Here is a 576,716-nt window from a genome sequence, read left to right as displayed (position 1 = left end):
AAAGTGACATCCTGGGCTTGGTCCCCAGCCCCCACCTCTGGGCAGAGAGGGGGGAAGAGACTGAGACTTATTCTGTGGAGCACCTGCCATGCCCCTGAGTTGTCCACAACGCCCCACAGAACACTGCAGTTGGATCGTGGACTCTGTCGAGGCTCGGGGTGGTCACCAAGCAGCCTGAGGTCACCGCCCAGAGCGTCAGGAAGCCAGATTCACATCTGGACTCGGCGGGAGCCGCCTGCCTCCTGGGCTCTAGAAGCATCTTCCCAACTTCTAACTCATTTTTCTTCTTCCAGAAGACAGAACTGGCAGCACCCACACAGCCCACTGTTCTCAGAGCCCTGGCCCACGGGCCGGGTAGTGGGAGCACATCTTAGCTGACGGCCGGCAGCCCCCAGTGCCAGGCGAGACCTGTTGGGAGGCAGTGCCAGGTGGGGGGAGGCAGGAGGGAGGATCGGGCTGGAGAGCTACCCCCCCACCCCTGTCCCCGCCGATGTCCAGAATGCCTGAATTTGCTGTGCCAAAATTAGGCGAAGGACATTTATGCCTTATTACCAAGCCGCACAGCAACAACTATGCAAATGATTAAATACGCATCAGATTAACTTCACTGACAGTTCGACTTAATTACAACACTAAAAGTCTAAATACATATATTCTGTTTTTATAGGTTCTTGCCTGTTGAGTATGGTCATTTGCTCAAAATAAATTGAGGGAATACTGTTTATATATGCTGGTTTCAAAGCCAGTAGAGAGACGCTGATGTTTATGCAAGATGTGATTATAAAATAATGACTGTGTTTTTTCAGCAAACAGACTAGGACTCCAAAGACATTCCACTGGAAAGCTCCATCCTATTCCAGTGAAGCTGCCATTGCTCAAGTACCTTGTGGCATCTCTTTTGGAATTGCCTTCAGAGTCCATTTGTGTGGGCCACATGGAAAAAAAAATAAACCGCTCCGTCCCACCTCGTTACCGACCAAAAAATCCTATTACCCATCTCCATTACTCACCTCATTCACTGGGATTGGCTTCAAATGTTTTTCAGTCGCTTCTAAATATCAGATCAACCCTGAAACGACAAGAACTAACAGCCTTTGAACGACATTTCCAAGAATGCTGAGCAGGCTCTGAGAACAATTCCAAGACAGTCGAGATCCAGGCAGGGCTGGTGGGTGAGTCCGGTGTTGGGCTGAGCCTGGAAGGACGGGGAGAACGCTCCACAGAAAGTGACAGTGCGAGCTCTGTACAACGCACCGGGTCCGTAGCCCACCTAGCCCTTTGGAGTCTCGCAGCAGTGTTTTTATCCGATTATAGATGAGGAATTCAAAGCCCAGAGGGAAATCATGCGTTCCAGTCACACGTAACAGAGCTGGAACCTGAATTCAAGGCCCTGTGTGCTGCACGCACAGTGCCCACCTTCTCCGATGTCCCCCGGGGGGGCGGGGTGTCTCAGGAGGCTGCAGCCAGTGAGTAGAGGAGTCAGGAAGGGAGGCCAAGAGCATAGGCTGGGTTGGATTCCGGGAGGCCTTTGGTGCCGGGTTAAGGAGTGTGGCAGAGGCTGAACGCTGTAGCTCCTGGCCACAGACCAGTGGGGGGGAGGTGGGCAGCATGGCACCCACAGCATGGCCGGCTCTTTCTGGACCTGGACACCGAGGACAGGTTCTGGGAGGTCCCCACATGGTGAATCCTGCAGGCTGCCTCATTAAACACCTGCCTCCCCCGGCCTTCCCCTGCCTTCCTGGATTTGTGGGCTCGATCCCCTGCAACCATCGAGCTGCCCACGGCCCCGGTGTGCCCAGTGGCTCCCCCGAGAGGCACGGAAAGTGGCAGCGATGCATGCGCCTCACCTGGGAACAGTGATGGATTCTGCAAAGAGTGACCAGATTCCTGTAAGTTGAGACCTTAAAGAACCTAGATGGTTCACGACTGCCAGGACTACTACAGAACCTCCCGTTGTGGGAAGAAGCCTTTGACAGTGATGCTTTCCCTTCAGCTTTCTTTTGCAACTCCAGATTTTCATAACCGGAGTGGAGGCACCTGGTGGGCCCTTTCCCTGGAGCCCCCCGGACTCCTCCCAGTGCTCCCTGGACCGGAGGCTGAGAAGGAGGAGGGGAGCACTTTAGTTCCAGGAAGTGCCTGTCTCCTGGAAGCAGGTGAATTCTTCCCATATTTGGTCCTTTGGAATAAGGATCTTGAAAGCCCAGGGCTTGTATCTTCTAATTTAGCAATGAGGAACCGAAAACATGGAAGGCAACAATTTACATCACAGGCTCTGCCTTCTCACTCCTGGTTCCCCCCACCTGACCAGGCCACCTCCCTGTCCCCTCACTTCCTCACCTGCTTCATTGCCTCACCCCTCCCCTCCCTGACCCCTTCCCTCCCTCAGTCCCTCGTCCCTCCCTCACCCCTTCGCAGCCTACACCTTGCTCCCTCTGAATCCCTAAACCTTGGGGGCCTCCAAACCGCTACTTCTCCACCCCATCTGCAACCAGCTGCTTCTAATAGAGGCTGGGTTTGGAGAAAGCAAACCCAGGCCAATTTCCTGTGGATTCTGGGTGTGATCATTTCTACTACAATAGAAAACTCCGTTCAAAACTGACTTGAGCAGTAAGGGAATAATACATTAGAAGATGCAACTTAAAGTCCAGGAGTGGTTCAAGCTTCAGAAGTGGTTTGATCAGGGCTGTCTCCACGCCTCTGTGATCTGCTTAGCTCTGCCCTTCTTGGTGGTTTGGCTTCATTTCAGCCTGAGTTCCCCAGTGGTGGCAAAACAGCTGCAGTTGTTCCAGGCCTCACATCCGCGTACCACGCCACGGAGAGTGTGAGGGCGAGCTCTCACTGCCCTCTCCCAAATATGTAAGACATGAGTCCTGCACTTCACTCTGATTCAGCCGGCCCGAGACAGTCACTGTGGCCAGGAGAAGGTTGAGCACCGATTGGCTTAGAACTGAGTTCCTTCACATCCCTGAGCAAATAAATCACAGAGGCAAGGGGGATGGGACTACACTGACCGGGTTATGGAGCTGGGAAAGGGGTTAATCCCACCAAAGCAGCATGGCTGTCCCAGTGTGGGAAAGGCCTAGAAGGGGGCTGGGAGGCCACCACATTGGCCACCTATACAGTGAGCTGGTCTTTGGTCTTAGATGCAATCTAAGCCACGGGGCATCCTAGTAAGAGCATAGGCTTTCGGTCCTTACTGACCCTATTTGGATTCTAGGTCTGCCACTCTCAGGTTAAGGAAGCTTTAAGAATTTACTTAATCTCAATGAGCCTCAGTTTCCCCCAGCTGTAAAATGGGCATCATTCTATCTGTCTTTCCGAGAAGTTATATGTGCAGAAGAGTCTGCGTGATGTCTGGATGTGCAAGTAACTGCTCGGTGGTAATGATAATTGGGATATGAGAATTTTTAAGCCACAGAGCTCAGAAGTGGGCTCTGTCCATCCCCTTCCCAGCCCACCACTGCCCCCTGCTAGGAGGAAAAGCCCTTTGGGTTGCATTTGAGCCAGAGGCCAATACAAAAGCCTCAGATGACCCACTGAGCCTCTTTTCCACTTTTCAGGTCACTGGTGAGTCAGGGCCCACGGAAATGTGGCTGATCCCCTGATCTGCCCCCGGGACATCCTAGGAGAGGTTGTTCTGGGTGACACACTCAGAACTGGCAGGCACAAGTCCTTGAAAAGCTCCCTGTTTGCTTCTAACGTACCAAGAAAGATTATGGCCGGGTGCGGTGGCTCACGCCTGTAATCCTAGCTCTCTGGGAGGCCGAGGCGGGCAGATTGCTCGAGGTCAGGAGTTCGAAACCAGCCTGAGCAAGAGCGAGACCCCGTCTCTACTATAAATAGAAAGAAACTAATTGGCCAACTAATATATATAGAAAAAATTAGCCAGGCATGGTGGCGCATGCCTGTAGTCCCAGCTACTTGGGAGGCTGAGACAGAAGGATCGCTTGAGCCCAGGAGTTTGAGGTTGCTGTGAGCTAGGCTGACGCCACGGCACTCACTCTAGCCTGGGCAACAAAGTGAGACTCTGTCTCAAAAAAAAGAAAAAAAAAAAAAAAAAAAAAAAAGAAAGATTATGGGAAGAAATAAAGGATCAGTCTTAACTCTGAACATCGGTGTGGGCTTCAGGGCTGGCACATGGGCTTTGGGGTCAGACAGCACTGGTTCCAGTCCTGGTGTTGGCACTTAGGACCCATGTGGTTTGCCCCTCTGAGGATCGATGTCCTCCTTTGTGATAAGAAAATAACAACTGGACTCCTTTCATGGGTTCGTTATGAGGATCGAGTGCAATAAAACATGTGAGGAACCAAGAACTGGGTCAGGAATTAAAAGGTGATTGATAAATGTTACTGCTATTATGATCAAATGCCAGCAAAAATATCTGTATCTCAAGACTCTCTCCTCATTATACCTCTAAAGTTGTATGATCTTTTGATTATATCTGGGATTCACTAAGGTGTACAAGATGCTCATGTTATCATCTCAGTTTAAATTTCGTTAACATGTATTCATTCAACCAATATTTACTGGGTACTTACCAAGTGCCGGGGACTCTGCCAGGAGCTGAAAACACAATGGGCTGACGTGTATGGCCATGCAGGCTGGGTTGTGCACTGCACAATTCCAGGTGCCCAGTCCTATCCTAACCTATGTAAATGCTCCCTCATGCCATGGAATTGTGCAGTGCACAACCTGTGTGGCCATACAAGGTGTTCTACCTGCTCTCCACTCAAATCATCCCACCATTCTATAATTGAAAACTCAAAGGCAAAGGAGGGCTGAAACAGGGTCCAAACCACGTAGAACCTCATTGGCTGGGTTAAAGATTTGGATTTTTATCCTTGAAGCAATGGGAAACCATTGGAAGATTTTTTAAAGGAGAGCAACATAATCAGATTTGCATTTAAAAATCTCCCCTGTCTGCTGTGCAGAGAATGGATTGTAGGGGCGAGTGTAGAAGCAGGGAGTCCTCCATGAAGCTTTCATGGGAGAAAAATGATCATAGCTTGGACTAGGACGGCAGGTGTCATCCAAAAATTCCCCAGGATGGCTGAATAGTAGAAAGGGAGAGCTTTATTGGTGATATCAGTTTGCAAACTAGGAAAGGATGGTCTCCAGTGTGGACCAAAGAACTCTCCCTTTGAAGAGGGAAAGGGCAGCTTCGGATTGATGCCTCACAGGGTCCATACTGCACAGTAGAGTCATACATATTCAGCAGGTTTGGGAGAAAAGCTATACATATTGATGAGGGAGGTCAAGCACATGCATAATAGGTAAACATATATATAACATACATCCCATGTTCACTTTGGGGCAGGTTTTACCATTAAAGTGAGGTGCAATTTGACATGTTATGCCAAAAGGTGAACTATCAGACACAAGGACAATTTGTGTGCAGTCTCTATAAGCTGCTTGAACCTGGCTTGAGGTCTACCTGTTGCTTTGTAAGGCCCGTCCTCTGTCCAATCTGAGTTTAGTGTTCCGGGTTGCAAATCAGAGTTAGGAAGGATCTGACGCTTTACCTGATAGCTCCTATTTTTAGGTAGTTTAACACGAGTATGGTTTTTCTTGTACCTAGGAATTTAGGAAGTTGCCCTGCCATCAACCCTCAGCCCATAGCCGTAGCCTTAGGGTCTGTCTTAGTTGATAAAGGGGCGTCTATTTTGGCCTCTCAGATCATGCAGGAAAAACAGAAAATAAGGACAAATTAATTCAAGAGTTCACAAGGGCTGGGGTGGGGAGAGGAAGGACTAGATGGAGGCTGGGCACTTCTTCTGAGAGAGGGAGCCTGGGAGGAAGACCACGCTTGCTCCAGAATTCCTCCTAACGCAATCTCCCGTGAAGGCCTTTGCCATATGCCTTATGTTTCCGGGCCTTTGGGCGTTTAGGGTAGCTGTTGAAGCTGAGCTCTCCTGGGTGAGCAGGGAAGTGGGGCTGGGGGAAGAGGCTCAGGGACAGAAGCCCGGCTCAGCAGCCCTGGCTCAGAACGATGTTATGGCCTCAGCGAGGTCTGGGCCATCCCTTTGTCATGAGCTGCTCTGGAGGCCTCAACACAGAGCTGCAATGCTCACCCGTAGGTGACAGCAAACCCAGAGCATGAATTCCCCACAGGAAATCGTCTTTACAGAAACCTGCCCGAGGCCCTGGAAACATGAGTCAACCCCAGGCACCAAAATTCTGGGCCGCCTGCAGAGGCCTCGGAAGTCTACCTGTCGGAAAGCCTGTTATTAGACTTCTAAACTGCCATAATCCAACCCACAGAGGCACACCCTACCTGTATGCAAATCTCCTTTCCACCCTTGACGTGGAAGCCATTAGTCACCGACGTCTCCCCAGCTTCCAAACCCAGTTCTGCCCCAGGGAAAATACCCAGGGTGGAGTTGGTGCCTCTGAGGGCAAAGGTCTCACGAAGGTCAGCTGTGTCCCGCTTCTCCACCACAGGGGTCCACTTGACAATGGACCACTGCCCTGGACCCAGGCAAACAGGCCACCTCCTCCTGGAGGGTGGCTGGACCTATGAGCACCTTTCTCTCCAAAGCTCAGCTGCAGAGGTGCAGACTCAGGCCTCGGAGCTGGGCTCCACGGTGGAGGATCTGCAGGGTGCCTGATAACCCAACAGGTGCTATTTACGAAATGACCTGAGCTTTGCCACCTCTGCATTTAAAAAGCCCCAACAGGTCAGAGCCAAGCTTTACCAACAACTTCGATCTTTCAGAAGGAGCGACAGTAAGACGTAGGCTTTCCATCGAAAGAGTCCAAAGCATGTTGTCTTTCACTGTGTGCTATTCCTCTTTTCATTCATTCATTCAGAAAATGTGAATGGAGCATTTTGTGCTGAATTCTGGGAAGAATTCAGACAAGAGGGGGGGCCTGGAGTTTGCATTCTGTTATGTTGGAATCCATCGGCCTCTCTCTGCCCCAGGTCTGATAGCTTCCACTTGCTGTCCAGATGTGTCCCTATCACTGTCCCCAACCTTAAGAGAAGGTGCATTTAAAAAAAAAAAAAACAACCAGTACACCCCTCAAGTGTAAAGACAGCTGCTCAGCAGGAACACGGGCTACTCCTAAATATTCAGCCAACACAGAAAACAGCCATGAGCACAAGCCCCTGTGGATAGGATCTAGAATAGATTATTCAGGCGAGGCCTTGCCAATACCTAGAGAAGTAGTAGCAACAAAAATAGCCAACATTTGAACTTTGCATAGACTCTCACTCATTCAATCCTCATAACTGCCTTTTGAAATAGGTATGGTGGTATTTTTGTTGATATATTCATACATATTTATGGGATACACGCCCCCTAGAATGTTAGGACCAAGCATTGGGCATGCTGTCATCAGTGACTGGGCTGCACCGTGGCGAGGCTGTGCCCGCTGAGCCTGCAGAGGCAGGAGGGGGAGCAGGTGCACCGCAGGTCTCTATCTTGCCAGTTGGGGGTCTCCCTGGAAGGGGAGAGGAACTGCGTAGAAGCTTTGAGGAGATGATTTTCAGGAAACAAAAGCTGTCACCACTCAGCAGAAGGAGGCATTTGCTGGCAGGTAGGACCTGGCGGGACCTGGTAGGGACGCTGGTTTTGTGGTCTCCTGTCCCGGTCCTAGACACTCTGGAGCCTGGGCTTAAATCCCATAAGACCCTTGGCTGAGTCAGCCCCAAAGGGCTGCCCAGCCTGCAGGCCATTTCCAGTGACTGCATCGCTCAGAAGCGGCATCACAAATGAAATCTGTGCGCTGGGACAGAAGTCATCTCGGTTGGTTCGGCTGGCGCCGTCACCCCTGACCCCTGTGAACGCCTGGGAGTCTCTATTAAATCCACCCCAAAGCCTCAGCTAAAAGATAGCCACGTCACTGCCACTGACATATTAGCAGGAATTAGTTTCTTGGATCCCGGGCCAAAGACCAAGAGGCAGGTAGTATTTTTTTTTTCCCAAGGAGGAAAGGATGAGGAACCACCCATGACACGGAGGGGCATTGAGGGGCTCTGCAAAGGCGGGTGGCATTCGTGTCCTGTTGCTGCCATAACAAATGACCACAAACTTTGGGGCTTAAAGCAGCACCTGTTTATTTGCTCACAGTTCTAGAGGTGAGAAGTCTGGCATAGCACGTGGCTCAGCTTAAGGTCTCCCGGGCCTAAATCAAGGTATCCACGGGCCTGGGCTCTTATCCGGAGGCTGCGGGGGAGAATTCTCCTCTGAGATCATTCAGGGTGTTGGCAGAATCCAGTTCTTTGCTGATATCAGCCAGGAGCCCCTCTCGGCTCTTAAAGCCCCCTTTACTGTAACCCCCACCTCCAAACAGCAAGAGTGGGTCAAGTTCTTCTCACGCTTCGAGTGTCTCTGACTTCTCTCTGCTGCCCCAGCCAGGGAAAGTTCTCTGTTTTAAAAGACCCCTGTGATTGGAATGGGCCCGCCTGATAATAGGCTCCCTGACCTTAATAACTCTTGCCGTTTCTTTTGCCGTGTAATGTAACATCTTCACATACGTGACACTAGGGGCAAAGGTCGAAGGGGGCTCAATCCCGAGCTTCTGGGGGAGAAGGCCCTCGGTGGGGAAGGGACGGGGGTCCGAACAGAGCCCACCTGCCTCTCAGCGAGCCCAGGGCCCTCCCTGCTCGGTGCCAGTGCACACCGGAGCCAGGTGGCGGGGAAGTCATGTGCCAAGCACATGCGGGTCCCTTTCCTCAGCATGACATTACTCAAATATATTCATATTCCCACCTTAAATGATGTATGTGGCAGAAATGTATGAACTTGTCCACACGTGGGCTTACACAATGGAGCCACCATTGGAAAATATAAAGTGTATTAGTGTGTTTTCATGCAAGCTTCCATTTTTTAAAAAAAAAATTGTATAGCATTAGTTGACCTATAGCTCTAATTCTATGTTTGGGCCAAAAAAAGGACCACAAAAACTAAGGATAGAGAAAAGGTGGTAATGGATCACAGAGCTATTCTCTACCTAACCGACACATAGGCACACATGCACTTACACATACATACACACTGGGTGCCTATGGTGCACTAATCCTGCACTAGAATAGACGCCGTGATTACCATCACGAGCCGCACCAGCCTAGGGATATAACAGTCCCCCTGTAACAGTGACAAAACCAGTATTCCCTCATTCACGCAGTCACGTGTGCACCCCACTGCCAGGAGTCCCTGTCTCTGCTTCTGAGGAGCCAGCTCACAGTGACACGGGAAAGTGGACCCCAAAACTGCGGTCTGGCTTGAAGGCCAAGAGGGTTCTTGGCTTCACGCAGGAAAGAATTCAAGTGCAACCTTAAGTTGGAAACAAAAGCAAAATTTATTAAACAAACAAGCAGCAGGCAGGCTACCCCACAGACAGAGCAGCCCCTGGGCATTGCTGGCGGACTCTATTCCTGGCCATGTCTTGATTATATGCTAAATAAGGGGCGGATCATTCATGGATTTTTCCGGGAAAGGGGCAGAGAGTTCCAGGAATGGGGGCACGGGGGTTCCTCCCGTTTTTGTACTATATAAGGTAACTTCCAGGGGTTGACGTGTGATTGTAAACTGTCACTGGAAGTTTCTTTTAGCATGCTGGTACACTATAAGCAGGGTATAACGAGCGACAAGGACAAGTAGAGGTCATTTTTTGTCGCCATTTTGGTTGTAACTGGTCTGAACCAGTTTCTTCACTGCATCCTGTTTTCATCAGAGACTTGAGGAAGACTGTCATAAGTGATGGAGGCATGTGACTCCACCTCATGGAACGTGTCGGTCAGGGACAGTCCTGGCTGCACGTAACGGGACACCCAAATTTAAAACGCTTAATGCACGAAGACATTAAATTATCTCACAGAACAAGAAGCCCAGACAGGTGGTCCGAGGGTGGCTCAGTGACGTCACCAGACCCTGGCTTCCCCCAGCATCTTCTTCTGTTATCATCAGCCTGCCTACGCCGGGTCCCCCATTGTGACAAGAAGGCAGTGGCAGCTCCGAACATTGCATCCTCACCCAGCAGCATTCCAGGCAGACAGGAGTGATGCGGGGGCCTTGTTTTCTCGTGGCTTCCTTTTCAGGTGCCAGGCAGTTTCAGAGCTCCCGTCAAGCCCAGAAAATTGGGAGTGACTGCTGCACCCACAACCCCGCATTTCCACGGCCTCCTTTGTCCCCGTGCAAGGAGGCTCAGAGCCGAGACTCGATAAGCCCAACTCAGTTGCCGAGGAGGCTCAGCGTCCTCTTTCCTGCCCGTTCTTGGCGGCCACACCCACGCCCTGGCCTCCCCTATTCCTTCTTCCGTGATCCCTTCCTGCCACCTCTCTATGTGGCGCCCCCCCAGAGTCAAATAATGTCATGCAGTGGGTCCCAGTCCCAGAGGCAGGAGTCAAAGTGGCCCTGTCAAACCAAGTTTTTATTAACTATGGAAGGAATGTTTGTGATTCCTTTATTAACATTTATACATTCATCTTGTGTAAATGCCAGGCACTGTGCTTGGGGACAGACAGGCACAACCCTGTCTTCTCGAAGCTCACGATCCAGCGGGGAGATGGACAGCAGCAGGACCACCCAGACAGCACGTCATCGCGCCTTGCGGTAGGTGCGCGGAAGGAGGAACAGGTGCTGTGGGTGCTGAGAGCCTCTCACCAGGTCTGGAGGCCGGGGTAGGCTGGGGGGGGGAAGGGGAGGCCAGAATAGAAGGGGGTGGGGTTAGCCAGGCCAATGGGGACGGGCCAGGCAGTGGTGAGCTGCAGCCGGCTGGTACCAGCTTTTGAGAGCTGACTGTGCACGTGGCATTGCAACTCTGCCGTCAGCGTCTCCACGTTAGCAGCTTGACATACTCGCTAATGGGACTATTTACACTGCAGAAATTGGCCGCCGCTACTAATCAGGGCTCTTTTCCCCTGGAGAGGCAGCAGCATTTACCAGCCTGCTACTGGGCAGAGGGCTGACTTCTGAGCACGTGCAAACGGTGGGTACCCACAGTCATTATCCAAAGTCCTTTTTCCACGGGGGTCTGCAGGCTCGTGCAGACAAGGGACGGGTTTTCACCTGTCCGATGCATCACTGAACAACAGTTTCAAATCTCTCCCCATTTAGGGCTGCGGGGCTGGGTGCGTTAAGCTCTGACGAGAAAGCGTGAGCCAGCATTTAATCCTGACAGGTGTGACGATGGCCACAACCCACCAGAAGGGGTGCTTTTAACCCACAGGGCACGCTGGGTCTCCCCAGCATTCACAGCTCTCCTCCAAGTGCAACCGCACAGTCTTTCCAAGCCTGCCCTTGGTTATTGTCCTCTGTAGACCATCGGCTCAAAGTAAAGCAAATCAAATTCCTTCCTTACTTGACCCCCCATCCCTTCCAGAACACTCTCTTCCCCAGATCCTTCCTTCCTTTGTGACTAGCTCGCACCTTCTCAGAAAGCAGGTGTCTCGTGTCTCCAGCTGGGTGTATCGCATCCTCTAAAATTCCCTTTATAACCTACCTCATCCAGGAAGCCTTCCCTGATTACCCCTCCTGCACCTGGATGTCCCCGTTATTTGGTGTCCCTTAGCAAATGTGCTTTTCACTTGCCACCTGTGGGGTTGTTGGCTTTGTAATCATTCTCAGGCTAATTCACGGGTGTGCAACCAGACTTTCCAATAGAGTATAAAGTCCTTAAGATCAGAGAGAACAAATAAGTACTACTACTATTATTATCATTTGGAACTCCATAAGAGGCCCAAGTGAGGTTGGGCACTTGGAGACATGGTCTAATTGCTGAGTCAGTTACCCTGAAGGTGTACCAATGGGTTCTAGAAAGGAGGAGTGGTGGAAGGTGGTTTTTGACCTCCCTGTCCAGAGCAAGACAAGATTTAGACCCTGGGGGTGCAGTTAGTTGTTAAACCAGAGTCAAGCCTGGGCCTCCTGGGCCCTCCACTGACCAACCGTGAGCACGTTCTTCCTGTCTTTCTCTCTCTGACCCTCACTTTTCTTCTCCCCTAAATGAGGACGGCAAAGCCAGCTCGGGGGGTGCCACGTGCAGCTCGAGCCTCACCCGGGACCCAGCCTGGGCCCCTGGCAGAGGGGTCGGCGGCTCTGGCTCCTGGACTCCCCCGTGCTGCAGGAATCGTCTGAGCTTTGTTTCCCCAACACCTAGGCCAGGCTCTGCACACGGTAGGTGAGTTTAGCATCTGTTGAGTGCAGAGACCCATCGTGGTGTGTCCAGCTGTCCTGGAGCAGCTGTGTGTTTTCACATGAAGGGTGCGGCTTTTCCAGCAGCTTTTCCCCACCTCCCTTCCTGCGCCGCAGTAGCGAATTCATCTGGGTCCCATTATCCATCCCCCCGCGTGGGCTGCCTCCCCGCTGCCTGCCGAGCAGCAGCTCCGGGTGTCCCCAGCTGGATGCCCCCTCCCCCCTCCCCCGCCCAGCCTGACCCCTGCACGCTTCCTGGCTGTGACAGCTGCTCTTTCAAGTCTATGCAAATTCTCTGACCCAACTTGTCCCTGCTCTCCAATCTCAGTCTTGCGGTTCCTGGGTCACCCTGTGGTTTGCTGAAGGTCAAGCCTGGACGGCTGTAGATTTTTCTCAAGTGGAATCTGAATAGGGCCTGAGAGGGGTGCAGGGGAGGGTGCTGGGTGGTCGGTCCCGCCCAGAGCTCCAGCTCCCTCCTCCAATAACCCCCCACCCCATACACACCACGGAGGCCCCAGTGTTGCAGGCCCCTCTGCTTTTATTGCTTAAACTTCGACTCCGCTATTTGTCAGCCAGCATCTTGGTGAGAGAGGCAATCTGAGGTCCTAGCGCCTTTCCAGGAGGGGTCGGGGTGGCCCCAACACTTTTGAGTTTCCCCAGAAGGGAAAAGGAAGCCATCAGCGGAGGTGGGCCCTTGCCTCACATACTGCACGACGATGACATCCTTGGCAGCCGCTGCCAGCTCTGTCCACCCTGGGGAGATGACCGCCAGCAGCTCCTCAGCCAGGAGCCTGCATGGCAACCCCCAGCCCATGACCTTGGGATACCCCATGGATCTGGCTCCCCTCCCAGAGAGGCAGCAGCTGCACCCTGCACCCCTCAACAGCCTTCTCCAGGGACAGAAGCCAAGATGCCAATCCCAGGCTCTGTCCAGGCTGCTGTGTGTCACTTCCTACCTCTCCTTTTCTCTCCCTTTGCTCCTTCCTTCCCTCCCCACTCTGTCTCTGGCTCATGGAGCCAAGGCTGCACTCCAGCCATCATTCAGAATTGTGACCAGATGACCATGAAACTGAGTTGAACTCCGCTCAGTCATGACATCACCCTCATTCTGAAAAACCTCTTCCTTGGCTCAGCTGACGAGTTACATCCACTTTAGGGTTTGGCTCCAAAGCCACTGGTCTTACTTGCTCCATATTACCTAAAAAGAGCTACTTATGCTCTGCAAACCTCCCCAGCCTCTGAGGTCAACAGCAGCACATGTAGCGGCCATTCCAACGTCCTGCAGCCCGTGATGCTTTTGGCTCCTCCACCCCTTCTGCGGAAATCCCTGCAACCACTAACCAAGTACTTTTCAAATCCCCTTTAAATACGTTCAAAACTCAGAAAGCAGCAGCGAAGCTCAGCTGCTCTCAGGGCATGTCAGGAGGAAAGGAGCAGGGACCCACCCCCGGCCACTTCCGTCTCTCCCTCTCTCCCACCCTCGCCCTCCCACAAAACCCAGTTTGCTGCCAGGAGCTGCTGGTCACAGTGTGCGTGAAAAGTTCCCTATGCTCAGGTTCCTAGAGGGTGAGGTTTGAGCCTTGCCTTTGGGATGGGGGCCAGCGAGGCCGCACTAACAATACATAACAATAGAATAAAACAGTGGTGCTGTAGCTCAGAATTGTGACAGCTGTGCCCCAGATCCCTCCCCAGCTCCTCAGTCACAGTCACCTGGCCACTCTGTGACATGCTCTAGTGTCTTGGCTGCGCAGGTGTCTGGCGCCAAGGCTGCTGCTGCTCCCGATGGCTCAGTGGCTGAGGCTGCCTTCTGCTCCTCACAGTGGCCAGGTAGCTTCCAGGTCACTGCAGCTCCCAGCACGCTCACAGCCCCGTCTCTGGTCTGAGCAGTGCTGGCATCCTGTTCCCCTCCAACTGCCCCACGGGGACCAGCTCTGGCCCTAGCGACACTGTCCTTTTTCTCTCCCAGACTCCTCTCTGACACGGGTCCAGGTAACTTGCGTTTGAGGGCACGGGGTAAAGGGGAGGGTGACCCAAGCTGCACACATTTAAATTATTTCCAGAATTTCCACACCCACCCCTGGAGATGATCTCCTACTGTCTTTGCATCAAGCACATGCATTTGTACCTCTCTTCTCTTAGAAAAGTGACTCTCAAAGGTGGCCTGTCTCGCAGGAGCACCTGGAGGTGTCTCCAACCGTTCTGCACACACAGAGATTCAGATGCCTGCACTCTGCATAGTCGCAGTCGCACGGCTCGCTACTTTCTGCGCCGACCTGGCTCTTGGTACCCAGAGCCTCCTCTGCAACGCGGGGGCTGGGAGCCTGGGCACTACATTTCCCCGAATCTAAACCGGCAGCTTCCTGGTTTAGATCCCCCAGTGAGAGGCATTCACTGGGAATTGGAAGGCAGGTCATATTTTTCCTCCAGCAGCGCTGGGCGGACACACTGGCTTTGGCAGACACGGGGTTTTGCAGCTCTTGCCGAATGCAGGTTCGGCTGCCCACGGCCCCAGCATCAAACAGGAGAGATGAGCGTTGGTGCAGGAAAGATGGTTTATGCAAGTGCCGGCAGCTCGAGGAGATGGTGGATTATTATTGTCTGAAAGGTCGTCTCCTCTTTCTCTGCTTACTGGGCAACTTACAAAGGAGAGGGTGCAGGGGGCTGGTGACAGAGAGCAGGCTTTGTGTAAGTCATCACAACCTGCTCGGTGGTGGACTCTTCACCTGCTTGTCCTCAAGGTCATCTTCTAGCCTTGTGCCTGGCAGCCGTGTGAGCAGGCAGCAGGTTAATTCTAAACTTTTAAGACAGAACAAGCCCAAAGCACACTGGCAGCAAAACACCTTCCCTTTAGCTAGCCTAGCGATACAGTCCCAACCGCCCATGGGGTGTGGCTTATGCAGCCCCCGCTGAATTTTCCCCCGTGAATGACCTGCCTTGGTGCTGCAGGCAGCTCTAGTGGTTGGTGGTGGTTTCCTGGGGTGGTAGCATTCCGATGTCCTGAAATCTTGCAGGGAAACTTAGAGCCGCCACCAGCCTTTTCTTCTCTTCCTTGAGCTCTTTCAGCAGCCCAGCAAGCCCGCAGTTCCTTTATTGCCTCCCTTTCTACATCAAATGGAGTCTGTTTTCCTGACTGATACCCATATCTACTGTCCATTCACCTCCTCTCTCTTAGGAATGGAATCCTGATTTTTAGAAGGGCAGTCATTTTGTCAGCTAAAATATCCAGATGTTACCATCTTCACTGATAAACCATAAACAAAAGCCTACTGTGCATTTGGGGAAAGCATTTGGGTTTTCTGACACTGATATTGCTCCTTCTTCCTCATTTCTGCCTCTGCATTCCTATTTTCTACTTCCTGGCTGAAATCGGACCTAGTGGCTAGAGGTTCAGCAGCCACATTGTGGCCATGAGGAAAAGGCCAAGGAAATTACAGAGACTTCAGCCCTGAAATCCTTAAACCCCTGGACCAGTACTAGGCATTGCCTCTTCTAAACTTCTTGTTTTGTGGAGGAAAAAAATCATCCCTCTTTAAATGATTTTAGTTACTGTTTAGTTATGTTTTCTGTTACTTTTTAACAGTCTTACTTTTTTTCAGTGTAGGTGTCCGTCTGTTTCACCTCTTTGGAGATCACTGTCATATGGACCGCATTAATGCAGTTGTGTTTAGACATGAAACTGATTGCAAACCTCGTCTGTATGGAGAATTCTTCCCATAGGCTCTGTGGCCTCTCCAGGCTGTATGTGAAAATAGTCTATCCAGCTGTTTCCACAGCTCCCAGACATGTCCAGGCATGGCTACATGGTGTAGACATCTTAGACCAGCCTTCCAGCATCAAAATATGCATGGAATTTATCTAGAATCTCTTAATCAAACAAACTCAACCCTGAAAATAGAACTTGTCTCTTTCATCTCTATAAGGCCTCATAGTCACAACAATCTGTTATATATAAACTGGGGTCACAAATTCATTCAAATAGACAAAAAAAAAAAAAAAAAAAGATACCTTCCAGGTTTCACCATAGAACAGAACTGGCCTACTTTGGAAAAAGTTGTAATTAACACATGTCTTTGAGACTATACTACAGTAGGAGTAACAGTGAGTGTGGAAGACTGTATCTGTCTCTGTAAGACAGTGGTGAGAGGTGTTTTTGTGTATTAAGAGGAACTCATCCTTTGTCTTAAAATAAAGAATTTGATTGCTCCAGAACATGAAAGAGGATGGCAAAGGACAAAACCTGTATGGATACAGGAAGTAGTAGAAGGTTTGTGGAAAAAGAATTTTATTTGCCTTGAATTATAATACCTACAAATAATTGAGCCTCAGGGAAAAAAAAAAAAGCAATGAAATGTATTAAGATTTTGCCAAAGCTGGCTAAGGTTTTATGGATTTATTCATAAGATTATTTTAAAAGAAACTTTGGAAGCATTTAATGTTGAAAATGATATTAATGCAAAAGTCAGAATTTTGTTTTCTTTCTGCTAATATGATAAATTGGTCTTGGAGTAGTCAGTCTGCTCTTAACAAGTGGTAGCAAAATATTTTCTCTACCTATATAGTAGAGGTTCCATATTTCAGAATGACTTTCTGTGCTTTGTGCTAATTTCATCGTGCTTTTGATTGTTTGTAACAAAGTCAACTACGAAAATTTCTTATATTTAAAAAATCTAAGCCTCTTTAAAATGGTTGCTCGAGGGGTCTCAAGACCACCTTCAAGTTTGCTAGAAGGACTCACAAAACCTAATGGCTGGTTATAATCACAGTTAAGGTTTATTACAGAAAAAACACAGAGAGGAAGAGCATTAGGAAAAAGACATGCATTGAACAGAGAGCCCTGAGAGGTCAGGCACAGGCTGCTGAGTCCTGCCCCACCTGGAGTTGCATAGCACATGCTTTCTCTCTGGCGATGAATTGCAGGGACATGGGTGAGGAGTTTCTGCCTCAGAAAGCCCATTTGAGTTTCATCATTGCTGTAGGTGTGCAGAACAAAATTGTTGATCACTTCCATAAAGAATCTCCCAGGGACCACATTCCCAGGGATTAGCCAAGGATCCATCCTGGTTTGAGTTTCCTGTGGAGACACGCAAAGAGAGAGCAACCAGACCTGCTGTACCAACTCTTTCCTCACAAGACCATTACACTTTTCTTTGTTATTTAAAATATTAAAATATAGTATTGTCATTTTGATTAATAGGTAGGTAGTCTACCTAAAGCCATTTCTTGTTCTTTTTACACCCATGATTCTTCTTAATCAAGTGACCAAATCTCCTCTGATAATTCACCGGATTTTGCCTTCCCAAGATCACTTCCTAAATTCAAATTAATAATAATAACATTTTCAGGGTTTCTTTTACTTCTACAATGATCACTGAGATTTTCCAAAGAAAATGGCCAAGTTTTATTTTCACCTTACAAAACGAAGGATGCTAAAATGATTATCATATATTCTCCATAGGAAAACTATATGTGAAGTGTTGTTAAATCAGAGAAGGAACTTCCTCTAGTTTATTTTTGTTCAGGTAAATATAAATATGCTTTAGAGATCTGTGTACAGTACAAGAAGGTTCTAGAGACTTGTGAATGTTCTCACGAGAAGTATTGATCCAACCCCTATGAAATAGTTACATATTATAACCTAATAGATTTCACTCTCCTCCATTCTTATCAGTGATTTTTGATTTTCTTTCCCAATTGTCTGGAGGTTTTCACATAAACTACAGGCTCAAAATTGGGTCTTCAACAAAGCACAGTCTCAGAACCTCGGTAGAAAGGACTAAACCAGATGGTCTTTAAACTATTACGACTTCAAGGAGTAGACTTGTGGATGTCATTTAGACAACTTTAAGAGTGAGGATTTCTAGGACTATTTTGTTCCAGAAACAGATGACTTTGTGAAAAGCAGCTGCCAACAAGGATCCAGCAGAACAAAAATGCATCGTATAGGACCAAGTGAACAGACGAAGATAATCTAATGATGGTTATTTGTTCTCATTTTAACGTTCGATGTTCTGTCTTATTATAGATATGTGTGGAAGCTCTTCCTTCTCTTGATCTGTTGCTACCCATCATTAGTAGTCTATGCTTTTGTAAACCGAAATAAAATATTCTTTAAATGATACCTTGTTTTCACTGACACCTCAAAATTTAGGAACAAATAAAACATACTGAGTCTCTATACTTTTAATGGCAATGTAGTTATTTTGTAAATACCATAAGAATTTGCCTTCCTTTTTAAAACCAGGATAGAATTGGACAATTCGTGCAACCAAAAATGTATTGGAGTGCCACATTTGAGAATAAATCTTATTTTGTCAGGTCTGATGATCTCACTGTTAAGAAACGAGAGTTGTACTTCACATACGGAATCAATGCCCACAGCCCGGCTAGGAAATTGGTCTGGTACCTGTTCTATGGCTTTCAGAAAGGTCACTTCTTGGCAGTCTGGGAACTTCAGCAGATTTGGGGGACCTCAAGAAGAAAGAAACTCACTATTTTATAGATGTAGCAAGCAAAATTGGTGGAGATAATTTTCTTGGGTCTTGTTTCCTAACTTCAGTATAGAAGAGTAAGTAAGAGGAGTAGAAAATACCAGGATAATAGAGGTTCTTGACAATGCAATTCCTTACACAATCCTCAGACCAAAGTTAATTTTCCAACAATAACAATGCTTCCCATCACGTGGCTCTTGTTTGTTGGCTGCTACAATTATGTAGGTTAATTAACACGTTTGCTATATGCATGTAAATGAATCAGGACAAAACACAGTGTAAGAGCAATACTTGGAAATTATTTATGATCACAAGGAAAGGCTATTTGGAAAGATTATGCAAGACTTGGAAGTAGGCAAAGAGGGATTATTACATGTCCTTTTAGTGCTCATCGCTGCCGACCAGACCTGCTGGAAATGATCTGATGCTCTAGGAATGTGTCCCTTTGATTTGCTGTTTACTGTTTAATTAGGATATTTTATAAGTCCATAAAGATAGTTTTTAACTTAGAGAAAACTGAGAGTGATACAAAAGACTTTTGTCTGATAGTAACGTAAATGAATTTTGTTCAGTGAAGATATGAGTGTTTCTGTCTGGAAGAAAGTATGACCCCAAAGTTTACAGTGTTAACTGATTTTTGTATCTAAATTAGCAGTCACATTCAAGCATTCTTTCTTTCAGTGACTATGCATAGTTGGCTCTCTCCAATCAGTCTACCATCTTGCTGGTTCCATTAATGATAGAAACAAAAACCTGAGCACACAGATTGAAGAAACATCAAAGTTGAGATACTTTTCTAATGTTCCTTTTAAAATGTTAATCTTCTGACTCTGCATGAAACAAAGACAATATGATATTAACTGTCGGCTGTAGCCTAGAACATCCCCCAACACCATTCAATGAACCCAAATAGAATGTCTTGAGACTATGGAAATATTGGCACAAAACCAAATAATTTATGTTTCTGGAAAGTAATGCATTTATAATTTTATTTTTTTAAAAAAAAACATGGCTGGCTTATTTTGCTAGTAATGTAAATGTGGGATGCAAATAGTAGCTCACAAATTATATCATTAAAAGTTGAGGCCGGGCACGGTGGCTCACGCCTGTAATCCTAGCACTCTGGGAGGCCGAGGCAGGAGGATCACTCAAGGTCAGGAGTTTGAGACCAGCCTGAGCAAGAGTGAGACCCCGTCTCTACTAGAAATAGAAAGATATTAATTGGCCAAATAAAAAATATATAGAAAAAATTAGCTGGGCATGGTGGTGCATGCCTGTAGTCCCAGCTACTCGGGAGGCTGAGGCAGGAGGATGGCTTGAGCCCAGGAGTTTGAGGTTGCTGTGAGCTAGGCTGATGCCATGGCATTCTAGCCCAGGCAACAGAGTGAGACTCTGTCTCAAAAAAAAGAAGAAAAAAAGAAAAAAAGTTGAAAGTGTGGGCCAGGTACTGTGGCCTGTAATCCTAGCACTTTGGGAGGCTAAGGTGGGGCAGGGGAGGAGGGGCGGATCACTTGAGGCAAAGAGTTCAAGATTAGCCTGAGCAAGAGTGAGACCCCGTCTCTACAAAAGTAGAAAAATTAGCCAGGCATGGTGGCGCACACCTGTAGACCCAGCTACTCAGGAGGCTGAGGCAAGAGGATGCTTGAGCCCAGGAATTTGAGGTTGCTGTGAGCTATGGTGATGCCACTGCCCCTCCAGCCTGGGTGACAGAGTGAGACCCTATCTCAAAAACAAAAACCAAACATACAAAAAACATGTTGAAAGTGCTAAACACTTAAATATTTTATCAGAATGACAGTCCTATTCTGGTAAAGCTCATAGTCCAAATAAAAAAGTTTGCAATCATCAGTGGGGAGAAAAGTTTAAGATCATTAATCAATTTTATATAAAACAGCATTTGAAATCATCAAAACATTTGGAAAAAAGTTTATCAATGACTATCAAAAAAGCAATAAACATTTTGAAAGTATTATTAGACTTTGTGATATTATGAAGTGGTTAGTTACAAATAAATGAGTATTTTAAGATATGAAATATTCATAAACTTCAAAAAACAATAATTTTAATATGGGTATATTATTATAATATAGATTTATGGCCTTGCTTGTTACAAAACATTTGTGTACTAGAGTATGAAAATTACTTTTTGAAAAACTCATACATCAAGGCAATAAAATGTCAACCATTATTGACAAAGACTCAACTGTTTTACATTAAAGTGTTGCTAATAATTTACTTAAACATAAGAAATTTAAGACTTTGAAGGTAGTTTAATGGATTTTGTTTATCATATGGAACTGGAAATAGTAACATCTGAAATAACATAGCTAAGTTTATCAAGGCTTGAGAAAAGTAATTTTTCACTGAGAAATAGTTACATGAAAATCTCTTTGAATTTTTTACAGAGAAAACCAGTGTAATCCCATGAATAAAATATAAGGTTTCAACACATATTTTAGAAAAATTTCTAGATGTTTTAATTTGATACCATCTAAGTCATTGTAAAGACTTTTTAATTTATTTTTTATTTTTTTATTTTATTGTAAAGATTGTAAAGAAAGTCATCTTTCTTTGAAAGATTCAATGAGAAATGTAAATCAAATAAATCACTGGAAATCTTTCCTCTATAAACTTTATATTTATTAAATACTTACATTCTCCAAATAAAATCTTAGCGTTTAAATAATATATTAGAAGCACTTAGAATTTAAATAACAAAAACTGGACGAATATTCAGACCTCAAGAGCCAGGCTGCAACATAAAGAGCTACACAAGAAGGTTGGAAATTGTGTCAAGGCTGGGACATTTATTTTAACAGAAAATATAAAGTGGCAGTAGTTGAACATTTTGCAAATAAAATTTGTTTTTAGAGATTCAGCTTTAATAAATGCTATTCATCAATTCTTTCTTTAGCTTTATGAGGAAGAACAGTTTGTGTGATGGTTTCTCTGAGGCCAATTATGTATGGTATCCGAGCCTCTCAGACTGAATATGGAAAGCATGCCAGAGAAGCAGAAGATGCTGCAGAGACAAACGCATCATCCAGCCCCCTTCTCATTCCTTCTCTGCTCTGGCCTCTGGCCTCTGTGGTCCATCAGGGCTCATCAATGGCCTCCTGGAAGTTCAGCCTGCTAATCGGCTTTGGTTAGTTGGAGCATCAGGGAAAGATTGTGGAGAGAGAGGAAGATAAGGCCAAAGTGACCCTGCCAGGCTCCCACCCTGCTGGTAGCTGACCCCTCTTCCCCATTCCTCCGACAAAGGGCTTGGGGCTGCCCTGTGCACACAGCTTTCTCTCCAACTAGTACGGCTCTGTCCCCTGCCCCTCAGGCCTAGCCGTAGTAATGTCTCCCTACACTGACTAGCCCTGAGGTACTGCACTGTCCTTTGTCGTTTTTTTTTTTTTTTTTTTGGAAGCCCTGCCCACCTCTGAGTAAAGAGTCCCTTTATTAAAATCTCTTCAAATTCCTCAATTCGAATGTTCTGTCTGTTTCCTGCCTGGACCCTGACTGATTTGCATGTCATTTGAAACAACAAAAAAAGAGTATATTTTTTTCCAAGAAGAAACCGATTAGATTATTTTTAGAAGGAAGGAAGGAAGGAAGGAAGGAAGGAAGGAAGGAAGGAAGGAAGGAAGGAAGGAAGGAAGGAAGGAAGGAAGGAAGGAAGGAAGGAAGGAAATGTGTGTCTTGCTTGATAACAAAAAAAATGCAAAATATAATCAATGTTTATGTTCTTTTAATTTACTGAATCCTAAAACATGGCTAAATAATATTTGGGTTTGAAGGTGAACAACCTTAGTAAACTTAGGCCAATTAAGTATGACATTCCAATAAATAATTTGTATAACTTCGTCCATAATATAGATTAGAATATTAAAAAGTCACAAACAGTATTACAAGGGTTAAAAACCATTCTAATATGTTGCTGTTAGACCAGCAGGAATTGGGAAAGGATTTGGTGCCATGAACAATATCAATGATGTTAAGAGAAATTTTCTACCTACTGAAACCAAAAGCAACCTAATGACTAGTAACTTACAAGAGAATTCTTTGGAAGAGTTTGTTGCAGTTCAATATGTCAAAAAAAATAATTAGATAAGTTTATCATTTGGCTACCGACAGCCGTGGAAAATAAGAAAAAAAAAAGGAAGATCAGACCAACGATTTCTAAAACTCCACAAATGATTTGGAAATTATTGATTGGTTTGATGATTGATTTGCAGCACAACTTCTATAACTTTTACATTATTTATGGTATAGTTTATTTGAGAATAAAAGACAATATGTTTTAAAAATTGGGGTTTATACATTGATTTATATTTTAATTTGTTACCGTACAAGTGGTTGTATATTTTTAATAGTGGCTGTGCCATATATTATAACAGTGGGTTCCTCTGATATGAATTATGATCAATAAATGGTAGAAACCAAGTTAACTGATGGAGAATTTAAGTAAAAATAACGCAATCCAGCTTTTTTTTTTTTTTTTTTTTTTAAACAAAGCCATATTCCAGTTTCTTTGTCATTGTCTGGAGCTGAGTCATAACCACAGAATTTTTCATAAAACTTGGAAAACGGTCAAGGGAACGGGAACAATGATTTTTTTCCCCAGGATATTGTCTTCCCCAGGCATAGGCCAGGAGAGATACAAGCTGATTCCACATCTTGCAGCTGGGAGTGAAAACAGACCCTGACTTCACACCCATAGTGTGGGCCACTGCTATAAGACCACAGGCCTTAGGGACTGCAGGAGGGGGACCAAGGGGGCACTCTTGGCCTGCTCCCTTGTCCCCAGGAAAGAAAATGGCCCCCAGATGGTAACAGTTCCCTTGCCTCCTCCCGAGAGACCCAGGCCACAACTTGGAAGGTCCAGGCTCTTCCTAAGCAGTTCCCTCTCTACAGAAGCAGGGTGTGTGCAAGGCTGGAGGGAGGGTGTCACCCAGCCATGGGGATGTGGCCCCACTCCATGTAGACAGGAGTCTCCCTCCAGCTGTCAGGGCTCTGGCTGCAGCCCAGCCGGACTCTCAGGGACAACCCCGAGATCCTGGAGCGAGACCAACCTGGGAACTGGTTCCCACACCCTTGCTGGATTCAGACGCACCGGGGACATGGCCGCAGCAGTTGCACACGAGCCTCAGCCAGACCTGTCAGGTCCGATGAGGTTCCAGGGAGGGCTGGGGGGCTCCCGCCACGCACAGCACAGGGAGGGCCGGGCAGGAAGGGCAGCGCCTGGGCTGCGCGGACGCTGCCCGCCGGCCCAGCTGTGCCAACCGTAGGCCGAGGCTCGGGGGAGGCTGCCAGCAAGGCTGGTCTCAGGATGTGCCTTCTCGCACGTGGGCTCTTGGACCACAGATTCTCTTCCTGCTGGGAATCGGGGATGGGACTTTGAGAGGAAGGAGTGTTTACCACGGCCGGGACCCTGCAGAGCTTTCATTCATGCCTTCGGCCCTCTCTCCAGCCCCTGAAACCCACCCAGGGAGGCAGGAGAGATGGTTGATGCATTCATGGCTTAGAATCACACACACACACACACACACACACACACTCACTCACACACACAGACACGTCAGTCATACTCCAGCGTTGAAAATGTCGCTAACAAATTTCTTAATGTGGCTGTGATGGCGACATTCTCGCACGCTAGGGAGGGGTTCTCCAGGGGGAGAGACAGCCGGAGAGGGTGAGAGGATGGGGCAGATGGTTATAATCCTCCCGCGACTCTCCGGAGCACACAGGGAAATCTGTCAGCCATTTAGGAACCACAGTGTCAGGCTGTGGCCGCCCCCGGAGGAGGCTCAGAGACAGTTCACACTGCAGCAGCTGAAGCCGGCGGTTTGGAGACGCATCTCAGCTAAGCCAGCTGTCGGCGCCCAGCCCGGTGTCAAGCCACCTCCACAGAGGGTGGGACCAGGCCGCCTGGGCTTCTCGTCCCGGGTTGCTAACTCCAACGTCACCTGTGGAAGTAAAGGCAGGCCTGGGCAGAAGAGCAGGGCTGCCCCTTGGAGGTGAGGGCAGGGGGGGCCTGGGCGTGATTCCCCCCTCTGGGGAGGGGCGGGTGGGGACAAGACAGGCAAGCCACCTCCGTGCCTGAGTGATGATCACGGAAAGGAACGTGGGTCCCTTGCCTGGCGGGAGGAAAGGACAGGCCAGGAGCAGAGAAAAGCAATCGCCTTCCCCAGCCGTGTCCTCCCTGGCCAGGAAGGCTGGCCTGTCTCCTGGTGGCTGTGACAAGTCATCTGCATGTTCTCCCTGGGACCTCAGCACCCTTTCCTACAATGTAAGTCACCACCTTAGTGGTGGCCACAATTTCTTTCCACTGTACCACGAAACCACCGATTTATGGTTCTCTCCTCTGCCTGGTCTAACCCCGCTCTGCCCATTCACTTACTCAACACGTTTACCGAGCAACTGCTAAGTACCAGACCCAGGGCTAAGCCTGGAAAGCTCGTGAAGTCAGACACAATTCAGTCTGAATTCCCAACTGCAGTTTGGCCACTTACTAGTGGTATGGCTTCGGGCGTTGTCTAGTCTCCCCGAGCCTCAGATTTCTTGAAAGGGGGGGAAATGCAGACCTCAGAATGCAGCTGTGAGAGTTAAATGAGATAATACTTACGAGATGCTTAGCACTGTGGACCCCAGCTCTCTAACTCTTCTTTCTCGGTTCTCTTTCCCTCCTCAAGGGTCGAGCCCTTGCTTTGCGCTTCCCTAAGCACCCAGCACCTAGTGAGCACTCCTCAGAGGTCGGACGGGAGACGTTGCCTGGTGATGAGTTGGAGGCAGGAACATCACGCGCCTTGTGCTGGGGGTGTCTCCTGTGCCTCCCAGCCCTGGTTAAGAGGTTTACAGCTGCAGATGTCTACGGAGACCCTGTTACTGTTTCATTTTGTGCTTTTTTTTTTCTCCCTTTTGTTAGCAACAGAACAAACCAAGACCTGAGGGAGTGGCAACTTATCAACAGAAAAGCCAAGCAGCCGGGTAGGGACCAGGCCAGGAGAGCTGCCTCAAAGCATGAACATGCATGGGGAACGGGTGTGCTGGGGCCAAGGCCTTGCCACTCTCCGAGGTCCAAGCCTGCCTCCTGCGAAGTCGCGCAGTTCATCCCTGCACCAGCTACTCTGTAGGGTTGTTGGCAGGAATGGGGGCTTCGTATAGGTGCCGTGAAAATGATTTCTTTCGAAATGATCTGTGCTAGGTCCTACACCACAGCCCTCCAGGATTTAAAGGTTGATGACTCCAAACGGACACTAATACCCGTGAGCAGACACTGACGGCTCAGCAAATCTGCTCCAGCTCTGGATGCTTGGGAGAGTGACGATCTGTTGACAAAGAACCAGCCGGCTCTTTTCGGCCAGACTCTTGTCGGCGGTTCACCCTGGGGGTGCCTGGGTGGGTGGGGGCTGCTCAGGCCATTGCCCGTGTGCGAGGCAGCTTGTGCAAGCGCATATTTGCGAAGAAAATCATTTTCCTTCAACAAAAATCTGGCCAGGGCAGGAGATGCACAACCCTGGGCCTGGGGTTTTCCAAGCCCTGCCAGACTTTTGGCTCTTACCCAGTGTGCTTCTGCACCAAAGTCTCACCAAGGGAAACCTTCTGATTCACCCACTCCCAGGCCCGACAGCTCTCGATCGTGACTCCTCAGCCAAGCCCCGAGCTCAGCCCGTCCTTCCACCTCTTGCCCCTGTTTAGGGCTGTTTGGCCTCCTCAGCGGTCCCACGTCACGCCCAGCGCCACAAGGCCTCACAGAGAATCGGGCAGCCCCACAGCTCCTGTGTGGGAAGAATCTAGAGAAACTGGATTCCACCGGTCTTCACATATTTTCAGTAGTTTTGTAAAAGAAAATGAAAACCAAAAGTAGCACTTTTTATAAAGTCCCTAAACGAGCACAGTGACGCTACTCTGATGGATCCCCAAACTGAAAGTTCAGAATTAGGGGTTACAACGCACACACCTGACACACAGCCCACACCCTCACCAACTTCCAAACCGGCCTGGGCTCACTCCCATCACAGGCACCCGTGCAGAAGGTGTATTTTACTGAGCTCATAAAGGGTCAAGCTCAGGGCATGGTATGTGGAGCCCAAGAGGGAAGGTTAGAGCCCTCTCGCCTAGGATCCAACCTCGCAGAAGGCCAGGGACATGTGCAGAGGCGCCGACACGGGATGACACCAGAAGAAGAGGGAGTGGTTCTTGGGGATGCTGAAGAAAGACACCCAGTGCGTCTCCAGCCTCTCACAACCTGTGGCTCTCACCACTCTCCCGGTCATGGCCAAGCGCAGGACTTAGTGGGTAGGAGCTGCGTTTCAAAGAAGCAGCGTCTTCAGGCCTCATATCTGAGGACTCCCTTCTGATCAGGAACTTCTAGGTCTTCCTTCTTTATCCAGAGCATTGTGTACATGCATGTGTGTGAGTGTGTGAATGTGCATGTGTGTGAGAGTGCATGTGTGTGAGTGTGCATTTGGTGTGCATGTGTCTGAGTGTGCATGTGTGTGACTAGACATGTGTGAGTTTGCAAGTGTATGAATGTGCACATGTCTGAGCATGCATGTGTCTGAGCATACATGTGAGCATGCATGTGTCTGAGCAGGCATGTGTCTGAGTGTCCATGTGTCTGAATGTGCACGTGTGAGTGTACAAGTGTGTCTGAGCATGTGTGTGAACATGCCTGTGTCTGAGCGTGCATGTGTGTGAGTGTGCATGTCTGAGTGTGCAGGTGTCTGAGCACACGTGTGTAAGCGTGCACGTGTCTGCATGTGCATGTGTCTGAGCGTGCATGTGTGCGCACGCACACACTGATGGGGCTACAGAGAGAGAACTGAGGTTGAGATTTTAACAAGGCCTCATCTGGACGGCAGGACGTAACTTTCATTCTCTATGTTGTGCCAGTCGTCCAGCTGTAATCGATTGTGACACTCACACTAGATTCGGCTTTTTCCCAGGTCTGGGGGTGCAGCCATCACTGGGTCATGCCCCTGGACGTGGGACCCTCTGCTCAGGCAAGCAGCCCCTTCTCAGCCTAGGATTCCATCCCTAACTCCAACAAGCAGATGCCACATCGCCAGCAGTGTGGCTCACCTGGCAGCTCCTCGAGGCTGCACCCTTCCAGGGGACTTTTCTTTCTCCTTTTTGATCTTGCTGACGCTGACAGGAAATCCCCAACTCCGCTGTGGGACCTTGATGTGCGTAATGGAATCAGGCAGAGGGAGACACTAGCATATGCTGAGAGCCTTTTCCACCGGCTTGGGCTCAGGGCTAAGGGAAGCTTGAGCTTGGATGTTTAATGAGGGCAAATCTGCAAACCCCGGGAAATAAAAACTGAAAGATGTAAATCTTGTAATTGTCTTACAAGCCCTCTGGAGGGGCAGACAGTGACTAAGACAGGACTCTGCCATGGGATGACGATTAGGGCTTGGCAGGCAGAGGTGTGGTTTATAGCTGGTCCTGAAGGAAGCTAAATGTTCCAATCTGGGTTTTGTTTTTTTTTTTTCTATCACTGGTTTTGTCAGTTTTCTTGCTCCCGCCCCCGCCCCAAAGCCTGTCAGCTGAGTCAGGCAGAGGATGCTGAGGACTTCTGGAAGTAGGCTGCTTCCCTCCCTCTTGCAGATCTCCACTTGGGAGGACTGGGCTGGTCCTCGCTGTGCCCTAACCGGTCACACGGAGGGACACAGCTTTCTTTTGGCCTCTGCAGGCCTCTGTTCCCTCAACTGAAGTGGGGCCCCTTTCCCCTCGCCCCAGCTCAGCCGTGTGGCCCGAGTGAAGTTGGCCTGTTCTTCCCTTTAACTGTGGGTCTGTCCCTCTACCCTGGCCTCCAGCAATGGGGCCAAGGGCAGGGCCCGCTTCAGGAGGCCAGGGGGTCCCACCGAGGCAGCGAGGCTCGAGCAGAGCCTGCCCTTGGTGTGATGCCCCGTTTTTTCTGGAACCGACCTGACTTTATCTAGCCGGGGGACTTGGACCTGGGACCTTAGCTGCCCTGAGCTTTACTTGTTTCATCTGTAAAATGGAAGTTGTGTGGATTAAAGGAAGTGCCCCCCATACATTGCTTAGCGTAGTGCTTCGTACACAGCGAGTGCTCGATTCCTATCGACTACCACCACTGTTCTTCCTCCGACTCCATCTCAGGCCCGGGCTCTTTGCTGCAAACTAGGCCAGCCTCTGGATTCTTCAGCATCTCCTTGGCCTAGGACCCTGCCACCTTTGTTAGGATGATGTGACTCACCCCCAGCAAGGGAAACTTTTCCTCCAATGAACAGCTACCAGGCATGGCAGTAATCGTTTTGTATACTTAATTCCAGTTCTTTTAGCACTCTTACAGGCAAGGTATTATTTTCTTTGTGTTAATAGAAAGAGACTGGGTATCAGAGAGTAACTGAATTGCCCTAGTCCACACACTTAGAAAGTGCTGGAGCCAGGCTTTGAGTCAGGTGGGGCTGGTGTCCGGGATGTACGGAACTCGTGGCCCGGCCCTCTGAGACCACGTGTACGGACAGCGCCCGACGTGGGCTAAGAGTGTGGGATGGGGCCTCTGGGCTTTGGTGGACACAGCAGGCCAAACGCACGATCCTGGTCACATCAACACCACATCGGCTCCAGGCAATGGAGCCGACCTGCAGGCCGGGGGGCTCCTGGGAACACTGTGGGAAGAAATAAGGACCTGATCAGAGACATCCGGCTACAGACTCACTGAGAGATGATGGAATCTCACTGAAGTGGAATTTTAAATTTAGACAAGAACTGGAAATAAAGTGTGTCTTATTGCTATCTAGAAAGGATTTGCCATGCAAATTAATGATGTAAACAAGATTTCCCACAAGAATCTTTAATCCATGTAATCCCATTCAATTCAACAGACATTGCAAAAGCATAAGATTAACCTAGAGATGAAAATTATTTCCATCAAGTTATTAAAGCAGGATATCAAAGGGCTGATACCACCTCAACTTTTGTCAGCCTGGTTGGAACTATTATGTGAGCATTAAAATAAGAAGACTTCTCCCCTTCTAGAGACTTCTCCCCTCATCTAGAAATGAGATGTACATTTGGTTCAAGTGCATCTTTCTCTCAGTCCAAGTTAATGCACCTTCTCTGCAGGCCACATGTAGGAAAGTTATGTTTTCCATTTCTCTGGGGGTCCCAGAGCATTTTTGCAATGAGCATGTACCAGAAAAATGTGAAAAGATGGTACAGAAGGATTTGGGGTTAAGATCAAACAGAGGGTACATGAGATGGTACCCGAGGGAGGGAACTGGACCGTGGCCTTGGCATTGCACCGGCTTTCCTGCAGAGACAGGAGAGGCGGAACGAGGGTGAAGACGTTATGCAGGAAATGGCAACAAGCAAGGGGTAGATTTGGCAAGGGGTAAGAAAGGCAGATAGAGGCAAAAGCTATCACTCTGAAGCGTCCACTTTGGAAGGTGACTGAGAGGCTGTGAACCCTCTGTGGCAGGATGCTGGGGCCATGGGAGGCTGGGAACCAGTGGGTGCTCTTGGTGGTTACCTCCCCTGGCTTCTGAGCCCCGGTCAGCCTGGCCCCCCCAAGCCCCCACTCTCAAAAACCAACATCCCTTCTCGAGAGCTCACTCAAACCCAACTCCGCTGACTCAGCAGGCCCGGGAAGCACCGAGAAACCTCTGGGGGAAATCCAAGGCCCAGATCGTCTTATTCTGAGAACCTCCCACCACCGGAAGGAAGAACAGGTCACGAAACTCAGCATTTTCCAGCCCACCATTCGCCACTCCTGTCCACTGCGGTGCCACCGGCCAGGGGTTGGCGGGTCTGCAGCTATTTTTACCCTTAGATTTCCGGAATTGCCGGTCCTGGTTACATGACACCACAGTCAACTCAACTCCATCCGTGGTAATCACAAGAAATCCAAGCCACAATGTGCAGCTGCGCACGGCCACACTTACCCTTGTCCCGGACGTCAGAGCCCCAACTACAGAGTCAAGTGCCAAGGCCCACGCTGGCCTTGGAAGCGTGGAAGCACCCCCCGTGAGGAAGCACCCCCCGAGGGATTTCCAAGGCTCAGACGGGATGCTCGTTGCAGCCTACAGCCACTGCCTGTCGGGGGACACCGAAGTTCAGGGTTTGTGTTTCGATCCTTCCCGGGGCCTCTAAGTTGGATGTTCCTGTGGTTTGTGGTGGACTCGGTCCAGAATAGTATTTTACAGTCACAAAGAGCTACTTTGTTGAAGGCTGCCTTGCCGACCTTGTTTCAGCGGTTACCGACTCAACAATGATTTCTTTCCTCTTCTAGACCTCTCACCTGTGGACCTCCAGGCCCACTCACCTTTCATTTTCCACCTTCCATCTGCCTTTCCGTCTACAGGCTTCTTTCAGAGGTTCCAGATGCTGGTGTATTTTGAGAAGGAAATACTTCCTCCTCGTGTGGATAGATAAATAATGTTAACACCAGAGAACATTTTAATCCTGGATGGAAATTTCTACTGCCTAGAATATATGTGATAGAATCCCGAGACCTGTGAGGCCCCACCTGAGGCTTTTCCAGGCTGCTCTCAGGAGGGCGTCCGGGCGTAATGAGAATGATCACCGTGTGCTCTTCTGCAATGGCGGCCAAGGGCCTTGGGTTTCTCCAGGGCGACAGCTAGAAGAAAACTCAAAGAATACTTGTTTCTAATTGTTCGTCACAGGCAGTTATTATTGTTGGGATGAGGAGAGTCCTGCCTGCAGGCCAGAGCCTGGCCCTGTTTCAGGCCATCGTTTTCTTGGAGAGGAGGCCTCACGTGGAACGTTTCTGCCTAAAGCGACGAAAACACTGTGAACTGAGAGCCACTGTATATCCAAGCCACCATTTTTCTTTTGCTTTTATTGACAAATGTTCTTTAAGCCCCAAAACACCATTAAATCACAAGACCTTTTCCCATTGGATTTCCCTCAGAAAATTAACTTGGATCAAGATGGATTCAGTGTGAGACAAACTCTAAACCTGCCGCACTCTGGGGGCTCGGATGCTGGCCTCCAGCCCCTCCCCCGAAGCCCAGCTCTGGGGGCCGTTCACGGGGGACTTGCAGCAGCAGCCATTTGCCGTGCCAGTCACCGAGCTGTGACCCAGTGACTGCAGCTACCGGGGCGGGCCCACCAGCCAGGCCCAGGACTCGGAAGGCCAGGGTGGGGTGGCAGCGGGGTAAACTGAGGTGGGAGGAAGCCCCAGAGAAAAGAAAGCTGCAAAAATAAAAGACCTGATAGGCCCACGGTTTCATCATGTCATATTCAAATATAAGACCGGGGCCCCAAATAGCCGCTCACTTTCTGCCTTTTCTCTTTGTGCTGGCTCCAAGAAACACGAAGCGAGCAGGAGCTGAACAAAACGCCTCATTCATGAGAGCCGGGCGGATGCAAGCGGGTTCATGACTTGATAATCCCCGACAGCCCTGGTTAAATCACGGCGCTGCAGGTGTGAAGGCTGCTGGGCCTGGGGCTGTGACTTGGGCACGCAGCGTCAGTCCTGGCAGGAGGACTGGCATGCTGTCCCTTGATTTTTCTGCAAGGCAGGATGGGGCAGCTTCCCAAGTCAACGAAGGAACAGCCTGGCCAGGGAACAGCCATGGTTCAGAACGAATGCTTAAGGCAGAAGTCTCTTTTTATGGCAGAAAGTCACAAGTTTTTTTCTCTTTGTTTGATGTGTATATAAATGCTTGGTTTCTTTAATAAAATTGAGCCCCAGATACCCCAAAACTGGTAAAGTGGGGAGAACCTTCTGGCTCTTGAAGCCCTCAAGATTTACCTTCCTCGTAGGGGACAGTCCTAACCTCTGTTTTCTGCACACCAACTTCAACTCCTTGGCACGGGAGCGCAACCTGCTATCCTCCCAGTGCCACCACGCAGGAGGGTCCTGGTCTGGCTGGGAGGAGCCTCTCCAATAGCGGGAGGACGGCCTGTCACCCAGCACCTCCGCAGGCCCCTGGTGGCTGTCCCTCCTCTCCATCCTGCAGGATCCCTGCTCATTTTTATTAGAGAAGTTAGTGCACCTTGGGGCATGTTTGTCTGACAAAAGACCAGGTTTGGGGGTGGGGATTAGCTGCCACCATTGTAGTGTAATTTTAAGAGTGTCTTTAGGAAAGTGTGAGGTCAAAAAGGCTCTCCCATACTGCCTTTTTTGTCACTGATTCCCTCAGTTAAGGATTTTGTTAGTTTTGGTTGGTATCTTGAAAAATTGCAAATAGCACTGAAAATCATAACCCATGATGCTGTTCCTAATGTCACAAGGGGACACATGGGAAAGAACCCAGCTCCTGCCCCCAGTGGCTCCACCAGCAAACTATTGACTGGCAGGGCACAGTCACTAAAGAGAACTGACATATGGGGCAGCTTCCGACAACCTCTCTGATCCTCCGTTTCTTTGTCTGTATAACGGGGATGATGGTAACAAAAACAGTTCCTAACTCCACAGAATGGTTAGGAAAATACAATGAAGCCTGGAAATCTGGCATGAGCACCTCAAAATTATGCAAGTCAAGTGGAAACTTCCTATGGCACCATTTTCCAGAAGACAGCATCCAGGGAGGGCAACGCTGTTAGACCCCTCCAGGTGGTTTTATTTACTAACCTCACAGAGCGGAGCATGTGTTCCCCAGGGATGGAGGCATGGCACGTGCCCTAAGTAGGTGGCTCTGTGAGACCTTAGTCACTTGTTACAGAGAGGAAATAATGGCTGCTACGTCTCTTGGTATACAAGTTGAGCTTGTATCTATGGGAACATCAGGTTTTTCAACGTCAATAGAAACATTTAAGCCTTTACTCTATGAAAATACCTACTTAATAACTAATTAACTCTTTCACCTGGTCAACCTAGATAGTGCCAGTATTTTGAGGAATCAGGAACAAAAAACACAGAAGTCATTCAAAACAATCCAAACCATTGAAATTCAACCACTGTGTTAACACACTTTGCAAGCAGACTGAAGAAAAATGTAAAACTGAAGCTGCTTCTAATGGCTTTAACTAAACAAAATAAACCAAGAGGGGAAAATAAAATTATTTCTCCCAACTGGAGTTTTTACAAGGCTAGAAAAATCAAATGCTTTCCTTAAACTCTACAGAGCAAACAAAACCCTTCTAAAGTCCATGAGAAATGGCAGGTATTTAGGTGATTAAGTTTGAATGGACATATAAGAAATGTTTCTGGAAAACTGCACAGCAACTGGCCAGGACACACTTACTCGGCAGAAGCATCAGGATTTGGCAGCATCAGAAATGAAAGCCTTGAGCTACAAACTTTAAACCCAGGACTTGGAAACTGAATCCATTCTTAACTCTCTCCTACCCTTATCTCCTAATAGAATAAAACTCTAATGTCTTCAGAAAGCTGTCATTTTTGGGAAATAACAGGCAAAGTATTCGAAATCATTAGCATATTTACCTGGGCCTTCCTCCTCTGTTTTTCTAATTGGCTTCTCTGTGTGCTAGTCTGCTTGTGCTGTCATAACAAAATGCCATGGACTGAGTGGCTTAAACAACTGAAATTAATTTTCTCAGGATTCTGGAGGCTAGCAGTTCAAGATCAAGGTGTTGGCAGGTCTGGTTTCTCCTGAGGCCTCTCTCTTCGGCTTGCAGGTGGCCGTCCTCTTGCTGTGTCTCTGAGTGGTTGTCCTTATACTCCCAGACACCCCTGGTGTCTGTCTGTGTGAACAAATTTCCTCTTCTTATAAGGACAGCAGGAAGATGGGAGTAGGGTCCACCCTAATAGCCTCATTTTAACTTAAGCACCTCTTTAAAGACCCTATCTCCAAATATAGTCACATTTCAAGGTACTGGGAGTTAGGACTTCAACACAGGAATGGGCAGTGGGGGGGGGAGGAGGAGAACATGATTATCCTATAACCCCCTACTCTTAATCTCTCTATACTTTTACACTGAGGAGATTCTACTGTGGGCTCTGTTGCCAGTATTCTTGTCTAATCTACCTGCTTTGGTTTCTGACTCTGTACCTTTTTGCCTTTCTGACTTTCTGTCCTCAGTTCCTCTGTGTGTGTCCTCTGTGTATGTCTATTCCACTCTCACTCCTCTTACCTACCTCGTTCTTCCAGTCTTTCTTCAACTATCTATTAAGTAATTTCAATGTGCCTATTAGGAGTGATGGCAACAGAAAAATGTTGTCCCTTCCCCCAAGAAACTTTCATTCTAGAAGTTGAGAGATCTGACCTCCAATAACCATAACATAAAGGTAGCTTGTGATCAACACCACAAGAGACTAGAGCAGAGATTGGTAAACTACAGCCTGCCAAATCTGGCCCACTACCTGCTTTTATAAATAAAGTTTTATCTAAACACAGCCACGCCCATTTGTGTATGCATTATTTATGGCTGCTTTTGCAGAGTTGTTAATTGCAACAAAGACCACATGGCCTGCAAGGCCAAAGGTATTTACTATCTGGCCCTTGACAGAAAAAGTTTGCTGACTCCTGGACTAAAGTAAAATTTTATAGGAGATGAGACATAGGAAGAAGCCCATGACTGACTGTTGCATTTGGGGCTTTGTCACTGAGGAAGTGTAATTTAAGCTAGCTTTGAAAGATTAATAAGAGTTCGAGAGGTGGAGGTGGGAATGGGACTCTAAGCAACATGAACAGCATGAAGAAAGGTGTGAAACCATAGAAATTCAAGGTAAATTTGGGGCCTAAGTAAAAATCAGAGCCTAGACCTCCGTCAGAGGACTATGGAGTGTTTTGGAGCACGGGTTGACATATAATTAGCCCATTTTGTGTGAGAGGCCCTGCACTTAATGCACAGATGAATTAGACCCAAATCCTTCCACCAAGGAGCTCATAACACTAATAATGGAAAGAAGACAAGTGCAAACAATTATAGTACAGGGTAGAATAACGTCTCTATAGGGGAAACCTAAACCAGGACAGTGATCGAAGAGGGGTTTCAGAAAGTGGAAATTGATGATTGGGTTGAGGATGGATTATTAGTGATGATGATAATGATTAAGAGTCACTGAGCTGTGGTATGAGTCAGGTTCTCTGCTAAGCGCTTGACACACCACGTCTCACTGAATCTCATAAAAACCCTGCAAGGAGATTATTCCTATTATTCCCAATTAACTGTTGAGGTAACTTTGCTCAGTTGACTAATATTATTCCCATCCAACTGATGAGGTAACTCAGACTGAACTGGGATTTGAACCCGAGTTAGATCCTCCCATCCATTCTCTTCACCACTATGGGGAGAGGGGCAGCAGGGGGAGACCTATTAAAAGAATTTTGCAAAAGTCTATCAGTTGGAGAGAAGTGAACAGCAGGATTTAGGATTTGTGGTTTATGGTGTTTGAATAGGTTCCAATTTTTGGAAAAAAAAAATGTGAAATTTTGCAAACATGGTGCCTCAGCACTTGGTTCTGATGTGTGAACCGTGAAGGCATCGATTCCCTGCTGCTCCTTTGGATGCGACGCGCATCTCTGTGTTTTCAAGAGGGAGCTGAGGAGAGGTGCTGTTCCCGACAGCGTGTGCTTATACCATAATATTTTGCTCTTTACATTTAAAAGCACCACAAAGTTAGTGTTATTACTTGAGCTCACCGAGGCTGAGGATTACCAGCATTTCAGATGATGGGGAGGAGACGTCTGGAAGAAGCCCCTCTGGCCCTCCCACCATGCCCCCACTGGGTGCTGACAGGGTCCCTAGAGATGCCCGAGCTAAAATCTATGGCAGAGCAGGGGCCTTGGTGTACGAGGACATGCCCCCTGGGCAGTGCCTCCAGCTGGTGGTAAAGTGGAGGCTGTGCCGTCCGATGACCAGCAGGGAGGCAGCGGGGCCTCCTGGCTACACTGGGGTCCTGAGGAGAAATGTCAGAAGCTACCGCCTAGGGCACGAGGGAAGACAGAGTGGATTCAATGTGGGAACTCAGTAGCTCTTCGGTAACCCCCCCTTCCACTCCCTGGGATTCCCCCCATACCACTAGGGCCTAAATGACAAGCTGCAATTACAGTAAAGTGCTAAAGTTACAAGTTTGTTCTAAACACTCTTCAACAAAGAATAGTCAGTGAAAAGGAACCCCAGGCAGTTATAAACCTTTTCTGCTGTGTCGAAGCCATAAGGTTTCCATCCAAGAATGTGTTGTCTGTTTGAGGCTGGCCTTTATTCTTTCAGACGGGTGCCAGTGGCATGCATCTCAAATGAGCAGTTGTCTGTGGCCCCAGAGTCTGTGGCTGAGGCATATCTAATCGGGTTAAGCAGCCGTTCATCCCAGCTGTCAGCTCGCTAGAAATCAGAACATTAGCTGCAACCACACACAACTCAAATAGAAGGTTGGTTCTCAGAGGCCTGAATCTCCAGCTCCCCCGACCTTGCTGCGGTGGCCCCTGGTTTTCTCTTTTCCTACGTGACTATATACAATAGTAGCAAAGCTATTTTAGGGATTAAAAGAGCTAATTGCAGATTTCCATCATGGCCAGCCACTCTGAACACAGGTTTGGAGAGCACGTTGGTGGTCTTTGCCTCAGGGGATGGTTTTGGCTTATTTGCTCTGTGAAGTCGCTTGTCCACACGCTGGGTCCACAAAGCTGTTAATTGGGGGCTCTTCCATGTGGCCCACTGGTTCTGGGCATGAGGAATTTGGTGGAATTTAGTGTGAAAAGGCATGTGATAGTTTCTTGGCCCTAGAAGCATGGCTACAAAGGGCTTTAAAACTCATCTACTCTGCCTACTTTACTAGATAGGTGGAGAAACCAGGCTCAGAAAGAGTCTCATAGCTAGTCGGGGCAGAGATGGGAACAGGTGCTGCATTTCCTGTCTTTCTAGTGCTCTCTCTTTTGAGTTGTCTGCACTAGATCATGTTGCTTAAAAGCATAGTGGAGGCAGTAAAACAAGGCCCAAATCTCAGTCTAAATCCAGGCCCACACATGTGCAGTGGTCTGACCCTAGCTAAATTATTTAACCTGGCTGAGCTGTAGTCGCTCCATCTATAAAATGGGGCCTATCAGGTTGGCCAATTAAGTAACCAAGATCATGACTTGAAACTCACAGAACAATGCCTAGCATTTAGTCAATGGCCCCTTGATAGTAGTTGGTGTAAGTCTTAGTTCATTTGGGCTACCATAACAAAATACCATAAGCTGAGTGGCTTATAAGCAACAGAAGTTTATTGCTCACAGTTCTGGAGGCTGCGAAGTCCAAAATCAAGGCACCAGCAGATCCAGTGTGTCTGGTGAGGGCCCACTTCCCGGTTCAGAGTCAGCATCTTCTCTCTGTGTCCTCACATGGTCTAAGGGGAGAAGGAGCTCTCTGGGTCCCCTCTTTTATAAAAAAGCACTAATACTATTAGTGAGGACCCTGCCTTCATGTCCTAAGCACCTCCCAAAGGCCCTACCTCCTAACACCATCACCTTTGGGGTCAGGATTTCAACATAATGAATGCTGGGGTGACACACAAACATTCAGTCCACTGCAGTGTCTCTGTCACTGTTGTAATGATATGTGGCTCCCATTGCTGAGAGCTAGTCTCCAGATTCTCCTTCTAGGAGGGGACGCACTGGAAGTTGATTTTCATGCAGTTATTCCCTCCAGCTACCTGAGTACTTCCTGTCTTTTCTGAGAGGCGATCCTTACAGGGCCAGTGGGACCCAATCCTGGGAAGTCTGGGGACAGAGAGGGATCAGAGAAATTCAGGAGAAAAAATGTGTGTTATTTTCCCCCAAGAGATTAAATAGCCTCCTCCAATGAAAACAGGGCCTTTGAATTGCGGTCCTCCTTTTGCGGGACGATGTGCTCATCCACTGCTCAGTGTCGTGGCCTCTCCAGAGGAAGCAGTTTGTGTGTCTCCACCACCAGCCCTGGAGGACATGCTGCATGGAGCGGCCCACAATGGCCAGGTAGGGCCACCCTCCCCCAGGGGAGAGTGCTGTTTTCATGAGAGAGGAAAAGGACAGGCTCCTGCCTTGCTCACTGCCATCCCAGGTCAGGAGGGGACATCTGGAATTAATTTCAGAAGAGAGTGAATTTCCAGGTTTGGGACAATGGTAGATACCTTGCAGGAGAAGTGGGTCTTTGGTGGGGATATTCCCTTGGAGAGATAAATTTGACTACAAATAGAGAAGGAGCCGTGAAGAGGGGAAAGAAACAAAGCCAGCACTTGGGCGATGAGCTTGACCTGGGGGAACCAAGAGATGCGCCTGAGGAAGGGGCTGCACGCACAGGGCTCCCCGGGCTCTCGGGCAAAGGCCAGGCGAGGGCTCCGCTGTGGCCCCCTGCACAGAGAGCATCTGCTCAGCTCTGGAAAGCCTCAGAAAGCTCTACCTGGTTTGTGCTCCTTGGTTTTTTTCCAATCACCGTGTGGAACTGCCAACATTTTCCACATTAAGAACAAATCAAAAGAGATTTTTCACTAAGCGTGAGTTAGTGGACAGGAATGAGAGCAAATCAAATTCATGCAAAAATAGAGGAAATTAATTTTTAAAAAGCCCAACCAAACACCCTGTAATTTTCAGTGATTTCCTTTCAGGGAAACTGTGACCACTGTCACTATAAACAAAGCAGAGAATAAATAAATAAAAAGGGAAAGAAGGTTGTGTTTTTTCTCCCTGCCTCCCTGACGGATGGTTTATAGAGGCCTCGGGATAAAAGTCAGCCTCTAATCGTTCCCAGATGGCGCCTGCCTCTGCCCCTGCTTCAGTGTTTCCCCACGCGCCTCTGCCCTGGTCTGCCAGACGCACTGCCGGTGACGGGAGCCGGACCGTCGCCCCCTCGGCTGTGGCCACAGCCAGATGCAAAGGGGCAGCAGAAGGCTGGGGCTGTCGGCAGGAAGGACAGACAGCCACCACAGACCCGTCATCACCATGGAAATGAGCTGCCTGAGCCAGCACCCTCTCTCCTTTTGGAGCAAGGCTGGGCTCCTGGTGGCCTGGCTCTGACTCTAGCCCTGCGGACCACCAAGGAGCTGTGTGCCTCCTTCCTCTTGGGGTCACCTTCCTCCACCATGCTCACTGCTGTGCTCCGGGCCTCCCCCCCGAGTCCCACCTCGGAGGAGGGGACCTGGCTGCGTGGAAGTCCTCACCCAACTCACAAACGCTGCCCTTCCGATGCACCACTCATATTGGGGCACTTTGACTGATTATTATAAACAAGCCAAACCCTTTCTGAAATGAGGCAAGGTATTCATCATGATCAAAGTCACTGTTTCACATCATCTTTGCTCCTGTGCAGTTGGGACTGGGCGTCCACTGTCCCATCTGCTGGAAGTCTCCTCACCCTGTGTTGCCACCTCCAGCACCTCTGCTGCTTGTCTGCTCCCATGAACCTCAGGAGGCCACACTGCGGAGCATGTGACGGCAAGGTGACCACTTGGGAAGCGTCTTCCGTCTCCTTAACTCCTACCCCACCCCACATCCCAAGAATGAAGCCCGAAATGTCACATCAGTGAGTCACCTCTTGACCTCTTGACAACTGGGATTTAGTAGAAATGGCGACACACAGTCAGATTTCTGTTTCTCCCACCTTGGTGTCTCTATTGATTATTGTAGGAATTCATGTGTGTTTACCAGACTAGATGATCTTTTTGTACATGAGAAGACATATGCCTTTTTCTATGAAGAACTTGAAAATAACATTTTAGCTGCTGAATATCTCTTGCAAAACAAATATCATGATGAGTTGGGGTAAATGAATCAGAAACAGATGGATAAAGTTTCTCTGAAATACACAGAATTTCAACCCCGAGGGAAGGGGCAGGGGTGAAAAACATTTGGGGTTTCCACTAGCCCAGAATACAAGGAAAGGGGCTTGAGCCATTTGACTGAGCCAACCAGCTCATCTGGGAGCATCCAGTCCAGCATCAGCAGAGACGTCTGTGCAGTCTCCAAGAGGCATGGTTATCAAGAACACGGAGCTGCTATCAAATTTCTAAAACATGGCTTCTGAAAGTAAGCTGTTCTAATTTACAGTATACCTTCCCTGAACCACTCCCCTGGAGCACTCTCCTGGAGCATTTCCATGGAAGATGGAAATTATTTTGGAGATAACCAGTTGCTGGGTTTGGCATCCATTCTGCACCAGTTAGATGTGTGCACAGAGGCCCTGATTGGTGGGGTGGGAGTGTGCTGGGCGGTGGGGGCGGACACATCAGTGGTTTCAGCAAGAATGTGAAAATACTATATTTTGTGACAAAGTTGCTCCAGGGTAGGCAGATTGCTCACAAATCAGTTACAGATTTCCCTGAAATATGTAGGGACTTCCACACAGAAGAAAGGGAGCTTGGAGCCCAAATGCACTTGGAGTTTTGTTAAGCTCAAAAGATGGGGATGGAGTTGGAGACAGCGACCGGTCCCAGCAATGGTCCCTGGGCCAGTCCTCTGCTTGCCACACACCTGGGCCTGTGCTAGCTGCACACCTGTAAGGTGGCTTTACTTCCCTTTTCTCAAGGGGAGTTGCTGCCTCCGTGGCTCTCCATTCTGCCCTATAGTGTTAGTCTATCTTCCAAAACTGACCTGAGTCTGTGACTACCATGCAGCTATTTTCATTGTTGAAAGGAGGAGCCTGTCCACACCAGTAGAGTTTATAAAAAAAGAATAAAAAAAAAAAAAAAAGGAGGAGCCTGCTTTCCAGTTGGGACATGGTATTTTGAAAACGAAGCCAAAGGGGAAAATGATTGGGGATCACTAAGAATCTGGCCTAAATTTAATGATCCGTGGAATGTCTTTAGATACTCCACCACAGGCCCAACTGTGGTCCTTCCTAGAAAGTCAAGAGCATTATTTATTCAACTAATTCATACTTAATACTTCTAAAATAGGACTCTTTCTTTCCATTACTGCCTTAGTATTCTCATCTCTGCTAGGGCCAGGGGCATCTACTCAAGCTGGAAATCTCAGATTCCTCCTGGACCACTCCCTCTTGCTCATTCCTTAGATGCAGTCCATCAGGAAGTCCTAGAAGTATAAGTCCAAGGCCCCAAATATGTCTTGAATTCACATGCTGCCACTGTCCCCTTCTGGCACCAGAAGATTCTGGCTCGACAGCCTTCGTCACCTCCCAGGTGGTTTACCATCTCTACTGGCTGCTCTTCCTGCCTTTCCACCAATCCATCCTCCACACAGCTGCTCCAGTCACCATCTCTTTTCTCAAAATGTAATTCAGATCATGTCATTTCCCTGCACAAAAATGTCTACGGCTTTCCATTGCAGTTAGAACTAAACCCAAACTTCTCACTGTGACCTTCAGGAGCTTGCATGATCCAGATCCAACCCCTGCTTCCCTCAACTCTTGCCCCAGCCCCTCTCTGCGCCCTGCCAGTCTTCCCTGGGATCCAGCTACCTTCCCTCCTCCCAGACACCTGTGCCCACCTCAAGCCCTTCACACAAGCACATCACCAAAATCTTCCCTTTCAGCTCTTTATACCACTGGTTCCTTCTCATTCTTTGAGTCTCAGCTTGAAGGTCTCCTCCTATTTGTTCACAGATCATAATCATAATCTCAAAGCACCAGGATCTTAATGTGAATCAGCCAGGTTTTCTGGCTGCAGATTTTAATTTCTGTTCAGTCTTTGGCATTTGTTAGTATGAAGACGTGCATTTGTGTGCATGTGTGCACGCACACAACACACACATTAACACGCATTCACCTGCCCCTGGCAAGGAGTGTACTGGTGAGGAGGGAGATGGTGGCAGCAGAGCTGGGGAGCCCATAAACAAATTCCCACAATGAAAAAAACAGCTGTAACTTGGATCCTCTCATCCCAGGAAACCCTGCCATGAGGGTCCTGTGAGCAGGGGCCTCATTCCTGGCATTGAAAGATAAAGACCCTAGGATGGCTGCTGGGCCAGTGGGGAGTGAGTTGGTAAGGGTGAGCCTTCCATTGTAATGCAGGGGAGGAGAAGGGACAGGACAGTGATGTCTAGTTTTGAGAGACTCTCTGGAGCATGAAAGGGGAGACAGTAGGAGGAAGGTCTGATTTAGGATAGACAGGGAAGGGGTGCCTCTTAGGGCATTGGATTCTCTCTTCTATAACCTATCCCCATTACAAAACAACACATGCTCTCTTGGAAACTTTTAAACACTACAGAAAATTAAGGTCTAGGGGTAATGAATCTCCAAGACAGTTTTTATCCAAAGACAACTATTGCTATTATTTCAATACATTTATTTCTGCCTTTTCTCTATGCAATATTTTTTTTAGTGTTACACAACAGCCATCACACTGTACATACAACTTTCTGTCCTGCTTTTTCCATTTAACCTTGTAACCTAAGCATTTTTAGGTTATTTCCTAGTCACTGAGAATATCATTATTAAAAGCATGTACATACTGAAGATTCCATTTATCCTTCCTCTATGAAAGGGAATTTGCTTTATCTTGAATGGTTAATCATTATACGTAGAGAAGATTAACATTTTTTTGCATGAAAGATTTAGGACTTTCTCAGGATAGATTAGATGGATTCTTTAAGTAGGGCTAGTCATTATAATCTGTGACTTCAGGTTAAATTTATTTAGTTTACCATAGTAACCATTTTCCTATTTCTTTACTTTCTCTCTTCATTTCCTTGGGTTTCTCCTTAGATTCTTGATAAACTTTCAAATGTTTGCAGGTCTCACCAATGTGTCAGTGTGTGATAGAGACTGATAGCAAAACCACTTCTTCTGTTCTTCTGGTGCATACTAGATCTATTTCCCAGCTTCCTTTGCAGTAGGATTTGTCATGTGACTGAATTTTAGCCAATGGAATGTGAGAGGAAGTGAGGTATCCACTTCCGGGCTTGACCATGAAGTCTTGCACCTATGATCCCTCATAGTTTTCTCCTTCCTTCAACTGGATGCACAATGCCCTAGAGGAGGAAAGAGCCATGAGATAGAGGGAGGCTGGATCCCTGAAAAACATGGAAAAGAATCACCCTACCTTCCTGAACAGTTGTCTAGAACTATTATGTGAGAAATAAGTTTGTATTGTGTTGAGACATTCTACTTTGGAACTATTCTACTTTGGAACTATTTGTTACAACAGTTTAACTCACACTCACAAATACAGGATGCAAATAAAGCTCCACTAACATTTGTCCCCAATTTTGATGGCTCTGAGCCCCTACTGGTATGAGTGCAGGACCTTGTCTTCCTCACCCAGGTATTTCTGAAGGTCCTAGGCACAGAAGCAGTTCTGCTCATCTTCATCTAACTGCCTCACCAAGGAATCCTGTTGCCTTCTCCTAGGTGAGTAAAGCGCAGTTGTTTTTGACTTCCCAGGATGCTGCTTGGGAGTATACAGAGTCAGAGACACGCTTTGGGTTCCTCAGGAATAGGCACTATCAGAGGCTTCACCAGGCCAAAGAGTTTAAGAACCACTCCTGAGCTGTCCCCTGGGAGGGGTTCTCTGAACCCATAGGCTGCTGGAAGGAGCTGGGGAGATCTGAATGGTATTGCCCAGGGCAAAGGCAAGGATAACCAAACCACAGTCCTTCTGAAGTCTTCTTCCCAAGAGGCAGGGTGGTGGGTAGCCAGAGACAACAGGCAGAGGGGGCAGATGGAGCAGAGGTGAGGCAGCACAACCTGCAGATTCCCAGAAGCTCCACAGTAGAGTCTATGGCCTTGCTTATGGGATCTGAGGGGTCTCCCAAGGGTGCTAAATCTGTTTAAACATGTGCTACAAAATTATAAACTGCAACTTCCTGAGCTGCCTAATTTGAAAGCCCATATCAGTGACTTGGTAATAAAAAATATTTCTTATTCCATGATGATGAAAGCTTCCTGAGTTCCAATGTTTCCACTAAGGAGCCTCTTGTTCTGTGATGGTCCCCTTTGTTCAGTTTCATACTCTGTCTCTGTCAAAAACAGAGGTACAGGGTAGATATCAAATCCCAGATCCTGTGGCTCAGCTAGTTGAGGGCAAGTTTCTCATCTCTCTGTGCCTTAGTTTTCTCTTCTGAAAGATAGGGACAAAAGTGGGAGCTGTCGTGGAGGTATCAGGAGGATTGAATGAATAAAAGCATGAAAAATCATATAACTGCCATATACTCAGCTATAGGCTGACTATCCCTTATCCAAAATGCTTGGGACCAGAAGTAATTTAGATTTCAGATTTTTTAAATTTTGAAATGTCTGCAATAAATTCTTGAGCATCCCAAATCTGAAAATCTGAAATACAAAATGCTCCAAGAAGATTTCTTTTTTGCATCATGTCAGTGCTCAAAAAGTTTCAGATTTTGGAGCATTTCAGACTTTGGATTTTCAGATTTAGGATGCTCAATCTGTATTATTACATGAAACTGCTTTCTATGGCTGAATTCTAACTTAGACACAGACTATGATCTTAAATTTACCAGATACTTGAACCAAGTAAAATAGCTATCCAATTTGGAAAGTACGCTTATGTTTTATTTTTGTTCCAGTTCAGGTTTTTATTTTCATTTTTAAAATTTTGCACAGGTCCAGTTATTTTTTCAAAGTAGGTTTGCTGGGTGTTTGGAAAATCTTTGGTTCAGTCAGTGACAAAATCTGAAAAATAGCATTTGGGTTTGGTTTGGCTTTTGGTTGAAGAGTGCAGCTTGGGCTGGTTTGGGATTCAGTTCAAAGCCTGACCATGAGATTTTGATTCTTTTTCTCTGTTTCTCACTGGGGTGTGCAAGGCAGGGAGAACAGCAGCAGCCTAGATGTCAGCAGCAAATACTGTAAGTTGCTGGGCCTTAGGCTCTATATCAAAAAGTTACTTGAAAACTATGGCTGCAAGCATCTTGAAATGTAATAGTATTAGAGGTCTCAGAACCACATGCTTTACCATGTAGGACCACGGGTAGAGCTAGTTTTTGTTGTCGCTGTTTCACTTTGTTTTTTGTGTGTGTTGATTTTTATAAGCAGCATAAGAGCTTTACCCAAAAGAAGTTCACAGACACTCAGAAGAGCCTGCAGTAGAACCAGATTTCAACCTGAAAGTTCAGCAGATATCCGTTCTAAATTCATGTCCATTGATGAATTTTAATGTCCTGCCTCACACTATTTCAAAACCACTGAATCTGTAGAAAATGTTGGATTCACCCACTACAATATTACTTTTAGATATATTTTCCCAACTGCTTTGACTTAGAGAGGTGAAGTGAAATTTCAAGTCATCTGATGACATGAGGGCACCAGACCTACCTGTGGGACTTCTGATGTCTGGTGTCCTGCTCTAACCTCCAGAATTTCCTCATCTTTAAGAGAGTGGATACATTACTTAATGGCATCCCATAATTCCCTGGTAAATCCATGGTGATCCATCACTCAAGTGAATAGGGTGTTTTCTCACTTTCCTTTTTGGCATCTCAAACGCTAAACAGAGATTTAAGTCCATAACACTGAAGAGCAACTTGTAAATAAATGTGCTGTGATTTTATTTACATCTCTTTTCCAGGCCCAATTATTTACTTTTGAGATCCCACTCTCTCCAGGCCTCTCCAGAAAATTAGCACAGATGGAGGCTCCATTAACGATAAGAATCCACATTTCTCTGACTTTTACCTCCATGTGCTTAAGAAGGAGGTAAGAGTGTTTCTGGGAGTTGTCCCCATAGACACAGCCCATGGGTAAGCAGGTCATCTTTTGTTGTTTGGGACTGCCAAAGACCCCACCACTGTGCTGCTTCCAGATTTTATTAGTGAAACACTTCTGTTGCCCTTCAGCCTTCTATCTCCTTAGATACTAGAAAGGAATCTATGGACATTTCATAGGTGACAAACCAGAACGACAGATTTTAAGCCCATACTCTATTCCACACTGCAGCTACTCTCTGACCCAACGTGTGTTTTTGTAACTGGCTCAAGTTGGCCCCATCTAGCTGCCTCATCCCTGGGGGGTGTTCTTCTAGGGGCTGCATTTCCGCAGTCACAAGTGCTTCTGGTGACCCTTCCCATGGGCTTCCTAGACACACTCAGATGAGTCCAAATTCCCACTTAGGCCTTCTCTGTCTGACTGAAGGTAAACAGTGCCTGTGGATAAATGAAAATATCATGTATTTAGAGCCTGAGCTATCAGTTTATGAGATGAACTTAAATCAGTCACGTTAAATAAATGAGCAAACACATTGTAAACTATAGAGTGCTCTGAAGATAACAGACTGATTTGCCAAAAATCAGTTTGCCACATAATATGCTTGCTGTGTCTCCCATTTCACTATAGACCTCTATAGACCACTATAGACCCCTGGGGAGGGTCCAGGGGATGCAGGGCCCATTCCTGCCTTTGATCAGGCTGAATTACCCTGACCAAAATCGTGTCTCTATTAACTACTTATAGACAATAACTCATACTGCACAAAATGGTTTCCAAAGCCTTTGAAGGTTTTTCCTTGTTTTCAGTTCGAATTTTGCTAAGGCTTTCTAAAGCCAGGCCCTGAAGCTGGCTTATGGGAGAGGGGCTCCAGAGACCCTGTCTTTCAGAGCAACAGTGATGTCCTCCCCTGCCCCCAACCTTGCCCCATAATTGCCCCAAGCCCTGCACATCACCTCTCTCACTGACACATAACCTGCCAGTTTGGGATGCAATTGTCATTTATGGCAAGTTGTTCAGGGGTAAGACTAGATTGTCTGCAAATACAGCCAAGAAAAATTCTTCCCATTCCTTATGGGTATCAAGAGTTCTATTCCCTCTCCTTGGAATCTGGGCTGACTTTCTAGAAAGTGATATTCTGGAACTTCTGAGCCCAGGCTTTAAGTGGCCTAGAAGCTTCAGCTATCTTGGAGCTCTGAGCTACCCAATTTAAGTCGGACTACCCGCTAGAGATAAAGGTCTCACCAGCTCTCTTCTATTCCAGCCATAGCAGCTGAAGGGCCAGGCATGTGACTCTTTTTGATTTATTCAGCCTCAGTCCAGCCTTTAGACTGTAGAATCCATGAGCAAATAAATGGTTCCTGCTTTAAGCCACTAAATTATGGGGTAGCTTGTTATGCAGCAACAGATAACTGATATACTATCTATAGCAGGTTGATTACTCTGGCAGTTTGCATATGATCAACTTGAAACTTACTGGGAAGATATAAGATTTGCATAAGAAATTCAGGAGCCTTCTGGGAGAAACTACAATAACACTCTAACCTCTCCTAGAGATTTCAAGATGTGAACATTAGTCATGACGAATCCAAAGCCCAGGCTGTGGTCCTGGGACATGAAAGGGCAGTAAGTCGCCTAAAATAAAACCAGTAGAATGGCGTGATCAGAGCTCAGGATCCATATTATATGGCCACAGTGCTTCCTGTACTAAGGCAGTAGCCGCAGGCAGAGGGGCTAATTCCCTGCATAGCTAGTTTCTGTTGAAAACAGCCAGGTCGACATATTGGAGTTTCCCTGACATATAAGGAAGGGGAGATGAAGGGAGGGACAGGGTTGATAGACTCAATATGCTGGGGCCTCAAGCATTGCCCTCTGAGATAATACTGGAGGTTATATTTTGATTCCTAAGCTGTAAATTCAGACAACCCAGCTGCATTACTATTAAAATTTTCAGTTTAATTTTCTTTTTAAAAAGTAGGTATTTCAGAAAATAAATAAATAAAAAGTAGATATTCCATCTTGAGGAGGAAAAAATTGTTGAAAGATTAAACAGCAACAGAGTTTTAAAGAAATAGCCTCTGTTCACAAACAGCATCACTCTTCCTTTCCTAATACCTACTGTGTATAACAGAACACAACGAAATAATTTTGAGCATATGAGGAAAATTGTTCATAATATCCCCATACCTAGTGTTTGAAAATAAGCCTTTGTTCTCACTGAATATATAAATCATTAAAATATTTATTTTCTTAAAAAACAAAGCATCCAAAAGAAAATTGATTTTGTTTTTTTCTGGTGGTCCTCCCCCTCCCCCCCCAAAAAAATCAACAAATCAGAACACAACTCCACCTCATTGAACTGGAACTCCAAATGTGTGCTTAAGGGAGACAGGACTGACAGCCCAGGGACTTGAAGGTCCCATTAGCAGTCGTCCACACCCATTACCCTGTCTCTCTGGATTTCCTTTTATGTCACTGTTCCAACACTCTTTGCAAAAAGAACCGACAGATGGATTCTGAAATTTGCATGCAGATCCTTCTTGATAGCAAAAATGCTTCAAGATGTGGCTGGGAGGGCTGGGTGGTTGACTTCTGGGGCTTTGAAAGGCCCTTCCTGGTCTCAGCCTCATCTCTCACAGTGGAGGGGTACCTACAGTTGGTCCTCCCAACAGCAGTGACCCCTCACCTCCTCTCAGTCAGGGATTTCCAGAAGGAACCATGTAACCTGGGAGGCTAACTTTCTCTAGAGCATTTGAAGGTCAAGGCCCAGAGAAGCAGGGATGGGCAACGAGGGGCTGTAGAAGGCAGAATGTGTGACCACTGGATTTGTGAATCCTGTTCAGGGACTCCTGTCATGGCTGGAGTTCATCCAATGAGTAAGGAGGGGCATGGGTCAAGGAGGGTAATTTATCCACTGGGTAATTCTGCCATGTCACAGTTACAAGATGGGATGAGGTCAGCCTGCAGTCACCTCATTTCCCTGCCTATAAATCTCAGGCCTTTTCCTTTAGCTTTTCCCCTAGAAACGTTTGTATAGCACAGATTTTCTTAACCTGAGGTTAAGATTTCAGAGGTTCCCAGAATTTGGATGAGATAATAAGAACATCTTTATTTTCACTCATCTTAAGTTGAAATTTAGCATTCCTTTCAAATAGAGTCCTTATCAATGGCAGAATCATATATATCTTCATATTAGATGCATACATCAGGAAATATTTTTGAGTTTTATCACTACTTCAGCATTTTGATAGTCATTAGACTCCCCCCACTAAAGCCTGTTATTTAAGGTCTTAAAGAAGTGCAGATAAAGCTTTATCATACACCTCACACCTATTAGGATGGCTACTATCAAAAAAAAAAAAAAGAAAGAAAATAACATATGTTGGCAAAGTCGTAGAGAAACTGAAATCCTTATGCACTCTTGGCAGGAACATAAAATGGTGCAGCCTGTGGAAAGGATTGTGGAGTTTCCTCACAACATAAAAATCGAATTACCATGGGACCCAGCAATTCCACTTCTAGGTCTGTACCCGAAAGTACTGAATGCATGATATCCAAGAGATATGTAGAGATCCATGTCCATAGTAGCATCCCAAAGCATTCACAGTAGCCAAAAGGTGGAAGCAACACAGTGTCCATCAATGTGTTCGGGATAGGAATGTCGCTTGAAAATCTGTGCCAATCAAGAACTGTGCCCTACCCTTAGTCCTGCTGAAGAGGAAGGCCTCAGTTACTTCTTTAGCATTTAAATTAAGGGGTGAGGTAGGCTGCGTGTTGTGGCTGAAAAAGTCTTTGTAGGAGAAAAACTGGGCTTCAAATCTGAGCTCTGCCAGTTAGAGCTCTGTGACTTTGGGCAAACTACCTGCCCTATGTCATCATTTCCTCATCTGTAAAATAGAGATAGCAGTATCTACCTCATAAAATATATGAATCACCTGGTCCTCAACAGGGGCGCAACATAATTTAGTTTCAAAACAGGAAAACCAAGTTCTTTTCTGTGTGTGCACACGCTCTTTTCGGTGCCATCATGGCTGGGTATCAATTTTCGCCTCAGCTCCTCCACCTCGTCCCTGTCCGAGTGAGGGATCCAGCAGAGAGGCTCAGGTGAATGAGCTGGAACGTCCCTTTCCGTCTCCCTCAGTCTGTGTTTGGGGTCCTCCATCCTCTGGCGGCCTCTTCTCAGGGGTAAGCCATCTGACGACAAACCTGAACCGGCTGACAACAGCCACAGCAGGAAATTCCCAGAGATGAAGCCAGGCCGCCCTGTTAGGTGCCCTAGAAAGGCCTCACCTGCGGCTTTCACCAGCACACAAGATCGTCAGCCAGGCGCGGAGCGTCGCATTCCGAACCACCGCCAGAACAGCGGGATACAGAGAAGCACCAGTCAACGCGGAGGCCTCGGATCGCCCGCTCCCATTGCGCATGCTCACGAGCACGCACCACGCCTGGACGTGAGCATGCGCAGGAAGCTCGCATAGGGAACGCAGGCGAGCACGCAGGATGGACGCCCGCAAGCACGCGCATGAGCGTGCCGGGGTGTGCGTGAGCACGCATGAGGCGCGCACGAAGCCCGCAGGTGGGCCTGTGTCCAGCAGACTTACCTTGGACCCTCACAGCCCTGAGCGGCTTGGCCAGCATACGGCAGCCAGAGGAATAGTCAGGGCCCTAGAAGAGGCAGGAGGGGTCGGCCAGGCCACGGAGGAAGGTCAAGATTGGGCAGCACCAGGTGAGTGGGGGGATACAGCAGCCTGAGCGGGTCTTGAGCCGGCTCCCTGCTGCCTGGGGCAGTAATTGGGTCAGGCCTGTGGAAATGGGAGATAGATTTGAACACTGAAGGACACGAAAGCAAATTAAACAGCCAGTTCCCCTTCTCTCAGGTCCTGCATTTGTTTGGTTTCAGGTTGCCTCTTCGTTCTCTTTTTTACAACTTCCAAACTCACACTCCCAGCTTTTGTCATTGCCCATGGATTGGGGCAGGCTCCTTCTTGAACTGTACCCTGAAATGAATGTTCTGATCCTGGTCCTGACCGCAGGAAAGAACAGCCAGCTCCTCCACTGTTCCCTCACTGACTGCCCTGGGCCTTCTGTTGGGAGCCCTCGTCTCCAGAAGGTGGGGAATGTCCCCTGCGTGCCAGCGCCTGTGTGGGAGCATGCAGCTGGCCAGTCCAGGCTGCGGGAGACTCAGGTTCTTGGGGCCTCCTGTCCCTTTTAGGCTAACGATGGGCTGTGGTCAGGCATATTGGATTTGCCTCATATAGTGAACTAGCGTTATTACTACAAAATAAAAGAGTAGTAATGCGCTACATTTGTGCTTGGGAGGTCCTTAATATTATCAAAATGTAATTCTCACCCCCTTATGAGGTTATTGTCCCCATAATATTCTTCCCATTTTATATATGAGAAAATTGAGGCACAGAAAAGCAACTTGCCTAGGTGGCTAAATTCTTTTTTTATTTTATTTTATTTTTACCTGTTCAAGTTCTTGAGTATAAGTGCCTTTGTGGTTAAATTGGGATGGGGATAACAGAACAACCACTGCAAAAATGACACATAGACAGTATCTGGTCCAAAAGTGAGGGCATTCAGGTTCATCTGAAAGCATCCCAGACTAGAGAAGGCCAGGCCCCCAGGGCTGCCAGCAACCAGGTTTCTAAACAGGGAGTAAGATAAAGAAACCTGAGATGTTGTGGTTGGTGTGGAGACCAAGGACCACATGAGAGACAAAGCTGGGGGGAGAGGGCATTGGTCAGGGGAATTCCTTAGTGGCCTGACACAGGTATCACCGTGTCTGCTCCAGTTAACCATAGTAGAGTTCTGGCAAATCCTGCAGGTCCTTAACCCTGTGATGCTCAGTGTCCCCATCTCCTGCCTCCTGTGTCTTTAGCCAGAGAGGAGGCTTTAATTCAGCCCTTTTGGACAGAGTGATACCCCCAACTGAGGAGCCACCACTAGCACTTTTTAGGCCGGCCAAAGGATGCCCAATGCCATGTCATTCTTGAGATTGTCCTACAAAATCAAGAATTGTCCAGTGCCTTACCCAACTGTCAAATGACTAGCTGGACAGCTCTGGAGGTGAAAAACCTGATTTTATCATCTTATGCTAGAAAACAGTACAAATTAATTTTTGCGTGGTTTTAGAGTATGTTGAATTTCACAGGAATGCAACCGGTATGTAAATTGAGATTATACTTCAGTATTCATTATATAGGAAAAATTTGTCTCTGATAGCGATGCCACTGATAGTTTTTCAATCCCAGTATGACTCACCTCATCACTGTACATTGGTGATATAGCTGGCACAGGGAGTTCATTCGGAGGTGTAGTGCTGTGCTTCAGTAGGACTTATCATAAATTGCTTTCTTTTTATTAAGATGTTGACTCTTAAAAATATTAGCATAACTATGTTATATTACCTTTTACTTTCACTTCAGGATAATAAGGGACTATCATGATATATAATGGAAAAGAGGTGTTGAGTTTGAGAAGGTTGAGAATCACTGCTCTGAGCAAATGGCAGTTTCCTTTTGTTCCTAAGAATCTTGGGATTTCAGGGTTGGAACAAACCTTGAAGGTCATCCGGTCCTGCCCATACTTCTTCCAGTGCTCAAATCCATGCAGTTGGAGTGAGGCCTGAGGGCCTTCACACACTGTTTCCTTCCTTCTGTGATATGACCCTTTTGAGGTTCCAGGATGGGTGACAGTGGGAAATGAGCCTGGAGGACCAAGGACTCAGACTCAGTGAGATTTACAGGGTTGTGGCAGAAGGCTGTTGTAGATGTTGGGGTCCAGGAACCAGTCAAGGTGTCGTTCACTTAAAGATCTTGGCACCAGCCCAGTGGAGAACCTGGACCTGCATTCTTCTGCTCTTAGAGACTCAGTCTGTGTCAAGGACCCCAGAAATGCCACGCTGGCAAACAGTGTCTGAATGCTCTGTGGCATCTGATTCTCACGAAGCACTGCACTGGGTGGAAATAAGTAAACAGGTGGGCTGGGATTGTTAGGAAACTAGAGGGCAACTAAGTAAAGGTGTCTCCTCTTGCCAGTTTATTCCAGCGTCAAGAGACTTGTTCAGACTGGAGTTCAGAGACTCCATATTCTAGGATAAAGGCCTATCAGAAGGGCTGACTCAGTGCTTCTGCTGACTCAGTGTCCCAAAGCTGCCTCAGCAGGAGAGAGACCTGAAGGGCAGGATGCTGGGATAAACCACATTGCAACCACACTCTAGTCTCCCCTCATCCTTCCTCTCCACTGCCCCCGCTCCCCCATAAATTTACCACTTGGTTGTCCCTTCCTGTGCCCTGTTCCCTTTCCACTCGGGGCTGGACAGCTATACTCCACCTACTTCCCTCCCACCCCCTGGGCTGACACAGAGCCCTCTGTCTTCCTGTGGAATGCAGTAGCAATTCTGAGCATGGTGCTGGACAAGAAGTCCAGCTCCCCCTATAAACTTTTTATAGCTTAGGAAAATAAACATGTGGTTTAAGGTCTTTGCATAGGCAGTGCTTGCTGAGTTTGAGCTTGCTTTACAGAACTACGAAAGAAAATATTGGTGGAGCTAATAAATTTCTGAGCCAGCCAAGGGACAGTAGTCCAGAAATCTTGGGGAGGTTTTGATGGTTTAGCAGATAAAAAGAGGAATCATCTATGTGGCTGTCATCTTGCTGCTCTCCCGCTCAGAATCTGCCTGCCTGGGTGATGCAGACAGGCTCCCTTGCTTCCTGGGACAAGGAACCAGCCAAGGGAGAGGGGATCACAGAGTTTCCCAGCTGTGAGGGCCCTTGGCAATGGTTTTACAGATGAGGAAGCAGGGACCAGAGAGAGCATGTGATCTGCTGGGTCACACAGCTCATAACAGCTTGGGACCAGTGTACTTGTCATTTAGGCAACTGTCCAAGCATCTGGTATGTGCTGGCCACAGGGTGGGGAGGAGGCAGGGAGACCACGTGCTGCATATGTACAAGGAGCTGGGCAGGTGGGGTTCAGGGGTCATTGCTGAGGTTCACTTCCTGGGTTTGTGGAAGAGCAGAGACCCTGAGAGAAGGGAGAGTGAGTATGAGGTTTCCAGTTGAATCACTGGGTAGTAAGTATAAAAATAACAATCATTATTGCTGTTGTTACCATTTATTAAGCATTTACTTTGCCAGGACCTGCTGTCACCTCACTGAATCCTTTGAGCCCCGAGAGGCCCATATTATAGTCTTCAATTTACAGCTAAGAAAAACCACAGCTCCATGGGTCGAGTCATCTGCCCATGATCACCCAGCTGGTAAATGCAGAACTGTCCTCACTCAGGCTGCCTGGCCCGAAGCTCTGACACCTGCTCAAACAGCTGGCAGGCGCAGGTTATGGGACAGCAGACAAGGAGATGGGATTAGGCTGGGCTGAGTTTGAGGATCCTGTGGGACAGCCAGGCCAAGATACAGGTCTGGGCTAGAGATGGGCATCAGAGTGGGGTATGTGTATTGGGGTCACCTGCTAAAGGAAAATGTGGAAGCCAGGGAAACACCATGTGTAGAGAGAGTGCAGGAAGGCCAGGTGGAAACCTGGGGTAATTAGTGGTTCCAGACAGGCAGAAGGCACCTGGGGCTTGGAAGGTGGCTCTGGCCTTGCTTGCTGGGGAGAGGAGGTCACACCACAGAAGGATGTTCCTGACTTGCTGCAGCTCCCCAGTGAGAAAAAGGCAGTCCCAAGACACAGAGGACATGCAGGTTCCTCTCCTACTGTGCCTTCTAGGTGTGCCCATTCTCTCCAGGCCGTCCAGCAGTATCTGAATCTTACAGTCCTAAAACTGGGCATTCCCTGTGAACCTAGCATTTCTTCTTCTAGGAATTTATTCTGAGGACATAATCAAGGGTGTGTATGAAGACATTCATCACAGCATTGCTTCTGTTTGTGAAAAGTCACAAATCATATACCTGTCCCACAGTAAGGGATGGGTTACATAATGAAATACATGCAGACGGTAACATCAAATTCAAATAGAATAATATTTATGGCCAACATTTTTGACATGTTAAATTTTAACTGGTAGGCTACAAACTATGGATAGCTTGAGATAGTTTTTTGTAAAGAAAAGAGTGGATATATGTACATATTTCATGAAAAAACACTGAGTGCATGTGACAGGTGGTTTAGTAGGAGTCCCTTTGGATGGAGGGATTATGTGTCCCCCCCCCCTTTTTTCAGATACTGCAAGGTTGGTTTGTTTTTTACATGGAGCATATATTATTTTTGTAATTTGAAAAAAGTTCCTTATGCAGGGATTCATCAGGAATAACATTAGCAAATGCTTGCCTGGTGCTTATTTTATGCCAGGCTCTGTTCTGAGTGCTTTACATGGATTAAGTGATTTAACGCTCATGAGAATTCAGGTGAGGGAACCATGGCTCAGGAAGGTTGGGCAGGTTCACAGAGTTGGTGTGTGGCAGAGTGGGAACCTAAAGCCAAGCCATCTGCTGACAGGTCCATGTTCTTAACCACTGCATAGCACTGTTCCTCTCCAGTGGAAAAAGGAATCCCCATGGCCAAGAAGAACATGGGAGAAATGCACATAATTTTGTCCGACTGCTGGTAGCAGGGATTGCCTTGATACACCTTGATCCCCTGAGTGCCCCATGAGAGCAGTGTTCAGTGAGTGAATGAGGGAATTTGAGTGACAGGCACCTCTCTTTCCCCAGAATCTGAAAAGACATTCCAGGATGCTGTTTGCTGGATTTGAACAGGACTATGATGGGACTCAAGGAACATTCCACCCTACCAGGAGAGTGAGTGACCTGACTTCTTCACTTTCTCTGGGAGATGGCTCTCTGCTGAGGAACTTGCCTGTCTTCCAGCTCCCTGGGAGATTGGAGGATAGCCCAGGGTATCATGGCTCTGAACCCACCAGGGGGATTCACCAGCTGTGGTAGATTATTGCCTTGGTGGCATTCAATGGGCCACATCTCACAGAATTCACACTTTTGTGTGGTGCTTCCGACATTGACTTTGGGGTTGGCCATGTGGCTTTATTTGGACAATGGGACATTAGCAAGCATGGTGCAAGCAGAGGTTTGATAAGTGCTTGCACACTAGGCTTGTCTTCTCAGAACAGTTCCACTTGGAACCCAGCCACCATGCTGTCAGGAGGTCCAGGCTAGACCACTGAATAATGCAGGGACATGGGGGAGAGGCTCTGGAGGCTAAGAGACCAGCTGCTGAATGAGCCCCGTCAAACCACCCAGCTGAGGCCAGTCATTCCACAGATTCGTGAGAAATGATAAATCATGTTGTTGTAAGCCACTGAGCCATGGGTGGTTTGTTTTGCAGGTACAGGTAAGTGAACACTCTTGGAAACTAATCCATACACTTATCCACTTATCCATAGTGTCCAACCCTGTCCTAGGCACTATGGGATTATTATGTAAGGATTCTGATTAGGAAATGTGAATCTGGAGAGATAAGACTACCACATGCAGTAAGTCTGAAGAGGGATTACAGGCTAACCTCTGCATAATAAAGAAAGAGTTGATTTCCCCAACCCAGCCCTCAACATTACACCTCACAGCAAAGCTGTCAGAGCTGATATATTTGGTAAACGAGTGGAGTAGTTGGATATATTGATCTTTTGCTTCACTACAACAATCATCTTTTGGGTACCTCAGGATCACTGCTGTGTCAAATGCAGTTCATATGGCAGGACAACATTCCCTGTGTGCTTAAAAGGGAACCATTTGCATGGACCCTCAGATCAAAGAGCATAGGTGAGATGAGGAATTGAGTGCTCTGCTCAGCTGATGGAGGGACCGTGGCACATCATTGCTCTTTAGGGGATGGGAGGGGGACTTGCTTTGGCTGGAACTGGGACTGGCTGCCCAAAACTTTGTGAGTATACAGCTGTTCCACGAAGACCCACAGCCTAGAACATTGGAGCTAGAGAGACTCAGTGCTCATCTGGTGTGATGTCTTCACTGTAAAAAGGAGGAAACTGAGGCCCAGAAGTGGGAAAGGCTATTGGGAGGACACACACCAGCTTTGGTGCCAGCCAGAGCTCTGTTGGGGTCTCCAGGGCCTCTTAGCCCCCAGCTCCCGTACTCTTTCCCTTCCTTCTCCCACCTCCTACCAGGGCTTGCTTTTGTAGCCAAGCCAGGGGACCGAGAAGGTCCACCCAGTTAAAGCAGTTAAAGCAAGACTGCACACATCAGCCTCTGCTTCAGACAGTACGGGGAGCTGCGAAAGTGTTCAGAGATGCAAACCCACTAAAAGCATGTAAAGGCATCCTGAGGGGATGACCTTGCAGAAAACAGGCCGACAGCCTATTATTTCACTTTCCTTCTTAGTTTGATTTTAATCTGGGTTTTGCTTCCGGGGTGGCTGTACCTCATGTCGCACAGTTGAAGGCATGCTAGTTGTGCTTGAACTCCTACATGTTCCTGAATACTTCCCTCGTGGGGGTGGCAGGACACCCAGCCTCCTGTCCACAGGGCCTTGTGGAACTGGCCACCTCCTTTCATTGTTTCTCACTGGGGCCAAATGAGGAGAACCAGCACTATGGGAAAATTTCGTGAATCAGAGATACATCTGGAATATGCCGGGGATCCTGAGGGGTTGTTCAGGCCAAGGCGTCACCATTTCTCCAGTGGGGGAAGATGCAGGTGTGGAGGGGCAAAGGGGTTTCCTTGCAGCCCGGGGCAGGTGGGCTGGATGCCAGGGGACGACTCTGGGGCGCTGCTCCTGGCTGGAGGACGGGGTGAGTCAGGCCCCGCAGTGCTTTCCCCACATGGTTTCAGTTCCCAGGTCAGGATCTTGGCACCTGGATTGAAAGCCTGGTCCAGGCTGGTGTGGAAACCCTGAACTGTTGCGCCATCTCACTAGGGTTGGGCGTGGCTGGGAGGCAGTAGGCTGCCAGTAAGTGATTTACAGCATGTTCCTCGTGTTTCCCATGTTCTTCATGTCATGTCGGAGCCCAGTCTCCAGTAATGGGATATGCAGAGTGTAGCTCCCTGCCTCCCATAGAGCCCAAGCGGGAAAGCTGTGTAGTGTCAAGGCTCAACTTTGATTTTCAGTGTGACTGTGGTGGGACCCAGAACTGTCACAGTGACCACCTCCCTAGTCTTCCCACTTCACCCCTTCCATCCTCCCTCCCTCCCCTTCACACTTTAGACTCCGAGAGCCAGCTCCCAGCTGCACACTGCTCTGCGCCCTAGGCTGCGGGAGGGCTTGGATCTCTGGAAGCACTGATAGGAACCTCAGAGCAACCACCCCAGCCCTGATCCACATCATGCAGACGGTCAGATGGATCCTGTACTGCTGTCTTTCTCAGAACCTGTCCCACTGGTGGGGATGTAAAATGATGCAGCCCTGTGGAAAAACGTCTGGCCATCTGTCATAAAGAATGCTGTATAGAATTACTGTGTGACCCAGCAATTCTCCTCCTAGGCATGTGCCCAAGAGAATTGAAAGCAGGGACTCAGGTCTATCAACACATGAATGGATAGACAAAGTGTGGCACCTACATACAATGCCATGTTATTCAGCAGTAAAAGGGAGTGAAATTCTGATGCGTGCTACAACAGGGATGAAGTTCAGAAATATGTTAAGTAAAAGAAGCCAGACACTAAAGGTCACATATTGTGCAATTCTACTTGCATGAAACATCCAGAATAGGTAAGTCCATAGAGACAGAAAGCAGATCGGCGGCTGCCAGGGGCTGGGAAAAGAGGAAATGGGGAGAGACTGCCTCATGGGGATGGGGTTTCCTTTTGTGGGTGATGTAAATGTTCTGGAACTACATAGACGTAGTAGATGCACATCATGAACGTACTAAATGCTACTGAATTGTGTACTTTTAAATGGTTATTATGAATTTCATCTCTAAGAAAATTTTTTTATTTAAAAACCTTTCCGCCCACCTATACATCTCGTAGCACGTATGTACATATATCATCCATAACGCCAGCTGCTCACCCAGGACTCCAGATTCATGACCTGACGTGCTTGGTGAGGTTGTTGAGGCAGGAATTTGGGGGTTGGGCTGCAGGGGACCTAGGCTGGGGGTGGCTCAGGGGCCACTCTTAGCCCTCGAGTACACCTAGAGGCCCCCAGCCCAGGCACAGCACCTCGGACCTTCAGTCTTCTCTTTCCATGTCCCCATGCACATGCTCATGATGGGCTGCATCTTGTGGGAGGAGTTAATGATATAATAGTGGCAGCTGAGAACTGGGGAGACCAAGATGGCTTTGAGATGCATTCCTTGTGATTGACTGGGGACTCGTGAGGTCCAGACCTTCAGCCTGGGCTTCCACGCTCAATAGTGGGACCCCATTAACTCCCCAGCCTCACTCCCACCCCTCCTGGAGGACACGCTGCTCCTCTGCCACTCTCGCAGCCTCTGGGATTATTACTTCTCCACACCCTAACACCGCATTGTCTATGAAGATTCCAACCCCCAGTTCTCCCTCCCTCGCCCTGACGTAACTGTCTGAGCCTCTTCCGTGGCGTTTAGTCTACCCATATGTGGATGTAGGGCAGTGATATGAAACTTCATCATTTTGGTAGTTAATATCAGCCTTACTTTTCATTTGCTCTGTGAGGAGTTAAAATGTATTTGATGCATTTATTTTATCTTTTGTGCTTGGTCAGTATTTAATGGGTAACAGTTGCTGTTAAATGCAGATTGGCTGCACATGGTTCTGTCAAATCTGACACCATGGGTTCATCTTGGCTTTGTCACGAGTGAGTTGACCTGGGCCTGCCCCTGAACTGATGGTGGCAGAGTCATTACCAGGAAGCAGGTAGGGCAGGAGGCTCAGTGGGGTTGGGATGTGGACAGTGGGGGATGTCAGAGTTACCCCAGTCTTATCACAGGGTAAGCCCTACCCAGCAGGGCTCCTGGTCTTTCCAGGCCAGCCCCCCAAACAAACCAGCCAGTCCCTGAACCACCCCCCTTCAAAATTACTATTTTCCAGGACAGCTGAGAGCAGAGGGCTCTGTCCTGGCCCTTCCTGGGCTGCTGTAGAAGGCCCCCACATTTCCTTCTTCAGATTCCTATCTATGCCTCCTGACTTTAGACTTTGGGTTTGGAGAAATAAGGCCCCCTGTGAAAACTAACAGGGAGGAAGGCGGGGCCTGGCAGAGGGGGCACATCCAGAGCTAGAATGAGTCAGGCCCCCCAACCCCCTCCTGGTGTCTTCTGTGCTGCAGAGGTTTTGAAATTCCTTTTCCATTTAGAAGGAAAGCCCTGTGGCTTTCATGTGAAAATCCTGCTGGTGATTCTCTGCCCCTCCTGGCTCTGATGTGGGTGGGTGATGGGAAGCAGGGGAGGGAGGACAGGCAGGCAGAACAGGGATGTCAGGAGGGGCTGCTTCCTGCGGAGAGGATGGTGGAGGGTGCTGAGTGACAAGGAGATGGGCAGGCTCCAGGGGAGCAGGCTGAGAACAAAGCAAGTGAACGCCCACACTGAGAAGTGTTCGGAAGAACAGGGGAGGCACAAGTACGTAGAAGGATACCAATCCTCCCCCTCGCCACCCTCCTTTGCCCCCAGACACCGTGTTCTGGGCTGGGCTGCCCTCTCACATATGGGCCTAATTCAGGTGGAGTGAAATCTTGCATTGCTCTGGGTAAAAATTATTGCTTCGGATAATGAAATCTTTGTCATTGGAAACTCTAAAAGAAAAAAAAAGGCCTTCAAGCCATGACTTATGGGCAGTGTGGTGATGGAAATGAATTCATCATCCCATTTTCCCGCATTGGAGCGGGAGGACAAGGTTGATTCATAACTGGGCCGCGTGTGGCTGGTCCCCTCGGGCAGGGTGGCGGCCGGGCCTGCTGAGGAGCTGGTGGGAAGCTCAGGACGGTGGGGCTGCAGGGAGCGGAGCCATCAGCATCTTGCTGGCATGCTCTGGCCCCAAGTTTTCCTTAGGGGTTGCCTGAGCTGTCAAAACATTTCAGGGCTGTGCAGAGTCTATGCCTCCATAGAGAAAAACCCATAATAGCAGTGTGAAACGAGCTTTATTTTTTCTTTAAATCCTAAACCTTCACACCCATATAAAAATCTGCCAGACAAAGCAATTTGACCTGCATAGGCCAGCGCCATGGCCATGAATCTCTCTAGCTGGGGCACTTTGCATCTGGGAAGCACAACTGGCATGCCTGATCTTCTGGCCTCCCTGCAGGGTAGGGAGAGGGCACAAGCCGCTGGGTCCTTTGATAGAAGAAGAGTTTAGCCAAGGCCCGGTGATCCTGAGCATGTCCCACTAGAAGCAGGGGCCTCGGGTCCCCAGGTCCAGGTCTGGGCCTCATCCTTAGGTCTCCAAGCGGTGTGTCCGACTCTGAGCCTAGCCTTCCTTCCGTTTCATGACAAGGGTTTGGCCATCTGGAACCAGGGCCCTGACATTTTTATAGGGTAGAAATATTTTTGTTTCCCTTAAACCCCAAGGTTGGCTTGCATGGGAGGTGGCAGAGGGGCTGAGAGGAGTTCCAGGGAGGGTCGGGGTGAAGGGCGCGCAGAGTCTGGTCAGCCCTTCGGAGACCCACCTGGGGGGCAGCGGGGTCTGTCTCAGTTCCTGTTGGGCCACAACTAAAGTCTTCACGGGGGAATAGAGCAGAAAAGTGGTCCCTGAGGTGGTTGTGGCTGCAGAGAAAGGACATTGGGATGGGCAGGAGATGGCTTTTGCTGGTGTTCAGGCTCCAGATGGTTGTAGGCAAGCTGGTGGAGGCGCTGGGAGGGATCTGGGGCAGACACAGCCCACTCTCGTGTGTAGGGCAGGGGGAGGACAATAAATGATAAATGAGCAGACGAGTGACGAAATTTCAGGTAAAGGCCACAGGGGAGGACCTGGGGGCTGCTTTGGATTGGGAAGTCAGGGAGGCTCTGTGAGGAGATGCCCTGTGAACTGTCCCAAAGACAAGATGGAGCCTGCTGTGTTGAAATCCAGGGAAGAGGATTCCAGAGCAGGGGCAAAGTCCTAGAGGTGGGAGCGGTAGACACACTTTACCAACACCAGCAGCTGAGTATCTTCCCGAAACCAACATGGCAGATTCCTGACCCTGCTGGAAGTCAGCCCAGGTGTGACTTGGAGCTCCACTAGCCCCACACCCGGAGCCCTGCACCCAGCCCGATGCCCTTCTCTTTTTTTGGCTCAGGCTGTGTGGGAAGAGGAACAGTCATAGACCATGGAGACAGATGTGCGATTTGAATCCTGACTGCCTGTTACTAGCTGTGGGCTCTGAGCAAGTCACTCAGCCACTGAGACCCTCAGTTTCTCTATCTGTCAATTGGGAGGATGATTCCCTCTCAGGCTTGCTTTGTGAATTAGAAGTGACACTGCTCCTGGCACCCAGGATGGCTGACTTTGTTTTATGGCTAGGGGCTCCTCCCAACCCTCCTAGCCCTGCCTGGTTTCTCATTCTTGTCTCTCTCCACCCTGAATCCTTGGTCAGTTATCTGGACCCACCGGTTATCTGCGCAACCAAGCAAGAGCTGCTCGGGAATTCCTCCTGTTGTAGTGGCTGAAGGGACGCAGCTGGCTTTCAAGAGCCAGGTCTGCCTCCCCATCATAGCTGCGTGGGGCTCCCTGCCCCCAAGGGTGCAGGTGGGGGTTGGTGGGAAGGCGGTGCCTCTCGGACACAAAAATCCAGGTTCTAGGGCTTGGGCAGATGCTTGTCTTTGGCCATCCCGGTGGCCATTGAGCAACCAGATCTCATTTGGTCTAACACTGGGGCTAGGGGACAGGTAAAGAAAACTTGCCATAGAGACAAAAGAGAAGCTGACAGCTGACAGAGGGCTGGGAGAGGGCTCTCATGGTGCACGTGAAGCTTGGTACAGATGAAATGTCAAACCCATTATCTTGTCTGATCCTGAGCCCCCACTGCTGCTTGGGGGTCCCTCTCCTGGGACAGCGCGAGAATCTAGGAGTTTGTGGGGCAGAAACGGGCAGGCACACCTTCTGCTCCTCTTGGGCATGGCTCAAAGAAGGAGGCCTTCACACGGGAGTCAGCTGGACCTCTGCCCCGGCCCAGGGTGACCAGCTCGGTCCAGGTTTAGCATTGAAGGTTCTGCATCCTCAGAACCCAGTCAGTTATGGGCAAACTGGGATGGTGGGTTACCGTGCTCTCACCTTGCATCACTCAGACACACCAGGTGGCCCTTTCTCCTGGAGGTCCTGCTGCCTCCCTGGGGGGCTTCCTGTCTTACTCCCAGGAGAACTCCATGGGCTCCTTCTGGGGGGGCTCCTCCCTCCCTCCCTCTGTCCTGCCACCCCACTGCATGTGCGAGATCCCATTAAGCCGCTCCGGCTTCTGGAAGGCAAAGGCCAGGAAGTGGATCATCTCCAAGCAGCCTTTACCCCTAGCGTGCACCACAAGCCTCCCCAGGGATGCAGGAGCACAGAGGCTTCCCACCCAGAGCAGAAAGGGGGAATGCAGCATGAATTCACATTGTAATGAATTATCCTGTCCTATAAATCACTTCAAATGGCTCAGATATAGGGGGGCTGGTGTAAGTTCGTGTTGCCACAAGAAGGCTTTTCCTGGGACGTTTGGGAGTCCAGCTCTTTGAACCCAGGACTTAGCGAAGGCTTATTAGCTGTATCCCTGGGACCTCAGCCTCCTTTGTCGGCATTGTCACCTATGAATGGCACTTCCTCCCTCCAGAGAGGCTTCCACTCCTTGCCAGCTTTCCAGATAGGTTTCCACTGCGTGTATGCAGTGCTTTAAATTTTCTGAAAAATCAGGACCAGGAGCCTCAGACATCTGTGTTTGCTGCTGATTACAGAAATAGTCTACAATTTTAGACAGTTCTGGGCAAGTGCAAAAGCCAGCCTAGAGAAAATGATGCTTATTAGCAGGGCAAAACCTCCGCTGGGAGAATGCACAGGCAGGAAAGTGACCGTAATTGGGCAGGGCCAGGCCAGAGCTTGCCTTTTTTACTTCAGAAAGAGCTAAGGAAGGAAAAAAAAAGATAGGGGGATGTTTAACCCATTAGAACAAATAGCTTTTGAGCACTTTATACCCCTTGTTCACCTGTAACCCCTGAGTGAACTCATTCTGCTTCATTCTTCATTGTTGCAGGAAAGGAAGCTCTAAAGCCTCTACTTGCCAATAGCCTGTTTCGGGTGACTGTCCTTAGAGGGACTACAGCTGCATTTCTTTTAAAGATAGTGTGTGGTTTCTTTAAGAACAGTCTATAATTGAGAGTTTTGATAAATTCTATTTATTTCACTTTGATAAATTCCATTTATTAGTTCACATGAAGTAGGCCCGTACGAATTGCCATCCAGGTCAGCCCCAGGCCAGGCCCAAGGCCTGAGTAAGGAGGAGCATGGCTGGCAGCTGTGGGGACATCACCCGCAAGAGGCGAGGGACGTTGCTGAACATCTGTAGCTTCCTGGCTCACGGCCTCCCTTATGTCCCAGAGCAATGACAGCTCCTCCACGAGCTCCCCAGCAGGCGAATTTGCTCCACGCTGTCCCACTGGGCAGGTCTGCCTTCCAGCTGCCCCAGCAGAACCCTTCCTCTCAGACTCGGGGTCCAGGTCCTGGGTCTGCTCTCCTGGGCGGGCGCCCTTCCCCGCTTTGGCTCAGCTCCCTCCCCCACAGCCTCCATGCCCCACATTCAGGCTTCCTTTTCCCTTCTCTGCTTCCTCTTAATCACAGCTACCTTTCTCTGTGCTTTCTCTGAGTTAAACAAATGTCACTTTGGGGAGGCTGGCCTGATCTCTGGTGACAGGAAATTCACTCACTGCAAATGTTGTTCACCTAGAACTTCCAGGCATGTGGGAGGATTGCATTTCCCTGCCTTCAGAGCCAGCTTGGCTGTGTGACATGAATGCCAGGTGAACCACAGTGGCATGTGTCACTTCCTGGTGGAAGCATTAAGGGCAGTATGATTTCCCCATGCATGAGGTTTCCCTCTGCTGTGGTGACCACCGCTGTACCCTGACCACTGCTCCCTCTGGCTTCTCTGAGGGAGCTGCTGGCTCCCAGGAGGACATAGTCTCCAAAACTCACTTATGACTCGCCCAAGAGAATAATGAAGGAGAAAGACCATGCAGAGGGCTGACACAGAGGTCTCAGCGGGCAGTGGACAGTGGCAGCTTCTCCCAGATCCCGAAACCAAGGCCTAATCAAGAAACAACCCATCCGAGGATAGGTGCCCTCCAGGGGCGCTGCAGGTGTCTGCTAATGTCTCTCTATTCCCCTTTCAGGACTGGAGTGTCATTCTGTCCCGTGCGCCCTTTGTGCGTTGGCGGGTAACTTGTCACAGGCATCCAGGCCAGAGCAAACCACATATCCAATGCAGACCTGGTGGGGAGACAATTGTGCATTGCCTGGAGGTCTGGGACCCCCATCTGAGGTCTGCAGGGGCTCACGGATTGTCTCCCTCAGGGAAAAGGGACTTGACTTTTTCATGAGGAAAAGAGAATGAATCAAATATTATGTGAGCAGAAGGGCACACTGTGGCAGATGTTAGTATTATTCAATCACAAATATTTCCCAGTCTCCTGAGCACCTCGGAGTTCTCTTCCTTTCTGGAGTATAAACCTGTGTCAATGGAACGCGAAGGAAGGTGATGTGGGTTGCTTCTGGGCAGTGCGCAATTTGCCGTTCTGTCCCTCTGCGGTGATGACAGGCGCTGTTCTAGATGGTGGCCGCCCCATCAGCCCATGTCCAGTGTGATGATGACTTAGTTCCCAGCCAATTGAAAGACATGCTTCATGAGCAAGAAATCAGCCTTTTGTTAATCGTTCTAAACCACTGAGATTCTGGTTACTAGATCATAATCTAGTTCATTCTTACTGATACTCTCTAACACACACACTCATTCCTTCTTTCAACAAATGTTGACTTATTGTGTGCTGTCCTGAGCCCCAAGGATGCAGAAATTAATAAGGTGCCTTTAAGGAGTTTACCGTTTGGTGAGGGAGACAGGCCAGCCAATAGACGGCAACATTTTCTTTACCTTTCCATCCCACATGCATCCGTGATAGATACTAGCACTCTGGCACTTCTCTGACTGTTCTAATGGTCTCTGCACATCACCCTGCCACAGCCCCACAAATACTGAAAGCTCTTAGAGTACAGGATGGATGGATGGGGTGGATGTATGTATGGATGGATGAGTGGATGAGTGGATGGGTGGGTAAGTGCATGGATGGATAAGTGGATGGATGGGGGGAAGGAAGGAATCATGTAGATTGCTCTGATTGAAGAGGTGCCTTCTCAGGGCCCATCCTCCACTCTTTCTCCACACCATATCAAGAAGCTCCATAGCAATAGGGACAGTCATGTAATTCTGGTTCTCAAGTATTAGCAAGGTTGATATTATTGATTCTAGAAATTTACCCTAGTAATAACAATACATGTTTCTCTCCCTTATTCATTTCAGAAACTTTTATTAAGACCCTTCTATTGCCACCCTGCCTTTGATGGGCCAGGTATGATTCTTGAGTAGATGGAACACATTTTTGGCCTCTGAACATCTTTCTTCAAAAGCCCACCCAAACTCCTGTTCCCCACATTTCACTTTTCTATTTTACACTGCCATTGATGTGTTAGGAATTTGGGGCAGTTCCAAGGGAGCTTTGAACCTGCCTTCTTTTCATAGTTACCTATAATGGGGAGAGTAAATGTTTCAGCTTGAACTAGCATATCAGCATGCACTTTTCAATGTTTCGTTTGCTTCTGAACACAATTTGAGGCAGTTTACTATGAGAGTATGTTCCGTAGTAGATGTTACAGTAGGGATAAAAGGTTGAAAGCTCCTTGGGACAGCCTGATGGGGTAATTTCTGGAAGGGATGGTTCTAGGCTAAGTTGTGAGGTCAAAGACATGGTCTTCATCTCTGTTTTCAATATCCTTTTTGCACCTATACCTCCCTGGGCCAGCCTGGGCACTGGAAAGAACTGGTGGTCAGGAGGTCTGAGTTCATCCAGGATCCTCCAGTAACTAGCTGGGTATGTCATTTCATGTTCTTCAGCCTTGGCCTTCTTGTCTGTAAGAGTCCAGGGTCATACTCAATGCCCTCTTATGTTCTGGCCAGGTCTAGCACTCTAAAGTTTTGTGATTCACATACATGAGTTACATTTTAATTTCAAATGTTATTTATGATTGAAGTGGTAATACAATTATATGGTTCAAAACTCATAATAATGTGAAAAGATACACATTAAGAAGTCTTGTCTTACTCAAGGGGGAGGGGGGCATGGGCAATATATGTAACCTTAACACTTGTACCCCCATAATATGCTAAAATAAAAAAAAAGGGAAAAAATAAAAAAAGAAGTCTTGTCTTGCTCCCTCCCCGTGCATCTCATTCCCCCACTTCCCCATCAAGAACTGTGAAGGGTTTTTTTCCCTACTTGCAAGCTAACAAGTAAGCCGCCACTGTTTCATGGATATAGGCAGAAGACATATGGCAATTAGGTAGGAGACAAAGGACTTCACTTCTCCTTTGACACAGCAGGCAGCATGAGTTTGATACTCACGTCAGTACCCTGTGTCCCAAGTTCCACTGGGGCCATGTGGACTGGCCCAGGTGGATGTCACACATGCAGCAGGTTTGCATCATAACTCAGGGATCCCAAGCTTGGGAAACTCGATCTTTTATATCAGGCTGAGAACAAACCTGCCCAGTCTTTGCCCTGGGAGAAGACATTATTTTACTTTAACCAGACAGCAAACAAAACTGTTTTTTGCTCTGGAGGGGAGACACTATATCTTCTAAGGCTGTTTCTGTACAAACATTCTTGAAAAGATAGACTACAGCAAGTGCTGTCAGGGCCTCTGCTCAGCAGGCATGCAGAAGATTGCCTCCCAACACCTCATGCCTCACCTTCTAGGGAACGGCTCTGATTAGCTTCTTGGTATCCTTCTTGGGTTTCTGTACACAACTATTAGCAAATACTTCTTCTAATGTTACCCTGTTAGTTACATAAAAGCAGAACACTACATGGTTATACACTTTGCCTGTTTTACTTAAAGAGGCAAGTTTTTCTCATTCTTTTTCTCTGCTGCAGAGTGTCCCTTGTATGGATATACCATAGTGTTTTAGCCGGTCCCCTGTAACTGGACATTTTTTGCTATTTCAAATAATGCTGTAATAAATATTCTTGAACATGTGCCATTAGGACAAAGAGGGATTGGTTACTGGGCCAAATGGTAATCGAATTTCTAATTTAGTTAGATACTGCTCAATTGTTCTACATATAAGGGTTATGCTATTTTGTGCTTTCACTAGTTTTACCAGTTTTATCAGTGAAGAGTCAGTGTAATCCTCTTGAGAACAGTGAACAAACAGGAAGCAGACAGGAAGCAAAATAGGAAAGAGGGAGTCAAGTCTGCTTCCTCCAACCTTGCAGGCTCCTTGTAGCGCCCCCTATTGGCAGAGCCTAAGGGCGGCAGCTGACAAAGCAGAGTTCCTGCCCCCGCAGGGCAAGGCTGATGAGAGAAGGCTGGGTTTGGAGCTGGGACACAAGAAAAATAACTGACACCCTTTCAAGGTGTGTGGTCAAACATTTGGATTTTTGCCAACCTGATAGATAAGAAATGGTATCTCAATGGGGTTTTGACATGCTATTTTATTGCTTTTTTTTTAAAAAAAAAGTTTAAAATCTAAAATTTAAATTAATTTTTTTTTGAGACGATGTTTTGCTGGCACCCAGGTTGGCATGCAGTGGCATCATACTAGCCCACCACAGCCTCGAACTCCTGGGCTCAAGTGACCCCCCCACCTCAGCCTCCTGAGTGGCTGGGACTACAGGCGAGTGCCACCACACCTGGCTCTCATTTTTCTTATTATGCATGAGATTGACCATTTCTTTATACGTTTTAGAGGCAAGTTATAAACATTTTGTATTAACTCATAGTTCATATCCTTTGGCCATTTTTCATTGGGTTGTTGGTTTTTTTCAGCAACATCTCAGTGCAAATAAGCAGAAGTTAGCTGAATAATTACCCTGCTGAGATTACGTTTGTGTTTAAAGAGCGAGCAGAACTCAGCGGAATGAAGTTCTATTGGGAGAATTTCAGATGTGGCGATGCCCAGTTTGGGAGATTATTAGACCACCAAGTGACCTTCACAACACACCCTCTTAGCTCAAGCCTATATTCCTCGTGTAGCTCAGGCCCTGGTCTTGGACGACACCCAGGCCTGCCTCCCCCTGGCGTGGCCTCTGGCCGCCCCTGCCCTGGCTTGGATGGTTATTTGCACACCTGTGGTCTCCTTGGTGAGTCCTTCAGGAGACATGCTGGATCCTTACTTGTGCCTGAAATACAGGTGGTCTCTGCCAATGCCACTTCCCCAACTGACTCATCCAAGGTGGGAAATTCTGTCACAGGGCAGTTTTTTCAAAACCTGGAAAGTACTGGAGAGTTTTACACAAGTTCAGGGCATGTGGCATTGGATTTAAAACACACTTTCCAAAAGGGGAACAGAAATCTGCATAAAATGGTTAAATCATATAACATGCTGGGAAACCCCTCTCTTCCTCTCAGCTGAGAACCAGGAAGGAAGCAGAAAAGTTCTGGAACCTCCCAGAGGTCTGTGCACCAGAGATCGTGTGATTTATTTCTCAGGCCTCCATTTCACAGCCCACTAGCTCTTCTGTAGACAGGTCTACAAAGGAAGAGAGATGTTTGGCTTTCAGTAATAATTGCTGTGACTTATTGAGTGCTGGCTATAGAGTGGTAGCTGCCTTTCATGTTTTATTTCTAGTGTATACAGCAGTGCAGTTATCCCCAGTGTATAGGTGAGAAACAGAGACCCAAGGGATCAGGTACACACGTGTGGTGGGCTGGGAGCTGGGTTTATTTACTGGGATGAAGGCTGAGGAGTTGGAGAGTATCACCCAAGGTCCACATGGGGTTGTGTTGGTGACCTCAGCAGGGCTAAAGAGGGTTCAAGGGAGGAAGAAACTGTGTGGAGCCTAAGGCAGCCTGAGGGGACTTCTGGAAGGAGGTGAGGCTGGAGCTGGGCCTGGGAGGCTGAGGAGCATCAGGGCAGTGGGGAGAGAAGGGGAGGGAAGCAGCATTCCAGGTGGGTGAGCTGACCCCAGTGCTGACACACAGCCACAGCCTCAGGCCAGGGTCAGGGCGGACCTGAGGCCTGCTGGAGCACCCCTCTGACCACCAGGGCCTCGTGGCACCCTCACAGCCTCTGTGGCCAGCCCCACAAGCATTTGGGGTCTTCACCTCCTGCTATAGCTCTGGGCCTAGAGTTAGTTTTTGTTTGTGAGAGTTGTTTGATTTTTTGGTTGCAGAAGTAACACATATTTCTTGCACAAATATAGAAAACACAGAAAATCATGAAGAAGACAACGAGAAAATAACTTATCAACCCATCCCCCAGAGATTCCACTTGTTCGTTTCTGGTCGGGAGACTTACCTGGCCCGTCTGCTGAGCACTTGCAGGCGGAGGCTCCACAGTCAGCCCTCACGACAACTCCATGCAGAAGGAAGGGCCTTCTGTCCCAGGTCACAGGCGCATAGTCAAGGCTTTGAGAGAGTAAGTTGAGTCGCCCAAGTTCTCTCAGTCATGTTGTTATGCTATTTAGGGTTTTGTATGTATATTTCTTATGTATGGCCCTTGGTCATATCTTGCTTTCTCATTTGACAGTATAAGATGCCTGTTTTCCTATATCATAACATATTCTCCTACAATACAATTTTAATGACAACATTTGGAGGCATAATGATTTATTAACCTGTTTCTTATCATTGTCTCCAACTTTTTTCTCAAACAAGCCAAGCTGCCACAGCACGCACTGTTTAAGCCCAAGCCCTGTGCACATCCAGCAATATTTCTTGATAGCAAACCTGCAGTTTAGGAATTGTTGGTTCAAAGGGTGGGCACAATTCGAAGGCTTTTGATCCAAACCGCCTACCAGGAGTTTATAACAATAAACTCTTCCACCTGCCATGGGAACAGCTGTCTGTCTACATCCTCACTGATGTTGGATTTGTCGTTTCGAAACATCTTAACTGGTTTGATAGGTGAAAAATGGTGACTCATTTGAATTTGCACTTCTTTCATTCTGAGTAAGGCTAGATGTTTCCCTTAGGCTCTTTGGGAGTCAATATCCCAAAGATCTGTGGTCCCCACTTAGAATCTCCCTTTGGGTCTCTGTGTTTTCTATTTGAAATGCAAAAGTGGTGCCATCCTAGGCCCCTTCTGGGGTCAGCAGGAGACTCCGAGGCCCCCACCTCTAGGTCCCCCCCAAGGAAACTCCCTAATTAGGCTCTACATAAAACCACCAAAGTGTTCTTTGCTTTGTCCCCTTAAAGATTTTTTTCTTTACTACAAGAAGAAACAAACTCATTGTTTTGGGGGAATGGATTTATCCACAAATTTTACTAGGTATATAAAGCATCCCTTACATACTGTCTATAGAGAGGAAAAAGGAAAGAGAAAAAGGAAAACATTCTCACCCCCCAAAACTGTAAAGAGATTCTCAAGCAAGGACAGATCTAGTGGGGACCGGCCTGGAAACAGGACCCCTTCTTTCCCAAGGCAGCCACTTGGGATTTCCTCCTCTTCCTCCTCCTCAGGAACTGGGATGCAGCTTGCAAGGTAAAAGTGGAAATTGAGTTAGAGAAGACATAGAAAGGCCAACTTAATTATACGGGAATCCAGACTATAGAAAATGCTAAACTCTGCCTCCCTGCAGTCCAGATGTGGACAGCTGCAGAAATGACTATCCCAGGGGTCCTGGCTCCATGTTTCAGGCTCCTGCCCTTGGCATTATCTAGTGAAAAGCCAGTCACAGGTTTGCACTGCAGAGCTGGCCCTGATGGTGAATTCTTAAGTGGTGCTAATGTTCCCCAGCTGGGGCGACAGTCTGGTGGCATGTGAGGGACGGGTTTCCCCCGACCTTGCCTTCTCTCTGGAGTGCATGGTGCATGTTTGGAAGCTTCCACATGGGCATGACTCACGTTCAGCCCCTGACCCTGGCCAGGGATGAATCTCCTCTCTCTGCCCCATCCCTAGCGCTGCTGTGGAAGCAACACAGACATCTGCCGGTTACTTTTAGCAAAGTATGTTGGCAAGTGCTCAGTGGACAGTAGTATACAAGTAGTTAAGAACCAGCTACATTGTTTACTGTGCAGGAGGCCTTTGGCAAGGTGTTTAAGCACTTAATACCTCACTTTGCTCACTTGTAAAATATGGATAATAAAGGTTCCCCAATCACATGGAGGGCGGCCTTCTCAGTTCATGGTGGTCTCATTCCTCCAGTTTGCTCAGGTCAAAACCTTGCTGCTCTTCCCGGCCCTTTTCTCATCTCCTTATCCAATCTATCAGCAAATCTTATCAGCTTTGCCTAAAAATATCAACGTATATCCAGGATCTGACCGTTTCTTACCATCTCTACTGCTTCCTCTCTGGTCCAAGCCACCATCATCTCTTGCCTGCACCATTTTATTAGCTTCTTAATAAGTTCCCCACTTCTCCCCTTGGCCTGGAGGCTGTCCTCCACATAGCAACCAGCACGATCCTTGTTAAAACATGATGTGGACTCTGGTATCACTTGTGCTTGGGGAAGTTATCTGCCATGTCGTCATGACACCCGAGTAGCCAGTCTGTGGAGAGGGCTGTGTGGTGAGAACTGAGCCTCCTGCCGACACCCATGTGAGTGAACAAGGGAGGGAGGGAGGGAATCAAGAGCCCGAGAAGACAGCACTAAGAGCCCAGATGTTAGAGTTGAAAGCCCTGGCAGAAGTAGGTCTGATTGCTAAGCAGGGTACTTTTAACATTTTCCCCACTGGACTTCGGAATAGCTATGGGTGAATGACTCCTTTGTACTTCTCATTTCCCTCCTTTTTTGGATAGGAATGCCTGTAGCAGTCATCTTATCCATGTTCCGACATCATGTGTTGGGGAAGGGAGGGGTAGCTTGTCTAATTTGGAGGTCCTGAAATCAAAAGTAATTTTATTCAAGGAGCTTGTCTGAGGAACTACATTCGAGAACCCTCGTATACCTAGATCTTATTTAGATGATGAGATTCTGGACTTTGGTCTGATGCTTTAAAGGGATGAGACTTTTGAGAAACTTAGGAGCGGGTGAGTGTATTTTGCATGTGGGAGGGATGTGAATTTTGAGGGCCCAGAGGGCAGATTGTGATAGTCTGCCTCAAAGATGCCCCCCACTCAGAGATGGAAGTGCCTGCAAGGTTACACTTGCCCCTGAGTGTGATCTGCAGTACCCCTGATTGCAGTACTGGGGTGCAGAAGGCTGCAGAGTTTGTACATGGCATACATTTTTGGTACCATTCATACTCCAGAGCTCCCCAAGGGGGTCAGACTAAGACTGGGCATCAGGTGAACCTGTTTCTTTGCCAAGCTCCTTCCCTTGTCCCAGCCTGCTGTCTTCACTCCCCAAATTAAACACTGGCACACGGAATCCTTAACCCAGGTTCTGCTTCTAAGAAACTCGACCTAAAACACCTAATAATCACAAAGTGGTACACATTTAAGACATGTTCACTTCATAATGGAGTTTTGGGACATTTTGTGAAATCATCATGGATACCAGGAATAAGAAGAATGAAACAGCCTTGAAATCCAAGTTCAGGGATTCGTGATTGAGGTAACTGTTAGGTTTTGTTTTTTCTGTTACACTTCAGGAGCAGAGTAGAGGTAATTGTACTCTAGTTCACAGTGCACGGTCCTCACTGATCTGAGCAAGCCCTTTGCTCATTCTATTTTATTCCATTTCCCTTCTCTCTGACTCACATTCTCATTTATCTAAATTAATACTCTAATGTGTTAGATGAATATCCTTAAATTTATTTGTATCCTTATAAAATATTTGATGTTTTGTGTACCTATGTTTATAACTGGCATAAATGGAAATATGCCATAATTTTGTTCTGTTTTACATTTTTTTTTTAGTCACCACTATGTTTTGAGAAATATCCATGCAATTGTGTGTGCATTTGGCTTATTGCTTCATATTGTTGCATAATAGTAACTCTTTATGGTAACTTAATTTTAACATAAACGGGTTTGTCAGTATGACCCTTAATAATTTGCACTCACATGTCTTGTTAAAGGACTTCTTCCCTGCTCAGAGCTAATGGAGGCATCTTTCCCCACTGTCTTCTAACATGTAAACTTTTCATTTTCACTGGTTTGCAATCACCCTGAATTTGTTTTTTTTTTTTTTAATGTAGGGTGTGAGGTAAGGATCTAATTTTATTTTTGTCCCACATAGATAACAAATTGTCTTAGTTATATTGATTAGTTCATCCTGCAGTGCCTGTTTGGTTCTGAGTTGCTTCTGGGCTCATTATTCTCTTCCACTGGTCTCTTTGTCTCTCCTCGTGTCAATACCGCACTATCTTAATTTTTGTGGCTTTATTAAAAGTTGATAGGACAAGTCCTTCCATCTAGTTCTTCTTCTTCATGTTACTGTTGACCTTTCGTTCTTCCATATAAATTTTAGAATCAGCATATTGAATTATCCTCCCCCCAACTACGGTATACACACATCTAATGAGATTTTGCTTGCAACTGCACTGGCGCTGTATTTCAGCTTTGAAGAATATTGACATCTTTAGGCTCTAGAGTCTTCCTATCCAAGTACTTGATCAGTTTAATTAGGTCTTCTTTGTAACAGTTAATACATGTTTATAACTTTATTTATAGAGGGCTTTCAAATCTTTGGTAGATTGAGTTCTAGATATATTTTTTGTTGCTATTATAAATGCAACTTTTTACTACATTGTCTTGCTAATTTTTTCTGGAGTACAGGAAGGGAATCAGCTTGTATATCACTTTTAAAATCTGTTAATTATAATAATTTATCTCAGGATTACTTTGGGGTTTCTATGTGGGAAGCCAAATCATCCGCAAATAATGATCTTTTTGTTTCTTTCCAATCCCAATGTTTCATTTCTTTGTTTGTTTGTTTGTCCAGTGGAGGTGGCTGGGGCAGCATTGAGCAGGAGTGGTGAGAGTGATATTCCCGTGTTTTTGTGATCACAAGGGAGGGCTTCTGGGGTTTCCAAATACGGCATTTGCTGCAGGTTCTTTATAGATGTTCTTTATCAGATTCCAGAAAAGTCCTTCTATTCCTGGTTTGCAAAGAGCTTTTATTTTCTCATTATGAAATTTTGTGTTTTACCTAATGCTTTATAAGGAATTCATTGCTTTCAGAAGCAATGAGATGATCATAAGAGTTTTCTTCCTTTATTCTGTTAATGTAATTGTATAGCTAAAAGCTTCTAACTTGGTCAGGATGTATTATGGCTTAAAATTTATTTCTAATAAAATATTTATTTGCTAATCTTTTGTGCAGAATGTTCAAGCATTGTCCTGTAATGTTCCCTTCTTGTACTATCCTATCTGGCTTTGGTATCTTAGTCTGCTCAGTAATTAGAGAGGGAGAGTAAATTCCTCTTATTCTATCCTTGGTGTGTATTGGAATGATCAATTCTGTAAGTAATTTATAGAACTCACTGTAAAGCCTTCTGGACAGATGTTTTCTTTTTACAGCTATTTTAAACTAGCAATTTGGTTTCTTTAATAGTTACAGGATTACCCAGATTCTTCATTTCTGCTTGAGTCACTTTAGGCAAGTTGTATTTTTCTAAGAATTAATCTATTTCATTTCATCTAACTTTTTTTTTAGCATATTATGGGGGTACAAGTGTTAAGGTTACATATATTGCCCATGCCCCACCTACCCCCTCGAGTCAGAGCTTCAAGCGTGACCATCCCCCAAACGTTGCACATCTTACTCGTTTGGTTGTATATACCCATCCCCTCCTCCCCCCTCCCACCTGCCCGACACCCGATAAATGTAACTCCTATATGTCCACTGAGGTGTTGATCCGTTAATACCGATTTGCTGGTGAGTACATGTGGTGCTTGTTTTTCTATTCTTGAGATACTTCACTTAGTAGAATGGGTTCCAGCTCTATCCAGGAAACTGTAAGAGGTGCTATATCACCATTGTTTCTTAAAGCTGAGTAGTATTCCATGGTATACATAATATACCACATTTTATTAATCCACTCATGAATTGATGGACACTTGGGTTGTTTCCACAACTTTGCAATTGTGAATTGTGCTACTATAAACATTTGAGTGCAGGTGTCTTTTTCATAAAGTGACTTTTGATCTTTTGGGTAGATGCCCAGTAGTGGAATTGCTGGATCAAATGGTAGATAGATCCACTTGTATCACTTTAAGGTATCTCCATATTGCTTTCCACAGAGGTTGAACTAGTTTGCAGTCCCACCAGCAGTGTAGGAGTGTTCCTATCTCTCCGCATCCACACCAACATTTATTGTTTGGGTACATTTCATCTAACTTTTTAAATTTTCTGACATAAAGTTGTTCATAATATTTTCTTATTATCTGTTTCATCTTTATAATATACATAGGTTATGTTCCAATTTTCATTCCTAACATTGGGTGCTTTAGTGACCTCACTTATTTTCTTGAAGAATCTCACCAGAGGTTTGTCTTTTCAAAGAACCAGCTTTTGACTTTGTTCATTCTGTTGTCTATTTTCTATTTCATTAATTTCTGCCTTAAGTTTTATTTCCTTCCCTCTACTTTCTGTGGGTTTATTATGTTCTTTTTCTGACTTCTTAAGTTGGATGGCTGTCTCTCTTATTTCCATCCTGTCTTAGTGCCTGATGGAGGCGCTGACATCAAGCCCGAGCGTCTCTCTGTCCCCACCTTAGCCGCGGCCCCGCGCTCTGATGCGGTGTGTGCCCACCTTGCACTTACCTTTTCCCGAGAGATGAACACGGAGGATTCTCTTAATTCTCCATGACCAGAGTAATACCACATAAACCTTTTTGTGCATGCCTCTTACCAAACTGCGAAAACATTATTGCTTAAGCTTGGGGAAACACATACTTAGTTTTCTTTAAATGCTGCCAGATTTCTTTGCATGTGGGTGTGCCAGTCTATACCCTCCCCAGGGGTTCCCGTCTCCTGACACCCTAGTGCTGGGACGTGTAAACAATGTCCGGCTAGCCTTCAGGTGGCATCAGAATGCCTTCCCTACACCGGCCGAGCTGGTATCAGGGGAGACGGTCTGATCCCGAGACTCGCCACGCGACTGGCTGCAAACCCACATCAGACAGCGCAGGGGACAGAGTCTGCTGCGCCAGTTACAGTTTTGAGCCCCAGGGGTGTAGCCACATGTGTGTCTTTGTGGAGGGCCCGAGGCTCTGCCCGTGGGAGGAGAGGCCTTGCTGTCAGGGCCCGAGAGGTCGCTGCAGCCCCAGGCTCTTTTCTCTCATCTGGCGCCACCCAGGATGTTGGGAAGGGCTCCCTCGCCTTTCCACAGGCCCGCTGCACGTCCCTGCCGCCAAACGTGGCCACTTTCATCCCTCCCCTCCCCCAGGCTCCCTCCAAGTTCCCAGTGTCACCGACTGCTCGGCACATGCCCAGATGCCCGCTGGAGGCCACCTGGGGCCCAGCTTGAGCAGCGCAGCCGCGCGATGACAGGGCTGCCCCAGGGCAGCTTCCTGGAAGAGGTTTTAAAGACAGAGCCCAATCCCAAGCCTGTCTCTTGTGATCTTAATTTGTGGCTTTGCCTGATGGGACTCGCTTCCCTCTGCATCTTCCTCTGGCTGTTTATTTGGGTAAAGGATACTCTGCTCCCTTTCATGTCTGAGCGGTTTCCTCCGCTGTGAGGTCTTCTGCTCGCCCGGGCTCTGCAGGGAGGGCTGGGTTCTTCCCCTGAGACGGGCGCCCGGGGCTGGGGGGTCGGACAGACCCTGTCTTGGGGCTGTCCCCTGGGGGGCCATCTCTGCCCATGGGCAGTCCCCGAAGATCTGACTGAAACTCTCAGCAGATTTCCTCGGACTTGGGCTAATAAGATTTCTCGTTTAAAAGGAACTTTCCATTGTTTGTTTTAAAAGTGAAATGAGCATTTTTCCAACCGCAGAAGCAATGCTGAAGGAGCCTGTAATTTCTAGGATCCAAGACTGGAACTTCAAATCAAGAAGAAGTGGGTGGGGGCGCTTTCCAATTAAACTCGGTCTCTTTCTTCCTCCCCTCAGGCTTTCTCTCCTCTTCAGTCTTCATCCAGGGGAGTCAGCAGGACTCTTAGTTTTTTTTCTTCCCCCCAAACTCTAATGAGCTAATTCCTCCATTCTCTTCTCACCAGTCAAGAGGTGCACGTAGCTTATCAGGCGGAGGGACTGAGTTGAATCTAAAGTGGAAAAGGAAGTTCCGGTGCCATGCGGTTCATTGTGCCCCTACTGTGCGCCACTCAGTAACTGCTGAGCAGGGACGCGGCCCAGCAGGGAAGACAGGCAGTTGGGTGAGCAAATAAGCACAACATGGGGGACGAGAGTGGGAGCAATTGATGGAAAAGAACAGAGGGACCGCAGATGGGCCTGATTAACTGTCATTTAGTGCTTTTGTTTGTCTTTCTTTTTCTTTTCTCTTCCCAGAGGAAAACAGTGGGTGCACAGGTGAGAAAGACATAACCCCTGTTTTCATAACCGCCATGTATTTGGGGGATCCATTCACAACTCTGGATCAAGGCAGGCAGGCCAAGTGCAAAGCAAGCACCACGACGGTGGACAGCGTGATGTCACAGGAACCCGAGAGAGGGAGAGACACGGGGAGACTGGGGGGGAGAAGGGTTTCCGAGGAGACTACCAGAACCCTTCCTCCCCCAGGGGAGGAAGGTGCCTGCGCTGGGCAGACACATGGCTCAGGCCTGGGAGGTTGGGGCAGAGCACGAGAGCGCGCGGGGCGAGGTGGCCACCAGTCACTGCTCAGAAGAGCTCAGAGCTGACCTGGCCCGAGCACTCAAGCTCGTTACCAGTCCTCATTCTACCTTCCAGAGTTTGCAGCACTTGGCTGGAAACTTTATGAGAACTGGCTTATTCTCTGGTGTCTTGGCACTTTCCCTTCATGTCCTGATTGGAACCAGGGAGGCTGTAAGTGCAAACGTTTTTGTACCTTAGAGTAAATTATATCTGCGTTCCTGGAGAAGGCCGTGGTGAAAGTGTCTCTTGTTTCCAGTGGCCCCACTCTCCGCCTCAGGAGACCCAAATTCCAAGCCGGCGCTACTATAAAGTTGATGAATGCATGCCAGGCCCTAATCCAATATGCAATCGCCCTTCTTTTCTCCTCTCCTTTCTGCAGGGAAAGGAAGCCGGATTTTTTAATAAGGTAATAGCACCTCTTTTATATTTTCCTTTCATAAATTATAAAGAATTGAAAGCAGAATAAGGCAGCAGTTTGGCATAATGGAAAGATTACTGAACTGGGTGGGAGTGTAAATTGGTACAAGTACTTTTGGAGAGCAAATTGGCAATATCTAGTAAAGCTGAAGCCCAGCAATTCGTCTTCCAGGCAAATGCCCTAGAGCAGCGGTCCCCAACCTTTTTTGGCACCAGGGACCGGTTTCATGGAAGACAATTTTTCCACAGACTGATGGTCGGGGAGTGGGGCGTTGTGGGTTGGGGGGAGGTGGCGAGGGGCTCAGAAGGTGATACACGGCCTGTTTCCTAACCGGCCATGGACCGGTACTGGGCCACAGTCCGGGAGTTGGGGACCCACAGCCCTAGAGAACCTCTGGGCCACATGTTAGGAGACATTGCAGAGATATCCACATGCTGAAGAAAATGAGTCCAACAATAGGAAAATGGGAACATTGTGTCCCCTAAATACTATTGCAACATTATTTGTAACATTGAAGAAAAAAACCAACTTAAATGTCCACCAATAAAGAGATAAATAAATTGTGGTATCTGAGTAGTTAAACCAATGAACCAGCCTTGCATTTACCAACATGGTTCGGTCTCAAGAACATAATAATAGCAAGTTGCAGAAGTACTTGAGGAGTATAATGCTGTTTATGTCAATGATTAAAACGTATACAATGGTTCTCTGTACTTTTTATAGATACATACATATATTGTAAAAGTATAAAAACACATGAGAATGATAAATACCCAGTTCAGGATGGCGGTAACCTCTGGGGAGAAGGGGAGGGGAACGGAATTGGGGGAGGGCACACAGGACCCTTCAACTGTGTCATAATGTTTTATTTAGAAACAAAAATTAAAGACAAGTTTTGTAAAATGTAAAAATTCAACAGAGCTGGGAGGTGGCGTATTACTATGCTGTTCTAGATGCAGGGTGTCTCTTGTACCCCAGCTCTGCCACCATTCACCATGTGACTTTGGGTCTCAGTTTTCTCATCTGTAGTGTTAACAGGTTGGGACCAGATCATCCAGCGTCCCTTTCGTGGCTCCAAGATTCAGCGGGAAGCTTTGGGGGTGATGATGCCATGAGCTTCCTGAGCAAGTGTCCATCGAGGCCGAGGAAAGGGAAGTGAGCGTAGAGTGCCTCCCCCGGGAAGGAGGCCTGGCTGGCTTCATCTAGGTCTGTTCGCGTCCTTAACTCGGGGCCAGGGTTGCCCAGAGCACCCAGGGCAGCAGCCCCGCCACCCGGGCGGCTCACTGCTCGCTGTCCCAGCGCCTGGGAGCAGGGCAGCGTGCAGCTCGTGGTCACCAAGGAGCGTGGAACCGGGTGCCTGGCGTTCACAGGTCCAGGCCCGAATCCTCTTAGCTGGCTGTGTGACCGTGGGAAATCCCGTCACCCTTCTGACTGCCACATCAGTGAAAAAGCAAGTATGGCCCTCCTCGTTCCCCCCGAGGAGGGGGGTTGTGGCAGTGGAACAGGACAGTGCCTGTGAGAGTGCTATAGGACGGAAGGCACTGCTATTTCTGTCCTCTCCTAAGTCCTCAAATCCAGTTCTGCTTCCATAAACAGTTTTTCTCACCCGGCTCGGACAAGGGTTCTGTGTGCTCCGTACCCACTCCTCTCCTCTGCCCCTAAACCACACTGACTTTTGGAACAGAAAGACTGTCCCCAGCCACATATAAGTTTGTGGATTCAGTCGTTCAATACATATTTGCTGGATGCTGGTACTGTGCTAGGTATTGGGGACACAAGGTTCCTGCTCTCATAGAATCTGTTTTCTGGTGAGGGGAGGGAGAAAATAACCAGGTAAAGTAGCAAGATAATGTTAGAATGGTATAAAGAAGGTAAAATAGCGTGACGTGGCAGAGACTGGTGAAGGGGGGATCTGTGAGGTCAGGGCAGCCTCCCCGGGGAGGTGACACGGAGCTGAGATGTGAATGACAGGAGAGAGACCGCCATGCTCTCTCTGTAGGGGGTAAGCGTGACAGTGAGGAGTCAGTAGGAAGACGACTCTAGGACACATTCAGACATAAAAGGAGACAGTATAGTGAATCTCAAAGTACTCATCTCCCATTTCAACAATTATTGACACTTTTCCAGTCTTTCATCTATTCTCCTCTACTTTTTTTTTCCTGAAGCATTTTAAAAACAGATCTCATATGTATTAGTTTTCTATTAGCATTGTAACAATTTACCAGAATCTTGGTGGCTTAAAACAACACAAATTTATTATTTTAGAGGTGTTGGCAGGTCTGCGGCCCTTTTTGGAGGCTGTTAGGAAAAGCTGTTTCCTCGCCTTCTCTGGCTTCTAGCGGTTGCCCACTCTCTTTGGGGCACGGCTTCCTTCCCTGCGGCTTCTGTGGTTAGACCGGCCCACCTGGACAATCCAGGCTCGTCTCTCCATCTGAAGGCCCTTAATTTAATCATGTCTGCAAAGTCCCTTTTGCCACGTAAAGTAATATTTACAGGTTCCAGGGATTAGAATGTAGATATATGTAGGAGCCATCATCCTGCCTACCGCTTTAGACGTCACTTAATTTCACCCTAAATAATTCAGTGTTCATCTCTAACTGTTAAGGTGTATCTCCATACCGTTGCTGTACCTTAAATTAAAAGTAACTCTTTAGTGTTAGCAATAACTAGTCCATGTTCAAAGTTTCCTGATTTATTACAGTCTTCTTGTAGTTGGTTTGTTCAAATCAAGATCCAAGCAAGGTCCACACGCTATATTTGGTGGTTATATCTCCCAAGTTGTTTTAATTCTTTAAAAACTCCCTTATCCAACATCCTCTACCTTTTTTAATGCCATTGATTTGTTGGAGAAATTAGGTTATTTGACCTGAAGGAGGTTTTATACTTTTTATTTGGTTGGGTTGCCCCCCATGGCACTGTTTGGTTGTTTCCTCTGTCAGCTGGATTCCCTATGCACTGTAGTTAGATCTGCAGGCTCAGTTAGGATCAGATTCAAGTTTGTTTGTCAGTACCTCGTAGGGAGAACATCACACTATGAAACACACGATGTGCAGCTGCCCCACCCTGAATGATGCTAAAATTGATTGGTGGGTTCATGTTCTGCCAGCCTGACCCTTCCATAATGAAGTTCCCAATCAACCTTTCATCTGATGGTTTTGGCAACCTTTGATGATTGTTGCTTGATACATTGTTTTATTGGGAGTTCCAAAATTTTTATACTTCTGTAATTCTTTTTGCATTTATTATCTGGAATTCTTGTACAATGAAACACTTTTCCTGAATAACAATTTGGTTACCCCCAAAATACAGTTCCTATAGGAAAGGTAGGATAAATTCCTCTTGATATTTGAAAGGTGGCTTACTTAGTAACCTACAAAAAGGTCACATGAATTTTCATATTAGAATTGTTTGGAGCCCATGGTTTTATATACACATTTGATGTGTTTCAGCCTTTTTGATATTGAAATTATCCTATTGTAGGCCAAGAGTAGCCCCTTCAAGTAGACTCCTACGTCTTATTTTAATGAGAAGACCTCATTAAAATTGGTCTTTGATAGTGGCCTTGCTTTCTGGTACAAGACATCCCAGGCTCATCTCATACATTTTTTACACTAGGCCCAGAGTCAATCATTTTTCCAAGAATCTTTGGTTTCTTTTGATAGTAAAGGACATGTAGATATCAGGATTTAGGAACTTACTGCTACTGGGTTGTCAGCTTCTAAGGTTTTTCAATGGATAGAGCTAGGAAATATGTTATTTTTAAGAGAAAAAATAATTCATATTGATTTTCCAATGTGAATTTAAGAGTACAATAAGACTCCTGAATGCAATTTAAGATTTATTTGTGGTTCTTTCTGTCCTGATAATATATGTATCTTACCAGAGATGTATAATGAAAATACAGTGTTTCAAAGTAACCCGAAGTAATTCTTTTCTCTGTGTGGCTGTATCACCAACTTGATACAAAGTTAAGACTATTTCTCTCCATTTGTTTGAATCACTGTGAAATATTCATTTATACGTGGAATCGTATGTCCCCATGGCAGTTACTACTACTGGGAACGTCCCTCGTCCATTGTCCGTTTCGGCGTTCCTCACCTACCTCCCGCTTTGGCAGGCAAGCTCCGTAAGAGGAGGGCTCCCTCTGTTGCCTTCTCGCCTTATCCCGGGGACCTGGGACAATTCCTGACACATCACACACCTGCACAAGGTCCCACAGTGTGGAAGCTGCTTTCCCACGCGTCCTCCCAACAGTGAGAAGTAGGCATCACTGTCCGCCATCAACGGAGGATAATTACTCATGCAGGCTTTTCCATGTAGTAACAAGTGGAACCTCTACTGAGGTGGGGTTGAAGGATAAGGTCCTGGACCTGCAGTGATTCTACTTTTGGATTAATTCCACTCCTGAGTAAAGAAACAGAGGCCCTAACCCCCTATGTTCCTGGTAAAAGAAGCCATAGTATAGGGAGAACTTTTCAACAAATGCAGGAAGCAAGGCAGGCCTGGGCCACCCAGCCACCCCACTCCCATGCCCTCAAGCTATAGTCAGAATCCGTCCTGCCTTTAACTTGCAACAAGACAAAGGACTTGTCCAGAAGAGGTTCCGTGGTGGAAGGAGCACGATGGGGAGTTAGGTACCGGCTGTGTGCCCCAGGCAAGACAAATAATCTTCGTGAACCTGTTTCCTCATTTGTAAAAGGGGCTGGCAGTCTCTGCCCCCAATTACTACTCAGGTTGCTGGGGGATGACCCGAGGCAGGAGATGAGAAAGCTGCTTGTGCCTGTGAAAGATTCACTGGACAGAGGCGTACTGTCCCTCCTGCCACTCTTTTCTAGTGGCATCGTATTAGAAGTGCGCTCCCCTCTGCCAAAGGCTTTCAAAGAAGTTGGCCAGGAATATGCTTACCCAGGAGGCAGGCAAAATACTTTTTTGGAGGAAATCATCACATGAAGAACAAAAAACAACCCCAAACTGGGGAGTGCAGGGGATATCTGGCTTTTAGCAATTACTTCCTATGGAAGGAAAAAATAATTAAATCTTCAGAATAAACAACAGAGTTAGAGATCTGCTGATGGAAACTGAATGTAGCATAATAATGGACCCCACTCACGGCCCGTGCTGTGTCGTTTGCATTACTGGCGCTACCCCGCATCCTGCAAAGTAGGAATTCCTGCCTCCACGCTGAAGTTCACAGAGGTCAAATGACATGCCCAAGAGTACATGGCTGACCACAACGAGAATCAGAATCCAGAGCCCATGTTGTTCTAACTCCTTCATGTGGTCTCCAAGTCCAGAGAGCTTCAGCAGACTCTGTTAGGTAGTAAGGGAGAGAGAATCACAGTAAACCTGCATTCATAGCAGTCAGCCTACATGGAGTAGGGCGTGACTCGACTTGGTTAAGGAAACACTCAGAACCTGCATCCTCGCTGTGTCGTTGCGTGTGGCCCAGTGGGTGGCACGCAGAGAGCTCGGTGAACAAAAGAGGAAAGCGGATTTCACAGGGTCCTGGGTGATCCGCAGGAAAATGGAGTGGCCGCCGTGTGTGCAGACGCCTTAACAGCTACCGGAGCTGGTGCTGGGGCCAGCGGCCATACGCGGCTTCATGGCCTCGAGGCCAGAAAGCAGTTCCTGGTTCCAGAGAAAAGGGAAGAAGCGCTGAACAAGTCAACTGAAAGCCACATGGATCCCCTCCAGGAGGTGCAGTCACCAAGGCTGCCATTTTGCCTGGTCCTCCGTTCCAGGACCAGTAAAAATGCTAACGCTCCTCCTGGTTCCATCACATTTGATTTCACAAGCGCTGGATCAGCAGGAACGGGGAGTCCTGTTCCAGGTTTGGTTTCAGCACCAATTTATGACATGCCTGAAGGCAAACCTACATCGCAAGGCCTCAGTTTTCTTGGCGGTAACTGGACAGAGATGCCAAGATCACTACCGAGCACTTTCTGAGCCTCTCAGGAAAAGGTTTAGAACTTTGGCTGTGCTCTATTATTTATTTGCCATCCAAGAGGAGAGCGATCTGCTGCAGTTACTGTTTTCAGTCTCTGATGCTGCCCCTCCTACACTGTGCTGAGCCCCACTTCTGTCTGGGAGAAGCCCGAGGGACCTCCAGTTCACTCCATGCTTCAATCTGTGTGATCTGAGACCCCTCTTCACTTGAGATTTTCATCTGTAACGTAAGAGTAAGAATGTCAGTCTCATAGGATTGTTGTAAAGATTAAATGAGAGATATAGGTATGTATGTGTTTATATCAGATATATACAATATTAAGTACTTTTAGACAGGTTTTTTTCTTTCCATTACAGAAAATTCTGTCCTATTTTCTGATTTCCCTTCCCATTCTATCTTCAGAACGCAGATGACTGGAGGCAGGTGAAACTTGGAACTTCTAGTTCGGAAATCTTAACCTTGAAACCACAGCAGGGAGAACTGTTTTCCTCTGGTTTGAGAGAAAGTGAAATAGAATGATGACTGCAAGTCGATGGAGTTTAATTATTACAAACAATTATATATTTATTGTATATAAATACTTCTGTTACTTTTATTTTGCCCTAGAGGGGAATAAACACTTAGTTTTCTTTCCCTTCTTTTCCTGATTGGAATTTTTGCCCATTGACTTCCCTATTTCTCTCTTGTAAAGCGTATCTCAGGTGATGAAACGTTGGAGCAGAATGAACAACTTGAGGAAATTCAGGGCTTCAGCGGAAAGCAACAAGCTGTTGCTAGGGAGGGCCGGAGAGCGTGTTTTTGTTTAACATCCTGATTCCTGCCCCGTCGAGTCCAATGGCATGTTATTTCCACTGGGTGGGAGCCAACGCCGAGCTCCTCCCTGTTGTGTCCAACCTTGAACATTTCTCTGCGATTATGTTTCATCCAGGGATTAGCAAAATGCAGAGGGGGAAAACCTGAGAAGGTGTTTGGCACGGGGCTGCCTGCTGCGTTAGCACACTCTGTCGCCTTCTCGGCTAATTGGGGAACAGCGACAAACAGAAGGGGCTCAGAAGCTCACAGGAGCTCTTCGTCTTAGGTTACTGTAAATGGTTTATTTATTGAGTGGCAAGCTTTTTTGTTTGTTTGTTTATTTTTTATAATCCCGGAGGAGACTCCAAACAGACAAGCAGTTCTCACTGCCTCACCCTGTCCTCGCTGTTTCTTACCTATCAGAAAATCCGAGAGCAGTGAGTGGGAAGCTAAGGATTCTCCTTTTCAGACTTGCCAAGTGTCACCAAGGTGAAGAACTCTGTCAGGCGCAACTTCTGAGTGACTGTCACCTCTTCACACCAGACCTGGCCTCCCTCCTGCCGCTGCTTGTCTTGAGCACACAGCACTTAGTGGAGGAGACTTCAGGAGAACAAACATGCCAGGAAGGAAGGGAAAGGAGGCTGCCTGGAGAAGGGCAGTCAGTCCTCTCTGGGCCCAGGAGCCTCGTGCGGCAGCCTCCGCGCAAACTTGCAGAACTCTAACCTTTTACAATCCTTCTGTGAGGCCAGGCGGGAAGCAACACTTTAGCAGGTACTGAGCTGCCACCACGTTACAGCAGAACTAGGAGCTCCCAGGTCAAGTTTCTTATTAGAATTCCGGGACTGTTGGTCCCTGCATTTACATGGTATGTGTGAGGTCACCGGCTGCTGCTGTAAAAACTGGTGGAAGGCTCTAGTCCTGGGAAAAAACCCAACAACCCTGAGATGTCGAGAAGACAGCAGGAGAAGGGGAAATAGACTCACAGTGCAAGTGACAGGCCTGAGGTTGGGATATGTAGCTAGAGACTGAAGTGTGATCATGGAAATAGAAGTTCTAAGGCAGGACTGGTGGGGAGACCCAGACTTAACAAGAAATAAGTAATTAAAGTGAGCATGAAACCCCATGAAGCCATAGTCTGGAATGAAGTCTCTGAGGGCGGGTAGGGTGCAGCATGCTGCTGGGATTATCTGGCTCAGGTGGTTCCAACACTGCTCAGGAGATAAGGAGACCAAGTGGATGGGGTCAGGCTCCATTTGGACCTTGTAGCCCCACCCCCACTTCCATCACATGGCCACAGATTGCTCCCTCCTTTGGAGGAAACTATTTTTAAAGGAACATCATTAGCCCAAAGGGGATCATCTGAGCATGGAATATTGGAAATGGTTCTGCACTTGGTATCAGAAGACCCAGTTTCTAGTCCTGATACTGCCATCTACTAGCCCTTGAAAACAACTTAGAGCAGGGTCCCCAACCTATGGTGAGTTGCATAATTATTTCATTATATATTACAATGTAATAATAGAAATAAAATGCATAATAAATGCCATGCACTTTTGAATAATTCTAAAACCATCCCCTACTCCCTGGTCCATGGAAAAATTGTCTTCCATGAAAACGGTCCCTGGTGCCAAAAAGGTTGGAGACCACTGTCATAGAGCCTCTAGTTTCCTCATGGAGAAAGTGCATGAGTTGGGCATATTATATAAAATAATACAAGAGAAAGGGCTTTAGAATTATAAAGACATTTAGTCATTTAGATTTAGAATCAGGAAAATAAAAGCTATTAATAGTGTGTTGGTAGATCAATTGCAAATCTGTCCACTTCACCACTCTTCCCTGTCTCTACACCCTTTGCAACATCACTTTGCAGTTCCTCTCAGAAAGAGGCAGAGCCTACTGTCCCACCCCTGGAACCTGGCAGGGCTTATTGTTTGTTTCAGCCAGTAGAATATGGCAGGAGTGACATTGTACCACCTCTGAGTCTAGGGCTCAAGAGACCCTGTGTGCTTCCCTCTCTCATGGAGTCCTGCCACCTCTGTGTGAACAACCGGGGCTGGAGAGCGAGACCACGTGGAGAAGAGCTCAGTGTCCTAAACCGGACACAGCCACGTGACCACAAAAAGATGATGGCGTCCAGCCAGGACCAGCAGACCCCAGAGGCAGATGCGTGAGTAAATCAGCCGAGACTAGGAGACCTCTGGACTCATCAGCAATAATAAGTGTTTGTTGGCTTAAGCTATTGAATTCTGGACGTTTGTTAGGTGGCAACAGCTTTGTGGAGGATTAGACTTTGTGGAGGATTTTGCCCAAAATTAATCAAATAATCAGACGTAATCGTTAAGGAAAAAGTATCTTTGGGGTCCGGTGGCTGTGTCTGGCTTAGGACAGCCATGGCCAAGACAGCTGAGCTCTTCTCCATGTGGCCGCGCTCTCCAGCCCCGGGTGGTTCACACGGTGGTGTCAGGACTACTCCGTGAGAGAAGGAAGCACACCGGGTCTCCTGAGCCCTAGACACGGAGGCCAAGGTGATACGGCCGCCAGTCCTGAGGCTCTGCCCTGGGCCACACTCGGGCAGGAGGATGGGACGGCACATCACATGGTGTCTTGCTCTTAGGTGGACTCGGGGTTCAGAATAACATGATATTAATGTTTGAGAGTTAGTCTCTGAAAGGAAAATCAACGTTTATTTGAAGCTTATAAAAACATAATTTATTGTAATAATGAGTGAATTCTTTCTGTGGAATTTGTAAAACTAATATACAGCATCGTAAATGTAATAATTTGAAGTCAGAGTCCCCATTCTTGATTTATAGATTTGCCAAATTAACATGCCAAATTAACATCCTTCTATCGAAGATAAAGAAACTTTCAGGAGTGGATTCAAATGCTGGGTGTCATCTCCAGTGTAGCCTCAGCTGCGAGACGTGCTGGGACTTCACGGAGGCTGATGGTCGACAGATGTATGGTGCGGGAGTCACACAGCAGAAGGGAGTGTAGGGCTGTCTCCACGGAAGATGGCACTGTCCAGAGTGTGTGGTTGGCAGGGCTCTGGCTGGGACGTCCTTCACAAGTCTGAGCTGCTGAGTGGGGCCTAGAGGGGGTCACTACAGAGTCGCAGGAGACTGGCTCCTGGAGACCTCCCCCACCAAGCTGAAGCTGGATCTCAGCCAGAGGTTAGAGGAGGAGGAAACGAGAGAGTATCCTGGAAGGGGTGGAGGGGAGAGACAGGACGAGTCCTTCCATCACTCTAGTGGACTGGAAAAGACCCCTGGGAAGCCAGTGAAGAAATATAGACTCCCCTGGCACTGGGGAGAATGGGGGTCATGCCAGGCGTGGCCGGGACCTGGGCATGGACTGGGCTCAGACTGTAGGTAGATGGCTCTGAGGTCCTTTGGAGGCCTGCAGCAATCATGGATGACCAGTGAAGAGAATTTCAGCCATCAAATCATTCAGTACAAATGGTGGCCATCATTGGGTGATTAATAGCAGCTGGACATCTCACCAAGAACTTGTGGAAGTAGGTGGAGTACCATTGGGTCCAGGCTAAGGAAACAGAATCCTTCCCCCAAAAGATCTAGAGCCATCAGGACAGGGGAAGAATGGGTGTGGAGGGAGCGGTGGCTGAGCAGGGACTACCTTTGGGGGCAGTGAGGGTGAGTGCCTCCAGTTCTGCGCCCTTCGCAGAAGGTTGTGAGTGGATCTTAGGGGCCAAGGCTTCTTCCTGCTCTAAACTTTAGTGATTCCATGATTTTATGGCAGATTTAAGAACAGCTAGGCCACGCTTTGTGCTCCACGTTCCTCCAGTATGAAACCAAACCAGTGCCGCATTTGGAAGGAACACGTGGCGCTCTCTGCAGGTCCAGGGTCCGTGGGCTTCTGTCTGGATGGAACTTGTTCCTACTAAAGCTATGGCTGATCCTGGAACAAAGGTTCCACCCTTGCTGTCTAAGATGAAAGAACTTACTCTGTAGCACTTTTTCCATAGAGGCAATGTCCTCATTTATAGCCACTGCTGACCCAGCCAGCATTTGGCTGCAGAACCCTGCCCTTTTGTTGCGCCATGTCCTCATTCCTCCAGGGCCAGTCCCGGGTTTCTGTAAGCGCACACTGTGACAAACACAAACAAGAAAAATCGGTCCTGTCAGGGCAGAAGAATTGCAAGTATCACGTCTAGTAGAGAAATTAGAAAACAATGCTCCCCTTCGAATGGACCTTTCTCTTGGCTGACACAACTCTTGTGCCAGGACACGGGCTTGTGCAAGTGAGGCCCAAACTAGAAGTTTGGCCCCACATGTTGTCACCCTGGCCTGGTCCCTTAGTGCAGAGCAGTCTTCAGAACCCTGCCCTGTCCCATCTGCTGCTACTTAGAACCAGACAGCCTCACACCATGTTCTTGCAGGGCCTGTGCCCCTTACGACAGGGCAAGTAGGATTCAAAGCCAGCAGTGAGGAGGTGAGAGTCCCAAACTTCTTGTCACTTGCTAATTAAGGGACCAAGGGGACTCAGGTGAGCTGGAGGAAGCCCCTGTCTTTCTCCAACAGCTGAAACAAGGTGGTTCTTTTCTATGAAACAAATGTGGGTAATAAACAGAAAAAGGCCAGTGAGAAGATCAAGTTCTATAAAAAACACATGCAAACAGCAGCCCCTTCCCTGACGTAGGCTCACAGAGATGTCAAACCAAGTGTGTGAGACGTGTCCCGTGTGGGGATGTATGTGGCCCTCCGAGCTTCAGGGCAAGGCCCAGCCGGTGCAAACCGCACTCAGGATGAGTTTCATTTCCCTTCTGGTGTCTTTCTGGAGCGTGCTGGCCATGGCGACTCTGCTGTTGCTTGGGTCTCAGCACTGGTGACATCACCACTTAATAAGGGAATCATTCAGTTTTCTCATTAAGATTCTATAGGAATTTTTTTCTACAGCAATAGCCTTGCCAAAACAATGTTAAAAATAGACCTGGTAATACTTTTCACATTCGTAGGCAGTCGTGAATGTTTAACAGCATATATGTCCAGCAGATGCACATAACTTTACAATTAGGCACTGAATTTTACACAGTAATATAGCATACATGTATTTGTCAAAAGGATTTTTAAAAAACCAAGCCTTGGGGTTAGTTCACTTAGGGGAAGAAAAATCTGTTAGCTACTTCATTTTCTTATAAGAAAATGTTTATTGCATAGAAGATTTGGGGGTAAATGCATATGTGAAGTAATATTTTTCAATAGTGATTAAATATGGATATTTTGACTCACTTCAGCTCACATGGTAAATTCTCCAAATTCAAGGGCCTGAATTCTGGCTCCCAAAGTGTAGAATTATTTCAGAGACAGGCAGCAGCCTATGCTTGTCTGGGCCTGCTTGGGCAGGGGACACAGACGGGCCAGGGCAGGCCAAGCAGGGAGGTGGTGAGGGTTGAGGCCCTGGCTGAGCCTGACAGCCTGGGATCTTTCAGCAAGAGAAACTCTACTGGTCACTGGCCTGCAGGTAATAGGATGCTACCTTGTAAGAGGTAAGGAAGTCAAATGTTATAATTAAAAAATGTAAGTTCCACACATTAGTAACTTTTTGTGGGTAGTGTCCTTAGTGAGTTCCAAGTATATCACTGGCTTCCAAAAAGCTGACCTAGATGGCAGCTGCAGCATCTTGTCACAGGTGGGCCTACCTGACCTTTTGGAAGTACGTAAGCCGCGCTTCCATGCATTTGGAGGTGGTAGGCATGAACGCTTCCTGAGCTCCTGGCTCGACTTTTTGTTAACAGCTGAAACTGATCGACAGAAGGCAAAGAATTGATGGCTTTATAAATATAGCTCTTAAATGTAACCATCATCACTTTCTGATTAGCCTTGGTAGAACTTTTTAACCTCTAGCAGTACATCTACAAATGGAAGTTTCTTGCTTGGGGGGCAATCACAGAAATGGAAATTAACCTCCTTCTTCCCCTGGCCCTAAAAATTATTTTGAGTCAAGAGCTTCATGTAGACACAGCTTAAATGAGTCATTAAGAATTTTATTGGTTAAAGTAGGCATATTTTTTTCCTAGTAGACATAATGACATAACAGCAATAAAAATGTAATATTCAAGTAATTGCTGTAATGTAATTACAGTTTGGTCATAAAGTAAGATTAGAAGTCTGGGATGGCTGTTTTGTGGGTGTGCATTTTAACGTCTGAACGCCTGTCCCGTCTCCCCGGAGTGCCAGAGCAGCTCATCACAGAGCCAGGTGGCCTGGAGCCCGGCTGAGCCGGCATTATCAAGGCGTCCTGTCTTCCCAGTCTGCCGTCTCTGGACACTGGTGTCCTGCCTGCCTCTGAAACCTGTTACAGTAGCTGAAGACAGTGTTTCTGGTCTTACGTAGACAACAAAAGGGGGGAATAAGGAAGGCCAGGGTCCTCCCTGGGGAAAGGACCAGTTCAGGTGCCACGCTGGAACAGCTGCCTCTTTGCCCACACGGCGCTGTAGCTCTCCATCTCCCTCCAGCTGAAGGGGGGGGGGCTCTGCTCCGGCACCTCTCCCGTGTGCTGCAGTGTCAGCCTGTTCTGGCTTTTGGAGGGAAGAACAATTTCTGGATTGAGTCTGAACAAAAGGAGCAGCTGTCTTAGGCATTTGACCAAAATATATTTTACCAAAGGATTTGTAATCATTGGAGATAATCTTTGAACTATTATAAATGAAATTCTCTTTGTGCTTCTTATTTAAGGACATGGCCTGCAGAGAGAGAAAATTCAAGCAGAAGTACTTGACCATTTGTGAACTCAAACAATAAAAACATTGTAATTAACAATATTTACGATAAACAAATAATTGAAAGAACATAAGGTTTTCTTTTTTTCTATTTTACTTTTTTTCCTTTGTGGTCAGTAAGTAATTGGTAGGGAGATAACTTGAGACTACATAAATATCCACTCCTTATCAGTCTTTGTCTCCCATTGATGATCTTTTAATGCCATGATTCCTTCTATATTAGTTACTTGGCATTCTACAGCAAAGAAGAGCTTTCACTTTCTTCTCCATTTACTTATTTATATTATATGGACTCACTGATATTTATTTTATTCCAGGGGTTACACAACCCAATACTGTTGCTTATTTGGATGCTCAAATTGTCCCAGATTTGGATGCTTTTCAAGCTTCCAGTTTTGACATGTCCTATGGTTCTTTGAGCAATTCCTTATTTTCTTGTGCAATATGATGTTCTAGGCTCATTTTTCTGGGCATTTTTTTTCCTGCCCTGACCCTGGAATTAGCCATTTCCCCAAGGAGCCCTGAGTGCCAGGGGAGAATGATATTTAGAAACTAAGATCTGGGTACTAGGAGTGAAAGGCCATCACTTTTTAAACATGTAAAATTTATTTCCACTGTGATTGGTCGGCTTTGGGAGAATTTACGGTGCTTATAAGGAGCTGAGCTTGTGCCAGAGGTGAAGGCTGCGTTTGGATCCTGAAAGAGGAGAAAACTGGCTCTTCCTGTGAAATAATACAGACAAGTCATGCAGTGCCAATTACTGTCTCAGCTAATTGATGAGATCCTTAGGCTTTTCTCCCTCTAAGCCAACACTGGTGTCTAAACCTCTTTCAAAAGTACGTCATCACTCCTAATTAATATCTCTTCATGTCTGTTAACTCATGGTTCATCAGCAGTGTAGACTATTTCACAAACTTAACTTCTTGCCAGTATCTGTGACTTTAAACATCTCTTGTCTCTGAATCCGCTCTTTTACAGATGCAAGTCACACACTGCAAAGGCCTGTCATAAATACAGGCAGCCACCTGTGGTTTGTTTGTGCCTCATCATTCCTTGTTGTATGTCACCTTAGTAAACAATGCGTAGAGTCTCATTTTAACCCTCGAGTCTGTGGTTTGTTTTCCACAATGGTGACTGCTGAGCTGAAGCAGCGGCAGCTGAGACACCGGCCACACTGAGCCAGGGTGGTGGCAACAGCGGCTGGAGGAAGCCTGGATGCACGGGGTTTCCTTTCTTTCACTCCTTTGAGTAGAGTCCAGGGAAAGCAGAGGTTGGGATTTGACTGATGCAGATTGTTGGCATATACTCTCTTGCTGCTTGAGAAATGCTATTTTTTTCCTTAAACTTCTTTCTCATTAATCTTGTGTTAACTTGGTCTAACGCTATTAGTTGGGTAGGCTGCTTCTGTACCAGTTAGCATATATTTCCATAGTGTTGAGTGGGGCAGGGGAAGGAAGAAGAATCTCTGAACTGTTGACCTTGAGGGACTTGTGTGAAGGCGCGTCTGACGTGAGTGTAGTGATACAACTGGCTGAAAAAGCTCTCGTAAATGGTAAGCTGTGGTTGGCTCTGATGATTTATGCTAAGCAGAACAAACTATGATGGAAACATAAGATATTTCTAATCTTACACTTTATTCACTCAAAACACATGAAACTCAATCTTCTTACTTAAAAAACAGCTATTTAGAGCACTGAGAATCCGTAGAGGAAATCAGGTATTTACTATCCTTATGTTCGCCCACATCATATGTGCCAAGGCTAGGAGCTGAACATGTTTGGATATTCTCAACTGAAAGGTACTGTGTGATACCTCAATTTAAAAACTATCCCTACTGTTACATTAAGGGACTTTCTAATAACCAGTTGAAAGAAGAATGTCAGAGAAATAGCTTCGATAGCCAAATTGTTTCATTATTCAAGTATCGATAGGGTGTTTGCCTACCCAGAAAATGCAGAATTGAACCAAGGAAACTTATTTTGAGAGCAGGTCTTACACCGCCTATGACACCTATGACAAGGAAGTAAACAGGAAGTGCTGAATTGGCTTGGTTTACTCCTACAGGCTCAGAGAGAAATAAAATCAGTGTTTACCAAGTGGAAAAGCACAAAGTTGGTACAGAGAGAAATGTTATTTTCAGGGTTCTAAAAAGGTATTACAAATAACACGAAGTTTCAAACACATAATTAAAAACTATTTTTAAAAAGTTTTGATTAGGTTCCCTTCAAAACTAGACATTTTAGGCTGAAATAAATTACTTAAAGTTTTGACTTCCATATATGCTGGTTTTTCTGTAATCTATACTCTATGAATACTCCCCTTAAATAACAGATTTCAAGAGTAAAGAGTATGTCTTAAAGTCAGCTAGCAGAAGTTCAATGCTCCCACTTAATAGATGGGAATCCAAGGTCCCAAAGTTAATGCAATTATCAAAGGCCACACAGCTTGCTAGGGACAGGGAGAATTCAGGATCCAAGTTATTCATCAGGAAAGAGTTATGAACAGACTGAATTTCTTAGTGCCATATCCACAGAGGATGCCTGGTGGTGATGGAACCAGATGCTCTGTTGGTGTAGTCCTGACCAGAAGCCAAGACTGGCCCTTGGGTCCAAACTGAGTACACTACCCTCCCTCCGTGTCTCTGGACAGGATCCTTTCTTTTTTTGGTGTCAACAGCCTCACCTGAAAATAAGGTGATCTGCAGTTCTTACACTGTGAATCTGAGGAAAGGACTGAAAAAGGTGGCACAGTCTAGGAAAACAAAGAATAAACTAATGGAAATGAAGGTAGATTATTTTAGGCAAGAGTAATTCATAATATTTAAAAACTTAGTAGGGTTATCTGAGGTCAATTAAACTTTAATAACCCAGATTTTAGAACAGTATCAACACTCAAACAAGGAACAGTCCAAGAGAAGAATGGGCAAAGTACATTATTAGGCAATTCAAAAAGGAACATGTACCTATGGGCCAAAAAACACACAAAAATGTTCAACTTCAATGATATTCAAAAATACAAATAAATACAATCATTATTTTTAATCTTTTCCATTTTAATTCACTTTCCTTTATTAAACTGGAAAAGATTTAAAAGGATGGTAATATCTAGTATCAGTGAAGGCACAAGGAAATTGATTTTCAAACATTGCTAATGAGACTGCAAATTGGTAAAATCTAAAATCTAGCCATTTGGATATGTGTTAAGTTTTTAAAATGGAGAATACCTATGATGCAGTAAATTCCAACTCTGAAAATTCTCTCAAAGAAAATAAGCAGAGATTTACACAACCAATGTAGTGAATTCAAGGTAGGCACATATTCTTTGCTGTCCCTCTTACCAAGAGGTACACAGTCTATTCCCTTCCCTTTTAATCTGGGCTGCCCTTCCGACCAGCTCTGACTGCAATATACAGCAGAAGTGATGTTGTAGGACTTCTGACCCAAGCCTGGAAAGGACTGGCAGTTTCTGTTTCCTCTCTCTTGGAAGGCAGTTGCCTTTTAAGTCCAGCTACTATGAGACTACCATGCCGTGAGGAAGCCACAGCTTGTCACATGCAAAAGGAAGGGTCACGTGGGGCACCAGTGCAGCAAATCTACGAGTGATGCCTCTTTGACCCATCTGGTCCAGCTTGGGTGCTGGCTGAACGCAGCTGCCTCACTTCCAGATGATGTCGCGTGAAGCAGAACTATCTAGTCAAGGCCCATCTGAATTCCTGATTCCATCAGAATCATGAGAAGTAATAAATCACGTTATCTTAAGCCACTACGTTTGGGGGCGGTTATACAGCAAAAGACAACTGAAACACAAATAGGCAGGACCCCCCATGAGGCAAGGATCCTCACCAGCTGAGGAGGTGTTTGTTATGTAACATATTCACAGGTTCTGGAGATTTGGATCTGGGCAGAAGGAAGCTGTAAACACTAGCAATGAGCACTGGCCAGCTACAGAAATGATGACAGTAGCGGTCATGAGTATTTCTTCCTTACTTTAATATGAATACAGCTTACCTGTTTTTGTATTAAATAATTCATTTTCTTCATTTTGCTCCCTCACTCCCTCATTATCTAATACAAGATGTATTAATATTAATAGCAGTTAGCCATGTATCTCAGTATTTAAGTTACAGGATATTAAAGGGGGGAGTGTAAATCAGAGAAGAGAGGGAGAAACATCACTCCCAAATGGATGTGTCATATGGGACTGAATATCCCTTTTCTAAAAAAAAAACCTTTTTATTTTAGAATAGTTTTACATTTACAGAAAAATTGTGAAGATAGTCCAAAGTTCCCACACACCCAACACCCACTTTCCCCTATTATCAATATTTTACATTATGATGCATTTGTCACAATTAATGAAGCAATATTGATATATTATTAACTAAAGCCCATACTTTATTCACATTTCCTTAGTTTTTACCTGATGTCCCTGTTCTGTTCCAGACTCACATCCAGGACACCACATTTATGTCGGCTCACGTCTCCTTAGGCTCCTCTTGGCTATGATAGTTTCTCAGGCTTTCCTTAACAGCTTTGAGACGTATGGTCAGCTGTTTTCCAGAATGTCCCTCAACTGAGATTTGTCTTATGGTTTTCTCAAGATTAGACTAGAGTTATGGGTTTTGGAGAGGAAGACCCCAAAAGTATAGTCATTTTGGAAGACAGGGTTAGCATGCATCATATTAGCTGGAAGCATTTTGCTATTGTCTTTATTTGGAGGTTAAATACGGTTAAAAGATGTATGCACGGGTGCCTTGTTGACAAAGGGAGGGTAGACTGTGGTTGTTGCTCATGTGCCAACTTTGTGAAACTGAAACAGTATTTCCACACCCCCCTTCCCTATATAGTTGAGTTAGACTTGGCCAAAAAGAGAAATTTATGCATATTTGGAAGGTGGAAGTGAAGCAGTTATTAATTTTTGAGGTTCATGCAATTACAGACAAGGCACAGATGTACTGACAGGTTCTAGCTGGTCCGCACTTTCTTCCACTCTAGAGTTCTGATGGAAGATCCTGTTGACCAACTGTGGCCTCAAACTCACTGCCAGGCACTTGGTGGGGAGCCCACAGAGGTGGGAGTTGTACAGAAGCATGGCTTCCTACACGCCTTCCCATGAGCTGTCACTTGGCAGCCACTTTTGGCACCTGGTTGTTCTTTGCTTCTCACATTGGATGGGTTGGTGACTTTTCCTCTGGCCCTCCAACTTTCTTCCTAGGCTTTCACTTTGCCAGCTCTTCCCACAACTGTGTAAGTTCTGATCCCTATAATCCTTGTCCCCTAATGCAGTGGTTCTGATTCTGTGACTGAGTCCTGACTGATACATCAAGCTATGAGAGACTAATCCCTGAATTGGGAATAACTGTAAAAGCTGGACAAAATACAAAAACAACTGTGTAATAGTTTCCTATGCTGCATAAAAAATTACCAAAAATTTAGCAGCTTAAAAAATACACATTTATTATCTTACAATTCTTTTTTTTTTGAGACAGAGTCTCACTTTGTTGCCCAGGCTAGAGTGAGTGCTGTGGCATCAGCCTAGCTCACAGCAACCTCAAACTCCTGGGCTCAAGCAATCCTATGCCTCAGCCTCCTGAGTAGCTGGTACTACAGGCATGCGCCACCATGCCTGGCTAATTTTTTGTATATATATTTTTAGTTGGCCAATTCATTTCTTTCTATTTTTCGTGGAGACAGGGTCTCGCTCAGGCTGGTTTCGAACTCTTGACCTTGAGCAATCCTCCCACCTCGGCCTCCCAGAGTGCTAGGATTACAGGTGTGAGCCACTGCGCCTGGCCTGTCTTACAATTCTATAGGTCAGAAGTCAAGTATGAGTCTCACTGGACTAAAATCAAGATGTTGTCAGGCTATGTTCCCTTCTAGAAGTGGTAGGGAAGAACCTGTTTTCTAATCATTTGGGTTGTTGGGAGAACTCAGTTCCTGTGGCTGTAGTGCCAAGGTCCCCATTTTCTTGCTGGCTCTAAACTTAGGGACATTTAGGAGGCCACCACATTCCTTGGCTTGTGGCCCCTTACTCCATCTTCAAAGCTAGAATGTCAAGTCCTTTTCATGTTGCATTTCCCTTACCTATTCTTCTGCTTCCATCTTCTGCTTTTAAGAGTCCATGCGATTAGATTGGGCCAATCTGGATAATCTAGGATAATCTCCCTATGATTAGCAACCTTAATTCCATTTGCAGCCTTTTTCCTTTTCGATATGTTATGTAATATATTCACAGGTTCTGGAGATTTGGATATGGATATCTTGGGGGGGGGGCATGAATTAAGTGAAGTTATTAGAAAAAAGCCAAGGTAGCCAGGATTTTAGAGAACAAGATACTGGAGAAATGGAAAGTTCTCTTTTTCTCAGGTCATGTGCCACTTAACTGTGAGAGGAAGAGAGGCCAAGCACTCTGGGGCCAGCGGTAGTATCACTGGGCTGGGAGGCGGAGGTTGGAGTTAGGGGCTGGCAAGGTAGTGAGGGACCAAGATCGCAGAGAGAAGGAAACTGCAGAAAAGTAAGCCTATAATTCTGCATGCAATTTCCTCGTGAAGTATATGTCAACTCCAAAGGTGCACATGTATGGGATGAGAGCAACAGCTAAAAGACTAAAAAGCTGATCAGAAATTTCATCAATCCTGTCAGGCAGGGGAGTCAGAGGTTGGATTTCAGGGCTTACCAGGGTTGAAGGGGTCTGGTAAACACCAAAGGCTCTCAGCCAAGACCCTAGGGATACTTTCTAGGAATAAAGGCAAAGCAGAAATAGATCAACTTTGATCTATCCCTGATATACCTGTGAGAAAATTCAATCCTCTCTGGAAGAAATCATCATCCAGAGCTTCTATATTTTTTTCACATACAATGCCTGGCATTCAACAACAAACTCTAGGCAAAGCTGGAAACAGAACTAAGTGACTGAAAAGTGAGAGGAAAAAAACCCAAATAACAGAAATATATCCTCGCACAACTCAGATATTGGGGTAATCAAGAAGGGACTGGAACTGGAATTATTTTTTAAAAGAAATGACAATTATATAATTGAAATAAAAAAAACTAAAATTAAAAATTCAGTAGATGGGCTTAACAGAATTTAAAAGAGAAGCTCAATAAAGATAGTTCAGTCAGAAAATATCCAGATTGAAGCAGAGAGAAAAAGATGAGAAATACAGAAAAGAGTACAGGAGACATATTGTATATGGTGAAAAAGGCTTGACATACATGCAATTAAAGTCCTAAATGACATGAAGGAATATTTGAAGAAAAGTGGCTAAGATTTTTCTTAAAGAAAATTGACAAAAGATATCCAGCTACACATTCAAGAGGGTCTACAAACTCTGAGAAAGATAAACACAAAGAAAACTACATGTAGGCATGTCATACTACAACCGTTGAAAAATAAAATAAAAAAACCCTCAGAAGCAGCCAAAGAAAAGCAGACATATTACCTTCACTGGGGCAACAATAAGGCTGACAACCAAAATGATAGTGGCCAAAAGACAAAGGAAATAATGTGATATGTGCAAAAAATAATGCATAGTCTATAATAATGACAAAACTTTGAGAAAACAAAACTATCCCAAAATAGGTATGATTAAGTTAAAAATGAATCATCCATAGTGTGAAATAATTAGTTATTAAAAAAAGTCATGAGGAAGTGTTACTACAAGCTACATAGAAATAGTATTCTATAAATATATTGTTTGTGTATGTGTGTATTAAAATGTCGATTATGTTTAGTCTCTATGTTAAAGGACTGTGGCTAATTCTAATAATCTTTGTGCTTTTCTAAGTCTTTTAAAATTTTTTGTTTGCAATGAATGTATATTTTTAAGTAATTAGTTAAAAATGGTTATAAACAATAAGTTAAAGAGTTAAAATGACAAAAATAAGTTAAATCCAAGAAATAACAAATTAGCATGTTAAAGAGTTTTGATAAGGACAAGATTATAGATTTACATCAATGATTCTATTAGCTGTAAATAGTCTAAACAGCTCCATTAAAAGGCAGAGACTGTAACTGGGTGAAAAATCAAGACCCAACTTTAGGCTGTCAATGAGAATGACACTTTAAATATTAAAAAATAGATAAGTCAAAAGTAAGGGATGAAAAATATGTATAATACAAATGCTAATCAAAACAAAGATAGTGTAAATATATTAATATCAGACCAAGTAGACTTCAGAACATGACATAATGCCAGGGATAAAGAGGGAAATTACATAATGTTAAAGGGGACACTTGATCAAGAAGACATGCCATTCCTAAATTTTGCAACTAAGAACAGAACTTCCAAATATACTAAGCAAAAACTAATAAAACTTAAAAGAGAAATAGATCCACAATTTTAGCTAAAGACTTTAACTCTCTTTTCTCAGTAATTGATTGAAAAAAAGTAGAAAATCAGTTGTGAGAGACTACGAGAGACTAATCCTCCTAACTATATATAAGAACTGACCAACTTGACCTCATTGACATTTACAGAATGCTACATACAACAAGAACATAATACACATTTTCAAGTGCACATGTACATATTCTGGGCCATAAACAAACATTAACAGACCAAAAAGAACTGTAATCATACAAAGTATGTTCTCTATCATAAAATTAAACTAATATTTAATAACAAGATATCTAAGATATATTATCAAATATTTGGAAATAATAAATACATTTCTAAATAAGCCATTGGTCAAAGAGAAAATCAGAAAGGAAAGAAGAAAATATTCTGAATTGAATGAAAATGAAAACAAAACACATCAAATTTGTGGGATACAGCTAAAGCAGTGTTTAGAAGGAAAATGATAGCATTAAGATGCTTATAGAAAAGGAGGCCTCAAATCAAAGAAAAAATAAAAAAGAAGAGTGAATTAAACCTAAGGCAAGCAGAAAGAAGAAAATAATAAAGACAAAAGAAGATTGCTGCAACTGAAAACAGTAAAAACAATAAAGAAAAATTAATGAAACTAAAAGATGATTCTTTGAAAAATCAAGACAATTGATTAAACTCTATTTAGACTGAGGAAAAAAAGAAACAAATTGCTAATCTCAGGAATTAAAAAAAAGAGTATTATTGGCGATCCTAGAGACATTTAAAAGAGTATAAGGGAATTTCATGAACAACATTATGCCAATAAATTTGTTAACTTAGATGAAAGGTAAATAACTCAAAAGACATAAACTACCAAAGTGCTCTCAAGAACTAATGCTGTTCATAGCTAAAAACTTTTCTACAAAGAAAACTTCAGGCCCTGACAGCTTTACTGATGAATTCTACTGAATTTTTAAGAAAAAAATACTAATTCTACAGAAACTCTTCCAGAACATAGAAAAGAGTGAGTGAGTCCAAATTCATTTTATTGAAGCTACTATTACCTGACATAAAAAACAGAAAAAACACATGACAAAGAAAACTCTAGATCAGTATTTTTCATGAGTACGGATGCAAAATACTTAACAACATATTAGCAAATCAAATCTATCAAAATGTAAGGAGGCTAATACATTGTGACCAAATGGCATTTACCCCAGTAGAGGAAGATTGGTTCAACATTCCAAAATCAATCAATGTAATTTACCACTGAAAAGAAAAACTGTGTCTCCAAGGATTGTGATAAAATTCAACATCCATAAAAACACTCAACAAACAAGGAATAGAAGGGAACTTTCTCAATGTGATAAAGAGCATCTAAGAAAATCTTACAGCTAATTTAATGGTGAAAGATTGATTGCCTTTCCCCATAAAATGAGGAAAAAGGTGAGGATGTCTATTCTCACCACTCCTATTCAATTGTAACTGAAAACAGTAAAAATAATAAAGAAGAATTAATGAAACCAAAGGCTGATTCTTTGAAAAATCCATACAATTGATAAACTCTATCTAGTGTACTAGAGAGCCTAGTCAATGCAATAAGGCAAGAAGAAAAAATAAAAACCACACAGATTAGAAAGAAAAAATAAAACTGTCTTTATTTGCAAATAACATGATCATTTATGTAGAAAATCCCAAAGAATGTACAAACAGAAAAAAAAGCTCACTAAACAATCTCCTATAGCTAATAGGTGATTTCAGCACAGTTTTAACATAAAAGGTTAATAATATACAAAAATCAATTTTATTTCTATATATTAGGAACAGATATTTGGAAATTCAAGATTTAAAAAAATCTTTCTTATAGCATCAACCATGAAATATCCATGTATGGATCTAACAAAACATGTACTAGATTTATATTCTGAAAACTATAAAACATTGATGATAAAAATGAGAAAATACTTAAATAAAAAGAGAAGTTTACTATGTTCAGTGATTAGAAGGGTTAATGTAGCTCAGGTGTCAGTTCTTTCCATATTGAGCTATGGATTCAAAGCAATCCCAATCGAAATCTCAGAAAGTGTTTTCTAGAAATATGGCAAAGCAAAGAATCTAGATATATAAAACAATTTTGAAAAAGAAGAGCTGAGAGCCTCATAAGAACTGATTTCATGACTTAGTATAAAGTAAGTAATCAAGTAAAAAAAAAAAAAAGAGAAGCCCCAGACTTGGGTAAAAGATTCAAAAAACACATTTCTGATAATGGCTCTGTATCTAAAAAATATAAAGAACTCTTATATTGTAATATGAAGACAACCATTTTTTTAAAAGTGGACAAAAGATTTTAACAAATACTTCAACAAAGAAAAGATACAGATAGAAAACAAAAACATGGAACTTTGCTTAATATCATTAGTCATCAGGGAAATGCAAAGTAAAACCATAACCAGATACCACTATGCACCTGTTAGAATGGCCAAAATTATAACAAAACAAAACAAACAACATACCCAGTGCTGGTGAAGATATGGAGTAACTAGAAATCTCATATTTCTGGCGAAAGTGCCAAATGGTTCAGCTACTTTGGAAAACACTTTGGTAGTTTCTTATAAAACTAAATATTCACTTAGCATTTGAGTCAGTAATCCCACTCCTAGGTATTTACCCAATACAAATGAACACATGAGTCCACACACAGATCTGTCCATTCATGTTCATAGCAACTTTATTCTTAAAAACAAGGAACTGGAAACAACGCAAATGTCCATTGAACAGTAAATGGATAAATGAATTGTACTGCGTCCAGATAATGGAATGTTACTTAGCAATAAAAGACAATGAACTACTGATACATAAAACAAGGTGGATGAATCTCAAAAGCATTATGCTAAGTAAAGAAGGCAGACAACAAAAACCTTGAAATTTAACTTAATATGGAATTACTCAGCTTAATATGCCATTCTGGAACAGGTAAAACTATAGGGACAGAAATCAGATCAATGGTTGCCAAAGGTTAGTGATGGAGTGGGGGATCAATTACAAAGAAAATGAGAGAACTTTTGTGGGTTCTTGTATTATAATTGTGGTGGTGATTACACAACTGTGTTCATTTGTCAAAAGTTATTATATTACCCTGTACATCTAAAAAGGGTTTATTACTATATGTAAACTATATTAGATTAAACTGACTGAAAAAAGTATATTCTATGTGCCCTGTTGAAAACAATTCCATAACATGAAATTATAAACAAATGCATTAAAATAAAAAAAATTGCTAACCTGGAGTTGTGATAAAAAGAAAATTTGAACAAGTAGTGTTTCACTAAACAAATATCTGAAAATAAAGATTGATATAATATTATTGAAACCCTAACTACATCATAACTAATTCCTGCTTGTGGTGGCCAAATTTCGTATTCTGTTGAAGATGCATTGTGATTCAGGGAGTGTTAAAATGTAAAAACATTTTTAAAAAAGCTATACTGAAAAACACAGTTGAAGAAGTTCAGAGGACTTTGGAAAGTCAAGAGAAAGCTAATGTTGAGGTATGCAGTAAGATGACAAGCCAGGACAGGGTGAGAAGGTACAGTTAACGGCTGGAGAAGAACCAGGGAATGTAATAATGTGGGTACAGTGTTGAAGAATTTGCAGAATTAAGTACCGATCAGTCATTTGTTCAGTTAGTAAATACTGACTGTAGACATACTATGTGCCAGGCCGTATTCTAAATGCTGGGATACAGCGTTAGGGAAAATAGACCATAATCCTTAATAGCAGAGTCTACATTCTAAGGGAGGAGACAATAACAAAACAGATGTCTATGCAATGAAATGCTAGACGATAGTAAGTGTGAGAGTGAAAAGAGAAGGCAGGGAAGGGGACATGATTGTGCTAAGGCAAGGGCTGGGGTCTCAATATTTCACAGGGAGGTTAGAGAAGGCCTTAGTGAGAAAGTGACATTTGATCTAAGACTTGAAGAAGGTGAGCGAGCCATGAGGATAGTTTTTAAAGGTGGATGCTTTTTAAATACTAAGTACTGGTGTACTCTGCTAATATCTGTATACTTTGTTCAGACTCATGTATCTTCCACAATCATGATATAAAAAGGTACCATTAATGTGATAACTGGTTATGACAGTTTATAAAATTGATTTATAGAATAAATATAATCTTCATTTCAACTGAACAAGAAAATATTGAAATCCAACTGAAAGAAAACCACACACCTCAATTTATTTTTAACTACTCCTCCTCCTCCTCTCTCAAACCTGCCCCTCTTTCAGATTTCATTATATGTGATTCTGGGAAAGCTGAATGGCACCGTGTTTAGTATTAATAAATTTTTTAGTATCATTAGCTGGGAAAGGGGGTTAGAAAAAGCAGGAGGAAATAGCCTCTCCATATGAAAACAATAATCACATAATATTTATTGTCTGGGATTGAAGTGTTTCAAATATGCAAAGCAATAAAATGTCAGGAAAAGCAAAACTTCCTAATATTAAAAATATCATAAATTTTTTCCAAACTAAGACATATGAAAAAAGTTCAAGTGGTACTTTATGTCAAGGGGAAAAAATATCCTTAAATCTATGTTAAAGCGTCTGAAACCTTCACAGGGTACAAGCCACTCACCATTGAAGAACTGAGGAGCAATGGCATTACCATATGAGTACAGAAAGCAATGCTCACCTCTTTTTCTCAAGCTCGAGAATCACTTTTTAACATAAATTCACTAATCCACATATTCTATAACTTAGCTTTTGCTATCTTTTAAATTAAAAACATATATAATGTCAAAAAGTAAACAGGGTTTCAATGTCACTTTTACATGAATTTACATTTTACAAATCATAGTAGCATATATGTAAAAGAGTGACACCTATATGGGCAAAACATGGTTTATTTAATCTATAAATAATTTAATCTATGAACTCCTTTCTATAATTCCATAGTTTCCCTCAGGTCCTTGACCCACTGGAAACTGTAGACTGTTGACTGCTTGGCTTTCATGGGTGCTAGAAAGATTCTTCTGAATTAATACATAGATATAAAGAAAACAGACATTTTAATTTCAAACTATTCTTTGGTGATAAGCTATTGCCTCCCGCTCACAAGATTTCATTATATTTAGTCTAAATAGATCTTCATATTTGCTTTACGTTCAGTGGACATGTTATTCCATTACCTTTAGGGAAATCTCATCCTAAAAGGCTGTCTTTACAGTAAACCAGTGGGAAAACTAGGCTTTCCAACATGGACCATATACAAAAATAGTCTTACTAGTCTATAATTCTTTCCAAAGGCTGTACAGGTTCAGATGGGACACAAAGGCTCATAGGTCTTGAACGGTGCAAATGTGATTGAGGTTATCTTTTTAATTTTTTTAGGCAGATGCAGTGGCACCAGCCTAGCTCAATGCAACCTCAGACTCCTGGGCTCAAGTGTTTTTCCTACCTCAGCCTCCTGAGTAGTTACTCCTCCTCCTCCTCTCTCAAACCTGCCCCTCTTTCAGATTTCATTATATGTGATTCTGGGAAAGCTGAATGGCACCGTTTAGTATTAATAAATTTTTTAGTATCATTAGGATTACTGGTGTGTGCTATCTTGCCCAGCTAATTTTTCTATTTTTTGTAGAGATAGGGTCTTGCTCTTGCTAAGGCTGGTCTTGAACTCCTGACCTCAAGCGATCCTCCCACCTCGGCCTTCCAGAGTACTAGGATTACAGGCATGAGCCACTGGGTCTGGCTGCAGTTACCTCTTTATGAGATCCTTCACCCCTTCAGTCAAGACTGGAGTCAAAGTGACCTACTCACAAAGGCCACAAGAAACCTGATTCATGGGTGCTTTGAATTGCTTTCTCTGAGACACTGTATTTGTCTTTAAGAAAAAAAAAGCTGTGATCATCTATACTTCATGAGATTTGTAGACAGATAAGTGAAATAAGCAGTGATAAGGGATTAAACAGACTTTTCAAAAAAGGATTCTGAGCTCATGTTTAAATGAGTAATTTCTATCAGGCAATGGAATGTTTATTGAATATCTAATATGTGCATGTGGGAATGACAAAGAGGTGTTAATTCAAGATTTGCCCTCAAGAAATTCTTAGTGTGGTACAGTCTAAAGGCACATGGAGAGTTGATTAGGGACACTAAATAGAAAGCAGAGAACAGGGGCTTAAAGAGGAAACAGGGTGCACTGTGTGCCCAGCTGGGCAGGAAACTTCTTAAGAAAAAGCTAGGGAAGGAGACCCCCATGAAAACCTAGAAAAGAGGCAGATTGATTTTTTCTACTGTTCACAGAAACACATGCCAATGTATGCATCATAGCAGAAGGGCTCCCAGGGGACCTCACTTTTCCCCACATGGGCCATAAAGGCAAAGTTCAGCTGTAGTCGCTTATCCTCACAGGAACAGGGCAAGACAGCCACTCTTGTAAGGAGCTGCCACAAGGTAGTTTCTCATCTGCTCCCTGGCTGTGGTGAGGCATTGGGCTTTCCTCCTCAACAGCCTTTTGGGTATGGACACAAGCTACAGAACTGCCTGGCTGTGTTCTCCGTGACACAGTGACCCTGTGGCTGGGTATCTTCCTGTGGAATTAGGAACATGGAAAGTTAACACCATGCCATTTGGGCTTATGGTCTTACAGACCAAACCTGTGGAAGTGTGACAAGCCTTCAGCTGTGGTAGTAGCTGCTGCTCAGGGACTGCGTGACTGACAGCACATGGAGGTCAGGGAGGGGTGAGGAGAAGTGGCCAGTGCGCTGGCAGTTGAACTAACTTCTCCCAAGTGAAGTGGTTGGAAGAAGCAAATGAAAACCATTCCGAAAAGAAAGTTGCGGTACCACAGGCACTGCTATTCGAGATCTTAAAGTATATAAATCAGAGAGTGACTTGTCCTGAGGCAGAACAGACCTAAGATTGAATTAAAGCTGCTAAGTACTGGCTAGAATGGGAATTTATCATTTTTAATTCAAATAGTGCTCAATAACTTTCTTTCCACTTCCTATTTTTCTCTGTATATACTTCCCCCCAATTGCACACACAAACACGCTGGGCTGGGAAAAACTAGGACTACTGCATCAGTCAATGAGCAAACACTTAAAAGGGTCATCTGCATAAAGTTTCAGAGCATTGTCATATGTATTTCTGTATCTGCCACTGCAAACACACATAAACAAGATGGAGATTATTTTATAAAATGGACAAATACCTTGTGTGAAAGCATAAAATAGTATAGTCTCCGTCATTACAGCATTTTGGGGAATCTATCTTCAGAAATTAGAGGCTTTGTACACATAAATCTTTGAGGAAGTTTTTCTCTTAATTTGTATAGGGACTCTTAGTATGTTTATTGATCATATGTATTTATCTTAAAGTTTAAGACATTATTGAAAACTTGCCAGAATTCTGTATAATTATATTCTATTATATATCATATGATATTCTATTATATACATAATACTTGGCATCAGAGAAGGAATGTTATGTTAAAAAGATGTTTTCTTTTTTTTTTTTTTTTTGATATGGAGTCTCGCTCTGTCACCTGGGCTAGAGTGCCGTGGCATTAGCCTAGCTCACAGCAACCTCAAACTCCTGAGCTCAAGTGGTCCTTCTGCCTCAGCCTCCCGAGTAGCTGGGACTACAGTGCACATGCCACCACACCCAGCTAATTTTTCTATTTTTAGTAGAGACAGGGTCTCTCTTGCTCAGCCTGGGCTCAAACTCCTGACCTCAAATGATCCTCCCACCTCAGCCTTCTAGAGTGCTAGGATTACAGGTATGAGCCACCATGCCCAGCCAAAATGACATTTTCTTGTAATCAAGTTTTTTTGGTATTGAGTAGTGCTTCCAGGTTCAAGGTCAGGCGGAAATTCTCTTTAATACACTATCAGAAATCTTTAGTATAGTCCATGCCGTGTAACAGTGGTTAACAGCATAAGACCACAGTGCTGGGTACAAATTCCAGCTCCATCTTGAGTAACTGCATACGGCACTTAACCTGCTGTTACTCAGTCTTCTCTCTCCTGCCTGTGGGCAACAGGGAGAATAACAGTGCAGATCTCATAGTGGGGTTGTCAGCATTAAATGAGATAAATCTCAGAAGTGCTTAGCACACTGTGTGCTATAATTATTAAACTTATTAAAATGCTGACACACTATATCATCATTTTTTATAGCAAGTAGAATGTTATCTGGTATAAATAAAACTATATTTTGATCACCTTGATCCTTGCTTTTTCCTTTATCTTTTTCTATTTTTACTTTCCTTTGAAAAAAATGAGAATATTGAATATTGGGTGGTGATGAGTAGAAAAGAGATCACGAATATAATACTCTATTCAGAATTACAGTGGGTCCCAACAATGAAATATTGTATGTGGGGTTCTTGTGACTTTGTAGGAATTGATTGTTTTAAAATATGTTTCGATTGCCAGAATTTCCATGGGTTATGACAGCTTGAGTATTTAATATTTTGTTCTAGAAAACAAATGTAAGTCTCTTTAAGTACTGTGGTATCACTATCCTACACACAACACTTGAGACTTACTTTAAGAGATATAACTTTTTAATATTTGAGTTTTCAAAGGCATCTGGCCCTTATTTAACCATCACATTTACATCCAATTCCTGCAGGCATAGTTTTGTTGTTTGAGCTTGGCTTGATGCCCTCTGCAGAAGGTCTTCGCTTTAATGAACACAGCTCCACTAACACTGCTCGAGCCCCTGCTCCCCGCCAACCGCACCACTGTACAACAACAGCACAAGAAGTTTCATCTTGGATTTCAAATAAGAAGATAAATTTAAGAAAATACATTCCTGGAGAATTAGCTTTATATGGGGGCCACCGCGCTATGACACATTCAACTTGATACCCTTGGATTATTCACAGACGTGTTTATGTACTATGAAATGTTCAGCCAGAGCATACAGGAAGCTGTAAAATATTTTATGAGATGTATACATGGTTGATGGTAGAATTTTAAATGCAACCTGGGAAGGTTCTATCCAAATTCCCGGGGGACAAATGAGAGAATATGTTCTCTGTAGTGATTCAGTTTTACACAGGGGATTATATGAACTAGAAAGTAGTGCCTGATTTGGGACTATATTTAAAAAAATCATACAACTAAACTTTATAATTTCTAGACAAGTTAAACTTGTTTTCTTTCAGACCAAGAATCACCAGTTATGTTTGTCTTCCACATGGTAAAAGCACTAAACGTGGGTTGTTTATTGTTTTATAAAAACAAAGAACAAAAAGTAGTAAATGAAGGTTCTCCTCAGATACAAGTATTATATATGCCATTTAAAAAATATTTGTGCTTCTGATAGTTTTCAAATAAAAACTCTTTGTTCTAAAATTGGAACATTATTTTTCAATCACAACTATTACAATATGTGAAGGCAGGAAGGCTAACAACATATCTCAAAAATGCCATGTTTAGAAAAAAACACTTCCAAATTTAGGTGAATGGGAAATATTTCTATTTTCTTTACCCTTACTTAAATCTAGGGAACAGTATCAATTTCCCATGAGAGAGGCTATTTATTTATTTGTTGGTTTATTTATTTCAAATTCAATCTCAAAAAAATAAGGCACAAAATATAGAAAACTAGTTTTGTACATCCCATTTGGTTTAGAGTTGAGCCTGATATATAAGAGAACACAGATTGTTTAATTAATACCACAGGACTTTTGACGATTTTAATATGTAACACCCATTAGGATGTGTCCATAGTTAGTAACATTTTTTTTTTTTTTTTTTGAGACAGAGTCTCACTTTGTTGTCCAGGCTAGAGTGAGTGCCGTGGCGTCAGCCTAGCTCACAGCAACCTCAAACTCCTGGGCTCGAGCGATCCTACTGCCTCGGCCTCCCGAGTAGCTGGGACTACAGGCATGCGCCACCATGCCCGGCTAATTTTTTATATACATATCAGTTGGCCAATTAATTTCTTTCTATTTATAGTAGAGACGGGGTCTCGCTCTTGCTCAGGCTGGTTTTGAACTCCTGACCTTGAGCAATCCGCCCGCCTCGGCCTCCCAGAGAGCTAGGATTACAGGCGTGAGCCACCGCGCCCGGCCAGTTAGTAACATTTTAAAAAATAAATTTACATTATTTTCTAAGATACATGCCCCCCACCCCCCAAATAAACCCTAGTGTGTCTTTGGTAATATTTTTATGCAAACCCAGTGTGGTGGAGAACACTATATAATATCAGGCTGAAAATTAGGTACCATGAATTCTTATCTCTGTTCTGTCACTACCATTACTAAGTGATCTTGGGACAGTCACTTTCCCTCTGTAGGCCATGTTTTATTCATCTGTAAAATGAGTAGCTGTTCTCAATGATTTCTAAGACTGTCTTTTGCTCTAACATCATGATTCTACGTAACATTTTAATCTTGAGAGAACTGTTTGCTGAAGTCACATTTTCTGAAACTTTCCTCCTATAAATTTTTTCTTTTTTCTATACTCTACTGCTTAAGGAAATTTTATTTCACTTCAAATTTAGTGTTGTGGAAAGAGTCAGAGAAAGAACCTGAAAAGGAAAGAGAGAAAGTACAGAAGAAGTACAGAGAAAGTACAGAAAAGGAAAAGAAAAAGAATAAAAAATATTAATATTGAGCAATTATGGGGACATCTCGGCTGGTTCAAGACAGACATAAAGACCTTGTTTTGGTCTAAATTCAGCTCTCTGGCTTATGATGAAAAGTGAAAGGTTATTATGTGAACTTACTGGGCAAAACCAGATTTTATAAATAATTACCTGTCAGACTGTTCAAGATAGACAAACATATGCCAGACCAACAAAAACATAGACCTGTCATATTTCTGAGAGAAATGTACATTGATTCTTCCTTCTCTGGGACTATAAGGAGATCAGGTAGAATAAAATGAAGGGGAAAAACTAAACTCTGTATTTTATGCCTTGTGCATAATTTGAAATGTATAATGTGGGAGAGAAGGAATTTTGATGTGAAAAATTAGCTCCTGAAAATTTCATACCATCTATAAGCCTGGTAGATCAAAACCAAATACAATAAATGGTATTGTTTTAAAAGTTAGGATGTTTACTGCAAGCTTATAATTTTCCATGATTAGGGATGCCAAGGAAAATAAGAATGATGATAAAAAGAAAAGTTTAATCATATATTGCAACAAGCATAGATGGAACATAAAAACCCTTTGGCAATTTTTCATTATTACATATCTGCAATTTTTTTTGTTTTTGACATGTAATTTTTTCCCAAAAGGATTACCATAGAACAGGTAAATGATAGTTAACAAATGTGAATAACATGGCATAATCATATTAATTGAGACTCACAATGATTTGGTCACAAGAAAAAAAAAATCATGTTTCTCCTTTCTGTTTTTATTAATTCTTTACAAAGTCTGTTTTAAGTATGTATAAAAACCATGATAAAAGTAAAATTATACAAAACTCCCACAGAATTAAAGAAATAACTTCCTTACTTCCTTTTTTGTAATTCAAGTTTAATCAGGAACTGTATAACTACATATGCTACTTTTTGGTTTGTTCCCAAGAGTTATAGTTTTTCCTTTACTGGAGAAAGTGTAGATGCCAGAGGGTAGTTCAGCTGCGACCAGCAAGAAACTGCCCCAGCCCACATTTCCAGGCGAGGTGTGGTAGTGCTTGCTTTGTAGCGAGGAAGCAAATCACTCTGCCTCCCCTCTACTGACTCTGATTACTTTGCTTCTAAATGGGGATGGCATGTGTAGGCGTGGAGGGCCTGGGGACTGGAGGAACAGGAAAAAGAGGGCAATGAAGATGGAGGAAGAGGTTCTATGTGAAGAAAACACACATCCTAGGCAGATGGCAGGAGGTTGGGAAGAAGGCACTGAAAATGACACATGGACCGTAAGTGGGGTGACGGGAAGAAGAAATGGGAACAGGTGATTCATTAGGTTGGCTAGATCTTTGATTAGTGTAAGTTTATAAAATGAATAGTTGTTTCTAAAATACACATAGATACAGTCAACAAATGTTGGGAAGTAAAGATGATATAATGGAAGGAGAAAACTGTCTCGTTTCCTTTATTCCAAACCTGGATTATAAAATGTACCAAATAAAACATAGACTAAACACTGGTGTGTGGTGGGAGAGGGCACTGCTTTTAAGATATGTGAGCTGAGGGTAGTAAATCTACTCCAAATTAAAATTTCAAAATTGTGTGATCTGCATTCTTGTCCACCTACACACTATCCCAAACATCCTGCCATTAATTAGCTAAATGGCCCATCTAGTAAACAAGACTAATCGTTGAGGGGGCTGAAAAAGAGCAGGAGTCAGCCAGTTGAAGTTGATAGTCACAACAAATCAGCCCACTCCCAAGGATACAGAAAAAGTAAACTTGAATTTTATTTTGTTCAAGGAGGGAAAAAGAAATCACCTTCATCCTTTCCTATTGCAGGCACAAGGGCACAGTGACATCAGCAGGCTAGAAAAGCCATCCCATTCCTGCGGTAGGCGCTCTGTCAAAGAAAAGGAAATCTGCAATGAATTATCACATCAAGTTAAACAAGGAAAGGAGGCAAAAAACATGCAGAGCTTTCTTCCTGTTTTGTAGACTGCTGGCTACAATAGAATAGAATGCTTAATCTGAACATTTTTGGTGGCAAAACTATAGCAACCATTCTTTCTATTAAAAGTCAGTGTGGTTAACAAGTGGTTAGTGATTCTATTTTGGGGACGTGGGAGATATGCAAAGTAAGACATCCCATTTTGTTAATTGATTGGGCTTGGTTAGGCCAAAGAGATGTATTGAGTCTGTTTGTCTTTTATAAACATATGTTCTCTATTCGACATGCTCAGGAATCACTTCTAACTAAGTATCTTAATAGTCTATAAATTACTGACTCATTACAGCCTTCCCAGGCCTAATTTACAGTCTGAGTGAAAAGCTATGGGAACAGACACTCATAGAAGCCTTTCTTCCTCCCTAAAATATGATGATCTCAAAGGAGTTCTATACATTATAGATAAGTACCCAAAATGCAAATCTTACATAATTTTTATACATACACATACATGCAGATGTATATATGGTTATGTATAGTGGGATAAAATATTCCCATAAAAGAAAATAGGGAAATGAATTCTAATTGCAATAATATAATACATTCCAGTAAAGAAAGCAAAACTGCATGCTTTTCATTCCAAGGGATGTATTTTTGGAAGACCTGGATGACACGGAGCCTCTGTAACTTGCCCTGAATCTCATTTTAAGACCCAGTGTGGAGCAGAACTAAAATTCAGGACTTAGGAATAAAATTCCCCTTTCACCCTTTCACTGGTATATTTTTCATTATTTAAACTAGTAAGTCACATTCAGAGAATTCATAACCCTCAATTAGATGGAATTTTTCTATAATCTGTTTTCAGAAAAGTGAAGAAAATGATAAAATCTCATATTAGGGATTTTTGCCCCCCTTAAGCGAATAACTTTGGAGCTGTTCTGGAGTCTGTATACTTTCAGTCCAATAAATCTACTTTGAATGGTCATACTATAGGAAATACAGAATAACATTTTATCATCAAGATAATGCTATGGAGGTGGTGAAGAGTCTTAATTATAAAAAATGATTAAACTACATTTATAATTATACTAAAAACAGAAAGTACACCCAACCTTTTTAGAAAGACTTCCATCAACATGAGGTGAAGCAAATATGGTTTCCTGGATAACCTTCTGTTAATTATAAAATGTAATTAACTTGAAAACCGTCTCTCTTGCTTACAGAGGATTTACTGTGGTTGCCAGGCTTGGGAGCTCTGGCTGAACTTTTATCAGTTGGTTACGGTGCTACACAGGTCACTCTGTCTCAGTGTAACAAGGATGAGAAAACAGTGGCACATTCCAAGTTGCATTCCTCAGCGCTTTCTCTGTGAGCTCTTCTTTACCATGGGACTTTCTGTGCTGTAAAACACTTCTGGATGGAAGCAAACTTTCTATCAAGGACTAGAAAGTTCCTACCGTACCTCCTAAGGTCCTGCACCGAACAGCATTAAATGGGTTCCTTAGAGAGCCACAAATACCTTGAGGAAAGGGCGTCTTCCCACAGCCACAGGCAGGGGCTCCTCAGGCCCTGAAACAGCCCCTACCATCACGGATGCCTCAGAGAGGCTTACGCCAAAATAATACTCTCAGCTTCTTGACCATGATATTTTCAGTTTTACAACCACAGCAATAACTTTTAAGGTAACAGTTAAAGCCCAGGCATGGTTTTGCATGGAGATAAGTGGACCTGGGAGTAAAGCTGCATTCCTCCTAAAGGTAAATGGTTCAAATGAGCCTTGCTTGCTTGAGAAAGCAGGTTTTGGCTCAGAGGGAGACTGAGTCTTGGCTGAGCCCACCTGAGAAATAATCAGTTTACCTTTCCAGGATGGGCTATATGAAATAGTTCTCATTAGTACTGAAAAGCCACTTTTCAAAGATCAATTCACCTTTACAGATGCTTTATCACTGTTTTTTACAATTAAAAGATTACAGGCTTATTTAATAACATAGATCTTCAAGAAAACCAAAGTTTAGAGCTGACCCAGATTTCTGTAATGAGTTCTTTCTATTCTAATTCTAAAATAAAGAAGGAACAAACAAGCATGTGTAATTAAGAGCAAGCTCAGCAAACCAATCCCCCAGGGTCTTCCATCCTGAGTCACAGCTTTTTCCTTTTGATGTACAAAGGCTGTGTGTTGTCTACGTAAGGCAATTACGGGAACATCCCAGATTCAGCATCCTTTTCAGAGTAAGCAACTTTACAGGAAGATGGATGAAGACAACTCATTTTTGTGTCAACTGAGAATCTCTCTCTACTTGTGTTGCAAATGTTGAAACTAAATTTAAACATCACTTGCTGTGAGGGCTGTCCAGAGGCCACATTATCAAGAAACACTTTGTCTCCCACTCACTCTCTTCTGTCAGACCCTATGAATGATTCCCACTTCCGTATCTTCACAGATACTCCTAGTCAGTCAAATGTAGACTTGGATCAGAAACAGCTGGGACCTCCACCCACTATCAAAAATTATTAATTATTAACACTAATAGACCTCCCCAACAAACTGGCTCCTACATGCCTATATACCACTTAAGCTTTATTTCTGATTTAATAAAGTTCTGCTCTTAGCTGCTAGTTGTTCCTTTGTGAATTTGCTGAAAAGCTCAGATAGTGTAGCATCTCTCAAAGTTAGCAGCAAAGACTTAATGTTTTTAAAGACCAATTGTAGTTCCTATTTTGCGGGGGGAGGTGGGACGTTGTTTTGTGTTTTTAAATGGAGGAGCCCTTTTTTTATTTTTGGAGATAGGGTCTCTGTTGCCCAGGCTGGAGTGCAGTGTTGTCATCATAGCTCCCTAAGCTCAAACTCCTGGGCTTAAGAGATCCTCTTGCTGGAGGCTTGCAAGTAGCTGGGACTACAGGCATATGCCATCATGCCTGGCTAATTTTTCTATTTGTTTGTAGAGATGAGGTCTCACTCTGTTTTTCAGGCTGGTCCTCGAACTTCTGGCCTCAAACAATTCTGCCTCAGCTTCCCAAACTGCTAGAATTACAGGCATGAGCTACCATACCCAATTTTTGACATTCATTCATTCATTCAGCTTCAAATTTTGACCTATATCAGAATGTCAATCTACCTAGATATGGAGATGCAAATTCTACTTACTGTAGTGGGCATTAGTAGCGAAATTAATTCATAAGTGTGTATGCTAAAAAATAAGAAGTATACTCTGAAGTATTGTACCAGGCTGATCTAGTTTAATTTTGAAGTAAAATTTTAATTCACCCTTTAAGTGATGTTTAGCAAGAACTGAGTTTGTTAGTACTTGGAGAATATATGTGTCTATAATAATCTGGGTGGAATATATTATGCCAGATTGGGGGGGGGGTTGGCTTTATTTTGTTTGATGTAAGACAATGTAGTATAATGAAAAGAATATGGGCCCTGGGTTTTAAATCCTAAATCTACCACTCACTAGTCCTGTCACTTTAAAAGGAGAATGAGACCATTTTTTACTAGTTGTGGTAAGGCTCAAATTAGATACAGACATGAAAGTATTTCACAAACCATAAAACCATGTATCTCAGCACTTTTAAATCTTTGCCCTCCCTACTTTGAGAAATATACAAATCTCATTGCCTTTCTAAAATGTTAGTTGAAATTAAACACTGTGATTAAAAACAAACAAAAAGGCTGCTTTGTTTTCTCTCTCCTTTCCTCTCTTGAGAATGACCTCTCAGTGCATTTTACTTGTGGTAATTAAAATGTTAACGTTAAATCAGAAGCCTGGTGAAAGCAGGCACTGTCTCACTCATCCTTGTGGCCTTTGTACCACCAAGCACACAGTGGTTCACGAAGTAAGAACTCAATAAAGACTTGCTAAAAATCAAATTAAGCAAATTTGTAGGAATTCAGACAATAGAACCAAGATCCTCATTCGTAGGCCTTTGAGAAATGAAGTATTTGTAAGGGAATTTGGGACCTACTACAATGGAATTCTTATGCTATTTTATTTAAAGTTTGAGAAAGCAGGAAAGAATCAGTAAAGGTAATACAGAGAATGAAATATAAATTTAAACTGGGGGGTAGGGATGGTTTGTATCTATAGTTAACACTTTATTGATTATATATACACAATAGTATTTTTTATTTCACAATATTATGGGGATACAGAATACAGAGATGGACCTTGAATGTAAACCATCTTCAGTTTGGAGGCTTTCTCAACTCGTGCTTATTTTCCAAACTAACTTTAAGACTAGTGTATGCTATAGAACACTGTGCATCCAAATCATCTGAGGGAGCTTTAAAAATAGACACTGTGGCTCCAGTTCTTCAAAGTCAATTGGTCTGAGTGAAGCTTAGCCTTTGGAACGTTTTAGAAATATCCCAGGTGATTCAGATGCATAGTGAAGGCTGAGAATGGTGGTAGAATGGATGAATACACCATTAATAGGACCCAGTAATGGTTTTGTCAACAAATGGACCACTTTCAGAATCTGTCATGATTATGCAGGAAACAGTATTTCTTAATGGAAATCCTAATGTTGGCACTCAATGCATTTAACATGGAAGATACCAAAATTGACATTTTCAGACTATGGCTTTTACCCAGACAGCACACAGGTTACCTGTACCTCTAGCATTTCTCACTTTCAAGCCATCTGTAGACTAGGCATTGTTTTTTTCTTCCCACATGCTGAGCTGCCACGGTTAAAAAGCAAGGCCTGTTTGACTGCCACAACATGTTTAACACCACAATGAAAGAGGAACTTGGAGACTAAGCCTGCTAAACCAAGCTGAACAAACCCTTTGCTAATATCTAAAATCAGGGAACAATAAAACTTTGGAATTGGAAAATATCTTTTTAAATTCCTCTAGCCCAATTCTTAATTTAACAGATGAAAAAAACTAATGTCCAGGGAGAGTGACCAATCCATGGTTATGTGGGGAGAGCCAAGGATTCCCGACTCAGTCTAGGGCTCTTTATGATGGTTCTGATTTTGTCCAAAGCTATGTGTTTAGCTTCTCTGGCTTTAATGGGGAAAACAGATGTAGGGAAAGAAATTGTTTTTCCAGATTAAGAGCCCTTGGGAGCAGAACAACAGCGAGGGGACTGGTGGTAGTAGAGGTAGGGATGACTTAATGATGTCCAAAACAGTACAGCTGAGTAGTTAGAAGTCAGGCCATTATGAGCTTTTGGCTTTACTTCTGGCTCTTCTGCTATATGACTAGCTCTCCCTCAGAGAATCGTTTAATTTCCCTGAGTGCCCAAAATAATAATTTTGATAAATGGACAAAATATCAAAATAATTAAGATAATCCTGGCTGAGAAATTCTGTAGCAAATGTATGCATGTTTAGGCCCTTCAAGGGGGTGACACACACCATGTGTTTTTGTTAGTCTTACTAAGGCTGTGGTCAGTGTCTGATTGAGGGTTGAACAAATAATGTGGCCTGCCTGGATGTGTTTGGAGTTGGCCAATTTGGGCTAAGTCCAGTAGTAAAAGGGACAATAAAAAGATGTGGAACATTCATTCACCCCTCTCCCAAACTACCATTAACCCCTAATTTAGTGTGGGGCAGATTCTCAGCATTTTGGATGATTTGTGGACCACAAGAACTTCCCTGGTTACCAAGAGCCTGGGGGTTCCCTAAATGCTCTTCTCTGCTCCACAGGGATGAAGAGGGCACCGAGGGCAGAGGTTCTACAGCCACTGGTGAGTCTTTGCTGGAGGAAAAGGTAGGAAGGCAGTGGAGTAAACCCAAAGCAACAGCTTTCACCAGCCATTACTTATCAAGTTAACTCAAATGCCTGGTTTACTGGAATTGGAATACTCAGTTGAGCTGGGCCTGGGAAGGTAGGTACATTTCTGAATTTCACATATAAATGCTGTTTCACAAGTCAACTAAATTAGCCCCCGGCCTTTGGCCCACCCCACTTCCAAGCTTCATAATTTCGTTGTGCTTGTAGCTGGCTTTTTCTACCTCTCTTCTGGTAGAATTGGAGACTACCCCAAGTTGTCTCAAGTTCTACTGCCCCCATATGCCTGAATTCAGCCCTGCCTTCTGTGGGGTCATTAGATTCACAGTCCAAGCCCTCCACTGGTCCCTCCATTTGCCTAAGGAGATGACTGTGCCCTGAACGACATATTGTTTTGTTTTAATACTATAAATCTTTGAAGCTCTGGAGCTTCATATCAAAGCTATGCAAGAGCTTTTTAAAAGATAAAATGTGCCCTTTTCTTTGTTGCCCTTGTGTCTGCGTGTGGGCAAGAGATTTAATTATAATGAATAAAGCTGAATGGTGGTCTAAGACTCTTAAAATCAAAGTGGGAATCGTGGCTGAATTTCATTAGCAAACATAAATACAAATAGGCACATCTTGTTTGCACCACTGCCATGTGACTTTTCCCCTTTTGATAATTTCACTTTAACTCCGATATTTCAGAGAATCTAAATTGAACCATATGATGTATAGCATTGTAACATGCAAAACTCTTCATTAAACATTTTCCTATTTGTATACTTCCCCCATGTTATAAATATCTTGTGAAACTCCTGAAGGGCAGTTTGTCAGACAGCAGAGCCTTGATTTAAGAGCAGTGGAGGGAGGCCTGCCCCTTTAAATATGAGGTCTTCTCTGGCTGGCAAAATGAGAAAAAAAGATACAGTATTAACTCTCTTACTCTATTGCAAGTAAACTAGACCCTTTAAATCTTGAGGAACTGTCATTTTATTTATGATTTTCTCTAGCTCTGTTAAGATTCTTCTTATTTTATTAAAAAATGCTAACATTGGGCTTTTATAAATTCTTGGGATGTTATCAAGTTGTTTTGACATTCTGAATACAAAAACCTCTCAAATTTAGTTATTAAAAATTACTATTTCTAATTGCCCAAATCATTTCAAAATATATGAAAGATGTGTTAAGATTTTTTATTGTTACTAAGTGAAATAATTAAGTGGCTGATACCAACATTATATTTTAGGAAAAAGAGTTTTTCATAAATGTTATCTTTAGAAATTTTATAAGAGACTGTATAAATTGTTCTTTCCATGATAATGTGTATACTTAAGTACATCTATTATTAATAATAATTTAATGCCAATAATATTAAACTTTTATTCAACCTCTTTGTATTATAAACAATCAAAACACAGATGTCTGAAATTATTCCAAGCTGTAAACACATATAATAAGTATATATGTAAAAAGTGCCAAATTGGGAAGTTAGTAACCCGAATAATAATTTGTGAAGGGGTGTCAGCTCTAACAACAGCTAATTCTCATTTTACTTGTTTGACCTGTTGCCTTGCTGTTCTGTTTATCTGTATATGTCCAGGGTTCAACCAAATGCTCATCAAGTAAGTTAGATGCTTAATAAAATGCTCAGCAAATAAGTTAGATGCTTAACAAATAATCATCTAATTAATTAATGAATTTGACTGTGGGTAGCTTAGTTTCCTCTGGACAATAATGAAAAATGGTAACGTGTTCACCATGAGAGTAGGGGCTAGGATAGTCTTAGTTCCTAAAAATTGGGTTTAGACCACACACCTACCATTTCGCAAGATAACCATCAACAGCAGTTAAGAAAAATAAACTAGTGACCTTGATAACCCAATGATTAGCAAAGTTGCAAAGCAGTTATTCTGATACTAGGTCTCAGTTCTCTCTGGAGCTGTTCTGGGCTTCTCCTTATTGATTACCAGACAGGAGAGGAAACTTAGGAATCAAGCCAACTGCATGCATTGTTTGTCAGAAAAAGATTATCCAAGTCATCTAAAGCAAGACTGTCAAATTATTTTGTTGAGTCTAAACATTTTAGGTTCTAATACTGTTACTGAAAATTATGATTAACAGTAAATTTATAGTAGATAATATAATTTTCTTTTTTGAATCTGGGTTTTGTGGTCATGTTACTCAATTGTGTTTTCGAGGTCTTAGATAATACCGATACAAGATAAAAATAAAAAGAAAATACTGCTTCAATGGCCTTTGACACATTAAAAAAAACACAACACAAGGAATAAAACATGGATAGCAATAGCTATTTGCCAATGACTGACACCAATTTGGACAGTAAATAAATTATAATTATAGATCTTAAGAATTCTTTAAAGACAAAGAATAGCAAAAATTATGACATGGGAACAATCAGGAGATAGTTGATAATAAGATCAATCACATTTGGTAGCCACCTGAGAAGGTGTATTTCTATACGTGATCTTAGCTAAAAGGCCAACAAGTGATAGAGAAGGTATACTTCTGAATGAACCTACTGTCGTTCATTTATTTATTCATTCCACAAATACAAAGTACAAGGTGCAGTGGATGCAGCAGGATCACAGAATGCGGTTCTTGTCCTCTGGTGAACAGACTGATGGGAAAGATACATATTGAATGAGAAATGACAAAAGTGACGGGAGCTACAAATGAGAATAGTGTGTAATGGGCCATGTAAGAGGGCAGTAGAGGTAGATGGTGATCAAGGAGGCTTCTTGAAGTAACACAGCAGAGACCTGAGTTGGGAATGGGAAGGGAATGAACAGGAGGATAGAAAAGTACTCTAGGCATGACCAAGAGGAGAGACATTTTGACTTCTCTTGTTCCCAAATGATAATAGGCTAGTCAATAAATATTAAATCCAAGATACCAGCCCAGACTATCTATCACTGAAGGGTTTATTAATATTCAGGTAAGAAATACTCATGTTACATAAGCATTCATCCAATTCTTTTGTATCACTGCTTTAGGGCCTGATATAAACTATTTATATTAAATTAGAACACTCTGTTGGCATTTATTTCCAAACAGAACTGTTGTGGACTGACAATGGAGGGCATAACTCTTCATGCCTTTGCATCTTTTTCTGTAGAGTTTGGTGTTCTTGAGGCACTACGCACATACTCCATTACCTTGTACATATTATACACTTATATTTCTGTAGCAGAGTTGTGTTAATGGAATTTGCCATTTATAATAATATGCCTTAGCCATTCTGAAAATTTATCTCCAAAATATCATAAATAACCAAAGTGTCTATTCTGGTGCGAAAGATTAATTTGAACCAAGTTACCATTTTAAATGCTAAATCTCCTGAGGTATGGAACCTTCCCAAATCAGATATATTATTTATGCAGTAGGCTGAGTGCTCATTTTATTGGGTATTGCTCTTACTCATTCTAAAAAGTGGGCTTTTGGGGTCATAGTGAAAAGGACCCTGCACTGGCCAAATCATCTTTATCACACTGTTGTCCAAGTCAGTTGCTTTCTGATCAGTCATACTGTCTCTCAAAAATAGTGAAAAGGTTTAGGTTTAGCACATCAAAAAGAAATGTTCTTAGTTCCACTTTTAACAAAAGTTATTACAATTAAAAATACTTGTAAAAGATTTTAAATGTCAACACCAAATTAACAAAATAGATCATCAGAAGGCCTATGAAAAATTCAGACCCAATTTTAGACTAGAGAATTAAGAAGTCAGTTGAAATTCTTGTTCCAAACTGGTTGACTAAAGTTGTGATCAGAGTCATCCTTATGAAAGGATGTGGCTATTATATTTCTATAACTCTTACCATGATTTCTTGAGGACTGGCTAAATGAATTCTACCTTTATGTATTCTATTCATGTAGCACTCAAATGAAATGTAAATAGGTATTCTATAAAATATATCCTCAAGATGTATAATCTCTATACTTTAATTAATTCAATGAATCATTTCAACCAGGTTTCAGGAGAAAAGAAAGAATGCTACTTTGCAAATGGACCCTTACTGTGTCTCACCAGTCCATTTGTTGGTGGCATGGATTGGGTAGGCTGGTCCCGCCCACTCTCGGGACCCAACTGGCCTCTTTGCATGCAGCCAGCCTCTTGTTCATCAGAGCAGTGGGAGGTGAGAGGAGGTAAGCTAATGCACAACTAGCTGCCAGGAGAAAAGATGGGAGAAAAAAAGCTAAAGAAATATAGTATTTCAATCAAAGTCTAAAATTTGTAAAAGTGGTTTTGGTCTCCATATAGTAAAAATATTTATCTAAGAAACTCCTACTCGGGTGTGAACATCCTACTTCTAGTGGGATTTTGTTTGGCAAAGGGCTGTGAAAGAGTGGAAGCTAATACAGAACATGTCTATAAACAAATTTATTTAGTTAGTACAGATTGACACATTCACTAGAGGGTTTTAGTAATTATATGTGTAAAACTATTTCCTACAGTGGTTTCCTTTTGTGATTTTGCTAATTTTTTCAATCTAGGCCATTTTCATGCATTGACTGTTATAAGCCATTTAGCCAACCAAGCTGAAATGAACATATGGAGACTCTATGCCTTCTTTCCAATTCTTCATGTAAACATAATTATATGGTGATATTAAAGAGTCAAAATTTTAATGAGAAAGTCAGGTACGATTGTCATACCTTAAAATATGATGTTGTAAACTAACTTTGGATAAGAGAAATTTGGGAGTTTGGCTATGATAATGTACATGAAAGTATCTGGTAAAAGGCAAGGCCTGTATAAATGTAAGATGTTTGTATCTATATCCAATATTTATTTTTAAGTCAATTATAACAACATATGATAAATGCATATGCTTGGAGAATTTTAATTTTTAACAAATGTATGTTCATTGAAATGTATAACTTCAACTCTGGAAACATTTTGAATATAATTCTCTAATAATACATATTTCTATTTGGAAGTGCTACTATCGTTAATTATATTAATTAATAACTTTTACCCTTTAAACATTATTTTGGTCATTATTATAGCTCCCATAATGTTTTACATTAAATGCTTAGTAAATATTTGGTGAGTAAGTAAACACTATTCAAGTTTGGGTAGTCCCTGCTGTGGTTTGAATATAGTTTGTCCCCAGCAAAACTCATGGTAAGGACTGGTCCTCAATTGTGGCAGTGTTGTGAGGTGGGGCCTAGTGGAGGTGTTTTAAGGACACCCACATGAGAACTGTATTTCTGGTAGTCACTGACTAAGAAAATATGTAATGATCAAAGCCTTCAATAATGTGTTTAAATGAATTTTATTAATCACAACAGTATCTATATGCCATGGAAAAACATCAAGACATATCAGTTATTTCCCCTATAGACAGTGCTTAATGTGCCACTCACTGGGTCTGGGGATAGCCCATTCTAACTGTAAGGCTTTTGGGTAACTCAGGTTCACAGGTATGGAAATTCTTCTCTGGCTTACATTTGTTTATTCATTTGCCCATTCATTCATTCACAGGTATTTATTAAGTGCCTCTGACATGGCGTGCACTGTTCTAAGTGCTGGGGATGTATCCTGAATACATAAAATCTTACTTTCTAGTGGGGTGAGATAGTTAATCAATCAATAACTACATACATATATACATACGCACACACGCAATGACAGTGGTGGGTAAATGCTATGAAGGCAAATAAGACAGGGTGAGGGGACAGAAAGAGATGGGGTTGGGGTGCTACTTCCCTGATAAGGTGATATTTAGAGACCTGAATAATCTAAGGGAGGGAACCATGCAGACACCAAAGTACAGATGGTCTATGAACGTTAACAGTAGAGTGTGGCTGCATAACTGAAATCATATGTAAAGGCAAACCTTGGTAGGATGATGGGAACACTGTGAACGTCCTGTCTTCCTTCCAGCATTTTTCTGTGTTATGTTCTCTGTAAAAGGCTCTGAGGAACCAGTGAAACAGTCATGGTTCTTATTATCTAGGGGTCTTGCTTTGGGCCAGGGGATAAGAAGAGTGAGAAGGTTACTTAGACATGTGTGTGTATGCACACATACATGTGCATGCATACACATTCATGCACACATAATGCCTTCAAAGACAAGCTTTTCAAGAATGATCACAGCCCTGCTTAGTCCCATGTGAATGACAGGGACATAGTTTCAAACCAAAAAAGTAAGATTAACTGATATTCAGTGGTCTGTGTTAATGCTCTCATGGACAAGGGCTGAGTGTAAATTGTAACAACATATATTTGAAAGTAAGAAATAAATCATCTCCCAACCAATTTTCCCATTTTCCTTTTTAATCTCTAAATATCACTCAAGCAGTTAAATTATCTTTCATCAGAGATGATTAGCTTTAAGTGATATATTTCCCTCACGAAGTCCTTTAAATCCACCAGTGCCACATAGTACATGAACGTCTACATGCCAAGAGGGAAAAAGTATAACAATCTCATCAGTAATGTGAAGTCACCTAAGAGTAAGAGATGCTATATATATATATATATATATATATATATATATATATATGTATCTATATATGTATGTATATATCTGGGGCACTTATCTGCAATCCTGACTTAGATACAGCAGCATACAAACAAACCTTTATGAAGATCTCAAAATACATCATATATTGTATGACCAACCACTCCTTTAATTTTGAGGTCTTATGAAGAGCTCATTTAGCCATAGCAACTAATATGAACCCTTTCAACAAGAAACACTGAGGTTTTAGTAACTGCTGAGAATGCTAGGCCATGGGTAAAGTCTCCTCTAAAGTAGCCTGGATTTAGAAATAAATGTGAAAGTTCTGCTTCCTCTACATAAATAGGTTAAGTGGTATCAAACCTGTCAGGATATGAGATCATGAAGCCAGTGAGTGCTGCCCAATTGCGTTGGGATTATTTTTTTCCATATAAGGAAATGAATGGAAAGAGAGTAAAAGAGACATTAGGAACTATAAATCATTCAAAGGCCTTTCATGCTGTCATATGCCTATTTTAAAATATATATATATACAATAAATACTTAGATGATATATAAAGATAAGAAAAATTATTTTTTAAAATACCAATGATGTAAGAGCAGTTTGATGATCTGTCCTTTGACACAAGAGGAACATGATTTCAGACAGGCCTGTTTATCCATTCTCCTGTGAGATAGGAGGGATCATTTCTCACATTACTATACATCAGCACAAGGTTACGGTGGTACCTAGGAATACATGCTTACATCAGAATGAATTAATCATATTGAGTGTTCAATGATGTCACTTGTTTTGGTAGAGACAGAGATATTACTCAATGAAAAAAACCCATGTCTACTAACTTTTGAAAAGAAACATATTGTTAAGTGGAAGGGAATTGTTACCTGGGCATGTTGTATCTACCCAAATGACAAGTGGATTAGGTAAAAAAGTAATTGATGTTACTAGAAATTTTAGAAATATTAAAAAATGAAAGCCTAGTTTCAGGACAGATACAGTTTGGTATGCTAACAAAATACCTTCTTGTTGGCAGCAAATTATTATAAATTGTTTTTATATTAGTGCTGTGATATATATCAAGAAGCATTAGAAATTCTAAAATGGGTAAAATGGGTCAAATACATCTACACAAAAACGGACAGACCAAAAAAATGGTGCTCTTCAATCTCACAAAAGACATCCATGAAAAAAACCCACAGCTAACATAAGTCTTAATGATGGAAGTCTGAAGACTTTGCCCATATGATTAGGGATAAAGCAAAGATATCCACTTTTACTGCTCCTATTTCACCATTAATTTCAGTGAAATAAGGCAAGAAAACAGAAATAAAAGGCATACAGGAAAATGCTGACATAAAGCCACCTCTATTCAGAGACAATACAAGTATCTATGTAGAGAACACCAAAGACTTACTAGAACTAATGACTTTAGCAAGGTTGCAGGATTGCGGGATACAAGGGCAACTTTAGAAAAAGAGGCTATTTCTGTATTCTAGTAATGAATATGAAATTGAAATTAAGAAATTAAAAAGGCATGAAAAAGAATTAGGGGAACTCTTAACAAAATATGTGCAAGACCTGTACAATGAAAACTATATAAAACATTGTTGGGAAAAAATTTAAAAGATCAAAAGGAGAGATACACTCTACTAATGGATCAGAAGACAACATTGTGAAGAGACTTTCCATAAACTTAGTTATAAAGTCAGTGCATTTCTTTCCTAAATCTCACCAGGCTTTTCTGTAGAATAGTGACAAGCTGATTCTACATGAAAACTCAAAGAACCTTCAACAGCCAAAGAAATCTTAAAAAAAGAATGAAGTTGGAAGGATATACACTACCTGATTTACAAATTTAGAATAAAGTGAAAGTAATCAAGTCAGTGTGGCATTGGCATACAGATAGGGATGCAGATCACTGGAACAGATGAGAGAGCCAAAAGAGACCTACATGTATACAGTATATTTACTTTCAGCAAAGATGCCAAGATAATTCAATAGGGAAAGGATAGTCTTCTCAACAAATGATAGTGGGACAACTGAACAGCTATATGCAAAAAAAATGAACCTTGATCCTTACCTCATATCATATACAGATATTAACTAGAATCATAAACCCAAACATAAGAAACTATAAAACTTCTAGAAGATAAGAGAAAATCTTTGTGACCTTACAATAAGCAAAATTTCTTAGCTAACACTTATACATAAATAAAAACTGATAAATTGGACTACTTCAAAATTACAAACTCAAGAGAAATGAAAATATGCTCACATAAAGATTTATAGGTGAATGTTTACATATTTTATGTAAATTTTATTCATAATTAACTAAAACTGTAAATAACCCAAATATCCATTACACAGATAAACAAAGTGTGGTACCCACAGAATGGAACACTCTTCAGTAATAAAAAAGGAATGAATTATTGATACATGCAGCAACATGGCTAAATTTCAAATGCATCATGCTAAATGAAAAAAGTCAGACTCAAAGTGGTACATATGACATTTTAGAAATGGGAAAATCATAGGGTCAAAAATCAGATCATTCTGATACCAACATGATATAAAAAAAAATCAGATCAGTGGTTAACAGGACTGGGGGTGGCAGGGGGACAGGAACTGACAATAATGGATTATCAGCGCACTTTTTGCAGCAGAAATGTTCTGTATCTTAATTGTGATGGTGGTTATGTAGCTATATACATTTGTGAAAACATCAAACTGTAACTCTAAAAGAATTTTATTGTTATATAAATTAAAACTCAGTAAAATATGCTCAATATGGAACAGACTACAAAACAAACCAAGAGTGCTTTTAGAAGGGAAGGAGCTGAGAAAAGGAAGGAAGACTGGGCAGACGTATCTAATGCAGGGGGAATGAGGAGAAGAGAACACGGGAGGCCCTTTGTGAACATTTTTGTCTTTTACCAATTGAAATTTTTTTTTTTTTAAGATTAAAGAACAACTCTCCACATCAAGAATGAAATTTTTAGCCTTACAGTTTCTTTGACTTTCTTGGCTTTTTCTGTGTTTCAACTGGAAAACACATAAATGTGACTTTCTTCTTGGTAATTGATATTAAGGATCAGATTGATCCCCTGGGCATAAATTAGGACAGTGCTCTGGGAAGTGGACCCTGGGCACCACAATGAAAGGATAATATTTTGTTTTTTGTATTTTATTTTGGGACTGTGCTAACTGCTATATCTTTTCCAATTGTTGATACAGTTATTTTGCTAGGCATAAAATGTCAGTCTCTTTCATGTAGAAAGGTTTTTCTTTTTTTGCATTTCTGTAAATGACCTGAGACTGTAAGTCTGGTGACAATCAAAGTGTCTGCACATTAAAGGGAATCAGCCATGATTGGTTATAACAACTCAGATTAGCCGTTACATAAATATTTACTACAAGGAACGAGAGCTGTGAAAATAATACTTACACTCGTATTTACATATACCTATTGCCACCTGACTCACTCTATAGTTCTCATGCCTGGTTGAAAACTAATTTTTAAATCAAAATTTTAAAAGTTATGGAAAGATTTTTAAATTCCCTCTGACTTTTCTTTTTATGGTTTTATTTTCCAGTGGTGAGATGTCTACCTAAGCTACTACAGAACACTGTTAGAGACCTATGGGTTCTACTATTTTTTTTCTACCATTCGTTAAATAAATATTTTCATCTAGTGTTGACAGTTATTTGTGTCTATAAATTTTATCTTTATAACTAGACTTCTAGAGGTCTCTTTTTGATCTACCACAGTGACATTTCTCAGCACTGGCTAGCTATACATTTGAACCACTTGGGGAGCTTTTAAATATCCTAAGGTCCAGACTGCACCCCAGGCCAATTTACTTCTGGAGGAAGGGACCAGGCATCCATTGCTATGTTCAGCCAGGGTGAAGAACCACAAATCTGGAGGAGATGGGAGGAAACCAAACCTTCATTTGTCTTTCAAGTCCATTCTCGCTTTTAATTCCCTATTGTCTTTATCCCTTATAAGAAAAATATTACAGTAATATTCTGTGTATATTTGTTGTGTGGATCTCTGCAACTGGCCAACTGGCCTTTTCTATAAGGGGTTGGTTTCTTGTGAGCTAGCTTATAAGTGAGTCTTTTCTGTTAGAGACTGATAGATACAAAAGAAGCCCAAACTTCTAACTCTAGAGATATTTTCCTTGATTTATCTTCATCATTTAGTTTCAATTGGCATCAATCACCATAAATTTTATGTGCATATTTGCACAAAGTTTATGGTTGACAAGGTATGTCTACAAGCATTATCTCATGTGAACCTCACTATAACTCTGGAAAGCAGGTGGGATTGCTATGCCCATTTTAGATGAGAAATGGTGGCTCAGGGAGGCTAATGACTTTTCTAAATCTCACAGCTCAGTGACAGAGTCAGGACTTGAAACCAGAACATCTAACATCCAACCAATTATACTTGCAGTATTTCTTCCCACTCAACATTCATTTGAAGGAAAACAGAGGTGAATGAGAGATGACCTTCTTTTTAAAGGCATTTTAGTCTAAATAACTAAACTACTAAAACAAATGTAACCTTGTAATGTTAATTTCAACTCAAATATGACATTAGAGGCTCAATTCAGAGCTAAAGCACTGAGTACCACACGGGAGCAGTTTAATTTAATTTAATGAAGTGCGTAGATATTATAGTTTGTGGTCAATAAATGTTTGCTGAATGAATAAATGTACAAAATCCTACTTTTGGTGCAACATATGACTGTTTCATAGAGCACAGCTATAGAGATAAGCACTCCAAATGAATACTAATTTGGATCTGCCTATAATTGTAAGGACCTGGAGAAAGAATAAGAAAAGTAATTCAGCATTAAGGCTGAATTAGTCTTGGGGAAATAGAAGGATGGACTGATGGACAGTAAGACACACAGACATAGTCCTCTCTTCTCTCTGTCTGGAAGAATAATCTCAGGAAGTAACTAAATATGTGCAGGGGAAAATATTAACCAAAAACAGCTCACAAGACCTATGTATTAAATTAAAATCACTGGGCAGGAAAAATAAAGGATAGCTATTCCAGCAGTTCAACCAGATGTACAGCCTAAGTACAACTGTAGAGACTACATATTTATACCTTTGTGAAAGCTAACTCATAGTGTTGGTGATGTATTTAGTGGAGGAGAAGACAGTTAGTATGTATTTGCAATAATGCTCCCAACACACCTGGCCTGAGGACCACCACTGGTTCACATTGGAGGAATGCATAGATACCACTTCCTCTTCAGACATTCAAGTCTGAGAAGTTGAAGAGTGAATATGAGGCCAAGAAGTGGTTAGAGATGATGACTAAAATCTGTGAAATAAAATGCTAGTTAATGGTAGGACAACTTCCAAGAAACAGAAGCAGTAATTTAAAGAAGTTGCTAATATAATAATGTACTAAGGTTCAGATTAAATTTTAACAGATGATTTATGGAAGCCTAAGGGGCAATTTCACTATTGAAAAATAAAAACTTAAATAAAAATAAACAGAAAACTGACTCACAGTCTCCTCCTTCCCCTCCTTTTTTCCTGCTTCCTTTCAGTTTCTTTAGACTCTCAGAGATTCCCTGGTGAGGCTTTAAAGGGACACACACTTCTTTACATATATTAGGCAGGTCAAATCCAGATGTATGTTTTTTGAATTAAGATGGCTTATTTAAAGCAATAAGAAGCTGCCACAGAATGGCCAAAATTATAGATATTAGAGATGGAAAAGACTTATTAGATCATCAAGTCTGTCCCTCAGGGCCTGTGCAGGAGAAGCAATCGAAATAAAACGATCCACTCCGACTGTTCTCTGTGGTTAGCAAGACAAAAGCACTCTCAAATAGAAACAAGTCTTGGAAGTTTATGCCTCAAATACTGAACTTTCATTTTTCAATGATTTTGCTCTTTTCTGGTTTGAATCTGGGGAAGTTGGGCTTATTTTGTTTTGGTTTTATATACATCTGTCTATAAATGTACCTTCTGTGAAGAAATATATATAGGTGCTGTGAAGCCACACTTACAGCTTTCAGGTACCTCAGTTATAGTCACATTAATACTCCTAAGCTACTGATTCCTCTGGGTACGGATTCAGATTATGTTCCAAGATTTGCTAGTGTTGGAACCACAACCATAGACCAAGTCCTCTCTTTTTTGAGAGCTCAAGATCTAATGATACAGCCGTGACCTCTGACATACGGTGTACGTGGACACTGAATTTAGTTCATGTGATGGAATTCTAGTTATAAGCATCAAGGACTTGGGGATTTTTCTATGTGTAGGAAGAGAACAGCCTTCCTCATAGGAATGGTTTCAGTAATTTGGAATATCTACTCATGGTACTTTTTGGATATATTTTTTTGAAAATGTTTGTATATAAAATTTACCTAAATACAGGGCCAGAATAAAGCCACACCAATATATCTAAGGAATAGAAAGAGTTTTCCAAACTGGCTGAGATGAGCAGAAAGTGGGTATAGAAGAGATTCTCTTCTACTGGTAAACAGGGAAGTCTTGGAGGGACACTGATGTAACTTACAGCAATTAGCACACTTATGTTTGTATCCCCTGCAATTATGGCTGACAGCACAGATAGACTAATTAGGCAATTATAAGGAAATAAATCCTTATATCACATTGATCTAACAAAATACTCATTCTCCAAAACTTGTGCTGCATATAGTGGAATTAGCAATGAGGAAAAGTATGATTTCTTTATCAGAGACATCACTGACTGGGCCTTGGTCTCCTTGAAGGAACCTGTGAAAATGTTCCCCAAATAGCCTTTTGAATTTCCATACAAATGCAGACTTCTTATTGCCTTCTAGTTCCTTAAAATAAAAGTGCGATAGAATAATTTTTTTTTTTTTTTTTTTTTGAGACAGAGTCTCGCTTAATTGCCCAGGCTAGAGTGAGTGCCGTGGCGTCAGCCTTGCTCACAGCAACCTCAAACTCCTGGGCTCAAGCAATCCTCCTGCCTCAGCCTCCCCAGTAGCTGGGACTACAGGCATGCGCCACCATGCCCGGCTAATTTTTTCTATATATATCAGATGGCCAATTAATTTCTTTCTATTTTTATAGTAGAGACGGGGTCTCACTCTTGCTCAGGGTGGTTTCGAACTCCTGACCTCGAGCGATCCGCCCGCCTCAGCCTCCCAAAGTGCTGGGATTACAGGCGTGAGCCACCGCGCCCGGCTAATAGAATAATTTTTAAAAAGAATTCCACATGTCTTAGTGTGACCTTATAGTAAAATTACATAAAAATTTTAGGTTTTGAAATAATAGAGTATCTTTTAAAATTGATTTGCTTAATGAAATGTGGTATCTGGAGTTATTTGTATAAAAAGCTGGTTATCAAACCCTTGGTCAAGATTTTAAACTCCTATTGAACACTGTTTCTATGAGAAAATCCAAAATTGACTTATGTCATCTAGACTTGTCAGGTCTTTTCCAGGAATTTAACCTGCCAACAACACAAAGACTGACTCCTTACTTAAAGAAGATGGGCCCCAATAGCATTTTCTACAAATGGGTATCAAAATAAAATGGAAAATCCATCATCCTTAGACATTAAAAGACTAATTCATGGCAATAATACCATATCTTCTATTTTCTAGCCTTGGGGAAACTCAAAAGACTTATATTTTAGTGAGGAGGGAAGGGGCTCAGAATCAACTATTTTAAAAGTATTTAAGCCAAAACTAGGCAAATGGGCACCTGAGGAAAAGTAATTATTGGTGGCACTAGACAAATTCTCCACTATAGTCACCTTTTCCATTTTGCTTTCTGTCACCTTTCAACTAATTTCACTCTTCTATTTTCCCCTAATTATATGCATTATGCTTGGCTGAGACATGCTCAGCTTCATTAACTATACCGAAAGCCATGCCACAGAACTGTGAACATATATTATAATACAGCACCTACCCCTAAAAAGATTTAGAAGTTACTTAACCTCCTCCACTTCTAAGGCTATTGAAGGACTTCATCCTTAGAAGATTAAGTGGGAACATTTTCTTCTCCCATGCTTTTACTTCCTTTCCCTACCCTCTTCCCAACTCCCCACAAAAGAAACAACATTCATGAACATTAGAAGATAATGAAAATATCTTAAAAATGTATGCTATATTGACTCATTCTTCTAATTTGGAGAACAGATTATATTCATAGAAGAATAGCTCTGGTAAATTCCGTCTTTTTTTTTTTTAACCTTTTAGTGTTTTATTAAACAAAAAATACTGTCAGCACACAAATGGTCTTGTTCTCCCACAAAACAAGTAATTTGCATAGAACAAATGCTACTTCTTATATATTTGTTCTTGTTTTGTGAGCTGACCTTGGGACAAGGGCAAAGGGAAGGTATACTTAAAGTGTTAGCTCACTAGGCAGAAATTTGGTTTCTATACTTTGCCTTTTAGGTTCCATTCCACCGCCTGGTTCAAAACAATTCTAAACTTAGAGTTTTATAAAGATATCTTGAACATTTCCAAGTAATGTCCTATTGGCTACAGAAAGTATTTTACCTAATGACTTCCTTGGTCTTCCAAAGATTAAAGAGAAATAAGTTTTTGTTTTTGGTGATAATAATAAAGGCTAATGTATTGTGTTTACTCTGTGCCAGGCACTGTTCTAAGCACTTAAATTGTATTAACTCATTTAGTACTGAGGACTGAACTTTGACCTTTTTCCTCTTGCCAAAATTCCTTTCTAAGAGGTCTGGTAAGTCATGCCTACAAAGGATAACATCTCACTGAACAGGTTTTTATTAACCCAGTATAATGTGTTTTACTTTCCAAACTGATTCGAGTAGAACATCACGTGACAGATAGAAGACGCCCTTATTTTAGCTCAAGCATCCTAGCTGACCCCTTATCTTAACTCAAGCATTCCTTTCAGTTGGCTCCAGGTCTTTAGACGAAGCTTAACTCTTTCAACCAACTGCCAACTAAAGAATCCTTAAAACCCACCTATAATTTGTAAGCTCTTACTTTGAGATATCTTGCTTTTTCAGGCTGAACCAATGTATACCTTCCATGTATTGATTTATGGTTTTACCTGTAATTCCCGACTCCACGAATGTATAAAACCAAACTGTAACCCAGCTGCCTTGGGCGTACTTTCTCAAGACCTCTTGAGACCATGTTCACAGACCCAGACTGTGTTCTGGGTCACAGTCACGCACATTCGGCTCAGCATAAACTTCGTTAAATTATTTTAACAGAGTTTGAGTTTTTCCATTGAGAGTTCTTATATAATAAACAAGTCTATGAGGTGGGTGCTATCAGTAAGGTTATATAACTTGCCTTGGAGTCATTAATATCCCCAGGAACCTTTAAAATCATCATAGGAAATATGCATTCAAATAATACACATGCATGTGTAGGAAGGGAAACAATGCTTCTTCCTTTTACCCTTTTAGGTTCTGTGGCTGGTCTAAGAATTAAATCAACATAAGACAGATTAATAGGAGAAAAAAATTTAATTTTACACATATGCATGAATGTTTCACAAAAATGAGACTCAAAGAAGTGGCCAAATGACTGAGACTGATATGCCATCCTGAACTGCAGAAAGGAATAGGGGTTTAGAGGCTTCTGGTGAGGGAAGGAGGAGGCAAATTACTGGAAGGTGAGGGGAGAAAATGTGTGGTAAATAAAGGTTGTCTTATTATTCAGTTAGCCTCTTAGGTGATAAATGTTGTCTGGCAGCAGTTCTCTTCCTAGTACAGATACCTTTATGAATGGAAATTTCCTTTATAAATGTAAATTTCTTTTACAAAAGAGAAAATTTATATTTTATTTTAGAAATATGATGGGGAGGTAAAGACTTTTTCCTGCATCAGCTGGAAATTGCCTTTAGCTCAAAATAATCAATATGCCAAAGTAGAATATTTTGAACCCTTTCACATGTAATAAATATATGCTGAGAGCTTACTCTATGCCTAATTTTGGGCTCTGCACTGGAGATAGAAGAATGAACAAGACACAGATATCACTGCCATGGTATTCAATGATTTAAACAACTGAATAGTTATTCCATGCTTGGGGCTTGAAAATGCACATAGAACAAATTATAAAATTTACTCCCACAAGCAGGGGAATAAAAATGAATGCAGGAATTCACTTTTTTGTTTTGATTTTTTTGTTTTGATAACAGGCAAGAGAAAATGGGCTGAAATCAACTTTCCTAAAGCAAAATAAACTATCCCATCATGCCTCTGTGGACTTTTTTTTTCTCCGTTGCTGTCCGTCCCAACTTGTCCTATGTGGACTCTTCCAATAACCCCCCTAACTAGTCTCCCCGCTTCTCTTCTGGCCTGGAGGACACTTTACTCGTAACAGTCAGAGTGATCCTTCACTATCTACTTTGAAAAGAAGCTATCGGTCAATTAGAACAAACAAATACTGAACAGTAGATACTGTGAGTTATTCTGCTCATTTGTGGAACTTGGTTCTAGACAGTTTAGTGGGGACATGTCATTGAATAGCCTCCCTCTGCTGAATTTCCTCCTTTCTCCCATTCAATACTTCCACATGCCAGAATTCTCCTTTCTTTTCTTTATGCCTCTTACAAACCCAGCTCCATTCAGCTTTTGTGCTCAGTGGGCACCAACTTACATTCCAGTCTCTGCTCATGACCACAAATACATTAAAGTAAAAATGTCAGCATTTAAATATATCTAAAATGTGATTTAAAAAATATTATTCCTATGAAAGATAAAGATAAATTTATTTCCATTTAGATAATTCTTTTAAACTAAAGATTTTCTAACAGAATCTGGAAATATGATAGCTGTCTTCAAATACTCGAAGGTCTAGCTTATGAAATAGGATTAGTTCAATTACCTAAGTTCTAAGAAACCACCCCCAGAGATAAAATACAGTATTTTCCTTTTTAAGATAAAACAAAGAAGAAGCATAAGCACGCATCCTTGATGTTTCTACATGTTAGAATGAAATCAACCACTGAGTTCATTCTTCACTCTTCAGTTGTGCAACCTGAAATTCTTGTGTTATCAAAGAACAGTCAGATCCTATTGAGAAACTCATGTTTTCTGATTTCAAAGCTTTTTGCATCACATAGAATTGTATATAAACATGTTACACTTTCTAGAGAGGGTCATATAACACCACACACTTAACACTGACCCCCTCCTCCTGAAGTGCTTTGCTGTGGAGCAGGGAGGTGCTGATGGGCTTGAGTGTCATCTCTTGGGCTGGCCAGTTACTTCTATGGAAGCAGCAGTTTTTCATCTCCTAGGCTTTATGGCCCACACTGTAACAGATAAGGGGGAGCAGTCATCCTGGCTCTAGTGTACTCAGAAAAATGAATGCAAGCTAATGCAAAATAGAATCAGAAGCACAGTTTTCCTTATTTTGCTCTCCTCATGAGATTGTCATCTTTATTCATATTAATAATATTCATATTATTCATAATATTATTCATAATATTCATCTATATTCATATCTTTCCATTACTTCAACTGTGCAGCCACAGGTACTGACTGGAAATGTACTGTATTAGACCCTTGGTCAATTCCAGTTTCTCAAATATTGCAGGGAATCAAGAGTTATATATAAGTAAAGGCTACTGTGACAGAGATAGTGTGTGGATGATTTTGTGAGCACATGTATACAATACAGATACATTAATTTATCTCACACACATACCCATAATATATATGTTCATATTATTTTTTTGTTTTGGTTCAAGGACAGCCTTTAGGTCCCCCTACCCTGATCAGGCACATTTTTGACTACTTTTTAAGAGGCAGTCAAAGATTCATACTACCATTATCCTTGCTTAATAACAAGACTGAACAGCTACATATTGTCTGCCACCATTCCTACTCAAGCTGATTGTCTTTTAATAGTTTCAATGAAAGTTATGCAAGGAAATAATATTCTATAATCTCCATTCTCCAGGGAAGAATATGACAGCTCCCAGAGGAGAATGAGCCTTTGCTGAATCTGCTACTTTTTGAGTAAAACAGGAAGTCTGGTCTTCTTTTATTGTACCTTTTTCATTTTTGAAAATCTGCCCAAATAGTTCCAAGTAGAGTTGAAGCAAAGTTATTAATGTCAAGAAGCCAAGATCTTTCTCTATGGTTTGTTGAATAAGAAAGGAAGAAAACTGTACTCAGTTGTCCTTTGTTTCTCCTGCTAGAGCCAAAGAAGTAGAAAGAAGAGAGAATGAATAAGGGAAAGGGATGATGTTTATTTTTTAACAAAATCACAATGTTCTGCACTTAGCTCCGGCAGTCAAAAGTAGCCATTGCATCTTTAAGACAGATAGTCTCCTCCCTCAGAGACGACACACTAATTACTGTGCTTCTGCCAGAGGGAACTCACACATGCAAACCATTATGTAAAATATAATTTCTTTTTCTTTAAGAATACTCAAGATCATTAGACATGGTTTCTTCAATGCTAGAAAATCAGGCCAAAAATGAAAGTAAACAGTTTCAAGCAACATAATTCTCTCGTGCATTTATGGAAATACAGTAAAAGTGCCCTAAAATGTGGTTTGACATTTTATGCTGTACTGTTTTTCTATTTTCCCAATTCTCTAACATTTGCCCTCTTGTCCTATATCATTTCAGTTTCACTATACTTCAAATACTCACATAGCAATAGCCACAGCTATTACCAAATAGTTGGGCTTTGAGAGAGCTAATGAACAACAGGAAGCAGCCCAGAAGCTTGTTGTAAATTAAACAAACTCCTTATAAATTAAACATGGTAACATATGAACACAAATGTAGGGCATGACAACATGACATAACTTTTAAAAACAGCAATTAAATGTACAGCATTGCTTTCCCTAATGATGTGCTATGCTAATTTAAGGCTAAGGTGATGATTCCATTGATTTAACAGTTTAACATGGAACTCATAAATGAGAATAAAATATGTAATAAAGAAATCATGGAGACTTTAGCATTCATGAGTATAGAATTAGGTATGTTATAATATGGTAGAAAGATATACATTTCAATTCAATCAATTTTCTATATCATAAACTAACCCAAAATATTTAGGCTGAACAGTAAGTAGTCTTTTTAGACTCAAAGAAATACATTTCTTTATTAAAAATTCAGATTATCAATAGGCTATTAACTGGTAAATTTTCTTTTTCATTTTTATTGTCTATTTTTGCTTCTTCCACTGTTTACCTTTTTAATCTTTTTATGCAGATGTTCTGAAAATACAAAAGAAATGTAAGGTATCACTTACAATACCCTTATATAATATAAAGCACCACAATGGACACACAAGTTTTTTCTTAGTAAGAGGACAAAAGCAGAAGAAAAACACATCCTCCCAGCTCATATGGAGCTTCTTTCTTTGTGAAAGAAAGGGATGTTCTACTTGGGAGAGCAGCCTCACTGGATAGGATCTGACTGCTACAAGCTTTTGCATTCACTGGTTTACTCTGCTCTAGGGGAAAAAGTCTGTATTAATTGGGTTCATTTTAACCTCCATGTTTAGCTCAATGTTAACTGGCTTTGTTTTAGAAAAAAGCACTCTTTGATTATTCAGATAAATAGATAATCTAGCTCTTCTATAATCATTTTACTATTGCTGTCATTATGCAGCATTATTAACAGGTTTTCTTTAAAAGCTCTTTTTCATTCCAGAGGCCAGTTTTTATTTTCAAGTCTATTTTCCTACCTAGGACTACATAAAAATATCTTTAGAGAATAGCCACTTCTGTATAGGACAAATACATGACAGTTGGTATCCTTTGGTAAGCAAGATATCTAAATAGGCAATTGGCAGTAACCTCTTGATCATATTGGTAGAAACCATATACATTTTTGCCTTGGTGGCAACAGATTAAACCTGATGTTACTGAGGTAACAAGTACAAAGCAGGAAAGAAGTAGTGACTTCATTCATTGTTCCCTGCTCCTGTCACATTTAACTTCTTGGTCTCAGAACATATAATGCTCTCTCTCCCTCAGGCCTGTATACTTTATTCTGGTGCTGATGAGTCTGCTTTGCCTGGATTTTTTTTTTTTTTTTTTTTTGCTTGGCTAACTAGTCCTTCAAGTTTCAGCTTAGATGACACTTCCTCCAGGAAACCTTCCCTGATCATTAAGACAAAGTTAGGCCTCACCTAAGCACACCAAGTCTATAGCACCTGTTAACCCTACAGTAGCACTTACTATACTATATTGCAGTTGCCCATGCACATGCCTGTCAGCTCCTTGAGAGTAGGGAATATGGCCTGTTCAGAAAACTGGCTCTGGCACCAGACAGCTGGCCATGTAGTCAGATGCCAATACATATTCATTGAACAAACAAATTTGTAACATGCTGATAATGACATAATGCTAATAATGGCTAAATTTACTAAGTGCTTGTTATACACCAAGCATTATTCTAAGCCCTTTATATTTAATCTTCATAACCCTACAAGGCAGGTACCATTACCACCCCTATTTTATAGATGAAGAAGCTGAGACACAGAATCTTCTGTATCTTTTTTAGTTGCTCTGTTGTGGCAGTGGCTTGTCAACTTAGATGAATTTAGTTTACTACGAACAAAGGTGAATTGAAGAGTAACTGCCAGTTGGTACAGATTAAAAAATCATTAGGTTGAATCACCTAAAACTACTGACATTCAGTTGGTTTTGCCTCAAATATATGACAATTTCATATGGTTCAACCTCACATACCAAGCTTAGCTATAACTTGGTTTCGACCCCTCTACTCTATCTGTATATCTACCCACAACTGGAAAACATAGTACACTCCTACATATTGTCATGCTAGAGAGTGACAGGCATTGCCTTATATCTATGGCTGTCTGAGACCTAACAATATGTTTGCCATATATAACCCTTCTCAGAACAATGATATTGGTTATAATACATTCTGCTTGGGTAGACCAAGTCAAAAAAGGTAAAATCAGTAATAACATGTTTTTCCATAGTTTTAACTCATAGAGGATGACATAAAGCCAAAGGTAAAAGAGAAAAAAGAATTTGGAGTTGAAAACAATTTAAATTTGCCAATTCCCAGCACTTCTGGAATATTGCCAAGGTTAATTTGCACTGGGCCTTTCAGAGTCTGCATTACTCTAACCTGATGTAGCCTAAAAAACAGACTTGATATAAAGAGGTAAAAAGAGTCCACCTAACTCAACACAACTGACAGTCTGTTCTCAAGTTGCCTAGCCTTGAACAAGAATGTCTTATTTGTTTCACTCCAGAAGAGGGTGATACTGTGTCTCTTAGTGAAAGGTATTTGTGATGAAAATAACTTATAGACTAATTCAAAGCCATGTAAGGCAAATGCTCACAGAAGGAAATAGAACTTGTTTTTAAGGTGGAAACATTTTTAGAGTATGCTGAAGATTTTTATTTCAAAATCTCCAAATTCAACAATTCTCCAGCCTCTGTAAACTTTCAGATGGAAAGCTCCAATATTTAGAGTAAATAATGTCTAAGCTTCCCCTTCATAGCAAGTTTTCTTTTTCTCCCCTGTCATAAGAGTGTTATATCCTGGCAAGTGAAATACAGAACCCCTTTGTAGTAAAGCTATCATACTATACCACTCAGAATGTGTTGCTAATGAGGTTATTGCTTAATAGAACCACAGAAGGACATTGAAAAAAGAAAATACCCTGACAAATGTGTTGACCAAAGGATGCCAACAACTCTCCTAGGGTCCTGTCCGAAATTCAAGGATTTAAAAAAGTAAAAATGAACATTAGTGTATGTGAAAAATCATGACATTGAAACATAAGTCCATTTATCTTTTAACTATTTTGCTAGTTCTCTTCCAAAATCTTGCTGGTTGTTAAAACACTGCTGTGTAAATATAAATGTTCTGCTTTATAACTTCACTCATTTCTTGTCCTTACAATATAATAATGTCACTGTTTGTTATATCACACTTATTCTTAAAGTAATAGGGCTTGATCTGAAGGACTTTAAATAGCACCCTGAGGAAGGGCTTCTGCGGGAAAATGAGCCTGGGGAATCAAATACAGAACGGGGAGTTCAGAAAAGGACTATGAAGGACTTCTATAATTCTAAGAGTCCTAAAAGAGTTTATATACCATGACGCCCACTGAGATAAGCAGAGCTCTTAGTAAGCATTCTTCATAAACATCTGCTAAGTGGGTCGTCTCAAGGCTGTCTACTGATAAGGTCATGGGGAATTTATTACTAGAATTTCAGTGAAGCCATTGAAATTCCTACATTGGGAATACAGATGCAAATAACTTAACACATTTCATTAACATGTATCCTTTGCCCTAATGAATAAATGTCCACTTCTGCATCTCTTCACAATCAACTGCTTTATGCACTCAACTATCTTGAGTCATTAGGATGACCTAAATGAGAGCACATAGGAGTCTATAATGTCACCACTCTCACAGATAAAACACAACATACACTGTAATTAGAATCACAGACTGTAGGGGCTGGAATGAGCCTTAGAAGTAATTTAGTTCAACCTTCTCATTGTACAGCTGAGCTTGAGTGACTTTTCCAAATGTAATTCAGCCAGTTAATGGCTGGACTGGGAGTAGAATGAGGTCTCCTGACTCCATTTCTGCTGCTTTTGCCATTACAACAGGATTCAGTCATGACATACTACTTAAACAAGGTCAATAAACCCAGGCACTATCAAGACTTAATGGGAAGGGATTCCATTAACAAGAGGCATTAACAGAAAACTCCCTGTGACTAATTCCTAAAAAAATCAAGTTGAGGGCTAACTTGGTACTCTATCCACTAGCATAAAGAGGCAAAGGGAATTCTAAGAACGAGGATCCAGTTCTAAAAGAAACTAATACATGAAAAAAAAAAAGTGCCTACAATAAGATTTATAGGTATATACTCAATGTAGAAAATTCTATGTGGGCAATAGTTTATTTCTTTATCTCATCTATTGTACCTACATAATCAGAGTAAAGAATTTCTGTAATAAATAGTAATTTTTTTTTTTGCCAATGATAATAGTACATTTAAAAAAAAGCACTAGATTGGAATCAAGAGACCTGGTTCTATTCTGGGCTCTGCTACTAATTCATTGAGATACTCTAACTTTCTGATTCACAGTTTTCTAATCTATAAACCAGAAGGGTTGATTTTTAAAAGTTTGCTGAGAAAAGCCCTGCAAGTTCCCTAAAGTTGTCCTAGGAGGAGTTTTGTCAACTCCTAGGAGAAGCATGAGGGGAGGCCAAGCTTGCAAATTCTGAGTTTTCCACCCCAACCTCAACTGGGCAGATCTGCTTTGATCTGAGTTTGATATTAAGCTCATATGTAAGATTCTTGTTTGAAGAACAAATTATGTGGCTAAAGTTTCAAAACCACTGAAAAGTTGAAAGTACTATAATATTCCTTCTAACTCTGATGTTCACTACTCAGCTTAAGAGCCGTGCACGGACATTGCATCAAGGATTAGGCCAACGCTCCTAAAGACAGCGTTCTCCATGCCTTGGCCCCCACTTCTCCAGGCATTCCTCACCATGTACTTTATGATTTAATAATTTCAAAATATTGGAAATGCAGGGCTATACACCTCCTTGGAACTACTTTTGCTCACATTCCCTCTGCATTTCCCTCCCTCTCTGCTTGGCTAAATCTTCTTATTCTTCAAAATTCAGCTCAGGCAATCCTTACTCTGCAAAGCCTTCTCTGAACCCCAGAATCGGGTGAAGTACTCTTGACTTGCTCTTATTACAGCCTGTGAAGGATTATCACAGTAATTACACATTATAAAGAAATAATATAATTTGCATTGTCTCTTTCATCTGGGCTATAATTGTCGTAGGAGCAAGGCCTTTCTATTTTATATTTGTTAAAATATTTATATCTAAAAGTTCAATAAAGACTTATTGAAGGAAGACATTAAAACATTAGAAAATACCTTGAACTTGACCAAAATTCTGAAATTTCAAAAATTCTGAAAAAGCCCCTGATGATACACAGCTCAGCTCTTTGAAAGCTTATTATCTTATGTGAACACTTTAATTCTGAGCTAAATTAAGAAATGAGTCTCAACAAGATTTGACTATATATGATATCTGGGTTATTATGAAGCAAAAGGAGGGTTTAGCCAAAGACTACAAGGCTCCAACTAAAAACTGTAATAAAAAGTCCCCTCAAAGAAGAAACTGACAAATTATTAATTAAAAACAAACCAAAATAACATAGTTAACCAAAGGAATAGTCCATGTATATTTGTAGAATATATATATGTATCTATACATATTCACCCAATCATTCACTGATTATTTACCAACTCTTCTGCGTGGTGGGAATGCAGCTGTGAGCAAAACCGGCAAAGTTCATGCCCTCACACAAAATATGACAGTGGGAGAAATATTCAAGAAACAAACACACAGTATGGTGGGGGGTGGGGAGGAACAAGTGGTTTAGGGAAAAAGATATGTTAGAAAAGGCAATAGGGAATCCTGGAGAGGGGGTGGAGTTGCTATTTTATGTAAGGGGTCAGGAAGTCCTATCTCTGTAGGCAACATCTAATCAGAGAGACCTACAGTATTCCTAAATGAGGGATGGGGGATGGACACATTTGAAGCTCTGACTCGAGGGGGGTGGGGGGAGCAAAGGTGATATACATAACCGTAACATTTGTACTCCCATAATATGCTGAAAAAAAATTGAAATCAATAAAAGATGTCATGATAAAAAAAATAAAAAAATAAAATAAATGAGGGATTAAGCCTTAAAGATACAGTGTATGACAAAAGAGCAATCTAGGTGGAGAGAACTGCAAGTGGAAAAACCCTGAGGTAGAAGCCTAAGTGGAGTATTTGAGGCGCAGGACAGAGGCCAGTGTGGCACAGCAGAGTAAGTAAGAGGGTGGGTGGGGACAAATGAGTTAAGAGAGGCTGTCAGGGCAAGATCATGTAAGGCCCTAGAGGTAGAGAACTGGGGTACATCATACATATCAAGTAGAATGTTCTATGGTCTTCTAAGGAGCTCTGCTGTAAAAGGGCAGTACCAGTAATAGTCACCTGAACTGTCAAGGAGAGGACTCAGGATGGGGGAGACCTAAGTCTGCTAATATACAGAGAGAAGGAAGAGAGCAGAGTGGGGAGCTTGCAGTGAGGGAGGGGAGTTCAGGAGCCCTGCTTAAAAAAGAAATGAGTACCTCTTCCTCAGAAACAGGTCTAAGAGAGAAAAATGGAATTTAAACAGAACTTTTGAATTGAAGAAGAAAATAATTTAGAAAGCCTACATTGGCCTTGGATTTTTTTTTTTTTTAAGCAAAGCAAATTGCTTGCCCTAGAGTCATACGGACAAAATTGGGGGCTTGGGAAGAGTGAACAACTTTTGTATGGCTCTTATTGGGATGCTAATAAACAAACCTCCCAAATTTCCTTACCTCCCCATTCCCTCACTTAAACGGGAGATGGCACAAAAAGTTTGCACGAATCATGTTTTATTGTTTAATTGGGAAAGAAGAAGAAGAAAAGATTAAAAATGACAAAGGGAAGCTGGGTACCATAGCATGCGCCTGTAGTCCCAGCTACTCAGAAGGCTAAAGTGGGAGGATGGCTGGAGCTCAGTAGTTGGAGGCCAGACTAGGCAACACAGCAAGATTCTGATTCTTTTTTTTTTTTTGAGACAGAGTCTCACTTTGTTGCCCAGGCTAGAGTGAGTGCCGTGGCATCAGCCTAGCTCACAGCAACCTCAAACTCTTGGGCTCAAGAGATCCTTCTACCTCAGCCTCCTGAGTAGCTAGGACTACAGGCATGCGCTACCATGCCCGGCTAATTTTATATATATATATATCTTAGTTGGCCAATTAATTTCTTTCTATTTATAGTAGAGATGGGGTCTTACTCTTGCTCAAGCTGGTTTCGAACTCCTGACCTCGAGCAATCTGCCCGTCTCGGCCTCTCAGAGTGCTAGGATTACAGGCATGAGCCACCGCGCTCGGCCCTGATTCTTAAAAAAAACAAAAAATGATGAAAATAGAGGCTCTAGTATGTGTCAAATGAGGTTTGGTCTTTTTTTGCACAGCTGATGTGACGACAACTTTTCTGGTCCAGGGGTAGCACTCTAAGACCTGGAACTGTTTGCATTTACTTATGTCCCTAGGGAAAGCTGTGACTACCCATATTTATTATTCCCCACAGCCTTCAATGGGCACCTGAGTGGAAGTTCCAAATTATTCTTCAGCGGGTAAAACACTAGCTTGTAATATACGGCAAGTCTAAAGAAGTGACTGTAACCAGTAGAAGCACAAATTATTACCAAGGGTTGTTCTTAAGTCAGAGGAACAGCACATTTAGCTAAGACATACTCCACAGTTATAAAGAATATCCAAACCCTGGTTACTCTCAGATATTGTGAAAAGGGAAGTGAAAGAAAGCATCATTGTCCTTTAATTGCACATATTAAAATGGTAACAATTAGAAAAGTATTCTATTTCTCAAATGAGTGGATTAAAAACAGCACTGTGATTACTGAAATTTGGGCCATGAATAATTAAATCTTCAAAGAACTTTTTAGATAGTTGCTTATAAAGGAAAACACAACTTTTATTTTGAATAAAATTCATGTCACAATAAAGGGTTATCAAATACTCTTTAATTCAGATGCTTTTAAATTGCATATCTTCTGTTATTCTGTTGGTATAATTCATGAACATCTAAGGAAGATTCGACTGGTCAGAATTCTAACCTCCTTTGCTATCTCTTTGTAGCAAGCTTTTGCTTTTTGTTAAGTGTAATGAGCAACCCCACCCCCAATACTGATTTACAATCACAGCCTGCATAACAGTCGCATATAATCATATTACAATCACAGTCCATAACAAACAGCCATGACGCACAGTAGAATCTCATTGGTTCACACCCCTGCAAAAACCACAACCCCTCAACTTTCAATAAAGCAAAGGCCTCTTTACCTAAGTGCACATTAGCTGCTGGCTTAGGCAGGCCTCATGACATGGCTACCTCCCCAGCAGGCAGGCGCACCACAGCAAGGCACTCATTAAACTATTGAGTTTCATTCCAGTAACCGTTCAAATACATTCTTCATTGTACCATAAAGTATGTTTGTTTGCTGCTGGAACTTTGATTTTCCTCCTCCCTCTCTCTTTCCACACCCTTCCCCCCATCCCCACCTTCCAACCCCTATTTTGGTATTTTTTCCCATGCTAACACACTCACAAAAATTCAGTAATTCTCAATGGGTCTCTTGGTCATTAGTGCAAATTAGTGAGGTTTTACTGAATATGGTCAGATTTGATTTGCCAAGTTCTTTTCCCGTTAAGGTTTTAAACCCATGTGTATTTCAAGGGAAATCTAATTTGTAGGTTTCGGATTCATTTACACTCAACTCACAAACGTGGTTCTGTGAGTGCCTCCATAGCTAGTGCACAAGAAGCCACAGGAGCTGGTTTCCCTTCCTTTTAACAAGTTCTTGTTAGAATGTTTGCTTTGAAGTAGGTATTTGGACCATGCTGGAAGCAAACAGAACTAAACCCCAGGAAAATGTAAAGTAAGATTTAAAAACCAAGTTCAAAACAGTTTTTCTTGCCCCAATAATTATACTTTTTAAAGAAAAATCTCTAAGGTTGGAACCATCCATTTTAGCCTTTTAAGGATGATGTCATTATCCACCTGCCTGGATGAAGCTGCTTCTCATAATGCTTCTGTCTAGCAGGGTGACAAGGCAATCGACTGTGAATAGATGGCTTTCTCCCCTTAGACCCTGTCCTGTTCAGTTCATCATGCTGTGGGCTCTGCTCAGCTGCTGGGCCACCCATGTGGCTCCACCATTCCCTCTAGGACTCTATTGCTGGATTCCTCAAGGTGCTATTTCTGCCCATGGGTGTTCCCATACCTGTCAACTCCTGCCCATCTCTCCCTCTTTGGAGCTCCTTAGCTCTGCCTGTGTTCTTAGACTTCATCACAGCAACCACTTCCCAATGTTTGCCCCACTCTCCTGATAGGATAGATTCCTTGTCACCTCATCTTGGATTCTCAATCCAATATCTTTTTGGCTGAAGTCACAACTGCAGACTCATTGCTTCAGTCCTTAAACCCTGTATTTTTGCTTCCAGGCTAGGCTTCTATGCTGACAATTTCCTCAGTTTCTATACCATCTCAGAGGGTGGACCCATTGCTGATCCTGGCTCCTCTTTGTCATTCTAGATTGTTCTGAAGAAAAGTGTCAAATCTCACTGATGTTTCTATTTCCCATTTCCACAGTGTGTGACCAGTAGCAGTAGAATCTGAGTGCTGATGAAACTTTGTGCTAGCATGGATGTCATGAGCTGTGCAGAATATCTCTAGCAGTGCCAGCTCTGTGTCCAAACATCAAGAGTAGGCAATTCTCAGCATGGAGAATAGGTAGGTTTGTCTCTTTTTTTCCCTTCTAGAGTACCTCCCTGGAAAGACAAATATTAATAGCATTCACGCCCCAAGGGCTATGGCAAAAGCAAAAAAACCCTTCTTTCCCAGCTGTCTTCGGCACAAACAACTCCTTCCAGTGCCCAGGAGTTCACTTCAAGGGAATTTGGAGAAAAATGGCCATGCACGCTGCTACATGCTGGGTGACTCACTGAGGCAGTGGTGAATTCTGAGCAGTGAACCAAGAGCTGAGACATAAACCACTTGGAGTCACTAAGACCCAGTGGATTCAGACAAACTTTACATTGCAACTCCTCTGAGAGATTTATAACTAATTTAGGGACTAGCAGAACAGAGATACTGGCAAATACTCCTAATATGCTCAGATGATTTCAATGTATCTGTCTACCTACTTAAATGCAAATAAATATAAATGAATTCTATCTTCCTAAATGCAAAGAAACAGAAACAAATTATGCATATTCATGAATGAGAACGCCCTTTTCTAACCTGCCCGAAACCCTTGCTCTAAGACTTTTGGAGAGCCCGGTGCCACACTCCTCTGGAAGATATATCATAATCTCATAACTGCTAGTTAGTAAATACCTAAAAAGTACTTTCTGACTGCTAGGGATAAACTTTCTTTCATTTTCACTCATTCACTCATCAATCTTTAATGAGGTGTCAACCTTGTGTCAGGACAACATGAGGTTTTCTCCATTGGATGAGAATGGATTTCTAGGGAGAATTAGTGGAAATGAGAAGCAACATCTCATCTCCATTTCCCTGCTCCCAAATTTACATGACAAAGGTAGAAAGCAAATTATACAAGCAAGTATGTATGAAGTATCCAAATACCTAGAACCAGTCTTTTTCCAGTCACTTGTCAATTTTCTTTTTTAAGAAATTTCAACATTTCTCTTCATTAGTCCACTTCTCAACTCTGTCCTTTTTAGTGATTTGACTTCAATCTGGCAAATAATAATGCTTTTAACAACTAGCTTAAGTTGAAAATATCTTCTATTGATGGAACAGTGTCCCTTTCCTCACAATATAGCTCTTGCAATAGAACATTATAAGATTTAAATGGTAATCAAAAGAGTTTCATCAGAATAGTATACTTAAGATTTGTGTATTTCACTGCATGAAAATTTTCTTAAAAGAAAAAATATAGAAATTTAGTTAATAACATGCATGCTTACATACTAATGTCTGCATCAGTGTAAATACATTTAAAAAGATGGGGAAATATATATCTCAATAAAGCTGGAAAAGAATGTAAAAAATTTGATAAATTTTTTGGTCTATTTCTATAGATTAAAAAAAATTGGATCGTATCCTATGTAAAATAACATAGCTTTCTTTACTCATGATAATATGCTGAATATTTCCCCATGCCATTAAACATACTAAAAATGTTATTTTAATGACTACATAATATTCCAGTGCAGAGTTGTATCATGAATTATTCACCTGTTTCTTTATGGGTAAGTAGATTTCCAAATTTTCACAAATATTAAGTGTACTGCAGTGAACACCTTTACATGTTGTTCACTCCCACTTACTTCTTAAGGATGGTTGAAGGGTATGAACGATTACATGAGTTTACCTGTCTAAATCTGTATTTATATATTTTCTAATTGGCCCTGAGATTGCATTTCTTATGCAAACTTCTGCAGCATCACACATCATGTTTGTCAGTTTGATGCAGACAACAGTTTATCATTGTTTTTACAGAATTTCATTATCAGTGAAGTCTGACATTCATACTCATGTGAACTGTCTATTTTTGTTCTTTGCTGGTTTTGTACTGGGCTATTGGTGTTTTTTCTTATTGATTTACAAAGGTTCTTTGAATAAGCTTGATATAATTTCTACCTTGGAACTTGATCTTATTTGTAAATCCATGCAATATGTTTAAAGAGAACTGAATATAAAATTTATGACAGGCTATTTTCTTTTTACTAGGTCAGGCATTAAAGCTGTTATGACACCCAACTAAAAAAATTCTTGCAGCACTAAGTGTTAGCTAATCTGGGCAGAACATTGACCCCCGGCTGCTCTTTTCCAGGTATTTTGCTTTAAAGTCTATATGTACTTCTAAATACATTCTAAACACTTCACGTGCTGTTGTAAACAATTGGATGTGATTCTCAACAATGATAAGTAATACTACAGTAGTGTTGCAACAAGGTTTTATTTGAAATTGTTTTATAAAAAGTGGTGCATCACTTATTTTGACATTGTTTTGAAGCAAAGTTGATTTAAAAGCATTTGTGGCCAGATTAAATTCATCCAATGTGATACTCATGATAAGATATATGTATTTTTACCTTTTAGTGGAATCTAAACTCTTTTCAAAATAAGGTGCCATTTGTTAGCACGATTTCCATTTCCTATCATAAACTGTAAGATAGGTTTTCCTTGTTGACATTTTATTTGGGCTTATGCTCATCCAGAATACTGAGGACTTTTTTTTTTTTAAACTAATGAGAGTTTTGATAGATAGAACATCATGCTGAAGACACGGTGTATGTGTATGACTCCCTTGGTTAAAAATGTTTTAGTCCATTGGTGAGACTAGAGAAACTGGAACACTTGTGCATTGCTGGTAGGAATGTAAAATGGTACACCTGCTGTGGAAAATAATTTGGTGGTTCTTCAAAAAGTTAAACATAAAATGACCATATGATCCAGCAATTCTACTTCTACATATATAACCAAAAGAATTGAAAACAGGAACTCAAATAGATACTTGTGTGCCAAAATTCATAGCAGCATTATTCACAACAGCTAAAAGATGGAAACAACCCAAATGTCAATCAACAGTCAAATGGATACACAAAATGTGGTATATACAAACAACAGATTATTCAACCTTAAAAGGGAATAAAATTTTGATACTAATACATGTTACAACATGGATAAACCTTGACAATATTATGCTAAGTGATATAAGCCAGACACAAAAGGCCACATATTGTATAATTCCATTTATATGACATAGCTAGAATAGACAAATTCATGGAGACAGAGAGTCCAATAGAGGTTAACTGCCATGTATTCCCCAAAATAAGACCTACCCATAAAATAAGCCCTAGCAGGATTTCTAAGCATTTGCACAATATAAGCCCCACCCCGAAAGTAAGACCTAGTGATGGGCGTGGCTATGCAGCGTATCTGCACAACCCATGCATTTCGTTGTGGAGCGGTAAAGAAGAGGAGCAGCCCTTCTCATTTGCCCCATGAGAGCTCTATTGCTCGACATGAGAGATTGGGGCCAATGGTTCTAAAGAAAATAGAGTCCAAGAAATTCAGGATGGAATTCGGGGTTTGGAGAGTTACGATGATGTTCCAGAAGAAGATGACTTAACTATATTTTAATAAATGTAGACTGTTGTACTGTACTTAAAAAAAATAACACATCCCCTGAAAATAAGCCCTAGGGTGTCTTCTTGAGGAAAAACAAATATAAGATCCTGTCTTATTTTTGGAGAAACACAGTAGTAACTGGGATGAGGGGGGAATGGGTAGCTATTACTTAATGGATACAGGCATTCTGTTTGAGATAAAGAAAATGTTATGAAAATGGACAGTAGTGATGGTTATACAACATTGTGAATGTACTTAATGCCACTGAATTGTATATGTAAAAATGGTTACACTGGTAAATTTTATGTTATGTATATTTTACCACAATAAAAGAAAATATTCAGTCCAGGAAAAAAAAAAGGTTGATGGAGGATGGACAGACTTATGGCAAAACAAGTAAAATGTTAACTGTGGATATAGGTGGTGGTATATGAGTGTTCACTATAAACTTATATCAACTTCCTATGTTATAAAGTGTCCATAATAAAATATTGGGAATATTCACTTCTATTTGTTTTATACATTTGTTGATACTATGTTTATTATTTATCTGATTGATTTTGGAAGGCCATGAAAATTTTTTTTTTCTTCTTAACCTAAAAAGGAGAATAGTGACTACAAGCCATCTGGAATGAAGAGTATGTCTGGAGTGAAATGAAATATCTAGAGGTTCTGCTATGGACTGAATTATATCCTTCCAAAATTTATATATTGAAACCCTGACCCCCAATGTGACTGTATTTGAAGATAGAGCTCTAAGGAGATAGTTAATGTTAAATGAGGACAAAGACTAGGGTCCTACTTTGATAGGATTGGTGGCCTTATAAGAAGAGGAAGAGAGAGCTCTTTCTCTCTCCACACACATGCACCGAGGAAAGGCCACTGAGGAGACAGTGAGAAGGTGGGCCATCTACAAGCCAGAAAGAGGGCTGTCACAAGGAAATGAATCAGCCAACACCGTGGTCTTGGCCTTCTCAGCCTCTAGAGCTGTGAGAAAATAAATTTCTGTTGTTTAAACCACCCAGTCTACAGTATTTTGTTATGGCAGCCCTAGCTGACTAAGATAAAGTCTGGAATTTAAACATTTATGGATATTTAGATACTGTGTATGAAATAATACATAGAGGAAAGAAGATCTGGGTCAGTACATGCAGAATTAGAATGATGAAATTTTAGCAACCATATTCTCAAAATTCTCATTTTATAGATGAGGAAATTTGTCTGAGATCCTTCAGAGAGATTAGTGGCAGAGCCAAAGACTTAAGCCCATGCCTCTTGACTTCTGCTCTTTTCACCACACCATACAGCTCCATTAAATCAAACATCTTGAGCCAAGTGCTCATAGTCAAAATTTTAACTTCTTTCCTTCTACTAAAATCTTTTAGAAATTTAGCTCCATTTTTTCTGAGTCTGTACTTTTCTCTCAACTCTCCCCTTCCCCCAATTAATTTATCCACACAGTATAAAAACTAAACAGAAGTCTTCTGAACAAATAGAAAATGTGTGTAAGTATACAAAATGGTAAATACAAACACAAAAACTAAACTTAAATTTGGACAAATTTGACTCAAATATTCACTCACAGCAGAGGCCTGTGTACTCAACGATAGCAAATGTGCTACAGAAGACATCTTACTTTCTAACAGTTGCCTATAATATATAAAAGCATTCTAGAAAAATAAACATTTGTTTTCCAAATTAATCATTTATAGTCTAATTTAGCAAAATGTTACATCTTTATTACATTTAAAATGTCCACTTTGATAAAACATAAACCAAGAAAACCAAGTTAATAAATATGTGTGCTTTAAAGGGCAATAAAATACTTTCATAACATTTAAAAATAATATAAAATTAAAGATTGAACAATGTAATAATTGAACATTATTTTATTTTTAAAATTTCTTCTAGAACTTTCTATTTCACTTTTCCACTAGCTAAACTTGGAACATATGAAGATAAATACTTTTAATGATGTTGCTATAATGGAAATGTGCCAATGATAACCAGAAATGGTAGTAACTATTATTACCACTAAGTACTTGAAAATTTTTAACATTTCTTTAAATTTCTTCCTCAATTTACATTCACTATAAATAGTCACTGAATTGCATCACAGGAAAGTCCATTCTATAATTTTCTTTTTCGTATTTAAGTTAGGAGTAGTTTGAATCCACAAGTATAGTGTGATAATAAAGTAATATGATATGTGATTGATTTGTCACCACTTAGTCTTTTCAAAGAATGTGTTGTAAGCACTGAAGATAATCAGTAAAGAGAGATTTCAAAAATATTTTGAACAGTAGCAGTACTGTTTGGAATTGCAAAGATAGTCAAGGATATTGTGTTTTGAGAGACATTGTCTCTGAGAAATAATATTCTGGCTGTATTTGAAAATAAAACAAACAAGAACAACAAAAGTGGCCTAGTTGCTTTCTAGTTTCAACTGTCTTTTTAACATGGCTAAAACAATGTTTGTATTGTCTGGGGTCGTGATGCAGACTGATGGAATAACTGCAGTAAAGGGAATGAGATTTTACTTTTTAGGCATTCGCCCAGGACAGAACCACATATTAGTGGGAAAGATTGGAGAATTGGAGAACAAAGCATCTATTTCAAAACCAAATCATTATGTTACTGTTTTAATAGGCTGTATAATATAAAATGAAATTCATCCTTTTTATTCAAATAAGTGAGAAACATGTGGAGACATGCCTGGGGACTAACAACATCGCAACTTCTCATTCTGTACCTTTTTCTGTAACACAGCCTAAAAAAAAATGTAGGAGAGTGTGGCTGGAGGTCCAGCTGTTTACATGCTGTGAGGTCAATTATTTCAAAAATAGACAGGAAACAAGGTTTGAAAGATATATGTGCAAATAATGTGGTTTAATGGAATTCATAAACCTTGAATTCAAGTTCCAGCTCTACCACTATATGACCTTAGAAAAATTAACTTTCATGAATTTCAGCTTCCTTATCTGCAAAATCATCACCATCACCACCACCACCATCATCATTGTTAACAGTTAGAGTGCTTAAGACATTCCAGGTACTGTTCTAAGCACTTTACATATTTTAATTCACTTAATCCTTAAAAACCCCATGAGAAGGTACTATTAGTCACATTTTCTACATAAAGAAACTAAGTCATCAAGAAGTTAAATAACTTGCCCGAAGACAATAACAGTAGTAAGAGTTGTTGTGAGATCAAACACAAAATCAACAAAATGACTGGTAATAGAAGGGATCTTTGAGATAATCTAATCTAATCTCTAACTGTAAATAAGAGGCATCTAAAGAGTCACAAAAGAGTTGGTTAACTGCAGGCATTGAACCAGGTCTTCTAGTTCTTATTCCCATGGCCTTTTAAAAACAACTCTTTCTATTTTGCGTTTCTCTAAGTAATTTTCATATACTATTTTACTTATATGTATCAAATTTTTCTAGGGTAGAAAAGTGGGAAAAGAGTTACAATTCTCCCTTTTAAAAGAACAGATTAGAAAACTCAGGATACCGTGAAGTCAGTGTATATATACTATAGCTGGACAGAGGGTCAAGGTCAACTGCATGACAGTGACATTGATGATACAATGAGGATGGCTATAATACCACCTCATTTATTACATCCAGATTCTCTTTAGGGCACTGTGCCAAAGCATCTTATGCATATCATCTTATTTAATGCTGAATCTACCTTTGAGTATATGACTTAAAATGTTGTTAGTCTCAAAATCAGAGAATAGCTAAGCCTGAGGTTTATCAAATGCAGACTTTCTGGAGTCAAGATTGCAAATCCCAGTCCTGTTGACTCAGCCCAAGGTCCTAGCGTAAAGAATATACTGAAGGCCAAGCAGATTAGTGCCGGCCTTGGGCTAGACATCGAGTATAGAGGCTTTCTCTCTATAGTGAGGACATACACTTGGTACTTTTTGAAAGAGCTGGGGTTAACCTTAACTCTTTAAGCAGAATTTCAGGTTCATTTGCCAAAATGGATTTTTAAAAACAATGGCTGAACTGTCCGACAGTCCATTAGTCATCCTACAGAAATCTAATGTTAGAAAATGTTCATGTAAAATTTAGCAGGGAAAAAAAATCCCTGAACTCTGTTCAGCAGTTCTTGGCTGTGATCCTTTACTCAATAGAATTTTCCTCTTTTAAAATCACCAGTTACTATATATAATATATTAATAGATAGCTTAATCTTTAGCATTCGTTCTTACGGAGAGGAGATGACTTTTCATTGTGTTTTCACTGACAATGTGATGTACTGGGACATATTTTGAGCAAAATCATAAAACCCTATTGTAAAGGCCATTCCTCAATTTTTAGCTCCCTCATCCCAGGAACTCTAGTTTCCAATCCTACCACCAATCAGTTAAAAAATAATCACTGGACTACTTGTGTAGTCACTGTGCTGGGAGCTAAGGATGCAACAGTGAGCAAAGGTGACCAGGCCCTGCTCTCATGGAGCCTCAAGTCCAGCTTATTTTCCCTATTTCCCACTTAAAGACATCTTCACTACGCTTTTCTCTCTCTGGTTCTCCCAAACTCTCTCTTCACTGAGTCCTCATCCTGGCAACTCTTTATAAAAGAGTTTAGATTTAAATTTTTAAGTCACTAAATCATGTTGCATTTTACAATTATATAAGACATTCAAGAAAATTTAAGATCTCAGAATCATTCCACTCAAAAAAATCTTGAAACCAAACAAGTTATAATTACAGAACACACTTGCTTACCTAATTTTGAGAAGTAAGTGACTAAGAACTTGTATCTTATGATTTTTTTTAAGGCCTATCTTTAACTCAAAGTCCAAATTCTCTTATCCTAAAGACTATGTCCTGCTTGAGCTGTTGTGGTAACCCACTTCCAAGATCGTCCCTGATAACTTTTGCCTACTGGCATTCATGCCCTTATGTAGTTCCTTCCTATACTGAATATAATATTGGTGAAAGTAACAGTATGTGACATTTAGGGCTAGATCACAGAAGGCACTGTGGTTCCCACCTTGCTCTACTGGATTACTTGCTCTGGGGTAAGCCAGCTGCTATCAAATAAGAACCCTTCATCGGTCCTGTAGAGAACTGAGGCCTCTAGCCAATGGCCAGCACTAATCTGTCAGCCATAGAAGTGGATTGTCCAGACTCTGTGAACACCTGGATGACATATGACTGCAACCTCATGGGAAACTCCAAAATAGAACTGCCCAGCCAAGCTCCCAAATTCCTGACCCACAGAAATAATGAGATAGTTAAGTGATCTGTTGTGTGATCTTAGTATTGGCTGTATTAAGACACTAAGTTCTGGGGTTATTTGTTATAGATATAATAGATACCATACAATAGAAATGAATACACCTGCCAATGTTGAGGGTATGTAACAGCTTACCATGATTCTTTTATAAACCAACATCATTCCTGTCAGTTATTTATAGACTATATTGCTACTAATGATCATAATTGGCCCAGAGGCCAACAGTCAAATCATTTTTTTCTAATTTATATTTGGTTGTTATAGGCATTATTGTTTTGGGAGGTAATATTTTTCAAGTTGATCATATATACAACATGGCTGTCTCCTTTTGTGAGATGTTAACGCCACAGGCTTGCAAATTCCTAAAATATTAGTAATGCATGTTTATCTATATTTTCCCCAATGTTAAGTTACAAAAAAGGAAAAAAAAGAAAACTTGCTTCGTTACTCTCTGAAGATAAGTTTTGTTGTCATTGCTCGAACTACGGTGAAGTAAAGAACTGTTGGAGGGCCAAACAACAGGGAAACTTCGAAAGAGCAGCAAGAAACAAATCTCTCTGCAGGAATCCATTTCAGTGGCTTTCCAAAAGAAGGAAATCTTAACAATTCCTCATGTGTCCAAAGAACTTAATTTCAACCAGTGCAAATTGTGGCAAGATTTTTAGAAAGATCATTTTTAAAGGCTAGGCACTGGGCACTGGATCTTAATTCTAAACAGAAAAGAAACACTATACATGAATTCATGGAACTTGCCTGTCTGCCAAAAGTTTGCTATTTCACACTGGTATTATGAGGAAAGTATTTAAGAAGACTGCCAACTATGTAATTTTGCCTCCTAAATTAGACTCATTCCATGGTAAAGGAAGGTTACCTTTACAGCCCAGAAAGTCTTCACTGCAAGCCAGTTCTGTGCCCAGGACCATGCAAAGGGCTGTGGAAAGGCAGGTTTATACAACTCTTGATATATCAGACACTCAATATACCAAAATATCTGAGTGAAAGTTAAAAAAAAAATCAAGATATTTGGTTTGTAGAACTACCCATTGGCTCAGCCTTACTCTGAGCTAATATTTTCTTTAAAATTTTTAAAAATAGGTAATGCTTGAAATTGGTTTAAAAACTACAAACTACAGCAAAGGATAACATTAAAAAATGTCCAGAGAATTCTATGTGTATACGAGCATGCTTATATACATATATACATAGATACAGACATCTACCTGTAGATATCCTCAATTGCCCTTCTTAATATAAATAATGACACAATATACCTTTCTATTTCTCTATACCTAAGTTTTTTGTTTTGGTTACCAACATATTTTGGAGATTTTTTTTTTCTATCTTTATCATATGCTAAATTTGCTACCTATTTTTGGATATATTTCTGATCTTTCTAGGCTGCTGAATTAATCTATTTATGTACCAACATCAAACTCTGAATAACTATACCTTTGTAACATGTTTTGATACTTGGTTTAGCTAATTAATAACCCTCCCCCTAATTATACTTTTTGAGAATTTTCCTAGCTCTTCTTGTATATTTCATCTTCCATATGAACTTTTGGATCACCTGTTTAGTCCCTAGCCCCCCACCTCTAATTTTGATTTTGAAAAATTGGGATCAGAAGTGATGCATCTTTAAGCTCACACAATCCTATAAAATAGGTACTCAGATTAAGTCTTAACCAGATGGCATACTAATATATAAAAATTATCTTAAATTTTACATTTATCTATAATTTTACTATTTATGAAGACTGTTCACTTTGATTATCTCCTTTTGTCTTCTTTACCACTTTGGCACTAAGTAGGGCATATTTTTTGATTCCCACATTATACCTGGAGAGAGGCTCATGGACTTGACTTCAAGGCCTGGAGAAAAGAACTTTGACACTTGGCCTAGGCCCATGGCTCTTCCCACCATATCAAGGGCAGAGAGCACTATGAGTCTCCAAGAAACATTTTAAAAACAGGGAATCCTACCATTTTAGAAATGTTGGCAGGCTATCAAAATTTCAAATTTTTAATGAAGTTTAAAACATAATAACACTGGCATGAATACAGTGAAATCTGAACTCTCACAAACTGCTATTGGGAAAGTAAGCTGGAATAGCCCTTTTAGAAAGCATTTGTGCAATACATACCAAAGGTCTTAAAATGTTTCAGAGGAAAAAGAAAACTGTGCTACTGGGATTTCCAGACTGCAGCCTACACTTCCCTCTGCTCATGAACTCATATCCTTTAGCTCCGCCGGGCCTGTTTCCTCACTGTCTTCTGAGTCCTGTAATCATACCGATCTTTCTGCCTGTCTGCAGAACCTCCCTTACCCTGCCTGCTCCTCCTTCCCTCCTTTCCCCCTAGGTGCCTCCCCCAGATGAATCTGAAGGCTGGCAAGGCCTCACTGAAACCCCACCTCCCACATTTCCGGACTGTTCTCATTAGCTTCTGATTCTTACATGTTATGCCTCCCCCTTCCCAGTCTCTACTGCATATCCATCTGGCGGAGAAAACTGTTTATGTCTTATAGTTTGTATTTCAAAATTAATAAGTACTGTTCTCATTTTCCAACCAAACTTAAATAATAAAATTGAAACTTTTTCAAACACTGCATATCACCTCACTCACTTCTTTTCTAAAAATTAACCACAAAACATCCAAAATGATAAAACATTCACTGAGATAGTTTTCTTTGAATAATATACCTTGATCTATAATGACCAGAAAATATTCTCTATAGAAATTAGTTTAAAGATTGTTTGTAAATCTTTTCCTTCAAAACTAGGTAAATACTTTCATTTTCTTATTCAAATTTCTCTCTCTCTCTCTCTCTCACTCACTCTGTTGCCCAGGCTAGAGTGCCATGGCATCAGCCTAGCTCACGGCAACCTCAGATTCCTGGGCTCAAGCAATCTTCCTGCCTTAGCCTCCCCAGCAGCTGAGACTACAGGCGCATGTCACCATGCCTGGCTAATTTTTTCTCTATTTAATAGAGGCGGGTCTTGCTCTTACTCAGGCTGGTCTTGAACTCCTGAGCTCAAGCAATCCTCCCACCTCAGCCTGCCAGAGTGCTAGGATTACAGGCATGAGCTACCATGCCTGGCCACCCACGTTCTTTTAAATTAAAAAAAAAAGTTAACTTACTTTATAAGTGAAATAGCCAAACTTAGATATAATTGTTGTTATAGTTTTTGGTGAGTTTTGCTTTATTAAAAGAAAAAAACTACTGTTAACATTATTGGTAAGCTTTTGCTAAGATTATTACTCAAGCCAAATAATTATTGGTAGCACAATTCAAAATTGATGTCATTTTCCTTGAAAGACCTTGTTTTACTCTTTTTTTTTTTTTTTGAGACAGGGTCTCACTTTATCGCTGGGCTAGAATGCAGTGGGGTCATCATAGCTCACTGTAAACTCAAACTCCTGGGTTCAAGCGATCCTTTTGCACTACGCACAGCTAATTTTTATATTTTTTGTAGAGATGGGGTCTTGCTATGTTACTCAGGCTGGCCTCAAACAATCCTCCCATCTTGGCCTCCGAAAGTGCTAGGATTACAGGCATAAGCTACTATGCCCAGCCTGGTTTACTCTTTGAGAATCTTCTGTTGTTCTAACTCTTTTAGTGCATCTTATATCTTCTCAAAATTAAACGTAATCACTTTAACTTTTTAGTCAGCATCCCCACATGTTTGACAGTGGTTGCAAGGTCAGATTTGATATCTATTTCATTAAGATGTTCTTTCTTTAGGCACATCCAGAAAATATCATAAATAACCTTCAAATTGTTCCAAAGAATGTCATCGTTATTGGCAGTATTGTAACCACAAATCCTAGTAGCAAATTCAAAACACTATTCAGTGCTTATGGCATAAAAAATACTTCTGGAATTTATGTCAAAATTCTGGCATGTATACCTTTTCTTTTGTCAGCAGTGTTAATACTATTATGATGGTCTTGATGTTGAGATGCTTTTAAATTATTTAAATAAAGCTGAAATTTTAATTTTTTCTTTTTTCCTACGTCTGATAATGCAGAAAAGAAATTTTAATTTTTAAAAAATTTAATAGAATTTAATTTTTATAAAAAATAAAGGCATTCATAATTATAATGTTTAATGACCATCTAGTTGTCAATAAAAAGAATGACTATTACACTTCATGCACTTCACATCTAGATCTACATATATACAAATTTAGGAGTAATATGAATTGTTGCTGTTTTTCAGCTACCATGTACAACCGTTGTGGACACTATTAATTTGGAACCTTGAATCAGAACATGAAGAAACACACAAAAAATGGTTGCTTGGCATCACTGGGAAATAATATGTCCTTATGCTGAAACTCACTGCATTCATGCCAAGAGTAAGGCTTTTAAGAGTTAATTTGCCTTTTCTCTTATATAAAAGTATGTGCAGCTCGAATACTCCCCTCACTCTTACCTAAGCAGTGACTTGCTGAGACACTGGGAGCAGCACAATCCATAGACCTTCAGGGCATTCAGCAGCAGTTGCCTTTGGTGGGGCAGGGTTGGCAGAATATAATATACAATTTGCCATTTTATCTATTTTTAAGTGTACAGTTCAGTAGCATTAATTACATTAACGATAATGTACAACCATCACCACTACCTACTTTCCAAAACTTTATCACACCAAAGAGAAACTCTGTACCCGTTAAGCAATAATTGCTCCTGCTAACTTCTACTGTACTTTCTGTCTGTATGAATTTGCTTATTCTAGATATTTCACATAAGAGGGGTCATATGGTATTTGTCCTTTTGTATCTGGCTTATTTCACCTAACATACTTTCAAGATTCATCCATGTTGTAGCATGCATCAGAACTTTGTTCCTTTTTATGGCTAAATAATATTCTATTGTATATATAAGCCACATTTCATTTTCCCATTAATTAGCAGTTGCCTCTTGAATCAGGACATAGCTTAAGGGATGTAGAGAAGTGGGACCTGAGTTTATGATAGGAGCTACCCTGTAACTGTGAGGCCTAGGGCAGGAGTCCTTCTTGCCTGGGTCTAAGAACAGTATGGCTACCCCACAAAAATCAGGGATGGAGAGTCTTGACTACTTGATTAGCTATTGTTTCCCTTCACCTCTGAATTCCTAAAGTGCCCATAATCAGTGAGGTGAAGTTTAACTTTTATCTACAGAATGAGTTTCTGTTGCCCTCCCTGCAATTAAATTTAAGGTCCCTTTTTTGTTTCCAGCTGTTGATAGTTTATAGAGAAGGCAATGAACACTAGTTCTGACTGTGCTAGGTGAGAAATTTCAGTAGATGTTCAATTTTTCTTCTCCATTGTCTCACATGGCACCGACCATACACCAGGAATTCAAGGTTATTGCTGACTGATTGGAAAATGCCTTCTTCTTAATAAAATGTGTGAATTGCTCATGACCCTCATTCTTGTTCATCAGGGGAACTGATTTCCCTGGCCCATGAGAACAAGCCAACAAAGCTTACTCCTCAGGAAATGATAAAGGCCTTGGAGAACTGGGTTTCCTAATTATAGGTGGGAGAGGGGATTTGTTCCCTTTTTCTTTCCAAGTCTTATCTCTATCTGCCTATGGAGCAGATTCACTAACCTTGCAGCTGAAAGTCGACATCAGGACACATTCCTTTGCACTATTTTTTCTTTGTTATAATCCTAAGAATTCTTCTATTTTTCCCAAGGAAAGGGAAATAGTACCCTTTGTGGATGCCTGCTTTTCTTTGGCATTAAAAAAAAGAATTCTCCTCTAGTGGGAAACATGTGAAGCCCCATCTTCAACCTTTGGTTGTACAGCTTTTTTATTTAGCCATATAGCACAAAATATTGTATGTTGGGAATTTATTTCTTAATGGGATGAGAGAAAAGCACCTCACTAAGAATGCAAACTACAGTCTGTGTGAGAACCTGACATATTTCAAGGCAGTATGTGAGGTTGTTATCCAAGAGGAGAACAGATCTTCCAAATTTGAAAGCAAGATGTATAGACTCTTTTTCTAATTGATGGCCATACACAAAAATGTATCATAAAAATGTGTCTGGAACTGTACAGGTGAATATCACTAACAAAGGTCCTCATACCAGAAAAATCAGGTGTGTCTATGAGAACACACAATCATTTAATAGATAGATGTGTCTTAACATCCAAATCATTCTGCTATTTGGGGTTCTTCAAATCTTGTTTTCCACGTGGTTATTTCTGGTATCTAAAAATTTTCAGACAAAAGCTTCCTGAATGGATAGTGACAAGTCAGTGCCACTCTCACCACACTGTACTGTAGTTTCATGTTTATAATTGTGATTTTTAATAACAAATGCTTATCAGATATCAACGTTAGTACTCACTAAACGTTTTCTGTTTAATAGCTCATAAAATAGCCATTCAAGTAAAATCTTACTTTGTCAAGTTCTATTACAAAGAATAATATTCTACTACAAGGCTACTTCCAGAGCCCTATAGTTGGATATTGCTCCCGTGAACCCTGAATATTTTTTTAAAATTGCTATCAAGAACAATTATATAAATAAGATGGGTTTCTGTGAGAAAAATAACCATGAAGATTGGATGCTTTATACATATTACCTAACTTCCTAAATACCACTTTGCAAAATGATTAGAGTCTCCTCGGTGATGTTAAAAGAGAATCCTTGGAGGCTTACAACTGACAGCAAAGTTCCTTCTTTGGAGTTTGGTTCCTCAGTGCTGAATGAGGTACCAAGTACAAAAGGTCAATCACTTAAACAAGTGTTTGTTGGAGTTAGTTATGGTTCCAGAATGACATTAAGAGTTAAACGTCATACTTTCCCCAGTATGCTTAAGATTCTTCAATCTATTTGATATATAACTACCCACTGAACATATTCATTTTAAAACAAATATTGCTCATGAGACAGTGAGGGCATTACTTTGCCTTAGATTCCTGAGGAATTAATTATTAGTGCTGGATAATTAATAACGAAGCGACCATATCATTTCTTTTTTGCTGCCCTGAATTTATCTATAAACTGATTAATCATAGGTAGTGCAGTATCCATTTACATAGGATACACTGAGGTTGGGGGACCCAAAACTGATCAAGGAAATTAAAATTAGACTCTGTCCACTGGAAGACTATTCTCTCTCCAGACTGCCATTCTGTCCACCCATCCATCCATTCATCCATCTTTTATGTTGAGCTCCAAATAAACAAAAAGTATTATCCTTTGCTGAGGGAGGTACCAAGATGATTAAACCACAGTCCCTTGCTCCGTCTGAGGATAGGTCCAATGCCAGGTGTGGATTGGACCAGAAAATACAATGTATCCTAGAAGAAGCAGGCCAAAGATTGTGGCTGGTTTCAAAAGGAGAAAACAGTTTCAAAACAGAGAAAGTCAAGGAAATAAGAAAGAGGAGGGATCTGGACTCTTCCTGCCATGCCCTGCATCACCAGCAACTCCCTGGGTCCAGATATATCCAAGTCTGAAGAAGATTCCTTCTCTATACCATTACCGCTAAAAGAAGTATGGGCACTAAGAAGCTGTCTTGAGAGTAAAGTAGAGACAGTTATAACATTCTTCCAACCAAGTACATGAGAAACACTGCTACCAAAATTAGAAAGGGCCTCAGAGAGTTTGTTCATACAACATTATAATATTTTTCTTTCCACTGAGGAGAAATAAAGAAAACTTTCAATTTAGGTTTGAAGAAAAGTGTATAACTATTGGATGCTGGAAAAACCCAGAGACAGGTTTCACAATTAAATTCTGAGGCGATTTTTGGAAACAATGTAAGTTCTCCTTTGTCTTGAATACTTAAAGTCCTGTTGTAATAGACTAAGAGAATGAACTAAAGATCATACTAGTCACCAACTTAAAGTATTATTGCTAAATAATTTTGTTGAATTATAGTCTCTCACCTAGATGTTTAAAATCTTAAATTTTCACAGGTGTATAACATATATTTTAGGAGAGGATGATGACTCTACATACTAGCAGAAGTTAAGGAATCAGTGAAAGTAGGAGTAGGAACTATTTTTGGATAAGGATCCTTCCCTAATTCTTAAGTTGGAAATTAAAATTAAAGCCAGTTCACAATGCACTACATCTTTCATTTTTCTCTTTCAATCTAAAGCTTCCAACTTTGGTTAAGATCGCCTTTCTGGAAAGCTTTTGGCAGTCACTTTTTGGAATCCACAAATTCTGTAGTTTTGTCTGTTTTTACCTTACCCTTTCTACCTCTAAACTTCACTCACCATTATGTGGTCAGTCATGCCACTGCCACCAGAATTAAAATGGTCCTCAGCACGGGCCTGTCTGCCCACATAAGGGCAAACGTGTGGGGCAGGAAGGGAATCCAGTGTTCATAGACCTCAAGATACTCTGAAAGTTTTGGCATGAAGAGCACATTATCATTCATTTCATATACCTGAAAGTGGACACAGAAACATTAGCATATTTTTTTGAAAGCTATAAAGACCATCAGTGGGTCTGGGTCTCCATCCCATGCTCAGATGTCAGGTTGGGCCTCCCTTTGTGATTCTTGAAAGGGCACTATTGGCAAACCAGCACTATAATCTATATTTTTGAATTCTACTAGGATGACAATGATTTTAAAAGAAATACTCTGAATTTTTAAAAACATGTTGTATAGGTTAAGTACAGTGCTAGAAGCTTATACTGGTATTCTTACTAACACTGACTAAAAATTTCTAATTTTAACAAATGATAAAACTGAAGTTCAGGCAAGTTGTCTGACTCAAAAGCTCTTGAAAAACATCAGAGATAGGAGAAGGTTAGTTAAGTAGTGATCATGAAACAGTATTAGTGAAATTTTTGGTTCATTTAGGACAATTAAGACTATATTTGAGAATATATATATACATACATATATATGCAAACATATATACATATACAGTATATATATACCATATCTATTTGAAATATATATACGGATATGCATTTTATAAATATTATATATGCATTTTAAAAATAAAAGTGACAGAATGGAAATACAGTGCTTATATCTCTGGTGCTGGTTTTCTAATAACAGCTTCTCTGAAAACCATGCTGCTTCTCTGAAAACCATGTCAGCACCATGAGTAAACCATATAAATATTAAATACGATTGACACTCCTGAGACAGCTTTCACCTTGGTAGAACACAGTGAATTCCACATACATTTTCAGGAGTATAAATGAGGCCTCGTGAGTCTTTTAGAATAAATACCTCTGGGCTTAGAGGGACCACAGCCAAGCAGCCTAGAAGTTCTATCCTTCGCTTACAAGTCTGTGAACTATGATACTGAGAACTATGTAATCCAAGTATTTTAAATGCTTCCACAGCATTTCAAGTACAATCGTGAAAATTTAAAAATACTCCTTTATCACATAATACATAAAAAGAGCAGTTCTTTGCAAAGCTTGCTTAAATGAGATAGCTGAGTATCTAAAACCTACTTTAAAAATTATACCAGTAATGCCATGTTCTATCAGCACAATATTGGCTTCCTTATTAGTAAATTCACTTTAAATAAATTCACTGGGGGTAACCTAGTGGTACAGCTGGTAACCTGTGACATCAAATTAAATGGCATATACCATGACCAACGAATCTCTAGAAAATTCGTTTAAAATGATGTATTATGTTGTCAAATACTCTTAAGAGTTAGCTCTTTAGAATCTCTCTTTAGAAACACAAAACCCCTAGAAACCACTCCCACAAATAGCCAACTTTACAATAATTGCCAAGCCACCTGCTTTTCTCTCTAGGAAACATCATAAACTCCCAAGTTAGTAAAGCTATGTAAAGCCTTCAAAATCCCTATCTTTCTTACAAAGTTTACTTATTTTGTTTTAGAGACTTTATTTCCCCTTTTCTAAGAATTGAAAAGAAGTCCCCACATCAGATTTAGTTCAACGCTCAGACTTATTTGCAAAAGAAAGACTCATAACATAAGTGAATGCCAAAGAACACTTCTTTATCACTTTAGTCTCGACTTGGCACAGTGTCTCAGATGGTATTCATTTGGAATAAAGAGATCGATGACATAACTTGTCCAATCCTCCTCCATAAGTGGCTTTACTAGAAGTGGGTAAGGGCAGAAAAATATAAATTATCTGTCTGTAGGCAGCCAAAAACATACCAACTCATCTTGGAATAATTTAACCAATAAGATGATTTAGAGGACAGTTCAGTGGCACCATTTTTGGAAGGCAAGAGCTTAGCAGAAGGAACATAAATCAAAGGTGACTGGCAGGTAAAGGATATATGCAGCAATCAGCCAAACCATGTGCATACTGGCACAAATTCAATAAGATCATTTATAAAATTTTTAAGGCAGAAGTACACAAAAGGGGGTCTGGTGCTAACTAAATCCACAGATAGCTTACATGCCACTGAAATAAACACTTCCAGATGGGAGTGTACAAAAACCTTTCACAGAAAGAAATGTTTTCTTTCATAAATCTGAAGGAGGGACTCTTAGCAGGGAATGGCAAAAGTCTGAAATTGAGACTGAGCTTCTTACAGACTGGAAGTGCTTGTTGAGCTGAAATGATTGTATGGGTAATGATGCACTACAAAGCAAAGAAGCATCACTCCAATCAAGAAGACTGGATTTCTGTTAAACTGAGGAAAACATGCTAACTTATCATTGTATAAATCCTATAAAATCTGGTTTCTGAGTTAATGTTGCTCTCATTACTTTCCCTACAGTTTCTTTTTGAGAGCAAAGATCTGGAGGAGCAGTGGTAGAGATAATGAGTTCACACAGAGATAGAGGCTGCTAATCAAAGTTAAAAAAAATGATGCTTTGGAACTAAAAGCTATTGGAGGCATGACGATAAAAACTTTTTAAAGTCTGGTTCGACTGTAGTCATCTTTCAGGAATGCATGGCCAAATTCATCAATGACTTAGTCAATTTGTTCATCAAAACAGCACAATAATATGTGGGACTTTCCGGTTATACATACACACACACACACACACACACACACACACACACACACACACACACACACACACACTTCTAGAAATTCAAACAGAATGTTAGAATGTCATTTTTATTTTTTAAGTTCAGATGATCTATGCTTTAATCTCCCTCCACTCCCAACCAGGAAATTCCCTTGAAATTATTTCCTTGTTAATCTTTAAGCTTCATGGAAGTTCTCTGTTAAGCACCTGAGCACTGAATTTAGTCTTGAGAACATTTTTAATTGTTTGTTCTATGCATTGGGCCAAATTATAAAACTTGTCATCTTGTATTCTTCTCTTATTCAGGGTCTTATCCTTTTTATTCTATATGTCAAATATCTCTTGAATACATTTTTATCTTATCTGTTCCATTGCCATTGCCTGAGAAGAGGCTCCTGTAGCTTCTTACCTGCAACATTGCAGTGGTCTCACTGTCTATTATAGTTTCCCACTCTAGTCTCTTCCCTACACAGTCATCTGTGTTATTTTTCTACAATACACAGCTGATCATATTAACTCCTTGATCAAAAGAATTAAAATAGATCCTTGATGACATCAGTTGTTTAAAAAGAAATTTTCCAAAATCTTACTGAGGATCCCAATATATATCAGAGATAAAAAATTATCTGTATTATTTAGATAAAACATTATAGTGGAATATGTATACAATATTAATAATCTGGGGTTTCTGCAGTTCCATAACTGTTGGCCTATATCACAAAGTCTAGGTAAAGTGGCTTAGAATTAAAAGTCCTTCTCAAAATGGCATCACCCTCTCAAAATGAGGCACCCACTGAGGCTTCCTCCCCCCTCAGTGTACTCCAGACCCAGTCCCTCACCTCTGCCTGAGCAGGCATGCTGCTCTTTTCTTTTTTTTTTAAATTTTATTCCTGCTCTTCTTCTTGCCTGTATTATCTTTTCAAAATTTTTACTGATTCACTCACCTTTATCTTATAAACTCAGTTCAAATGTTAATGACCCTACAAAATTTCCTTGACTTTCTCAAGCAGATTTTGCATTCCTTTCTCTGTACCTGAGGCATTTGGTCTGCCTTTCCGTTACACCACCAATTACATGGCACTGCTTATACACGCACCTCCTTTGCTATGTTGGAATACGTGGTTACTTATCTCCATATACCGTACTCCCATCCCAACATATTTCTAACACAATGTTTGACAAAAGTCTATTGAATTAATAAATGGAGATATTAGGATCTCAAGACACATAGGTATATTAATATTGGTCCGTCCACTTCTAAACCATGTGTAGTTCAATTGATTGAGTATGGATTCTGGAAATGCACTGTTATTGCCACATGAGGATCAACCCCTATATTGTCTTCTTTAGATAGCAGCTTCACAGGAAAGCACCATGTAAAGCCCAAGCTAGCTTTCTTTTTTCTCCTTCTCTTCTTTTTTTTTTTTTTTGAACACTAAAAGCCTACTTGGATGAGAAATGTTTATTAACTATAACCTATTTACTTATTAGGATTTTACCTAAGTAGTCCTGAATACAGAAATGGGTGTTTTGGGTTAGACCAAGAATGTACAATGAGATCAGAGCCAGAAATGTAGTCTCTAATGTCTCTACTAGAAACTGTAAAATCTGCACAAGTATTTGAATTGGAATTGACAGGAACCTGTAGACCAGGTTCTGAACTTCTGGAGCCAGAGAGTTAACTCAAATATTCCCTCCCTGGTATTTCCAACAGGGGCACAGCAGCTCAGCTGTCACCTTGAATGCACCTGGGCAAATTCAGAGCCTGACACTGGGCTCCATCCACTTGACCTGTGCCAACTAATCAGCCAAAATATTTCCAGATCTGGAGCACACACTCTACATATTGGGCAAATGCCCAGAACTGCAAGTACACTCTAATCAGGTGGGAGAACCTATCCAGGTGCCAGGGCAAGAATTAACATCTGACTGACATATGGGCTATGAATTTTCTCTTCTCACAGCTTGGGGTCATGCAGAGGCAGTATGTAGGGGTGGAATATTTGATCTGTGCATACATAGCCTGGGGGATTTGGTTTAAATCAAATCATAATTAAAACACCAGTCAGGAGAACAAGGGATAATTATTTTTTTCTGCACATTTTTCCTACCTTACATACAGCCTTAAATATATGTTTGGTACAATAAGACTATCGATTTCATTTTTGTGAAGTGTAAATTTCTCATTTAAAACAATCCACTTATTATGTTGTGGGATTAACTTTGCAATTACATCAGTAAATTAAATGACAGTTCAGTGACTACATTTGTCGACTAAAGTATGCAACACTCAGAAATTGCAAAAAAGTAAATCACCTCCACCTCAACAGGCTCTCATCATGGGTATTTGCAGGGGATTTTTGTCATGCTATTAATATATAAACAGTATACAAATGTTTCACTTAAACAAAACACACTTATGAATGTTAGATGTTTCTGGCAATGGTAAATAAAATATTTTATTTCATTTAAAAATATTTTAATGAAACTGACATATTATTTTCTAATATTGACCTAATTTAGATAAATATATTAATTAAAAAAATTTAAACAGTATTTTTCCAAGGTCAACATCAGCAGTTTAATTTAATGAATGAATTAAATGCCTAACTGAATATTTACAATCTTCTTGTTTATTCATAGACTGAAAAGAAGTTTCTGGTCACTTTTAGAGCATAATTTTTAAATTTAGAAATAGCTTAACTTAGTTTTGTTCCTCACAACTGATCCTTTTGCTGCTTTCATGAAATTATGGGTTAAAAGAATCCTGTGTTTTATTTATTTTTTTTAAAAGAGGAGATATTTTCCTTTTGGGAATCACTCAAAAGATTTTTCCATTCCATTTCCATTCCCCCAGAAGATTGCAGAGACTCAGAAAATGTAGTAACACATACAAATCTCAAGATTTAGTCCTTTTAGAATGTTCTGCTGAAAAAATTTCTCTTTGGTGTAAATTACCCCTCTTTCTTTGCACCCATGTCCCCAGCATACAGTATGCCTTTTATAACTAAAAGAGATTCATTAATTTCTTGAACTACTTCCAATTGAAAAAGACTTTGAAAGACACAAAGTTGGAGGAAAACACAGGGCTGATTAGGGCTATCATCTTTCATTGCTACTTTAACCATGCCCCCCATTAGAGAAGATTGATTTTCCTTTTCTCAAACTATGTTCCTGAAAATTCTAGGATTCTTTGGAATATTTCTAGGGACCTCATAGACATTTGGCTTGAATGTCCATTATAATTTTTGTGCTATTCAAAATAAAGGTTCTGTCATTCATTGTTTTATATTTGAACTTCTTACAAATGCTTTGTTGGTCAGGAAGTTGTGTTTTGGAATTTAGATTTATTTTGTTTTTGATATTTAAAGCAGCCTAAATACTCTATATGAAATTGTACAAGTAAGTACATCACCTTAGGATATGTCCTATGCTAAACTAAATTTGAGGTCTTTCTTAATATAAAAGTAAAGGCAGGAAAAAGCAAACCATGTTCGACTATTCACTGTACAACGTAGAGATATACACTAGGTGTTAATAATACCAGGATTTTGCAAACTAGAACTGCATAATTCCTTATAAACAAATTCGCTGGCTGCCCCACGGTAAGATATTGCTACATACAGTTTAAATGAGGTAAGATTCTCTTCTCTCCTCATTCTGCTGGGCTGATTAAAAAAAATTAACTAAATAGTTTTACAATTTAACACCATTGTACCAACTTCACTTGGCAAAAGAGAATCAAGATATTACGCTTACAATAGCAGAAAATGTATTGGTAATGAAGTTCTCCAAATTTGGATTCAACTGGAAAACAAAATAAATTTAATCCTGAGACTTTAACAAATATTTGTCAGAGAAGGGGCGTTAGGTAATTGAGATTTTCTTTGTGACATCGAGTAGCTAAACACTGCTTTAAGATTCATTAAAAATATTTTCCAGAAAACCATCAAGAATTATGCTGGATAAGAAACCCTTATATTGATTTCCTCTAAACACTTACCAGTTTAGAAATGTAAGCACTTGTTAGAAATTGTTAGTGAAACAACTTTTAAACAAAGAATTCTTACTATTTCTCTTTTGAGCCAAGTCTATTGCAGGCCTCTGTAGAACACTATTAAAAACTACTATATTTTGAATCAAACTTTGCTTAATGATGTGTAACTAAAATAAAATATGGAAATACAGTAGAGATTGATGGATATGATATTCCAACTGTTATCCATAACTTTGATTTCAAAACACCCTCACTATTCTTACTGAATGAGACTTTAAGAGTTGATCTTCCTTATATGACACAGATTTAATACCTCCTGGAATACTTATCTTCTACACAATGTAGTTTAGGAAATGCTATCTCATGTTTTCAGGATATGACCAAGAATACAGGCCAATCTACAATGAGAAAGTTTAATGAGTAGGATTCGTTGAAGCCTATGGTATCAGTGAACCACAGAGTGTTTAGCTCCTTTTCACAGAAAGGGCTCTGGTCCTTACTATGTGACTTTCAGCCCCCATCCTATTTTAAAATTCAAAGTAATTAAATTAAAATTTTCATGTTTTTCTAGAGAACACTCACTTCTAGGTTATTCTTGTATGACAAATATGCCATGTTAACTTTTTTTCCTGAGAATCAGTGGCCTATGGTTTTAAACAAGTACTTAGCCCCAGTCTATAATGATAGATTTAGTACTCCCAAAATAAGTATTGAGAAAATTTTTACTTTCCATAAAAATACAAATAATTTAAGAATTCTATCCAATTTCTACTTAGTATTTACATTATTTTATAACATTCAATTGTGCACGTTGAACACATAAAATACAGACAAATCTAATGTGCTAATGACAAATATTATTTACAAATGTGAAATTCTAGATCAAAATAATCAATCTGCCATGCCATTGTTGTTTTTAAAAATTTAATGTTAGGAATTCTTAAGGGAAATTTTATATTTTCGATCCCTATTAGTCTATTATGAATATCCCTAAATAACTAATGACATGAGAACATCCCCAGCATCCCCTAATAAATACATATACATCAAAGTAAGTGACCATAGGGAAGGGCATTAATCTCAGAGTCAGGAGGCTGGATTCTAGGGTTAGCTCTGTCATGCATTTGCAAGGTGTCTTTGGATACATCACAAAGCTTCTCTGAGGCCAAGACTAACTGGCTCTCTCAAGTCCTAGCCAGCTATAAAATGCTAGGATTGTGTCTCAGTTTTAAGAAAGCTAAGTAGAGACTGAAGAGACTTGCTTCTAGAGACTTACGGTATTATTTAGGTTAATGACCATGCTTTATACAAGCAATTTTATTGTCTCACTATTCTAGTTCAATAGAAAGCTACCCGATAACATCCAAGCTCAGGAGGTTAACATAATTTTCTACTGTGAATATCAGGAGAAACTAAAATAGATTTAGGCATTACACATGGGATCATGTCATCCCACTCAGTGAATACAGTTTCCTTTCTCTGTCTTTTAAAATTACAGACCTGGTTTTATTGGCAGCTCTTTACAGCACTTCCCATCAAGAGCTAGGCTTGAGCTTCAGAGTAGGTAACCATGGGCACAACACCCACTGTTTATAAACAGCGAGGATCTACATAAACATGTCTTGACCACCTTCCATATGACAAAAGAGTATACTGGGTTACCCTTCAGGGTATTTTCTTTAGGAGAAAAAAACAAATGTTCTAATCATAAAATTTTTAAATACTTTTGAGATACACTTGCAATAATTTAATAGATGATAAATAAAACAATTCCAAAAAATAAGAACAGGATAGTTATTCATTTAATTAACTAGAATATTTTGATATTTAGTTCTAACACTGTATAAGCTCTCACATTACATGTTAGATAAAAAGTAGAATTATAGTTACATGCAAACAGATAAATAATTTTAAAACATTAAATATAGATACATATAACTAATCTCAGGTTATAAAATGATTTTTTTAAAATCATAGGACAATGAAAATATTACAGAGGGTAAAATCAGTGGTTCTAACTACAGAAAATCTTGTATATTAAAAAAAAAAAATCAATGAACTGAGCATGGTGGCAAATGAATCCCAGCAACTTGGGAGGCTGAGGCAGGAGAGTTGTTTGAGCCCAGGACTCAGAGGCTGCAGTGAGCTATGATTGTGTCACTGTATTCTAGTCTGGTGAGAGAGCAAGTCCCGTCTCAAAAAAAAAAAGAAAGAAAAAAGAAAAAAAGAAAAGAAAAATCAAATTATAAAAAAAATTAAAAGATAAATGAAGAACTGAGAAAAATAAATGCAATAAACCTGACAAAAAATTTTATTGTTCAGAATTGATAAATGGCACTAAAAATTTTTAATTAGAAAAATTTCTTCATGTAAGTTAGTAGATTCATACAAATAATCTACTGTCCTATGGAAAAATGACAAAGACATGATCAAAATTCAAAGAAATATAAATTATCAGTAAAAATGTTCAATGTCATGAGTTATCAAATACAAATTAAAGCAAAATGTAATCACTCATAAGCTGTATGTGAACTTGGGAAGACTAGTTTAAGTCTGTTAATTTTTTCCACCTATAAAATGAGAAAGATAATAGTTTGTATTTCTTAAGGTTGTTATGAGAATTAAGTGAGTTAATAACAATGTATTGCATAATATATAAGTGCTTAATAAATATTAGCTGCCAAAAATTGCTATTTTATTTTTGCTTATAACAATGACAAAAATAAAAATTATGACACTCAATGCTGACTAGAGTTTATACTCTCATATACCACTTATATGATCATAAATCGGTTCAAGCTTTCCAGAAATTTTTCTGGTAAGATTATCAAGAAAATGAAAAGAACCAATGCTTTGATTCATGAATTTCACTTCTGGTAATCTATCCTAAGGAAACAACCAGATAGATGGATAAAGATTTACATATAAGAATCCCTAAATAACCAACCATATGGGAATGGTAAAGTGAATAAGGTACATTCAGATGCATAATGTATACTATATGAGCTATTAAAAATCATGTTTGTAAGGAATACATGATATGCCATAAAATGATAAGTAAACAATATTAGAATCATAATTTTAGTTAAATTATTATTATGTCTATATACAGAAAAAGGACAGGACAAAAAGACAGTGATATATTAACAGTAGTTATCTCTAGGATATAAGTTTTATGTTATTCTTTACTTTTCTACATTCTCTTAGTTTTCTAACATATTAGCACTTCTTTTATAATCAGTAAATGAAGAAACTTTAAAAATTGAGGAAAATGGAACCAGTCACTTTTTAATCAATTTTGATATATTCATTAATCTCTGAAATCTTTTTTTAAATAATATACACAGATATATACATTCATCTACACTGTAATTGAAGAAGCTTTATAAACCTGAGGCCATTCATTTTTTCTTTAGATTTCTGTTCCACAGAGCTGGTATGTAAAATCCAGCTAGTACACAAAAATTTGGTGGTAACTATGTACACTAAGCTACTGAGACTTTATTTTTTATGATAAAAAAATTAATGTTCTTTAACCATTATTAAACCAAAAAATAAAAATGGGCCAGGTGCGGTGGCTCACACCTTTAATCCTAGCACTCTGGAGGCTGAGGCAGGAGGACAGCTTGAGCTTAGGAGGTCTAGACCAGCAAGAGCAAGACTGGTCTCTGCTAAAAATAGAACAAAAAAATAGCCAAGTGTGGTGGTGTGCGCCTGTAGTCCCAGCTACTTGGGAGGGTGAGCGAGGGGGATCACTCGAGCCTAGGAGTCTGAGGTTGCATGAGCTATGATGATACCACTGCACTCTAGCGGAGGCAACAAAGCAAGACTCTGTCTCAAAAATAAATAAATACAAATAAATAAAAATGAACATTTATTCTCAGGAACAATAATCTTTAAATGGTATTTAAATTTTAATTGTATCTGTAAATAAATCACATTATTTAAATTTTTAGTGTTTTCTAGGATTAATGTGTATACACATGCAGGCATGTGCATTTGTGTGTGGTTGGGTGGAATGGTTTCTTCTTACTCTGTATTCTTTTTTTTTTTTTTTTTTTTTTTTGAGACAGAGTCTCGCTTTGTTGCCCAGGCTAGAGTGAGTGCCGTGGCGTCAGCCTAGCTCACAGCAACCTCAAACTTCTGGGCTCGAGCAATCCTTCTGCCTCAGCCTCCCGGGTAGCTGGGACTACAGGCATGTGCCACCATGCCCGGCTAATTTTTTTTTTTTTTTTTATATATATCAGTTGGCCAATTAATTTCTTTCTATTTATAGTAGAGACGGGGTCTTGCTCTTGCTCAGGCTGGTTTTGAACTCCTGACCTTGAGCAATCCGCCCGCCTCGGCCTCCCAAGAGCTAGGATTACAGGCGTGAGCCACAGCGCCCGGCCTTTACTCTGTATTCTTATCTGATATCTCTTAGAAAATGTACTGTAGCTATTACTGCTACTACTACTTCTATTATTATTAATATAATTTATTAAGAGCTTACTACATGTCAAGTTCATAGTACTTCTTAAGTCCTATCATGAGGTATGTTCTATTACTCACTTTACAGATGAGGAAACTGAGCCATAAAGAGGTAAAGAAACTTGCAGTAAGGCTACTTAGCTAATAGGTGGGGTGGCAGAGCTGGGATCTGAACCCTGTTTATTTAGCTCCAGGATCAAAGTTCTTAATCACCACATGACATCAACTACTATGAATAAAAGCACAATAAAAGATGGCAAGCATCTAAATTACTTATAAGATTCTAGGTTGCATAAGCACTTTAAAACACTACAGATCATATTAATAGAATCTGAAATGATTTTTAGAATTACTTAGGAAAAATAAACAAGCAAAAAAGTAAAACTACATTCTTTAAAGTTGCTTTAAAGCGTGTATACAGAAAATCAGGCATATAAGGGTGGGGACAGTTGCAAAAGTATATATTTCAGGAGAAAAATTTTTTTTTTTTTTTTTTATTTTTTTATTTTTTTTTGAGACAGAGTCTCGCTTTGTTGCCCAGGCTAGAGTGAGTGCCGTGGCGTCAGCCTAGCTCACAGCAACCTCAAACTCCTGGGCTCGAGTGATCCTTCTGCCTCAGCCTCCCAGGTAGCTGGGACTACAGGCATGCGCCACCATGCCCGGCTAATTTTTTATATATATATCAGTTGGCCAATTAATTTCTTTCTATTTATAGTAGAGACGGGGTCTCGCTCTTGCTCAGGCTGGTTTTGAACTCCTGACCTTGAGCAATCCGCCCGCCTCGGCCTCCCAAGAGCTAGGATTACAGGCGTGAGCCACAGCGCCCGGCCTAGGAGAAAAATTTTGAAGCTAAGGGTTGGAAGGCAAAGATTTTAGCCTTGGTGCAATCTAATCTAATCTAATCAATAGCATAAATTCAGGAAAATAACTTAAATCTTCTAGGTATGATACCTTTTCTGATTTTCTGAATAGGACTGAAAATAACCAAGAACATAGAAAAAGACAGAAATCATCAATTAAAACCAATATGACAAAGACAGCAGTGTTATAAATGGTTGAGTAGGAATGGATGGTTTCTAAATGTCTCCACTATACTTGTAAATGCACTGTTCCCTGGTGAGTGGCAAGTGACTGATGGGGGACTGTCATCCTACCCTTTACTCCCTACCCCAGCAGCTAGTACTGCCCAAAGCATTGCTTGTACTTTTTTCCTTCTCCTCCACTTAACATGGCTTTAATAATTCCTTTCTTCTATCATTTAAGTAATTTCCAAGGTAAAGAACTCACTTATAATTCTTCATATAATGAACTATATTCCTGAAATCGATCATGTTGTAATTTGGTATAAAATTATTTTATAAGTCATATATATATATATAATAGAAGACAGTATGATTTTTGAGTATATTATCTGATGTATGGTGGAATTAAGTTTCCATGTAACTATTGCTCATTATTCAGATTCTCCAAATAAATTTCAAATTATTGGAAACTGGATATATACACATAGCTATAGATATTCTAAATTAGATATTACATTTAAATATACATTAAATACTAGATTCAGAATGACGTGCTGCAAAGACAAAATCTCTATGTTACACAAATAGAAACTAGTTGCTCATTGGCATTTTAATTCACAAAGGAAATTTTACTTTGAGGGTAAGTCAGCTCAGTCTTTCTGTATGAAAATTTAGGTCTCAACCTATGGTTACTATAGAGGCAGCCCACCTGCTTCCTATCCTGTTATGAGCTGTAGCTCAAAGCCTAGTTAACAAACTGTCCTCACTGCAGCTTAAGTACCCTCTCAAGTCCTCAGAGTAAATCTTAGGGAGCTGAACACCAGCATCCCCCAACATCAAGGGGTGTCTATTATACCATGAGCTCCTCCCTTTAGCAGCTGGAGGTATGTGGGAGCCAGGGCAGGGTGGACACATTATTGACATCCACAGTCTGCAAGTATATCCCATTTTAAAGAGAGTTTTTAATTTTAAAGGCAGATTTATGTATTATAATATATATCATGAAACTGTTAATGATATCAATAGAGTAGGTATATTCAGTCCGGTCGACTGGGCAAATTCTTACTGCTGAAGGTAATGGAGCAGACTTTTTTAGGTGAGGCCTTCCTCACAGTGGAAGGCCTTCCTCAGGATAGGCCTTCCTCACAGGCCTATCCTGACAGTGATAAAACCTCAGGTGCCCAGTGGGGTGGGGTTCTTTACCATTTGCTGTTGATTTTGTTTGACTGCTCTACTAGTGGCTAAATGAGCCTTCTAGGTCATGACTTACCTGTTTTATTTTCCAGATCTATTTAAATTAAGCATTTTATAATTGTATCATTAGTTTTTAAAAGCACATTGGTTATATGTTTATTAGGTAAAAATTAGCTTAAGTTATATCTGACCTATATTAAAGTACCTCATTTTTTTTTCAGACATGGTCTTGTTCTGTTGCCTAGGCTGGAGTGCAGTGGTGCAATTACAGCTCATAGCAACCTTGAACTCCTAGGCTCAAGAAATCCTTCTGCCTCAGCCTCTTGAGTAGCTGGGGACTACAGGTGTGTGCCACCATGCCCCACTAATTTTTCAATTTTTTTGTAGAGACAGGGTCTTGCTATGTTGCCCAAGCTGTTTTCAAACTTTTGGCCTCAAGTGATCCTCTTGCCTTGACCTCCCAAAGTGCTGGGCTTACAGGTGTGAGCCACCATGCATGGCCTGAAGTACAGTCACTACAGCCTTTGACTATAATAGCAATAATATTAATACATGAGTACTAGGTCAGACACACAAGGAAAAAAATATATATATATACTCATACATATATATGCATATTAAATAATGTCATCAACCAAGATGGTTCTCAAGTGATCTGTCCAATATAGTTACAAAACAAAAAATTTGAAGAATGAAGTAGCTACCACTTCCTTTTGAGGAAATAATGCAGACTTTATGACTAGGAGGTTTTCCTCTTTTTCTTTTAGATATATTTTCCTTTATGTAATTTTTATTCATTACTTTTAGTTACCATTTTAGGTTACTTCTCAAAAATTATTTCCCTTTGCTAACCTTTAATTCCTTCTAGATTATTATTAGGCACTGCCTCCTTTTTCCTCTCCACTCTATTGCCTCAATCTATTAGTCATTATTTGGCTCTTATCTATGGATTTGATATTTTTAAGCCTTCATTATACGCTGGTTCTTTCAATTTCAGTTGATTTTTAAATTCTTCCAATCATCTCATATTTTCCTAATTCATAATTTTTCTTATTCTTCTTCCTTTTGGCCCATCATTTAAAATAACTTTGCCTAATGTGTAAAAGATATTTAATTTCATTCTTTCTTATACATTAATATAAGGATACACAGCTTTAATCAGCAGCATTAAAATCATGTTCTTATAATATACAAGACAAATTTTAAATATTAAACAAAAGTGAAAATTGTCACTACTACAAAAAGCTTCTGAAGACATTGGTAAAGCATGTTCTTGCTGTCACATTGAGAATCTATATAATTATAATAACTAGTAAGAATAAAGAATGGAAAGAAAGCATTTTCTTTAAACACAAGTAAAAAAGGTGATGATATATCTTAGAAGAAATCACTATTTCTATGAACAAATAATACAGTAAAATCTACTCTTAGGTAAAAATGTATACTATGTTATATTTATTATTTATTTACTCATTTATTTATGTATCATATCATATATATTGTGCATTAATATGTTAAAATAAAAGTGAATATTAAAAAAAAGAAAATTTTACTATTCCTCAGCTATATAAATCAAGGCTTACTTTCCAAATATCAAACCAGTTGCTTATAAACAAGGAGGACTTGAGAAACTTCTAGTAACATAAAAATTTATGTTTAAACTACAAAATACTGTGGAAAGTCTCAAGAACAGGGTAGATCAAGCAGAAGAAAGAATCTCAGAGCTTGAAGATAACACCCTCCAATTAAATAAATCAGTCACAGAAATACAGCAGAGAAACAAGAGAAAAGACCAAAGCCTACAAGAGCTGTGGGATTATGTGAAAAAACCTAACGTGAGGGTCATAGGTTTAGCCGAAGGGGAGGAAGACAACACTCAAGGGCTGGACAAGCTTTTTGAAGATATAATAGAGGAAAATTTCCCAGGCCTTGCTCAAAATCTCGATATACAAGTTCAAGAAGCTCAGAGGACCCCTGGGAGATTCAATACAAACAGGAAGACGTCACGTCATGCAGTCATCAGACTGACCAAAGTATCAACTAAAGAGGCCCTTCTAAGAGCTGTAAGACAAAAGAAGCAAGTGACATACAAGGGAAAGCCAATTCGAATAACATCAGACTTCTCTAATGAGACTTTACAAGCAAGGAGAGACTGGGGCCCCATTCTCACTCTTTTGAAACAAAACAATGCCCAGCCTAGAATATTATTCCCTGCAAAACTAAGCTTCATATATGAAGGAGAAAAATTTATGTTTAAAGGGCCACAAGATGAGCAATTATTTAAAACATAAACACACACACACACACACACACACACACACACACACACACACACACACTTTCTTTAGGTTGCTAAAATATCAAGATTTTAGTTCCTCATTAAAAACAAAACAAAACCCTGATTATAAGCTTTCAGATCATTTGAAGATGTGAAAGACTGTCTGCATTTCAGCCCAGTTCAAAGCCAGTGAAGAAATCATTTCTTCTTCTTCCAACTCAAAGTATGTTTAGGAAAGGGACATCAGATAGAAGTGGTAATGCCAATCTAACCAGTTTTAAAATACAAAGTGCTTCTAGCAATATCTGGATACATATAATTTGACAAAAACATTTTATAAACCTAAGCTTTGAAAAATAGAAAATAAAAGCCCCAACAAAAAAGCTTAATTTGTAATTGAAAAAATAATATTTTGTAGGGGAAAAAAGCGTCCTTCCAAAAAGAGACAAAAATGACTTTTATTTCCCAAGAGAATTATGCCACTTTTATACAACAAAATTACAGTCACCACAAATTGCTTTCAACAATTCCATTGCTTCTTCATTTGACCACTTGAAAATCAAAATTTTTTCAGATTATAAATATAACTTTTTATAACTCTGTTATTACGTACTGTGAATGGGGAAAGCGGGCCAATCCTGCGGCCATAGCGTCGCACGGCCTCTCTGATGTGGCAGGGCTGGATGGCATCGCCGTGAGCCTCAACACCACAGGCCGCAGTGCTCTGTGACAGAAAAACACATAAATTGTTACTAAATCAAAAACACACAACAGAACTACAGTGTATAAAATATGAAAATAAACCTTTATAAAATGGACCATTTTTTCCCTTAGGATGCACATCACTGCTGCCATATACTACATCCAAAAAAAAGTTCCATTAACAAATCAAAGATGACTTTTACATGACCCCTTCCTAGCAGACCTACCAAATGTGATTTTTATGCCCACAATATTTCACCTAAGCCTGCATGTCAAGATACAGGAGAATACAGCCACTTACGTGCTTATAAAAAGTGTCATGGGAGCTTGTTGAAAGAACCACAGGAAGTTATTTTTAAAAAAAAAATTTTAACATTTATTATTATAAATGCTTCTTGGGCATATTTTTGAAATAACTTAAGGGTCATCAACTTAAAATAAAAAATGTAAAATTGCTATATATTTATTTATCATAGTGGAAAAATCTTAAAAGATCATTTCAACTTGGTTCCTAATTTTCTAGATGTCTTTAGGACAAAACAAACAAAACTTTCTATTTTAATTTGTAAAATGCAGGTTTGAAAGCACAAAAAGACATAAGAAAGATTATTTGAAATGAAAGCATGAATGCTACCTTAAAAATGACAGATGTGTGTGTATGCATATATGTATGTAACATGATTTTTCAAAAATAATTAAAATGCCTCAATGGTTCATTTATAACCCTTGACTTCCCAACTACCTTGGGTCCAGATCTCAATCCTATTGTTACCAGCTCTGTCAAGTTTCATAATATCTAGGCCTGTTTCCTCACCTGTAAATTGGTATAACAATTACAACTGGTTTATAGGATTGTTGTGAAAATTAAATGAGTTGCAATATATAAACCACTTAGTGCCCAATACATGTTACCTCTTAATATTATCAGGTTATTATTTAAATAAAGTATTAAAAATGGAACCTCCATGTTCTTGAAATGGTAAGCTAATTTACTACAAAGCACAGTAGGTATCAGATGTCAGGTCATCACCCTTAAAGAATCAAGATAAAGAAATATTCAACTTGAGTATTACTATAACTATCGTTTAGAAGTCATTTGTAGCCTATAATTAATATTATTTGTTTTTCTGATAATTACTACAATTTTTACTCTCATAATTCTTTGTAAGGAATATAACTCTATGAATAGCATCCTCTACTGATAGCAATTTGACAAAATCATATCAAAATGAAAAAGTACAACCTCAACTCAGTAGTTTCACCTGTAAAAATTCATCCTACAAATATATTACATAGATACAAAATAATACATACACACAAAGGTATTTATTACAGCACTAATTGGATTGATGAACTAAGAGTTCGTCAGTGAAGGACTGGTTAATATATTATGATATATCCATCCAAGAAATGAAACCACAGGAACCACTGGAAAGAACGAAGCAGTTCCCTACAGACCCTGTGGAACTCTCTCTACAATATATTTTGTGAAAAAAAATACAAGGTATCCAACTGGGTGGTATATGTTACCACTTGTTGAAAAAAAGGCAGACCGAACATTATAGGGTACACCAAAAATCAGTTACCAGTGCTTATCTTTTGGTGGGTATATGGGTGGCAGGAGGACAGTGCTTAGAGGGAGAATTATTATTCATTGTTTATCCTTCTCTACTTTTAAAATATACTTTTTAAAGCACCTGTATGCTTTTCTTATTACTAACTAGTAAAATAATTTAAAAGTGTCCACAAACCAGTGTCTGCTAATTATCCAAGTTGAACCTGAAATATGACCCAAAATATAAAACAATATATATATCTTGACTATTTTTTATTATTTTAACAAGATTTGAAATAAGTCAAATAAAACTTTACTTTAGGTATATTTCTCAATTTCATTCCAACAATACTCTAAATAATATATCTTCATTACATATAATAACATGGATTAAGTTATTTTAATCCTCACTTGGCACTGATATAAAAGTAGACAGATTTCTTTGAGTGCTTTATCAATTCTCATTACAAATTCTTTGTTTCAGTTGTAATATATTAGAATAAATGCAATTGGCAGGTCCCCAGATGTGAGTAAAGACTCTTCTGTGAGTCAATTCTGCTCCACAATATGAATATGACCAATATATGCTCATTCGCTTGCCAGTATAACAGGTATTTGTGAAGTAGGTTGAGGGCACGCTATACTTTGGTGAAAATGCATGCAAATACTTAGCTGGATTTGGAATCTAAATAGAGTAAGTCTTCCAGAAGAAACTCAACTGGAAATACAGACAGAGATATATCAAGAGGGGTCACTAACCTGTATACTAAGTGGAGTAAGAAGTTCCTGTGTGTTCCTCTATGGCATCTCCTAAATTTACTCCTTCTTCTTTGCAAACTGTATTTATTTTTGATTCCTTTTCTCTATGGCCAATATAAATAATATCTTTCCTCTACATTCCCAAATAAATTTGGTTTTGGTATGGAACATTTTGGTCAAAATCTCTCAGAATCTCTGCCATGGCAATCAAATAGGATTTGGGAACACTGAACCAGGAGCCTGCTATAGTAAATAAATCTTCATGTTCTTTCAAAATTCACATATTGAAATCCTAACCCATAAGGTGATGGTATTAGGATGTGGGGGCCTTTGGAGAGGTGATTAAGTCATGAGGGTGGAGCTCTCATGAGTGGTATTAGTGCCCTAATAAAAGAGCTCAGAGAAAGACCCCTCAACCCTTTCACCATGCAAGGCCAGAGTGAAAAGATGACTATGAACCAGGGAGGGGGTCTTCACCAGATACTGAATTTGCCAGTACCTTGATCTTCAACTTCCCAGCCTCCAGAACTGTGAGAAATACATTCCTATTGTTTATAAGCCATCAAGTTTATAGTGTTTTGTTACAGCAGTTCAAATAGACTAAGACAGAAGCATACCAGAAACTACTTTGTGACTGGTATTTGTAAGATATGGAGACAAGACAGCCTGTTCAAATCACGCTATTTTTGCCAAAAGGGTGATGTTAACTTATATAAAAATAAAAATACTCTATTTAATTAACAATGTCATTAGATTTTCCATTTTGCCAATTTCAGGTTCATCTGCTACAATTTAGCAACTGCTAACATTAGCATAATGAAGTTACCAAATACACTTTTACATTTTCTTGATTTGCCCATTGAGTTCTTTGGAAGGCAGCCTTTAAATCTGAAATGGTATATTCCTAGTATTATTTTCACCTCAACAAATATCTTCACATGCCCTTCATCTGTCCACATCCAGTCCTTTACCTAGGTGCTCATAATCTGTTCAAATTAAAATTTTATCTCAAGTTTAGAATTTTGAATTAAGCAATGACTCTAGAATTTAAATAATATTCTTCAAAATTCTTTTGGAACAATTAGCATTAAATTTAAATGTTTATTCTCTGATATTAAGAATATTGTATTTGCTATAATCACATATGATGAGTGTTAGATTTATATATGTATTCATCCATCTTTCCCATCCTGATTATACCCACATTTCAGGATATTCTTTAAATTTTCAAAAACTAAACCTACATATTTGACAAAATCCTGAGTACTGCTCTCTGTATAAGGTTTGCAGAAATCTCTGGGGGGCCAAATTCTATATTTCCTTAAATAAAGTGTTAGCTGTTTGGTAAAGTTCTTATCTGTATGTCAGGTCCTATTCCTCTTGACTGCATTCATATTCCATTCTTGTATTCTTCCATTTCCTCTTTATTTATGTCTTTTCAGCCAGAAATTGATGCTGGGTACTGGAAGTTGAAGTATCATATGGAATTCTACACATTTTCTGGATTTGACTATTGCCTCCCTGCTTGTCTTTGCTGGTTTATACAGAACAGAATCTCTTAGCAGTTTGAACTCTCAACTGTGGTCAAGGAAGTTATATTAAAACTTGCGTTGCCCTTGGATCTCTTACAAATATTAGTACCTGTTCTCTTTTCTTCCCAGCTGAAAACTTCTTGGCAAGGTAAAGTGTCCCATCTGTCTCAGCCTTCTCCTTTACCAGAGTCAATATTTAAGAAGGACCTAGAATCTCAGGTCTGCCTTCTTATTCTTTCCACATCTATAATATTAGGTGGACTAGATTTTTTGCTAAAATTGAAGTCTTAGGAGTAATGCGTATCTCAGACTAGAGCAAATGAAAAGTTAGTACTACTATTACTATTATAATATTCCTGTCACTCACTGACCATAAGGCTGATATATAAGCTGTGCAAGGAAGTATCCTCTTTTGCCTTATTATTGTATTTTTAGTCTTTCCAGAGCCTCACCCTTACAGAAAATTTCTTTTCAGATGAAGGCAGGCCATTCATTGGCCAAAGGTTTTAGTATATACTATACCTATTTTTTTTTTCATTTCAAAGCTTAATTGAGGTGGTAATTAATTGTTAAAATTGTAGTTCTCTATAACTAGGAAAAGCTTCTCTTCAAGGAAATTAAAACTAGAAGAGTTATTTAAGGAGAGGACAATAGAGAATCACTATACTCAAGGATGTATACATTATTAAGTTTGGATGGGACGTAAGAAATCATCCACTCTAAACTATTGCAACTCCTACTTATTCTAGAGATGAGAGAGTGAAGATAAGAGATATGCTCAAGGTTATAACAACAGTATTACAGCTATGGCTATACATCAAATCTCTTGGCTTCTAGTAGACATAGCTGGTATGTATTAAGTAGTAGAAACTTTATTGTTTTATGTAGAATGTATTGTACCATGATACCACCATAGATTAAGTTTTCAGTGAGTAAAACATCAAAATATATTGAGTATGAATACAGAAAGATGTGCATGAATAAGCAGAAAAATAATTAATGTCTTTGAAGTGGGGCATTATTAATTTTGATGTCACTAATTCCAAATTTAGGAGAAATCAGACATGGACTGGGCTAATACTTACTCAGGAAACTTTTGCTGTAAAATAAATTTAATGGTTTTCAACAAGATCAGGAGAAAAATGTTTAAATGTTCAAGAATTTCCAAAAATTTATAAAGAATTATTTGATGTATATATAATCACTAGGTTAATTACAATGCCTTCTCACATACTTTGTACAGAAAATCCACTGAAGAGGTCTTTTGGGTAACATTTTATTACCATAGTTGGTAACAATGTTACTGAATGAGCTAAAATTCTTTAAAACTACTTTACAATAGAAAAATTCCTTGTAGTTTAGACTTACCCTTAATAAATAAGCAGTGAGCTCTGCTGTTTTGTAAATGAAAGGGGAAACCAGAAATGAGATTGAAATTTAAATTTGCTTACTATGAACTATAAGATTATATCTTGGCATGATTCTACTACTTGTAATGGTAAATAGTTGTTATTGTACCAAGAGAGTTTTAGATAAAAGTAGAAGCTTTGAAGAAATAATAATAAAACCAAGCACACAAAAGCACTGGAGGCTGATCAAAAGCAGGCAGAAACTGGGAGTGTCTACTTTTAGAAGAAGGGAATGGTAGTAGATTGAGTTTCCTGTTTTTCCCATTTTACTAAGGGCAGGATCCAGTTAAGTCTAGAAGATAGCTAAAATACAACCTCAGAGGCTTGACAAACTAGAAGCCAAGTTTGGGGAAATCACAGAAGGTGTAAAGTGAGAAAGGAAATTCCAAAAAGGACAAAATGAAAGAGGGTGAGCCATCCATTTCATCTTAATGGATGTTATGGTCAAACTACTGAAAATCAAAAATAAAGATACAATTCTAAAGCATCTGGAGAAAACAATATATGACATACAAGGAAAAATAATACAACTACTAACTCAATAAAACAATAATATAAATCTACTGATGAAAAACAATGGAATGAATTATACTACTGAAAAATAAAACTTTCAACTCAGACTTTTATATCCAGTGAAATATCTTCTCAGAATGAAGGAAAAGTAAAGACACTTTCAGAAATATGAAAACTAAGATAATAACCTGCATACAACAAATATTAAACAAAATTCAGCAGAACACACACAAAAAAATGATACCAGAAGAAAACTCCAGTCATTAAAAAAAAATAAAGAATGATGGGAATAGTAAATATTAAACTCTATCTTTTCTTTTAGTTTCATTAAAATACATTTGATTATTTAAGGCAAAATTATAGTATTGTGGTTTATAACATATATAGATGTAATAGGTATGACAATTATAGCCTATAGGATAGAAGTAAAGTAGATGGACTTATACATAAATTCAAGAGTCTTACATTTTCTGTGACTGAAGTAATATAATAATAACTCCAAGTACACTGAAAAATTATGGATGTATGTTGTAATCCTTAGCATAACCACCAGAAAGAAGGATATAAAAAGATATTACAAACAAATCAATAAATTAAAATAAATTTCTAAAAAAGCATAGTTAACCCAAAAGAAGACAGGAAACAGAAATAAAGAAAAAATAAAGGGAATAGGCAGAAAACAAATAGCAAAATAGTCAACTTACATCCAATGACGTGAATAAATACTTTAAATGTCACAGAATTATAGACAATCGTTAAAAGATACAGGCAGAGGCCGGGCACAGTGGCTCAGGCCTGTAATCCTCATACTCTGGGAGGCCGAGGATTGGATCACTTAAGGTCAGGAGTTCGAGACCAGCCTGAGCAAGAGTGAGACCCTGTCTCTACTAAAAATAGAAAAATTAGTCAGGTGTGGGGACACATGCCTGTAGTCTCAGCTACTCAGGAGGCTGAGTTAGGAGGACTGCTTGAGCTCAGGAGTTTGAGGTTGCAGTGAGCTAGGCTAACTCTAGCCCAGGAGACAGAATGAGACTCTGTCTCAAAAAAAAAATAAAAAAAGATACAGGCAGAAAAAAAGGATAAAGAAGCAAGACCCAACTATTTGCTGCCGATAAGAGATGCACTTTTAATATATTAGATTTACCTTTCAATACAGGCAGACCTCCTTTTATTGTGCTTTGATTTATCATGCTTTACGGATATAGTATTTTGTTTTTAGAAATTGAAGGCTTCTGGCGAACCTGGTTGAACCAGTCTATTGGCGCATTTTTCCAATAGCGTGTGTCCCACTTTGTGTCTCTGTGTCACATTTTGGTAATTCTTGCAATATTTCAAGTTATTTCATTATTATTTTATCTGTTATGGTGATTTGTGATCAGTGATCTTTGATGTTACTATTGTAATTGTTTGCTGTGTTCATATAAGACAGCAAACTTAATCAATAAATGTGTGTTCTGATTACTCCACCAACTGGCTGTTTACCACCCTTCCCCACTCCCATCTCTCTCCCTCTCCTTAGGCCCCCCTATTCCCCGAGACACAACAGTATTGAAATTAGGACAATTAATAACCCTATAATAGCTCCTAAGTATTCAAGTCAAAGTGAAAGTCACACATCCTTCACTTTCAATCAAAGCTACAAATGATTAAGCATTAATGAGGGAGCATGTCAAAAGCTGAGATAGGTCAAAAGCTAGGTCTCTTACACCAGTTAGCCAAATTGTGAATGTAAAGGAACATTTCTCGAAGAAAATTAAAAGCACTACTCCAGTGAACACATGAATGAAAAGAAGGTGAAGCAGTCTTACTGCTGATACGGAGAAAGTTTGAGTGGTCTGGACAGAAGAAACCAACCACAACATTCCCTTAAGCCAAAGCCTTATGCAGAGCAAAGCTCTAACTCTCTTCAATTCTATGAAGGCCAAGAGAGGTAAGGAAGCTGCAGAAGAAAAGTTGGAAGCTACCAGATGTTGGTTCATAAGGTTTAAGAAAAGTTGCCGTCTCTACAAGTAGCCGTCTCCACAACATGAAAGTGCAAGTGAAGGAGCAAGAGTTCATGTAGAAGCTGCAGCAAGTTATCCAGAAGGTCTTGCTAAGATAAATGAAGGTGGCTACACTAGACAACAGATTTTCAAAGTAGGTGAGACAGTCTTCTATTACAAGAAGATGCCATCTAGGACTTTTGTATCTAGGAAAGAGAAGTCAGTGTCTGGCTTCAAAGTTCCAAAGGACAGGCTGACTTTCTTGTTAGTGGCTAATACAGCTAGTGACTTTAGGTTGTAGTCAGTGCTCACTTACCATTCTGAAAATCCTAGGGAACTTAAGACATATGCTAAATTTACTTTGCTTGTGTTCTAAAAATAGAGCTTGAGTTCTATAAATAAATAAGAGCACATTTGTTCATAGAACGTTTTACTAAATATTTTAAGCCCACTGTTGAGATCTACTACTCAGAAAAAAAGATTTCTTTCAAAATATTACTGCTCATTGACAATGCACCTGGTCACCCAAGAACTCTGATGGAGATGTACAAGGAGATAAATGTTTTCATGCCTACTATCACAACATCTATTTTGTAGCCTAAGGATGAAGCAAGTAATTTCAACTTTCAAATCTTATTATTAAGATATACATCTTATAAAGCTATAGCTGCCATAGACAATGATTCCTCTGATGGATCTACGCAAAGTAAACTAAAAAGCTTCTGGAAAGAATTCACCATTCTAGATGCCATTAAGAACATTTTGATTCATGAGATATGGTCAAAATATCAACATTACCAGACATTTGAAAGAAGCTGATTCCAACTCTCGTGGATGACTTTGAGAGGTTTAAGACTTCAGTGTAGGCAGTAACTGCAGATGTGGTGAAAACAGTAAAAGAACTAGAATTAGAAGTAGAGCCTGAAGATATGACTGAATTGCTGCAATCTCATGATCAAACTTGAATTGATGAGGAGTTGCTTCTTATGGATAAGCAAATGAAATGGTTTCTTAAGTGGAATCTACTCCAGGTAAAGATGCTGCGGACACTATTGAAAGGACTAGAAAGAATGTTGATATTCCATAAACTTAGTTGATAAAGCAGCAGAAGAGTTTGAAAAAACTGACTCCAATTTTGATAGTAGTTCTGCTAAGCGTAAAATGCTGTCAAACAACATCCCATGCTACAGAGAAATCTTTCATGAAAGGGTCAACCAAACTTCACTGTTGTCTTATTTTTTAAAAATTGCCACAGCCACCCCTTGATTAGTCAGCAGTTGTCAACATCGAGGCAAGAACCTCCAACAACAAAGTGATTAGACAGCTCAGTTGACTGTTAGCATTTCTAGCAATAAAGTATTTTTGACTTAAGGTATGTACATTGATTTTGTAGACATAATGCCATTGTACACTTATTGATGACAGTGTAGTGTAAACATAATGGTTATATGTACTGGGAAATAAAAAAATTCATGTACCTTGCTTTACTGTGATATTGACCACTTTTATGTGGTTGTGTGGATCTGAACCTGCAATGTCTCTGAGCTATGCCTGTATGAAGATACAAATATGTTGAAAAAAATGGATAGAAAAACATATACCAGGTAAACAGTAATTGCAGTAAGGCAGAGATAACTATGTTAGTCAGTTAAAGAGACTTCGGGACAAACATTATTTTCAATAAGAGAGGTTTTATAGAGATAGAGAGACATGGAATGTGAGACTTAGTAATGCTAAAGTATTCATATTCCAAACTGATTTACGCATTCAACACAATCCCTTTCAAAATCCCACCAGGTTTTTCTTTTTCCTTTTTCTTCGGTAGTAACTAACAAGCAGATTGTAAAATTTATATGGAAATGTGAAAAACACAGCATATCCATATTAAGCTTGAAAAATAACAAAGTTTAGAGACTTATATTACCTGCCTTCAGACCTAGAATAAAGGCTACAGTAATCAAAACGGGTGATACTAGCAAAATAACTAATAAATAAATTGACAAAGCACAATTGAAATTCCAGATATAAATCCATATTGGTATATTGTCACTTGATTTTCAATAAATCTATCAAAGCAATGGTGCTTTTCTTCCACTGGATGGGATAAAACAGAGTCTTTTCAACAAACAGCTCTGTAATAACTCTATATCCATAAGAAATTGAATTTGGCTTCAACTCAGACAAGATACAAAAGTTAATATGACTAGATTAAGAGAACTAAATGTAAAAACTAAAGCTATGAGGCTTCCAAAAGAAAATACAGGGGAATATCATCATGACCTGAGAGTAACCAAAGCTTTCTTAGATAGGACATAGAAAGGCAATACACATTTTTAAAAAATTGGATAAATTAAGACTTTATCAGAAATTCAAAATTTCTGCTCATCAAAGGATACCACTATGACAATAAATAGGTAAGTACAGACTGAGAGAAAATATACGAAAAACATGTATTTGACAAAAGACTTTTATCCAAGATACATAAAGAACTCTTGCAAATTGATAATAAAAGCCAATTGCCTCTCCCTCCAAAGAATTGGGTGAAGTACTTGAGGAGATACTTCTCTGAGGAAGATATATACAAATGATCAATCGGTACATAAAAACCATTAGTCATCAAGGAAATGCACACTCAGACTGTAAGTTACCAGTAAACATTAATCAGAATGGCTAAAAGTAAAAACATGGACAACATCAAATGCCAATGAGGATGTGGAGCAACTGGAACTCTTACAGATTGTTGGTGGAAGTATAAAATGGTACAACCTTTTTGGAAACAAAGTCTTGCAGATTCTTTAAAAACCTAACACATATTTAACTCTAAGACCCAGAAAATTCATTCCTGGCTATCTACCTAAGAAAAATGGAAGTATTTCTTCTTAAAGATTTATACAAGAATATTCATAGCAAGTTTATTCATAATACTTTAAAAACTGGTAACAGCCTACATATTTACTACCATGAGAATGAATGGACTGATATAGTCATATAATGGAATATAAGTTAGCAATAAAGAAGAATAAATTATACTTATAAAGAGGAAGATAATTATACTGAAAAAATATAAATTTCAAAAACCTCCCAAATGAATGAAATTTCACACAAAAGAGTAGATACTATATTCTTCTTATATGAACTTCTAAAACAGAAAAAACTATCTATGATGAAAAAATCAGAACACTGGCTGCGTAAGGATGTGTCAGGAATTGACTGGGAGGAAGCATGAATTCTGAGCTGAGGATAGTGTTCCATATCTTGATGGCATTTTAGAAAAAACAGGTTTATACATTTGTCAAAATTCATCAAATGGTACACTTAAGGGTCAAGTGGTTCACCGTGTGTACACTTTACCTTTAAGAAACCCCATAAATTATGCATAATGTAGAGTCTAGGCATGAAATTTACTGATGTCTAAAACATACTTTGCAGTATATAAAAAAAATAAGATGAACCGATAGATGAAGGGATGATTAGATGAACAGATACAGTAAATGTTTATATAGTAAATATTTAGTATCAATAAACACCGTGAAAATATAATAAAATGTTAATTGTAGAATCTAGGTGGTAGAGATAGGGTGTTTACTCTATAATTCTTTTAATTTCCGTGTGCTTAAAATTGCTTATAATAAAATGTTAGGGAAAAAAGTCAATATCTTGCTTTATCCAGAAGAAAGCTGTTAAAAAGGTATAAGCAGAAGCCATTAAGTATGGCTGAATGTAAATTAGCTGCTTCTAAAAATATGACTGAGAAAAACAGAGCACATTTTTCAGAACTTTGAAAAGAACTCAAAGAGATCCTCTTAACTCTGCACCAGAAAAATAATTATCACTGATCTTCTTTCTTTTCCTTTGCTTGGTTTTAGCTGAGTCTTGTGTAGCACTGCCATTCTCTAGGGATCCTGATGCAGTTTTCCGAGTGCTCTGACTCAGGTGATGGAGCTGTCGGTGTAGGAGGAGGTGCGTGCTCAGGAGAGTCTGGGGCAGGACTTCATGCAAGACCCCTGCCCAAAGAGGTATGGCTTTGAAATAAAATGACCAGGCCTTCTACTGACATTAGATTTTCTTTAGTGTCTCATGAATTTAATGCTATTTGCAGCTTACAAATGTAAAATTTATTCTTATTTAGTTCATAGAAACGATACCCTCATCTTGCTCCATGGGTCTAAATATGTTAAATTTTAATCTGTGTACTCATTTAGACAAATCAGAATTTGTCTTATACAGCTTCTAAAACTTCTGATTTTTTCAGATACAGACATTTCTACTTGGAATTTCTGCTAGCATTTCAAATTTACATGTCTCAAAAGGAACCCCTACACTTTCTCCCCAAACCAGATGCCTTTCAGACATTATTTGTGTCAATGGAGACCAGCATTTTCCTAGTAATTCAAACTCAATGGCTTAGAATAAATGTAGATTCCTCTAGACATTCCCCATATTTCTTTCCTCTTTCCTTCCCTCCCTCCCTCCCTTTGCCATCACTGCAAGTCTGTTCTTTCTTTCATGTGGAAACACTTGAGATATTTGAAGATTTTTATTTCATAGCCTCTTCTTTTCTATGGTTGAATACCCCAAGTTCCTTCAACCACTTATTATGAGACATATTTTTAGGTTCACACACCTGCTTCACGCACCTGCTCCTCTACCCCATTGCTCTCCTTTAGAGATGCTCCACTGTGTCAATGTCCATCCTATAGGATGGTGCCTAAACACTAAATTTAAAAAAATCCCTTATCAGTCATGTCACAATATTGGCTCCTAAGTAATTTATAGGCAAATAAAAAGCTTTTTCATGTATGGCAATATTTATCTACATGTTCCTCATCCTATCCACCATTCTAATCATACTATCTATTGGCCCTTAAGTCTCTAGAATGTATTCAAAAAAGTGTCTGGGCACAGTGGTTCATGCCTGTCATCAAAACAACTCAGGAGACTGAGGCAGGAGGATCACTTGAGCCCAGGAATTTGAGGGTGAAGTACATTATGACTGCACCTATGAATAGCTACTGCATTCCAGCCTTGGCGATATAGTGAGACCCCCATCTCTTAAAGAAACAACATTACGTTAGACTTTGCAAAATGCCTTGCTGAAATTCAGACACTAGTTTCAACAGTATTTCCTCGATCTGTTTACCTAGAAACACTATCAAACAAGAGGGAATGAAGTTAATCTGGTATGACTTTTTTTCTGAAAAAACAACACAGCTCCTAGAGATCATTGCTTCATATATATAAACAATGTTAGGAAAAAAATCGACAAGAGAAGGAAATCAAGGGCATCCAAATGGGGACAGAAGAGGTCAAACTATCGTTCTTTGCTGACAATATGATCTTATATCTAGAAAACCCTAAAGATTCTGCCATGATACTACTGGAGTGGATAAATAAGTTCACCAGTCTCAGGTTACAAAATCAATGTACAGAAATCAGTAGCATTCCTATACGCCAACAACAGTCAAACTGAGAACCAAATCAAAGACTCAATACCCTTTCCAATAGCAATAAAGAAAGTAAAATACCTAGGAATACATGTAACCAAGGAGGTAAAAGACCTCTACAGGGAGAACCATGAAACATTAAGGAAGAAAATAGCAGAGGACGTAAATAGGTGGAAAACCATATCATGCTCATGGGTCAGCAGAATCAACATCGTTAAAATACTACCCGATCTAAACTACTAAAATACTGCCCGATCCATAGTACCCGAAGTGATCTACAGATTCAATGCAATCCCTATTAATACCAACATCATTTTTCAAGGATTTAGAAAAAATAATTCTATGCTTTGCATAGAACCAGAGAAGACCCCATTTAGCAAAAACAATCACGTAAAAAGAACAAACTGGGAGGCATTAATTTACCAGACTTCAAGCTATATTACAAGGCTATAGCAATTAAAACAGCATGGTACTAGCACAAGAACAGAGACATAGACCAATGGAACAGAACTAAGAACCCAGATATAAAATCATCCTCATATAGCCATCTAATCTTTGACAAAGCAAAAAAAAAAAAAAAAAAAAAATGCACTGGGGAAAAGAATCTTTATCCAATAAATGGTGCCGGGAAAACTGAATAGCCACATGTAGAATACTGAAACAGGATCCACACCTTTCACCTCTCACAGAAATCAACTCATGGTGAATAACAGACAAATACCTAAGGCGTGAAGCTATAAGAATTCTAGAAGAAAATGTTGGAAAAACTCTTATAGACATTAGCCTAGGCAAAGAATTTATGAACAAGACCCCAAAGGTAATCACAGCAACAATAAAAATAAATAAGTGGGACCTGATCAAATTAAAAAGCTTCTGCACAACCAAGGAAAATACTGCAAGAGCAAACAGACAACCTACAGAATGGGAAAAATATCTGCATGTTACATATCCAATAAAGGGCTAATAACTAGAATCTATATTAGAACTCAGGAAAATCAGCAAGAAAAAAAATCAAACTCTATCAAAAAGTCGGCAAAGGACATGAACAAAACATTTTCAAAAGAAGATAGACTAATGGCCAACAAACATATGAAAAAATGCTCAACATCTGTAATCATCAGGGAAATACAAATCAAAACCACAATGAGATATCACTTATCTCCAGTGAGAATGGCCTTTATCAAAAAGTTCCAAAACAATAAATGTTGGCATGGTTGTGGAGAGATAGGAACACTCATACAGTGCTGGTAGGACTGCAAACTAGTGCAACCTCTGTGGAAAGAAGTATGGAGATACCTCAAAGAGATACAAATAGAACTACCATTTGATCCAGCAATCCCACAACTAGGCATTTATCCAAAAGAACAAAAGACATTCTATAATAAAGGCATCTGCACTGAAATGTTTGTAGCAGCAAAATTCACAATTGCAAAGATGTGGAAACAACCCAAGTGCCCATCAATGGTGTTCTACTCAGCCACAAAAAACAATGGTGAAATAGCACTTCTTATATTATCCTGGATAGAGCTGGAGCTCATTCTACTAAGTGAACTATCATAAGAATGGGAAAACAAACACCACATGTATGGTGGTGCTTGCATCACCATCAAATTGGTATCAACTGATCAACACTTAAGTGCACCTCTAGCACATACAGTCATCGGTTGTTGGGCAGATAGGAGTGGGGATGGGGGATGGGTCTATACATACCTAGTGGGTGTGGTGCATACTATCTGGGGACATGCTTGAAGCTCTGAGTTGGGTAGGGCAAAGGCTATATATGTAACCTAACATTTGTACCCCTGTAATATGCTGAAATGAAAAAAAAAAAAATTTAGAAAATTAACTTGAATTAATATTAAACTTCCTAATCTAGTATGGGGAATCCAAGATTAACTAGCTCAGCTCCTCATTATGGTTAGTGCTCAAGAATGATACTCCTTAAAATACAATGCATTGTATATCAACCCCATGCCTTGAGTTTCCAAATTCACTGTACATAGTAGTACCACCACTTGGATCTTCTTAAAAACATCCTTTTGAATTAATCACCCTTCAGTGAAGAAATCTTTAATTGTTCCTTAATAACTCCAGCAGTCTAATACCCTATACAATCTGAGCCTGAATTTTCTTTCCTTTCTTTTTTATTTCTTTGTGACAAGGCCTTCCTCTGTTGCCCAGGCTAGAGTGCAGTTGGTGTCATCAGAGCTCACTGCAACCTCAAACTCCCGCACTCAAGCCTCCTGAGTAGCTGGGATGACAGGTGCACGTGCCACCATGCCTGGATAATGTTTCTATGTGTTGTAGAGACAGGGTCTTACTCTGTTGCTTAAGCTGGTCTCAAACTCCTCGCCTCAAGTGATACTCCTGCCTCAGCTTCCCAAAGCTGAGCCTTAATTTTCTAATTGAACTTCCTACTATTCCACCTCAATGAATCTTTTGCTTGAACATTTTAAACACAGTTGGGCTTTTCCCCCTGTACAATGGTACTTATGCTGCCTCTGAGTCCTAGAGTATTCTCCCCTCTTCTACCTTCTCATCAAAGTCCTATCTTATTTAACATTCAGCCGCTCAGATTTCTGAAGTCTTTGACTATAATTAGAGATGTTTTTATTTGTTTGTTTGTTTTACTTCTGTACTTTCTGTCTGGGTCACTCATCTGGAAATCAGTATCTTCTTCTTAAATTGTTTGTTCTTTTATTTGCTTATATGCTTTACAAAATGTTTTTTCTCCCTAAACATACAATTCCCTTCTGGACCCAGTTTGGTACAGTACTTGAGGTACAGGCCCTCAATGTTGGTTGCTGATTTTGTCAGGTGTTAAAGGGCAGGAAGGAAGACTTCCTTCATTCTCTCCGAATGTTCATTTTGACTACCAGGCACAGGGGAGGTGGGGTGTATGCCAGGCAGGAAAAAGCTAGGGTTTATACTCATATATTTTTTCAGGACGCTCTCTGACACTCATGTTCCCACCTCCCAGAGAGCACAAGAAATCCAGCACACATGGGACATTTCTCTCAACTGCTGGGTAGCTGGGAACAGCGGCTGTGGTTGCTAAGCAGTTGCCCAGGGCAGCTTGGCCACCCTTGAGAACCAAGAAAGGGGAGGAAATAAAGAGTTTTCCTAGCCATGAAAGCAATCACTTGAACGTTAAAAGAAAACTAGTCTTGTTATGTTCACAGTAAATTTCCTCAATTAGAAATGTTACAACAAATTTGTCTGATGTTAATGGAAAGCATACTTATACATATATTCATAAAGTGAACACGCATCAAAGACCTTTTAAAGAGTATTCTTTGACATCATAATTTGGGTTTGTAACATAAAGAAAACAAATAGTGTTTAATCAACTAAGTAAGCTTTAGGGACTTTTAAAGTATGCTGACTGATAATGATGTATTTCTTTTCTAAGAAAAAAATGGATTTTTAATGGGCATAAACATTTTAATCCCTACTTGGATATCAAGTCAATCAAATTCTCCAAGGGGCATAATAAGAAAATATAAAATTGACTTTTGGTTTTTAATAAGATGCTATATAAGTTATATATCTTAATACATTTTCTAAGTATCCTAGAGCAGAGATACTTAAACCCAGGGTCCACAGGGTTCACAGATCCTCTAGATCCACAGAATGGCTTCAGAGGGTCTCTGAACAACCTGCAATTATATGCAAAATTTGTGAATATGTTTATGGAGAAAGGATTTATAGGTTTTAACAGATTCTCAAAGAGGTCTGTGACCTAAAAAAGATTACAACTACTTCTTAAAGAATATTTGAGTCACAGTCCTCAGCTATAGATACTAACAAGAGTAGATATTTGTAATTAAGGTACAGATACAAAACAGGCTTAGTCATTTTCAGGTTGTATATTTCACCCAGCTTGATCCAAAATTCACTTCACAATTATGCATGTAGATATTAACCTTCTTGCTGTCTTTTCTATGGTTATTAGGTTGAATTATGTGAAATTGCTATTTTTATTAATAAAAAAGGTCAAATATTGGCAAATACATTCAACATATTGTAATACATTTCTAGTTTTTAGGCACATGCTGCTTATAGAGAATACTGTGTATACTAAAAGTGGTGCACAGTTATTATACAAAGCCTTAAAATTGGCAAGAAGACTTTATAGTCCCTTAGGTAGGATCCCAGCAACAGAAACCAGATTTGAAAAGGATATTATTTTCACATAGTAGGGCCAATCTAAAAACTGAAGATAAATGGAGCCAACCTTTTTTAAATCATGTTTACAGACAAATCAATAATTGAAATAGAAAGTTATCAATAAATGCCAGGAATTATTATTATAACAATAATAATTACCCTCCAATCTTTTGAGGTACAATGAAATAAATAACTTTTCCAACATTATTCAATTACTTAAACTAGTTGGTCATCTCCTATGTAAATAAGAAGTCCTCTATAACTATCCCTTTCAATGAAGGGCTAGGAAAGCTAAGTGAGGCAAGAAAAAGGTGGGGAAAAAAAATCACTGTATTAAATGGATTGTCAGGGCCTTGCACATAGTAAGTGCTCAATAAATAGTTGTTTGAATATTGAATGCTTTTTGAGTAAAAGTTATACAGTTCTGTATAATTTTTTTTAAAAAAAACTACTAATATAAATGCCAGATGTGACAAAATCCACAGATATGTTACAGACTTTTTTGTGATACTTACCTCAGCAGAGTTGTGATACTGAATGAAGGTTGCTGAAATCGCATGGCTGAAGGGGTCCCCTGCCTTGGTTACCATGTCCTGCCTCACAAGAAGAGCCAGATCCACTAACTAGAAGATTAGAGCAATGAAATAAAGTCACACAGCTGAAAGTAACCATGAATACCACTGAAGCAATACATTTTTTCATTTGATTGTTTGTTTTGAGACAGTGTCACGCTCTGTTGTCTAGGTTAGAATGCAGTGACGTCATCATAGCTCACTGCAACCTCAAACACCTGGGCTCAGGCGGACCCTCTGCCTCAGCCTCCCGAGAAGCTGGGACTACAGGTATGCACCACCACACCCAGCTAAGTTTTGTAGTTTTTAAAGAGATGAGGTCTCACTCTGTTGTTCAGGCTGGTCTCGACCTCCTGCCTGAAGCTATCCCCCTGCCTTGGCCTCTCAAAGCGCTGAGATTACAGGTGCAAGCCACGATGCCCAGCTTTAAGCAATACATTGTGAATGTGATTGATAATACTTTTTGACTAAAAATGTATATTGTGGACATGAGCATACACTTTCATTGACTGGTGAATGGACCTATCTGAATACAATTGATATTATTCTGAACTTCTAGGGGAGTAGCCCTCAAAATTTATTTAATAATCACTAGTACAGATTTCTAGGACCCAAGCCCAGAAATTCTAATTTATTAGGTCTGCTCTAAGAGTGTAGTCTAGGACTATGGCCTCCAACCCCTGGTCGGTGGTCCATTAGGGACTGGGCTGCAGAACTCTGCCCCTCCCATGCAAAAATTGTCTTCTATGAAACATAGGAAAGGCGGGGACACACAGTAGGTGGCAAGTGAAGCTTCATCTGTATTTATAGCTGCTACCCATCACTCACATCACTGCCTGAGCTCCGCCTCCACTCCCCACCCCACCCCTGGGGAAAAACTGTTTTCCATGAAACCAGTCTCTGGTTCCAAAAAAGTTGGGGACCGCTGGTCTAGGAATATGCATTTTAAACAAGAACCAAGGAGATGCTGATGATTGTGGTCTAAAGATCACAATCTTTGCGAAACACAATCTTTGAGAAACTCTGTTAGAGGGCAGTGATTCCAGACTCAGAATTTGGCAAGCATTCAGATCATCTCACATACCTAGGAAGGTTTTTTTCAAAGCTCAAAAATAATCTCTAAACAAGGCAGATGTGGACTTTGCATTCAATGCCAAGAAAGAGTATGCAGCAATTCTATTTCTGGTTAGGATAAAGCTACAAGAAAAAGTCTTTTTTATCCTAACACCTGCCAGAGCTGAGGATGCAAAGAAATATAATTGAACTAAATTCTAGAAAATGATAGAATTGTCACAGGAGAGAACTCATATCTATCATTCCTGGTAGAGCAGCAGATAGAAGAACTGATCACGGACAGAGATAAGGAAAAACCAGCCATGTGTGGCCTTATGTGACAGATTAGAATTCTTACCTGTGCCACAGTTTCATATGCTAAATATGCCAGAATTTCCATAGCGACAACATTGGGTTTTATCTCCATACTGCTGCAGTCCAACCAGTCTCGAAATTTGGAAGCTTTTTTAGCTAGCCATTAAAAATATAAGTGTAGAAAATTTAATTTTTATAGTCTATTAATATTGTACATTACAATCAAAAAATGAAAAATATGATTAGTCAGAATTACACACAAAAAATAATGTCTATAAAATGCAATGTTTTTGAACTTTATTAATGTCATGATATTCTGGCCCACAGCTCCAAGAAATCCAAGTTTTAACCCTTAGGTACAAAGCAACACAATGGTTGTTTTCGAGAAATCCCTCATGCATTTGGGTCTTTTATTTTGTAACTATGCTATATGACATAGTATATCAAACCACTTAAGGTTTAACACATCTCACATTATTCCAGAATAAGTTACCACTGGCCATAGTTTATGTTATAACAATAGTTGGAAGATGTACTTGCTTGATGTAACCTTAATTTACTCTCATGGAAAGAAAATCCTGCAAGAAGTAACCTGTGATGAAAAAAGGACCAAACAGAAACTGCATTTTTAATACTTTCCAAAATGTGTCTATTATTAGAATAGGCTCAAAGCTGTGAATTTCAAATTAATTGATATCTGGCCTGATCTAAGCATGTGATTACATTTCCTGATTACAAAGATGTCTAGATTCTTAAGCCCGACTCTCAAAATTGTCCAGACTGATTCCAACCTGCCTTTATAACACTTTTCTATTAAACCATCACTTGGCCTTGAGTATAATCTTCTGTGTTCATTCCTGCTCTCCTCCTTCCATGGAATGCTCTCCCATCACTCTTCTTCCATCATATGAATCCTTACCTTCAGGCCATAGTTATACTTTCCCCACTATAACCATTTATTGAACACTTACATCATCAGATAGCCTTTCATGACTGCTTAAAATTTCTCCTCATGTCTCTGCATACCTAACAGTACCAAGAATATACAGAACCAAGCACATATGGAACCTTTGGTTAAATATCTTTAAACTGCCACAGTGTTAAGCAGAGTCTAATTTGATATAGGGCCTTCATTAGACATTATTAATTTAACTAGTAACCTGCAGGGAAAAGATTGATAGTAAAGATTTTATCAAATCTATAAGATTATCTTTTTTTAATAAAAATCCACTGATTATTCTTTTGATTAATCTGGTCCCAGAGGACTATAAAACACTTAACGATAACTCAAAGCATGATGTTTTGATCCTTCTAGATAGAATCTTCATGGATTCCACATACACAAGAGTTTTCTTTTAAATAAATCACTGAAGACATTAAGTCCTGCTATCAAAGCACATATCCAAAGCTGTCAAATGTGGCAGAATTATGATAATCCCCCTTAGAGCTATCTCCCCAAAGTAACTAATCTTCCAAATACTATCTGACATGCAACATTCCATCTAAATAGTAAGCTGCAATAGCTCACAAACACTTGTTTAACATCTGTGGAATATTTCTGAAGTTAAAGTTAATGGGCAGCAATTTGGCAAGATCAATAAAATGTACCTTATTCACTTCTCTTGACAGACCGTTAGGACAGAAACAGGTATTTTGTGATTATGCACCGAACAATTTATTTTAAAAGTGAGGGGATGGATCATTATTAGTATTCAGTCAGATCTACCCACATAAACAACAGATTTAGTAGCTTCATCACGAGATTATAAATACTGAGAATGAAGGGACAAGGACCATGCATCCACCATTGTATACCCAGAACCTCAAATAGTGCCTGGTATTAACAGACCCACAAGAAATATCTCCAGAATAAATGACTGAATGAATGGATGAAAGAAAAAAATATTTCTTTAATAAAAAGGTAGGGTCCAAACTTTCCTATGCATCAAAAAAGATGCACAGAAGTTCCAAAAATCACTTGGGTTATTGTTATTCCACTAACAGGTGAAGGTTCTCTGGGCTAATGCCCTCCTTGTCACCTAGAGAAGGACTGCTTCAGAGACTGACCCCTCCCCAGTGTACTGTTGGTTCCAGCAAAAGAGGCATAGATACCCCTAGTTATGACAGTTTTCACGAAGAGGTGAGGTGCCTCAGAATGAATGAGTTCCTTCCCTTTGCCCCTCTTCCCAGCATATCAGCAAAAAGGGTATTCTGGAAATTGATTAGCAATGTAAACAGAATCCTAAACAATAACCAAAAGTTCCCAGGATTATCAGCTTTCTGAAACTACCTGGGTTTTCAGCGTGTGCTAGACTTAAAATAACTTTACATAATAATTTCATATGGAAATTTAAGATTAGTTACTTTAACACACTTTTTATTCTTATCAATGATCACCAACAAAATTTAAATTTCTTACAATATTCCATTCTCTCATTCCTGCATACTATTTCACTTCTACCCCATCCCTCTCACCAGTCTTTCTATACCTGATCCTTCCTTCAGGGTTCTCTGTAATGCTCATTCCACTCTGAAGAAATTCCTCTGCAACTTTAACCTCTTCAAAAATCACTGCTTTTTGTATTAAATGAAAATAGCTTTCCTTGGAGAGCATGGTTTTTCTTGGAACCTTCCACAGTAAGGAAACCTTACTCCCTTCCTTCTACTCATATTTATGAGCAGCTACTATTTGCCAGCCTGTTCGTTTTGCCAGATAGCAGAGGACCTGTCGGCAGTATCTTCATTCACTTAGTTGCTCCCACAGGAAAAACACAAAACAACAAGTAGCAGACTTCTACCAACTGATAGCAGACTTCTACCAACAGAGTTGGAATTGTGTTTTAACAAATAACTATAAGCCTGTAATTTCCTACCCCACTAAACAATCATTTACGTATGGGGGCAAAATAAAGCCATTTTAAGACAAAAATGAGTGCTTTAAGCCCTTACAGAGTCTCATGAAAAACAAGATTAGGCCAAGAAGGAAAGTTTAAATACTTATCAATTTAAAAAATTTTAAGTCAGGGATGCACAACAAAAACTAAAGATAACAACTGAAATAATACATATAGAATATAGGAATATATAAACTAGTAGAGGAAAAAATGAAATGAAGAAACCCAATCAATCTAATAAAACATAGAAACTGGGAAAAAGCAAATAAAAAAGCAAAGTAAATTTGCTTTTTCACAAGCCTATACAAACCCAAATGTATCAGTAATTAAATACATATAAATTGAACTCATCAATTAAAATACACAGAGCCTTTGTGATTGATTAAAAAGAAAATCTAGATATTAGTTGTTTATAAAAACCAAATATAAAATAAAAAATTGACAATAAAAGATCAGAAACTAATTTACCAATTATAAATTTTAATTATAAGATTATAATCAAAGAAAGTTCTGTGAGTCAATATTAATATCAGATTTAAAAAGATGTTAAAGGAAATGACTATCTGACTTATATAAATATAAAAACAAAAGATTAATGAGTCATATCAGTGTGCTGATATTACAGCTTACCCTTAGCCTATAAAGTTATAGACTCATTATTTTAAAATATACCGGTAATCCCAGTGACTGATGAGATCAAATATTTAAGAAGACACTTAAGAAGACCACAATTCCTATATCCTGATAATTTATTATAAGGAGAAGAATAAAAAGAATCTAACATTCTGACCACTGCAAGAATGATTTCTGAATTTGTTGACCCACTTGGATTAAAGAATTCTCAACTATAGTATTCTGTCATATAAAACAGATTCTTCCACCAAGATTCCATAATAAAGTACTCATGGGCACCATATAAACAAATATTTTAAAATGACCAAATCCTTCCCTTCTACAGAAAAAAAATCAAGCATAATATATTGTTTATACTATAATTATTTTATATAGAAAGGGGAAATACCAATTTTTAACCTACTACAGTTTATTATTGAATTAAAAACAAAAAATAAGTAAGTAAAAATCAGATTTTCAAACAAAAAGCATGAGACTTTAAGCCTATTATTAATAGTTTTAGTGTAAAATAATACTTCTGTTCCTTTAAGTGAGTTAAATTTAAAATATGATTTTAAAAATAGTTAAACTGTACTAAATGTTCTTTATAAACTGGAGATTTATACTTATAAAGACTTGAATGCCATTTTTAAACCTAAAAATTATAATACAAAAACCTCTCATTTGCTGAAATTGCCATGATCTGAAGTGCCATTTACTTAATGCTTCACAGATGTATGATGCCAAGTTGTTAGTCAGATTGGAAAGTCTATTTAGTTACAAAGAAAATCTTGCAAAACATATTTTCCTATATTTTACTGACATTTACATGGGACACTACTTGAAATGTGTCATTTATTTGCACTTTGTAATATATAAAGAAGCTCTCACTTTCTTTTTCCAAATCAAATATGCTGTTATTGTGATCACATAACAGCTTTTCATTTAAAGACACCATTGTTTCTATAATCCCTCAGACCAGGGTCATGTGCTACTTCGTCATATTTTTAACTGGACTTTTCATCACACTTTCTCTTTGACCTTTACCCCAAGAACCTTAGTCATCACTGATCTGTTGCTGTAAGGATATTTTGCTACATGATCCAGCTCATTAGCATGAGTCTTTATGTACTTTTAATAAGCTGGTATGCAGTGATGTAAAAGTACTAATTTTACCACTAGGTTATTAGTGTTATGAGAACTTGTACTAATGAATTTGGCTCATATTGAATGCATGCCACAGCAGGAGGTTAGACAAAAATGGAAGAGACTACTGATATGTTCTTTTGTGGTAATATGAGCATGCATAAAGGAAAAGTTTGGTATTTATAATTAATATTGGGAGATTTTGAATGTCATGACTGTACTACTAGAGTCCTTTATGAGTCAAATACAATAAGAAATACTAGTGTAAATATGACTAGGAAACTGTAAAAGAAATTCAAATGGGAATATTAAGAAAAATGGAATTTTTCTGACTAAAAGTAATATGAACATGACACTCTGTATTAGTAACACCCTTTAAAACTTACTGAACACTATTAATTGCAAAACAGTTGAATGTGGTAAAATCTTTTATAGGCTCCTGCACAATGCAGGTTGTTTCCATAACAGTTATAACTATGCAAATTATTAAATCCACCAATTGCTAAGAAACAGATTGTGTCATACTCTAGTACATCTATAATACACAATCTCTTATACGTATAATTAAATAAAATTAAATGCTTACTTACAGAAACTTAATTGTCGACTTTCACAGAATTCTGCATATTGAGCTGAATCCATAATTCGAGTTTGTCTTTCAGCTCTCTAAGAAATAAAGACAAAGACACAAAGTTATTTAAAGCAAGTAGACTATTATATACGTTTTCACAGCTTTAATTTAGAATTGAAATACTTTTTTCCTTTCCTTACTATAGAACTGCAGTCCCCACCCCTAGGCTATGGCCCGATACCCGTCCACAGCCTGTTAAGAACTGGGCCACGCATCACCATGCATGGAAAAATTGTCTTCTGTGAAACCGGTCCCTGGTGCCAAAAAACTGGGCACCGCTGCTCTAGAACAGTTTAGTAATACCATATAGCCCATGATACATAAAATTATGACCAGTAATAGTAGTTATGAAGTTTGTTTCTTTTGGAAATAAAGTTCAAAATGTTCTTTTTTGCTCCTTTGTTATTGAAACTACAACTAAGGAACCTCACTTCTTATATTGTGTACTTCAACATTTTCTTACTCGTACCACCTTTTCAAAGGAAAAGAAAATGGTGAAATGGTGAAGGAATAATAAACCAAACAAAAACTGTTATTAAACTGTTGTTAACTATTATTGCCCACATGCTTTAAAGTTGTGATTTTTTTTAATGTTAAAGCGGGAGTCAGCAAATGGAATCCATATATTTCCCCTCAGTTAGAATATGGGGCCAGATGTAACAAACCCATATTTCAGATTACAAAGAAAATAAAGAAAAAGGTAAACACAACACAGATCCTTTAATCTGAGTCCACGTATGATTCACAGTGTGGTGCAGTTTCATTCGTGGGGTTTTTGATTTAGTACAGCAGATGTTTGCTGCTTCACTGTCCCACAAGAGGTAGAATGATTATAATTCACTCATAGTTTGGTGGGAAAGAATATGACCGCTTCCGCTTCCTTGGTAAGGGAAGCATTTTGAAATGAGACAGGCTGGTACTTCTTGGAATGGGTTTCTGGCAAGTAAACAAAAAAATTCCCTGAGATTTTAAATTTTTTTCTGCTTTGGAAGGACTTTCAGCAAGTTATCTTTATCACGGTTGTTGGAACATATAAGTATCACTTCTTCAAATATCTGTGGATGTTTCTGTATTTTTAAAACTGAAATTATTCTTTTTTGTTTGATTTGGGTGAGTGGTCAATTCCAATGATAGATCAGTTGATGGAATGAATGGTGTACTTACTATAGCTCAAGACAGAAAAAACAGATGGGGCAGTGAGAGTTAAGGTAAAATTTACTAACTACTGTGGTTCCTTCTAAGACTACTCGTTTTCCCCCTCCTTATCTTTCTCCCCCCTTCTTTCTTTCCCTTCTCCTCTCCCTTCTTTTCTTATCCCCCCACACACATAGTCACAAATGTACATATGTGTAGAAACAAAGACAGACTTCTATTCCTTATTTACCCTCTAGTTTCAAGTATCCTTTTTGAGCATAAACAAGCAAATATTTTATATATATATGTAAATTATATACACGTAAAGATAAAATATTTATACATACATGTGTATATATAAAGAAAAAAATACACATGTATGTACATATATGTATGTGCATATGTATCCTCTTGTACATGTATTAGAAACATCATGTTTCCTTAAGGGTATTATTAAGTGGATTTTTATTTACTCGGAAGTATTTTTTGATATATAAATGCATGTCTTAGTTTTGGTCCTCTTTTTAATGTATCTGACATATGACTCAAATGTTTGCTGATGAAAAATAGGAAGCAAGGAAAGGAGAATTTATTTATGTGTTTTGAACATCACAAATAAGTCACTAATGTATTTATTGAAAAAACCCTCTAAGATTGATAATACTGTATCATTCATATGTATCTATGTACGCATGTCTGTTTGTATATATATCTATTTGTGTCTGACTATAGCAGGAACCTCAGGTTTGAATTTCTAGCTCCTAGAAAAATATCTGACATGGCCCAGTGTGATGGCTCACGCCTGGAATCCTAATACTCTGGGAGGCTGAGGTGGCAGGATCACTTGAGGTCAGGTGTTAGAAAAACATCTGACATATAGTAAAGAAGCAATAAACATTCACTGAATGAACAAATGCTACCATTTTATTTTTTGAAATGAAATATAATGCATCCAGGCCTTGATTATCTAATCATTCCTACGTATCTTTTCTGCTATTCTCTAACTATGTAGCTTCATCCACCCAATACATAGTTAGACAGAAAGGACTTAGGTAACTGTGGAAAAAGAAAAGTTCTTAAAGGGATTGTTGGACAATGGAGATTTGGCTTCTGTATATATGCTTAGATAGTTGATGTATCTGCAGTAAGTGTTTCTAGAAGTGAGAGTTAGGAAAACTTATTCTCAGAGATTAAGGTTGCCAGAGTTGCCAGCTACAATTGTGAGGTGTTTAGCTAGCTGGCAGATTCTTAACTGCAAAGCCTATCAATTTTACTAACATTTCGAAGATACTCATAAACATCTGAAAGACTAAATTATTACAGCTAGCTTTATTCCTTTCAGACACCCCCTCCAGTACCTATTCTCTTTTCTTCATTAAGCATCTTAGGTTTTTTTTTTTTTTTTTTTTTCAGGATATTATGACGGTACAAACATTTTGGTTACATTTCATGTCTTTGCCTTACCCAATTCCTCCAGCATCTTGCAGTAACCTTTGATCTCAGGAAGCTGGCCCTAGGGCACGCACAGGAAACCATTTACTGAGTGCCCAGCACACAGGAGACACTCTGTGGAAAGCAGTTAACTCCACAGCAAAGGTTTATAGGTAATACGAAATCATGGTGTATTAGAGCTAGAGAGTAGCTTGAAGTTTATCTTGTTCAAATCTCTTCATTTTAAAGATAAGGAAATGGAGGCTCAAAGACAAGTGATTTGCCAAAGGTGACTATTTTGGAACTGAAGCCCAGGACTACCAATTCCTGAGTCAGACTATTTTCATTATAAAAAGCTGTCTCCAACCTCTAGTAATACTTTACTCCAATGTTTTCCTTTGAGATCCTCTATATTCCATAAATTGTCTTCCTAAAACTTATCATGTAGCCACTACAATTAACATGCCCAAACTATTCATAAGAAAAAGAAATTAATGCAGCCCTGAGTCAGCAAAGAAGGCACAATCTGGGAATAATCTAATACAGAGTGTACAAACTGTAGTGTGTCTGGAGAGTGAAAACATGTCACCGGTATGCAGAGATGCTCATTCCATTCAATCTCTGGATGCTGGGCAAGGCAGAGGCAGCAGAACCCCTAGGCTGGTATTTGGCTATAAGCTGCCTTGCTCATTTACCTTGGAAGGCCATAAAAATATTATCATTTCCTGTGTGTGCCATGACATGAAAAATGTTGGGAAGCACTTGTAGCAATAATGCTAATGTCCCTGACTATTACACGACACAGTACATACATGCCATTCATAGCATGGTCAAGGAAGCTCACGAAATCAGAGATTCTTTGAGCTATGTACACTGACTTACTTGAATTTGAGAATGGATGAGGATGATTCAGATATGCATATCATCTAATTTTTGTTTATTCCTCTCTCTTTCCCCTGAATTGTTTCAAAAAACCAAAAGAAAGAGATAAATTTTGGCCATATGATCCAAATCACTCATCATTTGATTATTACATTCTCTCCTGCCCTTACACTATCATCTTAAATACTAAGAAAGGCAGTAATATCTAACTTTCACGGACAATGTATTCTTTTAAGATAGGAACCATGCTTCACTTCTAAAATCTCAGTATTGAGCCAATGCTTTGCTTAGATTTACCTGGACCCCAATAAGCACTGGCTGGCTAGCTGAATGGATGGAAAAATGTATGGATGGATTGAGGCAAAAGAAATCATTTAAGTCCTTGTTGGCTACCTGATCTAAGACCAGAAACTGTAACAACTGTAATCAAATTTTACGAATCTCAGAGAGAGTAGGTAGTTTTTAGGCCAAAAACCCATTCCAAAATCAAGACAACTGGCTAAATGTTAAATAAGTTTGGCTCTTATTTTCTGTGCTGTCCTAATTCCACTTTCCCCTCTGCCTCTATTCAGATCACCCATTCCAGTGCATATTAAAGTCTACATTAGTAGTCCTTTTCTATTTCTGGTACTACAAGAAATCTCTGGAAAAAGACGAAAGGGGAAATAAATTATCAGCCTAGTAAAACAACAGAATCAGAATGATAATGCCTACTCTTCACATAGAGCAGCACAATAACCTTTATGATAAAGGTTTAAATAGCTGAATTTTACAACTGAGGACACTGTGATTTAGAGAAGTGAAAGAAAAATTAAAGAAGCAAAGCTAGAAGTAAAACTTAGGTCCTAAATACCTACTCTAAGATATGTAAGGTTTCTAAGAAAAGAGTTACTGATCACATTAATGGCAATGATGGTTGTATTTGCAATAGGCTCTAGCTTCTTTTGAACCAAATATTAGAATGTAAACTTAATTTTAAAAGAGGCACCTAAAGTCAGGTCCATGCAAAAAACTTCCATGGGAACGTTTACACCAGCATCACCTATAATCACTCAGACTGGGAACAACTGAGACAGCCTTCAGGAGGTTATTGGGAAAACAATGTTTGGCTCATCCATACAACGCAGTATTATTCTGTGATTTAAAGGAGTCAGTTATTAAGCCATAAAAAAGACATGAAGAGAACTTAAATATATATTGATTAGGGAAATGTTAGTCTGAAAAAGCTACAGAACATACGATTTAAACTATATGACATTCTGGAAAAGGCAAAACTATAGACAGTACAAATATCAACAGTTGCCAAGGTTTCTGGAGAAAGAGAGAAGAGATTTGTAAGTGAAGAACATGAGATTTTTGGGGCAGTGAAAGTATACTGTATGGCTGTGGTCGCCAAACCCCTGTGGGCTGCCGCCCGTTACTGGTCTGTGGTCTGTTAAGGAATGGGCTGCACATCACCACCTGATCCACACCCCCCCACAACACCCCACCCCCCTCTCTCCACAGTCTGTGGAAAAATTATCTTCCATGAAATTGGTCCCTGGTGCCAAAAACGATGAGGACTGCTGTTGTATGATAGTATAATGGTAAACATAATATTGAATATTTCAAAACTTATAGAAATGTACAACAGAAAAGAGTCAACCTTAATTTAAATGATTAATTTCAGATAATAATGTATCAATATTTGTTCATTAATTTTAGCAAGTGTATCCCAGTAATGTAAGATGTTAATAATAGTGGAAATTATGAGGTGGGGGACAGAGGACAGAATAATAAGGGAACTTTGTGTATTATATGCTCCATTTTATGTCATTCCCAAACTCTTCTAGATAAAAATATATATTAATTAAAAATAATAATCTAGCAATAAATAAATTTAAAAAAATAAAAGAAGCACCTTAAAGGAGAGTTAAAAAATTCATCTGACCATAACATATTGTCATGAAACTGGAATAAAAAAAGACATCATATAGTTATAACACTGAAAACACAAACCTCTGAAATAAAAGTCACTGAATAATCATAGCTGATTTATCATAGCTCTTATTCATACTGAACATTCTCAAATTACACAATGCTCTCCTGATCTCAGACTGCCACATGAATATAAGGTCATTTTTGGATTAGTCATGTTCTTATATCTGCAAGTCCAGTTCATCTTCTGCTTAATATGTCAATTCCACCCACTCCTTGGTTTCTCTAGGTGTCAACAACAGTGTTCTGGAACATTCATAAAAATCTGCAACATACTCAGAGGCTTTTCTGAAATTAAACCTTACTATATTATAATATAGCAAAGTATTATAGGAACAAACATGGAAAAATTACTTTTGAAAGAATTATTCCTAAAATTTTCCAAAAATACAATATTTTAAAATTTAACTGGAATAGCTTTTCTAAAAGGTAAAAGAGAATAGTTATATTATTAGTCACTCATCTCACTACCAAGAAGGTGTAACTTTTTCTGGTTATTGTAAAACAAGGAGAGAAGGCAGACTTCCATGCCAGATAAACTCATTTTCTGGATCCTACCTAAATGAAAACAGGAAAGCAAATATCTCTTCAGACCTAGTACCTAGTACAATTTGTTTGTTGTTGAGTATGTTGAACAGGATCTCAATATATACTTGTTGATTTGAATTCCCAGTGAAAAATTTGACTTCAATTAACATGAAGTTGCTGTCTTCGAAAAATACTTTTAGCGAGGACAATCACAACTTGCCCTTGCACATACCATTTTGATGTATAAGGCTGGATTACTTATGCAGCCTGCAGTTCCATCTAAATTCTCCATATGCTTTCACTGAAGCACATTTAAAGGTTATAAAAGATATGTGGTAGCATATCTCTTGGCAGCTTCTCAAGACACGTAAGATTTATCTTTCTTCAGTGAGACAGAATCATGGAATGAAACTTTCAAACCAAGATGAAAGCTTATCTGCTCTTACTCCTACCTCAATTTTTTTTAAAATCTTATTTTGATTACTCTTAGAAGTCTTACAATTGAAATGCACAATCCTTTCTGCATGGAAAAGGCAAAATGTCGATGGTAATCTACCAACCACCTTATGTTAGGAATTGCTTGTTGAACCTGAAAACTTCGACAACATGTGAATTACGGGATGTTTATGTATGTATGATGTAGTCCATTTGCAGAAAGATACTAACAAATCAGTAAACCCCATAGAACATTGAAGAAACTTAGAAACTAAATCCCCAACTCACTATAGGAGGAAAGGCTGAGGTCCAGAAAGGTTTAAGGGTCCTGGATAGCTGCAGAGGCAACCCGGAACCCCAGTGAGTGCTTGTTCTACTTGCTGGGTCAGTTTGTAATTTAGTACACTCACCTGCCCCAAACTCAAAAGAGCCTCCCTCAAAATGCATGGTAGATGACTACTACTTTTTCACTCCACTGCAGCAAAATGCATCATTTTGGCCCTAGAGTACTGCAACAGGTTCCTGGCAGGTTCCTTCCAAATATCCTTCCTCCCTCAACCTATCCTGGGTACGACTACTTTAAATAGAAACAGAGAGAAAAGGCCCTGGCTCATAGCAAGACCTCACCATAGTAGGCCCTTCTCTGCCCTCACACCACTTTCATTCCTCTGCCTCATAAACTTAAACAAATGGCCCTCAGCTGATCACTGCCTCAAATTCAAGCTCAAATGCCTTCTCTCCAAATGCATCCGTAATTTGGGCCATTCTACCTAGGCACACAGTGTTCACACTAAAGCTGAACTTACTCTTGTTTTTAGCTGGGTCACCCTTAACCACACTTGCCATGTAGTGCTGCCTCCTGGCTCCTCCTCCATTATTGTGCTGGCCAACCCCTTCCCTATGCCCATGGCATTTAAATCATTCCCTTTCTTCGAGGCCTAGCACAGGTCCCACCTCCTTTAGGAAATTTTTCCTGAAGATCCCATTTTACACTGATTTCTTCCTTCTGAAAAAATATCTGTTCTTCTAAACAGTATTATATCCCTCTCTACATATGCTACTTTTGTCATTCCTCAAAGATTATAGCTGCAGGAAAGTATTACTGACTGAAAATATCAAGTTGAAACTAAAATGTAAGTACTTTAATCCCATTTATGTCTGAACATGCACACACATATATAAATGCGTGCACATGCAAACACAGGAAGTACATGTTATACTTTTGATAGTATTTTATCTCTCGGACTGGGATTATAGGTAACTTTTACCTTTCAGTCACACATTTCAATAATGATTTAATTTTTTACAGTGTATTAAAAAGTTAAAAAACTTTCCTCTTTGAGCCAATTTTGCTTGATTTACATACAGAAGTTATTAACTGTCCACACACAAAAATAATCAAAGCAGTTACCCAAGAGGCAGAAAATCACAGAGAAAGAGCACAGCATACAGCAGAGGCTTGAATATATATTTTCAGCAAAAGAAAAAAGAGTGAGTGAGATACACACACACACAAGAATGTCACTGCAACTTTTTAAAATTTATTTATTTTTTAATTTTTCCCCCTTCTTTACTCTGAAGGAAGTTACTGCAATTTTTAGGGAACCAATTCAGAATCCTGACTGATATGGTCTTGAAACCAAAAGTTCACTTAAATTTGATCCAGAATTTTCACTGAATTATAGAATTGATGACAAATAGAGTATATTTTCTATTTCGCAGCCTTAATAAAAGGTTTCTATTGGTGATAATTTGTTCCCCCAAAATGGCTTTTATAATATACTAATTGTATTATATGTGTTCAAGGTATTAAAGAATATATTAATCATATGAAGAAGTTTCCTAAAACACAGCTGCAGAACCTAGAAATTCAGGAGATTTAAAAGAAATTTTGTGCTGAAAGTGGGTAATTTGCAGCAAGTACAAAGCATCAGTGATTGAGAAATATACAAAAGAATACTTGTGATGCTAGTTCACAGTAGAGTTGTTTCAAATTATTGGATTTATTTATTTATTGGTCTATAACCTATGAATCTAAATATATTAATGTGAATATAAGAGTTTTTGCCTTTTCTATATATTTTAAGCTATCAACAAAGGGCATGAATTTGTTATATAATAAAAATAGTTATTAAAATCAAAATAATACATTTAAAGATGATTTTAATGTTCACTTAAAATTTATTAATCTAAATTTCTTAAGCTAATAATGGGAAAAAACTATACATAATAAAATATTTCCTGCCCTGGGATAAAATGTGTGCTAAGAAAAGTATCATTTTTTTTCAACAACCTAGTACCGTATAACCTAATTCCATGTTAAGTTGTAAATCCACATGTTTAGTGTTAGTACTAATTTTTACTAATGGTTTCCTGAAGTTGTAAATATGCTCTGGAGTAACTTAGTTGGCAAATAATATAAAATGCTATGTGAATTTCTGCCCAAACCAATTCTTTGAAGTAAGAGAAGATTGACTTCTTTTTTGTTTTCCTGATTGAGGCTGCTGTAAGCCCTTTATTTGTGTGGTTTTTATTTGAATGTACTAGGTTAATATATATAAGATCTTTAGGTATTATATAACGTTTCTAAAAATTCTAGGAAGTTTATGCAATATCTAGATCAGCTGACATGGCTTTACAGCATAGCAAACATCCAAGGGTACAGTTGAATATTTGGTCATTTCAGGTAAAACTTTAGAATACTGCCTGAAAAATATGTATAAAAAGCCATTATTGCACAAAAGTTAGTTCATACTTTCTTTTTAACCTTAAGTTAGAACAGTAGATCTTTCCATCTTGGTTTAGGCAAGATCACATTCTCATGCACACTCAATGGAACCTGGCTTTACTTATATAAACTGAAAGTCTGGCATCTTTAACACAAAATGTTGTGAAGAGGGAAGCCTGTCAGTGCAGCATGGCTCTCACCATTCTCCTGGAGCTGTGCTTGGAATCCCCCTTTGTTGCTACTATGTGATAAATATTGTTTTTTTCAGTAAAAATTTTTAACATGTGAAAATAAAAATGCTTATCATAGATTAACTACTTATCAATTTATTCCCTCTAAGCAAGTTCCATCACCTCTACCTTTAAAAAATGTATCTGAAATAAACCACTTTTATCACCTTGCACCTTCACTGCTACTACTCTGGCCTAAGCCATCATCATCATCTCTCCTTTGGATTATTGCAATAATCTCCTAGTGAGTCTTCCTGCTTCTACTCTTCCTCCTCTCCTATCCCTACCCCTGCCAGTCTATTTGTACACATCAGCTAATGTGATCTTTTAAAAGATGAAAGTTGGGTCATACTATTTATTAATATGTTCAAAACCCTCTAACAGTTTCTGATTACATGTAGAATAAACGCCAAAGTCCTCAGAATGGCCTGTAAGTTAAGTCCCTAAACAGCGTGGCTCCGTTACCTCTCCGATCTCATCTTCTACCATTCTTCTTCTCATTCCACTTCAGCTGCATTGGGCCTTTCCTGTTGCTTCTCAAACACATTCTATCTCAGGGCCTTTTCATTTGCTATACTCCTGTCCAAAATATCTTACTCCACATTTATCTTACCCCACATTACTATCTGTTTTGCTCCCTCACTTCTTTCAGGTCTCTGTTCAAAGGTCACCTTATCAAAGAAGATATCTATGATCACTTTAATATAAAACAGCAACTCTCTCATGTCACTCTTCTTTGTAGTTCTTACCACTACCTGCTATAATATTATATATTTATTTGCTTATTGTCTATTTCTCTTCAATTAAAATGGAGACTCCTTAATGACAAAGACTATGTCTATTTTATTCACTGTTAAATCCCCAAAGCCTCCATAGAGTAGGTATTTCATAAATACTGGTTGAATGAACCCCATGTATGAGTTCTGTAGATATATTTTTCTATATTACATATATAAAAATGTTAGTACCTCTAAAACAGGGTTTCTTATCCTTGGCATTACTGATATTTTGGGCTGAATAATTCTTTGTTATGGGGGCTGTCCTGTGTACTGCAGGATGATTAGCAATATCCCTCTATCTACTAGATGCCCATAGCATCTGCCCACCACCCTGTGGATTGTGAAAACCAAAGATGTCTTTAAACACTGCTGAACATCCCGTGGGGAGCAAAATCATTCCCAGTTGACAGCCACTAGTTTAAGGGAAGGGGAATAACATTGCTTAGCTTACTAGTATGTGTCAGGTGTCATGTTTGGCCCTTCACATTACCTCAAATACTTTCAATAATCTCAATTCGCAGATTTGATTACTATTTTTAAAATTAAGCAGCTATGGCTCAGATACATTAGGTAAGTTGTCCAAGGTTGCTAAGAAAGTAAAGTGTGCTTTAATCTGAAATGAAGTCTGTCTTACTCCAAAGCTTATGTTCTTTTTACTATACAAGGGGTTTTGCTATGTGTGTATATGCTGGGGGGGGGATGGTTGTACGTGGACATTTAAAGAGTATGTGTGTGCACGTGTGTGTGTGTATAGTGTGTGTGTATATATATGTAATGTAAAAGAGATAGAATCCTCACAAATGAAACTGCTAAAAGCAGAGACACTTTGATAGAGGTAAGAGAAGGAATTAGAGCCCTCCATTTTCCTTCTCCTCTGCAAGGTATTTCTCAATGAAACATCAAAAATTGCAGGACAGAATTTGAAAACTACTGTACTATCCTACATGGCCAGCCCTTCAAGGAACAAGCACTATGTCTCTGGTTTCAAAAGAGCAGCTATTTCACATGTAAGACTCACAGGATGACCAGGATACTGAAGGAACAAGTAATCCCCACATATCAGACAGAGTAATCTCATAAAAATGTAAATCATGTTGTATCATTTCTATCAAAACACTCCTTGGTTCAGACATCATGGTCTGTTGCAAAAATGACAGGTTTATGTACAGAGCTCATAAGAAAGAGTGCTCCTAAAACACAAACCAGAAAAAATGTTGCTACATTTAACTTCCCTGAGCCAATACAACAGGACCTCCCCTCACCCCTCATCAGAATCTTACATCGTATCTGAATGCTACACTATTGCTGCCAGAAATGTTAAAGAGTAGCACAGATAACTGGCTCAATGATATATTAAGACAATTAGTTTATAGCTTTTATTATCTATAATTTGTTGATAGCTTCACTCTCTCAGTTTATTAAAATATTTACAACTTGACTCTTTCTATAGTAAACCTTAAGGATTCTAAGAAGATATCTAAATAAAATGGTTAAATTATTCAGTTAGAAATTTTCAACCAAAGGAAAATATTGCTGTAAATAAACTCTAAAAAAATGGGGATAAAAAATATGCTTAACAGTAAATCTGAGTCACACATACTTCATAAATTTAAAAAGACGAAACTATAAAAAATGAATAATGAAGTCTATTACATTATGCTCCAGTAAAGAAATGAAATCACCAGTATAGGAAAATTCTCAGAGAAATACAGAGAAAAAATAGGCTTTTACCACTGGACAGCATTTGAGTTAAGATTAGAAACAAACCAAACCAAATTAAATTGTTTATTCCCCTAAAGAGAACACTCTTAATCATTTTAAAGATAAAGTTTCTTTTCTTGTAATTGGCTGAGTTGTTTTCATGAGTCAGAAATGAGCAAGTTCACCAATAGAAATCTGCCACAGAGACTGATCTAGCTGGAAGCATGAGTTAACACAAAACAAAAGGAAGAAAATTATTTCCTCAGAATGCCAAGATTTAGTCACTAAAAAAAAAAAAAAGAAAATGGTAGTCTTCACTAAATACGACTATTGTGAGAATATAACAGTAATCACAGAAATCAAAATTCCTTTTGTTTCAAGTGTAATAAATGTAAATTCCTAAATAGGAAAAATTAGAAATGTCTATACATTCAGAAAATTAATGTCTATTTTCAATTCTTATCTTAAAAGTCTACTTAATTTTTTTTTTTAAATCTCACTTTGTTGCCCAGGCTAGAGTGAGTGCCGTGGCATCAGCCTAGCTCACAGCAACCTCAATCTCCTGGGCTCAAGCGATCCTACTGCCTCAGCCTCCCGAGTAGCTGGGACTACAGGCATGTGCCACCATGCCCAGCTAATTTTTTGTATATATATATTTAGTTGGTCAATTAATTTCTTTCTATTTTTAGTAGAGATGGGGTCTTGCTCAGGCTGGTTTCGAACTCCTGACCTCAAGCAATCCGCCCGCCTCGGCCTCCCAGAGTGCTAGGATTACAGGCGTGAGCCACCACACCTGGCCAAAAAGTCTACTTAATTTTTTAAAAATTTAAAAAAGAACCAGAAATTATCTTTAAAATACATAGGTGTAAAATCTTTAAATGATAAAGTCTTGTGGGGAGTTATCTCCTAAAGAAGCCCTAGCTATACTTAGATTCAGTATTGGTATTTCAAGTAGCCTGAACTTAGTGGTTGCCCCTTGGGCTTCAAAGAATGCAGAATAGCAAAATCCCCTGCAATCATAAATGAAAAACCTGTAATTATGGTTATTTAACAAAATGGTTTCTGTTAAGATATTTGATGATGAAATTCCCATTCTCTTAGATGTCAGTGCCCAAATTTTATTCAGCCTTTACTCATGAGTAAATATATTATAACTGTTATTTGATTAAATGTCAGTGGTCATTAGGCCCAGTTCTTAAGTAAGAAGGTTTAAAGAAGGCATGCCACAGAGGGTGTGTAATAGATTACAAAGAAAGATGATGAAAGGAGGATTGTTTTAGTAATTTGGCAATGTAAGGCAGTGTTTCACCTTAAATAAAGTAACCACAAAAGCTTAAAGAAGCAAAAGACTACTTTGGCAGCAAGAGGAAGGGAACATTAGAGGTGGTAAAATGGGTAAAGTCAAGTGAAGAGAATCATAGCAGAGAACAGCAACATTCTTAAGTTTTATCTGTATTGCCTTACATGTGTATCCTCTCAACAACTGTCAGGTAGGAAGATCAGCTATTATGATCATGCTCATTTTATAGATAAGAAACTAAAGCTCTCTGGTTCTCTAGCTTTAAAATTTTTTTTTTTTTACTTTGGAATAACTTTAGATTTACAGAAAAACTAGTACAGAGTTCCTGTATACTCTTCACCCGGCCTTGCTACCCCACATCATCATATTGATCTTATAAGCTAAGCAGGGTCAGGTCTGTTTGGTACTTGAATGAGAGTTTCTGTGATTTTTCATTAAGGTAAAGCACACTGCCAGAAAGAGTTAAGATTTCTATTCTAAAACCAGTGCTCTTTCTACTAAAATGCCAACTTTTATAACAAAACTCCTTTTTCTCAGATATAAAATTTTCTATCTGATCAAGTAAAGTTATCCAGAGTTCACTTGACATTAATACTATATGTTACAACTCTAGAAATTTATAAGCTTCACAATAATCTAAAAAATTCTATCTGAAATGCTGTTTAGTGGCCCTGATAATAAATTGACTTTATTTATAGAATTGAAAACCCTCACATTTGGCTATGTGCAGGCTTGATATGATTCTAGAAATGTATTATAAAATGAATATGCTGTTTAATAAAATATAAGTGGACAAATGTCATGGAATTATCTTACATAGTATCTATTGAAGATATAGGCTACTCTTTTGGAGTCATTTACTGGGGGATAGCAGTCAATGTTACATTAAATATTTTCCAATAACTTCATCTTATATATGCTGTCAATTCTTTGGTTCTGATTCTAGTCACTATGAAGGGCAGATTATTTCTAAACTGAATTCCACTTTATGTATATCCATAAGACTTTTGCCACATTGTATATTTTAATAAAGATTTTGTCAATGACAGCTCACCATTTCTTAAACATCCATATGTCATCACAAATCCTTCCCAACAGTCTTAAGATGTAGGTCCAGATAAGGAATCTGAGATTCAGAAACATTAAGTAACTTGTCTAGGTCAGTATCACACCTTGGATAAGGGATGGAACTGTGATTTGAATACCTAGGTCTGTCTGACCTAAAGCCCATGTTCTGGTCATAATAACAAGCAGCCTAAAGAGCACATCAGAAAGAAGACAGGCATATCACAAACAGCTTGGTAAAAGATAAAAAATGTTGTCATTCTATAACAAAGATATTATAATCTTCTGTGATGACTCATATCCTTGATTAGGAAAATGATGCCAAGGGAATAAATACATTGACTAAACATTCTGAGAATATGTATAGCACTTGTGTGTGTATGTTAGTTTGTAGGTTTTAAATGGGAACACATTGTTGTGACATAAGCATGGTCTCATCTGTCTGGAAGGGTCATCCTCTTCCACTGAATAAGAAGCAACAAGAAAGAGCCACATGGGAGGAGCAGGGTGAGAGTGGAAGTGGGGGGAGAGGAGAATTTAGCCAGTCATATGATGAACCATGATGAACGCTGGGGCAACAGGTTTTATTACTACACTGCCCAATGTTGCAGGTGGATTAAAAACAAAATACGCACACAACACTGAAATAAGTAACAGAAATCTCCACAATGAAAATATGATCTTTCCAAAATAACAAATTAAAATTATTCATAGCACAAGAGCAATCCTCTTAGAATTCTTTTATATTGGTTTCTTCCTGGTATATTTATAAAATGATAAACTACAATTTGGTTTATACACAACTTTTAAGTAATACTCCTGTTCTACAACATACTCATATAGTTAAATGAGCATGCCCTGTTACTTTGCATATTCTACTTTGCATAGTGTTCTTTAAAACAGGAGGTAGAAAAACACACAGCCCAGATGGTACTTACTTTCTATAGCTTAGTATTTTAATTTCTCAAGTAGCAGGATGAATATTTTGATTAACAAAAAAAAAAACTAAAATCAAATCCTTTTCCCTATTTTATTCCTGAATTTAAGACACAGGAAACATACTACTAATAAACACTAAATGATTTCTCTAACCTTATGATGATATGTTTTGATTGTCTTCAAATTAGTGTGAGTCTCAGGCTGAAATACATTAAGATATTAACAAACTTGTTCTATAGTTATGACTATTCTTTGAAAATAATAGCCCCTGACAAAATATTCCTTCAATATAAAAAGACTTACTTTGTCAATTATCTGGAAAAGAATCTGGAAAAAGTCAATGTCCTAGGTAGAAGGTTAAGGAGAACTTTGGAACTAACAGTAAGAGACCACACAAAACCTTGTGTCAGAGGACTAGGATGAGCCATTTCTACAGCATCCTTGACACATTAAAAGATGATGAGTTCACATGGACAGCTAAGAATTATCTGCTCTTATAATGTGTCACAAAAAGCTTGTTTCACAACTTATGAACTTATGAGTTAATTTCACTGGCACAAATTAGAAATAGATTGCATCAAAGAACCTGGATTTCTACAAGCATCAGGCAAAACAGAATCCAATCATTGCCAAACAGGTTAGAACTATCAGATTCCTTCCATTTATCAGACTGTTAACTAGAACAATTTTTATATCAGACCAGGTCTACTTTAAGAAACTAATTACTTTCTAGAAGTATATTCTTATCAACCCAGGGGACTCATTCCCAGGTTTTATTAGTTAAGATTATTTTTGGCTACATACAATTGAACCCAAAATTATAGATGCTTAGGCAAGATAGAAGTTTACTGTTTCTCACATAAGGGAATTCTGGAGATAAGTATTCAGGCTTGACATAAACACTCATTGAAGTCATCAGGGCCTCAGTCTCCAGCATCTGCTCTGACGTTTCTTAATCCAGTATGGCTTCAAAAGCTCTAGCCACCACAACTGAATAAAACACACAAATGCTGGAAGGAAAGAAGAGGGTGTAGCCCTTCTCTTTAAAGAAAATTAGAGTAAGCCCTGACTTCATGTAGTTGACAGGTTCTTGGAACTGTAGTATTAACTATAGTATTAAGTGAAATAACATATAACAAAAATATTTTTTTCCTTGCATCAATGTTATAATGAAACAATGTTGAAGGAAAGGAAGTTATTGAGGACCTGCCATATGACGATGTTAGGTGAGGACTTAGTGTACTAGGAAGTACCACAGAATATTTATGCTTATATTTTATTAGTCACAACTCAGTTGTACAACCAAATTGAGCTGCAAGGTAAAAAAGAGAAATGTGGTATTTTATCAGGATGGCAAAATACCCAACTACAAATCAGAGTCTTGTGGTATAGGAAGGACAGCATAGATATTGAATGGAAGTAGCTAGCTGTCTCTACCATGGTGGTATATGATTGAGGTATAAAATTCATTACATTTATGTGATCCATCATACTGACTTCCAGAACTCATTTGTTAGTAGTGATAGGAGCCTCTAATGAGTTTAAGAATGAGGATCCTCTTCTGTCACATAACTTACAAACATTTTCTTAAATGTAATTTATTTTTATGTATTTTTAAATTTCATGGAGTACATTCAGGGGATAAGGAGAAGGCAACATTAAATCAAACAAATAACCATTAGTATTGTCCTAACTCTAAAAAAGATTAAGAAGTACTAGTCTAGGAAGAAATAGATTTAGTCACATTTAATCTATTTATACCTTAGGGTTAACATAACAACAACTCAAGGAAGACAAGTGATATGAAAAAGGGGTTGACAAATGATTCACTCCAATGGTTAAATGCCTTGCCATTTTGCATAAATGCCAGTTGGTGGGATGGATCATTGCTCTTAACCTATTATATTCTAACCCTTTACTAGAAGCCTAGATATAACTAATGAAAAGCCATCAATCTGAAACTTCATCAAAGAGAGCAAAGATGACTGAAGTAGACTGGGACGTAAGGGGTGAAGTAATCCCAAGAACAAGGAACTTGAAAGTAACAGAGAATATCTTCAGAGCTGGATGTAAATAAATGCAGGATGGATTTTAATGAAAAGGCCATAATACATGAAAAATATTGCTTTACTTTTTAATGAGAAACTTAAAATTATAAAAACCCCAAAAATTACATACTTCTCAAGATGTTCTGCATTTTTGTGGTTATATTTTGATGAGAAAGACACAAACAAAAAGCCACCCCATTAAGAACTTGTTCTTGTGGAAAAAAAAAAAAAAAACAAAAAAAAAAAAACAAAAAGCCACCCCACATGGGGGGGGCCTGTAGCCTTGGGGCCACATGTGGCCTTCTGGATCCATGAGTGTGGCCTTTTGACTGAATCCAAATTTTACAGAAGGTATCTTTTTAATAAAGGGATTTGTTCTGTGAAGTTTGGATTCAGTCGAGGGCTGCACTTCGGGCTCTGGAGAGCCACATGTGGCCTTGAGGCTGCAGGTTCCCCACCCCTTTGAGAGACATTTTATACCATCAGAGAAAGATTAGAGTGAGTGAGGAGAATGCTGACCTGGGAATCAGAAGAACTGGACTCTGGGGTCTTGGTTTTACCTCTAACACATGATGGGAATTTCTAGGTTAAGTCACTTCATCTCTCTGTGATTGAGTTCTCTCTTCTTTAATACAGCTCTGACATTCCATGGTTCTGTGTATACCTTCTATCTCAGGCAAGTCCTAAAATCTTTAGAAATATTTAATAGCCATGGGTTCTAAGATTTAAGAGATCAGATAACCTGTTCAAGTCTACACTGGGAAATACTCTCAGACTATTTGCAATGACTCTTTATATAGAAATATCACTGAAAGAAGCCATAAGGTTCCTAACTTCTGAGATATTTCAACTGTAAATGTGTTAGAACCACTTCACATGTAGTAATGATACAGCTATTTTTCCATGTATTCTACAGCATCAACTTTGTACTAGTCTCCTCTCTTTCCTATCATCCTACACAGAAGGATTTTTCCCCCAATTTAAGGAATTCAGAGGCATAATAGGTAGAGGGAAAACAAAAAAGAATCCAGATACTTTTTATCAGGGCAATGAAAAGATAGAAAAATCACTACCATTATGGCCTCAAATAGCTTCTCCTAAAGATGCTCCCAGGGGTGGGGAACCTGTGGCCTTCTAAGTCCTTAAGTGTGGCCTTTTGACTAAATACAAATTTTAAAGAACAAATCCTTTTATTAAAAGGAGTGCAGCAGAGAAAGAGAAAGCTTTTCTTTCCTCCTTTGGTGCTCAAAAAAGAACAAATTTGAAATCAGAAGGCCACAGGTTCTCCACCTCTCAAACCACTATGTGATTCATATAAAGGCTAAATGTCTTTTTAAAATAAATAAAACAATACATGTTGAAAGCCATTATCAAACAGTTGTTTCTCAGAGATGTATACCTAAGAGATTAAAATATTCAAATGCATGTCAATGTTCTTTGAAAATAAGTATGAAAAATAACTTTAAATGGATGTTTGAGTCCCATAAGCATGGCTGAGCTTTAGAAAGGAGAAACCACAATCAAATAATATCAGTTATTTCTAAATCATCATAGCCTCACAGTTTTTTGTTGACTTGTTAGGTAAAGACAGACATTCTGCAGTACAAGAAAAGTCTTTGCTATAATGATTTTAAGGAAATAATAGCGAGGCTTCAAAACTGTATGTTAAATCCAATGGACACATTTTGAACTTCCTTTAAGAAAGTTAATGTCTGTTTTCTAACAGCTAACCAAAGCAATAGGTACTATCAGTAGGTAGGGAATGTGAACATACCTTTACATATTCCTTGAGAGATGCATATCCTATCCCATTAACTGAAGAAAAAGAAAAAAAACCCTGTCATGTCCTTATTAAAAAGAAATCAGGTTTGGTATGCTTGTGACACTTCAAAGAACATATTATGTGGGAAAACAAAATAAACATTTAACCTGGCAAATGAAAATGGATTTGGGGTTTCAACATACTTGGCAGACAGGTAGAATTTAATTCAAGTCAAGTATTCAGAGAAACTAATATAGTATTTAAATATTTGCTTAAGTAATATAGTATTTAAAATAACATATTTGAAGAAACTTTTTATAGAAATGTTTTAGTTTTAGTGAGGATATTTTTTTAAGAGAAAGAGTTTGACTGGAAGCACATTTTACTTTCTTTGTTATTCTGTGAACGTTAGTGGGATTTTATATTTACTCTTTCATTAGCTATTTTCCTTTAAGTCTAAGATAACTGTATAGTATCCCCTGTAGTTTTTTTTTTTTTAAGAAAATTAGATTTAGATTATGAAAATCATTTTTGAAATAAAACACTAAAAGTCTCAAGATCAACCTACTATACACACGTGCATGTAATAAATGTTGAGTGGATGAATCGTATGGATGGTCTGGTGTAGTAAGCAGGTAAGGCACTGTCTGTCTACTCTTGCTTCCATCTCTGCAAGGTTATCCACAAGCCTTCATGTTAGAGAGGCACAACATAACCCTGCCTTCTAGCCACATTGCCAGATCCAGGCATGGACCCTCACACAAACCGGGTCAATCAGAGGCCATTTCCTGAGGTTTGAGATTACTAATCCAATGAGTTGGGCCTGTCTCTTTCAAGGAGATGAAGCCAACTTGGGAACTACTGGAGGCACATCACCCTCAGGTAAAAAACATAGCTCAACAGGAAGAGAAAAATTAAACCTATGTAGAGAGAAGCAGAAATCAGAAACAGTGAATAAAAATTTTATTTCATTGGTGTCTGTGTCATAATTCCTGAGGTCCAGTTGTATTCCAATCTTTAGGTTGATCAGAAGATAAACACTTACAACATGAGAAATTTTCTATGTATAGAGTTAACTATTTTTCTAAATAATATAGCAAATAGAATATGAGTGAATACATTTTTAGCTTCTTTGTGATCCCCAGTCTGCATGAATCCACAATCTCTGTACAGTCTGTAAACCAATCACAGAAAGACAGTGGTAACTCCCATTGAAATACAACTCCCATGACAACTTTGCTTCAGCATTCTGAGAAAACTGACCTCTTTCCCATATGTGAACAACACTTTTTTTTACAAGTGGCACATTTAATTAATATACATCTTTTAATTACCATCAGGACATTGCCAGAAACATTAACATAAATTATATAAAGGCCTAAAGATCACTGCAAAGTCCTTTACTCAGTGGGACATATGATCTTCCTAAATAACCTCATAAGAAATAAGGGAGAAGTGCCAAGTTTTACTCAAAATTAATTTTTGATGCAAGTTTTCTATTTCCAGAAAAAAGCTTGATGAAAGAGTTTTTAGGGATGACAAGCAGTTCTGTCTCACTGAAAATTTGTGATCGCATAAAAATTTACATTTAAAACTAAAATACAGAATCCAATTCATAAAAATGTTTTATCTTTTAAGTTGGGTACAGATACAACATCCTACAAATGTATCTTCCCATAGAAACACTTTAGTAAATGGTAGTTAGGTTCCCAAGTAATCTACAAATATCTCTTTAACTCATATATACTTGGACTATACAAAAGGCCATAATTAATCAATTACAAAAATTCTGTCCTCTTTCCACCGGACCAGTATTTGGCAAAATTCTGAAAACATAAAATTGGTCTTTGACATCTGCTCACTTTATTTCTGAAATCTTCTCAACTTCCCAACATCTCTCCAGAATTTTTCTCTTTCCCACAAATACAGCACATCACTTAATATTTCCTACTCCTCATATTTCTCTAAAGTTCAAAACTACTTTATCTCTACTCCTTGCCAACCAAAAATTTTTAAAGAAAGTCCTTCTCAGCGAATGATTAAGAGGTAAGCAATCTGATTCACACTAATATGTAAATAACTGAGTGTCCTTGGCCCCTGATTTGTTTTTAAAAATTTTGAAAGAAGACACAGTAATCTCTTATCAACTATGGTTTTAAAAATTGTGGACTTAAGATAATGAGGTTTTACATTTGTAAAACAAATATGATACATTCATTATCTTTCAAAATGTGATTCTGTTCAGAAATTAACTGACATGGCTGAAAGAAAAACAGCAAAAAGAAAGGAAAATATCTTTATCATACTTGAAATTAGGGAGGCTAGTCACCATATACAGCAAAACTCAAGGAATTTATTCCAGATAAAGGCCAGAATGGAAGAAGTATAAAACTTTCCCACTATTTTCTTTTTCCAAATAAGGCATGATGCACCCATGAGATTCCCTTCCTAACACTTTTCATTTTGTAACTGAGCCTTGGCAAGTTACCTAATCTCTGTGCTTCAGTGTCCTCGTCTATAAAGTTAGCATAGTGACAGAAACTACCCCATGAGTAAACTGTGAAGAAAAGAATACATTGGATAATACATATATTAGGGTTTAGAATAGCAGTATCTGGCATGTAGTAAGTGCTACACACGACTCTGTTAGCACTACCACTATTATGAGGATACTGCAACAAATTGCACTTTACTTGGTATAGGAGGATAGCTTTGCTATGGTCAATTAAAATGATATAATCAATAGTAGAATCTTTGTAATACTTTGAATTGAGATGTAAAATGAATATAAACATCCTTTATACCACCCAAAGGTTCAGAGGTTATCTCCAAAGTAATTAATGGTATTCTAGAACTTAAAGACAACTGAATGTTTGCTGAACTTTTCTGTTCTACAATGACCATTAGACACTATAATACATATGTTATTTGAAAAAATAAACACAATTTATATATTTCTTCAAGGTAAAGGTGATAAGAAAGTAAGTGCTTTCCAAATGATGAAATACCTATGATCTCCAGATGTTGGGAAATATTTTCTTTATTATTAATTTGTTTATAGAATATATATTAACTGAGCATCTACTATAGTTACATTCTGTTCTGGGCACTGGAGATATTGCAGTCAACAAAATAAACAAAGCTTTTGCCTCCTGGAGCTTACATTCTATTAGGGAAGATAGACAAAAAAACAAACATATAAAAGATCAAGGATAGTAAGTACCATGAACCATAATATAGCGGAGTAAGGAGACAGAAGAGTAGTATATGGGAAGTACAGTATTCCTTTTGTCATAGTCTGCTAGGGCTGCCATAATAAAATACCATAGAATGGGTGGCTTAAACAATAAAAATATATTTCTAACAGTTCTGGAGGCTGGAAGTTCAAGATCAGGGTATAAAAATACAGGTTATTAGTAACCATAACAAGAGCAATTTCTGTAGCATGCTGAGGATGAAAGCATGATTCAAGTGTGTTCTGAAGAGACTGGGAGGAGAGCAAATGCAACTTCTTTTGAAGAAGTTTTATTCTGAAGGAGAGTAGAAAAACGTAGCTGGAAGCTTTTCTGTTTGTTTTAAGACAAGAGAAATTACAGCATTGTTTTGTGGTGATAATGTGTATCAGTACTACTGTAGGAGCTTGTAGAGTACTCTTCCGATTGCTTCTTTTTTCTCAGTGAAACAAGATGAGGTGAACCTCTAGAACCAGTGAACCAGGAAAAGGGAAGATGTGCAAGACATTTAAGGAGAGAGAAAAAGGTTTAAATAATCATTAAGTACAGTGGGAAAATGGATATTTTTGAAAAAATAAATTTCAAATGTTCTAGAATAGCTAGGCAGTACTAAGGGGACTATTTGAGGTTCTTGCTTATAAATTTGAAGACTGGTCAGCTTGCTTGTGTTTTCTCCAGCCATGTTCTGCTAATGGGAAATAGGTATAATATAGCCATGAAACAGGCAAAGAATGAGATGTAACCAGGATTGGGGTTTTACTAGGGCAGGCATGAGTGTGAGTTCTCAAATATTTACTGAAGAGAGTCTGTGATCAAAATAAGTGTACCATTTTCAACAATATGGATGGAACTGAAGAACATTATATTATATGAAATAAGCCAAGCACAGACAAATCTCATACATTCTCACTCATATGTGGGAGCTAAATTTTAAAATCAACTGATCTCATGGAGACAGAAAGTAGAATGGTGGTTACCAGAGGCTAGGAAGGGTAGCAGGGAAGGGGCAATAAAGTGGTAATGGTTAATGGGCACAAAAATATATTCAGATACAATGAACAATATTTTGCAGCATAAGAAAGTGATATAATCAACAATAAGTTAGGGTATACTTTAAAATAACTGAAAGAGTGGAACTGAAATGTTTCTAACACAAAGAAATATTAAATGCCTGAGATAATGGATATCCCAAGTACCCTGAGTTGATTAATTCACATTATTAATTCACACTGTATGCCTGTAACACAATATCACATATACCCTATAATGATATATGACTATTATGTACTTATATTAAATTTAAAAATAAATTATAAAAAGAAGTCTGGAGACTAACAATAAAAAGGCACTGAATATTATTAATAATGATGATCTAACAGACACATAAAAATCGACCTACTTTGTCCACAGAACATTTACAAAAAGCCACCACATAATAGGTCATCAAGAAAATTCTAACAAATTCCTCACACTAAAAATAACACATCTAACCATCTGACTATTATGCAATAAAACTAAAATACCTAATAAAGGAAGAAACAAACAAAACACCTAGCTACTTAGAAAATATATATCTACATATTTTAAATATTATAAATAAATTAGGCCAAAGGGGAAATTACAGAATATTTACAAAATATTTAAATAATAGAAAAGTTACATATACTGTTACATACATATAATCTATGGGCTACATCAAAAGCTATATTAAGAGGAAAGTTTATAACTTTAATATCTCCATTGTTAAACAGAAATTTTGCTATTAAAAAAAGCAATGACTATATTTGATGTTTTTTAAGTCTTTGTCAAGTAGGATAATACCTAGAAATTCAGTTTCTAGATGAAAGAACATAAAACTTTTTTCTTGTTTTTTAAATGTAATTGATAGATATTGTTATGTATTTCCAGAAAGCTGTATCAACTTACACCACTAATACATGAGATCGTCTATTTCTCCATAACCAAGCAAATGTTGGATTAATTCTTGGTACAATTTAAACAAAATACATTTTCTAGCTTAAATAAAGAATGATTTCTTGATTTTGTTTCTGGGGTAGGCATGGAATCATAAACTTCCATATTATTAAAATGTATCAAATGACTTATACATTTTCTTATATATGTCTCTTGCCTCAGAAAACTCACAATTCTTTGAATAACACATGATGGCCTATGGTCATTGTATGTCAAAGTACCCAAGTTCCAAACAAATAGATGAAATGATTTATAATATCATGAAATACTAATAGAAAAGTCTTTAAGAAGATTTGATGAGTTTGAGATAACTGATATCCCAAAGAAATAAAACTCAGGCTACCAAGATTACGTATCACTCTTTGGTTAGATTGCACATATAAATGAGATCAGGTAATATTTTTTTCTTTCTGTGTCTGGGTTCTTTCACTTCGCATAATGTCCTCAATTTCATTCATGTTGTCAGAAATGGAAGATCTCTCTTTTTAGGGCTGAATAATCTACGTAGACTCTCTGTCTATATTTATTATATATACACACACCCACTTATCTCTATCTATCTATATACATAGATATATCTCACAATTTCTTTATCCATTAATCTGTCGACTGACACTTAGGTCACTTAGGTTGTTTCCATATCTTAGCTATTATGAATTAGGCTACAATCAATGTAGGAATACAAATACCTTTTGAAGTAATGATTTCATTTCTTTTGAGTATATACTCAGAAGAAACATTGCTGGATCTTATCATAGTTCTACGTTTATTTTGCTTTGTTTTGTTCTGAGACAAGGTCTTGCTCTGTCTGCCAGGCTATACTGCCTCAGCCTCCCAAGTATTAATAGCTGGGACTATAGGCATGTACCACAACACCTGGCTATTGTTTTCTATTTTTTGTAGAGACGGGTCTCACTCTTGCTCAGGCTGGAACTGAACTCTTGGCCTCAAGCGATTCTCCCACCTTAGCCTCCCAAAAGTGCTAGGATTACAGGTGTTAGCCACTGCACCCAGCCCACAGTTCTACTTTTAATTTTTTGAGGAATCTCCATACTCATATTGTTTCCCATAATGGCTTGGCACATTTTCCCACCAACACAGTACCAGAGTTTCCATTTCTCCACACCTTCACTTACATTTGTTATCTCTTATCTTTCTGGTAACAGCCATCTTAAAAATAAGTATGAGGTGATATCTCACTGTGGTTTGATCTGTATTTCCCTGATCATTAGTAATGTTGATCAGCTTTTCATATATCTGTTAGCCATTTTTATGTCTTCTTTGGAAAATGTCTATTCAGGTCCTTTGTCCATTTTTTAATTAGGTTTTTTGTTTTATTTTTGAGTTGTGTGAGTTACTTTTTTATTTCAGATATTAACCCTTTATCAGATGTATGGCTTGCAAATACTTTCTCCCAATCTATAGGTTGCCTATTCATTTTGTAGACTGTTTCCTTTGCTGTGCAGAAGCTTTTTCATTTAATATAGTCCCACTTGTTTATCCTTGCTTTTGTTGCCTCAACTTTTGGTGTGGTATCTAAAAAATCATTGCTAATGTCAAGGGCTTTTTCCTGTTTTCTTCTGGGAGTTTTATGGTTTCAGTTTTACATCTGTCTTTAACCCAGTCTGAGTTGATTTTTGGGTATGGTGTAACATAAAGATTCAATTTCACTTTTTGTATTTGGATATCCGCTTTTCTCAACACCATTTATTGAAGAGACTATTCTTTCCTTATTGTGTATTTTTGGCTCCTTTGTTGTCATTAGTTGACAAATTTGGGGCAGTGCAAATCAATACTGAAGCACTGTGTTAGAGAATATATATAGCAAGCCACTACTATAATATGAACAGGAAGTTACTCAAGCAATGAAAACCTTTAGCAATTGGAAACCATCCATAAAAGATCTGCTAAAGAACTCAAGATCTGCAAAAAATGATGTTGGTATTTTAATAGGGACTGCATTGAATCTATAGATCATTTTGGGTAGTACAGATACCAACATCATTTTTTTACAGATCTAGAAAAAATAATTCTATGCTTTGTATCGAACCAGAGAAGACCCTGTATAGCAAAAACAATCTTAAGCAAAAAGAACACATTGACAGGCATCAATTTACCAGACTTCAAGCTATATTACAAGGCTATAGTAACTAAAATAGCATGGTACTGGAACAAGAACAGAGACATAGACCAATGGAGCAAAACTGAGAACCCAAAGATAAAACCATCCTAATATAGCCATCTCATCTTTGACAAAGTAGAGAAAAACATACACTGGGGAAAAGAATCCTTATTCAATAGATAGTGCTGGGAAAACTGGATAGCCACATGTCACATAGAAGAACGAAACAGGATCCGCACCTTTCACCTCTCACAAAAATCAACTCATGGTGGATAACACACGTAAACCTAAGGCGTGAAACTATAAGAATTCTAGAAGAAAATGTTGAAAAAACTCTTATAGACATTGGCCTAGGCAAAGAATTTATGAACAAGACCCCAAAGGCAGTCACAGCAACAATAAAAATAAATAAATGGGACCTGATCCAATTAAAAAGCTTCTGCACAGCCAAGGAAACTGTCATGAGAGCAAACAGACAACCTACAGAATAGGAGAAAATATTCACATGCTACGCATTCAATAAAGGGCTGATAACTAGAATCTATATAGAACTCAGGAAAATCAGTAAGAAAAAAATCAAACAACCCTATCAAAAAGTGGGCAAAGGACATGAACAGAAACTTTTCCAAAGAAAATAGACTAATGGCCAACAAACATATGAAAAAATGCTCAACATCTCTAATCATCAGAGAAATACAAATCAAAACCACGATGGGATATCACTTATCTCCAGTGAGAATGGCCTTTATCAAAAAGTCCCAAAACAATAAATGTTGGCATGGTGTGGAGAGACAGGAACACTCATACACTGTTGGTGGGACTGCAAACTAGTACACCTCTGTGGAAAGTAATATGGAGCTACCTCTAAGAACTACATGTAGAACTACCATTTGATCCAGCAATCCCATTACTGGGCATCTACCCAAAAGAACAAAAGACACTCTATAAAAAAGAGAATGTTTTAGCAGCACAATTCACAACTGCAAAATGGGGAAAGAACCCAAGTGTCCATCAATATATAAGCAGATTAATAAAATGTGGTATATGTATATCATGGAGTTCCACTCAGTCACAAAAAACAATGGTGATCTAGCACCTCTTGTATTATCCTGGATAGAACTGGAGCCCATTGTACTAAGTGAAGTATCACAAGAATGGAAAAATAAACACCACATGTACTCACCATCAAATTGGTATTAACTGACTTAATTGATCAACACTTAAGGGCACATATAGTAGTAACATTCATTGGGTATTGGGCAGGTGGGAGGGGGGAAGAGGGAATGGGTATATTCACACCCAATGGGTGCAGTGCGTACCATCTGGGGATAGACATGCTTGAAGCGCTGAGTCGGGTAGGACAAAGGCAATATATGTAACCTAAACATTTGTACCCCCGTAATATGCTGACATAAAAAAAAGGTTTGCTAAAGAAATCCTGATACAAAAAGGTCCTAAAGGTATATAACTAAACATAATATCCTTTTGTAATCTTCTGTGAGTCAAAAGAAATGACTGATTTTATATAACTGAAAATCGCATTCTTTAAGCAAAATAGAAAAATACATAATAGTCACATGTACCAGTTATAAAATTAAACCTATTTTATTAACTTTATATGGACAAAAATATTTACTGAAAGTTTATAATATTTGAGGCACTATACTAACTACAGAAGATATGAAAGTAAATAAAATTAGTCCATGCCCTCAGGGAGCTTATTTAACAAGTTAAACTAAGCAAACACAACTAGTCATACCATAATCTATTACATACTAAAATATCTGATCTGAGATATTGCCAGATGGAGAAGGTTCAGGGAAAGGAAGCAAAACAAATACTTATTTAGGAAACTCCAAGTCCTAGGGAATACCATAAGTAATGTAAGTGTGTGGGTGTACGTGCATGTTTTGGGAGGGAATATGCGATAAGGGGGGGTAGGAATGGTGGGAGATAAAGATGGAATGGATGGTTAGGCAAGATTATAAAAGATACATTAATATCATGCTAAGGAATTAAGTCTATTCTGTAGAAAATGCAGTCATGAAAAGCTAAAGCATGGTAGGACCTGACTTGCTTTTTGGACTGATGCTATGAAAAGTTCCAAACAAACAAGTTAACACAATGGATTACACTATCTCCTAAATATTATGGCTCAATCCAAATTTCTTAATTCTAAATGAGAAATACAATGATCTAGAAATAAGTCTAATTACATTAAACAGCTTGATTTGCATAATTTACCATAAAGTAGCAGCAACAAAAGAACTAAACTGAAGGTAGTTCCTCAGCATGGATACAAATAAAGGAATAGGGGAAATTACCTATACCAAATAAGCAATGATCTGTTAATTCCACTAAATGAACTGAAGCATTAAAAAAAAACTTGACACAGAATACACTTATTTTTATATTCAGAAATACTAACTTGTTGAGATTAAACCAATAAAGATAAATAAAAGCCAGACTATGTAACAACAATCTGCCCACCTACTGTGGGGAATGCGGTTAAATGAGAAAGAATAGGGAAATATAATCCACAAAATATTCAAGGCAAAAATATTTTGGTTATTACAACAACCACAATTTGAGAACTATAAACATTAAATGTAAATTAGTGGTAAATCTGTGGTGTTCTTAAATTCAATGATATTTTAAAACTCTTCTTTGCCAAGGTGTTTTATAAACACGTTGGTAGACTTAATCTCTAAGAAAACCCTTGAAAAGTATCTTTTAAAAGAGAAGGATTTAATTTTAAAAAGAATAAACTGAAATTATTTGAGATAGAAAATATTGATTAATTCTATAAAAAACTTAATTGAACGGTATAATCAGCATGTGGTAGTCAAATATCCATTTATGCAAGACTAAACACATCAGACCAGCAAAGCTGGCATACACATGCATTCCCTCTGGCGGACATGACTGTTTACAGTTTGCAGTGCTGATGTGTATCTTTACTTTAAAAATGACTCTGTTTTACCTTCTTGATGTGGGAAAGGTGGAAGTGAATAGCAATCATTGTTGCTATGTTTTACTACCAATTCCTGGTTTAAAATATTCTTTCCCCATGACAACAGATAGTTGTGAGTATCAGATCATATATTCTGATTTGGATTAGGGAAAACAGGATTACTATGAGTTTGGTTTCAATGCTGCCACCATATATTTTGTTCCCTAGCAGACTATGGGAAGGGACAGGGAAAAGAAACTTTTAAAATTTCACTCAAAAACTAATAGTAAAAAATTCTAAATAGGTCTGAGGTTAGAAGACAAATGTTATTGGTACTAAAATTTTTATCATAAAGATAGCAGTCATCTGATTCATCTGGCTATAAAATTTTTCTATAACAAAGCAATAATCACAACATTATTGCAATATTTATCCAGAAATGGTAGAGAAAAATTAAATAACAAAAAACAAAACAAACATGAACACCTCTAGTTTCACATCTATACAAGGGGTGTTCTAATCAAAGCAGAAGTCTGACTCTATCCTCAGTTAGAGCTCATAGTTCACATGTTTAAGAAAAGCCTAAAAGGATCCTTTGAGAATCACCTGTCAAATATGATGTGTTCAGCTAGAGAATAATAGACCTAGGTAAGAATTAGGGAATATTTCATTTTTACATAATCTGTAATTTACTATTCATATCATTAACTGAAAAATGCCTTCTCCAGAAGACATCTTTCCCAAGTTTAAACAAGCATTTATGGCAACAAATACATAGTTCTTTGCCATTATATAATAAAAGGACAGCTAACAGCTATGGATAAAATGTAACTTGATAGAGTCTATAAAGTCACAAATGGAAATCGGTTTCAGAGTTACATATTACAACTATTTGGGGTTCTTCTAAAGTTCTGTAGTTCTGTAGATCCCCAACCCCTGGGCTAGACTGGTCCCGATCCACAGCCTATTAGGGACTAGGTTGCAGAGCTCCACCACTATCCCCCAGCCCCCTGTCTGTGGAAAAATTGTCTTCCATGAAACTGGTCCTTGGTGCCAAAAAGATTGGGGACCACTGTGTAGTTTGTAGGCCAGAAAAACATACTCTAAATTACATTTATTCTGGTCTGTGTAGCTAGATTTACTAAAGGTTTCTTATAGGTATTTGTACTAATATTCCCTAAAGAATTTCATAAAATATTTTTAAATTATTTGAATAAAAATTATCTTTAATAAACAGACACAGTAATATATTCTCCTGATGAATCTCTTCCAGAAACTGATGCTGACATATTACATTGTTTCATGTTTTAAAATGAGCCTTAGTTCTATTCTATTTTGCAAACTACATTGAAGCTAATTCAATGGCCCTGCCTGAGGTTAGTCATGGAAATCTCTTAAAGAAATAATAAACTTAATTTCAAATAAAAATAACAAATGAAATAGAAAATACATGGCTCAATCACACAACCAACAGTGCACTATGAAGGTTCAAAATTAAAAACCAAATATGTTAATAATAAGAAGAATGGCAACCGTTTATTGAGCATGTATTCCCTTTACTCAAATACTTATCTTTTGCTTTGCAAGTTATTACCACAGGATTCCGAGGATACAAGTGTTTTTTATAGTCATAGCCTCCAGACCTAGCACAGTGACTAACTTAAAAAAGAATGTCAATAATGCTAAATGAACTGAAAGAGTGGAAGGAAGGTTGGTTTGCCTGACTCCAAAGAAAATGATTTGCACTCACTCTACCATACTGTCTCTTAGGGAAAACTTCCTACTAGAGATCTGAGCATAGAGCCGAGGTTATAACACATCACTCTGTGTATCCATACTGTGATAATGTTAAAGTCATTTACACTTAAGGGCCTTCCTTGGCTGTCCTTCAAGCACCTATTCCTTCCTAAAGCTCCAGGAATCCATGCTTTTGCAGGAGTCTGACTACATCCTCAGCTTTAGGGATGAAGCATATGACTCAGAATAAGCCAGTCAGGACATTTCATCCTACCAGCTATTGTTGCTGGCAGGGGTTTGGGGAGAGATCTGTGATCAAAGCCTTTTTAAGAGTAAATCTTGGGACAAAGGCATTCTCTCTCTGTTGGGAGCTGGAACTTCTATAGCCATCTGTGCTCCTGTGTGAGAAGTCACACTGAAGATTTGGCCAACAAAAACAGAAAAGGACAGGGGAAAGAGAATTATAGGGAATTATAGCTGAAAATCCAAAGCACGTTAAAGCACGTTAACTTCAGTATCAAGCCCTGCTTGAAGCCAAATCTACCTCTGGTCTTTGATATTTGAACTAATATATTTCCTTGATTGTTTAATTCAATATGTACTGGTTTTTTGTTAACTGCAATCAAAAGCATCATGCAAAAATATTAACTATTTTCAACTTTTATACAGAGTCTGAAGAGAATCTATATAACACTGTACAGGGTTATATTCTCTTACCCTTCATTTCTATAACATCATACCTATATATTATCCAAGTTGGAATAGCAGCTTTCTGAAATATTTGAGAATTTAAACTCAAATGAACTATAGTTACAGAAAACATCTGAAGGACTAAAACTCAACATCTACTTCATTGATATTTGAGATAATTATTTATTTATTGAAAGCATCCAATAAATGCTATAGCATTTGTACAAAAATACCCATGAAGTTGGAATCTTCCTGATATAATCATGTCTCAAATAAAATGTAAAAGAAATGTTATTACCTTCAGTATGACAACTCAGATATCCTTTTTTATTCTAAATGCATACTGTATTCCCTACCTCTTTACACTGTCTTGCATCTAGATACAAGGGATCATTAAAAAGAGAAACACACATTAGAAGCAACTGCTTACTTAGCCAGTCATATAACTTCATAGCTTCTAAAATTTAATGACTGTTTTACTAGTTTCTACCTGCTAGTATTTCAACACTACAACAGGGGCCTTCCTTGACTTCCTGAGAAGATAATCAATGATGCATCACTTTCCATGCCATGTATTAGAATAAAAATATGAATATTAGAATAAAAATATGAATTATTTATGTATATTGCTTGAAACTTTGAGGAGACCACCTAAACAACTTCAATTCTTCCTTCATCTGTTTAGTCTTAACTACAAGCATCTAAAGAGCCTATTTAATTTGCCTCATAAAGCATATCCTTCAGTACCAAATATAAACTAAATGCTTCTGATGGGAAAAAAACAGAATAAAATGAAAAGGGAAAACGTAGAATAAAGGAAATCAAATGATTAAGAGAAATGCAACAGAAATGATAAATGTTAAATCAAAACAGCATAAATTTATAAAATTCAATTGAATTCACTTGAATCCCACATCAGCCACTATTAGCAATGTTGATATATTTCCTTCTAGTCTTAATTTCTTTGTGCGTGGGAATATATATATTCTCTTATGATTGGGTAAATAGGATTTTCTCACCCCATTTCCACTCTTATAAAAAACAGTGCAATGAACAGCCTTATGTGTAAGAACATGCATGTGATCAAAATTTCTGATTATATCTTAAAGAGAAATTACCAAATGTGAGTCCACTAGGTTGAAGTATATTCATGTTTTTAATGCTTCTAATCTATGTTTCTACCAACAGTTAATATGTGCCCAATCTCACCCTACTCTTGACCATCTTATGGGCAAAAATAGCATTATTTCATTACCAGTAAGCAGATATTCTGTATGTTTGTCATTTTTATTTCTTCTTATTTTTCATATCTTTTGCCAAATTTTCTACTGGAATGTTATTTTTATTGATTTTACAAGATCTATGTAAATAAATAATAGGTAGTTTGTAATCTTCATAATATTTTTATGTGTTTGCCTCTTAATTTTTATTTTCCTTGAAACACAGATACAATTTTTATACAATCAAATTTATTATAATAGTTACTTTCCTTGTAATTTTTTCCCCTAAACTAGACTATTTTTAAAACTATAATGTTGCCTGTTTATTTGAGTGAGATATTCTTTATCATAATATGGGGGTACTTTTCTATTTCTAGTTTACGGAGAATTCCTAAATTCTCAATATATTGTCTGAATATACTTTCAGAATATTTTAATAGATTCTGTTTCCTCCCTTGAAAAATTCACCATGTATAATAGTATACAAAAGCCTCTGTACAGTCCTCAAAGAAACCTCTTAAAAATTTTAACCTAATATGTAACAAAATCATTTGAAAAGAGAACATGTTAACATCTTAAGGAGCAGTATTTCTCAAAAAGCTTATTTGAAAACCAAAAGCCTAGAAAGTCCTTCCCTATCTACAAATTAATATTAATCTGTTTATTTCTATTTTTAAACAGTTAACTTTTTTATACCAATTCTTTAATATTCACTGGGATATATTTTGATGTAAGTATAACATTAAGAGCTATGATCATGTTTTTCCTTCCAAATAGTTACCCAGCTATGTTGGCATCTTTCTCCCATTGAACTCTAATACCAATATTGTGACTAAATTCTTCTCTACTCTTAATTGTGTCATTTATCCTCTTCATTGGTATGTATACTGGGTTTTACACCAGTATCACACACACTATTTTGACTATGGTAATTTCATGGAATGTTATAATATGTGATAATATAAATTGAACTCTGTCCTCTACTCTCTTAAATGAAAATTTCTTGGCTATACTAATCTTTTTATAATTTTAGGTGAAATCTAATATCATTTTATAAGGTTTCTTTTAAAAAAATCTTACTGAGATGTTTGTTGTAATTACATTAATCCAATACATATTCAGTCTATGTATCCAAGAACATAGTGTTTCTTCATTTATATACTCCTCAGGTACATTAGTAAATATTATTTACATATTTATTATCTTATACTTCTTATTAATACAAAGTTTATCTTCAAATAAATTTTTATTATTTTGATTGAGATTATCTTTCTCCACAATTTTACTTATTGACTATTTACTAAATTATAGAGGAAGCTGCTAATTTTTATCAGTATCTGCTTGAATGAATGAAGACTTTTATTAGCTTTAATAGTTTCTGAATTGATTCTCCAGGATTACCTAAATTAAAAAATTATGTTATCTGTATATAATGATAATTTTTGTCTCCTGCAAATAGCTATGCTTTTTATTGCACTGGCTAGTGCTCCCTAACTCTGGCAAATAAAAGTGGTAACAAAGGGCATTCTATTAACAGAATTTAAGGGAACTTAGTATTTTTAAAACTATAATGATGCCTGTTCATTTGAGTGAGATATTCTTTATCATAATGTGGGAGTACTTTTCTATTTCTAGTTTATTGAGAATTTCTAAAACATCTAGGAAATGAATTTTGTCAAATGTCTTTTTATCACCTATTAAAACTATCATATGGTTATATTCCTTTGACCTAGTTATTTGGTATATAACACTAATATGTTTTCTAATACTGAAGCATATTTGAATTCCTGAAAAAAATCCTACACAGTTGTGGTACATTCTTTATTATATATACTGCCAAATTAAAATTGCTAATATTTTAAGATTTATGCATCTATATTCATAAGTGACATTATGATACTTTTCTTCCTTTTGAGCTCTGTCTAAAGTTATGCTAGCTTTTTAAAATTTAAGGAGAAGTTCTCCTTTTGTTCTATGTTCTGAGATGGTTTGGATAGCAATTAGTTGATAATTAATTGTTTTATGAATGTTTAAAAGAGCTCTCCCATAAACAGATTTGGACTCAGAAACTTTTGAGGACATAATCCTTTTAAAACTTCTAGCATTTCTTCCAAAGTTATTGATTTATCCAAGGTAAGTACTTCCTGTTGAGTAAAATTAATCATTTATGTTTTCTTAGAAAACCATCCATTCCATCAAGATTGACAAATATAGTAGAACAAAATTATAAGAGAATAGATTTCTCTAGGCTATGGCTATATCTTAACTCACTGCTAATTTTTAATATCTATCTTTTCTTTTGTTTTCCTTATTTAGACCTGTTACAGATTCATTCTACCATTTTGATCTTATTTTTTGTAAAGAATTTTTAAGTTGACAAATTCAATTATTTTTCTCTTATTTCTGTCTTTATCTTTATATTTTCATTTTTCCTGTTTTCTCTTTCTATGGTAAAATTTCTAATTTTTAGCTGAATGTTTATTTTCATTTTTTCCAATTTAATAAAAAGTTTAAAAGCTAAAAAGTTGCTTCTCTTTTTAAAAAAAGCTTTGTCCATACTTGTTGAATTTTACATGAACTCTTCTTAGTCCTGTTATTATCCAAATAGTCTGTGATAGTAGTTTCTAATTTATTTGTTTTTGGTTCACTAGTTGCATCTATGATTTTTTTTTTTTTTCCTTTTTAATTTTGAGTCAGGGTTTTGTTTGTTTATCTTCTGTTACTACTTTCTAGGTTGGTTTGTTTTCCACTCTGGTAAGGCAATATGTCCTACAGATTTTTGCATTTTTGGAATTTGTTGACTGTGAGTGTGTGTATGTGAAAGAGACAGAGAGAGACCAACAGACAGACAGACATACTCCTCATGAACAGATGAATAATGGTGTTCTGTAATAGTTTTCAATTAAAAACTTACCTATTGGGTACAATGTACACTATTCTCATGACAGGTATACTGAAAGCCCTGACTTCAGCATTATACAATTCATCTATGTAACAAGAACACTTGCTCCCCTAATATTTTGAAATGAAAATTATTTTAAAAATCTTAAAAAAATAATGAAACATTTTCATTGATGATATGCAAAGCCAATACATAAAATCGAATAAGTGCTGGTTGAAGAGGTATTGAGGTAGGATGGAGGCTAGAGTCGCACCAAACCTATCCCACCTTCCCTAAAGAGCTCCATGGTATCCTTAGAGTTACCTAGATAAGATTTTAAAACTGCTGCTCATTTATAAAATGTTATATATGCATCTAGTAGATAAACTTAGATATTTATTAAAATATTTTCTCCCCTAAATCAATCTATTTAGGATTGAGAATGGTATACTCTAGTCTCCACAATAAATGCATTTCTATGACCTCTCCCTGCACTACCAGAAGCTTTTGTTATTATGTTTCAATCCTCTGGAATTTGATGATTAACTTTTTGTATCTACTATATCTTCATTATAGGCAGTATCTTTTAGTCACACAATTAATGCCTTTATTCTATTTTAAAGCTTTTCTCCTTAAATTCTTTCCTCTGAAAGTAATATTGTTAACCACTAGCATTTGGATTTGTGTCATATGCCTCTGATTGTTTTTACTTTTAGCTTTTAAAAAAATCTAGTAAAATTACATTTCTATTCCTATATAGTATATGTATCTATGGGCATAGTGTATGTATGTATGTAAATGCACATGTAAATGCATATGTTATGCATATGTAGATGTGTATGCAAATTTAAATGCATATACATATTTATATATGTATAAACTATATACATCTTTCTAGTATATAATTCTATCTTCATTTCTTAATCTCATATACATTGAAACTTTTAACTTTTTTCTGAGTTTCTGTTTTTAACTCAATCTTTTAGACTTTTTTGGTATTTATAAATGTTTGTCTTACTACAATTAGCCTTTTTTCTTTTATGTTAAATCTTATTTAAGATATTTTTGAACTCCTAGTTTTATAGGCATTTTATTTTCCTTTCCTTTATAATTAAAAAAAAATCATGATGGGTAGAAACGGGGATAGTAGAAAGGTAATTCAAAAATAAAAGAAGGACAACCTGTATAGCCAACCACCTCACTACTTCTTCAATGAGTCTTCTAGTCCACTTACATCCAAAAACTATCCCTGGGACTCAAAACCTGTAGGGATCATAACCACGTTACACTTGAGGCACAACTGAATGCCATACCTGATTTCTCTTACTATTCAGCCTTTATGAGAAACTCTGTGTGTTAAAATCTATGGCTAGTTCAAGTTAAGTAAATTCAGATGGCTAGCAGGGATCTTATCCAATTTAAAGTTAATTAAAAAAATTTTTAAGCTGCCTTAAATTTTATGTATGCCATTCTGCTTTCTCTCTAGATTCCAGTATTACGCCTTTGACTTAAAAGCCCAAGATAAACAGTCACTAGGGATTGTCTGCACCTCAATCTGTATGAAAGCTGCTCTCTTCGGGAAGCTCGAATCCTTGGTTTCTTGTTTATCGATTTGAGGATTAGTCTGAAGGTAGAGTTCCTCCAACTTTTTAAGCATCCATTGTTTACATCCTCTTGCAAACTTAGAGCTTATTAGACTGAATAATTTACTTTATTAATGATAAACATGAGCTTCTCAGATTCCTCTGCAAGCAGAGCTGTGGTCTTAGGCAGAGCTCTTCGGTGAATGACCACAATTCCTCCCTGTTAAGAAAACCCAAAGCTATTTGCAGCTTGTAGTGACCAAGTATTGGCCTTTGGTTGACACAAACCATGATTTGTTAATTAGAATTTAAAAACTTAGAATGAAAAGAACACCATTGACACTAAAACACTCATTTTGGGATGGAGGTAAATGAGGATGAAGGGTCCCTTAAGGGGAGTTGTATTTTTATGTATTATTGTTCTTATCATTTCCTTGTTTCTCATTTCCAGTCCCTCAAATACACTAAAATAACTCTAAACACTATTTAATCTCTATCTGATAATTTAGAGGGATCTGGAGAGGTCATGATCATGGATCTCTACTATAGGTATACCCACGTGTTAGAATCTGGTGCTGGAGAAAAATAAATAGGGTAGGTATTAGTTAACTGTCATTATGATAGATTAGCAAGACAAAATAGATGTAAAAATTCAAACATTTTTCATATTTCAAAATTACATAATACTTATTAGTAGTGAAGTAAATTATGAGTGAAACATAAAGCGAAGCACGCATACATCAGCTAAAAAAAGGAATTACTGTCTGTTTTTTGTATGTTTGCTCTATGTTATGAGCTAAGATCCCAAGTGAATTTTTATGTGTATAAAGAAAGAAAGAAAACTAAAATTAAGCTTTGTTGGTAGGTCCATACTATTTTCATGCATTCTAGGGGAGAAGGTAGTAAACAAAGTTTTTGCAACCATAAGTGATGCTTAAAGGAAAATTAAATCACAGAATGATGCCAGGACTGATTATTCCACTGCACTTTAAAAGCAAGAGATTGCAGTCTGTGAGTCCAAAGTGGTTTCATATGGAATGCCCCAGTTGTGGTTTACTCTTGAAACTATAACCTGTGAAATTAGAAGCAGGCAAGGCCTATTCTCTTAACGGTTCCACTTTCTACTGTCCGTAGTTATGTCTATAAGTTCAGCATTTTTTATTCAGTTAAACTCTGTTTTCTGGATACACAGAATATCAAAACTATTCTTTGTTATCTTGGTTAGATAAAGTTTTAGTTATGACATAAAATTTAAAGAAGCTTCCAATATCAGATTTATTATATAGATGAAGCTTTCATTGCAACTACTTTTTATCAACTACCAATATCTTATTATCCTGGTTACTACTATGTAATGTATAACTATAGGGAAGAGGTATAGACTGCATAAGTGCACAAGCATTTTTTACAGTGCATTTCCAGATATTTTATTGACTTTAGTACCTTACTGACTCATCGTTTTTCCAGGCCTGCAGTAGCCTGCTATTATGAGCTTAGTGTTAAAAATGCTCCATTTCTTCTCTTCTCCTTGATTGTGGAATGCCCTTCCAGGCAACAGGTTTGGTTAGCTGAGTTTTCCCATAAAAATTAAAAGGTTACTTGTTCAATTGTACTAATGTTTTATGTACAGTCCTTCCTTAATGAACCTTTCTTAATGCCCATTTTTATAATATAAAAATATTTTTAAAATAAAGCATAAACAGCATTTGCTCTCTGTATAATGCAACATAAGTGAAACCATGCCACTAAACAATCATATCCTGTTTAGGCCATAATGACATCAGAAATATATGTTTATCATCTGCTTTGGACAACTTGGCATGTTTTTGGCCCAAAGCAAAATTGAACTAAAACCATTTGCAGTTGCCCCCAAACCAAGATAACCACACATTTCTAAGGTAATTGATACCTAAAAGAACATTGCATTTAGATCACAGTTCATGATCTAAGCATACTAAATCTTTAAAGAAGGTTGTTAAAGTTAATAAAGCATGTATGTCTATTGGACTTTCTCCAAAATTTAACATGAAATAATTATATTTTTAGCATGCATAGAGACTATGATAGAGTAGACACTTAGTACAATCTTTTGGAATTCTGGAATTACCTCTCTTCCCCAATTTAAAGAGTAAAACGAACTATAAGAATATTGTCCTGGAGGCACTCAAATGAAATAAATCATTACTTTTATTTTTTCCTAAAGTATCCAAAGAAACAATATTTTTATGTATAGATAGCTAAGGTAAATAGAAGACATATAATTTTCATATTCATTGTTAAAACATATCCAGGAAATCCAAATGCATATCACTAACTTTGTGTTACTGTGATATAAAGCGTGTAATTGCCCTGGATACTACCTTAGCTATAAGTTCAACCATACAGCCTGCAACTATAGCCTGAAAAAAAACTCTTCATGCTATATACCAACACAAAAGCAGTAAGAATTAACTTTGTCTACAAAGATAACTAGATGATTTGGAACAAAAAAGTAAATATTTAATTGTAAATTAGCTTTTATAGAATAAAATAAAACCAGTATATGTCCTATCCAGAGTAGGCAAACTTAGCCATTTTCAAAGGAGGAAACAGAGAAACAGAAAACTGAAACCGTTTCCAAAAGTCAACCTAAAGACAGTTGACTCCCTCTCCAGGGGTTACTCCTCTGCACATTGCTGCCGTCAGACATAAAACCACTGATTTAGGAATTTCGGACAACATTTAAAGAATACAAAAATAAAACCAAATAGCATAGGCACTGCAATGGTTGTTCTATCTCTGTAAAAGTGGAAGAATGTACAATACCTCCATTCTTTCTTGTTTAACTTCATCAATTTCGTCATCTTCAAACATTGCCAAAAGTTCTCCTGTCTGGTCAATAGAGTTAAGAAAGTCCTGAGCAAACTTTTGTCTTTTGTTTGAATTACTGCTGCCACTCAATTTGTCTTCATGAAGATAAGGGAAGGAAAAAAGAAATGTTGTCAATAGGTTTCCATCAGCTCTAATTATTACACATATTAAATACTGCATATGAAATTCAGAACTGGAATTCTCTCAAAGTAATCTTTAGAAGAATTCTTGCACCCAGAATAAAAGTGTTAAGTCATGCAGAATTAAATCATTTATTCATATCACAAATTAGACTGAGAGAATAGAAGCAAATTATCAATTACCAAAATAAGTGTGAAAAGGCTGATTGAAATCATTTTTATAACAAGGAGGTATGGGCCAGGTAGGAGCACATGCCTGTGCTCCTACCACTTCAGGACACTGAGGTGGGAGGATCACTTGAGGCCAGGAGCCTGAGACCAACCTAAGCAAAATAGCAAGACCCTTTACAAAAAATAGAAAAATTCACCAGGCATGGTGGTGCATGCCTGTAGTCCTAGCTACTTGGGAGGCTGAGGAGGGAGGATCACTTAAGCCTGGGAGTTTAAGGTTGCAGTAAGCTATTGCTATGATGATGCCACTATACTCTAGAGCCCAGGCAACCAGGTAACAAGGTGACACCCTATCTAAAAAAACGAAAGGAGAGGGGAGGGGAGGGGAGGGGAGGGGAGGGGAGGGGAGAGGAGAGGAGAGGAGAGGAGAGGGGAGGGGAGGGGAGGGGAGGGGAGGGGAGGGAAAAGAAAAGAAAAGGTGTACTTTCATATTTGAAAAAAGAATACTGTTATATAGTATTTATAATAGTATTCTATTATGAAATGAAATGACAACAGAAAAAAAAAACGATGAGTAAGGATAGAGTAGGCAAATACAAGCAAAGAAAGCAGAACTGGTAACAATGTTAGAAAATATAGTTCAAGACCAAAAGCACTAAGTAAGGGTAAAATATTATCTAATAAAAGGAAGATTAATAGCCCAAAACTGTTATGCACCAATGATAAAAAAAAAAAAACGAATAACACAAAGGAAAACTTCAAAAGCACAATCATTGTGAGATATCTGAATGTATTTATTTCAAAATTTGACAACTTAAAAGTACGGCTATAGAAAAGAGTTTTAAAAATGTATCTATGAGCACTTTAATACCAACATAGTAAGAATCTATACTGCTCTCTTAGGTTCACAGATCATTTTTCTTCATTTCTGTCATTTTATTTTAAAATTTTCTTTTAAAAAGTTTTTATAAATATCTATAAATATAATTAAAAGGCATTAAAATGATATGCTATATACTGATTTCTGCTTGATTGCCTGTCCCCCATCTTCTTTCCTTTTATGTTGTCAGCCAACCTCCAACTCAAGGTGTAACTCATATTAACCACCTAATATGTATCATTCATATATTTCTCCATGCTTCTATATCCATATAAATACATTCATTTATAAAGATGTTTTGTTCATTTTTACTTTTAGAATAGGGTTCTTCTTATGATATTCTTTCTTGTTTTTCTTTGTAATTCACGTTTCTTAGTCTATGAGAGCTAAAAATTCCTCAATAGCCCTGATTCCTTTAGAAGAGCATATTTTACTCTATGTATTTACCACAGTTTTTCAACCCCTATTGATGAGAACACAATTTGTTTCAGGTTTTTGCCACCAGGGGAAATGCTGCAATAAACATTCCTTCATATGGTATTCCATATAGGTGGCTTTAATTTTATGGCATAGATTAACAAGAATGGAACTATTGAGTTAAAAGGTACAAACATTTTAAATTTTAATAGATGCTGAAAGATTATTTTTCAAAGCATTAACTCTTCATATTTCCAATAGCAATGAGGATTGCCTTTTCTCTCCATGGGAAAAGGTTGAATATAAAGTTTTATCATTATGATTGAAATATTTAATTTCCCCAGTTACCAATGAACTTAAACATTTTTCTCATGTTTGTCAGCTACTTGAATAATACCTTCTATTAATTGCTTATTTGTATCTTTTGCCCATCTTTAACTGGGTTGTCCTTTTTTTTTTCTTGCCAACTTAAAGGGCTTCTTTTTATCCTGTTGTCACCTGAGTTAAAAATGTTTATCCTAGCTTTCACTTGCGTATTGATTTTAGAGCATTATTTGCCATAAGAAAATTTAAAATTTTTACATTACCAAATAAGTTCATCTTTTCTAAGTTTTGTTTGACATGACTTCTTTCCACTCCCAGAGATTGTAAATGTAATGTTCCAAATTTGTTCAGATTTTTTTTTTGTTCTGTTTCATCTTCAATCCATTTGGAATTTATTTTGTATATGGTAAAGTTTGCAGTTGTACAATACCTCTGATTAAATAATACAATCTTTTCCCACTGAACTGAACTTTTGTCATACCTTAAATTCTCAAATATCTCAGATTCTATTCTTGGATTTTTTGGTTTGTTTCATTGATCTGTATGTCTAATCTTCTATGACACCACAGGCTAAACATATTCTTATTTTTTAATTAATATTTCATATTTTTCCTAGCTGCATGTGGACATTTATTCCTCCAAAGAAATGTTAGGATATTTTTACAAAATTCCAGAAAAACCCTACTAGAATTATGTCTAAAGCTGTATTGATTTATTATTTTTTATCAAATTGATATATTTGTGATATTACCTTTTGTCTGAAGGCATGATATGTCTTCCCATTTGGTCACATCATATTTAATGTCCTTCAATTAGATTTTCCTTTCTTGTTATATTTATTCCTGATTTTATTAGTTTTAGTAGCTAAAGTTAATATATTTCCCCCCATTTCCATGCCCAGAACTGCTCTTACTGAGTTTTATGCATGTTTGTACAAAGTATTTTGCTTTTAACTATTTTTTCATACTCATTTTAATTTCTGTATTATTCAGAAGTATATTTCTTAATTTCCAAGTAGTTAGTATTTGAATGTTTTATTATTTATTTAAAATTTTATTGAACTAAAATTGGTAAATTGGATCCTACCAGGTATCCTTATTTTAATTTATAAAGGTTTACTTTGTGGCTAACTTCACATTTAATTTTTGTAAAACTTCTGTGGACACATTGAAAAAAATGTTTAGAACCTCTACTCCAGGAAAATAAAGTCCTAAATATCTTGCTATTTTGCTAATTTATTGTTTAAGTGCTTATAGGTCTACTATGATAAAAAAAAAACAAACTGTACCTTCTGCAATTATATAATACTCTTCTTCATCCCTATTTGAGGCTTTTAATATTAAATTCTACCTTGAATGATGTTAATATTGCCACTTCTGCTTTTTTTGTATTTGTATATGCATTTATCTAATATTTATTTGTTCATCCCATTATTTACAATATGTTTAAGTTTTATTTTTGTTGTTTATAATCTGTCTTTTTTTTTTTTTTTTTTTTTGAGACAGGGTCTTACTCTATTGCTCAGACTAGAGTGCCGTGGTGTCAGCCTGGCTCATGGCAACCTTAAACTCACTCAAGGTCATAAACATTTGCTCCTCTATTTCTTTCTAAGAATTTTATAGTTTGAGCTCTCCCATTTAGGTTTATGATCCATATAGAGTTAACTTTTGTGTATTGTGTTATGAAGGGGCCAAAATTCTTTCTTTTGTATGTGGATATCTAATTGTCCCAGCACCACCTGTTGAAATTGTATTCTGTCCCTACTGAATTGTTTTGAAACCCTTGTCAAAATCATTTAACCCTAAATATGAAGGCTTAATTTCTAAACTCTCAACTCCATTCTATTCCATTGACCAATACGTCTATCATCATGCCAGTACTACTTTGTCTTAATTAGTGGCCTTATAGTAAGTTTATTGTTTTTGTTTTTTTTTTTAATTTTTACAGACAGGGTCTTGCTCAGTCTATAATAAGTTTTGAAATAAATAAGCATGAATCCTCCAATTTTGTTCTTTGTCAAAATTGTTTTGTCTAATCCAGATCCTTTATGACCTAGAATATGAGTAATTTTCCATGCCAGAATCTAGCATTTCCATATGAATGGTAAATCAGCCTGCTCATTTCTACAAAAAAGCAGGTGGAATCTTTAGATCAAGTGGGGGAATACTATCATCTTAAAAATATTAACTGTTCCAAACTATGAACACAGGAAGTCTTTCCATTTCCATCTAGAACTTCTTTCCTTCAAAAATACTTTGTAGTTTTCAGTGTATAAGTCTTGCAGTCTTTGTTTGATTTTATTCCAAAATGTTTTATTCTTTTTGATGTTATTATAAATGGAATTGTTTTCTTAATTTAATTTTTGGATTGTTCATTGCTAGTGGATAGAAATACATTTGATTTTTGTATATCTCTCTTGCATCCTGCAAACATGCTGAACTCATCTATTAGTTGAATAGTTTTTTGTAGATCTCAGAATTTTTTATATATAAGCTCTGGCCAGGAGCAGTGGCTCACGCCTGTAATCCTAGCACTCTGGGAGGCCAAGGCAGGAGGATTGCTTGAGGTCAGGAGTTTGAGATTAGCCTGAGCCCTGAGTAAGAGTGAGACTCTGTCTCTACTTAAAAAAAAAAAAAAAAAGAAAGAAAAAAAAATTAGCCAGGTGTGGTGCTGCCCACCTATAATCCCAGTTACTCCAGAGGTTGAGGCAGGAGGATCACTTGAACCCAGGAGTTTGAGGTTGTGTGCTAGGCTGATGCCATGGCACTCTAGCTCAGGCAACAGAGCAAGACTCTGTCTCCAAAAAAAAAAAAATAAAATAAAAAGAATTTTTTATATACAAGATCATATTATCTGCAGAGTTCATTTTACTTCTCCTTTCTAATCTGGATGCCCTTTGTTTCTTTTTCTGCCTAAGAACCCTGGCAAAAACCACCAGTACAATGCTGCATATAAATTATATAAGTGGATTCCTTGTCTTATTCCTAATCTTGAAGGGGTGGGTATTGGAAAGCAACCAATCTTTCACCATTAGGTATGTTAGCTGCGAGGTTTTCACAGATATCTGTCTTACTTCAGTCTGTTATAATAAACACACTACAGATTGAGTGTTTAAACAACAAACATTTATTTTTCACAGTTCTGTAGGCTAGGGAGTCTAAGATCAAGGTGCCAGCAGACCCACTGTCTGGTGAAGGCCTGCTTCCTGGTTTGCAGATAACTATGTTCTTGTTGTATATTCTTGACTAATGGAGAGCAGAGATAGAGGAAGCAAGCTTTCTTGTGTCTCTTCTTAAAAGGGCCCTAATCCCATTCATAAGGGCTCCACCCTTATGACCTAATTACCTCCCCGAAGTCCCACCTCCAAATACCATCACATTGGGAATTAGGCTTCAACATATGAATTTTTGGGGACACAAACATTCATTCCATGCAATGGCTTTTATCAGCTTAAGGCATTTCCCTTCTCTTCCTAGTTCACTGAATGTTTCTCTCAAGAAATACTTTGGGGTATTTCTTATATTTTTTCCTACATTTATTGAGATGATCGTGTAGTTTTTGTACTTTATTCTGTTAATTTGATGCATTACATAAATAGTTTTGTAAGTTTAAACTAACCATCCATTCCTAGGATAAATTCCATTTGGTCACAGTTTATAATTCTTTTTACATATTGCTGGATTTGTTTTACTAGTATTGCATCTATATTAAAAAAGATAATAGTCTGTAGTTTTCTAGTGGTATCTTTACCTCGTTTTCCTATCAGGTTAATACTGTCCTTATAGAATAAGTTGGAAAAGAAGTGGTATTTTCTTCTTTAAAAATTTGGCAGAATTCAACAGTGAAGTTAACCTGTGACTAGGTTTTTCTTTGTGGGAATTTCTTAAACCTATGAATTTAAACTTTTTACTTGCTATTGCTTTATTCAGATTTTCTATTTCTTCTTGATTCAGTTTCGGTATTCTGTGTCTTTATAATAGAACAAGCATGTAATTATAGAGTTTGTTATATTAATCATATAATTTACCATTTCTGGTTAATTTCATTTCTTTCTATAATTTGAGTTATCATCATGTATCACTTTGTAACTCCAATACAGCCTTATTACCACTCACCTAATTTGTGTTGTTACTGTTAAATGCATTACAATTCTAAATGATACAGACCCAACATTACACTTTTATATATATGTACTGTTTTATACAGTTGTTTTTAAATCAGTTAAAAGAAAGACAAAGAAATATTCATTTATACTGTCTTTCATATTTATGTAACTAATTATATATATAGGTGTGTGCATTCAAATTATTGTCTAGTAAAACTTGCTTTTTGCCTGAAAAACTTCCTCTACTATTTCTTATATAGGTCTGATAGCAAGGAATTTTCCCCATTTTTGCTTATCTGGGAATATCTTTATTTTACCTTCATTTTTAAAGATAGTTTTGCTGGACACAAGATTCTTGGTGAACAGTTTTTTTTCTTTCAGCACTTTGAATATGTCATCCCACTGCCTTCTGACCTTTATTGTTGATGAGAAGTCAGTTGTTAATATTCTTGGGGCTCCCTTGTATGTGATGAGGTGTTTTAATCTCGTGGCTTTCATGGTTTTCCTTTGTCTTTCAATAATTTTACCACAGTGTGACTTAGTGTAGATTTCTTTGTGTTTAACCTAACTGGAGGATTTAGATCCTGACTGAGATGCTGGCATATGTAGACTAATAATTTTCATCAAATTTGGTAAGTTTCAAGTAATTATTTCTTTGAATATTTTTTCTGCTCCCTTTTTCTTTCTTTTGATCCTCTCATATGTATGTTGACACACTCAATGGTGCTCCATATTTCTCTGAAGCTATGTTAATTTTTCTTCATTTATTTTTCACTTTGTTCTTTAGATTGCATAATCTTTAATGATATCTTCAAGTTCACTGATTCTTTCTTCTGCCAGTTCAAACTACTGTTGAGCTCCTCCTTCTGAATTTTTAAATTTCAGTCTTTGTATATTTGAATTCCATAATTTCTGTTTGTTTCTTTTTTATAAATTTTCTATTTATTGATATTGTTTATTTTGTGAGATACTGTTATACCTTCCTTTTAATTTTTAAACATGGTTTTCTGTAGTTATCTGAATATATTTATAATAGCTGCTTTGAAGTTTTTATCTGCTAAGTCCAACATCTGGGCCCCCTAAAGACAGTTTTTATTGTCTACTTTTTTTTTCCTTTTTATGGATCACACTTACGTGTTACTTGGTGTATCTAGTATTTTGTTATTGTTCTTGAAAATTGATATTTTAGATAATAAATTGTAGCCACTCCAGCTAATTCCCTCTCCTTTCTGGGACTTATTTGGTTAGTGACTTGGCAGGACTAGTACAATAAAGTTTTTTCCCTTACAGTGTGCAGCCTTACATATATGCAAGCAGCTTCCTCCCTAACCAGGGATGACTGTGGTTTTTAGTCAGGCTGTCTTTGTTACTTTCCCAGATTTCTTCATTTAAGTTTCTAGCTCCTCTGACTCTTTTGGTATCACAAACAGCCACTAGCCTCCACTAATTGCTAGCTGTTTGTACTCACTGCTTTTATGTTTTGTTTTTTCGGGTGTTTGTTTTTTGTTTTGTTTTTTGAGACAGGCTCTCATTCTGTTGCCCTGACTACAGTGCAGTGCTGTCATCATAGCTCACTGCAACCTCAGACTCCTAGCCTCTTCTTACCTTGGCTTCATAAGAAGCTGGGACTACAAGTGCATGCCACCACACCTGGCTGATTTTTCTTTTCTTTTCTTTTTTTTCTTTCTCTTTCCCTCTCTTCCTCCCTTCCTTCCTTTCTTTCTTTCTTTCTTTTTTTTTGGTAGAGATAGGGTCTCACTATATAGCTCAGGCTGGTCTCAAACTCATGGCCTCAAGAAATCCTCCTGCCTCAGCCTCACCAGTAGCTGGGAGTACAGGTGCGTGCCACCAGGCCTGGCTAAGTTTTTCTATTTTTAGTAGCGACAGGGTCTTGCTCTTGCTCAGACTGGCCTCGAACTTTTGACCTCAAGCGATCCTCCTGCCTTGGCCTCCCATAGTGCTAGGATTACAGGGGTGAGCTACTGCTCCCAGCCTTGGAAAATAGTTTTGCAGATTAATTTAAATGTCTCTTTTTATGGAGCATAAAGAATATAGATTTACAACAAAATAGACCTGGATTCCAGTCAACCCAGTTCTCTGCTTTCTCTATGTGACTCTGAGAGTCAGTTTTCTCATTTATGAGAGAAATACTACTTAATATGTGGAGTTCTTATGAGAATTCAATACAATATATGAAAAGAACTTGATACATGTCTGCCACTGAACAATTGATAGCCGTTAGTGGTAAGACGAATAATCAGTTGTGCTAACACCATAATATTAGTTTGATGCTCTCCCATTTTTTTCAGATTTTTCCTATTTACTTCATTTATATGTTCTACTTCTGTGTGTCTTATAAAAAGCACACTAAAACTTTCAAAAACAAGTTGATATAAATTATAAGGTAAAATACTTAGGTAAAGAACACCTAATCCTGAGGTGGTACTTCTGGAATGACTGTATGAGGAACATGGCAGACTCTTTTCCCAGTAAAACACATTGAACTAGTGAAAGTTTTAAAAAAAATAATCATTTAAAGTTTCTAGAAATTGTCCTAAGCACATACAGCAAGTGGAAAAACATGTATTTAAGAATATCTATTAAATTTTGTTAAGAACAGTGAGTCTATTGCATTCAAACCATGACCTGCTCCCATGATCCCTCTCCACCCCTCCTACTCTGCCACCTTAGCCCAGTATGACAGAAGCTCCATTCTGTGAGTCTAGCTGAGAACACTGGGCTCCTGCTCCTCCAGCTCTCAGTTCTGGGCAACAATTTTACCCTAAGAGGGACAAGAAGTTGGTCTGTCTCATCTTCTCTAGCTCCATTTTGCAGAAGCTCTTTTCTAGGCAGGCACAGGTGAGATGTTTGTGGCTCCCTTCTTTTATTAATTCTCTACCTCTACTCACAGGGTGAAAGCTCTACCTCAGACATGACAGGCTGAGAATACTGGCCCTGATTTTCACCACCTTAGCTCACTCATAGGGAGGGAAGCTCCACACAAGAATGGACAAACCTAGAAGACTAGGGACTACTGTCCCTTCCCAGCTCCCCACACTTGGATCCAGGGGAGTCTTTCTAGGAGAAGTTGACTGCTGCTCCAATAGCCAGCTCCAATACACAATTCAGCTCAGAGAGGCAGGCCTTAAGAATAGAGAGCTCTGTAGCTTTCCTAAAAAGACTGACTACTTAGAGCATGTGGAAGTTCATACCTAAGGGCACTGTAAAATAAAATAACAATGGAGATCCTAGTGGGGAACAATTAAGGGGAGGCTCCCTATTAGAAGTAAGCAAAGCAGTGGGTCAGCTAGCCAGAAGTTAAACAGAGGAAACAAGGGAAAGAGCTAAGAAGAGCATTCCTGCCATAAGCCAGGTTGATGCCCTGAGACTGGTGTCTCAAAAAATAAAAAAATTATTTTGAAAAAAAAAAAAAACACAAAAAAAACTGTTTTCCAGAAAATAAATTCTAGGAGAACTGCAGAAATAACAAATATGTAATATTATATAATACATTAAATCAGAAATATACATTTTCTTTTGGCAAGATTATTTCACTTGATTTATTAATAGTAAATGAAACTAACTAGTTCTCTTTCAAAGTTTATTGATTCTAGTTTTCTGGAATTTTCCTTAATCAAATAGAGTTTATTTAGTTTCTTAATTTATCAATGTATTGATTAGCAATGGATGCCACTACACAATGACTATGATCAATACAAAACATGAGTTATTTTTAAAAACACAACATATTTATTTCGATTCAATAAGTATTATTTAGTACTTATTTTTAGCTTAGTTGTTTGATTTTGCTATATTAATATTTTCTAAATATTCTAAAATGGAGAATTGAGTTGATAGATCAGGTGAGAAAAATTTTCAATTCTGTGTTATGCTTTTCATTAAACAGTGCAGAAACAAAACGCCAGAATGAGGTGACTTAACATCATAAAAAACATATACATATCAGATACCTTTTGTAAGTTAACAAAAACTCATGTGTCAACTTCAAAGGCTTATAATAGTTCTCGCTCCCTAAATCCACTACAGAAAAATTATGCTTGCTAAAACCGATTATATTATGAATCAAAACAATTTCCTTACTCTCATGATAGTCTGATATAAGTCAATAAACATCATTAAAATAAAGAACTGAAATACCAGATTCCTATCAAGTTACATACATATAAAATCACAAGATTAAATTACCAAATAAATATTAATATGTATTTGGATAATTTCCAAACCATATTGTTTTTCAAAAGTACATATATTCTATTCCAATGGGCATATCTACATTGACACTGCATAGATGTGTCACCCATCATATGTATCCTAAGCTATTGTTTTTAGTTTAGTGTTTTGTTTTGGTTACCTTCTAGAAGATCATCCTCATCTATGCCTTTGACAATCTTTGATTTGTAGTCTCGGATAAACATGTATTTTAGCAATCTTCTAAGTTTTTTCTATTAAAAATACAAAATAAGTAAATAAGAAAATATATACACATATTCATTTTACTTATAAAAGACTACTTTGATAATTAACTTTAATAAACTTGTACCCCAGGATCACTGGGTAAAATGTAGTAATCCTTAGCATAAAAGTATGAAATAAAAATGCAGTCATCATATTAAATACAAGAGCTAAAACACGAGTATTTTTTAAAGTGCTTTTTCATTTTCAAGTATCCAGATGCTCCAGAATCACAATACAGTCAATACAGTCATGCATCGTTTAATGATGGGGATATATTCTGAGCAATGCATCATTAGGCAATTTGTCATTGTGCAAACATCATAGAGTATACTTACACAAACCTAGAAGGTACAGCCTACTACACACATGCCTAGGCTATATGGTATAGCATACTGCTCCTAGGCTATAAACCTGTACAGCATGATACTGACCTGAATACTGTAGGCAACTGTAACACAACAATATTTGTGCATCAAAACATATCGAAATATAGAAAAGGTACAGCAAAATGCAGTATAAAAAGATAAAAAATGGTATACCTAGGGCACTTACCATGAATGCAACTTGCAGGACTCAGAGTTGCTCTGGGGTAGTTAGTGAGTGGTGAGTGAATGTGAATGCCTAGGACATTACTGTATACTACTATATACTTTATAAACATTGTACACTAAGGCTACATTAAATTTATAAAAAAACTATTTCTTTAAGAATAAATTTACCTTAGTTTACTATAATTTTTAATAAACTTTTAAGTTTTTAAAAATCTTTTCAACTTTTTTGCAATAATACTTAGCTTAAAACACAAACAACTTGTACAGCTACACAAAAATATTTTCTTTCTTTATCTCCTTATTTTATAAACATTTTTTATTTTTAAATGTTTTTAAAACTTTTTTGTTAAAAACTACGACACAAACACACACATTAGCCTAGGCCTACACAGGGTCAGGACCATCAATATTTCTGCCTTTGACTTTTATATCTTGTCTCACTGGAAGGTCTTCAGGGGCAATAATATACATGGAAGTGTCACCTCCTATGATAACAATGCCTTTTTTAGAATATCTCCTGAAGGATCTGCCTGAGGCTATTTTACCGTTAACTTATTTTTTTGTTGTTGTTAATAATTAGAAAGAGTACACTCTCAAATAACAATAAAAATATGGTACAGATACATACATCAGTAATATAATCATTTATTATTTTTATCGAGTATCATGAACTGTACATAATTATATGTATTAGACTTTTATATGAGTGGAAGCACAGTATTTGTTTATACCAGCATCAACACAAATATGTGAGTAACGATTGTACTACATCATTATAATGGCTAGGACATCACTAGGCGATGGAAATTTTTCAGCTCTGTTGTAATCTGGACCTAAGTGTTGTTATGCAGTACGTAACTGTAATTGCTGTTTTGTCTTATAAAAAGTTTAAAATTTTTTTTTGAGATTGTGATAAATATCACACTTCCCATACCAAGAGTTTGTAACAACTGCTTTAAAAAGCCAAGCAATATCCTTTTTATTCTCTGACAATCTTTTCTTTTTATTAGAAGAGTTGGTTTATGTGTTACATTTATGGAAAACATCTATAATCTGAGAAACATATTTTTAAGAAATTCAAAGCTGATGAATGATAGTTAGGTCTCAGTGATGGTCTTTAAATTTATTAGACCACAAAACTGCTTAACTTTAAATGTGACTGATAATACTTTTTTGCTTGTTATGTGCATATACTTAGAATGCATTATCACTGGTTCCAGGTTTAAGATTTCTAATAATAGGGCCGGGCGTGGTGGTTCACACCTGTAATCCTGGCACTCTCAGAGGACGAGATGGGCGGATTGCTCAAGGTCAGGAGTTCGAAACCAGCCTGAGCAAGAGCAAGACTAAATAGAAAGAAATTAATTGGCCAACTAATATATATAGAAAAAATTAACCGGGCATAGTGGCGCATGCCTATAGTCCCAGCTACTCAGGAGGCTGAGGCAGTAGGATTGCTTGAGCCCAGGAGTTTGAGGTTGCTGTGAGCTAGGCTGACGCCATGGCACTCACTCTAGCCTGCGCAACAAAGCGAGACTCTGTCTCAAAAAAAAAAAAAAAAAAAAAAAAAGAGATTTCTAATAATAGCTGAAGCATTGCATTTTACAAAGCTCTTTACATGCGTATCATTTGATGTTTTCAATAGCCCTGAGACTATAAATATAATCACCTCCTTTTTACATGTAGGGAAACTGAGGTAAAAAATAGTCTTACCACTAAGGTTTAGCAGGGCCAGAAGTAGAATATAACGTTTGAACTTCAGTTTTTTCATTTGCAAAGAAAAGTAATATCTACCTTGCCTGCCTGTTGTGTGGAATTAAAAAAAGATTGAGTGGAGCAGCTTAGTGCAATACATAAAATGTAATCAGCAGTCAACTGCTTGATTATAAACTGGAATTATTAAGAGAAAAAAATACATCTCTATATAGATTTTTTGCTACCATCCTTTCCTCTCTGCTCTGATTTCATTCTGTACTTTAATTTCATTTTGCCTCATAACTTACCTATGTAAGCTACTTTAAATTTTTTGGAACATGCCATCATATAAATGAAATTATCATTTTGAAGAGAAAGATGAGAAAATTGGAAACTATCATATCACAGCTATGTTCTTGGTTGGTAAAAAGATTCTGGTTAAGAGTCTGTCTGGACAGTAGAAGAATACTGTTAAATGGTATATGTTCCTGAAGTTTTAATATGATTTAAAATTTTGATTTCCCCAAAGGGCAGGCAAAAGTGTCAGTGTGAGCCATTTTATGTGCTAACCTCTTTACTTCTGTCAGTGAAAAGAAATTGACAAGATAGTCTGTAAAGTACTAAGGTTAACCCTGTAGTTCCCCAGCTGGCTTCAAAACGCATCTTTGTACAAGGTCCTCACTACTGCCAAGAGCATTTCAAAGCTCCTTCCTCACAGCAGCACTGCTGTATAGTACTTGATGCCTAGTTCTCCTTAGTCCTCCAAGCATGCTGAAGTCACCAAATTCTATAAATTCTTACTCTTCATTATCTCTCTGAATTCTTTCATCCTATTCATTTCCAGAGCTACCATACTAACCATAATTTGCCCTAATTACTGAACCAGAATCCTGGTTATTTTCTTTGCATTTGTTCCCTTCTACATTATGATTGTGTGTGCCTCACCCTAGGCAGAAACCTCCATTTGAGCAAACTCTACAGCTTCTCCATCTGATCACACACCTCTGAAATTCTGAGTGTCTTAAAACACTTCTTCAAATAAATCATACAGATTTCCTAAATCAGACCATAAGCTTATTGATAGTAAAGACATTTCATTTCTCTTCCTTTTTATATTCTTCATATAAAATGTTACAGAATATTTTCAACTAGCTACTCATGGAAAATAATTATGACAAAATTGGACACACAACTAACTATCAGCTTAAATATTTTAATACCAGAGTTCAAAGAGTAAGAAAGAAAGATCTTCATAAAAAATAGAAATGGTATATATTTATGCTATTAGAAAATACATCTTGATTGGTTTGCTTTTTTCCATAAGCTAGTGTCACAGAGTAAACTTTGTATTTCAGGTTTAAAAGATTACTCTATGAAAGTCTATAATCCTGATAATATTAATCTATAAAATGAGAAGAAAAATAAATAGGCTATTCAGTTTTATATCTCATTTATGACAACAAAGCACAGAGTCAATATTTAGTGAATACTTATAGCAATGAAAACATCTAAATAGACATTTAAGGACAAGTGAGGATTACATGTTAGCACAGTTTTACATAAGTGCCTTTGCCCATGCAAAAATAAATACCGATTCTCTTGTAGTAAACCCATTTGTTGTGTAAACTATGGAGACTAAAACATTATTTCAATAGTTTCCAGTTTGAAAGCAATGTAACAAGGATATATAGTTTCCACATATAAGTTCAATTAAGCACATGGCCTGGCATTGTAATACAATGAAATTGTTCTATATTACCTTATCTTTGCGCATCAAAAAGAGAAGATCTTCAGCAGAGATTACCCTTGCTCCCCGAAGCTGAGAAATTTCAGCAGCTTGCTGTAACTAACAATGAAGGAAATATAAGAATTTTTCTCAATAATATAAATTTAGTAGAGTAATGATGTCTCCAGAGTGATAAATATACTAAGAGTTAAAAACCTTTGGGAATAATCCAGCAATCACATTACTACTTTTAAAAGCAAAATATCTTATGTTTTAAGATATAAAAATGCAATTAAATTAACTTAAGAGCCCACCCGTAACTGATACAATAAACAGAAATCCTTGATTTCTTGCAAAAGAAAAATCATGCACAGCTTCCAGAAATGCACTAATGCACCTGAAAATAATTTTATGAAATTTTACCCTTCATACTCATATGAGCAATGGTTTCACTCAGTATCACCAGTTGAATAAATATATTATTAATCTGAGCTCCCATGCTGTTATGATTTGAAATAGGCCCATTCAGAACTTTAAAAGATCAACAAAAACAGTAGCTGTTTTTAATATCCAAAGGAAAAAAAATACTTTTCATTTTGGCAAGTCTTCAGTGGGTGAAGGATTCAGTCCATAAATCATAATGCTAGACTGCATTAATTTCTTTCCGTACTATTAATAATCACATGCACACAAAAAGTTGACTGTGTCTGGAATGCACAACACAAAACATACTGCATGAAAAGTTAGATTCCCCCTGAAATGTTCATCTGGGCCCTTATATCTACAAAGTTGAGAATTTCAGAAGTCTGAGAAATACAATCTTACTTGAAAATGACCTGGAAAATCAAAGAATGTGAAAAATGATAGTTCTATTTTTTTGGCACAGGCAAACTCAGTTTCTTATTTTGATTAGTTGGAAAGAACATAAAATACATCCATCTGAAAAAAATAAAGATGCTGGAGAAAACACTACAAAATGTGCCTATAACTTCTTCCAAATTTGATCAAACCATGCTGATTGCACAAACCAATTCTATCCAATATGAAATATTATAAAAATATTTACATATAAAAGCTGTTCCTGAATATATGCTTCTTTGAAAAGAATAAATCTAACACATGTTCTTGAGAACTAATCTTTAAAAAATGACACACTGTTATCTTAACAATTATATGAAATCATGTCGTTCATTTGTGCTAAAGAAATTCTGCTTGAATGTTTAAGTGATTTTGCTAAATAAGCTTCAAACCTTTTCTAAATACACAAACTACAAAATAGACTATAAACTCCCTATGTGTCAGCTTTACCACTGAATTTCCTGGATACTGGTGGTTGGTATATAAACATTATCCTACCTAAATATAGAAATTTAAATTTAACTGTGAACCATTTAAAAAGAATTCTTGGGGGGTGAGGGGAGAAGGTTTTTAAAAAGATGATGTATCTACCCAGAAAGAAACTAACAGTTTTCAGCAGACATGAACATGTTTTTCTAAAAATCTGAAGAGTGTCAGGAAATATATGTACACATGCTTTTTCACATAAAAACATTTCTATCACAATCTAAAATACATGCAAATGGTGTGGAGAACATGGGCTCTACATATCTATTCGTCTGGATACATATAGAAAACAAGGAGATGGCACAGTTAAGTAACTTTATTCTCTTAAATAAAGAATGATGATGATTTGAAAACTGAAAAACACTATACAGATATAATTAATTTTACTCATGTTAAGAAAGGATCAAGAGAAACACATATCCCTAAATAGGTTTACCAATTAATCAATCATTTATCCACATCACATATACATAATCTGTATTTGCAACACTCTCCAAAATGTCAGTTTATAAACACATTAAGCTGGAAAAAATGGAAATGGAAAATAAAGACAGAGAAAAGTTTGTCATTTTGAAAAAACAAGTACATTATTATTATAAGGATCTGGAATTTACGTTCTGGTTATGTTTGTCATATTTAGCAGGAAAAGTTTATCTTAGGTTTTCATCTACTTGATTTGCTACTTTTCTAATATAGTCTAATATAGATACTAATATAGTATCATTCCTAGTACTAGCATTGTTAGCACTCTCTAGCACACCTTGGTCTCTGCACAGTTGGTATGTCTCTGGGACTGAAAGTATCACTATGTTATCACCAAGGCCTGCCTATCCCTAATGTATCCCAAGCTCCAAAATTACCTCTCTCAAATTCTTACTTCCTTATCTTTGCCAAAGGAGAAGAGCAATTTCATTAGCTAATTAAAGTAATTCATACTCAAGTATGTACAGTCATTTCACATCCTGCATATACTGTAGTTTTGATCCTTGTTTGGTTGAAAAATACCTTCTTATATGTAAGTGTACCTGTGCAGTTCAAGCCCGTGTTAAGGGTTTACTGTGTTACCTGTTGGTTTACTTTTCCTAAAAATTTTTGTCTATGCTCACCTGAAAAAGTAACGAATTTCCTCTTTAACAACACAAACTTAAAAAACAGATTAGCAGTTTAGCAGTCCACTTCCATGGGGTGATGAGCTAAAGACTGGTGCATTTAATGTGAAAACTAATACTAGAACCAGGAAACCAATATAATAAACGTCCTAAAACCTTCAGTGTTAATGGCAACTCAGTTATAGCATTTCTATTTTTTCTGATTAATATTATTTCTGTTCTTCAAAGTAAACTAAATATTATATTTGTAACAACTGTTTAATAGTAAAAAATTTTCCTCTAACATGTTAACATTCATCACTTTTGCATTATATTTTATGAAACTTTGGATTTCGAGCATGAAAAGGTACACTATTACATGTCATCTCAAATGTCACATATTTGACCGTACAAATACATCTCTTATTTTCTCATTGCTATCAATGACACTAACATTCAAATTCATTTTTTTCTTCTTATTATATTTTTACTAACTTCTGTTGATTTTGGTGTTTGTTTTAATCTTAGGGTTTTGAATGTGCTCTCTACTTTCACAGTATTTATCCTAATTCAGCTATTTCGGGATTTTTACCCTTCTAAGTTTCAATGTCTCCAAATTGTCATGAGTTCTAGATTTAAATGCTAAAATGATCTCCCCTCATATATAATGTCCAAATTCTTGTTCCAAGAACTGTAACAATCCCTATTATCTAACTTCAATATGGTCTTTAAAGTCCAACTGATTCACAGATTTTCCCTATACTTTCATTCTTATTACATTTCTTGTTTTCTCTCATATAATTCTACATTTAATTTCCAATAATTTTGGTTCCTCTTGCCTTTGTATGTGTATGATGATTAATTTTATGTGCCCACTTGACTGGGCCATGGTGTGTCTAGACATTTGGTCATACATTATTCTGTGTATGTCTGTGAGGGTGTTTCTGGATGAGGTTAATATTAGACTGAGTAAAGCAGATTGTTCCCCTCTACTGTGGGCAGGGCCTCATCCTGTCCACTTGAGGACCTGAATAGATGAGAATAGAACAAAAAAGGCTGAATAAGAGAGAACAACTTTTGCTTACATGGATAACTGGGGACATTGGTCTTTTCTAACTTTTGGTCTTAGACAGAAACATCAGCTCTTCTTGTGTCTTGAGGCTGATTTTCAGACTGGAACTGCATATCTACATATTTGCTTGCTTGGGTCTCCAGCTTATCAAGTGAAAATCTTGGAACTTCTCAGCCTCTATAATTGTGTGTATAATTTCCTTATAATACATCTCTTACACACACACCCACACACACATCTCTGCAGAATAACACAGTACTATATTCAAATTATGAGAGCATAATTTGACATAACATAGTACTATATTCTAACATAGTACTATATTCAAATTATGAGAAATTCTCGATTCCTTATAGGATGCAGCGCTTCACTCTTTAAAATATAGTCTTCAAAACAATTTTCTCAAAGAAATAATATCTATGATTATTTTCACCCAACAGTGTTTATCAGCTAACCCAGCCATGGAACTTAAACACTCGGTTTACAATATCTTAATTGTACCTGTTATCAAGTTTCTTCTTCTGCCTCAACTAGTTTCCTAACACCTCTGCCTCTCAACTTCCTTTTGAATAATATACTTCTAGGTCCAAGACCACTGATCCCAAATGGATAGTTTATAAATATTTGTTAAATGTTGGCAATCCATTTTCTCCTCCACCGTTTTGTTTTCCCATCTATAATATAAAATGAATTGAGCTAGATGAAGTCTATTATGCCTGTATTTTGCAAAGGCCCATATAAATTCAGCACAAGATTTCTTTAAAGTTCCAAAAGGCTTTAAATGTACAACAGAATTAAGGTGACGATTCTACAAGTATTAAGATATTAAAAGTGTTTTAACAACATTTCTATTGCAGCTCTTTCCTTTGGGTTTTGTCCAAATACTGGATTTTTCCTTTTTGAGGACAAATAGTAAATAGTAAAAGGCAGGAGTTGTGATCATGATGAGGCAGAATCTTAGGTGAGGTTGTTACCTAGCTTAAAATTATTAATTTTTCTGTTTTTCTATCCATAAGTCTATCTATCACACATACACTATTTATCAGGCCAGCTAGGTTAGGCTATGAAAGGACAGCTCTGCTTGCAACCATACTTTCCAGCCACAGATAACCTCAAAGGTGCTGTCTAAATCCTCCATGTTATGACTGAAAGAACCTGGAGTTATGAAACTCCAGTTCTAGTTTTATCACTAAGTAATTACATAACCTTTGATAAATCAAATAACTTTCTAGATCTGTTTATATTTCAGTTTTACTTGAAATGGGTAATCAGTGACTTCAATAACTAGTAGGAGAATTAATAATTTTAGTAGTAATAATAGCTACCATATATAGAGTCCCTAATTTGTACCAGGCACTGTGGCTATGTGTCTTATAAATATTTAATTTCAATTTACATAAGTTAAAATGTACATATTAAAAATCAAATAATACTGTTTTATAATGATAGATAGGAATATCTTACTCTGATTCTTCCCAATTGTTGTCCTGCTTCCAGTGGCAACCACTTTCAATTTTTAAGCTTCTTTTCCTGTTATTTACCTCCATAATTGAAATAAGCTTACAATGCTTATTTTCTTTATTGTTCAACTTTTAAGATTATCCACTGATTTCTTATTATGAGAGGTTAAAAAGATGTAATATTCTTAGACACCCCAAATTTAACCATTTCCTTCCTTCCCTCTTGACCTTTGCCCATGAAATATAATTTTTTGTTAAATTAATGTCCAGTGTTTATATTATGACAACGTAAACATTGTTAACAGCCAGACCACTATGATCAAATGTCTCTTCTTGTTTTTCCTTGTAGTTAATAACTACCTTTGTTCAGTTTTCTGCTTTTGTGAACCTAATACTTTCATGCCAAACTCTTTTGAAAGATTTGAAATGTATCAGAATTCATTTCAGTCTTGCAGTGTTTTCTAGTTTGTTTGATGAGACTTCTGGAGTCCTCTAGAATCCTTTCTACTCTTCTGTTTTGGATCCTTATTTTCTTGACCCCATTTCTTGTTCTTTTTAAATTTACTTCCTTATTTTGGCAGAAATTTTCTCTGAAATTTTTCTTCTTAGTTGTGAGCACAGTTATAATAGCTGCCTTAAAATCCTTGTCTATTAATTTCAATATCTCTGCCATTTTGGAGTTAGTCTCCATTGACTATTTTTTCCTTGGGTTGGGGTCATGTTTTCTTGGGATTTTATCTGAAATACTGTGAATAATACATTGCAGGAACTCTGGATTATGTTATATTCTTTTTAAGAATATTGATTTTTTTAAAAAAGCAGACAATTAGATAGAATAAATTCAAACTGCAGCATCTCTCTTCCCTGTGGTAGGTTACAGCTGAAATATGCCTCTGATAGTTTTCTAAGAAAGGGTGTATGGGAAATCAATTTTTTAAAATCCTGTATGTCTGAAAATATATTTATACCACATTCATATTTAATTGATAATCTGCCCAAGTATAGAATTCTGGATTAAATAGCACTTTCTCTCAAAATTTTAAAGTTTTTGCTACACAGTCTTCTAGTTTAAAATGTTGCTGTTAAGAAGTCAGTGGTATTATGCTTCCTACGTGTTTACATGACTTTCTCCCACTCTAAGAAACTTTGTTCTCTTTCTACTTCAAATTCTGAAATTCCCTGATGCTGTGCCTTGATGAGCATCTTTCTTCAAATATTTTGCTGGGTACTCAGAGGGATACTTCAACCTGTATATTTTTGTCCTTCATATCCAGAAAATTTTCTTGGATTACTTTGAAAGTATCTTTCTTTCTGTTTTCTGGGTTCTTTCTGGAATATCTATTAATTGAATATTGATGGACTTGTGCCTAGAATCTCTAATACTAGAGATCTTTTTATTTAACCTCTCCAGAGAGTAAGCTTATACTATTTTGCCAGAATGGTGAAGGACTAGTTGACTGCCTATATGGTTTGGATAGGGTATTGGTATAAAATTACACCTTTACTTTCTACCAGTCTTCCTGTTTTTAGTTCATATAACACTTCTTTCTTCAGAGAGACCTTCAATCCTTAGCTTTTCCATGTTCCAAGGTTTCATTTTTCTCACATCTGTTAAGCCTTTCTATCCACTTTAAGCTTCCAAAAATGTGTGAATCCTCTCGTCTGCCATTTTCTTTGTCTTTGTAGGTTTATGACTTTAACATTATTTAGCTGTTATTGAGTGGATTTTGAGAGGTTTGGGAGATAAGCATGTATACCACCCATGTTTAACAAGATGCTGACACTTTTTTTTTTAATGCTAATGTTTATTAAATATACTATCCTATGCTTCGTATCTTCAGTATATTATCCCTTATGACAAAGCAACGAGAAATGGCCCAGGCATACAAAACTGGTACTAAGTAATACATGCTTAATGTGAAACCATTCATGTTTCTCTCTTAATTTCTCATTCAGAATAGAGGAAAAAGCAATCTCTAAATCAAGCCTTACATTGCATGGATAAATATATCCATACAAACCTTTATTTGTCTTTCAAAACAGTTTCATTGTTGGCAAATAACAACCGCACAGTTAAGGAAATAATCAACAGAGCAAACAGACAACCTACAGAATGGGAGAAAGCATTTGCAATCTACATATCCAATAAAGGGTTAATGTCCAGAATCCACAAAGAACTAAAATAAATCAGCAAGAAATAAACAACACCATTATAAAGTGGGCAAAAGACATGAAGTGAAGATTTTCAAAACAAGATAGACAAATGGCCAACAAACATATGAAAAAATGCTCAGCATCACTAATTGTCAAGAAAATGCAAATTAAAACCACAATGAGATACCACCTTACTCCTGTTAGACTGGCTTTTATTAAAAAGTCCAAAAAACAATAGATGCTGGTGCAGATGCAGAAAGAAAGGAATGCTTTATACCCTGTTGGTGGGACTGCAAATCAGTATAACTTCTATGGAAAACAACAGAGATTTCTCAAAGAACGAAAAGTAGACCTACCATTCAATCCAGCAATCCCACTTACTGAGTATCTACCCACAGGAAAAGAAGCCATTTTATCAAAAAGACACCTGGACTTCAATGTTTACTGCAGCACAATTCACAACTGCAAAGATGTGGAATTAACCCAAGTGCCCATCAGTTCATGAGTGGATTAACAAAATGTAGTATATGTATACCACTGAGTACTATTCAGCCATAAAAAAGGATGAATGAATGCTTTTTGCAGCCATTTGGAAGGAATTAGAGACCATTATCCTAAGCGAAGTATCTTAAGAATGAAAAAAAAGCACCACATGTACTCTCTAATAAATTGGAATTAACTGATGGGCACACAGGTGCACAGTGGGAAGTAAAGGTCACTGGAAATCAAGCAGGGGGGAAGGGTAAAAACCCACCTAATGGGTACAATGAACATTATTCAGATGATAGGTACATTTATAGCCCTGACTCAAGCCATTTAACAAAACTCTTTGTTCCCCCTTAATACTCTGAAATTTAAAAAAAATTCCAGAACCATAAAATATTTTGGTAGGCTACAAAACATATCCACATTAAAAATGCCTCTTCTTTGCCTGCTTATTTCTTGGCACATATGCTCCCTCCTCCACATTCCCTTCTGTTCACATTTCTAAAAAGGCATCTACCAAAAGAGTTATAGCTATTACTTGTTTCTTCAGAGGACAAAAATCTAACAGATAAAAGACTAAGTTCATTACTTTTTTCCATAGCTCTTCCTAATTGTTCATAGACAGCCTGATTTCATTTCACCCTTGAATGTTTAGGAATAAATACAGGTCTTATGGTAAATCTTCATGGCTAAATAAGGGGACTAACATCACTGAATTACACCAGATTACACACAGACCAATGTAATGATGAGAAAAGTTACCAAATGGAAAAAATTAAGTAATGCTAAAGAATAATTATGGGGAGTGAGGAAAACTGATTTCTAATTTTATGTCTATTACTATTTTGCTCTGGCAAAAGCAACTTTATACTTTTTTGTTGTTGAGAAAATATGGGGAGAAAGTGCCAATTTTAGAATTGTAGCCTCTGATGCTATGTCTAAGAACCTGATGCATACAGAGGGCAAGGATATGCTATGAAACTCAAAGTGTGGCCTCCTCTGTCAGCACAATGTATCTTGAAGAGTGCTCCAGTGCATTTACATTATTATTCCCATCTTATGGTCTAACTCAGCAGATTATCTCCACACTATTACGCTATAAAAATGTATTTCATGAGTAGTTTTAAGAAGCATTAAAAATGAATACTTTAAAAAAGTTTCCAAAACCATTTTGGCTTTTTTTCTCTCATATTTTTAAACGCCTATGATTTGATGTTTAAGTGAGATAATGTCATGCAGCATATAATAAGCCCTGCACAGATGTTATTTACATTTATTTAGAAAAGAGGAATTAAATTTGAGGGTACTCTTAAAAAAAGTTTATAACTTTTAATACTCACAAAGATTGAAGGCCCTTATCAGATTATTATTTAATATTAGTATCTTATTTTACCATAAGCAAATTTAGGATATAAATTTGTGTGGATAAATGTAAGTAACATTTGTACATTTGTGTGGTAGTTTTTTCCTTAATTATATACATCTTTGCATATAATTGTATATACACAATTATATATACAATATACACATATATAATATACACAATATAGGCACATAATATATGCAATATAATTGTGTATACACACACACATAACACACATGTGTGTAGCACTAAAAGATATAAAGTAACTCTCATCTAAACTTAAAGGGAAAAATTATGTGGGCTTCTTTTGATAGAGAACTAATTACTTCTCTAATAATTTCTCAAAGAAAATCACCTCAATATGAAATACAATGTACACATTAGTGTTCATACAGTTTTGTATCTATACTTTTTAACTGAATAGCTGATTTTTCTGGTCCTCAGTTTCTTCAAGTGAAAACTAAAGAGAGGTGAATACCAAATGAGCTCCAAAGTTTCTTTTGGCTTCTACTTTCTGATTCTAGTATTTAACTCTAGGTATAGTTTAGTTTTGGTTCCATAATTACATTACATTAATAAGAGAAGAAATAAGGAAGAATGGGAGGACTGCTTGAGGCCAGGAGTTGAGGGTGCAGTGAGCTATGATCACATCACTGTACTCCAGCCTGTGTGACAGAGTGAGACCCTGTCTTTTAAACAAACAAACAAACAAACAGACAAACAAACAAACAAAAACCTGGGAGAATCACAAGAAGGAATGGTAAAACTTGATGAGGTACAGATAGGAGTCAATATTAAAAGAGAAACCCACTTAATCATACCAGTGGAAATAGCAACCAACCCAATTAACTGTATGAGTATGGAGGAAAGTATGAGGTTGGGCTCTTAGCATTAATGATTTATTTTACCATAATGTTTACCATGATATACAAATCAGCAGGTGATATAGTTAATCACTTCAGTATCCTACCCAATTGCTCCAGATACATTTGAAAGCCAAAAACAGTTGCAAAATGGGATTATGGCAAGGCAATTACTAATACATAAAAGAGACTGGTTTCTATCCCTTTGTAATCTGCCCTATGCTTTTATCATATGATGAACACAGAAAATTTGTATATATTTTCCCCTCAGTACGTCAGAGAAAGTAGCCCTTATTCAAATTTTGTATCCAAAGATAGCTTGCATAGGAAAACCAATATAAGTTGTATACAGTATTTATCAAATTAGAAGTAGCATATGTAAAACTGAATGTAAAACGGTTTCCTAGACTCAGATGTCACTTCCATATTCCATTACCATGTTATTAAAAAAGGCTCAAGAAGATGATATAATACAGATCTTATTACACTTACATGTCATTGTAAACATCAAATAACGTGCTGCAGACAAATGGAGAACTGTAAAGCACCATACAAGCATAAGCTATTGCTTAGGAATGGCTCATTCATGGCTAGGGAGAATGTGAAATAGCAATGTACTCAGGAAAGGAAAAGAGATTCTCCTGATAATATGATAGGCCGAGAAAATGTTTTAGATCTAGTTACTAAAACCAAAATAAGGATATTCTTATGAAATTTATTCATATCAGGATAGAATGGTATAGTTGGTCAACAACATTCTGAGAAAGAAGACAACATAGGAAAAGAAGTACCCCATAGCCTTCAAAAAGATAAGTGAGATGTCACTGCCTCTCTGAGGTCTTCTCTAACTCAAAGCACAGACCTAACCACTCCCTTTGAATTGTGCTACATGGGTACCTTGTACAACTTCAGACAGCTTACCATTTACCACTTTATTTTGTAAAAATCTCTTTACAAGAAGAAGGCTTCCCTTCCAGGATGCAAACTCTCCATTAATGTGTGTTAGAATCAAGTAAAATGGTAATTAAGCAATTTGGCAAAAGCCACTGAAGACAATAAGTTATATGACAGATGTAGAGGAACAAGCACAGGAACTAGAGTAGGAAGGCGAAGGATTGCTAGATTCCACCCTGGGCTCTGTGTTAATGTGGTCAGTAACTAAATGTAATGTAGACTATACTAACTCACCAAAACAAACAAACAAGCATGTCTAGGAGTAGTATCAGCTATCTTGTAGGGATGTTAAAAAAGAACAAGTCGGCCGGGCGCGGTGGCTCACGCCTGTAATCCTAGCTCTCTGGGAGGCCGAGGCGGGCGGATTGCTCGAGGTCAGGAGTTCGAAACCAGCCTGAGCAAGAGCGAGACCCCATCTCTACTATAAATAGAAAGAAACTAATTGGCCAACTAATATATATAGAAAAAATTAGCCGGGCATGGTGGCGCATGCCTGTAGTCCCAGCTACTTGGGAGGCTGAGACAGAAGGATCGCTTGAGCCCAGGAGTTTGAGGTTGCTGTGAGCTAGGCTGACGCCACGGCACTCACTCTAGCCTGGGCAACAAAGTGAGACTCTGTCTCAAAAAAAAGAAAAAAAAAAAAAAAAAAAAAAAAAAGAACAAGTGAGGAAGAAAAATAATAAACAGAGAAAAGATAATGTCTAGAACATAATAGTGGCCCAACACATATTAATCTTTTATTTCCTCCTCTTGATTTTCAGAGTAGTGATATCATAATGCTAAAAGAGAAGTCATAAAAGGGTAAATCTTCAAACTATATATTGTTAAAGAGGCTAAAGTGAAACAGGTAAGCATGGAGGTTAAAAAAATATTATTTTAAATTGAACGCTGGTCCCTAGTTTATTCATTCAAAATATATATTTATTGAGCACTTAGTGTAGGCCTGTTGCATAGCAGGGAACTGGAAAGTGTGCTAAGCAGAAGCAAAGCAAAGCAAGCAAACACACAATGTGGTCCAGTAATTAAAATGGTAATTTCAGATTCTAAGGTTTAATTTAATAAAGGTAGCACTAATAATGAGAGTAACAAGACCATAAACTACAATTTGTTGAATATGACATGAAATGTGACATACTTTACATATTTTTATAAAATTGTTAGTTCTACTAATCCTTACAAAAGCCTTATAAGTTAGGTGATACTAGTATTTTATAGAGTTTTACAAGATTAGGAAACATTTTAGATAAGGAAACAGGATCTCAGAGCATTTAAATGACAAAAATGGGATTTCAATAAGTCTATCTCCACTATATCCCCTAGCCAGAAGAGAGCTTTTTCCATTTTCCTCATGAAACTAATTAGTTTCCTCATGTAAGCTAATAATTAAATATGTAAAATTCAGTAATGATCAATCAACATACATCATGTTATAGGCCTTGGATAGAATTAGCAGTTTAACATGGTTTTTATGGAGTTTTAAAAGTTTCTGATAAATTTCTGTAAAGAGTCTTGTATAAAAATGTTTTGTTTTTTGGTATAGGGGAAGAATTTTTCATATGGTCCATAACAGATTTACTCTTAAAACACATAGCAATTCTTTTAGAAATCCTTTAGAAGTTTTAACATGCTACTAAGACCTTCATTAAATTCAAAGTTTTCTGTTGATATATCAGACCTGACAATAGCCATATGATCTCATGCTAGGTAACTGACATCGCTTAACTTCAATCTCCGCATTTTTAATATAGATGTAATGATACCAGTACCTTTGGGTTGTGTATGGACCATTTTAAATCACATATACACAGTATCTGGCACAGTTCTGATACCAGACTCTCAAGAAATATTCATTCCAATTGTATTCTCACCATTTTCTGTCCAAAAAGCTGTATGTAGAGTTACTGTGAAAAGTGCTAGCACTTTACCTCTTTACTAGGTAAGAGTGGAGGTGAAAAGGAGGAATTTTTACCAACTGACTAGATGCCAGTGCAATATATGCACAGACTCTGGAGTCTCCCCTGCCTCCATCAATATTTATGCCATGTATCTGTTTCATTTGTTTAGTTAATGCATTGCTACAGTCACAGGTATGAATCAGAAGTGAAAAATTGTCTAAAACTGTATTTACTTTCTTGATATTGACATAAAGGTAAATAATTATTATAGACTGACAAATAACATAGATAGAAAACTCACTTTATATTTTAATTTGCTTCTCTTAAGTACTGAAAGCTATATATAGCAAACAAGTAATTAAGAAATGAAAAATAAGATAAGAAAATTGGAGGATTCATACAGGTATAATACACTAAAACATAAGTTCTGAAAGAAAAAGAGAAAAAAAAGAAGAGAAGAAATTATTTAAGAACTAATTCAAGAAAATTTCCCAGAAATAAAGAATATAACATTGCAAACTAAATTTACTAATTTCTAGGCACAGTGGATTAAAAAAGGCCATCCCAAGTCAGATTCACTTATTCATTCACAGATATTTGTTGAAAATAAGGCACAATTCTCAATGGCAGGGGCATAATATTGAACAAAATAAAGTACAGGTTGTCATGGAGCTTATATTTTAGTGGTCAGGAGACAAACAATAAACAAATTAACATATCATAATAATTCCTAAGCCAAAATAAGAAGAGTAAGCAGGACAAGGCACACTAGAGCGGGGTTTATGGGTTATTTTACACAGGGTAATCAGGGCAGCACTCACTAACATTCCATGCAGAAGGAATAAAAAGTGCAAAGCTTCTGAGGCAAGACCTTGCTTGAACATACTAGAGAAAAGGGAAGGAGGCTAAGATGATCATTACAGTATATCCAGAGAAGGGAGAGTGGCTGGTGATGGGATCAGAAAAGTAGCCTAAGGTGAGGTGGGGGGCGGGGGAAGCGTCTCATGTAAAGCATTCTAGACACAGCATCCTGAAATTTCAGAATTGTTAGGACAAACAGTAATACTAAAAACTTACAGACATAAGGGAAAAAAACAGGTCAAACAGGTCACCTCTAAAACAATTAGAACATTATCTCGACAATGCTGAACACCAGAAAACAATGGCAAAATGCCTTCAAAATCCCAAGGTAAAAGAATTTCTAACTTAGAAGTTTTCACATACAGCCAAACTCTCAAAAATCTGTGAGGTAATGAAAGGTAGTTTATATAAAAATTCACCACTTATGGACTCTTTCTTAGGAAGCTGAAAATATGTTTCAGCAAAATAAGGGAAGAAAACAAGAAAGATGACTTTTCATTGGTTTCCTACTCCCTTGTAGGAAGTAAGGTAGAACATAAGGGGTTCAAAAAGGAATAAGGAGTCTGTGAGACATGATGGTAGAACTCAGAACAGATGTGCAGCAAGCTTAAAGAGCAACTTTTGAAGCAAGCAGATAGAAGAATCTGGGAGAAATATTCCCATAAAAGATGATATTGTGGGAAATACTTGTTTTATTTATATTCACAATGGATTCACACTGAGATGTGGGTATGAATCACTGGTACACAGAAAACTAAACAAAGGAGTAAGATAATTATTATAAAGACAACACAACAAAAGTTATAAGAAAATGCGAATATGGTACAGTATACGACTCAGCTGTGAATTCAGGTGATTTCAGATTCAAACCAATGACCAGTAAACTAGCTAAAAATTACGATGTAACTGTATTAGAAAGCTTGGGTAGGAGTGGCTGTCGTGAAGGATGGGTGATGAATGGAAGGAGAAAAGGAAGGATAAAGGAATAAAAAGGAAAGAAGAGACAGTGTGAAAATAAAAGAATAGAATGAGAATATAGAAATAGATGAGAATTTAAGATAGAATAAAAGAGATAGTTTATTTCAGTGAGAAAACAAGGAATGATTTAAGCAATGGTTTGGCAAACCATAGGTAAAACTGAAGAGAAAAAGGTAAGATTTCATTTTATACCATACATAAAAATAAATTCCAGAGAATTATAGTAAAATTGAAATGTAAAATACAAAATGACAAAAATCATGAAAAAGATCTACGGAACTATGTATACAAGCAAAGGTTGAAGGAGACATTCTTATCCATGGCTAGAAGTCCACAAAGAAAATGTAGACACTATTATATCTTATCTCCAAAGATGCCTCCCAATGGATTCATGCCCTTAGACAGTTGTCTTCCCCATGGAATCTGGGCTGGCCTGTGACCCGCTCTAACTAATAGAATGTGGGAGAGGTGATGTTCCAGGATTTACCTGCCTAGGCAATAAACAGTTGCTGCAGCTTCCACTTCTATGTTTTTGGGAGCCTGGTGCCATGATGTAAGAAGATCATACTGGACAAACCATGTAGAGAAAACAGATGGGGAGAGACCCTGAGTCTACAAAGGGAAGAAGAGAAGGCCAGCTGTCCTAAGAATCCTGGTTAACATTCCAGATGACTTAGTTCTAGGTATCATCTGACTACAACCATTGAGAGATCTCAAGCAAGATAAGCAGAATCCCCAGCTGAGCCAAGTGATTTAACTATAAGAAATACTACAATGATTTTTGTTGTTAATCCCACTATGTTTTGAGGTAGTTTATTACACAGCAAAAAACAAAATAGTAAAAATTGTCTGAGAAGATCTAGGATAATCTAACTATTAGGGAGACATCCTTATTGAAAGCTGGAAACTAAAAAAGGAAAATATACAAATACATGATTATATAACATTGTAATAAACTTTGGTGGCATAATTGAAAAAAATCTACAATGCAAATTTAAAAGATGTAGTAACTATATATATTAAACATAAAATTTAGAAATTTATAAGAAAATAATCCAATAGAAAAATGGACAAACATAGGAATAGGTGATTCACAGAAGAGTAAATTCAAATGTCAGCCAAATTGAAGATGCTCAAAGTTACTAGTAGTCAGAGTAAATGACACAGTAAATTAAGTAAATGAGACAGTTAAAGTAAATAAGGATTTCAGGCAAAATTTAAAAAGAAGTACAACTTCTATTGCTAGCAGAGGTGTAAGAAAACATCATTTGCAGAATGAGAATTGTTATAACATTTTGGAAAAACAACCTGAAAGTTTATTAAGACAAATAAATAAACATGATGCAAACAAAGTGCTTTACCAATAGAGGAAAGATAGATACATTACGGTACACCTACATCATGGCATAGTCTACATTTACTTATATTCTAAAAATGAAATATAGCTTCATTAGCGGACTTCAAGAGATTTCTATGAAGTACTGTTTGGCAAGAAAAGCACTCAAGTGCTTATCAATCCAAGAGTGGATTAATAAAATATGGTGTATGTATACAATGGAATACTGCTCAGTTATAAAAAACAACAGTGATCTAACACCTCTTATATTTTCCTGGATAGAGCTTGAGCCCATCCTCTGAAGTCAGGTATCACAAGAATGGAAGAATAGGCACCACATGTACTCGCCATCCAACTGGCACGGACTGATCGACACTAAGGTGCTCACACAGTAATAATATTCTTTGGGGGTGGTGGGTTAGGGGTGAGTAAACTCACAACTAATGGACATGGTGAGAGTAGTGGGGGGGGAAGGCATGTCTCAAATCATGGTTGGGATGTAATTTCCTGGAAGGATGGAAGGGAAGGGAAGGAAGGGGAAGGAGATGGGGAAGGGGCTGGGGCAGGGGAAGGGAAGGGAAGGAAAGGAAGGTGTAATATAATCCCATTTATTATAAAGCAAATAATAATGGTGAAAACCCCTATATATGTTGTTATTTCTACACATCTATCTACTATCTATCTATCTATACACTAAAATATGGGGAAATATATCAAAAGATAACTAGAAGAGTATAACATGAGTTTAGTTATACATGAGGACAGGTAAAGAGAAAAATATCCCTTTTGAAAAAGCATTTATAGTATGAGCACAGTGACACATTCAGTTAAAATTATTTGTATGTCTGTGCATTGAGACAAAACAAAGTTAGATCATTATCTCATTCCTTCTCTACACTTAAATAAATTATAACTGTGTAATTTTAAATGTAACAAATTAATCTTAAAATAATACACGTGACTATTAATCTGATCTCAAGAACTTTCTAACCACAACACCATTAGAAAAAATAAAGGGAAAAAAAAATCAGTGAATTGGATTATATTTATAATGAAAACCTCTGGTATAAGAAAATAAACCTAATTAAAAGGTAGAAGTTGGAAAAATATTTTTAAAGTGAGTTCATAAAAAGTTGCTACCCTAATTAATAAAAAGCCCATGGAGCCGGGGGCTGTGGCTCAGGCCTGTAATCCTAGCTCTTGGGAGGCCGAGGCGGGCGGATTGCTCAAGGTCAGGAGTTCAAAACCAGCCTGAGCAAGAGCGAGACCCCGTCTCTACTATAAATAGAAAGAAATTAATTGGCCAACTGATATATATATAAAAAATTAGCCGGGCATGGTGGCGCATGCCTGTAGTCCCAGCTACTCGGGAGGCTGAGGCAGAAGGATCACTCAAGCCCAGGAGTTTGAGGTTGCTGTGAGCTAGGCTGACGCCACGGCACTCACTCTAGCCTGGACAACAAAGCGAGACTCTGTCTCAAAAAAAAAAAAAAAAAAAAAAGCCCATGGAAATTGAAAAACAATAATAACAACGTTAAAAGACTAAAGAAAAAATGGACAAAAGATATGAATAAAAAATTCACAAAAGAACATAAGTGACTAATGTGATCAAAAATACAAAATAAAACAAATGTAAATTATCACTTTATACCTCTTAAATTAAGAAAATTTTAAAACAATAATACTGTTGGGAGGATAGAATTCAGAGGGCAAGCTCATTCACTGCTAGAGAGATACAATCTTTCAAAGGAAAATTTCAAATTGTGTACCAAAGAATTTAATACCCTATTACTCCATAATGTGATTTCTAGGCACCTATCTTGGAAAATAATCAGATATTGATAACAATTTACAATCATGGATATAATTTTACATATGTGTAAAACAGTGAAACACTGGAAAGACATAAACTTTCACTAATAGGAGATAGATAATTTACAGTGGAATTTTACACTGCTATTAATAAAAGGTTTTTAAGTCTATTTGATAACAGGAGAGATTTCTAATAATAAGTTATTAAATTTAAATAATATGCTATAATTTGTATATACAGTAATAATGTAAATTTTATACAAGTAAAATATCATTTACTGAAAAAGAGAAGAAAATTCATAAAAATACTAAGGAATATTATATGATGGTGAAATCATAGGTGATTTTATTTTATTTTTTATCCCTTTCTGTAATTTTCAAATTTCCTACAATTAACTTTTATTACTTTTAAACTAATACAGTTAATGCTTTTAAAACTGTCTTTTCAAATTTAGAGGGTAAGTGTTTAATCAGATAAATATTTTGTCAGTGAGGAATTTAAATGAAGTTCATGGACTTTCTGAAATTGTATGTAAAATGTGTAGATGGGAAGGAATTCAGAGTTTCATTAGAGTCTCAAAGATATCTATGACAAACCAATGAAAGATAAAATTAAAAAGATTAAAAATTCCCTGATAAAATATTCAGTTATTTTACAAAACTACTCAAGTAGTTTTACTTATAGTGTAAACAATCTAAAATTTCTCTCCTTCAGCCTGATATAGAAAACTTCTAGATGGCTTGTTCAGAGAGTACTCAAATTAATTCTTCAAGGCCCTCTAAAAGTCTTAAGTACTTTCTTCTTTGTACAGGTTTAAAAAACATATAAGACAGGTCACAAAATCAAAATGAAAGACAAGAGTTGTATGTTAAACACCCATGAATAATTCATTATGCCTAATGATTACAGTAGCTAGTCATATTAAGAGACTGTATTTTTTTCACATTTTTCATAGGAATCAGAAATTAATATTTTACCAGATAAAAATTGTCAAAATTTAATCATTTCCATTTCATTATACCTAGAAACATTGAATAATGTCAGTTAGGTAACTGAGTCCACTTTTGGTTTTAAAATATTACATATATGGATAGCTAGCTATCACATATGTGTATATAAAATAATCATCTGGTTGTAATTTTCTGTGAGGCACCGGGATTTCTTTACACTAAATCTGTAATTATTTTTTATAACACTAGGAGAAACCTTTTCTCAACATAAGCAAGATAAGTGAATATAACACAGAAGGTACACATACACAATTTGAAGGAAATGAGTTTTAAAAGGTTTAAAGGCCTGTTACTCTGGGTTTTAAAACTATTAATAAAACATTTGATAAGGACTAAGTTGGCAATTTGTTAAATTACACTTCACTGGGTATACATATTGCATGGTACTGATTTTTAAATAACTGAATAGTTATTAAAATCTTGGTTTATTTTCAAAGTAGCATCTAACATAGATTTAACCATTAGATATGTAAAGGGAAAAATATGTTTCTGTTTTTTAAAGTGTATTTTTTAATAAACATGAATATTTCCCAAGAACATTGATTTGAAAGGGCCATTTCACTTTCTTTTAGTACAGAGAGAAAGGATTACATTTAAACTTTGGAAGGGCATACACAGAAATAAACAAGTCAGCTGAACATAATTTCCTCTTTACTGCTTCTTAAAAGTTATGAAATAAAACCTATTATTTAATTACACTGGATCAAGAAACAGGAAGAAAAAGATGCATTTAGGTCACAATATTCCTGAAAAAATAAATTGCTATACTTGCTCTAGGAAGAATGTGTTTTAATATGTGGATGGGCATTGTTCAAACATTTTAAATCTATTTTACTAAAGTGTGAAAGGCTTTAAACAAAAATCAACAATAAAATAGCAAAATGCCAAAAATTAAAGGAAGGAATTTTAAAAACTGTTGTATTTCTGAACTATTTAAGAATTTAGGTTTTACTCTGAAATCTGTTTCCATCAGCTTACTTAAAAAAACAAAACTATGAACTATATGCACAGCAAAAAAAATTTTATTAGGCAAGTAGGATTTATCTTTACTATGCTTAAATAAAATGTACAAGATGTTCCAAATTAGTACAACTATTATGAAAACAAGAATAAAGGCTTTTATTAAGCCAGTCTGTTGCATAAAAAAAAAAGAAAAAAAAAAAGAATAAAGGCTTTTAGCTTTTTAAACTGGCAACAAGATTTTGCAGTTGGTCAGAGTCTATCAGGGCACTAAAGGGATAAACAGTGATCAGACAGAGTCACTGCCCATAAATGGTCTGCAGCAGGGGTTGGCAAACTTTTTGTATAAAGGGTGAAATAATAAGTATTATTACTTTTGCTGGCCATACACTGTTGCAGCTATTCAACTCTGTCATTGTAGCATGAAATCAGCCATAGACAATACAAAGATGAATGAAAATGACTATGTTCTGACAAAACTCTATTTACAAAAATAAACAAAGGGCCAGATTTGGACCACAGGCCATAGTTCCTGACCCCCGGTCTACTGCATCGTGGGAAAAATATGAAAACTCCATAGTGTCAGAAAAAAACTCCTATGCTATAAAATTAAAAAAACCCAAAAAAGAAATACTCAAAAATGAACATGAACTTCAATTTTAACAATGCAATCCATATTTGTACATGCAGATAAAGAACAGTCAGAAGAACACAGAACTTATGATTAGGTATATTAGTTATTTGAAAGTTTTCATACAACCTTATAAACTTATTATTTATTATTAAAATAGCATTCTGAACTTTTGACAATTTACTTGCAAATTATATACTTAGAAAGTCCTATTTTCTCCTAATGCATTTATCCTTACCAACACATATTAGAAGTTCCTCCAAATAAAAACACTCTGTCAAATAGAAATTCACACTCTTGAATGACACACTAAATATTATGTTTCTACTATATTCTTATTTGCTCTCAAATAATAAACTAGATGACACTGATTACCAATAATCTTACTGAATAAAAAAGAAGCCCACAAACTTTAACATGTATAATTAATTAAATATGTCGACAATAAGGAAATCCAGACTACAAACCCACAATGAGTCAGAAGTTTTTTAACTTGTTACTTTTAAATTAATTATTCTCCCTCTCCTTCTATTGAGAGACATTTTTTTCCCCTCTTTTAAATGCGTGGTCAAGAAATTGGACCTCAAGGTCTCGATGTGCAATTTATTTCTTCTATTTCAAAATTTTAGCAAACAAATCTTACCAGAGAACCGGTGGCTATTTTGTGTCTTACAGAAGCAAGACTACATCAAGCTTTTGCTTTCAATTTGTTTTCACTCATTTATTTATTCAACAAATATTTACTGAGTGCCTACTATACACCAGGCATCGTGCTAGGAGGTAGGGTGCTATAGTGATAAAAACAGCCATGGTCCTTGCCTTCAAGGAGTTTCCATTATGATGGATAATAAATAAATAAATGAAAGATTTATAAGATATAATAAACGATACAAAGAAAAAAGTCTGTTGAAGTAGATCTTAGGGGAGGGAGACACCTACATTAGTTAGACAAGGGTGTCAAAAATACCTAAGTGTGTGACATCTTAGTTGAGACTTGAAACCTACGGATTTAGGGCTCTGGTCATTCAAAGGGCACTCACTGGTGTGGAGAGAGTGGTGGTGAGTAGCATACCATGCAGAGGGAAAAATATGTGCAAAGACTTCTGGATAGCAAAAAAAGTTGGCCTATGTGAGAAACTGAGAGATGATGGTTAGAAAGAAATAATGAACAAATGAGGACAAGAAAAGGGCAGTAGCCAAGTGATGCAGGACAGTGTTGGCCATATGTTTACAAACCTTAAAAATTAATGAACAGTAAATGGCCATCTTTCCAAATCATAAAAATCGCTCATGAAATGGAAATATCCAGGAGGAGCAGAAAATGTAAAGAGAAAACATGCCCTTATTTTTATCCTCCACCTTTTAATTTTATCTAAACATATCCTCCTCACTAGTCACAAGTCATAAACCTAGGTAAAATTAAGTGTCTCCTACTAATAGGACATTGTAAAGACATCTGTATTTTCTCAGGACTCAGTAACTTGGTCTTCCCGGGCTCCGGTTTCCTCATTTGAAATACAAGATAATAATAACTCCTCCTCCTTAGGGTTATGAGATGATTATGACTTATCCTACAAGTATATAAAGATACTGTGGTATGCAGGCCTATGCATCTGGGTAAGAGAAGCTAACAATAAACATGCAGCACATCTTCCAGAGATGTCCACTGTGTTACAGAATAATCAAAATATTATTTTTATGTTAAAAATATACACAGATATATTATGGAACAGAACATTAAATTTTATTAAGAAAGAATGCTTCAAAAAAAGGCAACCTTGTTTAAGCTCCGTTCAGTCTAATACCTCCTGATAGTGGTAAGTGTATGCAAAGTGCCTAGAATAAGGTAGGGCTCCTTACTGTATGTGTCTGCAATAGGGCAGACACTCATATGGTATTATAAGGGAAAACTAGCTTTTAGTGCTTAAGAAACTACTAACAGCTAGGTGCCATACCTATAATTTTAATTCTTTATTTTTATTAAGGAATTATCCCTTTCTTAACATTTTGTTCAAAAAAGGATTTTACAAAGGCACTGTGTCCTCCTTTTCCTAAATATTTAAAGCATTATAGTATGCAGTCCATTCAGCTCATGTAAAAAGAATCTTTTCTGTCTCACTAGTTATTTGTACTATCACATAAAAAGTATGCTTTTCGGGGAGATTTACATCTTAAGAACAAACGAACACAAAAAAACTAAAAAGAAAAACAAAAAACCAAGGCAGATCACAAAGAGGGTACAAAATCTTTAACTCAATTAATCCCTATTTAATTTTATTTTGTTCTCAATGAAAATGAAAGCAACAAAAAATACAGAAATAACTGATTTTAATGTCAGTTCTTTTTTTTTTTTCATTTTTTTTTTATTTTGGCATATTATGGGGGTACAGATTTTAAGGTTTCAATAAATGCCAATTTCCCCCCTCCCCCCAAAAGTCTGAGTCTCCATGACTACATGACACGTTAATGTCAGTTCTTTTAATGTAGCCCTTCTTCTTCTTAGGCAAAATTTCCACAGGGAACAATAATTAGACATATGTGCAAGCTAAAAATCCCTTTCTGACATGAATTCTGAACATTTGCTTTAATCTAGATGCAGACACTATATTAGATGCTATTTAGAGTCACAAATAAAAGAAGAATAAGTGTGGATGGAAAAACGGAAAGAAAATCTTTGCCTGCCTTCAAGTCTATCCCAGTGTGGGAGATCATACACACATAACAAAGGCTGATAAAAACAGAGAAATTCATAAATAGAATCTTATTATAGCTATGCACAATTACTACTTGATAAAATCACATTAATCCAGCTTTTACTCACTTATAAATTGTTTGGGATATGTTAGACATTGAAATTTAGCTTTTACTCACCGAAGAGAATTGACTTACTAAGTATATTGGAGCTACAAACAATTCAGGGCTTTTAAGAACTATTTAATGCTTTTCTAAAACTAAGAAACTCAAAAATATGTAACTTATAAGAAGAATTTAGTAATTTCAGATATGTAAGTCAAGTAAGAGACATTTTTTTCCTATAATTTTATTTGTAACAGAGTGGGCTGAGTAAATTCATTTAAATTGAGCTGCTATAGTTACTGCTCACTCGTCTAACCATGTAAAATGATAATACTAATAAAATAGCAGCAGTAGTAGTGGGGCAGTGTTAGTGTTAATGGTAGGGTCCATTCACAGACCTCTTAGCCCCTGTCCAAATCTCTATCATCTCCTACTCAACCGCTAGGCACTATTCGCTGCTGGGCCAAAAGTTCCCCAAATAAGTCCTGATAATATACCTTTGAACCTATCAGGCTGTAATAATCTTCCCAGTTTCATCTAGCTAACTCTTACTCAACCTTAAAAACTCAACTCTGGCTTCATATCCTCTGGGAAACCTTTCCTACTCCCCAGGTTCTCAAAATTCTTACAGCTCTACTGAACAAACGACAGCACTGTACCATAACGTGGATTTTCTTTTCTATCTCCACCACTTACCTATAAATTACTTGAGTTCGGGAATCACCTCTTATCTTATTATATATCCCTAGCAGCTAGTATCCCTAGCATTAGACACTCAATATATGGTTTACTGAATTAATGAATGTATCAGGTACTACATTAGGAATTTAAATATGGCAAAACAAATTCTTTAAAATTTTACTGATCAAAGTCTAACAGTTATTAGGTAATTGAGTTAAGAATAAATCCAGGCCTGCTGGGTTTCAGGCCAGGTGACCTCATGCTCTCAATTGAAAGGATTATCTCACATTCTTAGGTTCTTAGTTCTTAAATCATAGATTCTTGGATGGGATCTCTTCTAGTTTGAGAATAGAGCCACTGCCCTCTGGTCAACTAAAGAATCATTTTAAAGCATGCAAACTGAGACTTCAGTTTAAAAAAAATAAAATTACTTTAGTATTTCAAATTGCCAGTGAAAGACTTCTCAAAGCCTTAATAATCAAATTAATAGTTTGATATTGCTACGGTAGCAGTTCTCAATTTCACATTGTGGATTATGTCATGAGAGAGAAAAAAAGAATGTATGTACCACCAGTTCATTCTATACTTACCATGCCACTGAAAAGAAACCTCATCATTACTTATGGGAAGAATGGCATCTGAGAAAATACTTTAGAAATGTTACAAGTAAATTATTAATATTAATCCATGCCATAAAACAGACTACACATACTGTCATATCATAAACCTTAGAATTTCAAGAATCAGCTGGCAGACCACCCAGAGAATCCTAGGAGACCATCATGGTCTGTGGGGACCACCCTTAGAGAATTACTATTATAAGAAATAAAACTGCTTCCTCCTCAGTAACTTAGGAATGTGATCTTTTTGTTGGGGGAACAGTATCCATTAAGCCAAAAACATCAAAATATTAGGACCTCTAAATTCTTCTGGAAAACTATCATAATCCAAAACTACCTTGTTTATGGAATGTAGTCATGAAGTTGTATTAAGGCAGTGAATTTCTAGTATGTATGAGTATATATATGTATATGATAACATACAAACACAAATCTTATTTAAATTTGTTTCATTTCTTTAACAGTGAAACTAACAGTTCTTCTGTAAATAGAGCCTGCTATTTTTCTTCTTAAATATTTTACCTTAAATATACAATTTTCTCAAACATATCTAAAATATAAACAAAGTAAAACCAGTGTTATTTAAAGCAGTTTGTCTAAATAATTATATTATTATATCTATAATGTTGTTATTCCTGAAAGCATTTTGTAACTGCTTTCTCAATCAGTTTATGAGCCACAGAAGAAAGCAATCTTGATACTTTACAGTAAGAGCTCAAATATATACCGGTTAGTGGCTATGTGCCAGAAAAAGAAACATGCAACAGTAGTGAGAAAAACCTTAGAGAAGAACAACGAAGGGGAACTATCTCTACCTAGATTATTAAAATATACTACAAAGCTTCTGTAACTAAAAAAGTATAGTACTGGCATATAAATACCCAGAGTAGCACAACAAAAGAGATAGCTCAGACAGAAATGGATCCAAGTATCTGAAAATTTAGTATATAATTTTTTTAAAACGGCATTTCATATCACTGAGAGAAAGGTAGGAGAGTATTAAGTCCCACTTAATAAATGCCCAAATACCAAATATTGGGAATACCAAAATTTTGGAAACCACCTAAATGCCCATATAATAGAAATTGGCTGAATAAAGTAAGTATCATACAGTTACACAGTGTAGCACTACGCAGCTATGGAAAAAAATGAAGAATATCTCTATGAATTGATCTGGAGTAATTTTCAGGATATACTGCTAAATGTAAAAAAGGGGCAAAAAGCATATAAAGAATATTATCTTTATGAAGATATCTATATATACATATGTACATACACAAACAGGCATATGTATACATGTGTATCCATATGTATACATACACATAGGTGTGTGTGTACATATATGTGTGTATATACAAATATGTAAAGAAAAGAATGGGACTTTCCTGAGAATACTTTTTAATTGGTTTTTATTTTCTTTGGGTAAATACATAGGAGACAGAATTGCAAGGTCCTATAATAAGAGTATGTTCATAAGAAAATGCAAAACTTGTTTCCAAAGTGTTAGTACCATTTTACATTCCCATCAGCAGTTTATCTTCAACAATAATAGAAATTTTCAGCTTTTTTATTTTTCATCTTTGTAATGGATATACAGCAGTATCACACTGTGTTGGTAACTTGCTTTTCCTTGATGACAAATCATGTTAGCATCATCTTTGCATGTGCTTATTGGTCATTCACATATCTTCGTTTGTGAAGCGTTTTTCCAAGTTGTCCACTCATTTTTCATTAGACTATTTGTCATGTTATTACTGACTGATAAGGGTATTTTATATATCTTAAATGCAAATCCTTTGTCAGATGTATGTATTACAAATATTTTCCATCTGTAATTTGTCTTTTCATTTTCTTAACAGTATCTTTCAAAGAGTGGAAGTTTTTAATATTGAAGTTCAACTTATCATATTTTCCTTTTATTGTTCTTGCTTTCTATGTTCTACTTAAGAAAACTTTGTCTACACTGAAGTCATGAAGGTTTTCTCCTCCATTTTTTTCTAGAAGTTTTATAATTTTACCTATGTTAATTTTTGTATATGGCATGAAGTTTGGTTAAGATTCACTGTTTTTCTACATGCATGTCTGGTTGTTTCAGCACCATTTGCTACAAATACTATCCTTTCTCCATGAAATTACCTACCTGTCAATTTATGGAAATTCAATTGAATATCTATGTATGGCTCTATACCTGCATTACTTATTCTGTTCCAATGATATAAATATGTCTATCCTTATGTCAGTAACACACTGCTTTGATTACTGTAGCTTTACAGAGGATTTTCAAACAAATTAAGTTATCTAACTGTTCTTTCTCAAAAGTGTTTTGACTATTCTAAGTCCTTTGCATTTCCATATACATTCTAGAATCAGTTTGTCAATGTCTATCAAATAGCCTGCTAGGCTTTTAACAGATGTTGCAATGAATCTATACGTCAATTTTGGGGGAAAGGATGCCTAATAATACTGAGTCTTCTAATCCATGAAAAATTACTCCTCTCAATATATTGAGGTCTTCTTTAACTTCATTTAGCAATGTTTTGTAGTTTTTAGTGTACCAGTCTTACATACATTTTGTTAAATTTATCCCTAGGTACCTCATGTTTTTGATACTAAATTCCAATTTCATTGCTAACATATAAAAATATGACTGGTTTTTGTAAACTGACATTGTATCCTTGACCATGCTAAATCTGCTTATTCTAGAAACTTTTTTGTGAATTCTGTAGGATTTTCTATGTATATGATTATGTTGTCTGCAAATAAGGTCAATTTTACTCTCATCTTTTTATTTGCTATGCCTTTTTCCCCCTTATTGCAACACCTTGGGCGTCCAATACAAGGTGGTCAAGACACTTGGTGAAAGGGGCATCCTTGCCTTGCTCTCATTCATAAGGGAAAAGTATTCAGTCTTGAACTTTACTAAGTAGGTTTATTTTGGTAGCAGTCCTAGTACAGCAATCTTCAATCACTTTTTATGTATTAGACAACTGAACAAGTAAGTAAATATGTTGATATTGTTGGTAAACAAGTTCTTACTATGAAAGAAAGGAGACTAAAATATGAAATAAGAGAGCAAGAATTGGACTGTGGGAAAAAGTGATGGGGAAGCAGAAACTGGAGATGGCCCACATAAATAACTCTTTTGAGGAGTTTGGCTATAAAGGGTGGTAGCCAGAGAAAGAACGTAAAAAAATAACAAAAAAGGAGTTTTCTGATGAGAAATGAGAATATTTTTATGCTGATAAGAATATTTTTAATATCTATTTTTAATATTTTGAGGAACCTCCATAATGGCTATACTAATCTACATTCCTATTAACAGTGTAAGAGGGTTGCATTTTTCTATATCCTAACCATCAGTTAGTATCTTTTGTCTTTTTGATAACAGCCATTCTAACAGGTGTGAGGTGATAATTTCATTTTGGTTTCAGTTTGCATTTCTCTGATGATTCATGATATTGGGCATTTTTTCATATACTTGTCAGCCATTTATATGTCTTCTTTTGAGAAAAATGCTTATTGAGATCCTTTGCCTAGTTTTTTTGTTTTGTTTTTTTTCTTTCTTTGAGATAGAGTCTCACACTCTGTTGCCCAGGCTAGAGATCAGGGGCATCATCATAGCTCACTGCAACCTCAAACTCCTGGGCTCAAGTGATCCTCCTGTCTCAGCCTCCAGAATAGCTGGTACTACAAGTGTGTGATACTACACCTGGTTAATTTTTTCTGTTTTTGGTAGAGAGGAGGGTCTCGCTTTTGCTCAGGCTGGTCTCAAACTCCTGAGCTTAAGCGATCCTCCCACCTTGGCCTCCCAGAGTGCTAGGATTACAGACATGAGCCACCACACCCAGCCCTTTGCCTATTTTTTAAATTGGGTTATTGTTTTCTTACTACTGAGTTGTGTGAGTTACTTATATATTTTAGATATTAACCCCTTACTAGATGTATGGTTTGCAAATATTTTTTCCAATTCTATAGGTTGTCTCTTCACTATGTTGATTGTTTCCTTGCCTGTGCAGAGGCTTTTTAGTTTGATATAATCCTATTTGTATATTTTTGCTTTTGTTGCTTGTGCTTTTGGGTTCATATCCAAAAAAATCATTGCCCAGACCAATGTCATGGAGCTTTCCCCCCTGTTTTTTTCTAGTAGTTTTACAGTTTCAGGCCTCATATTTAAGTCTTTAATCTACTTAGAGTTGATTTTTGAGTATGGTAGAGACAGCAGTCTAATTTCATTCCTCTATATGTGAATATCCAGTTGTCCCATTGTCATTTAAAACAGAACTACCATATGACCCATCAACTCCGCTACTGAGTATATATTCAAAGAAAATGAAATCATTATGTTGAAGAGATCTGCACTTCTATGTTCATTGCAGCATTATTCACAATAGCCAAGATATGGACCTAAGAGTCCATCAATGGATAAATGGATAAGGAAAACATGAGATACATACATATACACACACACACACACACAGGAATACTATTCAGCATTAAACAAGAAAGAAATCCTGTCACTTGTGGCAACATAGATGAACAGGGAGGATATTATGCTAAGTGAAATAAGAAGATAAATACTGCATGATCTCAATTATATGTGGAATCTAAAAAAGTTGAATTCACTGAAGTAGAGAAAAAAATGGTGGTTACCAAGAGCTGGGGGTGTAGGGGAGTTAGAGATACATTTGTCCAAGGATATAAAATTTCAGTTAGATATGAATGAGTTTAAGAGTTGTATTGTATAACATGTTGACTACAGTTAATAACAATGTATTATATTCTTGAAAACTGCTAAGAGATTTTAAGTGTTCTTGCCACAAAAAAATAAGCACATAAAGCAATTCATATGTTAATTAGCTTGATTTAGCTATTTCACATTATATATTTCCTAACAACATGCTATACATGATTATATGATTTTTATTAGTCAATTAAAAAAAATTTTTTTTAAATCTGCTTAAAAAGAAATGAGAGGAAAAGAAAGACGCCAACAGTTCAGCCACTGATTTGCCCCCAAACCTGAGCCTTCTGGTGTCAGATCTCATTCATGGAGATCCTTAAGATAAACTTCATTATTCAGAGATGCTTCAAGGAGGCCTCCGTTCCACATAATCAGTCGTATTGAAACAGCACAAGATCCACTCATTCACAGGGGTGACAATAGGAAGTTACGTCTACATGTGACACCATCTAACAGTTATTTTTCTTTTCTAGAATTCAGACTTTTACCTTTGTAAAACGAAGGGTATGAATCTTCCAGGACCTTTTTTATTTTTCTAAGCCCTCATATTATATGAATCTATAATGACGTTTCATGACTTGCCTGCCACTATCTTTGCTGCCCACTGGCAACCAGACCCAAACCTAACAAAGCTGCACCAACCCAAAGTGTAAGACAACTGTAAGTAAGGACAGGGACATGGTGAAAGCAGTCTTTACCTGAGTATACACAAGCAGTTTCATTGTTCAGGGGTCAATTTGAACAAAAAAGCAAAAAGAAAAACAAACAGGCAAAAAAATCTTCACTATCTCCCTCCTGATTGAATTGTTTCTATATAATCCTAATTCTTATAAAATAAAAACAACATTGATGATATACACTTAAAATAGCCCCTTACAATTAAAATAAAGGTCAATTTGCATGAGAATAGTTATATAATATGGAAAATACATATATTAATCCATCAATAAAATAAGAACCAAAAGAATAACCACAATAAGACTAATTGAGAGTAAAAAAATATTTGGCACTCCCTTTTTAAGCAGGAGAACCTTCTAGTGAAAATGAAATCATATAAGAAACCCAACTCAAACAAGATGAAAACAGAGCTCCTTTGATTCAAGTACTACAGGTAAAAGCAGCCTAGGGTTCCACCCACTGGGCCATCATCTCCTCAGTCACATCTCCTGAAGAAACACTACTGCAGATTATCTAGGCAAGTAATAGATTAAGAAACCAGATCCTTGAAAGGTACCTTGCCAGTTAGTCCACAAACATGGCTTAGCAAATACTATACCAACCTGCCTTTTCTGCAGAGTGTGTGTGTGTGCGTGTATGTGTGTGTAAAGGAGATACTTTCATTTGAAATATCTATAATACACATCCATAAAATCATCTGGGATCATGGACAATTTCCCAAGAATCCTTTGCATAACACAACACAAAATGATCCAAGAAGTTAATACGGAAGCATGAAAAGGCAGAGGGAAAAAAAACTCATAGTTTAGTTTTCCATTAAGAAAACTTTCATTTGGGGAAGGGGGAGGAAGGAGGCACAATCATCATTTGAACCTATGAATTAAATAAACTTACAAAAATATTTTTGTTCTCCACTCCAGGATATAGTAGAAAAAAGACCATGCCACATATTCTTGCTATTGATTTTGTTTTTAAACCTCATGGAAGATAGTTTCTTATTTTGCATTTTTGATAATACAGGTCCAATGAGTTAAGGCATTATAAATTTCAAAGCTACTTTCTCACTTGTATATTGATGCTAACTTTACATATTGGCTTATTATTCTCAAACATTTTTTTCCTTGAAAAAAAGAATAACCTAATAAAGAATGGGGAAGAGATGATCCAGAATAAGAGAGAAGTGCTGGTGTCCTTGTGTGAATGAGAGGTTATGGGATTTAAAGCACAAGTGGAGAGGTTGGTTTTAGACTGGAGAATGGACAGTTAAACCACAGTATCAGGGGGGAAGGCATGTATGGGCATGCACAGAAGAGCAAATGTAGCAGAAACACGTGGAAGATCTATTCTATTTACTTAGACTTTCTCAGCCATGTAGGAAGTACAGTTTTAAGTCGAGAATGAGGATGGAAAACAAGTTGCAAAAATGTAAAGAAAAAGAAAAATGTATAACATATCCTCTGGGACAGTGGTCCCCAACCTTTTTGGCACCAGGAACCGGTTTCACGGAAGACAATTTTTCCACAGGAGGGGACAGGAGATGGGGGAGGCAGCAGCAGAACTCTGTGACTGGGGTGTTAGGGACCACAATTCTAGGACACTGGGAGAGTGAAAGAAATAAAGAAAAAAATTATACATCTTGATCACAAGGCAGTGTTAATAACTCACTTAAAACTTGGTCAGGAATTTCATGTGAGACCTGTCAGCAGGATTGTATGTTTTTCTCTAGCAACATTCAGCTGCATGGGTGGAGGATAAGAGCTGGGGAAGAGCAGAATTTAACTAGCATTGGGGTTTACCTGGTGCACAAGACAAACTGAAAGAGGCCAGGGTGGTATATATGCAAGGGCATCATTATAATTATTGACCATGAAATTTAACATCAAGGGAAGGACAATGGAAGGTGGTGATTGGAGAGTACAATACTTTAAATTGAAGTTAAATAGGGGATGTAATGATTGTAAACAATAAGGTCTAGGGTACAATCATGGAATTAATGGATGAAATAAGCTGGAGGACAATATCACTGGAGGAGAGGAAATGAAAAACTGAAAGCCCAGATACTGTAAGGATCATGTACGTGGCTAATGAATTGATCAAGAATTATAAATGGAGTATGATGGACAGAAGAACAATGAGCCAGACAATAAAATCTTTTGAGAAATCTGAAGGAATGACATAGGTATTTGGTGGTATTATCTGACGAAATGATATATTTAATTATAACAAGGAGATGAACAAAAATATCTTTCAAGGAGAGTCAGTGGTAGAAGATTTAAAACATCTTTTCTGAAATGGGGTAACTAATGGGGTGGGAAAAATATGCCATTAGGTAGTTATGAGTTTTAAAAAGCATATTTAAAATGAGATTGCTATGATTTGTTTTTATTATGATATTTAATTCATTCTAAAATTTACATTGATATTAAAGAAGGACATGAGATTTTTGTTTATCAGAAGGTGACAAAAGCCTAAGAAAGATTGCTGTTCATACCCAGTTTCACTGAAAGGTTTTCTAGGAATGTGCTGAATATAATTTTCAAATTATGGCATGACTACCTTCCAATAGCTTTGCAAAAAATCCAATCATACAAATGGTAGAATTTTGTACAGAATGCATTTCTCAGTGGACGATGATTGTCAATATAATTAGACACCTTTGACTCAGACACTCTTATTTAACCAAATTTAAAGAAATAGCAAAACAAAACCTCTACATAAACACAGTTCTTAGAAAATGCCCCATTATTACTAACAGACATTACCTTAGTCCTACCGTCATGAGAAATCCATAGACTATACCTTACCCCAAACTCCTGAGTTATGTACTGGACACTACACCAGAGGCTGAGAATGCAAAGATGACGAAAATGTGGTACTTCCCCTTAGCTAAGTCATAGTTTAATGGGCAAGACAGACTAGGAAAGGAGGGGTGAGGAAAAAAGTATGAAAGGACATAAGGACATTCTGGATAGAAAAAATAAGCAAGGCAGTGGGAATAAAAAGGTATATGTAATGTAATGAATAAGAGAAGAAAGAGAGAGAGGAAGAGAGGGAAAGAAAAGGATGAGGGGGGAGAGAGATAACTTCCTAGTTTTTAGTTTCATTAACTGGGTGGAAGGCAGTATCCCCACATGAGAAATAAAACATCTGCAGGCAAACAGGAACTTCAGGGATGAGCTAAGCAGTCCAGCTTCAGATGCATATCTTGAGGTACCATGAGTAAGACTAAGGAGACAGATTTAGACCCATCCTAATACAGATGATGTTAAAAAATGTGAGCAGGGAATAGAAAATGGCATCCCTTCCTTCAAATCCACCCCATGAATATGGTCTATTTGACTTGTATAAAATTACTGCAATTTTCAAGTATTTCATAAGATTTAAATATCAGGAGATTTCATATAAAAATCCAGACTTCCAACTTATCTTGAAAATAATACTTAAAAAAAAATGATAATACTAGGTCTTCATGGCAACAATCCACTGTAGCTGGGTAGCAGTTTTTAGAACAATCCCTACTATTCAATGGTTTTACATTCCCTTGGTCCAAAACGTATTTTAGTTGCCTGACTGGAATCTATATGCATTTTAATTTACTTGATAACCTGAGTTTACCTGAGTGACAACTGCTGAAGCTAGTCTGTGTCAGTGGTTTAAATTTAAGTCTACCATGCCTCAAATTTTGTGACCTGGAACACATAAGTAGTTAATTATCTCTTTCCCTCAGTTTCTTCATCTATAAAATGGGGTAGTAACTATCTCAGGATTATGGTGTGAATTAAATGAGTTAATTTTTGTAAGATGCCTAAAACATTATCACATAGTAAGCACTCAAAAAATGTTAGTTGCTCCACTAGTATGTAAGCTCTGTGAGGGTGAGAATTTTTGTTTTTAATGAAATATCCCAAACACCTGGAACAGTGCTTGGCATATAAGTAGGTGCTCCATAAATATTTGGTGAGTGAATGGGTAAATAAATGAATAGTAATTATTGTTTTGATATTAAAATAATCAACTCTTCTTACATAAAATTTGGACACTAAGAGATATATACATAGCTTAGAATCCCCCAATCTATGTGCATTACAAAAAAAATCTATTTTTCTTTATAATCTTACAACATATCTATACCAAATGTATGGGTTTTCCTTTACATGAAAAGCAATTTGCCAACTCTCTGGACATCAGGTGGATGTCCAATGATCCTATTTAATTCTGATGCTAACTGCCTGGGTTTAGCTCAATCCACAAGACTGCCCACTCACTTCATATAACAATTACAAACACAAGGCTGTAAACTGTACTTCTAACCAACTGGCTATAAATGGGAGGTTCCTACATCTCCTTCCTTGGGTTTGATAATTTGCTAGAATGATACACAAAACTCAGGGCAATGTTTACTTACATTTAGGGGTTTATTATAAAGCATATAACTCTAGAAGAGCCAAATGGAGAAGATGCATAGGTCAAGGTATGGGAGAGAGGGGTACAGAGCTTCCAAGCTCTCTGTGGGTGTACAGCCCTACTACCACCTGCAAGTGCCCACCAACTAGGAAGCTCTCCAAACCCTGTTTAGGGTTCTTGTGAAGTAGATATGACTGATTAAATCATTGGCCATTGGTTATTAGGTCGATCTCCAACTTTTCTCCACTCCCCAGAAGCACGGGGAGGTGGTGTAGGTGGGCCTGGCAGTTCCAACACTCTGATCACATGACTGGCTCCCCTGGCAGCAGCCCTCAACCTCTAAGAGTCAGCTCATTATCATAAATTCAGGTATGGCTGAAACGGGGTTACTATGAACAACGAAAGATTCTCCTCTCAACCCCAATACTCAAGAAACTGCAAAGATTTTAGAAGCTCTGTCCTATAAACCAGGAATCAAGTCCAAATATGTACTGATTATTATATCACCATATTGCAGCATTATTTAGTATTTTAGAGATCAAATATTTCATTCTTTTGGGGAAAATTGTATTATAATTCAAACTACAGGTTATTTTTGATGCAGTTTGCTATCCACACATTTCTTGAGAAGGTACTGATAAATATTTTCTGGTCCACTGTCTTAGAATCTAGCAGTTCAACAATCAACTCTATTATCTTTAGATTTTAGGGCTCACTAAAAAAAAAGGCCATGAAGAAGAGCCTGCCATTCTCTCATACCTATCTCTGATTGCAATAACTGCATAAGAATTTATACTGCAAAAATCTTGCTGTTTATTTTACCCAGTTAGTTTTATTTTGTTAATTAGGCTTTATAATACAAAGTGAAACTGGAAAGATAAAAAGTTTCACAACATTCTTTTTCATGTCATTTTCAATGGCCTTAACATTTCCTAATAACTAAAAACAAACAACAGGACTTGAGGAATGATAAGAGTGAGGACCTTAATAAATACTCTCCCAAAAAGAAAAAATATATATAAACTGGCAAAATTATTGAGAACAACCATTTCAGAACTCTGGAAAATAATCAAAGGCATACAACAAATTGAAAAGCAGTTATCCAAAGAAAATGACTGAATCAAGGTAAGAAGAGCCGAGTATGTGGTATATCAATTCAGGCTGTAGCCATCCTCCCCCCAAACCCCCCACTACAGTCTGCCAAGCAGTACTAAGGCATGGTATAGCAGTAGCTGTGCTGCTGCTAGAGGAAGACTAGTTTTTACTAGTTTTAAAGGAAGACTATCCGATTTGGAGCTCTGTAGAAAAGCCCTATACCCAAGGGCGTTGTCAAAAACAATAGCATAGCAATTGGTAGCAAGTAATCAGGCATACCAGCATTGTAGCTGTCCAGGGTTTAAGTGTGGCAAGGAAAAGACCAACCAAAAATTTAAAATGAAAACCTGCAGAAGACACTGGATGAGGTCCAGGACATGCTACTCCAAAATATGGCACTTTAGCATTTCAGAAGACAGCAATGCAGCGGGGTATAAGAAACACCACCCCAAAATATGGCACCTTGTAAATCGAGAAAATAGTAGAGACACAAAGGCCACTCTCGTTTTCTCCTCAGCCCTCTTCCCTGAGGCAGGCCATAAAACTAAGGAAGGCCACTTTCTGATCTTTTCCCTCCCTTCTTTCCTGAAGACCTTCACGTAACAGGTGTCCTGCCCTATACCTCGAAGGAAAGACTGAAGACACAGAAATGCCAAGAAGAATCTGAACAAATAAGCCTTGCTAAGTTGCCCCAGTTTATTATCTTAGGGCATACCTTTTTGTCCTCCAATCATACCTCTGTACAACTGTACAGGAAAACACACAGATTTCCCTGTTTCTTTGCATCTTTGTTTCTGAAGGCTCCTGTATCACATAAAATTTATATTAAATAAATCTGTATGCTTTTCTTTTATTAATCTCTCTTTTGTTATAGGAGTCTCGGCCATGAATCTTGTGATGAATGAGAAATCTTTTCTCCCCTACAAACAGCAGCAGAAAGGAATCTTTGACCTTTACCTACCTCTCTCTCTTAAAGCAGGCCATGAAAGAATTCCCTGGCCTTCCTCTGAAATAAGTCATAATGATATGGAAAATGTCGGGCACCAGGATGTGGCCGCTTGCTGCCTCCCCTTCGCTCCGCATCTCCGCAGGCCAGTGCTGTGCGTGGCCAGTTGGAGGGCACGCTACTGCGCCGGGCCAGAGGCAGAGAGCCGCCCCGGGCCGCCTGCCACTGGGGCCCTTATGCCAGAATGCCCCCAGGCCCGAGAGCCGCTGCCTGTTTCTGGCCACACTGCTTGCGTGATCCTGATTGGGTAATTTTTGAATCCCACTATTTTTGATTAGATGTTAAAGCTTGTTGTTGATTGGATGTTAAAGCTTGATGTTGATTGGACGCTTTTTGAGCCCTACCAAGGGTATAAAAGCAGGAGGAGAACAAGGAAGAGGAACACAAGGGGCAGAAGGGTTAGAAGATCAGAAGACAGGAAGAGAGCTGTAATAGGTGTGCTGAACCTGCTGTAGAAGAATAAAGACTGTTCTCTGACTCTCTGTGTGCCGCTGGGTTCTTTCCCCAGTCAAGAGCTGTAACACTAGCTGTACACATTGCCACAACAATAAGACCCTCATGTGTCCTATACCAAGAGGAAAAGAATGTCACACAAGGACACAGAGAAGAATCCGTACAAACAGTTCCTCCAGTTTATTACCATGAGATCATATCTCCCTTTGTCTAATCATATTTAATACTTCTGCACAACTGTCTGCTTTTTATGCTAAGTAATTCAACTTAGCATAAAAATCACTGTCCTATTTCTTTGGGTCTTAATTTCTCAAGGTTTCCGTGTCACGTAAAATTTATATTAAATAAATTTGTATGTTTTCCTCTTATTAATCTATCTTTTATTTTAGGTGCCTCAGCCATGAACCTTGTAATAAATGAGGAAAAGATAAATCTTTTCTGCCCCTACACAGCCATAGGGGTTTTGAAAAGTTCCAACATATTTCTGAGGATCTGGAAGGCTCACACATGCACAGGGTTGTATGCATGCTTAGGAAAGACTGGAAAGGAGCACAGTTACCTTCTTATCCATAGTGGAGATCTTGTGTTTCCCAAACTGACTATGATGAAGTGAAAGGAAAGGCAGACTTGTAAACTGCCTGATCTTTGCACACGTGCCCTAACAAAAATATAGATCTCTCAGTAAAGGTGGAAGCCTGATTGGTTCACAGTCTTTAAAGAAAACTTCCAATCACTGGATGACCACTAAATTTGCTGATCCAGGGCAATCATTAAGAAGCCAAGTTAAATTATAAAGAGAACTTTTAAAACTTCAGTGGTTATGTATAGAAGTAAAGATAGATTTTATGGGATTAGTCAAGTCACTAAGTAAACAAAAACACTAGAAACAATAACAATCCAAGAGGTGGCAGAGATTTTTAGAGTTGCTACAATATATTATCTAAAAGGTCCAGTTTTTTAAACAAAAAAATTATTAGATATGCAAAGAAAGAAGAAAGTATGGCCCACATGAAATGAGTAGGGGATAGGAGGTAGAAGCAATCAATAGAAAATGTCTCTAAGAGGGCTCAGATGTTGGACTTAGCAAAAACTGTAAATAAGCTATTATAAACATAAAATTGAAGGATGTATTTAAATGTATTTTATAAAGCTGTAAAATAAATACTATCCTCTTTCCAAAATCTAAAGCATGTATTGATTTAAGAGATATCTTAAGTAAACACAGAAATTGACCCTAAAAATAAAGCTATTGTTTAATATTTAAATTATTAAATAGGAATGCCTGAAAAATGTTACTTCGCATTTTCACATCAGGAGCAAAAACAATAAATTTAAATGACCTCCTCTGACAATCTTTTTTCTATTTAAAATCATTCTTACTATAGACCCAATCTTTCATCAATTCTTACGAGAGAACAGATACTTATACCATATTTTATGCTTCAAAGACGTTTCTATTAGTCTTTCATATACTTTCTAGGCATATGTAAAACAACATTAAATTAAATGGAGCAAAGTTTCCAGGAATGTTCACTTAGAAAAATCAAGAATTGTTTTTTTTAAATGGAGCATAAAAGGTACTGTGATGACACAAACACTAACCTTCTAAAGTGGAGCATGACAAAGTAAAATGCTAAACTAAGCTTTAAACTTCTACCTTGAGGAGGGTTGAGTGTGAAAGTATGGCAGTATTTTATTTTGCTGCTCAGTATAACTTGCTAGTTTTTTCAATAGTCATATGTCTCTTATTTGATAGGGGCAGGGGGGAAAGAATGCCTGAATAACTGGTAACCAAATATTTTACAGAGCCTAGAATACAAAGTTTAATTACTGGATCTGTGAACAGAGACAGTTACTTCTTAAAGCTGGGCTCCTGAAAGACCACCACCCTTGCAGAGAAACTGCTAGGAAAGCCACAGTGCGGTAAAAATCAAACAAAAAGAAATGTGGCTTTAACTAATCAGTAGGATCAAAAAATGAAGAAAAAGAAAAATTTAGGAAAAGGAATTGCTGAAGTAAATAAACATAATAAAGGCAGTTCTAGACAGAACTGACACCAAAGTGATGGTTACTACCTGAAAATGTTTCACTTGAATACTGCCTGAAATATCACTGTATTTTAGTTATGCATATAAAATAATGCCAATTAGAGAGTGATATCTAAATTTAAAGTATATTTATAGAAATGCAAATGAGTATGAGAAAATTATGGGGTGCTTATTTTTTAACTTTAATGTGTATTAGTGGATTATTTTGACAGAAAGTAGATTTGGTTGTAAACTCTTTGTTATTGGAAAGAGAAAGACAATAAGACTTAAAACAAGATGAATGCCTACATTAAATTAAAATAATCCAGGTAAGGAGAGCAGAGCCTCCAGACAATAAAACAAAACCTCATGCCAAGCCATCATGGCTAGAAATTATGCACATTTTCAGCAGTTTAGTAACTGATTTCTTACACTTAAGGTTTTGCACTTTAGCTTCTTCATTGGGAAAATTGTAACAACCATAATTTAACTCTTAACTCTTTTATTTATTCCCTCAGCAAATACATACCAAATGCCTTTTTTATCCTAACGAATACATACCTTTTATATTCCAACGAAGCTATGCACAAGCTTGCTGAAAGGATTAGAATAATGGATGCACAGTACTTACTAAAGTGTCTGACATAAAGTACTATTATGTTCTCCACAGTGATTTTCAATGTGAGGAGTGAATCCTCTTGACAGGCCTTATCAGAAGTACCTGTGGGGCTCTTTTAAACTTCACACATTGATTTTCTCTTCTTTTACGGTTCTAACTCTTCCTGCTAGAAAGAGGGAGTAAGTCATTGAGAAACACTACGCTATACTATGTATGACTTCAGCTCCCTTTCTAGTTTCATTGCCCTTCCCCCCACATTTTTAGCTCTAGCCGAATTCATTATTCATTATTTACTAATCTTTGAAGTTGCCCATATAAACATATTCACACTCATCTGTTCCTATTAGCTTTGAATTTTTGCCCTCTCTACTCATCCATCTTTCCACCTGATATTTTATTTATCCTTCAAGATTCACCCAGAAATTCAAAGTGCCTTATAGGGCTGTTCTTGATACTTTAAACAGATCTGATCTCTCCTTGGGCCGAATATTGATATGGTTTTAATGTTGTGCCTTTCCAAATCTCATGTTGAATTCTGATCCCCAGTGTAGGACATGGAGCCTGGTGAGAAATGTTTAGGTCCTGTGGGTGTATCCCTCATGAATGGCTTGTTGCCCTCCCCATAATGAGTTCTCCCTTTATTAGTTCACAGGAGAGCTGGTTGTTTAAAGGAGCCTGGCCCCTCCTCCTCTCTCTCTCTTGCTTCTGCTTTTACCATGTGACAAGCCTGCTCCCCTTCACCTTCCACCTTAATTGGAAGTGCCCTTAAGCACTCACCAGAAGCAGATGCTGGTACAATGTTTCTTGTATAGCTTGCAGAACCACGAGCCAAATAAACTTCTTGTCTTTATAAATTACCCAGTCTCAGGTACTCCTCTGTAACAATGCAAAAAAGACTAACACAAATATCCAATAAGCACTTTATATATCTTTTTCATGGTATTTATATTTATGATATAGATATGAGATAGGAAGAAACAGGAGGATAGCATCTATCTCACTTATCTTTGCTTTCCTTTTCTCCATCATTTTAGACTACAGTACTTTCTCTATACTATGGAATCAATTTTTGATATACACTATTGGAATATACCCTATTTAGAAATTAGGGATTGTTTATGCTTTTAAAAACAGAATTTCTTACAATGTAGACACATAATTTTGATTATTTTAAGCTTCTGCAATGTTATATGTATAATTCTAAAAATCCAATTACATATGACTATACAAATCAATAACAAACTAATACTTTATGTGATATTCATGTCTAAAACCATTCTAGCCATGATATCTTTGAAAAACGCATCCATTGTTCTGAGCTATAAAGTCAGAGTTACATTGGAAAATCAAAAGTGGTGTATAGCCCGCTTTTTATCTACAAGGTATATTGTTGGCAAGGACACAAATTCAAAATGAAAGGGGTTCAATTGGGTGATAATGTGGTATATGAACAGTTATAATATTAAAGTGCTATTTGATACCCAAATTTTCTTAAACAGTTTGGACAGTATCCAAAATCAATTCACTTCTAAATATTATACACAGTAAAGAAACTTTTACATGAACATACATTTTATCTAGCATTTACAGTGGAGTTTGATATGGCAAAGGATATAGATACCTCTTTTAGGCTAATTGTTTAAATCCAGGCCATGATAAACTCAAAGTTGTTGTAGAGCTTTTGGGAAAAGTTAAACCATACATCCTAGAAAGTAACTTTCAAAGTACTAACTAATTAAAGTAACACAAATAACATTGCAAAAAATGAAAATTATGAATCTACATTGTAATAATTTCTATTTTAAAGGCATAAATCCAGAGCATGATAGTAAACATTACAAAGTAATTCCTAGACAAATTCCTCAGCAGTAATATGAGATACCAGCAAACTCTACAGCCAATACACATTAAATGGAGCCTCAAAGAACATCAAACTTTTCAGGAGTATATTTTGTAGCTTTTACCTGTGATTCCTAATGTACTTTATGATGCCTAGAGCACAGCAGAGAATCAATAAATACTGCAGAGAATATGTCAGTATTCTCACATACTCTCACAGAGCTGCAGCCCTGGGGGTTGGGAGTTGGGGATACAGCTCTAGATGGGTATGAGTCATTTGTGACAAGAATGTCTTGATTTGGGTTAGGCAGGAGAATGTAGATTCGCAGCAATAGTGGTTAAAAAGCAAGAAAATTTGGGGGGGGGGCATATTGCTGAAGGCATGGGTAGTGTACTGCATTTTTCCATATTTCAACTGGAACTTTCTTAGCAGATAAGTGAGTGTGATGTCATGATTCTCAAAGTCAGTGAACCTTTCCTTGTATTGTCTAATTAACAGGTCTGTAACAGCTGTATATTCTTCAAACAGTTCACATGTATCATCCTGCTCATCAGTGACCTTTGCTAACTGGAGAAAATGTTCTCTGGCATTTCCTTTTGAAGAAGTGTTTTGAAAACGATAGCTTTTTTCAAAATGCTTGGATTTTTTGCCACATGTCATATATAGACTTAGTTTCACCTTGCAAAGAAATATTCAAGTTTTGATTTGACATGGTATCACACAGAAATGCTGCATTCTTATAGAAATCTTCTTTCAATAATTCACATTGCTGATTCTGTTCTTCATAAAATTTATCTGTTCATACAGAGATAAAATTGTGGCTAAAACTTGTCCCTGTAATAGCCAACACACTTTAGATGATGGCAAACGCACTTTAGAAAGGCAAAATCAACACAGAATACCTCATCCTTCAACACTAGCATCTTATGAAACTGACTATGCCTGTGTTGCATTTGCACAAATGCAGTTATCAATACTTATAATATGTTGCAAAGTGTCATTTAAAATAGTAGCGTTAGCACAGAGATTTTGCTCATGCAAAATACAAAGAAAAGAAATGAGAGCATCTGGTTCTGTTAATACTTTTCTTTATCTGTGCAATAAATCCTTCATGTTTTCCTGTCATGAAATGTGCACTGTCTATACATACACTCACTAAATTTACCAAATTCAGTCCAACTTCATGACATTTATCTTGAAAACTGTTGAAGATATCTATTCCCCATGTCCTGTTCACAGAGTGCCCAAAGCGAGTAACTCTCTGTAACAAAGAAAATCGTCTGTTATAATGCCAATGAAGTATAAAACCTGCTCCGAGTCAGTTGTACCACTTGATTCATCCAAAGCAATTGAATAATATATATATCTTCCTTTTGAGATATTGCATGAAGTTGTTCTGTTAAGTTGAAGGCTAATTCATGCTGCCCATCAGTTATGGTTCTTCTAGAAAGAGGCAGTTGTTTGTACTTTGAAACGTTATCAGGCTCTAAGCATCCTACAAATTCAACAATGCAATCTTTCACAATTTCTACGTCACTGAATGGCTTGCCTTTTTTCCCCACATATATATGCTACTTTTTAAGTTGCTTCAGTGGCATTATCTCCAGGTCTTATCACTGCTTGAAAGAACTATCTTTGCTTTTGCTTTTCATCTTTTAATTTCTGCATTACAACCTTTCACACATCTCCCTCTAATTTAAAATATTTGTGGTCCTTATGAGTGTTATAATGCTGATGACCATTGTATTTCTTTAATGCTGATATTGCAGTAACACAAAGCAAGCAAATCATCTTATCTTTAAGATGGAAATAAGGTAATACTGGAATTCTTGATCCTCATTAAAAAATCTGTTTTCTTCCTTCAGCATGCCCTTGGTCTTTTTTGACACGATGGCTATTAAGCAGACATAATTCGAAAATACTGTAGAGCTGTGCAACTAACTATTCACAAATTCCACTTCAAACAGAAACACAGTGCACCATTGTCTAAAGTGAATAACAGACCAGCGCACTTGACCCCCATAAACTCTCGCCAACAAACTTTGTGTTGTGCAGTAGTAGCATCAATCAGGTGGGGGAAGTTAGAACTAAATCATAAGCATAGCAGCCATTAATTTATCCCTTATGGCTAACTAATGTTCTAATTGTGCTGGTCAATCTGGGAAGATTATTTCATTGAAACTTACTTTACTCTTTGGTATTTACAATATGTCCATTTAAAAATAAAAATATAAAAGATGAAAAAAAATGTATTAATAAAAATAAAAGGATTTGTTCCATAAAATCTGGATTCAGTCAAAAGGCAGCACTTAAGGACCTAGAAGGCCACAGGTTCCCCACCCCTGCTTTAAGAGGATTTACCCTACAATGTCCCCACTTCAGATCTAGGAAGTAGCAGGCCTGAGACTGAGCAGGGACTTGTGAGGTTCTGGTGACGCAGGCTCTGAGTGGGCCTGCCCCCTCATCCTGTGGATTTTACTGTCCATGGGCTTCATCTCAATTCTGCTGAGGAAAACCCCGAATGCTTTTTATTTTCTTTGGTTGGTCATTGCTTTTTCTTCATTACTCACCCCGATGACTGCCCCAGGTTCCCTTCCTTGTTTTATTCTCTTTTAGTTTTTGATCCTTCCAGGAACTAATCCTACCTATCTAACCGTCCTGTTTTTCTGATGTTTTGGATTGTGGTTTTCTCCAACCAGTTCTTCTATCGATCTGATTTTGTTTAATTTCTGTCTTTTAGGAATTTCTTACGGTTTTTCCCACTAACTCCATTCTTTATTTCCCAGGGTTCCTTTTCATTCTTTTTTTTCTAAAATATGCATTTTTTAAAATTTCAGCATATTATAGGGGTACAAAATGTTAAGGTTACATTTATTGCCCATGTTAACCCTGCCCCCTCCTGTATGCCCGACACCCGATAAATGTTATTTCTATATGTCCACTTAAGTGTTGATGCATTAATACCAATTTGCTGGTGAGTACATGTGGTGCTTGTTTTTCCATTCCTGAGATACATCACTTAGTAGAATGGGTTCCAGCCATTTTTAAAATTTGACTAAGTTTTAGGCAAAAAGAAAATTAGAGGTGTAAGCGTTTGTCATTTTAATTAATCTTTCTTTACTTTTGTGTTCACTGGATTTTTCTAATGATGTGGCATTTAATTACATAAATAAAAAATGTGTTAACATCTACCATACCACCAAAGCACTTGGCCCTTGAGAAATATGGATGTTTATTAATTTATTCTATGAAAAATTCTTAAACACGTACTATAAGCAAAATCCTACGCTAGGTACTATAGAGAATGACTTCTACCTCAGTGGAGAGGGTATAATCCACAATGGATATGATTTATTTGGAAATTAATATACTAATAATGAAGATGTAATGTTTTATGATGTCTTACATTGATTCAGAGAAGAAGAAATTACTTCTCAGAATCACGGAAATCTTTATGGAGGAAATAATTTTTATGCTGGTATTAGAAGTGGTGGTGTCTGATCACGTCAAGACTAGAAAGAGGACTGCGACTGTGGAAGATACAGTTAAGAGAACAATTCAAGAACACTGAGTAGTTCATTTTGAGGAGAATATAGCATACATGAAAGAGAACAAAGGGAGATAACAATAAAAAAGCAACCAGACCACACTGAATAGAAATTGAGAGCCATTTAGTTTTCAGCTGGTGTTTTTAGGTGATAACCTAACATCAGTACATAGAATAGTTTGAGGCAGAGTGACTACTTCTGGGGGGGCCCTTCTAGGAGATTGGGCATCTAGACCCTCAGGGCCTGACAATAGGTTGGATTTTATTCTGAGCTGATGGTAAGGACTCTTTAATGTTACTCAGTTGGCTATAACTTAATCATTTTGACAGGAAAATGCTAATAATTAAAATTATCAATTTCATCTTTAACACATTTGGTCATGTATGCTGAATATAGCCTTGTATAACTCTTCTTTAAAAATACAAAATCACTTTGGTGCAAAGAGTCTTTGACTTTGCTGGCCAGTGTAGTTGGGAAGAACTTGTTTATATCACAGAATCTGTTTTTTTCCCCTTTCTTACAGCATACACTTTATGATATCAGACACAGTAACAGGAAAAACATCTCCATCTGGTAATCATTACCTGTAGGATGTATAGCTTGTATGTGTCTTCTGTAAGTTAACTTTTAATGTTAAACAAAGGAAGCTGATTAAAACCAGCTGTAAAACCTTTGCATAGTTCATATTTTATACAGTTAGTATTAGGTTACCATTCACATGACTGCGTGTCTGAGGTTTAAAAAAAGAGTAAATCTCTTTCTTTTATTAAAATTAGTGTAATCTTGATTTTATAGTTAACACAACTTTAATTGTTTCCCTGGTTGGCAGGAAAATTTAATGCAATTGACATCACTATGTATGTAGCTATACACCTTGGAGAAATAATGGGCCATTTACTGACTATATGTGCCACTATTAATATATTTTGGATGCAGTCAAAATAAAAACAGTAGGTAGGTGAAAATATAATTTTCTAATTTAAAATTATGAGGTTAGTAAATGTAGAAACTTGCCAGCTAAACATGTAACAGGCTATTAAATATATTACATGAACTAATTATATAGATATTGAAAATTACGTCTAGTAATACCCCTTTGACACATGGCATTTATTATAATCCTTGATACATACATAGTAATTTTAGATCATTATTATTTATGATAAGAAATGACTCAGAATTTTATATCAAGAAGACTTTACTTTTTCTTTCCTTAATTGAATTTAGAAGAACTGTGGGACTTGGAAGAATAAAGAATTCATCCTGGGTAGTGTTTTGCATTCTGTTGATACATTGTGTATGTTAAATAATAATTTCTTCTGCCTAGAACTTGCAGTTGTTATATAAATAGCAATTTTGCTATCAGAAAGGAGGACATGAATTTCTAACAACATGTACTTGTGAAAGATCTATAACAATGGCTTTGAGGATTTGCTATCATGAAATAGAATTTCATGACGAGAAAACACACCAGATAATATAGTGACTCAGGCAAAACAATCTAAGCATTTCTCTTCCAAAAAAATATTTAGAAATTCAGTGGTTGTTTTGCAAATAATTAATACTGTTTTGTTGGAAATGTTCTAGTCTAGAGAAACCTAAGTATTGCTTACAAAAACTATGTAGGTAGACAAACCAAGGACATTTCTGATCGTCCAACTATGCAGTAATAACAAGTATGGTCATATCTGCTATTAGGGCCACTGTTTGTAAAGGTGCTTTTCTCAGGCCTTGGTTAAGTATCAAGCTTTAGGAAGATATTCTAAAATGTATAAGCATATAAATGGAAAGTAACAGATAGCAAACAAATAATTTTCAAAATATTGTAATTGTACCTTTCATTTCTGCAAATATTGGCATATTCCTCTTTTAAAAGACACGGGATATGTTACTTACAGGCTGAAAAAACACTGAACCATGTCAGCATCTGACAATTGACAAGTTGTCTTTCCTTAAGTGGGAGATTTAAAGAGTATTTTACTTTAATCATAGTACTTGTGTTGCAGTATTATGTCAATTTAAACTGTGTCGATTTAAGGCATGTTAATTTTAAACAAAAATAAATAATTTAGAGTACCTTGCACACACTAGGAACTCAGTTATGTGCTTATTAAATTACTTATTGTACAAAGAAAACTTAATTATATTTAACACTTTTTCTTAGTTTCTTTTTATATGTCTGTATAACATATATAAATATACATATTTATATATATAAAATTATATATAATATATATAATCCACATATATATTATATATATAATATATATATATAATCCACACATATATATATACATAAACACATATATAATATATATATATAATCCACAAATAATGTGGATTTTAATTGCTCAATTCAAGGAGTTTTGACAATTCTACACTCCCACGTAACCACCATGCTAAACAAGGAATAATATTTCTATTACTTTAGAAAGTCTCTTTTCTAGTCGCACCTTCCCATTGCTTCCAGGTGGTTTCTGTCACCTTAGTTTAACCTGACTGTTATTAAATTTCACATAAATGGGATTACATAGAGTATACCCTTTTGTGTCTAGCTTCCTTGGTTTTGTCAGTTTTTTTTTATTATATATATTCTAGTGGGTGTATAGTATTAGTGCACTGTGATTTTTATTTCCATTTCCCTAATGTAAATGATACTGAGCACTTCTCAAAATCCTTTGTACTTCTGTAGTATCAGTTGTTATGTCTCATTTTACATCCCTGATTTTAAGTCTTCTCTTTTGTTCTTAGTCTAAAGATTTGTTAATTTGTTTATCTTTTCAAAAAACCATCTTGTCATTTCATTGATCTCTTTTCTTATTGTCTATTTCATTTATTTCTGCATAAGCTTTATTTTTGCCTTCCTTCTACCAATTTAGGTTTAGATTTTTGTTGTTTTTATAGTTACTTGAGGTGTATTGTTAGGGTGTTTATGCGACATCTTTCTTTTTTGTTTATGTTGATGTTTATTACTATAAACTTCCCTCTTAAAACTGCTTTTGCTGTATCCCACGGATATTGGTATGATGTGTTTCCATTCCCTGTCGCAAAACTTTTAAATTTCTCTTTCAACTTCATTAACCCATTGGTTATTCAGGAGCATGGTGTTTAATTTTCACGTATTTGTGAAATTTCCCAAGTTTCTGGCTGATTTTTATTTTTATATAATTGTAATCAGAAAACATACTTGATATTATCTTTCTCTTAAACTTAAGACTTGTTTTATGGCCTAACACATGATCTATCCCAAAAAATGTTCCTTGCGCAGCTGAGAACAACGTGTATTCTGAAGCTATTGGACAGAATGTTCTTGTAATATCTGTCGAGTCCATTTGGCCTATGACAAAGTTTCTTTGCTGATTTTCTGTCTAGATGATCTGTCTAGGGGTGTTGAAGTCCCCTACTATTATTGCATTGCACTCTATTTTCCTTTTTAGATCTAGTAATATTGTATTTTAGTGCTCTCGTATTGGGTGTGCATATATTTACAACTGTTATATTCTCATTTAATTAATCTTGTTATCATTATATAATGATGTTTTTTGTCTCTTTTCACAGTTTTAGACTTAAATTCTATTTTATCTAATATAAGTATGCCTACTCTTGTTCACTTTTGGTTTCTGTTTGCATGGAGCATGTATTTCTACCCTGTCATTATCCAGTCTGTGTTTTTAATGGTAAGGTGAGTCTCTTACAGGCAGTAATTAGTTGGATCTTATTTTTTAATCCATTTAGCCATTCTATCTTTTATTTGGAGACTATATTTACATTAAAAGTTATTATATTGATAAGTAAGGCCTTACTCCTGCTGAACTGATTTACAGTTATTTGGTAGATGCTTTGTTCCTTCCTCTCTTGTTTTTTACCTCCATGGTTTGGTGGTTTTCTGCATTGTTAACCTTTGTTTCCTTTCTCTTTCTTGTTTGTATAACTGCTGTAATTTCTTTGTGGTTAGCATAGAGCTAACATAAAAAGTCATATAAACTATTAGTTTATAGTTAAAATAACTATAGTTAAAATAAACTATTTTAAGCTAATAACAATTAAACCTGGGTCCCATAAAAATACTCTAGACTTTTCCCTCCTCCCCACAATTTGTATTTTTGCTGCTTTAATTCATATCTTAATCTATTGGTTGTTGTTTGGTTTTTTTGTTTGTTTTTCCAACACTTTGAATACATCATCCCATTATCTACTGGCCAGCAAAGTTTCGGCAGTGGTTCATGCCTATAATCCTAGTGCTTTGGGAGGCTGAGGCAGGAGGATCGCTTGAGGCCAGGAGTTTGAGACCAGCCTAAGCAACATAATGAGACCTCATCTCTACAAAAAAAATACAAAAATTAGCTGGATGTGGTGGCACTTGTCTGTAGTCCCAGATACTTGGGGGCTGAGGCAAGAGGATCACTTGAGCCTAGGAGTCTGAGGTTGCAGTGAGCTATAAAGACACCAATATACTCTAGCACACCAGCAACAGAGTGAGACCCTGTCTCAAAGCAAACCAAGGAACCAAGAAACAAACAAAAAACTGAACAAATTTATTACAGTATGGTAAGGCAGAATAAAATTAAATGGCAATGAGGGCAACAGCCTTTTTCCTCATCCATCCACTCATCAAATCATTATTCAGCACCTACTATATGTCAGATTCTAAGACAGTAAGACTTTGCTTTTTGCTTTTGTGCTCTCAGTCTTTGAGGATTTGCAAAGTTAGCCTAGCCTAACTTAAACCTGCTCAGAACAGTTGTGTTACCATACGTGACTAGAAGCTGCAGCTCAATGCCACTGCCAACATCACAAGTGAGTACTGTATCACTATTTATTGCTAGGCCAGAAAAAGATTAAAATTTAATATTCAAAGTATGGTTTCTACTGAATGCATACCATTTTTACAACATTATAAAGTTTAAAAATCATAAGTCAAACCATTATAAGTTGAGGATTCTCTGTAATGGAAAGCTACCCAGTTCATTTTATGAACCATGATAACCTTAAAAATTAAAATCTGGTAAAGATAGTAACTAGGGAGACAAATTGTAAAAATACTAAATAATACATCAACAGAATCCAGCAGCATATCCAAAGTATTATATGCTAAGATCAATAATTCCAAGAATGCAAGAAAATTTCACTATCAGAAAACCTACCAATTTAAAACAAAAATGATTAGAGGGGAAAACAGAATCCTATATCATATATCAAGAATCACATATTTATGATAATGAAATAGATATAATGAAATCCAGCAGTCTTTCTTAATAAATACTATAAGTTATTTCAAAATAAAAGCAAACTACTTAAATGTAATGACTAATTAATATAAACTATGGTAAACACCATTCTAAATGCAGAGGCAGTAAAGCTATTTCTAGTTAAACCATAATAGTTCAAATGGATAACAAAAATGTAAATAACGTCTAATAGAAAAAGTGAATGATGGCTATAAACAGGTTATTCAAACAGCAACAACTTGCAGTGGTTGAATATATGTGAAAAGTCCTTGTCCTCACTAGTAGTTAGTGAAATGCAAATCAAGGTAGGAGTGAGCCATTGCCATAAATCATCAGATAGGCAAAACACAAGGTGGACATAACTCTTAAGGACAAATATTACTGATCTAAAGAAAAACTGTTAAGAGCTATTTAGTAATATATATGTATTAACATGTACTCTTTGTTCAGGAGTTCCACTCTGAGGAAGCTGGCACAAAAAGATACATGTTACAAGAATAATTGCTGTGGCATTGTTTGTTTAAATTAGCATAAAACTGGAAGAGAAGTCAATGTCTATCAACAAAGAAATATTTGAACAAATTCTGGTGAATACACATCCTGAAATAGTATAAAGCAATGAAAAAAAGAATTAGAGATTAACATGGTAGTAAGTATGCAAGGTATGCACCAGAAAAGTTAATGACATTTAAGTAATATGATCCCAAGTTTGTAAAATAATGACAAAAGACCACCATATAGTTATAACTTTCTGTGTATATTTATGGAGAAGGGTATGGAAAGTTACATCCTAGGTTAATATGAAAAGAAAAGAAGAGACGAGGGTGTTGTGTAAGAAAAAAAAAAACTGTGTACACAAAAGCTGTACACAAATCTATTTAAAATTATAAATATGTATGTATGCACATGTGGATAAGGGGAAGTGCAAAAGGATGGTCATGAAAATGTTGATAATGACTATCTCAGAATGGATATCCATTCAAATTCAGATTTTTCCTTCCTTCCTTAGTTTTGCACACATTAAAATGAGCATGTTGTATTTATATAAATGAAAAAGAAGTTATTTTCATTGCATATAAAACAAAATAAAGATAGGTGCCAGAGGAGTTCATAAGACTAAGAGATCATTGTGTAACAATCTCAGAGGAGAAAAAATTTACTACATATTTAAGTTTAAAACTTGATAGGCTAATACAGACTAAATAAAATTTAATTATTTTAATTTCAGGTTTTCAGTGACAGAACTCTATTTTTCCACAAGGTTTACTTTTAAAAAAATATTTCTAGCTCATGCATTTGTCTGGATTTATGTAGCTCCCACATATCAATATCTAGGAGTGCTGATCATCTGGAAACTGTCTTGCTTTCACTCATAAGCTGCAACATGGGTAAACTTTCAACAATGAAGTAAAAAAGGTAAGAATTTGACCAACTAAACACACAAATTCCTGTTTATTATATATTAATAATACTTGAAAATCATAATAAACTCAAAACATTTTCAGGATTGTTGTTTTGAATAAGAATAGCTTTAGAAGTCTCTTTCATGAATGGATGGATTATGTAGTAGTAGCTATGGCTGCAAACCAATTGCTTTTTCCACTTTTATTTTGATTTCTCTATAAATGTAAGGGAAAATAAGAATACATAATAGTATTCCATTACTAGATTAAATAAAGAAATCGGTTTCTACCACTGATATAGAAATCTGCCTTGATAAGAAGGAAAGAGTGAAAAGAAATGGCAGGAAAAATTCTCCCCTCATACAGCATAATATTTCAAGTGCCAGTGGTCACACCAATCACTGAAACACATTAGAGCCAACAGCACTGATGGAAAAATATCAGTAAAGACAGATGTGGAACAAGAAGAAGGAAATACCATAACTAGACTGGCAACTGGAACTAGGCCACCATCAACACTCGTCATTTCTCCAACGGCACATGCATCTAAACAAGAATGGAGCTCCTACACGAGGCACTAAAGTTATGTGGTGAAACACTGCTTTGGTCAGAGAAAAGCTTTCAAAATTGTCTTATTATATAGAACATTATATCTGACAACTGATATTTAGAAAATGACAAATTGAAAATATATTACTGAAGCACACATGCAAATTTTACTTGTAAACATACGCACACGTGTAAGAAAACAAAAAATTTTTTGCTAACTTTAAAAACATGTTGTGGATTGGTCAAATATCATTAATATAATTTTAATATATATGGTAATTAGTATGTTTTAACAGTATCAGTGTTATTTAATACAAATTATATAAAACGATAAAGTAAAACTTTCACTTTAGAAAGTCATATTTAAATAGACTTTCGGCTGCGTCAAGGGCAATGAAATTAGTTTAGCCACAATATATAATTAGGTAAATTACGTAAACATGAATATCTAACATGATGATCTAACATATGAATCCTGAATCACCAACTGACTGATTTGATTTATCCACTAATATTTAATTAGTGCTTGTGCGCCCTGCACTACTATAGGAGACAGGATCTGGCTCTGTTGTCCAAGCTGGAGTGCAGTGGCACAATCATGGCTCATTATAAACTCGAACCCCTGGGCCAGTCTACTGAGTAGTTAGGACTACAGGTATGTGTCCTCACATTCAGCTAACTTTTCTTATTTTTTTGTTTTAGAGATTGGGTGGGGAGTAGTTTCACTATATTGCTCAGGCTGGTCTCAAACTCCTAAGCATCAACAGATCCTCCTACCTCGGCCTCCTAAAGTGATGGGATTATAGGCATAAGCCACCGTGCCCAGCCTTAAAACAGATTTATACTGTAGAGAAGTGGGTAAATACACACAGGGAAAATAATTTAATATTTAATAAATATTAAAAATTTATGTGTGGTATTGAAAGAATAAAAAGAACATAGAAAAACTGATTATATTCCTTGATGTTCTGCCACAAGAATTAATTACAGAGACTAGCCACCTCAACCTAAAAAAAGTTTTCAGGTATAGTTAATATCTTTATAAAATAAAATAACAATTCTACAAAAGTATCTCAATGCATACTTGAATTAAGGAATAAAACTGATTTGAAAGAAACAAAAGATTGAAAAAGCCTTAAATGCCAACTTGTCATCTTAATTTTAAACCTGAGTTCTTCAAAAAATTAAGAGTCCACTGTGTTTTTCCCTCAGCTTTGTATTGGGAACAGGAAAATCAAGAGGGCAAGAAAGAAGAAAGAATCTTAATAAAAGTTCATGGACATCAGAGATGTCTCTCAATGTCTCCGCTCCCCTTCTTCCTCTCTCTGTTGCTTTCTGTGCTTCCTCCTCCAATAGGAGGAACAACAAGGCAGAACATAAGCAAAGCAGGGACTTGCCCTGCAGATATCAAACATTATTATGATGTTGCAGATATGAAAAGGCTGCAGAATTATTCTAGGAATAAACTAGAAATTAATAAGTTTGCAAATGATAAAGCTGTCAAATTCACATGGGGGACAGGATGAATCAGTCTGGGATTGGAACAAATGACACTACGTCATACCATTCCAAAATATAAGGCACAGGAGTTTTAAAGTATTAAATTAAATGTATAAAAGTGCTAAATGTAGCATAGGAAAATACAGGAAAATATTTCTATATTACTGGAGTAGGTATGTGTATTCCTAAGCAAGACATGACATACAAAAGCAAGAATGAAAAAGACTGACAAAACTGACTACACAATTTTTTGGTGAAATGTATAACACTTTTTGTCTTCGTTTCATTAATTCCTTCCTATTTTTATTCATTTGATCTCTTATTTTCTGGGTCTGTACTCAAACATCAAACTGTACATCAAACATGCCTTTTCCTTTTTATACCAACAATGCCTTATTAATTTAATACTACATTCTTTGTCTCAGCAAAATGGAATTTCAGGTGAAAAGACTGATTTTGATTTTAAGAAACTAAGACTTCCCCAATCCCCAACCTTTTTGGCACTAGGGACCAGTTTCATGGAAGACAACTTTTCCATGGACTGGAAGAGAGGGGCAGTGTGGGGAATAGGCATGGTTTCAGGATAATTCAAGCATATTACATTTATTGTGCACTTTATTTCTATTATTATTACATTGTAATATATAATGAAATAATTATATAAACCTCTCTGCTAATGATAGTCTATATTTGCAGCTGCTCCCCAGCACTAGCATCACCACCTCAGCTCCATCTTAGATCATCAGGCATTAGAGTATCATTAGGAGCACAACCTAGATTCCTCGCATGAGCAGTTTACAGTAGGGTTCACACTCCTATGAGAATCCTATGCCGTGACTGATCTGACCGGAGGCGGAGCTCAGGCGGAGATGCCAGTGATGGGGAGTGGCTGTAAATACAGATGAAGCTTCGCTGCTCAGCCTCTGCTGTATGGCCCAGTTCCACTGACCAGTAGTGGTTTAAGGCTGCAGGAGTTGGAGACCACAGTCTTATGGGATGTGAACTCCTTGAAGTTTTGTTTTTTTAGAGAGAAACAAGGAAAGAAGGAAGGTTTCAACTCTCATTGTACCCCTAGTGTCTAATATAATATATAAGACATTTAGCAGGACTCAGTATAGTTGAGTCAAATGAATGACTTAAAATCAGGTTTTGTTTTTTGAGAATATCTAAATTATAAAATCAAGTAATAGCTTAATCATTTTGTAGGAGAATACTAGCCTACCTTACACTATAGGAGTATTAGGAAAAGCAAATCCTACTATATTAAATAATGTTAATGTAAAGTTAAATAATATTAATATACTGAATCATATGCTTAAAAATGGTTAAATGGGCAAATTTTATGTCATGTATACTTTTATCACACACACAAAAACCCATATAGCAATAATCATCAGAACAGCTAAAATAAAAAAGGAAGGCAACACCAAATGATGGCAAGGATATGGAGTAACTAGAAGCCTTATCAAACACCAAAGTCAAACTTTCTGTCCTCATTTCAGTCAACCTCTCAAAGAACTGAAACCCCTTCTTCATTTGACTGCCAGGATATCACACTCTCCTAGTGTCCTCTATCCTTTGGTCAGTCTTCCTTTCTTCAATCTGTGAATTCTCGATATGTTAAGGGCCACTCTCTGGCCAACTTTTGTCTTTTTCTTTTTTCCCTTCTTTTTTTCTTCCTAAATGATCTCATATTATTACTTTAAATATCATTTATATATCAGTGATTTCCAAATTTATATCTTTAGCACAAACCTCTCTTATGAATTCAAGTCATATGCTCAATTGCCTACTCAACTTCTCCACTTAGATATCTTATAAGCATCTTTAACAAGATTAACATCAAATGTTATTTAACACAAAATGACCATTCATCTAGCTGCTCAGATCAAAATTCTAAAGGGTATCTTTGATTTCTTCCTAACCTAATCCAATTTCTTCTTTATCTAATCTGTTAGTAAGTTCTTTTGGTGCCAACTTCAAAATAAAGCCAAACTGGATAACTTACCACCACTATCAATGCACAAGTGCAAGCTACCATGAACCGCTAGAGACAGAAGCCTCACAGTCTTTCTACACCGAAACTCTTACAGCCTAATCACCACAAAGTAGCCAGAATGATTTTTTTTTAAAGTCTTAATTCAGTGGTCCCCAATCTTTCTGACACCAGGGACCAGTTTCATAGAAGACAATTTTTCCACAGATGGGGGATGAAGGGGTAGGGTGTCATGGGTAGGTAGGATGGTGTGGTGTGGGGTTCAGGTGGTGATGGGAGGCCCATTTCCTAACAGGCCACGGACTGGTACTGGGCTGCAGCCCAGGGGTTGGGGACTGCAGTCTTAAATCATGCAGGAATGAAGGATGGGGATGGGGAGGGGCAGGTCTGGGGATCTGTTGCACAACAATGTCCATGTGGTTGAAAATATTTCATTATATACTTGAAAATTGTTGGGAGGGTGAAAAAAAGAATCAATTATTTACCTCACATGGACAGAGATCCTTTTGAAACTAATATGCTTTTGCTTCAGGGTCAAATAAATTCTCTAGGAAAAGATGGGGGGTAAAGTACCTGAAATCAGAGCACAATTAACTCTCCTATTTAAATACTTTCACATCTTCCTATCAGACTTAGAACAAAATCCAACTCCCTAACATAATCTGCCTATCAATGTAAAGCAAACTTTAATTTCTCTCCTATACAAAGAGAGAGAGAGAGAGAGAGAGAGAGAGAGAGAGAGAGAGAGAGAGAGAGAGAGAGAGAGAGAGAGAGAGAGAGAGACTGAGACTTACATAATTTGGCCCCTATCTACCTGATATTAGTTATTCACTTACTTATTGTCTTTCTTGCATACCAAAATATAAGTTCCATAAGGGCAACTTTGTTTTATATGCCATTATATCCCCAATGACTAAAACAATGCTCGGCACATTTATCAAGTCTTTGAAGAACAAATAAATGATGGAACCCCTGCATGGCTAACAAATCACCATCCAATGTAACTCCACCTCTTGTATATACAGTATAATTGAGGAAACAAGATTTTACTTATAAAGATTTTAAAAATTATATACTATTTTTAACAGGATTCTACCTTAAGAGTAGCAATAAAAAATTGCAGTAGTTGCAGAATATTTTACTCTTGGGTCTGATAAAACATTAAACCAGGAACTAGTCTAAAATAACTTCCTATATGGCAATTTCAGCTAATTTTTGCACCTGGAACAGAGAAAAAAGCCAAATCAACTTTTATTTAGTTAAATGTAAGTGTGTTTCTAAATGAAATAACCAATTTGAATAAAATGGAAGCCCATCAACTTGCAAATAAGGAAAGTACAACATCTATGCCTTTTAATTAAGTGCCCTGGGAAAAAAGGTGATCTGAAAGTTATTCTGTCCTGCCTTTCAACATGAAGACTTAAATGTCTAATTAAATATTCTGAAGAATACAGAATACACAGAGAAACAAAGTATTTGTATAAATTATTTACTACTGTTTTAATTTCTGTTCAACATAAATGTATGTGATATTCCCAAATTACAAGTTTCAACCCATTTCAAGCCAAAGAACAACTATATACTTCACAGTTATTATTTATTATACCTTTTTGTTATATCTGGCAAGTTCCTTTCAGATCTTTTATGATTCTTGGATGAACTTGATTCTGAAAAAATTTATTTAGAAATTAAAGATATCAGGTTGGGCATGATGGTACACACCTATAATAATCCTAGTACTTTGGGAGGCTGAGGCGTGAGGACTGCTTGAGGCCAGGAGTTCAAGACTGGCCTGAGCAAGCGTGAGATACCATCTCTACAAAAAACAGAAAAATCTATCTTAAATATTGTTTATCAAATAGCATATAATTAATAAATATTTGATGGATAGATCCAAAGAAGAATGATAATTTTTACTTGTGCGGGTAAAGATATTACATGAATTATAAAACAATAGCTTATGAGGTAGAAATGAAAACACAGATATACTAAAAGCATCATAACTTCTATTAAAAATAGATATAATTCAATTATGATTATCTCCTATATTTAAAATGTTTGATCTTTAGGTATGAGAAATCCATACTCCACTAAAATAGACACATCTGGACAAACACTCTGAAGTTTGCAGAGATTCTATTATAACTTATTTGAAATTTAGTCTTTGTCACTGACTTTGTAAATGTAAACATAAATGTTTAATCTCAGTTAAAAATTTTCATCTAATATTATCACTCCCCACTTTGATGAAAGATACAAAAAATGAAATAAATAGATTTCATTACATGTACTGGCCACCTGTATTTCTCATGTAACAATTGCTTATTGCACAAATACATTTTTTCCAAATTACATATACACTTTCACTTAATTGCATACAATCTGATACTAAGCTAGGCCTTTAAACTTTATTACAAAATATATTGGGCCATTTAAATCTTCTTAGGAACTCACAGGAAATGGTAAATATACATCACAAAGTTTCCCATTTCAAAAATTAGAAACAACTCAATCATGCTTCATTCTTGGCCAAGCAGTAATATCAAATCTTTACTGCTTGCAAGACTAGATATGATGTTGTCATGTCTATGGATCCAGGGACCAAGCTCACTTAAACTAAATCATCCATTTGGACTTGTGATTTGGAAGTAGTTGTGTACATACAGAGCACTGGAATTTTAAGAGTCTTGGTTTTAAAAACTCCCTCAAGTTCCTTCCACCTCTAAAACTCTATGCTTGAGTTTTGCTGTATTCAAAATGGCCTTAGCAACTGGTTCGTAATAATGCCATATAAGTAACTTGAAAAATTACACATCAATTGTGTTGAAAATAATAGTTACTGATCTATGAATAAGTACACTGCTAAAAATATGTTGAATGCAAATCTATTTCCATAATTATTAATAACTAAAATTCAATATTTAAGATATCAGGAATAGTGAACACTAGGTGTCAGTGTAAGAAATGGAAAAATATTTTTAAAAACCTGTTGTTTCTAATCAGGTGTATAACAAAAAAAATCAAAAGCAGCTGTGACCACATTTACTTATAATTGCATAATTCAGTTAACAAGCCAATCTTTCTTTCAAACAAAAATTCCTGTTCCAAAAGCATCAAGACCTTAAAATCAGATTAAGCTGGTTATTATAAGTTACAAGTATTTTGTAACCTGGACTACACAAGCACAGTAAATTTTGACTTTTAAGATTATATATTTTGAGGAAAATTATACTTTTAAGAATACACATTTTGAAGGCTTAGTGTGGGTGGCTCACACCTATAATCCTAACACTTTGGGAGGCTTGAACTCAGGAGTTTGAGAGAATCGCTTGAACTCAGGAATCTGAGAGTTTGAGAGAATCGCTTGAACTCAGGAGTTTGAGATCAGCCTGAACAAAAGTGAGACCCTGTCTCTATTAAGAAAAAAAAAATTTTTTTAAATATATATTTTGAAGAATAGTGTTAAACTCAGGTATAAGTCTAGAAGTATTATGCTACATGATTTTAGCTGGTGAAAAAGAACTATTTTTCAAAATAATAATACTAGATGATTAAGAAAGGATATTGAATTTGATGCTTTTCCCTGAACACATGTCTTTCACATAAAATTTCAAGTTAAGAAATTTCAAGTATTAAAAGTTAAGAAGTTTAAAGGGTCAACTCACAACAAAAGAGCAAATGAACTCGGGAAGTATAATTGCCTCTCCTCAAATTTTGATATACTTACAGATTATTTCTAAAATATATTTAATAAATGCTAATACTAATACTAAAAATATCATCTAATAACTTTACCAATATTTCAGATAAACATGTTTCTCTATAGACTTTTCAGGGTAAAGACTATTAAAACATGGGTTTTATAAGGGTTATTATTAGCAATAATAATAAAAGTAAAAGTTAACATCAAAATGCTGTCTCCTATTTTACAAAGTACCTTCATAGTGTTACCTAATTTAGGTCTAATAATAATAATTTAGTAAATATATACTCATTTTAGCACAGTGGCCATTTTGGGGGCTTGAACTCAGTCTTCCAGATACCAAACTCTCTCTCACCTACCTATTTATCCATCTCTCTGTTCCACTTCTCTCAAACTCCACCTCACTATGTACTTATGAAATTTTTCCAAGTGTTTTTCAAGCACGTTAGAAAACTTTTTCACACAATAATCTGAAAACCCTCATGTTTGAAAAAGGAATAAACTAAACACAGTAGTCATCACTAAAACAGAAAATCTTGGGACTCAAAAATCATTTAAGAGAACATTCAAGGGTTTGCTGGATAAAAATAAACGCTTTTAGTCAACACAGTATTCTTATTTCAGTGATAGGTAAGTTCTATTCCCATTACAGTCATAAAATGAGAAGGCAGAAAATTTATGGAAAGCTTCCCAAGCCTCTAGAATTCAATCGAATTAACAAATTTAGATAGTTTTGTGCCTGCAGGTTTCTTCTCAGGGACATGACAAAGGACTGGGAACTGAAAAGGAAGGAACAAAGAAACATACATACAATAAATCATCTGAACTGATATCTAAGAATTTTAAGCTATCTAAGAATATTGGGAATGAAAAGTAGAAGCAGAAGAAACAGAGATAAAATTGTATATGGTATGACATTCTAAAATAGAAAAGTGGCCCCAGAAATATACATAGCAAATGAATCTTCAAGCTCTCTTTCTGACTCTCTAGTGTCTTCACTCTTGACACTTTGTTACTCCAAATGTATGGACTTATGAGCCAAATTTTTGCTGTTGTTAATTTAATCATGTTTCCATTGGCAAACAGTATGGATCAGTGTTAGGTCATTTACATATGTTATCTTATATAATGCCTATGAGGTAGGTAAATTCCAAGAGATGAGTAAACAGAGACTCAGAGAGATTAAGGAATATACTCAAGATTACATAACTAGAGTGAGTTATAAAGCCAAGACCCAAACACAGTGATGTTTGTCTCCAAAAACCTTCTACTTTCTGAGTATTTCCCAACTTATGGCTCATGAATCCTTGTGGATTTTGCAAAAGTAACCAGGGGAGTCACATTTAGAACAATGATTAGCAAATGAGAAGTCAAAGTTAGTACATAAAAAGATATTAACAACTCAGTATCTCTATGAGTTTTTCACTCAGATAACGACTAATAGCTGTCATGGTGGATTTGACTGTTACATGGTTTTGAATTCATTTATTCTTATGATACAGCATTTAATTTATACCTATGCTGAACTATTGTTTACAAATAGTAAATATAAGGAGCTGAAGCTAAAACAAAAAATATACAAAAATTATATCGATTCTACAAATTTGATAATATCTTTCTTCACCAGAGTAAAGTGCATTCATTTGAAGGAAAGTGGAATATAATACATCAAGATAGGCACTTCAAAAATCATATGAATAGAAAATATAGTACCAAGTATACACAATTTAACTTTTTGTTTATCCATATGAGAAAGATTTTACAGCAAAGGGCTTGCCAAGGGTAGCCAGCAATATTTTCCTTTCTTTAGTCTACCTTAAAACAAAATATATTTCTAAGCATTAAGAGTAAGAACTCTGACCAGGCATGGTGATTCATGCCTACACTCTGCACTTTGGGAGGCTAAGGTGGGAGAATCACTTGAGGCCAGGAATTGGAGACCAGCCTGGGCAGCATAGTGAGACCACATCTCTACAAAAAGTAAAAAATTAGCTGGGCATGGTAGTACATGTTTGTAAACCTAGCTACTCAAGAGGCTGAGGTGAGAGGATAACTGGAGCCCAGGTTACAGTGAGCTATGAGCACACCACTGCTCTCCAGCCTGGGTGACAAAGACCTGTCCTAAAAAAAAAAAAAAACCAAGAATTCTAAAAACAGAATCAATTTTTGTATCATGCTAGTAAAATTACATTGCAATCTACATGGTACATTTTTGTTCTTCTCTCTCACAATTAGGACTCAGTTTTTCCCTTCCCAGGTTTCCTAGGTCTCCTCTTGGGTGATGTCACCCCTTTCTTCAGTTGTAACCAGTCCTCTTTCCAGGCAAATATAGCATCTTCCTGAAACTCCACTCTCAAGTATTCTAAACCCTTCCTAGCTGTGTCTCTCATCAGAGCTTCAAACTCATGTGTCTAAAGCCATCATTTCTCCCCCAAACCTGTCCTTCTCCCTGACCTTTCTATTTCAATTCACAAAACTCTCATTCCTTTCCTTTCTCTCCCTTATGTTATCTCTATCTCTCTGGCCATGAAATCCTGTATACTGCAAGTTCCACACTGTTGTTTTTTGAAATCTAGGATCTTTATCCCTTAGTTCAAAAACTGTCATCATTCAACCAGTAACATCTTATGCCTAAATACTGCAATATCTCACTTATAACTGACACCTCCAGAAGTAGTATCTTGAATCTTTCACTATTTTATATAAAATAGCCAGGTTATGGTGGCGCATGTCTGTAGTCCCAGCTACTAGGGAGGCTGGGGCAGTAGGATTACTTGAGCCCAGGAGATTGAGGTTGCTGTGAGCTGGGCTGACGCCATGGCACTCACTCTAGCCTGGGCAACAAAGCAAGACTCTGTCTCAAAAAAAAAAAAAAAAATAGCCAGGTTATTTTATCTACTTTCCTTACTATGCCACTCTCTAAAATTTTCAATTGCCCCCAGCTGTCTATAGAATTACGTACAAACTACTCTGTTTGAAATTCAATGACCTTGAAAAAATCTGATCCCAAGCTTCTTTTTCATCCCCTTTCTCCAGTATACATTTAAGAAACACTGCTCATACTCCAATTAGAAAGCCCTATAGCTTGATCAAAGGTGATTTCCTATAAACCAATAGCAAATGGGGTACTGCATCATTCACTAGCAAATGACTACATCATTCAAATCTATTCTGAAATCGGAACATAGGTTTAGTTTTTAATGGTTACTAAGCAGTTTATTATCTGAACAAAAAGACTTAGTTAAAACAAAGAAGCAATTGGTTTTGAAACTCAAGGGTAAATAAAAGGATAATTTATTAATTATCATTCCCTCTTTTGGAGAATAGCCTTTAGGTCTTTAAAATGTTATGAGATAAATAACTTCCCTTGTCTTATAAGAAACTTTCACTTCCCAACTAGCATAAAAAGACAACAAATTAGTTAGATATGTTAGAACTAGGAAACTACATTCCAGTTCTCTCTTTATTTCTACAAGAGAGACATTTGTAAATATCACTAAATGATTTGATTTTTATGAAAATGCAGTCGCTTTATTTTATGTCCAAGATGATAGGACATATCAAGGTTATTTAGAAAAAGAGTGTTAATACTTTTGCTTTTAAGTGGAAAAACAAAAAATATTTTAAAAATTGAGTTCCTAGTAAACATAAGGCACCCATAGAAATCTTACGCTTATCAATGAAATAAAATGTTTGCATATTTAGAAAAAAGAACAATATTCAGTTTTTTTAAAGCCTGACATAGACAAAATAATCAAAAAGGATAAAGCTGAAATATTTATGATGGGAGTAAAAGTTAACTAATGAAAAAATCATTACTCTTTTTATTATATGTGGACATTTTTTAGGGATATTATCATCATCAAATCTTATATTAATTGAGTCTAGTGACCTTCTTAATAAAAAGTTTTCAAGGAGAAACTTCAGTCTTCACAGAAAAAGACTCAACTAAATTTTCCTTCTTGAAGCCTATTATTAAAGCAAGCAGTAATTACTGATTTCTAGAAAAGTCCACAATATTTTAAAATACCCTTTTCAGGTACGTTTAAATCCCTTTTTTATACATTTAATTACCTTTGTCCAGTGGTCTATCAAATAATGCTTATTTTAATGTTATGAAATTATCCTTAATCCATCATGGGATTAGAGAAAAAAAGAAATTATCCTTAAATTATGTTTTGCTAGCCATTGAAACTATTGAGATCCTTTCTCATGTTGAAGAATGTTACTCTTTCTCTTTACAAACTTAATGTATGATAACCACTTATCATAAACTTGAAATTGAATTTGTATTTTCTAAACCAAAAGAAGATTCTGCTTACCTTTCTTGGGGCTTCTCTTTTTTCAACCACTTTGTTTTCAACACCATTCTTCACTAACCCTTGGCAAAATATAAATCATATTCTGAAAACAATACTCTTTTCACTTCAAAGAACCAAAGAATACTTTAGAATTAGAAAGGACCTTAAAAATACACAGTAAATTTAGTAAGATAAATACTCATAAATCAACCATCATATTTTCATACTAGAGACTCTCCAAACTCTCTAGAGAAGAAATGGTTTGAATTCCACATCTACAACTTATAAGCTGTGTGACTGTGGGCAAGTTGCTTATTCTTTCTGTTCTTCAGTTTCCAAACCTATTAAATGAACAGAATATCTTCTAACTCTCTAGGTTTACTGGAAATATTAAGTAAAATGTTTCTGATAAGAGACGCCATTCTGTCAAAGTATACATAGAAACACAAATGGAAGTTTTAAAAATAAGATATTTTTATTTCCTTAAGATATTTGCTAAATTAAGGAATCTTCATCTACACTTTTGGGGGGGAGGAGTTTTTGGTCTTTTAAGAAATATATGCCATACTATATATAACAATTTCCATATTAATGAAAAAACAATTAAACTTTATTATTGAGAAACATCTTTCTAGGTGTGTTACACTATCTTTACTTTCTAAAAACTACCCTGCATGTACCAACTTTTTCTAAGTGTTTCAAGCCTTAGTGGTTGGGACTGTCAATTAACACACTATGCTGTATTTAACAGGGTGATGGTCTCTTCAATTAGTAGATTTAGGAGGCTTTCAACATTTTAATATATACTTTCTGGAACATACTCTGCATATTTTACATGTAAACCAACTGCATAACCTATAACTTTGTATATTTTTGGTTTTTTAGCAATTATTTTATCTTGGCTCTTATACTGTCACAACTTCTTGCTGCTTCTTATCAGTATCTGCCTTAGTAACTAATTGCCTTGGTCCTCTCCATTTTATTCCTCTACTCTACTGCAAAGAAGAAAAACAGATAAATAGAAGTTTTAGATTAGATACATTCTGAATAATGAGCATGGTTCTTAGAGTATTTATTCTGATGTTTATTACATAGTGCCAGATACTTAGCTTGATTAGAAGCACAAAGTCAATAAAATTTTACTAATAAATATAACTTTAAAAATTAGTCTTAAAACAATCTTAAGCCTTTTCTAATTGACAGATTTATTTAATAGGCCTTATTTTCCTTCCCATTCATTTAAAAAATTTGAAGCCAATTTTATTCTCTGTGCTTCAAGTAGAAATAATACCTTTTGAATTTCAAATTATATATATCCCCTACAATTTCATAACAACTTACTCTAGAGAAGTATCTAAGGATAGTTAATACAATTTTTTGGAAACTAAGAATGTGATTTATAAATTCACTCAGAGATGTGAGAATGATTAGAAACATTTGAAATTATCAGCACAGATTGCTCCCTAACACAAAAATAATACCCCTAATAAAACATACGATGAACATGAGGAGTTCATGTCAGAATCTAAAGGGATAAAATATGTATTTTATAAAATAATTATATGTTCTTAAAATATACAAGAATGCTCGAAAAATAAGTAAAAGCCTCTAATTGTATTTATATAACAAATATGGTAAATTAAAAGTAGGCTAAAAATTTATACGTAAAAAGCTATATAGAAATAATTTTTTGGGCCGGGCGTGGTGGCTCACACCTGTAATCCTAGCACTTTGGGAGGCCGAGGCGGGCGGATTGCTCAAGGTCAGGAGTTCGAAACCAGCCTGAGCGAGACCCCGTCTCTACCAAAAATAGAAATAAATTAATTGACCAACTAAAAATATATATACAAAAAATTAGCCGGCCATGGTGGCGCATGCCTGTAGTCCCAGCTACTCGGGAGGCTGAGACAGTAGGATTGCTGAGCCCCGGAGATTGAGGTTGCTGTGAGCCAGGCTGACGCCACAGCACTCACTCTAGCCTGGGCAACAAAGTGAGACTCTGTCTCAAAAAAAAAAAAAAGAAGAAGAGAAATAATTTTTTAATAACCTGGAAAAATGGCCTAGATATATAATGAAATAATATAAGCATACTCTTTAGCAGACTGCCTCACACATAGCAGATATTTACTAACTTTTATATTCTTCTTTTCTGTATAATCTCCACGCTAATCAAGAGTAACAGCCAGCACCGCGGAAAGAAGATATAGAGTTATTGATAAATAAAAGACTTCCAAAGATCTTAAAAAAGGAATTGGAGGAGTTCAAGATAATCTATTAGTTCAGATACATAAGAGAACACAAAACTTGATAAAGGAGAATACAGTACTTAGAAAACATCTGCCAAATTAAACAGCACAAGACATAAGAACAAAGAGGGAAGGAGGATTCAATGCATGCTAATTCAAATGGGAGAGTAAATAATTACTCTTCACACATATCAGTTTATTACTTTTCGTAATTCAAGAGTATGAATACTCTCAAGAAAAATCTTGACAATAGAGTCACATATGGAAACATAGTTCACCAGACTGAACAGCTTACTAGTTACCTGGTAAAGTTATGTAGTGAAAATCCAGTATGATTTTTAAATGGAATGTTAGCTAATTATATTCTATGTGCAAAATGAAGAAACTTGTCTAATATTTAACTCTGAATGGATAGAAAAATGAAAGTAGCCATACAGCCATCAGAAATCATTACAGCTTTTGAACTTCATTAGAAATTTGATATTATCAAAAGGGTATTATCAATAGCACAGTATAAACTCAAACAATTTCTAGTTGGCACAAATCACCAATCTCAATAAAGTGATCCAATTCAATCTCGAGAGTAGGAGTTTTACAAAAGGTCTACATCTCTGGTAAATCTGAAATACTTGGAACCTAAGTATTAGACATTTATGAGAAGTTTTAGCCAGAACTGAAACTTTCAGCACAGATAAAAAATACAAGCATTAGACAGGATCTAAATAGCTAGCACAGCTTAGCTTACTTAAGTCAGGGGATAAGATTCCAGCAGTCCAGCAGGAAAATCAAATGAAGAACCCTTTAAAAAGCCTAATGCATGAAAAAAGACACACATGAAAAGGTGAGAAGATGATCTTTTATATCTATGGTAAGAAAACCAAGTAACATAAGATACTACTTATAATTTACTGGAACTGTAAGCAATTTATACTCTGAGATTCTCTGACATTGAAGTAAAGACTGTTTCTCAAATGAATCAACTGTGAGATATACTGCAGCAGGAAAAAAAGGAGATATTAAGAATGGTGGGGGAAAGGACTGGAAATTCCTTCCCAGTTGATCCTCTGGGTCATGCCTTTAGCAAAATATCCATGGCAACTGGTGGGGAAAATGTAGCTAAAGAGGCATTTTGCTTACGCTATGCTCACTTCTTGTCATAGATTAAAAACTAAATTATCAGTCAACGGCTATACCAACTATTTTTTTAAAAGATGAGACAATTGTACTTTTTGATGCATGAGATGATAACATATAAGAGAAAATTATACTAAGTAAAAAATATTAACAGCAATCAAAAACAAGTCTTATATAGAAAAAGTTGGTAAATTTTCCCCAGTACATTCATAAGAAAAGAAAGTTCTATGTAAAAATGAAGAAAAGTGATCAGATTTTACTGACATACAATGTTCTATTTTGAACTACTCTGTATCTATGTGCATGTGTGTTTGTTTTCGCCAACGCAGGTGTGTTTTCAGTCTGTTTACGCGAAATATCTGGTACTTCATTTACTCCACAGTAAGAACAGACAGAAAGGCCAAGAATTTTTTCCCAGATGGTATTTGTGGACTCCTTTATTCCATTTGTGTAAACATAGAGTGTGTTCCAGTTTGCTGAGTTATATATACATGTTTTGACTTAGTACAAAATCTGAATGTTTAGTTAGCTAGAAGACTATTTCCATCCTATGCTTCATTAGGTCTCCATGGTATCTCTGCTTGCTTTATTTTATGCAATCACAAATTATATTAGTTTATCCTATTTTGATAACCCTTACAATTGAAGTTCTACATAGGAAACTTCATTACTATTTAAAAAATAACCATAAACCATGACTTAGGTGGTATAAGTGATAGCTTCACAGAACTGATGATAAGGATGGAATAGTGTTTTGGATGAGCTACTTCTAACAGGGAGATTAATTGCCAAATTAAAAAGCATTGGAAGAATGAAGAAGGAGGAGTGAATTCAGGGCATGCTAATCCAAATGGGAGATTAAGCAATAACTCTTCACACATATCAATTTATTCTTTATTACTCTTCATAATTAAGGAGTTTTAGAATAACCCTGAGAAATTGGTTCTGATGTGAAAACACAGTATAACCAATTGAACAGCTTACTAGTAGTCTGGTAGATTCATATAGTGAAAATCTAATATGATTTTAAAATGGAATGGGAACTGCAATCTATTTAAAATATAGAGATTCTTCTGATACTTAACTCTGAATAAACAGAAACTGAAAATAACTATATATAGCCACCAGAAATCACGATAGTTTTGAACTTGGTATTATTGATAGCATCATGACAACTCAATCACACAATTTCCATTGGCACAAATCTCTATATCAATGTGATATGGCTCAACCTAGAGAGTGGGGGAGAAGGAATCTTATGATATGAAAAGGTATGTATCTCTCTGGTAAATGAGACATTCTTAGGAATTTTTCAATCCATTTTTCATATAAATCATGCCATTACATAGCCCTGTTATTAATAACCATAGTAACCATTTACTACTAATCTTATTGTAACTTAGAGAACTGATATTATGTCCCAGGAATTTCCTTAAGTCCTTTATATATATATTAAATCTAACCTTTATGACTTTATAATCACTGTAAAAACTAAATATTAGCATTGCAACTTTGCACAATAAGGAAAGACATTTGAAGTCTCTGTCTAGTGACAATATCTAATTTGTATTGCACTGAGTCATATAAAAGGGAGGGAGATGGGGAAATGGCCAGTCTATGGAGCAGTCAGAACACACACATTTGCTGATTTAGTTTATCGTTTTTATGGGTGCCGTTCTTGGCATCCTAGAACAATTACCATAGCAACATCAAAGATCACTGATTACAGATCATCATAGCAGATACAATAATAATGAAAAAGTTTGAAATATTGTGAAAATTACCAAAGTGTGATACAGAGACACAAAGTGAGCACATGCTGTTGGAAAAATGGTACCAAAAGGCTAGCTTGATGCAGGGTTGCCACAAACCTTCAATTTGTAAAAATAAATGCAAAATCTGGGAAGCACAATAAAATTAAGTGCAATTAAATGGGGTAAGCTTGCACAAGAAACAGGCTAACTGTGATCCAAAATCCAAAAACATAAAAGAGTGTTACATTTGACTACCTTAAAATAAAAATACTTGCATGGCAAACAAAACCCACAAAAACAAACTTAGGGATAACTGATACAACTGACACACTGAAAGAACATATTTGCAACATACATCACAGACAAATGACTAATATTCCTAATATATGTAGAACATAAGTCCAAAAACCCAACAGAATAATGGGAAGAGGACCTGAAAGTGTTTCTAATGGCAAACACTGTAACAAACTCAGCAAGAAAAGGAAATAATGATAGTTTTGGATAATGATGCCTAGAATAATATTTACATATCTATTTGTCCATAAGATATACTACATTTATTTGTTTAGAAAACTAACTAAATAAATAGAAACAAAGGTTTTTCCTTTAAGAAGAATTGTAATTAATAAACGCAAAAGGAAAGAAGGAAACAGAAAAAATCGCCACTAGGCAAATACCACAATAATAATTGTCTCAGATAAGATTCACTGATGAATGGTAAAATTAATAGGCAAAATTTTTTGGGAAAGAGAATATTTGCATAGTCAGAAAACATCCTCAAGGTACTTACTAACCATGAAATTAAAAAATAGTAACTTTATAGTAGAGAAACTCAGCACACACCACCTTAAATAAGCTATCAAGTTTAATATCAGAAATAGACATATCATGAACCCCTGGATAATGATAATGTGATGCACTAAGATGGACCAATCATTTCTGTGGTAATCTTGCCAAAAACACGTAACCTCATTCTAATCCTAACAAAACATCAGACCAATAAAAATATAAGATCATTCTACAAATTAACTGTCTAGTACTTTTCAAAATTGTTCAGGTCGTAAAAGTAAAGGAAATACTGAAGAACTATTGTAGATAGAAGGAGACAACACAGACATGACAACTAAACCAACATCATATCCTAGATTAGGCCCTGGAACAGAAAAGGTATATTAGTGGGAAAACTGATGAAATTCAAATAAGGTCGGTAGTTTAGTTAATAGTATTGTACCAATATTATTTCGTGGTTTTGATAACTATACTATGGTTATGTAAGATACTAACATTAGGGGAAGCTGAAGGGTATCTGGGAATTCTCTGTACTGTGTGTAAAATTTCTTTGTAAGTCTAAAATTTAAAATAAAAAATTTTTTGGTAATTTTTGGAAAAACTAGAGTAATATAAAAAAGATGAGTTGTTTGCCAAGGGCCAGGGGCTGTGGTAAGAAGACTGACTGCACAGGGGAACAACAGTCTGTTTTCAATGGTGAAAATTTTCTATATCATGTTGTTAGTTACATGACAATACTCTGTTCCTAAAACTCATAATTATGCAAACTGGGAAATTTCACTGTATGTAAATTATATTTCAGTAATGCTGACAAAAAAAAATTCCAGATATAAATAAGTTTTTTTAAAGCGTTGGGTTGCAATCCCAATAAAAGCAGAATGTAGAGAAGACATCGAATAAAATTATAAATGCTCTTACCAGATTAATTAACTGAGTGTGTACCACATCTTCTACCAAAACTGCTGTTTCATGAAGAGGCCTCCTAGCATCACCTAAGGAAAACCTGCAAAAAAATTTTTACACACATCAATAATAAGGACCATAAAACTAAGAAAGGCATAAAGTAAAAGATACTTGACTCTTTGTACTCGGATGTCGAGTGTGACGGTTAGCAAAAATTATAGAGATTACTCTTTGACTGTATCAACAATTTGAAATATTAAAAAAAATCCAAATAAATAAGTTTGTATGAAAAGAAATGCCAGTATTTTATTCTACTGCCGCGCTTTGTAAAATCTGGGGTATTTAAAAAATTAAATCCCGCCGGGCGCGGTGGCTCACGCCTGTAATCCTAGCACTCTGGGAGGCCGAGGCGGGTGGATTGCTCAAGGTCGGGAGTTCGAAACCAGCCTGAGCGAGACCCCGTCTCTACTAAAAATAGAAAGAACTTAATTGACCAACTAAAAGTATATATGCAAAAAATTAGCCCGGGCATGGTGGTGCATGCCTGTAGTCCCAGCTACTTGGGAGGCTGAAGCAGAAGGATTGCTTGAGCCCAGGAGTTTGAGGTTGCTGTGAACTAGGCTGACGCCATGGCACTCACTCTAGCCTGGGCGACAAAAGTGAGACTCTGTCTCAAAAAAAAAAAAAAAAAAAATTAAATCCCAAGTAGAATAAAGGAATCGAGAAAAAAAGCAAGCAAGTGCAAAGGGTTAAAATAAGAATCAGCTTGATAAAGAAAATATAAATTGTTCCAAATAGATGTACAATTTTTTGTAGACAAAGAAAATATAATTTTTCCTACAAAAACTGCAAAACTTCCATAGAAAAGTGGAGTGTTATATTTCTTGAATTTCATTGTATTTTTAAAGGGTATTTACTGTTTCAAAATGCAAAATAATAACAATCACTTGATAACACTGCAACCAGCAAATCATGTAACCACATCCAAATTACCAATACAAGAGCATAGTAACAGCTATATATAAAGTTATAAAAGCATGTAATGTGATAGACAGTGTAAATTAGTTAAGAAAAATTTATGTAAATGCTACCAATTATGATTCCCAATTAGATAAAAGCAAGAATGGATCACAAAATTGGTCTTCAAAGTCCTCTTCTAAACTTTCATATGGTAGACTAGATGTGTGGAGAATCCACCCCTCCTTCAAGTAAAGAACACTTGAAAATGTACAATAATATTTTTAAAATATATATTTAAAATATGCTTTATCTAACAGTAGAGAAGACAAAACAGAAGTCAGACAAGACGAAAAAACACAGTGCCATGGGTAAGAGAGCACTGGACCAAAAATTTATTCTGAAAGCATCTACTTATTCATAATCACCTACAGCCTGTATAGAACTAGCATAGTATTCAAGTTACAGGAAAGAATGTGAAGACCCCAAGCAAGGTAGGAAGTCTATCTGAAGAACTCAATATAAAGTTGAGAAATCTAACATCTGGTGATGGTGATACCTTTAGTGTGTGTATTAGGAAAATATCTATTCCACAGAACGGACTTTGCGACCTCACCCAAGGCTTTGAATAGAAAAGAAAAAAAAATTCCCTAAGAATTTTTAACCATAAACTCACTTCCATAATGTCAGAATACTTGCTACCCATATAGCCTTTAAAAAAAAAGCCAAAAATTAATTTAATGTGATTTATATTGATAGTACCACAGGTACCTGGCAGAAACAAATGCAAATCATCTCTTGAAGAACATATTTAAAACAAAGCCCTGAAAGAATATCTATGAATAACATATCCAGGACCATAAATTCAAAATCAAAATTCACAACATATACTAGGAGTCTAGTCATCATGAGTAAGAGTGAGCATGACCAACAAGCTGCAGAATCAGACCCACAAAACCTACCCATATCAGAAAAATTAAACAGCTATATATTAATTATGTGATTCATGTTTTTAAAAGGAGAAATGAAAGGTATATATAAGAACAAAAAACTAGCTAATTGGTTAACCATATTTGAAAAAGAACTAAACAAATACAAATGGAAAAATATGATAATAGCATTTAAAAAGTTAGTGAGATGTCCTCAATATGATAAAGACCATAGAAGAAAAACCGACAGTTAACATCATACTCAATGCTGAAAGTTTGAAAGCTTTTCCCATAAAATCAGCATTAAAACAAGGATGCTCATTTTCATCACTTCTATTCAACATGGTACTATAAGTTCTAGCCAGAGCAGTTAAGCAAGAAAAAGAAATAAAACACATCTAAATTGGGAAGGAAGAAACAAAATTGTCTCTGTTTACAGATGACATGACCTTATATGTAGAAAATCCCAAAATATCCACAAAAAATTTTGTTAGAGTTGATTAAAAAATTCAGCAAAGTTGAAGGATACAAAATCAACATTCAAAATCATTTGTATTACTATACACTAGCAATGTGCAATCTGAAAAGGAAATTAAGAAAATATCATGAAAAAGAATAGAATACTTAGTAATAAATTAACAAAGGAGGTAAAAGACTTATACACTGAGAACTATAAAAGACTGCTGAAAGAAATTAAAGAAAACCTATGTCAATAAAAAGGAAATATAAGTAGATGAACAGACATCTGTTCACAACTTGGAATAATCAATACTATTAAGATGACAATGCTATGTAAAGTTATACACAGATTCAATGTAAAACCCTATCAAAATATCAAATGGCATTTTTTGAAGAAACAGAAAAACATACATGGATATCCAAGGGACCCTGCCTGAATGACCACAAACAATCTCAAAAATATGAACAAAGTTGGAGTCGTCACTTCCTGATTCAAATTTACTACAAAGCTACATTAATTAAAACAAAGTGGTACTGGCATAAAGATAGACATTATAGACAAATAGACTAGAATAGGGTGCCCACAAATAAACCCTGCCATAGATGGTAAATTAATTTTTAACAAGGGTTCCAAGATCACCCAATACGAAAAGGACAATCTTCAATAAGTGGTTCTAAGGAAACTAGATATCCACATGCAAAAGAATGGAGTTGGATTCTTACCTTATTTCATATATAACAATTACTGTAAAATGGATCAAAGACCTAAATTTAAGAGCTAAACCTATAAAACTCTCAGAGGAAAATAGAAAGGAAAATTTTTATGACCTTGGATTTTTGGAATGGTTTCTTAAGGCAAAAGCACTGGCACCCAAAGAAAAAAATATATAAATTGGACTTTATTAAAATAAAAACCTCTTGTCATTTAAGGACACTATTAAGAGTATAAAGACAACTTACAGAAATGGAGAAAAATTTGCAAATCACTTATTAGATTAATATTCAGAATAAATGGGCAAGACTTGACTAGATATTTCTCTAAAAAAGATATCCAAATGGACAACAGCACACAAAATGATGTTCAATATCATCAGGCATTAGGGAAATTGATCAAAACCACAATGAGGTGCCACTTCACACTGTGAAAGATGGCAAGTATGAAAAAAAAAACAACACAGAAAAATAGTAAGTGTAGGCTAACTGTAGAGAAATTGGAAACCTTGTGCATTGCTGGTGGGAATGTAAAATGGTACAGCCACTGTGGAAAACAATTGGGTGGGTCCTGAAAATGTTAAACACAGAACTAGTATTTGACCCAGCAATTCTACTCCTATGTGTAGTATACCCAAAAGAACTAAAAACAAAGACTCAAACAGATATTTGTACACCAATGTTCATAACAACATTATTCATAATAGCCAAAACTGAAGCGCCCATCAGTAGATGAACGGATAAACAAAATGTTGTATATACTTATGATGGAATGTTATTCAACCATACAAAGGAAAGAGGTTCTGATACATGCTACTACACGAATGACCCTTGAAAATAACTATGCTAAGTGAAATAATCCAGATACTAAGGGACAAATATTGAATGATTTCATTTATCTGAGGCAAATTCATAGAGATGGAAAGTAGGGCAGAGGATGCTAAGGGAATGGAGAGTTATCGCTTAATGGGTACAGACTTTCTGTTTGGGATGATAAAAACTTACAGAAATGGATAATGGCAATGATTGAAAACACTGTGAATAGGTTTAATGTCACTGCATTTTACACTTAAAATGGTCTGGGTGTGGTGGCTCACAACTGAAAATCCTAGCACATTGGGAGACCAAGGTAAGAGGATCGCTTGAGGAAGAAGAAGAAGAAAGAAAAATTAGCAGGGTGTAGTGGTATGGGCCTGTAATCCTAGCTACCTGAGAGACTGAGGTGAGAGGATCACTTAAGCCCAGTAGTTTAAGGTTCCAGTGAACTACGATGATGCAACTGTATTCTAACCTAGGCAACAGAGTGAGACCTTGCTAAAAAAAAAAAGTTAAAATGATATATGTCATGTTGTGTTTATTTTACCATAATAAAAGAAGAATAAAAACTTAATGAATTTAAGACCAGAGGAGATATAGCTTAAAAGATAATTAGTGTTCAGGCCATAGATCTGAGAAAATTAGCTTAACACACTGTGGATAATAAGAGAATATCATTATTAATGTGATGCCAAAAACTTGTATACTGTAGTAGAATGGATAAATTTCTAGAAAAATATAAATGACCAAAACCAACTCCAGAAGAAACAGAAAACCTGATTAGTCCTATAAATTTTAAAGAGATTGAATTAGCACTTAAAAAGCAATTCACTTCACTTGTAGTGTTCTACACCAAAATTGCAAAGAATAAGTCATTCTAACATTCTAACTTTACACAAATTATTCAGAGAACAGAAAAAAAGATGTTTCTAAACTCATTTTTTGAAGTGAGTATAACATTTGTACCAAAACCAAAAAGGACTGTAAAAGAAAAGGAAACTTACAGATAAATTTTAGTCATGTATATGAACAAAAACATAAATAAAGCAATTAGCAAACTGAATACTGCAATGTATTAAAAAGAAAAGATGGCCAAGCATGGTGGCTCACAGGTAATCTCAGCACTTTGGGAGGCTGAGGCAGAAGGATTACTTGAGCTCAGGAGTTCAACACCAGACTAAGCAAAAGTGAGACCCTGTCTCTACTAAAATTAGAAAAAATTAGCCTAGTGTGGTGGTGTGGGCCTGTAGTCCTAGGTACTCAGGACGCTGAGGAAGGAGGATTATCTGAGCACAGGAGTTTGAGGCTGCAGTGAGCTATGATGATGTCACTGCCCTCTAGCCAGGGAGACAGACTGGAATGAAAGAAAGAAAAGAAAAGAAAAGAAAAGAAAGAAAGAAAAGAAAGAAAAGAAAGAAAAGAAAGAAAAAGAAAGAAAGAAAGAAAGAAAGAAAGAAAGAAAGAAAGAAAGAAAGAAAGAAAGAAAGAAAGACAGAAAGACAGAAAGACAGAAAGACAGAAAGACAGAAAGACAGAAAGACAGAAAGAAAGAAAGAAAGAAAGAAAGAAAGAAAGAAAGAAAGAAAGAAAGAAAGAAAGAAAGAAAGACAGAAAGACAGAAAGAAAGAAAGACAGAAAGAAAGAAAGACAGAAAGACAGAAAGACAGAAAGACAGACAGACAGACAGACAGACAGACAGAAAGAAAGAAAGAAAGAAAGAAAGAAAGAAAGAAAGAAAGAAAGAAAGAAAGAAAGAAAGAAAGAAAGAAAAGAAAAGAAAGAAAGAAAGAAAACAATATATAGTGAGAAAATTAAGTTAATCCCAGCATCACTAATTTTACATGTCAACTTGACTTGGCCATGGAGTTTCTAGATATTTGGTTAAGCATTATTCTGAGTGTATCTGTGAGGTGTTTTTGGATGAAGTTAACATTTTAATTCGCAGACTGAGTAAAACATTCTGGCCTCCCCTATGTAGATGGGCCTTATCCAATCTATCGAAGGCCTGAATAGAGCTAAAATCAGAATGAGGGAGAATTTACTCTCTTTCTGAACCTGCACCTATGCCTTCATGGAGAATTGACAAAGGAAGAGAAGACTAGGAGCTGTTTTACAGATGATTCTACACAATATGCAGGCATCACCTAACAGTGGACAATTTTAGGACTACCCCCGATTCCCTTCTGGGACATCCTTAAGAACAATAGAAAAGGAAGTTCCTCCTAGTGGGCAGAATTTCAAGCAATGCACCTGGATTCTTCATTTTGTTTAGGAGAAACTGTCAGACATGTGTTTATATACCAATTCATGGGCTGTAGCCAGAGTTTTGGCTGAATGGTCAGGAACTTGGGAGAAACACTATTTGAACAGTGATGACAATGAAATTTGGGGAAGAGCTTTGAGTGAGCAAAATAATGTGAAGATATCTGTGTCCCACATAAATGCTCAGAATGCTCACTGAAGGGTGATCTGAGCAGAGGAGGATTTTAATAATCAAGGGGCTAAGATCACTCTGTGGATAACAGTCCGTCTCTTTCCCCAGCCACATCTATCATTGCTCAGTGGGCTCATGAACAAAGTGGCCATGATGGCAGAGATGGAAGTTATGCATGTGCTCAGTGACATCTGCTTCTGCTCACCAAGGCCAACCTGGCTATAACCACTGCTGAGTGCCCAATCTGCCAACAGAGACAAACACTGAGACCTTGATATAGCACCATTTCCTGGTGTGGTCAGTCAGTCAGCTACCTGGTGGCAAGTTGATTACATCGGACCACCTGGAAATCATGGAAAGGGCAGTGTTTTGTTCTTACTAGAACAGAAACTTATTTTGGATACAGATTTGCCTTACGTGCACACAACATTTCTGCCAAAACTACCATCTCTGGATTTCCAGAATGCCTATCTCCATTCCACCATCACACTATTCCATACAGCATTGCTTCTGATTGAGGAACTCACCTCACTGCAAAATAAGTACAGCCATGGGCCAATACTCATGAAGTGCACCGGTACCACATTCCCTACCATCCTGGAGCAGTTGGATTGACAGAATGGTAATGGCCTTTTGAAAACTTAGTTACAGCACCAAGTAGGTGGCAATGCCAGACATGGCTAGGGAAAAGTTCACAAGGCTGTATATGTTCTGTATCAGTTTCCGATATATGGTACTGTTTCTCCCACAGCCAGAATTCAAGGGTTTGGGAATTGAGAGGTGAAAATGGGAGTGGCACCGCTCATTATCATCACTAGTGACCCACTTGCAAAATTTCTACTTCTTTTCCCACGATCTTATGCTTTGGTGGCTAGAGGTCTTAGTTCCAAAGGAAGGAATGCTCCCACCAGAAACACAATGATGAAATAGAAGTTAAGACTGCGGCCTGGCCACTTTGAATTTCTCATGCTTCTTAACAAAGAAGGGAGCTACTGATTGACCCCAACTACCAAGAGGAAATTGGACTGCTATTCCACAAAAGAGGTAAGGAAGAGTAAGTTTGGATTACAGGAGATCCCTTGGGGTTGTTGGTCCCCAAACCCTGGGCTGTGAACAGGTACCAGTCTGTGGCCTGTTAGGAACTGGGCCGCACAGCAGGAGGTGAGGGGCAGGAGAGTGAGAACAGCTTCATCTGTATTTACAGTTGCTCCCCATGTAGTGCTCACATCACTGCATAAGCTCCGCCCCCGTCAGAGCAGCAGTGGCATTAGATTCTCATAGGAGTGCGAACCCTATTTAAACTGTGCGTGCAAGGAATCTAAGTTGCTCACTCCTTATGACAATCTATATAGAATTACTAGGGGGGAGAGAGAGAGAATATCTAATACTTGGTGATCTGAGGTAGAGCTGAGGTGGTAATGTTAGAGCGAGGAGTAGCTGCAAATATAGATTATCATTAGCAGAGAGGTTTGACTGCACAATAAATGTAATGTGCTAGAATCATCCTGAAACCATCATCCCTGCCCCTCCACCCAAGTCTATGGAAAAACTGTCTTCCATGAAACAGATCCCTGGTGCCAAAAAGGTTGGGGACCACTGCCTTAGGGCTAGGGTGTCTCTTAGTATTACCATAACCTGTGATTAAGGTCAACAGAAAAATACAACAACCCAATCCAATTAGAACCACTAATATTCCATATCCTTTAGGAATCAAGGTTTGGGTCAACTCACCAGGTAAAGAATCATATGAACAGTTGAGGTGCTTGATGAAGGCAAAGGGAATACAGAATGGGTAGTGGAACAAGGTAATTATAAATACCAGCTATGCCATGTGGTCAGTTACACAAACAAGGACAATAATTATCATGAGTAGTTTTTCCTTATTTTCTTATCAATATGTCTGCACATGATGTATGTGTATGTTTGTGTGTTGGGGAAATATCTTATTCCCCTATCATGAATAAGGGAATAAGAGCACCATAGGGTGCTCAGATATTTGGCTAAGCATTATTTTGAGTGTGACTATGATGGGGTATCCAGTTGAGATTGACATTTCAATCTTTGAATCAGTCGACTATTTAAAACAGAGTGCCCACCCCAATGTGGGTGGGCCTCATCCAACCCACTGAAGGCCTGACCAGAATAAAAGGCTGAGTAAGGTGCAATTTGGGTCTTTTCCTGACTTGAACTCAGTATTGGACTCAGAGTGGAAGCTATACCATCAGCTCTCCTACTTCTCAGGCCTTTGGTCTGGGACTGGAAATGTACCATAAGCTCCCTTGGGTTGATCTTGGGACTTCTCAGCCTCCATAATCATATGAGTCAATTCCTCCAAATAAATCTCTTATACATATATGTGTATATCATATATATACATATCTCCTATTGGTTCTATTTTTCTGGAGTACACTGACTAATACAGCCAGGAAAGCAAGAGCTCAATATTGAATAAATCTATTAATATGATTACACTACTTTAAAATACAAAAAGAGAAAAAATATATGATTTCAGTAGATGCAAGAAAATATTTCAACAAAACCCAATAACCCCTCATAACAAAACCTTTAGCAAGCTAGGACTAAAAGGAACTAACTTTAATCTGATAAAGGGAATCTACCAAAATCCTACAGGAAACAACACATTCAGAAGTATTCAAATCCTTTGAAATCCAGACCAATATGAGGATGTCTAATATCACCATTTTTACTTGATGTGATACTTAAGATTATAGTTGGAACAATAAAACAAAAAAATCCTAAAACCATATAAGCATTGGAAAAGAAAAAATGAAATAATCCTTAAAGATTATCTCAGTATCTATACAGAACACCAAACATAATCAAGAGACAATTTATTTGAATTAATAAAAGAAGTTAGCAAGTTTTCTGGCCATAAGATCAATCTACAAAATCATCAACAAAAAGGCAGAAACACAATTACAAAAAAATACACTAAATTGGTTTTAAACTCCATATGAAAGAGTAAAGAGCCAGGAATAGTTAAGACACTTTTTAAGTACAAGATGGGAGAATATTGTCTACAAGATTTATTATAAAGCTACAATCATTAAGATAGTAATTACAAGTGCAAGTACAGATGAATAATCAACAGAACAGAAAGAGAACAAAAAATTCACAATAAAAAGTAACCTCCACAAAGGCAACAATCTTCTGTTGTGTTTACTGACATATTTATAACTTAATTCTTTGGACTGCCTAAATGATGTTTTCCTTCTATTATTATAAGTTACTTCAAATTTCACTGTAGGAAAAGTATAAAGTTATCAAAGTTAAATAATTGGCTCAAAGCTAAAAATACAATTAAATTCACATCTCCATTAAAAAATATTTTTGGAATAGTTTGTGGCATGGGGTTTTTTATTTTGGTTTTAAAGAGAGGATTCTTGCACTGTTACCAAGTTTAGAGTGCAGTATCTGGATCACCGCTCACTGAAGCTTTGAACTCTTGGGCTCCAGTGATCCTCCTGTTTCAGCCTGCGAAGTAGCCTCGGAGATGGGTTCTTGCCATGTTGCCCAGGTTGGTCTCAAACTCCCGGCCTCCAGCAAGCCTCCCAATGGCCTCCCAAAACACCCGGATTACAAACGTGGGCCATGGCACCCAGCCAGAATACTTCTCTTATCAATAAAATAAACAAATAATTATTAAGTTTTTTTTGTTGTTGTTGTTTCTCAAAATTAATTTTTTTATTTAACAAATAAGTTATAATAGCTAGTTATAATATCCTAATAGTACAGTAATATGCATGAATCATTCAGTGGCTTCATAGAATTACTTCTTTTCCTTCTCAACACCATGTTTGGATGTGGGGCTTTACTTCTTATTGGGAACATGTTTTAATGTCTGATGCTTTCTTCTAAAAAAAACTCTGCAACTTCTTTATATATCATAACTTCAGCTTCAGTTTTAACAAGGTGAATTCTACACCTGTTCTGGTTTGGATTTTTAGTTCTCTTTCCCATCTCTTTTTAGGATCAGGAACTCTTATCTTCCATAACGTTTCACTCCTTGAACTACTGAGTTCAGTAGTGAATGAGTCTGGTAGGATCATGAGATTGAACATTGGGCACAGAGGTGGAAGTGTGGTGATATACTTTAGGGTTTGTGACCTTGAGCAAATTATATAGCTACTTTAAAGCTCAGTTTGATTATTTGTAAAATGAGAATAATAATGATATTTATTCATAGGATAGTTTGAGAAATCTAATGTGCTAATTCATAGAATGCATTTATTCCAACACATAGAAACCACCACAAATATTAAACTCTGCTGTTATATTTAGTGTGATTGGCAAATGTGTATGGGTGGGAGTGAAGAGGGGTGGTTTCTTAATTTATACTTTAGTGCTTCTCAAATATCAATAATATATAGGTTTCTGTTTAAAATTTTTAGGTGAATTATAACATACATGCATAATAGTGGATCACATTTGGATTTTTATCACAAGCTTTTATGAAAAAGCTTTTGCTACTAAAAGCAGTTTTCATTAGCATATATATGTAAAGTAAGTACCTAAAACCAACTATAAAAACATATAGTCAGGTATGTAATTTGATGAGTATATTTTAAAATTTGTTGGTACTTAACTTTTCTCCCAGTTTTTCTCACATTACTTCTATACCACCCACTCATACACATAGAAAGCTGGATATTGTTCTGGTGGTTTTTGAAGAATAGAAACAAAAACCACTGTACCTATAGCCATAATCACTTCCTTTTTACTCTCTGACGTACATGATATTTGTTAGCCACTTAAAGAGAAGTAATTAATACTTGGAAAATTGTTTTGATTTTTTCCTTCCTTAAAGACCTACCTCACAATTCACACTGAAGTCTTGCCTGACTTGTCCTGGTTCCCAATCAATAGAATCGGATACCCAATTCCTTCACATACTGCCTAGATGCCTGTAACACCACCAGTACTGCTAGAGTAGCCTCCACTAAAGGGCTTTCAGGAAACTTTCTGAAAAGGCTGCCCCTCTCCTGGTCTCCTGCAGTAGTTTCATTGTTATAACATACAACCCTCCATTTTAGAAAAGGCTGTGACTCTGACAGCCATGATTACAACAAGTAGTACATCCAGAACGATCCTGCTGGATTCTGATTGTGGCAGAGCCACTTATACTCTATCTTCCCATCCAAACAAGATTGATTGTATTCAATCCCAGGATCAAATGCCTCAGTGAGCACTCAGGGCAACTAACTCTGCAATCCCCTTATTAAGTGCATAATGAAAGTATGAAATAAATAATAATACTTATTATAGTTTCAAAAAGCCTAGAGAACTTACTATTAACTCTTTCAATATTTTCATGTGTTACATATATGCCCGGTACAATCTAAAATTAAGGGAGATCCTTTAATACCCATCTATTAAAGAAGAAAAACTATGCAGAGAAAGTGCCAAAATATTAATAAAATAAAGTAGTTACAGAGACATTCTTAAAACAAGTTTTTAAAAATACATATAAGAATATCTTTAGTCACTGTGTTCTCAAAAAACAATAAAACCCAATTTCACTAATTTCTAACATTGGTTTTATAAAAGAATTGTTAAAAAAATTTTAAAAGAAGGAGCTGAATATTCACAGTCTTACTCTATGTTGATCGTCTATCTGACATCTTTGGTTAGTAATCTAAGCTAAAATCTTTCCCAAATACAGTGTTATTCTTTTAATCTCTGTAAATTCTAAAGCACAGTGGCTCATGCTTATAATCCCAGCTACTGGGGAAGCTGAGGCAGGAGATTACTTGAGGCCAGGAGTTTGAGACCAGCCTGGACAACACAGTGAAACCCTGTCTCTAAAAAAATTAAGGAAAAGAAAAGCCCAGCATGGTAGAACAGCATGGTAGAACACTCCTATAGTCTTAGCTACTCAGGAGGCTGAGGTGGGAGGATCACTTGAGTCCAGGAGTTCAAGGCTGCAGTGAGCTACAATTGTGACACCACACTCCAGCCTGGGCAAAAGAATGAGACCTTATATCTTAAAAATAAATGAATAAATACAGTTTAAAATAAATAAATACGTAAATAAATTTTATTTTATTTATTTATTTATTTATTTATTTAGACAGAGTCTTGGATTTATTGATTGATTTATTGATTGATTGATTGAGACAGAGTCTTGCTTTGTTGCCCAGGCTAGAGTGAGTGACGTGGCGTTAGCCTAGCTCACAGCAACCTCAAACTCCTGGGCTCAAGCAATCCTGCTGCCTCAGCCTCCCAAGTAGCTGGGACTACAGGCATGCACCACTATGCCTGGCTGATTTTTTCTATATATATGCCTGGCTAATTATATATATATATATTAGTTGGCCAATTAATTTCTATTTATAGTAGAGACAGAGTCTTGCTCTTGCTCAGCTGGTTTTGAACTCCTAACCTTGAGCAATCCTCCCACCTCGGCCTCCAGAGTGCTAGGATTACAGACATGAGCCACCGCGCCGGGCCAGTAAATAAATTTTAAAGCGCTATTTCATTTGCCAAAATCTTTTGCTAACCACCAGACCCTATGTAAAGGCATGTATCTGATAATGTATCCATAGACAAATCCTCCTCGTAACATCCACTCATTCCCAAATATGAAAAGCAATCAACTTCAAACTCTTTTAATGGCATAAACTATAAGGGAAAAAATACTTTTTGAGTAAGCACATGCAATATATATATATATTTATTTATTTATTTTCAAGTTATACAAATACATATTAGTACAAAAGCATGGCATAAAATAAACACAACAGAGAAATATCAAAGGAGATAAAAAATAAAACAAACAGTATTTTTAAGTAAGTATTTTATTTATTGACATGAGAAAATATTTTTGATCTCACTAAAATACACATGTACACAGTTATTAGCATCACCAACCATCCTCACCTGCCTAGGACGGAGGAGTTTCCCAATTATTCTCCACCAAATAAATTAGCCTAATTAGTACTAAAAGGTCATGACATAATTTTCACAAAACAAGACAAACCAGAAAACAGTTTCTTTTTTAAAAGAATAAATAAATAATGAATAAAACATGTTCACTTGCTTTCAAAAAATTATCCTTATTATACATGGGGAATTTATCCATTTACCTGAAGATGCTTTTCCACACCCTGAAGTTGAGGATGAAGTTCATGGGAGTCAGTGGATAAGGAGTTAAGTGTCCAGCTGACATGTCATTGTCATCACTGCCCCCAATTAGGGGAACAAACAGCACCCAGCTGAAAGACCTGCCAGAGATGTGAGCCCAGCAAAACAGATACAGTTCACATGGCCAGTATCCAACTTAGAAGATTACAATAATGCAGCCAGAAATCACACTATATTCAGGCTATCAGCTACAAGGAAGGGAAAGTCAGTTACAATGAAAAAAAAAATAATAAATTCTGGAAGTTAGATGACCTGGTTCTCGTTCCCATTCTGCAACTAAGTGGTACTGTAATGCAGCAGTCCCCAACCTTTTTGGCACCAGGGACCAGTTTTGTGGAAGACGATTTTTCCACAGATGGGTGGGGTGGAGGGGATGATTCAAGCCCGTTACATTTATTGTGTACTTTATTTCTATTATTATTACATTGTAATATATAATGGAATAATTATATAACTTACCATAATGCAGAATCAGTGGGAGCCTTAGGTCATTTTCCTGCAACTAGACAGTCCCATCTGGGGGTGATGGGAGACAGAAACTGATCTGACAGGGGGCGGAGCTCAGGTGGTGATGCAAGTGATGGGGAGCGGCTGTAAATACAGATGAAGCTTCGCTCACTGGACTTCCACTCACCTCCTGCTGTGCAGCCCAGTTCCTAATAGCCCATGGACCAGTACCAGCCCATGACCGGTACCAGTCCGAGGCCTGGGGGTTAGGGAGCACAGCTGTAATGGGCAGGTAACTTCTCTTTGCACCTCAGTTTCCCAACATTAAAAGGAGGGGACTTGATTAGATGATTTTAAAGATGCTTTTTCAGATATTTAACTGGGGCTTATAAAAGCAGCTTATAAACCTTAACCTTTTGCACTTGCTTGCTTTTTTCTCGATTCCTTTATTCTACTCAGGATTTAATTTTTTAAATACCCCAGATTTTACAAAGCGCAGCAGTAGAATAAAAAACTGGAGTTTCTTTTCATACAAACTTATTTATTTGGATTTTTTTTATATTTCATATTATTGATACATTCAAAGAGCAATTTTAATCTCTATAATTTTTCATGGTGTGATATTTTTGAAACATTCACCCACATGAAGACCTGGTTTACATTCGCATGTTTCGCAAATATAAATCGTCTCTCTTCTTCCTCCTTTGATTTTTCTGTTAGAACAAAAAACACAATCTTTGTGTTTTTTGTTAGGGTGAGGTGTGATTATATGGAGCTTTCCATCTAAACGATGCTCTAAGTTACTGGATAATAATCTACCTCTGGAAGTTAGTGTACCATCTCTGCATTTACATTTTACTTGTCCTTTCATGCTAATGAAAACAGAAAAGATACTGGAAAAATAGACAAAAATCCCCCTTCCCCTAGCGGTGAAACTACGTGTCGAGTGTGGCTCGACATACGAGCTGCTACCGATGCTAACTGTGTCGAGTCACACTCGACATCCGAGTGCAAAGGATTAAATCCTAAAGACTCTGTCTTCAAGAATGAGGTAACACTATTATACGAAAATTATGTCTTACTGACTAAACTGAGGAAAAATCATGAAATTAAGAGAGAGAAACAAATTTATATCTAATAACCGGTGGAGCTTCCACTGATAGTAAACCACCAGGGACACACTCCACACCACTGCCCCCAGGCCATTTCCCTCAAATTGTTACATGTCCTCCTGCGGAGAAAGGTAGATTTCAGAGATTCCAAACCCCATAGTGGGAAAAACTGAAGAAGGGATGATGGTCTGTAAGCAAAGACTGTCATATAACACCTTAGAGACCCTGCTCACATCTTGCTGCCCCGACCAAGGGGCCATCATCTGTTTTTGGAGATGACCGTGCCCTGGGCTGGCTGCTCAAATCATTAGAATCCCAACACCTAGTAGTCCTAAACCAGCTCTGGAAGCCACAACAGACAGCCTAGGGCTGGTCAGTAATATGGAATGAAATAAATGAATAAAAACAATTAGAGGAAGGAAATAAGCCTACAATTTATCCCTGGTCTCACAGGTGAAAGTAATTTCCAAAAACCATTCTATTGTCCCTTGAATTTTTGTTTAAAAGGCCAGAGATATTATCACAGGATTTTATATTATTCTTTTTCAGTATATTTAACAGGTCTATCTTTGAATCTAAAATACCTATTTTCAATTTTTTGAGCCCTGATTAAGAACACAGGGAAAGGACTGAATGAGTTTTAATTAAAGAGATTCTAAAAAAGAATCAAAGGGGTAAGTTTGATAATCTGTAACAGGAAGTCTGTTGGGCCAGTCACCCAGAACACAAAGCCCACAAGCAGATTCTCTCACAAAGCATCCAGAAATCCATAAAGAAAAGACAAAGAGACATTTCCTATACTGCTATGTGAGCATCTTCCTGCATGCTGAGTGGATTTCAATATTTAACCACTGGTTACAAACTCTAATATGGATAAATTATTCTGGATGCTGTGGTTAAGTAATTGCTGTGGTCTTGGGAGCTAGTTACTTTTTTTTGTTAGCTATGGTTTTTTTTTTTAACATTTTCCTACCTCAAATAATTGACATTACTTTGGAATGGACACTGTGTGACTACTGCTTAGTGTAAGAAGGCCCTGGGTGACTTGCTGTCCCCAAAAGGAATTCTCCTTTTTCCCTTCAAAGCACTTATTTGATTATACTCTTATAGGCTAGGTATTACTATAATACCCAAGAATTTCTCCTAAGTGGAATTCAAGTGAATAGCAGGCTATAACCCCAACACATAGTCTAGTCAGCTAACCTGGCACCAGACAGTACATGCAAACACAGACATTATACTGTTTATGTCATTCTTACCCAACATTTGGTGAGACTCTTTTGCCCACTGTCCAAGACAGGGGAAAAGTGCAGAAGTTTGGCCATGATCGGTTATTTAAGGCAATCAGAGAGTTATAAACACATGCAAATTGTCCTTCCTCTTAAATTTTTAATAGCTCTAAACTTTACAACTCTGCAACTTTATCTACCTGTTTTCAAAGGAAGAAATGAATTCAATTAATGGCTCCAAAAAAGCAAAAGTGATAGGTAAATCAAAATATCAAATAAACATCTAAGACAAGAGATTTCTCAGCAGTGATAATTTTTCTCATGGCTTGCTTGATTTCAACATCCATTTCCCCACTTTCCTTATCATTATACTTATCAATACGTATTATTCAATCAATCAATGTTTACTGAGTATCTAGTATGTGTCGGGCACTGTTCTAGTTGGTCAGAATACATCAGTGAACAAAACAGAAAGAAAAAAAATGAGTTGACTTTTAAATGAGGAAAGGATACAATAAATAATATACCTAATCAATTACTAAAAAAAATTGTACATTAAAAAGATGATATAGACAAAAAAGAAATGTAGAACAGAATCAGGAGATGAGAAGTATGGGACTGGAGGCAGTGTGAAATAGTAAAACATGTATTTATTAACTTTTTATGTGTGAAAAGAAATAGCTTTTAAGAAATGGGAAAGAAAAATATAAATTAGAAAATTTTATAAAAATTAAGGCTCATCCAGGAAAGCCCGTCCAGAATTATTAAAGAACAAAGCATAATATACATCTGAGGAAGTTTACAAACACTGCAAAATAATCTTTTATGTAAAATTCTTCTAACAATTCATAGGGCATTTTTCCTCCTACATCTTATATTCCTAAGAAGCAAATATGCGCATTTTCAAACCCTAATGAATAGCTGCATAAAGTAAATGATTATAAACACTCCCTATTTGAGGAACAGGTAAGATAATGAATGAGAAGTATCTCAATCACTGAATATAGGTCAAAGAAGAACCTAAAAGATTACTTAGTCTTTTCATCTTGTTTTAAACAAATAGAAAGTAAAGGTCACAGATTTTTTTTTTTTTTGAGACAGAGTCTTGCTTTGTTGCCCAGGCTAGAGTGAGTACCATGGTGTCAGCCTAGCTCACAGCAACCTCAAACTCCTAAGCTCAAGCAATCCTACTGCCTCAGCCTCCCGAATAGCTGGAACTACAGGCATGCGCCATCATGCCCGGCTAATTTTTTGTATATATATTTTTAGTTGGTCAACTAATTTCTTTCTATTTTTAGTAGAGACAGGGTCTCTCTCAGGCTGGTTTCGAACTCCTGACCTTGAGCAATCCACCCGCCTCAGACTCCCAGAGTGCTAGGATTACAGGCGTGAGCCACTGCACTGGCCCCACCAAGGTCACAGATGTTAAATAACCATCACAAAGTTCACAAATCTAGTTAAAGGCAAAAGCTATGACTGACTTTGAACTCATCCAGAAGTGTTTGTGTGATATGCTAAATGCCCTAAAACTGTAACAAACTAGACAAATTAACCTTGAATGATCATTTACCAAAGATTGAGATTAACAAATTAATATAAAGGTGCCTGGTTCAATTGCTTTGTAAAGTTAAATAATTCTTAAGCCTTTTAGAGGGAAAAGGAGTAACTTCAAGAAAGTTATTTTAATCCTTTAGGCCCCCAAAACATTTGTAGCTCTAGAGCTTTACTATGTGATTTTTGCTGAAATTCAGTGAAAAACTTTCTATCACATTGGAAATAGATATACTGTAATCACAATAATGCACTCATAGAGAACTTTTCCCATTTATTATTTTTTACTTTACTGCTTCTGATCAACTTTTTTAAAATTTCAAAATATTAATATTAAAGGGGTACAAGTGTTTTTGTTACATGGGTGAACTGTATAATGCTGAAGTCAGGGATTTTACTGTGACTGCCACCAGAATAGTGTTCATTGTACCTGGCAGGTAAGTTTTTGCCCCTGCCACTCCCACTCTCTCTCTTTCTGAGTTACCAATGTCTTTAATACCTCTTTATACCTGGGTGTACCCATCATTTAGCTCCCACTTATTAGTGAGAACATGTGGTACTTGTTTTTCCATTCCTAAGATATTTCATTTAGGATAATGGTCTCCAGTACCATCCAAGTTGCTGCAAATGACATCATTTCATTCCTTTTCATGGTATACCACATTTCTTTATCTGCTCCATCAACCGACAGACATTAGGTTGTTTCCATGTCTTTCCAACTGTGAACTGTGCTATGATAAACATTCAAGTACAGGTGTCTTTTTCATAAACTGACTTCTTTTCCTTTGGGTAGATGCCCAGTATTGGGACTGCTGGATCAAATGGTAGGTTTACTTTTATTTCTTTGAGGAATCTCCATACTGTTTTCCACAGACGCTGTACTAATTTGCACTCCCACCGAGAGTGTGTAAGTTCCCTTTTCACGGCATACACACTAGCATCTGTTGTTTTTTGACTTTTCAATACGGCTATTCTGATAGGGGTAAGGTGATTTCTCACTGTGGTTTTAATTTGCATTTCCTTGATTAGTGATGTTGAGTGTTATGTATTTATTGGCCATTTGTCTAGCTTCTTTTGGAAAAAAATCTATTCCTGTCTTTTGCTCACTTTTTGATGGAGTTGTTTTTGTCTTGCTGATTTGTTTGAGCTCTTTATAGATTCTGGATAATGGTCCTTTTGTCAGATGTATAGTTTGCAAATATTTTCTCTCATTCTGTAGGTTGTCTATTTATTCTGTTGATTACTTCCTTTGCTGTGTGGAAATATTTAATTAAATCCCATTCATTTATTTTTGTTGTTGCTATATTTGCCTTTGGGATCTTAGCCATAAATTCTTTGCCTAGGCTGATGTCTAGAAGGGTTTTTCTTTTTCCTATGTTGTTTCCTAGAATTTTTATGGTTTCATGACTTATATTTAAGTCTTTAATCCATCTTAAATTAATTTTTGTATATGGTGAGAGATAGGGATCCTGTTTCATTCTTCTACACATGGCTATCCAATTTTCCCAGCACCATTTATTGAAGAGGCTGTCCTTTTCTCAGTGTACATTTTTGTCTGCTTTGTTGAAAATCAATTGGTCATAGCTATATGGTTTTATTTCTGGGTTCTCTATTCTGTTCCATTGGTCTATGTCTTGACTTTTATAACATTACCATGCTGTTTTGCTTACTACAGCCTTACAGTATAATTTTAAGTTAGGTAATATGATACCTCCTGATTTATTCTTTTTGCTTAAGATTGCTTTGGCTATTTGAGCTTTTTTTTGGTTGCACATGAATTCATTTATTACTTAAAACAAACTGTAAAGCATGCAAAAAGGTTATTTTCACCCGTTTTACATGAATTGGGAATCAGAGAGATTCAAGACAGTTAAGAGATTTCCCCGTGGCATCAGCAATAGTACGTAATAGAATTACATGGTATGAAATAGCCACAGAGACAGGAGAATTTTTCATTATCAGATCTTTAGAAAATTATCCAAACAAAATGGATATAAATGTGGCATACTGTACCAGCACTTTCCATATTGACAGTGTCCATAAAAAAAGTATTCTGTAGTTTTTATAGACTTTGAGAAATGACTTATATTTTATTTTTCTCCATATTTGTAATACATGTTACCACCATATTAGACCCTCTTGAGAGTTTCTGCAAAAAATAACCTTTTGATTTTCAATGTATTTACTGTGTATGTAATCATTTTTCTAAGCCTACTTTATTATACAGTATTGAAAATCAATTTAAGAAATACATGACTTAAGCAAATAGCTTACAGAGTTTGGTGATAAGATTCCAAATAAGCTGTAGCCTAAGATGTTAGAACTTTAAAGCCAAGTGCTTCAGTTTTAAACAAGGAGATGATGATGATCATGAAAACAGCAAACATTTGGAGCTTTTTAAAAATTCATTTACTTGTTCAACAGATATTTATTGTGGGTCTAGGCAGTGAATTTTACACTAGCTGAGAATTTTTTAAGTCCCCACAAACTAAGGAAATGGTTGATTTTTCTGCAGCCATGGTAATAAGCAGCCAATAAAATCAACTCTAAAGGCCTTCAATGGATTCCCCAACAATGTCAGTTCCTCACTGCCCAAAGTCAATCTAGAACAGGCTCATTCCAGTAAACAAATCTCTGAGTGCCAAACAATCAACAGTCTCATCTGAATAACCTCTCTTTCACAGATGATGTCAACCTCCAGAACACCAATCCATGAACTCCATGCTTCCTGAAAACGCTACAGAAGATCAGAAGTCTTCCCTACTGAGAAACTATGTTTGACCAGCATGTATCTCTCCTTTATGATAAGAAGCAATAAATACATTTTTCAGATACTGAATGATGGTCTCATTTTTTGACAGTGACAGTGTTTGAGAAGTCTTCTCTCATAAATCTGTCAGCCTAACCTCCCCTCCTTTTTTTCCCCTCTTAAATGTTTATTTTGAAAGATTTCTAACTAATAGAAAAATTAAAATAACACTACAATGAACACCTATAAATCCTTTACCTAGAATCACCAATTGTTAACATTTTGGCACATTTGTTCTCCTCTCAAAAATTTATACCCACATACACTTACATCTTTAAATAGCAAAATATATTAAGTGCTTTACATGTGCCAGGAATACCTACATGTATTCTTGTTAGGTAGATAGTGAGGGGTTCCAGGTGTCCTAGGGATAAAAGTGGGTGCTGTTGCTTTGGTGCAATTGCCCCACCTGGGAATAAGACCTCCTTCTTGGTCCTGCCCCACCTTAATCTCCCAAGCGACTGCCATACCTGGGGAGGAGGGAATACACCACAAATTTGCCAAACATAACTTAGCATGCCACTTGCAAAAGAATACAGACGACCCTCTAGCCCACGGGCCATGCAGCACAGGTACCACAGATTCCAGAAATTGACCTAGAACAACCTGCAAGCCTAGTAATGCAACTCCCAACTGTCTAATCAAAGTGGTTCCATGGTGACCTCTGAACCACAAGGGAGGTCCCAATTTGGGCACTATAAAATAAGATGCAGACTATAACTAGTCCTTTTTTTGCGTCCTTCCTTTTGCTCTCCCTTTGCTGCAACAGTGGGTCTGGTTGTCATCTGTGGTGGATGTATCATGCTCTGTAAATGTATATCCTGTTCTTGCCCTATAATCCTATCTTTCTCTCCTCAACAGACCTCATTTTTGTGCTTACCTTACTTTGGTACATCTGGTCATTCTTTGGCCATGAGAGCACTAAGAACCAACATTTCAGACTAAAACCTGACATGGTGTCACTTAAACCTCTTAAAGACCCTACAGCCTACTACCATTATGCCTGTCTCTCTGCCTCTTGAACAGATATTCCTTACAGTAAGTGAAATTCTTTTTTTAAAATTAACTTCCACACACTAGGCTTAGTTTCATCCCCTGGAACTACATGAAATAACAAATCCTTCTTTTACATGACAGGTCTTTAAAACTATGAAGAAAGCTTACTTTTACAAGTTTGATTTTGTTTTGTTTTTGCTAAATAGCATCTGTTTTTAAAATAGCTTCACTGAGCTACACCATTTACATACCATAAAATTCAACTAAAGTTTACAATTCAATAATTTGTAGTAAATTTACAGGGTTATACAACCATCACCACAAACTAGTTTTAGAACATTTCCATCATTTTGAAACAATGCCTCATGCCCATTTACAGTTAGTACCCTTTCCCATCCCAGGCTAAGGCAATCACTAATCTACTTGAAGAAGCCATGCAGTACCTCTAGTCTTCTTCAAGGTTAAAGATTCCCCCTTCTTATCATTTAGGTCTAAATGTAAATGGCATTTTGTTAGAAAGACTTTCCCAACTACCACCACTTTCAATCCTCACTTAAATCAAAATAGTTCAGCAATTATTTGGTTTATGGATTGAGGTCCTATCCAAGTAAATTTTCATTTAAAAAAAAAAAGTTCCAAAACTTTTAATAAACAAAGGAATAAAATCCTCTAATCTACATGTTAAAAAAAAAGTCTGAATATTAAGCCCTGACGCAGAGATGTCCTTGAAACAACAGATCCACTAGTCAATACTTTGTGGGCTGGGAAGAATTCAACCAGCTTTCAAGATGCCTTTGTCTGAAATATAACTCTCCATCTCATCCATAAGAACACCATGAGAAATGAATTTTGACCATGTTGAAATTTTACTCTACTGTCATGGCATTACCTTACCAAAAGGGAAATTATTTTGCTCTAATGTGAATTGTGAACTCATGCAGGTTCCTAATAACTACAGAATCCAGAATTTTTCTTGCAGTTTCTGTCAAACTCACCAGAGTATAATGATTAGAATCTCCTTTCTCCCACCATTTTTTAAAATGAAGCAAACTCATGCCAAAATTATAACTTAATTATACTCCTTTAAATGCCATTCTAGGAAAACCACCTGGCAATAATACCACTATTGTACATAATCTCTCTCCTAATGGAGTTGTATTGGCAGGATTTAATTTGTTACCTAAAACAATGGTTTTAGTCTGATAGGCTACAATAATGAGTAAATAAAACTATAAATTTTAAAATATAAAAAATAGTGTAAAGTTATATTATCAATTAAGAAACTTGAAAACTGTGTAAATATTTGTGACTGCCAATAGAAAAATACATAACATATTCCAGTTGTACTACATAATACATTCCATTGGCTCTTTCACAAAGTGCTTTGCTTTTAATCAGGAAGTGTACATGAACACTGCCCCACTACAACATGTAAACTGGACAATAATCAGTCACTTCTGTTCTGAGAAAATTAAGAAAAAGTTATCTCTAGTCTCAACAATACTGTATTCCTCAAATAAAAATGGAATTTAGTATACCTAGAAGAACTGTATTTTCAGTTTGTCCTATGGAACATTGGTATAAAACTGATGACGTAAGAAAGATGTTAAGATATAATTATATATAACTATTCTACTGAGAATAAACATACAGCATATGATGAATAATGTTTTGATTTTACTGTTTTTGTTTTTTTTAGACAGTCTGACTCTGTCACCCCAGCTGGAGTACAGGGGAATCATCATAGCTTACTTCAACCTCAAACTCCTGGGGGCTTCAAGCAATCCTCCTGCCTCAGCCTCCTGAGTAGCTGGGACTACAGGCGCATACCACTGTACCCAGCTACGTTTTCTATTTTTAGTAGAGATGGGGTCTCGCTCTTGCTCAGGCTGGTCTCAAACTCCTGAGCTCAAGCAATCCTCTTGCCTCAGCTTCCCAGAGGTGCTAGGGTAATAGGCGTAAGCCACCGTGCTGGCCTTGGTTTTACTTCAGATCATAGTCTACAACTTAAAGGTTTGGCATGTATAAATAGTAACTTTTTGTAAATGTTTATATACACTATCACCAAAACTCATATATTAATCTTTAAATTGTATTGTAAAAAGCTTAATTGGCAATTCTAGAAGCTTATGCTGAATATAAGAAGTCTTCTAAGTATACTAAAAATACCAATAAAAACATACATCTACGTATCTTTCAACTACAAACCTGTATACAATTAAGTACCTTCATAAGTACTACTAGCTCTGTAGTAGTAAATAAAACTATAATTAATATCAATAAAATAGTAGTTAGGAAAGCTTAGAACCAACACCAAATTCTACAACTTTCACTCCTTTGTTTATTATTTTAAAAGAAAAAGGATTTTAAATCTGGCTTTTGTCTTTGGTTCTAGTCATGCACTCTTTGTTCCTGACATATCAAATGACCTATAGATAGCCAACCACACAACAGGTTTTGTATTTTCTCACCTTTGTACATGATGTTTTGTCTGTCAAACAAGCCATTTTCCCCTCTTCAGAGACATGATCTCATTCTGTCATGTTAGTGTAGTGACACAATCATAGCTCACTGCAGCCTCCAACTCCTGGGCTCAAGTGATCCTCCTGTCCCAGCATCCCAAGTAGCTGGGACTATAGGCATGCTCTGCCACATCCAGCTAATTTTTTTTTTTTTTTTTGTAAAGAAGGGGTTTCCCTTTGTGGTCCAGGCTGGTCTCAAACTCCTAGCCTCAAGCGATCCTCCTGCTCTGGTTTCCCAAAGTGCTGGGATTACAGGCATGAGCCACTATGCTCAGCCAGCCTGTTTCTTTCTTCACTCATCCAGTACCTTCAAAACTTAGTTCAATCCTGAGCTGTGCTGCTTGCAACTGCCACTACCACTGAGCCCTGGCCACCCCTGGCTCCCAAAAAAGAAAAGAAAAGAAAAGAAAAAACTTAATTCAAGAGGTACATTGAGAAATGTTCCCTAATCCTCAGTTTAACACATCAACTGCCATGTGAGTTGTATTTAACTCACACCAGTTTTGAGCCCGGGCCTCATGAAACATATGTAACTCACACATCTCTTCACCTGGAAAGCCATGAAAACTATTTTTCAAGTTGCGTATAACTCACACACAGAAAACAATAAAAAATAACAAATTTTTCATTATTTGAAAGGATTGCTTTGTTTTCAAAGTTTTTATTCTATTTTCGTAAAAAAAAACACCATGGCCCCAAGGAAAAAAAATTTTTTTTTTCTAGTGTGGTTGTCAATCTGTTAATTTAGATGCTCCTCTGTAGCATACTGCATTGATGGCCCTAACTAACACTTCACTTCATACCATACCCATTCCCATTGCCAAGCAACTTTAGTTTTACACTATAACTCTGAGCTCAGTCATATTTTATTCTTTGGCCAATGGAATGTTAGCAAGCAGAGGCTAAGAAGCACTTAAGCTTTTTAACCTGTGCTCTTGCACTCTGCAACTGCCCTGAAAATATGCCCAGGCTAATCTGCTGAAAGATTAGAGACACATGAAGTAGAGCTGAGTCATCCCAATTGAATCATTCTAGATTAGCTAACAGTCAGCTGACCCTCAGATGACAGAGCCCAGCCAAGATGGGTAGAGCTGCCTAATTTACTATCCTAGACACATAATCATATATGCTGATGTTGTACTACTGAGGTTTTATGGTTTTTTGTTGTGCAGAACATTATTGTGGCTATAAATAACAGATCCACCCTCCTAGATGCTTCCATAGCACTCTGTTCACACCCTCATTATAGTATATATTACATCATACTTTTACATTAAGTAATTTGTCTCTGTTTTCCCCTAGATTTTAGAGGTGAGAGCATGTCTTATTTATTAAATAAATTTGTATTCTCAGTATCTAACATAATGCCAGTTGCATATAGGCACCGAATCAATGTATGTTTGTGGAAGGAAGAAAGGATGAGAGGGAAGGCAGAGAGATCAATTCATCTCCAATCTGATTCCACTGTGATCTCAGCTCATAAGTAGTCTTTCCCGTGGTGTGCAAATTCAGTGGGCACACAAACTAGATACTGGTAGGGCAGATTAAAACCTTAGGCATAAAGGTAGCTGCCTGTTAGCTGAGAAAAAATAATCTACAATTCACACGACTTGTGAACATAATGTTAATGAGAAAGAGGCAATAATGGTAACATTCTGGGCCACAAATACAGGGTAGGATTAGTTATGCAATAGAAGGTTAACCAGGGCAGAGAATCTAAGGGTATATACTTAGAAATCTTAACATTTTCATATGTAGAGGTAATAGGGAGAACTTTAAAGATACAAAAAAGAGAGGGCCCTCATTTCTCCTGTAATTCCATACACATTTCCCATGCCTTATTACTTCTGGACCTTTGTTTCTCCCTAGAAAGCTTTACTACCCCCTCAACAGGCAAGCACCTTTCATTACCTGTTTAGTACCATCATATCTGTCTAAGATCTTAGTCAAATATCTTCCTCTTTCATGAAATCTTCTATAACCTCTATCACAAGAAGAACTAATTATATTCTCAGAAATTTATAGAAGGATATTTATAGCATAAGATTGCTACATTAGTGCTGAGTGATGGTAGAGACATTTACTTTTTCATCTTTATATTCCTGTGGCCAGCACATAGTGGGAATTCAATAAATGTTTACTGAATGAAATAGTAACATAAAAAAAATATATTCAAAATTTCATTAAACTTGGTATGCATTTGGGGACAGATAAAAATTATTCAAAAAGGCACCACACTAAATATAGATTTTTTTAAAGGCAGTAGACATAATAAAAGAAAAGAAACCAATGAATCTGAAAGGATATAAGACTTAGAATCAGTATAATAATAATAGTGAAGATGAAAATAACAGCAGATGATACTTACAGTACATTCTGAGTTTACTAGACACTACTGAACTAATTTAAATGTCAAAACTCTACAAATTAGGATCTATTGCTATTTCCTTTTCTAGTACTGAAGACGGTAACCACATTACCCAAGGTCACATATTTAATGAGTGGCAGAATGGGATGCCAACTGCCACCAGTCCAACTGTAAACTCAAAAAATCAAACCCTTGACTACTCTTTCATAGAAATATTATCTTTCATAGAAACTGAAAAGACTCCAAATGTAATTTATTTCAATTTCTCCCACAATAAAAAATAAAATGAAGTTAAAAGACTATACAAGCATATATCCAACTATGTTGGCTGCAGTAAGGTGTTGATGACACTTTGATACAATTACAAATGACTTGAGGGCTAAGTGTGAAACTTGCAAAAATGCAAACCAATGTGTAAAGGATGTAACAGTTGAGTTTACAAGATTAAGAGGAAAACTTTTATATCAGCACCCAGAAAAGGAATCTACTAAAAGGGTAGAAAAAAATCTTCCAAGTTAAATGCAAATAATTGGCTTCCTTTCTATTCATTCAAATAGCTGGGTTTACAACATGAAACTTACCTTACTTTTGAATCTTGAGAATTGTAAATGTTAAAACTATACACCTGAGAAAATCCACGATGTCTTTATGCGTAAATCACACAGAAATTTCTGGGGCTCTGAGACCAAGTTCAGAAATCATTTTACTAAACAATGCAAAAATTTCCCAAAACTAAAATTTGGTAAAAGTAAACTGCAGAAATACTAGAACAATAAGCATACGGTTAATCTCAACAGACTAGATGTATTATAATACAGATATTAAACACATATATTAAAATTGATGCTTGAGAACCTGATGATTAAGTATGTAACTATTATTTATATTCAGAGTAAAATTTTCCTTGCAGCATAAAGACACCAATATCATTCATATACCATATACAGAGGGTCTAAAAAAGAGAGAAAAATTTCAAAGAATTCTCAGTCCTAGGGCTTCCCTAAATCCAGGATCTCTAATAACCTCAAGTTACTACAGGAGTAAGAATGAAAACTTCTTTTATTATGAACAAATTTCCTATCTCACACACCTTGGAGAATCTCCCCGTAGCCTTTACAGAAAGAATGCTTTCAGGCAGTCCTGAGAGAGAAAAGGGGAAGTGTGATGCTCTATGCCCTGGTTCCCAGGTTCCCAGCGGTTTCCAGGATTCCAACAAGTTTAAACAATTTAACTTCTTGAATATTGGTAAGGAACTTGAATATTAGATATATAATCTGGGTTCTCTCAGCTGCAGGAGTTCCCCCTCTCCCTACATTCCAAAGATATAAAAAAGCTATGAAATTATGTTTAGGTGACTGTCCAAGTATATCTTTCACAGGTGGGTGACTTAAAATAATATTTAACATTTCAAATTAAATTATTCATAATGCTCTATTTCATTCTTCACTAAATTTACAGAGCTCATTTCTACTTATAGATGTGTTCTTTAAAACTCTAACTGAAGAAAGTTAAGTGAAAGAGGTTTCATTTTTAAAAATGAAAGAGAAAAATAAAGAATGAGGAAATTGTATTTTCTACATACATAAGCTTTAAATTTATAAGAGAAAATGCAAAATTAGGCCAGGTCAGTGGCTCACACGTATAATCCCAGCACTTTGGGAGGCATAGGTGGGAGGATTGCCTGAGGTCAAGAGTTCAAGAACAGCCTGAACAAGAGAAAGACCCTGTTTCTACAGAGTGGCTCACAACTGTAATCCCAGCTACTCAAGGAGGCTAAGGCAGGAGGATGGCTTGAACCCAGGAGTTTGACATTGCATTGAGCCATGATGACAACACGGCACTCTAGCGGAGGCGACAGAGTGAGACTCTATCTCAAAAAAAAAAAAAAAAAAAGCAAACCTAATCTGTTTACTGTAACTGTATTTTCACATATGTCATCTTTATTATGCTGTTGAAATCCAACAGCCTACAATAATTCCAGACATGGGGTGGGGGTTCAGGAAGGGGACTGCAAAGGGAGTAGAAAGTAATAAGGATGTCTGTAACACTTTTAGTACTTAAGAATAACTCATAACAGAAAAATATTGTTTCAATTTAGTATAATAACTTCAATGTTCTTAAAGTCACACATATTTTATATAGTTAAAGCCCTTTTACACTTTCTCTCTAAAATACCTGACAATTTCATAACACCTTTGGAATAAGAAAAAAGGTTATAAAATATTGATGTTTAAAATGTCTTATTAATCTATCTGCTTAGAAAACAAAACAATGAACTTTGAAAGGATGCTAAATCCACAGTCATTAATTTTATTTTGTTAACTAACTTTATCCTAATGACTTGATAACAAAATTAAGCCCTAAAACTAAATCACCACAGAGATCATTAAAACAGCAGAGATAGAAGAGAGTTGGGGCCAGGCGCAGGGGCTCACATCTTTAATCCTAGCACTCTGAGAGGCCAAGGCAGGTGGATCGTTTGAGTTCAAGAGTTTGAGACCAGCCTGAACCAGAGCAAGATCCTGTCGCTATTAAAAATAGAAAGAAATTAGCTGGACAACTAAAAATATATAGAAAAAATTAGCCGGGCATGGTGGTGCATGCCTGTAGTCCCAGCTACTTGGGAGGCTGAGGCAGGAGCATTGCTTGGGCCCAGGAATTTGAGGTTGCTGTGAGCTAGACTGATGCCACAGCACTCTACCCCAGTCAACAGAGTAAGACACAGAAGAGAGTTGCTTCTACCCCTAATTATTTTGTTTCTAATTTCTCTAAAACAGAAACAAATTGGGAGTATTGAAGAGGGTTCACATTAAAAGATATTTGCTTAACCCTACTTTCTTTCGTGAGTTTCCTGATTAAAAATGTCCACCACATACATACATATACATCTTCATTTACATATAAATTTAATTCACGTTAACAATATTCATTGAGCATCACCAAGATGCAAGTTCTCTCCTAAAGGCTGAGGAATACATACATAAACAACATCAAGTCCTTGTGAACGCCACAAATAGTATATAGCACATTGGTAAATTAGCATATAAATAAATATTCTACTCTTCAGTCTAACATAACATTGTACTATTACAAAAAAAAGGTATAACATTTTAAAGATGTGAATTTTAAATTGTAAAGTTGTATAACTTTTAAGTGCAATTGTAAAATTGTACTACTACAATTACAAAATAAGATATTATCTACTTTTTCTTTTTTTTTAATGTGGGAGGTAGCCTAACAAATTGGGGAAAAAAACCATTGGTATAATTCATGTGTCAGTAAACATTTTCCAGAAATGATCAGATAATAAAATAAACATTTTCACCTTTGTGGACCATAAGATCTCTGTTGCAACTATACAACTGCCACTGTAGCACCAAAGCACTATTGATAATCCATAAATGAATGAATGAGCATGGCTGTGTTCCAGTAAAACTTTATTAATGTCACTGAAATTTGAATTTTACCTAAGTGTTACATCTTATGAAATACTATTCTTCTTTTGATTTTTTTTCCCAACCATTTAAAAATCTAAAAACCATTCTTGGTTGAATGGGCTGTACAAAAAGAGTGAGCTATGTGGATTTGGCCCTCCAGCCATAGTTTGCCAACCCCTGGCAGGGCTGAGGAACCTGTGGCCTTCAGGCTACATGGGGCCTTCTAGGTTCTTAAGTGTGGCCTTTTGGCTTAATCCAAATTTTACAGAACAAATTATTTTATTAAAAAGGGAGCAACAGAGAAAAATGAAGCTTTTCTGCCTCCTTTGATGCTTATAAAAGAATAATTGTGAAATCAGAAAGCTGCAGGTTCCTCACACTTTTTGGCAGAGGAAAACATGTTAGAATAATCAAAAACTTATTCAAAGAAGAAATATTTGAGGTAGTGCTTGAGTTGACCTAAGGATGATGACAACTCATTTATTATAGCTACTATCCAGTTAGTATATGCAAGAAAATTGTTTCACTCTGAAAAAAACCCACTAGTTCATCAAAATATGTAGAAAACAAGCAATTAAGCTTCAAGTTCCTTTTAAGTTATACTGTACAGCTTACCAATTTTTGAAATATTATATATTCATGTTTAAAATAATTAAAAACAATTATTATAGGTTGAATTGAGTCCCTCCAAAAGATATATAAAAGTCTTAACCCTCCAGTACCTCACCATATAAACTAATTTGGAAATAAAGTCTTTACATAGATAATGAATTTAAAACAAGGTCATGGCCGGGCGCGGTGGCTCACGCCTGTAATCCTAGCTCTTGGGAGGCCGAGGCGGGCGGATTGCTCAAGGTCAGGAGTTCAAAACCAGCCTGAGCAAGAGTGAGACCCCGTCTCTACTATAAATAGAAAGAAATTAATTGGCCAACTGATATATATATAAAAAAAAATTAGCCGGGCATGGTGGCGCATGCCTGTAGTCCCAGCTACTCGGGAGGCTGAGGCAGAAGGATCGCTCGAGCCCAGGAGTTTGAGGTTGCTGTGAGCTAGGCTGACGCCACGGCACTCACTCTAGCCTGGACAACAAAGCGAGAATCTGTCTCAAAAAAAAAAAAAAAACAAAAAAAACAAGGTCATTAGGGTAGGCTCTAATCCAATAGGACTGGTATCCTTATAAAAAAGGGAAATTGGACAGGCATGGTGGCTCACACCTGTAATTCTCGCACTCTGGGAGGCCAAGGCTGGAGGACTGCTTGAGATGAGGAGTTCAAGACTAGCCTGAGCAAGAATGAGACCCCGTCTCTACTAAATATAGAAAAAATAACCCAGGTGTAGTGGTGTGTGCCTGTAGTCCCAGCTACTCGGAGACTGAGACAGGAGGATTGCTTGAGCCCAGGAGTTTGAGGTTGCTGTGAGCTAGAGTGCCCAGGCAACAGAGACTTTGTGTTAAAAAAAAAAAAAAAAGGATGGGAAGAAATTTGCACAGAGAGACAGACACATACAGAGGCGAGACAATATGTACACACATAGGGAGAAGACAGTAATGTGATTGGGGCAATTCATCTAAAAGCCAAGAAACACTAAGGATTGCTGGCAAACATTAAGAGCTAGAAGAGACAAGGAAGGATTTTCCCTATAACCTTCACAGAACATGGCTCTTGATTTTTGATGTCTAGTTGCCTAAACTGTAGACAATAAGTTTCTGTTATTTTAAGCTACCCAGTTTTTGGTACTTTGTTACAGAAGCCCTAGGAAACTAATACACAAATATATCAAAGTATCAGAAATATTTTTCACTTTGTAAGTCTGTCACTATAGTACTCAAAAAACATTTGTCCTCATTTAATGAACAAATGAAATATTAAGTCCAAAATAAACTGAACCATGCATTAAAAGTAACTGTCATATTAAAATTAAATTGACTTTCTATCTATGATATGAGTAAATCATATATAAACAAGTAAATCAATCCTTGTCTTTTTTCTACCTTAGCTGAAACCAAATGTTCTTTGGCTTGCTGGATGGCTAATAACAGGCAGAAGAAAAGACATGTTTTATCTATCTTGTTGCCTCCGGGTGTCAGGTGAAAATGTCCTGAATGAAGTACATGAGTTGCCTCAACTAGCGGGCCCTGGTTTCCTCAATGTTTGTATAGTATCTAGTGTGTTCCTGAGTACTCCACCTAACGACCACTACAACTACCTTCTTTACAAATGGAGGGAACATAAGCAACTAGAAAACCCATTTAGATCCATGTCAATTTTTTTCTTTTTCATGATGAAGCTTTGCATTAAAGAATAAAAGAAACCATATTTTTCTTAAAGCAAGTAAGAACATACTTAACCCAAATTTTTTTCTCACAATAGTTATGCTTTAACATTTTCATTAAAAGGTTTGTTAATGGTTTAAATGATAGCATAGCCTCACATCATTAAAGACGAAAAACGAGCAATTGGGTCATCGACACTCAGTAAAATACAAAGTCAGCAACACCAAGGCTACCAAAGAGTTGGTAGATTGCCTTTTTTTGTTATTTTAAAAGAATGCATGAATCATATATTTAACTTAGATTAAAACAATGCAGGATCTTGTAAAACTAATAAGAAAAACTCAAATTATAAGATATCTGTTACCTTTAGTTTGTGTATTGAGAGAACATGTCTGAAAATGTGAGTTTACTAAGAATGTTAAAGAGAACGTACTCAATTTGAGTTTCTTTACATTTATCTAGAATAAGGTGATTGATTTAAGCCATATTTAGCTGTTACAACTTCCTTAGATTGTTTTTCCTTCTCAGGCCTCCAATCTATACAAACACTTTATCTGGAATCTTTTTTCAATCTTTTTTCCCCAAAGTACTATTTTCTATAATGTGTAGAACTAAAACAAAGTAGTAAGTTCTAAATCAAGCCATTAACTGTACTCCCAAGACTATAATGACCTATAATGTTCTAAGATAAGAAAAACTGGTTTGGGCAAAATCACTTAGGGCTGGAGAAATGTATAAAAAGATCCTTTTAGTAGTAAATTGGTAGAAGCATACTAAGTACAAATTTGGAGATACAGATTCCACAAATTTTTAAAGCAGAAGTTGAGATTTCTACAATCAATTAAACTTATACATGGTTTTAACAATATTATCATAAGATGTACTAACAGGGTATCCCAACCAGAGACTCGACATCACAAACACAACAAAAATCAATACTCATCACTGACTGGCATAGCATGACCCATAACCCCAAATATCCATTCTCATGACCAACACCATACAAGCCCTAGGGAAAAACTACACAATTCTGAAAACAAAAGGCAATGACATCAGAATGCCAAGAAGGTTTGCAGGGTGTGTTCCTACCAACAAGGGAAATGCACACTGCTCTGGAGAGTAGGGAGGATTAAGTGGTAGAAATGCTTAGGTTCTCAAATCTTCCTCTCAAGACAGCATGGATGCAAAAGATTCTTACATTACAAAGTCCCATTTTCAAACAGTGCCAACTATCCATTCTCTTGCTTCTCTTCCTGTTTTGATTTGTGGTATCATGGCTACTTATAATGACATATGGTACCTGGCACTCCATTTCCATTCTTGTCCTGTGTCCTACAAATTTTGGAGGTGGGCTTCAGCAAAACTTGGATCAGATTATGGATCAAGGAAAATCTCATTTCTAGCATAGGTTTTTTGTTTTGTTTTGTTTTTTAGTAACTGAAAATGATAATGTGTGCTTGGAAATTTTGGGTTGAAAACATTAAGAATCACTGACCCTAAACAAAAAAGAACATCTTTCGTGTTTAAAATGATTTCCAGTAAAACAAAGTCCAAAGCTGTATTACTGTTTACATTAAAAGTTTCCTTTTTCAGTTTATTTGTATTTCATCTATTTTTAAAACATGTTTTCAAAAAGGAGATCCGCATAGAATGTTGCCTAAATTTTCAAAGATATCCAAATATGATCTCAAAATATGAACTGACAAGCTTCTGTATGTCTCTGAACTCAGATTTGTGCGTTTCATTGTCACCTTGATGCACCAATTTAAATTTCAAGGCAGCTTATCAAGCACATTAACTGAAAACTTGCAGTAAACTCAGAAGTGTGCAAGCAGTGAATATCCATTGGGGAAAAAAATCCTGATTTACAGGGTGGCCCATTTAATAATATGGCTGTGTACAGGGCCTCTTTTAAATGGGCCACCCTGTATGAAGCTTAAGTCCAAGATAAAAAATGTCCTCCCTTGAGAATTTTTAAAAACCAAAAACACTGTAGGTTTAGTGGTTTATTTTTAAGGTTTTAGATGGTTTCTTTGGACTCCTTTAGAACTGAAAAGAGATGGATACACATTTTAAAAATGAAATGTTACAACCACACATCTGTAATGAGAACCAGTGCCAGTGGATATTTTTAAAGCAAATTAAAACGGTCAATTTTTTTAAAAACTTAGGCAAACAGCTGTTATACACACAGCGCACAGTAACTACTTTTCAGCAAAAGTTCAGAAGGAATTTCCTAATGAAGATTTACAGGATGTTCTAGGATTGATAATTAAAGGTTCCCCCCAAAAGATATGAATGATAGCATCAGAGATGTAAGAGGCTTAGGGTATTGAACATGCCTGTTCTCTAAAGGAGGGGCCTGGAATTTAGAATAACAGATAATAGTTATCACAAAGGGAAATTAAGATGAAATAGGCATGGAGCAAAACATTATTGTATATCTTTTCCTACTGACTTCAAAGCATTTTTGTAAGATTTCATACTGATTTCTAATGTTTAAACACCTCTGTAATTTAGTTTCTTCTTTAAAAAGGAAGGAGATTATGAGATCAGGGAAAAGATTTGCCTAAAAAAATTACAATGATAAAAGAAATTATGCACTCCAAAAATTCTGACTCCCATTCCTTACCTGATTTGAATAATGTTGTTTTCCTTAAAAAAATTATTTTTATTTAATAATAATAAAAATAATAACAAATATAAACACTGTCATCATACTCTCTGTGCCAAGTACTCTTCCTGGGCACTTACATCATTAAGTAATTTAATTCCCACAACAATACTATGAGGTAAGTACTGTTACTTACAGATAATACTTACAGATAATACTACAGATAATACTATGAGGTAAGTACAGTCACTTACAGATAAAGGAAAATGAAGCACTAAGAGATTAAGTAATTTGCCCAAGGCCACAAATACAGTTAAATTGCCTGCTGTGATTCAAACTAAAACTCAGATTCCAGAATCCTCAGTGTTCTCAAGTATGTAGTGATAATATTGCTGGGGGGGATTGGGGTTTTTTGTTGTTGTTGTTTTTGAGTCAGGGTCTTGCTCTGTCTCCCAGCAAGAGTGCAGTGGCATCCTCACAGCTAAATACAACCTTGAACTCCTAGACTGGAGTGATCTCCTGCCTCAGCTCCCCAAGTAGCTAGGACTACAGGAGTGTGTCACCATGCCCAGCTAATACTTCTATTTTTTATTTAGACAGAGTCTTGCTCTTGGCTCAGGTTGGTCTCAAACTCCCAGTCTCAAGCAATCCTGGCATCCCAAAGTCCTAGGATTGATTACAGGTGTGAGCCACCACGGCCACCCATTTTCTTTTTTTCTTAATCTAGCTAGGGAGTTATCAAGTTTTTGATGTTCTCAAATTTTTTATCTCACTGATTACTACACTTGTCTTTTTTATTACTTTTTACTTACTTTGGTTCAATGTGCACATTTTTCATCTTCTTAAGGTAGAGGAAATACTGATTTACAACCTTTTTCTAATACAAGTATTTGGAGCTATAAATTGCCCGGTAAGCCCTACTTTACATTCATTTTAAAAATTGATACATTGTGTTTATCATCATGATGTAGATTTTTAAATTTCTTCTTTCTGCTTTGTCAACTTTGCTTTGAGTATTTTGAAGCTCTCTTATTATGTTTACACATATTTAGCATTATTGTTTCTTCTTGATGAACTGACCCTTTTATCATTATACTCCTCTTTATCTCTAATAATATTTCTTATCCTGAAGTCTACTCTGTTAGCTATTAACATAGTAGCCATACCAGCTTGTCCAATTCTTGCAACTGGGCTTTGTATGCCTAAGGAAATCAAATGAGTTTTCTTAATGAAAAAGTCACAAGAAATATTTCAAAAGCTGAAACAAACTGTCATAGAAAATACAATCATTCACAAGAGTCCAGTCTATAGAAATAAAAGATGGTTGTTTTCTATTAAAAGATTCTTTGTGACATTTCACTATATGTTTATGACAAATTTATAAATTCACTGACTAGTAAGCAAAAGTTAAAAAAAGGAAAAGACAAACATTTCCTATGCATGCATAATAACTTGAATGTGGGCATTGGAGCTGCATTATCAATTTTCACAGTAAAAAAAATATTAATAGGGCTCACTTAAATTACCCTCTACTCAGACATAGTATTACACTGGACAAAGCCCTTCAAATTAATTCTCTTTGCATTGTTATAAAAATTGCTATGTTAAAGACAACATCTACTGACGTATACTCTAAACAGGATTTCTGGTGGATAAGGAAGTTTTAGTTTGACAAACTGGGCAATGGTGTTCAATGATGAAAAAGGCTTACTATGGGATACTTAAGATACTTGATTCCAGAATCAAGTCCTTGCTCAGCAAATTTTTAGTTATGTGGCCTTGCATTTCAAATTCTTGGTTTCCTTGTGTAGACATTTAAGCAATAATTTCATCTTTACAATAAGGAGAATTGAACTACTAAAGAACATTTATTGAAAGCTTACCATGTCCTAGACTAGTATGGACCAAATTTTAGCCACGTGATTACCATCTTCACAAGTTGTGTTGATTTTTTTATACTATTTAGGTTGTTATTATTTTCTGTAAGTCAATATATGTTTTTATTTTGATAAATTTATTTTTCTTTTTATTATATTTTTTATTTTTTAAAACTAGTCAAGTGCAGTAGTGAGAAGGGGGAAAAAGCAGAACAGGGAGCTTGATCTATAACTGAACAATCAATTGAGATAACTCACTACCTTTGAACCATAAGTTAATTTTATTAGGTTGGTGCAAAAGTAATTGTGGTTTTAGCATTGTTGATATTTGCTGTTTAATATTGGAATACATTCTTAAATAAATGTGGTTATGTTATACATCATTTTAATGCAGATTTCTCACTTTATGCTTTTTGGCTAATGACTTACTACTTTCTGTTTATTTTATGTTTATTTTAGACTATGGAAATGATGTTAGACAAAAAACAAATTCAAGTGATTTTTCTTATGAGTTCAAAATGGGTTGTAAAGCAGCAGAGACAACTCACAATATCAACAATGCATTTGACCCAGGAACTGCTAATGAATATGAAGTACAGTAATGGTTCAAGAAGTTTTGCAAAGGAGATGAGAGCCTCAAAGATGAGGAGTGTGCAAAGAGGCTGGCCATCAGAAGTTAACAATCAACAACTGAGAGCAATCATTGAAGCTGATCCTCTTACAACTGCATAAGAAGTTGCCCGAGAACTCAGGGTCGATCATTCTACAGTTGTTCAGCATTTGAAGCAAATTGGAAAGGTGAAAAAGCTCAATAAATGGGTGCCTCATGAGCTGACCAAAAATCAAAAAAATCATCCTTTTGAAATGTCATCTTCTTTTTTTGTACACAACTAACCATTTCTAGATCAAATTGTAATGTGTGAGGCAAAGCGCATTTTCTATGACAACCTGTGACAACCAGCTCAATGGCTGGACCAAGAACAAGCTCCAAAGACAACTTGCAACAAAAAAAGGTAATGGTTACCATTTGGTGGTCTGCTGCCAGTCTGATCCACTACAGCTTTCTGAATCCTAGCGAAACCAATGCATCTGAGAAGTATGCTCAGCAAATCAATGAGATGCATCAAAAACTGAAATGCCTACAGCTGGCATTGGTCAACAGAAAGGGCCCAATCCTCCACAACAATGTTGGACCCATGTTGCATAACCAATGCTTCAAAAGTTGAATGAATTGGGCTATGAAGTTTTGTTTCATCCGCCATATTCACCTGACCTCTCGCCAAGCGACTATCACTTCTTTAAGCATCTTGAAAACTTTTTGCAGGGAAAATGCTTCCACAACCAGCAGGATGCACAAAGTGCTTTCTAAGAGTTTGTAGAATCATAAAGCACAGATTTTTACCCTACAGGAATAAACAAACTTATTTCTTGTTGGCAAGAAGGTGTTGATTGTAATAGTTCCTATTTTGACTAATAAAGATGTGTTTGAGCCTAGTTATAATGATTTAATAAAATTCATGTTCCAAAACCGCAATTACTTTTGTGCTAACCTAAGTAGAAGAAACTTTCTTACACTTAACAAGTACAATGCACACTATCTGGGCAATCAGCATAAGTAACAACTGCCTCAAACTGTACGAGAAAGCAATACATGTAACCTAAACATTTGTACTCCCATAATATTCTGAAATAAATTCTGAATGGGATCAGGAAGGGATGGCATGGATCACAGGGAATAAATGAGAAATAAATGGAAAGGAGTCAAGACAAAAAAAGACAGTGTTAAGAATGGAGTAACAGTTGGTAAAAGATATCTACTTGTGAAGTAGCCCAAGACAAGTAAATGAATTGATCAGAGAGCATCCTAAAGATTTTTTTTTTAATTTTATTGAGATATAATTAACATACCATAAAATTCACCCATTTAAAGTGTACAGTTCAGTGGATTTTAGTATATTCACAACTTGTAGGGAGGAGTGGATGGGTATATACAAACATAATGAGTGAGATGTGCAACACTTGGGGGATGGTCACGCTTGAAGCTCTGACTCAAGGGGGGAGTGGGGAAGGGCAATATATGTAACCATAACATTTGTAACCTCATAATATGCTGAAATTAAAAAAAAAGAAAAAGAAAAAAAAAGTTGTGAAACCATCACCATAATCTAATTTTAAACATTTCGTTGATCCAAACAAAACCCCCTATCCGTTAGCAGTTATTCCCCACTCTCACCCCCTGTACCAACCAGGTAATCACCAATCAACTTTCTGTCTCTAAAGAGTTGCATATTCTGGATATTTTGCAATGGAATTATACAATATGTGGGCTTTGTATCTTGTCTCTTTCACTTAGCATAATGTTTTCAAGGTTCATCCAAGTTGTGACATGTCATCAGTGTATGTCATTCTTTTTTATATTCTACTATATGAATATATAATGTTTTATTTATAGTAAAATTCAGCTGATGGACCTTTGGATTGTTTTCTACTTTTTGGTTATTATGAAAAATGCTGCTAGGAACATTTGTGTACAAGTTTATTTCTGTCCTTTTTGTGGCCTAGTTCTGTAGTTGCTGGGATGGTGGGCCCATGTGCCTGTACTTCCTACAGAATTATTTCATCTTTAGTAATTTGAGAGTATCTCTATCATTTTAATTTGAAAAAGCCTCAGTAGTGGAAATATATTTATATGAAAAAAAAGAAAGTTTAAAAAAAAACAAACAGTTGTAAGTACCATGAGAGAACAGTGGACTAAGAATCAAGAATCTGAGGTGTCTTCTCAAAACTGCTGCTATTGTATTAAATAAAAGTAAAAATAAAGATGTAGAGATAAATCTCTGAATTTAACTTTTAATTTGGTAAGAAAGAATTGCAGGCCAAGAGCGGTAGCTCACGCCTATAAGCCCAGCACTTTGGGAAGCCAAGGCAGAAAGATCACCTGAAGCCAGGAGTTCAAGATTAGCCCAGGCAAAAGGGCATCTCTACCCCACAACAAAAAATTAGCTGGGCATGGTGGAGCACGCCTGTAAGCAGTCCTAGCTACTCAGGAGGCTGGGGCATGAGGATCCCTTGAGCCCAAGAGCTGGAAGCTATACTGAGCTATGATCATGCCACTGTTCTCTAGCCTAGGCCAAAGCGAGACCTTGTGTGTTAATAAATAAAAAGAAAGAATTGCAATTCTGGGCATACATGCAGACTAGGCAGTCTTCAGTATATCTGAAGAACAAGGAAAATGTTAGAAATTTTATAAAAAAGAGAAATGTTACACACTACTTTTCAAGAAAGTTAACTGGTAGAGTTGCAGCAAGTTGTCTTCAGCAGCTACAGATAAAACTGGTCTCAGATTACAACAGGCAGTTTCACCAGTCAGGCTTGCAGAGAAAAACATTCTTGGAGCAATGTTTTTTACTCTGAGTGCTTTTTCCCCATGCTCCCTGGACTCTGATTTAGTTGAGTATGACAAGAATGACCCAAATCATATGATCAAGTTTTATACTATCATCTCCACTATCCTGATGAGGTCACTCTGCCTACAAAGACCTCAGTTTCCTCATCTGAAAATGAGGGATCTTGGACTAACCTATAATGAAGTTCGCTTTACGTTTTAAAGTATTATAATTTAAAGTTAATGCCTCACCCTTCCAGGTATAGTGAAATAAGGCAACAGAGAGAAAAATTTTATGAGTTTCTTTCCTTAATATTCTATGTGATTCATGCATGATTCACAAAGTACAATAAACCTTGCAGACTATAAAGAATTAGGAATCTATTCTTTGTCTAATAACATATCTTATCTAGGATTCAACATAACTTAATATATTCCTAAGCCTGTATGTAACCACTATACCTGAAATATACATGGGTTTCTAATAACACGGTCAAAATAAAAACACACAGATTAATATCCTACATGTCAGTTCTGATAAAAGAAACCTTTAAAGTCAAATTGTTATATATAAGCTAAAACCACAAATAGTTCTTTAAATTTCAGAGCTTTCTTGTTTTTTCAAAAAGTTAACTTTGAAAGTAAGAAACAATCTAGGTATTTCAGTCATAAAACTAAACTGGAATAAATGAATAGGAAACTCAAATAACCACTATATGCTGGTCACATAAATTAGTCACCACAAATATGTATGAAAATAAAATACCTTTCTAATAATTATAGTGAGTTTCAACTGCAGTGAAATATAAAATGTTATTTCTTAAGCACAGGGTGTGATAACATTTCTGCTTATTATGATACTACATGAGGGAACCAACATGCTTATCCTATAGTTTCTTTATTAATATTTTATTTACTTTACCCTCCTACTGATTCTAATTTTATTTTTAAGTAATAATATATTTCATTTGTCAAAAAATATTAACACAAAGCACTTTGAGTCACCTCATATGATATTTATCAATAGTTTTTTGAGAGGGAGATGGTATATATTATCTTTTTCAGATGTGGTAATTAAAGATCAGAGAAGTAAAAGGGACTAGGCCAAGATAACTTGCCTAATGAGAGTTAAAATAAGAACACTGCTCTATTGATTACTATTTTTCAGGTGCTTTCCATTAATAAATGAATAACAATATTTATTAAATGCCTAAGCCTTAGTTTTCTCATTGATAACAAACTAATCACCCACCCTGCCTATCTTACAGGACTTGTATAAAAAGTTCAAACTGCTTTGTAACTTGCTGACGGCTCTACAAAAATAAACTTCCACTATTAGGACAAGTACTCACCATTTGAGGACAAACAACACTGAATTTAAAAATTACATTTTTTAGCTAATGGAAAGCTAATGGAAAAACAAAAAATTAAGTTAAAAAAGACCAAAAATTACATTTTACCCCCCAAAAGTATTTATTTCTCAAAACATTATATTTTAGAAGAGTTAAGTCAATTTACTTCCCACCTAAAATACCTGCCACAGCTGACGCAGATGTTATCTAAAATATTCCTCTGAAAATTCATTTTGGTACTTACAGTTAAGAGCAATATTGAAAAATGAAACTTTCAATGACACAAAAAAAATAACATAGAATTTAATGCCTTCTAAATGACACAGTAACTTTTCTCTATGACAGAGCTGGAAAAAGAAAGACTGCTGGTAGCAAAGCCCCTTAACTTCAGAAAGAAAATACAGGAGGACCATGTAAAAAGCACCAGGAATGGAAGTCAGGGAATTAATGCTAGCAGCTAACACAATCAATCCCAGAATCTAAGTTTGTCTCTTTCAAATCACATTGGAGGTGGGACAAAACAGGGGTTCTGTCTGATGTAGCAATTCAGGTACACAGAGACTCAAAATATCAACAGGGTAGCTCCTGAGATCACCCTGAGAGTTGACATCCAGCCTAAGAATGGAGCTGGGGGAACGGAGACAAGAACAAGTATGGAAGCTGACGAAGGATGTTTTATGGGCCAGGCCTGGAGGCGACCTGGATCACTTCTACCCACATTCCACAGACTAGAATTCAAGCACATGGTCCAATCTAAAATCAGAGGAGTCTGGGAAACTATGTTGGGTGCTAAGGAAGAAAATAAAAAGGTTTAGTGGGCACACGGCTTTGTTTCTACCGCATCATTTTAATAGAAAAAAAAGACAATAAAATTTAGCATCCATTCCATATATTTTAAAAAGCCTTCTTTTACCCAATAAATCATCAGAAACATACAGCTAACAGTATTTAACAGTGAACCATAGCAACATTTCCATTAAAATCAGAACAAGACACAGATGCCTGCTATTACCACTACTATTAGCCATCATAACGAGAGGTTCTAATTAACAAAATATGACTTATAAAAAATAAGTGAGACAAAACTGTCAATTTATAATTGTCATGTGATAAATTATTCTACTTTAAGGAAGAAAGAATTGATAAGTATCACTAATGAAAAGAACTTAAGATGAGGAAATATGCCAGATACATAAATAACCAAAAACTATAGCTTTTTTATTTATCATCAATGAACAATTAAAAAGTATACAGAAAAAAAAACTCATCCACAATAGCAACTAGCAACTTTCCAAGAAATGTATAAGCACTACATGAAGAAAATTTACTAAACAAAAAACACCATACTTTTATATACAAAGATTCATTATTATAAAGATACTTATCACAAAGTTAATGCATAAATTTAATACAATCTCATCAGACATAAATATAGACTTTAAAACTAATCTGGAGGCGTAAATGCATAAAACTAGCAAAGAAACTGAAAAAGAATTATGAGTAATATACCATCTTATAAGATATCAAAATAAATTATATCTAAGAGAGTATAATATTGAGGAACAGACACATGCTCTGTAGTAAACCATCACAGCATTAAGGACGTCTACTTTGTAGCACTTATAAAAAGTAACAATTTTACATGATGTATACAGCATCCACTTATGGCTATCTCCCCTGTTAGGGTATTCCTAACTTTATAACATACTGCCCAATACATGCTAGGTGTTCAAGACATTTTTGCTCAATAAATGAACAAATGAATGAAACAAAATAGAATATAACAACAAAACCATATATTCTACATAAGCATGATACATGGCATCTCAAATCAATAAGTAAAGAATAGATTATTCAATTAGTGGTATTAAAAAATGACTAGCAATTTGGGGGAGGAAGTTAGCCCTCTATTTTGTACCATATATAAAAATATCATCAGATTAATGGAAGGCCTACATTTCAATGTAAGAATATGGAAAAAGAAGAAAATCTAATATTATTAATGCTTTACTTTTAACTATTATAACCTAGCTCATCATAAAAAATATTATTCCCAAAAAGCAATGTGAATAAGAAGTACTGGTAAATTACAGCTTAAACATTATTTCATTGTAATTACAGTTACCAAGACATTTCAGGCTGGTTGGAAAAATGTTGGGTTTACAGTCCCCCCTTATTCATAGGGGATCCATTTCAAGCCCCCAGAGGATGCCTGAAACCACGGACAGTACACCAAATCCTACATATACTATGTTATTTTCCTATAAATATATACCTATGATAAAGTTTAATGTATAAATTAGCCATGAGAGATTAACAACTAATAAAAACAGAATAGTGATACAAATAGAACAGTGCACAACTAATGAATTGTTTATCTCTGAAATTTTCCATTTATTTAATAGTATTTTCAGACTGCAGTTTATCAGGAATATTCAAAACTATGGAAAGCAAAGCCAAAAATAAGGGGGAACTACTGTATTTTCTTGCCCCAGGTATTGGCAATTACAAATCTTCTCTAAAATTGTATCTCTGCATTCTCTGGAAGCACTCCAAACTAAGGGGATGGAAGTTTTGCTTCTTCAGGCTATTTGCAAACTTCTGCTCAAACACAACACATAAAACAGTTCTACAGAGAATAATATGGCCTTTTTCAGTTCTATCTTCCCTTTCAAAATTGCTGCAAACGATTTTAAACCTACATTTAAACATTTTCCCTATTGCATGACAGTCACCCTAGTCCAAAGCCCAGCCAACAAAATAAATGACAGAATAGAACAGAAAATCTCTTTTTGCTGTCTTATATTTTTCTTTGACCACTGGACCTTTACAGAGACCAATGCATTTTTCATATTATATTATCAAAAATAAAGTATGTTAAATTTGCATTATAACTTTTAGTAATTATTCTACAAAAGACTTAGGAGATTATCATTTCATCATTTTTACTGGTGACTATTCATAGAGAAAAAATATACCCAAATATGCCAGTGCATTATGCTTTAGAAGAACACAATAGAAAACAATGCATTTGAATTTATGAAAGTAAATTTTGTTAAGTGATTTTTATAGAAATATTTTTTACTTTTTGCAAAATGATTCATCACTGGTTCCCTAGAGAAGTGTTGATCTAGAAATTAATAGAACTACAACAATAACAGAAATGATCTATTTCTATAGCATGTATATGAGGTGGTACTATTATTATCATCACTTCCTTTACAAAAAAAGAAAACTTGAGATTCACAGAGATCACATGATTTATGCAAGAACACAAAGGTAGTGTTTGAATCTAGATCTAAGTATACATCCTGAGCTCTTAACCAGTACAAATATTGCCTCCCATGAATAGAATAATAAAGGGGTAAAGAAGGAGAGTAATCTTTTAAAAGCAAGCATACACACATACACACACACACACACACACACACAATTAACAGTTATAACCTTGACCTGCTTTCTTTCTGCCCAATTCTATTTAATTACTGAGCCTTGTCAGGACACACTAAAAATGAGGTGGCATTATCAAAGTTCTCAACTTGAGGAATACCTCATTCCACACAAAGTTTGTTTTTGCTTTTTGTTTGAGACAGGCTCTTGCTCTGTTGTCCACACTAGAGTGCAGTGCCATCATCATAGCTCACTGCAACCTCAAACTTCTGGGCTCAAGCAATCCTTCTGCCTCAGCCTCTCAAGTAGCTAGGACTATAGGCACGTGCTACCAGATCTAGCCAATTTTTAAAATCTTTCATAGAGATGGGGGTCTTGCTTTGTTGCTCAAGCTGGTCTTTAACTCCTGTCCTCAAATGATCCTCCTGCCTTGGCCTCCTAAAGTGCTAGGATTACAGGCATGAGCCACCATGCCCAGCCAAAGTTCATTTCTAATACTCCAAACCACTTGTTCAGATCTCCAACCAAGATATTTAGTTTCTTGCAGCCCTATCTTTGGAAAAGTATTTTGAAATATGAATCAATCAAGTCCTTTCATTCCCCAGTAGAAATGTTCTTTCAATATTTAGGGAATGGGAGGGGATAGCCAAGCAAACCTGAACTTCTGATTATCTTTCATATTTGAATCATTTTAGGTCAGGAAATAAACTGTATTAGATACTTAGTTAAAATGCTGAAGCAGATCCATTCCTGCTTGATGAGAAGACAACAAATCCTTTGCCATTCCCCGAAAATATTAAAGCTTGACAAAACTGTCAAATACAACCATTTCAGCACTCAGAAAATCAATCCTAGGCTTACAACAAACTGAGAAGTGGTTATTTATGAAAACCACTGAACTTCGTCGGGTAAGAACAGCACAGTTTGTAGAGGTTTTCTCTGGAACTTCTGACAATCTCCCAGATGTGTATACAAGGTAGTTCAACCAGGACAAGGAAGGACGTGATAACTGAAAATTTTGCTGCTGCTGCCAAAGAGAGAATCACTGTAATTAAAGTGCTGTCAGTTAAAGTGGTGAGATTAGTAGCTCATGAATAGGAAAGGCCAATACCTCTGCCAGACTAAAGTAGTAGCGGTTTTTAGGAAAACAAAAGATTAGCAGTGCAATGGACTGAATATTTGCAACCCCCCACCCTCAAAATTCATATGCTGAATTCCAAACCCCCGATGTGATGGTATTAGTAGATGGGGCCTTTGGGAGGTAATTTCATAAATGGGATTAGTGCCTGTCTTAGTCAGTTTCATGTTTCTATAACAGAATCCCTGAGACTGAGTAATTTATAAAGAACAGAGATTTATTTCTTACAGTTCCAGTGACTGGGAAGTCGAAGGTTAAGAGGCTGGAATCTAGCAAGGGCTTACTTGCTGCATCATCCTAACACACAAGGCAGAAGGGCACCAGAGTGTGAGATAGCAAGGGGGGACCAAATTCCCTTTTATAACAAGGCCACTCTTCTGATAACTAACCCACTCCCATGATAACAATATTAATCCATTCACAAGGGCAGAGCCTTCATAAACTAATCACTCCTTATTAGGCCCAATCTCCCAATATGGTTGCACTGGGAATTAAGTTTCCAACAAAATTTTGGGGGACACATTCAAACCTTTTCTCAGTTTTTGTTTATCTTGTAATGTCTTTGTTTCTCTTTCATTTTTTTTTTAAAAGGGCTTTACTCTATACAGATTAGTTGAATTTTTTTTCTTTTATTACTTTGAACACATTCCATTGCTTCTTGTCTTCATTGTTATTTTTATTTTTTTTGTAATGAGAAGTCAGCTGTTAATATTATTGTGGTTCCCTGGTATGGGATGAGTCATTTTATTTTGAACTTTTTAAAGTTTAATAAATTGCCTAAGTTCACCAAATTAATAAGTGGTTGAGCAAAGAATCTAATCAAGGCAGTCTAAGTCGAGCTCCAGAAACTCAGCACTTAACCACTACCTTAGATTGCTGAGATATTTAAAATACTTTGTCGTGGTTTTAGAAAAAGAAAAGAAATCTGAAGTTAAACAATGAATGATAAAAGCTGAAGTGACTAATTCATTACACTGAACCTAGGTGTTCAATTCTTTTAAAAATTTTGATCTGCATTTTGCTCATTGTTCCTTCTTTCCTTCCTCCATTCATTCCTCTAATATTAATTGCACATCTAGTACATGCTAGACCCAAGGGAGAATAAGAAAATATAAAATCTCTGAACACAAAGGGCTTAGACTTTAGTGAGGCCATAAATGTAGAAAAAGATTAATATATTGTGTAACTACTACTGTAGGAGGTATATACATAAAGAAAGGGTGGACAGGGATGGACCAGGCAGATACATTTCCAGACATCTCCAGCAGCACAGGCAAGAACCAGATCATCCGGTATGGTTGTCGTGCATGGTGTTATAGGAGGAAATGGCTGGAAGGTGAGGAAAAAATTCTGAGCAAGGAAATGTCCTGATCTCTTTGTCGCTTAGGTAGTGGTATAGAAGATATATGAATTAGGGCAATGGAGGTAGAAGGCACATCTTAGGGCTAGGGACAGGAAAAGGCGAAGATGGCAAAGGAATTCGATTCTATTATAATAATACTAACAATGAAAGATTAAGACAATGGAAGTAAGGGGAAAAGAAAGGAAGATGAAACAAATTGTGTTAGCTTGCAGTTAAATAATTATACTATTTTAGTAAAGAAATCTATCATTATAGAAAAAATTAAGCAATAATCACATGCTTTCTGCCATATATTTTTATCATGTACCCATAGTTTATATAAAGTAAGACATTACTGCTGGTAGCAACCAAATGAATTACAGGCACAAGTTTAAATTATCTATAAAAGGCTGAATCTACACATGTAACATCTATGTCTACCTAGAGAAATAAAAATCACAAAACCATATATTTTTACATTTTTAAGTTTTTCAGATGAGACAAGTTTTAAATAGAGGTTATAGGAAATTGCTTCATTTTTACAAATATATACCATATTCTATTATAAACGTATCTGTATACATTCATTTAATCCTCCCCAAACCCATATATGGTCAATACTACTAACCATATTTTACATATAAGAAAATCAAAACTCTGAGAGGTTAAACAATGTGCCAAAGCTAACCAGACAGTATAATTAGTTCTGTTATAACACCTATTTTGAAAATGTAATTTTTTTCCAACCCAACTGATATATTAGAGAATGTGAGCATAATTCAAATTTCATATTTACTTATGAGTGATTTCATCCACAAGAAACATGAGGTGAATGCAGAAAACTGAACCAACTGAACTCAGTCATATAGGAATATACAAAAAGTACACACCTCAAACATCTACCATGTATCTCAGTTCACCTCAGTTCGCATGTGAGTTGTCACTGACACTCATTCATTCATATCCGGTATTATAACTTTCCTTCTGATTTTGATTTCAAATAACCCTCTTTCTATCACTCTAAAACTTACAAGTTACAACCCTTTCCACTTTCGCAAAGGAATTCAGACCTTATTCCATATAAAGTGCCAATTGTACTGCATTTATGATCTTTTCTGAGTGTCACTGACAAGTTTTTGAGTATTGTGCCATAATCTCATTTTCCCATAAGTCTTATGGTATTCATTGTGTAATTTCTGCATAATATACTGATTTTTAGGAGCAGATATGTTGCATCATAGCAGACCTATAGTGAAGTAATATCCAGGTTTGCTGATTTCAGGGCCCATGCTTATTATAGGGTCTCGCATGTTTATTTATGTAGTCATCCCAAACTTTTAGTGCACAATATGTTTTAGACATCTTGAACTTCCAGTTCTCTTTTACATGAACTGCTGACACTATTATATCATATTAATATATAGTTGTTGTGGCTTGAAAAATATTGTAGCACATCCCTGTGAGAAATACGCATTGGTATAACAAACATTATTCCCTACACGTAAGAGTAACTGTGACATTAGTTATAAATTATAAACACTATCAAAAGTGGAAGTGGCTCTGGTCAGGGTCACAGGGACGCCAAGACCCCTTCCTGGACCTTTGCTGACCATGCTGTCCCGAGTGGTGCTTTCTGCCGTCGCCACAGCGGCCCCCTGCCTGAAGAACTCAGCCCTCCTAGGTCCAGGGGTATTGCAAGCAACAAGGATCTTTCACACAGGACAGCCAAGTCTTGCCCCTGTGCCGCCTCTTCCTGAATATGGAGGAAAAGTTCGTTTTGGGCTGATCCCTGAGGAATTCTTCCAGTTTCTTTACCCTAAAACCGGAGTGACAGGACCCTATGTGCTTGGAACTGGGCTTATCTTATATTCTCTATCCAAAGAGATATATGTGATTTCCCCAGAGACATTCTCTGGCTTAGCAACAATAGGGATTATTGTCTTTGTAGTTAAAAAATATGGTGCCTCTGTTGGAGAATTTGCTGATAAACTCAATGAGCAAAAAATTGCCGAACTAGAAGAGGTGAAGCAAGCCTCCATCAAACAAATCCAGGATGTGATTGATATGGAGAAGTCACAGCAGGCATTGTGTCAGAAGCGCCATTACCTTTTTGATGTCCAGAGGAATAACATTGCTATGGCTTTGGAGGTTACTTACCGGGAACGGCTACATAGAGTATATAAGGAGGTAAAGAATCGCCTGGACTATCATATTTCTGTGCAAAATATGATGCGTCGAAAGGAACAGGAGCACATGATAAACTGGGTGGAGAAGCAAGTGATGCAGAGCATCTCTGCACAGCAGGAAAAGGAGGCAATTGCCAAGTGCATTGCAGATCTCAAGCTACTTGCAAAGAAGGCTAAAGCACAGCCAGTTCTGTAAATGTATCTTTCCCAATTGAGACAGTAAGAAGCAGTTGACTAAGTGGAGATTAGTCTATGTGACAAAATCTTTCCACATTGCTATCTACTGAAGTTACAGTTTACCTTTGGTAAAAATTAAAATTTGAGTTTCATATAGTGAAAGAACTAAATCTATTGGCCAGTTAGATGTTTCTCATCTTTCTTATTCTGCATTTGGGCTTGTTACATGATCACTTTTGAATAAGAGGTTTGCTTTTGTTAAAATTTGCTGCCTGACTAAAGATTACCAAGTTATAGTTTAAATTTGTAAATAATTCTACCATCTTGCAATAAAGTGACAATTGAAAAAAAAAAAAAAAAGTGGAAGTGAAGCTTCACTGTCATTTTTCACTCCAATTTTTGATTATAAATTCTAACTTGTATAGCACTCTGGGAGGCCGAAGCAGGCAGATCCGTTGAGCTCAGGAGTTCAAGACCAGCCTGAGCAAGAGTGAGACCCCATCTCTACTAAAAAATAGAAAGAAATTGGCTGGACAATTAAAAATATAAAGAAAAAAATTAGCTGGCCATGGTGGCACATGCCGGTAGTCCCAGCTATTCAGGAGGCTGAGGCAGGAGGATCACTTGAGTCCAGGAATTTGAGGTTGCTGTGAGCTAGGCTGACGCCACGGCACTCACCCAGGCAACAGAATAAGACTATATCTCAAAAATAAAAGTTATAAAATGACTGTTCTAATGCTTACATAGAAGAAAAGCTGAAATCATGTAAAATCCATGTTTAGACAAATACACTCAAACTTGCTGCAAAGGCTTTGAATCTAATATAAACCAGGAATCAAGACAAGAATAAACTAAGGTAATTGCACTCTGGTAAGTGCTTAAGCAACATCTAAAAAATGTTAACAATCTGGACAAAAAACTGGAAAAAAAACCATTTCAAATATCTATATGTTTACTATTATATTCCATAGCTAGAATATTACTACATCTAAGTAAAATTTCCCATCTTTATTCAGACAGTGATACTGTGAGTTATGGCTTTAGCACAGTGGTTCTATAACTGGCTGAATATTAAAATCACCTGACAAAAATTTTTAAAAAATATTTGGGAGGGACTCTCTGTCTCTGGAATTTCTTTGACTAAGAAAACTTCTTTCCAAAACAAATTCATTTTCAAAAGAAATGCAATGGTCTTAAAGCCCTAGGAATCTCATCAAAGAACCAGGAAAGATTAATCACTGGAGAAGAAAGGTGAATGGAAGTGTCATCAAGCCCAAAAAACCAGCCTGGGCAACATAGCAACATAGTATAAGGTTATTCAGTATGAAATGTCTGATTTCCTTAAGTACTGAGTTTGACAATTATATCTTTGACATCTCACTTGATACTTCTTGTTTTATTTTTATCGTGAAGGTACATCCTCAGTCTTTCAAATGCACATTTTGGCTTGCCAATTTTTTTTTTCAGAACAAATTTTGGTGAAACCATGGATAAATAAAAAATTTGTGTTATTTTCGAATATGAGTTATGTTGTGGAACCAATGCAGTGCAAACAGCTCAAAATATCAAGAAGTGTTTGAGAAGGAAGTAGCTAAGGAACGTATAGTATTTCAATGGTTTGAGAAGTTCCGTTCTGTTGATTTTCATCTTACAAATGAGCCATGTGGGTCACTTGACTGAGACCAAAGTGGATAATGATGAGCTGAAAGCTGTAGTGGAGGTGAATCCATCTCAACCTATGTGAATTGGCGGCAAGGTTTGATATTACTCTTCCAAAAATATTGGGCCATTTGAAACAAATCACCAAGGTAAGATGGACAGATGGGTTCTGTGTGAATTAAGTGAGCATCAGAAGAGAAATCCTCTCAAAGCTTGCCTTTTTTTGCTGTCACAACATAAAGGCTAATCATTTCTACACTGTGTTGTTATGTGTGATGAAAAACAGATTCTTTCTGACAATTGCAAGTGTTTGGTACAATGGTTAGGTAAAGATGAAGTGCCAAAAACAGTCCAAAACTGAATATTCATCAAAAAAACTAAGTGTCTGCTTGGTGGTCCAGTGCTGGTATTATCTACTATAGATTCATGAAAACTGGTCAATCAATTGCAGCTGATGTCTACGGCAACCAGTTGGATGAAATGATGAGGATGGTTGCAATTTAACCACCAAGATGGTCAACAGAGACAGGCCAATCCTCTTGCAAGACAATGCTCAACCACATGTCACACAAATAGCGCTGCTCAAACTACAGAGGCTGGACTTGGAAACTCTCTGTCATCCATCAGTATTCACCAGACCATGTACCAACTGACTACCACTTCTTCCAGACTTTGGACCACTTCTTGCAAGGAAAAATATTCAATTCTCAACAAGGTGTGGAAAACACATTTCGCAATTTCATAGCCACTCACCACTAACTCTATAGGTTTCTCCATCACTGACATAAACAAGCTATCCTTAAGATGGCAACACCATGTAGATTGTTTAGGCACATACTTTGATTAATTGTACTGGTTCTTGTTTGAGATATAATAAACTACATTTTTATTTGAAATTGGACATTTCATATTTAATATATTTACTGTATAAATAAAAAAATAAAAACTAGGCAAGCATGGGGGCATGGGCCTACAGTCCTAGCTAGGTAGGAGATTGAGGTGGGAGGATCCCTTGAGCCCACCAGTTCAAGGCTGTGATGAGCTTTGATGGCACCACTGCATTCCAGCTTGGGTGACAGAGCCAGACCCTACTCAAAAATAAATTTTTTTTCATATATTCTTTTGAGAGCAGCTCCTAGAGATTACCTGGGTAACTCAATCTGCATAATAGTACAAACTTTCTTCACAATGTTCCACCTCTTCCCCCAGAGCTCAGAGCAACTTTGTCTCAGGTCAGGTCATTGTTCTTTGGGCTCATTCATTTCCCCTGAAAATCACTTACTTTTATTACTACCCCTCCTCTTACCTTCCAGGTCTCCTTCAGCTATGAAAAGGGTATGCAGCATCGGACCTCATTGGAGTTATCTGGATAATGATTATTTGGATAATCATTCTCCTATAATTTCCTGTCTTATGAACACCAAATAAAACTGTTTGCCTTTTCTCTTATTAGTCTATCTTTTGTCAGTTCGTTTTCAGGGAACTTTTAGAAGATGAAAAGGAAGTCTTCCCTTGGCCCTACACCTAAGTGCCTGATACATGGACATTCAAAACATGACTTCTGTGGAGAAGGTATCGTTTGATCTGCAATTTGGAGAGAGTAATTCTGATCATCTTAGAAACAAGGAAGTTAGCCGCAAAAAAAAATAGCACACCAAAATTTGTGTGAAACAAGTGAAAACTAAAAAAAGAAACTTACTGGGCTGATTAGAATCTGTGATTAAGCTGGTTCCTTCTAACTTCCTATTTCATATATATTATAAACATATACTCATATATATTTACTAGATGTTGAAGCATAAATTTTATCATAAAATAGTTAATAGATTTTGTATTATAAACAATTGATTGAGAAAGTTGGCTCCTAATGAATCAGACAAAACCAAGAAAAAAGGACTAAAAGGCAAAAGAGATTCCAGAGTCACTATGCTGAAGCAAAACCTCACAGATTAGGGCAATGAAGCTAACCTGAGGCTACTATAAGGCATTACGTTGAAGAACACCAGTAAAAGTTCACTTACATATACATAACAGGTCACTCTACACCCAAATGGACCAATTTTCATTTCTGAAATATACTTTACAGCAAATAATACATCTGATGTACAAATTCAACAAGAATAAAGCCAAGCTTATTAAACTTCTATCTCTGAGTAAACAACATATTTTTAATTCTTCAGCTTTATCCATCAACACTGGGATGCAAAGAAGAAAAAGAAGCAAAAGGGAAAAAAAGACAACAGCATATAGCTTGTCACAAAAATAGCCAATAGAACAGATTCCATGGTCACTAATTACCCTACTAAGCTACAGAGAATTTTATTTCTTTTTTATTTCAGAATATTATGGGTGTACAAACATTTTGGCTACATGTATTGCTTTTGTACAGTTTCAGTCAATGTTATAAGTGTGCCCACCACCCAGGTAGTGTGCATTGTACTTGTTAGGTGTAAATTTGCCCAACCCCTCCTCCCCTCTCCTATCTGCTTGATATACATTGAGTTTTACTTCCAGATGTATATACGTGTTGATCGATTAGTTCCAGTTTAATAGTGAGTACACGGAGTGTTTGTTTTTCCATTATTGTGATACTTATTGTGTTAACTTAGAAGACTGGTCTCCAGTTCCATCCAGGCTGTTACAAAAGGTATTAGTTCACCTTTTTTATGGCTGAGTAGTACTGAATGGTATATATATACCACATTTTATTGATCTACTCATGTATGGATGGGCACTTGGTTGATTCTACATCTTTGCAATTGTGAACTGTGCTGCAATAAACATTCTAGTGCAAGTGCCTTTTTTACCAAATGACTTTTTTTCCTTCCTTTGGGTAAATGTCCTATAATGGGATTGCTAGATAAATGGTAGGTTTTTGAGGTATCTCCATACTGCTTTCCATAGAGGTTGTACTAGTATGCAGTTCCACCAACAGTGTGTAAGTATTCTTTTCTCTCTGCATACATGCCAGCATCTATTATTTGGGGATTTTTTGATAAAAGTCATTCTTCATTGCAGTTAGGTGATATCTCATTGTGGTCTTGATTTGTACTTCCCTGATGATTAGAGATGTTGAACAGTTTTTCAAATGTTTATTGACCATTAGTCTTTCTTCTTTTCAAAATCTTCTGTTCATGTCTTCCATCCACTTTTTAATGGGGTTGATTTTTTTTTTTTTTTTTTTTGCTGTTTTGCTTGAGTTCTTTATAGATTCTGGTTATTAGCCTTTTATCGGATATATAGCATGCAAATATTTTCACCCATTCTGTAGGCTATACAGACAGCTTTAAAAAAGCAGCTCATTTTACATATCTAACTTGTTTCCCTTGCTGTTTGAGACAAGCAGAACCAAAGAAACCCACATCCTAAGCCACAGAATAGAGCCACCTGGTTTTGTTCTTATCACAGGATGACAAAATGTTTTCAATCCCCTAACATCATGCAGACATCCTCAACATTTGTATAGTGTTTTTTAACTAACAAAACTGTTGCATCCTTCCTGAGTTCTAGAATGGTCAAAAGGTTCAATGCAAACACTTCTTAGGATAATCTGTGCTGCCACATTTAAAGGCACAGACTCAATGACTGGCAAAATTTCAAAATACTAGCTCTTTTCTCTCCTGATACTTATATGATTAAGTATAATTTCAAAAAGTTTCTGAGATTTTTGTTATAAAAATGTTTAAATCAATGGCAGCCTTGAAGTATTCATCTATCAACCCAAAGAAAATATTAATAATTTTATCAATATAATAAGAAACAATTTTTGTAAATGCTCAAATTCTGTAACAGTAATTAAAAACAAATATGAGGAAATTTTAAAAACCTGCATGCAAATGTTTCCTACAACACAATTCACAAGTGCAAAGATGTAGAACCAATCTAAGTACCCATCGAATCATGAGTAGATTAAGAAAATGTGGTATGTGTATACACACACACACACACACACACACACACACACACACACGGAATACTACTCAGCCATAAAGAAGAATAAAATAATGCCTTTTGAAGTCACTTGGATAGAACTAGAAACTCTTATCCTAAGTGAAATATCTCAGGAATGTAAAAACAAACACCATATGTACTCTCTAATAATTGGGAGTTAACTGATGGGCACACATGTGCACAAAGAGATATACAGGTCCTAGGAAATCAAGAGGTGAGGGTAAAAAACCTACCTACTAGATACAATGAATACTATTCTCATGATGGGCACACTAAAAGCCCCAACTTACAGCATTAAAAAACATATCCATGTAACAAAAACATTTATACTCCTTAAAATTTTAAAATTTTAAAAAGATTGAATTATACAAATTTTGAGGAAAAAGAATCTTAACAGTTGGCAAGGTAACAAATTATAGAATGTAAATGAATGTAAAATAAATAAACTATATATTAAAATGGACAAAATACAAATAAATATTGAATAAATTATCACTCAAAAAAACCTTGGCTTTCTCTTAAAAATATATACATATATATATATGCATATATACATACACAAACAGTCTCACTCTATATAAATATAGAGACTATGTTTCCAAATATATATATATTTTAGATATATATATATATATATATTTTAGAGTGAGGAATATAGTTTTTTTCACTTTTGATCAGAACAATTTTTAGAATAACTTCTAAAGATAGTATGTAATATTTTTTGATAAACACAAGTAATTCCATGCTTTATTAGTATCATAATTTCTTTGTTTTTAGTGAAAAAAGTGGGATTCTGATAGTATAGTTAAAATCTAAAAACATGTATGAAGAATTTACAGACACTACCACTTATACTTCATCTCTGCTGAATTGATCAGAGCTAATTAATAAATTAAAGGAATACACCTTCTAATAATTTTCCATGAAAATACAATCGTCTGGCAAAAATACGATTTCTTTCTGTTAAAAACATTGGTGAAACCCTTATTTGTCCTTTTTCAACTTTATAGATTGTTACTCAATTCTGTTTACATATAATGTTATAGAAAGAAGTTTCAATAATGCCACAGTAATTGGAGAGGCTTAACAATTAACATGATTAAGAAAAAGGGTTATCAATTTAAATATATATGTGTGTATATATGTATCTATGTGTGTGTGTATGTGTGTATGTGTGTGTGTGTGTGTATAACTTCTTTTGGAAACAGAGTCTCACTCTGTTCCCTGGGCTAGAGTGTAGTGGCATCATCATAGCTTATTGCAACCTCAAATTCCTAGGCTCAAGTGATCTTCCTGCCTCAGTGTCCTGGAGTAGCTGGGACTCCAAGCATAAGCCACCATGTCCCACTAATATTTCTATTTTTTGTAGAGATGGGGGTCTCGCTCTTGCTCAGGCTGGTCTCCAACTCCTGACCTCAGGCAATCCTCCCACCTCAGTCTCCCAGGGTGCTAGGATTACATGCATGAACCACCACACCTGGCAACTTCTATATTTTGAAATATTTTTAAAAGGTAGTATTTAAAAATCATTTTCCAAAAATCAATATATTATTTAACATTTCACTTATAATGTATCAGAGCATAGATTTATAATGTATAGATCAGTTATAATATATAGATTAGATATAATATATAGATCAGTTATTCTCAAAGCTGGCTGCACATCAGAATTATCTATAGATTTGAAAAATATACCAATGCCAGAACCCCAACCTCAAAAGATTCTAAAACATTTGGTTTGGGTAGGAACCTAGACATCAGTATTTTTAAGAATTTTTTAGGTAATTTTAATGTGCAGCCAAGGATGACAATCATTGTTCTAGATCATGATCCGCATTCTAAAAATTAAGTCTCTAAAATTATTACTTTCGAAAACTATTTATTTACAAGTTCAACCCAAACATAGGTACTTTTTCCCAAACCCCAATCTACAACCTTCAGAAGTTGTATAATATTTAACTTGATAAATTATGGTGTTCAGAAGGAACACCTGGCTATAAAAGTGAATCTTGGAGCTGGGCACATTGGCTCGTGCCTGTCATCCTACTACTTTGGGAGGCTAAGGCGAGAGGAATGTTTGAGGCCAGGAGCAGACCAGCATGAAGCAAGAGAAAGACTCCTATCTCTGCAGAAAATTAAATAATTAGCCAGGCACACTACTATGTGCCTGTAGTCTCAACTACTTGGGAGGCTGAGGGAGGAGGATCACTTGGGCCCAGGAGTTTGAGGCTGCATTAACCTATTATCATAAGGCCACTGCACTCCAGCCTGGGTGACAGAGTGAGACCCATTAAAAAAAAAAAAAAAAAAAAGTAAATCTTAGGCCCCTGCAGAAGAAGGAACACTGGTTCAGCCACATTTTAAGTTCTGGATTAACTCTACCCACCTCGGAAGACCTGACCTCTATACAGGATAATGCTGTTCTAGGTTGGCATTTTTGGAGGCCCACTAAGGGAAGGATGAATTGGGGATCACTTTAACATGGGGTTAATGTGATATATTTAGTGATTGAGAGTCACTTCCTTGTATGATTATTTATTATTAGCTGTTATAGTACTGGAATGGTCTCCAGAAATACTCCTATTGCCTACCGTACTGACTTACCCACCTGTTTTATATTATGGAGGAATAGAACCAGAGGTCATATCGTGATATGAACACATTCTATAGCACCTGTCACCAGGAATATGTAGCTAATGCGAAACAACAATAAAAAAAGGTACTCCACCACTACCAGTCACTCTAAGGCAGATGATCCCTGCTAAGTCAGCAGAACTCTCCTACTGGAAAATGTGGCTGCAAGAACAAAGAAACCAGAGAGAGCAAATGGGCTCAAATCCAAGTGGCAAGGAAGGAACCTCTCAACTTTGATTGAGTGTTCACCACTATTGCTACATTCCAAAGTCCATATTGAAATGTGACAAAAAGATCTATGCAGTTATGCTGGAGCCCAGTCCTTATATCCCCACCCTCTCACTCACTCTGAAGGGCACAAAGTGTCCAATTCTCCAGTCATCTTTGCAGGTGGTCAAGCCCCTACCATTCGAAGATATTATGCTTTCCCACTGACCAGATTTGACCAACCTCCATTTGTCAATGCAGCAAGCCCATTTTCCTAATGGATGCATGGCAATATTGAATTCAGTGACATTAATTCTACCTCTCCAGAGGTAAAAGATTATTTAGTCAAATTTGAATGTACCCGCTTAGACTACTTTTCATGAATTCACAATTCCAAATTACTTAATCAGTTGCCTAACTAGATATAAAGGCTCTAAAATCAATTACCTCTACCAGATATCTGAGGTGCAAATCAAAATTGTCATCCCAAGGAAAGGATCTACCGATAAAGTTGCCTTCATTGGATCTGGGGCCATAATTAGCCTCACCATAATATCTAAACATCAAGCTTTCTTCAGAGATAAGTGTCATGGAGACAAGCTATACCCATGCAGATTCACCCATAACTCACAATTCATCTGCATTGTTTCTGAACAGACAGTCCATATTTTTAAAGAGATTATAAATTTATAATTTTTCCATTAAAGTGTTTTAACTCTTTTCTTTGTTTAGCTATTATCAATGAGATCCATATTTAGTTAGCTTCTCCCTATTACTTTTTGTTTGTTGGTTAGTCTTGCTGTTAAATTATTTTATTTTGTTTGTTTTAGAAATGTAAGAGTGAAATATTAATACACCAGTTCGGTAATGTTGGAAATTTTTCAAAAACAATTATTAGTCTGAGCTTTTTACTTGAAGGTCAAAACTGGAAGCCACAATTAAAACACATACAATCACACACAAGTAACACAACATGGTCCACAATCTCCCAAATTAATCATGTGTTATAAATTATTAACAAAATAAAGGTGGGTCCAAATAATTAATTTATAGCATAGTCATCAGAGAAATGAAATAGAATTTTAAAATACCATTTGAAAGTTTGTACCATAAGAACTGTTATAAAGCATGGCACATGGTCATTAATAAGGATATGTTTCTCTTTTTTTTTTGAAACAGAGTCTCACTCTCTTGCCTAGGCTAGAGTGCTGTGGCATCAGCCTAGCTCACAGCAGCCTCAAACTCCTGGGCTCAAGCAATCCTACTGTCTCAGCCTTCTAAGTAGCTGGGACTACAGGTATGCGCCACCAAGCCTGGCTAATTTTTTCTATTTTTAGTTGTTTGGCTAATTTCTTTCATTTATAGTAGGGACAGTGTCTCGCTCTTGCTCAGGCTGGTCTCGAACTCCTGAGCTCAAGCAATCCTCCTGCTTCGGCCTCCCAGAGTGCTAAGATTACAGGCGTGAGCCACTGTGCCCAGCCCCATTATGTTTCTCTTAAACAGCCATTTGGCTGGCTGTGACTCACATTTATATTTTTGTCAATTAAAATGCAAACTCACTATAATATTGTTTATTTTGAAAAATTGTTAATATGAGACAAGTCTTCAAATAAGGCAGTTAAAGTTTCTGGAAAGTTGAAAGGGACTTTACAACAAGATCTACAGCAAGTATTTAGAGCAGTAGCATAAAAGTAGGGCTTCTGAGTAGAAGAGAAAATGTTTTAAATGCATGGCCAAATGTTTTCTTGAAAACTAGTCTAAAATTAGATGACCAGAAATATAAGTAGTATGGCTAAAGTCTAGAGATGTAAAGATTTTCCATAAAAATGAATAAGCACAACACACATAGATTCTGCAAGCATAGCAAAACCTGAAACTAAAAATATTGTTTTAGCTGGTAAAAGCATTTTTAAATGGAAGTGAATTATGGTGAGTTTCTTAACTGCCTGCAATGCATACTGAATTGAAACAAAAAAAAATCTGTAAAATTTTTATGTCTAAATGGGAAAATTAGAATAAAAATTAAAGAAAGTATAAAGGAAAAAAATTAATATACATAGTAAATTACTCTTAGAAGCAAAGAAAGTATAATTTATAGGAGATACAACATCTTGTTATACAAGGAAAAACCCAGATACACAATGGTTTTAGTCTAGGTCTTCTAAGAAGCTCCTCCCATAAAAGCCTTTAACCAGCCCACAAATTTTCCTGTTGCTGAAATAGGATTATGTTTACCTGATGAATTATGGAGTCCAGAAGTAAGCATTACCTGGACCTGGTTATAAAAGTGACTCTTGGGCCCCAAAAGGATAGTTTGCAGCCACATTATAAACTTTTGGTTACCTGTCCCACTCTCACCTTGTCTCTTTTTTGTTAAATGAAGAAAAGAGAATCTACCAGGATGAGTTGTTTTCAGTATTTTAAGTTATAGTCTATATGAGATGTGTGAGCGTGTGTCTATGTGTGTTTGTACGTATTTTCCCTAGGAGCAATGGTTCAGTATTCACTAATTCATTGTTCGTGGCAACTTTATAGAACCTAACTATCAGGAATTATAATAGCTTTTAATTTTTTAAAAAATCTAATTTTTTAATTGTTAAAATTGTTTTAATTGTTAACTAAAAATGTTAGTTTAGAGATGGACTGCCAATGTCTTAAGGTGGATTTTTCTGCTTTTGTTTTTTTGCTTGCAGTAAGACTCAGTACTTCTCAAACTTTCCCCAAAGTTCCCCTAATGTCAGAAGAGGAACATGTATACCTGATAATCTGAGAAGTGTGCCAAACTTCACAGTTGCCATAAGTAGATATTTCTTTGTGAAATTATATTTTATCATAAAAATTCTTTCCAGCATTTTTTTATATTTTAAAAAATATACAAATTTCTTGGAAGTTTTACTTCTGCTTTAGGACGTAGAAAGCTACAAAATGTTGCTTCAACCTTCATGATGAGAGAAATCTAGATACTCTATAAAACCTTAAGTTTTCTAGAGCCTATCAGAGTACTGAGCTAATAAGAAAAATTCCAAAAAGTAACAAAAACCTCTCAGGAAGGATTGGATGCACAAACTGCTTCCATTGATGGAGCATGGGAGAAAGAGGTGACCACCATAAAAATGGGTAAGAAGAAAACAGCTTAACTTTTAACAAATTTTAAAGGGTAATAAGCACAGGCCTTGCAGGCACACATACAAAACCCCATCCACTTTCCCATACCATTCTCTGGTAGTGATCGAAAGCTGAAGCCATTGGAGAAAAACCTCTAGGGCACAGACTTTAGCAAAATGTCTACTAAGGCACAAGAAAGATCCCACAGACAGAAGGCAAACTTTGATGTGTAGAAGGGTAAGGCAGATACACAGAGAAGGCCACATTCCCAAGGCACATGTGCGCAGTGCGCATCTCTGACTCAAGACAGAAAAGAACTAAGGAACTTCCAACCTGTGCCCACCACAAGCCTCAAATCCAGTAACAAGGTACAGCAGTTTACTGCTGAGGGAAGAGTAAGAGGATAAAGAGAGACTCCTTGTCTTGGGTGCAATCATACAGGGACTACTGAACACAGAAAAACCACCAGCACCACAGAGTCCATGCTAAGCACAAGGTAACATCATTTTCCAAAAAAGGAAATTGAAGTATGGTGCTTTAAAGACAAATGTAGCAACAATGAGATCTAAAACAGCTCAACTACTGACTGGGACCCAACCACTCAGGCTTAACAGAAGAGGAGGTAAACCTATTTCCAAGAATCAATACTATTTAGCACAATCTATACTGTTCCTTTACATGCAATATCCAGGACTCAATAAAAAATTACGAAATACACACAAAAAAGCAAGTAAAATATAACCCACTGTCACAAAATACAGTAATCAATAAATCCAGTATGAGAGACGATCCAAATGTTAGAGAAATATATAAGAACTTTAAAATAACTAGTGTAAATATGTTAAAGGTTCTAGTGGAAAGGGGCATAATACATACGCACAAGCGGGGGATTGTAGCAGAGAAATGGAACATACAAAAAGAGTCAAATGGAAGTGCTTAGAAATTAAAAAAAATACAACATCAGAGATGAATCCCTTAGATGGACTTATCAACAGTAAGAACGCATCTAAGGGAAGAAGCCATAAACTTGAAGACAGATGAATAAAAGTGATCCAAACTGAAACACAAAGTGAGGGAAAAAAGACTGACAAAAAGAAAACAGAGGATCCAAGAGCTGTGAAACAATATTAAATAGTCTAACATATAAAATTACAATCCCAGAAGAAGAAATAAGCCATATGTTGGAGGAGAATATTTGTAAAACACATACTTGATATAAAGGATATGTTTCTAGAATATATAAAGAAATTTTATAACCCAATATGAAGATAAAAAAAAAAAAAAACAATAAAAACTGAACAGAGGACTTGAACAGGCATTTCACCAAAGAAGATATCTGAATGGCTAATAAGTACATGAAAAGATGCTCAACATCATTAGTCACTAAAGAATGCAAATTAAAATCACACTTACAGGCCGGGCGTGGTGGCTCACGCCTGTAATCCTAGCACTTTGGGAGGCTGAGGCGGGCGGACTGCTCAAGGTCAGGAGTTCAAAACCAGCCTGAGCGAGACCCCGTCTCTACCAAAAATAGAAAGAAATTAATTGACCAACTAAAAATATATATACAAAAAGTTAGCTGGGCATGGTGGCACATGCCTGTAGTCCCAGCTACTTGGGAGGCTGAGGCAGAAGGATCGCTGAGCCCCGGAGATTGAGGTTGCTGTGAGCCAGGCTGACGCCACGGCACTCACTCTAGCCTGGGCAACAAAGTGAGACTCTGTCTCAAAAAAAAAAAAAAAAAAAAAAAAAAAATCACACTTACATACCATTACACACCCACTAGAATGACTAAAATTTAAAAGACGATTGCAAGCACTGGCAAGAAGATGAAGTAACTACTAGAAGTCTCATGTACTACTGATGGGAAAGTAAAGTTGTACACCATTGGCAGTTTTTATACTGTTAAACACATACTATATAACCCAGCAATTCCACTCATAGGTATTTACTCAACAAGGTAAACAAATAATTAAACAACAGCCTTAAATCTAAATTGCCAGGAGCATGTTAAGATCTCTGGAAAGATATAACCTTGTAGTATAAGACTGCTCCTGGGTAGGATTCCTCAAACACATTAAGTACCTGGAAACCAGAAGTGTCTATTTCAGGTACCTCAAAGTCTGATGCTCTCTTGGAACTTTACAGCAGGTTCCACTGCTCTCAGTGAGCTTGCTAAATGATAACTAAGCATTTATCTTTCCTGTGAAGCTGCTAAAATCATCAACCCTATTTGAAAGATTGAGTTGAATCACATTCAGAAACTTTTTAAAGGTAATTTTTAGTAGTAAGGTTAATGGGAGGAGGTGGATTTTTTCTTACCTTTTCTTTGATCATGTTGCTATATTATCTGCTCTGTAATTTTAAAATTTTGATCTTTTACATCTTTTGGTCAGTCTCAACATGTATTACCTTAGGAATTGTGACATTCAATGAAAAAATTCTAGGACAGAAGAGACTAGTGATTTTGGTTAATTTTTTTCTTTCTGGATAGATTAAGGAAAATTTAGATGATGATGAAAACACTGAGAGAAATAGTTACTGAATTTTTGATTAAACATACCAATAGCTTCACTCAGGTTTTGATTCTGACACCAGCAAAGTTAAAGTTCACTTCTCACATCATATGAAAGTGCATCCTGGACCACAAAATTAATGATATTCTTTTGGTTTTTGTTTGCAATTACAGTATTGTTCACTTATGTTCCTCAAGGAACTATTGCTTTCTACGAATACCACCATTTATGCTAGGATGCAGTTATAGGTTGGGTATCCCTTATGCAAAACATTTAGTACTAGAAGTATTTCATATTCCAAATTTTTTTTTAATTTTGGAATATTTGCGTTGTCACGGTCCATAATCTGAAATGCTCCAATGACCATTTCCAATTGACATGTTGGCATTCAAAAGGTTCTGAATTTTGGAGCATTTTGGATTGTCAGATTAGAGGTACAAAACCTATATTTACAGCTGAAATTGTTCACAAATTAACTATTAGTAAGAATTTACTTAGCCCCATGCTTCTCAAACTGGAACAGAGGTATCTCTATCTCCAAAGATGATAGAAAAATCACAAGATAAAAAGGGCACATCTTCAGTTGGCATCACGTTTTCTTCAAAAGGCATCGTGATTGGCTGGGTATGGTGGCTCACGGCTGTAATCCTAACAGTCACGGAGGCCGAGGCAGGAAGACAGCTCAAGGTCAGGAGTTCAAGACCAGCCTGAGCAAGAATGAGACCCCCATCTCTACTAAAAATAGAAAGAAGTTAGCTGGATAACTAAAAATGTATAGAAAAAATTAGCCAGGCATGATGGCACATGCCTATAGTCCCAGCTACTCAGGAAGCCGAGGCAGAAGGATTACTTAAACCCAGGAGTTTGAGGTTGCTGTGAGGCAGGCTGAGGCGACGGCACTCTAGCCCAGGCAACAGAGCAAGACATTGTCTCCAACAAAAAAAAAGGCATCAGGATTACTTCATACTAAGGTTATTTACAAAGAAATTTTTAAGGTCAGATTTAATGAGGTATAATTTCCATACAATAGAATTCACCCTTTTAGATTGTATAGTTTGAGTTTTGACAAATGAATACAGATGTATAAATACTACCACAATCAGAATAGAGTGCATCTCTGTCACTCCCAAAAGTTTCTTTGTGCCCTTTACAGTCAATCCCTTCACCCCCATCTTTACCAACCACTGATATGTCCTCTGCTACTCCAGTTTTGCCTTTTCTACAATGTCATGATAAAGGAATCATATGATATGTAGTCTTTTACGTCTGCCTTTTTTCACATAGTATAATGCAGGGGTCCTCAAACTTTTTAAACAGGGTGGCCCCTGTCCCTGACCACTGTCCCTCAGACCATTGGAGGGTTGGACTATAGTTTAAAAAAACTATGAACAAATTCCTATGCACACTGCACATATCTTATTTTGAAGTAAAAAAACAAACAGGCAAAAACACCCACATGTGGCCCACAGGCCATACTTTGAGGACCCCTGGTATAATGCTTCAGAGATATTGTCATGCTCCACATAATGAGGTTTCAGTCACCAAAAGACTGCATATACAATGGTGGTCTCCCAAGATTATAATGGAGCTGAAAAATTCCTGTTACCCAATGACACCTTAGCCATTGTGTTACCACTGCCTACAGCATTCAACATAATATGCTATACACATTTGATGCCTTAGAGCAAAAGGCTATACCATATAGCCTAGATATGCAGTAGGCCAGCAGTCCTCAACCTTTTTGGCACCAGGGATAGGTTTTACGGAAGACAGTTTTTCCACGAACCTGGGGTGGGAGGTTGCAAGCGATGCGGAACCGCTGTTAATATAGATAAAGCACAGGCCACAGACCAGTACCAGTTTGCGGCACAGGGTTTGGGGACTGTAGTAATAGGCTATACCATCTAGGTTCATGTAAGTATGTTTTATGATGTCTACATAAAGAAACTATTTAAGGACACATTTCTCAGAAGGTATCCTTTTTTGCTATTGGGATTTTTTTTTTTTTTTTTTTTTTTGAGACAGGAGCTTGCTCTGCCATCTGGGCTAGAGTGCAGTGGCATGATTTTAGCTCACTGCAACTTTAAACTCCTGGGCTCAAGCAATTCTCCTGGCTTAGTCCCCCGAGTAGATGGGAAAACAGGCACATGCCACCATGCCCAGCTAATTTTTGAAATTTCTGCAGAGATGGGGTCTCACTCTTGCCCAGGCTGGTCTCAAACTCTTGGCCTCAAGCAATCCTCCTGCCTCAGCCTGCCAAAGGATTACAGGCATGAACCACCGTACCTGGCCGGTATCCTCATTATTAAGCAACACGTTATATCCATGTTCATGTGTGCATTTGTTGCTTTTTATTGCCGACTAGTAATCCAGTATAAATATGTACATAAGTTGTTTATTCATTCACCAGTTGATGGACATTTGAGTAGTTTCCAGTTTTGACTTATTATGAATGAAGCTGTTATAAACACACATTTCCTTAGCCCCTAAGAAATCCAGGTTTCCTTCAATTTCTTTCTTTACAACTCTCTTCTACAATCACCTATTTTAAAGAGGCCTTCTCTGATGACTCTACCTGAAATGGCACTTTTTATCACTCTATATTTCACATATCCTGTTCAATTTTTCTTCAAAAAGTTTAGCATTACCATGATTTATAGTACACATCTTATACAAAAGGCATCTATTTTGTTATCTGCTTTGCCTAGTAGAATGTTATGTCCATTCTATCCTCTTTAGAGAGCAGAGAGTCCTTACTCTCTAAGGACTTTGTTTTGCTTACTGCTATATCTCTTCTGCTTAAAACAGTACTTAATATTAGGGTGGAATGAGGTGGGGTGGGATGGGAAGAGTGGATAAGGGTAAGAAAGGAAAGAAAGGAGGGAAAGAAGAAAGAAAGGTCAGAAAGAAGAAAGGAAGGAAATATTCTTATAATCTGACATATGTGATAGGAGTCTGCATTGAGTTGCAATTTTAACAACAGGAGTAGATAATTAGAGTAAATTCTTTCTGGACATCACTGAAGAGAAGTTAGAAGTCTTTAAAAAATACAAAAACCTATAAACAATATTCTCCTGCACAGTGGTGGTCCTCAAACTTCAGTATACATCAGAATTACCTGGAAGACTTATTAAAATACAATTGCTGGGCTCCACTTCTGTTTCAGTAAGCCTAGGACAGTGCTCAAGAATTTGAAAACCACTTCTAAAAAGGTTCTCTGTAGGAGATTAATGATTTACAATGGTACACAAAATGTGCTCCACAGACCAGCAGCAACAGGCATCACCAGAGAACTTGTTAGAAATGCAAATCATTATGTCAGCAAATCAATAGGACCTAAAGTGAAATCCTGGCTCCATTGTTGATTTTTAGTTATTTATAATCACTGAGCATAGATTTCTGATTCCATGAGGCTCAGGTAAAACTGGACCAGAGTATGATTCTGGGTGTTTCCAGGTAGAGTGAACACTGAGTAAAGAGAGGTGGGCATACATGCACCTGGCACAGTATGGGAAAAGAAAGGCTTTTGTGACAAGAACTAAGAGAAAGGAAAGCTTAGCTTAAACTATGAAGGGCTTTCAATGCCACATAATGGAATTTGGGCTATAACATCTCTGCATTCAACTTTTTTGAGTGTGATTCATAAGAAATATATATCATATCATGACTTGATACTCACATGTGTTATATATCTAGATGGATACATCAATAGATACGGAGATGTACATATAGAATGAAACACTTTCATAAAAATATCCTCACTACAGATGCCAATTGATATTACCTATACTATTCTATTACAGTTCTTTTTCTTAAACACTAGTCCCCACCCACAAAATTAATTTCACTATCCACCAATGTATTACTTTCACAGTTTGAAAAACACAGCTATAGGCAATAGGAAAGTCACTGAAGGGATTCAGGCCTGAAAATGACATAAAGACACAATTTTTTTTTAATCACTTAGGAAGTTGCTAGAGACTGATTGGAGAAACGGAAAACTAGACACAAGATACTGTTAATCTGGTGCTGAAGAGACACAAATGGACTTGTTAACTTCAGTATCACTGCTGAACTTTGAATGACTGGGTTTAGTGGAATGATATATAGAAGTTTGATTGTAATGGAACAGAGAACTAAAAGGGGAGTAAAAAAGGAGTATACAACTAAAGTCTGTATATTTTCCTTTATAATTATAAAAATATTCACATAATTTTACAGCTGAAATCTAGCCCAACTCATGCATTTACAGATGAGAGAAAAGCTCAAATTAGTGATATAATTTGGTCTCACATTAAGTCCATGACTCTTTTTTTAGTACAGAAATGAATTCTTATTTTTAGAAGCAATAACTGTGCTGTCACATGTAAAGCAAACAAAAACAATTATTTTCCCAATTTATTTTCCCAATTCTGGAAAAATAAAAATCATTCTAAATTGTAAAAATTATTCTAAATGATATAAAAATTTGTGGAAAATTAAATTTATACCTACAATTATAAAAAGACCTGAAGATTGACTTCTATTGAATAAATATTATTGAGCATTGGCCATGAACCAAGTATGTGTGGCACTAGATGGTACATTATTACAAATCAGAATTACTTATTCAGCAGGGTGTGGTGATTCAAGCCTGTAATCCCACAACTTTGGGAGGTGAAGGCAGGAAGATCATCTGAGGCCAGGAGTAGTTCAAAACCAAGCTTAGGCAACATAGCAAGTCCCCATCTCTACAAAAATTTTTTTTAAATTAGCCAGGCGTGGTGGAGGCTGAGGCACAAGGATCACCTGAGGCCAGAAATTCAAGGTTGCAGTGAACCAAGATGATGCCACTGCACTCCAACCTAGGCAAAAGAGACCTCACCTCCTAAAAAACAACAAAAAAGAATTACTCATTCATTTAACAGACATTTATTGAGTGCTTATTAAAAGGAAAGAACTATTCAAAACACTGCTCAAAGATTAAAAAAAAATTTTAATATGTTCAAGTCCCTGTCTTAAAGTTGCTTACAATTTAATATTAGAGCTCAGTTTTTTAAAAGCATTTCATTTCATATGACCACAATCTATAACAACATAAAGTGATCCTATACAGTAAAATCTCACTAGTCTGAAATAACATGAGAAAAGAAAAACGTTTTCTATTATTAGTATAAATATCCAAATTAGGAGGTAACTTTGATAAAGTAGAAAAAGCATGGGACTTGAGGCAGGAGAACAGGCTCTGCCAACAGCAATCTTGGGGAAATCAATTCATGTTTCAGGGCCTCACTTTACTCACATGAAACAGTAGTATGCTGGGCTTAAATAGTTCTTCACTATGGATGTCCATCAGAATCATCTCCTTGGAAGCTTTATAAAAATATGCTACGCACAGGAGCCACCTCAAAACTATCCAATCAAATTTTGTGGAGAAATTTGTGGAAAAGCGCTCAGATTATTCTGGAATGGTTCTTTAATGAGTAATCTCAGTGAAATCTCTAAGGTTCTTTGTTACTCTAAGAGTATCATTCTGTGAAATGTAGTTTTATTATTTTCTAGCCAGAAATACAACATATTTAAAAACTCTAAATAAGATTTATCCTATTATAAAAGAACTGTAATCAAAGTATATGAAAAGTAATGAAAATCAGTTAAGAAACATAAACTGCCAGCAATGTAATTTATTTTTAATCTACAAAGTTACCTTTCAAAGCAGTATATAAAGAAGAGGCTAAGTAAAATTATTTACTTTTGAGTCTGGTAGCTCAAAACAGATCCACAGGGCACAGCCTCAGGAGGTAGGGGAATGGTAGCAACAGTATGAAACAGTATGGAATGGTATGAAATTAAACCCCTGGAGCTTGCTTTGCTATTTCCCAGGCCTACCTTTTAACATAGAAAGTTAATAGTTTCCTTATTCTGATTTAGGGATGGCTATGATTTAAAAAACAACTCTTGGTAGACTTCTAGATAAGAAATTTACCTTTTAAAAAGGGCATACTGGCAATATTTGTATTAGCTACAGATATGTTATTGTTACTAGAGTTGATGGAAACAGAAGAAAAATCATTTTTGAATAATTCTATAGGTGTCCTACACCAGGTAAAAATATAAGCCTTGTTGCATTAATTCCAATTAAGGACTTTAAGTAGTATTTTGTGTTTCCTTAAATGTTTTCTTACTAGAACAAAATAATAACACATGAAATTTCCTCAGTCTTCAAATTCAGAGCATTTCCATCTACCCCCTTTTCTACAGAAAAAACTCTCTGCCTTCTCCAGCCAAATGAAATGTTTGTTGACTATTGACTACATTCACAAATCCCCTGTAGGTGAAATTAAGTTCTGTGAAATTCTGTTTAAGGGAACTAAATCTGTGTCATTTATCATTATCTTTAAAAGATGTATTGGCACATCATCACTAAAATAAAAAATGACTACAAGGAAAACTGATGTTTTGTTTACTTTTCTTGTTTTTATTTTCCTTCAAAATTCTGAATCTAGTATTCTCACTTGGTTATGTATTCATAATATGTATCATATTATGAATATGATAATTTGCTTTTATTTAACTTACATCCTACAATGACTTTCATTTTTATAGGATCCAACATTTCCCCAGCACCCCCATAGTTGTTATTTCTAACCATTAACATAAGAATGCTGGCATAACTTCTCTCTGTTAATTTTCCTTTCCAAAATGATATGGAATATCATATAAAATAACTCTTAAATTTCATGAGTTCAATATCCATAAAGATTAATTTTAAATGCAAGACATTTCCTTGTGGAATGTAGAAAATAACAGAATATAGAGTCTAACTAACATCTTGGCAGTGTAATTTAATAGGTATTATGATATGGGCAAGTCAATTAAGCTCTCTGGGATAACAGCACCCCTTCATCATATTGGTGGTAGGATCAAAAGGACATCCTCTACACAAAAGGCTCTATAAATAGTAAAGTATTGTATACACGTTAGCTACTGGTGTTTTTTAACTTCAGAAACTATCCAAATTTCTAAAAGGTATTCATTTTTTTGTATCATATTGGTTTTAGGCATAAGCTTTAAGATGATAAAAATGGCAACAAGTTTTAATTAATCTCACAGCTCTAATTTATGAGAAAAAGCACAGAAAGTCAAAGAAAAAAGGCAACTTCTCTTATATTATTTTCTAAAACTAATACATTATTTAATGTTATAAACTGTGTATGAATTTATATCTTCAGATTTGCTGTTTTCTGTATTTTACCACACAAACAAGACAAAAATACACTTAAGAAATATTTGCTAGAAATAAAGCAATACCAACATTGAATCAATATAAACAAATATGGTAAGCACACCTACACAGAAATCAAGCACACACTATTTTTAATAAAAACCCAAACCACGATGGCATTTTTACGGCTTATAACTGAAGAGGACCTTTCAAACCAGTGCTCCCATATTAAACAGTGAGTCGCTTCAAGATTGATAAAAGATCATGATCTAATGTAATACCAACAGCTAGCTGTCATAAAATGTAGACAACTCTTTGAAATCATTCCTTCCTGGTAAGGCATTCACAAAAATTCCCCTTGCTTTAGAAAAAAAAAAAAATGATGGGATTCCAATGGAATATGGCCATTTATATTTATTTTATTTTTATTATTTGTAAAGTATTATCCTTACATTACCTTATATATATGTATAATGATCCTGACTATCTCAGAGCTTAAACTCCTTGAAGCTAGGGATCACAACTTTCTTATGATTAAATATGGAGCCAATATGTCTCAAAAAAGAAAAACAAGTCTGAAAATAAATAGCTCAATACATAAAAAAAAAATTTAGTAGTTGAGCCATTGTTCTGGAAATCCTTCAACAGATAAAAGAAGCAATCTAAAATTATCAATGAAATGAAAAATTCCCTTACCAAAAACTTCTCAGTCCCAAGATGTGATGAAATAAAAATGTACACAAAACATACAGATTTCCAAGGACTGGAGAAGGTAAATATCCTGATGCCACACACTGAACAACTCTATGGGTAAATTCTTTGTGGATTTCTTAGAAAAACACTGTTTAATATCTATTTACCAAAATAAGAATGATCTTAATTCTTATTTTTCATACATGTTTAAATTTATGGTTACTAATGAAAATATTATTATTATAAGTCTTATATAAACTTAAATAGAACATTTACCAACTATTTTAAGCACAAATTTAGCACCAAAGTAACATGTATTTAATACTAACCATTGTATTTTTGCAATTACAAATACAGTTTAGTTAAGGCCCATTATTAATATAAGCAGCTAACATAGTACTCAGTACATGTCAGGCACTATGTTAAGAGCTCAATATGCATAATCTCATTTAATCTACAAAACAGTAGAGTTTTACAGAGATCATCTGCTTTACCCATGGTCACATAACTGTAGAAACAGGATTTAAATCAAATCAGGTCTACTGAATTCCAGAGCTGATCACATTGTTACCTAACAAAAGAAACTATTTTTCATTATATGTTATTATCACTAACATCTCTCACCCATAGGACATACAGAAGAGTTTGATTCTTTTTAATGGTATCTAAACCAATAACTGTAAAGCATACTTTCTCAATTGGGGTGTGGAATCTTGGTGAATTGGGTAGAACTGTATCATCATAGAGCCAGAAAGGGCCACATACATACTTCAAAAGTCTAAGAGATAGATGCTTCAGAGACATTAACACTCTCTTAGTGATGCCAATAGCAAAATTAAATTTAACTGTACTCTTTCTTGGAAAGACATCACTAATGCCCTACCTGTACACCCAAAAGTATTCCTATCACAGCACTGGTCACTTTGCACTGTCACTATCTACTTTATTGTTCTACTCACCCATCACCCTCTGCCTTTTCAACTTTGTGTCTCCAATGCCCACACAGTTACTAAAAACTAGTACATTTGCTTATGGCCCCCAGTGGATAGACTGGGGATCTCACCCAATAATTCTTGTGTTCAAAGATAAACAAAGTCTACTTGATGCTGAGTTTTCATTCTAGGCCACTTTAGCAACTAGGCTTCAACATCAAAAAATGAATAAATCTAAAGAGTTTTGAGGGGCGGCCTTTCCTGGTTGAATTACTGAACAGTGGTTAAGAGTCTATGGTTTTAAACTGGATTCTAACATGAACTTTCTACATGATTGTGTGCAAGACAACCCATTGCTCTAATCTTTACATTTGTTGACATAATTATGAAAATATAGTTACAAAGTAAGAGTCTAATTAATACATGTTAAATTTTGCTTTTCTCTAATAAGAAATTAACATTTTACATCTCTGAAGTTTGGTTCCTTTCTTATAAGAGTATTTAAATACATTATTATCAAAGATTCTGAACCATTACTTACTAATCTATAATCTATGCTCCAAATCTAAGAAGATACAGGCCATGAGGTAATTTAAGAACCACTGAGTATAAAGGTGAATAAGAGAAAAACTAGGTGAACATGAACATTAACAAGCATAACTGTGTACAATGCTAACTGCTTTCACTTTTATGAGATAAAAAAATATTACCCTTACAAAATACTCTAAAAGAACATATTATGCTTTGTAGTAAATATTCTACTTAAACATTTATAAAAATAGGCTTTATATTATATTTCATTTTCCTGATGTTCTGAAAATGAATTATATTCTTCAAATGTTTCGATGAAGTAACTTAAAATAAATATATATGTATATATTTCATGAGACTGAATTAGGTATAGGGAAAAAATAAAATGATTAGTCATTCTTTGAAATGTCTATCTGAAATCTCTTCATTAATTTCTCCTGACACATGATTCATCTAAGATGTCACTTCTTTGTCCATATTTTTTCTGGATTTTAGACAGTTATTTATTTACATAGAACTTCCTATAATATCACTCAGTACCTAATAAAAGCTGTTCATTGTACATGTATATATACTGTATGTGCTTGTATTTGTGTATGTGTGTGTGCATGTATAATCTTTTACTGCTAGACTGCGCTCCTGAATGGCAGAGGTAGGTTGTTCTTTACTAACCTTATAATCTCTAGCACTCAGCACTCATAAGTTCACTGAATAAACAGACAACTGAAGGCATCCTACAGGAGTACCATTGTGCTAAGCTCTGAGATAGACTCAAGCGATATAAGAAACAGTAATTTGGGGACAACTTATTTATTACAGAACTTATTTATTACCATATTCAAAATTTTTATAAATTATTTAAAAAATAAGCAAGCTTACACTGAGAAACAAATAATTATATGATTCAAAGCTCTGTTTATAGAAATGAGTTAGTCTTGTGCGATGATATCAAGCTTATTGCTAGACTAGATTTCCTTAGAATTACTCTGAGTCTTTGAGAATAAGGTGTCAAAATTTGTTCCTAATGGATATTTCCAATGTAATTGAATTTATTTTGTAACTCATAAGTAATGATTCAATTAGATTATTCAACTTAATCCAAGACTAGTTGTTAAAGCTATGCATTGTCATAAAACTGTTTTGGGGCTGGGCATAATGGCTTACACCTGTAATCCTAGCAAGAGGCTGAGGTAGAAGGATGGCTTACGCCCAGGAGTTCAAGACGAGCCTGAGCAACATAGCCAGATCCTATCTCAACAAAAAACAGAAAAATTAGTCAGATGTGGTGGCATGCACCTGTAGTCCCAGCTACTCGAGAGGCTAAGGTGGGAGGATCCCTTGATCCAGGAGTTTGAGGGTGCAGTAAGCTATAATGACACTGCTGCAATCTAGCTCAGAGATCCTGTCTTAAAACAAAAACACTGCTTTTGAAAGTAAATCTATGCTTAGAAAAGAAATGCTAGTTGTATTCTCAAAGGCACAGTGGTTGCTAAGAATAAGTACACCCTTTTTTTCTGAACATAACAGGTATCTTTCTTTTTCTTCAACTTTTTAATTGTACTTTACCTTAATAAATTTTTATGCACCAAAAGTGCTGCAGCTGATGCCTTCAAAAGGTATTCATAATAAAAGGAGCTGATGATGCCTGTACCAAATGTTTCGATATTCAGTGTTGAATCTCCCAGAGAAGCCACTGCTGCCATTACTGTCCCTTACTTTAGAGATAAACAGCTCATCTGTTTGCCCTTTTTTAAAAAATATAAACTTTTTTGAGCAGTTTTAGGTTCACTGCAAAAGGTGGCAATTTTTATGTGGCAATTCCTATATGGTAGTTGATCTAGAAAAATTTAATATGAAGTCTCTTATAGAGAATAGGGTTGATGGATTTCTTTTTCAAATGATCTATCTTTGCTTTGAATATAAAAAGTCATAGGTACAAAACACAATGAGAAACAATTTCACACCTACTAGAATGTCTATTAAAAAAAAACACTAATGAAAAATGACAAGTGTTGGCCTGACAAAGAGAAAGTGGAATCTTTGTACATTGCTGGTGGGAATACAAAATAGAGCAGTCACTGTGGAAAACACTTGGGCAGTTTCTCAAAAGTTAAACATATAATTACCATACAATCCAGCAATTCCACTCCTAGCTATATACCCCCAAAAAGGAAAACAGACTTAAACAGGTGTTTGTATGTAAATGTTCACTGTAGCATTATTCACAATAACCAAAAGGTGGAAACAACCTAAATGTCCATGAAAAGATGAACAGGAGTGTGGTGGTGGGTGTTGTCGAGGCCGCCCCCACCTGAGACTTGGAGACAAAATGCTCCCTGATGTCCAGGAATGAGCAATGGGGCAGGCTGCTGTCTCTGGCCCACAGAGTCACTTTGATCACTGTGCACTGCAGCCACGGGTATTGCAGGCTCAGGATATTCCATGCCATGAGGAAAGGCCGCAAGACCTGGAATGAGGGCAGAGTGCAGGTAGACTGGTTTCCTGGGCTAGTATTTAAGAAGTTTGCCACGGAAAATGAGCCTTTGTCAGGGACTCTGAAAGCTCAGATAGTTAAGAAGGGCAGCCGGGCGCGGTGGCTCACGCCTGTAATCCTAGCACTTTGGGAGGCCGAGGCGGGCGGATTGCTCAAGGTCAGGAGTTCGAAACCAGCCTGAGCGAGACCCCGTCTCTACCAAAAATAGAAAGAAATTAATTGACCAACTAAAAATATATATACAAAAAATTAGCCGGGCATGGTGGCGCATGCCTGTAGTCCCAGCTACTCGGGAGGCTGAGACAGTAGGATCGCTGAGCCCAGGAGATTGAGGTTGCTGTGAGCCAGGCTGACACCACGGCACTCACTCTAGCCTGGGCAACAAAGTGAGACTCTGTCTCAAAAAAAAGAAAAAAAAAAAAAAAAAAAAAAAGAAAGGCAGAAAAATAAACATGTAAAGAATCACGAATGAAAGCCAGCAACCGACTCCATAAGCCACTGGATGAAGATGAAGAAAGCTCAGAGCCATGTATAAAGCATGTAAAACAAAACACAGAATCAATATCTTCAGTTAGCAAGGACACATTTTCTTATATGGGCAAGTTTGCCATCATCTACACTGACAGTTGCTGCTCTAGTAACAGGTGGAGGTGGGCACAGCAGGCACTTCATTTACTGGGGGTCAGGCCATCCTTTATATGTAGCCATTAGATATCCTGGGTGACAGAGAAACCAAAGAGCAAGAAATTCATGAAACCTGCAAAGCCACTGAACAAGCAAAAGCTCAAAACATCAATAAATTGGTTGTATATAGAGACAGTATACTTACCATAAATGGTATAACTAACTGGGTTCAAGGCTGCAAGAGGAACAGGTGAAGGACAAGTACGAAGAAAGAGGCAATCAACAAGAGGGCTTTGTGGTACTGGAGAAAGTCACCCAAGGCACAGAGATTCAACGGATGCATGTTCCTGGTCACTCGGGATTTACAAGCAATGAAGACATGGTAAATTAGTAAGAAAAGGAGCTAAGCAATCTGAAGATTGAGTAAAGTGACTTTGTACTTGATGAAACTTGAACCAGTGGCTGTTTTGCTACTTTTACTTACTGACATGGAAGATAAGACTGCAGGCTGGACCACTGCAGCGGATGGGCAGACCCTGCTTTCACACCAAATCAGGCAGGCACTGTAGCTTTCTGTGATAAGAAGTAGTTAAATGTACAATAAATTGAACATCTTTGGGGAAAAAAAGAAAGATAAATGTATAACCAAATGTGGTGTATACATATAATGGGATATTATCTAGCCATGAAAAGAATGAAGTAGTGATATATTGCTACAACATGGATGAACCTTGAAAACATTATGCTAAGTAAAATAAGCCAGACACAAAAGAACAAATACTATATGATTCCACTTATAGAAAATACCTGGAATAGGCAAACTGATAGAGACACTGTGGCCCCATGTACAGAGTTTCTGTGAAATATGATGAAAATGCCTTGGAAAATATTAATAGCAATAAAAAGAAATGAGCTATCAAGCCATAAAGACCTAGAAGAACCTTAAATGTACATTGCTAAGTGAAAGAAAGCAACCTAGAAAAGGCACACACTGTATGATTACAACTACATGACATTCTGAAAAAGACAAAACTATGAAGACGGTAAAAAGATTAGTAGTTGTTAAGGGTTGCTGAGGCGTGGGGAAGAAAAAGAAGGAAGGATAAAGAAGAAGAGCACAGGGGATTTTTAGGACTCTGAAACCATTTTGCATGGCACTATTATGGTAGATACATGTCATTATACGTCTTTCAGAACCTAAGGATATAGGTTGGCTCATCAGTTTTAACAAATGTACCACACTATTGCAAGAGGTTAATACCAGGGGAAAAGAAGTAGGGAGAAGGAAATACCACATGGGAACATGCTATATTTTCTTTTGATTTTTCTGTAAACCTAAAACTTACCAAAATATATGCATATATAAAGTCTATGAATTAAAAAAAGTTTTAGAAATAGTGGTGATGATTGCACAACACTGTGAATGTAATTAATGCTACCATACACTTAACAATGGTTATACTGGGCCAGGGCCAGGTGCAGTGACTCATGCCTGTAATCCTAGCACTTTAGGAGGCTGAGGTGGGAGGATCACTCGAGGCCAGGAGTTCAAGATCAGCCTGAACAACATAGTGAAACCCTGTCTCTACAAAATATTTTCTGAAAAATTAGCCAGGTCTGGTGGTACGTGCCTGTAGTCCCAACTACACGGGAGGCTGAGACAGGAAGGTCACCTGAGCCCAGGAATTTGAGGTTGCAATGAGCTATGACGACACCACTATATTCTAGCCCAGGCAACGTAGCAAGACTTGGACTCAAGGGGGAAAAAAAGGCTAAATTGAAAATTATATGTTATATATATTTTACTGTAATAAAAGAAGAGCCATAGGTACTCCTTGTTTAATAAGAAAATAATTCTGTGTTTCCAGAAAAAAATGCTAATAAAGAATCAAAGCCCAATATACAAATTGATGAAAATCTTCATGGAAAAAAATCCTCACCAAATATTACCACATTATAATAGGAAGATTTAATTTTATTTTTAAATGCTTCCATGAACGAAATGCTTCTATGAACGAAAATAGTATCTTAGGGACCTCCGGTTCCATCAACATGAAAAGCCCCAGAGCTCCCAACTCCTTCCTCTTACAACTGAAAAAGCCAGGATATAACACAACAAAGAAACATAGGAAGACTGTGAAAGGTGAGGGGAAAAAAAAAAAAAAGAAAGAAAGCTGGCCTAGGGAACTCACAATTTGAGGAATAATATGGCAATGAGTGGCCGGGCGCGGTGGCTCACGCCTGTAATCCTAGCACTTTGAGAGGCCGAGGTGGGCGGATTGCTCGAGGTCAGGAGTTCGAAACCAGCCTGAGCGAGACCCTGTCTCTACCAAAAATAGAAATAAATTAATTGACCAACTAAAAATATATATACAAAAAATTAGCCGGGCATGGTGGCGCATGCCTGTAGTCCCAGCTACTCGGGAGGCTGAGGCAGTAGGATCGCTGAGCCCAGGAGATTGAGGTTGCTGTGAGCCAGGCTGACGCCACGGCACTCACCCTAGCCTGGGCAACAAAGTGAGACTCTGTCTCAAAAAAAAAAAAAAAAATATGGCAATGAGTCCCCTGAGTTTCCTTATTGCTTCCCTAATATAGTGCTGCAGAAGACTCCAATGTAGAATCACCAAAAAAGCTCCAAAAACAAAACCGAAAAACATTTTTGTCAATAATTGCCCCACACCAGCCAATCACCAATGGAAAAATAGCTCTACCATGCACTTTCAGCAGGCCAAATGGGAAGTAATATTTCTATTCTTAAAATCTAATTCCTGCAGGCAGCCTAACTCACTCACCAGTAGTGGATCAGGAAGTTTGATGCCTGATCTTCCACCATTCACCAGGTAGGCGGAGGGTATTGTCAATGGGGCAAAGGTAGGGGGCTGATTTTACATTCCCCTCTCTTGCTCCAATTCTTCCAACAGATTAATGTCTATAGGATGTAGCGGCAAAATCAGCCTCCACCCTCAACCAGCAGCAATGAGATTTATCAATGAGGAAGTCCAAAGCAGAGCTAGTCACCATTACACCTGTTGAGGGTGGGGGTCCAGGAAAGGGTTGAGCCTCAATCCCCACAGAGCATCAAAGACACTAATCAAGGCAGTATGGGGGCTATTCAGCGCTCCCTTTCCTCCTACCCTGGTGTCACTGAGGACTGATAGGGAGCTGGGCCTCAATACCTACCCAGCACTTAAGAGACTTGTGAAAACTGATTGTACAAAGGGAAGTCATTTTTGTCATAACCAACTAAAACAGATTGGGGAGAGCCATAGGGAAAAATACTCAGATCACCAACAGCTACTCCAAGAACTGCCTTGCAAGCCCAATCCATAACTGCAGTGGCCTGCTACAACTTCAAGATTATAAATTTTACCCAGTAACTATTGCCATTCACCAATCACAACTCATCGTGATGCTTCAGCTCCTGTAGGACCCTGCCAACACCAATGAACTTTCTTTCAAAACAATTTACATAACGTTCTTCTGTTCCCCAATAAAACCCCAGCTTTTCTCTTTGTTCTTCAGACACACCTAGGGGCTACCTTGGTTTATGTGTACTGAATTGCAATTCTTATACATTATTCCCAAAAAACTCTTTTGCTTAGCAATTTGTCTTCCTATATATATATTTCATGTTGACTGACGAAAGGCAGTGCCAACCAGAGCTTGTCAGCACTCTTATTGCCCACCCTCCCTTCAAGGTGAGCAGGGCCCATAGGGAAGCAGAGTCACAAGCCACTCTGCATCAGTGAGACCAAAGGTGGTGGTGGCCTTCCAGAGGGCTCAGTAAGGAAACTGATCTTACAACCCAAATCAGAGGCAAGGGGGCAGTGCAAGGAGGTAGCCCACCTTCACAACAAAGGCATGAGCAGGCCGAGGAGGCAGTGAACATTCAACCCACCCATCTGCAACAAGGCATTTTAAGTCAGTGTCCAACTTTCCTGTAGTAGTATTGAGGGGAGGGCAGTGGGCTGCTGAACATACACACTCACCTAACCCTTATGCTACTTCAAAAGGGGGGCTTGGCTATTTGTTTTTTTTTTAAGGCTAAACAAGATCCAGAGCGGCACAATATAATGTCCAGGATATAATTTTAAAAATCACTATCATACCAAGAACCAGGAAATCATAACGTAAATGAGAAAAAAAACAACCAATAGATATCAAAACCAAAATGAATCAGATGTTTTAATTACCTGACAGGATTTTAAAGTAGCCATCATAGACATGCATCAAAAAGCTAGTAAAATTTTCTTAAAACCAATAAACAACTGAAAATTTCAGCAAAGAAATATAATTTTTTAAAACACCAAACAGCAATTATAAAACTAAAAAATACAATAACCAAAATGAACTCACTGGATGAGCTCAATGCTAGAGTAAAGATGACAGGAAAAAGTCTCCAGGACCAGATGGTTTCACAGGAGAATTCTACCAGACATTTAAAGCAGAATTAACATCTGATGATGCTCAGTACACTCACCCAAACCTATTTTAAGCTGAAAACACTTGAGAAAACCTCAGAAGAAGAAAAATTATTCCTACCTTCCTCCCACCCCTGTCCCCTGACCCAGGTTATAAAACACAGAAAAGATTTCCTAAACTTCCCTTGAAACAGATCATAAGATACTCATTTCAGAGGACACATGTCCTCCCTATACTCAAAGGAAAGGAACATCCTTAGCTCTGAAGTTAAAGGGTCACAGAGAAGAATTTGAACAAACAGACTTTGCTATGTTTCCTCCAGATTACCATTACATCATACTTTTTTTTTTATCCAATCATATTTCTCCATCACTACCACTTCTTTATCATACCTAGCATTAAAAAATCACAGGTTTAGGCTGGGCACAGTGGCTTGCATCACTGTAATCCAGCTACTTGAGAGGCTGAGGCAGGAGGACCACTTTAGCCTAGGAATTCAAGTCCAGCCTGAGCAACACAGCAAGACCCAATCACAAAAAAACACAGGTTTACTTCTTTCTTCACGTTTTTATTTCTTTATGAAGGCTCCTGTATCACATAAAACTTATATTAAATAAATTTATCTTTTCTCTTGCTAATCTTTTGTTATAGGGGCCTCAGCCATGAACTCATGATGGATGAGAAAAATATATTTTTCCTCTCCATACACATCAATTTTACACAATCTGTTCCAGAAAATAAAGAATGAGGGAAACAACTTCCCATCTGAGTTTATGACTTGTATTACTCTGATACCAAAACAATGCACTAGAAAAAGGCCAAAGCACAACAAAACCAAAGTACAAAAAAAGGAAATGACAGACCACTATTTCTCGTAAACTTAGATGCAAAAATCCTCAACAAAATATTAGCAAATCAAATCCAGCAATATATAAAAAGAATTGCCGGCTGGGCGCGGTGGCTCACGCCTGTAATTATAGCTCTCTGGGAGGCCAAGGCGGGCAGACCGTTTGAGTTCAGGAGTTCGAAAACAACCTGACTGAGCAAGAGCGAGACCCCATCTCTAATATAAATAGAAAGAAATTAATTGGCCAACTAATATATATATAGAAAAAATTAGCCGGGCATGGTAGCGCATGCCTGTAGTCCCAGCTACTCGGGAGGCTGAGGCAGCAGGATTGCTTGAGCCCAGGAGTTTGAGGTTGCTGTGAGCTAGGCTGACACCATGGCACTGACTCTAGCCTGGGCAACAAAGTGAGACTCTGTCTCCAAAAAAAAAAAAAAAAAAAAAAAAAAGAATTGCCGCAGCAGTCCCCTCTCATCCACGCAGTTTCACTTTCTGAGGTTTCAGTTATCTGCGGTAAACTGCGGTCAGAAAATATTAAATGAAAAACTTGAGAAATAAACAATTCATAAGCTTTAAATTATGCACCATTCTAGGTAGTATGATGAAATCTCGCTCCGCCTGGGACATGAATCATCTTTTTTGTCCAGCATATATATGCTTGTATAGGTTAACTGGCCATTAGTCACTTAGCAGCCTTCTCAGTTATCAGATCGACGGCCATGGTACCATAGTACTTGTGTTCAAGTCACCCTTATTTTACTTAATAATGGCCCCAAAGTGTAAGAGCAGTGATGCTGGCAATTTGGATATGCCAAAGAGAAGCCATAAATTGCTTCCTTAAAGTGAAAAGGTAAAAGTTCTTGAATAAACAAAGAAAAAATCTTATGCTGAGGTTGCTAAGATCTACAGCTCAAGAATCTTCCATGAAATTGTGAAGAAGGAAAAAGAAATTCTTGCTAGTTTTGCTGTCACACCTCAAACTACAAAAGTTACAGCCTAGGTGCTCAGTTAAGATGGAAAAGGCATTAAAGTTGTGAAAGACATAAACACAAATGTGTTGTGACTGATGGCAACTGGATTTGGTACCCTTTGTGGCTTCAGGCATCCACTGGGGGTCCTGAAATATAACCCCAGCAGATGGGGGTGGGGTTCTGTATATACAATGACCAGCAGAATTTATTTCAAGTATACAAAGCTGTTACATTTAGAAATCAATGAATGTAATGTATCATATCAGCAGGTTAAAGAAGTAAAAATATACAATCATATAAATTGATGCAGAAAAATCATTTGACATAATCTTTAACATTTCATGATTAAAAAAAAGTCTCTCAGCAAATACTGGTTCAGATCTCTACTGTAGCTCTTTGTGCACCTCAGTGCTTGCCACCTTTAAACTATGGTATTCATTTTTATGGGAAATTTGAATTCACCTCATTGCAGTCTTTCTGTTCTGTTATATAGGCAGAAAAAGTATTCACTGTATTATAATATTATTTAAAGTGACTGTATCTTGATACTTTCTTAGAAAAAACTTGAAAAAAATATGAGAAATCATTTAATTTGTATTATTCTCTAAACAAATAAAACTATATTGGGCTGGGTATATGGGCTCACACCTGTAATCCCAGCTACTTGGGAGGCTGAGGCAGGAGGATTGCTTGAGTCCAGGAGTTTTATGTTGCAGTGAGCTATGATTGCACAACTGTACTCCAGCATGGGTGACAGAGTAAGACCTCATCACTTAAAAAGAAAAAATTAAAGAAGTAAATAAAATAAAAATTATACTAAACAAAAGCAAATTTTTTGTGTTAAAAACACTAAGAAGATAAATGTTTTAGATAATTCTTGTATCACTCAGTGTTCTTATATAGCAATTTTGATATTCACTCTTTGTTACAAAAGAGTTAGGCTGAAAATTGAAACACAGTTTTCTTGATTTCCTCCTTTCTGGAAGAGATAACAATTTTAAAAAGCCAATCAGCTACAAACCACCATTAATAGTCTTCAATAATTAGAAATAATAAAGTATACAATGAATGTACTAAAAAGCTTTATATAGCAAAAACAAAATATTCAAGGAAATAATAAGCATATGAAAGAATGAAAAGAAAGCTAGGTAGGAACTGAAAATATTAGTTTCAAGAGCACAAAACACTTAAAGAATGAAAAGCCAAAAAGATGATATTTTTTACTACTCCTTGCCATGTTCATAAACCACAACTTGGTGTTAAAGCTTCACAATCTTAGATCAGGAACAAATTATCTGAAATAGTCTCTAAAATGAAAAAATGTAATTTTTAATGTGAATATATTTCAGGTTCACTTCAGTTCAACTAATAAAAAATATTAGGTGCTCATCAATCCAAGAGTTAAGGGAAACAGGGTTCCCTTTTAAAAAACCAAGCCTCAAAGATGTTCATGAGCGAATCCTATTCACTTGGCTAACCCTATAAAGGGAACCAGAAAATGGAATTTGAATAAAGAGAACTGTAGTAGCTATTTATCAGAAAAGGTAAAGTAAGATTTCTGTATCAATCTCCCAGGCTAAAAGACCAAAGATAACTTCACTGGTCAAAGCTTAAAAAATCAAAGGGGAAGTCTTCACCATCAAAGAAAACAATACTCTTTCCAGTAGAATTTATTTGTGAAATAAACCAAAAACCTTACCTTTAAGACCCTTTTCTTTACAGAAGAATAGCACAATTGATTTAAAAGCCATTAAGTAACAACCCCATGTTCCTTGAAGTCCCAAGTTATATAAAATACAATTGGCCACTTGTAATGAGTATAGGATTGGAAACAGTTGCGGAAAAGTTACCCCATAAAAATCCCTTTGTACTCTTGCAAAAATTTAAACATTTTATCTTCCCTCTGGAAGTAGGCCAAGGGAATTTCTCACTGCATGTAGCTCAATGGCATTATTTTCTACACAAATGTTCTCCACAACAGCATTCTGAAAGCTTTAATAGATAGATGTTCCAAAAGAACAGGTTCCATTGTCAAAGAATTCAACCACTGCATTACACAAATAAGATAGCTTCCTTTACTATTAAAAAAAGTGTTAAAGCTTTAATATGCATTCCAAATCTCTAAGTGATAACATATAGTATGAAATATTTTCCAAAATATGTGACTAAGAAATAAAAATTGGGGAAAAAATCTATACACATCCTGAACAATGTTAAAATTTCATAGAACACAGTTTGAGAAATGATATTTCAGGTGCAAACTAAAATGGATGAGGAATTGTCATTAGCCCAAAGAAATCAGTGGGTTCAATGCAAAGCTTCCCAAAGCAAGACACACCAAAAGCAAGACACAATGGCAAGACATGCCAAAAACTTGAAATTTAATTTTTACAAATGTTTTCACATATGTAAACTCTGTACACAGGCCAATTCTTTGTGCTGAAACTTTTGTGAAGAAACAATAGCAGAAGACTTTCTTGGGTTATTCTCATTGGTACCATTAAACTGAGTTGTGAATGGCTCCTTTAGGTCAGAAATTTTAAAAATTTAGATAATCTATGAGAGAAGATTTTTAAAATAAATGTTTTAAGAGAATGAAAAGACAAGCCATAGACTGTTTTTGCAAAACACTTACCTAAGTAATAAGGACTTGTATCCAAAATATAAAGAAAACTCTTAAACTCCACATTAAGAAAATAAGAAATGCAATTAAAAATGGAACAAAGATTTGAACAGACACTTCACCAAAAAAGATACACAGATGGCAAATAAGTACTTGAAAAGATGCTCAACATATGTCATTAGGGAAATGCAAATTAAAACAATGAGCTACAAATAAATATTTATTAGACTGGCTAAAACACAAAACACTAACAATACCAAATGCTGGCCAAGGTGTAGAGCAAAAGTAACTCTCATCCTCTGCCAGTTGGAATGCAAAGATTTGCCACTTTTGAAGATAGTTTGACAGTTTCTTACAAAACTAAACATACCTTTAATATATGATCCAGCAATTAAATTTCTTGATATTTACTCAAAGGAGCCAAAAATTTATATCTATATAAAAACCTACACACAAATGTTTATTATAGTAGCTTTACTCATAATTGCCAAAACTTGGAAGTAACCAAGTTGTCCTTCAATAGGCAACCGGACTAACAAACCGTTATATATCCACATAATGGAATATTATTCAGAGATAAAAAGAAATGAGCTATCAAGCCATGAAAAGACATGGAAGAAACTTACATACACATTACTAAGTGAGAGAAGTTAATCTGAAAAGACTATATATATATATAGTATGATTCCAAATGTAAGACATTCTAAAAAGGCAAAACTGTAGAAACAGTAAAAAGATCAGGTTGCTAGGGGTTCAGAAGGAAGGGAAGAGAAACAAGTGGAACACAAGGGAGTTTTTAGACAGTGAAACTATTCTGTATGATACTATAATAGTAGATAAGTGTCATTACACATTTGTCCAAACCTACAGACTGTGAAACACCAAGAGTGAATCCTAATGTAAACTATAAACTTTAGTTAATAATAATTTATCAATATTAGTTCATCAACTGTAAATGAAAATATGAGGAGGTGGCAATGGTGGAGGAACTCTGTTACTTTCAACCCAATTCTTCTGTTAAACATAAAACTGCTCTTAAAAAAAAGTCTATAAAAATAAAACATACGTGAACATTTCAAGAGAGAAAAAACATTCAAATTTTGTGAAAATTCTTTTTACCAAATCACAAATTCCACATTAAGACCAACTTTAAACTATTTATGATCTCTACCCTAGCAGAAGCAGAAAAGACATTATCCCAGCACTCCCAGCATTCAGGGGCTAAAACAATTCAGGTCATGAGAGTAACAAATATTAATATACCTACTTTCTTTAATTCATGTAATTAAATTTCATACCTCCTACAAGTCTTTAATATTACAGTCACCTCATTTGACTGAGTAAATTGATATCATAGAGACGGCTATGTTCAACAGGAAAACAGAAAGCTATGACACAGAAATAAGTTCTCCCATCTCTTAGTCCAGTGCTCTCATTCAATAGATTCCTTCAATTTAGGTTTCTTAGAAGTTGGTGTTCCTAGCATATTTCTAATACCTTTCTCAGGCAGTCATTTAAATTATCTTAGTCATTTGATAAAAAGGAGAGGTCAAGGTTCTGATTCTAGTTGTAACACTGACATTGTGGGGGAAAAAAGTACCAGGGTTTATGGGGAAAAACAATGCTTCCCATTTATTTAACATTTTGATTAAAACAAAACTGTTTGAAAAAGCAAAAATCTGATTAAACATAAGAATTATGTGCTCTGAAATAGGAATGGAGAGTTGGGACCACATGAACTTTGGTTACCTCAAAAAAGCAAGTTTTAGAAACCAGGTATGGTGGCACATGCCTGTATCCCAGCTACTGGGGAGGCTGAGGTGGGAGGATCAGTTGAGCCAGGGCCTTCCAGGCTGAGGTATGTTATAATTACACCTGTGAATAGCCACTGTACGCTAGCCTGGACAACATAACAAGAACCCATCTCTATTTTGCACATTTATAAGCTTTTATCACAGAAGAAAGCAAAATTAGGCTGGGCACGGTGGCTCACGCCTGTAATCCTAGCACTCTGGGAGGCCAAAGCAGGTGGACTGTTTGAGCTCAGGAGTTCAAAACCAGCCTGAGCAAGAGTGAGACCCTGTCTCTACCAAAAATAGAAAAATTAGCCGGGCATAGTGACGCATGCCTGTAGTCCCAGTTACTCGGGAGGCTGAGGCAGGAGGATCGCCTGAGCCCAGGAGTTTCAGGTTGCTGTGAGCTAGGCTGACACCACGGCACTCTAGCTGGGGTAACACAGTGAGACTCTGTCAAAAAAAGGAAAGGGGAAAGGGGAAAGGGAAAAGGGAAAAGGGAAAAGGGGAAAGGGAAAGGGAAAGGGAAAAGGGAAGGGAAAGGAGAGGGAAAGGAAAAGGGAAAGGGGAGGGAAAGGGGAGGGAAAGGGGAGGGAAAGGGAAAGGGAAAGGGAAGGGAAAGGGGAGGGAAAGGGGAGGGAAAGGAAAGGGAAAGGGAAAGGGAAGAAAAGGGAAGGAAAAGGAAAAGAAAAAGGAAAAGGAAAAGGAAAGGAAAAGAAAAAAGAAAAGAAAAGGAAAAGAAAAGAAAAGAAAATTAATTTAATATTTTCCTAACTTAATGTTTCTAATCAAAGCAAAAATAGCCCTGAGGAAAAAAGGTACAGAGAAGGTAACAACTTCTTCATTATGACTCATCATATCTCAGTAAGATAGATCCCTATTGTAGAGAATTTAGTTACAACACACTGGCTAAGTCATAAATATAAATAAGATTTAAGACACAAAAATAATAAATCTGACTTCTAATATTATAGACACACATGAGGAATGCAAAATTTTAAGAAAATGTATCCCACTCTTTCCCTCTCTAAACCACATAAAAAAGTTTATACCATATATGAAGGTACTTGCTGCAGAAACCAGGACAAAAACAGAAATAGCACTGATAGAGTTCCAAAGAACCTTCTATGACAATGTTTTTGAAACTCACAGTTTTAGATTCAATAAAGGACCATGACCACCACTTTTTAAGAAATAAAATACCATAAGTGTATATATGTGTAGTTAGGAATAAGAATCCTTTGAAACTTTTGATTAACACACATACACCAAAAAAATACATATTTACATACAAGTATGTGTACATGGGTCCCTAATATAAAATGTATTATTTATAAACAGGCCGTAATAAAAGTCTGAAGTTCTAAATAAAATATGCCTTAAAATTCAGTTCCAAATTTTAAAATGGATTGTTTTTCATTAAGAATCTTTAACTTTTTAAAATCAAAGCTATTTTAGTATTTCAAGACTTTAATCATGAAAAACAGGTGCTATAATGTCAAATTAAACATTAAGATACTGTATCATGGCCGGGCGCGGTGGCTCATGCCTGTAATCCTAGCTCTCTGGGAGGCCGAGGCCAGCGGATTGCTCGAGGTCAGGAGTTCAAAACCAGCCTGAGCAAGAGCGAGACCCTGTCTCTACTATAAATAGAAAGAAACTAATTGGCCAACTAATATATATAGAAAAAATTAGCCGGGCGTGGTGGCACATGCCTGTAGTCCCAGCTACTTGGGAGGCTGAGACAGAAGGATCGCTTGAGCCCAGGAGTTTGAGGTTGCTGTGAGCTAGGCTGACGCCACGGCACTCACTCTAGCCTGGGCAACAAAGTGAGACTCTGTCTCAAAAAAAAAAAAAAAGATACTGTATCAAATTCATTTTTATATATCTAGGTCCTCGCAAAGAGTCAGTGTTCAATAAATACTTATTCATTGAACAAAGCTGAATAAGATAATGTATTCTTTTTTTTAAAATTTTTTCAATCTTTTATTTGAAATAACAACATAACATCTAGATGGTTTACAGCCACTGGTTGTACACTCAGAATTTCCTCACAGGACAATGATGGATTTAACTCAAGATCCTCCCTGTCATGGATACCTTTACCAACTTCCCCACCTTTCAATTTGCCCTGCATTTGGAAGTGTGACATGCAGAAGAGCAGCATGTCCAGGATGTAAATAGCATACCAAAACATTTTTAATCTTTTAAACTATTGGCATCTTCATACTTTGTATTTCAAAACAAAATAACTTTCCTTTACTCTTACCAAAACTCCTATTCTGATGTCTATGCAACTGGGTTCAGCATAAACTATTCTAAAGAAGCCAAAAGCATGAAATTTAGAAACCAAACTGTCACTCTCTTCTTCTAAATGCAATTCCAGCCTTATCATCCAGCTGCCGAAATACTATTGGAGCCGAACAATCTAATTGTTGTGTCTGTAACACCTTCCTCCATGAACAGTGATTAATTCAATATGGGACACTCCCACCTATATACCTTAGCAACCTTCAGGTCCCACTAAGACTTCCTTCCAGACATACTGTCTTCTGAATAATAGAATGCCCAAGCTTTAGAATCTGGCTTCTCCCTTACAGGGCATTATCTAACTTCTAAATTAGACTAAATTCCAATTCACCTTTTTAAAGGTCTTTCTTAGAAAAATTCAATCAATAAAGTCACACCAGGTTATAACTTATATTAGGATTCAATCTCAAAGATTATAAAAATCTTAGAGAGAGTGAGCCCCCATACAGATAATGAACCTTAGTTCTGTAAGCTGACATATCATTTTTGAAATTTTAACTATTTTCTCTATTTATGTAAAACGTGACCTAGTTTAAACACACATTGAACAGAATGTATATCTGTTCCACATTAAAAATGTTAAATATCAGGCTATGCATCTGGGTCTTTACCTTCCTTTTCCAGTTCATTCATTCATCAGAAATTAAAGACAAATTTTAGTAACCATTAGTAAGTCTTTACATGTCCTATGCAGGTGTTTCCCAACTAAGAATATTCTACCAAACTTTTCATTTTATAGTCTGCATTTACAAAATACAATGTACATTTTTCTATCATCCAAATGAACAAATCACCATGTTATATTAACTGTATTTTGTACGCTATACCTGTATCCCTTGTCTTTAGAAGAATCATGCTTTATGGAACTTGGTTGATAAGAAAACAATCAACACTGGTACTTAAAAGTCTTGTTAGTGGTATAGGGGAAGAAGAAAAACTACCTATATTATACACCTGTAAATCTAATGTATGTTTTATTATACCAATTGTTTTAAAACAAAATATAAATATCATAAGTTTAAAGAAAACCATCCAAATGCTTGTTGTATTGATATCTGTTTTCCACGAAAAAGAACAAAATAAAATTATCATTCAAATCTCTGTGACTAAGTTGTTGAAGTAAAAATGATTTATTTTCTAATGCCTCTGCAAGTACATGCAGCAAAACATTTTAGTTAACTACACACATATAAGCACAAGCAAAAGTAGTTCTCCAAAGTGGCATCAAAGCTAATAGGAACACATACACTACTCAGAGACAATATACTATGGTTGTATGGCACAAAAAGAACGCAGTTGCAATAGGAGGAGAGAAGGGACATGAAATGAGGCTAGCTTAATATAAAATAATAGCCAAATAATGCCATGATATACAATGGTTTCAAAACTGGAATATAGAAAAGTCAAAGGAAATTGAGTTATCTAAAGAAAAAGAGCAATAATCAGAGCTTTCCAATCCATGTCCCTTGGGGAAAAAAGCCACAACTGGGTTCAGGTGTATAGATTTTAATCCCCTCAGCCTATGAAGTGGCTGGCTGTTGTCTGATGTCAAGAGCAACCTTATGCTTTTATATCCAGTGGTCCTATAGACACATCATTTTTTGCTGTGCTATGATGTAAAAAGGATTGTAATACAATGGGAAGACATAAATACACTCTTATACCACAGTAGTCAAACTGAGAAAGGGAATTTAGTTTCAGGAGTGAAAAGCCTGTTGTGTTAAATTAGATAATTATTTTTACAGTGATAGATATTAAGAATTTGTTTTCAAATTCTGAGTTTGTTTTGATTTTATAGTTTCATTAGATTTAAATGCAATAAGGAGGTGCTATCAAGATTTTTATGTTTGTTCATATTTCAGTAACAATAGAAAAATGCTTAAAGTTACAACTGGGGTACACCAGGATTTCTTTTCCTCCTTTAAAGGGATCTGCACAAAACATAAGGTTGAAAAATACTTGGATTAGTGGACCCAGAGTTGGAGAAAACTAACTTCAACTTCCGATCTAACATTTGTAAACTTTGTTATTCTAGACAAGTTATTTACCTTCTCTCTAAACCTCTGTTTTCTCATTTGGAAGACAGATATAACAGTAATTCTTACCCAAGGGTCTTTGTGAGGATTCAGAACCTATGGTGTGATTATGCCCAATATCTGGTATATAGTAACAAACATTTGCTGGTTAGAAAAAAAGAGCTGACACCAGGATACTAAAAAGTATGTTTCACATCTACCAAAAGTCTACTTTTGGTTTAATTTATCTAATCCTCCATAGATAAAACACACAATGGAAACCTAACTTTAAATTATATCTGTGATAATATTCGATCATTTAAAAAGGGGGCAGGGGGGCAGTTACATTGCTTTAGAAGTACTCCTACCATTCTAAAAATACTGTACTGCAGCTGTTTAAAATTTATTTTTTTAGACCATAGCACCACTGTTTGGTTGTTTCCAATTCCTAAAACCACAAATAGTAAAAGTGTACTCAGTCTACTGCAAACATAAATAGCAAATGCACGCTTCAGCACTTTTTAAAGGATATGGAAATTGGCAACAAAAATGCAGTTCATGTTGAAAATTTACGACAGCCCTGCCATATTTCTTCAGAAATACAATCAGGTAAAAATTAGGAAGATCTCTACCAGCTGGGTGGTATTTTTATGTTTTTTTACTTATATTTTCACTAACTGAAAGACTTTCATTATGCAACTTCTGGCACTTGATAAAATAGAGCAATAGTACCTTTGCTAAAACCACAGTTTCTTTGGTTATGTTTAGCATTACACAAACATCTTTCACCTTAGATATCCTTTTGCATTAGAGTGTTTAATTTTAAATTGACTAAAGGGAATATCTTTTTTCAGAATATTATGCTTTCTGGATATCATTTAAGAACAAGAATTATATTTTCATGACTTCTCAAAGATTGTGTGTTTCAATTATTAAGCATTTGGTTCCATAAAAATAGGGTGAAAAACTACTGCTAAAAGGCGAGAATACAAAAATGATTCAGGGTAACATAGAAAAGATTGATTTACTGTGTTGCTATATTAAAAAAAGGAAAAAACCTTCTTTATAAAATATTTTAAAAAGCCACAACGTGGATTTAATGTCTCTTCCCTGCTATGGGTAAATCTAAAATAACACATCCTCACCTTCCGAAGAGAAGAAAGAAAAGGAAAATATCCCTGGTGCAAAAAACTAAAATAAAATATATTTTATGTTAAACCCAACAATGAAGGAAAACAGCTTTGTCATTAGAAATAATTCTTCGATACTATTACTTCTCATCTCAATATTAAAATTGTGTCTGCTACATATTTATTAATAAATGATTTTTAAGGACCAGTGCTAGGAATGTTTAAAGATTATTTCTTAATCTCCTGATAAAGTCAATAAAATAGTTGTTGAATTACCAATGAATCAACAAATAAACAGAAAATGGCACTTGGTCATTTCAGATAATTTTTATTTTTCATGAAATTTTAAAAATAAATGATTCATAAAATGGTGAACAATAGTTCATACTATGATCTAATAACCTGAATGATTTGTAAGAAAAATAAATCTACCAAGAATTTTTTTAAGTGGCTCCTATTTTAAATGTGTTTCCTTTTTATATGCATTTTTACAAACCTTATTTAACCAGTAAACATTTTCTAAGATTTGCTAAATATGCTTATTCAATGGGATGAATACTTTATGCAATGTAACAAAATTAAGGTAAACAATAAGACAGAAGTTCAAGTATTTGCAGGGATAAAATGACTTACATTTTTTAGTTTACTGAAAATAAGAAGATAAAGACTATAAAACTATTATGCATTTTATTTTTAGGCTCCCATATGTGTTATATAAACAATGCTTCTTTCCTTGTGTCTTTTAACAGGTATTTGACTTTGTGAGATAATTGCTCTTCTTTGAATTTACAGTTTTATTTGGCAGTGAACCTAACTGCCAAATAAAATCTCAAAAATCATCCAAATTATATCATAACTCAAGAAACACAAAGATGTACTTTTCTCATCTGTAATTAGCTTCTATTCAGACTGTAAATTTATAAAAGCATTCAGACTTATTTCTTCCTACTTTGAATAAATAATTACTACTTTGTGTAAATAATATAAACTTGGTAATACTGCATCACAGAATTTCTAGAGATTAACTAAAAATCTCAAAATTCTTGGTTCATCTTTTGGTCTGTTGAACGAGATATTATCTGAAAGGTTAGCTGCTTTGAATTGCCCATTATTACTTTAAAATGACACTTAATCATATTTTCCTAAAATACAAGCTGGTCTAATCAATATGAAAGCCAGGAACAAAATAATATTTTAAAAATAGCTTTTCAAAATATATTCTACTGAGGCAGTTTTCTAATTTGAAAAAGGATCAGTTTTACAAATATTGAGTGTCATTTTGTATTCAGCAACAACAGAAAAAGAAGAATAAAAGTATAAATGTCTACCTCATTTGCAATAATCCTAAATTCTGAGATGGAAAGAAAAATTTAAACAGTAGCAGCTAATGGAACATACAAACCTTGAAATTTAAAACTAGAAACTTTCCTCCTAATACTTTATAATAGCTTTTGGCTAAAATATCTTTTTAAAGAAACTAACCATGAAAAAAATGGAAAGAAAGAAAAGAATCAGTCCCAAAATATTATAATAACTTGCTGAAAATTTTATGTGTGACAACAAAATCAAGTTTCAGAATATGGGAATGAATTGACACATAACAATGAATCAATATCTTATCTATACAAACACTGGACACACTTAAAAGAATTTCCATTTTTAACTTGATGAAATAAATTAATTTTGAAGAAAATCAGTTTGATCCTGAGTTAAGTATAATAACTGACATGAATATTTTTTGACTATGTAAGGTGCTATATCTTTTTAATTCCATATACATAGTCCTTTAGTTATTCTGCATCAAGTTATACTACCTGAAGTTATAACATTTGAAACACTAATGCCTTAATAATTATCATGAAATAACCACCTATTCTTTCTGAGTAGACACATTAACTTCTAACCATGTTATTTTAAGCTCTGAATACAAAACTAAGTCATGTGATTAAGGGTACAAAAAATTTAAGAGTCTAGCTACAAACAGACCAATTACAACACTTTATTTCCTGTATTGTTACTTCTTTTACAAATATCATGTTATTTTATAACATTTTTAAAATGTTATAGAAATAATTATGTCTTCTATTAGTGCTTATAAGGGCTATTGTCTCCTTTAGAGATATAGTCTCCTTAAAATTAGAAATGCATATAATTTTGTATTTCAAAATTTTTTTGTATTTTTTGTATTTCAAAATTTGTATTTCAAAATAACCAAAGATAATAAAATATACCTATTTTACAAAACTATTTTAAAATGTTGTTATATTCTATTAAATGTATATACATGATCAATGACTACTTTCTAATATGAGGAGTTAAGGCTATTTTTCCTTGCCAGAAAAAAATAATTCAGCTTCATTTTTAACTATTTTATCACACTCACACTATTCGGAACTTAAATTATGTACAAATAATATAACCTGAGACCTACTTTGGTCATCTGAGGAATTACAATTAAAAGCATCAATCCTCACAGTTCAGCAGCACCGTAAGTAATTTTATGAAAAATTTATTTTTTGCACATTCCTTAACTAAGTTAAGATCATTTTCCTAGGTTTCTTACAGTTAAAAAAAAAAAAGTCACTTGTTTTAGAACAAAAAAATACAGCAAAAATACTTCGTAACCCAATAGACTATTTTTCCTACATTATGGTCAAGCAACAAACCCTACCACCACCTAATATTGAAGATTGACACTGGTAGGTAATTCAATAGTTAGATGATAATTCCTCAGTAGTTTCACAGTAGCATAATTTTTCGCATTACTTAAAACCACTGTTAAACCTATAACACATTTTCTGTTTCTCTGTGGGTATTTTTTCTATCTTTAACCCTAAAAGGAATATCTTTTATCTTTCAGCAGCACAAAAAGCACTCATAATTGAGAAATGTTTTCCTTTTCTGCAATGCATGACTTTGAATTCAGATTTTTCAAATATCAGTTAAACATTATGTTTCTTTAAGACTGAAGCCTTATTTACGTGAGTCTGTGGCCTAACTGACAAGAATTTTTCTGTTCCAGGGAAAGTCAGTCAGCTTGTATCTCAAATACCATAATCTAACCTCTATCCATATAGATATCAGCAGGAAAGGCATTTAGTCAAATGTCATATGCCCCCATCAAACAAATCAATGTCTGTAAGAATCATTACTCTGTGTAACAGACAAGAGAAAAGCGAAAAGGAAGATGATAGGAAGGAATAAAACATTTATAATTTTAAAAACTAATGAGTAACAATATATCTTAAATGTAAATATTTATGCAATATTTTCTGTTCAATTAAGCAAATATTTAATAAAACCCGTATATGTGAACACAGTGAGTGCCACATTTATCGAATGGCATAGGCCCCCATTGTAAAACATCTAGAAATCTGTTCTCTATATCATACAAAATATTGCTCATATAATTGCCAAGTATATTTTATTATCTAACTATTTCTAAAAAGTTACCATTAAATGAAAGTTAAATTATCCAATATTAAATGAAAACAAGTATGAATTACTGCATTGAAAACAAGTATGAATTACTGCATCAATGAAAAATTAATCCACAATCCAAATGTCTAGTAAAATAAAGCATATCCCACTTTACTCACATTTTTTAAAAAAATTAATAAAATTAAGATCTTAAAATCTCATATTTAAGTGCAGCTGTTAAAAAAATCTAGCATATAGTATATGCAAGGTACTGTTTGTAAACTCTTTATATTTTTTAACCTCCTTAAGGCTCAAAACACCCTTCACTTTATAGACAATAAAAAGTAAGGTTCACATGGGTTAAATTACAAGAAGTCACACAGTTATTAAGTGGCAGACAGTTTGTTCCAAAGTCCATGCTCTTTAAGCCTAACTTTATAAGCATTTCTGATATAACTGTTTAAATTGTGGAAAAAAATGTGAGATTCACTGATATAATACCTGGGTCAAATATGTAAAATATTCTTATCTGAGGATACTACCATAAGCTTTATATGAAATTATAGTACTTGTAATAAATGGTCATTCCATGCCTTGTTATCCTCTTAAATCAAAGTAACAAAATCAAATTAATGTTTACCTATTATCAATTTGAATTAAATAGTCATGTACACAAATATACACATAAGCACTTATGTATTACTTCCTTATGGAAACAATACAAAGATTTCACTATAACTGAACTTAGTAAAATCAAGCATAAAAACATTTTCAGGTGATTAGTAACTTAATAATGAAATAATTACATTTATATATTAAGTTGCATTTTATTTACTGAAATTTTAATATTTAAGTTTAAATGAATAATAATAAAGGTAATATAATCATTCCTTTCATTTTAATATTTTTATTATGAACTAAAAGTTACTCTTCATTTGTCTTGCTTATTTTAAAAATTTGAGAGTAATACTAGAGTTTAATATAAGAATTGGTGAATGCAAATAATCTCATGCAACAACTTCCCAACTTAAAATACATGCAGCTCATTTCTAATTGATTGGTCTGTTGCTCACTCAGAAAAGATTTTTATTTTTTTTCAGTGAATGTTTCATATTTGGTTAAATACAGGAAGTCACACCACCAATGGAATGCAATTACCTATAATTAAGATTAGTTATTCCATATTCTCAATTTTAAAATAAATTAATATATCAACACACTCTATAACAAATATATAAACTTTAAAATATCATGTGAGCTGAAAGTGAAAACAATATATAATCGGGATAATTTCATACCATGCATAATCATTCTTCATAGAATTTTTATTACCTGGTATGGAATGGATTATAGCAAATGCATTTCACACATGCTATTTCTTATTCAAAAGGAAATACAGAATAGGATAGAGAGAAGTTATAGCCAAATCTTCATTCAAATCCAACATTCATGGACGCCACTGTAATTGAAAGACATTTCCAAACAGATAGCTGTGGACCTCATTTTCCTTTAAAATAATATGTCTTTCACATCTGTTCCAACTAAAATATTCATGTTCTTAAACTTTACTGAACTTTCTTATGCTTAGTTTTGAAAATATTGTAGCTTTATTTTGTTTTGCTTTAATTTAGAAGTAGTTAAGCTCAAAAAATACTTTTCAAATTTTCAAGTTATGTTAACATATTAAAAAGCAGTATAGTATGCACACCTAATCAACATTTTACACCTTTGATTTCCAAAGTTTTGAAACTTCACTTGTTTTTGAGTGACCTTCATCTAACTTCCTAAAATGGTACAAATCATATATTTTGCCATTATGATATTAAGGTGACTTCATTTTCCATTTTACTTTGAATATATTTTCAAAAATAAGGAATCTATCCAGTAATTGAAGTTTCTACCAAAAAAATAAAAATAAGGAATCCAGTTCTCAAAATCAGACATCAAAATCAATACCATTAATTTCTAATAATTCACTTTTGACCTACCCAATAATTAGAAATTAAAAATAAAATAAATCACACACTATTAAAACATGATATATCATAAGAATCTTTTAATTAATGATGATATCCTCCCTGGAACATCTACAAAATTATAAGATTACAAATAATTATGAAATGGGTTAAAAGAAATTTCACACCCAGGGTCTGAAAATAAAATAATGTAAGAGAAAGAATTAAAAAGAAAAAGGAAAATAGTAAAGGTCTTACATGCTTCTTGGTGAAACATTTAAAAAGCAAAAGTCTACACCAAAAAATAAATTAAGATTACTACTTATAGTAAATTCAAAGCACTTATAGAGTTAATGAAAACTTAATCACATTGGTTTTATCCAATGATCTTTTGCATAAAGCAGTCAAATGTGCCATTTAGAAAAACTGTCTAAATATTAATAATTTTATCCATAAACCTTTCTTAATAGCTAATTTCAAAAAATAATTTGTATACTATCACCACTCCTCCAATCAAAATCTCTATTTTGAAATATCTTTGTCATCCAATTTAGAGCATTTACCTAGAAGAGGCAGAAAATATTTCTCAATAATATAAATTTGAAATTTATAAGTAATATAAAATTCTATTTAAGGTACTAAAGAACAAATTAATAGAGGTAGTACTTGCACATTTTACTCTGATTTTCAGGTGCAGATATTCATAATGTAAAAATTACAATATCAATTGGGGATACCCTATATGTACATATATAAAAATAGCTAGAGATCAAATACAAAGCAACATCAAATACAATACAACAAGGTACAGATTATACACAAATACTGATAAACTATAAAGTAAAGATAACATAATCAAGGATGATAGATTCCATGAAGAAAGTCTTACACCATTGTTTGAAGGAAAGTCTCAAACAGAATGAAAACACAAGTTAAAGCAGTCATTTTAAGTGCACAGTGAGAACAGGAAGACATGATGTAGAAGATGATAAACAAAGGCATTGTGGAGACAGAGAAAATAACATGTGAAGACAATGTGAAAAAAGAACTAAAGTAAAGGGGATATAAGCCATAAAGTTAATAAATGGCACTAACATGTATTTAAACCAACTGTTCAGGTGAAAATCTAAGCTGTCATCAATGATACTTTCTTCTCACCTACCCTCTATAAGTAAATAATCACCAGTTCTTATTAATTCTACCTTCTATGAGTTCTCATCTCTAGTTCCCCCAGTAACACCATTCATTGTTTACACTAAATCATCTCTCACCAGTACTTCTACAGCCTCCAAGGTAGTCTTCCTGCATCCCTTTGCTATCAGCTCCACTTCACTCTCACTTGAAACCTATTCTCCATATTACTGCCACATTGGTCTGTCTGAAACACAAATTAGGTGATGCCATGCCCTCCCTGTAAAAACTTTCAACGGATTACCAATGCCTTCAGAATATAGACCAGAATGTGATGATCTGGTTCTTGGATATCTTATACCTCTCCAGCCTCATGTAGAGCCTTCTGCCAGTCATCAAGGACTTCTCTCAGTTTCTCACATACAACCTGTTCACTCTTTGTCTCATCTCCAGGCAAGCTCAATTGTAACTTTCCCAAGGAAGTCCTCCTTGACCATCCCACTCCTCAATCATCTCAGATTGTATTAAGTCTTCCTACAAACTCTGAGCAACTGGAGTTGCTCAGCACTTTATGGATTATACTTATAATTAATTATTTTTAACTATTTTTCAAATGATGGCTTTCTATAATAAATTATAAGTTCCACCGGGGAGAGACTATATCCTTTTTGTATTCTACCATTCCTCAAAGCCTTAAAAAAGTCTGAAATAATAAATAAATTTCCTAACTGCTAAGGTGAGAAGACACAAGAGACATATGGCCACCCAGAAGATGCACAGGCTATCACACACTATCAGATCACTAAATATTTGATCTGGAAGAGCACTTACAGATGACTGACTTCAGTGATTTCTCACTATACTCACCAAAGGCCTCAGGGTCAAGGATGTATCTCAGAGAACAAGAGAATAAGGCAGGAAAATGCTGGTCCCTTCTACCACATACCTTCTCTGCCCTTGCTTCAACCAGATCAGCTTCACTCTTATGTGTTTTTACATACAGAATCTTCATATAACATTCCATTTAAAAAAAAAAAAAAAGAAAAAGTTTGAAAACCTCTATGCTGAATAATTTCCAAATCCTGATGCAGTCCATCTGTTCATATACGATCCTTTCCTTCTGCTATCACTCTGAACCTACTACTGACTGACAGAAATCACTCCTAGTAACGCAGGCTAAAATCCAAAATCATCTTAATTTTCTGATTCCTTGATTCCTCCACATCTAATCAATCATCATATTCTAGTATTATTCCCTCCTTACTCCCATCCTCTCTTTCCCTTTCTCACTATTGCCACATTGAAACAGATTCAGATCCTTTTTGTTCCTGGAATGACTACAGCACCTTTCCTAAGTGGCTTCCTTAATTTCAATCGCCCCTTCCATAAATATATCCATGTAAGAATCATCTTTATCATATAATACTTTCATTTTACCCATTATAAAAATCTTTGGTAGATTCCAGTTTTATACCATAACAAGTAGTCTCCACTCTCTGGCTTTTATTAATAAAATCTTCTATAAGCTGCCAAAACCACCTATATTCCACCAATTAGACTTCCTTCTTTTTTGATTAGTTTTTTACTTTTCTCAAAAGTACATCATAATCATTCGACTAAGATGCTTTACACTCTCTATCTATGGATTTAAAGCGGCATGACCTATGTTACTGAGGCACATCAGGCATAACATAGCAGAACTCCACGTTCCTAGTTTTCCAAGTTAACACTGTAGGAACAATCTTTATTTCTTCCCACATTCTCTGTAGCTTTTAGGTCCATTAAGTCATGACATACAATCTCACAATTACATAATATAAAGTTCCTGAAATTGTGAAAAACCTTAGATAACGTATAGCCTACAAAATGCATTTTATAGATGAGGAAATGAAGCTCAAAAAAGCAAACAACCTGTTCGAGGTCAAGCTAAGTTAATGGTAGTGCTGGAACTAGACAAGTAGGCTAGCTCAGCTCACCACCTTTTTCTTTTAGTCAGTCCAGCTCTATTCCAACTATCTTCACAGGAGGCCTTATAATAAAACAATTATGAGAGAGGAGTCTAGAGTCACAGTGCTTGAGTTTGAATATAGGTAACAATGCTTACTTGAAAAAAACGTTGTGGTATTCCACTATGTTTACTGTTAGCTATTTGTCTTTCTAACTGTGCAGGATGTAAGACTCGTTCATTTAACAAACATTTATTAGGCACCCACCATAAGTCAAGGATATAGCAGGAATGTGAAGGAAGTAAGAGAGTAAGAGGCTATTTGAGGAAAAATTACCCCAAAGGAGGGTTAAAGAAAAGCAAAATATAAAGGTCTTAAAGTAAGAGCTCACTTAATGGGAGGAGAAGGAGAAGAAGGAAGAAGAAAAGGAAGAACAACAACAGTAAGGTTGTGGCAAAGAGCAAGGGCAATGACACAAGAAACTGAGATTACAGAAGTAGTCAGGAACAAGGACACTTAGTCCATCATAAAATATGTGACTTTTACTCTGCATAAAATGAGAGGCCATTAGAGAGTTACGAATGTAAGTGAAAAGAAATCTGACTTGAATCTAAAGTTTCATTCTGACTATGAAATGAAGCAGAGGGGCAAAAGTAGATACAGAAAGACAGCTTTATTAAAAGAATATTTTTTTTAAATCCAGGTGAAAGACAATGGTGGCACAGACCAATGTATAGCAGTAAAAATAAATGCAGGGCATAAGAGAGAGAAATTAAATATAAATAACTCAGAGGTTTTTTTTTTTTTTTTTTGAGACAGAGTCTCGCTTTGTTGTCCAGGCTAGAGTGAGTGCCGTGGCGTCAGCCTAGCTCACAGCAACCTCAAACTCCTGGGCTCGAGTGATCCTTCTGCCTCAGCCTCCCTGGTAGCTGGGACTACAGGCATGCGCCACCATGCCCGGCTAATTTTTTATATATATATATCAGTTGGCCAATTAATTTCTTTCTATTTATAGTAGAGACGGGGTCTCGCTCTTGCTCAGGCTGGTTAACTCAGAGGTTTTTGATCTGCTGGAAGTACAGAATTGCCAAATGCAGTACTCAGATGAGGAGGACAGTGGTGGAAGTATGACTGAGGAAACATAAGGAACCTGGTTTTGGCTGTATTACATTTCAGAAATCTAAGAGACATCCAAGTAGAAATATATAGTATTGATTTAGTTATGTGAATAAGAAGTTCAGAGGAGAGGTCTATGTGGAGTAGTCACAAGTAGTTGGTTAGATGGCATTCAATATTTAAAACCATGGGACTAGATTAGATCAGCTACAGATTAAGTGTAGACAGAGAAGGTAAGGACAAGGGCTGAAACCTAGTTTACTGCACTGTTTATACATCTAGAAGAATAGCAACCAATATCCAGGAGATGAGTAAAAGTGACTAATGACGTAAAAGAAAAACCAGCAGAGTGAGGTGTTCTGGGAGTCAAGTGAATAAAGTCTGTTAAGGAGTAGGGTGATCAATGTGTCAAATGCTATTGCTAGGACAAGGCAGAAAAAGACTGGCCACTGGATTTAGCAATATAGAGGTCACTGGTAAACCTGAGAAGAGCTGTTTTGGTGGAGTGATGAAAGCAAAAATCTAAGTGCAACAAATTCAAGAGAGAATGAATGGGAGGATAAGAAATGCAGATAATGAGAACACAACTCTTCTGACAAGTTCTGCTAAAAAGGGAGTAAAGTAATGAGACATTAAATGTAGGATGGTAAATGCTGTAGGATCAAGGTGCTGTGGGTGCTGCTGCTGTTTGTTGTTTCAGATGGGAAAAACTCATTCAAGTCTGTATGCTGTCTGTAGCAAATCCATTGGTGTCATTTTTCAAACAGCATGTACTCACATTGTGCCTCTATGTCACCTTTTGGTAATTCTTACAATATTTTATACGTTTCATTATTATATCTGTTATAGTGATCTGTAATCAGTGAACTCTAATGTTACAACCTTCATTGTCTTGGGGTGCCACAAACTGTATCCATACAAAATGATGAACATAGTCAATAAATGCTGTGAGTATTCTAATTACTCCACCGACTGATTGTTCCCCATCTCACTCCCTCTCCTCAGGCTTCCCTGTTCCCTGAGACATGATATTAAAATTAGGCCAATTAATCCTGCAATAGCCTCTAACTGTTGCAGTAAAAAGAAGAGTCTCATATGCTTCACTTTAAGTAGAAATGATTAAGCTTAGTGAAGAAGATATGTCAAACACCACAATAGGCTGAAATCTAGCTCCTGTGCACCAAACAGTTAGCTATGTTGTCAATGCAAATGAAAAGTTCTAGAAGGAAATTAAAAGTGCTACTCCAGTGAATAAACAAATGATAAGGAAATGGACCAGCCTTATTGCTGATATGAAGAAAGTTTGGCTGGTATGGACAGAAGATCAAACCAGTCACAATATTCCCTTAAGTCAAAGTGTAATACAGAGCAAAGCCCCGACTCTCTTCAATTCTATAAAGGCTGAGAGAGGTGAAGAAGCTATAAAAGAAAAGTGTGAAGCTAGCAGAGGTTGGGTTCATGAGGTTTAAGAAAAGCCATCGCTATAACATAGAATTGCAAGCTGAGGGCCAGGGACAATGATTCACACGTGTTATTTGTAGCACTTTGGGAGGCAAAAGTGGGAGGACTGCTTGAGCCCAAAAGTTTGAGACCAGTTTGGGCAACATAATGAGAGCCCTTTCTACAAAAAAAAAAAAAAAAAAAAAATTAGCCATGCATGGTGGTGCATGCCTGTAGTCCTATCTTCCAGGGAGGGTGAGACAGGTGGATTAACTTGAGCCCAGGAACTGGAGGTTGCACTGAGCTTTGATGGCACCACTGTACCTACGCCTGGGTGACAAAAGAAAGACACTAGCTTTAAAATGAATGAATTAATGAAATGTAAAGGTGAAGCAGCAAGTATGGATGCAGAAGCTGCAGCAGGTTATGCAGAAGATCTAGCTAAGATAGTTAATAAAGGTGGCTACATTAAAAAACAGATTTTCAAGGTAGACAAAACAACTTTTTCTTGGAAGAAGATGCCATCCAGAACATTCATAACTAGAGAAGAGAAATCACCTTCTGGCTTCAAAACTCAAAGGACAAGCTGACTTTCTTGTTAGGGGCTAAAACAGCTGGTGACTTTAAGTTGTAGCCAATGCTCATTTACCATTAAATCCTTGGGCCCTGATTAATTCTGTTAAATCTACTGTGCTTATGCTCTATAAATGGAACAATAAAGCCTGGATGACAGCACTTCTGTTTACAGCATGGCTTTCTGAATATTTTAAGCCCACTGTCAAAGAGCTACTGTTCAGAAAAAAAAAAAAAAAAAAGATTCCTTTTAAAATATTAACTGCTAACTGACAATGTACCTGGTCATCCAAGAGCTCTGATGGAGATGTACAAGGAAATGAATGTTATTTTCATGCCTGCTACCACAATATCCATTCTATAGCCCATGCATCAAGGATAATTTCAACTTTCAAGTCTTATTATGTAAGAAATAAACTTCAAGAGGCTAGATAGCGGTCATAGATTAGTGATTTCTCTGATGGATCGGGAAAAAGTCAATTGAAAACTTTCTGGAAAGGATTCATCATTCTAAACGCCAGTAAGAACATGTGTGCCTCACGGGAGGAGATCAAAATATCAGCATTAACAGGAGTTTAGAAGAAGCTGATTCAAACCCTTATGAATGATTTTCAGGAGTGCAAGACTCCAATGAATGAAATAACTGCTGATGTGGTAGAAACAGCAAGAGAACTAGATTTAGAAGTAGAGCCTGAAGATGTGACTGAATTGCTACAATCGCCGATAAAATCTGAATGGATGAGGAGTTGCTTGTTATGGATCATTAAAGAAAGTGATTTCTTGGAGTAGAATCTACTGGTTAAGATCCTAATAAACATTGTTAAAATGACAACAAAAGATTTAGAATATACTTTAAGTTATACTGTGGGTTAAATGCTATCAAATAGCATTACATGCTGTAGAGAAATCTTCCCTAAAAAGAAGAGTCAATCAATGCAGCAAACTTCACTATTGTCTTAGCTTAAGAAATTCCCATAGCAACCCCAACCTTCAGCAACCACCATCCTGCTTGGCCAGCAGCCATCAACATTGAGGCAAGATTCTCCAACAGCAAAAAGATTACAATTCGCTGAAGGATCAGATGATCATTAGCATTTTATAGCAATGAAGTATTTTTTAAATTAAGGTATGTACATTGTTTTTCAGACATAGTTCCATTTTCCAATTAACAGACTACCATATAGTGTAAACATAACTTTTACATGCACTGGGCAACCAGAAAATTTGTGTCACTCACTTTACTGCAATATTCACTTTCTTGGGATGGTCGAGAACTGAACCTGCAATATCTTTGAGGTATCCCTGTACTTTTGGCCTTTCTCTCACAGTTCCAAGTTGTCTGTTATATTGCTTTTGAAGAGGCCCAAGTTCAAGGAAAAAAAAAAAAGGAAAGCAAAGGAGGAAAAAACTAAGGTAAGCCTCTAGCTGAACCAGTCTCTTTTAAATACTGTTCCCAGAACTCCTCTACCCAGTGACTTTTACTTTCACTGACTATTCCAAAAGGGAGTTTAGGTAAATGTATTTTTTCAGAAGACTCATATATTACATTGTTATCTTTGTTAATACAAAGAAGAAACAAATATTAATAAGCCAAAATCTCCTAACATATCTACAGGCATTGCAACTGAAAATAACAAATATAAAAGTTTCGAAGACTTATACATATGATTATTTAAAAATATGAATAATAAAGTTTTATTTCTTAATATTCAACAGTATTTCTTGATAATCATCTCTGTAAGATGAAGAGAATATGGCTCCTACTCTTTCCTGCCCTTTTCTGTTCCTTATCACTTACCTACTTACATATTTATCTTTATATTTTAAAAGGTTGTTAAGATTCACATTCTTTCCCTTAGGAACAACTAAATCACTTATGTTTTGACCACAGAATGACTCTGCAAACTAAAAATCAATACAAATTATGATTATTATGATCATGTTCTGTTTATCCAACTAGAAAACTAGCATTACATCTTCATTGTTGCCTGTCCAATATAACATGATCCCTAGGCCAATTAAAAGAGAATTTTTCTAGTAGCAAGATCAAATAAATTCACTTTTCTTACACTCTATGAATTGCTTAAAATCATATTTCATTTTACTAAGCTCGATGATTCATCCTTGAATATATAATTTTTAAGGCTAGAATTTTAATTACTTGCTTTCTTGTTTAAAAATGAAAACTATATCTAAATGTCTTCAAGTTTTTTCACTCAGTTAATTACACTGATCTATTCCAAGCAGTTTCCTGTTTTCCCTAGAAAACGCTCTTGTTGAACGTTACTGTTCCCTATTGTCCTATGACTTCATTTTTCTTGATTTTCTTCCCTATATTTTTGGAGACCACTCTCAAGAAACTTTGAAAGGCATATAGAAGGTATTGTAAAAGACTTAAATTTCTGAAAATACACTTTTTCTGTCTTCATAGCTGACAATTTGCTTGGGTAGAGAATTCTACATAAAAAAGGACCTTCCATCACAATTCTTAGGCAATGATTCATTGTCTTTTAAGATCTGGTATTAATGATGCCTGTTTAAATAATACCATTCTTGATCAGATATGATGTCTTTCCCCAACCTTGGATGCCTTTACATGCTCTAAGATTTCAAAAAGTTGTTTCCAGATAAGGCCAATTTGTTTTCCAAGGATGACAGAACTGTGATACCAAAACTAAGCAAAATCAGCAAAAGAAGAAAATTTTGAATATAAATGCAAAAATATACCAGTTTACCAAACAAGTGCCACACTCCCAACAATGAAAATAAGACAGTCAAAAAGAGAAAATAATTCTGCTTGACACACAATTCAATTAGCATATGCTCTAAACAGAGAATTGAATCTATTATTGTTGCAGTCCAAGTTCCCTCATGTTTCATTTAGCTTGAGCATCTCACCACAGAAAATGTGCCTGGGAGTTTGTGCTTTTCTCAAACAACAGGGCCCCTATTTGCAAGCATTCCGGTGCTCAACTGAATATAAAGTAAGCTACTGTGTAAAGAAGATAGCAAATATGTATTTAAAAAAGATTAATATCTGTATCATATAAAAGTCATTTAAATTTAATATGAAGAAAATGAAGGCCCCAAAAGGAAAAGTAAATATTTATAATTCACAGGATAATAAACATAAATGGCCAAACATTTTTTTTTAATGTTCAACATCACTGAGAGCAATGTATATTGAATAAGCTATCATTCTTCTTTGGTAAAGATAAAACAGATAAATAACAGTGTTGGTAAGTTGTTGGAGAAACAAATATTCATAGTCACCATTAATACAAGTATAAACAGAACATTAATAAAATAATTAGGTACTATTAATCATAACTTTAAGTGCCCAATCCTGTTGAAACAGTGATTTTACTTTTAAGATTATATCCTATGATAATCAATCTAACAAATTATTAAGAACAAAGAAGTCCATAAAGTGTTGGTTACACTTCTGAAAGCTAGAAAAAAATCAAAATTACTGTCTTTAGTGTAACTCACACAAAATTCCTCCAAGTTTAGAATAAAGACAATGCTGTTTATTACCAAATCCCTATCATTTTAAACAAAAGATCTATTCAATTCTCATCTTGGAAACAATTTAAAAGTTAGTACCAAAGAAGAGTTATTTCAGATTTCTAAAGTGCATTTCAATTCACATAATTTGCCACTTAAAGGTAAACAACCACATACATAATGTCAATAGCACTCAAAAGACTTCTGAGATTGTGAAACTTAAAAAGAAGAAAAAGTCAATAGACTAAAAGCACTTAACTCCAGGAAGACATTTTAAACAATAAAGCAATGTATAAATGAGCAAACATAGCTCACAGCAACAGTATCAAACCATTCAGTGACCACCCAAGTACATAACAGCTCAGAAGGAAGAAATCAGTTTTCTACAACACCTTATGAAAAAAAGTTAACTATGTGACCACACACATTCTCAGTCCATGTAGTTAGGGTGGAGTGAAAATAACACAGGAAAAGTAATCTAAAAATGAAGAAAAAGTATAAATTATGCCAAATGGGAAAGTGATGTGATTGACAGTATTCAAAAAACTAAAAATAATAAAAGCTGGGATAAGAAAAACAGCATTATTTGGGGAAAGAAAATCAGCATTTAAAGAAAAGAAATACAGAAAGAAAATACAGAAAAATTTGCTACTGATTAACTTTATTGATGCAAAACACTAAAAATAAATATTTAAAGATGAATCATAAAGTATAGACTATTTTAAAATATAGACTAAATGTTTTTCCATTCCAGCAACTTATGAATATTCAGGAAAAAAAAAAAACCCATATATGTGACTGGGCACAGTGGCTCATGCTTATAACCTAGCACTTTGGGAGGGTGAGGAGGGACGAATGCTTGAGGCCAGGAATTCACGACCAACCTGGTCAACATAGCAAAACCCCGTTTGCTATAAAAAAAAAAAAATTAAAAATTAGCCAAGTGTGGTGGTGCGCACCTGTAGTCTCAACTACTTGGGAGGCTGAGGCAGGAGAATTGCTTGAGCCCAGGAGTTGGAGGCTGCAGTGAGCTACAATCAGGCCACTACTCCAGCCTGAGTGACAGAGCTGAGACCCTGTCTCAAAAAAAAAACAAACCCCCACACACAAAAATAACAAACAAACAAACAAAAAATACACACACACGTTTGTGAGGACATTAAGAATTACTAGATATTAAGTTATCTCTCAACAAAACTGAACACAAGTAAAATGCTTTTATATCAATCAAAAGTGACTAACAAAAGCTTTTGTGAACTTACCAAAATCCATATGGAATGATTTACAAAGATAACTACCATCATCTTACATAGGTATATTATCAAAGTAACAGAGCTTGTGTTAATCAGAGGGAAGTCAAAATAAGAAATCTCTATTAAAAACTGCCTATCTACTGACATTACAAACAATTAAAAAATACAACTCTCTTTTTATAACATGAATTAGTAGGGAATGTTATAAATTCAGGATAAAATATCTATATGATTATTAAGAAAATATTATTATTGTTATAGAATTCAGCACAAATAAATATCATAAATCCACAGATTAATTACAACACTTGGATCTTCATAATATTTTTTGCTATGTTCTATCCTCCCTTAGAATTAAGAAAAAAGTATGGAAAACAGCTCTGAGGTATTCTTATTATCATTTATTTCAAAGCTAGAACACTGTAAAAATGCATGATCATAGAACTTTATGACAAACAATATTCTTATTTATTCCTACAAAGTACAACATATCTCATTTGTTTAAAAAAAATTTTGAATGCTCTTAATACCAGTAAAACATAGAATGTTTTTAGTACATAATACGTTTACATGAAAAACTTTATGTTTTAAAAAATAAATTGAGGAATTTGTCCTTAAAGAATACCTAAAGAAAATTCGGCATAAAGTAATAAAAATAAAAGAATGTTGGAGAATCAATATGAGAAAAAAAGAAGAGCAGAAATTTGGGTACATGCAATCAACTACCACTATCCTCAATTTTTACAATCTTATTTGATGACTGGACAAAAACACTCTGTTACTTAAGACAGTAGAAATTGAAAGAGAGAAAGATCAGTAGCCTTCCCTGGACCCCCACAAGCAACACCACCTACCCTACCAGCAGACCTGCCATGCCCACCATTCTCCATCCCAGAAATGAGAACCAGCCCCCCTGGTAGCACCTGTCCCAAGCAAAGCTGGATATATGTGCCAATAAACACCTGTAGCCTAGGCCAGTAAGGCACTCACAAGTATCACTGACATTAAATACTGCTGAAGAAATCATACAAAATCTATACAGAGCCAACTCAGAACCAAAATCAAGGTACCCAACCCAACAAACAATGAGACACAACTACCAGGAAAAAATGTATCCCTTACAAAAGCTGCTCCATAAAATATGAAGAGGTGCATATGCACAAAACATGCACAGAACACATGCACAGAAATCAACATAAGAGCACAAGAAACATAAATAAAATCTCCAAAGGAATACAGTAATTATCCAGTAACAGACACCCAATTAAAAAGAAAACTATGAAATGCCTAAAAAGGAATTTGAAATAACGATCTTAAGAAAACTCACTAAAACACAAGAGAATACAGATGGACAATTTAATGCAATCAATAAAACAATGAATGATCGACATAAGAAATTATACAAACAGGTATCATTAAAAAATCTTGGAACTAACAAATTCAATGAATGAAATAATACAATTGAGAGCATTAACAACAGACTAGATCAAGCAGAAAAAAGAATTTCTGAATGTGTAGACAGGTCTTTTGAAATAATCTAGTCTGACCCAAAAAAAGACGGGGTAAAGATAAAAAAGTGAACACCTACAGGGCTTATGGACACCATAAAGCAAATGAATAGTCACATTACAGGAGTTCAAAAAGGAGAAGAGATGGGAAAGAGCATACAAAACATAGTTAATGAAATAAAAGCTAAAAATTTCATAAGTCTGAGCAGAGATATGAACAGAGATTTGTGAAGCTTAAAGCCCACAAATAGATTCAATTCACAAAGATCTTCTATGAGGCATATTTTAGTCAAACAATCAAAAATCAAAGAGAGAATTTTAAAAACAGCAAGAGAAATGCATACTGTAGAACCATTAGATTAGTAGATTTCTCAGAAGAAACCTTAGAGAAATAAGAAGATATGTTAAAAGTGCTGAAAGGAAAAAAAATGCCAGCCAAAATATATTATAACCAACAAAGCCATCCTTCAGAAAAAAAAGAGACATACAGTCTTTCCCAGACACAAAAACTGAAGGAATTCATCAACACTAGATTGGACTTACAAGAAATACTTAAGGGAATCCTATATCTGGACATGAAAGGACAGTAATTACCATCCTGAAAACACACAAAAGTATAAAACTCACTGATAGAGCAAATACACATATGAGAAAGAAAAAGGAATATTACTACAGAAAATCACCAAACCACAAAGATATACAAGAGGAAGGAAAAAACAAAGGATATATAAAATAATGAGAAAAAATTAACAAAACAACAGGAGTAATCCTCACCTATCAATGATAACCTTGAATGGAAACAGTTTAAATTCCCCATATAAAAGATATATAGAGACTGGCTGAATAGAAATAAAGTAAAATAAAATTTGTAAAAAGACCCAAATATATACTGCCTACAAGAAACTCACTTTACCTACAAAGACACACATAGACTGAAAGTGAAGGGATGCAAAAAGATATTTCTTGCAAATGAAAACAAAAAGAGCAGGAGTAGCTATATTTACATCACAAAAGATAGACTTTAAGGGTCACAGAAGGTCATTATATAGTGAAAAAGGAATTGATTCAATAAGAGAATATAACAATGTACATATATATGCAGCCAACACTAGAGCACCCAGATATATAAAGCAAATATTAAATCTAAACAGACAGACAGATTTCAATAGATGGATGAACCTGGAGGACATTATGTTAAGTGAAATTAGTCAGGCACAGAAAGATAAATACTGCATGTTTTCACTATATGTGGAAGGTAAATATGTTAAGCTCATAGAAGTAGTTAGTGGAACAGTGGTAAATAGAAGCTGGGATGGGTACGGCAGAAGGCAGAATAAAAAGAACTTAATTAAAGGATAGAAAATTACAGCCAAATAAAAGGATTAAGTCCTAGCGTTCTATTGCACTTCAGAGTGTCTACAGTTAATAATAATTTACTGTATAATTGCAAATACCTAGAAGAGAGGATTCTGAATGAGCTCAACAACAAAGAAATGATAAATGTTTGAGGTAAAGGATATGCTGATTACCCTGATTTGATTATTACACATTGTATGTATTGAAATATAACCTAGTGCTCCATAAATATATATAATTATTATGTGTCAATTAAAAATAGGAAAAAAATAAAAGGGAGGAAGGTAAAGGGACCTAAATGGCAATAAGTTTTCTACACTTTGCTTCAAACAATAAAATGTTGATTCTAATAAACTGAGATAAGTCACATATGTATACTGTAATACTCAGAGCAATGACTAGGAAAATTATACAAAACAAACTCAAAAACACTATATGTAAGATGGAATAAAAAAAGTTCAAGTACTCACAGAAAGGCATGAAAATACAATTAGAGAGATGAGAAATGGAAGAGAAAATGAACAGAAAACAATAAAATGGAAGACAAGCTACAACATATTATTAACTTAAATGGAAATGGTTAAAATACACCACTTGAAAGGACAAAGGTAGGCAGAGCACATAATAACACACGAAAATGATCCTTTAAAAGTAAAGTTATGAAAAAGATATAACATGCAAATATTAATAAAAAGTAGGAGTAGCTATATAAATATCAGTTAAAGTGAATTTAAGCACAAACGTTATTACCAGAAACAAGGAAAAACATTAGATAATGATTAAAGGAGCAATCCACTAGGAAAACATAACAATTCTATAAACGTGCACAAACCAAAAAAACAGAGTCTCATATACATCAAGCAAAAACTGACAGAGCAGGAAGAAAAAATTAGGTCAATCCACAATTATAACTGGGAATTTCAACAGCTCCATCCCAGCAAAAGATAGGAGTCAGAAAATAATCAAAATATAGAAAATCTGAACAACACATTAAATCAACAAAATCAAATTAAAACATACAGAATACTTCACCAAACAAAAATATCAACAGAACATTTACTAAGAAAAGCTGTATCTTAAACCATAAAACAAATTTCAACATTTTTTGAATCATTAAATATGAAATGTCCGATTTTGAAGCAAAAGTGCAGTTTATTATATTTCAGAAAGCATTATAATTGATCAAAGTATGTGCTTAAATTATTGACACAGTTTTGCTAACCTTTTTTTTTTTTTTTTTGAGACAGAGTCTCACTTTGTTGCCCGGGCTAGAGTGCCATGGCATCAGCCTAGCTCACAGCAACCTCAAACTCCTGGGATCAAGCAATCCTCCTGCCTCAATCTCCCAAGTAGCTAGGACTACTGTGCCACTATGCCTGGCTCATTTTTTCTATATATTTTTAGTTGGCCAATTAATTTCTTTCTGTTTTTTTTTTTAGTAGAGACTGGGGTCTCGCTCTTGCTCAGGCTGGTTTCGAACTCCTGACCTTGAGCGATCCTCCCGCCTCAGCCTCCCAGAGTGCTAGGATTACAGGCATGAGCCATGGCACCTGGCCAGTTTTCCTAACTTGATGGTAGCTTATTTATGCCAGCTGTGAAGAAACCTGGAGGGTGAATGGTGATGAAATCACAAAAGGCATTTTCCAGAGCTTCTTGAGAATTGAATATTTTTCCTGGTAAGAAGTGATCCACAGCCTGGAAGAAGTGGTAATCACGTGATGCAAGATCTGGTGAATATGGGTTAATGACAGAGAATTTCCAAGTCCTGCCTCTGTAGTTTAAGGAGTGCTGTTTGTGTTACATGTGGTCCGGTGTTGTCTTGCAAGAGGATTAGCCTGTCTCTATCGAACAATTTCGGATGTTTAATGGCAAGCATCCTCATCATTTCATCCAATTTTTTGCAGTAGACATCCACTGTAATCCATTCACCAGGTTCCATGAAGCTATAGTAGATAATACCAGCAATGGACCACCAAAAAGACACCATTAGATGTTTTTGATAAATATTCAATTTAGGACTGTGTTTCAGCACTTCATCTTTACCCGGCCGTTGTGCTCAATGCTTGAGATTTCAAAAAGAATCGATTTTTCATCATATGTAACAACATGGTACAGAATGGTTCACCTTTATATTATGACAGCAAAGAAAGGCAAGCTTTGAGAGGATTTCTCTTCTGATGCTCATTTAATTCATGTGGAACCCATCTATCCAGCTTCTTTACCTTGCCAATTTGTTTGAAACGGTCCCAAACTGTTGGAATAGTAACATCAAACCTTGCTGCTAATTCACATACAGATTGAGATGGATTCACTTCCACTACAGCTTTCCGCTCATCATTATCCACCTTTGTCTCAGGTCACCCATGTGTGGCTCTTCTCCAAGATGAAAATCACCAAAATGGAACTTCTCAAACCATCGGCTTACCACGTGTTCATTAGCCACATCCTACCCAAACGTGTCCTTGATATTTCGAGTTGTTTGCACTACACTGGTTCCATGACAGACCTCATATTCCAAAATAACACAAATTTGTGACTTATCCATGGTTTCATATAAACTGTTCTACAAAAAAAACTTGAAAGATAATCTCAAGCGAAAATGTGTGTTTGAAAGACTGAGAATGTACCTTCACAATAAAAATAAAACAAGAAATGTCAAAGTGAGATGTCACAGATATGAACTGTCAAACTTAGTACCTAAGAAAATCAGACATTTCATACTGAATAACCTAATATGAATTAAGTATCCATAACAGATATTTGTACACCAAATTTCATAGTAACATTATTCACAATAGCCAAAAGGTAGACAAATCCAAATGTCCATCAACAGATGAATGGATTAACAAAATGTGGTATATCCATACAAGAGATACAGCCTTAAAAAGGAAGGAAAACAGAGAAGATAGAATTAATCTTAAAGAAGACAACAAACTGGGAGCGAGAGGTCATCAGAGAGAAAAGACACTGTGGGCAAGAAACAGAAGATGACAAAGCAAGAGGCAGAGTTAACAGACACAAATGGAGAAAAAAGGTCAACAAGGAAAGGGGGACTAATTTAAAGAGAATGAAATATAACTCGTAAAAAGCAAAGTAAATTTTCCCAGAAGAATGAAACAAAGAATAGGTTCCTTTAAGGAAAGACTGCAATGCAAGAAAGCCAATTGCTAGTCATAAAGGAATGCAAAAGGGGCTATATTTTACTCTATCCAATAAAACATATGATTAATAAGAAACCAATCAAATATATTATTCGAACAGCATTTAAATAACATTTTAGACAGTTCCACTTATGGAAACCTACACATTAACTTTTACTAGACTTGTTTTTGTGCTGTAACACCAACCAGAAAACTAGATAAAATACATAAGACAATTGGTTTCAGACAATAAACAAAAATCAGTACACAACTGTAATGGATGAAAGAAACAAAAGAAGGGGGCCTCCATGCTAACCCAGCCTTTCTATGTGGAGGCGCTTTCTCAACAGAGACAGAAAACAGAAGTCAAAGTTCAAGAGACAGAGATAAAAATTCGAGAGATAGAGGCAGCTGAAATGTATGGCACAGCACTGAGGAGAAGGGAGTTCACCAAAAAACAATTCTAGAAATTTCCATTGGTTGCTTTGGCTAGACACTAGGTTGAAAATGCATAAGGAGAAAATTCACAATGCAAGGCACAACTATAGGGGAACTAGAAAATGAACATCCTCAGAGCTCAGATTAGGCTGGAAGACATTTAAATTCACCCTACCCAAAATGCAGACATCATCGAACACCTGGGGCATACAATAAGAGTCCACAGAAAGTAGTAGACTATACTAGCCCTACCTGGACTCGTCCTAACAAAGTTTAAAAAAAAAAAAAACAAAACCTCAACAAGATCAAGTTTGTCTATAAGTAACTAAATTGCCTGCAAAAACAAAATGCAACATTCTTTAAGGAAGATAACAAAATCTAGAAACTCAAAAATATGAGCCACAATGACCCTCACCAAATAATAATTTATTAGACATGGACAAAAACAGAAAAATAAGGCCCCATAAACAGAAGAATCAAAAGAAACAGATGTAGAAATGACATACATAAGAAAATAGCATAAAAAGCTTTTAAAAGAGCTATTACATACACGTTCAAAGACTTAAAATGAGGATAAAAATGGAAACAATGAAAAAGAATCTTAAGAAAACTTCCATAGATTAAAAATAAAATACATGAAGTGAAAAACTTGCTGTATGGGCTTAAAGTAAGCCAAAGAAAGGAGTATCAAAAATTTGAGGAAAAATCTATAAATAGAAAACAGACCAAAAAAAGAAAAATTATTCAAAGCAAAACCTGGTCTTTTTAAAAGATCAAAATTAATAAATCTCTGTTTAGACTAATTGAGAAAAAGAGAACATAATTTATCAATCTCATTTACAGAAGAGAGGACGTAACTATATCCTACAAACATTAAAATAATAAAGTAATATTATGAACTTAATGCTAATAAATCAAACAGATGAAATTGACAAATCCCTTGAAAGACACATTATCAAAAATGGTGCACACTCTGAAAATCTGAATAGCCCTGTATCTATTAAACAAATTAGATTTCTAACTAAAAACTTTCCCATGAATATCATTCTGAATTCCAAGACTATCAAAGAGCAATTCTTCTTGTTTGTATTACTACAGTTGCCTGTATTTCCCCTATATCAGATTAAAACATCCCAGATCTGTTTTATTTTTGACTGATTACCATCTAGATCAGGGATGGCACAGGAAGCATAATTCACCTATAGGTGCCACTACTAACGAGTCACAGACCTTTTTCCTACTGAAGCCGAGATACACTCCCACAATTCTCCTCAAACATTCCAAGCATCCAAATGGAGTTTGGATATAAAGATAAAAACCTATTAGCCATGCCTTATTTATACCCTTAATAATAATTTCACTACTTATCTTATTTTTAAACTCATAATAATTTTTCCTAATCGACTCTGGTAATTTCTTCCAATTTTAGGCTTTCCTTTCATTGTTTAAATCCTACATAAATAGTACTCTCATGTGAGTATGACAGTAACAGTATTCTTACATACTAAACATTTTAAAAAGCAAAGTAACTCACTGCCTTTTCCTAAAAACTGATGCTATCCACACAGTACTACATTCTTCCTACACTGATTTTACCCAAATTTTTTTGCCTACTAGCTTTCTTCATTTTGTTTAAAATTTAATTGTATATCACTTTAGAATTTAATTGTCCATAATTTGCTATCTACTTAACTACTGCTGTTACATTAATACTTCTGTTTTTCATCTTCCACACCTAAAATTCTTTCACATCAACTGAATTTCTACTTTCCTCCTATCCTCTAAAATATACATGTTCATTCCCTCCTCCCTTCCAATATTTCCCAACTTTTCACTCTTAAATTTCTTGAGGATAAATAGATATATAATACATCTGGTATTAAACAAATGGAAAATCTTATGATTTGACTTGAAATTTGATTTAATAAAGTAATACAACCAGTGCTAAATATCTATGAAAGCACCTAAAATTCCTGCAATTTCATTAACCACCAATTCTTCTATAGTAAAGCTAATTTTACTTCAAACATTTGTGATTTTCTTAAAAAATATTTTTCAAGATTGGTAATGTTTTTATTAATTAAATCAAACATGTTCTACATTTTTTTCATTACAAATGTATAGTACTGTGAGATATTTCACATATTTTCAAGTATCTGAATTTTGATTAACATGGAAATTTAAGTCCCTAAATAATACCACTACCACTGTAAAGTATACCCTAAGTTCGAAAAAACTAAAATACAAATGAATTTATCTTTGTGTGGTAAAATATTTGTAACACAAAGTTTACTATTTTAACCATTCTTAAGGTTACAATTCAGTGGCATTAAGTACATTCACACTGTTATGCAACAATCACCACTGTCCACATCCAGAACTTATCTATCATCCCAAAATGAAACTATACCCAGCAAGGAATAGCTCCCAATTCCCCCACCCCATCCCACCCAGCCCCTGGAAGCTAATCTACTTTTCTGTCTAATCTACTTTCTGTCACTATGAATTTGACTATTCTGGGTACCTCATATAGAAGGAATCATACAATACTTGTCCTTTTGGAAATGGTTTATTTCACTTAGTGTGATGTTTTCAAAATTCATACATATAGCAAGTATGAAAATTTCATTCCTTTTTAAAATTGAATAATATTCCATTGTATGTATGTACCACATTTTATCCATTCATCTACTGATGGACATTTGGGTTGTTTCCATCTTCTGGCTATTGTAAATAATGCTGCTACAAACACTGGTGTACCAACATGTGTTTGAGTCCCCACTTTCAATTCTTTTGGGTATATACCCAGCACCAGAATTGCTGGATCACATGGTAATTCTATGTTTAATTTTTGAGGAACCACTATATCATTTTCCAGAGTAGCTACATGATTTTAAATTACTACCAGCTATCTAGAGGGTGTTCTAATTTGTCCATATCCTTGCCAACACTTATTATTTTTTACTTTATTTTTTAAAATAGCCCTTCTAATGGGTATGAAACAGAATCTCAATGTGCTCTTGATTTGTATTTTTCTAACGACTAGTGATGCTTAGCACTTTTCATATTCATATTGTCCATCTGTATATTTTCTTTAGAGAAACATTTGCCCGTTTTTTAATTGGGTTGTTTGTTTTTGTTGAGTTTTAGCACTTCTCTATATATTCTGGATGTTAACCCCTTACTAGATATATGATTTGCAAATATCAAATATTTTCTCCCATTCCATGGGTTACCTTTTCATTCTCTTGACAGTCTCCCTCAATGCACAAAAGTTTTTAACTCTGATAAAGTCTGATTTTCTATTTTTTCTTTTGCCTGTGCTTTTGATGTATTGTCCAAGAAACTGTTGCCAAATTTAATGTCATAAAGCTCTTCTCCCTATGTTTTCTTCTAAGAGTTTTATAGTTTTAACCCTTACATTTAGGTCTCTGATGGATCCAAGTGAACTTGTGAAACATAACCATTTATAAGTAGGAAACTATCATTAACTTCCAAAATAATGAATATTGCCCCCCCCCGGAATATTTTTTTATTAACCGAAACTATGAAGTGATTTACAAGGCAATCCCATTATAATGTACTTTGCTATAGCACAGAGTATTTCATTATGAGGCCAAAGCCAGAAAAATGAGATATTAACCTATAAGAAAACACTAAGAATAAGGTTCAAGTGAGAATACATGTCATGACAAAATCTTAGCTTCTTATCAATTGTCATTCTATATAGTACAATGGCTCCAAATCACCTTCCTCTATGGATGGTTCTGAAGTACTTAGACTGTGACTTCTTTGAACTACAAAACACCACAACTAGGAGTAAGATAAGATGTAACATTGAACAAAAATGTAAACTTTTCTGTCGGGAAATTTCAAAAGAAATTTTCAAAAAGACAGCTACTGTTACCAAGTACAGAACAATTTAAAGTGATAAGCTGACAGGAAAATATTATATCAATCAACTTTTGTTTTCTTGTATATCTCTAAGATCTTCTGTATCTCCTAAGATCAGAACAGGAAATAGAGTGCAACTTTACAACTAAGTTAAAATTACCAGTTTTATGTTTAATTTTCTCCAAATTATGAAAAACATTTACTCTTAATAAACACCTAATATTTACTTAACTCCTACCAGTATGTAAAAATAAAAATACAGATTTAAAATAGGAAAATATGATGCTATTATTTCCCATGAAACTAAAGCACTATATTGGGACCTTGGCTTCCAGCACCACCATTACCACATAGCTCAAGAAGGAAGTGTGTTACAGTGAAAAGAATAGTCATAAAATGTGGGTTCTTTTCCTAACTCTCTCTCTACTCATTCTCTTTAATTTAAAAGAAAAGAATTAAATGTGATGATCTCAAATGTCCCTACCAATTCTAAGTATCTATTTTAAACAAACACACTATGAGTAAAAATTTCAGGATTTCCTGGATTGCATTGTCTAGGGAAAAACCCAGAGGACTTGTTTTGTTTCATTCATTCAGCCACTCAATCATTCAGTAAATATTTAATGAACTTCTGCTACGTGCCAGGTACTGTTTTAAGCACTAAGGATAATACACAAAGACATACGAAGTCCCTGCTCTGAGGAAACTTATATGCTAGTGGAGAAGACATGAAATTTTAAAATGAACAAAAAATACATATCAAGGGGAATGTGACTGCTATGTTTGAGAACCATTAAGAAGGTCAGTGTGGCTAGAATGATATAAGCATAAGGCAAGAAAGGTAAGAGACAGATCTGAGAGATACCTAGCGTCGGAAAATGTAGAATACCAAAGGACACTATAAGAACTTTGATTTTTATACTCTGATTGGGATAGAAAGCCACTAAAATGTTTTGAATAAAGAAATGAGGTAAAAAATGGTTCATATTTTTAAAAATAAAACACAGATACTGCTTATAAAAATAGACTGTACAGGGTAAGAGTATTTTTAAAATTAACAAATATGTACATAAACCTGGCCATGTATTAAGCAATGTTCTAAGAACATTATAAATATTTAATTATTTTAATTCTCATGGCAACCATATGAGGTATTTTGCAGATGAGAAAACTAACACACACACAGGTTTAAAAACTTATCAAAGGTCATACAACTAGAATATTGTAAAACTGTAACCTAAGCAGTCTGGCCACTTGATCTAATAATCTAATGGCCCTGTCTAATGATTTATTCTCTGTTGAATCTTTTAAAAAGTACCAATATTTAGAAGTGGAAATGTAGTTTAGAAAAATAGCAGAGTTAGGGTATAGTAGCCTGATTTAAACATGTCTTAAAGACACAGGTGGTAGGATTTGCTGATAGGTAGGGTATAAATGTAGAGTATAAAGGAAAGATTGATGCCAAGGAATCTGACATCAAACTGAGATGAAAAACATAAAAAAGAAGAATATTTGGTAAAAAGAATCCAAGGATATTGTTTTAAACTATTAAACATACAAATGAAGATGTAAAGTTGGCAGTTGGGATACAACAGTACTGAGATCAGGAAAGAGGTACGGACCAAGATATAACTTTGTCATTAAACATAAACATAAACAGCATATAAACAGTATTTAAAGCTATTTGAAAGAATGAGATGATCTAAAGAAAGACTATAAATAATGTGTTTTCATAGACAACCTTGATAAAGTCTCTGGACCTAGGAAAGACCAGGGAAATTATTTTCCTAAACAATTATTATGCAAGCACTGAGATTTCTATTTGAAAATCTAAAGTTCTATTTCCAAAAACATACAGAGAAATATTTTTATCACAATATATTTCTGTGATATATGTTTTCAGAAAAATTAATTCCATAAACTGTACAGAATGTATTCAGGTGCAGAAGGAAGAAAACAGATAGAAGGGCATATCCAAGCTTCAGTGTCTGCCAAATACAGTAAGTATTCTTCCCAACTCTGAGTTAAATCTAGTATGATTATTTTAATGATAACATAAAAGAAATTGCAGAGCACCAAGAGAAAAAATGAAAGTAGTGGGTTTCACACAATCTTTATATTTACTACCAAAGGCCATGCCCCCACAATACTCATATCTAGGTAATATCCACAATGCAATTATCTCACTGCCTGTTAACAAAACTGTCAGTGATCCAAATAGTCCTGATCCTGAAAACTGACACTGCTTATTGTGATTAGGGACCCCAGGGATGGAAAGTGCTAAAAAGGGTTTTACCCGGAGCCTATAACCAAGCCTCAGAATAGACAACCTGGTAACTGCTCCCAGAAGGAATGTTCTGATTCTTTTTATTACTTTCCTGGGCACTGTGGTCCGGTGGTGCAATCCAATTACAACCACATCCTAAAATAAGAATTCAATAACAACCTCAATTCCTGGTTAATCCCCAAACATTTTTTTACTTCATTTATTGGTACAAAAAGACAAGTTTCTTACTAATCCATTTAAGTAAATGTAGGCATCAAAAAGAAAGGTTTGACCTACTTAAATTATATAGATAGGTAAAAATAAAACTAAAAAAGATATAACATGCAAACAATTAATCAAAAGAAAGCTGAAAGGACTAAATTCATATACAAAATAGGGCTCAGAATAAGAAAAATTGTAAGAAATAAAGAAGAACATTACTTCCCTATAAAGATATAACAATCCTAGATTTATATGCACCTAAAAACAGAGCTTCAGAAAACATAAAGCAAATACTGATTGACATGAAAGGAGAAATAGAAAAATCCATATTTAGAGATGGAGGAGTCAACACACCTTTCTCAAGTAATTAATAGAATAAGCTCACAGAAAAATAGCAAAGATATCTTAGAACTGACAACACTATCAAACAATTCTATCTAAAAGACATTTATAGAATACTCCACTATATAACAACAAAATATGCATTCTTTCAAATGCTCTTGGAAATTCACCAAGGTAGACCACATTCAAGTCATAAAACAAATCTTAACAGATATAAAAGAACTGAAATCTTACACAGTATGTTCTCTCACCATAAATAAAATAAACTAGAAATCAATAAAGGAAAGGTAACTGGAAAATCCCCCAAATATTCAGAAATTTAAAAACATACCTCTAATTAATATGTGGGTCAAAGAAGATATTTTAACGGGATTTAACAAATATTTCTAACTAAATGAAAATGTAAATACAACATACCAAAACTTGTGGGTTATATGCAAAGCAGTGCTAAAGGGACATTTATAATATTAAACACACATATAAGAAAACAAAGGTCTTAAATTAATAAGATTCCCCTTAAGAAGCCAAAAAAGATAAGAAATAAACCTAAAGTAAGCAGAAGATACAAAACAGAAATCAATGACACTAAAAACAGAAAAATAGAGAAAAATCTATGAAACCAAAAACTATTTCTTTGAAAAGATCAATAAAACTGATAATCGTACAGCCAGCGCAATCAACAAGTACAGGAAGAGCTATCACAATAAACCCAACAGATGCCAAAAGGATAATAAGAGAATAGTATAAGCAAATCTACGATAATAACTGTGACTAATTAAACGAAATGGACTATTTCCTTGAAACACACAAACTACCAAAACTCAATATACGTGGAGACAGACAACTAAAACAGTCTTGTATTATGCAGAAAAGGGTTGACAAAGCAGGCCTGATGCTATTTTTCAAAGCACCTGATTGCAGAGCTGGCCTTTGGTTAGTATGTAGGAACTTGTCTTTTAGGATGTTCCCCATGTAACAAAGTTATTTTGACTGCTTTGGTCATGGAACCTTGATAAGCTTATTTAGACTTTCTGAACTAACACTGTGATTTATTATAAATACCTGCTTTTCCTCTAGGAGCTGGGAATTTGACTAGTTATGGCTAGTCATACAGGTGCCACGTACCTACGTGACTAGCCCTTAACGAAAAACCCTTAAGTCTTAAACAGAAATTCCTGGAAAAAAATACTCCATGTGTGTTATTGCAATTCATTGCTGGAAGAATTGTGTTCTTTGTGCCTACTACTATCAGTAGGGAGAACTTTGGAAGCCTGAGCTGAGATGCCTTTATACTCTCCTTGAGTCTTTTTACCTTGTTGCTCTATAATAAATCACAGCTGTAAGTACAATTATACACTAAGTGCTATGGAGTCCTTTAGAATTATTGAATAGGTGGTCATGAAAACCTTAGAATATATATCTATTATATAAAACATATTTGTACCTAAAATCAAGATGTTTTATGCTACAGAACCCTGACAAAGTCTGGGAACTGAATTCAGGTGTACATGGTGGGACTGAAAACCAGAACACATTTAAGTTTTTACACAGAGCAATTAGAACCCCAAATCTTTTTCCACCCTCATTCAGACCATGCCATTATCCCTTTAACACTCTTGCAAAAGACTGAAGCTTTCATCTTTAGGGAGATTACACCATAGAAATTCTGTGTTTGTGAACAAGTATGGGGTGGGGGATTATGTCATACTGAGAAAACACCCTCAAACATCACCAGCCCCTGCTGCTCAGCTACCAAAATATTCACAACCAGGCTTATAAACCCTAGGAAAAAGACTAAAAGGTTCCCCTTGGTAGAAATTTTCAGTCTAAGAGAAAAGAAATCTATAGATAATGTTATCACTGAGGAATCACCCACAAAAATAGCCAGGCCTCTACCTGGTTATCCTACAGTAATGGTCTACCTCACATACATTTTATGCCTCAGTCTTAAATTTGAATAGGCAATCAAAAATCACCAACAAGTAAGAAAAGCCTCTAATATGAAAGATAGTGACCAAAACAAAGAAGATAAAAAAGAAATCAGAAAAAGCAAAAAAATAAAGGGAGTAAGAGAAAACTAAATACAATCATAACAAATATTCTTGGGGAGATATGACATTACATCCAAGAGACCCAGGAGACTTTTCTTTAAAAAATAAGCAAAAGAAACATTCAGGCAACAAAAAAAGAGCTTTTAGAAATTAAAATTATGACTAGAAGAATAAAAAATTGATGAAAAGTTAATAGGATGAAGTTGAGAATAATCTCCCTAGAAAGTAGAACAAAAAGGTAAAGGATAGAAAATTGGATAGAAAAGATAGTTGAAGGACAAGTTCAAGAGGTCCAATAGCTGAATAGCAGCAATTCCAGAAAGTTGAAAGAAGAGAAAATAGAAGAAAAAATTATCAAAGATATAATTCACTCAATCTTTAAGAACTGAAATATAAATGTATCAAGCAAAGTGAACAAAAAAAGACCCACATCATAGCACAATATCATAAAATGTCAGAACATAACAAATAAAAGATCCTTAAACTGTTGAGCAAAGGGAAAGAAAAGGTCATATAGAAAAGCACATGGATTAGAATAGCATGGGACTTCTCAACAGCCAACAATGAAAGCTAGAAAACAACGGGACAAAGGTCAAAATTTTAAGGAAAAATGATTTGCAACCTAAAATCTATTGCCAAATAATACACAAATTGCCAAATTATACACAAATATCTGAAATGTGTATGTATTCCCAATCATTATGCTTGGCTTTAGAACTGTTATATGTAATTTTTCAACAATAGTGAATATCTAAATTATGTTTCTCTAATACAAATTAGTCTCCTCTTTTAGCTCATTCCAAATGACTAAAAAGGAAAACTGCCAAAACTGCCAAGAAAAGTGCTTAATGCCATCAGAAAGCCAGAGTAAGATTGAAAATTTGCTGTGGGTAATCCCCATGCACAGCTGACTATAAAGAAATTTATGGCTGTCAGTTTCAATCTGAATAGTAATTTACTGACAGAATTTTTAAGTCTTAAAAATCCTTTTTTAATAAAGAGTAAACTAAAATTAGGAAATTAAAATGAAAAGATAAGATATGACAGAAAAGACAAAGAACTTTTCAAGTAGAAAAAAATATGCCTCAATAAAATATCACTATCTGATAATTTTAGAACTGAATTATTTCTCAAAAAAGTTCAAAGTACTTTCACATACTGGTTTAAAAAAAAGCCAATTCTAGCTTCACTTTACCATTGACAAAAGCAGAGTAACTGAATGAATTACTCCTTGCTTCATGGATGAATTTCAATGTTTCTTCCACTAGACTATATGGTCTCCAAAGGCTTAGATATTAAATGTTCATAAGTATAAAAGAATAGCACCAAGAAAGGTCATCTATAAAAATAAAATCAAATCATTATCTGAAATATTCAATTTCAATAAATTATGTTTAAATAAAGAAAGGGGGAGGGAGTAGAAATAAGGAAAATATTCACTAGACTGGAAGATGAAGGAGACATAATCAAATTTTTTTTATTGACTGATTGATTGATTGATTGACATAGTCTTACTGTGTTGCCTAGGCTAGAGTGCCGTGGAATCAGCCTAGCTCACAGCAACCTCAAACTCCTGGCTCAAGCAATCCTCCTGCCTTAGCCTTCTGAGAAGCTGGAACTACAGTTGCACACTACCACGCCCACCTATTTTTTTCTATTTTTAGCAGAGACAGGGTCTCACTCTCACTCAGGCTGGTCTCAAACTCCTGACTTCAAGCGATCCTCTCGCCTCAGCCTCCCAGAGTGCTAAGATTACAGGCATGAGCTACCATGCCAGTCCAACATGCTTAAATTTAGTGATGTCCCAAATTAGAAGGAGAATGGATGACAAAAACATGCAAATATTTATTGATTCTTAACTATGTGCCATATATTGTACTACAGCTATCTCCTTTAGTCCTCATCAACAATGGGCATTACTCTGCTTTTATAGAAAAAAAAACTATGCTGAAAAAGGTAAGTAGTTTGTCCAAGGACACAGTTAATGAAGGACAGGTAGCTCCTGATTTAATTCTACAGGTGAAGTTGTTCCAGACCAAAAATCATTTATACATAAATTTAAAATGAAATTTTATACTTTAGCTTCAATATATTTCTGATACTGTGAAGCCTATAATTTTTCTATTAAAATAATGAAACAATGAATACCTATTTTCAGGGAAATAGTTTATTTGCCAGTTGTCTCTATGCTGCCCACTACCTCAATTTGTAAATCAGTTCAGTTGAATACTTATTCATTTCCTGCTATGCAACAAGCACTGTTCCAGTGCTACAGTTCTCGCCAATAGAATTTCACACCCAGAAATGGCAGAGCAGACACCTAAACATGTAAATTTCAAAAGGTCAAGAGTTCTAAGGTATAATACAAATAAGTACCTGAAAAAGGGATACTTCTCAAACAAGTATATGAGGTGACTCCTACACTGTTTTATGAAATTTATTCATTCATTCAAAAAATATTTTCTACAATCCTACTAAATTCCAATCATATTTAGTGGTAAACAACAAGATGGACATTAATGAGTAGGGTTGGGATGTGAAGAAGAGAAGAAAATTATAAATAATGTGTCAGAACACAAGAAAAAAAGCATTCCTATGAATTATTCTTAGAAGAATTGGGTTCAAAGACTAAACAGCATTAAGAGAAACTAAAAGTGCAATGTGTTATCACTCAGCATCTTCACTGAACTATTTATAGCAGCTATAAAAAGGTGACTTAAAAGTAATGACCTAACATGACACTAAAGCTAGAAAACCACAAATAAGACTGTCATCTGTCACACACAGATTTTAAACTCCTGATTAAAAATAATAAATACTATAAACATGTAAGCTTATTATTTAAGATAATCAACTAAAAATTTCTTACAATATACAAAACAAAGGGTTAAAGACCTTCCCTTAATATATAAAGAGTTCCTGTAACTCAGGAAATACAAATATCTCATACTGTTAAATGGGAAAAGAATAGCAGCTAATTCACAAATAATTAGTCTGTTTGAAACATGGATAGGGATTTAGAAGACAAAAACATATTTTTGTAGCCAGCAATATCTGCTAATTACCTAATTATCAAGCACTACTGGGCAGTTTGACGTGCATTCCCAGAAAACAGCATAATTGAAAATAACTTTTAAATTTTAGTTCATCCACTTCCCCATCTGCCCCATTCTATCACCAACTCAAAATCAAAAGTTAAGGGTGTGATATATACATACACACATTTATATATACACCTACATTAATATCACAATCAAGTGTAATCACCAGAACAAAAATACATACATATATATACACACACATATTTATATCTATATCAATGTCAATATCCAGAGCAATATATAACAAACAACAAACATGAATTTTGAAATGTGCTCCCTGGTACTCTGTACCTTTTTAAATATTTTACACCTTTTTTTTTCTTTTTTTTTTTGAGACAAAGTCTCACTCTGTTGCCTGGGCTAGAGTGCCATGGTGTCAGCCTAGCTCACAGCAACCTCAAACTCCTGGGCTCAAGCAATCCTTCTCCCTCAGCCTCCTGAGTAGCGGGGCTAATTTTTTCTATGTATTTTTAGTTGGCCAATTAATTTCTTTCTATTTATAGTAGAGACAGGGTCTCGCTCTTGCTCAGGCTGGTTTCGAACTCCTGACCTTGAGCGATCAGCCCTGCCTTGGCCTCCCAGAGTGCTAGGATTACAGGAGCGAGCCACAGCACCCTGCCGAATATTTTACATATTTACATGACCACGTACCACATTTATAATTAGAAAACAACAACAACAATGAACCTCACTCTATTTGGCAACAGGGGAGAAAGTCTGGGACAGGTAGCTACTAGCATTTTAAATACATTTCTACTTCAATCAAAATTAAAATAGGAATCCAGGTTGTATTAAACCCACAACACGAAACCTCAATCATGAAGTGCTAACAAGCACAGGACAGAAACAGAGGATATTAGCAAATTTTAGAAGAGGCCAACAAAATGTAAAAGACATTAACAAATGATTAACCACCTACTATTAGCAAGCTTAGACCTGTGCTCAGCAAGATAAGGTACATTAAATTTAAAACATAGCTCATGCTCTCAAAGTAGTGTTAATCAGTAATTATATACACTAAAACTAAACACATAAACAGGAGCAATTACACTCCTGTAATCCCAGCCAGGCATGGTGGCTTGCACCTATAAAACATAGTATATATAGAATTTGGTACTATTCATGGTCTTACATGCAGTAAGGGTCCTGCAATGTATTCCCCTAATAATGGGGGACTACTGTATTGTCTTCTTTCCTTTCCAGCTCCTCTCGGGGCTGTAATTCATTTTTACTGTACTTGTCATTATTTGAGTGCCTGCTCTACACCAAGCACTGTTTAAAGACCTTTATGTTCATTAACTTATTTAATTTTTGTAACAGCCTATAATGTTAGATACTAATATTAGCACCATTTTTAACAGCTTTATGAAGACATAATTCACATACCATATAATTCACCCATTTAAAGTATACAACTCAATGGCTTTTAGTATATTCACAGATATATGCAACCATCACATAGTCAATTTTAGAACATTTTCATGACACATAAAAAAAGAAACCTGCTATCCTTTAGCTATCACTTCCATTCAGGCTGCTCTAACCTAATACCACAGAGTAATTTATAAACAACAAAAACTTACTTCTCACAGTTCTGGAAGCTGGGAAGTCTAAGACCAAGGCACCAGCAGATTCACTATCTGCTGAGGGACTCTTCACCAGAGATGGTAACGTCTGTGTGTCTGCACATGGAGGAAGGGGTAAAAGACTCCCTCTCAAGCCTTTTTTATAAGGGCACTAATCCCATTCATTAGGGCAGTGCCCTCATAAACTAATCACCCCCTAAAAGCTCTAACTCTTAATACCACCATAGTGGTATTAAAGGGATTAGGTTTTGAAATGAATTTTTGAGGGACAAAAACATTCAGACTACATTCTTCATCCCTCAGCCTCCTACAGCTAGCTTTCCTGAATCTCCACCACCACCCCCTAGGCAACCACTAATCTGCCCTCTGTCTCTATAAATTTCTCTATCCTAGACTTTCATATTAGTGGAATGATACAATGTATGGTCTTCTGCAACTGGCTTCCTTCATTTACCATAATGCTTTCAAGGTTCATCCATGTTGTGGCATGTATTGGTACTTCAATCCTTTTTGTGGCTAAATAATAGCCTACTGTATAGACATACCACATTTTATTAATTCATTCATCCATTGATGAAATTCTGGGTTGTTTCCACATTTTGGCTATTATAAATAATGTTGCTATAAACATTCAAGCACCAGTTTCTGTGTTGATATATGTTTTCAGTTCTCTTGGATATATACCCAGGAGAATTGCTGGGTCATATGATAACTTTAATTGTTTGAGGAACTATTAGTCTATTTTCCAAAGCAGCTGTACCATTTTATATTACTACCAGCAGTGTTATGAGGGTTCTGATTCCTCACCAACACTTGTTTTCTCTGACTTTTTGATTCTAACCATCCTAATGAATGTGAAGTGGCATCTCATTTTGATTTGCATTTCCCTAGTAGATTAATGATTATAATGGCTTTCCCCTAATGACTATGTTCCATTTGAATATTAGCCCCATTTTTACAATAAGAAAAACTGAGGTACAGAGATATTAAATAAATTAACCAAGGTCACAAAGCTAATAAGGGGAAAGCTGGGATTTTAACCCAGGCAGCCTGGCTCCATGGCCCAGAATCTTATATCCAGCAGCAGTTCTAAGTATTTCATCCAGTAAAAGAGAGGAAACCTTTTCCAGTTAGTCTGTTTTATCACTGAGGAAATATTCTGAGGCCATTGAGACTCCCCATATATCACAGACTCAGTTTAAATCACATAACCCTTCCTAAACCAATTACTGTTAAGAATAGAATCATCATTGTCTTAGTCTGTTCTGTACTGCTATAACAGACTACCACAGACTGGGTAATTTACAATGAACAGAAATTTTTTGGCTCACAGGTCTGGAGGCTGGGAAGTCCAAGATTGAGGGGCCAGCATCTGGCAAGGGCCTTCTATACATCATCCTATGTGGAAGGTGAAAGGGCAAGAGGAAGCCAAATCTGTACTTTTACAATGTCACCAATCCTACCCATGAGTATGGAGCCCTCATGATCTAATCACCTCTTAAAGGTCCAACCTCTTAATACTATTACAATGGCAATTAAATTTCTCCATGAGTTTTGGAGGGGACAAACATTCAAACCATAGCTTACATTATTCAGTAATTATAAGCCAAATCAGGGCTCTTCCAGAAATAAAGAAGGTAAGAATGGCTCTTGATCAGTCAAATCAATAGTATCTGCTACAGGTATATATGAAAACAAAACTTTTCTGTTTCTTGTTTGTACCATCTCAGAAATGAGAAAAGTTACCTGATCTTTAAAAAGAGTTATTATTCAGCTTCTATTATGCCATTATTATTTTATGAGTATAAGTAAATGAATAATTATAATATTAGCAAGCTAAAGACTTCACAATAAAGAAAGCAAGCATTTCAATAAAGAAAAGAAATCAAACTTTACATTAGGTTAAAAATCTGTCTGTGGAAAATTAAGCCTTAACTATAGGAGCAAAACATTAAACATTTATTTTCACATTTTCTAATCTTCCAAAACACAAATTAACCGAGGTTTAAAGCTGAAAAATAGCAAATAGTCATTAATAAAATGTTAAATTATGAGGTTGAAAATATCTCTTCCAATAAAATACCCTTATAACAGAAATTTTCATTCACTTTAAAGTTTTATAAGGCTTAGATAAGCTTTCCTTAAGAAAGTAAAGCTTAATTTAAAATTTAAGGTAATGTTTTATATAATTCTAACAACTGTACTAGCAATTAGATTTCATAAATCATATTTTAAATATAGTATTAATTCATAATGGACAAGTAGTTTTCATTTTCCATACATTTTATAATTTAACACTTCTAAATCAGTGTGTATGCTCCAAAAGTGATATAGGATATTTTAGTATTTGCTTCTTGGGAAGAGATGAGAAAAATGAGATGAGTTTACCAGATCATTCAACTGTACACCAGAAATATTTTCAAAGTATCTTTGTTGCTACCTCATTTTTTAAAAATTATTTTTAAAGAAAGGTGTTGAGGGAGAAAACAATTGATAAATAATTACAAAAAAGGCCTCCCTTTAGATAGGCTTATCATGTAATTACAATGATGATCATTTAAAAATATCCAAAATGTCTCTAGCATCTTAAACAGCTAAGCAGAGTTATTTTTAAAATCAAACATATGTGCCTTTTCTGTTCTTTGAAAAGAACATTCTGTATAATGAAAAACATGACCAAATTTTTCACAGTACATCACTATAAAACCCTGTAATTGACTTTTGGGGTTGGTTTACTCTATATCTATTTTTGACCACATAGAAAACAGCAATGATGTGGTGAAAAGCCCAAAATGTAAGTCTCATTACAGGATAAGACTCCATCCTGATTAGTATAGAAGTATCATATTTGCACTGGGAAATGTGCCCATTTTAAAAAATAAAATTTCGGTGCATAGGAGCCTCCACTTTTTTAATCAAGCTATGTAAAAACTTGTAACTCTGGTGCCTAGTGTAGGCCTTGGTTGGAACCTGGATGTTGTTTACACTGATTCTCTTCATTAAAGGCAGTGTAATGCTGTCCAAAACTGATGTTGGAAATGACAGGTTCATTTCACTTAATCTAAGGGAAAGTAACACTTGATGTTACAATTTAACACTGCAAATTAAAATATTAAACATATAAATTAACATTGGACAGTTATTTTTCTCATATCTTAATACAGATTAAAAACTGAATCTCCTACGAGATCAGAAGGTGTCTCTCATACATTCTAAGAGATTAGAAGGAGATTAAGTTTTAAGGTCTAAGAGTAACTGTCACTCAGCTACTCAGTGACAAAACTAATTTGCTATTCCTAACAAAAGCACTGTTCTTCATGGAAAAGAAGTCTAAAATATCTCTGAATGAGCAATCCTGCTTTCATCAATAAAATTTACATATTAGCAAGTAAAATAAACTAAAAGAGGGAGATGTTGTGTGGTTTAAAAATCAGCCCTGTAACACCTACCACAGATTTATCTCCTGTGAGTTGACTCAACCATTCCTTCTTCTCAGTAAATAAACTAAGTTCTATGCAGGGTACTACAGGAGAGTTTTTCAGGGGCCAAGTGAAAGAATATGTTTCACATGGAAACTTCCAAATTGACAGCCTGCCCACTTTTGGTAGGTATTAAAAGGTCCACAGCACTTTATGAATTAGTTGTGGTTTACCTAAATAATCATGGCCAAAGCTTCCACGGTCACTGCACATTCAATTTATTCCTATCAAAAATCAATGTGCCTTAAAAAAAATTTAACACATTTAGAAAAATTCAAGCTACTAACAGCTTTCTATTAATAAGTAGCATTGTTGATTGAGTGGTAATCATAATAATTTTAAAAATAAGCATATTAAATCAATAAATTCATCCATCTGTATTGATATTTAGGCCTTTCATAATGCATATCATTATCTTTGACACCTACATTTAAAAAAATAAAACAATAAATAAACATTAACTACATAAGAATATTTAATAGATCTGTCAATTTCTTGCAGAACAGTTGTACAAAGATGTAAGGGAAAGAAGGAAGAAAACAAACTAGAAAAGAAATAACACAGACACCTACTATGTGCTAAGCACTTTTGTTAATTATACATGTTATTTATATTATTTCAGTATAATTCATATATGAAATAGGTCTATCTTCATTTTATAGATAATGAAATTGATATTATAGACACAACATAATTTCTAACATCCTCACATAGCAATTAAGAAGCAAAAAGGGAATATAGCTCCAGGTGTACATAACTACAAAATATAGCTATCAATGTAGACATTAGAATATAATTTAATTCATCATAAAGCATTTTAAAAATATATTGCTAAATATATTTCTTTCAAAGTCACCCGCGATCTAGAAAATGATTCTAATATCCAATTCCTGTTCTACCACAAACTTTACCTTCGAGGAAGACTCCTTCAAGGTGAGAATCACATTGGAGATTCCACAAGTAGAGAAGTTATTAAGATGAACATGACAACACAAGTGTGAGGAGGGACAGAAATAAAATACAAAATAATCTGCAACTTAAACATGGTATTATGAGTTCCCACTATTTCCTTTCAACTTTCAGGTTTATGTAGATCAAGAACCTTAAGGCAGATTTTTACACTATTAACACGCTATTTCAATCTTTTCCACAGGTTCAGAGGAGTACTGAAATCTAAAAGAAATGACTAGATATTTCCAACCACATTTTGTGAGGAGGAAACACAAATATGTTCTCCTCTTTCTTTTATTACTACCAGTGACAAGTAGCCACACATTGCTTTTGGAGTCTGGCTTGCTTTCTTCCCTTCCTAACTCCCTGTCCTCTTTTCTCCAGTCTCTCCATCGATACATCCTTCCTTCATCGTCCCTTCTAACTTCCCTACTTCCTCTTTACACAAAAATATGTAAAAGAAATAATGCCATAATAAACCAGGGAGGACCAACCCTACACAAGTCACTCAGCTTCTATGTATTAACCATTAGATACTCTAGTCTAAAACTTTTATCACTCCACTCTGATACCATCTTCTAGCACTTTGTAAAATATTTTTGCTTTAGAAATAAACAGTCTGACCTAGACTAAACAGAAACAAGAGAAAATTTTTGAAGGGTAGAGAGATAAAGAATCAAAGGCTATCATTCAAAATGATACAAATGCAACAAACATATTTGCTGCATAATGATAAATAAAGGGAATACCATTTTGTATCCTTACAGCCTCAATCAACAAAACAAACAAACATAATCCCCTTTCCACCCTAACAAATGTGCTTTTTCTTGCCATGAAATTGCAGCCATTACGCCAAGGAGCCTGGTGATTTCAGAACACTATTGTATTAGCACAGCTCATTTTCTATTAAAAAAAAAAAAAAGCACTTCATAAAAATTTTTGATTAGGAAGGATAAAAGCTATTTTAGAATTTATATGAAACTATCTTAACTTACCAATAACGTATACTGAAACATATACTATGTAAATCATTTAAATACTTTCCAGAAGATCACTCTTTCAACATAAAAAAAAAAATTTAAAGATCAAATTAAATAAGCAAATTCAATTTCTGGAAAAAATTACTTGTCTTATTTCATTAAGTCCAACACAGTGGTGGTATATCAAAGAAGTAGGAATCTATTAGTAATGAATTAGTACTGAAAATAGAATTAATAAACATTACATTAATGAAAACATCTTCTAATTATGAGAAACACTGTCTGCATAAGCATTATGGCTTACACAAAGGCTACACAAAATACAATGACAAATCAAGCCAAAGTACTTTATTATTAATAATTCAGTGCATTTAAAAATCTAGATTGGATCTTGAAATCTATATTTTTTTAGAAAAGTCAACAATCAGATGCTATTTTACAGAAAGTGTTTTTATACACATTTTTGAATAGTTGTGGTACCAAAAAATGGGAAAAAACTCACGAGCCAACCTTTTTTCTTTCATTTGCTAACGTCCTCAAGAGGAAGAGCTTCTACTACAAGTAAGATAGGAAGACTCTAAAGATTTTAAGCAAAAAAAAGAAAACTCCATGATCTGACTTGTGTTTTAAGAGATTCACTCTGATTGCTACATGTAAAACAGAATATAGGGAAACCAAGGACAGAAACTAGGACAAGAGGTAGGAGGCATATGACGCCCTCCCACCCCCCCAAAAAAAACAGGCAAGAGATAATGGTACCAGAAATTCACTTCAGGCATGACAGAGTGAGGAGATCAACAAATGCTCTTATAAATCCAGACAAAACTTTGAAAAACAACCATTTAAACACTGTAAGAATCAACCAAAAGAATACAACAAACTGCTAAGCATGTATTCACAAAAAATATTCAGCTTTAAAGAAAAACAGCATGAGTTTGTGGTATTTTGCCCAAATGTGATCCTACCCCCAAAGTTCTGTCAGCACAGTAGTTCAAGCAGAGCAGAGGAGGCAGTGAAAACCAGAAGTTTTTCTGCTGCTGCTAAAGTGAGTTCGCTTTATTGCAGCATTAGACAGGTGCACTAGCCAGGAATTTAAAAGAAAGTTCTAGGAAATGAGACAGTCAAATAAGAGCTGATGAGCTCTTCACATACCCTAACTTGACTAGAGCCTATGTACATACATCCCAGAGACTGAAGTGGGCACAAGTCACCCACACATCAAAGAAATATAGGGCCTATACACATGCAAAGGAGAGACACAAGACACTACAAAAGATAAGGCAGACCTGATAACAGCCAGAACAAGGAATGCTCCCCAGCCCACAAAGAAATTCATCAGCAATCAGTAGAAGCCTTACCAGCTCGAAATGTTTGAGCACAACTTCTAACCAAACTTAGACTGAGCAATAGGCAATACAGACAAAGGGATAACCCCCAGGCTTTTAAATAAAAACAAGAAAAAAAAATGAGAAGAGAAATAAGCAGTCCACATTCACATGTTGAAGGAAAACAGACTTCACAAACAAAAACATTTCAAATGGGGTGTGTGATATTCAGAAACATACACTTGGTCTTTGCCCCCACCCTCTTCCTAGCATACAACTCCTAAAATGCCTGGAATTTCCAAAGTGCTAAGTATCTTTTTATATGCTAATGAGTTGACTGATGGCCAAACCTAGGGAGCAAAGAGATCTCTATGTCTATTTCACCTTCATTTTTAAAGGATATTTTTGCTGGCTATAGAATTCTTGGTTGATAGTTTTTTATTTTCTTTCACCACTTAGAATGTGTTACCCCACTACTATTAGGGTGGAAAGTTTAGTAGGTGCTCATGGCATGGGTGGAGAAAGATTTCTCACTCAGAGATTAAGATATAAAAGTAAAAAAAAAAAGGTTTACTTTATCTTCTCAGAAGGATAGAGAGAATGAAAAAGTAAGAGAGAGAGAGACATAGAGAGAGAAAGAGGAAAAAATAGAGAGAAGGGAAGAGAGGAGGGAAGAGAGCAGGGAGATGGAATGGCATCCCAAAGAAAGAGAAAAGGGTGCCAGCAGTGAGGTCAAGTGGCTCTCAGGTTTTAAGGGGGACAAAGAGAGAAAAAATAGTTGATAGTTGATAACAAAAGTGGCAGCAGATTGGCAGATCACAAGAAGGGTGACTACAGTAAAACAACATATTTCTGGAGTGATAAAGTGAGAGAAAAACCACATTCACATATCTTTAATTACAATATATTGTTATAATTGTTCTGAGGACTAAACTCTGATCTTTTTCTTTTGCTAAACACTCCTTCCTAAGGAGGCCAACTGGGTCAGGCTGACAAACACTAAATTCCCACTAAGCAGCTTTCGTTAACCAAATAACGCAGTGGTTTACTTCCCAACCTGATTCTGGTATGGTATTAACATCACCTAAAAGATAAGAAGCCCTTATTGTAACTCAAGCATCCTTGCAGATGCCTATCATAAATTTAAAATATTTTAATTCAAGCTTCCTAGCAGGTGCCTATTGTAAATTTAAAATATCCTCCTGTCTGGACCTCCCAGAATGCTCACACCCTTAACTAAAAATAAGCATATCCTTTCTGGTCTTCTAGATAAAGTCTAACTCTCTCAGCCAATTGCCAGCCAAGAAATCTTTAAACCCACCTATAACCTGTAAGCCCCTGCTTGGAGATGTCCCACCTTTTTGGGGCAAACCAATGTATGCCTCTCATGTATTGAGTTGTAACTTTGCCTGTAACCCCTGTCTCTCTGAAAATGTATAAAATTGAACTGTAACCCAGCCACAGCGAGTCCACTTGCCCAAGGCCTCTTGGCACTGGCTCCTGGTCATGGTCCTCAAATTTGGCTCAGAATAAATCTCTTTAAAATTATTTTACAGAGTTTGGCTTTTTTCCGTTGACAGTTCCAATTTATTATTGTTGTTGCTAATCTCTTACTTTGCCTAATTTACAAATTAAACTTTACCATAGCTATGTATACATAAGAAGAAACGGCATATATAGGGGTTTGCTACTATCTGCTTTCAGGCATTCACTAAGGATCTTGGAATGTATCCTTCATGAATAAGAGGGAACTATTGTATTTAACACAAAAGATGGCAATAAAAGAGGAAGTAAGGAACAAAAAAAGACATGAGGCAAATAGAAAACAAAAAATAATTGCAGACAAAACCAAAATTGTAAGTAATTATATTAAATGTGAATACAATTATCACCCTACTTAAAAGGCAAAGATTATCAGATTAAAAAATAAGCAGGACCCAAGAATATCCTGCCCACAAGAGACAAACCTTAGATTCAAAGACATAAATGTATTGAAAAGAAGAAAGGAAAATCTTGACAGAGCCAGGGAGGGAAAAAAAAAACAACAGTTATCTACAGAGGAACATGGATAAGAATTATACAGGGTTTCTTATCAGAATCCATGAAATCAAATATAAAAGAAAGTAGTGACATTACTTAAAGTGCTGAAAGAAAAAACACACCGACCATGAATTCTGTATCCAGAGAAATTATCCTTCAAACATAAAAAGCAATAAAGACTTTTTCAACAAAACAAAGGAAATTAATCACTAGCAGACACTTATAAGAAATGTTCTTCAGGCAAATGAAAGCTACATAGATCAAAAACTTTAATCTACATAAAGAAAGGAAAAGGAAAGAGCAACACAGAAAGAATAAAATATATTTTAGTTTTCTTATTCTTAATAAATGTAAACAGTAACTGTTTAAGGCAATAATAGAATAACAGATAATAAAACCAGATATACAAACTATATATTAATATTACATGATTCCACTTATGCAAAATGTCCAGAAAGGCAAGTTTATAGAAATAGAAAGCAGATCAGTGACTAACTGGGACGTGGGGTGGGATCAGAAATTAACTACAAATGAGTTGAAGGGAATAATGGTGAGAAAGAAATGTCCTAAAAATTGAACTGTGGTAATGGTTGCACGACTCTATACATTTATTAAAAATCACTGAATTTTACATTTACAGTGGGTGAATTTTGCAGTATGTGAATTATAACTTGATAAAGTTATTCTGAAAAAGAGATAATGGTACATAGAAGAAGAAAGTAGAGTGGAAATTGGGGATAAATTGGATTAATGGTATAGTCAAATGTTAGAATGAAAGCATACTGATAGGCAAGCAAGAAGATATGAGAAATCAAGTGTCTTGAAAGTTACACCAACCCTGAACTGTCTAACCCTGCTCTCCTTGTGAGGGAAGAGGGGAAAAAAACACATACACTTATTTGTTTAAGCCACTGTTTGTGAGGTATTTACTACAATAAGTCTAACACTAGCCTACATCTTTCAGTATTTCTTACCAAGAAAGGAAGACAAGGAGAAAGAGAAAAAACAAAGGACGGAGAAAGGAAGAAAACAAAAGAAGAAAGGAAGGTGGGCAGGGAGGAAGGGATGCAGGGAGAGAGAACAGGCAAAATTCAGAAAACATGACAACCAGTTTAAAAAAGAAAGAGAGAGAAACTAATTTTAAGTGAGAGAAGACCAAAATGTCAGAACAATAAATGTAAATAGAATAAACTTGTCGATTTAAAAAATTCATCTTAATGAGAATAATTTACACTGAAATTTCCTCTATGAAGTATTTGGGTGAGAAGACAACAGCCATAATTAAAGAGTTTTCCCTGACATACATACAATTATTTCAAGTACAGTGCATTTCTCAAGAGAATTTTGATTCTTCTGATTAAAGCAATATTTTTGGAAGTGAATTAAATACATACAATAGAAAAGACCTCACAAAAGGAGACCCAACATTATCAGTTTATTAATGATCCTAAATTTTAATAAAATCATAATAGACATGACTTAAAATACTTTCTCACTCTGAGAAACAGAGTCTCACTCTGTTGCCCAGGCTGAAGTACAGTGGCAGGATCATAGCTCACTGCAGTCTCAAACTCCTGGGCTCAAACAATTCTCCTGCCTTGGCCTCCCAAGTAGTTGGGACTACATGTATGCACCACCACACCCAGCTAATTTTTAAATGTTTTTTAGAGAAAGGGTCTCACTACATTGTCCAGGCTGGTCTCAAACTCCTGGCCTCAAGCAATCCTTTCACCTTGGCTTTCCAAATTTCTCAGATTACAGGCATGAGCCACTACACCTGGCCAAAAATTATCTTCCTCTTTTATTTTTGTTTTAAGTAAGGGCAAGCCCCCAAATTTTCTTCTTATATCTGTTTCTTTCCACATAAACTTTCAGTTCTATTTTGTTATATCACAAAAGAAACCCTGTGTATTTCATTTTTTTTCCTAGATTGTACAAGGATGAAGAATGCTTAAACTGAACTTTGTCCTGTCAAAAAGAATGAATTACCAATTGTTTTGGCTAATGCAATCATATTTTTGCATGATTTCAGTTAGAGTAGGTCTTAAAATAATTTTTTTAATCTTTACAACACCTAGGATCTATGTCATCTTAGCAATCACAATTTTGAGGTACACAGAAAGGAATGCACATCGAGCAACACTGACAACACATTTAAATGTTAATATATTAAAGTCCAGAACTCTTGAAAAATCCTTACATATACAAAGCATACCTTGTCTTTGGAGATAAATCCGCAGAAAAAGTACCAGTGGTACTTCATGGCCATCAAAAAAACATTATTGTGCTCCCTAAGCAATCCAACAAAAATTATACCATTTCTTTGAATAGAGGTTCTGAATATATATTATGCATACAAGAATGGTATGTTTAACCAATTAATCTCTTAAAAGTAGTTAAAGACCATGCTATGAGAACTAAAATGATGAATATTTGAGAAGATGAAAATGTTAAAATACATCTACTAAAAGGTAATCAAAAATGACCTTATTCATACCTTTTGCCAGAATATAATTATTTTTTCACAGAATTATCTTTCAAAAAAGAGAGCTGCCTTATATTAGAATCCTAACAAAGGTTCTCATGTTACAGAGAACTACTAGGATATTTTATTTTAAATCAAAAAGTAAAATTTGGGAAAGATATACTAGCTTGAATTGACTTCAATCAATACTATTAATAGCTTGGGAAACTTATAAAGATCACCTGACAAAATTTTCTTTAGAAAGAGAGTGAGAGAAAACCAACAAGAAAATTCAAAGCAAGTTAGTAGTTATTCCTGGGAGAATTACTTTATAATTCCAAATGCCATATGTTACTATAAAAACCATTTTAAAAAGTTAAAAAGAAATAGATCAAAATACTTATAATGTAGATATCATAAATAATGAGTATGTATGGCATGGTAAAATTTTCTAATGATTCCATTAAAATGATACTGTACTTCAAACAATCAAAAAGGAATAAAGATCATATACTCTGGAAAACTATTTGATATCTTAAAAATAATTCTAGTATTGATGAAGACACTAAAGTCAGATGCATGTGAACAATTTTAAAAGATTCATAAAATTCAATTAGGAAAATAGTATTTTAAAATTAACATTTGTATGATTTAAATGTATATAACTACATTAATAAATGAAATATTGTGAGTAGACATTTTATATCTATATTCCTAAGTTTTCATGTTCAACTAGGTAAAAAACTTTTCAAATAAATCATCTCATCTGACAAATGGAAATTTGCCTTATATTCATGGATACTATATATAGACATATACAGCAACTTAGAAGCATAAGCTGAAAAATTTATTTCTTGACACATTACCAGAGGTAACCATTAGGAAGGTCTTCTTTACAAATTATGTTGGCATATTTAAAATATCAGTACAGGCTGAGCAACCCTAAACTGAAAATCTATAGTGCTACAAAATCCTAAACTTTTTCAGCACTGGCATGATGCCATAAAGGGAAAATTTCCACATAATGACCTCATGCAATGGGTTGCAGACAAAATACAGTCAAAACTTTATTTCATGCACAGAATTATTAAAAATATTGTATAAAATTACTTTTGGGCTACGTCTCTGAAGTGTATATGAAACACAAATGAATTTCATGTTTAGACTTGGGTCCCATCTCTACAATATCTCATTACACATATGCAAATATTCCAAAATCTGAAAAAATCTGAAATACAAAACACCTCTGGTACCAACTATTTCAGACAAGGGATACTCAATCTGTATTAATGAAAAGGCTGACTATGCCACACACATCTCAGATTTTAATTTATAAAACAAGTATAGAGAATATGCATTTTAAGTCTTTTAAGTCTTTTAAGACCTTATTTATTAAGGAATTAACAATGATTTCTAAAATAATTTATTTTTTCAATCTATTCCTTTTATGTATGTAGAATGAAAAGGAAAATATATATAACTCTTTCCCATATTCCTACACAAATAAATATATGCACACATCGTACACATGCATACAAGTGCAATGTTTTCATTGTAAGCTTTAATGTGGTCCTAACACTGTTAGGGCAGTTAACTGATAGTTAAATTAAAATACATATTTGAACAAAGTTGAGATATTAAGGAATGATGACTAGCAAAAATTTAGTTAATATTCAATTTCTTAGTATCATTTTTCAGTGTCTAAGACCTGTCTCCTATGAACTCTCATACTGTGATAGACTAAATTATGCACAATCTACATCCACAATATTGCTATGGTCTCTACTGGGTGGAGTGTACTTCTCTCTTCCTCTTGACTTTACACTGACCAATGATAAATGGACAGAAGTGACAAAATGAGTCAGTTAAAAACCTAGGTCTTAGAAGGCTCTCTGAAGACCCTGCCATCACCAAAAAAAGAGCATGCATTAGGTTGCCCCCCAATCTAAAAACAAAGATAAAAGTCATATGGAGTAGAGCCAAGCCAGCCTAGCCATACATGTGCAATGAGAAGCTAAGCTGCCAACACACATACAAATACTTGTTGCCCCTGAGCTACAAATTATTTGCTATGCTATGTCATAGTCCTGCTGCTATGACAAATGACAGAAGCAAAGGATTAAATAATGTACATTTTATAACTCCAATTCATTCTTTATATTAATAAATAAAAAGGGGTATGTATGTAAGGAACACTGCAATTAATAATGGCAAATCCTCCAAAATGTGAAAATTCAATCAAACTTGAATAGTAAATACTGAGTTTTGCCAATGCTTAGCGCCTAAATATGTGGTTTGTAGATCGGCCTAAAAGAGTAAAGAAAAAAACACATCATGCAACTTAAAAATACAATAGAAATCCCTTAGAATATTTTTTTAATGAATGATTTAGGTAAAATGGAAGTCACTGAAAATACAGTCGCTAAAACAACCATGATGTTCTTACATAAGTCAACTGGCATGAATATTTTTCTCATTCTAAGCAACTATACAAATGTATAGAGCCTGTCAAAAGAGTCTCAGGTAAACTACAACAAAAGCACATATAAAACAAAAACCAAAACTAAACTGTTAGATAACTAAGAAGATAACTGTGATAGTGTCTAAAAGATAATCAGATAATCAGATAAAAAGATAATCAGATAATCTAGGCTGGGATGATTAAATGAACACGGACTTTTATTCTGAACTTCATGTCAGCCAAAATTAAAATTTAAAGAAAACATATTGGTTATAAGGCTTCTATTGTTTTACCTAATAAAATGAAGCACAACAGTTCATCAGGAAAATTTAACTTTTTTCCTATCTTTGAAAGGATGGTGCCATGTAGGACATTTTTCTCTAAAGAGAAAAATGAGCATTTTAACTGACAATATTGTTCTGGAAAGTCAACCATCTAAGGACCCAAAGTAAAGGCTGGATATGCCATACTCCCATCACAGCAGCTGGTAAAAAGAAAGAAAGCAGCATACACTATGTTCCAGGGAACACAAACTGCAAAACATGTTTATAGGTAGAGTCAAATCAAAGGATATACTGCATAGGCTAAATCTGGGAAATCACTGAGTTAAACAAAATTAAATAGTTTCTTTATCGTAGGACTACTCAGAGCCTTCAATATGGTACATATACTGTTAAGTACCAATAAGACCACATCCCTCACTTATTTAACTTTAGCACCTTTTTCTCAAGAAGCATCTGAAGGGAAGCCTTATTCAGAACATGTTTTAGAAAATGTGAAAGTAGAGGAACAAACTAGCTCCTCAGAGTATACCATTTAAATAATCAAAGTTATTAGCATTGTCTTAGTCTCATTGTAATTATGACAACGACAATTTGAGAGTCTACCAAGTGCTGAGTATTATGCACATACTTTATATCTACTTAAACAGAACAATTTGTCAATCCCTGAAAGCATTACCCCACCTCCTCACATTTGTATGCTTAGCAATGACAATTCCGTCCACAAAGAATCCCCTCCCCAGTCTGACCCATAAACAAAGCCTCCACAAAGAACCCTTTCCCCAGTCTAACAAGTAAACAACTACTTGAGCTTCAAGCTTCACAGTATCTTCAATTTATTTCACTTATTACAAATTGTCTGCTTTACACATTTGCCTCCCATATAAGATAGATGTTTAAAGGACAACGGTTACTGATCATTTATTTGTTAACAGTTTTATTGAGATGTAACTCACATGCTATATAATTCATCCACTTCAACTGTACCATTCAACCATGTTAGTATATTCAGAGTTGTGCAACCATCAACTTAATCTAATTTCAGAACATTTTCATCACCCCAAAAATGAGCCCTGTATCCATTAGAAGCCATTTCCCTATCCTAACCCCACTTGCTCCTTACCCCCAAACCACCAATCTATTTTGTTTCAATAGATTTGCCTATTCTAGACATCTCAAATAAATGGAATCATGTAGTATGTGGTCTTTTGTGATTGGCATATTTTACTTAATGTTATCAAGGTACATCCATGTTTTAGCATAAGATCAGTAATTCATTTCTTTTCATCATTAAATATTATTTCACTGTATGACTACTCCACACTTACTCTCCATTCATCATGATATTTGGGTCATTTCTACTTTTTGACTATTATGAATAATGCTGCTATGAATATTCATGTACAAATTTTGTATGAACTTCTATTTTCAATTCTCTTTACTCTGCTTCCCTGGGAGTGAATTTGCTGGATCACATGATAAATATGTTTAACCTTTTGGGGAGCTGCTAAAATATTCTCCAAAGTGTGTCATTTTACACTCTCATTAACAATGTAAGGGGGTTCTGACCTCTCCACATCATCCACTTTTAGTATCTCTCTTTTTGATCATAACTAGTGGATGTGAAGTAGTGTATCACATTGTGGTTTTGATTTCCATTTCCCTTATGGCTAATGATATTGAGCATCTTTACATGCGTCTATTTGGACATTTGTAAATCTCTGTAGAAAAGCCTATTCAGATCCTTTGCCCATTATTTAATTGGGTTATCTCTTTATTACTGGCTTACATGAGTTACGCATATATTACAGATACAAATAACTTATCAGATGTATGATCTGCAAAAATTTTCTCCCATTCTGTGAGTGAGCTGTCCTTTCATATCTTTGAAGGTGTCCTTTAAAACTGCAGTCCCCAACCCTCAGGGCATGGACAGTACCAGGGGAACAGGGCTGTACAACAGGAGGTGAGGGGCAGGCAAGCAAGCAAATGTCGATCTGTATTTACAGCTACTCCCCATCACTGGCATCAGTGGATAAGCTTCACCTCCTGTCAGATCAGCAATGGCATTAGATTCTCATAGAAGTGGGAACCCTACTGTAAACTGCATTAGCAAGAAATCTAGGTTGCCCACTCTTTATGAGAATCTAATGCCTGATGATGAGCTGAGGTGGGGATGCTAGTGTTGGGGAGTGGCTGCAAATACAGATTATCATTAGCAGACAGGCTTGACTGCACAATACTTGTAATGTGCTTGAATCATCACAAAACCATCCCCGCCCACCCGCATCCCCACCTCAAGGTCTGTGGAAAAACTAACTTCAATGAAACCAGTCCCTAGTGCCAAAAAGGTTGGGAACTACTGCTTTAAGGCATAAAAACTTTTAATTCTGGTGAAGCCCCATTTACCTTTCTTTTTGTCTTTGGTAACTTGTGCTTTTGGTGTATCTAACAATGCTTTGCCTAACCCAAGGTCATGAACATATTTTCCTGTATCTAAGAATTTTATAGTTTTAGCTCTTACATTTAAATCTATGATCTACTTTAATATCTGTGTATGTCAAGAGGAAGGGGTCCAAATTATTTCCTTTGCATGTTGTCCCAGCATTATTTGTTGAAATAGCTATTCTTTCCCTATTGAATTATTTTAGAATACTTATCAAAAATCAATTAATTATAAATGAGAAGGCTTATTTCTAAACTCTGAGTTCCACTGTATTGACCTATACATCAGTCCTCATGCCAGTACCACACTGTGTTTATTGTTACTTAAAAGTCAATAAATGTGAGCTCTCCAACTTAGTTCTTCTTTATCAAGGATGTGTTGCCAGGCCAAGCTCAGTGATTCACCCCTGTAATTCCAGCACTCTGGGAGACTGAGACAGGAGGATCACTTAAGGGCAGGAATTTGAGATCAAGCCTGGGCAATACCGAAAGAACCCCCCTCTACAGATAATTTTTAAAAATCAGCTAGGCATGGTGGCATGCACCTGTACTCGTAGCTACTGGTGAGGCTGAGGCAAGAGGATTGCTTAAGCCCAGCAGTTTGAGGTTACAGTGAGCTATGATTGTATCACTGCACTCCAGCCAGAGTAACAATGTGAGATCTCATCTCTCTAAAAAAACAAAACAAAAAAGATTGTGGCCGGGCGTGGTGGCTCACGCCTGTAATCCTAGCACTTTGGGAGGCCGAGGCGGGCGGATTGCTCAAGGTCAGGAGTTCGAAACCAGCCTGAGCGAGACCCCGTCTCTACCAAAAATAGAAATAAATTAATTGACCAACTAAAAATATATATACAAAAAATTAGCCGAGCATGGTGGCGCATGCCTGTAGTCCCAGCTACTCGGGTGGCTGAGGCAGGAGGATCGCTGAGCCCCGGAGATTGAGGTTGCTGTGAGCCAGGCTGACCGCCACGGCACTCACTCTAGCCTGGGCAACAAAGTGAGACTCTGTCTCAAAAAAAAAAAAAAAAAAGATTGTGTTGGCTTTTGGGACCCAAATGACTCAGAATGAGCCACTTCCATGCCAAAATCTGTCATTTATGTATAAATTTTAGTATCAGCCTACCTGCTTCTACAAAAAAGCAGGTGTAACTTTAATAGCAACTATATTGAATCTGTAGATCAATACTATCTACAGACAGTACTGGCTATACTGCCAGCTTAACAATATTTTCTTCTACTCCATAAGCTTGGATGTCTTTCCATTTATTTGAGTCTTCTTTCAACGATGTTTTGTAGTTGTCAGTGTATGAGTTCTCTGGTTAAATTTACTCCTATGTACTTTATATTTTTTGGTGCTATTTTAAATACTAATTTCATTTTCAGATTGTTCATTGGTGGTGCATAAAACTAAAATGGATTTTTGTATATTAATCTTGTATCCTGGAACCCTGAACTCATTTTTTACCTCTAATATTTGTTTTGTGGATTCCTAGAGACATCCTACTTGCAAGATAATGTTGCCTGCAAATAATTTTACTTCTTCCCTTGCAAACTTTTTGTTTCATTTCCTTGCCTAACTGCCCTGGCTAGAACCTCTAGCACAATGTTGAGTAGAAATGGTGAGAGAGGACACCCTTTCCTTGTTCCTAATCTTAAGGGGAAAGCTTTCAGCCTTTCACCATTAAGTATGATGTAGGATATGAGTTTTTTTTATAGACGCTTGTTATCAGGTTGAAGAAGTTCTCTTCTATTTATAGTTTCTGAATATTTTAATTCTGAAAAGATGTTGGATTTTGTCAAATGTTTTTTGTGTCTAATGAGATGATGATGTGGTTTTTGTCTTTTATTGTATCGATAAGGTGTATAACATTAAGAGATCTTTCAATGTTGAACCAAGCTTGCATTCCTGAGATAAATCTCCCTTAGATTTGGAATGTATTTTTTATATGTTGCTAACATTTTGTTGAGGATTTTTGTGTCTGTATTCATAAGAGATATTAGCCTATACCTTTCCTGTGATTTGTTTTTGGTATCATGGTACTAACTTCATAAAATGAATTGTGAAATGGGGAAGTGAAGGGATCAGAACTGGAAGGGAACATGAGAAGGAATTCTGAGATGAAGGCAATCCTCTCTTTCTTGGTCTACATGCTGGTTTCATGAGTGTGTTCAATTTCTGAATATTCACTGAGCTCTCCACTTAACATCTGTGTTCTTTTGTGATATATATTTCATCAATTTTTTTTTAGAAAAAGGAAAATAATCACTGACATATTTATAAATTTGTTCTTGAAAGAATCCTTTTTAAAATTACTTATTAGACATTCTGAAAAATGACTATCAGTACTCATCTGAAGCATCATAGTCCTGAAAGGTAAAGAATGAGGAATTGTCACAGATTGGAAGAGACTAAGACAACAGAACATGTAAATGCCATGTGACATATAGACTGATTTCCAGAAGAGAAAAATGCCATTAGGGAAAAACTTGTGAAATTTAAATAAGAACTACAATTTAATAGTATTATAAAAAATGGCATTTCCTGGTTTTTATAATCACCCTAAGGTTAGGTAAGTCGTTAACATTAGGGGAAGTTGAGTCTTAAAGAGGATACATGAATTCTCCATTCTGTTTTTGCAACTTTCCTGACAGGCTAAAATTATTTCAAAATGAAAACTTTTAAAATGCATTACATTGTGATTAAATAATTTATTTGCCTAGCTCAATATTCAATGGGTTAAAAAACTCAAAAAAAGAAATACACATGGAAAAGTCTCCCTCATACTACTGTCTGCTAGCTATCCACTTTCCTTACTGGAAGGCAAACAATATTATTTGTTTTTGTGTATCCTTCCCGGGATTTTTGTGTGTGTGTGTACATGCAAGCAAATACATATGTAGCAGATATGTATATTATTTTCTCCCAGAAATAGCTTTGTGTAAGAGCAATCCCAGTCACAGAATTTATGCTAAGAAGGCACTGAAAGATTCTGTTACAATATTTAACAAATTTATATAAACAGCCTAAAAGTTTAATAAAAATATTGCTTAAATAAACATACTATGCAGACATATAAATAGGATACTATAGCACAACTAAGTGGTGTTTATTCCAGAGACACTAGTACCATTTAACATTCAAAAGTTAATGTGGGCAAAGCATAGTGGGTCATGTCTATAATCCTAACACTTTGGGAAGCAAAGGTGGGAGGATTGCTTGAGGTCAGGAGTCAGAGACTAGCCCTGTGAGATCCCATCTCTACAAAAAATAAAAAAATTAGTCAGGTGTGGTGGCACATGCCTATAGTCCCAGCTTCTTGGGAGGCTAACGCAGGAGAATTGCTTGAACTCAGGAGTTTGAGGTTGCAGTGAGCTAGGATGACATCACTGCACTCTAGTGATGACATCCTGGGCAACAGAGCTGAGACTCTGTCTCAAAAAAAAAGGTAAAAAAACTAAGCAGCTTTAAAAAATTATAATATAGAAATATATTTACTAGTACAGAAAATGAATTCATACTAAGTTTTTAAAAAAAAGGAAAGAAACATCAGCTATAAAAACACACACAACATGATCAAATGCTATATAAAGGAAAAAAGAAAACTATGCACTAAAACAGTAACTGTTCATTTTGTCTTTGGTGTTTTGGGAGATATGTGACAGATTGCAATGATGGCCCCAAATCTTCAGCCCTTCCCATATCTACATTTTTTTCCATGTGATTTTGCAATTCCTCTCAGTTAAAGAGATGGTATCTATATGCCACCCCTTGAACCTTAGCTGGTCTTGTGATATACTTTGGCCAATAGATTAAAGTGTAAATGATGGTACATCAGCTACAAGATCAGGCTTCTAAATGCACTGCATTTTTTGCTCTTTATTGTACCTCTGCCATCATCATAAGAACATATCTGGGCTAGTCTGCTGAATGATGAAACAGAAAAACCAAGTTAACCAGTTATTTCACCTAAGGCTATCCAAGATCAACAGAACTGCCTAGCTGACCATCACAGACACATGAGCAATAAGCACTTACTGCTGCTTGCCACAGAGTTCTTTGTGATACAGCATTATAGTAGCAACAGATAACTGACACAAGAAAATTATTTACTACTTAGTACTTCGTTCACAGAAACTATTTTTTAATTACAATACTTCCAAAGATAGAACATATTTCTATTTTCTATAAGTTTTTCTTATGATTTTATATTATATAAAACTCTTTATCCAATGTATATTAAATTCTTTAAACTCTTTAATCCAATATAATATTATTTAATTATCATTTATTCTTGCCTTGTAATTCTTATATTAAATTCTTAAATGAGAAGGATCTATTTTATCCCAGTGATCTCAAGTTATTTTAATTATTAGTAAAATAAACTAATACATAATACAAATACTTTAAAGTATATATAACAATTATATATAACAATTTTTATATTGTCGTATGACAACACTGTAATTATTTTTCCTTTGCGAAAAAGGAGGCTTGGATCAGATTCATTAATTGTCTAGAATTAGCCCTTCTAGTATGTCTGGAATCTTCACACTAAAATAAATGTACAGGTTGATATGGAACACAACCGAAAAGAGAATTATTTCCTTCTTTGCACTAGTGATAACACATAAGAATGAGTAGGATGATTACTCCTTTTCTCTACTAACCATAAACTTTCTATCACAAGTGAATCTGGAGGGCCACAGAACTACAGAATGATAACCTGGTGAAGCAACAGGCATTTGAGCAGGTAAAGACTATTTACATGGCTCTGATTAGATCATTGGCCTACAGGGACTCAAGAGAACACAATTTTTGGTAGAATTCCATATTCTGTATGTAGAGATTTACCCAGAGAATTCTGAACACTACCTGACTCTCCCATTAGGAAATATAAATTAATGATATTAAAGTTTATACAGTCCTTATTTCTAACTATGGTACAAAAATACAAATCAAATACTGAACATGTTAAGTATAAACTGTTGCCTTTTCAAAGTTCCATCATTATCGTATTCCATGAAAGTATTAGCAACTATGAAAATAAGTGGGTGGGAATGTGTAATTTAAAAATGTTTAGGCAAAGAAAAAGCCCACTATGACTAAAACAAGATGGCAAATAACTTCATCTTCTTTTGGAAAATGACCTCATTATGACAACTAGCTAACCAACAAGCTTCCAAAGCCACTAACAGTAGCTTACAAAGTCACAGCTGTTACTTTTTCTTAACAACTAAATGTTGATTTCATTTTAAATGTCATTTCAAAAGAACTAATGATTTTTTCAAAGCACTACAATTTATGAGCAAGAATTACACTGAGGAGAATACAATAAGAAGTCTGTGACTTATTCAATACAGATGATTATGAAGAATGACAGACCAATCAGTTAAAAAACTTAACTATGGCATTCTTGGAAAACAAGCAGACATATTTAGGAGCAGCACTGTAAGTCATCAATGAATAAGACAGTAAACACAAAGTGCTTCTTCTGACCTTCAAGAAACATAAAAATCATTTAACCGATAGAGTAGGTATAACATAGAATTTTTGATAACTGACATATTTCAAAAAACATGAATATTTGAATAATATTTCTGTAAAAAATTAAAATAATTCATGAAATTTAAAACTCTCAGATCCCAAGTACAATGAAAAGAAGTCAAAATTAAATTTCTTGTTTAATTCTCAATTAAAATTCTCGTTTCTTAGTGTTTACTACCACTTGTTGAAACAGCCTTTAAATATATAATATCCCCAATCAAAAATAATTAGGCCGGGCGTGGTGGCTCACGCCTGTAATCCTAGCTCTCTGGGAGGCCGAGGCGGGCGGATTGCTCGAGGTCGGGAGTTCGAAACCAGCCTGAGCAAGAGCGTGACCCCGTCTCTACTATAAATAGAAAGAAATTAATTGGCCAACTAATATATATATACAAAAAATTAGCCGGGCATGGTGGCGAATGCCTGTAGTCCCAGCTACCTGGGAGGCTAAGGCAGGAGGATTGCTTGAGCCAGGAGTTTGAGGTTGCTGTGAGCTAGGCTGACGCCACAGCACTCACTCTAGCCTGGGCAACAAGCGAGACTCTGTCTCAAAAAAAAAATAATAATAATTAATTAATTAAACCAAACTATGGTACATCACAATAAAATACCATCTGACCATGAAGTATCACATTTTAAAGAATATTTATACATTATATAGTTCATGATATTTAATGAAAAAAATCAGATAAACCATTTGAGTTTATATGTACATCTGTGTGCATGCATATATGACAAGACATATAAAAAAGCTTTCATAGTGATAAAGTTGTTACTTCCAAATGTTGGAAATACTGTCCTAGGCAAAGAATTTATGAAGAAGACTCCAAAGGCAATCACGAGAGCAACAAAAATAAACAAATGGGACCTAATGAAATTAAAAATCTTCTGCACAGGCAAAGAAACCGTCAAGAGAGCAAACAGACAACCCACAGAATGGGAGAAAATTTTTGCAAGCTACACATCTGATAAAGGACTGATAACTAGAATCTATTTACAACTCAGGAAAATCAGCAAGAAAAAATCAAACAACCCTATCAAGAAATGAGCAAAGGACATGAACAGAAACTTCTCAAAAGAAGACAGAATAATGGCCAACAAACATATGAAAAAATAATCAACATCTCTAATCATCAGGGAAATGCAAATCAAAACCACAATGAGATATCACTAACTCCAGTGAGAATAACCTTTATCAAAAAGTCCCCAAACAACAAATGCTGGCGTGGATGCAGAGAGAGAGGAACACTCCTACGCTGCTGATGGGACTGCAAACTAGTTCCACCTCTGTGGAAAGCAATATGGAGATACCTCAAAGTGATACAAGTAGATCTACCATTTGATCCAGCAATTCCACTACTGGGCACCTACCCAAAAGATCAAAAGTCACTTTATGAAAAAGACACATGCACTCGAATGTTTATAGCAGCACAATTCACAATTGCAAAGCTATGGAACCAACCCAACTGCCCATCAATTCATGAGTGGATTAATAAAATGTGGTATATGTATACCATGGAATACTACTCAGCTTTAAGAAACAATGGTGATATAGCACCTCTTGTATATTCCTGGATAGAGCTGGAACCGATTCTACTAAGTGAAGTATCTCAAGAATGGAAAAACCAGCACCATATGTACTCGCCAACAAATTGGTATTAACAGATCAACACCTAAGTGGACATCCAAACCAGAGTAACAAGGTCTTAACAAATTTTAAAAGACTGAAATAGTATCAAGTATTCTTTCTGCCCAGAATGATATGAAAATAAAAATTTAAATATAAACGAAAACACACATGTGGAAATTAAACAACTGCCCCTAAACATCCATGAGTAAAAGAAGAAATTAAAAGAGAAATTTGAAAACACCTTGAGAGAAACAAAAATGGAAACAACATACCACAACTTACGGGATGCACCAAAAACAGTTCTAAGAAGTTTACAGCAATAAATGTCTACATCAAAAAAGTAAAAAGCTCTCTCAAACAACCTAACATTATACCTAAAGGAACTAAAAAAAAAAAAGAACAAACTAAACCCAAAGTTAGTAGAAGCAAGGAAATAATAAAGATCAGAACAGAAATAAATGAAAGAGACTAAGAACAACAGAAAAGATCAGCAAAACTGAAAGTTGTTTTTTTTTTAAAAGATATAATCAACAAACCTTTAGCCAAACTAAGAAAAAAAAGAGCCCAGGACCTGATGGCTTCACTTCTGAATTCTATCAAACATTTAAAGAACTAATACCAATCCTTCACAAAATCTTCCAAAAACTGAAGAGGAAGGAAAACTGCTAAATTTATTTTACAAGGCCAGGCATTACCTAAATATGAAAGCTAGACGTGGATACTACAAGAAAAAACAAATTACAGACCAATATTCCTGAGGAAAATAGGTACAAAAGTCCTCAAGAAAATACTAGCAAACCAAATTCAATGGCACATTAAAAGGATCATTCACCATGATCAAGCGGGATTTATTAGTGAGATACAAGGATGGTTCAACATATACAAATCAATAAATGTGATACACCGCATTAATGGAATGAAGGACAAAAGCCATATGATTATCTCAATAGATGTATGAAAAAATATTAGACAAAAATCAACATCCTTTCATGACAAAAACTGTCAACAAATCAGGTATATAAGCAATGAACATCAACATAATAAAGGCCATATATGACAAGCCCATAGCTAATATCAGATTCAAACAGTGAAAAGGTGAAAGGTTTTCATCTAAGATCAGGAACAAGACCAGTATGCCCACTGTTGCTGCTTCTATGCAACATAGTACTGGAAGTCTTAGCCAGAGCAACGAAGCAAGGGAAAGAAATAAATGGCATCTAAAACAAAAAAGAAGTTAAATTGTCTCTGTTTGCAGATGACATAATCTCATTTATAGAAAAACCTAAAGACTCCACCAAAAAATGGTTAGAACTAATAAACAAATTCAGGGAAGTTGCAGGATACAAAATCAATATGCAAAAACCAGTAGCATTTCCATACTACTGAAAAAGAACTCAAGAAAATCTCATTTACAATAGCTGTAAAGATAAATACTTAGAAATAAATTTTAACCAAGGAAGTAGAAATTATACACTGTACACTGAAAACTATAAAACATTGATGAAAGAAATTAAAGAAGACAATCAAATGGAAAGCTATCCCACATTCATGGATTGGAAAAATATTGTTAAAACATTCATACTACCCAAAGCAATCTACATATTCAATGTAATTGTTATCAAAATTCCAAAGATATTTTTCACAGAAATAGAAATAGAAAAAACATTCCTAAAATTCATATGGAACCACAAAAGATCCCAAATAGCCAACTCAATCCTGACCAAAAAGAACAAAGCCAGAGGCATCACACTACCTGATCTGAAAATCTATTAGATTGGTACTGGCATAAAAACATACACATAAACAATGGAACAGAATAAAAAGCCCAGAAATAAATCCACACATTTACAGCCAATCGATTTTCAACAAAGATGCCAAAACACATGAAATGGAGTAAGGATAGTGTCTTCAACAAATAGTACTAGGAAAACTGGCTATCCACATGCATAAAAATAAAATTAAAACCTCAATTCTTACCACATACAAAAGTCAACTCAAAATAGATTAAAGACTTAAACATATGCCATGAAACTGTAAAACTAGAAGAATACAGAAGAAAAGCTCTATAACACTCATCCAGGCAATAATGTTTTAGATATAACCCCAAAAGCACAGGCAAAAAAAGCAAAAATAGACAAATGTGATTAAAACAAACTAAAAAACTTCTATAGCAAAAGAAAAAATTAACAGAGTGGAGAGACAAGTTAGAGAATGGGAGAATAAAACTGCAAACCTATACATATGATAAGGGTTAATATCCAAAATATATAAGGAATTAAAATAACTCAGTAAGACAACAAATGACTCAATTTTTAAACATGGGCAAAGTACCTGAATAGACATATCTCAAAGGAAAGCATACAAATGGCCAACAAGTATATGAAAAAATGCTCAGCAACACGTGTAACACTACAGGGCAATGTAAATTAAAACCACAATGATATATCATCTCACATCTGTTAGACTGCCTTTTATCAAAAAATTGCAAGATAAGTCTTCTCAAGGATGCAGAGAAAAGGGAACCCTTGTATACTATTGGTGGGAATATAAATTACTACAGCCATTATAGAAAATAGTATGGAGGTTCCTCAAAAACTTAAAAATAGCACTGCCATATTATACAGCAATCCCACCACTGGGTATATACCCAAAGGATATGAAATTAGTATGTCTGCAGCCCCATGTGCATTACAACATTATTCACAATAGCCAAGATATGAAATCAACCTAAGTATCCATCAATGGATGGATAAAGAAAATGTGGTATATATTCACAATGGAATACTAGAAAAAAGGAAACCCTGTTATTTACAACAACATGGATGAACCTGGAGAACATTATGTTAATAAGTCAGACACAGAAAGACATATACTGCATAATCTCACTTATATCTGGAGTGTACAACTAAGCTGAAGTAACAGAAACATAGAATAAAATAAAATGGTGGTTACCAGAGGTTGAGAGCTGGGAGGATTAGGCAGATATTGGTCAAAAGACACAGAATTTCAGTTAGGCAGAAGGAATTAAGTTCAAGAGATCTACTGTATATTATGGTAACTACAGTTAATAATAATATATTGTATACTTAAATATTGCTGAGAGTAGATTTTAAGTATTCTCGCCAGAAAAAAATGATAAATATGTGAATACATGTGGTAAATAGTCTGATTTAGCCATTCCACAATGTATACATATATCAAAACATTATGTCGTATATCATAAATATATACAACTTTTACTCGTCAATTAAAAATAAAAATTGAACTTAAAAATCTGATAATGGTTCCCCTTAGTTTTCAGGGCAAAGTTTAATCTACTTTGCTTAAAAGGAAGTTCTTTCACTTCTCCAGACTCTTCTCTAGCTATGTCTCAACCTAAGCGTTTCCTCAGCACCTTAAAATTCACTTCATTCACAAAATGATGCATGTTGTTTTGTGCTATCTCAATCCATACCATTCTTTCTCTATATTTTCTCTCCTATTGCTCTTCCTATGTATGGGTGTCCTGAATCCAACCAATCCTTTCAAACCCTACCAATCCTTCAAATTCAGCTAACTTTCACAAATTATGAGTAACTTTCACTCAATCCTCAAATTGATTAAAACTGACCTTTTCTACCATCTATCTACCATCTATTATCTTTATGTTTCTGTCATAGTATTTACCACACAATATTATACTCGTTGATATATTTCTTCCAAATAGTTCCTATATTTAATATGGAGTCATTGGACTTCTGAACTATGTTGTTATGATCTGAATGTGCCCCCAAAATTCATGTGTTAGAAACTTAATCCCCAATCCAACAGTGTTGGGAGGTGGAGCTTTTGGGGAGATATTTGGGTCATAAGGGCTCCATCTCATGAATGGATTAATGCTATTATAAAAAATGCTTGAAGAGCAGGAGTCAATTCCTACTATATAACATTCTGGAAAAGGCAATACCACAGAAAAAGTAAGAAAAAAAAAGCGTTGTTAAAATGTTTAGGATGGCAAATATATATCAGTAAAAAGAAAGGGGGGGGGAAGATTAGTTGTCAGCAGAGATTGGGGCAGAGATGAATAGGTGCCACACGGGATTTTAAGGGCACTGAAACTATTCTGTGTGATACTGTAATGTTGGAGACATGACATTATACATGTAACAAAACCTACAGAACTGTACAATACAAAGCATAAATCCTAATGTAATCTATGGACTTTAGCTAATAAGAATGTATTAATATTGGCTCATTAATTGTAATAAATGTAGTGTACCAATGCAAGATGTTAGTAATAAACTGAGGACTGTTGGGGTGGGAGGGTAGGAATTTATGGAAACTCTCAGCACTTTCTGCTGAGTTTTTCTGTAAACTTAAAACTGCACTAAAAATAAAGTCTATTTTTTACTTAAAACAGTTCTTTTTGACACTTTCATTAATAAACTTTATAAAGATTTCATGCAGCGAATAACTAAAGGGCAGTGCTATAGTATATATCAATTATATTGAATAATCCATAAATTGTTTCAGAAATATCCAATCTTCAGGATTTCTCAATTAAAAAAAAATACTTATAACTAAAAGGGACAAGAGTCCTAGAGATCTAAAATAGCACTAAGAGACAGCAAAATAAATAAAATAAATCTATATTTAAGCCTTTATTAGTAAGCAAATTTTATTCCTCAGAGTTTTATTTTCCTAAGTGAACATAACTTTAAATATCCAAATTGTTTTTAATTTAATAATTTTACATAAAAATTGTCCCTACAGAAATACTAAATATTTTCTAGTATTTTTAAACAAGGTATGTTTAACAAAATGTTCCTCCTGTCAACTACTTTATTAAATTGGTATAACACACTGACACCTTTTAAAATGTATTAAGGCAGGGAGGGCAAACTGCCCTCACACTAATGACCCTGGATGATGCTTTCTGAGTTTCTGTGCATTTGTTTTTTCTTGTGTTTCTCTCCCAGATAAGCTATCTTTCTTACTACTTAAAATGATTTAAGTATCTGTCTTATAGCTAAATATTGGGGGGAGGGGTATGTGAAAACAATCACTTTAGAACTTTATCATAAATAAGGGCAACTAGGCAATGACTAGAGTTTATAAGGGAGTAGGAATAGGCAAATTTCTCCTCCACAGCAAAATTTTATGAGACAATTAATAATTTTTCAACTGTCTAACCCTTAGTTATATATCTAATAACTGGAATTGCCTAAAATGATCATGGAAAAAATAAATTGTACAATAACAAGAATTGTAAGCTGTTATTCAAAGCCATTTTATTTATATATATTTCATCTATTCAAAACCTTAAGTATTAATACACTGCAGATCTGAAGTTCAGATGAGAATATGGATTCATTTGCTCTTTACCAATATAAATACAAAAAGATGGCTACTTTCCTGCTCAGTGTTAATCATCATCAAATAAGTAATAATCAAAGTCTAACAAATATAGGTGAATCCTCAGGAAACTACTTTGAATATTATGTCCAGTGATGGATGTAATAAATGTTTCTCTAGATTAAATAATACCAAAAATAACTACTTTTTTCCACTCAGAATAAAATTCAAATATGGCTGAAGAGAAAGGAAAAATAGTTGATCACAATTACCAATAAGATTTCAGTTAAATGTTTTGTGATTGGGCATTACACCTAATGAATTCTTAAAGAAGAAATACTTCTGTGAATAGGAAGTATATAAATCTTAACATCTTACTAGTAATAATGAACTAAACAAATATTAAGATATATGATAATTTGGAGATGGACTCCAATCAACATTACTTATCTGGATGCCAACCTCATGCATAAAAGGGTTTCACGGTAGCTTATAAGTATAGACAATATAATAATTACATGATCAAGATGAATGTGTACTATTCAATTCAACAGATGGTTATTAAGTACCACAGACACAATCTGTGACATAAATAATAAACTATTTTTTAAAAATTTTATAAATACTTTAAGAAAGAAGTCTATTATAAAATATAAATAAGAAACTCAATTATCATTACTACAAATCATTCTTGTCTGTTCTATGAGAGGATATCCACTGGGACACAAAGTTCTATATATAAGTTAACAGGAGTAGACAAACTACTACAGAGATCCAGCTGCCTGTTTTTGTAAGTAAAGTTTTACTAGAATTCAGTTATGCCCATTCACTTATTGTCTGCTTTCAGACTGTAATGGTAGACTTGAGTAGTTGACAGAAACCTAATGGCCCACAAAGCCAAAATAGTTACTATTTGGTCCTTTAGAAAAAGTATGTCAATCCCTGATATAGTATCAACTACTGTCACACAAATTCAAAATTAATACTGTGCATATAGACGTAGGCTTCTGCTCATGAAAATGCTTCTTGAAAAAGTACAATTCAGTAGTACAAACAATTTAGTAGTAATAGTAGTATAATTTAGCAGTATTTATTTAATGTGAACGAATCTTTTAAGGTACTTTTATATATTCTAGAAGCATCTACCTAAGAATAAATAAATGGCTTACCAATTACAAATGATTGTTTTGACACTCTAAATCTTTCTAGCCTTGAGTTACTATAATACAAACTTGAAATTTTTAAAGTTGGATTTTCAAAAATATTTTACTATCTTCAGTTTATATTTGTCACGAATAAATTTGTGAAAACTAGTTATGTTTTACTGTGAATAAAATTTAAATATAAAAAATAATACTCTAAAATCTAAAATTCCTATATATAGCCCAAGCTATTCATCTTCATAAATTTTTTTAAATTTAGTATTTATACATATAAGTGAATTTTCCCCAATTATATCAAATTTCTATATTCCTTAAACATAAAATGCTTGACCTTTCAGAATTCACTGTTTAAAAGCCAGGTGTAGTGGCTCACGCCTATAATCCTAGCATTCTAGGAGGCTGAGGCAGGAGGATCACTTGAGTTCAGAAGCTCAAGACCAGCCTGAGCAAGAGCTAGACTTGGTCTGTACTAAAAATAGAAAAAATTAACCATGCATGGTAATGCATGCCTGTAGCCCCAGCTACTGGGGAGGCTGAGGCAGGATGATCGCTTGAGCCCAGGAATTTGAAGTTGCTGTGAGCTAGGCGAACAGCTGTGAGCTAGAGTGACATCATGGCACTCTAGCTCAAGCAACAAAGTGCAACTTTGTCTCAAAAAAAAAAAAAAAAAAAAAAGAAAAGAAAAAAGAATTTACCATTTAAGCTGAAAAATAGTAAAATGAATGCCTATATGTCCTTTACCTACATTCACCAATTAACATTTTGTTTTATTATGTTTTTGACTTCATAATATTTAATAATTCATCATGTACCTCTTTTAAGAATAAGGATACTCTGTTATATAAGCACAACTGCATTATCGTATCTAACATTCCACTATATATCAGTATCCAGTCCATACTTGAGCTTTTACAAATATCCTAAAAGTGACTTATCTAGTTCCTTTTTCAATCTACCATCTTTACATACATGATAATTTCTGAGAGGCAATGACCAAATCTTTGCTTAAATGATCTATTTATAAATACTATGTTCTCTTTTTCCATAAATTTGTTCTCTGGAAAAACTGCAGGAACGCAATTTCCCTGGTACTTTCCTGCCAGAACCATTCATCAATGGGAAGGATATCTCGATAACAGTGGGAGAAAACTGGATTTCCAATTATTTCTGTAGATTCTGTTTTCTCTATGAAACTAACTAGAATGAAATTGTAGTCTTCTCTTGGATGGTTAAAATTTACTATGAATAAATACTTAAGCAATATTGATTAATTATCAAGTGAAAAGTCTTGTGACCTGCCAGGACTCAAGAAGTTAAATTTTAATATAATCACTAATAACAATAAAAATCAGGAATAATTAACCAAATATATCATTTTATAAAAAGAAACAACATTTTATAAAAGTCTGAAGAGTGATCTCTACTGGTCACTGAAAAAGCCAGTTTTAAAAGACTCAAACTACTTATTTTTAAATGTATTTAAACAACCTTATAGTTCATTAAGTTGAATAAAGTTTTAATCATTCCATAAAAAGACTGGATAATTTATGCTTACGCTTTAAGAAACTGAATTCTTCAGCAATTAGTTTCCATGCTTTCAAGATTTTACTAAAGTATAAAACTTATATTTTAAACAATGCTTTATTGTAACAATATTATAGAAAGTAATTTCTTAATAAGAACTACAAATTTTTCTTAATATTAATGTAATGAACGTATACGAAGATTTTAACATTCTCCTCCAACTTCTTTAAAGTTCAAATTGGAGCAATTTTTCACTGCTGTCTGAGAAACTGAGATTTCCAAAGGGAATACTGTCAAATTTATAAAAACAAAAAGATCAGTATTCTAGTTCCTCATTTTCAACATATTTTCTATATTGTTAATTATGCTTGAACTCAGACTATTTTTCAGTATAAATTATACACGAGATTTAACGAATAGAGACCTAAATCTGCAACTGTCTTTACTGAAACCAATGAAAAATCTATACACAGTAATGAAACTGGCATGCAAATAAAAGAACTGTCAAGACATGTATTCCTAAAAATAAGCCTACAATAACTATTTTAAAGGCTGTGTGTGGTCTCACCCATATATTTTGGCAAGATGCACTTTCTCCAACCACAGTTAGATTCATCCAAAAGCAGTGGCACTGGAGAGCCTCTGTCTCACCTGTCAAAGTTGAAAAACGTTGTTCCAAAGACCACCATGAGTCCATGGAGAAAAGCCACAGTGCTACAGCTGTTATTGATAAGTAGTTTCTAAAGGAGAAAAAAACTTTAAGCAATTAAGCAAATCATCCTTAATAAAGATAAAGACAATGATATTCACATTTAAATGATGAGATGACAATTGCTGTGCCAGTTCTGAAATAAAACACTGGCAATTTATATACTGGAATACTCATACTCAGGATCTTTTACAAGTAATTTATCTTTTGTATTCTTCCTCTGATAAAACTTCTATACATTAGTTATCAATTCAAAAACTCTTATGTTTCCTTATTTAAACCTTAAACAACCTCCTTTATAAAACTTCAAAATTCATCTAAATTACTAAAACACTAATTTCTTCAAAATTGCTGAAGTCTGACGGCTATGAGCACAGCAGATTAAGATTTATAAACAGAAATCCTAAATATATTAAAACCCAATTTTTTTCAAAATTACGTTAATTATCTTTTTCAGCCACATTATAAAAGCAGTTTATATTTTTGCTTTAGACCAACTTCCCTACAGAGTAAAGCACATAGACTGATTGGTAAACTATAGGTTGATCAACATAAAAAGCAAGAAAAACCATTACTTTGACAACTATGCCCTAAGTCCAACCTAGCAATAAAAGACAACTTAATACAACTGTAAAGAAACACACCTGACTACATAAAAAGTTTAATCACAATGAATATCTCAAAATATAACTTATTTTTCCCTCTAGATGAAAATATGTAATTAACCCTACTTAGTACTTAAACAATTGAAAAAGAGAGGGGGTGTCCTTCTGTGCCTTTACCAAGAAAGCTAATATCCAAAAGTTTCTCATTATAAAACAGTTTCACCTACAACCAAGTCACATAGCCCAATGGCAAAGTTACAGCGGTGTTCCAATGAACTATGATGTCCCACAGTTTCATTTACTATATCCTCTAACTACAAAGGTTCTAAAAAGATTACTTTCACTTCTCCCTAGATACATCAACTAGCATAGCTGGAATATTATTTTTCTTTGGTTTTGTCAGTAGCATGTTTGATATAAATTTTATTAAGTGGTAGTGTATGTAACATTGCATTGTGGGTAGTAGTTTCCTGCTTTAGTCTAGCCACATCCTCAGCTGTCATATGAGCATGTTTCCCATATTTTCAACAAGTTCTCGCCTTTTTTTATTCTTACAAAAATGACAGCATTAAAAGATGAATTGCTCCAATAATTATAAGAAACATGAATTACTTACACAGGCTACATTTAAAATGTATGGGTCACACTGCATTTCAAAGTATAATTCAAGAAAAAAACAAAGTAATCCTCATAATTAAAGTGTTAATGTTATGAGAAAAATGTGTTAAAAGTAAATTAGCATAAAGAAAGTATTCAAGAAACAAAAACAGCTAAAAGAAAGAGTATTTCTGTAATCAGATGCCAACAGTATCTAACAAATGAGGTGTAATATATCAGAATATAACCATTTGCAGTGAATGTTAAGAGCTTCAAATCAACCACATAGGTATTCCTAAGTAAGGATTAATGTCAACATTCCCTACTAGAATGTTAAAAATCTACTTTAAGATTGTTTAGAAATCTAAAAACAGGGAAAGAAAAACCTAAAAAGCCTGAAGGAGAGAAAGAAAGGGAAAAAACAAGGAGAGGAGAGAGGGAGAAAGGGAGAGATTGAGACTGATTTAGTATTTTCTCTTTTGGCATCCAATTCCCACATAATCTCACATTTAGACAGCTGCTAAAACTAACCAAATGAAGTTGTTCAAAGGATCAAGGAAATGGTACCGAGTTGGGTTTTTATATGATCTAATTAAACAGGAAAAAGAAGGGAAAATACTCTCATTACAAAAAGTACCACAAAATAATAGCCTGTGTACAACCAGACACATGTGCGTGCAGTTGTGTACATACCCACATACTCCATTAAAATAAGGAAGTGCAACTAATTTCTCATAATCGTAATTTAAAATATGAAACTATACATATTTGACTAATACAAAATAGTTTAAGTCATTAATATAAGGCAAATAAATGCTACACAAGCTTAAACAACTACACATCAAATTCAAAAACATAAAACTTGTCAGAAAAATAAAAGAAAACATAAATCATCACATACCAAGCTGAAACAATAAATTAAGAATGCTCCTTGCTAAAACCTCATAATCAGAACATTTTTAAGTCAAATTAGGACTTCTACCGTTTATAAACTTCTACCGTTACATCAAACCATTTGCTCCTACTGTTTTTCAATTAAAAGAAAAACAGAATAGTAGCAATAGAAGACTAAAACAATCCTAAAAAAAAGATTGCATAGAAATGAACAATATAAAGTAAAACTAAAGTTTTAAATATAATCATTAGTTGAGAAAATAAATTAATTCTAAAAGTAACGATGAAGACATCTGTAGCATTTAAACACATACTATTACATTCCAAATGCCTTGGTATTTTAAAAAGTTTGACCAACCGTGACAAATTTAATTAAATACAAAGTAATAGGAAAGCAAGATACTAACTTGAGGGTTTTTTTTAATTCATTTCAAAAAATCATTTTCATGGCATTAAAGTACATAACTCATACAGTACACCTATACTTGTTGCTTATTTCAACAAAGTACTAAAATTCCCCAAAAGGGTGAAGTTTTAAGGGTCTTTAAAAACAAAAACAAAAATGTTTTTTCCATTTCTGATTATAAGCAAGGTAAATCTATAATAAAGGGCTTTATTTGCAGTGACTTTTCTGAATCTATCCCTCTTGATCACACGTAGTAACCCATTTCTAATGAAAAGTACTCTCAATTATCAAATCTGTGCCAGTTATCACTATCGTTTTTAAATTTTTACCACAAAGCAATATTTGCTCCAAAGAGAATATATTTTTTATTTGGGGAGAAAATATATGTGGATAATGAATATGCAAACTTTAAGGCACACGATTTCACTATCATTCTCCACACAGAATTTGATGGGTCTCTTACAGGAGAGAAAGGGCATATTCAACAATATCTACTAAACTCTTATGCAATAAGAGTGATGATCTTGACCCAAAGATTATGTGCAGGAAGGTTACCTGCAAAAAGAGAACAGGCAGTTAAAAGACAAATAGATATTAAAAATTATTCAAATTCATATCAGGTCAATTTGGAGACCCAAAGTATTCAAAATAAAAAATTTTAAGATAGAGAATATTCAGCAAAAAGTTGCAGTTGTAAGATGTACATGTCAGAGAATCCTAATGCATAAACAGCCTAAAAGAAGAAAACCATTTGCTTATCATACTACAGCAGCTACCTAAATTTTTCCAATTCCCTGATTCTGGCTATTATATGTGCATATAGAACTATGTTTGGAAATTCCACAAATTATATAGACAAACCCCCCCCCTTTTATTTACTCTGAATACTAATTAGAGATATAGATCATACTGGCACACTGTATTTATGAAAGAATTACTGAATAAATTTTCTCTCCTTTGCATGAATAACTTCATGTTAAATAACGAAAGCTTTTACTTTTCAATGTAAAACCCGTTTACATGCACAAGAAGGCATGATAAATCTACATTTAAAATAAAACACCAAAATATATTTCTGCTTTTTTATCACTGAAAGTTTATTCTGAAAAAGTTCTGGACAACTGAATAATGAAGGATTAAAATCATTCCCATATTCTCCCAGTGATTTGGGGGAAAATCAATTTTTTTTTGTAAAGAAACTTATGAGCATGCTTGTAGTTATCTTTAATATGAACCAAAAGCAGACAATGAACTGTGCTAAGAAGAACATACGCAGGGATATTTTAGTTCTAACACCCTTCTGAGTGTTTCCCCAGCCCTCACTCCATGGTACGTGCCAAATAATCTTTTGTAATTCACTGTCTCCGCCTACCCTCACAGTCATTTACTTCATGCCACTCCTAGTTACTATCACACTAAGAAGAAGTCTAACATGCAAATTCAGAGTGGCATGAATAAATGGCAAAAAATGCCTAGAAAATTGGTCTGTTCGCCTTTATAATTTTTGTTGAAAAATACTCCATCGCTCCCAACTGATGAAAACAGGAAGCTCTATTCATAAATATAAAATTCAATGCCTATGATATATAATCATCCTAATAAGAAAATGAGTTCTATACATACTTGTCCAAAGGGGCAAAAAAGGAGATAGTTTCCCAAAGATGTTTCCAATTTTCTTCTGAATCAGAATTAGCAAATCGAGACGACTAACATACTGTCTGGGTGCATTATTCCTTACTATACACAGCATTTTGTAATTTATTTCAAAGCTTCCATTATAAACAAAAAAATACAGCTTCTGTTAACCCACTCCATTCTGAGCTCATAAAATCTAACACTGAACAATCTAAGTTACAACATATTTTACTTTATATGTGAAAGATTTGCTAGCAAAAGCTCTGTTAATGTCAAAACAAACTAAAGAATTATATAAAATACATTTCTCTGAAAGAGAAAAATTATTACAATCATAAAGAAAACTAAATTCATCCAATAAACTATATTATAATTCTTGCCATTAAGATTTTCAAACTAGTCATGAGATAAAGGTATACATAAAACATTATATTTAATCTTTATTGTAGGAGCTGTCACCTAATATTGATAATAAACCAGACAGACATGAATGTTTGTAAAGGAATCCCCAGACTAACACTTTCATGACAGCCAATTACAGTCAAGCCCAGCAAGCAGTTTGCAACCAGACTTTAAGAAAGGTAAACTTTTTTACAATGAGTTACAGATTCACAAGTTTAAGAAGACAAGAAAAAGGAAAACAGAAGGAATCCAGCCACCCAGCAAATATGAAGCAGACCCCAGAATGTGATACAATCCAAAGATGTAAATTATTGTAAATCATCACTGTTGTTCAGAATTTCACACAGCCTCTTGAGCCAATTTTTCTCATTTTTCCACAAATACAATAATGAACTAAAAAGAGGAGGCAAAGAAAAAAAAAAAAAAGACAGAGAAGGAAAGAAAAGATAGGGGGTGGTAGAAAAGAAAGCCCTTAACTGCAGAGCTCTTCTCTACAAATGCTTAACCTTACAGGAGTTGGTCTCCTTCAGCATTTGTATTCTATCCAAATCCTCATGAGTCACAAAAATTAAAAAGCTATATCCTTCTGGATGCCAGGAAAGGCCTTACCACAAGCCTTTTGTCAGAGAGAGAGAGAGAAAGAGAGAGAGAAAAAAAGCAAGGGGGAAAAGCCACAGTGGTAGGCAGTCCCACTTTACTTTGAGTACTGTGAGGTCACAAACCACATGATTCTGCCTCTCCAGTAATAGTGCTTGCAAAAAAAGGAGTTTTAAAGCTTTTGCTTTTTTGGATTGTGTGAATGCTTCATTCGCCTCACAAACAACCACAGAACCACAAGTGCGGTGCAAACTTTCTCCAGGAGGACAGCAAGAAGTCTCTGGTTTTTAAATGGTTAATCTCCGCAGGTCACTACCAGCCACCGAGACCAACAGAGTCAGTGAGTGCTCTCTAACCACAGTCTATGCAGTAATAGTAGGTCCTTCAAATATTTGCTCATTCTCTTTTTGTTTTGTTTCCTTGCTTTTCACATGTTACCAGCTACATAATTTCTTGACAGAAAAAAATAAATATAAAGTCTATGTACTCCAGGCATACTGTAAAACTAAAACAAGGTTTGGGTATGGTTTGTATTTTCAGTTTAAGGCTGCAAGCAGTATTTACAACAGAGAATACAAGTTCTATCTGAAAAAAAAAGGAGGGACTATGGCATCAAACAGCCTCTTCAGCACAGTGACACCATGTCAGCAAAACTTCTTTTGGGGTAAGTGTTATCATATTTTAAAATCCTATAAGATATGAACCTGTTAAACATAAAGGTATGATTCTTAGATAAACTGCTAGCTTTTCCAGATAACAGTATATTAAAGATCCTAGTAATACTATTCTGTTGCATTAAAAATTGAAAAGTAAAATTGCTGTACATATTTGGATTTGGAATCTGTAACTTAACTAATTCTCAGAATAATGACTTGAAATAGTCACAAGTAAATTATCTCACGCTAATCAAAATGTTTTCTAGAGTTATAGAAATGAAGATGTTAAAATAGTAAAAGAAAGAGTTTAATATTCTCATTAACTCTCACCAGAATAAAAATTAGATGCTAAATTAATCAAAGTATTATAAATTACCGACTCCGGCAGCTCTCAATATTTGAGCAAACTTCAAAAAAGATGCAATTTACAAAATAACAGACCACAGAATTAACTCAACATCATGGTCTACCCATGTATAACACAGAAATAAACCTGCAGCACAGTTCACATTTTAACTAGCTCAGCTAAAAGAAATCTATTTATAATTCTAAGCTACATACAAGGTATCAAAATAAGTTTGTTTCTAAAAAACTTTATATAATTGAAGCATACACTCAACTGAAATAAAATGATAAATGCATCATAGCCATTTTAAAAAGTTTTATAGTTGCCCAGGATATTAAAAAGTTCACAGAAGTCTTTTAAAACTTACATGCAATTGTCTTTTTCTATATAATTTTAATTATATATCTATGCATTATTACCCATATGTAAAACTTCTTATAAACATATACCAAACATTGAAACGTCTAAGATTCTTTTAATCATATACTTGGACCCACCAAAATGAATACCATTTAGTCTCACGAAAAATAAAGCTCCATAAGGATACCCTGCATGATTTAAAAGAGCCATACCTATTAAATCATGCTGGATTTCAAAAGAAAATAGGCATAATATAGTCCCTTAATATTTAATTTCAAGTTAGTATTGATACAGATATGTAAATGACTTCACATTCATCAGCTGACATGGTATTATACTTAAATAACTAAACACTTACAAGATTCTCTTTATGATGTCCAGCATGTTCCAACTACAAAGTGAGTTTTTCAAAATTTTCCTTTATCCTTTGAAATAAATCCTTTTGCTATGTATACCTATATTAACTTTGCTTTTAACTTACAACTAACGATTAGAGTTTCCCTTACTCCTCCTACTTCACACATTTTAACTGGCTGTTACTAAAGGATCAGTCTTAGTTTAGGTCAAAGAGAAATAATTAAACCTGAAGGAGAAAAAAAGTTTTCTCTTAAAGGGTGGGGGAAATGTACTTTGTATTTTACAAAAAAATGTAAAATTACTGTAGTGACTCCCTCAGTAGCTATAAGTGGGCTGCCTCAGTTATAATACATACAATGTAATAATCACAGATTATTTTAAAAATTTAATGGAGGTTATTAAGCATTACTGTAAAAAATTATATATTAAGGAAGCAGAAATAAATACAACTAGGCTGCATTACAGCACATTTTATAATTATAGCTTATACATGGGAACTTTTATTATTACTACCCAAGAAATGAAAGGGAAAAAATGGTTAAACTATTGTTATAATGGAATGCTAACTTGAAACAGGATTAATAGGGTTATCAGGCAGGGATAAGAGAAGCAGTTAAGTTACTCTTTCACAATATTACTCTGTTTTTCATAAAAATATATATATATTTTTTCTAACTAGATCAGGAATAAAAAGAGATTTCAAGGAATACTCCTACCTTAGAAATAAAGCTGTCACAAATAATATATTAAAATGCCTCTTATTCTGTCATATCAGGGGTCTTATATTTCTGTAACATTCTTAATAACTATTCTGTATTAAAATTTCCAAAACTTGACCAAGTTTCTAAAAAAGCCATAATAGTGAACTAAATAAAGATCATCTTCTGTTGCCTGTCATATTTTTTTTAACATTCTAACTAACTCTTCCTCTTCTGAAAAGCTGTTTCACCCTTCCTTTCCCCACCCCTCAAATAGTAACTTAGAACCTGGATAGAGAACTTAACATGAACCCATAACACCAGACTAATTACAGGTGAGTAGTGGACATTATGTATAGGTTACCATCACATCGTAAACATTTCCTCATTCTATAATCTATTTGAAGTCTAAAACCTCAATTCAGGATTTAAATTCTTATATAATGATTATTACAACTACCTAATGAGATTTCCTAAGTATGTGCTCCAATTTTGTAAAATAGTTAAAAAGAAAGTTCAGGATTTTTCTAGATGAGAGACAAAGCACACATTGACCAATTGCCTCACCTCAAACACAATGAGGAAAAATGTGTGTGTGTGTGTGTGTGCGTGTGTGTGTATGTGTGAGAGAGAGAGAGAGAGAGAAAGAGAGACTGAGAGAGAAAGATAGACAGAATGAGAGGGATGCAGGGGGCTCAGTGACCTGGATCTCCCAGTATTCTTTTACCTTAAATTAATCAAAAAATTTCAATCTATACTATTCTAATCTATCTGCTATTTATCATAAATAAAACCTATTGAAAATGATAGATACGACTGACTCATGGAGTATTTTATAAATAAAAATTATTTATGAAAATATATCAGCTGACTGATTAAATTTCTACAAAAAAAACTTTGTAGCTGACTACAGTAACTGACTGAACATGATGTGTGAACACTGATTTCCAAAACAATAACTGTGGTCCACGTCAACAATAATAATTTTAGAGTCTCAAGATTTAGTAGTGACAAAATAAAGAGAGCTAAATTCCAAAATCCAGGGAGAAGAACTAAAAAGTCAAGAACAAACATAGAATATCACTCTAATATATATATATATATGTATATATGCTAAAAATGCCAATGTAATTCCCAAAGATTGATATTAAAAGCTATTTAGAGTTATAATAAATAACCCTAATTTCACATAAAAAAATTATTAAAGATTTCACTTTTAATTTTTAAAAATGTTTTGAAATGTAAAAGACTCAAAAGAAATTACAGAAAAAGATCTGGTCAGTCTGTGTGAAATTGATGGTCTCTAAATCACAAGAAAGGCATGAAATATACATGATTTATATCATGTATTTTAGTTCTTTTAAAAGAACAAAATATTAATCTATTCAATTACACCCTTCGAGCTAATCACTGATAGTCTGACTTGTTTAAATCAGTCATGTTAAAGTTAAATTCAGTAAGATAGAAATGTTCCAGTTTGTTAAAAGAACACTGAAATATCAGATGGTTAAATAAACTGTGAGGTGGGGGGACCTAACTCACTGAAGGCACTGAGATTTTATCAAACACACAGAATTAATCTTTATTGAATAGAACCATTCACAAATCAAAACTCACTGTACTTCAATACTTTCAAGCAGCGCTAATCAATTACAAACCTTTTCTAGTGCTTCAAAACTCATGTGCTTTCAATTTTACACACTGGTGGTCCTCAAGTACTGTATTGGGGCTGAGTTAAGACATTCTGTATCACAACTTTTTTTTCCAACAAATATTCATCTAGAGGGCCTTTTTTTCCTCTCAAGAGCTGCTCACATGAAAACTGTGGTAATATTTTTATACTGTACTTCTTTGTTGAAGCAAAAGGTTAGGGGTTACCTAAATACCTCAACTGTATATATATATATATATATATATGGAAAAGGTAAGTATTCATATAAAAAAATCTAATGGGACTGGATTATTTATTTTTGCATTTCCGATGATTAATGATGCACCCATGCATACTTGAAAACTGATGGCAAAACAGGGTACCATCTCAAATTCCTTTCCAAAGCATACAAATACCAACCCCCCATGCTATTCTAACCCTTGTTACAGAATATTAAGATATGGCAACTCTAAGTCAATAGTGAAGTCATGCAAAGCTCATCAAAAGCATTAAAACTGCAAATGCTATCACCTAACAACCTTCAGAGATATACTTACATAAAGGGTTCACTGAAACAGTCTACCTCTAGTGTCTCTTTAAAAATATTACATGTGGCCAAATAAACAAACGCCATCAATTCAATATGGAAAAAAATCCTTCCTGCAAATACCAAAATTGTAATTGTGACAAAGCATAACTAGTTTTTCTACTCATTTACCATGTCAGACTTATTATTAATCAGTTGCTAGCAAATCCAGTGGTAATTTAGGCAGGGCCAATAGATTACCTTAATGCACTATTTTTTTCTCCTACACCAATGGACTCTTTAACTTCTACTGAAGATAAAATTCTATCAAAAAAAAACACAAAAACCTGTCATTAAACTCCCATAATAAAGATAACAATAAACTCCAATTCTTGGTATTTTCCAAAGAATAAAAGATTCTAAGTTAACTGTCTAAAATATGTGAAAATTCTTCATCAAATCTGAAATATTCAGCATTTTAAAACAAACCTTTAGAAAAGGAAGTTTCACATAATGAAATTAAACACTTAATATAATCTCTTGCCATTTCAAAAAGATTATGGAATTCACTGAATATGCATTTTGATTAATGTGTTACAATTCAAAAAATAACCAGGAAACTCTATACCTTATTGAAAGGGAGTTTCCTTAAACTTTTAACCACAGTCAACCACATGCTTTTGTCCATTCAACAGCAAATACACATAAATGTATAGACCATACACAACATGTATGGTCTACACATTCCCATAAAACTTTTTAAAAACCTGTATAGCAACTGAGATTAAATGCTCTTATATTATATACAATATCTTCACTTTATGTAGAATTCTTAGGAATTTTCTCCTCTTTATATTATTTATTAAGGACATAAAACAAGGTTTGGAACAGTGTTGGATGGATATAGAAACACAATATCAAACATTTTAGGTTTCTGTTGTTATTGCTGAACAGAAGCTTAACTCTTAAGCATAAATTTTCATAAACATGCTTTCTTCTACTAATAAGTAGAAACATCATCTAACATGATGTAAAAAACAATCCCCAAATAAGAGGAGCCATAAAATTAAAAAAGTCTTTTAAAGGCTAAACGCTGCATAAGTACTTACTACATGCAGTGGGAAAAAAACTGTTATTCATGCACTGCCTATAAATATTCTATATTCTTATTAATATTCATAAATTCAATATACAGCCAAGGATCAAAAATCATCAGAAGTGTGATTTGGGCTCTAAATAAAAGATGATAAATGTTAGTTTGCCATATTAAATAGTTTCTTTCTTTTAAATCAACTGCCCACAAAACAAGGAAATCTTCAAAATATAGATATATGAAGTGAATGCAATTTTCAACAACGTTTAAGATACTTAAAAATTACACTGATGTTAGAAAATTTACCAAGTTAACATTCTCAGAACTACATTTAACATTATTTTGGCAACTGGTTTAAAGACTTATCTCAGCAATTACTATTGCTATTTCTCTTAAGAAATTATACATAAGATTTACATTAGATTAGTGACATTCCAAACAAGTTATACCTAAATATCCTATGTGAAGCAAATAACTTTTGCCACAAAAAGAAATAAATTAATTTTACTTTACATTTCAGTCACATTGACTTTTTTTTAACATAAGTGGTGTCTACTAGAATCACTATACAATCAACCATAAACATATATTTACATAAATGACTAAGTTAAAAAGCCAAGAACTCAAATACACATTTATAGGTTCCCTTAAAATTACATGAACCATGAGTGTGACAAACCATTACTTACGTATTCGTTATGTTCATATATCTTACAAATTAAATCTATTTTGTGGTTCAGTAAAAGAAAAAACAAAGGAAAAATGCTAGCCAAGTCACAATAACAATCATCAATAAGATTTTAAAAATATATGTGTGCAGTTTTTCTTTGGAAAAATTAGAATAATGGTGTGGTATTCTACAGAACTTACACGGACATGGATATATTTTTATACAGAAACAAAATACTTGCCACATATAATCAACTTAGATTTCTTTTGGCTATTAATCTGGCTTAAAATTTTTATATGTAGTATATACATATGCATGAGTGTGAATGCATACACGCCAGTGACTATAGAAATTGAAATAATGATTATATACCAGAAAAAAAAATTGTAAATTATTTAACTGAGATACTGTTTGTATTTCTTTCATGAAAGAGAATCCTTTTTTGCGTATGTGCTAACAGAGAAATGTCAATCTATAAAACCAATATAGACCTAACAAAGATTAGGTATCTACTAGGAAATTCAAGGCTAAAATAATCAATACCATACTCGTAAAACCCAAGGACATTATTTTCCAGTTATAAAGTTAAATAACAATAATAGAAACTGATATCAGTTAAATAAATTATTATAGTTTACAGAGGCAAATATGAATGAAATTAATCAGCTAATAGATCCTTTTTTTGTTTGTTTGTTTGGTTTTTTTTTAAGAAAATCAAAGTTGTCAAAATAGATCCTTATTTATGAATATTATCTCAAAGAACAACTCTGGCTTGGAGCTAAATAGATATACTTTCTATATACTTTCTCATTAACCGGTAGTAAGCAATTAATGCATTGGAATTATAATTTTTGATATTTTTGTATAATAATTACTATAATTTTCTTTTTAAATTTCTGTACTGAACTTTCTAATTTAAGACTTCAAATTCCCAGGATAATCTTTAAGGAAAAAGATATTATTATTCTACTAAGTGATTAAAAATTATTTAAATAATCTAAACAATATGGTTTCACTTTGAAACTGAAAAGGATCTTCATATTTATCTTATTATACTATGTAATAACATGCTACATTTTACGATTAATATTTCAACCCATTGCTGCATCACTATAACTTGATCCTAGAAAACAGATGCACAAGTTACCAAAAAGGTACACGTTACAGATTCCTTTTGATCAATAATAATTTTATTATAAGATATCTTATGTAAATAGAGCTCAATAATTATTTTTGGAGAAAAGTGAATTCTCATTTTATTTCATAAACTTCTATCAGATTACAGATATTTACCACTGTATAGGATCACACAAAGAAAACTTCTTTATGCTAATCATTCATATTCTATCAATCACTGTGTTTTCTATATAACTGATAACTGTAAATGTAAGCATTCCATAAGAATGATCTAACCACCCAATTCAAAAATATTAAGACATTATAAGGTTATCTATGAGAACTCCCATCAAGACAGTAGCATCCTAACATTAGGTAAGATAACTATTTACAAAAAAATAGTCTAGTGAGATTAATTTTTACCTCTCATGAAATTTGTAAAGCTTTTAGGTAATTCAGCTTTTGACAAAATGTGGGGGGAAACTGCTACTGCTATTACAAATATAAGAGTCAATGCAATATGAAAATATTTAAGAAGATAATCCATAAACCAGACACTACTTACAAAGGCAATGTACAATAGTAAATTTGTAAAACAATGTAAACATACATAAAAGTCAGTGTAATCTAACCTCTGATCATTAATCCAATCTGTAATATGAAAAACAGAAACTCGTTTTTCATATTACAAACTCAGGATTCTTGACATTCTCCCAATTTTTAAAACTAAATACATATACATATATACACACACTCTTTGTAATTTACAAAGGAAAACTTAATATTTTAAAAACATTTTACCACTAATATCTACCTCATTTAAAAAGCATTATTATCTTAGCTTGATAATGACAATGAGTATTATAAGGATAACTTCATTCTTGATTTAGTAGTAAAGATTTAACAATATAGTTCCCTTTTAACATGCATAAGCATATTGCAGAATATTTTGAGTTTACCAGTGTGACTGGAGAAAACACATGAAGAGATTTTTTTAATTCCATTCGCTAATAACCAGAAAGAAAATATAGAGCCATATGCTAATTATTAGGCTTACTTTTATTTTCATAAATATTCTGGATCTTTCAAGGTACACTTAAATAAAAATCTATGAAGATACAATTAAGTATGTTTTATAAAGAACAAAATATTTGGCTTAATTGTTAAATTATTTAATTTTTAAATGATTAAACCACTATATATATAAAAAAATCTTTAATGAGACTTATTCAAATCATTGTCTTGGCTATGAAATTAAATCATGTGCTCCAACAAATAATGTAACACAATTTTTTTATAAAGTATTTATTTACAAAGTAATTATAAGTTACATGTACAAAAAGATAGGATGGGAATTTCTATAATAAAACTTCATTAATACATGCAACTCAAATTTTCTACTTTTCTCTAAACTTTCTTCACTGAAATACATGGTCAATTCACTCCATTTTTAATGTTTTAATCCAAAAACATCTAAGACTTTCAATACTATTTTAAAGGAAACTTTAAGAAAAATTATATTATAAACTGGCATAAAAATATTTTTTGAAAAGCAGATGTGGAAATAGTGTGATCTGAAAACTTACATGACCAAAACATATGAAATGAACAAGAAAAATGCAAACAAAAGCATAAAATAAAGTTATCTAGCAATAATAACATAGTGAGAAGCCAACCCAGAGCACAGGAGATATATATATGCTTTTTAAAATAAAAGCTCAAATTAAAGCTTGCCTTTTGAACTGCCCAATAAACAGAACAACATCCAACCACTACAGAATTTTATTCTAAACTAGCACAACTGAAAAGAATCACATCTAATTCCTAATTTTGCAATTATAATGTGTGATACTTTCTCTAACCATAAGACCACCACTTATTCTAAATTTGCTGGACAGGCTTGCCATTGCATTTTTCCTGTACATACCTCTTCCTTATCAATTATGGTGTATCTTCAGCATTCGAAGGAAAAAAGCTCCAAAACTTTAACTGCTTTTAAAATACATAATTAAATCAATATATACAGGGCTACTTTAAAAATACTCATTTCTAAAAGGCTAAAAAATCTTATTTTTTAAAGCTGATGCATCTACACATAGAAAGCAACTTTTAGTAAGTTCTTTTGCTACGCCATAATGATCTGCTCCAGAAATTCAAGGGTACATAAAACAACGGGCTACCTGTTCTAGCCATGCTTAGGAATGTGTCCAAATCATTTTTATTGATTTAACCTTTATAGGAATGCTACATATCCTCAGAGCAAAACATTTTGAATGTATTTATAATATGATACACTTCTGAGAAGCCATGAAAAAGAACACTAAAAACAAATCTAGATACTCCTCTACCTTTAGTTGTAATAGGTTTATTTTTGTTTATTTTAAACACTATCAATGGACCTAAATATTAAATAATTCTATTTAGGTAAACCGACTTTGGCACCACCGTAAGTAGAAATAAAATTTTATTTCAGAGAAAAAAAGTTCATTTAAGTAAATTCTAACTTTAAGAAATAAAACTCCTGACTTGACAATGATGTCACACCTACAAATTTTAACAGATTCTAAATGCTTCTTTCATACTCTAATTAAATATTAATCATGAAACCTACAAACAAATCAAACTTAAACTTATAGAATTTAGTCCTTATTGAATAAACTAAGTTGTACTCTAGTTTACATTCTGGGAGTTTACACAGAAAGTTTTGTGTAGCCTATCTCTCTAATCTTTCTGCAAGTGGTACTTTATAAATGGCTTCAGCAGTTAATGCCTGCATTAGGTATGTTTGCCAAATAATAATTCACAATATTATGCTTCCTCACATTATGGTTCATCATTTGTTAACTTAAACCTTACCTCTAAAGAAATTGTACTTTCACTGCAGACTGTTCTCTTAAAAAGGCAAACAACTTTTGAGCATTTCCAGATGTAGCACTCAAAAAAAAGGGAAAGAAAAATCATAGGCAAATTCTCAAAAAATTCTAAAATTATTAACAAAAATGCAATGAAGCTGGAGTCGCTACTATTACTTCAATAATCATCCGTAAGTTTGAATTAAGATCTGACAGTACTATATTTCAAATTAAGAAATTTCAGGTAGCTGCCAGTAGGTAAAACAACCAAACATATTTCAGTCTCAGACAAGACTCTACTGAAATGGAATTTTTAAAGCTCTGACAATTACTGAGCATGCAGGAATAATAGGACTAATAATGCCATTTTTTCAAATAGTTAACTTATTTTTAACCTAAGTAATAAAGGTTTGTGTTCAACTATATTATTTCATTTCATCCATTTTTCATAAAACATACACGCATGCATGATATTATGGTAAAGTAAAATGAAAATAATTTATAATGCAGCCTAATTCTGTGGAGCAGGGCTGTGAGTAGGGTGAGACCAGGGAGGCATTCAGGGCCCAAATTTAACGCCTTACATAATGCTCAAAGTGAGAGCCTCCTTAACTTTTGTGCCCTAGACGTTCTGCTTGCCTCACCCTAGTCCCAGTCCTTCACTGTAGGCACATTAGTATAAACCATTTCATGAGACATATACTAAGTAGAGTAACATAAAATGGACATATGGTAGTCTAAAAATAATAAAAATTATAAATAAGAGTATTTATATTAAAGGAGACATATCTATCATAAATACCTTACAGAGTAAGATTTGTGGCCTTATTATTTGACTATAGGCTTTTTTGAAAGAAAAAAAAAGGATTGAGAGTATGTAGCATGAAAGATTTCACTGGGCTACAACACGTAACTGTTATAATCCACTGGTATCCAAGTCTGGCTGATCAACAGAATTGCCTGAGTCTTGGTGGGAAGGGTGGGGGAGAGAAACCCTTGGGAAACTTTTTTAAAACAAAGCTCTTCAGATAAATTAGCTAAGTTTGGGAGTCAAGAGATAGCCACCTTTTAATATGTTCAGAAATAAGCTAATGACAAGATACATATAGAAAATATATTAATTACAAATTGTCTACCCTCTAAACATTTGTAAAGCTTATTCATAAGAAAAGTATTACACTTCCCTTTTCTCCTTCCCTTTCTTCTCATGGAGAAGTTAGTTTATGGTTATGTGTCCAACAAGTAATATTAATAAGAAAACTAAAGAAATTCAGATGATTCAATAAGATGAATACAGCCAAAATCAATATTTTTAATTTTCTATTAGGTTCAAATAAGTATTCTAAGTAGATAATAAATCTATTCCAAAACTTTTTTAACTTACTAACTTATTATTTGGAATTATTTAAAATTTATTAACTTTAAACTTTAAATTATTTTAATTAGATGCCTATTAACATTTTTAAAAATCAATGAGCCTAACATACGTAGCAAATGATTTTTATAATGTATGCTTTAATTGAAACTGTACTTTTTTCCTACACTAGCTTTCTTTGTTGAGTGGTTTACTGTACCAGATACTACGCTAAACCCTTTATAAACATTATTTCCTTTAATTTTCACAACTCCCTCATATGAGATGAATATAATAATTATTTAAAAATACAGAAACTGAGAATAAGGTAAAGAAACCAGCTCAAGGTCACACAGTTGAAGAACTGAGATTCAAATCCAAGTCTTTTAATTAAATCTTAATTACCATTTTATATAGTGTTATACATGACCTTAATGAAGTTGCTTCCCGGTCCTCAATTTCATCTGTAAAGTTGTTAGTTCTCAGAAACAATTACTCTAAAGTTATTAAATTGATCAAACTCAAAAAGGGACAAAATCGTGAGTCTCCAAATTACCCCAATGCAGCAGTGTCTAATATTGATCAGAAAGAACCAAAGAAATTAAGAAAAAAATAAAAGCATATAAGGGAAAAAATTTAGGTCAGGTTTGATCAAAAAATGAAAATTTTAAATTAGATAATCCTTCATCTATTATTATAATCAGTAATCTTATTCAATGTCCCCCACACCGTATATACTTTTCATGTAATATGAAAATATCATTTAAGAGTTAAAAATTAAACTCTTAAATTGAAAACTGAGAATTTAAAAGCCTCCTTGTTTATAAAATTAAAATGATAATGGCTACAATCATGGGTTTTGGTGTCAGATGAGGAGTCAAATCCTAGTTCCTACATTTATCTGTAACATTCCCTGTGCCATGTTCTCACTGTCCCACCTAAAAAGCCTATAATACCCCATACTTATAGTAAGTGATCTAGACAACCTTAATTTCTAAATTTCAATTTCTAATTTCATCAATTATAAATCATTGATATTCTCAAAGATCCACTGATAAATGTATCTTTTTCTTTGCCTACCAAAAAGGTAGCGTGTAAGATTCTAGAAAGGAAATTTTTGACTTGTATTATTTACCCCAATATATTCCACAACCAATTCTACATTATTGCTCAAAAATTCTCACAGAAGCCACAAAAGAGTTCTAACTGCTTTTTTCCTTGGCAGAGGAAATAAAGCTGTGAGATTATATTTTTTAGTCGATATGGTTCCACTGAGAAAAGATGATCTGACTAGAAGCTACAGGCCATGACAGTTAGATAAGACATTTTCACGAAAATAAAGAACTGAGAAGAGAAAAGCTGTTGGGGATCTACAAATGTCAACAGACTTCTCTAATCATTCTATACCGACATTTAGTTTGATAGGTAATGTTACAATTATCAAACTAACAACTTTAAAAAGCCTACATAAGGCAGAATCACCTATTAAAACTGAATGCATATGTAAGTATAATATCATAGCTACTACATTGTTAAAAAGGAAACATAAATTTTCATATTAACTTTAATTAGAAACATCCATTGAAAAAGGTTAAAAGTGAGTTTGTCTTGGCAACTTCGTAAGGAGTACAATGGGGTAAGACTCAAGGTAAGAGAAAGAAAGCAATGAAATGGGCAAAATGTAGTAGAGATGAATATACCTACTGAATAAAAGACAGTTAAAAGGCATTGGTAGTTGCAGTATTATTACAGGTTCTCAGATTCTGGTACCCTATCTGGCAATGGAGACAAGAAGTTAGAAAAAGGTGTGGTTAAAAATAAAAGGTGATAAGGTAGGATAATTTACTGCCTTTAGTTTAAACTCCCCAAGTGTTTATGCTTATTTCATCAGAAGCCACTAAAAAGATGTGAGAACAGGAGACAACAGATTTTGTGTATAGAACAGTCAACCAAAGAAGCACAGAATAAACTTACAAATGGCATGGTGATTCAGTACCCATTAATCTAGTATTAAAAATTGAGACTGGATGTGGAAAACCCAGGAAAGTTGAAGAGATATTACAAAGAAACTAGTAAAAGAATTTGGCAGCAGAGTTACTGAAAGAGGCAAAGAATAAGGAAATTAAGATTGCAGCCTAGGACAGAATGGTGATTGTGCCAATGATCATAAGGAAAATGGGAAAGAATTTAAGTATCATAGAAAGAGTTCTGTCTTTGTCACTATTAAAGTTGTGATTAGTGAAGAAAAAGTATAATAAATTATATACAACAAAAATCTCAATTTTTAAAAATTATATAGGGGTGTATGCATATCAGAGGAATTCAAAATAGTAGTAATAGTGATGTTTGGAGAGTAGTAAAATTATGGAAGACTTCTGAGTTTCTTTTTTTCATATTTGCCAATATTTTTCAACTAAAAACATGAATATTTATTACAATTTTTAAAATACAGTTAATAGTACCCATTAATGTTTGAAAGGCTTATTTTTCCTGAACCCATACAACATATTTGATACAGGAAACAACGTTTTTATTTGTTCATGCTCAGGTAGTAAGAAACAGAGCAAAGTCCTCCAATTAGAAACTATTTGTACATTGAAAAACTATCCTCACAAAAACAGAGAATTGTATGGAAACATGAGAGACATAGGAACGGTTTTGGTGTTAAGTTTAAACTTGAGTTACACCAGTTAGTATATAACCTTAAGCAAGCTATATTTAAGCTCCCTGTTTAATTTCCTCATCTATAAAAATATTACCTACCTTCAGAGTTTTCTGTGAAAATTAAATAAAATGTAAAGTGCCTATGTCTTATCCGATAAAATCATTATAATTATTAATTATCATCAATTTTCCAATCCTTAAATCATGTTAACTCTAAACTTGGTTACTCATAGTATGGTCCACAGACCAGCAGTAACACTAGCATGATCTGAAAGCCTATTAAAAATGCAGAATCTCAGGCCTCACTCCATAACTTCTAAATCAGAATCTATACTTCAATAAGATCACTAAGAAAAACAAAATTTTACAAATGTTGCTCAAAACAACATTTAACAAAAGGAGTGTCCTACTTGTTTACATCTTACCAGCTCTCTGAAGTTGTCCACTTCATCTCTGTTCCAGAATTCTGATATGGAGCGTAGAGGACCCAGTAGTTTACTCCTACTTGCTAATTCTGAAGGACTCAAGAGACTATAACAAAGAAAGTCTAGTCTACTTCCACTTCTAAAAGGCAACTTTTCAAACCTGAATAGAACTCTCATGTTCACCCACCCTCCAATTTATCCACAAGGACTGAACAACAAAGAGGGTCCCAAGTGCATAACCACAGGTGCCTATTCTTTTTCCCTTTTCTCTTGTAAAACAATGTCTTCAATCATTTGTGGTGACAAACTTTTCAAATGCCTTGTTGAAGTCTAAAAACTGTATCAGTCCCATGTTTCTGGGACAGCTAATCTAGTAGCTCTCACAAAGCATTGAAGTTTGTGAGTAAAACAATTTGGCTCCTACTACTACTCATCTTCTGGGTGCTCACAAATCATGCCTTTAACAATTCATTCCAGAATTTCAACTAGCAGAGGCCTCAAGCTGACAGGTCTACAGAGTTTAATTTTGCAGCTAGTTCCCTTTCTTTGACATTTTATACCAATTGTTTACTAGTAAAATACTTCATAACCACAAGTGTCTATTCTTTTTCCCTTTCCATGATTACTGATTGAATAAAACATGAAATACAGAAAATGACTGTATATATGAAAAACTGTCAGGCCAAAGAACAATCCAATTTTTTTTATTAAGACTTAAAAGGTGATATGAAAGATATGACAAAGAACATCTGCTAGACTGAGTAGTATACTATTATATTAGACCATCACAGAATTCCTAGAAGTTTATGTCCTCTGAAGGGACTTCTTAGACTATTTCAAGAACTTTTACCTTTCTTTTAATTCTTATAGAGTTGGGAACACTCTCATTTACTTGGCCTAAACTTCCCCTTACCTGTATGTTTATTCTTGCTCTCCAGCCTTAAAATAGACTTGCTCTTAGCTATAAATAATATACTTTGTTGCTCATTCATGTACTGCTTTATTCTTTTCATTCTCCAATCTGAACCATCTTTTCATTCATGTCCACAAGAACCTTAGATCCTAAGTTTCCAGTGGAGAACTCGCATCTGTAGATTTCCTTTGAACATCACCTAGAATTTAGTAACATAATTAATTAAGCACCTAATTGCTTTAGGAGAGGAGTACTAATAACTACTAAGAGCCCACAGAAAGATATGCTTACCACAAATTGAAAATCCTTTAAAAATTAAGAGTATCAAAAAGCCTGGTAACTTTTTGGGTAAATAAGTTGTGTATAACTCTTCACTATTGGCTAGGAAAGCTTAGAGAAAAAAAAATCCCCAATATGAAAGATAAGTCTGCCTCTAAGACAAAAAACGAATATATTTAAGGGACTGTGAAAGGAAGGCCATTTGAGAAATAGAAAATGCAGTAAACCAAGACTCAGAGCTAACACAAGGGAGACACTAAAACAAATGGAAGATAATCTTTAAATCCTTGAAGTGTAGGGACTATTTATAAGCAGGAGAGTTTAGTGGTTGCCATGTACTATGCTCTAAGTTCAGCTTTCTTGTGAGTTCAGAAACATCTCCATTTAACCTAGCTGAATCAGAATCTAGCAAACTAATTTACGTAACAGAAGGGTTGCATATTAAAATGTTTCCTCAAGACATGAAATAGAGGAAAACCTACCCATCCATCTGCCCTGCCTCACATGGATGTTTTGAGATTTAAATGAGATACAAAATATTAAAGTACTTATAAAAATCTCAAGTATATCAAATGTAAGTTATTACAATTTAGTACTACAAAAAAAAATCAAACTTCTATTTACTTGATTGTAAAAGAATATGTTTGTGCCTTTAAATGGCAATTCAGGATGTGGGTTGGCCAGTTTTTTACCAGAGAATAAAATTTTGAAATCTTCTATAGATCAACTAGTCTACTACAATAGGACTTTCCACAGCCAATCCAACTTCCATATTACATTATCAATCCTTCTTAAGCAGTATCAATGCACATCATATTTTTAGCTTTTCAAATACCTTTTAAAGGTTTCCTATTGCCTACAGAAAAGACTAAATTCTTTAGTCTATCATTCAAAGGTTGCCACATTCTGATACCAATCAACAGTTTCATCTGCATTTCCTACAACAAAATTTTTCTCTAGACACATTAAGCTCTTTGTCCCTATGCCTCATCTCTGCCTCTAGGTCTTTGATCATGCTACTGCCCTTACTTGCATAGTTCCCTATCTATCATCACTGCCACCCTCCTCTCAAATCTCTACAGTGCCAATATTACCTATCCTTAAAGAAAGAGCTCAAATGATATTATTTTCACAAGCTTTCACCCTTCAAATTGAAAATCTTCTTACCTACCTCTGTGTTTCCATAGTACTGTATCTGTAATACTTATCACCATCTAATACCTGTCATTCTCTGTGTATGAGATTCTCACTCTACTTATACATATGTAATCATACTAGACCAGTGACTCTGAAGCTTTTTTTAAACTGCAAAATCCATTTTTCTAATGAAATGCTATGAGAAAGCCCAATAAATAAATGAATTTGTAAAGGAATCTATTGGGTGGAGAAGGAGAACAGTTGGGAGGGTAGCTAGAACCTCCCATCCCCTCTTGAACAGCCCTAAAAGCATCTTCACAAAGCACAGTACACTAACCTATACTCTCTTGACAGGTACATAAGAATTTCCATTCCCTCTCTTCCCCTTGCTTTCAACATCATCTAGCCAAATGCCTGGCATATAAAAGGAACTCAATAAACATTTCTCTAATGAATTAATGAGTTGACAGATGAATGTAATGTACTAATACACAACTGTCTAAACAAAAAGTAGAAAGACTTTGTAACAGCTACAGAAAAAAACATGCTAAAGAAATTCTATATAAGAAAAAAGGGCCAGGCATGGTGGCTCACACATGTAATCCCAGCACTTTGGGATAATCACTTGAGGCCAGGAGTTCAAGACGAGCCTGGGAAACATAGCAAGACCCTTGTCTCTACAAAAAAAGAAAAATTTAGCTAGGAATGGTGGCACCCAATGGTGGCACACAGCTGTAATCCTCATTACTCAGGCTGAGGTGGGAGAACTGCTTGAGCTCAGAAGTTCAAGATTACAGTGAGCTATGATCATGCCCACTGCACTCTAGCCTGGGTGTCCAAGTGAGATCCTGTCTCTAAAAAAAAGAAAGAAAAAGAAAAAAGGAAAAATACTTTTAAAATAACTTTTATGACTGGAAAGGAAGAAAGGTAGTACTTTATATAATTAAAATATTGGACACATTTTCAATAAAAATATCTCACAAATGTTTACCAAAAAAAGAAGCTAATACTACAAAATTATTTATATGAATCATATTATGGCTTAAGTGTCATTAATGTGGTATCTGGCTAACATCTAAATTCAATTTACAGTCAACAGCTTAGAATTAAGAGATATAGTAAATTAAACTACAGTGAACAATTATGTTTTTTAAAATGAATTCTATTTCACTGATTTATGAAGGACTGTCATGGAATAATGTTCTGATTTTCTTTTTAAGATATGTTTCCTTCTTTCTCAAGTTACAAACATAAAGTTCTGCAATTGTGTTTAAAATGTTTCCATGGTAGATGTGCACAAAAGAAATACCTCAACATAAATCACTATGACACATAATGAACCCAAAAGGAATATGCATGTATCATTATAAGCAAGATGTTAAATCTGATAAAAAACAAAATCTGACCTTTAATATATTTTTTAAATTGCTTAATAAACATAAATGCAGCAAGGCTTACATTCTACATATTTTAAAACTCTCTGACATCCTTGGGCTCTGCCTACAAAAGCTAAGGAGTATGCACATGGTACAGAGAAAAAAATTTTAAAATAAGAAACATAATCCTCTGGGATTACCCCTTCAAATAGGAGGGCGAAATTCAAATAGTCTGAATCCATAAAAAAAACTTCATAAAATTATGAAAACCGGTAAATGAAAAATAGCAGCATAAAAAAAAACGACTGATACTATTAGCACAATATTTCTCAAAGTAATGATAAACTGCAAGTCAAGATTAGGTCTTATTTTTTCAAGTTATTATAGTTCTTAAAAATGAGAAAAACAGAATAGAAATTAGATTATATATCTCTTCTAAAAACTTCATTCATCAGAGCAATAGGGTAAAGAATGATTTACCAAATTTAACTCCTAAAGATTACCATACGAGTAGGCTTTCCATTTAACTTCATAAAAAATGTGAAACCTCTTTTTCACACTGCCTATATAAACAATAGTCAATAGATTATGAAATGATACTGTGAAAAAATTATTTGTATTTCAAAGATAGATTTATATTTCATTAAAACACTGAATGTCTATTTATCAATAATTTGGTATATATGGTATATTACAATTTTTTTAAAATAACAAATGCCTAATTACTAAAATAATGAAACAGAACATCAGTATGGTTATCTCTGAATGAGACTGTTTCCTTCTTTAGTTCTTCTAGACATTCCAAAAGTCTCTCAAATATGTGTTACTTTTACAATCAGAAAGTTTATTTTAAAGTTATATATGAATGTATGTATGTATAAACATGTGTGTATATATGGATGTGTGTGCATCACTTTAAATGGTCTGCTTATGTCTAATTTATAGTATTCACACTGAAAGCAGGACATTGATATAGGAATGAGAAAAATAAGGGGGTAACATTATTTAACAATTAAGAAAATAAGAAAATATCTTTAAATCTCCCTAATTTAACAAAGCAGTTAAAAGTTTGAAGTCAGAAAGATCTGATGAAATCACAGTTCTAACACTTAATGGCTGGCTGATTTAAAAGTAAATTCTCTAATCCTCAGATTCTTCATCTAAAATTTAGGAATAATTTCTAACTAATAAGAGCTTTTAAATGAAATAATACATGGAAATATGTTAGTGCACAATGCCTCTTTAGTGATGGTAGTAATATTTCCTCTTTCCAACTCTGTGTGCAGCCTAATTCCTACCTGTCCTTCAGCTTAAATCAACTTCCTTAGAGAAGCTTTCCCCAAATTAAGTTACCCCATTACACTATTTCATAGTATCCTGTACATTTTCCTTCATAGTCCCTATCACAATTTATAACGATTTATTTGTGCAAACATATACACAGTGCATAGCAAACATATGTAAATTGTGAATGAATTTATGAATAGAAAGAGGTTTATAGTCTTTCCACTGATATCATTAAATTTTGTCTCTACATAACCAGTGGGATCCTAATAATAAATATTAATGCCTATAATACAAATGGGATATTTAAATTTCAATTTAGTTCTTCTGGAGACAACTGCACTAGGGGAAAAAAAAGAACATTACTAGTATTTCAGCCTACTTCTACATACTTAAAGTGACAATAATGGAATAACAATAATTCTCTACACTTTGTCCCTCAGTCTTCCATTAATGAGTCTACTAAAATAAGGATTAAGAAAAATGTTAAGGTTCTTGCTTGACTTTTGGTTTACCTGCTGAGATTTCTTTAAATCACCATCTCCTGCAACTGATTAAAATAGCTGTTTATTGATAAATAAGAGGAGCGCTGGATAGGTAACATTACAGCACTGGTTCTCAAAGTAGTGGTCCCTGGATCATCTACATCAGCATCACTGAGAAATTATTAGAAATCCAAATTATTGGGTTTTCCCTGGATTTACTGCATCAAAAATTCTGGAGGTGAGGCCCAACAGTTTTATGGTTTAGCAAGGCTCTGACTCTAATGCACATTCAAGTTTGGGAACCACTGCATTAGAGGATTCTTTATTTTTTAAGTCATAGGTTGTTTCATTGGTTTTCATCAATTTAATTTCCCAATCTTTATATTTCATCATTAAAATCCTAATATTTCAGTATAAGCTCTAAAATACTTTGAAGTCTGACAAACAGATCATCTGTCCATAACGTAAGAAAGGCAGCCAAACAATGATTACTTAATATACTATTCTATCTGCTGCCTAATCAGTTCATGTTGTCACTGTTCTCTTTTATTGGAAATTAATTCCTTATATTCCTCTTTCTAAATAAAAAGATCCTTGCTCAAGAAAAACTAATTTCAAATAAAACTGGAAGCTGATCAAATACACAATTACTCTGTTTTCAAAGTTTTACACGTCAGGAAAAAAATTATCTGAGCCAAAAATGTAATTAAAAGTAGTATTGTCACTATATGTAAAGATATATACAATTAAGTCTAAGGCTTTTAGGGCACAAGACCTGAAAGACCTGAAAGAATACTGTCTGCTACAAAAACAACAGTATATCTGAGAAATGAGAAATAGTGGTATTTCTAATAGAATTATAATGTAACCTCCATGACATTAAGATTTTGTTTTATTCACTGCTATATCTCCAGAGCCTAGAACAGTGCCTAGTACACAGTAAGCCCCCAATAGGTATTTACTGAATGAACAAACAAAAAGCAGTACACAATAATTGTGGTCTGCCAACAGGTGCTAATCTAAGAACTATTTTTTTCATGTTCACAATGAAATACAAGGAATTTGCACCAGAATGTAAACCAGCTGCATTAGGTGACTCTAATACACACTATTCAATTCATAGGAAAACTATCTCAATGAAGAAACCAAGGTATTGGTTTACATTCTGGCTCAAGCTATTTTTCCATAGAAGACCAATACATAGTTCATAAACAAGCTACACTGAGTATCAATGCTTTAGATTAAATGTTGAGAGAGAAAATGAGCATAAAACATAGAAACAAACTAACTTCAAAGCAAAAAATAATTTGTAAAAATAATGTCTGGCTACAGAAATGTGGTCATAATTACGTCACTGTGTCTTTTAAAGAAAGCTTATAAAATATATAAAAGTAACAAAAAATTTTAAGGATTGAGCTCTTTTTGTCAGCCTAATGTCAGGTTCTAATTAGGAAATTTAAGACATCCCAGTAGTGGCAGAGCCTAAATCTGTGGTCCCCAAACCCTGGCCATGACTGGTACCAGTCTATGGCCTATTAGAAACCCAGCCTCACAGCAGGAGGTGAGCAGCAGGCAAGCCCGGGAAGCTTCATCTGTCTGTATTTACAGCCACTCCCATCACTGGCATCACCACCTGAGTTCCGCCTCCTGTCAGATCAGTCACAGCATTAGATTCTCATAGGAGCGTGAACCCTACTATAAACTGTGCATGTGAGGGACCTAGGTTGCGTGCTCTTTATAAGAATCTAATACCTGATGGTCTGAGGTGGAGCTGAGGTGGTGATGCTAGCTGTGGGAAGCGGCTGCAAATATGAATTATCATTAGCAGAGAGGTTTGACCACAGAAGAAATGTAATGTGTCCAAATAATCACAAAACCATCCCCCCTTAATTTCTGATCACAGATATTAAGACAAAAACATTATGCTCTGAATTAACGAAACCACTTTAAATATACACCTTATATACTTCACACATCACTTTAAAGTGGGTCCAATATTATAATGTCATCTCAAATATAAAAATAAAATAAAGAACTGGGTTGTCAGGAGACAACCAAAGTAAAGTATTAATTTGAATTTCTAATATGGACATATAGTGTGAAGATAGATTACCCATGCCCCTATTTCCTACCTCTTCTATTTTGAAGACTTTTAACTTCTTCTCAACTTTAACCACTCCCATGGAGGTTTGTCTTCCTAAACCATACTATCCCACCATCATCACAACTTCCTATTCATTCTATTAAATTCAACACCTACAAGGTACCTACTAGATATCAGAAAATGTAAAACAGGAAAATTAAAACAATTGCCATAATCAGGGAGTTTACAAAATGGGGAATAAAGAGAGACAAATAAATTATTTTAATATAGTGAAATGAGGACTTTTACGAATAGTACAAAGTGTCACAGCCACACAGAAAGGAAACCAAGTTGATGCTTCTATTTTCTATGCCTCCAGCTCTCTTAATTACTACTTCTACTCTACCTAATTTTACAGTTCACTGAAATCTCCAATTCCTTCTTCCTATCCCATTTTTTTCAAGTTGATCAACTCCTTCATATTTTCTATCCCATCCCTCCCCAATAACAAACAGTTCACAAACTGGCTACACTGAGTAGCACTGCTTTAGACTAAACGTTGAGAGTTGAAATAAGAGGGGGAAATACGGGGAAAAACTAACACCAAAGCAAAGAATAATTTGTAAAATAATGTCTGATGCCTCAGGCTCAGTGATCAGAATTTCCTACACCTCAAATTTCAATATCCTTCTGCCACATCTGCCCTTCAAATCCCTATATCAATCCAAGTATCTTTCTTTTCTAGCCCTATGCCCCAGCTGCTGAGCACTATAGAAAATTATACGACTTTGTTGTTAGAGCCCTTAAAAATGGTGACTAAGCTCAGCTGAGTCCTTGACAATCTAAGCAACACTGAGCATATTTCTAACTAGCTTTCTCTCTGGAATTCCACTGCTGCTATTACAAACCTTCACCACTCTCCTCAGGATTCCCTACCTCTAATCTTTGCCATCCCCAGCCAGTTGCCTTGCCTATGTCTTCAAAATGCTATACATATTAATTAGGCATAGCTGAAAATGAATATTACTTAAATCATTTCTTTATTCACAAAATATTTGTGTATTGAACTAACTCAGGAATTTAAAAATCCTAATATTATTTAATTGATAAAACAGATTCAGTCCCACAGGACTTACAAACAACCTCTCATCTGCTACCTGACAATTTCAGCCTTTGAAAATACAACCGAATAGCTGAACCAAGATGCAAACTCAACTCTCAAAACTGATAAACTTGGTAGTTTATGTACCAAAGATCAAGCAACTCTGTTTCAGAAAAGAAAGTGCATCAGGATTTCCTAGTTTATGAATTCTTATTTTAGATACAAATCTAACAAATTTGATTACTACAGTAGACTGGAAGCAGCATTAAAAAAGTGGGGAGAGGTAGACTCAAATCTGAGGGATGTGGTGAGCATTGTGGAGGGGAAGGGCATACCTCTAACTCTTGCTAGGGAGAGCAAAGATATAAAATGTAACCAAAATGTTCGTTTCATATTTTATTGAAATAAAATTTTTTAAAAAAGGAAATGAAATCTGAAAATAAATACCTTCTCACAAAGGAAAAAAAAAAGTGGGGAGAGGTAAAATATTCCCAGACTCTGGCATGACAGCAATAAAATTAGCAGATGCCAAAAGGAGAGAAAACAAAAACTATACAAATATATTAATTCAAACAAAATAACAAAGTAGGACTATTTATCATAGAAGCAAAGTAAACTATACACATCTACAGCAGCTGAGGGCATACTATAGTACAAGTGGAGTGCATTCTAGTGCAACTGAAGCTGGTATTCTGTTTATAAATAATTATAAATGTTCATACCTACTATAGAAATATTTTCATTAAAATGGTCAGAATAAGATCCATTTGGTTACTTAGATTACACCTTCATGTTTTTATAAAATGACGACTATATTAAATAGATTTATTCCCTATGAATTGTGTTACATATTCACCCATGTATATAATTCCATTAGTCAGAATGTAGTTTTACATATGTATAAAAAAATTAAACTAGTCGTTTATTTCCAGCCATGTCCACCATTCAAAAATAAGACAGTAACTGCATGACTTAAAATTGAGGGAATAGTTTTGCTGATTTTTACATACTGCAGTCACAGCACAATTCTACGTTCAAGAAAGAAAAACAAATATTAAAGAAAACTGAGAAGTTCTTCAGAGTCTCTAATCATACAGTAGTTAACCAACCCACTCATTAGTCAGTTGTTTTTGCTGTTTCTATCCAGTTTTTTCAAATAACCTTTCTAAATATAAAATTATTTCATTAATCAACTTTAAAAGTGAAATGAATTGCACAGACCAATGTCTGAAATCTGAGTATACAGCAAAAAGCATAAAAAGAAAAACGAAGCTGCTTAAAATTTGCTCTTAGAATTTGTTTTGGAACTTGATAAAATGATTTCTCAAAATTTATCTGGAAGAATAAAAATGCGAAAAGAGTCAAAAATATTTTAAAAAGAAAAGTTATGCAGATGGATTTGAACTAAAATATCAAATATTAAAACATATTAAGAAGCTATAATAACTAAAATAATGCAGTCCTGGCAAAGGAATAAACAATTCAATGTAACAAAACAGAAAAGTCAAAGGTAATAATTTATTATCTGATAAAGGTAGCATTTCAGTTCTGAGGGGAAAGGAAAAGAGATAATTTGTTGTGGTAAGACCACTGACAAATCAATTTGAAGAAAAATTGTTTTAACTTAGAACCCTCCCAGACATCATACAACAAAATGGTTTAAATATTAAACTGCAGAAACTAAAATCCTGAAATATAATGCATGAAGATACATATTAAAATTGAGGGTAAGACTTTCTGTCGAAGAGAGAAGCAGTAAGATATATAAGAATCTAACAAGTACATGAAAACTCACATTTTAAAAAAAAATCAATATAAAAAAACCTTAAGGAAACGAACAGACTAGGGGAATAGAGGGATAAGGAGAATGCCAAATATAATTAACAAAGGGATAATGCCTTTAACATATTAAAGGCCCTTAATAAATAATTTAAAAAAACAGATCTCGGTAAAATTATACTAAGAATATAAATAGACAAACACAAAAAAAGAATTATAAATGGCAAAAGTATTTTGAAGCTCAGTAGTCAAATGAAAGCTGTAAAACAATATAATGTTTTATTCTTAAATTGTAAGGGAGAAAGATAAAGGGGGGTGCTCTCATAACTTTATAGAAATGTAAATCAGTTCAACTTTCCTGGAAGAAAAATTAGGAAGTTAATATAAAAAAAGCCTTTAAACTCAAAAATTCTTCTTCTAAAACCTTAGGGTAATAGATACCAAGATTTCATTACATCATTTTTTAATAATAATGGAAAAACTGGATATAATCGAATGGCTCAACAGGCAATTAACAACACCATACAATGAAATAATAAGTTCTAATAACATAGAAAGTTGTTCACAATATATTAAATGAGAAAAAAAAGACAGGTACCAAAAAAGCACAGTAATAACTAAAAATCACTAAGAACTTTCAAAAAATAAGTCACACACATACCACACACCCCAAAGTGTCTGACTCTTTCTTAATAAAGGATTATAGGCAGCTTTTATTTTCTTCTTTTTGCTTATCTGTGTAAAAATCTTATTACCTCTTCTTACTTAGGTAACTCATTTAGTAGTTATCTCAGTTTCCTTGAATAATAAGAGGCTTCCTTGTGTTTAAGCCTTCTTGAATTATTCAAACAGTAACTAGAGACACACACACACACACACACACACACACGCACAGACACACACACACACCTCTATGTTACTATGCAGGGATCTCTAGATAAATTATCTTAAAAAAAAAAATGTTAAATCAGCCAGGCACGGTGGCTCACGCCTGTAATCCTAGCACTCTGGGAGGCCAGGGCAGGAGGATCACCCAAGGTCAGGAGTTCGAAACCTGCCTGAGCAAGACCCCATCTCTACTAAAAATAGAAAGAAATTAATTGGCCAACTAAAAATATATACAAAAAATTAGCCAGGCATGGTGAGGTGCATGCCTGTAGTCCCAGCTACTCCAGAGGCTGAAGCAGAAAGATTGCTTGAGCCCAGGAGTTTAAGATTGCTGTGAGCTAGGGGGATGCCACAGCATTCTAGCCCGGGCAACAAAGTGAGACTCTGTCTCAAAAAAAAAAAAAAATGTTAAAGCAAGCACAAAAGAAAGTTTATTGCATGTACTCTGTATGTAAAAAGGAAAAAAAGATCATATTTATATTTGTTCATATGTGGATAAAGAAATTCTGGGAAGAATATAAAGGAATAAAACTTGTTACTCAAAGGAATGAAACCAGGCAGCAGGCATAAGAGAATATCTTTTTACTGCATACCTATTTTTAAATGTGTAAATGTATAGCCTATTAAAAACTAAACTGAAAACAATTCTTACACACTAAAATATATATGTATTACATTACTCAATGTTGGCAAGACATACATACACTGTTAGTAGGATTATAACACATTAAAGCCTTTAAGGAAGATCACCAAAAACCTTCCAAACAAGTATGCCCTCTGACCTAGGACTCCCACTTCTGGAAATTAGTCCTAATGAAATATCCAGTCACACTCAAAGATAGATAAATAGAAAGGAAGTTTATTGCAATGCAATCCATAACATTAAAAAAATTAGAGACAATTTAATGTATTTAACAAGATTGCTTAAAGATAACATAATGGAATAGTAAGTATAATATGCACTTCTGGTATTTATTTTTTAATTTTTTATATGCACTGGGAAAGAGAAATACTAAAGCATTAATAGCACTCTAATACAGTGAATTTAAGGTATTCATTATGATTGCTCCGTGTTTTCTAATTTTTTTCAGAAAAAAACATGAACTGCTTCTATAATAGGGAATTATTTTTTAAAAAACACTCCATTTAGAATAAAATGTTAATACAACAATTTTTTATCCATAATATTTCCAGAGTCTTTTATTGGGGGTAGTGGTAGTTATTTGTTCCTAACATTTAAAATCCACCAATACAGAAAGAATTAAACCAAGATCTTTTGGCTCCAAATTTATAATCTTCTCCACTGTATCACGCTATTTTAATCACTCACAGATAGTATTGTTTTTCTTTGTATCAATTTGCCAATTAAAATATTTATATTTTATTACAAATCCCAGATAAGTGAAGTTTTATTATCTGTAAAAAAAGATATTATCTATGATCACATACTTCTAAAAGATTAGAGATATTTATAAAGGACATTGATAAGATCAAATTCTAATCTGGAAGAAGCAGAATAAAAAAATACTATCAGTGCATGACTTAGGAATGGGTTGATTCCAAGTTTGACTATTTGGAAAGTAATTCCACACAAAAAGAATGTTATTTTTGTTGAATAAATAAATATTAATTGATTGCCAGGCCAGTCCAAAAAAATTTAATTTAACCCACTGCCCTATTAAATACACATTGCCAGTCAGTGTAATACAGGAATAGGGATAAAGCCATGAAAGGTTAGTAATACTCTACTAGCCATGGCAAAAACTGGTAATAATGTAGCTGTTTTGTTTTAAGACAGAGAAGCCTATAGAAAGTAAAGGAAGAAAGCAGTCAGTCATATAAAACAGATTAAGGATTAGTTCTCAATACTTGTCTCAATAAAAGTGGTTTGTGAACACTATTTTATCATGGGAAAAAATGTTATGACAATTAGAAAACTTTCTTTTGACTATAGCAACATTTTTTTCAAAGGTATATAGTATTTTAACTAAGATTTTTAAAAAATATCTACACAGAGATATCTGAAAAAGATATTTGCAAAAGGTAGAATATTCATACCAAGGCCGGGCGCGGTGGCTCACGCCTGTAATCCTAGCTCTCTGGGAGGCCCAGGCGGGCGGATTGCTCAAGGTCAGGAGTTCAAAACCAGCCTGAGCAAGAGCGAGACCCCGTCTCTACTATAAATAGAAAGAAATTAATTGGCCAACTGATATATATATAAAAAATTAGCCGGGCATGGTGGCGCATGCCTGTAGTCCCAGCTACTCGGGAGGCTGAGGCAGAAGGATCGCTCGAGCCCAGGAGTTTGAGGTTACTGTGAGCTAGGCTGACGCCACGGCACTCACTCTAGCCTGGACAACAAAACGAGACTCTGTCTCAAAAAAAAAAAAAAAAAAAGAATATTCATACCAACATATATTTTTATGATATATTTTAATATGTTAAAAATACAAATACATACACACACAGGTGTTAACATATGTTACCACCTTAAAATACATCACAAGATAAGTCAATTCTCATTTCTTTGTATTTTAAAACTGCCTAGCAGTCTCACATCTAGAGATAATCAAGACTGTGCTTTAGCAAACTTAAAATCTATCATGGGCCTTTAGAATCAGCAAATAGTCAAAATTAAAAACACTCATTCCTCTATATTAGGAATCTACTATTCTTTACTAGAATTACACCCTTTTAATTTGGGGAGTTGTTTACATCCTAAATCAACAAAATTTACTGTAAGGAGGCAAATGAACACATAATCATGGATACCAAATGTTAATATCCTATCCAAAGTTACTAACCACTCTGATATATTTTTAGTACTTAAGAATCCCTTTTTATCCAGTATCTTTTTTAAAGATTAATTTTGAACCTGATCATTTAAAACAAGTTTCAAAAGCTCAGCATAACAAAAATAATGAATCAATAAAATACTATATAACATATTGCTAATTTTATAGCTATCAGAAATTTTATAAATATAGCTACATAAAAAATGAGGACCCAAAACTCACAACAATATTATATATTCAATTATACTTGCTGGCATGAGAATCAAGTGTAATACAATAAATTCAGAGCTATAGTCACAAAATTTTCAGAAATATTAAGTATATATGCTACATATATTCACAAAAAAACATTTTTAAGAAACTGAACACATTATTAGTCATACTTTCTAAAACATAGAACATAAATGTAATAATAAACCTCCCAATCAAATCTGACCTGCCAAAGTAGACAAAAATTACCATCTTCAAACCTTTAAAGAATTGTGGAATATTGACAACTTAAAAAAAAAAGAGGAAGAAGAAAAACGCCAATGACTACTAAAATATAAAATCAGGCCGGGCGCTGTGGCTCACACCTGTAATCCTAGCTCTTGGGAGGCCGAGGCGGGCGGATTGCTCAAGGTCAGGAGTTCAAAACCAGCCTGAGCAAGAGCGAGACCCCGTCTCTACTATAAATAGAAAGAAATTAATTGGCCAATTGATATATATATAAAAAATTAGCCGGGCATGGTGGCGCATGCCCGTAGTCCCAGCTACTCGGGAGGCTGAGGCAGAAGGATCGCTCGAGCCCAGGAGTTTGAGGTTGCTGTGAGCTAGGCTGACGCCACGGCACTCACTCTAGCCTGGGCAACAGAGTGAGACTCTGTCTCAAAAAAAAAAATATATATATATAAAATCAACAGGATATATATAACATTTCCCAGTTTCAATAAAAATACATGGAACCCAGAAAAACTTTTCTCGATATAACTTATATTTTCTACATTTCTTCTATGCTGTCCAATATGGTAGCCACTTGCTACGTGTGGCTATTTAAATTTAAATTAATTAAAATAAAATGAAATTTAAAATTCAGTTGCTCAGTTGTCTAGCTTACTTAATTCACTCAATAGGTACATGTGGCTAGCTAGTGGCTATCATACTAGACAGGACAGAAAAAGAAATTTCCATCACTGTAGAAAGTTTTACTGAACAGCATGCTCTAAGTAGACAAATCCTTTTTCTCTATAATTAAGAAATTCTTCCCATAAATTACAAATATTTCCTCCTGCACTTGAAACACATTTTATAAACTTCCTAATCAGTATGTAAATGATGATAATTATTTTTCAAAAAGATGATAACAACTAACAGGACAGTGTTTACCATGTGCTTTAACTCAATCTCATTTAATCTTTACATTATCCCTGTGAGGTAGATACAAGTCCACAAAATCCCTTAACTGAAAGATGTATCATAGAATTCAGAAGTTTTCAGATTTTTGAAAGTTTATGCAGTACATAAACCATATGCTACATAATACCCTCAGCAGGGTCTAGGGAAGCACTCAGGAACAGTGGAATGTGTGACTATTCACACTAAAAATAAGTGAAGAACATAAATAGCTGCACATCAATTAGGGCCTGGTTCTGCCATCAAATTAGTTCAAAAGAGGAACTTCCATTCTCCGTCATGATAATTAGCAAATACACTGCAATTTTAGAATGACAGATCTGTGACTTTTTACCTATCTTTCCCCATATAACTAAGGATTTTTATCACAGAATTATTCAAATAACCCTGTCTCTCTGCATTTCAAGACTTTATTTCTAAGAGTGGGCAAGATATTTTTCTCCCTGGTAATTATACATATTATTCTAAACTGAAAGTCCCAGTTAATTTCTTTTCATGAGAGAAATGATAGTAATATTTAAATATAAAATCAAAATTTTATCATGCCACATTTATAAAATCACATTTGTTTAACAAAAGCACTTAACTCAACTGGATTTAGGAACTAAACATTTCCTATTTCATTTCTAAAAGGAAAAAAAAGTATAACCAACTTTCCATTACATAGTGCTTTTATGTTCTCAGTTTGCTTTTACAGTAATGCTACTGAGCTGTGAAACCTGGCATCGGCACCAGGCCTGTAAACCTGAAAAAAGTACAACATGACAAGGCAAGAAATATATAAATCAATAAAATAAGAAAGAAAATATTCAATGAAAACTTTTAAAATTAATTAAAATTCTTAAGAAGTTCGTTAAAATACCTATAATGTAGATTGAAAAGATTTCACTTTCAAATGTATAGGCTGCTTGAGTTCAACAACCTAAAAATAAAAAAACTGTGGACTCTTCTAGCACAGGTTATTCAAAGAGCTGTGATAAAGAGCATACAGCAAATGTGCTCAGTTATACGAACTAGGTAAGGCACAGCTGCTGTCAACCAAACCCACTAGCAATTAGGTGACTACTAATCCTTTAGTTTAAAATCTATAGAAGCACTTCCTAAGGAGTGCTTCACTGGTGGTATTTACCACCCACATTTTAAAATATGGTAAGTTCTTCAAGGCTCTGATAGAACAGACTAGCTGCCAGTTCTATATTAAATAGCAGATCATGACAATTTCATTTGTGATTGACAATTAGACACCTATCAGTGAAACTATTCCTGGAAATGACACTATAATATTGTTACTTATTTAGAGGGCAGGGAGCCAGGAGAAAAACAGCTCAATAATAGTGAATAGGGGCGGGCGCGGTGGCTCACGCCTGTAATCCTAGCACTCCGGGAGGCCGAGGCGGGCGGATTGCTCAAGGTCAGGAGTTCGAAACCACCCTGAGCAAGAGCGAGACCCCGTCTCTACTATAAATAGAAATAAATTAATTGGCCAACTAATATATATAGATAAAATTAGCCGGGCATGGTGGCGCATGCCTGTAGTCCCAGCTACGCGGGAGGCTGAGGCAGGAGGATTGCTTGAGCCCAGGAGATTGAGGTTGCTGTGAGCTAGGCTGACGCCATGGCACTCACTCTAGCCTGGGCAACAAAGCGAGACTCTGTCTCAAAAAAAAAAAAATAATAGTGAATAGATGGGAAAGAGAGTAGTAGAGAATTGAAAAGTAGCAATACAAACAGGCTCAGAACTGTGAAACAGCAACAGTGAAGTAGGTATTCACAGAATGAGATTCCTCAAACACAAAATAAACACAGCAGCTTAATTAAGTCTGCACTCTCTCATTTGAAATGAGCACATAAGGATCAATTTATATCAATTCTAATTTTATATAATCAAAAGCCTAAATTTTTTATATCAGTGGAAATATTGGTAAATTTTTTTAAATCCCCCCAATTTTGGTCCTATATCCCTGTTCTGTGAAGAAATTCATAAGGGGAAAAAAATAACTTCAGACTATAAATGATGAATGTAACTATTAGGAGCGGCCATTCTATGAGGTTTGAAATAGAAGGAAAATGTACATTTATTCCAGAGCTGTGGCCAACAATAACTATTGCAATCTGAATCTAGTTTAGGCACACCAGTTGGGAAGATGTTTGCAAAAGTATTTAATAAGAAAGTGCAGAATTTAGCTTATATTTTTTCTCAGTTTTCTTAAATGGACTGAGGTCCACCAAATGCATTAAGCAGAACCTCTCCCACTTACAAATGACAAAAGGAAATACTACTCTACAGCTTTCTTTTTAAAGAGAGGTGTTTTTATAGAGGTTATCCATCTTTTTCTGTAAAGGGCCATATAGTAAATATTTTCAGTTTTACAGGCCACATGGTCTATGTCACAAATTCTCAACTCTGCCATATAGCATGAAAGCAGCAACAGACAACAGATAAAAGAACGAGGATGGCTGTGGTCCAATAAAATTTTATTTACAAAAACAGGCAGCAAACCCATGGCCATAGTTTGCTGACCTCTGCTATATATCATCTGTTTTTAAATAACAAATAGATTGTTTCTATAAATATAATGAATTTTGAGACAATATTCTTAAAATTGGTATTTGCTTTAAAATACTTTATTTGTAAAAAAGTAGAGAGTAGGGGAAAAAGTTAAATAAGACTGGTAAAACAATTATTGTTTAAGCCAGGTGATTAATATATGGGGTTCATTATACTCTTCTCTATAATTTCATGAGTTTGAAAATTTCCAAGTTAAAATTTTTTAAAGAATACAAAGGAAATCAATGAACCAACTCTACACAAAAATGAATTTTCTCACCTTACTGTAAACCATTTAAAACATGCCTAATATTTAAAACATAATTGACATAACACAATGTAAAAGATTCTTAACATAAAGCTACTAAAACTATAATGAAAAAAGTTAAACTAATCCACAAAATTTATACAAGTATAAACCCTTAAAATTTTCCATAATTTAAAACACAGGCTCACTTCATAGAGCTCCTAATTAGGTTTAATTTATTCCTCTTATCTAACAAAAGGTGTCATCAATTTTGGGCTTTAGAATATAATTTTCTATAAGAAATATATTAACATCTAATAGGTCTATTACTTTTTAAATTAATGTGTAATTTTTCTATTTCTCAGTTTTAAATTCTAAGCAATAGATATTAATAGATATAACTCACATAAACAAATTTTCTTTAGGTTCTTCAATAATTAAGACTGTAAAGGGATCCTATGACCAAAAAGTTTGAGAACCTATGACCTCAATGTTTTCAACGCTATTTAAAGTATGTTTACCAAGCAACTATAGATATATGCTCAAAGTAATTTTATCTTTGAATAATCATCAAATAGTGGTGTTAATTTACCATGAAAGCTATGGATATAAACCCACAACAGGAAGACACTTAAACCTTTAACAGAACTATTCTTAAAAACTGCCTGATACGTCACGAATAACGTATCCAAAGGAAAAGAAGTGCTATAATGTGTTGACCCCTTGTAAACAACTATCTCAACAGTAAAGAAAAACTACTATGTGTCAACAGACATTTCTAATAAATATGCTACCTCCTATCAAATCAAGATATGTAGTCTCACTCAATGAAATCAAGCAGAATAGAGACTTAAGAAATTTTAATGACTGGCAATTTCTCCAATATTAAATGATGTTTTTTAAATCCTCTAAGTTTTTTCCTAGTATTCTGAAATATAGTGATTCTAAACATTATCAAACTAAAATCTAATTTAAATTAAGTTCATAAAATTATTAAGACATTTGAGAAAAACCAAGAACTTCTCCATGAAAACATTTTAACTATCTAAGAATACAACCAGTTTCAAAATCTTCTAAATCTAAAACTAAAATATTAATAATCCATAACACAGATTTGAGCAAATAATAATTAGAGCAAATGTGTTTATGTAATTATTCATTCTATCTTTTATAAAGATGAACCAATACTCATTTATCAAATACAGTACCACTGTAGCATTCTTAACCAATTTTGCCTCTTCTGTATATGGCTATTTAAAATGTTATCGGATACTATTTCATTTTTACGTGAATAAATACAAATTATTTTGAAGTTTTACAAATTTTGTTATTTCAATTGTTTTTCTTCAACATGAATAAATTTAAAATAGTAATAGTATGCGGAGACATACTTACATCATACTCTGTAATTCTGCTGCAAAGCTTACAGACTTCCCTGTACTTCTTCCACTACTTGAAGTGGCAGTAGACATCGGACTAGCTGCAGTATTATTCATCTAAATAAAAAGAAGAATTAAAGCTTACAAGATGTATTTAACTATAAATATTAATAAATGGATGAAAAAATGCAAGAAATTTTAAATTACTTCAAAAAGTATAGAAAATTTAAATTTCTGATCATTTCTGTTTTGCATAAAACTGTGGAAAACAGACTGTGCTTCAATCTCCTCAACTATAAATGGGAATAATAATCCCATCCTCTTAGGGTTGTTGTGAGAATTAAATGAACGCATGCAAAGATGCAAAACAGTATTTAGCACACAGCAAGTACACAACAAATGTCAGCTATCATAATAACCAGAAAGACCTTAAGAACTCCCTTTTCTTGATCTGCTAAAAGCTTCTATATAAATTTAGATTTGTAAATTTCACAATCACACAAGTTTTAAAAAATTGAATATTTTAACTAAAAGACTTCAACGCAATTCAACAACTATTAAGTAGTTTCCTTATAAAATAAATTAATTCCAATTTGACTGTTGACATCACTAATTACTAGTCACTCCAGCTCAAAATCTCAGTAATTATGTTTGACTCCTTCTCCTGCACCCTTTAATTTGTAAGAAGCCAAGTAAATTCTACTTTATGTTCTCATATCCTTCCACTCTTGTTCTACTGCCATGGCTCTCTATGAACTCTTATCTACATCTTCTCTCTCTCCATCTTGGTTCATTCTACACATTGCTGCCAAACTTATTTCCTTAATATATTACTCTAATCTGACCACCCCCCTGGGTAATGATAAAATAATAAAGGGAACCTAAACCCAGGTCATTCACCAAGGGTTGAAATAGAAGGGCTGAGTCTCATGAAAGAAGGCTGAGAAAAAAAACTACTAGAGATCACTGCCTGAGATAACATGAAGTTTACATGAAGCTTCTGAAAAGAAAACGGGACAAAGATCTAAGACAAGTGCACAGAAAGAAAGGAAAAAGAAAAAAGCTCCATTCAAATTGAGCCTAAAAAGCAAAATTCTATCACACATAAAGAACCTAATGCTAAAATAGGCCATCACCTTTTTAAAGCCTAAATTTGTCCTATTTTTTTCACAAAGATTTTTGAAGTACTTTCTACAAATGATACAGGAAAAGAAACATTACCATTTGAAATTTACTATACAGGCACTTTAACCAACTAAGCCACGGTACCCTCCATCAATCCTACTGCCTCAGCCTCCCAAGTGGCTGGGACTACAGGCATGCACCACAATGACTGGCTAATTTTTCCTATATATTTTTAGTTGTCCAGCTAATTTCTTCCTATTTTTAGTAGAGATGGGTCTCACTCTTGCTCAGGCTGGTCTTGAACTCCTGACCTCGAGCGATCCTCCCGCCTCGGCCTCCTAGAGTGCTAGGATTACAAGCCTGAGCCACCATGCCCTGCCTACCATTCAAAATTTAAGTTAAAAAAAATTACATCAAGAGTCCAAGACTGGAGGAAAACAGACAGGAAACTGAGGAAACTTCTACAAACAGGCAAAATCAGGACAAAGTGCTAAAAAAAAAAAAAGGAACTTGGATCTCTCAAGGACCTCAGAAAAAAACAATTATGATTTGACTCGTCAAATTTGACAGACATGCCATTCTGTGGGATTATCCTACGGTCAAATGTCCTAAGACACTGCTGGAGCAACCTGCCCCTTTTTCATTTTCAAATCCAGTCACCCTGTTCTAACTCTCCCTAAAGATGAGATATTTCGGCCGGGCGCGGGTTGCTCACGCCTGTAATCCAAGCTCTCTGGGAGGCCGAGGTGGGCGGATTGTTCGAGGTCAGGAGTTCGAAACCAGCCTGAGCAAGAGCAAGACCTTGTCTCTACTATAAATAGAAAGAAATTAATTGGCCAACTAATATATAGAAAAAACAACTGGCCGGGCATGGTGGTGAATGCCTGTAGTCCCAGCTACTCAGGAGGCTGAGGCAGGAGGATCACTTGAGCCCAGGAGTTTGAGGTTGCTGTGAGCTAGACTGACGCCATGGCACTCACTCCAGCCTGGGCAACAAAGTGAGACTCTGTCTCAAAAAAAATAAATAAATAAAAATAAAAAAAAGAGGAGATATTTCATAAAGTAAATGCATATTAAAACCACAGCTTTCTCAGGTTGTCTTTCTATTGCAAATGTTTCACATCAGGGTATTTATTGCTAAAAGGTAAAGGGTCTCAATTCTAGTTTATTATAACCATGATCATCCTTTCACAGTCAAGTTAATTTTTAAATCAAACAGGTGAATAACATTTTTCTTGACATGATGAGCTGATAGCTCTTTACTCTTTAAAATATTTCCCATACCCACATTTTTCTGATGGTTTAGATAATTAACTTCTTTAGACATTAACTTCTTACACATCAAAGTCCTATCATCCCAATGCTTTACTTCCTTTCTTCCAGACACTTAAAAAAAATCCTGTTAAAAGCAGAAGCACTCAAGTCAATTTTCTCTAATAAATACAGTTAACATGGAACTGAAAACCTACTGTAATCTTCTCAATGGGTTAATGTCCTGCAGTTGTTTCAGCTTTCAATTGAAATGCAGCTGTTTGCCATATTTTACAAAATGAATTCAGATGTGCAGATTGGGACCTAGATTATTTCAACATGCCATAGTTTAATATGTGAACCCAAGGAATAAGTTCACTTATGATTAAAACTATTTAAACCTGATCATTAAGCCAATAGCCAGTACTATGTTACACCTATAAAATCGTGTTCCAGAGAAAAATCGGCGGTTTTTGTTTTTTTTGAGACAGGGTCTGCCTGTCACCCGGGCAGGAGTACACTGGCCCAATTATATAGTTCACTGCAGCCTTGAACTCCTGGGCTCAAGGGATCCTCCCAGTTCAGCCTTGCAAGTAACTGGGACCACAGGTGTGCATCACAATGCCCCACTTTTTTTTGTTTTTTTTCCTTTTCTTTTTGTAGAGATCAGAGTCTCACTCTATGTTGCCCAGGCTGGTCTTGAAATCCTGGTCTCAAACTCCTGGCCTCAAGTAATCCTCCTGCCTCAGCCTCCCAAAGTGCTGGGATTACACGAGTTAGCCACCACACCTGGTCAGCACTTATCTTTTAATTTAAAACAATGAAATTTAAGATAGACCCCTTACCTCAGAAAATACTGCTACCAAAAAAAAAGTTTTGACTGTAGTGAAGTTATACATCATAAAGTGTACTAGGCCAGTAGGAAGTGGTCAGATTTCGGGAATATATTTTGAAGGCAGAGCTGATTGGCTGATGGACTAGACATGGGATCTGAGAGAAGAACAGTCAAGGATGACTCTGAAGTCCGGGGCCCAAGCAACTGCTTGAGTGGTGGTGCCATTTATGAGATCAGGAAGACTGGGAAGGAAAAAACCCAGTTCAGTTGAGGCCATGTTAAGTTTGAGACAACTATCAAACATTCAAGTGGAAGCTTTGTGAGAGATGTTGTAAAGTAGAAAACGGAAATAAAAGTCATGGTCACAGGGTTTTTGTTAAGAAGGATAATTAACCAATAACAGAACCTCATATAAGGATCAATTAATCTTTCAAACTCAGTTCCTCCATCTGTCAAGAATAATTTCTGTCTCACCAGGGTATTAAGAACAATACAGAGCCTACCACATAATGGACATTCAAAAAATATATCTGAATTGAAGATAACAACAGAACACCTTGTAAACTATGAAAACTCTCCCTCTTCTCTTTAGATAATATAGATATATAAACTGTGCATTTACATATCCTAGTTAGCTACATGAACAATTTTTTTTAACTTACAGACATAGGAGGCCAGTTACAGACTGCTCAGACACATGAGGTTCTAGTATCATATTTTTCTTGTTTAGTCTCATATTGATGTAAGTTTCTATTCCATGTGCTTTCATATTCAGTATTCTTCCAGAAAAACTGAGTTTCAAAAAAATATTTATTCTTTGCAAAAATGATCCCTGAAGTACACTGCAAATGTGCCTACCAGGTTATCCTAAAATACTCAACTTCCAAATCTGACAAACAGCATACAGCAAAGCTTACTTTTCCAATATTAAAACACTTGTTTATATATAAAATTGAGTGACTTAATGGTTAACTTTTCAGATGAATGGAAAATTTTGGAATCAATTATACTCCTAATAGTAAGAGGTAAGTGTATTTGACAAAGATATCCAAAAAAGGTGCAAGTCCCTTAAACATCAAAGACTCTCTTCCAGTCTAGATTCATTTTAGAAAGATTAAGTCTTATGAAAATTTGGTGTTAAACATAAACAATTCAAGAGAATATGTGATGTTAAAAACAGTTTATGTGACTAAAAAGGAATGGGAGATCTACTGTATGCGTGTGAAAAATAGATGAATTTGGAGTATATAAAGGGTCTTTTACCTGTATTAGCTCACATTTTTCCCACGATCACCCTGAAAGGCAAGTATTTTCCCTCTACCAATGAGGAAACTAAAAGTAAAAATTTTGGCTAAAGATCACAAATCTAAAAAAAAAAAAAAAGGGCTCTGATCCCAGGTAACTGATAACCTAAAATATTCCATCTAGATATCTAGATATACTATATTTTAACAAAACACTCATTTTGGTGCCTTCCTTTTTTCATTTGTAAAAGCTGCCTAACTCCTCCTAACACACTAAAATAATGTGAACAATGAAGAGTTGTACACACAGCAGTCAGGAGACTTAGGTTGTCATTAAGTTATCTTGAAGACTGATTAGTTTTAACAGCTAAAGAATTCTTTGTTTAAAAGAAAATCTTAGGCAGAGGGATAAACAATTATAACAGATAAAAGTACAACTATGTAAACTGGTGGGAGGGGAACCAAAGACAACTGAGCAGTTTTCAGAACTAGTTTGAAAATCACTAATTTCACCCAAATCCCTCATTTTTCAGGTGAGGAAACTGGAGTCCAGAAGGGTTTCTTGAACTGCCCAAGGACACACCACTATTTAGTGATACAAGCTGGGACTAAACTGAGGTCCCCTGACTCCTGGTCCAGAGTTCTTTCTACTATACAACGAGGAACATACAAATAAAAAAGTTCATCATAACTAACTCATAAGACCTCCACAATTTGTTTGTCACAGTGAACTGTGTTGTGAAATATCTGCCTATGCCAAACCACAGTGCAGCACTAAAGAGCTGGGCTCTGGAGTTCAAATACAGGCTCTACCATGTGACCTTGGGCAAGTCATGCCACCTCCCTGCCTCAGTGCCCTCACCTCTAAAATGGAGATTAAAAATACTCTCATAAGTTACATTAATGTATGGAAAGAACTTAGGATAGTGCCTCATACATATAAGGCACTAAATTCATGTTAACAATAATGATGATGATGAATCTAAGCAAAAGTATAGCTTCTTAAAAACATATCACAAGGATTATCATTAAACATACTGTATATTCTCAAGGAGAGAATGTTATGGTTTGGAGTAGTCTTTTCTTAAAGGCTAAGATATGAATAAAGTGACTTATATAGTATTCAGTCATAGAACTGCTACAGCATTTAAAATAAAAGTACACTTCAAGATTGTTTTCAGTAATTTGTATTTGTATGGCATTTTACAGATTTCAAAGTAAATTTACATAAATTATTTCAATTTACTCCATAATTCAATGAATATGACTTTTCAGTAACTCCCACATACCACATGTCAAACAGCATGATATTTTCATGTTATCTTATTTAACCTTCAATATCTATTAACTATAAGCCAGATATTTTCAGAGGCAGTAAACAGTGCAAAAAAAACCTGACAGATCCATTCCCGAAAGAGCTATTACTATCTTCATTTTTAAAATGAGGAAAACAGGCTTCTTAGATTAAATAACTTGGCCCAAATCACAGTTAGTAAATTGCAAAGTGAGGATTCAAATCAAGTGTTTTGGACCCTCAATAAAATATTTTATCCACTACAGTATAAATTTAATAATGCATTTGGCCTATTTATCGTTATTTAAGTAAACTATAAGCAAAATCCTTAACATTCTAATACATAATAAGCAGATTTGTAAATGATTTCACTATTCAACCTCTCCATAAAATAAGTATTATTTCAACACAAATACTCCATCTTCCACTTAGACTGATATGGCCTAAGATGCTTTGCAGCTCCCTACACTAAAAGATGATTTTTTTCAGAGAGAACCAAAATCAAGCTGCCCAAGATTTGTATCCAAAGCAAAATTTTCAAATTACCAGTGGCTTAAATAGACAGGTCACTTGGCCTTATTCCTGGTATCTACCTTACCTATTTAAGCATAAAAGCAATAATTTTGCTACTATTTTAAAGCAAGTATATTTCTGAGATTTCAATATGGTCAACCTTCTAAAATTGAGTATTATGAATTTCAGTAAGTCTAAAAGTAGGGTGCCCATATTATTATGTGGTTCCAACTTGAACATTTTTGATAGCGAAAAGGACTCTATTAATAATTGGGATGGGACAACCAGGCTTTAAACCATGACTGCCCCAGAAAAATTAAGGCATACAGTCACCCTACATGAGAGCAACTCCTTTTGATTTGTATATTATGGCCTATTCTCTGCATATGATTTAATTCATGAGCTTTAATTTATTGTTCCAGATGTAATGATTATCTTCAGCCTTGAGACCAAGGGCATCATTTTATAGACATCAGACCAGAGTTAGGAGTGCTATCTATAAAGTTTTTTTAAGTTTTAGTTTCAACCTGACTTTATAAACACTTGCCTTAGAAAGAAAAACATATGCATGTATTTCCAAGAAAGTAATCTTGTAAAACATCTATCACCAAATTTCACTCATCTCATCAAAAGTTTTGAATACAGATAACCACAAAACTACTCCTAAATTGTCTCAATGCTCAAGAGTTACTACTACAATTTATTCAATTGCTTTATTATACAAAAGGTTAACAAAAATAAAAAGCACCATCTTTCAAATGGCAAAAACTTCAGGAATAAAAGAGTTGAAAAGCTTTCACTGAAAATTAACCAAAGTGGTAAAAGACAGGAGAAACCTATGATTGCAATACAGTACAATAATGTTTAAAGAAAAGATTAAGAGTTAGTGTTGTCATGGCTCTCCAATTAAACCTAGCATTAACTGTACAACCTAAGAGTCAAAAGAATGCTCTGTTTTAATTTGTCAAGCTATAAGTAAGTACTAACAGATCCATGCTTTGATATATTTCAATGAAAGGCATTATTTGAATATAATTATGATTCCCAAAAGGCAATAAATGTTCCAAGAGTTGGCTTCTCTTATTTAAAACTCAACCAAATCAAGAATTGGAAGGGTTCTTTCTAGATTCTAGACCTATGCTGTCCAATGCAGTAGCCACTAGCCACACCTATATATTTACATTTTACTAATAAGTAGAATTTAAAAGAAAGTTCCTCAATGAAATTTGCCACATTTCAAGTGCTCAAAAGCCACTCCGCTTAGTGGCTACCATATTGGGGCAGCACAGATTACAGAACATCTCCATCACGGCAGAAAGTTCCACTGAACAGTGCAGCTCTAAATCTAAATACCCTGAGACAAGACACTTGCAACAGCACAATGAAGTATACAGTATTTTTGCAAAGTACTACCACAAAACTGTTACTCATATTTAGTCAAATTCAGCCTCTTTGGACAATTCAACAAATTCCACCAGTTCCGTCCTCAAATTGGTTTTCAAGTAAAGCTTTGCAGATCAAATTTATTTCCTCTTCCAAGGTCTGCCCCACACATACCCTAAAACCCCAGGTCAGATAAATACATTTTTCTTTCCAATGAAATAGTTTACCATTTCTACTAACCTCATGGAGAGATGCTAATTTACCCACATTTACGAGTATCATTATGTCTTGAGGATCGTCTGAGTGTCCTATATCATATTCCACTGTCCCCATAACTTCAGTCTCACCAAGTGTCCCGATTTTAATTGAGAAAATAAAGTCACAGTCATTCCGGGCTCGTAAAACATGAAGATCAAAAGTAATTACAACATGTACTGAGCAGCGCCTGGAGCTGTTCTAAGCGTCTACCATGTATTCTCTCACATAATCCTCGCAATTCCGAACTAGACTATAACGATCCCCAATTTACAGACCAAAATACCTAGGCAAGGACCAGCTAAATAATTTCCCCAGGGGTCAAAGACACAGAGAACAGAGTAAAACCTTTTTTCCTCTTTCTTAATGCTACACTCTCACCAACGCTGCCTAACTCTTCTCCCATCGTGCCATAAAGCAACAATTTCCTTCTTTAAGGGTTCCACGCCCCCTCCACACACTACCTAGGTGACAGGCGAAAGGTGCAGAGCACACAGCCCTGCATTCCTGCCGCGGCTCATCCGCCCAGCTCCCCTCGCCCCACCCCCACCCGCCGGCGGGGAGGAGTCAGGAGTCAACTCCACACTCCGCCGGGGAACCAGGACGCCTGGCCGGGCCGGCGCCTCCCACGGCCGCCCGCCCGGCCGGCAGCCGCCCTCCAGCCCGGCCCAGGAAGTGGCCATTGCAGGGGCCTAGAGGCGCCGCTCCGGCTTCCCTGACCTGTCCCCAGCCCGCGGCCCCCGCCCCGCCCCCACACCCCCTACTACAACCTCTGCTTTAAGAACACTTGTAGGCACGGCTGCGCGTCCCGCGTGGAGATTGTGGGGGTAGAGTTGGTGCGGTTTCAGCTGCTGCGGCCCAGGACAGGCTTGGAAGGGGGGGTGGGTAGAAAGTGTAGACAGAGAAAAGGTGACTGGGCTGTGTGGAGGGGGGGTGCAAGATGGCGTGAGCGCGACTCTCGGTGGGGCGGGGGCTGTGGAGACAGGAGGTAGCGATACGGACGCCCCCACCACTGGCTGTGCGGGCGCATGCGCGCTCGGCCAGGTGGCGCGCGGTCCGCTTTCTAGCGCAAGCTACTTCCGCCACGCTCGGCGGGGGCGGGGCGTTGTGCGCGGCCCTCAGGGCCGGGAGCGGGCTGGGCTGGGCCACGCGGCTGGCGTAGAGTCGGGGTCGCTGGTAGAGGTGTGGGGAAGAGCTGGGAACCAAAGATAGTACGCGGTCCAACGCTTGTGTGCTTTAGGAATGGGGCTGACAGGGCTAGGGTTTTTGAAGGATTTGGTGACCGACACTGGAAGTTGGTTTTCAACTCCAGGGTAGAGATTGGCCGATGTGAGCTTCTCTTCAGGAATTGGGGTGAACGGGGATCGTAGCCGGATTGTGCTTTTAGAATGGCGGAGAGGTCTCAAAGAGGGTTTCCCCAAAGGACTGCAACGCTGGAGTGTCAATGGGAACCCTTTCTTGGGACAGTGAAACGCCAGCTCTCCCGCCGGCCCCCCGCACTTTGCTCCCTGCCCTGGCACAGATCATTCCACAGGCAGTGGGAGATGGTCTGCAATTAAATTTTTACCCAACTCATTTTACTAAGCTCAGGCATTTATGTTTTTGTTATCGAAAGTTTCTTCTACTTAAGGCTTTTTTTGGACGAGCCTGTGTTCATGTTTCTTGAGGATTTGGGCCTGTTCTTCATTTTTAAATCTTACGCCCCCAATATTGAATTCTACGCCTTGTCTCACATTTGATTGATCCAGGTGTAGTTCATTAAATAACAGTTGTTCAAGACAGTGATTTAAGTTTCACTCATTATATTATTTGAAGTATTATTTATATTTTTAACATTCTTTTTGGCTGCTGTGGTCCATGCTTCGCGTCCATTCCTACTCTGTCAAATATTATGCTGTATTTTAAAGGGATTCAATTGTTAACCTTCAGGTCTTTTTAAGCATTACTGCTTAAGTTATTTTCTTGCATATGAGTACTGTGTATATCTCCCAATTAATCCCTTCCTTCCTCCTGTTTGCTTATGTGGTTTAAAACAGCAACTTATTTGGTTATTTCCTCTGTGGATTGTAGTTGAGCCTTCTGTTAATTTTGTGTTTGGTTCTCTTTAATCTCCCCAACACTTAAATATTTTCAAATACTTAAACTTCCAAAAGGATAAATATATTTAGGATGTGAGACCTCGATATAATGTGCAAATCAGGGCTCAATTCAATGCTGGACAAAATAGGCAGTATAAGGGAAAGTAACAGAATGAGAATTGTAATAACTTCTTACAGAGGAAGACTGATTTATACAATAGTTGAAAAACTCTTTTAGTACATTTCCAAGAAAATAGTTAACAAAAAATTAAGAGAAAAACGAATTATCACGTCTAAAGAAATATAATTCCAAGCAGATCATTTCAATTAAAATTAGGTTCAATTAATGTTGCCATACCTGGAGTTTCACCAGATTTGACCTAGTTTATTAGAATAGAACCTATATCTTCTTACTCTCAGACTACTGATGTTTAGCCTACATATAACCACACACAACAGGAGTTAATGAAATTGAGACATGGAGAAAGGAAACTGGATTAAACAAGGCACTGGAACAGAGAGCTTAAAAATTCACTCTTAGGATACTGTGAATTGTGCTGTTGGCAGAGATTTTAGTTTTCAAGTTACTTGAGTTCTAGTGTTCCTACTTCCTGAAACCTTAAAATCCGTTTTTTAAAATTTGATTTAGGTATAATTTTGCTTCTAGTTTGAAAGTATTACTGTACACAAAGGGTCAAAAATATTTTTCCATTAGATTATTATCAAATACCCTAAACTAGCAATGCTACTATGATATCTTAATTATAACAAAGCTAAAACAGTGAAGCTCTTGCTAAAGGTAAGGCTTTGATGACTACTATTTCTCAGAAAAATAAAAGCTTTCCAAAGCATGTGTGGAAAACACTTTGGGAGGCCAAACACATCATATCACTGCACAAAAATGTCTCTATCACCTGAACAAAATTGTTAAAGAAAAATGAAGCATCATTAGTGTAGACTTTACCTTCCTCTGGCATGATAACCTTCATGTAGACTCACCAGTGCAGGGGGCCTGAAACCATGACCCGCGGCCCTCCAAGGACATTTATTCGGCCTGCTGGGTGTTTTTGCCGCCACTGCCTGTCCTGCGTAGCAGCAGACTCATCCCGGTCCCACAGTGCACATGTGTGGAATGTGTGCTGCACTCTCCAATGGCCCTCCAACGGTCTGAGAGACAGTGAACTGGTTCCCTGTTTAAAAAGTTTGAGGACCCCTGCCTAGTGCAAAAAAGGAAGTGTAAAAGTAAAAATGCCCATTGGCATCTTAAAAATGATTAGGTTAGGTAAAAAGCACTCAATTCTCGAAAGAATAGCAAAAGCCATGGCTAATATTAATAGCCCTGTGATTCTGCAGAACTAGTTTCTTCTCATGTGGATGCCACAGTGATAGTTCACTTCAGATGACTTGCAAATTCTTTCTCTTGTGATAAATGACTGTTACTTGCTAGGATGCTTGTGGAGACTTTTTATTTTTCTATTTATCAATTATTTTATCCTTTGCTGTATTTGCCTTAGATTTTTAATGCTTAAATTGTCACCATGGAAATAAGCTGGAAAGAACTGCATATTATAATTGTTAAATTGTTGCTATATTCAGTTAATTTCCTGACATTGAGAACTGTTTTTCATGCAATCTCAAAGGTATATTGTTTTATGTTTAGAGTAAGTTGTTCTGACCAAAAAGATTGTTCAGCTCTGTAGTACCTGGGCAAATCACTTAACATCATTGGGCCTCAGTTTTTTGTTTTTCTGTTTGTTGATTGGTTGGTTGGTTGGTTGGTTGGTTGGTTGGTTGGTTGGTTTTGAGACAGAGTCTTGCTCTGTCACCCTGGGTAGAGTGCAGTGGTGTCATCATGGCTCATTGCAACCTCAAACTCCTGGGCTCAAGCAATCCTTTTGCCTCAGCCTCCCATAGGCGTATGCTACCTTGCCCAGCAAATTTTTCTATTTTTTGCAGAGACAGGGTCTCACTCTTGCTCAGGCGGGTCGCAAACTCCTGAACTCAAGAGATCCTCCTGCCTCGATCTCCCAGAGTGCTAGGATTACAGGCCAGAGCCACAGCACCCAGTCAGGCCTCAGTTTTTATCTGTAAAATAAGATGATTGAACCAAATGAACTAAATCCATGTGGCCCTAAAATTGTATGCTCCTTTAAAATGGAAATGGCCAAAGAATGGATCCTAAAGTTGTACAAAATAGTTTTTGCTGTCCAAAAGTACATGAATATGCAAAGCTTTTGTTTTAGGCCAACTTGGATGTTCAACTGATATCATACATTTCAAAAGAAAAACCAACATGAAAAGATATATCAAATCTACTGATACACTGGGGCGGGGAGTGGTCACAAACTGTTCATGTGTAACCAAATTGGCTTCCCCTACCTTCCTATTGCATTCATGTATTTCAAAGTGGGAAAAGCAACATGAAGAGAAAAGAAATGTTAAGAATTGCACTACTAGGTAGCTTGTAGAACTGTAATCATGACCTCTCATTGTAGGTTTAACACCCCAGGATCTTTTAAAATTAGTGTTTAGCTGCTGAGCAAACAATCATGTTCTTAAGAGTCAGAAGGGGAAGGTAATCATAGAATTATCAGGATTTCAAGGAGTCCTTGAACTCTCCAGGCACATAGAAACTTAGTTGTTCCCATTCCCATGGACTTCAATATGTAATACTCTCATACTGTAAACAACCTTTTACATTTCAACAAATATTTATTGTGGGCCCACCATATGTGTCTTACACTGTTCTAGGAGGCATAGATATATCAGTAAACAAAATAGAAATCCATGCCATTGTCATACGTTCTATTAATAGTAGGAGGAGTTAGATAATAAATACTTATATTGTCTGTTAGAAGGCCATGGGCATTATGGGGGAAAAAATCATAAAATCGGGGAAGGGATATGGAATGAGAGAAGGCATAGGAGGAATGGGAAAGTTGTAAATTTTAAGTTGGACAGTTGGAGTAGCCCTTTACTGAGAAAGTGGCATTTGAATAATGACTTGAAGAAGGTGAAGAAGATATCTGCAGATGTCTGAAGAAAAAGCATTCCAGACAGAACAGCCTGTACAAGCCCTGTGGTGGGGACAGGACTGGTAAGTTGAAGGAACTGCCAGCAGGCCATTTTAGCTGAAGAAAAGTGAACCAAAAAGAAAATAGTGTGATGCAAGATTAGAGGAGCACAAGGAGGCCAGATGGTGGAAGGCCTTGTGTGCCTAAGACTGGGAGGCTATTGGCAGAGGATTGACATTGTATGATTTAGGCTTTTAAATGGTTACCTTGGCTGCCGGGTTGAAAATAGTCTGTAGAGTGGTAGATGTTATTGCAATAACCCAGGCAAAAGATGAGAGTAGCTTGTATTAGGTGGTTACAGAAGCCTTAAGACATGGTTGGATTCTAGATATATTTTGAAAACCAAGATGATTTATTGACAGTTTGGATTTAGGGTTCTAGAAAAAGAGACTAATCAGGGATAATCAGTGTTTGTTTTGAGAAACTGGAAAATTGGATTTGCCTTATTAGCTAAGATGGGAAGATTGGGGCTGGGGTATGTTAGATGGGTGCGAGAGATCAAGAATTCATTGGAGAACAAATAAACACAGTATTTATATTATCTTTGATGTTTTGCCATCATAAATAAGTTCTTATGGAAATGAAAAAATTTGGATTTGTAGCATTTTATAATTAATTTTCAATTTTGTTCATATAATAGAGTCTTATATACCTAATGTATGGCAAGCAATATTTTACTTTTGTTTAAGAAAATGTGAGAATAACTAATCATCCCCTTATTTAAAAACAAAAATGAAAAAAAAATTTAAAGTAATTTTAGTCTCTCAATACTTAAAAGTAGAGAATAAAGTTGAAACATGTATAGATGAGTTCACCAAAGTATTTTCTTTTTTTTTTTTTTTTTTTTTTTTGAGACAGAGTCTCACTTTGTTGCCCAGGCTAGAGTGAGTGCCGTGGAGTCAGCCTAGCTCACAGCAACCTCAAACTCCTGGGCTCGAGCGATCCTTCTGCCTCAGCCTCCCGAGTAGCTGGGACTACAGGAATGCGCCACCATGCCCGGCTAATTTTTTTTTTATATATATATATCAGTTGGCCAATTAATTTCTTTCTATTTATAGTAGAGACGGGGTCTCGCTCTTGCTCAGGCTGGTTTTGAACTCCTGACCTTGAGCAATCCGCCCGCCTCGGCCTCCCAGAGAGCTAGGATTACAGGCGTGAGCCACCGCGCCTGGCCCAAAGTATTTTCATTGTAATATTTATTAACATGTAAAACTGGATCTATTTTAAGTGAATTATTTGATAAGTACCTTCCTTTTCTATTACACATGGAAACAGGGCCAAAAGTCAATTAGTGCCATACCATAATATGGCTAATGCAACCTGCTATTCCTACTTCACATTCTGAAGCTGGATGCAATAAACCTATTTTAACTAAGTAATGCTCAGATCAATTGTTAAATAGGGATCAAGGAGCTATACCAACAGGTTTTAACCAAGTTAGTTTGTTTTGATTTTTAGCTTTATACAGATGTTGCATAAATTGTATTTTTCTCTTTCCAGAATATATTTAGAACAACCTCATTAGTTCAGTCAGATATAGTGCAGAAAATGGGCTTTGGTGCCACTTATTAGCTACAAAACTCTGGACAAGTTATTCAACCTCTCTGAAAATAAGTGTACTTCATGGATAAGAATAGTAATATGGTAGGGGTTGTTATCTGGATTTAAATGGAAAGTTCCTGACAGATTACAAATGTTTAGTAATTTGTAATTATCGTTGTTTTGCATTTTTAAGTTATTAAGCAATTTTATGTTTATATTTTTAATGCATTCGACATGGAAAAACACAAAAATCTTATCTCAAGTATTAGCATTTATATTTTCTTAATTCAATAAATTTATGCCCATGTGACAATTATTCTTTTAACAAGCATTTATGGAAAGCCTACTAAGTACATCAGTCATTGTTAGGCATTGGAGATATAAAGATGAATAACAGAGTCTCTGCCCTCAAAAAAACATGAATTTAGGAGAGATACTGATGAATTTAGGAGAGATAAAGGAATAGAAACAAGTAAGAGCAAAGGTGCTATGATAATATGTAACCCAGATGTCAGCTAAGATTTCTCTGACTTTTCAGTGTTAAGTTAGGACTGGCTTGAACCTCCACTGGGTAAGCCCAATGCCCAACCTGGGATTTCTTCATATTTCTGGAGAGGTAATGTTCTCACTGTCCCCTCTGGCTCTGAACTTCCACTTACAGTAAATTAATGAGGTTCATGGATGAGCTAGGAACTTAGCCCTGTTCCTAGATTTCACCTAAAAGCATTTTTACCAAGCCCTATGTGGCCACAGCAGATTTCCTAAAGATTTGAGGTAATGCAAGGGGGTTTACATCATAGAAACACAACTTAAAAGTGCCATAAATTTCTATTTTTAAAAGCCCTCCTGCTGCATTGCTATGTTCCTACACAATGCTCCCCTTTCTTCTTTCTACTCAATCCTTCTCTTCTCTTCTCTTCTCACCCGCAAATTCCTATTTATTTATAATGTTGAGCGGTTTGGTTATCTCTTTCTCTCTCTCTCTTTTTTTTTTTTTTCTCTTAGATTCCAGCAGCTCCAGTAGTGGAAGGCTTGCTGGCTACCCAGCAGCTTATTACTACATTTTCTTAAACAACTGGGAGATCACTTCCTTCTAACTATCAGCTCTAATATAAGTTATTTTCTCTGTCTATGTGTAGATTGTAGCAGAGTTACAGGTAGGAAGTAACCATTTGAAGGCACTAAGTGTTGACAGGAATAGAAAAAGATGTCAAGGAAGGCAACCCCTCTAAGCCTCAGTTGCCTCATCCATAAATTAAGGATAATGTTATGAATTCCAAAGGTTTGTTATGAGGGTTACATGGAATGTATGTAAAGTGCCCTGCACATAATAATCACTTAGTCAATATTGTTTTTCCTTATTATTGTTATTGTTATTTCTATGGAGAAGATGACTCAAAACTCAGTCTTGAAAAGTTAGTGATGGCTGAACAAAATGGGGAAGGATAAAATAGTCAGAGGGAGCAGCATTAGCAAAGTCACAGTGTGTCAGAGGGAACTGCAAGTTGTCCAACATGATGGGATCATAGAGTATAGAAGAGAAGCTAGAAATTTGGCAGAGCAAAGAAAGTCTTGTCTTATTTATTATGTTTGGGCTTAATTTAATACAAAATGGGGAGCCTTGGAAGAATTTTTGTAATACAATTATAAATCACCTGTTGGAAAGTTGGCAGTAATATGCAAGAAAGGTTGGAAGAGTGAAAGATTAAAAGGAGCTAACAGTTTAGGAAAGAGATGATATGGGCTAGAGTTAAGTCAGTAGAGTCAGAAGCAATAGACGACCTGTAGAAGAAATACTAAGGAAGTAAAATTATATGTGACTTGGTTACTGGTAAGAATGGATAGACATAAGGCAAAGAGGGAACTCAAGGATGATTCCAAAGATTCTTGACTTACTGAGTAGGTGGTAGTATCTTTATCAAGGCAAAGAATACTAGAAGTGGCAGTTTTAGACAGTTTAAGGAAACTACAAATTCCAGTGGCTGTAACCAGTTGCCAACTGGAACATTCACACAGAATGGTGAGGATAGAAGCTAGAATAAAATCTGGAATTCAGGAGAGTAGGTGGACGTTGAGATTTAGGAACCAGAAGCATACAGTAATCATCATTCCACACATATCACTTAGATGTGAAACTTAGCCCTGTTCCTAGATTTGGCTTAAAAACATTTCTCACAGGATCTGTGTGAGGACAACTGAAGCCAGGAGAGACAATAAAATCCCTGAGAGAGTACATAGAAGAGAGAAGTGAGCCAAAGATTGAATCTTAAATACCCACAATCGTCGATGGGAGGGGAAGAGGAAAAATCAACAAAAAACATTGAGAAGAGCTGGGCGCGGTGGCTCACACCTGTAATCCTAGCACTCTGGGAGGCCAAGGCGGGAGGATCGCTTGAGCTCAGGAGTTCCAGACCAGCTTGAGCAAGAACAAGACCCCAGCTCTACAAAAAATAGAAAAATTAGCTGAGCGTGGTGATATACACCTGTAGTCCCAGCTACTCGGGAAGCTGAGGCAGGAGGATTACTTGAGCCCAGGAGTTTGAGGCTACAGTGAGCTATCATGACACCACTGCACTCTACCCAAGGTGACAGAGTGAGACTCGGTCTCAAAAAAAAAAAAAAAAATTGAGAAGGTAGTTAGTGGTGTCACAGAAACCAGGATAGCAGAGTTTCAAAGAGAGATATTAATGATACTAAAATAAGAATTAGGGTTAATTGGATTTAGTTGGTTGAAGTTGACCTTTGGCAAAACAGCTTCAGTAGAGTGGTAAGAATAACTGGAGAAGAGTAGAGTAGATAAGGAAGTGGAGACATCAAGTTCCTTATTCTTTCTAAGAACTTGGCCTATGAAGGAGAAGGCGAGAAGCTGGAGAAATATTCAGGGATGTGGGATGGATTTTCAAGATCAAGAAACTTGAGCTTGTTTACAGGCTTTGGATAAAAAACTGGTAGAGAGAGAAGGCTTTGAGCCAGGTGTGGTAGCTCACCCCTGTAATCCCAGCACTTTGGGAGGCCCAGACAGGAGGATCACTTGAGACCAGGAGTTTGAGACAAGCCTAGGCAACTGGTGAGACCCTGTCTAGGGAACGTTTGCACAGTTGGGATAGAAGAGGACCAATAACAAAATCTACATGATGCAAATATGGAATTAGATCTTGGAAGAGATGGGAAAATTTTCGATCAAGAGAGCAGGAAATGGGATAAAGCCTTAAAATGGAAAGTGGGTAGACCTGACGAAGGAAATAAGAACTTGAAGCAGTTCATACTTGATGACCCCAATTTTTCCTTTAATGTAGGAAAGAAATTGTTTTGCTGAAAAAGTGGAGATGACAGGGTGAACCCTGTATGAGGTGATAAAGTTTTCTTGAACCACTGTAGAGAATTGAGAGAGATAACCAGAGGCGTGTGAAATTGAAGCTAGCCCAGGATGTAGAACAGTGGCTCTCAACGTGTAGTTGTAGCATCTGCTTCTTGTTAGAAGTGAACATTTGGGCCCCACCCCACACCTATGGAATCAACTCTTGGGGCGGAGCTCAGCAATTTGCCTTAACAAGCCCTACAGTTGACTTTGAAATAGCTAATATTCAAGACCACTTGAATTAGAACTTCTGCAGAATTTGTGACTTCCTCAACTAGCAAGCAAATGGTAAAGCACAAACTATGCTACTCAATCACATTCTAGTCATTCTTAGTAATGTTTTTATATTACAATACGATATATTTATTTGGAACAATATACTTAAGGATTTAAAAAAATCATCTGCTGGTTTCTCCATGGAAATGGGTGTCACACAAGATTTAAAAATCTGAACAAAGAGAGTCCTTTCTTGCAAGAGAATATTGTTAAAAACAAAACAAAACAAAAAATAAACACTTCCCTCTCTACTCAATTTTCACATTTATAGTAGAGAAATAATAAAAATGTTGTTTATTGTATCAAAAGCGTTCAGTGACTCAGTAGCAGTTCTCAAATTACATTCCAGCACCGGTGTCATCCCATTCTAACTAAATAATGGCAATCATTTCCCAATTTATGGGGGAAAAGTTCATGAACTAAATTTTCTCAATTTTAAGTTATTCTCCCACAGATTTTTCTTAAAAGTTTGGCTTTTGCTACTACTTAGCTTGCAACAAGTGCTAATAGATGCCAAAATAACTGAACAAATAGTAAATATATATTAATGAAATTTGAAGTTAGCCGGATATGCTTGGTTCAATAGTTTGTCTTAAATTGAACACATGTTTATGACTGTGATTTTTATATCACATACTAATAACATAGTCATTTTCTACTCCCATTGTTCCAATAATGTTCCCATTACTGGAAGTTTAGGTTCTAAGCTTTAGAACCTAACTTAGAATACTTTCATTATTTGGGGGATATTCTTTTGAATATCCTAAACAATGGAAAAGCTCATGGTCTAGAAGGAGCTTAAAGATTTATTTTAGGCGGGGCATGGTGGCTCATGGCTGTAATCCTAGCACTCTGGGAGGTCGAGGTTGGAGGATCGCTCAAGGTCAGGAGTTTGAAACCAGCCTGAGCAAGAGCAAGATCCCATCTCTACTAAAAATAGAAAGAAATTAATTGGCCAACTAATATATAGAGAAAAAATTAGTCAGGCATGGTGGTGTATGCCTGTAGTCCCAGCTACTCAGGAGGCTGAGACAGGAGGATTGCTTGAGCCCAGGAGTTTGAGGTTGTTGTGAGCTAGGCTGACGCCACGGCACTCTAGCCCAAGCGACAGAGTGAGACTCTGTCTCAAAAAAAAAAAAAAAGATTTATTTTACAGCCAAATATGAATGTGTGTGATCAAGCTGATTTATCCCGGTTTGCTCTGCTTAAAGAAATATGACATCATATGTGGAAATCTATATTTACAAACCATAGGTGCACATGCAGATGGCAGTGAGACATTCCCCGATTACTTACAGATAAGACTAACCTCAGAAAGTTAATTTGTATAATGAGTAAATAATGGATCACAGTAGGAATATAGATGCAAGACAGCAAACCTTAATCATAACCTGATTAAAATATTACATAAATAAGAAGAGAGGTTAGTCACAAAGCACAGAAAAAGCAGAATTAGAACATATTGGCATAGCATATCCCAACACTGCAAAAGTCAATTAGTAAGGCTATCAGAGTTCTAGTATTATTTAAAAATTCAGATTATGTAGATAACTCCCCTTATTATCCTGACCCGGTTGTGACCAAGCAATCTTTAGATATGTTGGCTTCCATAAATAATATAATGGTTTACAAATAATATGATGGTTTCCACAGTATAATATTTGGTTTCCAAATAATACGATGATCAGGCTAATAGGAAGATTCATTCTACCCGACAGTTATAGTTCCTCAATGCCAATCAATAACTCAGCATTTGGGTTTTTATGTTTGGTCTCTTGTAAGTTAAGGCAAGTCAGCTCTGGAACAGTGATATGTTGTCTTGGGAGTGTTGAGGGGGCCAAGCCCCAAAGCTGAATGCCACTCTGAGAGGCTCACGGGTAGCCCTCCTGGCAGCATCCCAATCTGGAGACCTTTCTTCTGAACAAGTACAGGAAATGATAAATTATCATGTGCTTGTTCACTTCATAAAAGGATCATTTGCTTTATGAAAATATTTTCAAATACAAGGAATGAGAAACTGAGAAGTGACTTTTGAGTTCACTCAGAAATTCTTTAATGTTGACATAACTAGTCTTGATGATGTGATGGGGGTATAAACGTGACGGTACTGAACAAATGACTCATTTGGGAAGTTTAGCAGTAAAAGGAAGGAAAAAATATTAATAGAAAGTGAAAAGGTAGTTGGGTAAATGGAAAGAGACTTGGTTGTTTTTCCCCCATGAAAAAGAAACTGTATCGGCGAGAGAGAGAGAGAGAGAGAGAGAGAGAGAGAGAGAGAGAGAGAGAGAGAGAGAGAGAGAACCAGTGGAAATAGAGTTATGAAAGTCATAGAGGAGAAGGGGGATGCGTGGGAATTTAGGCTCCCTAAGAAAATTGGGTTTATGGGGCAAGGGAGTACATCTCTTTTGGGGAAAACTCCTTCAAAACTACTCTGCAATACAACATTTAGGTACTTCTTTTAAATGCATAACTTTATCACTAAAGGATGGTTTTAGACTCCCTTCCCTCTGATCAAATATCTCTCCAATTTTATTCATTTACCAAATATAAATTAAGTGCCTCTCACAGATAGAAGAGGAAGAAAGATGTGACTCATGTCCTAGAGGAGCTAACAGTCTAACAGGAGAAATGGGATTCTAAACACATCATTGCTGGTCTTACATATGCACAACATCCTAAGGAAGCGTAGAGGAGATGAGTTTTACTTTTTAAATATTTAAATAATATTTCAAAACTATTTAATTCATTTGATTGGTGGTTTATCTCTTCACCAGATTCCAGTCCTCACCTATAGTCTCTAGTATAGTTAGGTTTTTATACTTTCCAGTCAGTTAAAAAAAAAATGCATTTCCTTTGCTCATACAGTATAAACAGTATTAGAGGCTCTGGGAAATTCAGAATTATATATACATAATCCTTGCCTTCAAGAAACTTTAGTCATTAGAGGAAATAAGCTAATAGAACATTTTATGGTTTGCTATCTATATTTAAATATATTTTTCCTTCTTAAAGGGAAAAATAATTAGGTTTATAATTATTTAATATAAATTATTAATATATAATAATTCTGCCATATTTCCCAGACAGGAGAGATTTGAGGTGGGGGAGTCAGAAGAAAAATAATTTGTAATGTTAATTTCTAGATGTAGAAATTACCTAGAAAATGCCTAGGTGTAGTTTTTGGTATTTACTCAGCTTGGTGTTCTCTGAGCTTCCTACCTTGCAGTTTATCTCTCATTAATTTTGGAAAATACTCAGCCATTATTACTTCAAATATTCCTTCTGCTCATTTCTCTCTCTCTTCTCCTCATATTTCTATTACAAGTACATTACCCTTTTGTAATTGTCTCACAATTCTTGGATATTCTGTTCTTATATTTTCATTCTTTTTTTCTTTTTGCTCTTTGGTTTTGGACGTTTCTTTTGACATATCTTCAGGCTCACAGATTCTTTCTTTGTCCATGTCATATCTACTGATGTGCCCATCAAAACCATTCTTTATTTCTGTTACAGTATTTTTATTTCTAGCATTTCCTTCTGATTCTTTCTTAGAGTTTCTTTCTGTCTTCATTACCCATCTGTTCTCACATGTTGACCTCTTTCTTTTTCAATTACAATCCTTAGTGTATTAATAATAGTTATTTTAAATTTACAGTTTGAGTCTGGTTTTGATACTTTGTTTCTTTAGACTGTGTTTTTTGCCTTTTAGCATGCCTTGTAATTTTTTATTAAAAGTCAGATTTGATGCATTGGGTAAGAGAAACTGAGGTACATAGGCCTTCAGTGTAAAGTTTTATTTCTTTCTGGCTAGAAGTTAGGCTTTGTTTACTGTTTGCTGCAACTAGATTCTAGTAACTAGGTTCTGGTCAACTAGGTTCTGGTAAAATAGTTTTCCTTGAAGGCAGAACTTTGTTAATCAGAACAGAGTCGTCTGAGCATATTTCAAATGGTTACTTTCCCCTCTTTTCACAGGAAGCTTGAGGGTATTTTTCCATGATCTTTACCCTGAGAACCTAGTGGGGCTCCTGGTAGTAAAAGTCAGGAATGTGTGAGACTCTTGAAGGCTAGGCCCCCAGAGTTTTGTTGTTACTATTTTTAATCTCTCAAGCTAACCCATAAGCTTAGTCTCCAGCAATTAATGAATTACTCTTTAAGGGATCCTACTAGGTTCCAGCCATACTTCTGTTCCTGGTAAACTGCGATTGTCTATATTGAATCTGTCTCTACAGTGTTTGGGGCAGTGGTTTACCTTGAGACTTCGATTGTCTGATAGATTTAAGAAAAATCATTGGTTTTCAGTTTTTTTCAGCTTTTTTTTCTTTTTCTAAGAATGGGAGCGACAACTTCCAAGCTTTTTATGTCAGATTGAGAACTGGAAATCCACTCCAATCTCATATGTAGAAATATTTAATAATTGATGACTATTAGAATCCTAAAATCTATTGGTTGAAGCCATGCTAGTACTCAATGGTTGAATAACACACTATTTTATACTCAGGTTTAGTTGTTAAACCTCCTAGGTGTTAGGTTATTATAGTTGAATCACACAATCCATCTGAGCTCATATTTCCTCATCTGTAAAATGAGAGTAATAGCCATTCTTCCTAAAATATAGGAAGGGAGGATAAAATAAGAGTACATGAGAAAACATTTAGGAAAAAAGTGTCACAAAAATTCAGTGAAAAAGGAGACAATTTCTATGGTTCTTTACATTAGAGCCCATAAAAGCAAGCATTTAAAATGAGTCATGCACTATTTAACCCAAAACATTTTTCAACCACTATATTAATTTCAGAAAGACTCTTTGCTTTATGAAAAGATTTCTTAATTGAGTAATTGCTTTAAAATTAAGACAGTTTAAACCTGAATGGGTATGATCCAGTGATAGGCAATTATAAAGCTTTAGTATAGAAACTCCCCTAATAAAGCTTATAAATTACATCTGTTGAAATAAATATTTTATGAAACAGAAATAGATTCCATATTAATTCTCAGCTAGTCCATAAAAATATGAGCATTTTCATCATATGATAATTTATTAGAATGTTTAAAAACTTTATTAAGAGATAATTTACATATCATAAAATTCACTTATTTCATTTGTATAATTCCATGGTTTTATTACTGGGCTGTGCAACCATCACCATAATTTAGTTTTAGAACATTTTTCTCACCTCAGTAAGATCCTTTATGCCCATTTACAGTTAATCTTTGCTTCCATCCCAGACCTAGACAACCACTAATCTACTTTCTGTCTCTGTCAATTCTGGACATCTCATCTAAATAGAATCATATAATATGTGGCCATTTGTATCTGGCTTCTTTCACTTAGCATAATATTTTCAAGGTCCATCCATTTTGTAACATATATCAGTATTTGATTCCTTTTTATTGCTGAATAGCAATATCCATTGAATGGATATAGAACATTTTATTCATCCATTCACCAGCTGATGGACATTTGGGTCATTTCTACTTTTTGGCTATTATGAATAATGCTGCTATGAAAAATGCTTATACATGTTTTGTGCAAATTTTTGCATAGATATATGTATTCATTTCTCTTGGGTATAGACCTGGGAGTAGAATTTCTGGGTCATATGGTAATTTACGTTTAACTTTTTAAGACATGGTCCAACTGTTTTTCAAAGTGGCTGTACTATTTAACATTTCCAGCAGTAATGTTTGAGGTTTCCTATGTCACCACATCCCTGCCAACTTTTGTTATTGTCTGTCTGATTACAGCCATCCTTGAGGGTATGAAATGGTATCTCAGAATGGTTTAATTTGCATTTCCCTAATGACTAATGGTGTCAGACTTGTGATACTGATCAATATTTCAAAAATGGCACTTTTTGGAAAGCCACTTTTATGCCTTCTTTGGTGGAATGTCATTTCTAATCTTTTGCTAGTCCCATATTTTAAGGAATCAAAAATAAAGAATTACTGATAAATTATTTAGATTCAATTGTTTTTTAATGCAAGAATGATACATATATATTTAATACATAATAGTTGTAGTACAATTAATTGTCTTTAAACTTATAACATTAAATAAAAACAACACAATAGAGTATCATTGATCTGCTGAGGTCTTCAAAGGTAGGGTCTTTTCTCATCTTAGTCCAGGCAGTCCCCAAATTACAGGTGAGATACGTTCCTGAGAACATCTTTAGGTTGGATTTGTGCGTAAATCCCATCCCTGCTGAACAGCACATATATGGTAACAATAATAATAATAACAATACTAAAATGGGTCATATGTGGTAATAATAATACAGTGTAATACTTTAATAATAATAATAATATCCCTGACTGTAATAATAAGTTACAGAAACTACTGTGCTCTTTCTCTTAATTCAAACAAAAAGAACCTAAAAGCAAACTCATACAAAAAGTTTAGATAGTAGAAATTTCAAAAAATAATAATAATAACACTCACCAAATGTGGCATCAATGTCTTGCCTACTGGAAGGGGCGCTTTTGAGGCAAGAAGGTAGGCTGACATTAGTGGGAAGATGATGATAGAGATGGTGCCAGAGAGGATGGAGTGGGTGCTGGAGAATCAGGATTTCATTCTGCTGATGGACGAGGGAGCTTACCACTGAAGTTGGTTTCTTGAAAAAGGCATCTAAGGTTGTTTGCACAGCCTTTTTGGTTTTTGCATCATAAATGGCCTCGTAGCAGCTGACGTTCTCACTAATTGCACAGTAAACCTTTGTAAACCACTCAGTGTTACGGTCTTGCTCCTCAAGCTTAGCAAATTGTGCTTCAGTGAGACAAAAGGCTTCAGCTACTTCTTTTGTCATAAACTCTCTTGACTCTGGATCTTCTGATTCTTTGTGTTCTTGTGTTTCTATCAGCTGCTTCTTTATCTCCGAGACTAGCCACTGGTGTAAAGATGCTGTGTGCACGAACCGCTTACACCAGGCAGTTTGTTTACATGTGCAAAGAGACTAGTTCCCAAGCTATTAATTTAATTACTTAGTTGAAATTATCCTCATGGGGAGCCTTGAGAGCCAGAGTTGAGAGCCAGAACTTGGCCAGAGTTTTGTTGAGCTGCCTCTTTGGCTCTGGAACACATGGGAATATAACCTAGTAGTTAAGGGTGTAAAAGCTGTAGAGTCAATCCGAGTCTGGCTTCGGTGGTTTCCGTGTACGCTGGAGAAAGTGACTTAGCCTCTTTGTTAGGCCCCAGGTTCCTTACCTATTATCTATACTTGCTGCATAGAGTTGTAGGGAGGAGTAGATGATGCTATCCATGTAAAGCTCTTCACACAGTGCCTGATCACAATAAGTACTCAGTAAACACGAGCTATATTAATATCATTGTGGTTGTTAAAGAGTCTGAACAGTCAGACTTCAGCTGTTAATATAATTTTTTTTTTTTTTTGAGACAGAGTCTCACTTTATTGCCCAGGCTAGAGTGAGTGCTGTGGCGTCAGCCTAGCTCACATCAACCTCAAACTCCTGGGCTCAAGCGACCCTGCTGCCTCAGCCTCCCAAGTAGCTGGGACTACAGGCATGTGCCACCATGCCCGGCTAATTTTTTCTATATATATTAGTGGGCCAATTAATTTCTTTCTATTTATAGTAGAGACGGGGGTCTCGCTCTTGCTCAAGCTGGTTTCGAACTCCTGACTTTGAGCAATCCACCTGACTCGGCCTCCCAGAGTGCTAGGATTCCAGGCGTGAGCCACTGTACCCGGCCTAAGTTTGATTAACAAAGAAGTAGGTTAGCTACTTTTTTCTCCTCAATTTTTCTGTCAAATATTTGTTATATATATATATTTTTTTCTTTTGAAACCAATATATATAACAACATTGCAAATGTTCAAAAGATATGTGAAAAGCAAGATTTTAAAGAATTTGGCAAGTAGCTACAACATGGTATCTTTATTACTAATCCTTAAAGTTTAACAAGTATTACTGGACCACATTCTAGCATAATCCATTCCCAGGCTTACATAGAACATTTTTTGTTCTATATACAAAAAATGGTGAACATTTTTTGTTCACCTTAAATCTTTGTCTTGAGGTCAGTCAGTCCCACAAAAGAACTCCTCTAACCTTCACACCAGCTTGTCGTCTAGAGTTCCAACTTATGGCTTTCCTCCTTGTTACATTAATAACTGTCTTCTATTCAGTGCTTACTGTGTGGCACGGGCTGTAATGCACCTCATCTCTGATTCTCACAACCACCTAGGAAAGTAGGTATTATGGGCCCCATTTTAGACACAAGGATATTGAGATGCAATGTGGATATGTAATTTTCTCAAGTCACACAACTGGTAAATGAGGAGACTGTACTTAATCCAGTGTCTATGTGACTCTCAAGGGCTGTTTCCACTTGCAGAAGAGGTGTTTGAAGCTTCTGTTTACAAAAACAAACTGTAAGGGAATTCCTGATTAGGAATAAAGAGTCACTGAGATAGCTTGGGCTGTGAGATTAAGTTGCTGGGACTGAATTTGGGACTATGTAGACAGTAATGGTGTTTAGAAAAATTAGTGACATTCCTCACATGAGTTTTTCTCCTCTCTCATTTTTCTACTCCCCCCCACCACCCTGTTTTTTTTTCTCCTCTCTTCATCTTTATCTGTACTAATGAATAGTCTCAAGATAGGAGCAGAAATTGAATAAGGTCAGCATTGGAGAACTTTCTATTCTCTTCCCCTCATCCTGTCCTCTTCTTCCTTTCTTTCTTGTTTCTGTCTCTCCCTGTTTCTCCCTTTCTTTCACCCTCCAAAGAAAGGAAGGAAGAAAAGAGGTAGGGGGTGAAGAAGGGAGAGAAAAGAAGGAAGGAAGGAAGGGAGGGAGGGGAAAAGGAAAAGAGGAAGAGGGAAGAAGGAAGGAAGTAAAAAAAGAAGAAAGGGAGGGATGGAGGGAGGAAAAAAGGACAGAAGGAAAGAAGAAAGGAAAGAAAGAAGGGTGGAAAATTATGGAGGTGAAGGGGAGGTGGAGAAAAGAGGGGAGAACCATTGGCAGTGGCTGGATTCTTACAGTACAAGTCAAAGTTTTCTTTCCTCTCTACCTTGTCCGTTCCTTCCCTTGCCTCCTTCCCACCACAGGTGTTGCCTCTAGTGTGATAGAACACTTCTAGTTCCAGTAAATGGTAACAAGAAAAGATTTGCTTGTCAACTGGCATTTGGTTGCCCCTTAAAGGATCCAGATAAGATGGGCTGAAATTCCTATTCTCGCCTTGTGCAAAATCTGATGCCCTCCCCAAGACTTCTCTAAATTCCTGGGACTGTATAGTCTTGTCACCTGTAGTTCTGACTTCCTGATTTTCCCATTAAATTTGAGTTCCCCTCACTGTCTTGAATATTCTTTTACTTCAATCTTTGTATCTATTTATACTTGGAATGCAGCCACTTCCCTTGATTTCTATTATTTAAAAACACCAAAACACCATTCTCACAAAGACTCTTTGTGTGTGGTGAGGTTTACTGAAGGTAAGGAGAAATGAAGAATTACAGTGCAGCAAACAACTTAAAATTAAATATAGTATATCCCTTTTTTAAAATGCCTTCAGTTGTACTAATGTTTGCATTGTATTTTGAAATTAATTTTCTTAGGAAAATGAATTGCTGGATAAATAGAGGGGTACAGAGATGTGCCAATGTGTGATAAAGCAAGTATAATAGAATATTGATAGGGTGGGTGTGGTGGCTCATGCCTGTAATCCTAGCACTCTGGGAGGCCGAGGCGGGAGGATCGCTTGAGGTCAGGAGTTCGAGACCAGCCTGAGCAAGAGTGAGACCCCGTCTCTACTAAAAAATAGAAAGAAATTAGCTGGACAACTAAAAATATATATTAAAAAAAATTAGCCGGGCATGGTGGCACATGCCTGTAGTCCCAGCTACTCGGGAGGCTGAGGCAGGAGGATCGCTTGAGCTCAGGAGTTTGATGTTGCTGTGAGCTAGGCTGACACCATGGCACTCTAGCCTGGGCAACAGAGTGAGACTGTCTCAAAAAACAAACACACACACACAAAAATACAAATATTGATGTATTATAGAATCTGGGTGTTGAGTATATGGGTGTTTACTGTAAAAAAAGCACTCAGCTTTGTTGTTTGAAATTTTTCATAATAAAATATTGGGAAAAACAAAACCAAAAAAAAAAAATCCCCTCAATCTCTCTCAAGTCATTCAGCCACCTATTCTATCCCCTTCCTTCCATGCTGGCTTATATTCTGGAGGGTGAACCCTGACAAAGTTTCTATTCATTTCTAATGGAAAGCAGCTTATCATTCTTTGTTATCTTCTACCAACCACATCCTTATTGTCTTTTCACCCAGGCTACTTATGATCTAAGCAAAGACTTCCTTAAGAATTCTTAAGAGCAAGAACCATCTTCTACATAGTTATACACTCTTTAATGCATTTTACAGCACCTTGTCCATAAGAGATCCTGAATATATTGGTGTAGCTATGTCGCACAGTGGAATAAGCAGAGGATAGGAAAGCTCAAAGAAGTTGGTTTAGGTCCTGGCTCTTTCACTAATGGTGTGACCTTGGGCTAGCTGTGTACCTTCTCTGAGTCCATTTCCAAGTTTTCTAAACTGAAAAAGAGGTATGAGTTTTAAAGAATGCCTACTTCACAGGATTGCCATGAGAATTAAATTGGATAATGTGGGCTTTTAAAACTATAACCAGTAATTGAATAATTGGATAATGAGAAGAAGGCAAAACCTGTTTATGTGACTGGACTGTGTGACTGACTGTTGGGGGTCCCTGCCTTTCTGGCTAATGAGCAACAGGCATTCAAATGCCAGTACATTTTCCTAATGTGGGCGCTCAACCTCTTCCAACAGCCTTTCTTCTCCTACCTCCTGCTTGCAACCCTAGTGGCAGTGCTCTTAAATGATCTACCGCCCAGGTGGTTCTAGTACTGCTACTTTCAGCAATGCCCATTTGGCACAAACAAACTCACGTGTGCTCATAAGTCACGCAGTGGTAATGAGAATACCCAATCTCTCTTTGTCTTCAGCTTCGGGTCCTAGTGCTTGGTTTCATAGTTACTTCTGGAGTATCAGGAAATGTACCATTCAATATCCTGTTATGCTATGAGAAATAAGTTAGATAATTCCAGGGGAATGTTGATTGATTAGGCTTTTAGAGTATAGAATAGTATTTCACTGTGAATATTCATCTACCTCTCCACAAATTTTCTTTACCCATGTAAGAGTTTCTTTACCACTAACTACACTTTCTTGAAAATAATTTAAACATTTCTTAATTCTATTTTAACTTGTCTACTTTGTTAGCTGAAGCTAATCTAAATGAGAATTTACAAATAACTTTTCCCTTAGCAACAGGCAAATTTTGCAAATTGCTTAATACCAAGCTTGGATTTACAAAAATCATATACCATAAGTTGAATTATGAAAGATCAGTCAATACAAGGATGTCTTCTAGAGCAGGCCATTTGAAACCAACATTTAAACAGAAGAATATGAAAGATTTTAAAGAGCCCTGAAATGTTTTCATCCAAGTTGGTTAAATACATATTAATATTTTATATGTTTCTGAATGAATATTTAAGAAATTTTTATACAGCTTCCTAGGAAATGCCAAAAGACAATAATTGGTTATATAAAGCTTTTTTTTTTAAAAAAATCTTGGATATGACAATCAATATCTAAATATCTATTTAATGGTCCTTTTTTGGAAAAGCATAAAAGTACATTTTTTAAAAATACCTTTACCACAAACATAGCAAAATATTTAACAGATCTGTGAAGTTTTAAAAAGTAATTATTTGCTTATAGAGGACACTGCAACTTTTCTACCATATCTGTAACATTTATTTGGTAATTAAATGTGAATTATTATTCCTCTTATAAAATTACATATATATGTGTGTTATTTAATATTTTATGACTGCAAATATTGTCTCTCCATTCAGACGATCACTACCATAACGGCAAAAACTAGCACTTAAAAAAATTTTGTGCCTTAATATACTGTTTCATATATACAGTGAGCATTTGATAAATCTTTGTTCAATGGTGTAACCAGCTGGCTCATATCAGCTTGCTAGAGCCAATTAATTGTATGCATCTCTTTCCAGCACAGTATTTTGTGACATCATGTTGGTAGCTTAAAATCAACTATAATGGGAATATTTGCACCTTGTAAATTGGCAAATACTACAGATCAGTAGACTGAGTTCACATGTAGCTTTACCGTTTACTATTTGTGTGACATTTGGTGCGATATCATTCAGTGCCTTTCAGTTTCTTCATCTGAAAATGGGAATATTAAATTATCTACTTCATAACATTGTTGTAATGAATTTATGCATGTAAACTACTTAGACAAATCCTTGATACATAGTATATATTCAACAACTGATAGTTTAATTTCTATTAAATCATCTCTCTACTTATTTCACAAATTCTCTACTGCTCTGTAAAGCTTTCAAGGAAGTCCACAATATGATCATACTCAATCTATGCAACATTATTTCCTACAACTCCTCAATATACATCTTCTGCTGCCTCAACAGACTCCTCTTCCTCTTCACCTACCCCTGCTTTAATGGATCTTAACCAGGGGATAGAAATCACTATCTCTAGATTACTACAGCAGAAATGATCACTTCCTGAAAGGCTGGGGCTAAAGTAGTAGGTGGTATGTTCTGGCATCCTGATTTCTTGGATAAATATTGGGCCCATTTTCCATAGAATCAGTGGAAAAATATAAGACTCTTAGCATTATATCCAGTTTTATTACAGGTTAAATTGGCTTTCCAGGCCAAGATGGGAATTTGACCAATATAATATTGTTTTGTGGGAAAGTATTGATTTGTTCTCAATCCCCCAAAATTCTTTGGAAACAAAATTTGGAAATATAATTCTGAATTGGTAACTGCCTATACTTGGAAGTTAGCTAACTGATTTTTCTTTGTTATCTGGTTCACATTGGGTTCAATCAAAACCTTTTGCTTCTCTAATATCTTGACTGAAACGATGGGATAATTCATAATATATAAAGGTACTAAAAATAATGACACATGTTCCAAACCAATCTCCAGCCCAACCCGGTGCTGGGAAGTACATGCACTTTAAGGTACAGACTTTGTGTATTCAGAACCACAGAGTTTAAAAAAAATTGCTTTATTAAATACTGAAGTATCAAAAGATACTTATTATATCTATATAATAGATATAAATAGTTAATATACTGCTTATATCAACTTTTTTTCTGAACTTTTACTTGAAACATGATAATACATACATACATAAAAGTGCACAGAACATAAGTATGTCCCTTGAAGAATTTCCACAAGTGAATATATTTATTTAATTTGCACTGAGATAGAGAAATAGAACATTTCCGGTATCTCAGAAACCCCCTACCGGCCACCTTACAGTTACTACCCTCCTTCATTTCTGGGTAATTACTATCCTGGCTTCTAATCTTATAGATTAGTTTTTCTTGGTTTTGAATTTTATATAAAAATAATCATACAACATACACTCTCCCATTTCTGGCTTTTACATTCAACATTATGTTTACGAGATTCATCTCTACTGCTGCATGTGGATATAGTTCATTCATTTCTATTCATATTATTCCACTGTGTGTATATATCATGATTTATTTTTTACATTCTGCTGTTCATGCTCATTGGGTAGTTTCCTTTTTGGTTATTATGAGGAATACCGCTATGTCTTTATATCTTTATTCTCAAGCAATTGTTGATTTACCTCAATATTAGGTTCCTGAGACTCATCCATGATATTGTTTGTAGCTGTGGTTCATTCATTTTTACGGCTGATAGTATTTTATTGCAAAAACATTCCACACTGTATTTATCCTTTTACTGTTGATGGTTTCCGGTGTTGCTGTGAAAATTCATACATTCTCCTAGGCAGTCTCCAACCTTTTTGGCACCAGTTTCGTGGAACACAATTTTTCCACAGAATGGGAAGCGTAGGCAGGGGGTGGAGGTTGAGGGGAAGGAGGGGTGAGGAAGGAGGAGCTTAGGCGGTGATGTGCAGCCCTGTTTTCCTAGCAGGCCACAGACAGGGTACTGGGCCACAGCCTGGGGGTTGAGGAGCACAGTCCTAAGAGCACATGTGGACAGGTTTCTCTAGGGAATAACTTTCCAACTTTAATGCTATAGCTACTTTCCCCTCTCATAGAGTTCTAAAAAATAATGGTCCCACTCAGCCTTTTAAAACAAATTAATTTAGTTTTTAAAAATTGAGATATAATTTCCATACCATAAAATGCATCCTTTTAAAGTGTGCACTCCAGTGATTTTTAAGTATATTCACAGAGCTGTGCAATGATCACTGCTGTCTAATCCCAGAACATTTTCATCACTCTATAAAGAAACCCCATATCCATTAGCAGTCACCCCTTTACTTTCTCCCACCAGCCCCTGGAAACCACTAATCTGCTTTCAGTGTCTATGGATTTACCTATTCTGGACATTTTGTTTAAATGGAAACATGCAGTATGTGGTCTTTTGTGTCTGGCTTCTTTCACTTAATATAATGTTCTCAAAGTTCATCCATGTTGTAGCATGTGTCAATAATTCATTCCTTTTTATGACTAATATTCCATTGAATGGGTATATTACATTTGTTTATCCATTCACCAGTCAGTGGACATGTGAGTGGTTTCCACATTTTGGCTATTATTAACTTTGCTACTGCGAATATTCATGTACAAGTTTTTGTGTGAAAATATGTTTTCTTTTCTCTCATGTTAAACCTAGAAGTGGAATTGATGTGTTATTTGGTAATTTTATGTTTCATTTTTTAAGAAACCGTGAACTTTTTTCTACAGTGGCTGCACCGTTTTATAGTCCCACCAGTGATGTATGAGGGTTCCCATTTCTCCACATGTTCCCCAACACTTCCTATTGTCCATTTTTTTTTGTTATAGCCATCCTGCTGGGTATGAAGTAATATCTCATTGTGGTTTTGATCTGCATTTCTCTAATGACTAATGATGTTGAGCGTCTTTGCATACACTTATTTGCTATTTGTATTTCTTCTTTGAAGAAATATCCATTCATGTGTTTTGCACATTTTGAAATTGGGTTTTTTGCCTTTTTGTTGTTGAGTTAGAAGAGTTCTTTGAAAATTCTGGATACTAGACCCTTATCAGATATATGGTTTGCAAATATTCACTCCCATTTTGTGAGTTGTCTTACCATTTTCTTCACAGTACCTTTGAAACACGGAAGATATAAATTTTGATAAAGTTCAATTTATTTACTTATTCTTTGATTTCTTAGCTCTTAGGTGTTATATCTAGGAAACCATTGCCTAATCCAAAGTCACAAAGATTTATACCTATGTTCTCTTCTAAGAGATTTACAGTGTTAGCTTTAACAGTTAGGCCTTTGATTCATTTTTAGTTACTTTTTGTATATGGTGTGAGGTAGGGGATCTAAGTTGATTCTTTTGCATATCATTCAGCTATTTTTTTTTATTGACATCTATACTGTTCACATATCTGTCTTCCCATCCCCTGTTCTGCTGTATATTTCAGGAAATTATTTTTCCAGGCTCCCTTCCTACTGACTTCCAGGTCAGCTCCTTTTTATATATGTGTCTTTAAACAGAGAGTTAAATGCAGAGCGATGTGGTAACACATCCAGCCACAGTTGCTGAAGCACATGTGCAACTAGCATTCTTAGAAACATTTTTTATGTGTCCCTTTAGTGTCAGCCAATGAAGTCACAAGTGGAAGATTAGAGAATAAGTGAAGGGGAGAAGCAAGAGAATTTCTCTCCTTTTCACTCAGCTTCAGGTGGTGTCTCCAGCAGTTACTGAGTTCCCTTAGTGGCTCCATATTACACTAAATAACTCTTCCCTCTGTGACTTCCAGATCCTCATGGTGGTGCCACTGTGCTTCCATCTCTTAGATGGCCATACGTTTTGAGTTCTGGTTACAACACCTAGTCTTGTTGTTCCTATAGTCCTGGGCTGGGAACAACTCCAGCTGTTACTAACCTTTGAACTGCTTCACATCTCCTGTTGATTTCTCAGCTCTTCACAGTCTGTAAATGCCTTTATTAAATTCCCTGTATTGGAAAAAAACAATATCTGGAAATATTTATGTTTTCTTCATTGGACTTGACTGATATAACATCTAACATTTAAAAAAATTTTGTGTTTACATAGTTAACAAAGAATACTATTCCCAGTGCATTTTAATGATTGACACTTCAAAATAAACCTATATTCCCTCTTTCAGATATATTTAATGTAAGCTAAATGCCACAGTGATTTGAGCTTTTACATTTAGGCCTTTGATTCATTTTGAGTTACATTTTGTGTATGATATGAGGTAGGGTGTAACTTCATTTTTTTTATATACCATATAGCCAGTTTTAGGTTGATATCTATGCTGGTCATTTGTCTGTCTTCCTTTCCCCTGTTCTGCTGTGTATTTTAGGGAATTACTTTTTCCAGGCTCCCTTGCCAACTGACTTCCAGGTCAGCTCTCTTTTATATCTGTGCTTTTAAACAGAGATTTAAATGCAGAGCATTTATGTTCATCCATTTAAAAAATACATGAACAATATCCTCCTCAGTTAGAAATGTAACATTGTTTCTTTTTATTCCAATTCTATTCCACTTCCCCCACAAAATAATTTTTAATGTTATATTTTTTTATGCTTTAAAGTCTTCAATTAATCATGCTTCACTATTTTTCACAAGAAAAATAGGTATATAAATTGAAATTGCACATATGTAGTTAAGCTTCCTAGATATATAAGTTCCTAACTGTTAAAATACTTTTTCTGGTTTGAATTATTATAATATTATTGTTGCCATAGTATGCAATTGATGAAAGAACATAGCTACATTATATTTTTTTATAAATAATTACTAAACATGGAAGTCATCATCTCTTAAGGAATTGAATGAAGTGGTGCTTTTGGTTCCTTTGATTAGTGGAAGTTCTGTGTGGTAGGCAGGAAATTTTTTTTATGACTGGGGGCAATGCATATTAGTAAGGGAAGGTGGCCAGGAGGTATCCTTTATTTTGTGAAATAGGAAAAGAGAAATATGAAGGGAAAAAATAGCAATCACAGGCAAGTTCCCAGGCAGATCACTTTTAGGAAACAATGTGCCATGTCTCCCCAAAAATAAGACAGGGTCTTATATTTATTTTTCCTCAAGAAGACACCCTAGAGCTTATTTTCAGGAGATGTGTTACTTTTTTAAAGTACAGTACACCAATCTACATTTATTCGAATACAGTTAAGTTATCTTCTTCTGGAACATCATCCTAACTCTTCAAACCCCGAATTCCATCCTGAATTTCTTGTGACTCTAATTCCTTTAGAACCATTGCCCCCAGTCTCTCATGTTGAGCAATAGATCTCATGGGGCAGATGAGAAGGGCTGCTTGTCTTCCTTACCGCTCGGTGACGAAATGCATGGGTTGTGCAGAAGTGCTGCCTAGCCACGCCCATCACTAGGTCTTATTTTCGGGGTAGGGCTTCTATTGCGCAAATGCTTAGAAATCCTGCTAGGGCTTATTTTATGGGTAGGTCTTATTTTCGGGGAAACACAGTATGTGACTTTGAGGATTTGGGGATCAATTCTTTTAAAACTGTCTGTGTCCATGAAAAGTTTTCATGTTCTGCAGGACATGAAACCCAGCATCATGTGGGAAACTACCTTAATGCAATGGTATCCTCTAAGAACACTAAGGCAAACTATCCTAAAAGTCACCAAACAAAAAGGCTTTCACACCAAAATAAGATGCTTACATCATGCAATTTATTGAATTAATTGAAAACAGAGAAGAAGCAAGGGGATAGGAATGGCATAAGTTAATACACTTAGGATAGGGTGAACGAAGGATGGAAGAATTACATTCCTTGAATTCTGAATTATGCAAAGTTCATATATCCATTTTTTTTGAGAGATAAGATCTTACTCTGTCACCCAGGCTAGAGAGCAGTGGTGCATTCACAGATCACTGTAGCCTCAAACTCCTGGGCTCAAGCAATCCTCCTGCCTTAGCCTCCCTCATAGTTAGAACTATATGCACATGCCCAGCTAATGTTTTAATGTTTTGTAGAGATGGAGTCTTGCTATGTTGCCCAGACTGGACTCCAACTCCTGGCCTCATGCAATCCTCTTACCTGGGCCTTCCAAAGTGCCAGGATTAGAGGCATGAGCCACTGTGGCTAGCCAAAGTTCATATATATCTTATCTCTTTCTCTGGTACATCAACCTTCCACGACAGTGTGGTTAAAAGTCGGAGTTGAGGTGTGAGCAACAGGGCTGGACAGAAAGATGGTGCCTGGAGCCAACACCTGGCCACAGCTGTAGCTTGCCAATTAGACTGATGAGCAGCTGTAGGATTTATTGGGCAGAGGATACATGAGCCAGTAAGGGTGTCTCCAATGAGAAGTCAGTTTAAGATCTTATGAATATTGAATGCCTGATGTATATTTAGTGTATAATGAATATTTGGTGCTCTTGGTCCTTCTGTCCCTCCCATTGAAGTTAAGAACACATATACTCAACTTCCCTTATGGCTAACATGTCTCACAAAGCTACTAGCTTTCATATTTAGTCTCGTTTATACTCCTTACTTTTTTTTTTTTTTTTTTTCTTTTGAGACAGAGTCTCGCTTTCTTGCCTAAGCTAGAGTGAGTGCCATGGCGTCAGCCTAGCTCACAGCAACCTCAAACTCTTGGGCTCAAGTGACCCTCCGGCCTCAGCCTCCCGAGTAGCTGGGATTACAGGCACAAGCCACCATGCCCGGCTGATTTTTATATATATATATATATTAGTTGGCCAATTAATTTCTTTCTATTTTTATGGTAGAGACGGGGTCTCGCTCAGGCTGGTTTTGAACTCCTGACCTTGAGCAATCCGCCCGCCTCGGCCTCCCAGAGTGCTAGGATTACAGGCGTGAGCCACCGCGCCCGGCCTCCTTACTTCTTTATCTTATTTTCCATAGCAAAATAAATATTCTTAAATAATACAGCAAACTACATGACACCTGGTTGGAAGATCACCACTACAGGACAAGTGCTGAGATATTGATCCTTATAGCCCTTAGGACACTAGTATGGACTGAAGGCTGAGGTGGCTGAGCTGCATTCCTTTGCCTTTAAGCACAAGTCTCTCATTTCTTTAATTCAGTTATGACATAAAAAATATTATCATTCTCTATGTGTATCATAAGTAGAGTAGATATTTAGGTACAGAATTGCTAAGTTACAGAATGTATACAGCTTCAACTTTACTAGATAATGCCAAACCATTATCTCAAGTCTTTTTCCTTAATTCACATTCCCAATAAAATGTGAGAATGATTCACATCCTCCTCAGTATTTGATAATTTCAGAAAGAAACATAAAATATTATAAGATGAAAATTTCCTATTTTAAAAGGATAGAAAATGCAGCTCTAGAGATAATTTTAAGTAGGTTTATTTGTTTATTGACTCATTTTAACAAACATTCATTTGCACTAATTGTATTGTAGGCATTATGCTGGGTGCTAGGATAAAGATGAATAAGACTAATCTGTGTCCTCAAGGAATTTACACTGCATATGGGAGGCATATGTGAGGACGGAGAATTCATGTGATAAGTACAGTAATGGAGGTGAATGCAAATTACTACAGCACTGAGGAAGGAGAAAGAGAAAAATGTGTCTGAGTTTGGGGCAAGGGATATTAGGAGACGTGAAGGTTGAGGTTTTTCATAAGACAGGTTTGTTTTCAAATTTACGTTTTTAAACTCTGTACTGGTGGTTCTGTGGTGATAGCTTGAGAAGGCCAGGTCATGAAGGAGTTTGATCCTGTATGATCGTTGATGTAGAATCACTGAGTTGTTTTAAGCAACACAAAAACATGATAAAAATTGTCTTCTAAAAAGAGAATGCTGATGGCAATGTGGAGAATGGATTGCGATGGGTGTAAACAGAGGCAACGAGACAAGTTACGAGTCCATTGCAGTTGAGCTTCAAGATGATAAAGATCTGAACTTAAGGCAGTGGCAATAGAGATGGAAAGAAAACAGATATGAATGATATTTAGGAAGGGGCATTAATAGAATCATGTGATAGACAAGAAGTAGAAAATGATGGAGAAGATTAGTCTACCAAGATACCCAAGTTTCTGCTTAAGGGGATATATTCATTTATTCAATCAACTAATATATATTGGTCATATATTATATGTCAGGCTAGGCCTTATTCTGGCTGTGGACATATCTAGGGCTACCATATTACACTGCTACAGGGGACATTATTCACATTGTATATACATGGACTACAGTAGGAATGGTGTTCCTGGGACTTCCTCAGTGGTGTGGTTCCAGATTTTCCGCAAACTGGACTAACAGTTCCTACCTCTACAGAACTCACAATCCTGTGTACAGTGCTACACAGGTAATACAGTGGTAATAGAAAAACTATTAACTAAGATGGAGAAAAAAATAACTACTGTGTAGTTGGCCTTGGGAACATAAATGTTGTCACTTGTCTTTCTTTTTGCCTGAAACATTGCTTTGGGTATGTTGGACATATTGACCTTGAGGGATTTATGGAATCCTTTGATGGAAATTGCTATGAGGCCACAAGATACATTAGTTTAGAGCCCTGTTTAAAGTTTCATAGTGTGTTAGTTAAAAAGGTTTCCCAGTGCACTTCCCATTTTTCAGCTCTACCCACTCTTCTGGAATGTACAGAGAAGAAATATAGTTTACATGTGGTCCTGTCACTCTGTTCCTGGAAGGAAGTTTAAAGGGAAGAGACCTAAGTCTTCATTCCAATATAAACTTTCTGAAAGTTTTTTTTCTTTCCATGGCTCCAAATTGCATACTCTCTGAGAAGTTCAGAAAATCGAGCAACTCATATTAAAATTATCAAGGCCACATAGGTTTGTCACATAATAGAACAATTTCAAGGGTGAAGTGAATGACTTAAAACTAATTTATTTTTCTTTTCATACATGTCTAATAAAAATGACTGATGGGTTGTTTAGACTTTAATGTACTTAGATGTATGTCTCCCCCTTTTATTGAGTGACAAGTGCAAAGCAACTTTCCAACTAGTTTTCTTCCAGTTTTGTAATTTTAATACTGACAGTAAGAAATATTCTATAGAAAGTTTGACTTTGAACTGGAATGTCTTGCTAGATCTCTGCCTAGAGGGAATTTTTATGGTTGAGTTTGTAAATGCTAGCCAAACAAAGTTGGAAATTGAAAAGCTTTCAAATTTTCAAGGCTGATGTAAGATGAGTTATGCTTCTTATGTATCATAGTTGTAGTTATTTTCTTATTTTTTATTTTTCACAATTTGAGTTTGATCCTAGATGCTTTTGAAAAATGGTATTCATTTTTGTATGAACCAACAACATTAGCATCAGAGAAGCTAGGAGTAAATCATGAGTGACAATATATAATAAATTGTAATACCTCAATCACTTTCCATGTTTACAGTTACAAGCAACCATGATAATTCCCTTTCAGTAAGGATAAACACCAGTGAAGCAAGTTAAAAACAGAATTTTGAAAAACTATGCTCAATGAAACTATTAGAGGCAACCCCCATTTTTAGCAATCCTAGAGAATAATAAGCTTTAAGCTGAGTAAATCAGATGATATAGAACATTTCCTTCAGTTTGATTTAGTGTAGGATTTTTTTTTACCTGAAAATAATGAGAGCAGTAAAATTTCAGATATGTTAATTATCTACATACATATAAATCTTGCCTAAATGTTGAGGTAAAAAATCATAATTAAAACTTGCTAAGATTGTTTTGTACGTGAAAGAAGTAAAAGAAGGAGTTTGATTTTAAGGTTTGTGAAAAATTCCTACTTCGAAAAACCAAAGAATCAACATGTCATGGTTTAGACTCAAATCTGTCACCAAAAACTATAGGAAGTTAGAAGTTTCACTTAGGAAATAGAAATAAATATATTCTCTGGGCAAAGATGTGGCTTAATAGAAAAAGACCTATACTGATACAGGAAAAAAAAACAAAACAAACCACAGGTCAAATAAGCTTTTTAATTTTTTTTTTAATTAATGTCTTTCTTGTCACCCCTCCACAACACAACCTTGTTTTCCCCCTGCTGGTGAAAATTTACTTTCCCAGTGGCACTGGTGGGGATTGTCTCTTTTAAACTCTTGAAAAGATTTGATAGTGGGATCCATTGCATTTATTAAAAGAAGAATCTAATTAATTTAACATCAAAGACATACTTATAGAAATGAAAGATAACAGGCCCTAAGTGTATTGTGTTTGCAAAATATTTAAATAAAGTCAAAAACAGTTCTAAAACAGATGAAAACAACTAAGAAGGCACATCTGCCTTCTAAAAATTACATAATAAGCAGATGATGGTATTTTTATTGTCAAAGAGTGATAACCAAGTGAACACATCTCTCTCTCTCTCTCTCTCTCTCTCACACACACACACACACACACACACACAATCATTCTTACATAGGGAAGGTCAAACTGTTCTGTTATATCTGCTATTGATACCTTAATTAGGTACTAAAAGGAAAGATGCTGGTCAGGAAGCAGGGAAGTCGGAAATCACTCTGTAAGTTTCGTATACCCGCTGAGGTGGGGTTAGCCCAGGACTTGGATGCAATGAGTGAGTGAGGTACCTGCCTTGGGTGCAAAATTTAAGGGGGTTCCAAAACACCTTGCATTCAAAATATTTTAATATAATACTCTTAAAAATCAAATGTAACATTAAAAAAATGCATAATAAACAACATGCCAAAACTTTAAACAAAGAAAGGATCTGACCCTGCACTTCCACAACTCTTTTGCCTCACCCTAGTACTGGCCCTGTCCAGAGAAGCTCCCATTTAACTTTCCTGTTCAGACCAAGGAGGGTGATAGGCTGGGATAGTGGGGCAAAGACAAGAGAGCATGGCTTCTAGCAGCAGCCTGAATATATCTTCCCTCTTATAAATGTGCACAAAGATGAGAACAATGGTGCCAATGCCACCAATACCCTCTACAAGCAGCCTAACCAACTTTATTTCTCTACTACATTACAATGTTCCCTTCCATGCAGGATGATGCATTTAATGTTCCAATTTTTTTCCACACTTTGATTTAGCTCAATATTTTCTTTTTTTTTTCTTTAAAATATAATTTTCTTTAACTCTTTTTATTCCCTTTAACCACTAGACCACCAGGGAAGCTCAGTATTTTCTAAAAATACTTCAAAAACCTTTAAATCCCCTTAAAAGCAATTATGAAATATTGGTAAATGCTGTCTTTTAAGGCTTCTCTTGGACATTCAAGATGTTATGTAGTGTATTAAAATCTGGGAGAAAATTGGAAATACGGTCTGTTTATTTTGTTTAATCCAGTGTTTTCCTAATTTTATCTAGTCATATCATTACCTAGTCTCTAACTTCAACTACAATAGGGCAGTAATCATCTAGTACCACTCCTCTTCTTTCCGTGGTGATCACATTTTGCTCTTCTGATTCTGCAAGATATCTCTCTACCTTTCTTGATTCTGGCTTTTTATAATATCTAAGAGTGAAGCAGCTCCGGAATTTTTGCACATGATTTTGTTTATGTACATTCTAACTGAAGTATGGGGTATTAGTTTTCATGGAACATGTCAGGAGGACTCTGGGAAAAAATATTGATCAATTTTAGCCCATGCTTTAAAATATCTCTACTCTCCACATCATCCTCTCTTAAGAATATATCTTCTAAATATAAACACATCTATCAGGGAAAAATAAATCATTTAATAGAAATGAAGGGATGTTGGAAATTCTCATCTTATAATGACCCCAATGGAGTGACCCAAAATGAAAACCACTGTGAATAAGAACATCCTGGGGGCTAGAAAACTAAAACCTTACCATATCAGGCTGGGGCCAATGAGGATAGAGAAAGCATCCAGTAATTTGAACCAGCAAAGTTTAATATAAAGAATTACTAGGCCGGGCGCTGTGGCTCACGCCTGTAATCCTAGCTCTTGGGAGGCCGAGGCGGGCGGATTGCTCAAGGTCAGGAGTTCAAAACCAGCCTGAGCAAGAGCGAGACCCCGTCTCTACTATAAATAGAAAGAAATTAATTGGCCAACTGATATATATATATAAAAAAAATTAGCCGGGCATGGTGGCGCATGCCTGTAGTCCCAGCTACTCGGGAGGCTGAGGCAGAAGGATCACTCAAGCCCAGGAGTTTGAGGTTGCTGTGAGCTAGGCTGACACCACGGCACTCACTCTAGCCTGGACAACAAAGTGAGACTCTGTCTCAAAAAAAAAAAAAAAAAAAAAAAGAATTACTGACTAACTATAACAGGAGTAAAAAGGAATTGGCTAGGAAGAAGTAAAGACAACTCCAAAGATTACAAGAATAAGAGCATCCATTACCCTCAGGACTGAAATAGAGTAAGCAAGGAATGTCCTCCCCTCTTCTCATCCAGGCCTGGGATCTACACCTTCCACAGACTCGACTCACTGCATGGCAGAGTTGGGCTGGTGGAACCAGCTGCAAATCTGCCCCCTAGGGTGCTGGGGAAGAGCTGTTCAGGAGGAGATATCTCACCAGAGGCACACTGCTACTAACAGCCCGGGAGGGGATGATGCAGGGTGCTGGTTGCTTCAGGAGCCTGGCACTGGAAAAAACCAACCTCATGGCAGCAGCCAGACCACAGGGAAGGTGTGTGTACGTGTGCACTTCAGGAGCAGGAGCTGGAGAAACTACATGTAATACACTACAAAAACCTGCTCAGTGAACACAGAGGAACCAGTAAACAAATGCCTTTCCTCCTGCAATGTCTCTCCAATGCCCCCTACTGACAAAACATCAATGCCAGCTGGCAGGGGAAACATTTAATGAGCCCAGATACATTTTCACAGAGCAGGTAAAAAGGGTGAATTTGGAGCTGGGAGAAAACAAATCGATAACTGGCATACTTAGGGAAAAAAGATTATCTGGAAGAAAATAGTGATTGACAGGAATGTGATTGAGGAAGAGATCCTGCCAATGAAAAAGATAACTAGGAGAGTCACTTAAAGTTAGGGAAGATGAATCATTGCATAGAATTTGATCATGGCTAGATGGGAAGGAGAAATTGCTTTCTCTGGGAAAAGTCCAATCCAGAAAAGCTTGGGGAAAAACACTGAAAGAAGTTTCTGAGTGTGATATACAGGGGAGCAAAACACTGAGAATGGTGACCTATAACTGGCATCCCTTAGGATTGCAGCCAATAGAACCAAGGTGAACTCTCACTATTCTATTTTTGTTGTTGTTCTATTTTTCCTACCTCTCTACTTTGCAATTCAAATTTCTCACACTGTACAAATGCTGATTTTTGTACTTTCTTAAATGAACTAAGAGTATTATGATTTATATTTCTCACCTTGATGGCAGGGTGTAGGGAGGGGACAAATGGTTCAGGTCACTGCCCTAAAGTCTAAAGTAAATCTTTGGAACATTGGGCAGTGGGATCAGAATTGGATAGTACTGTTGTTACTGCCTTGAAGGAAATATCTGAGCAGATTGATAAAGAATGTTTGAATAACTGCAGGAAATCTTTAATTTTTAGGTGTTATCAGATGTTTCATCACAGATCTGTGTAAACTTTTAATGTATCAATAACATTCCACTGCTGCTCAAAGATCACTGCTACTGCCATAGGACACTTCCAATACCAAAACACCAGAGGGCTGATTTGGGAAAATTAGTTTTCTCTGACTCCTGGGTAATGAATTAGAACCATTTAAAGGAATTACATTGGTCTCTTCAGGTAACTAGGATGTCATTTAGTAAGCTGGTATTTTAGTTAAACAAAATATATACCTTTAGTCAGTACCATGCCTGAAGAGTAATTAGATAGCTGCTCCATAAATGTGGTTCTGAAAGGTCATATGGCGAGTGTCAGCCTTTTTATGACAACACTGTACTCTCTTATAAATGCCTGAAAATGGCCCATGGGAATGCTAAAACAACAAGGAAAGGTTTATGATGCTAACTACAAACATTTCATCTCTTGTTACAGCCATGCAAATTATTATAGGTCCATTGACAATGGGAAAAATTTACTGAGCTTAAAACAAATCATACAGCATTTAACGGTATAAAAAATTAAAATGGAAAAAATATGTCAGAAAGCTTGGGGATCACTTAAGTTATTAAGCTAGCTGTCTTAAAAGCATATATGGGTCTTGTGAATATATTGTATACCAGAAAATTCTTGCTAAGCTCATTTGTGTTTCTTGTGTAATCATGTATAAAACAGATGGAATAAATCTATTAAAGCTTTATCTATTTTTTTCATGTTCAGATTACATGCAAGTTTCTTTACTCTTTTTTCATCTATGCAGTTAATGTGCTCACTACTGTGTTTTAAGGACAAGGAAAAATGCTGGCATGTTGTAAAACAATTGTTCTTAAGGAGCCTATGAAAATGCACTAACTCCTCATTCTTTTCTCTGTTTTGGCACATCCAAAATTATTAGTCTAATTAGTTAAAATTTTATGCAGAAAAGAAAAAGTTAGATTATCAGTTTTTTACTTGTAAAGAACTAATATGTACCTCCTGCACACTCCATCTCCTAATATCCTCTTTAATATCTACTCCTTTCTACTGTCTCATTCCTCCAGAGTCCTGTACCCCTTTCACTTTAGGGCAGGAGTTGGCAAATTTTTCTGTAAAAAAAGAGTTAGTAGATATTTTAGGTTCTGTGAGTCATACAATCTTTGTCACAACCATACAATTCTGCTGTTTCAGGTGAAGATAGCTACAGACGATACATAAATGACTGACCATAGGTGTGTTTCAATGAAACTTTATTTATAGACACTGAAGAGGTTTGCATTTCATATCATTTTCATGTGTCATAAATACTATTCTTCTTTTAATTTCTTTCAACTATTTAAAAATGCAAAAACCATTCTTGTATATCTTACAAAACTGGAATTAGGCCAGATTTGGTCCATGGGCCACAGTATAGTGACTATTGGTCTAGTGGCAATGTTGCTTCTTCAAGGGCTGAGTAACTTTCACTCAAATCACAGGCCAAAAGGAAACTCTCATGGCTGGGGTGCGTTGGCTCACGCCTGTAA

At 36.6% G+C, this 576,716-nt stretch overlaps 2 protein-coding genes and 2 long non-coding RNA genes across 6 annotated transcripts; 2 read left to right on the top strand and 2 right to left on the bottom strand.

Annotated features, from left to right (window-relative positions):
• Positions 1–113,367: 113,367 nt before the first annotated feature.
• On the bottom strand, positions 113,368–540,237 carry SUPT3H (SPT3 homolog, SAGA and STAGA complex component). 3 transcript variants are annotated; one of them, XM_012743354.2, is made up of 11 exons: positions 540,084–540,237; positions 531,430–531,530; positions 330,930–331,014; positions 260,666–260,752; positions 256,557–256,647; positions 246,103–246,242; positions 205,925–206,000; positions 200,726–200,838; positions 199,258–199,365; positions 181,290–181,400; positions 113,368–113,504 (listed from the first exon to the last, which is right to left on the bottom strand). In XM_012743354.2, the coding sequence occupies exons 2-11, from the start codon at positions 531,528–531,530 to the stop codon at positions 113,463–113,465; spliced, it is 954 nt and encodes a 317-aa protein (XP_012598808.1). In that variant the 5' UTR covers positions 540,084–540,237; the 3' UTR covers positions 113,368–113,462. The 3 variants fall into 3 exon arrangements, with proteins under 3 accessions (XP_012598808.1, XP_075859430.1, XP_075859431.1); XM_076003315.1 differs by lacking the exon at positions 540,084–540,237 and adding an exon at positions 539,778–539,849; XM_076003316.1 differs by lacking the exons at positions 330,930–331,014; positions 540,084–540,237 and having other exon boundaries at positions 531,430–531,517.
• On the bottom strand, positions 133,976–145,411 carry LOC142870976 (uncharacterized). Its single transcript, XR_012919319.1, has 2 exons — positions 137,799–145,411; positions 133,976–137,055 (listed from the first exon to the last, which is right to left on the bottom strand). It is a non-coding gene; the product is annotated as an uncharacterized LOC142870976 (long non-coding RNA).
• On the top strand, positions 379,785–380,948 carry LOC142870975 (ATP synthase peripheral stalk subunit b, mitochondrial). Its single transcript, XM_076003313.1, has one exon. The coding sequence runs from the start codon at positions 379,837–379,839 to the stop codon at positions 380,605–380,607; it is 771 nt and encodes a 256-aa protein (XP_075859428.1). The 5' UTR covers positions 379,785–379,836; the 3' UTR covers positions 380,608–380,948.
• LOC142870977 (uncharacterized) lies at positions 497,164–536,736 on the top strand. The gene is made up of 3 exons (XR_012919320.1): positions 497,164–497,333; positions 497,499–497,622; positions 536,402–536,736. It is a non-coding gene; the product is annotated as an uncharacterized LOC142870977 (long non-coding RNA).
• Positions 540,238–576,716: the final 36,479 nt, after the last annotated feature.

The sequence above is a fragment of the Microcebus murinus genome, chromosome 5 (genome assembly GCF_040939455.1).
Source record: "Microcebus murinus isolate Inina chromosome 5, M.murinus_Inina_mat1.0, whole genome shotgun sequence".
NCBI classification, from domain to species: Eukaryota; Metazoa; Chordata; class Mammalia; order Primates; family Cheirogaleidae; genus Microcebus; species Microcebus murinus.
Note: the sequence above shows the minus strand (reverse complement) of the source record. Positions and strands in the feature narration are given on the sequence as shown.

Bases quoted from the DNA above. Each gene is read 5' to 3' on its own strand.
- LOC142870975 (XM_076003313.1), top strand. From the start codon at position 379,837: ATGCTGTCCCGAGTGGTGCTTTCTGCCGTCGCCACAGCGGCCCCCTGC.
- SUPT3H (XM_012743354.2), bottom strand. From the start codon at position 531,530: ATGAATAATACTGCAGCTAGTCCGATGTCTACTGCCACTTCAAGTAGT. The intron at 256,648-260,665 runs GTAATATAGAAC...TATTTTTAATAG, and splicing joins TTTTGATGCGCAAAGATAAG to AAAAAACTTAGAAGATTGCT. The intron at 199,366-200,725 runs GTAAGAATTCTA...CTAATCTTCTAG, and splicing joins CATATGAAACTGTGGCACAG to TTAGTGGATCTGGCTCTTCT.